This window comes from Ranitomeya imitator, chromosome 1 (genome assembly GCF_032444005.1).
Source record: "Ranitomeya imitator isolate aRanImi1 chromosome 1, aRanImi1.pri, whole genome shotgun sequence".
Lineage (NCBI taxonomy): Eukaryota > Metazoa > Chordata > Amphibia > Anura > Dendrobatidae > Ranitomeya > Ranitomeya imitator.
This window is the reverse complement of record NC_091282.1, coordinates 198769233-199345948: the sequence shown is the minus strand read 5'-3', so window position 1 is coordinate 199345948 and position 576716 is coordinate 198769233.

The window sequence follows — 576716 nt, the reverse complement described above, 5'->3', positions numbered from 1 at the left end:
GCTTAGACTAAACATTGGTGGAGCTGTGAGAGATAATTTTGCAAATGGTAGAGCACTGTTTGAGCTGGGGGGGGAACTGTCTTGTGGCCGGCGGTACAGGCCCAGGGCCCCTCATATTACAACGGTGTGTCTGACGTTGGGTGCGCACCACCACCGCCAGAGACACTTTATTGTACTATGAGGGACCCAGTGGCAGTGCCGTCGACCAAAAGCGATACCACGGCCCCGTGTGGGGAGTTTGGCCATTTAGGGAGGTGTAAACATGTCGTATGTTGGACAATCAGGTGCAGCAAATTATGATATTGGAAAAGTCATTCATAATAGTCCACAGTCAAGAACTTTTCATAGGAAAGCTAGGTGTCAGCCGGGCAAGGTGGGGCAAAAGATTTCGAAATCCAGTTGTGGTTCATTTTAATGAAGGTTAGATCATCTACATTTTGGGTAGCCAGACGAGTTCTTTTTTCTGTTAGTATTGAACCTGCAGCACTGAATACTCTTTCTGATAGGACACTAGCTGCCGGGCAAGCAAGCTCCTGCAATGCATATTCTGCCAATTCTGGCCAGGTGTCTAATTTGGATGCCCAGTAATCAAATGGGAATGACGGTTGAGGGAGAACGTCGATACGGGATGAAAAATAGTTTGTAACCATACTGGACAAATGTTGTCTCCTGTCACTTTGAATTGATGCTGCAGTACCTGTCCTGTCTGCGGTCATAGCAAAATCACTCCACAACCTGGTCAGAAAACCCCTCTGGCCAATGCCACTTCTGATTTCTGCCCCTCTAACACCTCTGGTCTGCTGGCCCCTGCAGCTCGTGTGAGAACAATTACGGGCGCTGTGTGCAGGGAATGCCAGAATCAAACGGTCAACAAGAGTTGATTGTTTGGTTGCTAATATTATTTCCAAGTTGTCATGTGGCATTATATTTTGCAATTTGCCTTTATAGCGAGGATCAAGGAGGCAGGCCAACCAGTAATCGTCATCGTTCATCATTTTAGTAATGCGTGTGTCCCTTTTGAGGATACGTAAGGCATAATCCGCCATGTGGGCCAAAGTTCCAGTTCTCAAATCTGCGGTTGTGCTTGGTTGAGGGGCAGTTTCAGGCAAATTCACGTCACTTGTGTCCCTCCAAAAACCAGAACCCGGCCTTGCCGCGCCAACAATTTCCAGTCGCCCCGGAAAAGCTTCCTCATTAAAAATATAATCATCCCCATCATCCTCCTCGTCCTCCTCCTCCTCTTCGCCCGCTACCTCGTCCTGTACACTGCCCTGGCCAGACAATGGCTGACTGTCATCAAGGCTTTCCTCTTCCTCAGCTGCAGACGCCTGATCCTTTATGTGCGTCAAACTTTGCATCAGCAGACGCATTAGGGGGATGCTCATGCTTATTATGGCGTTGTCTGCACTAACCAGCCGTGTGCATTCCTCAAAACACTGAAGGACTTGACACATGTCTTGAATCTTCGACCACTGCACACCTGACAACTCCATGTCTGCCATCCTACTGCCTGCCCGTGTATGTGTATCCTCCCACAAAAACATAACAGCCCGCCTCTGTTCGCACAGTCTCTGAAGCATGTGCAGTGTTGAGTTCCACCTTGTTGCAACGTCTATGATTAGGCGATGCTGGGGAAGGTTCAAAGAACGCTGATAAGTCTGCATACGGCTGGAGTGTACGGGCGAACGGCGGATATGTGAGCACAGTCCACGCACTTTGAGGAGCAGGTCGGATAACCCCGGATAACTTTTCAGGAAGCACTGCACCACCAGGTTTAAGGTGTGAGCCAGGCAAGGAATGTGTTTCAGTTGGGAAAGGGAGATGGCAGCCATGAAATTCCTTCCGTTATCACTCACTACCTTGCCTGCCTCAAGATCTACAGTGCCCAGCCACGACTGCGTTTCTTTCTGCAAGAACTCGGACAGAACTTCCGCGGTGTGTCTGTTGTCGCCCAAACACTTCATAGCCAATACAGCCTGCTGACGTTTGCCAGTAGCTGCCCCATAATGGGAGACCTGGTGTGCAACAGTGGCAGCTGCGGATGGAGTGGTTGTGCGACTGCGGTCTGTGGACGAGCTCTCGCTTCTGCAGGAGGACGAGGAGGAGGAGGAGGTGGTGCGAACGGCTACAGCCAACTGTTTCCTAGACCGTGGGCTAGGCAGAACTGTCCCAAAATTGCTGTCCCCTGTGGACCCTGCATCCACCACATTCACCCAGTGTGCCGTGATGGACACGTAACATCCCTGGCCATGCCTACTGGTCCATGCATCTGTTGTCAGGTGCACCTTTGTGCTCACAGATTGCCTGAGTGCATGGACGATGCGCTCTTTAACATGCTGGTGGAGGGCTGGGATGGCTTTTCTGGAAAAAAAGTGTCGACTGGGTAGCTCGTAGCGTGGTACAGCGTAGTCCATCAGGGCTTTGAAAGCTTCGCTTTCAACTAACCGGTAGGGCATCATCTCTAACGAGATTAGTCTAGCTATGTGGGCGTTCAAACCCTGTGTACGCGGATGCGAGGCTAAGTACTTCCTTTTTCTAACCATAGTCTCATGTAGGGTGAGCTGGACTGGAGAGCTGGAGATCGTGGAACTAGCTAGGGTGCCGGTGGACATGGCAGACTGAGAGACGGTGGGAGATGGTATTGTTGCCGCCGGTGCCCTAGATGCAGTGTTTCCTACTATGAAACTGGTGATTCCCTGACCCTGACTGCTTTGGCCTGGCAAAGAAACCTGCACAGATACTGCAAGTGGTGCGGAAAATGGTGGCCCTACACTGCCGGAAGGGATGTTGCGTTGATGACTAGCTTCATTGGCCGAGGGTGCTACAACCTTAAGGGACGTTTGGTAGTTAGTCCAAGCTTGGAAATGCATGGTGGTTAAATGTCTATGCATGCAACTTGTATTGAGACTTTTCAGATTCTGCCCTCTGCTTAAGGTAGTTGAACATTTTTGACAGATGACTTTGCGCTGATCAATTGGATGTTGTTTAAAAAAATGCCAGACTGCACTCTTTATAGCATTGGATACCTTTTCAGGCATTGCAGACTGAGCTTTAACCGGATGGCCACGCTGTCCTCCAACAGGTTTTGGCTTTGCCACGCGTTTTGGGCAAGATACGGGCCCGGCAGATGGAACCTGTTGCGATGTTGATGCCTGCTGCGGCCCCTCCTCCTCCGCTTCAGAACTGCTGCCGCCTGCACCCTGTTCCCCCAAAGGCTGCCAATCGGGGTCAACAATAGGGTCATCTGTTATGAAGGCAATCCAGGGACACAGTGTGCCAGCAATCAGAGCACATGCAGTGATCTGAGAATAACCCAAAACCAATAGAACGAGCTCTGAGACGTGGAATCTCTGTAGACCGCAATACCTGAACCTATCCTAAACACAACTAAAGGCAGCTGTGGATTGCGCCTGTCACTACCTATGCAACTCGGCACAGCCTGAGGAGCTGACTAGCCTGAAGATAGAAAAACAAGCCTGACTTGCCTCAGAGAAATACCCCAAAGGAAAAGGCAGCCCCCCACATATAATGACTGTTAGCAAGATGAAAAAACAAACGTAGGGATGAAATAGATTCAGCAAAGTGAGGCCCGATATTCTAGACAGAGCGAGGATAGCAAAGCAAAGAGAACTTTGCATTCTACAAAAAACCCTAAAGCAAAAAACCACGCAAAGGGGGCAAAAAGACCCACCGTGCCGAACTAACGGCACGGCGGTGCACCCTTTGCGTCTCAGAGCTTCCAGCAAAAACGAATAGACAAGCTGGACAGAAAAAGTAGCAACAAAAGCAAAGAAGCATTTATCTAAGCAGAGCAGCAGGCCACAGGAAAGATCCAGAAGCTCAGGTCCAACACTGGAACATTGACAAGGAGCAAGGAAGACAGAATCAGGTGGAGTTAAATAACAAAGCAGCCAACGAGCTCACCAGAACACCTGAGGGAGGAAGCTCAGAAGCTGCAGTACCACTTGTGACCACAGGAGTGAATTCAGCCACAGAATTCACAACAGTCATCTATTACCTCTTCTTGTAGCTCGTGTGCAACTTCGTCTGTGTCACCGTGTCGGTCGGTGGTATAGCGTTCGTGATGGGGCAACATAGTCTCATCAGGGTCTGATTCTTGATCATTACCCTGCGAGGGCAATGTTGTGGTCTGAGTCAAAGGACCAGCATAGTAGTCTGGCTGTGGCTGTGCATCAGTGCACTCCATGTCAGATTCAACTTGTAATGGGCATGGACTGTTAACTGCTTCACTTTCTAAGCCAGGGACGGTATGTGTAAAGAGCTCCATGGAGTAACCCGTTGTGTCGCCTGCTGCATTCTTCTCTGTTGTTGTTTTTGCTGAAGAGGATAAGGAAGCGACTTGTCCCTGACCATGAACATCCACTAACGACGCGCTGCTTTTACATTTACCAGTTTCACGAGAGGAGGCAAAAGAGCTAGAGGCTGAGTCAGCAATATAAGCCAAAACTTGCTCTTGCTGCTCCGGCTTTAAAAGCGGTTTTCCTACCCCCAGAAAAGGGAGCGTTCGAGGCCTTGTGTAGCCAGACGACGAACCTGACTCCACAGCTCCAGACTTAGGTGCAATATTTTTTTTCCCACGACCACCTGATGCTCCACCACTACCACTACCCTCATTACCAGCTGACAATGAACGCCCCCGGCCACGACCTCTTCCACCAGACTTCCTCATTGTTTTAAAAACGTAACCAAACTAACGGTATTTGTTGCTGTCACACAACTTACACGGTGAGCTATAACTTCAGTATGATTTAGCTACCCCTTTACAGGTGGGTGAGACCACAACGAAAATCAGGCACAATGTTACACACTCTGTTTTTGGTGGCAACAAATGAGAGAGATGCCACACACGCAGGACTGTCACTGAAGCACAAATGTAAATATTAATCTCCCACTGTTTTTTTTTATTTTTTTATTTTTTTTTCAGGGAGACATTAGAAACAAAATAAAATAAAATGATTTTTTCAGGAAGAATTTAGAAACCAAATAAAATAAAATGATTTTTTCAGGGAGAATTTAGAAAACAAATAAAACAAAAAATAGGCTTTCTATTGCCCACTAAGTGAGAGATGACGCACACAGGAGTCAGGAGTGGCACACAAGCCCAGAGGCCAATATTTTTCTCCCAATGATTGATGTAGTGATTTTTTCAGGCAGATTTTGGAACCCAAATCAAGCTAAAATAATAATAGGCTTTCTATGGCCCACAATTGGAGAGAGAGAGAGAGCTGGCACACCCAGGAGTCAAGACTGGCACACAAGCAGAAAGGGCAATATTAATCTCCCACTGATTTGTTTTTTTTTCAGGGAGACTTTAGAAAAAAAAAATAATAGAATAAAATGATTTTTTCAGGAAGAATTTAGAAACCAAATAAAATAAAATGATTTTTTCAGGGAGAATTTAGAAAACAAATAAATCAAAAAATAGGCTTTCTATGGCCCACTGAGTGAGAGCTGACGCACACAGGAGTCAGGAGTGGCACACAAGCCCAGAGGCCAATATTTTTCTCCCAATGATTGATGTAGTGATTTTTTCAGGTAGATTTTGGAACCCAAATCAAGCTAAAAAAATAATAGGCTTTCTATGGCCCACAATTGGAGAGAGAGAGAGAGATGGCACACCCAGGAGTCAAGACTGGCACACAAGCAGAAAGGGCAATATTAATCTCCCACTGATTTGATTTTTTTTTTTTCAGGGAGACTTTAGAAGAAAAAATAATTAAAAAAAATGATTTTTTCAGGAAGAATTTAGAAACCAAATAAAATAAAATGATTTTTTCAGGGAGAATTTAGAAAACAAATAAAACAAAAAATAGGCTTTCTATGGCCCACTGAGTGAGAGATGACGCACACAGGAGTCAGGAGTGGCACACAAGCCCAGAGGCCAATATTTATCTCCCACTGATTGATGTAGTGATTTTTTCAGGTAGAATTTAGAACCCAAATCAACCAAAAACATAAATAGGCTTTCTATGGCTCACTATCTGAGAGAGAGAGATGGCACGCTTAGGACTGGCACACATGCCCAAAGGCCAATATTAATCGCCCTTTTTTTTTCAGGGAGAATTTATAAAACAAAAATAAATAAATAAATAGGCTTTCTATGGCCCACTATTTGTGAGAGAAATGGCACGCTCAGGACTGGCACACACGCCCAGAGGCCAATATTAATCTCCCACTTTTTTTTTTTTTTTTTTCAGGGAAAATTTATAAACCCAATAAAAAAAATAATAAATAGGCTTTCTATGGCCCACTATCTGAGAGAGAAAGATGGCACGCTTAGGACTGGCACACAAGCCCAAAGGCCAATATTAATCTCCCTTTTTTTTTTCAGGGAGAATTTATAAAACCCAAAAAAAAAAAATAAATAGGCTTTCTATGGTCCACTATTTGTGAGAGAGATGGCACGCTCAGGACTGGCACACAAGCCCAGAGGCCAATATTAATCTCCCACTTTTTTTTTTTTTTTTTCAGGGAAAATTTATAAACCCAATAAAAAAAATAATAAATAGGCTTTCTATGGCCCACTATCTGAGAGAGAGAGATGGCACACTTAGGACTGGCACACAAGCCCAAAGGCCAATATTAATCTCCCTTTTTTTTTTCAGGGAGAATTTATAAAACCAAAAAAAAAAATAAAAATAGGCTTTCTATGGCCCACTATTTGTGAGAGAGATGGCACGCTTAGGACTGGCACACAAGCCCAAAGGCCAATATTAATCTCCCACTGATTGATTTATTGATTTTTTCAGGTAGAATTTAGAACCCAAATAAAGCAAAAAAAAAAATAGGCTTTCTATGGCCCACTGAGTGAGTGATGATGCACACAGGAGTCAGGAGTGGCACACAAGCCCTGAGGCCAATATTTTTCTTCCACTGATTGATGTAGTGATTTTTTCAGGTAGATTTTAGAACCCAAATCAAGCAAAAAAATAAATAGGCTTTCTACGGCCCACTGAGTGAGAGATGGCACAGACAGGGATGGCACTCTAGCAGAAATGCCAATCTTAATCTCCCACAAAAAAAAAAAAAAAAAAAAGGAACTGTCCTTCAATTACTATCTCCCTGCAGTAATCTCAGCCAGGTATGGCAGGCAGTAGGGTTGAGCGAAACGGGTCGAAATTGTTCAAAAGTCGCCGACTTTTGGCAAGGTCGGGTTTCATGAAACCCGACCCGACCCCAGTGGGGGGTCGGCCATGAAGTCGGCGATCTTTTGAATCTGGAATCGGAATTCCGATCCCGATTCCCGATATGTTTAAGATATCGGGAATTGGTATCGGAATTCAGATTAAAGTGTAAAATATAGAATTAAAATAAAAAATATTGCAATACTTACCCTCTGACGCGCCCTGGTACAAACCGGCAGCCTTCCTCCTTCGAATCCGCGCTTCTAGGACCTTGCCGTGACGTCGCGGTGACGTCGCGGCTTGTGATTGGCCGCGCGGCCGCCCATGTGACCGCTCGCGCGGCCAATCACAAGCCGCGACGTCACCCGCGACGTCACCGAAGGTCCTGGAAGGGCTGATTCTTAGGAAGGAAGGCTGTCGGAAGGAAGCAGGGCGCTTCCGAGGGTGAGTATATACCTAATAGGAATATACTCACCCTCGGAAGCGCCCTGCTTCCTTCCGACAGCCTTCCTTCCTAAGAATCAGCCCTTCCAGGACCTTCGGTGACGTCGCGGCTTGTGATTGGCCGCGCGAGCGGTCACATGGGCGGCCGCGCGGCCAATCACAAGCCGCGACGTCACCCGCGACGTCACCGAAGGTCCTGGAAGGCTGATTCTAAGGAAGGAAGGTTCCCGGTTAGTACCAGGGCGCGTCAGAGGGTAAGTATAAGGATATTTTTTATTTTAATTCTATATTTTACACTTAAATATGGATCCCAGGGCCTGAAGGAGAGTTTCCGCTCCTTCAGACCCTGGGAACCATGGAAACCCAATGCACTGCATTGGGTTTCGAGTTTCGGCCGACCCCGACCCCGACTTTTTTATAGGATCGGCCGATTTCACTCGACCCGACTTTTCCAAAAGTCGGGTTTCGTGAAACCCGACCCGATCCTATAAAAGTGAAGGTCGCTCAACCCTAGCAGGCAGCAATAAGGAGTGGACTGATGCACAAATTAAATAAAAAGTGTGGACAAACAAACAAGATATCTGTGCAGAAAGGAAGGAACAAGAGGATTTGTGCTTTGAAAGAAGCAGTTGGTTTGCACAGCGGCGTACACACAGCAATGCAGCTATCAGGGAGCCTTCTAGGGCAGCCCAATGAGCTACAGCGCTGAGAAAAAAAAAAAATGTAGCTTCCACTATCCCTGCACATCGAAGGTGGTGTTGGACAGTGCAAATCGCTACAGCACAAGCGGTTTGGTGGTTAATGGACCCTGCCTAACGCTATCCCTGCTTCTGACGAAGCGGCAGCAACCTCTCCCTAAGCTCAGATCAGCAGCAGTAAGATGGTGGTCGGCGGGAACGCCCCTTTATAGCCCCTGTGACGCCGCAGACAGCAAGCCAATCACTGCAATGCCCTTCTCTAAGATGGTGGGGACCAGGACCTATGTCATCACGCTGCCCACACTCTACGTTTACCTTCATTGGCTGAGAAATGGCGCTTTTCGCGTCATTGAAACGCGACTTTGGCGCGAAAGTCGCGTACCGCATGGCCGACAACGCACAGGGGTCGGATCGGGTTTCATGAAACACGACTTTTGAAAATGTTCGACCCGTTTCGCTCAACCCTAGTCTTATCAGTATAAAAAGACACCTGTGCACACCCTCAAACAGTCTGACTCCAAACTCCACTATGGTGAAGACCAAAGAGCTGTCAAAGGACACCAGAAACAAAATTGTAGCCCTGCACCAGGCTGGGAAGACTGAATCTGCAATAGCCAACCAGCTTGGAGTGAAGAAATCAACAGTGGGAGCAATAATTAGAAAATGGAAGACATACAAGACCACTGATAATCTCCCTCGATCTGGGGCTCCACGCAAAATCCCCCCCGTGGGGTCAGAATGATCACAAGAACGGTGAGCAAAAATCCCAGAACCACGCGGGGGGAACTTGTGAATGAACTGCAGAGAGCTGGGACCAATGTAACAAGGCCTACCATAAGTAACACACTACGCCACCATGGACTCAGATCCTGCAGTGCCAGACGTGTCCCACTGCTTAAGCCAGTACATGTCCGGGTCCGTCTGAAGTTTGCTAGAGAGCATTTGGATGATCCAGAGGAGTTTTGGGAGAATGTCCTATGGTCTGATGAAACCAAACTGGAACTGTTTGGTAGAAACACAACTTGTCATGTTTGGAGGAAAAAGAATACTGAGTTGCATCCATCAAACACCATACCTACTGTAAAGCATGGTGGTGGAAACATCATGCTTTGGGGCTGTTTCTCTGCAAAGGGGCCAGGAAGACTGATCCGGGTACATGAAAGAATGAATGGGGCCATGTATCGTGAGATTTTGAGTGCAAACCTCCTTCCATCAGCAAGGGCATTGAAGATGAAACGTGGCTGGGTCTTTCAACATGACAATGATCCAAAGCACACCGCCAGGGCAACGAAGGAGTGGCTTCGTAAGAAGCATTTCAAGGTCCTGGAGTGGCCTAGCCAGGCTCCAGATCTCAACCCTATAGAAAACCTTTGGAGGGAGTTGAAAGTCCGTGTTGGCAAGTGAAAAGCCAAAAACATCACTGCTCTAGAGGAGATCTGCATGGAGGAATGGGCCAACATACCAACAACAGTGTGTGGCAACCTTGTGAAGACTTACAGAAAACGTTTGACCTCTGTCATTGCCAACAAAGGATATATTACAAAGTATTGAGATGAAATTTTGATTCTGACCAAATACTTATTTTCCACCATAATATGCAAATAAAATGTTAAAAAAACAGACAATGTGATTTTCTGGATTTTTTTTTTCTCAGTTTGTCTCCCATAGTTGAGGTCTACCTATGATGTAAATTACAGACGCCTCTCATCTTTTTAAGTGGTGGAACTTGCACTATTGCTGACTGACTAAATAATTTTTTGCCCCACTGTATTTTCCAGGATAAAGACGTTTAGTGGATTTGAGGTACAACATATTTTTATGATTTGTAATGACAGTGACAGGGTGGATTGCCCCCTCCAAAAAGTTTCACCACTCCTCAAAAGTCCTAATATTTGTCCCCTCGCCCTTATCATCTACATGTCTGTCGCTTTCTCTGTACCCTGTTCTGGTTCTCCTTGGCTGATCAGACCATTTGTGTTCCCCTAACCCCCACTGCCATTTATCATTAATATTTATGTGGCCTGTCTATACCCTTTTAGGGTATTATGGGATTATGTATTGAGTCTATTACTCTCCATTCATTTTCTTAATTTGACAGCCCTGTGTGCTTTATCATTCCAATTGACAAATGTGGTGATTTTTGTCGCATACTGTATTTTCTCGACCATAAGACCCACTTTTTCCCCAAAAATTTTTTGGGGAAAATGGGGGTGCGTCTTATGGTAGAAATATACTTACAAACCCTGGGGCAGCAGTCCCGGTGGTGGCGGTCCCGGTGCAGCCTCCCATCCAAGGCTGGTGCGGCAGTGGCGGTGCTCTGCGGTGTGGTGGTGGCAGGGCTCTGTGGTGGTGGTGTGGGCTCCGACGGCATTTTGTCAAAGCTCAGAAGTCCCTGGAACTCCGTTACTGTGATGCGGTGTGGTAGTCTTCAGCAAAATGGCCTCCGGGGGTGGTGCATGCTCAGATTCAGATCTCGGCAACAAGATCTTGTTGCCGAAATCAGAATCTGAGCATGTGCCGCCCCCAGCGGCCATTTTCCTGGAGCCACCACATTGCATCAATGGAGCTCCGAGGGGCTTCAACCACAGAGCCCCACCACCACACCGCACTGCTACCCCACAGAGTGCTGCCACCCTGCCACCCCACAGAGCCCCGCCACCCCACAGAGCACAGCCACCCCACAGAGCCCCACCACACCACAAAGCCCAGTCATCGCACCAAGCACCGATGCAGCACAAAGCATCGCCACAACACAGAGCACTGCTGCAACACAGAGCACCACCACCGCACCAGCCTGGGATGGGATTTCCCAGAGGCCACTGCACCAGCCTGGACCACCGAATAAACCCTGTGACCACTCCTCCACCTGTGCCAATCCCTTCCCTGGTAAGCTGAATTCGGACTGTAAGATGGATCCCCATTTGATACATTATTTTTTTCCCTATTTTCCTTCTGAAAATTTGGGGTCTTATGGTCCGGTGCATCTTACAGTCTGAAAAATACGGTACTGCTCGTACTCACAGCTGTGCCTGGGGGATGGGTGTTTCTTAGATCCCCGCCCCCTTATATTTTGCAGTGTGTGCACTCAGCCTGCATTACCTGGTGTGGTACCTTGCTGCACAGGACCTTCTGCGCATCACAGATCACATGGTAATAAATAGGCATGTGCACAGCCACGGAAAAGGTGCTTGGGTAGGTTCCCAAACCGTAATCACATATAAACAGAACCCGGCACTCAACTTTGCAATAGGGAGAAGGTGATTTTCTTCATTCCCAAAATTGTAAATGTTTCGGTCACAACAGGAGACCTTCATCAGTAACTGTAGAAGTGTACATTGATAAATACTATATCAATTCCATAGGCAGGACATAATTATGCAAAATAAAAGGAAAACAAAGTATATACAAGAAAATATACAAATATTTCTACATTTTCATAGCAAAATGTGTAGTGCTGGTGTGGAAGAGGATAACTATCGAGGCACAGTCATAGCTAATGAATGAAGACAACACACCGTACAAAGGGAGATGGAGATGTATATCGAAGATGTAGAAAAAAGTGGCTGAAAAATGCCTATAAGAGGAATGAAGTGCTTATAGATTATTGAGTGAGCGTAAGTGGTGTACAGAGAAGGGGGGGGGGGGGTTGGTTAGAACCTACCAAGAGTCTGAATAGCATTTGAATGGATAACATCTATGTTGGGTGGATGCAGCCTGTAATAAGTATATAGATCAAATTATGGGCCAAAAGTGGCAGTCATAATGTACCAGAGTGCGGGGGTGAGTGACTACCTGCTGTGTTCCTGCCGCCGTGGCATCCAGCGCTGTACTGGGGCAGTTTATAGAGATCACCGTATATATGACCGATGGGGGCGGGTACTGACCTCACTAAATGAGGCAGCTGCTAAATCCAGTGTTTTGTGTGTTAAGCTGTTTACTAGCATCACACCGCTATTGATTGAAGGCGGAAATGACGTAGTTTCACACATGCTTAGTGCGTTCCACCGCTAAGAGGTAGAAGGTAGGGTTGAGCGACCTTGACCTTTTTAGAGTCGAGCCGTGTTTCGCGAAACCCGACTATCTTAGAAGTCGAGTCGAGTGGAATCGGCCGATTATCGCGAAAAGTCGGGTATCGCCCGAAACACGAAACCCAATGCAAGTCAATGGGGGAGCATAGTCGGCAGTGAGTGGAGGCCAGGAAAACACCTACACTGCCCATTTTAATGGCAAAAACATCCATTCTTGTTAAAGAAGCTTGTCAATTGTAATTTACCTTATAATAATTGGAAGGCATTTGAAATTGGGGGTCATTTGGCTAAAGTTGTGGGGGGTAGGGCTGGTTCAAGTAATTAGTGGGCCCAGTAAATCTGGACCACGTCACGGCAGTGGAGCAGGGAGAGGTAAGTATTTCAACTTTGCAAGTGCTGTGATCCTGAGCAAGCAGGGGGGGCCCACTCGTTGGCATTGGCACTGGCACAGGGCCCCTCAAAGTACAGCGGTGTGTTTGCATGGCGGGGGCGCCTCCCACCGGCAGCAACACTTTTGCGTACTATGAGAGGCCTTGTGCCAGTGACGTCGCCAACTAGTATTCCTCCCCCCACCTGATGAAGGAACCTGCACTTTCATCTGCACCTTCCTCTTTGTCCCCGTGTAAGGTGGTATGGTATGCGGGAAGAGGAACCTGACTTTCAGCAGGGTCACAATCTTGCTGTGTAGCGTGCACGGGGAATTTTGCGTTATGGGTCAATGTACCAGCAGACTCATCTATCACTGGCTGGGCAATGGGCAGGATGAGGAGGAAACACAGATATAGGCCCAAAGAATAAAGTGGGCTAAATGCAGTTCAAAATTGGTAACACAGGACTAACCAGGGGCATTGCAGTGGAGGACAACTGGAATGAGAGGCTGACACAGAGAGTAGGCCCAAATCAGTAAGTAGTCGAAATGCAGTTCAAAATTGGCAACCGTAGTAAACAGCTTTGTTCAGTGGAGGAGAACAGCAAGGAGTGGCAGACACCGATAGTAGGCCCCAACCCAACTAGTAGGCCAAATGCAGTCTAACATTAACAACTACTTAACGAGAGCCTGAAAATGGAATTTCAGGACAGGAAACCAGGAGAACAGCAAAGAGTGGCAGACACCGATAGTAGGCCCCAAACCAACTAGTACGCCAAATGCAGTTGTTCCGTTTAACCACAATTTAATGAGAGCCTGAAGATAGAAGTTCTGGAAAGGCAACCTGGAGAACACCTTGGAGTGGAACACACCATCTCTCTACACCCCATACCCAATTTGTAGGCCTAATGCAGCGTAGTTTCCAACAACTACTAAACGAGAGCCGGAAGATCGAAGCTCAGGAACGGCAACCTGGAGAACACCTTGGAGTGGAACACACCATCTCTCTACACCCCATACCCAATTTGTAGGCCTAATATAGTGTAGCTTCCAAGAACTACTAAACGAGAGCCGGAAGATCGAAGCTCAGGAAAGGCAACCTGGAGAACACCTTGGAGTGGAACACACCATCTCTCTACACCCCATACCCAATTTGAAGGCCTAATGCAGTGTAGTTTCCAACAACTACTAAACGAGAGCCGGAAGATCGAAGCTCAGGAAAGGCAACCTGGAGAACACCTTGGAGTGGAACACACCATCTCTCTACACCCCATACCCAATTTGTAGGCCTAATGCAGCGTAGTTTCCAAGAACTACTAAACGAGAGCCGGAAGATCGAAGCTCAGGAAAGGCAACCTGGAGAACACCTTGGAGTGGAACACACCATCTCTCTACACCCCATACCCAATTTGTAGGCCTAATGCAGCGTAGTTTCCAACAACTACTAAACGAGAGCCGGAAGATCGAAGCTCAGGAAAGGCAACCTGGAGAACACCTTGGAGTGGAACACACCATCTCTCTACACCCCATACCCAATTTGTAGGCCTAATGCAGTGTAGTTTCCAAGAACTGCTAAACGAGAGCCGGAAGATCGAAGCTCAGGAAAGGCAACCTGGAGAACACCTTGGAGTGGAACACACCATCTCTCTACACCCCATACCCAATTTGTAGGCCTAATGCAGTGTAGTTTCCAACAACTACTAAACGAGAGCATGAAGATCGAAGCATTGGCGAGGAAACCTGGGGAACACCTTGGAGTGGAACACACCATCTCTCTACACCCCATACCCAATTTGTAGGCCTAATGCAGCGTAGTTTCCAACAACTACTAAACGAGAGCCGGAAGATCGAAGCTTAGGAAAGGCAACCTGGAGAACACCTTGGAGTGGAACACACCATCTCTCTACACCCCATACCCAATTTGAAGGACTAATGCAGTGTAGTTTCCAACAACTACTAAACGAGAGCCGGAAGATCGAAGCTCAGGAAAGGCAACCTGGAGAACACCTTGGAGTGGAACACACCATCTCTCTACACCCCATACCCAATTTGTAGGCCTAATGCAGCGTAGTTTCCAACAACTACTAAACGAGAGCCGGAAGATCGAAGCTCAGGAAAGGCAACCTGGAGAACACCTTGGAGTGGAACACACCATCTCTCTACACCCCATACCCAATTTGTAGGCCTAATGTAGCGTAGTTTCCAAAAACTACTAAACGAGAGCCGGAAGATCGAAGCTCAGGAAAGGCAACCTGGAGAACACCTTGGAGTGGAACACACCATCTCTCTACACCCCTTACCCAATTTGAAGGCCTAATGCAGTGTAGTTTCCAACAACTACTAAACGAGAGCCGGAAGATCGAAGCTCAGGAAAGGCAACCTGGAGAACACCTTGGAGTGGAATACACCATCTCTCTACACCCCATACCCAATTTGTAGGCCTAATGCAGTGTAGTTTCCAACAACTACTAAACGAGAGCCGGAAGATCGAAGCTCAGGAAAGGCAACCTGGAGAACACCTTGGAGTGGAACACACCATCTCTCTACACCCCATACCCAATTTGTAGGCCTAATGCAGTGTAGTTTCCAAGAACTACTAAACGAGAGTTGGAAGATCGAAGCTCAGGAAAGGCAACCTGGAGAACACCTTGGAGTGGAACACACCATCTCTCTACACCCCATACCCAATTTGTAGGCCTAATGCAGTGTAGTTTCCAACAACTACTAAACGAGAGCATGAAGATCGAAGCATTGGCGAGGAAACCTTTGGAACACCTTGGAGTGGAACACACCATCTCTCTACACCCCATACCCAATTTGTAGGCCTAATGCAGCGTAGTTTCAAACAACTACTAAACGAGAGCCGGAAGATCGAAGCTCAGGAAAGGCAACCTGGAGAACACCTTGGAGTGGAACACACCATCTCTCTACACCCCATACCCAATTTGGAGGCCTAATGCAGTGTAGTTTCCAACAACTATTAAACGAGAGCATTAACCCCTTCATGACCCAGCCTATTTTGACCTTAAAGACCTTGCCGTTTTTTGCAATTCTGACCAGTGTCCCTTTATGAGGTAATAACTCAGGAACGCTTCAACGGATCCTAGCGGTTCTGAGATTGTTTTTTCGTGACATATTGGGCTTCATGTTAGTGGTAAATTTAGGTCAATAAATTCTGCGTTTATTTGTGATAAAAACGGAAATTTGGTGAAAATTTTGAAAATTTTGCAATTTTCACATTTTGAATTTTTATTCTGTTAAACCAGAGAGATATGTGACACAAAATAGTTAATAAATAACATTTCCCACATGTTTACTTTACATCAGCACAATTTTGGAAACAAAATTTTTTTTTGTTAGGAAGTTATAAGGGTTAAAATTTGACCAGCGATTTGTCATTTTTACAACGAAATTTACAAAACCATTTTTTTTAGGGACCACCTCACATTTGAAGTCAGTTTGAGGGGTCTATATGGCTGAAAATACCCAAAAGTGACACCATTCTAAAAACTGCACCCCTCAAGGTACTCAAAACCACATTCAAGAAGTTTATTAACCCTTTAGGTGCTTCACAGCAGCAGAAGCAACATGGAAGGAAAAAATGAACATTTAACTTTTTAGTCACAAAAATTATATTTTAGCAACAATTTTTTTATTTTCCCAATGGTAAAAGGAAAAACCGAACCACGAAAGTTGTTGTCCAATTTGTCCTGAGTACGCTGATACCTCATATGTGGGGGTAAACCACTGTTTGGGCGCACGGCAGGGCTTGGAAGGGAAGGAGCGCCATTTGACTTTTTGAATCAAAAATTGGCTCCACTCTTTAGCGGACACCATGTCACGTTTGGAAAGCCCCCGTGTGCCTAAAAATTGGAGCTCCCCCACAAGTGACCCCATTTTGGAAACTAGACATCCCAGGGAACTTATCTAGATGCATAGTGAGCACTTTGAACCCCCAGGTGCTTCACAAATTGATCCGTAAAAATGAAAAAGTACTTTTTTTTCACAAAAAAATTCTTTTAGCCTCAATTTTTTCATTTTCACATGGGCAACAGGATAAAATGGATCCTAAAATGTGTTGGGCAATTTCTCCTGAGTACACCAATACCTCACATGTGGGGGTAAACCACTGTTTGGGCACATGGTAAGGCTCGGAAGGGAAGGAGCGCCATTTGACTTTTTGAATGAAAAATTATTTCCATCGTTAGCGGACACCATGTCGCGTTTGGATAGCTCCTGTGTGCCTAAACATTGGCGCTCCCCCACAAGTGACCCCATTTTGGAAACTAGACCCCCCAAGGAACTTATTTAGATGCCTAGTGAGCACTTTAAACCCTCAGGTGCTTCACAAATTGATCTGTAAAAATGAAAAAGTACTTTTTTTTCACAAAAAAATTATTTTCGCCTCAATTTTTTCATTTTCGCATGGGCAGTAGGATAAAATGGATCATAAAATTTGTTGGGCAATTTCTCCCGAGTACGCCGATACCTCATATGTTGGGGTAAACCACTGTTTGGGCACTCGGCAGGGCTCGGAAGGGAAGGCGCGCCATTTGACTTTTTGAATGGAAAATTAGCTCCAATTGTTAGCGGACACCATGTCGCGTTTGGAGAGCCCCTGTGTGCCTAAACATTGGAGCTCCCCCACAAGTGACCCCATTTTGGAAACTAGACCCCCCAAGGAACTTATCTAGATGCATATTGAGCACTTTAAACCCCCAGGTGCTTCACAGAAGTTTATAACGCAGAGCCATGAAAATAAAAAATAATTTTTCTTTCCTCAAAAATGATTTTTTAGCCTGGAATTTCCTATTTTGCCAAGGATAATAGGAGAAATTGGACCCCAAATATTCTTGTCCAGTTTGTCCTGAGTATGCTGATACCCCATATGTGGGGGTAAACCACTGTTTGGGCGCATGGCAGGGCTCGGAAGGGATGGCACGCCATTTGGCTTTTTAAATGGAAAATTAGCTCCAATCATTAGCGGACACCATGTCACGTTTGGAGAGCCCCTGTGTGCCTAAACATTGGAGATCCCCCAGAAATGACACCATTTTGGAAACTAGACCCCCAAAGGAACTAATCTAGATGTGTGGTGAGGACTTTGAACCCCCAAGTGCTTCACAGAAGTTTATAACGCAGAGCCATGAAAATAAAAAAAAAAAAATTCTTTTCTCAAAAATGATCTTTTAGCCTGCAATTTTTTATTTTCCCAAGGGTAACAGGAGAAATTTGACCCCAAAAGTTGTTGTCCAGTTTCTCCTGAGTACGCTGATACCCCATATGTGGGGGTAAATCACTGTTTGGGCACATGCCGGGGCTCGGGAGTGAAGTAGTGACGTTTTGAAATGCAGACTTTGATGGAATGCTCTGTGGGCGTCACGTTGCGTTTGCAGAGCCCCTGATGTGGCTTAACAGTAGAAACCCCCCACAAGTGACCCCATTTTGGAAACTAGACCCCCAAAGGAACTTATCTAGATGTGTGGTGAGCACTTTGAACCCCCAAGTGCTTCATAGAAGTTTATAATGCAGAGCCGTGAAAATAATAAATACGTTTTCTTTCCTCAAAAATAATTATTTAGCCCAGAATTTTTTATTTTCCCAAGGGTTACAGAAGAAATTGGACCCCAAAAGTTGTTGTCCAGTTTCTCCTGAGTACGCTGATACCCCATATGAGGGGGTAAACCACTGTTTGGGCACATGCCGAGGCTCAGAAGTGAAGTAGTGACGTTTTGAAATGCAGACTTTGATGGAATGCTCTGTGGGCGTCACGTTGCGTTTGCAGAGCCCCTGATGTGGCTTAACAGTAGAAACCCCCCACAAGTGACCCCATTTTGGAAACTAGACTCCGAAAGGAACTTATCTAGATGTGTGGTGAGCACTTTGAACCCACAAGCGCTTCATAGAAGTTTATAATGCAGAGCCGTGAAAATAATAAATACGTTTTCTTTCCTCAAAAATAATTATTTAGCCCAGAATTTTTAATTTTCCCAAGGGTTACAGGAGAAAATGGACCCCAAAAGTTGTTGTCCAGTGTCTCCTGAATACGCTGATACCCCATGAGTGGGGGTAAACCACTGTTTGGGCACACGTCGGGGCTGAGAAGGGAAGTAGTGACTTTTGAAATGCAGACTTTGATGGAATGGTCTACGGGTGTCACGTTGCGTTTGCAGAGCCCCTGGTGTGCCTAAACAGTAGAAACCCCCACAAGTGACCCCATTTTAGAAACTAGACCCCCCAAGGAACTTATCTAGATATGTGGTGAGCACTTTGAACCCCCAAGTGCTTCACAGACGTTTACAACGCAGAGCCGTGAAAATAAAAAATCATTTTTCTTTCCTCAAAAATTATGTTTTAGCAAGCATTTTTTTAGATTCACAAGGGTAACAGGAGAAATTGGACCCCAGTAATTGTTGCGCAGTTTGTCCTGAGTATGCTGGTACCCCATATGTGGGGGTAAACTACTGTTTGGGCACACTTCAGGGCTCGGAAGTGAGGGAGCACCATTTGACTTTTTGAATATGAGATTGGCTGGAATCAATGGTGGCGCCATGTTGCGTTTGGAGACCCCTGATGTGCCTAAACAGTGGTAACCCCTCAATTCTACCTCCAACACTAACCCCAACACACCCCTAACTCTAATCCCAACTGTAGCCATAACCCTAATCACAACCCTAACCGCAACACACCCCTAACCACAACCCTAACCCCAACACACCCCTAACCCTAACCACAACCCTAATTCCAACCCTAACCCTAAGGCTATGTGCCCACGTTGCGGATTCGTGTGAGATATTTCCGCACCATTTTTGAAAAATCCGCAGGTAAAAGGCACTGCGTTTTACCTGCGGATTTTCCGCGGATTTCCAGTGTTTTTTGTGCGGATTTCACCTGCGGATTCCTATTGAGGAACAGGTGTAAAATGCTGCGGAATCCGCACAAAGAATTGACATGCTGCAGAAAATACAACGCAGCGTTTCCGCGCGGTATTTTCCGCACCATGGGCACAGCGGATTTGGTTTTTCATATGTTTACATGGTACTGTAAACCTGATGGAACACTGCTGCGAATCCGCAGCCAAATCCGCACCGTGTGCACATAGCCTAATTCTAAAGGTATGTGCACACGCTGCGGAAAACGCTGCGGATCCGCAGCAGTTTCCCATGAGTTTACAGTTCAATGTAAACCTATGGGAAACAAAAATCGCTGTACACATGCTGCGGAAAAACTGCACAGAAACGCAGCGGTTTACATTCCGCAGCATGTCACTTCTTTTGTGCGGATTCCGCAGCGGTTTTACAACTGCTCCAATAGAAAATCGCAGTTGTAAAACCGCAGTGAAATGCGCAGAAAAAAACGCGGTAAATCTGCCATAAATCCACAGCGGTTTAGCACTGCGGATTTATCAAATCCGCAGCGGAAAAATCCGCAGAGGACCAGAATACGTGTGCACATACCGAAACCCTAACCCTAGCCCTAACCCTAACCCTAGCCCTAACCCTAGCCCTAACCCTACCCCTAACCCTACCCCTAACCCTACCCCTACCCCTAGCCCTAACCCTAACCCTACCCCTAACCCTACCCCTAACCCTACCCCTAACCCTAACCCTACCCCTAACCCTAACCCTATTCTAACATTAGTGGAAAAAAAAAAATTCTTTATTTTTTTATTGTCCCTACCTATGGGGGTGACAAAGGGGGGGGGGTCATTTATTTTTTTTTTATTTTGATCACTGAGATAGATTATATGCAGGGGGGGTGATTGGAGCACGGGGGGGTGATTGGAGCACGGGGGGGTGATTGGAGCACGGGGGGAGCGGACAAGAGCACGGGGGGGAGCGGAGCACTGGACGGAGGGGAGCCGGAGCAGTGTACCGGCCAGATCGGGGGGCTGCGGGGGCGATCGGTGGGGTGGGGTGGGGTGGGGGCACATTAGTATTTCCAGCCATGGCCGATGATATTGCAGCATCGGCCATGGCTGGATTGTAATATTTCACCCGTTATAATAGGTGAAATATTACAAATCGCTCTGATTGGCAGTTTCACTTTCAACAGCCAATCAGAGCGATCGTAGCCACGAGGGGGTGAAGCCACCCCCCTGGGCTAAACTACCACTCCCCCTGTCCCTGCAGATCGGGTGAAATGGGAGTTAACCCTTTCACCCGGCCTGCAGGGACGCGATCTTTCCATGACGCCGCATAGGCGTCATGGGTCGGATTGGCACCGACTTTCATGACGCCTACGTGGCGTCATGGGTCGGGAAGGGGTTAAGATCGAAGCAATGGCGAGGAAACCTGGGGCACACCTTGGGGAGGCAAACACCGTTAGTAGGCCCTACCAAAGTTGTACCCCCAATGCAGTTTTAAAATTCCTAGAGGCTGAAAACAAGACTATTGACGCTCAGCTTTTTTCAAAGGAACACAGCTGAATTGAGTGGCGCAGACAGACACAGGTAGTAGGACTTAACCCAAAAATGTGGCTCACTGCAGCTTCAAAAAGTTACAGGGGTACACAAGCAGCAGTGCTCTGGGCAGTGGAGGACAATTTCAATAGTGGACCGCAGACAGACTTTGTACGCCTACTATTAAAAAAAGGATGCTCTATGCAATTAAAAATAGGTTCCAGGGGTCCACGGGCAGCAGTGGTGTGGTCAGTGGACGAGTATTGGAAGGAGGGACCGCAGACAGGCGTAGTAGGCCTAACATAACAAAATTAGGCTGTAGACACTGTAAAATTGGTTCCAGGGGTACACGGGCAGCAGTGGTGTGGTCAGCGGAGGAAAATTGGAATTAGGGACTGCAGACAGACTTTGTAGGCTGTCCCCTGTGGACCATGCATCCAACACATTAACCCAGTGCGCCGTAATGGACACGTAACTTTTTGTGGACATGCCTACTGGTCCATGCGTCTCTTGTCAGGTGCACCTTTCTACTGTTTGATTGCCTGAGTGCTATGACAATGCAGACTTTTTCATGCCGGTGGAGGGCTGGGATGGCTTTTCTCGCAAAAGAAATGTCGACTGGGTAGCTTGAACCGTTGCACAGCGTAGTTAATCTGGGCTTTCTAAATATAAAACAAAGAAAAAAAGGAGGCTACATGCACTTTCAGCTGGGTTCCAGGGGTACACGGCCACCATTGGTCTGGTCAGTGGAGAACAATTGGAAGGAGTGACCGCAAACAGGCATCGAAGGCCTAACATAATAACACATTGCTGTTGGCAATTTTAAATTGGTTCCAGGGGAACACGGGCAGCAGTGGCCTGGTCAGTGTAGTAGTAGCATTCACTCACATTCACCGCCCTCGCATTAACTCTCTACACTCCATCCATATCGGCCCCTCTGTCCTTGCCTCTCCTATGTATAGCACTCATGCTCTGTTCACATTGCTTAACAGCACAGATCCATTCAGTCCCAACATCCAACACAAGAGACGCTCTCACAAATCACTTAACCATCTGCTCACTCTTTCGATCCTCCTTCTCCTAGTCGCTGGAGACATATCTCCAAACCCCGGCCCCCCATGTTATAGCCAGTCAAACCTCCCAATTGCTACACCCAGAAACCCCTCTAACCTTATTAATATTCCCTGCATGCCTGCTGTCTCTTTCAATTGTGCCCTTTGGAATTCTCGCTCTGTGTGTAATAAACTCTCCTTCATTCATGACTTCTTCCTTTCTAATTCTCTTAATCTCCTGGCTCTAACTGAAACCTGGATCCAGCAGTCAGACACCACCGCTGCTGCTGCTCTTTCATATGGTGGACTACACTTTTCTCATACCCCAAGATCAGACAACAGAGTAGGTGGAGGCGTTGGTCTGCTCCTTTCACCCAAATGTACTTTCCAAGTTATCCCCCAAGTACCCTCACTTGTCTTCCCTTCCTTTGAGGTCCATGTGGTCAGACTCTACGTCCCCTTCTCCATGCGAGTGGCGGTGGTGTATCGTCCTCCCGGCCCCTCTCATCAGTTCCTGGATCACTTTGCCACCTGGCTTCCACACTTTCTCTCCTGTGACACCCCCACCCTTATCATGGGTGATTTCAACATCCCCATTGCCTCTCCCCTCTCCCCATCTGCTTCTCACCTTTTATCTCTATCCTCCTCTTTTGGCCTCTCGCAGCATACTAACTCTCCAACACATGAAGATGGAAACTCCCTTGACTTGGTCTTCTCCCGACTTTGCTCAGTGGATGACTTCACAAACTCCCCTCTCCCGCTCTCTGACCACAACCTTCTTTCATTCTCTATCAAGAACTGCCATCCCACTCAGGTCACCCCCACTTTCCACACCTATAGAAACATACAGGCCATTAACACCCAGAAACTTATGATGAACTTGCAGTCCTCATTGGCCCCTATTTCCTCCATCTCATGTCCTGATTCTGCATTGAAGCATTACAATGAAACCCTGCAAAGTGCTCTGGATGAAGCTGCTCCTCCTATACATAAAACAACTCGGCACAGACGGCAACAACCGTGGCACACGCTGCAAACACGTTTCCTGCAGCGGTGCTCCAGGTGCGCAGAACGTCTGTGGAGAAAATCTAATCTACCCGAAGATTTCATCCATTATAAGTTCATGCTAAAGACATACAATTCTGCCCTTCACCTCTCCAAACAAACCTACTTCAACACCCTCATCACCTCCCTGTCCAATAACCCTAAACGTCTCTTTGACACGTTCCAGTCCCTACTCAACCCAAGAGAGCAGGCCCCAACCACGGATCTCCGTGCTGACGATCTGGCCAATTACTTCAAAGAAAAAATTGACCACATTCGACAGGAAATCATCTCCCAATCTCTTCATACCATGCACTGTCCTCCCTCCCCCACTGCATCTAGTTCACTCTCTGACTTTGAAGCAGTTACAGAAGAAGAAGTAAGCAGGCTCCTTGCATCTTCTCGCCCGACCACTTGCACCAGTGACCCCATTCTGTCACATCTCCTCCAGTCCCTTTCCCCGGCTATCACCTCTCACCTAACAAAAATATTCAACCTTTCCCTCACTTCCGGTATTTTTCCCTCCTCATTTAAGCATGCCATCATACATCCATTACTTAAAAAACCATCCCTCGATCAAAACTGTGCCGCTAATTATAGACCTGTCTCTAATCTTCCCTTCATCTCTAAACTCCTCGAACGCCTGGTCCACTCCCGTCTTACCCGCTATCTCTCAGATAACTCTCTTCTCGACCCTCTTCAATCTGGCTTCCGCTCTTTACACTCTACTGAAACTGCCCTCATTAAAGTCTCTAATGACCTACTAACAGCTAAATCTAATGGTCACTACTCCATGCTAATTCTCTTGGATCTCTCTGCAGCATTCGACACTGTGGATCATCAGCTCCTCCTCACTATGCTCCGCTCCATCGGCCTCAAGGACACCGTTCTCTCCTGGTTCTCCTCCTATCTCTCTGACCGATCCTTCACTGTATGTTTTGCTGGTTCCTCCTCCTCTCACCTTCCCCTTACTGTTGGGGTTCCTCAAGGATCAGTCCTAGGCCCCCTACTCTTCTCGTTGTATACTGCCCCTATTGGACAAACAATCAGTAGATTTGGTTTCCAGTACCATCTCTATGCTGACGACACCCAATTATACACTTCTGCTCCCGATATCACACCGACCTTTTTAGAAAACACCAGTGATTGTCTTACCGCTGTCTCTAACATCATGTCCTCCCTCTATCTGAAACTAAACCTGTCAAAAACTGAACTCCTCGTGTTCTCTCCCTCTACTAACCTACCTTTGCCTGACATTGCCATCTCCGTGTGCGGTTCCACCATTACTCCAAAGCAACATGCCCGCTGCCTTGGGGTCATCCTTGATTCTGACCTTTCATTCACCCCCTACATCCGATCACTGGCTCGCTCTTCTTACCTGCATCTCAAAAACATTTCTAGAATTCGCCCTTTTCTTAATTTCGACTCTGCAAAAACTCTGACTGTTTCACTTATTCATTCTCGTCTGGACTATTGTAACTCTCTACTAATCGGTCTCCCTCTTGCAAAACTCTCCCCGCTCCAATCTGTCCTGAATGCTGCAGCCAGGATCATATTCCTCACCAACCGTTACACCGATGCCTCTACCCTGTGCCAGTCATTACACTGGCTACCCATCCACTCCAGAATCCAGTACAAAACTACTACCCTCATCCACAAAGCACTCCATGGCTCAGCACCACCCTACATCTCCTCCCTGGTATCAGTCTACCACCCTACCCGTGCCCTCCGCTCCGCTAATGACCTCAGGTTAGCATCCTCAATAATCAGAACCTCCCACTCCCGTCTCCAAGACTTTACACGTGCTGCGCCGATTCTTTGGAATGCACTACCTAGGTTAATACGATTAATCCCCAATCCCCACAGTTTTAAGCGTGCCCTAAAAACTCATTTGTTCAGACTGGCCTACCGCCTCAATGCATTAACCTAACGATCCCTGTGTGGCCTATTTATAATAAAAAAAAAAAAAAAAAAAGGTTCCTCGCATCATGTTCTCATACACTTTATGCAGTATTAGCCCTCTGTGTCTGTACTGCTACATACTTAGGCAGGTAACTGGTTCATGCAGCTTTACATGAACACCTGAGCCTTACACTATAGCTGGTCCGAATAACTAAAGCAATTGTTACCATCCACCTCTCGTGTCTCCCCTTTTCCCCATAGTTTGTAAGCTTGCGAGCAGGGCCCTCACTCCTCCTGGTATCTGTTTTGAACTGTATTTCTGTTATGCTGTAATGTCTATTGTCTGTACAAGTCCCCTCTATAATTTGTAAAGCGCTGCGGAATATGTTGGCGCTATATAAATAAAATTATTATTATTATTATTATTATTATTATAGAAAGAACGGAAAGCAGACAGGCATCGAAGGCCTAAAATAAAAAAATTGGGCTGGCTGTAGGCAATTTTAAATTGGTTCCAGGGGTATACGGGCAGCAGTGGTGTGGTCAGTGGAGGCCTAGTGGAAGGAGTGACCGCAAACAGGCATCGAAGGCCTAACATAATAACACATTGCTGTTGGCAATTTTAAATTGGTTCCAGGGGAACACGGGCAGCAGTGGCCTGGTCAGTGTAGTAGTAGTAGAAAGAATGGACCGCAGACAGGCATCGAAGGCCTAAAATAAAAAAATTGGGCTGGCTGTAGGCAATTTTAAATTGGTTCCAGGGGTACACGGGCAGCAGTGGTGTGGTCAGTGGAGGCCTAGTGGAAGGAGTGACCGCAGACAGGCATCGAAGGCCTAAAATAAAAAAATTGGGCTGGCTGTAGGCAATTTTAAATTGGTTCCAGGGGTACACGGGCAGCAGTGGTGTGGTCAGTGGAGGCCTAGTGGAAGGAGTGACCGCAGACAGGCATCGAAGGCCTAAAATAATAACACATGGCTGTAGGCAATTTTAAATTGGTTCCAGGGGTACACGGGCAGCAGTGGTGTGGTCAGTGGAGGCCTAGTGGAAGGAGTGACCGCAGACAGGCCTCGAAGGCCTAAAATAAAAAAATTGGGCTGGCTGTAGGCAATTTTAAATTGGTTCCAGGGGTACACGGGCAGCAGTGGCCTGGTCAGTGTAGTAGTAGTAGAAAGAACGGACCGCAGACAGGCATCAAAGGCCTAAAATAAAAAAATTGGGCTGGCTGTAGGCAATTTTAAATTGGTTCCAGGGGTACACGGGCAGCAGTGGTGTGGTCAGTGGAGGCATATTGTAAGGAGTGACCGCAGACAGGCATCGAAGGCCTAAAATAATAACACATGGCTGTAGGCAATTTTAAATTGGTTCCAGGGGTACACGGGCAGCAGTGGCCTGGTCAGTGTAGTAGTAGTAGAAAGAACGGACCGCAGACAGGCATCGAAGGCCTAAAATAAAAAAATTGGGCTGGCTGTAGGCAATTTTAAATTGGTTCCAGGGGTACACGGGCAGCAGTGGTGTGGTCAGTGGAGGCATAGTGGAAGGAGTGACCGCAGACAGGCTTCGAAGGCCTAACATAACAAAAATGTCAATACAATGGTATTGTCAGTGGCAGGCATTGAAGGATGTCAGCGCATAGACTAAACATTGGTGGAGCTGTGAGATAATTTTGCAAGTGGTAGAGCACTGTTTGAGCTGGGGGGGACTGTCTTGTGGCCGGCGGTACAGGCCCAGGGCCCCTCATATTACAACGGTGTGTCTGACGTTGGGTGCGCACCACCATTGCCAGAGACACTTTATTGTACTAGGAGGGACCCAGTGGCAGTCCTGTCGACCAAAAGCGGGCACACCCACCTCTTCAGACAAACAGCACTCTCACGGGTGCTGTCGCCAAGTGTCGATACCACGGCCCCGTGTGGGGAGTTTGGCCATTTAGTGAGGTGTAAACATGTCGTATGTTGGACAATCAGGTGCAGAAAATAACGAGATTGGAAAAGGCATTCAGAATAGTCCACAGGCAAGACCTTTTCATAGGAAAGCTAGGTGTCAGCCGGGCAAGGTGGGGCAAAAGATTTCGAAATCCAGTTGTGGTTCATTTTAATGAAGGTTAGATCATCTACATTTTGGGTAGCCAGACGAGTCCTTTTTTCTGTTAGTATTGAACCTGCAGCACTGAATACTCTTTCTGATAGGACACTAGCTGCCGGGCAAGCAAGCTCCTGCAATGCATATTCTGCCAATTCTGGCCAGGTGTCTAATTTGGATGCCCAGTAATCAAATGGGAATGACGGTTGAGGGAGAACATCGATAAGGGATGAAAAATAGTTTGTAACCATACTGGACAAATGTTGTCTCCTGTCACTTTGAATTGATGCTGCAGTACCTGTCCTGTCTGCGGTCATAGCAAAATCACTCCACAACCTGGTCAGAAAACCCCTCTGGCCAACGCCACTTCTGATTTCTGCCCCTCTAACTCCTCTGGTCTGATGGCCCCTGCAGCTCGTGTGAGAACGATCACGGGCGCTGTGTGCAGGGAATGCCAGAAGCAAACGGTCAACAAGAGTTGATTGTTTGGTTGCTAATATTAGTTCCAAGTTCTCATGTGGCATTATATTTTGCAATTTGCCTTTATAGCGAGGATCAAGGAGGCAGGCCAACCAGTAATCGTCATCGTTCATCATTTTAGTTATGTGTGTGTCCCTTTTGAGGATACGTAAGGCATAATCCGCCATGTGGGCCAAAGTTCCAGTTCTCAAATCTGCGGTTGTGCTTGGTTGAGGGGCAGTTTCAGGCAAATCCACGTCACTTGTGTCCCTCCAAAAACCAGAACCCGGCCTTGCCGCGCCAACAATTTCCAGTGGCCCCGGAAAAGCTTCCTCATTAAAAATATAATCATCCCCACCATCCCCATCATCCTCCTCTTCGCCCGCTAACTCGTCCTGTACACTGCCCTGGCCAGACAATGGCTGACTGTCATCAAGGCTTTCCTCTTCCTCAGCTGCAGACGCCTGATCCTTTATGTGCGTCAAACTTTGCATCAGCAGACGCATTAGGGGGATGCTCATGCTTATTATGGCGTTGTCTGCACTAACCAGCCGTGTGCATTCCTCAAAACACTGAAGGACTTGACACATGTCTTGAATCTTCGACCACTGCACACCTGACAACTCCATGTCTGCCATCCTACTGCCTGCCCGTGTATGTGTATCCTCCCACAAAAACATAACAGCCCGCCTCTGTTCGCACAGTCTCTGAAGCATGTGCAGTGTTGAGTTCCACCTTGTTGCAACGTCTATGATTAGGCGATGCTGGGGAAGGTTCAAAGAACCCTGATAGGTCTGCATACGGCTGGAGTGTACGGGCGAACGGCGGATATGTGAGCAAAGTCACGCACTTTGAGGAGCAGGTCGGATAACCCCGGATAACTTTTCAGGAAGCACTGCACCACCAGGTTTAAGGTGTGAGCCAGGCAAGGAATGTGTTTCAGTTGGGAAAGGGAGATGGCAGCCATGAAATTCCTTCCGTTATCACTCACTACCTTGCCTGCCTCAAGATCTACAGTGCCCAGCCACGACTGCGTTTCTTTCTGCAAGAACTCGGACAGAACTTCCGCGGTGTGTCTGTTGTCGCCCAAACACTTCATAGCCAATACAGCCTGCTGACGTTTGCCAGTAGCTGCCCCATAATGGGAGACCTGGTGTGCAACAGTGGCAGCTGCGGATGGAGTGGTTGTGCGACTGCGGTCTGTGGACGAGCTCTCGCTTCTGCAGGAGGACGAAGAGGAGGAGGAGGGGGTGCGAACGGCTACAGCCAACTGTTTCCTAGACCGTGGGCTAGGCAGAACTGTCCCAAACTTGCTGTCCCCTTTGGACCCTGCATCCACAACATTCACCCAGTGTGCCGTGATGGACACGTAACGTCCCTGGCCATGCCTACTGGTCCATGCATCTGTTGTCAGGTGCACCTTTGTGCTCACAGATTGCCTGAGTGCATGGACGATGCGCTCTTTAACATGCTGGTGGAGGGCTGGGATGGCTTTTCTGGAAAAAAAGTGTCGACTGGGTAGCTCGTAGCGTGGTACAGCATAGTCCATCAGGGCTTTGAAAGCTTCGCTTTCAACTAACCGGTAGGGCATCATCTCTAACGAGATTAGTCTAGCTATGTGGGCGTTCAAACCCTGTGTACGTGGATGCGAGGCTAAGTACTTCCTTTTTCTAACCATAGTCTCATGTAGGGTGAGCTGGACTGGAGAGCTGGAGATCGTGGAACTAGCGGGGGTGCCGGTGGACATGGCAGACTGAGAGACGGTGGGAGATGGTATTGTTGCCGCCGGTGCCCTAGATGCAGTGTTTCCTACTACGAAACTGGTGATTCCCTGACCCTGACTGCTTTGGCCTGGCAAAGAAACCTGCACAGATACTGCAGGTGGTGCGGAAAATGGTGGCCCTACACTGCCGGAAGGGATGTTGCGTTGCTGACTAGCTTCATTGGCCGAGGGTGCTACAACCTTAAGGGACGTTTGGTAGTTAGTCCAGGCTTGCAAATGCATGGTGGTTAAATGTCTATGCATGCAACTTGTATTGAGACTTTTCAGATTCTGTCCTCTGCTTAAGGTAGTTGAACATTTTTGACAGATGACTTTGCGCTGATCAATTGGATGTTGTTTAAAAAAATGCCAGACTGCACTCTTTCTAGCATCGGATACCTTTTCAGGCATTGCAGACTGAGCTTTAACCGGATGGCCACGCTGTCCTCCAACAGGTTCTGGCTTTGCCACGCGTTTTGGGCAAGATACGGGCCCGGCAGATGGAACCTGTTGCGATGTTGATGCCTGCTGCGGCCCCTCCTCCTCTGCTTCAGAACTGCTGCCGCCTGCACCCTGTTCCCCCAATGGCTGCCAATCGGGGTCAAGAACTGGGTCATCTATTACCTCTTCTTGTAGCTCGTGTGCAACTTCGTCTGTGTCACCGTGTCGGTCGGTGGTATAGCGTTCGTGATGGGGCAACATAGTCTCATCAGGGTCTGATTCTTGATCATTACCCTGCGAGGGCAATGTTGTGGTCTGAGTCAAAGGACCAGCATAGTAGTCTGGCTGTGGCTGTGCATCAGTGCACTCCATGTCAGATTCAACTTGTAATGGGCATGGACTGTTAACTGCTTCACTTTCTAAGCCAGGGACGGTATGTGTAAAGAGCTCCATGGAGTAACCCGTTGTGTCGCCTGCTGCATTCTTCTCTGTTGTTGTTTTTGCTGAAGAGGATAAGGAAGCGACTTGTCCCTGACCGTGAACATCCACTAACGACGCGCTGCTTTGACATTTACCAGTTTCACGAGAGGAGGCAAAAGAGCTAGAGGCTGAGTCAGCAAGATAAGCCAAAACTTGCTCTTGCTGCTCCGGCTTTAAAAGCGGTTTTCCTACTCCCAGAAAAGGGAGCGTTCGAGGCCTTGTATAGCCAGACGACGAACCGGGCTCCACAGCTCCAGACTTAGGTGCAATATTTTTTTTCCCACGACCAGCTGATGCTCCACCACTACCACTACCCTCATTACCAGCTGACAATGAACGCCCCCGGCCACGACCTCTTCCACCAGACTTCCTCATTGTTTTAAAAACGTAAACAAGCTAACGGTATTTGTTGCTGTCACACAACTTACACGGTGAGCTATAACTTCAGTATGATTTAGCTACCCCTTTACAGGTGAGTGAGACCACAACGAAAATCAGGCACAATGTTACACACTCTGTTGTTGGTGGCAACAAATGAGAGAGATGCCACACACGCTGGACTGTCACTGAAGCACAAATGTAAATATTAATCTCCCACTGATTTTTTTTTTTTTTTTTTTTCAGGGAGACTTTAGGAAAAAAAAATAATAGAATAAAATGATTTTTTCAGGAAGAATTTAGAAACCAAATAAAATAAAATGATTTTTTCAGGGAGAATTTAGAAAACAAATAAAACAAAAAAAGGCTTTCTAAGGCCCACTGAGTGAGAGATGACGCACACAGGAGTCAGGAGTGGCACACAAGCCCAGAGGCCAATATTTATCTCCCACTGATTGATGTAGTGATTTTTTCAGGTACATTTTGGAACCCAAATCAAGCTAAAAAAATAATAGGCGTTCTATGGCCCACAATTGGAGAGAGAGAGAGAGATGGCACACCCAGGAGTCAAGACTGGCACACAAGCAGAAAGGGCAATATTAATCTCCCACTGATTTGTTTTTTTGTTTTTTTTCAGGGAGACTTTAGGAAAAAAAATAATAGAATACAATGATTTTTTCAGGAAGAATTTAGAAACCAAATAAAATAAAATGATTTTTTTAGGGAGAATTTAGAAAACAAATAAAACAAAAAAAGGCTTTCTATGGCCCACTGAGTGAGAGATGACGCACACAGGAGTCAGGAGTGGCACACAAGCCCAGAGGCCAATATTTATCTCCCACTGATTGATGTAGTGATTTTTTCAGGTACATTTTGGAACCCAAATCAATCTAAAAAAATAATAGGCTTTCTATGGCCCACAATTGGAGAGAGAGAGAGATGGCACACCCAGGAGTCAAGACTGGCACACAAGCAGAAAGGGCAATATTAATCTCCCACTGATTTGTTTTTTTGTTTTTTTTCAGGGAGACTTTAGGAAAAAAAAATAATAGAATACAATGATTTTTTCAGGAAGAATTTAGAAACCAAATAAAATAAAATGATTTTTTCAGGAAGAATTTAGAAAACAAATAAAACAAAAAAAGGCTTTCTATGGCCCACTGAGTGAGAAATGACGCACACAGGAGTCAGGAGTGGCACACAAGCCCAGAGGCCAATATTTATCTCCCACTGATTGATGTAGTGATTTTTTCAGGTAGATTTTGGAACCCAAATCAAGCTAAAAAAATAATAGGCTTTCTATGGCCCACAATTGGAGAGAGAGAGAGAGAGATGGCACACCCAGGAGTCAAGACTGGCACACAAGCAGAAAGGGCAATATTAATCTCCCACTGATTTGTTTTTTTGTTTTTTTTCAGGGAGACTTTAGGAAAAAAAAATAATAGAATACAATGATTTTTTCAGGAAGAATTTAGAAACCAAATAAAATAAAATGATTTTTTCAGGGAGAATTTAGAAAACAAATAAAACAAAAAAAGGCTTTCTATGGCCCACTGAGTGAGAGATGACGCACACAGGAGTCAGGAGTGGCACACAAGCCCAGAGGCCAATATTAATCTCCCACCGATTGATGTAGTGATTTTTTCAGGTAGATTTTGGAACCCAAATCAAGCTAAAAAAATAATAGGCTTTCTATGGCCCACAATTGGAGAGAGAGAGAGAGATGGCACACCCAGGAGTCAAGACTGGCACACAAGCAGAAAGGGCAATATTAATCTCCCACTGATTTGTTTTTTTTTTTTTTTTTTCAGGGAGACTTTAGGAAAAAAAAATAATAGAATAAAATGATTTTTTCAGGAAGAATTTAGAAACCAAATAAAATAAAATGATTTTTTCAGGGAGAATTTAGAAACCAAATAAAATAAAATGATTTTTTCAGGGAGAATTTAGAAAACAAATAAAACAAAAAAAGGCTTTCTATGGCCCACTGAGTGAGAGATGACGCACACAGGAGTCAGGAGTGGCACACAAGCCCAGAGGCCAATATTTATCTCCCACTGATTGATGTAGTGATTTTTTCAGGTAGATTTTGGAACCCAAATCAAGCTAAAAAAATAATAGGCTTTCTATGGCCCACAATTGGAGAGAGAGAGAGAGAGATGGCACACCCAGGAGTCAAGACTGGCACACAAGCAGAAAGGGCAATATTAATCTCCCACTGATTTGTTTTTTTGTTTTTTTTCAGGGAGACTTTAGGAAAAAAAATAATAGAATACAATGATTTTTTCAGGAAGAATTTAGAAACCAAATAAAATAAAATGATTTTTTCAGGGAGAATTTAGAAAACAAATAAAACAAAAAAAGGCTTTCTATGGCCCACTGAGTGAGAGATGACGCACACAGGAGTCAGGAGTGGCACACAAGCCCAGAGGCCAATATTTATCTCCCACTGATTGATGTAGTGATTTTTTCAGGTAGATTTTGGAACCCAAATCAAGCTAAAAAAATAATAGGCTTTCTATGGCCCACAATTGGAGAGAGAGAGAGAGATGGCACACCCAGGAGTCAAGACTGGCACACAAGCAGAAAGGGCAATATTAATCTCCCACTGATTTGTTTTTTGTTTTTTTTTCAGGGAGACTTTAGGAAAAAAAAATAATAGAATAAAATGATTTTTTCAGGAAGAATTTAGAAACCAAATAAAATAAAATGATTTTTTCAGGGAGAATTTAGAAAACAAATAAAACAAAAAAAGGCTTTCTATGGCCCACTGAGTGAGAGATGACGCACACAGGAGTCAGGAGTGGCACACAAGCCCAGAGGCCAATATTTATCTCCCACTGATTGATGTAGTGATTTTTTTCAGGTACATTTTGGAACCCAAATCAAGCTAAAAAAATAATAGGCTTTCTATGGCCCACAATTGGAGAGAGAGAGAGAGATGGCACACCCAGGAGTCAAGACTGGCACACAAGCAGAAAGGGCAATATTAATCTCCCACTGATTTGTTTTTTTGTTTTTTTTCAGGGAGACTTTAGGAAAAAAAAATAATAGAATACAATGATTTTTTCAGGAAGAATTTAGAAACCAAATAAAATAAAATGATTTTTTTCAGGGAGAATTCAGAAAACAAATAAAACAAAAAAAGGCTTTCTATGGCCCACTGAGTGAGAGATGACGCACACAGGAGTCAGGAGTGGCACACAAGCCCAGAGGCCAATATTTATCTCCCACTGATTGATGTAGTGATTTTTTCAGGTAGATTTTGGAACCCAAATCAAGCTAAAAAAATAATAGGCTTTCTATGGCCCACAATTGGAGAGAGAGAGAGAGGGATGGCACACCCAGGAGTCAAGACTGGCACACAAGCAGAAAGGGCAATATTAATCTCCCACTGATTTGTTTTTTTTTTTTTTTTTCAGGGAGACTTTAGGAAAAAAAAAAAAATAGAATAAAATGATTTTTTCAGGAAGAATTTAGAAACCAAATAAAATAAAATGATTTTTTCAGGGAGAATTTAGAAACCAAATAAAATAAAATGATTTTTTCAGGGAGAATTTAGAAAACAAATAAAACAAAAAAAGGCTTTCTATGGCCCACTGAGTGAGAGATGACGCACACAGGAGTCAGGAGTGGCACACAAGCCCAGAGGCCAATATTTATCTCCCACTGATTGATGTAGTGATTTTTTCAGGTAGATTTTGGAACCCAAATCAAGCTAAAAAAATAATAGGCTTTCTATGGCCCACAATTGGAGAGAGAGAGAGAGAGATGGCACACCCAGGAGTCAAGACTGGCACACAAGCAGAAAGGGCAATATTAATCTCCCACTGATTTGTTTTTTTGTTTTTTTTCAGGGAGACTTTAGGAAAAAAAATAATAGAATACAATGATTTTTTCAGGAAGAATTTAGAAACCAAATAAAATAAAATGATTTTTTCAGGGAGAATTTAGAAAACAAATAAAACAAAAAAAGGCTTTCTATGGCCCACTGAGTGAGAGATGACGCACACAGGAGTCAGGAGTGGCACACAAGCCCAGAGGCCAATATTTATTTCCCACTGATTGATGTAGTGATTTTTTCAGGTAGATTTTGGAACCCAAATCAAGCTAAAAAAATAATAGGCTTTCTATGGCCCACAATTGGAGAGAGAGAGAGAGATGGCACACCCAGGAGTCAAGACTGGCACACAAGCAGAAAGGGCAATATTAATCTCCCACTGATTTGTTTTTTTTTTTTTTTTTCAGGGAGACTTTAGGAAAAAAAAATAATAGAATAAAATGATTTTTTCAGGAAGAATTTAGAAACCAAATAAAATAAAATGATTTTTTCAGGGAGAATTTAGAAAACAAATAAAACAAAAAAAGGCTTTCTATGGCCCACTGAGTGAGAGATGACGCACACAGGAGTCAGGAGTGGCACACAAGCCCAGAGGCCAATATTTATCTCCCACTGATTGATGTAGTGATTTTTTCAGGTACATTTTGGAACCCAAATCAAGCTAAAAAAATAATAGGCTTTCTATGGCCCACAATTGGAGAGAGAGAGAGAGATGGCACACCCAGGAGTCAAGACTGGCACACAAGCAGAAAGGGCAATATTAATCTCCCACTGATTTGTTTTTTTTGTTTTTTTCAGGGAGACTTTAGGAAAAAAAAATAATAGAATACAATGATTTTTTCAGGAAGAATTTAGAAACCAAATAAAATAAAATGATTTTTTTCAGGGAGAATTTAGAAAACAAATAAAACAAAAAAAGGCTTTCTATGGCCCACTGAGTGAGAGATGACGCACACAGGAGTCAGGAGTGGCACACAAGCCCAGAGGCCAATATTTATCTCCCACTGATTGATGTAGTGATTTTTTCAGGTAGATTTTGGAACCCAAATCAAGCTAAAAAAAATAATAGGCTTTCTATGGCCCACAATTGGAGGGAGAGAGAGAGATGGCTGTTGTGAATTCTGTGGCTGAATTCACTCCTGTGGTCACAAGTGGTACTGCAGCTTCTGAGCTTCCTCCCTCAGGTGTTCTGGTGAGCTCGTTAACTGCTTCATTACTTAACTCCGCCTGATGCTGCTATCCTTGCTCCTTGTCAATGTTTCAGTGTTGGATCTGAGCTTCTCCTGATTGTTCCTGTGACCTGCTGCTCTGTATAGCTAAGTGCTTTTTGCTTTTTTGTTGCTTTTTTTCTGTCCAGCTTGTCTTTTGTTTTGCTGGAAGCTCTGAAACGCAAAGGGTGTACCGCCGTGCCGTTAGTTCGGCACGGTGGGTTTTTTTTGCCCCCTTTGCGTGGTTTTGCTTTAGGGTTTTTTGTAGACTGCAAAGTTCGATTTACTGTCCTCGCTCTGTCCTAGAATATCGGGCCCCACTTTGCTGAATCTATTTCATCCCTACGTTTTGTCTTTTCATCTTACTCACAGTCATTATATGTGGGGGGCTGCCTTTTCCTTTGGGGAATTTCTCTGGGGCAAGTCAGGCCTATTTTTCTATCTTCAGGCTAGCTAGTTTCTTAGGCTGTGCCGAGTTGCCTAGGTAGTTGTTAGGCGCAATCCACAGCCGCTTTTAGTTGTGTTTAGGATAGGATCAGGTGTGCAGTCTACAGAGTTTCCACGTCTCAGAGCTCGTTCTTGTATTTTTGGGTATTTGTCAGATCACTGTGTGCGCTCTGATCGCTAAGCACACTGTGTTTCTGGATTGCCTTCATAACACCTGTCATTAGCAAACATAACAGTACAAGGAGCCCAAACTAATGATTCTCAATAGAGGGAAAGAAAAAGTTCTGACAGCATTTTTTTTTTTTTCTGCTCTGTGTTCACTTTTTTTTTTTTCCCCTAGACATTTGGGTGATTCTGGACACAGGTGTGGACATGGATATTCAGGGTCTGTGCTCTTCAATGGATAATCTCGTTATAAATGTACAAAAAATTCAAGATACTATTGATCAGAAATCTATGTTAGAACCAAGAATTCCTATTCCTGATTTGTTTTTTGGAGATAGAACTAAGTTTCTAAGTTTCAAAAATAATTGTAAGCTATTTCTGGCCTTGAAACCTCATTCTTCTGGTAATCCTATTCAACAGGTTTTGATTATTATTTCTTTTTTGCGCGGCGACCCTCAAGACTGGGCATTTTCTCTTGCGCCAGGAGACCCTGCATTGAGTAGTGTCGATGCGTTTTTCCTGGCGCTCGGATTGCTGTACGATGAGCCTAATTCAGTGGATCAGGCTGAGAAAAATTTGCTGGCTTTGTGCCAGGGTCAGGATGATATAGAAGTATATTGTCAGAAATTTAGGAAATGGTCAGTACTCACTCAGTGGAATGAATCTGCGCTGGCAGCTTTGTTCAGAAAGGGTCTCTCTGAGGCTCTTAAGGATGTCATGGTGGGATTTCCTATGCCTGCTGGTTTGAATGAGTCTTTGTCTTTGGCCATTCAGATCGGTCGACGCTTGCGCGAGCGTAAATCTGTGCACCATTTGGCGGTACTGCCTGAGGTTAAACCTGAGCCTATGCAGTGCGATAGGACTATGACTAGAGTTGAACGGCAGGAATACAGACGTCTGAATGGTCTGTGTTTCTACTGTGGTGATTCCACTCATGCTATTTCTGATTGTCCTAAGCGCACTAAGCGGTCCGCTAGGTCTGCCATCTCCCCTGATTTGCGGCGGGTGCTGCAAAAATTTCAGGCGAATAAACCTGATCGTTGTCCAGCAGAGAAACTGTTCGTCCCTGATAGGTGGACTAATAAACTTATCTCTGAACTTCATTGTTCGGTGTTGGCTGGTCATCCTGGAATCTTTGGTACCAGAGAGTTAGTGGCTAGATCCTTCTGGTGGCCATCTCTGTCACGGGATGTACGTACTTTTGTGCAGTCCTGTGGGATTTGTGCTAGGGCTAAGCCCTGCTGTTCTCGTGCCAGTGGGTTGCTTTTGCCCTTGCCGGTCCCAAAGAGGCCTTGGACACATATTTCGATGGATTTCATTTCTGACCTTCCCGTTTCTCAAAAGATGTCAGTCATTTGGGTGGTCTGTGATCGCTTTTCTAAAATGGTCCATCTGGTGCCCTTGGCTAAATTGCCTTCCTCCTCTGATTTGGTACCTTTGTTCTTTCAGCATGTGGTTCGGTTGCATGGCATTCCTGAGAATATTGTTTCTGACAGAGGTTCCCAGTTTGTTTCAAGGTTTTGGCGAGCCTTTTGTGGTAGGATGGGCATTGACCTATCCTTTTCCTCGGCTTTCCATCCTCAGACTAATGGCCAGACCGAACGAACCAATCAGACCTTGGAAACATATCTGAGATGTTTTGTTTCTGCAGACCAGGATGATTGGGTGTCCTTTTTGCCATTGGCTGAGTTCGCCCTTAATAATCGGGCCAGCTCGGCTACCTTGGTTTCTCCATTTTTTTGCAATTCTGGGTTCCATCCTCGTTTCTCTTCAGGACAGGTTGAGTCTTCGGACTGTCCTGGTGTGGATTCTGTGGTGGATAGGTTGCAGCAGATCTGGACTCAGGTAGTGGACAATTTGATCTTGTCCCAGGAGAAAGCTCAACTTTTCGCTAATCGCAGACGCCGTGTGGGTCCCCGACTTCGTGTTGGGGATCTGGTTTGGTTATCTTCTCGTCATATTCCTATGAAGGTTTCCTCTCCTAAATTTAAACCTCGTTTTATTGGTCCGTATAGGATTTCTGAGGTTCTCAATCCTGTGTCTTTTCGTTTGACCCTCCCAGACTCCTTTTCCATACATAATATATTCCATAGGTCGTTGTTGCGGAGATACGTGGCACCTATGGTTCCATCTGTTGAGCCTCCTGCCCCGGTTTTGGTGGAGGGGGAATTGGAGTATATTGTGGAGAAGATTTTGGATTCTCGTGTTTCTAGACGGAAACTCCAGTATCTGGTTAAATGGAAGGGTTATGCTCAGGAAGATAATTCCTGGGTTTTTGCCTCTGATGTTCATGCTTCCGATCTTGTTCGTGCCTTTCATGCGGCTCATCCTGGTCGGCCTGGGGGCTCTGGTGACGGTTCGGTGACCCCTCCTCAAGGGGGGGGTACTGTTGTGAATTCTGTGGCTGAATTCACTCCTGTGGTCACAAGTGGTACTGCAGCTTCTGAGCTTCCTCCCTCAGGTGTTCTGGTGAGCTCGTTAACTGCTTCATTACTTAACTCCGCCTGATGCTGCTATCCTTGCTCCTTGTCAATGTTTCAGTGTTGGATCTGAGCTTCTCCTGATTGTTCCTGTGACCTGCTGCTCTGTATAGCTAAGTGCTTTTTGCTTTTTTGTTGCTTTTTTTCTGTCCAGCTTGTCTTTTGTTTTGCTGGAAGCTCTGAGACGCAAAGGGTGTACCGCCGTGCCGTTAGTTCGGCACGGTGGGTTTTTTTTGCCCCCTTTGCATGGTTTTGCTTTAGGGTTTTTTGTAGACTGCAAAGTTCGCTTTACTGTCCTCGCTCTGTCCTAGAATATCGGGCCCCACTTTGCTGAATCTATTTCATCCCTACGTTTTGTCTTTTCATCTTACTCACAGTCATTATATGTGGGGGGCTGCCTTTTCCTTTGGGGAATTTCTCTGGGGCAAGTCAGGCCTATTTTTCTATCTTCAGGCTAGCTAGTTTCTTAGGCTGTGCCGAGTTGCCTAGGTAGTTGTTAGGCGCAATCCACAGCCGCTTTTAGTTGTGTTTAGGATAGGATCAGGTGTGCAGTCTACAGAGTTTCCACGTCTCAGAGCTCGTTCTTGTATTTTTGGGTATTTGTCAGATCACTGTGTGCGCTCTGATCGCTAAGCACACTGTGTTTCTGGATTGCCTTCATAACACCTGTCATTAGCAAACATAACAGATGGAACACCCAGGAGTCAAGACTGGCACACAAGCAGAACGGGCAATATTAATCTCCCACTGATTTGTTTTTTTTTTTTTTCATGGAGACTTTAGGAAAAAAAAAATAATAGAATAAAATGATTTTTTCCGGAAGAATTTAGAAACCAAATAAAATAAAATGATTTTTTCAGGGAGAATTTAGAAAACAAATAAAACAAAAAAAGGCTTTCTATGGCCCACTGAGTGAGAGATGACGCACACAGGAGTCAGGAGTGGCACACAAGCCCAGAGGCCAATATTTATCTTCCACTGATTGATTTATTGATTTTTTCAGGTAGAATTTAGAACCCAAATCAACCAAAAGCATAAATAGGCTTTCTATGGCCCACTATTTGTGAGAGAGATGGCACGCTCAGGACTGGCACACAAGCCCAGAGGCCAATATTAATCTCCCACTTTTTTTTTTTTCAGGGAAAATTTATAAACCCAATAAAAAAATAAATAAATAGGCTTTCTATGGCCCACTATCTGAGAGAGAGAGATGGCACGCTTAGGACTGGCACACAAGCGCAAAGGCCAATATTAATCTCCCTTTTTTTTTTCAGGGAGAATTTATAAAACCAAAAAAATAAAAATAAATAGGCTTTCTATGGCCCACTATTTGTGAGAGAGATGGCACGCTCAGGACTGGCACACAAGCCCAGAGGCCAATATTAATCTCCCACTTTTTTTTTTTGTTCCAGGGAAAATTTATAAACCCAATAAAAAAAAATAATAAATAGGCTTTCTATGGCCCACTATCTGAGAGAGAGAGATGGCACGCTTAGGACTGGCACACAAGCCCAAAGGCCAATATTAATCTCCCACTGATTGATTTATTGATTTTTTCAGGTAGAATTTAGAACCCAAATAAAGCAAAAAAAAAAAAAAAGGGCTTTCTATGGCCCACTGAGTGAGTGATGATGCACACAGGAGTCAGGAGTGGCACACAAGCCCTGAGGCCAATATTTTTCTCCCACTGATTGATGTAGTGATTTTTTCAGGTAGATTTTAGAACCCAAATCAAGCAAAAAAATAAATAGGCTTTCTATGGCCCACTGACTGAGAGATGGCACACACAGGAGTCAAGAGTGGCACACAAGCCCTGAGGCCAATATTTTTCTCCCACTGATTGATGTAGTGATTTTTTCAGGTAGATTTTATAACCCAAATCAAGCAAAAAAAATAAATAGGCTTTCTATGGCCCACTGAGTGAGAGATGGCACACACAGGGATGGCACTCTAGCAGAAATGTCAATCTTAATCTCCCACAAAAAAAAAAAAAAACAGGGAGTGTCCAACAATTACTATCTCCCTGCAGCAATCTCAGCCAGGTATGGCAGGCAGCAATAAGGAGTGGACTGATGCACAAATTAAATAAAAAGTGTGAACAAACAAAAAAGATAGCTGTGCAGAAAGGAAGGAACAAGAGGATTTGTGCTTTGAAAAAAGCAGTTGGTTTGCACAGCGGCGTACACACAGCAATGCAGCTATCAGGGAGCCTTCTAGGGCAGCCCAATGAGCTACAGCGCTGAGGGGAAAAAAAAAAAAATGTAGCTTCCACTGTCCCTGCACACCGAAGGTGGTGTTGGGCAGTGGAAATCGCTACAGCACAAGCGGTTTGGTGGTTAATGGACCCTGCCTAACGCTATCCCTGCTTCTGACGAAGCGGCAGCAACCTCTCCCTAAGCTCAGATCAGCAGCAGTAACATGGCGGTCGGCGGGAACGCCCCTCTATAGCCCCTGTGACGCCGCAGACAGCAATCCAATCACTGCAATTCCCTTCTCTAAGATGGTGGGGACCAGGACCTATGTCATCACGCTGCCCACACTCTGCGTTTACCTTCATTGGCTGAGAAATGGCGCTTTTCGCGTCATTGAAACGCGACTTTGGCGCGAAAGTCGCGTACCGCATGGCCGACCCCGCACAGGGGTCGGATCGGGTTTCATGAAACCCGACTTTGCCAAAAGTCGGCGACTTTTGAAAATGAACGACCCGTTTCGCTCAACCCTAGTAGAAGGCGGAAGTCTCTAGTTAGATGAGGTTGTGCGTACCACACAGACTTATGGGTAATATATGCGTTCCACCACTGCAGTCAAGAAGCAGAGATGACGTAATAAGTGTGGCGATTGCTTTCCACACTAACAAACTGTGCTATTCACTATTATAGATGATAGTAATAGGGAAAAATGACTACGAATAAGTTGTATGTCTAATAGAAGATGAAGTAAAGATAACATATATATTAGTAGTACAGAGATAATTGTAACAGGAAAATGAGAACGGGGTGATGGTGCACTTAACATTAGGATCAATAGGTGCTCGTGATCAGCTGTGTCCGATGATCAATAGAGGCAACTCTAAAAGAATAGAGATAATAAAATTTGCAACAATACATAACAGTATTAGCATACATTCATATAAACGCCATGAGTTCGTACTCACAATTTAATCCTTTAAGACGCAGGTTCAGTTACTCTATTGCAGCCTTGCGGGCCCGTGTGGGCCCGCACGGAAATGGTTAAAGCTGCCAGCCAATCGGAGGCTGGCAGCTGACGTCAACGCGCATCGCCGGCGTATGACGTCATTGGAGACACGGGGGCAGAATGGAGACAAGGGGACAGAATGGAGACAATTGGACAAAATGGAGACACGCGGGCAGAATGGAGACATGGGGCAGAATGGAGACACAGGGGCAGATGGGAGAAACGGGGGGAAGAATGGACACAGGTGGCAGAATGGAGACAAGGGGGCAGAATTGAGATGGGGCAGAATGGAGACACGGGGGCAGGATTGGAGACACGGGGTGCAGGATAGAGACATGTTGCAGGATGGAGACAGATGGGGCAGGATGGAGACAGATGGTGCAGGATCATGGCATAGAAGGGGCAGGATGGAGACAGATGATGCAGGATCAGGGGGTAGGATGGATACGATGGAGACAGATGGGGCAGGATCATGGGACAGATGGGGCAGAATCATGGGGCAGGATGGGGAGATCATATGGGGCAGGATAGGACATCACATGGGGGCATGATAGGAGAACAAATGGCTGGAGCTAGGAATGAGACACACAGGGGCCAGGATGAGGGATATTATTACCATGGGGCTAATTAAGGGATTTTATTACCCCAGTGATGTATTTATTTTTTGAGGATACGGTTTTAAATGGGGGGCGGTCCTGTTACTGTGCAGAGTAACACTGTCACTTTTTTTCTTCATCTGTTGTAGTTTAGAATTTGGGAAAAAAATAAGTAATGTTTTCTGCTAACGTTGCTCTAGATAACCGTTATTTCATGCAGAAATGAGCTGTGGCTGGATCAAGTGATGGCGGTATGTGCTGGATGGAGATTAAAAGCAAAGATGAAGGACTTCACCTAGAGACGTCACTGGTGAGTCAGTGTGTTACCTGTACACTAATGCTATACACTGTATACTATATGCAGCGGTCCTGTGTATATTGTCACTGGTGATCACTGTATTAACTGTACACTGACACTATATACAGAGCTCCTGTGTATAATGTTACCGGTGATCACTGTATTACCTGTACACAAACACTGCATACTAAATACAGATCTCCTGTGAATACTGGCACTTATTTTGATATTAGTATTGTTTTTTTTATTACTGATCAGTGCTGTAGTATTCAGTCACTATGTGGTGGTAATATGTTGTCCGGCCATGGTGTGATGGTATTTGTTCCTTGTTTGTGCTATTATTTGGTCACTATGTGGTGGTAATATGATGTCTGGTCATGGTGCGGTGATATTTTTCCCCTGTATGTGGAATTGGTCATTTTAAAATTTGAATAATAAATCAAAATATACCTAAATTGTATTGGATATTTTAACAAATGTTTAGTAGGTTAGACTAGGTTAGGGCCCGACCTTGTCGTGGAGGTGGCTTTAAAAATCTTTTGACTGTGGACGCTTCGAGGGGTGGAGGCGGGGCTGGGGTGGAGCCTAGGCAGATTCTCAAGAGGGCCCCCCAAATTTTGCCAATATGGGTCCCAGAAATTCCTAGTGGCAGCCCTGCTCCCATGGCACCCACCTGTGTAACGACAGTCTGGAACAAAGAGATATTGGTATCCCTTCCACATCCTTCCCTGCTTCCACCACTTGAGCTGTATGAGTTTTATCTCCAAGGCATATTAATTTAAACACTGCCTGATTATGGTGAGCCCTGGCTGTGCAGTACAGAGGTGGGGGGATTCTCTCTGCACTGTTGGAATAGGTGTCTTATTAAGGGACAGGTTACGGGCACAGGTGGAGGCTCTAGAGGAGGTGGAGAAGGCAGAAGCAGTGGAGGATGTGTTAGATACAAAGGTTTGTCTTAGAAGCCTTAGGGAATCCAAAACTTTTGGAGCAGCCCCTTCCCCACTGCTCACAAAGCCACCAGAGTCATCCAGTGCCCAGTCAGCTAGATGTAACATGTTTCCTTGTTCAGATGTCAGTGGTGAAATGCACCCTGGCAGACATAGATTTTTTCAAAGAAGGGTCATATTGTCTATGACATGCTGATATACTTAGAGAAGTAATGACGACTGGGAAACTGGTACCTGGGGACTGCGACAGACATCAGCTTTCGGAAAAAGTCTGTATACCCCAGGTGGAAAGGCAGCATTTACATGGCAAAGAGATTGGAGATGGTGGAGTTCAAGCTCTTAACTTTGGCATGTGTTGGGGAAAACATTCTTTTATGTGACCACAATTGCAGGACCAAGGGCTGGCTGCTTTGCTGAGAGAGGGTGGAGTACTATGAATAGAACAAACTGCTGGACTGTGAGAGAGGTGCTGGGGGAGATATTATGGTGGATTGACAAAGATGTGGGGTGCTCATTGAAACAAAAGTAGCAAGCATCTCCACTTCCATAACAGCTGACTGGCTCTCACTCACTCAGGGGGTAAATAGGTGGAGGATCTGAGGCTGGAGACCTGTACGAGAATATTTGCCATGGTGACAGTGGAGGGAGAAGCAGCAGATGCAGTTGATGAGATGGCTGGAGGTTGGCGAAGTCCACTAGTCCTCATTTTAGCACAGTTAGATTCCCAGACTAAGGCATCTTGATCGCACATGTGCCGGTTCATGCATGTAGTATTCAAATTACTTCAATTTTTGCCTCTACTGAGTAATTTTTTGCAAAGTTGGCAGATCAAGTGAGTTGTGCCAACCTATCCCATCTCAAAAAAGCCTCAAGCTAGGCAACCCTTATCGTCCCTGCAAACTGCAGACTCAAAAACGCTGCTGTCCACAGCCATATCGATGGACATTGCTGTAGCTGGTATTAAACTACTGACCTCTACTGCTCACAAAGCCTTGCCAACATATGCAACGTTGAGTTCCAACCTGTGGTGACATTGCTTACCAGTCAGTGAACTGAAAGTTGTAAACGCTGCTGCAGTGCTGCCAGGGCAGCTGTAGCTGACTTGCCGAAATGGGCAAATAGATTAATGGCTGCATTCAAAATTAATATGTGCTAGAGCAAGGAAATGTGCGATACATGAAATGGGAATAGCATAATGGCTTGTGAAATATATGAAAAAACACATGAGATTCTTAGCACAAGATTTGGCCAAAAGTTGTGAGCCCATCCACCAATCGTCAAGGTTATCTCAGAACGGATGGGTACCTGAGCTGACTGCCTAGTGTGAACACTTACCTATGGCTAATAGCGTGGTAAAGCCTGCTTATATAGGAAGCTCAGAACCAACTGTGTTAGAATGTAATTAAAATCACAGCATGGTGAAGGGCGGAGCGTTCAAGTCAGAAAAAAATAGTACATAGTAAATATAGAAAAACTGACTGAACAGCAATCTAATCTGAACTGGTGCCGAAATGGGCACACACGAGGTGTGGTTTCACAGTTACCTCAGGCAGATCTGGGTAGGTTTTGAGAAAATGCTGAACCACTAAGTTGAGCATGTGGGCCAAGCATGGTATGTGTGCGAGGTTGCCAAGCTTCAGAGCAGCCACCAGGTTATGGCCATTGTCACACCTGACCATGCCTGGTTATAGGTTTAGGGGCGACAGCCACAGAGCATTCTGGTCTGTTATACCTTTCAACAACTCTGCGGCAGCGTGTGATTTGTCACCTAAGCAGATTAGCTTCAGCAGAGCCTGTTGCTGCTTGGACAAGGCAATGCTGCAGTACTTCAATTTTGTGACTGATGTTGATGTTTCAGAGAAGGAGGATGAGGAGGAAGAGGTGCATGAACTGCTGTAGAAAGTGAGGAAAATCGGCATGGCTGATGTTATGGGACTCGTGCTTGTGTAATGAGGGGACTACACACCAAGAGAAATAGTGGTGGCTGTGGACCAAGTAGCGAGGGATGGCTGCCACCAAGAGGCTACAGAAAGCTTTCATCTCCACAAGCATAAACTGCATCATTTTCAGGGCAAGCAGTCTAAAATGAAGCCATTTAGCATTGTGGCCTATGAGTGGGTGGCTGCGTATTTACTCCTGTGTTCCAAGTATTGTGGTAGGATCAACTCAGCACTGCACTGGGACAAGGTTTGCTGCATGTGGTTGCAAGTGTGTGATGACAGGTGCAGGGTGGGAGGCATCTTTGCCTGCATCATGGACAGGGGATTGCCATGCATATAAAAGGGAAAGAGGCAGTGATGTCACCTGCAGACACTGTGGATCCTGGCCTAACTGGTCGAGTGTTTTGCTGCCATATGTCTGAACATGCTAGTGGTGGTTAGGTTGATATTTGTGTTGCTGCTGCTGATGCTGGCATACCAGATATTGAAAATGGCATTATTGGGATTAACTGTATTTTCTTTAAAAAAGTGGAGACTGAGGAATAGAGATGATCAAATATATCAATATTTGGTTCGGATCACGATCACCGATTTTGCAATATTCGCTGATTTAATCACTGAATATAGCCAAATGCCATACACAGCACAAACAACAGTGTGACAGCATCGGAAACACTGGCATAGCGGTTTTGATCAGTGGTAATGTTCCCACCGGTAGATCGTTATCGCCGTCAGAACCCTGTGGGATCACATTGTCAGATATCAGCGTGACCAGCAGAGATGCAGTAACAGCGGTAAGAAGCTTAATGCAGGTCAGCAGGCACCGGCTGATGATATACTACTCTTCCCATCAGGCTACGTGTGCTGTCACTGATAACAGTGATAGCAGGAGCCACTAATTGGAGAAGTAGTCTCTTGTTGGCCAACGCCTGTGCTCAAAGTTAGAAAAAAAATTACCGTCATCAGTGCGCTGAGAGATCAGGCTGTCAGATGTCAGCATGACCCCACAGAGATACTATGACCCGCATCAATGACCCATGGTAAAAAGCTTACCACAGGTCAGCAGGCGCCGGCTGATATGAGACTACTCATCCCATCAGCCTATGTGTGCTGTCACTGATAACTATGATATCAGGCGCCGTTGATGGGAGAAAAAAAACACAAAAAACACATGTTAATTAATTAAATACATATTCAAATAAAAATAAGAAACATACTTACCTAATGTCCAATCCTCGATGTCCTCATCTCCTATGAAAAATGTAAAATAAAAACAACATATACTCACCTTTATGCCCATTCCCCGATGCCCATGTATCCTATGAAAAATTCAAAAATAGTAAACCATCTTATTCTCACCTAACTGTTGTAGTCCACATAGTCCAGAGTGTCCCATGGCAATGTCACATTTAGAACAATCACATCAGGAGATGTGACTGCTCTAACTGGCCACCATTGATACACTGACAGGAGCGCTCCCACAGTGCATAGTGCTGAGCTGCTGTAAGGGAGTTCACCTGAGTTGAACAGCTGATGAACTTGGTGGACAGGTGAGGAATATTGTGGTTTATTACTTTACTAGACTGTGGCCCGATTCTAACGCATCGGGTATTCTAGAATATGCATGTCCCCGTAGTATATGGACAATGATGATTCCAGAATTCGCGGCAGACTGTGCCCGTCGCTGATTGGTCGAGGCAACCTTTACGACATCATTGTCGCCATGGCAACCATTATGACATCATCGTCGCTGTGCCCGTTGCTGATTGGTCGAGGCCGCCAGAAGCGGGATTTCTACGTCGATGCTGTGCCGGTCTCTGATTGGTCGAGGCCTGGCGGCCTCGACCAATCAGAGAGCCGGGATTTCCAGGACAGACAGACAGACAGACAGACAGACGGAAAGACCCTTAGACAATTATATATATAGATTTTTGCTACAGGAGACATTGCCTTCAGTGACTTAGGCGTTCGGTGAATATGGCTTAATTTAGATTCAATAATGGAATCAGTGTCATTTTTACAATTGAAGGACTTTATTCTGGGTGTGTGTTTTTTATAAAATCATTATGGGGATAGTAATGGGGAGCATCCTATAGATGCCTCTCCATTACTAACCTGTGGGGTTAATGTCATTAGACAATACAAAAGTGACATAAACCCCCCCAACCATTGCCCCACTTGCCATCGCTACAGGGCAATTGGGAAGAGTGAGCCTAAATTCCAGAATATGAACATCTTATAGATGCGTTTGTTCTGGGGGCCACTGATAGCTGATGTTTTTAGTCTGTGAGGAGGCCAATATCCATGGCTCTTTCCTAGGCTACTAATATTAGTCCGCAGCTGCTGCCTAGTTTTGTTAGTTAAATTTTATAGGAGACACTATGCCAATTTTTTTCTGGGCCCCCACTGTAAACTAGCTGGTAAAGGCTAAGCAACCAACTGTGAACTGATATTAATAACCTGGGAACCTTTATGGCTATTGGCTCCTTCCCAGAATATAAACATCAGCCCTCAGCTGTCTGTTAACCCTCTGCTGGTTATGAAAATTATGTGAGAGCCCACATCATTTTGTTTTATCATTTTTTCATAAAAACTAATAGTTGCTGTTTGCTTACAGCCTATTTAGTTTCATTCTGTTAATGCTCCTATATAGGCTGGTCACAGTGTGCATGTGTATGCGTTTCCTCACCTGATTGCCTGTGTCTGTTTACTTACTGGTTACTAATGAGTGTGTTTGGCTGACACCTTTTCATTACTAAACCTAGGACTTGGTGTTAATGACAACTGCTGGCACAAAGCCCTAATCCCATTACCCTACTGCATCATAATTAAAAATAAGGTGTTGAACCAAGAAATTACAACACAAAACTTTTTTAGCTAAAATAAGTCTTCAATGCTGTACAAAAACACAAACAAAAAATGCACATAAAATCGCCCAGCAAAAATTACTGCCAAGAGATGCAGAAACCTCGTGTTAGGGCTAGCGGAACGCACCAAATAATAAGATAGGTAGAATAAGGTGCGTTCGCAGCCCGGGGTCCACCGTGCAGAGATGGAACCTGCTGCCAAGTAATGACGGACTATATGGCGGTACAATGTGAATACACACGGGTTAACTTCACCCTGTGTGAAGGAAGCGAACCCTGTTAAGTCACAGGGCCGCGGTACCGCACACAAGAGCACAAGCAAGGAGTCTCCGAGCTCAGACCAAAGACTTTGGATTTGAGTCTGTGAAGACTACTTGCGGTCGACACAGCAACTGGGGTGTCAGCGTAACCAAAATAATAACAAAGGAATGCACGAGAGTGCGTGCGGTGCCGCACTGGCGGACGCCACTTACCACCCAGGCTTGGGTCAGGAAAGCGCTGTGAAAGCGCACGGCGCCGCCCTGGCGGACACAGCAACTAGATGCTGTATTAGTGTGTAATGTGCTGTTGGATAAGTCGGGCGCTAGATAGCAAACATACACCTTCCCGAACAGTCATCCAATAGGGAGGGTTATTTAAAGAGCGACTTTTACTCACAACACACACACGTTTACAAATGTACACTAGCGCATGGCCGTGCGGTCACGCGAGCCTTAAATAGCTGCAGCGCGTACAGGACCCTTCAAAGAAGGACCAATGGAATTGCTGCAGTACCAGAGCATGTGACCCTAGATCTCCACTGAGAGATCTTGCCCTGGGCATGCTCAGTGTGCAAAGCAGAACTTAGTCCTAATACCTGCAGGACCTTCCGTGAGAAGGACCAATGGAAGTCGCTGCAGTACCTGAGCATGTGACCCTAGATCTCCACTGAGAGATCTTGCCCTGGGCATGCTCAGTGTGTGCAAAGTAGGACTTAGCCCCAGAAGCGTCTGCTCGCCGCTGCCCAGCACTGGCTTCAATGGCAGAACCTGGAGAAGCAGCAGTAACCCTATGCACAGAGTGAGACTGAGCAAGACGCTGGGACTGACGTCTGAAATGAGCAGACTCCACTGCAGCTGGAGAAGAATGGGAGACCGCAGCAGAGATGGTTCGAGATTCCACCTGTGCAGAGGCGGGAACTCGACACCTAACAGGGAATAATACCCATGAAGCTTCCTCGGCTACTAATATCAGCTCACAGCTGAATTCTTAGCCTTTACTGGCTATTAAAATGTGTGATTCCTCCCAAAAAATGATGTGGGGACCCCCTATAATTAATAACCAGCAAAGGCTAGGCAGACAACTGTGGGCTGATATTAATAGCCCAGGAAGGAGCCATTGATATGGCCCCCCAGGCTAAAAACATCAGCTCTCAGCCACCCCAGAAAAGGTACATCTATAAGATGTGCCAATTCTGGCACTTAGCCTTGCTCTTCCCACTTGCCCAGAAGCGGTGGAAAGTGGGGTGATAATTTGGGTGTTGATGTCACCTTTGTATTGTCAGGTGACATCAAGCCCAGCAGTTAGTAATAGAGAGGAGTCTATAAGACACCCCCATTACTAACCCCATAGCCATATTGTATAAAAAATACTCAAACACAACAAAAAATGTCCTTTAATTGAAAGAATGATACAGACTCCTTTAACAAATCTTAATTAAACCATACTTACTGCATTGCCCATTCCAGTTATGCCATTGTCACCTGCAAGAGAATTGAAATAAAAAACAACAATATTCCTCACCTTTCCACAGAGAAGATGATAATCCATTTGTCCCATGATGGGTGTAGCTCTGCAACATGTAGATGGCAGGCTGCATGGTTGCACGATGTGACCATACAGCCTGTCATCTTGCAGAGATACTGAGCAGCTTCTGCTACCACTGCCCAGTGTATTGCAGTGAACTCCTATAACCTGTCTGATGTCACTGTGAGTGTGAGAAAGTTCTCATGCTCGTGTTGCCATCAAGAAGGTCCTGGGAGTTCACACCCATTGAACTCACTTCACCTATTTGACGTCAGCATGAGCACCGTTAGAAATTTTCCCATGTCTCCTAAAATATTTGGGCATTGCTACCTGTGATCTCCTTATGTCCCACTTGAAATGAACTGGGCGAGATGCGTGGGCGAGAATCTATAAATGGAAATGTCAATAGCTCTTCAGGGTGTCCAAGTGTGGGTGTCACTTTTCTCCATGCACTCAGCATAGTGGGAGAAAGGAGAATCAGGATGCTGATTATTATTATTATATATTTATATAGCACCATTGATTCCATGGTGCTTTACATGAGAAGGGGTTACATACAAATTACAGATATCACTTACAGTAAGCAAACTAACAATTACAGACTGATACAGAGGGGCGAGGACCCTGCCCTTGTGAGCTTACATTCTTCAGGATGGTGGAGAAGTTGACAATAGGTTGAGGGTTGCAAGAGCTCCAGTGTTGGTGAGGTGGTAGCTTCCGTAGTGGTGAGGAGGCAGCGGGGTCAGTGCAGGCTGGTGGCTTTCCCGAAGAGGTGGGTTTTCAGTTTCCATCTGAAGGATCCAAATGTGGTTGATAGTCGGACGTGTTGTGGCAAAGAATTCCAGAGGATGGGGGATATTTGGGAGAAGCCTTGGAGGCGGTTGGGTGAGGAGCGAATAAGTGTGGAGGAGAGAAGGAGGTCTTGGGAGGACCGGAGAGTAAATGAGGGAAGATATCAGGAGATTAGTTCAGAGATATATGGAGGAGATTATTTGGTCCAGAGTCACGGCTACTGAGACTGAACTGTGTGAAAGACAGGGTGGTACTGCCAAAATTACTGGAAGCATTATCTGCTATCCATCCAACAACATTTTCACACTGGTCTGGCTTCAAGAGTAGTGTTTTGCACCCCTACGAAGTGGGATAGGGAGCTATGTCCATTAACTGATCAATATTTCTGCATTGATGCCTATTTATTTTCTTAACCTAAACCACATTTGGGAGGGTTTCAGCTTTCAAAAGAATAATTTATACAACCAATGGATGAATTTAACATCAGGTTATAAGCTTTTATTTACATAACATGGATAAGTGACATAACGTCTGGCATGGAGTGTAGCGATGCTATTGCTTACCAACCAAGTCTGGCTGTATACATTTGATGCATGACTGGTGCAGAATAAATGCTGTATAATATTTCCCTGCTGAAAAACTTTGCAGGATTACTATCGCAGGGAAATTTGTCCACCTCAGATGAACTTGTTACACTGTAGGAGCAATATAGCAATGCTATTGCTACCAACCAAGTCTGGCTGTATGCTTTTGATGCACAACTGGCAAAGCATTAATGTTGTTTAATATTTCCCTGCTGAAAAAAGCTTTGCAGGATTACTATTGTAGGTCAATGTGCTCATCTCAGATGGACTTGTTACACTGCTGTAGCAATATAGCGCTGCTATTGATAACCAAACAAATTTAGCTGTATCTTTTTGACGCACAACTGGTGTAGTATAAGTGGCATATAATATTTCCCTGCCGAGAAAACTTTGCATTATTAGTAGCTCGGGGAAATTTGCCCACCTCAGAGGGACTTGTTACTAGTGATGAGCAAGTGTACTCGTTGCTCCGGTTTTCCCGAGCACGCTCGGGTGGTCTCCGAGTATTTATGACTCCTCGGAGATTTAGTTTTCCTCACAGCAGCTGGATGATTTGTGAATATTAGACAGTTTGATTACATGTGGGAATTCCCTAGCAACCAGGCAACCCCCACATGTACTCAGGCTGGGTAGTAGCTGTAAATCATTTAGCTGAGATGATGAAAACTAAATCTCCGAACACTAACACATACTCGGAGGTCACCCGAGCAACGAGTACACTCGCTCATCACTACTTGTTACACAACAGTAGCAATATAGCGATGCTACATTCAAGTCTCACTGTCTGCTTTTGACTTACAACTGGTGTAGTATGAATTGCGTATAACATTTCACGGCTGAAATTTTTTTGCAGGATTATCATCTCAGGAAAATTTGTCCATCTCAGATGGACTTGTTCCATTGTAGTAGCAATATAGCGATGCTTTTGCTAACCAACCAAGTTTGGCTGTATGCTTTTAATGCCCAACTGGCTCAGTATAAATTATGTATAATATTTACCTGGTGAAAAAAACTTTGCAGGATTACTATCTCAGGAAAATCTGCACACCTCAGATGCACTTGTTACACTGCTTTAGTAATATAGCGATGCTATTGATAACCAACCAAATTTAGCTGTATGCTTTTGATGTACAACTGGTGTAATATAAGTGGCATATAACATTTCCCTGCTGAAAAAACTTTTCACGATTAATATCTCAGGAAAATTTGCCCACCTCAGATGGACTTGTTACACAGCAGTAGCAATATAGCAACACTATTAATAACCAATTAAGTCTGGCTGTCAGCGTTTGACATTCAACTGTTGCAATCCAAAAAATGCAAAAATTCAATTGGCTAAACAAATAGTGCGTTTTTACCTAGCAGTTGTGTGACTTGCGCAATCCAGGCAGACATAAGCAAACATCACAATTTACCAGTGGCATTGATTTTTTTTGCTCCACTGTTGCAGTGTGTCATCAAGGTCATATGAAAAAATAAAAATGTTCTATTAGTTTAATAAATAGCATATCTTTATCAAGCATTTGTGTGACTGGGGCAATCAGGGCAGAGATAAGCAAACATCACAATTTACCAGTGGCAATAATTTTCATTAGTCCTTTGTTGCAGTGTGTCTTCAAGGTGATATAAAAAATATTAATTTTCTATTGGTTTAATAAATAGCGCATCTTTATATAGCATTTGGGCGACTGGCGCAATCCGGGGAGACATAAGAAAATGTCACAATTTACCAGTGGCAATAATTTTCAGTATTCCGCTGTTGCAGTGTGTCAGCAAGGTGAAAAATACAAATTTTCTATTGGTTTAATAAATAGTGTATCTTTATCTAGCAGTTGTGTGACTGGCGAGATAAGCAAATGTGACTATTTACATTTGCTTGTGTAATAAAGCTGATATCTGGAAAAAAATAGCAACACATGGCTAGATACAGTGAATTTGTACATAAAACTTCTGTGAGGGTACTTGTGAAAAATAAAGCCAGGAATTTTTTTTCATAAGCATAACGCATTTAATATGAGAAAGGGTGACGTTAAGGGACGTCGATTTGATGGTGCCCACCAAGGTTGTGTCACAGATCAGAAGGTGACTGTATCTCGTTCTAGTTTCCGGTCCAAAATTGGTCAGTGTGCTACACCATTGATGAACCCAGACAAGTGCAAGGATGTTGTGGGCTGGATGGCAGACAAAGGATCCAGTGTCTTGACAAGCAGCACCATGAAGTCTTCCATATGGTCCAGTCTCAGTAGCCAAGAGGCTTGGCCTCTGAATTCTCAACTTGGTCCTCCTACCTCCCATCTTCTAGCATCCCAGGAGACATATGACCCCAATGCTAGCCACTCTGAGGAATTGTTTACATTCCCTTGAAATTTGTCAGGTCTCTCAACGTGCACCATTAAACAGGGACATAAGGAGGTGAAGTGCAGTGATGCCCAAACATTTGAGCACCTATGGATAGGAGAAAGCCATACAGTCATGTCTCATGATGTAAATCCATCTGAAGGGGTTAAATACATTTACAACCAGGAGCCTGCTAATGCAGACGCCCCTGGCTGTAAAAACTGGGGAATGAATGGAATACAGCTTCGTTGACTTGCGGTGCCGTCATAGAAGTTGCGACCCCTGGTGACATAAACTCATATCAACTGTAGCGTGGGAATTTGTATGAATATTTTCTCATGCTACAGTTCATATGAGTTTATACCACCAGGGGGCAAAGCTTCTATGACAGCACCCCAGGTCAACGAAGCTGCATTCCATTAATTCCACAGTTTTTACAGCCAGGGGCGGCTGCATTAGCAGGCTCCTTGCTGTAAATGTATTGAACCCCTTGAGATGGATTTACATCGTGGGACATGACTGTACTGTGGACAGGTATGGGATATTGTTGCTTTTTTATTTTCCTTTTTTTCAGAAGAACGAGGTTCGTCAGTTGGATTGAGCGTACAATAAAGATATTAAAACCCCATGTGTTTATTTATTTCATTAAAATACTTTATTCATAATGTGTGTGCATTTTTAACCCTTTATTACTATTGGATTAATAATGGATAGGTGTCTTATTGACATCTTTCCATTATTAACCAGGCTATATGTCACCTTACATTAGCAAGGTGACATTAACCCCTTATTACCCCACATCCCACCACTACTTGGGAGTGAGAAGAGAGTGGCTAAGTGCCAGAATAGGCGTATCTTACAGATGTGCCTTTTCTGGGGTGGCTGTGGGCAGATGTTTTTAGCTGGGGGGGGCCAAAAACCATGGTCGCACTAGAGGCTATTAATATCTGCCCACAGTCACTGGCATTCCAACTCTGGCGGAGAAAATTGCGCGGGAGCCCTCAACAGTTTTTTCTATGATTTAACCCTTTATTTTAACACCTAGAGCTCCCAAATTTTGCACACACAAACTACTACCATTATTTGTGAGGAATATGTAAACATATAATGGATATAAAATGCTATATTGTATGTAAACCATGTCTCATATCCTGTCGGGTTTGGTAAGGGGATAGCAAAAGCCGGCAATTGAATTACCGACTTTTATGCTATCTAGCTCTGTATTAATTATAATATATATATATATATATATATATATATATATATATACAGCGCAGACCAAAAGTTTGGACACACCTTCTCATTTAAAGATTTTTCTGTACTTTCATGACTATGAAAATTGTACATTCACACTGAAGGCATCAAAACTACGAATTATTATTATTTTTATTATTATTATTATTATTTATTTATATAGCACCATTGATTCCATGGTGCTGTACATGAGAAGGGGAGAATTGACACATGTGGAATTATATACTTAACAAAAAAGTGTGAAACAACTGAAAATATGTCTTATATTCTAGGTTCTTCAAAGTAGCCACCTTTTGCTTTGATGACTGCTTTGCACACTCTTGGCATTCTCTTGATGAGCTTCAAGAGGTAGTCACCGGGGGAATGGTGTTCACTTCACAGTTGTGCCCTGTTAGGTTTAATAAGTGGGATTTCTTGCCTTAAAAATGGGGTTGGGACCATCAGTTGTGTTGTGCAGAAGTCTGGTGGATAACCCTAATAGTCCTACTGAATAGACTGTTAGAATTTGTTTTATGGCAAGAAAAAAGCAGCTAAGTAAAGAATAAGGAGTGGCCATCATTACTTTAAGAAATTAAAGTCAGTCAGTCCAAAAAATTGGGAAAACTTTGAAAGTGTCCCTAAGTGCAGTGGCAAAAACCATCTAGCGCTACAAAGAAACTGGTTCACATGAGGACCACCCCAGGAAAGGAAGACCAAGAGTCACCTCTGCTTCTGAGAATAAGTTTATCCGAGTCACCAGCCTCAGAAATCGCAGGTTAACAGCAGCTCAGATTAGAGACCAGGTCAATGCCACACCGAGTTCTGTCAGCAGACATATCTCTACAACAACTGTTAAGAGGAGACTTTGTGTAGCAGGCCTTCATGGTAAAATATCTGCTAGGAAACCACTGCTAAGGACAGGCAAAAAGCAGAAGAGACTTGTTTGGGCTAAAGAACACAATGAATGAACATTAGACCAGTGGAAATCTGTGCTTTGGTCTGATGAGTCCAGATTTGAGATCTTTGGTTCCAACCACTGTGTCTTTGTGTGATGCAGAAAAGGTGAACGGATGGACTCTACATGCCTGGTTCCCACCATGAAGCATGGAAGAGGAGGTGTGGGGGTGCTTTGCTGGTGACACTGTTGGGGAGTTATTCAAAATTGAAGGCATACTGAACAAGCATTGCTCCCACAGCATTTGCAGCGGCATGCCATTCCATCCGGTTTGCGTTTAGTTGGACCATCATTTATTTTGCAACAGGACAACGACCCCAAACACACCTCCAGGCTGTGTAAGGGCTATTTGACCAAGAAGGAGAGTAATGGGGTGCTACGCCAGAAGACCTGGCCTCCACAGTCATCAGACCTGAACCCAATTGAGATAGTTTGGGGCGAGCTGGACCACAGAGTGAAGGCAAAAGGGCCAACAAGTTTTCGTTCTCAATGCCTCCTTCTTTCTATCTACTCTATTGATCTCCTTATCAGCACAACTACCCTCCCTCTCACCAGATCCTAGTTTAAAAGCTCCTCCATCCGTCTTACCATTTTTTCCCCAAGCACAGCTGCACCCTCCCCATTTAGGTGCAGCTCCTTCCTACCTTAGAGCCTGTAGCCAACAGAGAAGTCAGCCTAGTTCTCCATTAACCCGAACCCTTCCTTTCTGCATTAGTTTCTAAGCCACTTATTTATCTCCCTAAGATCCTGCTGCCTATCTAGTGATGCTCGTGGAACTGGCAGGGTTTCTGAAAACAAAACCTTGGAGGTCCTGGTCTTCAGCTTCCCTCCTACTTCTCTATAATCATTCTTAAGGATCTTCCACCTCCCTATAACTTTATCATTGGTACCTATGTGTACCATGACCTCTGGGTTTTCCTCAGCCCCACCCAGCAATCTGTCTATTTGATCCACAATATGTCGAACCCAAGCACTCGGCGGACAACACATTGTTTAGCATTCATGGTCTCGGCGGCAGATGACCCTGTCTAACCCCTGATTATAGAGTCCCCTACCACCAACATCTGTCTGGTCTTTGCTGCACTCCTATTTCTCTACTTCCTACAGCAGTTATTTTTCTGGTTGCTAAGAGCAACTTCAAAAAAGTCACAGAGAAAAAAGCAGAGATGTTTTACCTGCTGAAGCCTCCAACCAAATGCACCAGCAGGGCGCAGCGGACCCGATAAATGATGGCAAACACACAGGTGCAAAAAATACCGATGAAACAACCACTTTCAATCCAGTGTTGGCTGTTTGGCATTAGTGCACAAAAAGATAAGAGATACTAGTCTGTATATGACGTAATTCACACAAGCAATGCAGAGCATCTGGTTTACAGCCTATTAGTAACGCACATGCAGGCGGGCTGCCAGTGCTACAAAATGCATGCTGTGCGAACAGGAGCAACTTCCTGCTGCAGTGATTCCAGTCCTGGGCTTGCATTCCTAATATCAGCCAAACAGGCATATTTATTAGGTTGTGCCAGATCAGGACTGGGCTCCCTGGCACTTTCCCCCCTATCCCTTCTTGTAACATTTACCCATCTGTGTACTCCTCTGTCCTGATCTTCCCCAAGTCCACTCTCCTCTATATCACTAGCCCCAGCCAGCGCAAGCTCGGTGAGCTCTAAACTTCTCTCCCGGTTTGCAATGCTCCTGAATGTTGCAAGTTGCACATTTAAATCCATTACCTGGGCTTCCAAACATGCTCGCTTGCATCGAGTGCAGATATATTCACCCTCAAATGGCTGTTCAAGGCATGAATACATCTCACAAGATGCACACCTAGTGGCATTGTCCATGGAGCACATATTCAATGGGGATGAACTACAGATAAAAGCAGTAAATAAAATAAGCAATTGAAGCTTGTAAGGAAAACACCAAACTATGCTCTTATGTTAAACTATGAAACTGCATTTAACTATGGACTTATCTGCAGCTACGGACTTAATGACTACCCTCACTCCTCTTAGCAGAATTGCGGAATGATGTCTAGCTTTTGAGGATCTTTGATCTACTTCACTTTGTCAGGCAGGTCCTACTTAAGTGATTTCTTGATTGAGAACAGGTGTGGCAGTAATCAACCCTATATGTGGCTAATAAATTTGAACTCAGGTTCTCAAAGATGTGGAGTTAATTTATATTTTAATGTTGCAACTGGCACAACCTTGTTTGCTCGGCTCCCTCTCTTTTTTTTTACTTACTCAGGATAAACTATCAGCCAATTTTGTTCAAACCCAGGTTTCTTTGGCTTTTACTTTCCTCATGCAGACCAATGAGGTCATTGGGCCACATATACTTCAGCTGGGTTACTGGCTGCCTCAAGCAGCCCCATGCTTTAGACCTTGCTTGAGGACCCAAATAGTCTCTCCACTGTAGTTTCTTTCTCTGGCCCTTAGGTGCGTGTCAACACTGGGTGCTGTCACCTTCTGGTTAACTCTAGAAACTGCGATCATGAACCAGCCCCAGGGCACATCCTCCTTTATGAATTGGACACACCCTCCTCCTTTCCTCATTGGAGGGATTGGGCTATAACGTAGTTCTTCTGCCCAGTAGTCTCCTCCTTTATGGAGCTGAAACCCTGTCCACATTATTGTAGGCCATGTCATTTATTGAGCAACTCTTCTCCGCCAAACAGTAATTATGCTGCCCTCTCCTTCTTTTTGTCCTCTCGCATGGACTTGAAAGGCATAGGCAAGTTTTTTTTTGTTGTTGTTTTTTTAAATGCTTTTCAAATTTTAGAGTGACCAAATAAGCGTTTTTTTTATTTTTTTTTTACATTTTTCATTGCGGTTGCTGGAATTATCTACTTTACCCTATTCACCTCCTGAAAACCAGCCCTCACATTTGTCAGTGCACTGCACCCAACAAGCTACTCTTGTTATTTTGTAGTGGTGAGCTGATGAATTTTGTTTGCCTGAATAACATCAGCACCATGATTTACTGTTAATTAAAAACTTTATAAAAAGCAATAACTAGGAAAATCATAACTAGAACTGCAGCTTAAGTTGTCTGAAGATCATGGCGTGGAGTCATTACATTAGTCATAGTTAGTGGTTAAATTTAGCTTGTCAGAATTACTTCAGTCGCTTCAGGTGCCCTGGGGTATGCTTGGCTTGGTAAAATGGTGTTTCAATACAGGGTAAATGTCAAATATTTGTGTGATATGAAATATGACTTTTACATTCTGTATTATTTTGTATTTTTGAAAACTTCATTTTCTGTTACCTTTCTTCTATTGTGGTAAATACCCAATTTATTTCTCTGTGAATATTGAATTCACCTTTTCAATCTGCCTAGACGTGAATTAAAATATTTATGGTCATATTAAGATGACAAATTATATGTCATCAACTTGTCAGTTCTTAATTAACAAAGTAACCTCTCTAGTAAAATATCTATTGCTATTATTACCATTGTTCTGTGTTTATGTAAGAAAGAGAATATGGACTACATTTCATTCTCAGGAAATGTATATGAACGTATAAAAGGGAAATAAGCAGCATAACTTTTAATGTTGGTTGTCTAATGTGTAAGAAGATGTAAAATACTTTTAAACTAATTAACAGAAAGCTTTCAAACTTCGATTCCTTTTTCATTTTTACTATTATTAATAATAAAACTGAAAGCAATATTTAAATGTTTGTTCCATTAATTTGTGATGAAATCTAACTCAAGTTAAGATAATGAATAAAGTGAGAAACAAATTCCATATAAAATTAGTTTGATTGTTTTATTTCTTTTTGTAAGAAATTCAGGTCCATTTTACACTGTGCAAAAGCAGCATTAAACTATAATTTGCTATCTTCTATACTCTCCCTTTTAGACTGGTCCTTTACATTTGAAACAGTTGAACACTTTCTCATACTGCAGACCCTCTCAAAAGACTTTGATCTCTCCTTGATCTCATCATATGGCACTAACAACTTTTTAAGCATCTCCCTTTCCTATACTACTTCTTTATCTCACCTTCTTTTTGTTGGTGTTACTCAAGGCTTTATCCTGTGACTGCCAATTCTTTTCCATCCGGGGGGGAAAAAGTATTTGATCCATGCTGATTTTGTAAGTTTTCCCACTGACAAAAGACATGAACAGTCTTTAATTTAGACTGTCTATAATTTAGACCTGCACAAAGCTGGAGTGAGCTACAAAACCATAAGTAAGATGCTGGGTGAGAAGGAGACAACTGTTGGTGCCAAAGTAAAAAAAATGGAAGAAATACAAAATGGCTGTCAATCGACATCGATCTAGGGTACCATGCAAACTCTCACCTCGTGGGGTATTCTTGATCAAGAGAATGGTGAGAGATCAGCCTAAAACTACACGGGGGAACTTGTTAATGATCTCAAGGCAGGTGGGGCCACAGTCACCAAGAAAACCATTGCTAACACATTAAGCTGTAAAGGTTTAAATTCCGGCAGCACCCCCAAGGTCCCCCACATGTGCAGGCCCATCTGAAGTTTGCCAGTGAACACTTGGATGATTCTGTGAGTGATTGGGAGAAGGTGCTTTGGTCAGATGAGACAAAAATTAAGGTCTTTGGCATTAACTCAATTTGCTGTGTTAGGAGAAGAAAAATGCTGTCTTCGACCCAAAGAACACCATCCCCACTGTCAAGCATGGAGGTGAAAACTTTATGTTTTGGGAGTGTTTCTCTGCTAATGGCACAGGACTACTTCACTGCATCAATGGGAGAATGGATGGATCCATGTACCGTAAAATCCTAAGTGACAACCTCCTTCCTTCCACAAGGACATTAAAAATGGGTTGCGGCTGTGTCTTCCAGCAAGACAATGGCCAAAAACAAACAGCCAAGGCAACGAATGAGTGGATCAAAAAGAAGCACATTAAGGTCATGGAATGCCCTAGCCAGTCTCCAGACCTTAATCCCATAGAAAACTTAAGGAGGGAGTTGAAACTCCGAGTTGCCAAGTGACAGCCTCAAAATCTTAATGATTTAGAGATGATGTGCAAAGAGGAGTTGACCAAAATTCCTCCTGACATATGCGCAAACTGTTATGTTTGCTAATGACAGGTGTTATGAAGGCAATCCAGAAACACAGTGTGCTTAGCGATCAGAGCGCACACAGGGATCTGACAAATACCCAAAAATACAAGAACGAGCTCTGAGACGTGGAAACTCTGTAGACTGCACACCTGATCCTATCCTAAACACAACTAAAAGCGGCTGTGGATTGCGCCTAACAACTACCTAGGCAACTCGGCACAGCCTAAGAAACTAGCTAGCCTGAAGATAGAAAAATAGGCCTGACTTGCCCCAGAGAAATTCCCCAAAGGAAAAGGCAGCCCCCCACATATAATGACTGTGAGTAAGATGAAAAGACAAAACGTAGGGATGAAATAGATTCAGCAAAGTGGGGCCCGATATTCTAGGACAGAGCGAGGACAGTAAAGCGAACTTTGCAGTCTACAAAAACCCTAAAGCAAAACCACGCAAAGGGGGCAAAAAAAAACCCACCGTGCCGAACTAACGGCACGGCGGTACACCCTTTGCGTCTCAGAGCTTCCAGCAAAACAAAAGACAAGCTGGACAGAAAAAAAGCAACAAAAAAGCAAAAAGCACTTAGCTATACAGAGCAGCAGGTCACAGGAACAATCAGGAGAAGCTCAGATCCAACACTGAAACATTGACAAGGAGCAAGGATAGCAGCATCAGGCGGAGTTAAGTAATGAAGCAGTTAACGAGCTCACCAGAACACCTGAGGGAGGAAGCTCAGAAGCTGCAGTACCACTTGTGACCACAGGAGTGAATTCAGCCACAGAATTCACAACAGTACCCCCCCCTTGAGGAGGGGTCACCGAACCCTCACCAGAGCCCCCAGGCCGACCAGGATGAGCCGCATGAAAGGCACGAACAAGATCGGAAGCATGAACATCAGAGGCAAAAACCCAGGAATTATCTTCCTGAGCATAACCCTTCCATTTAACCAGATACTGGAGTTTCCGTCTAGAAACACGAGAATCCAAAATCTTCTCCACAATATACTCCAATTCCCCCTCCACCAAAACCGGGGCAGGAGGCTCAACAGATGGAACCATAGGTGCCACGTATCTCCGCAACAACGACCTATGGAATACATTATGTATGGAAAAGGAGTCTGGGAGGGTCAAACGAAAAGACACAGGATTGAGAACCTCAGAAATCCTATACGGACCAATAAAACGAGGTTTAAATTTAGGAGAGGAAACCTTCATAGGAATATGACGAGAAGATAACCAAACCAGATCCCCAACACGAAGTCGGGGACCCACACGGCGTCTGCGATTAGCGAAAAGTTGAGCTTTCTCCTGGGACAAGATCAAATTGTCCACTACCTGAGTCCAGATCTGCTGCAACCTATCCACCACAGAATCCACACCAGGACAGTCCGAAGACTCAACCTGTCCTGAAGAGAAACGAGGATGGAACCCAGAATTGCAAAAAAATGGAGAAACCAAGGTAGCCGAGCTGGCCCGATTATTAAGGGCGAACTCAGCCAACGGCAAAAAGGACACCCAATCATCCTGGTCTGCAGAAACAAAACATCTCAGATATGTTTCCAAGGTCTGATTGGTTCGTTCGGTCTGGCCATTAGTCTGAGGATGGAAAGCCGAGGAAAAGGATAGGTCAATGCCCATCCTACCACAAAAGGCTCGCCAAAACCTTGAAACAAACTGGGAACCTCTGTCAGAAACAATATTCTCAGGAATGCCATGCAACCGAACCACATGCTGAAAGAACAAAGGTACCAAATCAGAGGAGGAAGGCAATTTAGCCAAGGGCACCAGATGGACCATTTTAGAAAAGCGATCACAGACCACCCAAATGACTGACATCTTTTGAGAAACGGGAAGGTCAGAAATGAAATCCATCGAAATATGTGTCCAAGGCCTCTTTGGGACCGGCAAGGGCAAAAGCAACCCACTGGCACGAGAACAGCAGGGCTTAGCCCTAGCACAAATCCCACAGGACTGCACAAAAGTACGTACATCCCGTGACAGAGATGGCCACCAGAAGGATCTAGCCACTAACTCTCTGGTACCAAAGATTCCAGGATGACCAGCCAACACCGAACAATGAAGTTCAGAGATAAGTTTATTAGTCCACCTATCAGGGACGAACAGTTTCTCTGCTGGACAACGATCAGGTTTATTCGCCTGAAATTTTTGCAGCACCCGCCGCAAATCAGGGGAGATGGCAGACACAATGACTCCTTCCTTGAGGATACCCGCTGGCTCAGATAAACCCGGAGAGTCGGGCACAAAACTCCTAGACAGAGCATCCGTCTTCACATTTTTAGAGCCCGGAAGGTACGAAATCACAAAGTCGAAGCGGGCAAAAAATAACGACCAACGGGCCTGTCTAGGATTCAAGCGCTTGGCAGACTCGAGATAAGTAAGGTTCTTATGATCAGTCAATACCACCACGCGATGCTTAGCTCCTTCAAGCCAATGACGCCATTCCTCGAATGCCCACTTCATGGCCAGCAACTCTCGGTTGCCCACATCATAATTACGCTCAGCGGGCGAAAACTTCCTGGAAAAGAAAGCACATGGTTTCATCACTGAGCAATCAGAACCTCTCTGTGACAAAACCGCCCCTGCTCCAATCTCAGAAGCATCAACCTCGACCTGGAACGGAAGAGAAACATCTGGCTGACACAACACAGGGGCAGAACAAAAACGACGCTTCAACTCCTGAAAAGCTTCCACAGCAGCAGAAGACCAATTAACCAAATCAGCACCCTTCTTGGTCAAATCGGTCAATGGTCTGGCAATGCTAGAAAAATTACAGATGAAGCGACGATAAAAATTAGCAAAGCCCAGGAACTTTTGCAGACTTTTCAGAGATGTCGGCTGAATCCAATCCTGGATGGCTTGGACCTTAACTGGATCCATCTCGATAGTAGAAGGGGAAAAGATGAACCCCAAAAATGAAACTTTCTGAACACCAAAGAGACACTTTGATCCCTTCACAAACAAACAGTTAGCACGCAGGACCTGAAAAACCATTCTGACCTGCTTCACATGAGACTCCCAATCATCTGAGAAGATCAAAATGTCATCCAAGTAAACAATCAGGAATTTATCCAGATACTCACGGAAGATGTCATGCATAAAAGACTGAAACACAGATGGAGCATTGGCAAGTCCGAACGGCATCACTAGATACTCAAAATGACCCTCGGGCGTATTGAATGTGGTTTTCCATTCATCTCCTTGCCTGATTCTCACCAGATTATACGCACCACGAAGATCTATCTTAGTGAACCAACTAGCCCCCTTAATCCGAGCAAACAAGTCAGATAACAATGGCAAGGGATACTGAAATTTAACAGTGATCTTATTAAGAAGGCGGTAATCAATACACGGTCTCAGCGAACCATCCTTCTTGGCTACAAAGAAGAACCCTGCTCCCAGTGGTGATGACGATGGGCGAATATGTCCCTTCTCCAGGGATTCCTTCACATAACTGCGCATAGCGGCGTGTTCGGGCACGGATAAATTAAATAATCGACCTTTAGGGAATTTACTACCAGGAATCAAATTGATAGCACAATCACAATCCCTATGCGGAGGTAGAGCATCGGACTTGGGCTCTTCAAATACATCCTGATAATCAGACAAGAACTCTGGGACCTCAGAAGGGGTGGATGACGAAATCGACAAAAATGGAACATCACCATGTACCCCCTGACAACCCCAGCTGGATACCGACATGGAATTCCAATCCAATACTGGATTATGGGTTTGTAGCCATGGCAACCCCAACACGACCACATCATGCAGATTATGCAACACCAGAAAGCGAATAACTTCCTGATGTGCAGGTGCCATGCACATGGTCAGCTGGGCCCAGTACTGAGGTTTATTCTTGGCCAAAGGTGTAGCATCAATTCCTCTCAATGGAATAGGACACCGCAAAGGCTCCAAGAAAAACCCACAACGTTTAGCATAATCCAAATCCATCAGATTCAGGGCAGCGCCCGAATCCACAAACGCCATGACAGAAAACGACGACAAAGAGCATATCAAGGTAATGGACAGAAGGAATTTGGACTGTACAGTACCAATGACGGCAGACCTAGCGGACCGCTTAGTGCGCTTAGGACAATCAGAAATAGCATGAGTGGAATCACCACAGTAGAAACACAGACCATTCAGACGTCTGTATTCCTGCCGTTCAACTCTAGTCATAGTCCTATCGCACTGCATAGGCTCAGGTTTAACCTCAGGCAGTACCGCCAAATGGTGCACAGATTTACGCTCGCGCAAGCGTCGACTGATCTGAATGGCCAAAGACAAAGACTCATTCAAACCAGCAGGCATAGGAAATCCCACCATGACATCCTTAAGAGCCTCAGAGAGACCCTTTCTGAACAAAGCTGCCAGCGCAGATTCATTCCACTGAGTGAGTACTGACCATTTCCTAAATTTCTGACAATATACTTCTATATCATCCTGACCCTGGCACAAAGCCAGCAAATTTTTCTCAGCCTGATCCACTGAATTAGGCTCATCGTACAGCAATCCGAGCGCCAGGAAAAACGCATCGACACTACTCAATGCAGGGTCTCCTGGCGCAAGAGAAAATGCCCAGTCTTGAGGGTCGCCGCGCAAAAAAGAAATAATAATCAAAACCTGTTGAATAGGATTACCAGAAGAATGAGGTTTCAAGGCCAGAAATAGCTTACAATTATTTTTGAAACTTAGAAACTTAGTTCTATCTCCAAAAAACAAATCAGGAATAGGAATTCTTGGTTCTAACATAGATTTCTGATCAATAGTATCTTGAATTTTTTGTACATTTATAACGAGATTATCCATTGAAGAGCACAGACCCTGAATATCCATGTCCACACCTGTGTCCAGAATCACCCAAATGTCTAGGGGAAAAAAAAAAGTGAACACAGAGCTGAGAAAAAAAAAAAAAAAAATGATGTCAGAACTTTTTATTTCCCTCTATTGAGAATCATTAGTTTTGGCTCCTTGTACTGTTATGTTTGCTAATGACAGGTGTTATGAAGGCAATCCAGAAACACAGTGTGCTTAGCGATCAGAGCGCACACAGTGATCTGACAAATACCCAAAAATACAAGAACGAGCTCTGAGACGTGGAAACTCTGTAGACTGCACACCTGATCCTATCCTAAACACAACTAAAAGCGGCTGTGGATTGCGCCTAACAACTACCTAGGCAACTCGGCACAGCCTAAGAAACTAGCTAGCCTGAAGATAGAAAAATAGGCCTGACTTGCCCCAGAGAAATTCCCCAAAGGAAAAGGCAGCCCCCCACATATAATGACTGTGAGTAAGATGAAAAGACAAAACGTAGGGATGAAATAGATTCAGCAAAGTGGGGCCCGATATTCTAGGACAGAGCGAGGACAGTAAAGCGAACTTTGCAGTCTACAAAAACCCTAAAGCAAAACCACGCAAAGGGGGCAAAAAAAAACCCACCGTGCCGAACTAACGGCACGGCGGTACACCCTTTGCGTCTCAGAGCTTCCAGCAAAACAAAAGACAAGCTGGACAGAAAAAAAGCAACAAAAAAGCAAAAAGCACTTAGCTATACAGAGAAGCAGGTCACAGGAACAATCAGGAGAAGCTCAGATCCAACACTGAAACATTGACAAGGAGCAAGGATAGCAGCATCAGGCGGAGTTAAGTAATGAAGCAGTTAACGAGCTCACCAGAACACCTGAGGGAGGAAGCTCAGAAGCTGCAGTACCACTTGTGACCACAGGAGTGAATTCAGCCACAGAATTCACAACAGCAAACCTCATCAACTACAAAAAACATCTAACTGCTGTGCTTGCCAACAAGGGTATTAAGTCTTGTTTTCCAGAGGGATCAAATACTTTTTTCTCACTGCAAAATACAAATAAATTTATATAATTTATACAAGGTGGTTTTTCTGGATTTTATTTTTGATATTCTATCTCTCAATGTTAAAATTAACCTACCCTTAACATTACACTGGTCAACATTAAAAAATCATCAGCAAAGGTAATATGTCTGTTTAATGGAGTTTGATGTGCTGATTTAAAAAAAAATATGCTTAGTTTTGCTCTATCAAATAAAGTTTCTGAGATAGAAGTATTTTTGTTATTACGTTATTTCTACATTTTCAATGTATGTGTTTTTTCCTGTGTTATTCCCATTTCTTTGTTTGTCTTACTTAGTTTTGAATTTTCTTACAGGGACAACATCAGTAAAGATTTTAGTGAGCAAGGACTAGTATGTGAGACTCTGACAGGAGACAGGCCTCTAAAGGGATCTGAGCTCTGCCACAGGGAGATAGAAGGGAAGGCAGAGGACAGCCGCCATTGTGAGAGGATTTTCACTGCATTTCTGGGAGGGCATGTCACCTCCGAGGGAAGAAAACAGCTCAGCCACTGAGGTGTAACTGAGTGAGGGTTTCCACAGAGATAGAACCTGAAAGTAGCCAATATCACACTGAGAAACTGCTTGCCTGCAAATGTTCATCTGTAAGGAAACGGCTGACCCGTTTACCTCACAACTGTATATACAGGTCCTTCTCAAAAAATTAGCATATAGTGTTAAATTTCATTATTTACCATAATGTAATGATTACAATTAAACTTTCATATATTATAGATTCATTATCCACCAACTGAAATTTGTCAGGTCTTTTATTGTTTTAATACTGATGATTTTGGCATACAACTCCTGATAACCCAAAAAACCTGTCTCAATAAATTAGCATATTTCACCCATCCAATCAAATAAAAGTGTTTTTTAATAACAAACAAAAAAACCATCAAATAATAATGTTCAGTTATGCACTCAATACTTGGTCGGGAATCCTTTGGCAGAAATGACTGCTTCAATGCGGCGTGGCATGGAGGCAATCAGCCTGTGACACTGCTGAGATGTTATGGAGGCCCAGGATGCTTCAATAGCGGCCTTAAGCTCATCCAGAGTGTTGGGTCTTGCGTCTCTCAACTTTCTCTTCACAATATCCCACAGATTCTCTATGGGGTTCAGGTCAGGAGAGTTGGCAGGCCAATTGAGCACAGTAATACCATGGTCAGTAAACCATTTACCAGGTACCACTGTGAGCAGGTGCCAGGTCGTGCTGAAAAATGAAATCTTCATCTCCATAAAGCATTTCAGCCGATGGAAGCATGAAGTGCTCCAAAATCTCCTGATAGCTAGCTGCATTGACCCTGCCCTTGATGAAACATAGTGGACCAACACCAGCAGCTGACATGGCACCCCACACCATCACTGACTGTGGGTACTTGACACTGGACTTCAGGCATTTTGGCATTTCCTTCTCCCCAGTCTTCCTCCAGACTCTGGCACCTTGATTTCCGAATGACATGCAAAATTTGCTTTCATCAGAAAAAAGTACTTGGGACCACTTAGCAACAGTCCAGTGCTGCTTCTCTGTAGCCCATTTCGGCACCTGTAGCCCATTTCCTGCACACGCCTGTGCACGGTGGCTCTGGATGTTTCCACACCAGACTCAGTCCACTGCTTCCTCAGGTTCCCCAAGGTCTGGAATCGTTCCTTCTCCACAATCTTCCTCAGGGTCCGGTCTCCTCTTCTCGTTGTACAGCGTTTTCTGCCACATTGTTTCCTTCCAACAGACTTACCATTGAGGTGCCTTGATACAGCACTCTGGGAACAGCCTATTTGTTGAGAAATTTCTTTCTGGGTCTTACCCTCTTGCTTGAGGGTGTCAATGATGGCCTTCTTGACATCTGTCAGGTCGCTAGTCTTACCCATGATGGGGGTTTTGAGTAATGAACCAGGCAGGGAGTTTATAAAAGCCTCAGGTATCTTTTGCATGTGTTTAGAGTTAATTAGTTGATTCAGAAGATTAGGGTAATAGGTCGTTTAGAGAACCTTTTCTTGATATGCTAAATTATTGAGACAGGTTTTTTGGGTTATCAGGAGTTGTATGCCAAAATCATCAGTATTAAAACAATAAAAGACGTGACAAATTTCAGTTGGTGGATAATGAATCTATAATATATGAAAGTTTAATTGTAATCATTACATTATGGTAAATAATGAAATGTAACACTATATGCTAATTTTTTGAGAAGGACCTGTAGTTATATACCAAATTACCTCCAGTAAAATCAGTTCTAAATACAAGCTGCCACTGTCATCTCTGGGGAAATATCTACATAAGGTCGGTTGGCTCATTGCATTTTTTAAAAGTTTGTCATCACCATTGAACTGAACTTACTCTACTGTTTGATCTGATTTAAAGGAGAAAAATGCCCCGACAGTGTATCAATCATCCAAACAGATTCTGCTATGTGTTCTTTTACACCAAAAGGTCAATTACGCTCAATCACTCATGATATTAAAAAGATGTGCCAGATGTACTTTAAGTGTCCACTTGGTGATCAAGACAAAAGCTGGGCCTCTCATGTGATATATGCTCAAGTTGTTCAAATGGTCTTCGTGACTGGTTGAATATGAGGAAAGTGGCTATGCCATTTGCTGTTCCCATTATTTAGAGAGAACCCAAAAGTCATAGTGGTGACTGCTACTTTTGTTTTGTCAAACTGAAGGGCTTTTCTACAAAGAACAAACATAAGTTTAATTATCCTGAACTTGAATCTGAGATTAGGCCAGTTCCACACTATGGTACCTTGACAGTTCCTGTTCCACCGTTGTCTGGATTGGATGAAAATGAAGTAGAATATGAAGACTATGTAGCTGAAGCTACTGGCAAAGACTTGGAGACCTCAAGTCAAGATGAGTATGTACCTAAATGAGCAGCCGAGCAGCCAGCATGCTTTACTCAACATGAATTAAATGATCTCATCAGAGACCTTTCATTGTCAAAAGAAAAAGCTGAACTTCTTGCATCTAGGTTGAAACAGAAGAATCTTCTTCATGATGATGTCAAAGTGTGTTATTACCAATAGTGTTGAGCATTCCGATACCGCAAGTATCGGGTATCGGCCGATACTTGCGGTATCGGAATTCCGATACCGAGATCCGATACTTTTGTGGTATCGGGTATCGGTATCAGATCCATAGTGAGGTGTAAAATAAAGAATTAAAATAACAAATATTGATATATTCACCTCTCCGGCGGCCCCTGGTCATCACCGCGGGTAACCGGCAGGCTTCTTTGTTTAAAATAAGCGCGTTTAGGACCTGAGAATGACGTCGCGGCTTCTGATTGGTCGCGTGCTGCCCATGTGACCGCCACGCGACCAATCAGAAGCCGCGACGTCATTCTCAGGCACTAAACTCCTCATTCTAGGAATTTAGGACCTGAGGAATGACGTCGCGGCTTCTGATTGGTCGCGTGGCGGTCACATGGGCGGCACGCGACCAATCAGAAGCCGCGACGTCATTCCTCAGGTCCTAAACGCGCTCATTTTAAACAAAGAAGCCTGCCGGTTACCCGCGGTGATGTCCAGGGGTCGCCGGAGAGGTGAATATATCAATATTTTTTATTTTAATTCTTTATTTTACACAATAATATGGATCCCAGGGCCTGAAGGAGAGTTTCCTCTCCTTCAGACCCTGGGAACCATCAGGATACCTTCCGATACTTGGTGTCCCATTGACTTGTATTGGTATCGGATATCGGTATCGGCGATATCCGATACTTTTCGGGTATCGGCCGATACTATCCGATACCGATACTTTCAAGTAACGGACGGTATCGCTCAACACTAATTACCAAAAGAGAAGTAACACGTTAGCACAATTTTTCACAGCAGATGGACCAATAGTCTACTGTAACAATGTGAATGGCCTCTTTGAAGTACTGAATCAAGAGTATAGTATTGTGTTGCTTCACAATGGAAATATGAAACCATCAATCCTTATTGCTCAATAATGTTATCTTAAGGAAAGTTATGAAAATCTGTCATTTGTTTTGGATGCTATACAATATAAGCATCATCAATGGAATATATGTTGAGATTTCAAAGTGATTGGTCTGCTAATGGGAATGCAAGGAGGTTTCACAAAATGTTGTTGCTTTTTGCGTTTATGGGACAGCAGAAATACAGTAGAGTATTATGTTTGTCATGATTGGGGACAGAGAAACATCTAAGCTCCAGGTACAGAAATTGTTCAGCATAATCCTTCAGTTGCCCCAACAAAAATCTTTCTTCCTCCACTACTTATAAAGTTGGGATAGATTAAAAACTTTATGAAAGCCATGGCAAAGACAAATTCACAAGGGTTCCAGTACATTTCACAGAAATTCTCCAACATTTCACCAGCAGAACTGAAGGAAGGGGTATTTGTTGGTCCTCAGATCAGAGAGCTTATGAGACATGTTGTGTTTGAAGGAACTCTAAATGATAAGGAATTGAGATCTTGGAAAAGCTTCAAGTGGATCTGTGAAAACTTTTTAGGAAAAAAAAATCTCCAGCGCATCATATCTACTTCTCCACATCTCCTCACTGTTCATTGTCATTTACATAAAGTGGGAAAATAAGTATTTGATACACTGAAGATTTTGCAAGGTCTGTAAATTTTATTATAGGTACACTTCAACAGCAAGAGAGAGAATGTTAAAAATATCCATGAAATCATGTTGTATGAGTTTTACATAATTAATTTGCATTTTATTGCATGAAAAAAGTATTTGATACAACAGAAAAACAGATTTTAATATTTGGTACAGAAACCTTTGCTTGCAGTTACAAAGGTCATACGTTTTCTGTTGCTCTTGACCAAGTTTTCCGACACTGCAGAAGGAATTTTGGCCTATTCCTCCATACAGAGCTTCTCCAAATCTTTCAGTTTTCGGGGCTGTCGCTGGGCAACATTGAGTTTCAGCTCCCTCCAAAGATTTTCTATTGGGTTCAGGTCTGGATACTGCCTGTCTGGAGACTGGCTAGGACACACTTGGACATTGAAAAGCTTCTTACAGAGCAGATGCCCTGGCTGTGTGTTTTGTGTCATTGTCATGCTGGAAGACCCTGCCATGACCCATTTTCAATGATCTTACTGAGGGAAGGTGGTTGTTGGCCAAAATCTCATGACACATGACCCCATTCATCTTCTCTTCAATGCAGTGCAGTCATCCCATCCCCTCTGCACAAAAGCACCCTCAAAGTAAGATGCTTTCTCCATCATGCTTCTTGGTTGGGATGGTGTTCTTGGGGTTGTACTCATGCTTCTTCATCCTCCAAACGCGTTGAGTGGAGTTGATACCAAAAAGTTTTATTTTGGTCTCATCTAATCACATGACCTTCTCCCATGCCTCCTATAGATCATAGATGGTCAATGGTGAACTGCAAATGGGCCTGGACATGTGCTAGCATGAGCAGGGAGACCTTGTGTGCCCTGCAGGATTTTAATCCATGACAGCATAGTATGTTGCTAAAGGTAATATTTGAGACTGTGATTCCAGCTCTCTTCAGGCCATTGCCCGGGTTCTCCTATGTAGTTCTTGGCTGATTTCTGACCTTTCTCAGAATTTTCCTTACCCCACGAAGCGAGATCTTTCATGGAGCCACAGACTGAGGAATCATCTTGTATTTCTTCTATTTTCTAATAATTGTGAAATTGTGACAACAGTTTTTGCCTTCTCGCCAAGCTGCTTGCTTATTGTCCTGTAGCCCATCTCAGCCTTGTGCAGGTCTACAATTTTGTCTCTGAAATCCTTAGACATCTCTTTTGTTTTGGCCATGGTGGAGAGGTTGGAGTATGATTGAGTGTGTTGACAGGTGTCTACTATTCAGGTAGCAATTTCAAACAGATGCAATTAACACAGGTAATGATTGCAGAGTAGAAGGGCTTCTTACAGAAAAACTAACAGGTCTGTGAGAATAAAAATTCTTCTTGGTTGGTAGGTGATCAAATACTTACAAGAGCTTCTCACTAAATTAAAATATCATCAAAAATTGTATTTAAGATTATAAAAAATTACTGCGGCGCTGAGTATACAGGTCTCGTATTGCTGAGAATTTAGACAATAACCACTTATTTGTCAAAAAATGTAATATAAAAAATATATATAAATTCGCGCACAACGAGATCTAAGATAAAGTGGACGTAAGTTTAATAGAACAATAAATACATGAACCTGTACACAAACAATCTACAAATATAAGCTTGCACTCTTCCCAGAATAAATTCCAACTACAGTAAAGACTCCTAAGCAAAAGATCAATAGTTTGTATGGTAATTATACAACACCATAAGTTAAACCGAACTGATGTCAGCAGCCCCTTATTTGTATATAAAAGGACTATAATCACGCTGTATCTGTCTGTAGCAATGTATAACAGCTAGAAAGAGGACGAGGATACTGAATGCCACGCACTTATTTAAAAGTAATAGCACAAAAGGAGTATTTCTATGAACTTTGTTTAGCTGAAAACTAATCCCCCACTGTGGGAATACAGCAAAAAAAAAAAAAAAAAAGTGTATATTATAAAAATGAAAAACTGGTGATAACAGTCATGATGCAAGAAGCGGCCCCGGCCGGTGGCAAAGCTTCACTAAAAAATGAGGGTAATGAGGCGTACTGCAATTGGATTAAACCGGTTACCTTAAGCAGAACACTGATAGTGGATAGACGAGAGGTATTCCTTCCACGTTGCTCCTGCTGATGTAGATGTCCAGCGTCCTGTGTTGTCTGGAGAGTCCCGGCTGCCCGTAGTAGTGGCTGCACGCGGTGATAGCGATCTCCTCACAGTGTGTGATCACAGAGCAGGACCTGCCGTGACATCACCAGTCACGTGATGCAGTGAAAGAAGTTCCAATAGAGTAAATGTGCAGATAGCAGAAAGGACCAATAGTATCCAACGCGTTTCGGAAAGAAGCGCTTTCCTTCATCAGTGATGTCACGGCAGGTCCTGCTCTGTGATCACACACTGTGAGGAGATCGCTATCACCGCGTGCAGCCACTACTACGGGCAGCCGGAACTCTCCAGACAACACAGGACGCTGGACATCTACATCAGCAGGAGCAACGTGGAAGGAATACCTCTCGTCTATCCACTATCAGTGTTCTGCTTAAGGTAACCAGTGGCGTACATGCATCGGATTTCTGACCCGGTTTAATCCAATTGCAGTACGCCTCATTACCCTCATTTTTTAGTGAAGCTTTGCCACTGGCCGGGGCCGCTTCTTGCATCATGACTGTTATCACCAGTTTTTCATTTTTATAATATACACTTTTTTTTTTTTTTTTTTTTTGCCGTATTCCTACAGTGGGGGATTCGTTTTCAGCTAAACAAAGTTCATAGAAATACTCCTTTTGTGCTATTACTTTTAAATAAGTGCGTGGCATTCAGTATCCTCGTCCTCTTTCTAGCTGTTATACATTGCTACAGACAGATACAGCGTGATTATAGTCCTTTTATATACAAATAAGGGGCTGCTGACATCAATTCAGTTTAACTTACGGTGTTGTATAATTACCATACAAACTATTGATCTTTTGCTTAGGAGTCTTTACTATAGTTGGAATTTATTCTGGGAAGAGTGCAAGCTTATATTTGTAGATTGTTTGTGTACAGGTTCATGTATTTATTGTTCTATTAAACTTACGTCCACTTTATCTTTGATCTCGTTGTGCGCGAATTTACAGTGGGGCAAAATAGTATTTAGTCAGTCAGCAATAGTGCAAGTTCCACCACTTAAAAAGATGAGAGGCGTCTGTAATTTACATCATAGGTAGACCTCAACTATGGGAGACAAACTGAGAAAAAAAAATCCAGAAAATCACATTGTCTGTTTTTTTAACATTTTATTTGCATATTATGGTGGAAAATAAGTATTTGGTCAGAAACAAAATTTCATCTCAATACTTTGTAATATATCCTTTGTTGGCAATGACAGAGGTCAAACGTTTTCTGTAAGTCTTCACAAGGTTGCCACACACTGTTGTTGGTATGTTGGCCCATTCCTCCATGCAGATCTCCTCTAGAGCAGTGATGTTTTTGGCTTTTCGCTTGGCAACACGGACTTTCAACTCCCTCCAAAGGTTTTCTATAGGGTTGAGATCTGGAGACTGGCTAGGCCACTCCAGGACCTTGAAATGCTTCTTACGAAGCCACTCCTTCGTTGCCCTGGCGGTGTGCTTTGGATCATTGTCATGTTGAAAGACCCAGCCACGTTTCATCTTCAATGCCCTTGCTGATGGAAGGAGGTTTGCACTCAAAATCTCACGATACATGGCCCCATTCATTCTTTCATGTACCCGGATCAGTCGTCCTGGCCCCTTTGCAGAGAAACAGCCCCAAAGCATGATGTTTCCACCACCATGCTTTACAGTAGGTATGGTGTTTGATGGATGCAACTCAGTATTCTTTTTTTTCCAAACACGACAAGTTGTGTTTCTACCAAACAGTTCCAGTTTGGTTTCATCAGACCATAGGACATTCTCCCAGAACTCCTCTGGATCATCAAAATGCTCTCTAGCAAACTTCAGACGGGCCCGGACATGTACTGGCTTAAGCAGTGGGACACGTCTGGCACTGCAGGATCTGAGTCCATGGTGGCGTAGTGTGTTACTTATGGTAGGCCTTGTTACATTGGTCCCAGCTCTCTGCAGTTCATTCACTAGGTCCCCCCGCGTGGTTCTGGGATTTTTGCTCACCGTTCTTGTGATCATTCTGACCCCAGGGGGTGGGATTTTGCGTGGAGCCCCAGATCGAGGGAGATTATCAGTGGTCTTGTATGTCTTCCATTTTCTAATTATTGCTCCCACTGTTGATTTCTTCACTCCAAGCTGGTTGGCTATTGCAGATTCAGTCTTCCCAGCCTGGTGCAGGGCTACAATTTTGTTTCTGGTGTCCTTTGACAGCTCTTTGGTCTTCACCATAGTGGAGTTTGGAGTCAGACTGTTTGAGGGTGTGCACAGGTGTCTTTTTATACTGATAACAAGTTTAAACAGGTGCCATTACTACAGGTAATGAGTGGAGGAAAGAGGAGACTCTTAAAGAAGAAGTTACAGGTCTGTGAGAGCCAGAAATCTTGATTGTTTGTTTCTGACCAAATACTTATTTTCCACCATAATATGCAAATAAAATGTTAAAAAAACAGACAATGTGATTTTCTGGATTTTTTTTTCTCAGTTTGTCTCCCATAGTTGAGGTCTACCTATGATGTAAATTACAAACGCCTCTCATCTTTTTAAGTGGTGGAACTTGCACTATTGCTGACTGACTAAATACTTTTTTGCCCCACTGTATATATATTTTTTATAAAAATTTTATTTATTTCAGTTCTTTAATACAAAAAGTGAAACTCATACATTATAAAGAGTCATTACAGAGTGATCTATTTCAAGCATTTATTTCTGTTAATGTTGATGATTATGGCTTACAGCAAATTAAAGCACAAAAATCATTAGCTCTGTAAATTAGAATACTTTGTAACACCAGCTTGAAAAAATAATTTAAAGTCAGAAATGTTGGCCTACTTAAATGTAAGTTCAATAAATGCACTCAATACTTGATCAGGCCTCCGTTTTCATCAATTACTGCATCATTGCAGCGTGGTATGGAGGTGATCAGCCTGTGGCACTGCTGAGGTGTTATGGAAGCCCAGGTTGCTGATGTTTCTCATTTTCCTCTTGACAATAACCCATAGATTCTCTATGGAGTTAAGTCAGGTGAGTTTGCTGACCAATCAAGCACTGTGATACTGTTGTATTGGTACTTTTGGCAGTGTGGACAGGTGCCACATCCTGCTGGAGAATTAAATTTCCATCTCCAAAAAGCTTGTCAGCTGACGGAAGCATGAAGTGAAGTTTCCTGGTAGATGGCTACGCTGACTTTGGTCTTGATAAAACACAGTGGACCTACACCAGGAGATGACATTGCTCCCCAAACCATCACTGATTGTGGAAACTTCACACTTGACCTCAAGCAGCTTGGATTGTGTGCCTCTCCACTCTTCCTTCAGAATCTGGGACCTTGATTTCCAAATGAATTGCAAAATTTACATTCATCTGAAAACAACACATTGGACCACTGAGCAACAGTCCAGTTCTTTTACTCCTTGTCCCAGGTAAGATGTTTCTGGCATTGTCTTTTGATCATGAGTGGCTTTACGCAAGGAATGCTACACTAGTCCAAGTCCTAGATACGTCGGTGTGTGGTGGCGCTTGAAGCAATGACTCCAGCAGCAGTCCACTCCTTGTGAATCTCCCCCAAATTTTTGAATGACCTTTAAATAACAATCCTTTCAATGCTGCTGTTATCCTAGCTGCTTGTGCACCTTTTTCTACCACACTTTTTCCTTCCACTCAACTTTCCATTAATATACTTGGATACAGCACTCTGCGAACAGCCAGCTTCTTTAGCAATGACCTTTTCTGGCTTACCCTCCTTGAGGAGTGTGTCAATAACTGCCTTCTGGACATTGGTCAAGTTAGCAGTCTTCCTCATTATTGTGGAGCCTATTGAAACAGACTAAGGGACCATTTTAAATGCTTAGGAAGCCTTTGCAGGTTTTTTTGTTAATTATTCTAATTTACTAAGATAATGACTTTTGTGTTTTCATTGTAAGCCACAATCATCAACATTAACAGAAAACACTTGAAATAGATCACTCTATTTGTAATGACGCTATATAATATATGAGTTTCACTTTTTGTATTGAAGAACTCAAATAAATTAACTTTTTGATATAGTAACATAGTAACATAGTTATTAAGGTTGAAGGAAGACTTTAAGTCCATCTAACTCAACCCATAGTCTAACCTTACATGCCCTAACATATTGATCCAGAGGAAGGCAAAAAAAAACCATATGGCAAAGAGTAAGCTCCACACTGGGGAAAAAAATTCCTTCCCGACTCCACATACGGCAATCAGACTAGTTCCCTGGATTAACACCCTAACAAGGAATCTAATATATATACCCTGTAACATTATACTTTTCAAGAAAGGCATCCAGTCCCCTCTTAAATTTAAGTAATGAATCACTCATTATTTACAACATCATACGGCAGAGAGTTCCATAGTCTCACTGCTCTTATAGATAAGAATCCACATCTGTAATTATGCTTAAACCTTTTTTCCTCCAGACCAGGGATCCCCAACTCCAGGCCTCGAGGGCCGCCAACAGTGCAGGTTTTCAGGATTTCTTTAGTATTGCATCGGTGGTAATGTGATCATCTGCACAGGTGATGATTCCAACCCCTGTGCAATACTAAGGAAATCCTGAAAACCTGGACTGTTGGCGGCCCTCGAGGCCTGGAGTTGGGGACCACTGCTCCAGACGTAGAGGATGCCCCCTTGTCCCTGACTCAGGTCTATTATTAAAAAGATCATCAGAAAGGTCTTTGTACTGTCCCCTCATATATTTATACATTAACATAAGATCACCCCTTAGCCTTCATTTTTCCAAACTAAATAGCCACAAGTGTAATAACCTATCTTGGTATTGCAGACCCCCCAGTCCTCTAATAACCTTGGTCGCTCTTCTCTGCACCCGCTCCAGTTCAGCCATGTATTTCTTATACACCGGAGACCAGAACTGTACACAGTATTCTAAGTGTGGTCGAACTTGTGACTTGTATAAAAGTAAAATTATGTTCTCCTCATGAGCATCTATCCCTCTTTTAATGCATCCCATTATTTTATTTGCCTTTGTAGCAGCTGCCTCACACTGGCCACTAAATGTGAGTTTGTCATCCACCCATACTCCCAGGTCTTTTTCATTGATGATTTTGTCCAAAGTTTTAGAATTAAGCACATAGTTATACATCTTATTACTTCTACCCAAGTGCATGACCTTACATTTATCCCCATTAAAGTTCATTTGCCATTTATCAGCCCAAGCTTCTATTTTACATAAATCATCCTGTAATATAAAATTGTCCTCCTCTGTATTGATTACCCTGCAGAGTTTAGTGTCATCTGCAAATATTAAAATTCCACTCTGCATGCCCCCTACAAGATCATTAATAAATATTGTCTGCCATAGAATTTTCTTGTGTAAATACTGATGAACAAAAGTCATTTAGCATATTGGCTATTTCCTCATCCTCATCCACCATTTCACCCAGACTATTTTTAAGGGGGCCAACACCATTATTTTTTATTTTGGTACTATTTACGTAGTTAAAGAATATTTTGGGATTATTTTTACTCTTTCTGGCAATGAGTTTCTCTGTCGCAATCTTAGCTGCCTTGATTTGCTTTTTACAGAATTTATTTAATTTTCTGTATTTATTTAATACCTCATCACTACCTACTTCCTTTAATTCTCTAAATGTTTTCTTTTTGTCACTTATTGCGCCCCTTACAGCTCTATTTAGCCATATTGGTTTCCTCCTATTTCTAGTATGTTTAATCCCATACGGTTTATACTGTGCACAGGTCCTATCCAGGATGCTAATAAATGTCTCCCATTTTCTTTGTGTATTTTTGTGTCTCAGGATATTGCCCCAGTTAATTGCACTAAGATCATCTCTCATCCGTTGGAAATTTGCCCTCCTGAAGTTTAGTGTCCTTGTAACCCCTCTACTACACATCTTATTAAAGGATACATGAAAACTTATTATTTTGTGATCATTATTCCCTAAGTGACCCCCAGCCCTTACATTTGATATGCGGTTCTGGCCTGTTGGTTAATATTAGGTCTAGCAGTGCCCCCCTTCTTGTTGGGTCCTGAACCAATTGAGAAAGGTAATTGTCTCTCATAGTTTTCAAAAACCGATTACCTTTGCTGGAACTGCAGATTTCCTTTCCCCAATCTATTTCAGGGTTGTTGAAGTCCCCCATAATAATGACTTCTCCTTGAGTCGCAGCTTCATCTATTTGCTTTATGAGGTTATTCTCCGTTGCTTCCATTATTTTTGGAGACTTATAACAAACCCCTATCAGTAATTAATAGTGTTGAGCGATACCTTCCGATACCCAAAAGTATCGGTATCGGATTGGATCGGCCGATATCCAAATAATATTGGATATCGCCGATACAGATACCCGATACCAATGCAAGTCAATTGGACACAAATATCGGAATGTAAATAAGCCCTTTCTGTCCTTAATCATCCTGTTCCGGAGGGGGGAAGAATGTGGGCGGTGCGTGGGGGGACACTGTGAGTGTCTGTGCGGGCCTGCCTAGGATGTATAGCTGCCCACCGGAGCCCTCTTGGGTCTGTGCGGTGTGCAGGGTGTCTCTGTGCGGCATGCGGGGTGTCTCTGCGGTGGGCGGGCTGTCTCTGAGGCGGGTGGGGTGTCTCTGTGGTGGGTGGGGTCTCTGTGCGGTGGGCATGGTCTCTGTGCAGTGGGCGGGGTCTCTGCAGGGCATGCGGGGTGTCTCTGCTTGGCGTGTGGGGTGTCTCTGCGGGGTGTCTCTGCGGCGGATGGGGTCTCTGTATGGTGGGTGTGGTCTCTGTGCAGCGGGTGGGGTCTCTGCGGGGCGTGCGGGGTGTCTCTGCGGGATGTGCACCGGGGTGTCTCTGTGGGGCGTGCAGGGTGTCTCTGCGGGGCGTATGGGGTGTCTGTGCGGGGCGTGCGGGGTCTCTGCGGCATGCGGCGTGTCTCTGTACGGGGTGTCTCAGTGCGGGCATCGTCCGATGGGACTACAAGTCCCATCAGACGATGCCTACTAGACTGACAGTGATTGACACATTAGCCAATGATGAGACAGTAGTAGTCCCATCATCTGGCTAATGTGTTGAATGAAAAAAAAATACTACATACATACTCCATACATTACATACATGACATACAGTACATTAAACATAGAGTATATACTCACCATTACTTGTCATTTTGATCCCCGAAGCCAGTGTCATCTGTAAAAAAGGTGAAAAAAAACAAACAACCAATATACTCCTTGTCTGCAGAAATCCACGAGTGTCCCACGATGATCTCCCGTGGAGAACGGCAGCAACAGCTGTTGCAACTGCTCTCCAGGGGCCCCAGAAACACAATGACGGGAAGGATTCCTCCGCCGCTGTAAAAAAAAAATAGTCCCTAGCCTCACTTATGGCATTGCTGTATGAGAAATTTTCCCACGCAGCAATTGCCATAAAGTGAGACTTTGAACTTTAGTAACCTCAGTGATGCACTGCAGGAGCCATTGTCTCCTGTCAGTGTGTCACTGAGGGTCCTATAGAGCAGTGACATCACCGGATGTCACTGTTCTATAGGGGAGATCGTCATGGGACACTCATTATTAATTGGACTACGGCGGACAGGTAGTATACGGTTTATTATTTTACTTTTTTGCAGGCGCTGAAGTATGGCAAGTATGGTTAAATGAAGAATATTAAAATACTTTTTTTCCGAATGTGTGCGTGTTTTATTAACCCATTCTTACTATTGGATAAATAATGGATAGGTATCTTATTGATGCCTCTCCGTTATTAACCCGGGTTAATGTCACCTTACAATGGCAAGGTGAAAATAACCCCTTATTACCCCATATCCCACCGCTACACGGGAGTGGGAAGAGAGGGGCTAAGTGCCGGAATTGGCGCATCTTACAGATGCGCCATTTCTGGGGCGGCTGCGGACTGGTATTTGTAGCCGGGGGGGCAATATCCATGGCCCCTCTCTAGGCTATGAATATCAGCCCGCAGCTGTCTGCGTAGCCTTTCTGGCTATAAAATATAGGGGGACCCCACGTCATTTTTTTGGGGGGTCCCCCTATTATGATAGCCAGTAAAGGCTACGCAGACAGCTGCGGGCTGGTATTCATAGCAGGCTACAAATATTGGCCCTCGGCCGTCGGCTTTCCCCCTCTGGCGCAGAAAATTGCGCAGGAGCCCACGCCATTTTTTCCATTTTTTTTTTTAATTCAATGCTTATTAAAGCCTCTTTCACTCTTGCGTCAGTACGGGTCCGTTGCTATGCATCGGGCCGATGTACCGACAGATGTTGTGAAATTTGTGCACGACGTGGGCAGCGGATGCAGTTTTTCAATGCATCCGCTGCCCATTCTGAAGTGCAGGGAGGAGGGGGCGGAGTTTCTGTCGCGCATGCGCTGTAGAAAATGGTGGGCGTGACAGTCAAAAAAACTGTCAAAAAGTCAAAAATTAGCTTCAGGAGGCTAATTTGCATATTCCAGGTGCCTTCTGGGAGAAGCGAAGTCTCCCTAAGCTAGAAGATCGTTGGGTACAGCCGGGACCAGCTGCTTCGAAAGCATCACCAAACCAGGGATTCAAGCTTCAGGAGGCTAATTTGCATATTCCAGGTGCCTTCTGGGAGAAGCGAAGTCTCCCTAAGCTAGAAGATCGTTGGGTACAGCCGGGACCAGCTGCTTCGAAAGCATCACCAAACCAGGGATTCAAGCTTCAGGAGGCTAATTTGCATATTCCAGGTGCCTTCTGGGAGAAGCGAAGTCTCCCTAAGCTAGAAGATCGTTGGGTACAGCCGGGACCAGCTGCTTCAAAAGCATCACCAAACCAGGGATTCAAGCTTCAGGAGGCTAATTTGCATATTCCAGGTGCCTTCTGGGAGAAGCGAAGTCTCCCTAAGCTAGAAGATCGTTGGGTACAGCCGGGACCAGCTGCTTCGAAAGCATCACCAAACCAGGGATTCAAGCTTCAGGAGGCTAATTTGCATATTCCAGGTGCCTTCTGGGAGAAGCGAAGTCTCCCTAAGCTAGAAGATCGTTGGGTACAGCCGGGACCAGCTGCTTCGAAAGCATCACCAAACCAGGGATTCAAGCTTCAGGAGGCTAATTTGCATATTCCAGGTGCCTTCTGGGAGAAGCGAAGTCTCCCTAAGCTAGAAGATCGTTGGGTACAGCCGGGACCACCTGCTTCGAAAGCATCACCAAACCAGGGATTCAAGCTTCAGGAGGCTAATTTGCATATTCCAGGTGCCTTCTGGGAGAAGCGAAGTCTCCCTAAGCTAGAAGATCGTTGGGTACAGCCGGGACCAGCTGCTTCGAAAGCATCACCAAACCAGGGATTCAAGCTTCAGGAGGCTAATTTGCATATTCCAGGTGCCTTCTGGGAGAAGCGAAGTCTCCCTAAGCTAGAAGATCGTTGGGTACAGCCGGGACCAGCTGCTTCGAAAGCATCACCAAACCAGGGATTCAAGCTTCAGGAGGCTAATTTGCATATTCCAGGTGCCTTCTGGGAGAAGCGAAGTCTCCCTAAGCTAGAAGATCGTTGGGTACAGCCGGGACCAGCTGCTTCGAAAGCATCACCAAACCAGAGATTCAAGCTTCAGGAGGCTAATTTGCATATTCCAGGTGCCTTCTGGGAGAAGCGAAGTCTCCCTAAGCTAGAAGATCGTTGGGTACAGCCGGGACCAGCTGCTTCGAAAGCATCACCAAACCAGGGATTCAAGCTTCAGGAGGCTAATTTGCATATTCCAGGTGCCTTCTGGGAGAAGCGAAGTCTCCCTAAGCTAGAAGATCGTTGGGTACAGCCGGGACCAGCTGCTTCGAAAGCATCACCAAACCAGGGATTCAAGCTTCAGGAGGCTAATTTGCATATTCCAGGTGCCTTCTGGGGGAAGCGAAGTCTCCCTTCGCCTTTGCCTGTAGGACATTATTGCAAGAGAGCTTGGCTGAGTAGATTACACAAGAAGGAAAACACACAGCAAGTCAGCAGGATCTAGGAGCAACATGGCAGATGTGACAACCTACATGGTGAGCTGCAGCATGTGCTACATGTTCACAGATCGACCAGAAGAAGAATCCAATTTCACCTGTCAGAAGTGTAGACTAGTGGCCCTTTTAGAAGAAAAGGTGCGGGGTCTGGAAGAAAGAATAGCAACTTTGAAACTCATCAAAGAGAATGAAGACTTTCTAGACAGAACAGAAGCATCTCTACTGGTCACAGAAGGTGCAAAAAGTGTCAGAGAACCTCCAAAAGCAGATGAGTGGAAGCATGTGACCAAAAGAAGCAAGAAGACCATGGAGAAATCACCAACCACACAACTGAAGAACCGATATCAAATCTTTGTAGAGGATGAAGATGGCACACCTAAGGATGAAACAATACCAGCAAGCAAAAAAGAAAAGGGCACACAGCAACAAGTGACAGCAAAAAGTACAGCCAAGAAGCAACAAAGAGTGGTGGTGGTGGGAGACTCACTACTGAGAGGCACAGAAGCAGCCATCTGCAGACCGGACATAACTGCAAGAGAAGTATGCTGCCTTCCAGGTGCGATGATCAAAGATGTGACCGATAGGATACCAAAGCTCTTCAGCTCCAAGGACGTCCACCCATTTCTTCTGATACATGTTGGCACCAATGACACGGCAAGGAAGGACCTACCGACAATCTGCAAAGACTTTGAAGAGTTGGGGAAGAAAGTAAAGGAACTGGATGCACAGGTAGTTTTTTCTTCTATCCTTCCAGTAGACGGGCATGGCACCAGGAGATGGAACAGGATCCTTGATGCAAACAACTGGCTAAGACGATGGTGCAGACAACAAGGATTTGGATTCCTGGACCACGGTGTGAATTACTGGTATGATGGACTCCTCGCCAGAGACGGACTACACCTCAACAAACCTGGGAAACACACATTCGCCAGAAGACTCGCTACACTCATCAGGAGGGCGTTAAACTAGAAGAAGAGGGGACGGGAAGAAAAACATTAGACTCGAACAAAGACGACCCAGGAAAACATACTCAGAAGGGAGGTAAGAACATTTCTAAAACAATCCACAGTGAGGAGATTGGAACAAAACAAAATCCTCTAAACTGCATGCTCGCAAACGCCAGAAGCCTGACAAACAAGATGGAAGAACTAGAAGCAGAAATATCTACAGGTAACTTTGACATAGTGGGAATAACCGAGACATGGTTAGATGAAAGCTATGACTGGGCAGTTAACTTACAGGGTTACAGTCTGTTTAGAAAGGATCGTAAAAATCGGAGAGGAGGAGGGGTTTGTCTCTATGTAAAGTCTTGTCTAAAGTCCACTTTAAGGGAGGATATTAGCGAAGGGAATGAGGATGTCGAGTCCATATGGGTCGAAATTCATGGAGGGAAAAATGGTAACAAAATTCTCATTGGGGTCTGTTACAAACCCCCAAATATAACAGAAACCATGGAAAGTCTACTTCTAAAGCAGATAGATGAAGCTGCAACCCATAATGAGGTCCTGGTTATGGGGGACTTTAACTACCCGGATATTAACTGGGAAACAGAAACCTGTGAAACCCATAAAGGCAACAGGTTTCTGCTAATAACCAAGAAAAATTATCTTTCACAATTGGTGCAGAATCCAACCAGAGGAGCAGCACTTTTAGACCTAATACTATCTAATAGACCTGACAGAATAACAAATCTTCAGGTGGTTGGGCATTTAGGAAATAGCGACCACAATATTGTGCAGTTTCACCTGTCTTTCACTAGGGGGACTTGTCAGGGAGTCACAAAAACATTGAACTTTAGGAAGGCAAAGTTTGAACAGCTTAGAGATGCCCTTAATCTGGTAGACTGGGACAATATCCTCAGAAATGAGAATACAGATAATAAATGGGAAATGTTTAAGAACATCCTAAATAGGCAGTGTAAGCGGTTTATACCTTGTGGGAATAAAAGGACTAGAAATAGGAAAAACCCAATGTGGCTAAACAAAGAAGTAAGACAGGCAATTAACAGTAAAAAGAAAGCATTTGCACTACTAAAGCAGGATGGCACCATTGAAGCTCTAAAAAACTATAGGGAGAAAAATACTTTATCTAAAAAACTAATTAAAGCTGCCAAAAAGGAAACAGAGAAGCACATTGCTAAGGAGAGTAAAACTAATCCCAAACTGTTCTTCAACTATATCAATAGTAAAAGAATAAAAACTGAAAATGTAGGCCCCTTAAAAAATAGTGAGGAAAGAATGGTTGTAGATGACGAGGAAAAAGCTAACATATTAAACACCTTCTTCTCCACGGTATTCACGGTGGAAAATGAAATGCTAGGTGAAATCCCAAGAAACAATGAAAACCCTATATTAAGGGTCACCAATCTAACCCAAGAAGAGGTGCGAAACCGGCTAAATAAGATTAAAATAGATAAATCTCCGGGTCCGGATGGCATACACCCACGAGTACTAAGAGAACTAAGTAATGTAATAGATAAACCATTATTTCTTATTTTTAGTGACTCTATAGCGACAGGGTCTGTTCCGCAGGACTGGCGCATAGCAAATGTGGTGCCAATATTCAAAAAGGGCTCTAAAAGTGAACCTGGAAATTATAGGCCAGTAAGTCTAACCTCTATTGTTGGTAAAATATTTGAAGGGTTTCTGAGGGATGTTATTCTGGATTATCTCAATGAGAATAACTGTTTAACTCCATATCAGCATGGGTTTATGAGAAATCGCTCCTGTCAAACCAATCTAATCAGTTTTTATGAAGAGGTAAGCTATAGACTGGACCACGGTGAGTCATTGGACGTGGTATATCTCGATTTTTCCAAAGCGTTTGATACCGTGCTGCACAAGAGGTTGGTACACAAAATGAGAATGCTTGGTCTGGGGGAAAATGTGTGTAAATGGGTTAGTAACTGGCTTAGTGATAGAAAGCAGAGGGTGGTTATAAATGGTATAGTCTCTAACTGGGTCGCTGTGACCAGTGGGGTACCGCAGGGGTCAGTATTGGGACCTGTTCTCTTCAACATATTCATTAATGATCTGGTAGAAGGTTTACACAGTAAAATATCGATATTTGCAGATGATACAAAACTATGTAAAGCAGTTAATACAAGAGAAGATAGTATTCTGCTACAGATGGATCTGGATAAGTTGGAAACTTGGGCTGAAAGGTGGCAGATGAGGTTTAACAATGATAAATGTAAGGTTATACACATGGGAAGAGGGAATCAATATCACCATTACACACTAAACGGGAAACCACTGGGTAAATCTGACAGGGAGAAGGACTTGGGGATCCTAGTTAATGATAAACTTACCTGGAGCAGCCAGTGCCAGGCAGCAGCTGCCAAGGCAAACAGGATCATGGGGTGCATTAAAAGAGGTCTGGATACACATGATGAGAGCATTATACTGCCTCTGTACAAATCCCTAGTTAGACCGCACATGGAGTACTGTGTCCAGTTTTGGGCACCGGTGCTCAGGAAGGATATAATGGAACTAGAGAGAGTACAAAGGAGGGCAACAAAATTAATAAAGGGGATGGGAGAACTACAATACCCAGATAGATTAGCGAAATTAGGATTATTTAGTCTAGAAAAAAGACGACTGAGGGGCGATCTAATAACCATGTATAAGTATATAAGGGGACAATACAAATATCTCGCTGAGGATCTGTTTATACCAAGGAAGGTGACGGGCACAAGGGGGCATTCTTTGCGTCTGGAGGAGAGAAGGTTTTTCCACCAACATAGAAGAGGATTCTTTACTGTTAGGGCAGTGAGAATCTGGAATTGCTTGCCTGAGGAGGTGGTGATGGCGAACTCAGTCGAGGGGTTCAAGAGAGGCCTGGATGTCTTCCTGGAGCAGGACAATATTGTATCATACAATTATTAGGTTCTGTAGAAGGACGTAGATCTGGGTATTTATTATGATGGAATATAGGCTGAACTGGATGGACAAATGTCTTTTTTCGGCCTTACTAACTATGTTACTATGTTACTATGTTACTATGTTCACTTGAACATTTTTTAGTGCCGACAGTCCGCCAAAGCACGACAGATCCGTTGCACGACGGACGCGACGTGTGGCCATCCGTCACGATTAGGGTTGAGCGAAACGGGTCGGTAATATTCAGAAGTCTCCGACTTTTGGCAAGGTCGGGTTTCATGAAACCCGACCCGACCCCAGTGTGGGGTCGGCCATGAAGTCGGCGATCTTCTGAATCTGGAATCGGAAATCCGATACCGATTCCCGATATGTTTAAGATATCGGGAATTGGTATCGGAATTCAGATTTAAGTGTAAAATAAAGAATGAAAATAAAAAATATCGCAATACTTACCCTCTGACGCGCCCTGGTACTAACCGGGAACCTTCCTCCTTCTAATCAGCGCTTCCAGGACCTTGCTGTGACGTCGCGAAATGCAGGGCGCGTCCGAGGGTGAGTATATACCTAATAGGAATATACTCACCCTCGGACGCGCCCTGCTTCTTTCCGACAGCCTTCCTTCCTAAGAATCAGCGCTTGAAGGACCTTCGGTGACGTCATGGCTTCTGATTGGTCGCGCGAGCGGTCACATGGGCGGTCGCGCGACCAATCACAAGCCACGACGTCACCGCGACGTCACCGCAAGGTCCTTGAAGCGCTGATTCGAAGGAGGAAGGTTCCCGGTTAGTTCCAGGGCGCGTCAGAGGGTAAGTATTGCGATATTTTTTATTTTAATTCTTTATTTTACACTAAAATATGGATTTCAGGGCCTGAAGGAGAGTTTCCTCTCCTTCAGACCCTGGGAATCATGGAAACCCAATGCACTGCATAGTCCCTAGCCTCACTTATGGCATTGCTGTATGAGAAATTTTCCCACGCAGCAATTGCCATAAAGTGAGACTTTGAACTTTAGTAACCTCAGTGATGCACTGCAGGAGCCATTGTCTCCTGTCAGTGTGTCACTGAGGGTCCTATAGAGCAGTGACATCACCGGATGTCACTGTTCTATAGGGGAGATCGTCATGGGACACTCATTATTAATTGGACTACGGCGGACAGGTAGTATACGGTTTATTATTTTACTTTTTTGCAGGCGCTGAAGTATGGCAAGTATGGTTAAATGAAGAATATTAAAATACTTTTTTTCCGAATGTGTGCGTGTTTTATTAACCCATTCTTACTATTGGATAAATAATGGATAGGTATCTTATTGATGCCTCTCCGTTATTAACCCGGGTTAATGTTACCTTACAATAGCAAGGTGAAAATAACCCCTTATTACCCCATATCCCACCGCTACACGGGAGTGGGAAGAGAGGGGCTAAGTGCCGGAATTGGCGCATCTTACAGATGCGCCATTTCTGGGGCGGCTGCGGACTGGTATTTGTAGCCGGGGGGGCAATATCCATGGCCCCTCTCTAGGCTATGAATATCAGCCCGCAGCTGTCTGCGTAGCCTTTCTGGCTATAAAATATAGGGGGACCCCACGTCATTTTTTTGGGGGTCCCCCTATTATGATAGCCAGTAAAAGCTACGCAGACAGCTGCGGGCTGGTATTCATAGCAGGCTACAAATATTGGCCCTCGGCCGTCGGCTTTCCCCCTCTGGCGCAGAAAATTGCGCAGGAGCCCACGCCATTTTTTCCATTTTTTTTTTTATTCAATGCTTATTAAAGCCTCTTTCACTCTTGCGTCAGTACGGGTCCGTTGCTATGCATCGGGCCGATGTACCGACAGATGTTGTGAAATTTGTGCACGACGTGGGCAGCGGATGCAGTTTTTCAATGCATCCGCTGCCCATTCTGAAGTGCAGGGAGGAGGGGGCGGAGTTTCTGTCGCGCATGCGCTGTAGAAAATGGTGGGCGTGACAGTCAAAAAAACGTTCACTTGAACATTTTTTAGTGCCGACAGTCCGCCAAAGCACGACAGATCCGTTGCACGACGGACGCGACGTGTGGCCATCCGTCACGATTAGGGTTGAGCGAAACGGGTCGGTAATATTCAGAAGTCTCCGACTTTTGGCAAGGTCGGGTTTCATGAAACCCGACCCGACCCCAGTGTGGGGTCGGCCATGAAGTCGGCGATCTTCTGAATCTGGAATCGGAAATCCGATACCGATTCCCGATATGTTTAAGATATCGGGAATTGGTATCGGAATTCAGATTTAAGTGTAAAATAAACAATGAAAATAAAAAATATCGCAATACTTACCCTCTGACGCACCCTGGTACTAACCGGGAACCTTCCTCCTTCTAATCAGCGCTTCCAGGACCTTGCTGTGACGTCACGAAAAGCAGGGCGCGTCCGAGGGTGAGTATATACCTAATAGGAATATACTCACCCTCGGACGCGCCCTGCTTCTTTCCGACAGCCTTCCTTCCTAAGAATCAGCGCTTGAAGGACCTTCGGTGACGTCACGGCTTCTAATTGGTCGCGCGAGCGGTCACATGGGCGGTCGCGCGACCAATCACAAGCCACGACGTCACCGCGACGTCACCGCAAGGTCCTTGAAGCGCTGATTCGAAGGAGGAAGGTTCCCGGTTAGTTCCAGGGCGCATCAGAGGGTAAGTATTGCGATATTTTTTATTTTAATTCTTTATTTTACACTAAAATATGGATCGCAGGGCCTGAAGGAGAGTTTCCTCTCCTTCAGACCCTGGGAACCATGGAAACCCAATGCACTGCATTGGGTTTCGGGTTTCGGCCGACCCCGACCCGACTTTTTTATAGGATCGGCCGATTTCACTCGACCTGACTTTTGAAAAAGTCGGGTTTCGTGAAACCCGACCCGATCCTATAAAAGTAAAGGTCGCTCAACCCTAGTTACGATCCGTCGCTAATACAAGTCTATGGGTAAAACGCATCCTGCGAGCACATTTGCAGGATCCATTTTTTTCACCGGATCGGTTTTTTCCGCCGGATCCGTTTTATTCCACCGGATCGCTTTTTTTCCGCCAGACCCGTTATTTTTGCTGGATCCTTTTTTTTCCACCAGATCGTTTTTTTTCCACCAGATCTGTTTTTTTCACCAGAACGCTTTTTTTCACCAGACCCATTTTTTTGCCGGATCCGTTTTTTTCCACTGGATCCGTTTTTTCCCACTGGATTTGTTTTTTCTGCCAGCTCCGTTTTTCCGCCGGATCCGTTTTTTTCCACCAGATCGTTTTTTTTCCGTCAGATCCGTTTTTTTCTCATAGAATTGTATTAGCGCCGGATTGCGCCTGATGGCCACACGTTTCATCCATTTTTTGCAGTATCCGTCAAAAAAGCTGTTTCCGCTGGATGGAAAACACATACAGAAGAACGTTTTTTCTGTCCGTCGAAAAAACGCACAGCGACGGATCAAGCAAAAAACAGATGAAACATGTGGCCATCAGGCGCACTCCGGCGCTAATACAACTCTATGAGAAAAAACGGATCTTGTGGAAAAAAAGATCCGGTGGAAAAAAACGGATCCGGCGAAAAAAAATGGATCCTGCAAATTTGCTCGCAGGATGCGTTTTGTACCCATAGACTTGTATTAGCAATGGATCGCGACAGATGGCCATGCGTCGTGTCCGTCGTGCAACGGATCTGTCGTGTTTTGGCAGACTGTCGGCACTAAAAAACGTTCAAGTTAACTTTTGTTTGGCCGTCGCGCTATTTTCTACCGTGCATGTGTGGCAGAAACTCCGCCCCCTCCTCCCTGCACTTTAGAATGGGCAGCGGATGCGTTGAAAAACTGCATCCACTGCTCACGTCATGCACAAATTTCACAATGTGCATCGGTACATCGGCCCGACGCATAGCGACGGACCCATACCGACGCAAGAGTGAAAGAGGCTTTAATGAGCATTGAATTTAAAAAAAAAAAACGGAAAAAATGGTGTGGGCTCCCGCACAATTTTCTGCGCCAGAGGGGGAAAGCCGGGGGCCAATATTTGCAGCCTGCTATGAATACCAGATGCGCCAATTCCGGCATTTAGCCCCTCTCTTCCCACTCCCGTGTAGCGATGGGATATGGGGTAATAAGGGGTTAATGTCACCTTGCTATTGTAAGGTGACATTAAGCCGGGTTAATAACTTAGAGGCGTCAATAAGACGCCTATCCATTATTAATCCAATAGTAAGAAAGGGTTAATAAAACACGCACACATTTGGAAAAAAGTATTTTAATATTCTTCATTTAACCATACTTACCATACTTCAGCACCTGCAAAAAACGTAAAATAATAAACCGTATACTACCTGTCCACCGTAGTCCAATTAATAGCGAGGGTCCCACGACGATCTCCCCTATAGAACAGTGACATCGGGTGATGTCACTGCTCTATGGGACCCTCAGTGACACACTGACAGGAGACAATGGCTCCTGCAGTGCATCACTGAGGTTACTAAAGTTCAAAGTCTTACTTTATGGCAATTTGCTGCGTGGGAAAATTTCTCATGCAGCAATGCCATAAGTGAGGCTAGGGACTATTTTTTTACAGTGGTGGAGGAATCCCTTCCTCCCGTCATTGTGTTTCTGGGGCCCCTGGAGAGCAGTTGCAAAAGCTGTTGCTACCGTTCTCCATGGGAGATCGTCGTGGGACACGCGTGGATTTCTGCGGACAGGGAGTATATTGGTTGTTTGTATTTTCACCTTTTTTACAGATGACACTGGCTTTGGGGATCAAAATGACAAGTAATGGTGAGTATGAACTCTATGTTTAATGTACTGTTTGTCATGTAAGTAATGTATGAATGTACTGTATGGATTATGTATGAAGTATGTATGGAGTATGTATGTAGTATGTATGGAGTATTTTTTTTTTTTATTCAACACATTAGCCGGATGATGGGACTACTACTGTCCCATCATTGGCTAATGTGTCAATTACTGTCAGTGCAGTAGGCATCGTCCGATGGGACTTGTGGTCCCATCGGACGATGCCCGCACTGAGACACCCCGCACACGCCACAGAGACCCAGCACAGAGACACCCCGCACACCCCGCAGAGACACCCCGCACACCCCGCAGAGACACCTCGCCCGCCACACAGAGACCCCGCCCGCCACAGAGACACCGCACAGAGACACCCCGCACGCCCCGCAGAGACACCCCACACACCCCGCAGAGACACCCCGCCCGCCACACAGAGACCACGCCGGCCGCACAGAGACCCCGCCCGTCACAGAGACACCGGTCTCGGAAAATAGTGTCACAAATCAATTTTTTTTAGCAGAATTATTTTTAAGAATTTTTTTCAACACTGTCCACATGTCAGTAGTATCACATTGCAGTCAACAACAAAATGACATTGCACTGTGTTCCTGAACTATAGCCTTTTGTAGACATGCAGAAGAGGAAGTAATAACAACAGACAAATGTGAGCAGATCCAATCAATGTATACAGCAATTGTAATGTAAGACAGGGTTACAATTGGTTTTCAAAAATGAACAGCGGCTTACATCTTAGTCTTTAAAAGTTGGAGATATAAAAGCTTTTTAACTAATTTTTCATATTTGTTATAAAAAATATTAAATATTTTTTTAAAAATTATAAAAAAAAAAATAAAAATAATTTTTTAATGATAAATTTCCTTTAGCACACAAGAAATATATAATAGTGCAGTAAATTAATTTGAACTTGTTTTGTTATGTGTTGAATTTCATTCAACTCAGCTGAAGCTATCTCAGCTGAAGACTTTGCCTCATTTTTCATGCAGAATATTGATAGCATCAGAGACAGTTTTGGTCAACAACCCCCAGAGCCCTTCCTCCAGACTTCCCAGCCCCCCACTTCCAAAACCAACTTCCCCACCATTACAGAAGATCAACTCTCCACTCTACTCTCAAGATCGCATCTCACCACCTTTGCACTTGACCCGCTCCCATCCCACCTCATCCCAAACCTCACCACAGTCTTCATCCCAACCCTAACCCATCTCTTCAACCTACCACTATCAACTGGTGGTTTCCCCTCAAGCTTTAAACATGGCTCCATCACACCTATCCTCAAAAAGCCCTCTCTTGACCCATCCTCTGTATCTAGCTATCGCCCTATATCACTTCTCCCTTATGCCTCCAAACTACTGGAACAACACGTTTACCTTGAACTGTCCTCCCATCTCTCTTCTTGCTCCCTCTTTGACCGCTTACATTCTGGCTTCCGGTCACACCATTCCACTGAAACTGCCCTAACTAAGGTCACAAACGACCTCTTAACCGCCAAGAGCAAGCGACACTACTCTGTCCTCCTCCTCGACCTGTCGGCTGCCTTTGACACAGTGGACCATTCCCTATTATTGCAGACCCTCTCATCCCTTGGCATCACAGACTTGGCCCTATCCTGGATCTCATCATACCTAACAGACCGGACATTCAGCGTCTCCCACTCACACACCACCTCCTCACCTCGCCCCCTATCTGTCGGAATCCCACAAGGTTCTGTCCTTGGGCCCCTGCTCTTCTCCATTTACACCTTTGGCCTGGGACAGCTCATAGAATCTCATGGCTTTCAGTATCACCTCTATGCTGATGACACACAGATCTACATCTCTGGACCAGATATCACCTCCCTACTAACCAGACTCCCTCAATGTCTGTCCACTATTTCATCCTTCTTCTCCGCTAGATTTCTCAAACTTAACATGGACAAAACAGAATTCATCATCTTTCCCCCATCTCACGCGATCCCCCCAACGAACCTAACCATTACAGTAAATGGCTGCCCAGTCTCCCCAGTCCCACAAGCTCGCTGCCTCGGGGTAATCCTTGATGCTGATCTCTCCTTCAAACCACATATCCAAGCCCTTTCCACTTCCTGCTGACTTCAACTCAAAAATATTTCACGAATCCGTTCATTCCTCAACCAAGAATCTGCAAAAACCATAGTCCATTCCCTCATCATCTCTCCCCTTGAACACTCTTGCACCCCTCCAATCTATTCTAAACTCTGCTGCCCGACTAATCCACCTGTCCCCCCGCTATTCCCCGGCCTCTCCCCTCTGTCAATCCCTTCACTGGCTCCCCATTGCCCAGAGACTCCAGTACAAAACCCTAACCATGACGTACAAAGCCATCCACAACCTGCCTCCTCCATACATCTGTGACCTCATCTCCCGGTACTTACATACACACAACCTCCGATTCTCACAAGATCTCCTTCTCTACTCCCCTCTTATCTCCTCTTCCCACAATCGTATACAAGATTTCTCTCGCGTATCACCCCTACTCTGGAACCCTCTACCACAACACATCAGACTCTCGCCTACCATCGAAACTTTCAAAAAGAACCTGAAGACCCACCTCTTCCGACAAGCCTACAACCTGCAGTAACCACCGATCGACCAAACCGCTGCATGACCAGCTCTATCCTCACCTACTGTATTCTCACCCATCCCTTGTAGATTGTGAGCCTTCGCGGGCAGGGTCCTCACTCCTCCTGTACCAGTTATGACTTGTATTGTTTATGATTATTGTACTTGTTTTATTATGTTTTATTATGTATACCCCTCCTCACATGTAAAGCGCCATGGAATAAATGGCGCTATAACAATAAATAATAATAATAATAATAATAATAATAATTCTTACATGCCGGGATAACTTTCTACATTGCAATATCTTTGTTAATTTATAAAACGCTAATCTGCAAATTCACATTTTATAACCATTGACTTCAATCTGAGAAATTATTAATTGCAGATATCTTTGACGCCATGTGATTTTAGACTAATAGTATGCATTAATTAGTTTCTTATTTTATCCCAACGGAATACGCCAGCATTTTTTTTTTGCAGCGCTTGAGGGGTGCTAGTAATCTAAATTTGCTGAACTTAGTCTGATTATTACCAGCCACCTTTTTCATCTTTTATCAGCTCCACTCCAGTCGGTCTTCTGCAGGTTGTGATCTGCCGAATCGCTCCAGTATTTTCTGAGTGATCCGGAAGTCACAACAACTCAATGTAAGTCTATGACAGCCAGAATGAGGGCAGAATTAGGATCTCATTGACTTTCACTGAGAGCTTGTGACCATTACCACTGACTTCAGTCAGATGTCGTTGTCACAAGATGGTGCTGGGGGAGCGGAGCAGCACTGGGAACAGCACAGCAACACTGGGAACAGCTGAAGATGGTGAATGAAAAGTATAAGACTTGGGTTAGGGAAATTAGATTATTAGCATTACCACTTCAGTGCTGAAGTAAAAAAAATGCTGGAGTGGTGCATTAATGATGTGAACTAATTTTTTTTTCTGATGCAGGGTACCAAATTCTTTAGCAAAACATAAATAGAAACAAAAAAATTAACTCCCTTCAGTCACCTATAAGGGAAGTGGATCACCCAACCAGGGCAGCGGGGTACTCGGTACCGGGTCCGGTCTTAAAGGGGATGACACGGTGACTGCAACACGGTCCGTGGCCCTGGGCATCCAATTAAAGGGAAAGGTCTTTAAGGGGATTTGTAATGTCTATGTTCGTGATGCCACCTGTGGTTTCGGTCAGTGAGGAACGACGCTGCTTAAAGGCGTCCTCTGGGGTGATGGCATACAGCAAGATGGTGATGCTTCCCACAGGTGAAGCTGGGTCCCCAGGGCTTCCCAAGTGTATGGCAAGATGGTGTAAGCCGATGAATGCACAAAGAACGAGGATACTAGTTTGCAGTCTTTTACCTGGTTTACTGATGGTAGTAGTCCTCAGTCCAGGGTAACAGGTGAAGGGTAGCTGTGGTCTGGCCAGCTTGGAGGCAATAAGGGATCCCACTTCAGGTGAGGTCTGTAAGCCTTTTCTACTTGCGCCAGATGGTGAGGTCCCTGCAGCTTAAAGCTTGCTGACAGGGTGCCTCTCTCCTGTCCTAAGACAGATTTCTGTATGATAGGCAGTTTGAGCCTGTTTATAGGATCTCTTAGATGACCCGGCTCCTAGGGTTACTGCTTCACCTCAGACTTGTTACAGGCAATTGACATATCGTCCTATGCCCTCCGGTTCTGTCACGCATTCTGGAGAACAACACGACCTCGGGCTCCCGGTACACGGCTCCTGCGCTCTGGCTCTGAGGGTGTCCTTCCACTGTTCCCCTCCTGACCCCTTTCCTCCATTGTGCTTCTTCCCTCTAAGCTCTTTCACAATTCAACTCCTCACGATACCTCTCTTTCCAGGGGTAGCAGCTCCCTTGTGGCTGCTCGGCCCCCATGTCTGCTCCAGACGTCCTTCTACTCTCCTCTCCTCTCTCGGACTGACTGACTCCTCCTCCAGACCAATATGCATATATTAAGGGATGCTGCCCTTAATCCGGGTTCAGATCTCCCCCTCCTGGCCTAGATTCAGATGTGTTGAATGTAAGTGCCTTACCTGATAGAAAGAATCCCCCTTGCCTCCAAGTGTGACATCACCCTCCCAAAAGGGAAGGCAACATCACTGCAGCATCCGGTTACCTGGGGGTGCTGCACTCCCCCCGTTAACTCCAGTACTCCCAGACTGGGAAAAGAAAAGAAACATAAACAACAGGTTACTTTAAGACATACAAATTTTTGAGATGCATAATAAGGTGAAAAAATTAATAGTAAATTTGGCTTCCCTTTATGGGAGGAATTAATTTCTTTAACGTTGCAAACATAAAATGGCTATTACCCCTGTGGGTATACTACTCAGAATTCTCCTATAATTAACGTGCAAAAAATGATCATTAGCTTTTCTGACTATTTAACACCTTCTGCAGAAATCCAAGAAGAGTAAAACTGTACCCTATGTCCATACAGCTTCCATACGCATATTGGCGCAAGTCGATGTCAAGGGGTCCAACCCGGCTACAAGTCCATATCCCAGAATAGAAGAAAGACAGCGCCACAACGGTCAGTGATGAAGACCTTATGTATTTAATCTGCCTCCTGCGGCGACGTTTCGGTACAATAACCTTTATCAAGCACACCTTCTGTCACTTCAAACAATATCAAGTACTTTCAAACACAATGCAGTTACCCTCTAAGGGTATACTATCTTCACAGTTTGAGTGCATATCTTCTCTCATAACTATCAATTACAATACCTTTTCAGGTATGCTACATCACATATATATATATATATATATATATATTTTTTTTTTTTTTTTAATTCAAAAGTGCAATACTTTAACTGGTCAACAATTGCATAATTTAATCTACAAAACTCTCTAGCATATCAAAATTAATTCTAACTTTCTAACTGTTCTCAACTCTGAGGTAGTGCAATTGTATTATTTAAATCAATATCCAAGTCTATCAATCACATTCTTGAACAGCAGCAACGATGCGAGGGACCTGTTACCAACCCCAATGAGGGAGTAGGGCGGGCTGCAAGGCGTATCCAGACCCAGTGTTCTGCCACACCAAGGGGTTTTGCTTCAGGTCTTTATGTAAACAATCAACAATTCAAGGCAACATTGGAACACTTTTCTTAAAGGTTCTATGTAAAACCAGTAGAAGGCAACTTATGAAGTGCCAACTATTTACAGTACAGTTTGTAAATTATTCACTGTTCATGATCCTATTGTCCTTTTTAAACAAATGAACTCTATAACTGGAAACCTGATCTGGTTTAATGAATCTTCCAAACTGGAACAACCAAGGTTGAACTTTCTGTAGTCATATTTAAATTGAAATTAGATACCAAACTGTTTATCTCCTTTTCCAGGGTAGCTGTGTAGGGCTGTCTCTCCCTGGTCGGGGACACTCTGGGTCATACCTCTCCATAGGTACTGCACACCAGGGCCTGCTGGCTAGTTCCACTAACGGTGTCTGAGTGGACTGGTCACATTTGGGCGTTGGCCTAGCCTGGGCTGGGCTGCGACTTTTACAGGGGCTGAGAGTGGTACACGCTTTTTGCAGCCTAGTGCATACCATCCCTTTTATCCAATGTGATGGGTGTAGGTCACACGGTCACCTATATTCAGGTCTCTATCAGAGTGTCCTTCTATTAGGTGAGATTCCACATCCCTCTGGTTAATGAAGATCTCATTGATCATGCCAACTTCCTTAATAAAGCCTTGATGTTTGATAAATATCATGACTTCCCCTAGCTGCAGTGGTCCTCTCTCCGACCGCGGGATCTTACATACTGTACACAGGCATTCCCTGCCAGATTGTTCTCTTCAAACGCTGCTGCAAGGGTCAAGGACTCCTGTCACTCCCTCTCCTCCCGGCGGCTACAGTGATCCTGCCAGATAATCATGGGGAATCTTCCCCTGGAGCGCGATAAGGTCCTCCCCTGTGGGTCACCCTATAAACACCATAGGCTCTGTACAGCGGGGGAGGTGAGTTGGGAAAGTCACTGGAGCATTTCGCTGTCGGGGTCGTCAGGGTCTTGCCCCTTACCTCTGCCTCCGGAGCTCCCGAACTGTTTTCAGCTCTGGACCAGTCAGAGTATGCAGGGGTCATCCGGTGAGACTTCCTATGAAGGCCTCTCTCCACCCGGCCATGGTCTCCAGCTGTAGCTGCGTGAGCTGCCGGGTCAGCTCCTTCACTTCTTTTCGCAGGAGACCCGGGTTCATCATCGGTGATGAGTATGGTTCTTGTGGGTCCCAGCCGGGAGAGTCCTCTTGCTCCATCCCGTACCCCGGTGTCCGCTCACCTCCCTCTGCCATGTTGATTTCCGGTTCTGCCTCCTCAGCGTTGCTTCCCGTGGTTTTTGCAGTACTACGCCCATCTTTGTGGGTGGTTCTTTCTCTTTTCTCTGCCAGAACAATATTGTATCATACAATTATTAGGTTCTGTAGAAGGACGTAGATCTGGGTATTTATTATGATGGAATATAGGCTGAACTGGATGGACAAATGTCTTTTTTCGGCCTTACTAACTATGTTACTATGTTACTATCCCAGAGCAGGAGGTGGACCTCTTTAGTTGATGGGCATATTTCTCTCAAATAATAATACTGATAAGGGGCGGCCATGGTTATCGTGCCATTCTTCCAGGTGCCGCCCACGACAACGCGCCCATTTCTTTCTGCATGCCACATAGTGCAATAATGGCGGTGGTATTGGCGCAATTTGTAGTCCATTAGTCGCACAGTTAATCACAGTCTCTAAGGCGCACATGACCCAGTTCGCTGGGACGGTCCATCCTGTTCGTGATGCTAAAGTTTGGTCACCCAACCAGGGCAGCGGGGTACTCGGTACCGGGTCCGGTCTTAAAAGGGATGCCACGGTGGCTATGACACAGTCTGTGGACCTGGGCATCCAATTAAAGGGAAAGGTCATTAAGGGGATTTGTCTATGTTCGTGATGCCACCTGTGGTTTTCGGTCAGTGAGGACCGATGCTGCTTAAAGGGGTCCACTGAGTTGATGACATGCAGCAAGATGGTGATGCTTTCCACAGGTGAAGCGGGGTCACCAGGGCTTCCCAGGTGTATGGCAAGATGGTGTAAGCCGATGAATACACAAAGAACGAGGACACCAGTTTGCAGCCTTTTACCTGGTTTACTGATGGTAGCAGTCCTCAGTCTTCAGTCCATGGTTCCAGGTGTAGGGTAGGTGTAGTCTGACTGGCTTGGAGGCAATAAGGGATCCCACTTCAGGTGATGTCTATAAGCCTTTCCTACTTGCGCCAGATGGCGAGGTCCCTGCGGCTTAAAGCTTGCTGACAGGGTCACCTCTCTCCTGTCCTAAGACAGATGTCTGTATGATAGGCAGTTTGAGCCTGTTTATAGGATCTCTTAGATGACCCTGCTTCACCTCAGACTTATTACAGGCAATTGACATATAGTCCTATGCCCTCCGGTTCTTTTGCGCATTCTGGAGAACAACACGACCTCGGGCTCCTGGTACCCAGCTCCTGCGCTCTTGCTCTGAGAGTGTCCTTCTGCTGTTCCCCTCCTGAGCCCTTTGCTACACTGTGCTTCTTCCCTCTAAGCTCTTTCACAATTCAACTCCTTACAATATATCTCTTTCCAGGGGTAGCAGTTCCCTCGTGGCTGCTCGGCCCCCACGTCTGCTCCAGACGTCATTCTACTCTCCTCTCTGAGTGACTGACTCCTCCTACAGACCAGGATGCATATAGCTAAGGGATGCTCCCCTTAATCCGGGTTCAGAGCTCCCCCTCCTGCCCTAGATTCAGATGTGTTGAATTTAAGAATCCCCCTTGCCTCCAAGCATGACATCACCCTCCCAAAAGGGAAGGCAACATCACTGCAGCAACCGATTACCCGGGGGTGTGTTATGTTTGCTAATGACAGGTGTTATGAAGGCAAACCAGAAACACAGTGTGCTTAGCGATCAGAGCGCACACAGTGATCTGACAAATACCCAAAAATACAAGAACGAGCTCTGAGACGTGGAAACTCTGTAGACTGCACACCTGATCCTATCCTAAACACAACTAAAAGCGGCTGTGGATTGCGCCTAACAACTACCTAGGCAACTCGGCACAGCCTAAGAAACTAGCTAGCCTGAAGATAGAAAAATAGGCCTGACTTGCCCCAGAGAAATTCCCCAAAGGAAAAGGCAGCCCCCCACATATAATGACTGTGAGTAAGATGAAAAGACAAAACGTAGGGATGAAATAGATTCAGCAAAGTGGGGCCCGATATTCTAGGACAGAGCGAGGACAGTAAAGCGAACTTTGCAGTCTACAAAAAACCCTAAAGCAAAACCACGCAAAGGGGGCAAAAAAAACCCACCGTGCCGAACTAACGGCACGGCGGTACACCCTTTGCGTCTCAGAGCTTCCAGCAAAACAAAAGACAAGCTGGACAGAAAAAAAGCAACAAAAAAGCAAAAAGCACTTAGCTATACAGAGCAGCAGGTCACAGGAACAATCAGGAGAAGCTCAGATCCAACACTGAAACATTGACAAGGAGCAAGGATAGCAGCATCAGGCGGAGTTAAGTAATGAAGCAGTTAACGAGCTCACCAGAACACCTGAGGGAGGAAGCTCAGAAGCTGCAGTACCACTTGTGACCACAGGAGTGAATTCAGCCACAGAATTCACAACAGTACCCCCCCCTTGAGGAGGGGTCACCGAACCCTCACCAGAGCCCCCAGGCCGACCAGGATGAGCCGCATGAAAGGCACGAACAAGATCGGAAGCATGAACATCAGAGGCAAAAACCCAGGAATTATCTTCCTGAGCATAACCCTTCCATTTAACCAGATACTGGAGTTTTTGTCTAGAAACACGAGAATCCAAAATCTTCTCCACAATATACTCCAATTCCCCCTCCACCAAAACCGGGGCAGGAGGCTCAACAGATGGAACCATAGGTGCCACGTATCTCCGCAACAACGACCTATGGAATACATTATGTATGGAAAAGGAGTCTGGGAGGGTCAAACGAAAAGACACAGGATTGAGAACCTCAGAAATCCTATACGGACCAATAAAACGAGGTTTAAATTTAGGAGAGGAAACCTTCATAGGAATATGACGAGAAGATAACCAAACCAGATCCCCAACACGAAGTCGGGGACCCACACGGCGTCTGCGATTAGCGAAAAGTTGAGCTTTCTCCTGGGACAAGATCAAATTGTCCACTACCTGAGTCCAGATCTGCTGCAACCTATCCACCACAGAATCCACACCAGGACAGTCCGAAGACTCAACCTGTCCTGAAGAGAAACGAGGATGGAACCCAGAATTGCAAAAAAATGGAGAAACCAAGGTAGCCGAGCTGGCCCGATTATTAAGGGCGAACTCAGCCAACGGCAAAAAGGACACCCAATCATCCTGGTCTGCAGAAACAAAACATCTCAGATATGTTTCCAAGGTCTGATTGGTTCGTTCGGTCTGGCCATTAGTCTGAGGATGGAAAGCCGAGGAAAAGGATAGGTCAATGCCCATCCTACCACAAAAGGCTCGCCAAAACTTTGAAACAAACTGGGAACCTCTGTCCGAAACAATATTCTCAGGAATGCCATGCAACCGAACCACATGCTGAAAGAACAAAGGTACCAAATCAGAGGAGGAAGGCAATTTAGCCAAGGGCACCAGATGGACCATTTTAGAAAAGCGATCACAGACCACCCAAATGACTGACATCTTTTGAGAAACGGGAAGGTCAGAAATGAAATCCATCGAAATATGTGTCCAAGGCCTCTTTGGGACCGGCAAGGGCAAAAGCAACCCACTGGCACGAGAACAGCAGGGCTTAGCCCTAGCACAAATCCCACAGGACTGCACAAAAGTACGCACATCCCGTGACAGAGATGGCCACCAGAAGGATCTAGCCACTAACTCTCTGGTACCAAAGATTCCAGGATGACCAGCCAACACCGAACAATGAAGTTCAGAGATAAGTTTATTAGTCCACCTATCAGGGACGAACAGTTTCTCTGCTGGACAACGATCAGGTTTATTCGCCTGAAATTTTTGCAGCACCCGCCGCAAATCAGGGGAGATGGCAGACACAATGACTCCTTCCTTGAGGATACCCGCTGGCTCAGATAAACCCGGAGAGTCGGGCACAAAACTCCTAGACAGAGCATCCGCCTTCACATTTTTAGAGCCCGGAAGGTACGAAATCACAAAGTCGAAGCGGGCAAAAAATAACGACCAACGGGCCTGTCTAGGATTCAAGCGCTTGGCAGACTCGAGATAAGTCAAGTTCTTATGATCAGTCAATACCACCACGCGATGCTTAGCTCCTTCAAGCCAATGACGCCACTCCTCGAATGCCCACTTCATGGCCAGCAACTCTCGATTGCCCACATCATAATTACGCTCAGTGGGCGAAAACTTCCTAGAAAAGAAAGCACATGGTTTCATCACTGAGCAATCAGAACCTCTCTGTGACAAAACCGCCCCTGCTCCAATCTCAGAAGCATCAACCTCGACCTGGAACGGAAGAGAAACATCTGGCTGACACAACACAGGGGCAGAACAAAAACGACGCTTCAACTCCTGAAAAGCTTCCACAGCAGCAGAAGACCAATTAACCAAATCAGCACCCTTCTTGGTCAAATCGGTCAATGGTTTGGCAATGCTAGAAAAATTACAGATGAAGCGACGATAAAAATTAGCAAAGCCCAGGAACTTTTGCAGACTTTTCAGAGATGTCGGCTGAATCCAATCCTGGATGGCTTGGACCTTAACTGGATCCATCTCGATAGTAGAAGGGGTAAAGATGAACCCCAAAAATGAAACTTTCTGCACACCGAAGAGACACTTTGATCCCTTCACAAACAAAGAGTTAGCACGCAGGACCTGAAAAACCATTCTGACCTGCTTCACATGAGACTCCCAATCATCTGAGAAGATCAAAATGTCATCCAAGTAAACAATCAGGAATTTATCCAGATACTCACGGAAAATGTCATGCATAAAAGACTGAAACACAGATGGAGCATTGGCAAGTCCGAACGGCATCACTAGATACTCAAAATGACCCTCGGGCGTATTGAATGCAGTTTTCCATTCATCTCCTTGCCTGATTCTCACCAGATTATACGCACCACGAAGATCTATCTTAGTGAACCAACTAGCCCCCTTAATCCGAGCAAACAAGTCAGATAACAATGGCAAGGGATACTGAAATTTAACAGTGATCTTATTAAGAAGGCGGTAATCAATACACGGTCTCAGCGAACCATCCTTCTTGGCTACAAAGAAGAACCCTGCTACCAGTGGTGATGACGATGGGCGAATATGTCCCTTCTCCAGGGATTCCTTCACATAACTGCGCATAGCGGCGTGTTCGGGCACGGATAAATTAAATAATCGACCTTTAGGGAATTTACTACCAGGAATCAAATTGATAGCACAATCACAATCCCTATGCGGAGGTAGAGCATCGGACTTGGGCTCTTCAAATACATCCTGATAATCAGACAAGAACTCTGGGACCTCAGAAGGGGTGGATGACGAAATCGACAAAAATGGAACATCACCATGTACCCCCTGACAACCCCAGCTGGATACCGACATGGAATTCCAATCCAATACTGGATTATGGGTTTGTAGCCATGGCAACCCCAACACGACCACATCATGCAGATTATGCAACACCAGAAAGCGAATAACTTCCTGATGTGCAGGAGCCATGCACATGGTCAGCTGGGCCCAGTATTGAGGTTTATTCTTGGCCAAAGGTGTAGCATCAATTCCTCTCAATGGAATAGGACACCGCAAAGGCTCCAAGAAAAACCCACAACGTTTAGCATAATCCAAATCCATCAGATTCAGGGCAGCGCCCGAATCCACAAACGCCATGACAGAAAACGACGACAAAGAGCATATCAAGGTAATGGACAGAAGGAATTTGGACTGTACAGTACCAATGACGGCAGACCTAGCGGACCGCTTAGTGCGCTTAGGACAATCAGAAATAGCATGAGTGGAATCACCACAGTAGAAACACAGACCATTCAGACGTCTGTATTCCTGCCGTTCAACTCTAGTCATAGTCCTATCGCACTGCATAGGCTCAGGTTTAACCTCAGGCAGTACCGCCAAATGGTGCACAGATTTACGCTCGCGCAAGCGTCGACCGATCTGAATGGCCAAAGACAAAGACTCATTCAAACCAGCAGGCATAGGAAATCCCACCATGACATCCTTAAGAGCCTCAGAGAGACCCTTTCTGAACAAGCTGCCAGCGCAGATTCATTCCACTGAGTGAGTACTGACCATTTCCTAAATTTCTGACAATATACTTCTATATCATCCTGACCCTGGCACAAAGCCAGCAAATTTTTCTCAGCCTGATCCACTGATTTAGGCTCATCGTACAGCAATCCGAGCGCCAGGAAAAACGCATCGACACTACTCAATGCAGGGTCTCCTTGCGCAAGAGAAAATGCCCAGTCTTGAGGGTCGCCGCGCAAAAAAGAAATAATAATCAAAACCTGTTGAATAGGATTACCAGAAGAATGAGGTTTCAAGGCCAGAAATAGCTTACAATTATTTTTGAAACTTAGAAACTTAGTTCTATCTCCAAAAAACAAATCAGGAATAGGAATTCTTGGTTCTAACCTAGATTTCTGATCAATAGTATCTTGAATTTTTTGTACATTTATAACGAGATTATCCATTGAAGAGCACAGACCCTGAATATCCATGTCCACACCTGTGTCCAGAATCACCCAAATGTCTAGGGGAAAAAAAAAAAAAAAGTGAACACAGAGCAGAAAAAAAAAAAAAAAAATGATGTCAGAACTTTTTCTTTCCCTCTATTGAGAATCATTAGTTTGGCTCCTTGTACTGTTATGTTTGCTAATGACAGGTGTTATGAAGGCAATCCAGAAACACAGTGTGCTTAGCGATCAGAGCACACACAGTGATCTGACAAATACCCAAAAATACAAGAACGAGCTCTGAGACGTGGAAACTCTGTAGACTGCACACCTGATCCTATCCTAAACACAACTAAAAGCGGCTGTGGATTGCGCCTAACAACTACCTAGGCAACTCGGCACAGCCTAAGAAACTAGCTAGCCTGAAGATAGAAAAATAGGCCTGACTTGCCCCAGAGAAATTCCCCAAAGGAAAAGGCAGCCCCCCACATATAATGACTGTGAGTAAGATGAAAAGACAAAACGTAGGGATGAAATAGATTCAGCAAAGTGGGGCCCGATATTCTAGGACAGAGCGAGGACAGTAAAGCGAACTTTGCAGTCTACAAAAAACCCTAAAGCAAAACCACGCAAAGGGGGCAAAAAAAACCCACCGTGCCGAACTAACGGCACGGCGGTACACCCTTTGCGTCTCAGAGCTTCCAGCAAAACAAAAGACAAGCTGGACAGAAAAAAAGCAACAAAAAAGCAAAAAGCACTTAGCTATACAGAGCAGCAGGTCACAGGAACAATCAGGAGAAGCTCAGATCCAACACTGAAACATTGACAAGGAGCAAGGATAGCAGCATCAGGCGGAGTTAAGTAATGAAGCAGTTAACGAGCTCACCAGAACACCTGAGGGAGGAAGCTCAGAAGCTGCAGTACCACTTGTGACCACAGGAATGAATTCAGCCACAGAATTCACAACAGGGGTGCTGCTGAAGTTTAAAAGCTTACTGCAGACAGTGCATCATGGTAGCAGAATTGTTCACTTCCAGATGTTGCCTTCACAATCTAGGAAGCTGGAATTTAATCTTGAAGCATATTTGTAAGACTCTTTTCATGCCATTTCTCTGAGACAATGTTTTTAGGTTGGAAGAAAAATACCGTATTTTTCGCTTTTTAAGATGCTCCGGATTATAAGACGCACCCCAAATTTTGAGGAGAAAAATAGGAAAAATCTTTTTTTTTATAAATTGGTGGGGCGTCTTATAATCCATGCGTCTTATTACTTACCAGGGGTTGTGGCTGCGGTGGATCAGGGTCCCAGGGTCGTTGCTGGAGGCAGGGATGAGGGGGTCTGCAGGGGGCTTCTGTGCTGCAGGGGGATCCTGTGCTGCAGGCTGGGATGAGGGGATCTGCAGGGGGGCTCCGGTGCTGCAGGAGGCTCCTGTGCTGCAGGCTGGGATGGGGGAGTCTGCAGGGGGCTCCTGTGCTGCAGGCTGGGATGAAGGGGTCTGCAGGGGGGCTCCGGTGCTGCAGGGCTGTCCCCGATGCTGCGGGGGGCTCTGGCGACATTTTGTGAAAGACCAGAGCCCCCCGGCACTTCGTCCATGCGTTCCTGTATGACTGACTTTGGGAAAATGGCCGCCGGAATTTCGAGAGATGAGATCTCAGCGCTGAAATCTCATCTCCTGAGATTCCGGCTGCCATTTTCCCGGAGTCAGTCATACAGGAACGCATGGATGAACTGCCGGGGGGCTCTGGTCTTCCACAAAATGTCGCCAGAGCCCCCCGCAGCACCAGAGCCTCCAGCATCACCCGGGGCAGCAGCGGTGGCGGGCGAGGTGACAGCAGTGGTGGGCGGCAGCGGTGGTGGGCGGCGGCGGCGGCAGACACCCCCTCATCCCATCCTGTAACGGTAAGTGGTTTATCCGCTTTGTAAGACGCACCCCCATTTCCCCCCCAAATTTGGGGAAAATAAAGTGTGTCTTACAAAGCGGAAAATGCGGTACCTTTTCTAAATCTTGATATACCGTAACTCACAGAGGAAAATAACATAAGCAGGTGAAGCTTTTCTTTATCATATTGGAAGAAACTTTGACAGAAGGAATTACATTTTTATGCTCTCACCTCCAGAATAAAACAATCTGTTTCTCCAGAGGTCACAGGCTACTGATATCACCACACCATGTAAATAATCAGTGCAATCTGTAGATGCTTTGTCAACACAACATAGTGCCAGCTACATCATTTTGCTGATTATTCAGAAGTTAGAGAATAAAATTACAGTTCAAATACATACAACCAACACATTTTAATGTTCAATATTACAAATATCAACAATTTAAATATGCTTGTTTCACATTCTGCAAAGCCACCACTTACTATGGTTAGGTAATGTGCACTTCTGTTTAGCAGGCTCTATTAGCAATTAGCTATTATTCAGTTTCAAATTTCCCCACTTGCCTATAGTATTTGTCAAGATGAAGCAACATTTGTAAACATATGTATCACTTAAATAAAACCTGTCATGCGAAAAAATGCTATTAACCTGCAGATATAAGGTTCATTTCTATAGGTTAAGAGCTTTCTGAACCTGCCTGGTGATACAGTCAGTGCTCAGTGTATAGAGAGTAGTGTTGAGCCACCTCCCTAGTGTTCAGGTTCGGTTCGTCGAACAGGGTCGTGTTCGACGAAATGTTCATCGAACGTTCAACGAACACCATCCATCCCCATTGAAACCAATGGCAGGCAAACACAAACACATGGAAAACACATAGATAACACCTTAAAAGGTGTCCAAAAGCTGGAAAAGTCACAACTACATATAGTCATGCAGAAAGAAAAGAGGTGGAGGAGTAAAAGGAGGAGGAGACCCAGATATAGGCATGTCATGCCCTTCTAAAATCAAGAAAGGCTGGAGTAAAAATCTAAACTCACTGTACCAACACCAGATGTCTTGACAAAAAAAAAAAATCTTTAGGTAGAATGGCGGCGGGTTTATTCAGAACACTTTCCTTAGAAGATGTAGTGGTACCCCTGTTGGGAGTTGTGCCAAAAAATGAACCCAATACATTCAGACTAATCCACCATTTGTCATAACCAAGGGGCAGGCCAGTAAACGACAACATCGACGCAGAACCAAGTACAGTACTATGTACTGTACCTCCTTTGATGAGGCAATCAGGCGGGTCAAGAGGTTGGTAAGAGGCACCCTAATGGCCAAAACAGACATTGATGGGGCGTTCCGGTTACTACCTGTGCCTCCGAATAGTGTCCTCCCATTGGGCTGCTTCTATGAAGGAGCATACTACATAGATCGCTGTTTGCCAATGGGGTGCTCCATATCCTGCTCACTATTTGAGGTGTTTAGTTGCTTCCTCGAATGTGTTGTCATGGACGTTTGTAAGGTGGCACATATTATCCATTACCTCGATGACTTCTTATGCCTGGGCCCAAAAGATTCAGCACAGTGTGAAAACACACGGTAGTCCACCTGTGAGAAGGAGAGAGCTGGAGGGAGAGTGGACACACCAGAGCCGAGGGGTTAGATAGAGAAATAAAAAAGGCGGTGTAACTTGCTTCATGGGTGGGGTACTCTGCTGAGTAGCAGAAATTGCTACTAGGCCCAAAAGGATTTCCTGGGTCAAATGCCGTTAAAAAATAGTACTTAGGTAAACAAGCGGTGTAGCTTGCTTCATGGGTGGGGTATGCTGCTGAGTAGCACTAAATTCTACTACGCCCAAAAGGATTTCCTGGGTTAGATGCCGTTAAAAAATAGTACTTAGGTAAACAGGCAGTGTAGCTTGCTTCATGGGTGGGGTACTGTGCTGAGTAGCACAAAATGCTATTAGGTACAAAACGATTTCCTGGGCTAGATGCAGTTAAAAATTAGTAATTAGATCAACAGGCCGTGTAGCTTGCTTCATGGGTGGGGCACACTGCTGAGTAGCACTAAATTCTACTAGGCCCAAAAGGATTTCCTGGGCTAGATGCCGTTACAAAATTGTAGTTAGGTAAACAGGCGGTGTAGCTTGCTTCAAGGGTGGGGTACGCTGCTGAGTAGCACCAAATTCTACTAGGCCCAAAAGGATTTCCTGGGCTAGATACCGTTAAAAAATAGTACTTAGGTAAACAGGTGGTGTAGCTTGCTTCATGGGTGAAGTACGCTGCTGAGTAGCACCAAATTCTATTAGGCCCAAAAGGATTTCCAGGGCTAGATGCCGTTACAAAATAGTAGTTAGGTAAACTGGTGGTGTAGCTTGCTTCATGGGTGGGGTACGCTGCTGAGTAGCACCAAATTCTACTAGGCCCAAAAGGATTTCCTTGGCCAGATGCCATTAAAAATAGTACTTAGGTAAACAGGCAGTGGGTGGCTGGGCTACTCTGCTGACTAGCAGACACTGAAGCTTTGGAGCAGAGCTCTGAATCCCAGGCCATAGTATGAGTAAACAACTCTGCAGACGACCCCACCCACCTGGAATTGACGATGGCAACGTCATGTAAAACTCAGCAAGGGGACTAAATAAAGAGTCTCCATCTTTTACAAAAATTCGTCCACAGACACCACTTAAGTGACATCAATTTCGCCAGAGTTTTTAAAACGGTTGGTGAGGTGATTTTCAAAAATCATCAAGCTTTTAGTCTCCCTAAGATGACACAGGGGTAGAAAAGTCCTTGCAGATCCAGGATTTGTTTATCTTGATGAACGTTAGTCTGTCTACATTGTCACTGGACAGCCCACGTGCGCTTATCTGTCAGCACACCACCAGCAGCGCTGAATACACGTTCAGAGAGGACGCTGGCTGCGGGGCACGACAAGATCTCCAAGGCGTGAGTGGTGAGCTCAGGCCATTTTTCAAGATTGGAAGCCCAAAATGAGCAAGGGTCCAGTTCCATAGTCATGGCATCGATGTTAACTTGGAGATACTCTTGTACCATCCTCTCTAGGCGTTGGCTGTGCGTCAGACTTCTTGTCTCCTGTGGCCTTGCAAAGGATGGTCTAAAAAAATCTTGAAATGACTGGAAAAAATTGCTATTACCACCAGATACGATGTTATTGTTAAGGTTTGAGTGATGACTCGATAGTCCCACGGTTGGCAAGTTAGAATTCAGAGATTCACTACGTGCACAACTGGTGTTTTGTGGAAAAGCAGATGTTAGATTCTGTAACAGTCTCTGCTGATACTCCTGCATGTGTGAATCCCTTTCTATGGCAGGAATTATTTTGCCAAATTTGCTTTTGTACCAGGGATCTAAGAGTGTGGCAACCCAGTAGTCGGCATTACTTTGGATTCTGACAATCCGAGGGTCATGTTGCAGGTAGTGCAGCAAAAAGGCACTTATGAGTCTTGCACATCCAGGAGGACCAAGTCCTTGTTGTCTTGGTGGTGGCGAGGTGAGAATCATGCTTCCTTTGTCTGCCCTCTCCCCCCAACCTTGCACAACAGAAATTTGATCAAGGTCTCCCTCATCTGATGAGTCTTTCATGCCCAGCGCCAGTTCGTTCTCCACTTCTTCCTCACCTCCTGCACCTTCCTCAAAAGTTTGGCTGCTAGCATGCGCCCTCGGTAATCCCTCTCCCCCAGCCTCCAATGCCAGCCGCCTTGGTGCTACCAACCTTCTTGACCTTGGAGATATGATCCCTTCCGCATACGACTCCTCCTTTTCCTCCTCCTCCTCCTCTTGTTCCACCACCTGACTCTGAACACTGTGTAAGGTGTGCTCCAGCATGTAAATTACCGGAATGGTCATGCTGATAATGGCATCGTCAGCACTAAACATCTTCGTTGCTATTTCAGAACTGTGCAGAAGGGTGCATAGGTCCCTGATCTGAGACCACTCCTGCAGCGTGATTTGCCCCACCTCTTTATCTCGTTGGCCCAGGCTATACGTCATAACGTATTGCACCAGGGCTCATCGGTGCTGCCACAGTCGCTGAAGCATGTGCAGAGTTGAAATACACCGTGTGGGCACATCGCATTTCAACCAGTGAACTGGCAAGCCCAACGACTTCTGTAGAGATGCAAGTCGTCGAGCTGCGGGATGCGAACGACGGAAGTGAGCACACAGCAACCGTGCCCTCTGTAGAAGCCCATCTAGTCCGGGATAATGGGATAAAAATTGCTGGACCACCAGGTTCAAAACGTGAGCCACACAAGGCACGTGTGTGACATTGCACCGGCGAAGGGCCGCACCCAGGTTTGCAGCATTGTCACACACAGTCTTCCCTGGCTGCAGGTTGAGTGGAGACAACCATTGATGGAATTCGGTCTCCAGAGCTGACCACAACTCCTCAGCTGTGTGACTCACATTTCCCAGACATTTCAATGTAAACACTGCCTGATGCCATTGAGCCCTGGTGACAGCATAGTGAGGAGGTGTGCAGAATTCCTTCTGCGCAGTTACAACGCGGGTGGCATTACCAGACAGGCCTTGGGTGCAGGTGGAGGACCGAGAGGAGGTTGAGGAGGCAGAAGCAGTGGAGGAACTTCTAGATACAGAGGATCAACGAGCAACTCGTGGGGATGGCAAGACTTGGACAGCAGCCCCTTCTCCTGATGTCGCCGTAGTAACCCAGTGCCCAGTCACCGACACGTAACACCCTGGTCCATGTCTACTCGTCTAAGTGTCTGTGGTGAAATGCACCCTGTCACACACAGAGTTTCTTAAGGAAGCGGTGATGTTGTGTGCAACATGCAGGTGTAGCACAGGCACAGCTTTCTTTGAGAAGTAGTGGTGACTGGGCATCTGGTACTGGGGCACTGCGACAGACATAAGGTCTCGAAAATCCTCTGTGTCCACCAGGCGGAAAGTCAGCATTTCTGTAGCTAACAGCTTGCAGATGGAGAAATTCAACCTCTTAGCTTTGTCATGGCTTGGAGGAAATGGTCTTTTACTTGTCCACATCTGAGGGACTGAGAGCTGGCCGCCGTGCTTAGACGGAGTTGAGTAGGGTGTCCCCGGCAAACTGCTGGTCTGTCAGGAAGGTGCAGGCGGAGATGTTATATTGCCTTGATCAAAATGTGGTGTTGATGTCAGAGAGCGCTGAACACCAGCAGGTGTTTCCACTTGCAAATGTCCTGATGACCTGCCAATCACACTGGCTGTTGCAGGTAAAGAGGTGGAAGGTCTGCATCCAAAACCATGTGCAACTGCTGTCCCCACAGTCACAGAGGATGAAGAGGATGCGGATGCACTTGATGGGGCAGACGGTGGTTGACCCGGCCCACTAGGCCGCATTGTAGCACAGTGAGCTTCCCACTGCAACTTATGCTTCATATCCAACTTGATTAGATGCAGTGAAATTTAAGATACACAGGCGGTACAGTTTGTTTCACAGGCGGGCTACTCTTCTGACGTGCAGACACTGCTGCTAGGCCCTAAACTATTAACTGGATTAGATGCAGTGGAAATTGAGATACACAGGCGGTACAGTTTGTTTCACAGGCGGGCTACTCTTCTGACGTGCAGACACTGCTCCTTGGCCCTAAACTATTAACTGGATTAGATGCAGTGAAAATTGAGATACACAGGCGGTGTAGCTAGCTTTACAGGCGGGCTACTCAGATGACTATCAGACAATGCTACTAGCCCAAAAGGATTGGCTGAGCTAGATTACACCAAATGCTGTGACAAACACTTGCACAGCACTGGCACAGACCTGCCTGGCAAACAGTGCTATGAACTCCTGTAACCTACCCAGAAAAGGGCTGATATTACAATTAGTCCCGACTCCTCCCGACTCCCTAAACCTATCTCTCTGACAATTCACTCCAAAAAAACACTCTTAGTCTGTATAGTGCCCACAGCAGCAGCGGTGCCGTCTAACACTAAAGGTACCATCAAATTAAGCGACGCTGCAGCGATATAGACAACGATGTCGATCGCTGCAGCGTCGCTGTTTCGTCGTTGTGTGGTTGCTGGAGAGCTGTCACACAGACAGCTCTCCAGCGACCAACGATGCCGAAGTCCCCTGGTAACCAGGGTAAACATCGGGTTACTAAGCGCAGGGCCGCGCTTAGTAACCCGATGTTTACCCTGGTTACCGTTGTAAATGTAAAAAAACCAAACACTACATACTTATATTCCGGTGTCTGTCGCGTCCCTCGCCTTCAGCTTCCCTGCACTGTGTAAGCGCCGGCCGTAAAGCAGAGCGGTGACATTACCGCTGTGCTCTGCTTTACGGCCGGCCGGCGCTGACACAGTGCAGGGAAGCTGATGCCGGGGGATGCGACAGACACCGGAATGTAAGTATATAGTGGTTTTTTTTTTTACATTGGTAACCAGGGTAAACATTGGGTTACTAAGCGCGGCCCTGCGCTTAGTAACCCGATGTTTACCCTGGTTACAAGTGAAGATATCGCTGAATTGGCGTCACACACGCCGATTCAGCGATGTCAGCGGGTGATCCAGCGACGAAATAAAGTTCTGGCCTTCTAGCTCCAACCAACGATCTCACAGCAGGATCCTGATTGCTGCTGTGTGTCAAACACAACAGTATCGCTATTCAGGATGCTGCAACATCACGGATTGCTATCGTTATCGTTCTAAAGTTGCTCAGTGTGAAGGTCCCTTAAGCTGCAGCAGTGAGGAAATGGTGGCGACGGGGCAAATGGCTGGTTCTTATAGGGCAAGGAAGACATGTGACATACACAGCCAATAACACATGCCCTTGCTTGTGTGCATCACATGCACATTGCTGTGTGTGTGCACACTGCTGATAGGCTGGGAGACTGCACCGCCCCACTGTAAATGCGGGAAAGAAAAAAAAATGGAGATCGGCGTTATTTCAGCACAGATCTATTCCCCGCCCCCCTCCCGCCCACTTCACACTGAAACAGTCTATTAACAATGATAAACAGTTTTAATGTGTAAATCAAGCTAGGCTTCTGGTGAACGAACAGTTATCGAACAGAAACTCGAACAGCCGAATTTTAAGCAAATTGTTCGGGTTCGTCGAACGACTCAAACACCGTCCAAAAATAGCTCGAATTTGAAATTGGCGAACAGTTCGACTCAAACACCGCTCATCTCTAAGGGTATGTGTCCACGTTCAGGATTGCATCAGGATTTGGTCAGGATTTTTCATCAGTATTTGTAAGCCAAAACCAGGAGTGGAACAATTAGCGGAAAAGTATAATAGAAACATATGCACAACTTCTGTATTTATCATCCACTCCTGGTTTTGGCTTACAAAAACTGATGGAAAATCCTGACCAAATCCTGATGCAATCCTGAACGTGGACACATACCCTGATAGAGAGCGGTGACTGTAACCAGTCCCCAGCAGTGACTGACAGCAATTCAGCTCCTGCACCACACCCGTGACTTAAACTCGAAAGCTGCCAGGAAGAATAAAGTTAATTTACTCCCAACAGTGGTGATCAAAGTCCTGGCAGGATCAGGACACTACTATATTATCCTGCAGATTAACTATACAAAAACAGGTTAGTAGCATTTTTTCACATGAGTCATTCCCCTTTGAGGTGACTATTATCATCTTTAAGTTGTGTTCCTGAAGCACAACTCAGTGCTGCTGGTTAATTTCTTCCATGCCACTGTTGCTGCTTCTGAATCTGTGAAGAATAAAAGCAGGAATTCATATCTGTCTGTATACTGTGTAGAGAAGACATCAGAGCAGCACACTTTCTATCCTGTAACAATCCTACTCTCATTATGTGGGACCTTATCATTCGCATTGATGATCCTCTCCTCCCATCTGCCACTCACCTTTTATCTCTTACTTCCTCTCTTGATTTTTCACATTATACTAAGTTTCTGACACATGAAGATGGGAATACACTAACCTGATCTTCTCCTTGCTCTGCTCAATGCATCATTCTACTAACTCCCCTAAAAATAATGCACCAATTCTGGCACTTTACCTGGTTTTGCCACTTGCCCTAGTGTGATGGCAAGTGGGGAAATAGTTATGGGGTTGATGTCAGATAACGTGGGAAAATATTCAGAGAAATTCCCATGCAAGAGTTCATGAGTTTATGCCAACAGGGGGGCGCATCACCACGAGTCTACGAAGCTACATTCCCCTGCATTCCATTCGTTCCCAAGTTTTTACAGCCAGGGGTGGCTGCATTAGCAGACTCCTGGTTGTAAAATTATTTAACCCCTCCCGATGGATTTACATCATGGGACATGCCTATAAGGCGGACAGGTATGAGATATTGTTGTTTTTTTATTTTCCCTTTTTTTCAGAAGACAAGGGTCGTCAGTTGGATTGAGAGTACAATAAAGATATTAAAACCCCATGTGTATTTATTTCATTAAAATACTTTATTCATAATGTGTGTGTTTTTTAACTCTTTATTACTATTGGATTAATAAGGGATAGGTGTCTTATTGACATCTCTCCATTATTGACCAGGGTTAATGTCACCTTACATTAGCAAGGTGATATTAACCCTTTATTACCCCATATCCCACCGCTACAGGGGAGTGGGTAGAGAGTGGCTAAGTGCCAGAACAGGCGCATCTTACAGATGCGCCTTTTCTGGGGTGGCTAGGGGCAGATGTTTTTAGCCGGGGGGAGGGCAATAACCATGGTCCCTCTCTAGGCTATTCATATCTGCCCTCAGTCACTGGTTTCCCACTCTGGTTGAAAAAATTGCACGGGATCTCATGCCAGTTTTTCCGTGATTTAACCCTTTATTTTAACAGGTAGAGCTCCCAAATATTGCACACTGACACTTCTAACTTTAGTAGTGAGGAATAGGGTTGAGCGACCTTTACTTTTATAGGATCGGGTCGGGTTTCACAAAACCCGACTTTTTCAAAAGTCGGGTCGAGTGAAATCGGCCGATCCTATAAAAATGTCGGGGTCGGGGTCGGCCGAAACCCGAAACCCAATGCAGTGCATTGGGTTTCCATGGTTCCCAGGGTCTGAAGGAGAGGAAACTCTCCTTCAGGCCCTGCGATCCATATTTTAGTGTAAAATAAAGAATTAAAATAAAAAATATCGCAATACTTACCCTCTGACGCGCCCTGGTACTAACCGGGAACCTTCCTCCTTCGAATTCCTATTAGGTATATACTCACCCTCGGACGCGCCCTGCTTCTTTCCGACAGCCTTCCTTCCTAAGAATCAGCGCCTTCGGTGACGTCACGACTTCTGATTGGTCGCGCGAGCGGTCACATGGGTGGTCGCGCTACCAATCACAAGCCGCGACGTCACCGCGACGTCACCACAAGGTCCTGGAAGCGCTGATTCGAAGGAGGAAGGTTCCCGGTTAGTACCAGGGCGCGTCAGAGGGTAAGTATTGCGATATTTTTTATTTTAATTCTTTATTTTACACTTAAATCTGAATTCCGATACCAATTCCCGATATCTTAAACATATCGGGAATCGGTATCGGAATTCCGATTCCAGATTCAGAAGATCGCCGACTTCATTGCCGACCCCACACTGGGGTCGGGTTTCATGAAACCCGACCTTGCCAAAAGTCGGCGACTTCTGAATATTACTGACCCGTTTCGCTCAACCCTAGTGAGGAATATGTAAAAAATAAGGGATATGAAATGGTTTACTGTATGTGAACCATGTCTCATATCCTGTCGGGATTGATAAGGAGATAGCAAAAGCCGGCAATTTGAATTACTGGCTTTCTTGCTATCTAGCTCTGTATTAAATATAAATATATATATATGTGTCTCAATGACATATATATATATATATATATATATGACTTTATATATGTTTTCACGAATATTTGAGCCCATGGATTCATTCTATGTCCATTTTGCAAGCTGGCAAGAAAATCTCACCATACGGATGCCATACAGAGGTTTACATGCGCAAAATACGCAGCCACACCTTGCCTACGGATGACATATGGATCACTGTTCAGGGAACATTTCTGCGTATTTGGTCTATAAAAAAAGGACTGTATTTTTATACATTGTGTGTGACTCCAGCCTTAAAAGGACAATTCTGACCCTATCTCGGCAGCAGCTCTCCCTACACTCACTAAGTCCGGAGCAGAATGCAGAAAGCAGGGCAGCTCCAGGTCTCTTATAGTCATGATGACGCTGTGCGGCCAGCCGATCACTGTAATACCACATCAAAGATGGCTGCGGCATTACAGTACATGGCAGCCAATCCCAGCATTGGCATTGGCATTCTAAAAAGGGCCAGAATTGCAGGGTGGAGACCCGAGCTCCTGCCGAATAATCACAGAACAACTCAGTGCTCGCCGAGCACAGTGATAATTGGGCGAGTACCGAGTAGTGGTGAGCACGTTCGCTCATCACTAATAATCATTCAAAGTTTGAAAATTGCTAATTTTTTAATTTTTTTCAACAAATTTGATATTTTTAAAAATAAACTCAGAAAATATTTACATATATTTACAATTAACATAAAGTACAATGTGTCATGAAAAAAACAATCTAAAAATCAAAGCGATCTGTTGAAGTGCTCTAGAGTTATTAGCACTTAAAGTAGCACTGGTTAGATTTGAAAACTTTGACCCGGTCACTATCGACAATATTGTCCTGATTGACAATATTGAAGTCATTCAATGCTTGTTTCTCAGCTTTTTTTTTACACTGGCTTTGGACATAGAATGATCACTAGTAGATCAATCTGTCCCCATATGTTGCCAGCAGCACATTTGCAGTTTACACATGTCGATGTGCTGCTGAGAACAGTGGTTTTGTTTTGGCATAAACAATCATATCACTTGATGAATGAGCAGCATTTTGCTTGTTTAGTATAATGCACTCCATAGTTCTCCATATAGTATAATGTGCACCATAGTCCTCCATATAGTACAATACACTGTCCCTAATCCTACATATAAAATAATACATGTTAGGTGTCGGGATTCATCTTCTGCACAGGATAGATCCCAAGCCTTATCTTCCTCTGCAGTCTCACATTCAGTCTTAACTGCAGTGGATGCTGCTCATCAAAAACATCGGTCATAGCATCTTGCTCAGACTTGGGCTGTGTGCAGTTACCGCTGCCTCTCCAGGTTCAGCTATGGTAACTAATAATAGAAGCAAGCTGTCATTCCTGAGGCTAAGTCCAGGACTTGCTCTACTGAGCATGCTCGTGAGGTGGTGACCTCTCATTGGTGGCCGGTCATTAGCTGCTCAGGTCCTGTGCCGGCTCCGGATTGGCCCGCGAGCAAGGTCCTGTCTGATTGGCACAATCTATAAAAGGATCTTTGGTGTGCCCGTTGATGTGCTAAGATCATTTATGTTTTGTGAGTGTATGGAACCTAACGGTAGTGTGGACTTATATGCGTGTGCTCAGGGCAGGCGTATAGCCTTTAAAATTCCGGCACCTCCAGAGAGGAGTTCGTGTGTGTGCATATGCTGTCTTTGTGTCCACTACCTGTTCCCTTGCTCCAGTGAGGGTAGCATTCTCCTGTGAAGTTAACAGGGTTCGTGTTTAGAGCCTACGTGCTCTATTACTGTGCGCGAGTGACACAGCTCTACTGCAGAGCATCTTTTCTGTTGCTGTGTGCGATTGACACAGCCTCGTGTGCTATACACTGAGCGACATCTTACTCAGTGTGAGCAAACCAGTGTTCGCTGTCTTGTTATGCCATTGTTCATACTAGCTGAAGTTTTCCATCTCTGCACGGTGGACCCCAGGTTGCGATCACACTTCATCTTAATTTATATTTAGTGCGATCCGCCAATCCTAACAGTATCTTAGCACCTGAATATCACTGACACCTTTCACGTCTCCCTCTTGAAACCCATTCATATGTCTTAGTTTTCTGAGTGTTCTGCTGGGACTTCAGGTTCGTCTTCGGATGATTTTGAAGTAAAAGCTATTGATGGTGCTGAGGTAGTGCGTGGCAAAATTCTTTTTTAGGTTGATTGGAAGGGTCATGATCCAGAGGATAGGACTGTTACGGGAGTACTGGGTAGAATAAGGCTGGTTACCCTGTCCCCTGTGATATCCCTCAGGCTAGGAAAACCCTGTCTGACCCTCTCCCAGAAGTTAAACTAAAGGTGTGCATGTCTGGGCCACCAGGCCTGACCCTGTCTCCTGTTTCAGCCCTAAGCTGAAACCACCTCCCGTCACCCAGTGAAGAGACCAAACACCAATCCCCACAGAAAGCACAGACAGGGAAAACTGAAAAACGCACCACGCCACAGTCACACAGGAATACACAAAAATGTGCACAGGGCAAAACAAATACAAATATAAGAAGGAGAAATATGGCAAAGGATAATACACCACCAGATACGATATTCCTTCTCCTAGACCACCACTCCAGACCGAGATCACCAGGCACAAGAGACAAGCTATAATCGGCGACGCCCAAAGTTCAGCAGAACTATTTAAAGGCAGAGGGCGTGACCCAGCCTCCAATCTGAGTACCAGCGAGATTAATCCCGAACAACCTAGATAAAATCTAGCCGGCGCCACTGAGCGCATAGTGGACGAATGCGGAATTACCGCTGTCTGTCAGACACCCTAGTGTGAATAGTGGCCGACATGACAAGGACTTGGGAGCCAGTTGAGCACATCCGTGCCACCCAGCTTGTTGCGGCCTTTAAGTGTGATGAGGCTGCACAGTGGACCCCAGGTTGCGATCGCACTTCATCTTAATTTATATTTAGTGCGATCTGCCACTCCTAACAATACACTCCCTATAATCTTCCGTATAGTATAATACACTACCCATAGTCTTCCATATAGTATAATGCATATTCCATTATCCTCCATACAGTGTAATGCATCTCCCATAGTCCTCCATATAGTATAATAGACAAGCCATATTCTTTCATACAGTCTAATGCACAGCCCATAGTCCTCAATATAGTATAATGCTCCATATAGTACAATATACTGCCCATAGTATAATGCACACCATAGTCTTTCATATAGAATAATGCATTCCTGATAGCCCTCCACATAGTACAATGCATTCCCCATAGTTCTCCATAATGTATAATGCATTCCCCATAGTCTTCCATAAAGCATAATGCACCATTCATAGTGCTTGATACAGAACATTGCACCCTCAATATACTCCATAAAGTACAACACTCAGCCAATAGTCCTTGATAGACTATAATGCAGCCCCCATGGAGTATAATGCAGGCCCATAGAGTATAATGCAGCCCCATATAGTATAATGCAGCTTCATATAGAATAATGCAGCCTCATATAGTATAATGCAGCCCCATAGAGTATAATGCAACCTCATAGAGTACAATGCAGCCTTAATAGATTATAATGCAGTCCCATATAGTATAATGCAGCCTCAGATAGCATAATGCAGCCCCATAGAGTATAATGCAGCCTAATATAGTATAATGCAGCCCTATATAATATAATGCAGCCCTCATATAGTATAAGGCAGTATAAAGCAGCCCCATAAAGTATAAAACAGCCCCATAAAGTATAATGCTGCCACATAGAGTATAATGCAGCCTAATGCACTATAATGCAGCCTCACAGGGTACAATGCAGCCTCATGGAGTATAATGCAGCCCCATAAAGTATAATGCAGCCTCATATAGTGTAATGAGGGCTAATACAGAATAATACAGCCTCATATGGTACAATGCAGCCTCATAGAGTATAATGTAGCCCCATAAAGTATAATGCAGCCTCATAAAATATAATGTGGCCTTATATATTATAATGCAGGTCCACAGAGTGTAATGCAGTCCCTATATACCATAATGCAGCTCTACAGTCCACCAGTATCATGGGCACTACATACTCACCAATTTAAAATAAATAAATGCAATACTCACCTATTTCCATTCCCCCACTGCTACAGTCTCTGCAGTGTATCTCCCCAGCAGCATGGTGAATGATAAAGTAACATCATTGTGCCTGCTGCATTGGACGCATACGGGGAATGATGGGAGAGGGAACAACAACTGACGCTCTTTCCTCCATCATTGTTTTCAACTGTATCGGCATCTATGATGCCGATACAGTTGAATGCGTGATGGGGCCGGAGCCGCTGCTGGCACCGGAAACCCTGACTCACGGGCCCCATAATGGTCACATGATGTGCCACTATTAACAACACACCACTGGCTGGTGGCCCCTGGACGAGTGGGGCCCCTAGGCAAATGCGTAGTTTGCCTGCCCCTACTGCTGCCCCTGCATCAGTGATGCGACCGCTAGCTATACCAGCCAGAACACACTGAGACAGTAGAGTGAGAATACTCCTGCAGTGTCTAGCACTATGTTCCCATGAGAAAGGTCACCAGAGTTCATAGCTGATGAACTGCTGTCGCCTCACTGAGTTCTAATGCAGCTAGCGGGGCTGTAAGTGAGGCTCATCAGCTATGAACTCCGGTGACCTTTGCGAGGCACTGATTCTGCGCTATTAACCACAGCTCAGTGTCTTTTCTGGATGCCAGCCTGAATGTTCTCATCATGGCAATGTTCAGCAAGGCATCTAGATGTTGCAGAGTTGAACTCGTAGTGAGACAAATGAATTATCTTCTCATTGGGCAGATGAGGAATATGGTGGTTTATTATTTTTTTGTCTTTTACAGGGGATCTGCGCTTCAATGGATTAGGCGCAAAGGTGAGTATTACTTTGCTTTTATATTTTTATTTCAAATACAGATGTCAGTGTTTTTATTTCAATTAAAGGACTTTTTCTGGCTAGGTTTTTTTTACAATCTGACTATTGGGTTAGTAATGGGAACATCTTATAGACGCCGCTTCATTACAAACCCCTGGGCTTAGTGTCAGCAGACATGAAACAACTGACACCAACCCCGAACCAATTACCCCACTTGTCACTGCACCAAAAATAGAAGAGACCCCATGCCATTTTTTAAATAGATTTTTTTATAGCACAGGCATCGGCTCATTAATACTCTCATCAACCTCGCCTGCTTTTGCTGCAGCGGCAGCAGGCGTATGCTTATGAGAGTAGTACTCTCTCATCAGGCAACACCTGTGACCGGCGGTAACCTTTTTACCAAGTGTCAAAGCTGCTGGCTCACATTGTTAGGACTGGCGGAACGCACCAACAGAGATGTAATGGATGCGTTCGCAGTCCGGGGTCCACCGTGCAGGTGAAACCTGCTGCTAGGACATGACAGACGATATGGCGGTACTCATAAGTATACACGCGTGGGTTAAACCTCACCCAGCGTGAAGAAAGCGATCCTGTTGCGTCACAGGATCGCGGTACCGCACATAGAGCGCGAGCAAGTGGTCAGCGAACTAGACCCCAACAGGGATAGTAGTCCGATTAGACCCTTGCTGGCACTACACCACAACTGGGTGTGAAAAGTATATACAATAGAGGCACCGAAGTGCAAACTGTGCCGTGCTGGCAGGCACCACTAAGTACCCAGACATGGGTCAGGAAGCGCACACAGGCGCGTGGCGCCGCACTGGCGGTCACAGCAGAGGACGCTGACACGTGTGTGACACGTTGAGTGTTAAGTCGGGCGCTAGATAGCAGCCATACACCATACGCGAACAATCATACAGTAGGGTAGGGGTATTTAAAGGACGACTTGCACTCACAACAAACACACGTATAAAGTTGTACACTAGCGCATGGCCGTGTGGTCATGCGCAGTTTATATAGCTGCAGGACAGGAAGCGGCCACAGAAACTTTGCCCTTCCAAGACCTGCCAAGAGGACCAATAGAATGCGCTGCAGAGTCTGAGCACATGACCCTCGATCTCCAACGGGAGATCTTGCCCTGGGCATGCTCAGTGTGCGCAGACAAGGACTTAGTCCCAGAGAAGTCCACTCGCTGCTGACCAGTATTGGCTTTAAAGGCAGAAGCTGGAGAAGCAGCAGTAACTCTTCTCACAGAGTCAGACTGAGCGAGACGCTGGGATCGACGTCCCTGCTGAGCAGGCTCCACTGCGGCTGGAGGAGAATGGGAGACCGCAGCGGAGACGGATCGAGATTCCCCCTGTGCAGCAGAGGAAACTCGACTCCTAACATTACCCCCCCTCCTAGGGCCCCCCCCTCCTTGGGCCTCGCTACTTTCGAAGGCAGCAATGAGCTGTGGGGCCCGAATGTTTTCAGTAGGTTCCCATGACCTGTTCTCTGGACCATAACCCTTCCAATCCACCAGATAGAACTTTTTGCCGCGTACCACCTTACACCCCAAAATAGCGTTCACCTCGTAATCGTCCGTAGACGAACCCGATGTCCCGGCAGATGACTCGGAAAACCGGGACATGTATACGGGTTTCAAGAGGGACACATGAAAGGTGTCGGTGATACCCAAGCGTGGAGGAAGAGCCAGGCGGTAGACCACAGGATTAACCTGTTCGAGAACCTTGAAAGGACCCAAGTAGCGAGGAGCAAACTTAGTGGACTCAACTCGCATCCTGATGTTACGGGCGGAGAGCCACACCAAGTCGCCAGGGACAAAAGTCGGAGCAGGGCGCCGATGAACATCGGCGGAGGACCTCATTCTCTCCTTGGAGGCCCGAATGGCATCCTGCGTGCGATCCCAAATGTCCCGTGCCTCCACAGCCCAGTCTGCCACCCTGGGATCAGCGGAAGACACAGGCATGGGCACTGGAACACGCGGATGCTGGCCGTAATTTAAGAGGAATGGAGTCTGACCGGTGGAGTCGGCTACGGCATTGTTAAGTGCAAACTCTGCCCACGGTAGCAAGGATGCCCAGTCATCCTGTCTGGCAGAAACAAAATGTCGCAGATATGTGACCAAGGTCTGGTTGGCCCTTTCTACCAACCCATTCGTCTCGGGATGATATGCCGAAGAGAGATTTAACTCAATACTGAGTAAACGACATAGCTCCCTCCAGAATCGAGATGCAAACTGGGGACCCCGGTCACTAACAATTTTGTCTGGCATACCGTGTAAGCGAAAGATATGCTTGATAAACAAGACAGCCAACGCCCGTGCAGATGGTAGCCGTGGAAAAGGCACCAAATGCACCATTTTGGAGAAATGGTCGGTGATCACCCAGATAATGGTGCAATTACGAGACTTGGGTAAGCCCACCACAAAGTCCATCCCGACCATCTCCCAGGGCCTGTCAGCCACGGGCAGAGGGTAAAGCAAACCAGCTGGCCGTTGCCGAGGAGTCTTGTTCCTGGCGCAAGAAACACACGCCCGAACGTACTCCGCGACATCACGAGCCATATGCGGCCACCAGTATGTCCTCGCCAGTAACTCAGATGTCCTTTTAGTACCAAAATGTCCACCCACCCTGGACGAGTGCGCCCAAGAGAGAACCTCCGGCCGCAAACTAGATGGAACAAAAGTCTTGCCCGGGGGCACAGACTCCAGCGAAACCGGGGCCACGGTTCTCAAACTCTCGGTGGGGACAATAAGCCGAGGCTCCTCCTCCTCCTCCGCAGATGACACAACGGAGCGAGAGAGAGCATCGGCCCGAATGTTCTTCTCCCCAGAAAGGAAATGGAGGGTGAAATGAAACCGGGAGAAGAACAAGGACCATCTGGCCTGGCGAGAATTCAGCCGCTGAGCTGTCTGCAGATACACCAAATTTTTGTGATCTGTGAAGACTTGGAAGGGAAAACGTGCTCCCTCCAAGAGATGTCTCCACTCCGAGAAAGCCAACTTCATGGCTAGCAACTCCCTGTCCCCGATGGAAAAATTCCTCTCTGCTGGTGCGAAGGTCTTGGAGAAAAAGAAGCAAGGATGCTTCCGACCTTGAGCATCCTTTTGGAAGAGGACTGCTCCAGCACCAACAGAAGAGGCATCCACCTCCATGATAAATGGCTTATCAACATCGGGGCGATGAAGTATGGGAGCGCTAGCGAAGTGTGACTTTATAGAGATAAAGGCCTTGGAGACCTCCTCAGACCACAATTTAGGATTTGCCCCCTTCTTGGTGAGGGCAACCAAGGGAGCTACCAAAGTTGAGAAATGCGGGATGAACTGGCGATAATAATTGATGAACCCCATAAAGCGCTGCACCGCTTTAAGAGAATGAGGTTTCTGCCAGTCCATCACAGCCTGTAGTTTGGCAGGATCCATAGCCAATCCCTGGGCTGAGATGATGTAGCCTAGGAAAGGTAAGGACTCCTGCTCAAACATGCACTTCTCCAACTTGGCATAGAGGGAGTTTGCCCGTAGGAGGTCGAAGACTTTGCAAACATCTCTCCGGTGGGAGTCAATATCTGGAGAGTAGATGAGAATATCATCCAGATAGACTACGACCGAGGTGGAAAGCATATCCCGGAAGATATCGTTCACAAAGTCTTGGAAAACGGCTGGGGCATTACAGAGCCCAAAGGGCATCACCAGATATTCATAGTGCCCATCCCTGGTGTTAAAAGCCGTCTTCCATTCGTCCCCCTCACGGATGCGAATCAGGTTGTAAGCACCCCGCAGATCTAATTTAGTAAATACCCTTGCTCCCCGAAGCCTATCGAACAGTTCAGATATCAAAGGCAAAGGGTATTTATTCTTAACGGTGATGGCGTTAAGACCCCTGTAGTCTATGCATGGACGCAATTCCCCACTCTTCTTCTGCACGAAGAAGAATCCTGCCCCAGCAGGTGACACTGACTTCCTGATGAACCCTCTTGCCAGATTTTCCTGTATGTACTGTGACATTGCCTCCGTCTCCGGGAGAGATAGCGGATAGACTCGACCCCGGGGAGGCTCAGCACCAGGCAAGAGGTCAATAGGACAGTCATAGGGGCGATGGGGCGGAAGGGTCTCCGCCGCCTTTTTGGAGAATACGTCTGCATATGACCAATACTGCTTGGGGAGAGAGGATAGATCTGCGGATACCTCAGTAGTAGCAACCTGAACGCACTCCCTCTGACACCTACCCCCACAAGATTCACCCCAACCCAGAATTCTGCCTGAGGACCACTCGATATGAGGAGAGTGGTACCGTAGCCAAGGTATTCCCAACAGGATCTCATCAATTCCTTCCGGAATGACGAGCAGAGAAATTATCTCCTGATGAGATGGCGACATGGACAGAGTAAAAGGGATGGTCTGGTGTGTTATCTGTGAGGGCAATGTCGACCCATTCACCACTCGCACCGTTACTGGTTGAGCAAGCATAACCAAGGGTATTGCGTGACGTTGGGCGAAGGCAGAAGACATAAAGTTGCCCTCCGCCCCAGAATCCACGCAGAGCTCTACCGAGTGGGAAAATGAGCCAATAGTAATTGTCCCCTTAAAGGACAACTTAGAGGCAAACGTCGCCGTGTCTAGTGTACCTCCACCAACTACCACTAGACGCTGACGTTTCCTCGACCGCTGAGGACATCTGGTGGCTAGATGTCCTGACTGCTGGCAAACATGACAGACCCTGAGTGCACAAGCGGTCCGGGACTTAGATCCTGCTTGTGACACCTCCCTGGCCTCATGTGACTCAGGAACCAGGACTGGAAATTCAAGAGGTTTGGCAAAAGTAGGAGCCAGCCGAAACCTCTGCCTACACTGGGCTCGCTCTAACCTCCGCTCGTTAAAATGGAGGTCAATTCGAGTGGAGACAGTTATTAACTCCTCCAGTGTGGCAGGAATCTCCCTAGTGGCCAGAGCGTCCTTTACGTGGTCAGCCAAGCCCCTCCAAAATATGGGGATAAGAGCTTTATCCGACCAATCCAGCTCAGATGCTAAGGTGCCGAATTGGACGGCAAAATGACTGACCAAGGACTCACCCTGAGTTAATGCCAGCAATTGGAGCGCAGTATCATGGGTGACTTGAGGTCCTAAAAAGACCTGTTTCAGAGCGCTCAGAAACAGCGGAGCACTCTGCACCACATCATCGCCACGCTCCCACAGCGGCGTAGCCCATTCCAATGCCCTGTCCGACAATAGAGACAAAATAAATCCCACCTTAGCCCGCTCTGTGGGAAAACGTGTAGCCAGGAGCTCGAGATGAATAGAGCACTGACTCACAAATCCCCTACAAAACTTGCTATCACCAGAAAATTTTTCTGGCAGCGGGAGGTGAGATAATGTCGGAACAGGGGTGGCAATGGACATAGTAGCTGCAGCCACGCTGGCAGCCTGTACAGCTACTGCAGTAACATCCACAGCTGAGGTCGCGCTCTCGAGAGCCGCCAACCTACCCTCCAGCTGCTGGATATGCCGCAGAGATTGCTGTATGTCTGTCATCACTAGCCAGACCCTGGCGCTAGTGTAATGTTAGGACTGGCGGAACGCACCAAGAGAGATGTAATGGATGCGTTCGCAGTCCGGGGTCCACCGTGCAGGTGAAACCTGCTGCTAGGACATGACAGACGATATGGCGGTACTCATAGGTATACACGCGTGGGTTAAACCTCACCCAGCGTGAAGAAAGCGATCCTGTTGCGTCACAGGATCGCGGTACCGCACATAGAGCGCGAGCAAGTGGTCAGCGAACTAGACCCCAACAGGGATAGTAGTCCGATTAGACCCTTGCTGGCACTACACCACAACTGGGTGTGAAAAGTATATACAATAGAGGCACCGAAGTGCAAACTGTGCCGTGCTGGCAGGCACCACTAAGTACCCAGACATGGGTCAGGAAGCGCACACAGGCGCGTGGCGCCGCACTGGCGGTCACAGCAGAGGACGCCGACACGTGTGTGACACGTTGAGTGTTAAGTCGGGCGCTAGATAGCAGCCATACACCATACGCGAACAATCATACAGTAGGGTAGGGGTATTTAAAGGACGACTTGCACTCACAACAAACACACGTATAAAGTTGTACACTAGCGCATGGCCGTGTGGTCATGCGCAGTTTATATAGCTGCAGGACAGGAAGCGGCCACAGAAACTTTGCCCTTCCAAGACCTGCCAAGAGGACCAATAGAATGCGCTGCAGAGTCTGAGCACATGACCCTCGATCTCCAACGGGAGATCTTGCCCTGGGCATGCTCAGTGTGCGCAGACAAGGACTTAGTCCCAGAGAAGTCCACTCGCTGCTGACCAGTATTGGCTTTAAAGGCAGAAGCTGGAGAAGCAGCAGTAACTCTTCTCACAGAGTCAGACTGAGCGAGACGCTGGGATCGACGTCCCTGCTGAGCAGGCTCCACTGTGGCTGGAGGAGAATGGGAGACCGCAGCGGAGACGGATCGAGATTCCCCCTGTGCAGCAGAGGAAACTCGACTCCTAACACACACACTGTCATCTGTGTGACAACATGGGAACCGCAGCTCTCTGACCGCAGTGACAATGTTGCCACACATCAGAGCCCGTGTTTGCATTGGCAAACAATGGATGTTCAGTCCCCACATTCATTTGAATGGGGTCTGAGTTCAAGTTTGGATACTGTTCTGGAACCCAAACTGAACTTTTTTTTAAATGATTGTCCGAACCCGCCAGAAACGAACATTCATGGGTTCACCCATCACTACTGTTAGATATATACTAAATGTACTACAGAACATGTTACATTATATGAGCGAATAATTGAATTCAGAAACATTTTTAAATTCTTGGAAGTGTTTTATAATATCGAAATGTACCGCACAGCACGCAATACTATATAGGTGAGTAATTGAATCCCAAAAAAATTTTATATGCGTTTTTTTCAAGTGTTAGAGATCACAAAAATGTAGCACAAAGCACATAACACTCTATTGATAACAAAATAGTCAATTTTTGCAGCCTGAAAAATACAATTTGGTCACATGCAGCACCTATATATTTAGCAAAGGACTGTGAAGCACGCAGCCCTGCCTTGAGCCTTTACTACTTTCCCTGCTTCTGCAACAATCCCTAGAATAAATGCACAATGTATCTGATACAAACACAAAGCATAATATTAGACCTTAGAAGGACTGTTAGTATGATGGTTCAGCATCATCACCAGTATCAATGCTAGAGGACTCAGATTAGATAAACTGTGCACACAAACACCTGGATAACTGCTCTCTCTCCAACATTACCTGTCCCTGAGTTGTGCAATGACTTCAGTGAGCCAAGCGATGCCGGGTTTTGAGATTTAAATCGAGCACCACCTAATCCTGGCTGAATAACAAGCACATCCAAGCACCCAGATACTGAAGTGACATTCGAGAATCACCAAGCATGTTTACTCATTCCTAGTTGAGAGACCTAGGAGACTATATTAAGGGACCCAGGGATGTTGTTCAGTGAGATGAGCTTGGGAGATGATCTGTAAATTAGTCTCCCATGCCACCTTTAAAATGGGAAAGTGTCGTAGATAAAAATTAAAATCCTTTAAACATTTCTGGAGAGGGGACATAGCACCATCACATTGAACATATGGGATTAATTATAACTGGGGAAGCGAGAAAAAACTGACACTTTAACCTCCATTGAAGTATGACTGGGGAAGTGGAAAACTAATTATATCTGGGTAAGTGAGAAAAAGCTGACAATTCAACCATTGAAGTAGGAAAATTCTGGATTGACCAGGTAATTTGTTGTGAATTCTGCTCTTGGGCTCCCTCCGGTGGTTATGAGTGGTAGTGCTGCGGTAGTTGGATCGCAGCATTTATCAGGTGTATCTATTTTTTGCAATTTGGGCTGGGCTATATAGCCTTGCTTGTTCCTTTAGTCAGTGCTAGTTGTCCATTGTTTTTGGAGGATTCACATCCCTTCTGGTCTCTCCTGTTCGCTGTGCTTTTCTTCAAAGATAAGTCCTGGCTTTGTTTTTGCTGTCCAACTGCTGTGGACCTTATAGTTCTGTGCATTTTTCATGTTTTGTCTTGTCCAGCTTTGTTGTGAAGGATTTTTTGCAGCAAGCTGTGTCTCTGGAGATGCAGATATACCCTCCATGTCTTTAGTCAGATGTGGTGTTTTGTATTTTCTGTGGTGGATATTTTCTAGTGTTTTAATACTGACCGCATAGTACTCTGTTCTATCCTTTCTTTTTAGCTAGTATGGCCTCCTATGCTAAATCCTGATTTCATGTCTGCGTATGTTATTTCCCTCTCCTCTCACAGTCAATATTTGTGGGGGGCTGTCTATCCTTTGGGGATTTTCTCTGAGGCAAGATAGGTTTCCTGTTTCTGTCTTTAGGGGTAGTTAATTCTTAGGCTGTGTCGAGGGGTCTAGGGAGCGTTAGGTACCCCCCACGGCTACTTCTATTTGCGCTGCTAAGTTCAGGGTTTGCGGTCAGTACAACTGCCACCTTCTCCAGAGTACGTCTCATGCTGCTCCAAGGCCACCAGATCATAACAGTAATTGCAACAGGAGATTTGCACTGAGAGCCAGACACTAAGCTTGGGATTCGTTTATGCAGAGGCGGAGAAGTAGAATACCCAGGCATGAGCTTCTTCTGATCAAAGTACGGGTTGCAGAGTTTTGGAGTCAATGGTCAGTAATGAATATTGATATTGAGGTTTGCATTTATCTGATATCTATGCGAGATATAATTTCTAAGCAAAGGAATAAACATAATGCTTTCACTCACATCACCATAAGGCCATTCTAACCCCTCTAACTTAATATTGACATGTGGATGATGCTATCCATGCCATGTTTCTTTTCTGTAGAAAGGTAAAATCTCAATAGTAAACATGACAATAATATCTACCTGTCTCAGACCTCAATGGGCAAAGATATCCTGTGAGCTGAGGATCTCATTATCTGCTAAAAGACCAAGCATATCAAATATACAGACCCCACTTGAACTCACAAAGGAGAGCTATGCTGGTGAAACCATGATCTAATAAAAATGAGAATTTGAGTGTCTGTAATTGTGCATTTTACAGTTTGCTGTGTGAGTGTTCCATTTTCCTAATCAGAGTGCATCCCTCCATGAAGATAAGAGTCATTCCTAAAACAGGTTTTGCACTTTTTTCGTTATTCCTTTATACTTTATGTAAGTATATATTCCATGCGTTGGAATAGAAGGTGTACATACCATGAGCTCGTTGTGAGTATTGATGAGCGAATATACTCGTTACTCAAGATTTCCCGAGCACGCTCGGGTGTCCTCCGAGAATTTTTTAGTGCTCGGAGATTTAGTTTTCATCTCCTCAGCTGAATGATTTACATCTGTTAGCCAGCATAAGTACATGTGGGGGTTGCCTGGTTGCTAGGAAATCCCCACATGTAAACAAGCTGGCTAAGAGAGGTAAATCATTCAGTTGAGGTGAGGAAAACTAAATCTCCGAGCACTAAAAAATACTCGGAGGTCACCCGTGTTACCCATGAGAAATAGGTGGCAGCAGAGGGATCTATGCAACCCCTAACACGGTGCTCTCCATGACAAACTGGCGGCAGCAGTTGGATCTGTGCAACCCCTTGGTGTCATCAGAGAAAAATTGGTCACAGTGAAGGGATCTGGGCCATCATCCCGGTGTTCTCCATGACAATCAAATAGAGAACAAACTAAACTAAATGAACTTTTAGCCTAGTATGTTTTTCTTTCCCTGTGCATGGTACTATAATTTCATACTGTAGCTCCCTCTTAGTTTCTACTAGTTCTATGAGTATGATTATTATTACTAATTGTTTCCACATATAATTTTAAACAGCAGAACAGAGTTTTGAAGTATCCTAATAAAGCAATAATTTCTGGTCCAGTGCACTTATCGCCCAGGAAAGTACCCTCGGCACTCATAATTTCTGCATTGGATGAAAAAATGTGTATCTGCAGTATTGCAGAAATGGCACAGACCCAGTTACTATTTCTTTGCTTTAGTGCTTTTAATACAAGTCATCTAACAGAATAATAAGGGGAATGACAGGATGCTTAATATTAATTTTGCATGGCTTGCTTTAGCTTTTTTTAAGATAAATTGTATTTTTTTAGATGCTAATACAATAAATGTATATAGTTATACATTTAAGCTTGAAAACACTTATAACGTGAGCCCTAAGCACATTGATAACCCCTTGTTTCAACAACCACATATTTACTTGTGTGTTCTTATGCTAACAAACTTGCAAAAGCCATCGACTTTGTCAAACAGAAGAGTTTATGTATTCATGTATTTATTTTGATTAATTCTGATAGAAAACATCCATGTCAATTTGCATTTATTTCAAAGTTAATATTCTAGCAAAAAAATTAACTCTGTTTTGGTAGGTCAGTTTAACACAAGATATTCGAGTTCATTAAAGTATCTTAATTGTAGAACAACTTTTCAGTTTCAGGTACATATTACATTTGAAAATATGTTCTTGCTTTATAACATGAAAGCATCTATTCAATGAGCTTAAAAGGCAAATCCCCTCTAAATATTGCTCTTCTCTAACAAGTCGGTAAAATATGACCTTTATTTCATTACACAAAAAAATATTAATTTAATGGGGTAATAGATTAAAATGGTAGTTGTCATTGATACAGTAGACTATTTTATTCAGTATATGTTTTCCGAGGCACTGACAGGTATTATTTGCAAGAGTCGCTATGTATCTCCAAGGATACGCATAGAAGAGTATTAAAATAAAAAAATTGGGGTCAAAAAGATCATTTTTCAATGGAAAAAAAAAACCTTGCTTTGTGCGTCGTGTCCTTCCATTATGTTTTGCTTATGTGTTTATCAGTGTCTGTGGTATGTGTCGAAAATGTCATCACGACTCTTACCGGAGATTCTGCTGACAGAGCCGTGTAGGCGGGTTTTGTGTGTGTGTGTGTGCGTGCACACATGTTTACACGGATCCATACATATCTACATCGGATTTGCGCTTGTATTTCAGTATTGATATATATGTATATATGTGTGCAAATGTATATATAGATAGATATCATATTTTTTATTTTGAATCCACAATTTTTTTTAATAAATGTATTGACTTGTAATCTTAAACATTGTAGATCGAGAAACCTTCCGAGGTGTTTGACCGTGCAAGTGAAGAATATTATTTTCTATGGAGGCTATTGAAGCATGCAAAAACAAAAAGTGTTTAAAAATATAAAAAAATAAAAAAAATATAAAAGTTCAAATCACCCCCCTTTTGCCCCAATCAAAATAAAACAATAAAGAAAATCAAACGTACACATGTTTGGTACTGCCGCTTTCAGAATTTGCTGAAAATCAATGAAAAAAAGGCTTAACTGATCGCTAAACGGTGTAGCGAGAAAAAAATCAAAACCCCAAAATTACGTTTTTTTGGTCGCCGTGACATTAAAATGCAATAACGGGCGATCAAAAAAATGTATCTGCACAAAAGTGGTATCATTAAAAACGCCAGCTCAGCGTGCAAAAAGTAAGCCCTCACTGCACTCCAGATCACGAAAAATGGAGATGCTACAGGTATCGGAAAATTGCGCAATTTTTTTTTTTTTTTAGCAAAGTTTGGATTTTTTTTCACCACTTAGGTAGAAAAGAACCTAGACATGTTTCATGTCTATGAACTCGTAATGACCTGGAGAATCATAATGGCAGGTCAGTTTTAGCATTTAGTGAACCTAGAAAAAAAGCATAAACAAAAAACTAGCGTGGGATTGCACTTTTTTTGCAATTTCATCGCACTTGGAACTTTTTTCTTGTTTTCTATTACACGACATGGTAAAACCAATGGTATCATTCAAAAGTACAACTCACCCTGCAAAAAATGAGCCCTCACATGGCCATATTGACAGAAAAATAAAAAAGTTATGGCTCTGAGAAGAAGGGGAGCGAAAAACGAAAATGAAAAAACAAAAAAGCTCCGGGGGTTAAGGGGTTAAGAGGTTAAAGAGTGATGTTTAAAATCACAGTGTCTGTGTGGTTATTAAATAAGCAATTTTCCTAAACTAATAATAGGATTCACACATTTTGTGGTCTTTTTGTGAAGCCATTAGGCCGGCTTCACACGTCAGTGACTCCGGTACGTGAGGTGACAGTTTCCTCACGTACTGGAGCCACTGACACACGTAGACACATTGAAATCAATGCATCTGTGGAAATGTCATTGATTTTTTGCGTCCCATGTCTCCGTGTGCCAAACACGGAGACATGTCAGTGTTCGTGGGAGCGCACGGATTACACGGACCCATTAAAGTCAATGGGTCCGTGTAAGACACATACCGCACACGGACGTTGTCCGTGTGCAGTCCGTGTGCCGTGCAGGAGACAGCGCTACACTGGTGCTGAAGCCACCATTCATATCTTCTTTGCAGCAGCGTTTGCTGTAGAGAAGATATGAATATTCCTTTTTTTTTGTTTCTCGTGTTTAAAATAAAGATCCATGTGTCCACCCCCTCCCACACCCTGTGCGCCCGCCCGCTGTTCATAAAATACTCACCCGGCTCCCTCGCTGGCTGGCCCTGCTTCCTGTCCTGGCCGCACCTTCTACTGTATGAGCGGTCACGTGGGGCTGCCGATTACAGTCATGAATATGCGGCTCCACCTCCCATAGGGGTGGAGCCGCATATTCATTACTGTAAATGAGCGGCCCCACGTGACTGCTCATACATTAGATGGTGCGGCCAGGACAGGAAGCAGCGCCAGCCAGCGAGGGAGCCGGGTGAGTATTTTAAGAACAGCGGGCGGGCGCCAAGGGGGTGGGAGGGGGCTGGGCACATGGATCTTTATTTTAAATACGAGAAACAAAAAAAAAGGAATACTCAAATCTTCTCTACATCAAACGCTGCTGCAAAGAAGATATGAATGGCAGCTTCAGCACCAGATGCAGGGGACAGCGCTAAACTTTAGCGCTGTCTCCTGCACGGTGTGTGTGGTACCCAGTGGGCACACGGGCGGCACACGTGTGCCGCACGTGTGCCACACTGATGTGCCACAGAAACGCACGGGCACACGGACACGGATAATTCCGGTACCGATTTTTCCGGTACCGGAATTATCTGGACGTGTGGGACTGCCCTTAAGAAGATTTATCGGGAAATTGTACCAATTGACACCCCTTACCTGTGTCATGATCAAGCACTGCTATTTGTGCTAAGAGCATGTACTTATGCTGGCTAACAGATTTAAATCATTCAGCTCCTGCAAGAAAAACTAAATCTCCGAGCACTAAAAAATACTCGAAGGACCCCCGAGCATGCTCGAGAAATTTCAAGTAACGAGTATATTCACTCATCACTAGCTAAAAGTATTCCACTGCAATGCTATGTTCATACAAACATTCCTCCAAAAGTTGCCCAATTAGGACAGCTGGTACTATTAGGGAACTAGTTCCGTTCATGTGCTAAAAGAAAAGTGAGCTATATGTCTTTAATGGTCACATGATGGTAATTTGTGCATGTGCATTAGTGATAATGAAGGTCGATGACCTGTTAGTCACCTGGCATTGCATCATCTGATGTGTGTCATAGTGATGCCCACCGAAGGTCCATCTAGAGTAAGACCAGACATTCCATTGTGACAGCCCTCCATCAGTGTTTAGTTACAGGACCTGCACAGGGGCGTCTACCTTTGAATCACATGACTACAGGACCTGCAGGGTACGCACATCATCACTGCATGGAGTAATGTCCCATACAGCTCACCAAGTCAATGGACCTGCGGTCACATGATCAACATGTACATATTACTGCCACTATTCCTATAAGTTAATACGTCAATTGTGAACTTACTAAGGAATCTTAAAGAACTTTGCAAAAATATAATTTTTATTTAACTCCTTTTCAACATCGGACGTAATAGTACACCAATGTCAGACACCCTCCCTTTGATTGTTGGCTCCGGCAGTGGGCCAACATCTTTCCTGGCACATGTCTGTGGCTATTAACCCATTAAATGCTGCTGTCAAACGCTGACAGCAGCATTTAACTTGCATGTCCGGCAATCGCGCCGGAAATTCGCCCATCAGTGACCTTTGTCACGTGATCACGGATCACCGTTGGGTTGGCATGACAACCAGAGGTCTCCTGGAGACCTCTATGATTGTCACTACTGGATTGCTATGAGCACCGCCTGGTGGTCGACGCTTATAGCAAGTAAGGTATTCTGCTACATACAAGCAACCTGATCATAAGTTGCAGAGCCGATTGTGTGATGGCAGCTCCTAGTCTCCCATGGAGACTATTGAAGCCTACCAAAAGTGAAAAAAAATATTTTAAAAATATAAAAAAGTATAAAAGTACAAATACAAATCACCTCCCTTTCGCCCCATACAAAGTAAAAAAAATAAAAAAAAGCCCGATCCAGCAATAAAAAAAAATTAACCTGATCACTAAACGGCATAGCGAGAAAAAAAGTAAAAATGCCAGAATTACGTTTTTTTGGTTGCTGCAACATTGCATTAAAATGCAATAACGGGTGATCAAAAGATCATATCTGCACCAAAATGATTTCTTTAAAAATGTCAGCTCGGCACACAAAAAATAAGCCCTCACCCAACCTGAGATCACAAAAAATAGAGATGCCACGGGTATTGGAAAATTGCGAATTTTTTTTTTTTAACAAAGTTTGGAATTTTTCTCACCACTTCGATAAAAGAGAACCTTGGCATGCTTGGTGTCTTTGAACTCGTAATGACCTGGAGAATCATAATGGCAGGTCAGTTTTAGCATCTAGTGAACCTAGTATAAAAGCAAAACAAAAAACAGCTGTGAGAGTGCACTTTTTTTAAATTTCACCGCACTTGTAATTTTTTTCCTGCTTTCCAGTACACGATATGTACTCTGCTGCACCTGGATGTACTGAATTTAAATCAAGGCTTCACTATGGCTCAAATTTATCCTCCCCCTGATTGTAATCAGCCATTGTGACCCTACTATCCTACCTATGTAAATGCCTGTTCTTCATTACAATACTGCTGAACTCCTCACAATAACAATTCCTTGCAATATGTCTGAAGTGACCACATTTATAACATTCAAAAGAACAGTATTTCCTCTCTCTTTTTGTACCTGACAATTTGCAGTAACTGCCAATATGACCTGAGCCAGCAAAGGCATATCATCTAACACATGCCATGCCTGATTTAGGGCCCCTAACATAGCATACTTCTTTCTGTCTGGATCTTATAATAATAATAATAATAATAATATTCATTTTTATATAGTGCTAACATATTCCGCAGCGCTTTACAGTTTGCACACATTATCATCGCTGTCCCCGATGGGGCTCACAATCTAAATTCCCTATCAGTATGTCTTTGGAATCTTTTAATCTGTCCCATTACTAGGGATGTACTTTTAACAATCTTACTTTAACATTCTGTTAGGGTTTGCGGAATGCAATAAATAAAATATAATAATAAAGTGCGTTCCCCATGTAAAACTGCAGCTAATGTGAACAATGATGGAGAACACAGTGAGTGATTGCTTGCTCTCACTGAGTTGGACGTCACTCAGTGAACAGCACATGCAGTAATGCCACTCACACACAGTAACAAAGCAGATGCAATAGAGCTGTGTCACTCGCACACAGTAACGGAGCAGATGCTCTGCAATAGAACAGTGTCACTTGCACACAATAATGAAATGAGATAAATATAGTAACATAGTCCCTGTTAACCTCACAGAGAATCGAAGCTCACTAACAGAGCAGGTAGCATACAGTGGTCATACAGTCAGCAACAGCACTCAAAACAACTCCTCTCCGGAGGTGTCAGAATTCTAGTGGCTATACGCCAGCCCTGAATCCATACTATGTGAAAAAAGCAAAACTAAATCAGTCTATTTGGAAAAATCCGACAGAATCCCACCAATGTAATAGGAACACAGCTATAGTAGGAATTAAAACATAACCTTTATTAGGTACGAAGTAAAATACTCAAAAACAACCAAAAACAACAAATAATGTCACCCCAAAACAAACGAAAATATAATGGTATTAAATGATGTAACCTGTCAGGTAAGACATCACTTATGGGTGATACCAATATAGACTAATAGTGAGGACAGTCATAATAAATTGTAAAATATACTGCCCCACATTCTCAAGATACCTCTAGTGAATGACAAAAGCACGTAAATGCAAAAAATGTTCAGCCAAGTAACCTTGTGTGTATAGGTATTGGCAGGTATCAGAAAAATAAATGCGCGGGAGGGGGGTAAGACAAATACGGTAGAAATCATATACAGTACCAATATTTAAAACAGGAATGATCTCACCAATTGCCGTGACTCAGGTCAGTGTAGCCCATGGTTCGCTGAGAAGGAAAAATCCATGAAGCAGCGATGTAAGGAGACAATACCCTGTCGATCCCTAAGATGGCTAACCAAAAGCCTATATCCCCAAACTCCCGCCCTTACAAGGGCAGTCCACAGCTACCCCTGAGCAAAAATCATGCCCTGCACTCTCCCTGTAAGAATGTCCCGACGCGTTTCTTCGCAGGCCGTATCATCAGGGGACTTGCCTGCCTGGGAGCTAAAGTGCACGAGTGCTATAATAGAGGACAAAGGAACCTGCCACCCTCCATGTTACTCTGAGGAGAGTGGGAGGAGTAAATACGTCCACTTAAATAATCTGGTGAGAGACATGATTAACCAATCACGTGCTTAGCATAAGACATGTGATCCTAATAAACATGAGCAAGAACTTAATGCAAAGAAATGTAGCCAAACATGTAATCAGACGAGACCCGAATGCGGTAAAGATCACAGAGTACTCTAATAAATAATACCTGTAAGGTACTGATCCAGCAGCTAAACGCCAAGGGTCCGATGAAAAAACACGAGGGAGAGGCTTCCGTTGATGACGGAAGTCCCCGTTGCCTGGATACAAGGACGCTAGCCGGCGCTAGTGCGTGCCGGGACCTAGAAGTGTACCGATAAACCGGAAGAGATAATCACTGGGTCACCGGGTTACCTAGGTGCTGTCCTGCGCTACAAAGACACGGGGTAAAGACTTCCGGTGGCCGCCGAGGTATCCGTTGCTGAGATACAGAGACGCAAGTAAGCGCAGGAAGTGACGAAATCTAAAGACTTACCGAAAAACCGGAAGTCATCGTCACTAGGATACCAAGACGCAATATCGCACAGAGGCCTGCCAAAGACAGACCGAAGATAAAGTCGATCACAACACCGCCGTACTACTCGATTTACATTAATACCCTCGATCCCCAAACAGGCCTATTAGAAATAACCTGAAATAGCTGATTATAAAGACCACCACTCAAATGTTAAAGCGCGCTAGCAACCATAGAAGATCTATGTTAAAGCGCCGTATCGCTACATTATTTTTATGCAGTCGCCAGAAAGGCGTGATACGTATGCCAACCACTATATAGAATATTCAAGTGCAATCATGGAAATAACATAATCCTACGACATCCGTGCTGCACTGATCCAGTGTCATGCCGTGATTAATTCCCAGCCATGAATATTCCATGCACTTAGAGCGCTGAGGTGGCCTAGCTATAGGAAGATAAAGCTGATATAACCACATGCCTATGTATGGAAAATAAAGCCCAAGTACACCTGGCTACGGACTTGCTCGAATTGATAACCCAAAAATACAGAAGAAAAAAGGTTATAAATGATAATAACAGACAATACATATACACATAAGAAGGGGGCAACAGAAAGGATTTTGGAAGGGCACATAATATATGTCCACTGACCGTTGACTATCAATAAAAGAAACCAAGAAAAGTCTTCAAAGAAAATTAAATGAAACAACCATAGTTGATTTGGTCATTAAGGCCACAAGGTGACATTGTGTTTAAATAAAAAATCCACTTGGCCTCTTTCTGGAGCAGCAACTGATCCCAGTTGCCTCCTCGAACGGGCATAGTGACTTTTTCAATGGCTATAAATCGTAAACTCTGAATTTGTCCATTGTGCAGCTGGTTGATGTGCCGAGACACAGACGTGTCTCTTTTGTGAAGCACATCTCCCACGTGTTCCCCGATTCGCCTCTTGAATTCCCTAATCGTCTTGCCTACATACTCCATCCCACAGATGCAAGAGGCCCTGTATATAACCCCTTTAGTGCTGCAGTTGATAAACTGTTTTATGGAATACTCTTTACCAGTTACATTACTGACAAAGGATTTACAGTTGTCGACATATTGACATGCCGTACAATGCCCGCACTTATGGCACCCCGTGACATTACTCTTAAGCCACGTATCTGTAGAAGGATGAGTGAAGTGGCTATGGACGATTCTATCTTGTAGCGATCTGGATTTCTTATAGGAGATCGTAGGGGCGTCTCCCAGATGATCAGAGATGTCTGGATCCATCTGAAGGATGGACCAATGTCTCCTGAGGATGTCCCTGACTCGACTCGCCCCATTATCATAAGTGGTGATGAAGCGAACAGAGGTATCGTCTTGTTTTTTAGGGGCAGGATTTAACAATTCGACACGATCCCTACTCCTTGCCTCATGGTAAGCCTTGCTCAATACTTCCTGGGGGTAACCTCTAGCCAGAAAACGCTTTCTCAAGTCTTGGGATTGTGTCTCAAAGACACGATTGTCAGAACAATTTCTCCGAATGCGGAGATATTGCCCTTTTGGAATCCCCCTTTTTAGGTGTGCAGGGTGATGACTCTCCCAATGTAGGAGCGAATTCGTGGCTGTAGGTTTCCTGAATGTGGAGGTGAGTAATTCTCCACCCCCACCTTTTGTAATCAGGATGTCCAAAAATGTTGTTGTTGTTTTTGGTTGTTTTTGAGTATTTTACTTCGTACCTAATAAAGGTTATGTTTTAATTCCTCCTGAATCCATACTAACAAACTCTTCTCTGGAGGTGCCAGAATTCTAACAGCTTACAGCTGACCCTGAGCATATGCTGACACAGACCACACAGTAGCAAAGTTCATACACCCATGAACATAAATTGATACTAGCACACAGGCGTGTGCCATTGAGAACCTTTTATACCTTAAGCTCAAGTCCAGATAGACAGGACCTTGCCTGTGGACCAATCTGAAGCTGCCACATCACCAGAGTAGCTGACATCTGAGCATCAATGAGAAGGCGCCACATCATGGACATGCTCAGTTGTCTGAAATCTGGTCTTAGGCCCCAGGGCACAATGCTGCACGTGTAGACCAGTAGTCACTGTAGTCTTAGCTGGAGAACCAACAGTAATCACACATACAGCATGATCCTGGACAAGACGCTGGAATTGGATAAAAACGTAAATATTTGAACCATAATTTTGCCCTTTACTCCCCCTTTTTGCCCTACACAGGGCACAATTGGTAGGGAATCTGGCCTTATTCTCAGACACAAATGGAAGGCCAGCACCATGTTTGAAAAATCATTGATATTCTGCAAACTTGTAATTAGTTTGGACCTTGTATCAAGTTCTACACTGAACTGATTAGTTATCGCATCAATAGCTGCTGCTTTGTCCATAAAAGCTTTGATCCCAGCCCCAGACTGAGCTAACTGTGCATCAATATCAAGACAATGATTTTTCATCTCCAGTAGTTGCAATTTAAGCATGTAAATCTGCTTATTGCTATCAATATCACAATGACGATTCACTGCAAGAGCACAATAGGGTCTTATCCAGGTTAAAAGTTTGATGAATGAAAGGTAAAACCTCTCACTTTTTTAAGGTTGGATGATACACCACACTTAAAAAGCCTAAAGACCCGATGCAGCACCTTCTTTAGAATATTATTGAATGTAACCGGATTGGAAGTGTGGCTATATTTGTATGGTTGTCACAAGGAACAATGACTATGCCTCTTTGTGTAGATCGCCCTAAACGACTAAAGATTAGTGTCTTACAAAGCAAACAGAACGTTAAAAAATAAAAATAAAATTAAGTTTCACTGTTTTTAGTTGTATCCCGCTCCAAGTTTTAAATAAAACTGTTATTGTCCAAATTTCAAGATCTAAGTGCACAGTATAATACAACATTCCACCATGTATGTATATTATCTGTCCATGCTTCTCTGCCTGTCTTAGTTCACACTACAATACTGTTTATCCAATCTAAAATGCACAGAAAACAAAAAAATACCAAACCATAGGTTCTCTTTTACAGGTTTTGTCCCATGTACAGCTCAGTTTGAAAAGCTACATCATCCGTCTGAACTAGGGTTGAGCGAAACGGGTCGTTCATTTTCAAAAGTCGCCGACTTTTGGCACAGTCGGGTTTCATGAAACCCGACCCGATCCCTGTGTGGGGTCGGCCATGCGGTACGCGACTTTCGTGCCAAAGTCGCGTTTCAATGACACGACAAGCGCCATTTCTCAGCCAATGAAGGTGGACGCAGAGTGTGGGCAGCGTGATGACATAGGTCCTGGTCCCCACCATCTTAGAGAAGGGCATTGCAGTGATTGGCTTGCTGTCTGCGGCGTCACAGGGGCTATAAAGGGGTGTTCCCGCCGACCGCCATGTTACTGCTGCTGATCTGAGCATAGGGAGAGGTTGCTTCCGCTTCGTCAGAAGCAGGGATAGCGTTAGGCAGGGTCCATTAACCCCCAAACCGCTTGTGCTGTAGCGATTTCCACTGTCCAACACCACCTTTTGTTTGCAGGGACAGTGGAAGCTACATTTTTTTCCCTCAGCGCTGTAGCTCATTGGTCTGCCCTAGAAGGCTCCCTGATAGCTGCATTGCTGTCTGTACACCGCTGTGCAAACCAACTGCTTTTTTCAAACCACAAATCCTGTTGTTCCTTCCTTTCTGCACAGCTATCTTGTTTGTTTGTCCACACTTTTGATTTAATTTGTTCAGCGGTCCACTCCTTGTTATTGCTGCCTGCCATACCTTGCTGAGATAACTGCAGGGAGATAGTAATTGTAGGACAGTCCCTGTTTTTTTTTTTTAATTCTCCCTGAAAAAAAATAAATAGTGGGAGATTAATCTTGGCATTTGTGCTTGAGTGCCAGTCGTGTGTGCCATCTCTCTCCAATTGTGGGGCACAGAAAGCCTAGTGTCTATAATCCTTTTTTTTTTTTTTTTTTTTTAATTCTCCCTAAAAAAAAAAATAGTGGGAGATTAAGATTGGCATTTCTGCTAGAGTGCCAGTCCTGTGTGTGCCATCTCTCTCAAATTTTGGGGCACAGAAAGCCTAGTGTGTAATACTGGGCCTGATTTCTTGGCAATTCTCCCTAACAAAAAAAAGTAGTGGGAGATTAAGATTGGCATTTCTGCTAGAGTGCCAGTCCTGTGTGTGCCATCTCTCTCCAATTTTGGGGCACAGAAAGCCTAGTGTGTAATACTGGGCCTGATTTCTTGACAATTCTCCCTAACAAAAAAAAGTAGTGGGAGATTAAGATTGGCATTTCTGCTAGAGTGCCAGTCCTGTGTGTGCCATCTCTCTCCAATTTTGGTGCACAGAAAGCCTAGTGTGTAATACTGGCCCTGATTTCTTGGCAATTCTCCCTAACAAAAAAAAGTAGTGGAGATTAAGATTGGCATTTCTGCTAGAGTGCCAGTCCTGTGTGTGCCATCTCTCTCCAATTTTGGGGCACAGAAAGCCTAGTGTGTAATACCGGCCCTGATTTCTTGACAATTCTCCCAGAAACAAAAAAAAGTGGGAGATTAAGATTGGCATTTGTGCTTGAGTGACAGTCCTGCGTGTGTGGCATCTCTCTCAAATTGTGGGCCACAGAAAGCCTAGTGTCTGCAATACTGTTTTTTTTTTGGTTTTTAATTCTCCCTTAAAAAACAAAAAATGGGAGAATAATATTGGCATTTGTGCTTGAGTGCCAGTCGTGTGTGCCATCTCTCTCAAATTGTGGGCCACAGAAAGCCTAGTGTCTTTTTTTTTATATTTTGGTTTTTAAATTCTCCCTGAAAAAAAAAATAGTGGGAGATTAATATTGGCATTTGTGCTTCAGTGCCAGTCGTGTGTGCCATCTCTCTCAAATTGTTGGCCACAGAAAGCCTAGTGTCTGTTTTTTTTTATTTTGGTTTTTAAATTCTCCCTGAAAAAAAATAAATAGTGGGAGATTAATATTGGCATTTGTGCTTCAGTGCAAGTCGTGTGTGCCATCTCTCTCAAATTGTGGGCCACAGAAAGCCTAGTGTTTTTTTTTGGAGGGGGATTTAAAATTCTCCCTGAAAAAAAATAAATAGTGGGAGATTAATATTGGCATTTGTGCTTCTGTGCCAGTTGTGTGTGCCATCTCTCTCAAATTGTGGGCCACAGAAAGCCTAGTGTCTGTTTTTTTTTTTTGTTTTTTTTTAAATTCTCCCTGAAAAAAAAAATAGTGGGAGATTAATATTGGCATTTGTGCTTCAGTGCCAGTCGTGTGTGCCATCTCTCTCAAATTGTTGGCCACAGAAAGCCTAGTGTCTGTTTTTTTATTTTGGTTTTTAAATTCTCCCTGAAAAAAAATAAATAGTGGGAGATTAATATTGGCATTTGTGCTTCTGTGCCAGTCGTGTGTGCCATCTCTCTCAAATTGTTGGCCACAGAAAGCCTAGTGTCTGTTTTTTTTTATTTTGGTTTTTAAATTCTCCCTGAAAAAAATAAATAGTGGGAGATTAATATTGGCATTTGTGCTTCAGTGCAAGTCGTGTGTGCCATCTCTCTCAAATTGTGGGTCACAGAAAGCCTAGTGTCTGTTTTTTTTTGGGGGGGGGGTTAAATTCTCCCTGAAAAAAAAAATAGTGGGAGATTAATATTGGCATTTGTGCTTCAGTGCAAGTCGTGTGTGCCATCTCTCTCAAATTGTGGGCCACAGAAAGCCTAGTGTCTGTTTTTTTTTTTTGGGGGGGGGGTTTAAATTCTCCCTGAAAAAAAATAAATAGTGGGAGATTAATATTGGCATTTGTGCTTGAGTGCCAGTCGTGTGTGCCATCTCTCTCAAATTGTGGGCCACAGGAAGCCTAGTGTCTGTTTTTTTGTTTTTTTGTTTTTAAATTCTCCTTGAAAAAAAATAAATAGTGGGAGATTAATATTGGCATTTGTGCTTCAGTGCCAGTCCTGCGTGTGTGGCATCTGTCTCATTTTGTGCCACAGAAAACCGAGAGTGTAACATTGTGCCTGATTTTCCTTGCAGTCTCACCCACCTATAAAGGGATATCTAAATCCTACAGAAGTTTGAGTTCACCTTGTAAGTTGTTTTACAGTAACAAATACTGTTACTTTGGTTACATTTTTAAAACAATGAAGAAGTCTGGTAGAAGAGGTCGTGGCCGTGGGCGTTCATTGCCAGATGGTAATGATGGTAGTGGTGGTGGAGCATTAGGTGGTCGTGGGAAAAACAATATACCTAAGTCACCTAAGTCTTGAGCTGTGGAGCCAGGTTCGTCGTCTGGCTACACAAGGCCTCGAACGCTCCCTTTTCTGGGAGTAGGAAAACCGCTTTTAAAGCCGGAACAGCAAGAGCAAGTTTTGGCTTTCCTTGCTGACTCAGCCTCTAGCTCTTTTGCCTCCTCTTCTGAAACTGGTAAATGTAAAAACAGTGCGTCGTTAGTGGATGTTCACGCTCAGGGACAAGTCACTCCATTGTCCTGTTCAGCAAAAACAACAACAGAGAAGGATGCGTCAGGCGACACAACGGGTTACTCCATGGAGCTCTTTACACATACCATTCCTGGGTTAGAAAGTGAAACAGTTAACAGGCCATGCCCATTACAAGTTGAATCGGACATGGAGTGCACAGATGCACAGCCACAGCCAGATTACTATGCTGTTCCTTTGACTCAGACCACCACATTGTCCTTGTAGTGTACTGATCCAGAATCAGACCTTGATGAGACTATGGTGCCCCGTCATACACACGGCTTACACAGTAACACAGACATGAGATAGAAGAGGAGGTCATAGATGACCAGTTGTTGACCCCGATTGGCAGCCATTGGGGGAACAGGGTGCAGGCGGCAGTAGTTCTGAAGCGGAGGAGGAGGGGCCGCAGCAGGCATCAACATCGCAACAGGTTCCATCTGCCGGGCCAGTATCTGGCCCAAAATGCGTGGCAAAGCCAAAACCAGTTGGAGGACAGCGTGGCCATCCGGTTAAAGAAGCTCAGTATGCAATGCCTGAAAAGGTATCCGATGCTAGAAAGAGTGCAGTCTGGCATTTTTTTAAACAACATCCAATTGATCAGCGCAAAGTCATCTGTCAAAAATGTTCAACTACCTTAAGCAGAAGTCAGAATCTGAAAAGTCTAAATACAAGTTGCATGCATAGACATTTAACCACCATGCATTTGCAAGTCTGGACTAACTACCAAACGTCCCTTAAGGTTGTAGCACCCTCGGCCAATGAAGCTAGTCAGCAACGCTACATCCCTTCCGTCACTGTAAGGCCACCATTTTCTGCACCACCTGCAGTATCTGTGCAGGTTTCGTTGCCAGGCCAAAGCAGTCAGGGTCAGGGAATCACCAGTTTCGTAGTAGGAAACACTGCATCTAGGGCACCAGCAAGAATACCGTCTCCAACCGTCTCAGTCTGCCATGTCCACCGGCACCCCCGCTAGTTCCACGATCTCCAGCTCTCCAGTCCAGCTCACCCTACATGAGACTCTCGTTAGAAAAAGGAAGTACTCATCCTCGCATCCACGTACACAGGGTTTTAACACCTACATAGCTAGACTAATCTCGTTAGAGATGATGCCCTACCGGTTAGTTGAAAGCGACGCTTTCAAAGCCCTGATGGACTACGCTGAACCACGCTACGAGCTACCCAGTCGACACTTCTTTTCGAGAAAAGCCATCCCAGCCCTCCACCAGCATGTTAAAGAGCACATTGTCCATGCACTCAGGCAATCTGTGAGTACAAAGGTGCACCTGACAACAGATGCATGGACCAGTAGGCATGGCCAGGGATGTTACGTGTCCATCACAGCACACTGGGTGAATGTGGTGGATGCAGGGTCCACAGGGGACAGCAATATTGGGACAGTTCTGCCTAGCCCACAGTCTAGGAAACAGTTGGCTGTAGGCGTTCACCCTCCCTCCCCCTCGTCCTCCTGCAGAAGCGAGAGCTCGTCCACAGACCGCAGAGGCACAACCACTCCATCCGCAGCTGCCACTGTTGCACACCAGGTGTCCCATTATGGGGCAGCTACTGGCAAGTGTCAGCAGGCTGTATTGGCTATGAAGTGTTTGAGCGACAACAAACACACCACCGAAGTTCTGTCCGAGTAATTGCAGAAAGAAACGCAGTCGTGGCTGGGCACTGTAGATCTTGAGGCAGGCAAGGTAGTGAGTGATAACGGAAGGAATTTCATGGCTGCCATCTCCCTTTCCCAAGTGAAACACATTCCTTGCCTGGCTCACACCTTAAACCTGGTGGTGCAGTGCTTCCTGAAAAGTTATCCGGGGTTATCCGACCTGCTCCTCAAAGTGCGCGGACTTTGCTCGCATATCCGCCGTTCGCCCGTACACTCCAGCCGTATGCAGACCTATCAGCGGTCTTTGAACCTTCCCCAGCATCGCCTAATCATCAACGTTGCAACAAGGTGGAACTCAACACTGCACATGCTTCAGAGACTGTGCGAACAGAGGTGGGCTGTTATGTTTTTGTGGGAGGATACACATACACGGGCAGGCAGTAGGATGGCAGACATGGAGTTGTCAGGTGTGCAGTGGTCGAAGGTACAAGACCTGTGTCAAGTCCTTCAGTGTTTTGAGGAATGCACACGGCTGGTAAGTGTAGACAACGCGAAAATAAGCATGAGCATCCCCCTAATGCGTCTGCTGATGCAAAGTTTGATGCACATAAAGGAGCAGGCGTCTGCACCAGAGGAAGAGGAAAGCCTTGATGACAGTCAGCCATTGTCTGGTCAGGGCAGTGTACAGGATGAGGTAGAGGGCGAACAGGAGGAGGAGGACGAGGAGGATGATGGGGATGAGTATTTTTTTAATGAGGAAGCTTCTCCGGGGCCACTGGAAATTGGTTGCGTGGCAAGGCCGGGTTCTGGTTTTTTGAGGGACACAAGTGATGTAGATTTGCCTGAAACTGCCCCTCAACCCAGCACAACCGCAGATTTGACAACTGGAACTTTTGCCCACATGGCGGATTATGCCTTACGTATCCTCAAAAGGGACCCACGAGTAGTGTATAATCGGGTGGTTTCGTCAAACTCAATCTGACAGGTGCCCCGCCCCTATCAAAGTGTATCAAAGTGTGTAACCCCTCCCCTCTCCTTGTCTGGACGCTGGTATCCAGCTGTCCCTCCTTGTTTGATTTCCCCTTTTGATATAGTTTGATATATTTTAATTTGTTGCAGTTTGATATTATTCACGTATTTGTGGGATAACACATGTTTATAATTATATCCTAGTCGTGTATTTATTTTACACGTGGTTTATAACACCTTTCTCATTTGTTTTATATTAGATTTTATACGTAGCTCGAGTTTGATTCTGTAAGCTGTGTTTTATTCACAGTGTACAGATATAGTGCAGAACTTTGTTTTATAACACAACCAGCTGTTTATTTGTGTTTCTACTGACCATTAACTAAATGTTTATTTTCACAAACAGAAGAGACAGAGACAGATTTTCTGTTTGTACCTGTATTGTACCTGTAGGGTTATGTAGGGTTATCTGCGGGTCAGAGGTTTATAACACCTGTGTCTGTAGATGTCATCTGAGAAGTTATTTGTGTCTCTACTGAGCATTAACTATGGTTATGTAGGGTTATCTGCGGGTCATAGCAAGTGGTAATGCCAAATTCTGAAAATAGCCATTTTATATTGAATTACTAACATTTTTTCTATTTTAGCGCTGCCACATCCACATATATTATTCCAGCTTTCCAACACACGCAAGTATATACGAATATAAAACCAAAGACACGATATTGTAAAAATGTAAAAAGATTTTATTTCTCACAATAAAACAACATCTCAAAGACATTTCAATACTATAAAAATTCTTACAGAATATAAAAAGTAAAAAATTCTTACAGAATATAAAAAGTAAAAACATTAAATAGTACAATGAACATACATCATTACACTTCTTACAAAATAATTAATATAGCGTTACAAGGCGTGTACAGCATTTATCCAGTACATTCTTTACATCGTGAGCCACATGGTTTGTAGCATCGGTAGAGACCTTTTTTTAGGTAGCAGAGTTCCGCGTGTGGTACCTAATGACGGGGAATGTAAAGATTGAATTGTACGGGGCGCCGTAGCTAACTTCAGCGGTGTAGATACAGAGCGTGTCTCACTGTTGGTAATTTTTAATTCAGCGCTTACTTACTACCTGTGTTTTGTTTAACATAGACATATTTATAGTCATATTTATACAGTAGCGGTATATTTAGAGGCGCTGTATAATATAGTTTTACAGCATAAACCATATTTGTGGGGCATAATTAATATAGAAAGACTTAGCCGTATTATCCATGATTTGCTTAGTATAAGCATATTTATACACGGGGCGCAGTTTTATTTGTTGGGGTATATAAATGAGTTTGACGAGTGGTGGTGTGTGGTTAATATAGATTGCACAAAAAATTTACACAGATAATTTATTTTAGATGGAATTCCAAAATTTTTCGGCTTTTTCCAGCCAAGCTGAAGATTCGGTAATAGGTATGTTTCAAGATTTATATACATGTATCTGTTAGTGTCCCATTCTAAGTAAGGGCTGTTTTTATATATTATCTTTATATTGTTTATTCTTTCTTGTTTAAGATGAATTTATCAGGGACAACCCCGATAATGTAGATGAATTTAGCAGGAACACCTCCGATGCTGTAGATGACTTTATCAGAAACTTCAGCGATGATTTTTTAAACGGCTTCAGCGTGCCTACTCTGGAGTGTGATACACCTGGAGCTGAGTATAGTAACACTAATGCAGGTGCCGCTGCTGTGTGGGATTTGACTCAGGACATCATAGGTGCGTTGTGTGTCTGCGTGTATGTGTGTGTGTGTGTGTGTGTATATAGCTTTTAAGTATTTAGACGTGTAAATATATATATTAATTCTTTACAGATGTCGACATGTTTCCAGAACCAACCACCTCGGAACACAATCAGCTGCCTGTTGAGGAACTGATGTACCAGACCCCCACGCCGAGAAACAGCCCTGTTTCTAGAGCCCCTAAAAAACAGCTCGGACCGGAGGTCAAGAAAGGGAAAGGTAATCGTGTGAAAAGTTTTTGCACAACCGCTCTGAGAAAATCCACCATGCCTCTACTAAGTCCTATATCTTTATTTATAGCTTGTAAACTGAAGCCTAGAAGAATTTTCACAAAAGAGAATATACCGGAGCTAATGGAGAGCCTCGCAGAAGCTACAGAAGACGCCACGGCAATCATTCAGCACACGCCGCTAGCCCGTAAGTGTATATTTTGATATACATGCACAGTCTCTGTACAATCAATGATACACGTGCTTCACCATTGAGATCCAGGGCCCCCACATATTTGACACATGTATAATCTTTCATGCAGCTATGCGCAGCGGCCTGCGACGGTCTCGCACATATCTGACACATGTATAATCTTTCCTGCAGCTAAACGCAAAGTCATGAGAAAAACACCTCCAGCACCTCTACAGCCGCTACAGCTCTCCGAGAATGGCGCAGCACCAGTGTGGACGGCAATACAGACGGCTAATGGAGCTGTTAGAACATCTCCGCTATCACCGATCTGCGTGGTGCAGGACGCAGGAAACACTGTACCGGCGTACCATCGTGAAATACTCCATTCAAGTACCGAACAGCCATCGACCAACCGTGTGAATGACCCCGCGCTACTATATCCAGAAGTGGTCGAGGCACCCCGAAAACATAAGCAAAAAACAAAGCATATTACAGAGCCACCAACCACATCCTGCGCCGTGGGTGCCACAGCCACGATGACTCGTGAAGAGTATGATCGCGAGATTGATCAGCTCTCTGATGGTAAGCAACCATCCGTAGAACCGCTCATTATACGTATGCCCCACACTATGCAACCGAAAGCGACATGTCTAACTGTACCTACTAATGCCTCTGGGCCCGGTCCCTCAGGAGCCTCTAATTTGGGCGGTCCATCTCATGTCTGTGTATCTAACTCTGTTAATGTTAAGAAACGGCCAAAGAGGGCGCTACCGGCGGATGTTAAGGTGTGTAAAGAGCTTAAGGTGTGTAAAAAGCCAAGGATTCATGCGCCAGCTACAGATCTGCCGCATGAATCCCGCAGCTGGGGCCCCGCTGAAATGCTTGTGTTTCAGGAACACTTCGTCCGCTACTTACGCTACAAACTATGGGTCCCCAAAATAATGTTTTTTTGTGATACTTTTGAAAAATTATTATCAACACAAAGCCCAACACAGGCTAATAAGGCCGAACTATACGCACTCCGGAGCCTGCTACTGGATGGCGAGATAACAACTACAGCGACCCCATTATGACTAAATATGGTCGGCTACGGCATGCATAAATCACCTAAACTAACACTACCCAGGTATAATAGGGCTAGAGTTATAAAGAGGGCTCTAAAATTGTTGGTCAGCGCTAGACGGGCGCTATGCTCTAGGAGGCGTCGTGGTGGCATGTGTCCTGCAGGGCCTCTACAGACACCACAGACGTCGTCACAAGAGTCAGAACAGCACTCACATAGTCCAGGCAGCTCTGCAGATGCCGCACATGCATCTACACAAAATTCACAAGCCTCAGACGCTGACGCTGCTGGTAATGTGCGGCGCCCCGATCATACAGTATTTTTGCAACACATCCATCATCATGAAAGGGCCCTACGCAATTTCAACGGCCATATACATACAGATCATTTTAGATTTGTAAATTTGGAGCGTGTACGATCATTTGAAGAGGGCTTGAATATTGTTCATGAAGGCATTCAGGCATTACTGGATAGAATCATCAGATCATTGAACCTGGCGACTTTGTACAGTTAAGGTTTGATGTCGGCGATTCTTTAGACCCTATTTTCACTACAAAACAAACCCGTGAAGATTTTAATTCCGAATCTTTTTTAAATGCTGTTGCCCGTGCACTTCAAAGTAACAGTGAATGCATAGCATCCAATTCGCTAAAGCTAGTCGTCACCATCATTAAAAACCGCCGCGGTGGTGTAAAACAAAAAAGGCGCTTGAAATCTATAGCGAGCAGTCAGATCATTAAACAAAAGAGACAATGGCTGTATGATTTTAACAATTACACGACAAATCTGTGTTTGGCTGCTAGTGTGTGCGCCCTGATGGACGACACGGATGTCACTGATGGTGTTTTACTGAGCCGCTCTAAAAACATACACGCAGCACTGGGCATCCCTGATGATCAATTAGTGAGTTTTAGCGACATCCCTGCATTTGAAAAATATTTGGGGGTCACCATTAAAGTACTGTACTATAGTCAGGGCGATTGGCGTTACTTTCAGAGCGGTAATACACCTAATGGCAAAACAGTATTCATATTGTTCCATGATAATCACTACTACGGGATCAAAAATATGAAGGGTTTTATCGGTGCTGATTACTTTTGTGAGCTATGCAATTCAGTGTTTCACCACAAAAACAAACACTCCTGCCAGTATTTTTGTAAAGCCTGTCAGAGAGAGAATTGCGTAGAAAGCAGTGCCGCCCACCAACCCAGTTGTCCTGTTTGCATAGTTTATTGCCGCTCGAGCGTGTGCTTAGATTATCACAAACAATTGGGATTAGGCGACCCGGCATTCTGCAGACTTAAAACATTTTGTGATAAATGCAACCTTTTTGTTCTCAGAAATAGCGAAACAGAGCATAAATGTAATGGTTTGCGCTGTCCTGTATGTCGCAGACATATAAATAAATTCGATGCCCATCTTTGTTACATGCGGAAGTATGTAGCACAGGATGAGTCAGATTGTTATATCTTTTATGATTTTGAATGTATGCAGGAGACAGGCACGCACATCCCGAATTACATTTATGCTACAACGCTGTATGGCCACCCCTCCTGGGAGTTTGAGGGTGATAACTGTACACATGACTTTGTACAGTTCTTTACAAGCGGTAAATTTTCAGATCATACATTTATTGCTCTCAATGGTGGAAGATACGATGCATACTTTATTGTTAAGGAACTGATTTCTGAAAAACTACAAGTACAGTTGATAACACAAGGTGGCCGTCTCTTGTGTGTGTCGCTACCTGATTTGTCTATAAGGTTCATAGACTCTCTAAATTTTATCCCCATGAAACTCAGTAAATTACCACAGGCCATGGGCTTTTCAGGAGGCAAAGGACATTTTCCACACTTTTTCAATACCCGAGAAAACCAAAACTATGTAGGTCCCATACCTGATGTAAAATATTATGGGGTGGAGTACATGTCACCTGGTGAGAAGGTAGAGTTCCTGGAGTGGTATGAGACACAGGTAAATACAACTTTTGACTTCAAGGCCGAGCTAAAATCTTATTGCAAACAAGATGTTGAAATTTTGAGGCACCCCTGTGAGATCTATAGAGAGCGTATTATGCAGATGACGCAGAAAAATGTTAAAAAATACTGTAAGCGTCAAAAGCAAACGATTGTAGTGAGCAGATGTGTTGATCCTTTTCAGCTCATCACCCTGGCCTCGGTGTGTATGACAATGTACCGGTTTAAATTTCTTCCAAAAAAGACAATCGCCATTTTACCTGGTGATAATTATCACAAGGCAAAAAAGCGCTACTCGACACCCGCTATACAGTGGCTCATGTATGTAGCCCACTCTGAGAACATCGACATACAGCACGCTTTGAGAGGCGGTGAAAAACAGGTCGGGAAGTATTTTCTAGATGGCTATGCCTATGTTAGCGGCCAGCACATAGCCTTTGAATTTCAGGGGTGTTTTTACCACGGATGCCCCGTGTGCTATAATGAAAATGACACGAATAAGGTCACACGTACGTCCTACGGTCAGTTATATTACACCTTTTTAGCTAAAAAGCGTTACTTACAGTGCTGCGGGTACACAGTAAGACTGATGTGGGAGCATGAGTGGAATGAAATGGTTGAAAATGATTCTAATCTTCAAGCATTTCTCTGCCAGATGGAATTCCCCGTTCCTTTAGACCCCCGTGATGCGCTTTATGGCGGACGAACTAACGCCATTAAGCTCTATCACCATCTGGAAGAAGGGGAGACTTTACATTACTACGATTTCACCAGTCTGTACCCCTTTGTAAACAAAACTAAAACATACCCTGTAGGCCATCCAGACATCATCTACGACAATTTTGGATTCATTAAAAAATACTTTGGTATTGCTAGAGTCAAGGTCTACCCGCCGAGAGATTTATTTTTTCCAGTTCTACCGGTAAAACTCAACAAAAAATTAATGTTTCCCCTTTGCTACACATGCGCTGCAAATTCCCAGGCAGATATTTGTGCCCACAGTGATGAAGAACGGGCGCTGACAGGCACCTGGTGCACTATAGAGCTCGAGATGGCTATAGAAAAAGGGTATCGGGTCGCCCACATCTATGAAATATGGCATTTTCCTAAAACCACTGATGATCTGTTTGCGCCTTACATTAAATTACATCTTAGGGATAAGCAGGAAGCCTCTGGTTATCCTAACTGGTGCACTGATGACGCCAAGAAACGGCAGTACATTGACTCTTTTCTTGAAAAAGAAGGTGTCCAATTACGGCCTGAAAATATAGCTGTCAATCCTGCTAAGCGACAGATCTCCAAGCTTTTCTTAAATTCTTTATGGGGAAAGTTTGCTCAGAGATCTAATCTATCATGTACCAGCATTGTTAGGGATCCAGATGAACTTTTTAAGTATTTGTTCCTGCCTTACTATGACATTTCGATGTTACATTTCCTTGATGATGACACCGCAACCATTAACTGGAAATATGCAAAAGGCCACCACACACTCAACAAAAACACAAACATTTTTATAGCGTGTTTTACAACAGCGTATGCTCGGTTAGAGCTCTATTCGCTGCTGGACCGGCTGCAGGAGAGGTGTCTTTATCACGACACAGATTCAGTTATTTTTGTACAGAGAGATGGTGAGTGGCAACCGCCTTTAGGCGATTACCTGGGGGAGCTGACCAGTGAAATACCCGATGGTACACACATCACAGAATTTGTATCCGCGGGCCCCAAAACTTACGGCTACAAACTCAACACCGGTAAAACTGTCTTAAAAGTTAAGGGGATAACACTAAATGTTGGTAACTCTCAATCTATTAATTTCAACAGTCTGAAAGATCTAGTTCTGGACTACCCACGCAATTCTGCCGCAGAAACTCAGAAACGTATTGTCGTACAGCAGGCGTCCATTGTGAGAAATAAAAATACTGGGATATTGAAACAAGGCCATTACGCAAAACACAAAAGTGCGTTTATACAAAGCGGCGACTATTAGACGATTTCACAACATTACCTTTTGGATATTAGTCGAGTATTGTGATGGATACGCGTCTGCAGCACCCGTTCTCGTGCATTCTAGCAGGCCCGTCTAATTCTGGAAAGAGCTATTTTGTAAAACAGCTGCTATATAATATTGAAGCTAATTTTTCTCAGAAACCTGATAATATTGTATGGTTTTATTCGTGTTGGCAAAAACTATATGATGAAATCTCTCTCTCTTTTCCCCACGCCAGATTTGTGGAGGGTCTGCCGAATACATTCGTAGATGACGAATTATTCCCACCGGAGAAGGTGAATTTGGCGATTGTTGATGATCTCATGGAGAGTGCTAGTGAGAATTGTGAGATAGAAAAAGCCTTTACCAAGTATGTGCACCACAGAAATCTCAGCATTTTCTACCTGGTGCAAAACATATTTTTTCAGGGTAAGAAAAGCCGTACGATAAATTTAAAGGGACTCTGTCACCTGAATTTGGCGGGACTGGTTTTGGGTCATATGGGCGGAGTTTTCAGGTGTGTGATTCACCCTTTCCTTACCCGCTGGCTGCATGCTGGCTGCAATATTGGATTGAAGTTCATTCTCTGTCCTCCATAGTACACGCCTGCACAAGGCAAGATTGCTTTGCGCAGGCGTGTACTATGGAGGACAGAGAATGAACTTCAATCCAATATTGCAGCCAGCATGCAGACAGCGGGTAAGGAAAGGGTGAATCAAACACCTGAAAACTCCGCCCATATGACCCAAAACCAGTCCCGCCAAATTCAGGTGACAGAGTCCCTTTAAACACAAAATACATGGTGCTTTTTAATAACCCCCGAGATAAATTACAAATTTTAACTCTAGCTCGTCAGATGTATCCCGGAAAAACACGTTTTTTCCTAGAAGCTTTTGAGGATGCCACGCGGGAGCCTTACGGGTATTTGCTTGTAGATTTGAGAGCTAATACGCCTGAGGATCTGCGTTTAAGGACTGGGTTGTTTCCACCCGCGTTGCCCGCTGTCTATGTTCAAAAGAAAAACACTTCTAAAAAGTGAATTTTAACCGGTATCAGACATTCTACGCTGTGTGCGCTGTGATGTAAAGATGTCTGAGAGGCTCCGGCGTAACTGGGCTCTCTTAAAAACCCTAGTGAAAGCAACCCCCGCTGTCAGAAAGTCTATTTTGCGCGATGCAAGCAATGATTTAATTACAGCCATAGGCGAGATTGCTTTAAATATCTTAAAAGGCAGGATTCCGCTGAAAGAGCGCCAAAAAGGTATATTAAAGAAGTGGCGTAAAGCTATAAGAACCCTGAGCGAAAGATCTCAGCCCATAAAGAAAAAGAAGCGCCTACTAAAACAGGCCGGCGGGTTTATCGGCCCTCTTTTAGCTTTTGCAATTCCAATAATAACAAGCCTGATCGCCGGAAGATAATGGAGCATGCAGCGAAAATGTATCTAGTCCCCAAACAGGAGCTAGACAAACTAAGACCAGGTACTACAAATAACATACGCGACAGTGTTATTCGACGCCTTGATGGTGAAATTAGCGACATTTTACAGCGTCGTGACATTCCCGATGATGTGAAAATTAAAATGTATAGTTCTGTGCTACAACGCTACTTGGTACATACGCGACACAGCTCAAAAGAAGTAACGGCTTTAAATCTCGTTAGCACTCCTGATCCTGGTCAGCAACAATTGCCAAATACCGACTCTGATAAAAATCATGAGATCGCGGAAATTGTGGCCATATAAAAAAAGAATGCTGAATTTTTACTAAACAGGCTGCTGCAGAATAAAAATGTTACAGCATGGAATAATAATGCTGAATTTATTTTCAAAGGATCCGTAATACCAGGGTCTAACTTACTGGATTTGGTACGTAGTACAACGCAGAGCCATGCTCTGGACAGTAGAAATTTACCGACGGGTTGGGATTCATTTATGCAGGCTATGGCCGAGCTAATTATGCCGTCTACAGTTGTGGGCAACCCCGCTACTAGGAAGATTTTAGATGAATTAAAAATTACCAACAGTGAGACACGCTCTGTATCTACACCGCTGAAGTTAGCTACGGCGCCCCGTACAATTCAATCTTTACATTCCCCGTCATTAGGTACCACACGCGGAACTCTGCTACCTAAAAAAAGGTCTCTACCGATGCTACAAACCATGTGGCTCATGATGTAAAGAATGTACTGGATAAATGCTGTACACGCCTTGTAACGCTATATTAATTATTTTGTAAGAAGTGTAATGATGTATGTTCATTGTACTATTTAATGTTTTTACTTTTTATATTCTGTAAGAATTTTTATAGTATTGAAATGTCTTTGAGATGTATTCATGTTTTTACTTTTTATATTCTGTAAGAATTTTTTACTTTTTATATTCTGTAAGAATTTTTATAGTATTGAAATGTCTTTGAGATGTCGTTTTATTGTGAGAAATAAAATCTTTTTACATTTTTACAATATCGTGTCTTTGGTTTTATATTTGTATATACTTGCGTGTGTTGGAAAGCTGGAATAATATATGTGGATGTGGCAGCGCTAAAATAGAAAAATGTTAGTAATTCAATATAAAATGGCTATTTTCAGAATTTGGCATTACCACTTGCTATGACCCGCAGATAACCCTACATAACCATAGTTAATGCTCAGTAGAGACACAAATAACTTCTCAGATGACATCTACAGACACAAAAAAGAGAAAGCAAATATCAAACATGGTGCGTTATAAAAACATAAATAATACACACTGCCTGGGCAAATGACCCGCAGATAACCCTACATAACCCTACAGGTACAATACAGGTACAAACAGAAAATCTGTCTCTTCTGTTTGTGAAAATAAACATTTATTGGGAAAGCGAATACAACAACAATTGACCTAGGTGTTTTAAACCTCTGACCCGCAGATAACCCTACATAACCCTACAGGTACAATACAGGTACAAACAGAAAATCTGTCTCTTCTGTTTGTGAAAATAAACATTTAGTTAATGGTCAGTAGAAACACAAATAAACAGCTGGTTGTGTTATAAAACAAAGTTCTGCACTATATCTGTACACTGTGAATAAAACACAGCTTACAGAATCAAACTCGAGCTACGTATAAAATCTAATATAAAACAAATGAGAAAGGTGTTATAAACCACGTGTAAAATAAATACACGACTAGGATATAATTATAAACATGTGTTATCCCACAAATACGTGAATAATATCAAACTGCAACAAATTAAAATATATCAAACTATATCAAAAGGGGAAATCAAACAAGGAGGGACAGCTGGATACCAGCCGTCAGACAAGGAGAGGGGAGGGGTTACACACTTTGATACACTTTGATAGGGGCGGGGCACCTGTCAGATTGAGTTTGACGAAACCACCTGATTATACACTACTCCCACTCATTATTAAAATGATGACCAATGACGATTACTGTTTGGCCTGCCTCCTTGATCCTCGCTATAAAGGCAAATTGCAAAATATTATGCCACATGAGAACTTGGAACTAATATTAGCAACCAAACAATCAACTCTTGTTGACCGTTTGATTCAGGCATTCCTAGCACACAGCGCCGGTGATCGTTCTCACACGAGCTGCAGGGGGCAGCAGACCAGAGGTGTTAGAGGTGCACAAATCAGAAGTGGCGTTGGACAGTGGGGTTTTCTGACCAGGTTGTGGAGTGATTTTGCTATGACCGCAGACAGGACAGGTACTGCAGCATCAATTCAAAGTGACAGGAGACAACATTTGTCCAGTATGGTTACTAACTATTTTTCATCACTTATCGATGTTCTCCCTCAACCGTCATTCCCATTTGATTACTGGGCATCCAAATTAGACACCTGGCCAGAATTGGCAGAATATGCATTGCAGGAGCTTGCTTGCCCAGCAGCTAGTGTGCTATCAGAAAGAGTATTCAGTGCTGCTGGTTCAATATTAACCGAAAAAAGGACTCGTCTGGCTACCCAAAATGTTCATGATCTAACCTTCATTAAAATGAACCACTACTGGATTTCGAATTATTTTACCCCACCTTTCCCGGCTGACACCTAGCTTTCCAATGAAAAGGTCTTGCTTGTGGACTGCTCTGACTGAGTTTTCCAATCTCGTAATTTGCAGCAGCTGTTTGTCCAGCATACGACATGTTTACACCTACCTAAATGGCCAAACTCCCCCCACGGGGCCGTGGTTTCGCCACTTGGTGCAAGCACCCGTGAGAGTGCCGTTTGTCTGAAGAGGTGGGTGTGCACGCTTCTGGTCGACGGCAATGCCACTGGGTCCCTCATAGTACAATAAAGTGTCTCTGGCGGTGGTGGCGCGCAACCAACGTCAGACACACCGTTGTAACATAAGGGGCCCTGGTCCTGTACCGCCGGCCACAAGACAGTTGCCCCCCCCAGCTCAAACAGTGTTCTACGATTTGCAAAATTATCTCTCACAGCTCCACCAATGTTTAGTCTATGCGCTGACATCCTTCAATGCCTGGCACTGACAATACCAATGTGTTGACATGTATGATGCTACTTAAAATAGTCTGGGGCAGTGTCCTATATTTACACCAGTAAATACTTTGCGCCAAATTACTAGGTCAGAAACACAGCAGAGGAGCCCACCCCTGTACCTAAGTATGCCACCCTTTTGTTTTTTGGTTTTGTTGTATTGCGAGACATTTTATAACATAAAAATATATGAATAACTGGAATTTACTAACAACTATATACCTGAGGATTACCTAGATTTTCAAAATTCTAACTAAAGTACTTTTACAGAAAATAGAAAACAAGTAACCTGGCAGGCCTGCGAGGCCCCAGGTATGCGTTCTAGGGCTAACGGAGGGGTTGACTCACCATTATGAAATAGGGTGGATAAATCCTTCCAAAAATAATAGTTGTTAAAATGGGAACTTTCCTACACCTCTATTGGGTTCCGATATTAATAGTTACGTTGAACTTGATTATTAATAATTAATATACAACTTAGTGAAACATTATCTGTTTCTTATACTATATAGTAACTGAGACAAAACCATGTATAAGTAAAGAATATTTATTACACACACATACAGTGGGGAAAATAAGTATTTGATCCCTTGCTGATTTTCTAAGTTTGCCCACGGACAAAGACTTGAACAGTCTATTATTTTAAGGGTAGGTTAATTTTAACATTGAGAGATAGATTATCAAACATAAAATCCAGAAAATCACATTGTCTAAATTATATAATGTATTTGCATTTTGCAGTGAGAAATAAGTATTTGAGCCATCTGGCAAACAAGACGTAATACCTGGTGCCAAAACCCTTGTTAACAGCAGTCAGACATTTTTTGTAGTTGATGATGAGGTTTGCACACATGTCAGGAGGAAAACCCAATAGTGCACGGCTGAATGTAACCCAGCTAAATTGTAAATCTTTTTTGAGTGTTATATGTCACAAAAATATACCCTAGAACACGGAATAGTGTATGGGTTAGAACTTTAATCAAACAAGAAAAAATGCTGTTTTTTAGTGTTATATGTTAGGAAAAATGTGACTGAAAACATATAATACTCTATGAATGAGTAATCTAATCCATAAATATTTTTTTACACTATTTGTACGTTTTACATACCACTGTGATGCAAGATTAACTGTTAGGGGTCGAGTTCCCTACTTTGTACAGGGGGAATCTCAAACCATCTCTGCTGCAGTCTCCCATTCTTCTCCAGCTGCATTGGAGCCTGCTCAGCGGAGATGTCAGTCCCAGCGGTCTGGCTCAGCCTGATACTGTGCGGATGGTTACTGATGTCTTTCCAGGCTCAGCCATTACAGCCAGTACTGGTCAGCAGCGAGCAGACGTCTCTGGGACTAAGTCCTGCTTTTCCCCTTCTGAGCATGCCTGGGGTAAGACCTCTCATTGGAGGTCGGGGGTCACATGCTCAGGTACTGTGGCAGCTCCCATTGGTCCTCTAGAAAGGTCCTGAAGTTGCTCAGGTACTGTAGCAGCTCCCATTGGTCCTCTAGGAAGGTGCTGAAGTTTCTGCAGCTATAAAAGGTTCACATGGCCGCATGGCCATGCGCTAGTATCAGCTTATGTTATGAGCTTTAGCTACTCAGTGGTCTTGTCTGCTTGTGGTCAGGGTCCGGCTGAAATAAGCCACTAGAATACCAGCACCTCCGGTGAGGAGTTTGTATGGTGAATTCAGGGCTGGCGTAAAGCCATCAGAATTCCGGCTCCACCGGAGAGGAGGTGTTTGTGTGCTTGCTACTCCCTGACCACAGATTGCTTTTGCTCCGTGAAATAACAGAGTTCGCTTCTACAGCCATATTGTGCCACCATTTGCTAGCAGCAGGTTGGCCTCCTGCATGGTGGATCCCAGGCTGCAAACGCACCAATAATAATATCTAAATATACTCGGTGTGTTCCGCCAGCCCTAACATTAGCCATGTTAAACTGTATAGATGAGTCATTAAATCCGTTAAAAAAATTTTTACGGAAATATTTTGAAAATGTACTCTATGTACTTGTACACTCATAAAGGCTTTGCAGAAAGTGCAAACTCAGACAAAAATTTTATGAGAAGGTTTATTCATAGACCCATGTGCCTTGGCTGTAAATGAACTGGCTTCAAGTAGTGCCTGAGCCAAAGACATATAGAAATGGGCAACAGTCCACTGTGTCACCTGAACATATCTGCTGCTCATGCAGGGCTACGACAACCCCCTATCTTACAAGAGTTGTAGTACCTCAAGGAGCTTCTCCCAGGACCGTTCATTCCTTAAGAAGGGTTCATCATGCTCCCTTCCTTCTGGGATCACACCCACTGCATACTAGCGATGTTGCCCCTCCATTTTGAGGAACGTGACCTTAGCTCACGCCATCAGCTCTTGCAGTCTTTGAGGCAAATGTTCCGTCTCTAAAGCCCGATGGTTGAATGAGCTGTGATGACAAGTCACAAACTCTTCAATGAACTCCATTCTCTGCTGATGGTTATTAGTAACTACTACCACTGGGATGCCAACTCTCAGTATCTTACGGATGGTGGGCCTGATAACATTTGCCTATACCTGGTCTTGGCTCACCTCCTTGTATCGTCCGACCAACCTAGTCCCTGCAGTCCACTCACCAGTTCCTGAATCCTAGATCTCCCTTCTGCAGTCTGCAAGAACCCCAGTGATAAAGGATGTGACCTGGGTTCAGACTTTGGTGGGTTTTGGATATCGGCAGGATCAGGAACACAGTCTATTGCCACCTCTGCTGTTGCACCAGCTTCCTCTGAATTTGATATTTCTTTGGTAACTCCCTTGGGAGTCTTGCGTGTTTCCGCCATTTTTGTCACCCACTAAGCACACACTGTATGTATGACTAATTGAGTGCAGTAAAAAAAAAGTAACACTTTTTTGTAGTGTTTTAAATCACAGAAACGTACCACATAATACTGTATGGCTGAGAAAGTTAACACTACAAAATTTTTGAACACTTTTTTTTTCAGATGTATAGATCACAAGAAATGAACCCCAGAGCATGGGAGAGTATTTGGATGAGAACTGTAATCCAGCCAATTACTTTAACGATTTTTTGCAGTGTTAGATAATATCAGAGAAATGTACCCCAGACTGCAGAATAGTGTTAGATATCATAGAAATGTTCAACAGAACACGAGAAACTGTATGACTGAGAAATTTAAGATTCCTTAATTTCCTTACACTTTTTTATGTGTTAAACAGTAGATCACAGGAAATGTACCCCAGACCCCAGAATAGTGTGTGGGTGACATATTTAATCCTGCTAATTATTTAAACAAGTGTTATATATCATCGGGCACAGCGACGATGATGTCATAAAGGACGTAGAATTCCCACGTTTCTGATTCAGCGACGGGCACAGTATCGACGTAGGTGTCATAATTGTTGCCATGGCGACGATGATGTCATAAAGGTTGCCTTGACCAATCGGCGACGGGCACAGTCTGCCGCGAATTCTGGAATCATCATTGTCCATATACTACGGGGACATGCATATTCTAGAATACCCGATGCGTTAGAATCGGGCCACAATCTAGTCTATATATATAATTGTCTAAGGGTTTTTCCGTCTGTCTGTCTGTCTTTCTGTCTGTCTGTCTGTCTGTCTGTCCTGGAAATCCCGCGTCTCTCAATCAGCGATGGGCACAGCGACAATGATGTCATAAAGGACGTAGACATCCCGCGTCTGATTGGTCGAGGCCGCCAGGCCTCGACCAATCAGCAACGGGCACAGCGACGATGATGTCATAAAGGACGTAGAAATCCCACGTTTCTGATTCAGCGACGGGCACAGTATCAACGTAGATGTCATAATGGTTGCCATGGAGATGATGATGTCATAAAGGTTGCCTCGACCAATCAGCGACGGGCACAGTCTGCCGCGAATTCTGGAATCATCATTGTCCATATACTACGTGGACATGCATATTCTAGAATACCCGATGCGTTAGAATCGGGCCACAATCTAGTCTATATATATAATTGCCTAAGGGTTTTTCTGTCTCTCTGTCTGTCTGTCTTTCTGTCTGTCTGTCTGTCCTGGAAATCCCGCGTCTCTGATTGGTCGAGGCCGCCAGGCCTCGACCAATCAGCGAAGGGCACAGCGATCATGATGTCATAAAGGACGTAGACATCCCGCGTCTGATTGGTCGAGGCCGCCAGGCCTCGACCAATCAGCAACGGGCACAGTATTGATGTAGATGTCATAATGGTTGCCATGGTGACGATGATGTCATAAAGGTTGCCTCGACCAATCAGCGACGGGCACAGTCTGCCGCGAATTCTGGAATCATCATTGTCCATATACTACGGGGACATGCATATTCTAGAACAGTGATTTTCAACCTTTTTTGAGCCGCGGCACACTTTTTATACTTAAAAAATCCCGAGGCACACCACCAACCAAAATGGCACAAAATGGTGCGTCCAGGTTTGAGATGAAAGTCTGCAGTCATTCTATGTGACTGCAAGCTTCTGAATTCTCACAGCGCAAGCACTGCACACTTTCAGGATTCTCCCTTGCCGGTGGCCAGAGTGGACGGTCATGACAGCACAAGTATGTGATTTGGATACTTCTGGCCACATTCTAACTAGACGTGTCCGGCCTCAGTCAATTCATTTTCATTGAATGAGGCCACACATGTCTAGTCAGCACGTGACCGCATGTATGTAAATCACCAACATCAGAGAATTATGATAGCAGTGTGCACTGTGAGAATTCAGAAGTCTGCAGTCACATAGTATGACTGCAGACTCATCACAACCTTGGACATCCCCTTTAATGTTCCTAACAAATAAAAATGAGAATTAGTATCACAAAAAAAACACATTTACATCCAGGTACCTGATAGATGACGTTGTTTGTGGAGTCGCCTCTTTCTTTTCATCTTCACCTTGTCCAGATGCCATGATGACTCTTCTCATCCACCGGCAGAGCTCGTTTCTGCAGACTTCCATCTTCTCCTGTCTTCTGCAGCACATCCCAACACAACACCCTTAAAGATAGCAGTGTTATTATAATGCTCCGGAATAACAATATCTGCCCTAGGCTGAGCCCCTGAGTAAATAATTGCCCCTCACTTTATTCCCAGCACATAATATGACCCTCACTGTCCCTCTTATGGTACATGCCATCCACACTGCCCTCTCTCTCTTTTCCATACTTCACACTGCCTTCTCATACGGTGTCCCTCATAGAGAGCCCAGTCTCTCTACTGTGCCCCTTCATTACACTCCTCCTACTTGGTATACTGTCTCCTCCTGGCTGTTACCCTCACACTACTCAGTATCTATTATGTGTCCACTCACACTTTCATCCCCCCATACTGTCTGCACACATTTCTAATAGCCTCCTCCTGTACATCCCTCCCCTGCTAAAATACCCCTTTGCTCTCTCCATATTTCCTCTTCACACATTCCCCCCTCAAACATTCCCCCGACTCCCCATACTGTCCTCACACATCCCATCACCGTTGCTCCCAGTACTGTCAGCACACATTTTTCCCCTCGCTACTGTGTCCACCCCCATCTCCCCACTCACCCCCACAGAATATATCCACTGCCCTTCCGATAGAATAACTCCATCCCCTTCCACAGAATAAATGCACCCTGCCCCACACATGCTAAATAAATTCCAGCCCCCCCCACGTACACACTGAATAAATCCCCCCCACACACTGAATAAATCCCCCCCACACACTGAATAAATCCCCCCACACACTGAATAAATCCCCCCCACACACTGAATAAATCCCCCCACACACTGAATAAATCCCCCTACTCACTGAATAAATCCCCCCCACACACTGAATAAATCCCCCCCACACACTGAATAAATCCCCCCACACACTGAATAAATCCCCCCCACACACTGAATAAATCCCCCCCACACAGTGAATAAATCCCCCCCACACACTGAATAAATCCCCCCACACTTAATAAATCCCCCCACACACTTAATAAATTCCCCCACACACTTAATAAATTCCCCCACACACTTAATAAATCCCCCCACACACTTAATAAATCCCCCCACATACTCCCCATAAACCCACCCCACGCTGAATCTTCGGTGTCTTCAGCTCCACAGCACAGGAGCACTTACCACCAAGTATCTTCTGTCTCCTGCGCGCCGGATAGTGACGTCAGCAGCGTGATCACATGACTTGATCACGCTGCTGGCGTCGCTCTGACCCAGCGGTCAGAGCCTCAATTGTACTCGCAGCTGGTAGATGTCTGCGAGTACAATTGATCTCCGGGAGCCGGAGCGCTGCAGCTTCTCTGTGCCGGCTGTCAGCTTGACAGTCGGCACAGAGAACAGCTGACTCCCGTTCCCCGCGGCACACCCGACCATGTGTCGCGGCACACTAGTGTGCCGCGGCACACTGGTTGAAAAACACTGTTCTAGAATACCCGATGCATTAGAATCGGGCCACAATCTAGTACAGTATATATATAATTGTCTAAGGGTTTTTCTGTCTGTCTGTCTGTCCTGGAAATCCCGCGTCTCTGATTGGTCGAGGCCGCCAGGCCTCAACCAATCAGCGACGGGCACAGCATAGCGACGATGATGTCATAAAGGTGGCCTCGACCAATCAGCGATGGGTACAGTCTGCCGCGAATTCGCCTCGACCAATCAGCGACGGGCACAGTATCCAAGTACATGTCATATTGGTTGCCATGGCGACGATGATGTCATAAAGGTTGCCTCGACCAATCAGCAACGGGCACAGTCTGCCGTGAATTCTGGAATCATCATTGTCCATATACTACGGGGACATGCATGTTCTAGAATACCCGATGCGTAAGAATCGGGCCACAATCTAGTATATATATAAGAACTAATACAGAACACAGAATCGTGTTTGATTAAAAAATGTAAAACATGGAAATTATTTATCATTTTTGGAGTGTTATATAACACAAAAAAGTAACACAAATCGCATAATACTCTATGGATCAAAGCATGTTCAATTTTTTTTAACCCCCCCCCCAAAAAAAAAAAAAAAATACAAAAATCTGCAGCTATATTTTTGCCTACGAATTGCATAGCCCTACTCCATGTCTATTGCCTTGATTCTGCCACTCTCCTTGCTCCTTCGCCTCCCTCGCCTCCCTCCCCCTCGCTAGGCTAAATGCACATTGTATGTGAAATAAGCCGCAAAGCAAATGATTAGCACTTAGAAGGGCTGTTAATATGATGGCTCATCTTCAGCACAATTATCAACACTACAGGCCTCTGACTCGTTATACTGGGCGCACAAGCCTAGAAAAGCACTCTCTCCCTCCAATACAAAGTGTCACAGAGCTGTGCTTTTATAGGCCCTGATTATATCACATGGCCAGCCAATCACAGTATTGCCACAACCAAGATGGCTACAACATTAAAGTGATGTGCAAGCCTTCCTTAAAAATGTATTGGCTGTGTAACAGGAGACAGAAATGGAAACCAGGGATTTGAGTTTTACATAGAACACCACCCATTTATTCGCTGAATAACGAGTGCATTTGAGCACCGTGATACTCGAGTGATAACAGAATATGACCGTGCACATTCCTTCATCCTCAATCTAGACTAAATGTCAGAATTATTAGGTAACTCAGTACATTAACACGTAGTTTATGCTGTTGCTACGTTTTCTCATTCATACCCAAATTGACCCAAATTTGACAGTCACCGGGGTCATCAGCTGACCCCTGGCTTTCATGACAATCTATTGGTGAACTGCAATCACGTCACCAGTGCACCGTTGGGCAGAAGTGAGGACACACGCGCTCATCGGAACGACTTAAATGCTGCTGTCAGAAATTGCTGTTGGCATTCAACAGGTTAACTATTGCGGGCGGCGCTCCATTCCACCCGTGATTGCTAGCGGCAGGTCTTGGCTTTAATACACAGCCATTGCTTGCTGGCTATGGTGCGGGCTCGCTGCATGAGCCTGCTCCTTACACCAGCTTCTGACTTGCCCTTTATGTATATGTCGCATGTCGTGAAAAACTTAAAATCAATTAACCGTTAAAAAAAAAAGACTTTCCGAAAATGTTTTATGTTGAGCTGGACATACGATGCAACACTGGCTGTAGAATGGAATAAAATGTGTCTTTTTTAATTTAATTGCCAAATTATAAGCAGACAGCAATATCCTAGAGAGAAGACACATTGCCGCCATAGCTTAGTTTTCTCAGTGTGTGAGATGTAAGGATCCAGATCTGATCTCTTGCTCTATCCTCCTGCTAGGACAGCACAAATGACTCACACCTTAATGATAAGGATGAAGTGTAGCCGAGTTAAGCTACAAACCCTTCTCTTTTCCTCTTGTACAAGTTCTGCTGGCCTGCTTCTTACTGCCTGACCAGAGGTGAGAGCACAACATATAAACTAATGAACCACTACACAATGAAATTCATAATTGTACTTTGTTTTTAAATGTATATTCTCACTATATCTGCAGAGAGACAGAAAATTATTTATTCATATCCAAAATCAATGCCACCTTAAGAGAAATGTTCAGTGAATCGTAACAATGTTTCTGGTTCTTCAGCCTGTAGTTCTGTAGTTTGAGTCAGCAAAAATGTATTAGAGTCAATGTTGCAAGACAAGTCTGACTGTGTCATGAGATAGTTGCCTTTCAAAAAGTCACTAAGCTGAGAATAAGGGTACCGTCACACTGAGCGACGCTGCAGCGATACCGACAACGATCCGGATCGCTGCAGCGTCGCTGTTTGGTCGCTGGAGAGCTGTCACACAGACAGCTCTCCAGCGACCAATGATGCCGTTAACCAGGGTAAACATCGGGTTACTAAGCGCAGGGCGCGCTTAGTAACCCGATGTTTACCCTGGTTACCATCCTAAAAGTAAAAAAAAAAAACAAACGCTTCATACTTACCTTCCGCTGTCTGTCCCTCGGCGCTCTGCTTCTCTGCCCTGTGTAAGCCCAGCGGCCGGAAAGCAGAGCGGTGACGTCACCGCTGTGCTTTCCCGCCGCTGTGCTCACAGTCAGTGCAGGAGGAGTGCAGAGAAGCAGAGCGCCGGGGGACAGACAGCGGAAGGTAAGTATGAAGCGTTTGTTTTTTTTACTTTTAGGATGGTAACCAGGGTAAACATCGGGTTACTAAGCGCGGCTCTGCGCTTAGTAACCCGATGTTTATCCTGGTTACCAGTGAAGACATCGCTGGATCGGTGTCACACACGCCGATCCAGCGATGTCAGCGGGAAGTCCAGCGACGAAATAAAGTGCTGGACTTTCCTCAGCGACTAACAATCTCCCAGCAGGGGCCTGATCGTTGGTCGCTGTCACACAGAACGATTTCCTTAACGATATCGTTGCTACGTCACAAAAAGCAACAATATCGTTCAGTGTGACGGTACCTTAACAGTCCCAGGGCTAGGGTAAATATCCCCCCCTAAAAAAAAAGATACTGTTGTAACAAGACACCTATGTAGAGGGAAGGGAGTGTTATTTATCTCAATGACTTCCGACAGAATATTTTATTCCACAGTCAGACGTGTTTTATTTTATTATTTATTATTATTGTTTTATTAACCCTGCTGTTCTGTTCGCATTTGCTATACACTTGTACTGTTCCTGGGTCAATATGACCCGACCTATTAATTCTTGATTTTTAGCTACTCTAAGTGTTTTATTTGTTTACTTTTTTCATTATTATACTGTATGTGAACATGGTTGATCATAAAGAAATGAAAAATTTAAATTTAAACTTAATAATTTATTTTTTTTCATAAAAAGGTTATACACAGGCTTTTTACATTTATCTTTGACTGTTGGCATTCTGCACACAAATAACAAAGAAGCTTTACATTACTAAAACATGAAATTTAACTTTTTGAAAACAATATTTATAAATCAACAAATGAAAAATCATAAAAACTTCAACCTTTTTAGAAAGAAAAAAGAAAAACTGAACATGTTCCTGCGTTTTTACACTGAACACTATAATTAGACACATGTCCTTTACACAGATATTTTGAACATCCAGTACATGACAGATTAGTCTTATTGTCACAGGAAGATGGACAGAAGCTACATCTCTTCCTTTTTTTGCTGGTAGCTGTGCTGGTGGTAGCTGTGCTGGTGGAGGCCGTGGATGTGGAGTCTCTTTCTTGAGCGTGCTGGACACTTTTTAGAATGGCTGTTGCTCCTTCACTTCTGGGGGTCACTATTCTGCTCTCAATATATGGCCTATCCAGGGATTTGCCCAATTCCTCAAGAAATAATCTTCTTTTATGCAGCTTATTCCGGTTCCAATCGGGGTCGATTTCTCTCCATAAGACAAATGCATTGTATGCAGAAACGTCCAGTATGTTATAAAATAAAATCATTGGCCACCGATTGGTTTTGCGTTTGCATGTATATGTTGATATTGCTTGGTCTAAAGTATCAACTGCTCCCTTTGTGGCATTATAATCCAAAATAATATCAGGCTTTCTGTCTTCTCTATCACTTACGGCATTGTCATGGTGCATTGTGCTCATTAGAATTACCTGCTTGGGTTTTTTGGGAACACAAGAAACAACAGTTGTATTACCAGAAAAAAAAAGTAGAACTGTACACCTCTCTCTTGCTAAGGATACCTTGCGGTAGTTCAGGTTTGTTTTTTCTTATAGTACCCAGCATGGTAAGTTGTTTTTTCTTCAACATCTGGCCTAGTTGATAGGATGTAAAAAAGTTGTCACATGTGACATTTTGTCCTTTTAGTCCATGAGTCAAATCGAGAACAACACGCATACCCTGATTTTTTTCAGGTCTTTCACCAGGAGTTTTTCCTGAATACACTTGAACATTTAGAGCATATGAACTTGCTGTCGCAACGTGTCCAGATCTTGATGCCGTATTTTGCTGGCTTACTTGGTATATATTGTCTGAATGGGCACCTACCTTGGAATGCCACCAGTTGCTCATCAACAGTTACATTTTCACCACTATTATACAATTTTGGTTGAATCTCTACCCATTGATTCCAAACATTTTTAATAGGTGCTAGTTTATCTTTAGCTCTTCTTTCCATTCTATCTGTTTTAGAATCAAACCGCAGTACTCTAGAAATTTCATGAAACCTTTCAAGACACATTGTAGCTCTAAATATGTGGCGACCGGTTTCGCAATTCCACAAACTTTCAGTCGATTCACCATAAGATTTGTATACTCCCGCTAAAAGAAGTAAGCCAATATAAGCATTTACAGCTGTCACATCTAATTTTTTTCCATTTATCACCATAAACTACTTGTCCCTCAATGTTTGTCATTTGTATTAAAATATTTAGGATAGTCATATTTAGGAACAATGCAAATGCTGATCCTATATCAGATATTCTTGATGTAGCGTACCTTGTAGGACCAGGAGTAGCCTTTATGATATTTTCAGAGGACAATCTACCAGCCTGACTAGGCTGCAAGTTCCAAATTACACACTTGTTTTTAGAAGGGATTTCTTGCAACCAGTCTCCTCTCTCACAAACAGCAAATGGATAATACTAGATAATTACTTGTTTCCTGATAAGAACAGTTAAACCACCACCATTTTGAGATGAAGTACACATAAAAAAACATAACTTTTGCGGTCAGAAATAATCAGAGACCTGTAGAACAGTATAAAATGCTATCGGGTCATATTGACCCGAACAGTACAAGTGTAACAATCAGCATGTAGCAAAAAGTAAACAAAAAAACATAACAAAAACAAAAAATATATAGAGCTCCACAAATGAGGAGAAGTCAAGATACCACTAGTTTCAAATCCTCATATAAAAAAATCTACAGGGTCTCAAAAATCATTTCGGGTCATATTGACCCGAACAGCACAGCAGGGTTAATTGAAGGGCATTTTTTGTTGATTTGTTCTAAAGGCTGATGAACCTATGCTACAATCCACTATGCATTTCAATAAAAGCAGTGTTGATTTTGGATATGAGAAAAATAAAATGCATATGAAGCATTTCTTCTGCCTTTCTAATGTTCAGCTGCTTAAAGTAGAGAATACGCAGTTGAGGATTGAGAAACATACTCTATGCTCTTTTTGTTTGAACTTTATCAGGTCTGTTCCAGTATGTTTTGCTTATGTACCTTGCACAAACAATTCATGACCATTATAATGGATAATTTATTTGCTGTAAAAACACAATAATCAGAATGGCAACTAAAACACTCTTAGCTCGGCTTGCCTACGCTGGGACCAAAATATTTAGTCCATGAAAAGAGATGGACATGTTTTTTCTCTGTGACACCATATCTTAGACTTTTATATAAGTTACCTAATCAAAACAGAAAAATAAAAGTTCATTTAAAGTATAATCACATTTAGTTATATTTAGTTATTCCTGTATGCATTTTGCCATGGCAATGACACAGAGTTATCCAAATGTAGAATATCTAACAAGATCTATGTCGTACTAAAAAAAATAACAATTCTACATTTTTTTTAAAAGAGCTGGGCATTTAATTACCATATAAACTCGAGTATAAGCCGAGATTTTCAGCCCATTTTTTTTGGCTGAAAGTCCCCCTCTCGGCTTATACTCGAGTCATACCCAGGGGTCGGCAGGGGAGGGGGAGCGGGGGCTGTCTAATTATACTCACCTGCTCCTGGCGCGGTCCCTGCAGGTCCCTGGTTTCTGGCCCCGTAGCTTCTTCATGTACTGAGCGGTCACATGGTACCGCTCATTACAGTAATGAATCTGCGGCTCCACCTCCCATAGAGGTGGAGCCGCAGATTCATTACTGTAATGAGCAGTAACGATGACCGCTCAGTACAGGAAGAAGCTGCAGCACTGGAAAACCAGGGACTGCACAGCGCCAGGAGCCGGTGAGTATAATGGGGAGGGGGGAGTGCTGCGCGATATTCACCTGCTCCCCTTCCGGGCGCTGCTCCGTCTTCAGCATCTTCTGCAGTGATGCTCAGGTCAGAGGGTGCGGTGACATGGTTAATGCGCGCTTTCTGCCTGAACGTCAGTGCAGAAGATGCTGAAGATGGAGCGGCGCCGGAACGAAGTCAGGTGAATATTGAAAGTGCAGGGGGCCTGAGCGACGGAGAGGTGAGTATGTGATTTTTTTTTTTATCGCAGCAACAGCAAATGGGGCAAGTGTCTGTATGGAGCATCTTATGGGGCCATAACGTTTGTGCAGCATTATATGGGGCAAATATCTTTATGGAGCATCTTATGGGGCCATAATTAATGTTTGTGCAGCATTATATGGAGCAAGTGTCTGTATGGAGCATCTTATTGGGCCATAATCAAGGTTTTTGCAGCATTATATTGGGCAAATGCGTTTATGGAGCATCTTATGGGGCCATTATTAACCTTTGTGCAGGATTATATGGAGCATATTTTAATATGGAGCATCTTATGGGGCCATCATAAACTGTATGGAGCATTATATGGGGCTCCTGATTCAATATGGATATTCAAAAACACTTACCCTACTGATGTCTCAATTAATTTTACTTTTATTGGTATCTATTTTTACTTTTGACATTTACCGGTAGCTGCTGCATTTCCCACCCTAGGCTTATACTCGAGTCATTAAGTTTTCCCAGTTTTTGTGGCAAAATTAGGGTGGTCGGCTTATATTCGGGTCGGCTTATACTCGGGTATATACGGTAATTAATTGGAGGCTTATCCAATGGACTTATTTAAACACTCTTAAAATGATTATTGGCTTTACTCCTGGTGTGTATAAAGTACCTCGTGAGGTACCCTGACTATTCTGACTATTCCCCAGGTCAGAATAAAGCAAAATTGACTGTTCAATTTTTTCTTTTAATATTTATGATCGCCATATGTGTAACTATAATATATTTTATATTCATTAAACTCCTCTGTAATTCCATGAATTAAATCAAATTGCTTTGAATTCCTTATTTATGCCATTGGCAAAATTAATACATTTGTGGAAACTTTCTGAAATTTGCAGAGCGCTCTCTATAACTATTATATATGCATGCATGCTGTCAGCATATTGAGAAACAGCTCATTTAATTTTCGGTGCTGGTATTTTATTTTATAACATTTGTCTCTAACTGCAGTAACAAACTATAAATGACATAATGATGCAAATAACAACATTAGTTTGGGATAAAATGAAAGTATTATTTTTAAGACCTTCTCCCTAACCACTCCGTAAATCAATATTTAGCTTTTGTGTTGCCCTGTTATGCATACATCAACTAATCTTATGACTAGTTTGTAAAGGCTTTAATGTTTCAGGCTTTAGCTTGAAAACGTAAGATGTGTTTTTGCTAGAGATGGGCAGACTGATCTCTTGTGAGTCAACTTTGAGTTGAATTTCCTGAATTTCTTTGGTCCTAGTGAATTTGAAATTTAATTCACATGGATTGCAAAAGAATAAATGTGCAGCGCTATTTTACAGACTGCTTAAGATTGAAGCAGAGTACGGACTCATGACATAAAGCCTAACTGTGTGGGGATCCCAATAATGCTTTGCAGTAGGGTTGAACGAGACGGATCAGACAAATTCAAAAACCGCCTAGTGTGGGATCGGCCATGAGGTCGGCGATCAGCGCGCCAAAGTCGCATTTCGTATGACATTTTCAGTGCCATTTCTCATCCAATGAAGGAGGACGCAGAGTGTGTGCAGTGTGATGACATAGGTCTCGGTCCCCACCATCTTAGAGAAGGGCATTACAGTGATTGGCTTGCTTTCTGCCGCGTCACAGGGGCTATAAAGGGGCGTGCACGCCGACCGCCATCTTACTTCTGCCAATCTGAGCATAGGAAGAGGTTGTTGCAGCTTCATCAGAAGAAGGGATATAGTTAGGGAGGGAAGATTAACACCGAAACTGCTTGTGCTGTAGCGATTTCCACTGTCCAACACCACCTTTTCTTTGCAGGGACAGTGGAGTTTATATTTTTGTGCATCAGCACTCTAGCTTATTAGGCTGCCTTATAAGGCTCCATGATAGCTGCATTGCTGTTTGTATGCCGCTGTGCAAACCAACTGCTTTTTTAAAAGCAAAAATCCTGTTGCTCCTTTCTGCACAGTTCTCTGGTTTATTTGTCCACACTTTTGTGTGCAGCAGTCTTTTTTACTGCTGCCATACTTGTCCTGAGATCATTGTGGGGAGATTGAAATTGTACTACAGCCCTTGTATTTTTTTATATATCTTCCAGCCACGTTCTGCCACTTACATTGTGTAGTGTTACACTGGGCCTGAGTTTTGTTGCAGTCTCCCCCCCAAAAAAGGGAGCTTGAAATTGGCACTAAGTGGATCTACGTCAGTTCTGTTAGTTTGTCGTATATCAGCCAGCCACGTTCTGCCACTTCCATTGTGTATTGTAATACACTGGGCCTGAGTTTTGTTGCAGTCTCCCCCCCAAAAAAGGGAGATTGAAATTGGCACTAAGTGGATCTACGTCAGTTCTGTTAGTTTGTCGTATATCAGCCAGCCACGTTCTGCCACTTCCATTGTGTATTGTAATACACTGGGCCTGAGTTTTGGTGCATTCTCCTCCCCAAAACGGGAAATTTAAAATGACACTAAGTGGATCTACGTCACAGTTCTGTTAGTTTGCCGTACATCTTCCAACCATGTTCTGCCACTTACATTGTGTAGTGTAATATACTGGGCCTGAGTTTTGGTGCAGTCTCCCCACAAAAAAAGGGAGATTAAATTGGTACTAAGTGGATCTACATCACAGTTCTATTAGTTTGTCGTACATCTTCCAGCCACGTTCTGCGATTTACATTGTGTAGTGTAATCCACTATGCCTGAGTTTTGTTGCAGTCTCCACCCCCCAAAAAAAGGGAGATTTAAATTCTCCACAAGTTTATATACACCTTCTACCTTGTTTCACAGTACCATATAATGATTGTTATTTTGGTTAGATTTTTCCAAAAATGAGGAAGTCTGGTGGAAGAGGCCATGGGCGGTCGTTGTCAGCTGGTACTGATGGTGGTGATGGAGCATCTGGTGGTAGTGCGAAAAGCAAAATAGCACCAAAGGCTCGAGGTGTTGAACCAGCGTCATCATCTGGCTACACAAGGCCTCGAAGGCTCCCTTATCTGGGAGTAGGAAAACAGCTTTTAAAGCCGGAGCAGCAGGAAATAGTTTTGGCTTTCCTTGCTGACTCAGCCTCTAGCTCTTTCGCCTCCTCTTCAGAAAGTTCCAAATGTAAAAGCAGCGAGTCGTCAGTGGATGCTCCCGGTCAGGAACAAGTCGCTTCCTTGTGTCCTTCACCCAAACCAAAAGTGAAGCATGCGGCAGGCGACACTACAGTTTACTCCATTGAGCTCTTCACACATACCGTGCCTGGGTTAGAGAGGAAAATTGTTAAAAGCCCATTACAAGATGAATCGGACATGGAGTGCACAGATGCACAGCCACAGCTAGATTATTATGATGTTCCATTGACTCAGATCACTACATTGCCCTTGCAGTGTAATGAGCCAGAATCTGACCCTGGTGAGACTATGGTGCCCTGTCACGAATGATATAGCACCTTACACGGTGACACAGAGGAAGGTGCACATGACATTGAAGAGGAGGTGATAGATGACCCAGTTGATGACCCAGATTGGCAGCCACTGGGGGAAGAGGGTGCTGCTGCCAGTAGCTCAGAAGCGGAGGAGGATGATCCGCAGCAGCCATCTACATCACAACAGCTTTCATCTGGCAGGCCCATATCTGGCCAAAAATGTTTGTCAAAACCAAAAACAGTTTTAGGAAAGCGTGGCCATCCAGTGAAAGTAGCACAGCGTGCAATGCCTGAAAAGGTAATCCATAGTAGGAAGAGTGCAGTGTGGGAATTTTTTAACCAAGATCCGAATGATCAGTGCAAAGTTATCTGTAAGAAGTGCTCAAAGACCTTTAGCAGAGGGAAGAATCTCCTAAATTTAAATACAACGTGCATGCGTAGACATTTAACCAGCATGCACTTGCATGCCTGGACTAACAACCAAACGTCCAGTACTGTTGGTGCACCTGCTCAGAATGAAGGTAGTTAGCAATGCTACATTGCTTCCCTCACAGTAAGCCCACCGGTTAGGACACCACCAGCAGCAAATGTTGAGGTATCGTCGCAAGGCCAAAGCAGTCAGGGAATCACAAGGTTCTTGGTAGGAAACACTGTAGGTAGGCCAACATCAAGAATACCATCACCAACCCTCTCTCAATCTGCCATGTTCACCACCACCCCCGCTAGTTCCACCATATGCAGCTCTCCAGTCCAGCTAACCCTACAAGAGACTCTCGTTAGGAAAAGAAAGTACTCATCCTGTCATCCGCGTACACAGGGTTTGAACGCCCACATTGCTAGACTAATCTCGTTAGAGATGATGCCCTACTGGTTGGTTGAAAGCGAAGATTTCAAAGCCCTGATGGCCTACGCAGTACCACGCTATGACCTACCCAGTTGACACTTCTTTGCGAAAAAAGCCATCCCAGCCCTCCTCCAGCATGTCAAAGATCGCATTGTCCATGCACTGAGGCAATCAGTCAGTAGAAAGGTGCACCTCACAACAGATGCATGGACCAGTAGGCATGGCAAGAGACGTTACGTGTCCATCACGGTGCACTGGGTTAATGTGGTGGATGCTGAGTCCACAGCCATAGTGGGACAGTTCTGCCTAGCCCACAGTCTAGGAAACAGTTTGCTGTAGACGTTCACCACCCCTCCTCCTTCTCCAGAACTGAAAGCTCGTCCACAGAGCGCTGTCTCACGACCACTCCATCCGCAGCTGCCAGTGTTGCACACGAGGTGTCCCATTATGGAAAAGCTAGTGGTAAGCGTCAGCAGGCTGTGCTACAAATGAAGTGTTTGGGCGACAACAGACACACCGTGGAATACTGACCGAATACTTGCAGCAAGGAACTCAGTCATGGCTGGGCAGTGTACATCTTGAGGCAGGCAAGGTAGTCAGTGATAACGGAAGGAATTTTATGACTGCCATAGCCCTTTCACAACTGAAACACATTCCTTGCCTCGCTCACACCTTGAACCTGGTGGTGCAGTGATTCCTGAAAAATTATCTGGAGTTACCAGCCCTGCTCCTGAAGGTGCGAAGACTTTGCTCGCACATCCGCTGGTCACCCGTACACTCCAGCCGTATGCAAAACCATCAGCGATCGCTGAATCTTCCCCAGCACTGCCTAATAATCGATGTTGCAACAAGGTGGAACTCCACACTGCACATGCTTCAGAGGCTGTGCGACCAGAGGCGTGACATTTATTTGTGGGAGGATACACATACACTGGCAGGCAGTTGGAAGGCAGACATGGAGTTTTCTGGTGTGCAGTGGTCGAGGCTCCAAGACCTCTGTCAAGTCCTTCAGTGTTTTGAGGAATGCACATGGCTGGTAAGTGCATACAACGCCATCATAAGCATGAGCATCCCACTAATGCGTCTGCTGATGCAAAGTTTGACGCACATCAAGGAGCAGGCATCTGCAGCCGAGGAGGAGGGAAGCCTTGATGACAGTCAGCCATTGTCTGGTCAGGGAACTTGTCTGGTCAGGGAACTCTCCTGGATGAGGTGCCGGATGAAGAGGAGGAGGATGATGGGGATGAATATTTATGGGAGGAGGATGCTTCTCAGGGGGCAATAGAAACTGGTGGCGTTGCAAGGTCAGGTACAGGGTTTTTGCAGGCCACAAGTGATGTTGATTTGCAAGAAAGTGATCCTCAGCCCAGCACAAGTAGTGAATTGACACCTGGAACATTGGCCCACATGGCAAAGTATGCCTTGCGTATCCTAAAAAGGGACCCCCGCATTATCAAAATGATGACCGATGACGATTACTGGTTGGCCTGCCTCCTGGATCCACGAAGCAAAGGAAAATTACAAAATATCGTGCCACATGAGAACCTTGAGCAAATATTGGCTACCAAACAAGCAACTCTTGTAGACCGTTTGGTTCAGGCATTCACAGCACACAGCGGCGGTGATGGTTCTCCTACGAGCTGTAGGGGGCAACATGGCAGAGGTGTTAGAGGTGCACAAATCGGAAGTGGCATTGGACAGAGAGGTTTTATGACCAGGTTGTGGAGTGATTTTGCAATGATCACAGACACGACAGGTACTGCTGCATCAATTCAACGTGACAGGAGACAGCATTTGTCCAGTATGGCTACCAACTATTTTTCCTCCCTTATCGATGTTCTCCCTCACAGGCCATTCCCCTTTGCTTACTGGGCATCTAAAATAGACACCTGGCCTGAATTGGCAGAATATGCATTACAGGAGCTCGCTTGCCCAGCTGCTAGTGTGCTATCAGAAAGAATCTTCAGTGCTGCTGGTTCAATACTGACCGAAAAAGGACACATTTGGCTACCTCAAATGTTGATGATCCAACCTTCATTAAAATGAACCAATCATAGATTTCACGTTATTTTTTCCCACCTTCCCCTGCTGACACGTAGGTTGCCTGAAAAATGTCTTGCTTTTGGCCTCCTCTTACTGACTTCTCCAATTCCTCCATTTGCAGCTGCTGAATGTCCACCATAGGCCATTTTTATACCTTCCTAAATGGGCTGACTCCCCCCACAGGGCTGTCGTCACCACCTGGTGCAAGCACCCGTGCAAGTGCCGTTTGCCTGGACAGGTGGGTGCGCCCACTCTTGGGCGACGGCACTGGCACAGGGTCCCTCATAGTACAATGAAGTGTCTCTGACGGTGGTGGCGCACAACCAAAGTCAGACACACCATCGTAATATGAGGGGCCCTGTGCCAGTACCGCCGCCAACGAGAGAGTTTCACCCCCAGCTCGAACAGTGCTCTACCACTTGCAATATTTACCTCTCCCTGCTCCACCACTGTGTAGTCTGTGCTGTTAAATTCTTCAATGGCACTGCCAATACAAATTTGTTGAAATGATAGATGATAGTTAAAATATACAAGGGCCCTGGCCTCCATTTAGACCTGTTAACACTTTGCGCCTACTACCACTGTCTGCTACTCAGCAGAGGAGCCCACCCCAGTACCTAGCTATGCCGCCTGTTTAGTCCTGTTACCAATTTAGAACTGCTTTTAGCCTACTTTTGTATTTTGGGCCTACTACCTGTGTCTGCACCACTCATTACAATTGTCCTCCACTTACCAAAGCTCTGCTGCCTGTTTAGTCCTGTTACCAATTTTGAACTGCATTTAGCCTACTTTTTTATTTTGGGCCTACTACCTGTGTCTGGCTGTCAGCCACTCATTACAGTTGTCCTCCTCCACTGAACAAAGCTATGCCGCCTGTGTACTCCTGTAACCAATTTTGAACTGCATTTAGCCTACTTTTTTATTTTAGGCCTACTAAGTCTGTCTGCGCCACTCATTACAGTTGTCCTCCTCCACTGAACAAAGCTATGCAGCCTGTGTACTCCTGTTACCAATTTTGAACTACATTTAGCCTACTTTTTTATTTTAGGCCTACTAAGTCTGTCTGCGCCACTCATTACAGTTGTCCTCCTCCACTGAACAAAGCTATCCCGCCAATGTACTCCTGTTACCAATTTTGAACTGCATTTAGCCTACTTTACCATTTGGGCCTACTACCTGTGTCTAGCTGTCAGCCACTCATTACAAATGTCCTCCTCCACTGAACAAAGCAATGCCGCCTGTGTACTCCTGTTACCAATTTTGAACTGCATTTAGCCTACTTTTTTATTTTAGGCCTACTAAGTCAGTCTGCGCCACTCATTATAGTTGTCCTCCTCCACTGAACAAAGCAATGCCGCCTGTGTACTCCTCTTACCAATTTTGAACTGCATTTAGCCTACTTTTTTATTTTTGGCCTACTAACTGTGTCTGTGCCACTCATTACAGTTGTCCTCCACTGAACAAAGCAATACCGCCTGTTTAGTCCTGTTACCAATTTTGAACTGCTTTTAGCCTACTTTTTTATTCTGGGCCTATATCTGTGTTTCCTCCATATCCTGTCCATTGCCCAGCCACTGCTAGATGAGTCTGTTGGTACATTGACCAAGACCACCACATTCCCCTTGCACTCTACACAGCCACAGCCAGAATCTGACCCTGCTGAAAGTCAGGTTCCCCTTCCCGCATACTATACCACCTTACACGGGGACAAAGAGGAAGGTGCAGATGAAAGTCCTCTCCTCCACTCACTGCCGACTTTGATTCCCCATTGACTTGCATTGGGTTTCGTGTTTAAGTCGGCCCCCGACTTTTCGCAATAATCGGCCAATTTCACCCGACCCGACTTTTGAGAAAGTCGGGTTTCATGAAACCCGACTCGATCCTAAAAAAGGAAAAGTCGCTCAACTCTAGTCACATAGTCATCCACCACCTCATCTTCCACATCCAGGCCCTGCTGCTCCTCCTCCTGACTTTCTGGCATATGTGTCTCATCATTGTCCACCTCTTCTGACAATTTCCCTGCATCGCCTTCGCGTGAATGGGGCTGGTGAAAGATTTGGGCATCTCTACATGCGATCTCATCTGTCTCCACTTCAAGTTGCCCATCTGAGAGTTTTGATTCTTGAAATGGAGAACTGAACAGGTCTTCAGAGTGTCCAAGTGTGGGATCAGTTGTTTCAGGGCACTCGACATGGTGGGAGGAAGGAGGATCAGGGTGTTGAATATCTGGGCCACACTCACGGCTACTCAGACTTGACCGTGTGGAAAACATGGTGGTGGTAGTGGCTACGTGACTGGAAGCATTATCCACTATCCAATCAGCAACCATTTCACACTGCTCTGGCTTCAATAGTGGTGTGCTGCGGTCCCCTAGAAACTGGAACAGGAAGGTCGAGCGAGAAGATGTGGGTCTTTGTTGTTGCCCACTTTCACCTTGGCCACGGCCTCATCCTCTGCATGCACCATTATCATCACGTCCACTTCCTGTCCCTTGCCTTGCCCATTTTAAATGGACTACTGCAATATTTCAAATGCTCAACACAAATATATTTATTAGTAGCAAAATAATATCTGATCAGTATGCCTGCAAATCTACGATTTTTCAAACCCAAACACCAGGCAGGCCTCAGCCTGATACAGTGGGGCAAAAAAGTATTTAGTCAGTCAGCAATAGTGCAAGTTCCACCACTTTAAAAAGATGAGAGGCGTCTGTAATTTACATCATAGGTAGACCTCAACTATGGGAGACAAACTGAGAAAAAAAAATCCAGAAAATCACATTGTCTGTTTTTTTATCATTTTTTTTGCATATTATGGAGGAAAATAAGTATTTGGTCAGAAACAAACAATCAAGATTTCTGGCTCTCACAGACCTGTAACTTCTTCTTTAAGAGTCTCCTCTTTCCTCCACCCATTACCTGTAGTAATGGCACCTGTTTAAACTTGTTATCAGTATAAAAAGACACCTGTGCACACCCTCAAACAGTCTGACTCCAAACTCCACTATGGTGAAGACCAAAGAGCTGTCAAAGGACACCAGAAACAAAATTGTAGCCCTGCACCAGGCTGGGAAGACTGAATCTGCAATAGCCAACCAGCTTGGAGTGAAGAAATCAACAGTGGGAGCAATAATTAGAAAATGGAAGACATACAAGACCACTGATAATCTCCCTCGATCTGGGACTCCACACAAAATCCCACCCCGTGGGGTCAGAATGATCACAAGAACGGTGAGCAAAAATCTCAGAACCACGCGGGGGGACCTAGTGAATGAACTGCAGAGAGCTGGGACCAATGTAACAAGGCCTACCATAAGTAACACACTACGCCACCATGGACTCAGATCCTGCAGTGCCAGACGTGTCCCACTGCTTAAGCCAGTACATGTCCGGGCCCGTCTGAAGTTTGCTAGAGAGCATTTGGATGATCCAGAGGAGTTTTGGGAGAATGTCCTATGGTCTGATGAAACCAAACTGGAACTGTTTGGTAGAAACACAACTTGTCGTGTGTGGAGGAAAAAGAATACTGAGTTGCATCCATCAAACACCATACCTACTGTAAAGCATGGTGGTGGAAACATCATGCTTTGGGGCTGTTTCTCTGCAAAGGGGCCAGGACGACTGATCTGGGTACATGAAAGAATGAATGGGGCCATGTATCGTGAGATTTTGAGTGCAAACCTCCTTCCATCAGCAAGGGTATTGAAGATGAAACGTGGCTGGGTCTTTCAACATGACAATGATCCAAAGCACACCGCCAGGGCAATGAAGGAGTGGCTTTGTAAGAAGCATTTCAAGGTCCTGGAGTGGCCTAGCCAGTCTCCATATCTCAACCCTATAGAAAACCTTTGGAGGGAGTTGAAAGTCCGTGTTGCCAAGCGAAAAGCCAAAAACATCACTGCTCTAGAGGAGATCTGCATGGAGGAATGGGCCAACATACCAACAGCAGTGTGTGGCAACCTTGTGAAGACTTACAGAAAACGTTTGACCTCTGTCATTGCCAACAAAGGATATATTACAAAGTATTGAGATGAAATTTTGTTTCTGACCAAATACTTATTTTCCAACATAATATGCAAATAAAATGTTAAAAAAACAGACAATGTGATTTTCTGGATTTTTTTTCTCAGTTTGTCTCCCATAGTTGAGGTCTACCTATGATGTAAATTACAGACGCCTCTCATCTTTTTAAGTGGTGGAACTTGCACTATTGCTGACTGACTAAATACTTTTTTGCCCCACTGTATAACATACTGTATTCAATTTTGGGGGGCATTTTTGTGAAGTAAATTTATGTTAAATAGTGCTGTATAGAATTAGAGTGTCAGACAGCAAAAAAAGGGTCCACCGGCCTGCAATGCACAAACTTGGAGCACGCAGATATATGAGGGCTGTCACTGAAATACCACACTGGCAAATATGTGGCCTTTTTTATATGCAAAATAGTGCTGTATAGAATTAGAGTATCAGACAGCAAAAGAAGGGGTCCAGTGGCCTACAATGACAAAACTTGGAGCACGCAGATATATGAGGTCTGTCACGGAAATACCACACTGGCAAATATGTACCCTTTTTATATTTTTTTATGCTAAATAGTGCTGTATATTATTTCAGTAACAGAAAGCAAAAAAAGTGGTCTTCTGGCCTACAATGACCAAACTTGGAGCACGCAGATATATAAGGACTGTCATGGAAATACCACACTGGCAAATATGTGCCCTTTTTATATTTTTTTATGCTAAAAAGTGCTGTATATAATTTCAGTAACAGACAGCAAAAAACGTGGTCGTCCGGCCTTCAATGACCAAACTGGAAGCACGCAGATATACTGTATGAGGGCTGTCATGGAAATACCACACTGGCAAATATGTGCCCTTTTATTTTTTTATGCTAAATAGTGCTGTATATAATTTCAGTAACAGACAGCAAAAAAAGTGGTCGTCCGGCCTACAAAGACCAAACTTGAAGCACGCAGACATATGAGGACTGTCACAGAAATACCACACTGGCAAATATGTGCCCTTTTTATATTTTTTTTATGCTAAATAGTGCTGTATATAATTTCAGTAACAGACAGCAAAAAAAGTGGTCCTCCGGCCTACAATGACCAAACTTGGAGCACGCAGATATATGAAGGCTACCTGAGGAGCAAGTTTCCTTTATTTTAGAGTGTATGCATTTCATACTGACTCATAACTACTTTCGATATGAGGCGCACTACTAATCCCAGCAAAGAGGGACTGCCATGGGTACCAAGTACCAAGTTCGCACCAATTTATGCAAACTTATATGTTTTTTTACAACAGAGTATTTTTGACCTCACTGTGCTCTTTTGTGTCTTCAAGTTTCTTGGTGGTGTGTGAACAGGTTCCTACAGACTTGTTCAATGTGCAAGTAGCCCATGTGTTTCTGGTTCTATAATTGTTCTCTTGTTTCTACAAGACTAGGGAGTCCACCACTCCTTATGGGTCATTTGCATCAAAGCTGTTCCATCGAGCATGCCCACATGGATATTCCTTCTCTGAACCCTGCTTATACAGGTACTATACAGATGATAAGGTTTTTAAATACATCAGATAGGGATTATATACATTAGTTAGGACTGCTCTATATGTGTATACCTTGACGATTGGTGGAGCAGCTTAGTATACATTTTTTTGCAAAAAAAAGTATCAACTAAATACCCTGTTTTTCCATCTTTTGACTAGCACTTGCTTATTACTGTGATTTTTTTTTACAACCGAGTATTTTTGACCTCACTGTGCTCTTTTGTGTCTTCAAACTTATATGTGGGTAGATGAGAGCAACAAACCATCTACAATCAGGGGCCTGTCTGTGCGAACCTGGTACTATGACAGCATTTTATAGACTACATTGTTTTTATTTGGTCTGGTGGCCCTAATTTACTCTTAGATTTTATTGCAAATTTAAATAAAACTGAGAATTTTTTAAATTTCTCCGGGACCACCAGTTCTGAGTACATTAACTTTTTATATCTAAATATTTTTATTGAAGAAGGAAAAATCCACACTAAGACTTAACATAAGCCTACAGATGTTAACAACTATATCTCTTTGGATAGCTGTCACCTTCCCGGTTGGCTACTAAATGTCCCTAAGAGCCGAATGATTCGGGCTCATAGAAACTGCTCAAGAATACAAACAACTCAATCTCACTGTTGAAACCTTTAGGAATTAAAGTGTCCAGTTCGAATATCATCCTACTTTCTTCCCTTGACATTTGCTGGATGTAATTTCCTTTTCTCCAGTTTTTCTGAACTATTTTCAGATAAAACACATAAGGAGGTCACATGATTGCCACTAACTATAAAGGTGCAGGTGTCCTTCCATGGACCATCCTTGAAGAAGGAATACGTCTATTCTGAAACGCGTAGGAATTGGTCCACTTTGCTTCCTATAGCCAGTCACGTGAGTAACCACGTGACCGTGACGTCATGCAAGGTCCTGTTCCTACAGTGAACCTAGCGGCTACTTGCAGCAGTGGCATCGTTCTTTCGCTCCACGCAGGTGACGACTCCTGGGTGATATCTGCCACCAGCCGGGGCAGCGCCCAGGGTCTTCACACTCAAGAGAAAGCCTCCAACCACTAAGCACGGATTTCTGCCACAGTGGCATTAAAGAACTGGAAGCACTTAGAGATTCATTAAGCATCGCAGCGGAACAGGTAATCTAATCCAGTTTTTAACTTAAGTGCCCTCATCTTTTTATCTCACATTTTATTTAGTCTTATTGGTCACATGAAATATTGTAGGATGATATTCCTACAATTACCAAATTTGAAGCACGCAGATATATGGGGGCTGTCACGGAAATACCACACTGGCAAATATGTGCCCTTTTTATATTTTCTTATGCTAAATAGTGCTGTATATAATTTCAGTAACAGACAGCAAAAAAAGTGGTTGTCCAGCTGTTAGGGCTAGCAGAACGCACCAAATAATAAGACAGATAGAGTATGGTGCGTTCGCAGCCCGGGGTCCACCGTGCAGAGATGGAACCTGCTGCCAAGTAATGACGGATTATATGGCGGTACAAAGTGAATACACACATGGGCTAACCTCACCAGGGATTCAAGCTTGAGGAGGCTAATTTGCATATTCCAGGTGCCTTCTGGGAAAAGCGAAGAGTCTCCCTAAGCTAGAAGATCGTTGGGTACAGCCGGGACCAGCTGCTTGGAAAGAATCACCAAACCAGGGATTCAAGCTTGAGGAGGCTAATTTGCATATTCCAGGTGCCTTCTGGGAAAAGCGAAGAGTCTCCCTAAGCTAGAAGATCGTTGGGTACAGCCGGGACCAGCTGCTTGGAAAGAATCACCAAACCAGGGATTCAAGCTTGAGGAGGCTAATTTGCATATTCCAGGTGCCTTCTGGGAAAAGCGAAGAGTCTCCCTAAGCTAGAAGATCGTTGGGTACAGCCGGGACCAGCTGCTTGGAAAGAATCACCAAACCAGGGATTCAAGCTTGAGGAGGCTAATTTGCATATTCCAGGTGCCTTCTGGGAAAAGCGAAGAGTCTCCCTAAGCTAGAAGATCGTTGGGTACAGCCGGGACCAGCTGCTTGGAAAGAATCACCAAACCAGGGATTCAAGCTTGAGGAGGCTAATTTGCATATTCCAGGTGCCTTCTGGGAAAAGCGAAGAGTCTCCCTAAGCTAGAAGATCATTGGGTACAGCCGGGACCAGCTGCTTGGAAAGAATCACCAAACCAGGGATTCAAGCTTGAGGAGGCTAATTTGCATATTCCAGGTGCCTTCTGGGAAAAGCGAAGAGTCTCCCTAAGCTAGAAAATCGTTGGGTACAGCCGGGACCAGCTGCTTGGAAAGAATCACCAAACCAGGGATTCAAGCTTGAGGAGGCTAATTTGCATATTCCAGGTGCCTTCTGGGAAAAGCGAAGAGTCTCCCTAAGCTAGAAGATCGTTGGGTACAGCCGGGACCAGCTGCTTGGAAAGAATCACCAAACCAGGGATTCAAGCTTGAGGAGGCTAATTTGCATATTCCAGGTGCCTTCTGGGAAAAGCGAAGAGTCTCTCTAAGCTAGAAGATCGTTGGGTACAGCCGGGACCAGCTGCTTGGAAAGAATCACCAAACCAGGGATTCAAGCTTGAGGAGGCTAATTTGCATATTCCAGGTGCCTTCTGGGAAAAGCGAAGAGTCTCCCTAAGCTAGAAGATTGTTGGGTACAGCCGGGACCAGCTGCTTGGAAAGAATCACCAAACCAGGGATTCAAGCTTGAGGAGGCTAATTTGCATATTCCAGGTGCCTTCTGGGAAAAGCGAAGAGTCTCCCTAAGATAGAAGATCGTTGGGTACAGCCGGGACCAGCTGCTTGGAAAGAATCACCAAACCAGGGATTCAAGCTTGAGGAGGCTAATTTGCATATTCCAGGTGCCTTCTGGGAAAAGCCAAGAGTCTCCCTAAGCTAGAAGATCGTTGGGTACAGCCGGGACCAGCTGCTTGGAAAGAATCACCAAACCAGGGATTCAAGCTTGAGGAGGCTAATTTGCATATTCCAGGTGCCTTCTGGGAAAAGCGAAGAGTCTCCCTAAGCTAGAAGATCGTTGGGTACAGCCGGGACCAGCTGCTTGGAAAGAATCACCAAACCAGGGATTCAAGCTTGAGGAGGCTAATTTGCATATTCCAGGTGCCTTCTGGGAAAAGCGAAGAGTCTCCCTAAGCTAGAAGATCGTTGGGTACAGCCGGGACCAGCTGCTTGGAAAGAATCACCAAACGAGGGATTCAAGCTTGAGGAGGCTAATTTGCATATTCCAGGTGCCTTCTGGGAAAAGCGAAGAGTCTCCCTAAGCTAGAAGATCGTTGGGTACAGCCGGGACCAGCTGCTTGGAAAGAATCACCAAACCAGGGATTCAAGCTTGAGGAGGCTAATTTGCATATTCCAGGTGCCTTCTGGGAAAAGCGAAGAGTCTCCCTAAGCTAGAAGATCGTTGGGTACAGCCGGGACCAGCTGCTTGGAAAGAATCACCAAACCAGGGATTCAAGCTTGAGGAGGCTAATTTGCATATTCCAGGTGCCTTCTGGGAAAAGCGAAGAGTCTCCCTAAGCTAGAAGATCGTTGGGTACAGCCGGGACCAGCTGCTTGGAAAGAATCACCAAACCAGGGATTCAAGCTTGAGGAGGCTAATTTGCATATTCCAGGTGCCTTCTGGGAAAAGCCAAGAGTCTCCCTAAGCTAGAAGATCGTTGGGTACAGCCGGGCCCAGCTGCTTGGAAAGAATCACCAAACCAGGGATTCAAGCTTGAGGAGGCTAATTTGCATATTCCAGGTGCCTTCTGGGAAAAGCGAAGAGTCTCCCTAAGCTAGAAGATCGTTGGGTACAGCCGGGACCAGCTGCTTGGAAAGAATCACCAAACCAGGGATTCAAGCTTGAGGAGGCTAATTTGCATATTCCAGGTGCCTTCTGGGAAAAGCGAAGAGTCTCCCTAAGCTAGAAGATCGTTGGGTACAGCCGGGACCAGCTCCTTGGAAAGAATCACCAAACCAGGGATTCAAGCTTGAGGAGGCTAATTTGCATATTCCAGGTGCCTTCTGGGAAAAGCGAAGAGTCTCCCTAAGCTAGAAGATCGTTGGGTACAGCCGGGACCAGCTGCTTGGAAAGAATCACCAAACCAGGGATTCAAGCTTGAGGAGGCTAATTTGCATATTCCAGGTGCCTTCTGGGAAAAGCGAAGAGTCTCCCTAAGCTAGAAGATCGTTGGGTACAGCCGGGACCAGCTGCTTGGAAAGAATCACCAAACCAGGGATTCAAGCTTGAAGAGGCTAATTTGCATATTCCAGGTGCCTTCTGGGAAAAGCGAAGAGTCTCCCTAAGCTAGAAGATCGTTGGGTACAGCCGGGACCAGCTGCTTGGAAAGAATCACCAAACCAGGGATTCAAGCTTGAGGAGGCTAATTTGCATATTCCAGGTGCCTTCTGGGAAAAGCCAAGAGTCTCCCTAAGCTAGAAGATCGTTGGGTACAGCCGGGACCAGCTGCTTGGAAAGAATCACCAAACCAGGGATTCAAGCTTGAGGAGGCTAATTTGCATATTCCAGGTGCCTTCTGGGAAAAGCGAAGAGTCTCCCTAAGCTAGAAGATCGTTGGGTACAGCCGGGACCAGCTGCTTGGAAAGAATCACCAAACGAGGGATTCAAGCTTGAGGAGGCTAATTTGCATATTCCAGGTGCCTTCTGGGAAAAGCGAAGAGTCTCCCTAAGCTAGAAGATCGTTGGGTACAGCCGGGACCAGCTGCTTGGAAAGAATCACCAAACCAGGGATTCAAGCTTGAGGAGGCTAATTTGCATATTCCAGGTGCCTTCTGGGAAAAGCGAAGAGTCTCCCTAAGCTAGAAGATCGTTGGGTACAGCCGGGACCAGCTGCTTGGAAAGAATCACCAAACGAGGGATTCAAGCTTGAGGAGGCTAATTTGCATATTCCAGGTGCCTTCTGGGAAAAGCGAAGAGTCTCCCTAAGCTAGAAGATCGTTGGGTACAGCCGGGACCAGCTGCTTGGAAAGAATCACCAAACCAGGGATTCAAGCTTGAGGAGGCTAATTTGCATATTCCAGGTGCCTTCTGGGAAAAGCGAAGAGTCTCCCTAAGCTAGAAGATCGTTGGGTACAGCCGGGACCAGCTGCTTGGAAAGCATCACCAAACCAGGGATTGTTAGGTGAAATCCCAAGAAACAATGAAAACCCTATATTAAGGGTCACCAATCTAACCCAAGAAGAGGTGCGAAACCGGCTAAATAAGATTAAAATAGATAAATCTCCGGGTCCGGATGGCATACACCCACGAGTACTAAGAGAACTAAGTAATGTAATAGATAAACCATTATTTCTTATTTTTAGGGACTCTATAGCGACAGGGTCTGTTCCGCAGGATTGGCGCATAGCAAATGTGGTGCCAATATTCAAAAAGGGCTCTAAAAGTGAACCTGGAAATTATAGGCCAGTAAGGCTAACCTCTATTGTTGGTAAAATATTTGAAGGGTTTCTGAGGGATGTTATTCTGGATTATCTCAATGAGAATAACTGTTTAACTCCATATCAGCATGGGTTTATGAGAAATCGCTCCTGTCAAACCAATCTAATCAGTTTTTATGAAGAGGTAAGCTATAGGCTGGACCACGGTGAGTCATTGGACGTGGTATATCTCGATTTTTCCAAAGCGTTTGATACCGTGCCGCACAAGAGGTTGGTACACAAAATGAGAATGCTTGGTCTGGGGGAAAATGTGTGTAAATGGGTTAGTAACTGGCTTAGTGATAGAAAGCAGAGGGTCGTTATAAATGGTATATTCTCTAACTGGGTCGCTGTGACCAGTGGGGTACCGCAGGGGTCGGTATTGGGACCTGTTCTCTTCAACATATTCATTAATGATCTGGTAGAAGGTTTACACAGTAAAATATCGATATTTGCAGATGATACAAAACTATGTAAAGCAGTTAATACAAGAGAAGATAGTATTCTGCTACAGATGGATCTGGATAAGTTGGAAACTTGGGCTGAAAGGTGGCAGATGAGGTTTAACAATGATAAATGTAAGGTTATACACATGGGAAGAAGGAATCAATGTCACAATTACACACTGAATGGGAAACCACTGGGTAAATCTGACAGGGAGAAGGACTTGGGGATCCTAGTTAATGATAAACTTACCTGGAGCAGCCAGTGCCAGGCAGCAGCTGCCAAGACAAACAGGATCATGGGGTGCATTAAAAGAGGTCTGGATACACATGATGAGAGCATTATACTGCCTCTGTACAAATCCCTAGTTAGACCGCACATGGAGTACTGTGTCCAGTTTTGGGCACCGGTGCTCAGAAAGGATATAATGGAACTAGAGAGAGTACAAAGGAGGGCAACAAAATTAATAAAGGGGATGGGAGAACTACAATACCCAGATAGATTAGTGAAATTAGGATTATTTAGTCTAGAAAAAAGACGACTGAGGGGCGATCTAATAACCATGTATAAGTATATAAGGGGACAATACAAATATCTCGCTGAGGATCTGTTTATACCAAGGAAGGTGACGGGCACAAGGGGGCATTCTTTGCGTCTGGAGGAGAGAAGGTTTTTCCACCAACATAGAAGAGGATTCTTTACTGTTAGGGCAGTGAGAATCTGGAATTGCTTGCCTGAGGAGGTGGTGATGGCGAACTCAGTCGAGGGGTTCAAGAGAGGCCTGGATGTCTTCCTGGAGCAGAACAATATTGTATCATACAATTAGGTTCTGTAGAAGGACGTAGATCTGGGGATTTATTATGATGGAATATAGGCTGAACTGGATGGACAAATGTCTTTTTTCGGCCTTACTAACTATGTTACTATGTTACTATGTTACCCTGTGTGAAGAAAGCGAACCCTGTTACATCACAGGGCCGTGGTACCGCACCAAGAGCGCAAGCAACGAGTCTCAGAACTCAATCACAAGACACAGGATTTGAGTACATAGACCTCATGCGCTCGACACCACTACTGAGGTGTCAGAGTGACAGCAATAGAAGCACGAGAGTGCATGCAGTGCCGCACTGGCGAACGCCACTAACCACCCAGGCTTGGGTCAGGAAAGCGCTGTGAAAGCACAAGGGGCCGCACTGGCGGTTACAGCATTAAGACGCTGTATTGTGTGTTTACGTGCTGATGGCTAAGTCGGGCGCTAGATAGCAAACATACACCTTCCGCGAACAGTCATCCAATAAGGAGGGTTATTTAAAGAGCGACTTTCACTCACAACACACACACATTTACAAATGTACACTAGCGCATGGCCGTGCGGTCATGTGCAGCTTATATAGTTGCAGCACGTTCAGGACCTTCCAATAAAGGACCAATGGGAAGCTGCTACCAAAGTTTTGCCCTTTCAGGACCTTCCTGGAGGACCAATGGGATGTGCTGCAGTACCTGAGCATGTGACCCTCGATCTCCAATGGGAGATCTTGCCCTGGGCATGCTCAGAAAGAGAAAAGCAGGACTTAGCCCCAAAAGCATCTGCTCGCCGCTGCCCAACACTGACTTCAATGGCAGAAGCAGGAAAAGCAGCAGTAACTCTTTGTACAGAGTGAGACTGAGCAAGACGCTGGGACTGACGTCTCTGCTGAGCAGACTACACTGCGGCTGGATAAGAATGGGAGACCGCAGCGGAGATGGCTCGAGATTCCCCTTGTGCAGAAGCGGGAACTCGACACCTAACATAACCCCCCCTCCTAGGACCCCCCCTCCTTGGGCCTCGCTACGCTCGAAGGCAGCAATGAGCTGTGGGGCCCGAATGTTTTCAGCAGGCTCCCAGGACCTGTCCTCTGGGCTATAACCCTTCCAATCCACCAGATAGAAATTTTTGCCACGTACCACCTTGCACCCCAAAATAGCGTTCACCTCATAATCGTCCGTAGACGAACCCGATGTCCCGGCAGATGACTCGGAAAACCGGGACATGTATACGGGTTTCAAGAGGGACACATGAAAGGTGTCGGTGATACCCAAGCGTGGAGGAAGGGCCAGACGGTAGACCACAAGTTTAACCTGTTCAAGGACCTTGAAGGGACCCAAGTAGCGAGGTGCAAACTTAGTGGACTCAACACGCAGCCTGATGTTACGGGCGAAGAGCCACACTAAGTCGCCAGGAGCAAAGGTCGGAGCGGGACGCCGATGAGCATCGGCGGAGGACCTCATTCTCTCCTTGGAGGCCCGAATGGCATCCTGAGTGCGGTCCCAAATGTCCCGTGCCTCCACAGCCCAGTCTGCCACCCTGGAGTCAGCAGAAGACACAGGCATGGGCACAGGGACACGCGGATGCTGGCCGTAATTTAGGAGGAATGGAGTCTGACCGGTGGAGTCGGCTACGGCATTGTTAAGCGCAAACTCTGCCCACGGTAGCAAGGATGCCCAGTCATCCGGCCTGGCAGAAACAAAATGTCGTAAATATGTGACCAAGGTCTGGTTGGCCCTCTCTACCAACCCATTCGTCTCGGGGTGATATGCCGAAGAGAGATTCAACTCAATTCTGAGTAGACGACAAAAATCTCTCCAGAATCGAGACGCAAACTGGGGACCCCGGTCACTAACAATTTTGTCTGGCATACCGTGTAGGCGAAAGATATGTTTGATGAACAAGACAGGCAACGCCCGTGCAGAAGGTAGCCGTGGAAGAGGCACCAAGTGCACCATTTTGGAAAAATGGTCGGTGATCACCCAGATAATGGTGCAGTTACGAGACTTGGGTAAGCCCACCACAAAGTCCATCCCGACCATCTCCCAGAGCCTGTCCGCCACCGGCAGAGGGTAAAGCAAACCAGCTGGCCGTTGCCGAGGGGACTTGTTCTTGGCGCAAGAGACACATGCCCGAACATATTCTACGACATCACGAGCCATATGCGGCCAACAGTATGTCCTCACCAGTAACTCAGATGTCCTTTTGGAACCAAAATGTCCAGCCACCCTGGACGAGTGTGCCCAAGAGAGAACCTCCGGTCGCAAACTGGATGGTACAAAAGTCTTGCCCGGAGGCACAGACTCTAGCAAAACCGGGGCCACAGTTCTCAAGTTCTTGGTGGGGACAATAAGCCGAGGCTCCTCTTCCTCCTCCGCAGATGACACAACGAAGCGAGAGAGAGCATCGGCCCGAATGTTCTTCTCCCCAGAAAGAAAATGGAGGGTGAAATGAAACCGGGAGAAGAATAAGGACCATCTGGCCTGGCGAGAATTCAACCGCTGGGCTGTCTGCAGGAATACCAAATTTTTATGGTCTGTGAAGACTTGGAAGGGAAAACGTGCTCCCTCCAAGAGATGTCTCCACTCCGAGAAAGCCAACTTCATGGCTAGCAACTCCCTGTCCCCGATGGAATAATTCCTCTCTGCTGGTGAGAAGGTCTTAGAAAAGAAGAAGCAAGGATTAGTGTTGAGCGATACCGTCCGATACTTGAAAGTATCGGTATCGGATAGTATCGGCCGATACCCGAAAAATATCGGATATCGCCGATACCGATATCCGATACCAATACAAGTCAATGGGACATCAAGTATCGGAAGGTATTCTCATGGTTCCCAGGGTCTGAAGGAGAGGAAACTCTCCTTCAGGCCCTGGGATCCATAGGGAGGTGTAAAATAAAGAATAAAATTAAAAAATATTGATATATTTACCTCTCCGGCGGCCCCTGAACTCAGCGCGGGTAACCGGCAGGCTTCGTTGTTCAAAATCAGCGCTTTTAGGACCTGAGAATCACGTCCCGGCTTCTGATTGGTCGCGGGCCGCCCATGTGACCGCCACGCGACCAATTACAAGCCGCGACGTCACCGCAAGCTATTAGCGCGCTCATTTTTGAAAAATGAGCGCGTTAATGACTTTCAAAGACGTAGCGGCTTGTGATTGGTCGCGGCCACGCGACCAATCACAAGCCGCGACGTCACCGCAAGCTATTGACGCGCTCATTTTTAAAAATGAGCGCGTTAATGGCTTTGAAAGACATAGCGGCTTGTGATTGGTCGCGTGGCCGCGACCAATCACAAGCCGCTACGTCTTTGAAAGTCATTAACGCGCTCATTTTTCAAAAATGAGCGTGCTAATAGCTTGCGGTGACGTCGCGGCTTGTGATTGGTCGCGTGGCGGTCACATGGGCGGCCCGCGACCAATCAGAAGCCGGGACGTGATTCTCAGGTCCTAAAAGCGCTGATTTTGAACAACGAAGCCTGCCGGTTACCCGCGGACTCACCAGGGGCCGCCGGAGAGGTAAATATATCAATATTTTTTATTTTAATTCTTTATTTTACACATCTCTATGTATCCGATACCGATATCCGATACCACAAAAGTATCGGATCTCGGTATCGGAATTCCGATACCGCAAGTATCGGCCGATACCCGATACTTGCGGTATCGGAATGCTCAACACTAGCAAGGATGATTCCGACCTTGAGCATCCTTTTGGAATAGGACTGCTCCAGCACCAACAGAAGAGGCATCCACCTCCATGATAAATGGCTTATCAACATCGGGGCGATGTAGGATGGGAGCGCTAGCGAAGTGTGACTTTATGGAGTTAAAGGCCTTGGAGACCTCCTCAGACCACAATTTGGGATTTGCCCCTTTCTTGGTGAGGGCAACCAAGGGAGCTACCAAAGTTGAGAAGTGCGGAATGAACTGGCGATAATAATTAATGAACCCCATAAAGCGCTGCACCGCTTTAAGAGAATGGGGTTCCTGCCAGTCCATCACAGCCTGTAGTTTGGCAGGATCCATAGCCAATCCCTGGGCAGAGATGATGTAGCCTAGGAAAAGGTAAGGACTCCTGCTCGAACATACACTTCTCCAACTTGGCATAGAGGGAGTTTGCCCGTAGGAGGTCGAAGACTTTGCAAACATCTCTCCGGTGGGAGTCAATATCTGGAGAGTAGATGAGAATATCATCCAGATAGACTACGACCGAGGTGGAAAGCATATCCCGGAAGATGTCATTCACAAAGTCTTGGAAAACGGCTGGGGCATTACAGAGCCCGAAGGGCATCACCAGATATTCATAGTGCCCATCCCTGGTGTTAAAAGCCGTCTTCCATTCGTCCCCCTCACGGATGCGAATCAGGTTGTAAGCACCCCGCAGATCTAATTTAGTAAATACCCTTGCTCCCCGAAGCCTATCAAAGAGCTCAGATATCAAGGGCAAAGGATACTTATTCTTAACGGTAATGGCGTTAAGACCCCTGTAGTCTATGCATGGACGCAATTCCCCATTCTTCTTCTGCACGAAGAAGAACCCTGCCCCAGCAAGTGACACTGACTTCCTAATGAATCCTCTTGCCAGATTTTCCTGGATGTACTGTGACATTGCCTCCGTCTCCGGGAGAGATAACGGATAGACTCAACCCCGGGGAGGCTCAGCACCAGGCAAGAGATCAATAGGACAGTCATAGGGGCGATGGGGCGGAAGGATCTCCGCCGCCTTTTTGGAGAACACGTCTGCATAAGACCAATACTGCTTGGGGAGAGAGGATAGATCTGCGGGTACCTCTGTAGTAGCAACCTGAACGCACTCCCTCTGACACCTACCCCCACAAGATTCACCCCATCCCAGAATTCTGCCTGAGGACCACTCGATATGAGGAGAGTGGTACCGTAGCCAAGATATTCCCAACAGGACCTCATCAATTCCCTCAGGAATGATGAGCAGAGATATAATCTCCTGATGAGATGGCGACATGGACAGAGTAAAAGGGATGGTCTGGTGTGTTATCTGTGAGGGCAGTGTCGACCCATTCACCACTCGTACCGTTACTGGTTGAGCTAGCATAACCAGGGGTATTGTGTGACGTTGGGCGAAGGCAGAAGACATAAAATTGCCCTCCACCCCAGAATCCACGCAGAGCTCTACCGAGTGGGAGAATGAGCCTATAATAATTGTCCCCTTAAAGGACAATTTAGAGGCAAACGTCGCCGTGTCTAGTGTACCTCCACCTACTACCACTAGATGCTGACGTTTCCTCGACCGCTGAGGACATCTGGTGGCTAGATGTCCTTACTGCTGGCAAACATGACAGACCTTGAGTGCACAAGCGGTCCGGGACTTAGATCCCGCTTGTGACACTTCCATGGCCTCATGTGACTCAGGAACTAGGACCGGAGATTCCAGAGGTTTGGCGAAGGTAGGAGCCTACACTGGGCTCGCTCTAACCTCCGCTCGTTAAAACGGAGGTCAATTCGAGTGGAGACAGTTATTAACTCCTCCAGTGTGGCAGGAATCTCCCTAGTGGCCAGAGCGTCCTTAACGTGATCAGCCAGGCCCCTCCAAAATATGGGGATAAGGGCTTTATCCGACCAGTCCAGCTCAGAAGCTAAAGTGCGGAATTGGACGGCAAAATGGCTGACCAAGGACTCACCTTGAGTTAATGCTAGCAGTTGGAGCGCAGTATCATGGGTGACTTGAGGTCCTAAAAAGACCTGTTTCAGAGTGCTCAGGAACAGCGGAGCACTCTGCACCACATGATCGCCATGCTCCCACAGCGGCGTAGCCCATTCCAACGCCCTGTCCGACAAGAGAGACACTATAAATCCCACCTTAGCCCGCTCTGTGGGAAAACGTGCAGCCAGGAGCTCGAGGTGAATAGAGCACTGACTCACGAATCCCCTACAAAATTTGCTGTCACCAGAAAATTTTTCTGGCAGCGGGAGGCGAGATAATGTCGGAACAGGGGTGGCAATGGACAAGGTTGCTGCAGCCACGCTAGCAGCCTGTACAGCAACTGCGGTAACATCCACAGCTGAGGTTGAGCTCTCGAGAGCCGCCAACCTACCCTCCAGCTGCTGGATATACCGCAAGGATTGCTGTTTGTCCGTCATTACTAGCCAGACCCTGGCGCTAGTGTAATGTTAGGGCTAGCGGAACGCACCAAATAATAAGACAGATAGAGTATTGTGCGTTCGCAGCCCGGGGTCCACCGTGCAGAGATGGAACCTGCTGCCAAGTAATGACGGACTATATGGCGGAACAAAGTGAATACACACATGGGCTAACCTCACCCTGTGTGAAGGAAGCGAACCCTGTTACGTCACAGGGCCGTGGTACCGCACCAAGAGCGCAAGCAACGAGTCTCAGAACTCAATCACAAGACACAGGATTTGAGTACATAGACCTCATGCGCTCGACACCGCTACTGAGGTGTCAGAGTGACAGCAATAGAAGCACGAGAGTGCATGCAGTGCCGCACTGGCGAACGTCACTAACCACCCAGGCTTGGGTCAGGAAAGCGCTGTGAAAGCACAAGGCCCCGCACTGGCGGTCACAGCAATAAGACGCTGTATTGTGTGTTTACGTGCTGATGGCTAAGTCGGGCGCTAGATAGCAAACATACACCTTCCGCGAACAGTCATCCAATAGGGAGGGTTATTTAAAGAGCGACTTTCACTCACAACACACACACATTTACAAATGTACACTAGCGCATGGCCGTGCGGTCATGCGCAGCTTATATAGTTGCAGAACGTTCAGGACCTTCCAATAAAGGACCAATGGGAAGCTGCTACCAAAGTTTTGCCCTTTCAGGACCTTCCTGGAGGACCAATGTGATGTGCTGCAGTACCTGAGCATGTGACCCTCGATCTCCAATGGGAGATCTTGCCCTGGGCATGCTCAGAAAGAGAAAAGCAGGACTTAGCCCCAAAAGCATCTGCTCGCCGCTGCCCAACACTGACGTCAATGGCAGAAGCAGGAAAAGCAGCAGTAACTCTTTGTACAGAGTGAGACTGAGCAAGACGCTGGGACCGACGTCTCTGCTGAGCAGACTCCACTGCGGCTGGATAAGAATGGGAGACCGCAGCGGAGATGGCTCGAGATTCCCCTTGTGCAGAAGCGGGAACTCGACACCTAACACCAGCCAACAATGACCAAACTTGGAGCACACAGATATATGAGGGCTCTCACGGAAATACCACCTGCAAATATGTGGCCTTTTTCTATTTTTTTATGCTAAATAGTGCTGTATATAGTTTCAGTAACAGACGGCAAAAAAAGTGGTCCTCCGGCCTACAATGACCAAACTTGGAGCACACAGATATATGAGGGCTCTCATGGAAATACCACACTGACAAATATGTGCCCTTGTTATTTTTTATGCTAATTAGTGCTGTATATAATTTCAGTAACAGACAGCAAAAAAAGTGGTCCTCCGGCCTACAATGACCAAACTTGGAGCACGCAGATATATGAGGGCTGTCACGGAAATACCACACTGGCAAATATTCGGCCTTTTTGTAATTTTGGAAGCTAAATAGTGCTATATAGAATTAGAGTCTCAGACTGCAAAAAAAGGTGTCGTCCCACTGCCTACAGTGCCCAAAGTTGGAGCACGCAGATATATGATGCCTGTTTTGATGAATTTAAAACCCAAAAGAAAAGTAGCATAAGGCTAGCACTCATCTATGCTACGTATGCCTGACAAACTATGATTTTTCAACAGGCCTCAGGCTGACAGAATAGACTGTATATTTTGTTTTTTGGGGGTGAATTTTTAAAAAAAATTTAACTAGGTATAGAGTAAAGAAGCTGCAGCAGCAGCATACAGTTATGGAGCTTTGGGAGAGATGGAGTGGGAGCAATGGACGCACATACGGTGCCGGCAGGCCTTGAACTGATGTGGATATTCTGTGCCCTGCTTACCTAATGCTGCAATATCGGGACCCATGAATTAGCCCTAAAAAGGACTTTTGGTTTCTGAGGAGTTGTGGATTTAAGAGTTGCAGACCTACACTACCTCTAAAAACCATGATTATGACCCTATCTCGGCACCAGCTCTCCCTACTGTCGCTGAATCAGGAACAGAATGCGGCGAGTGGGGCGGCGCCAGGTCTCTTATACTTGGGATAATGCTGTGCGGCCAAGCCAATCATTGCACGACCACAACAAAAATGACTGCGGCGTTTCATGGCATGGCAGACAATCCCTACACCGTGATTGGGTCTCTAAAGTCCGCCAAAAACGCTGGGTGGAGAAACCAGTTACCGCCGAATAATCCCGAAAATGCTCGCTGCTCACTGAGTACACCGAGCATAGTGATAATCGGGTGAGTAACGAGTAGTGGCAAGCACGTTCGCTCATCACTAGTCAGGATTAGTGGTAAACAAGCCAGGTCATTAGTAGGAGAGACAAAACAAACATGCATCCACAGGATCCAGAGACAAGCAACTGGGAACCAATGATTAGGCAAGGAGTGGTGGGAAGAGCTCTCTAATGATCCATTTGCTGATTATGGATAGGCTGGGGAAGGAGGAAAACCCTGTAGGACACAGCGGGGTTACATTTCTGTACGATGTGGCCATACCTCCCTATTGTCATGTAGAGATTCTCTAGTAGTAGAGCTCCTAATGAGCACAGGGTAGCACAGGAAGATGGTCTGAGGCTGAGTAAGCAGAGTGGTGTATGCAGTGGGTAGGGTGGTGCTGAGAAGGTGCATGAGATGCCAGCATGACAAAAGCTATTTTTTATTTACTTTGAAATCAGCTAGCCTGTTCCTTTATACTAATTTTTGTATGGCTTGATAAAAGTTCTTATGATTTTTAAATCACTTTGAGAACAGCAAACCTGTTGTGGATCCCCATAAAAAGATAATTTTTCAATTCTTAGTTGAGCCATTAAATCTTCAATTTCAAAACAGCTAACCTATTCCTGCTTCCTAAACAAAATTATAATTGTTTGTTCAATGAGCAGAAAAAACTTTTCTTACTCCCCAAACATAAATCATTTTACACCACCCTATGGGAAAAGGAATGGCATTTGTAATTCCTGTATATAAACACCAGGAAGTCAAGCAGCTGCCCTAAAAGAGAGATAATTTTTGGACAGATTTCCAATTTACGTAGCCTAAAAAGTCTTTAACTTCAGCATATTTTTAAATTGGCTGTTGGATACCATTGGATTACATCTGTATTTCCCAAGACAGGTAGGTTGGGGTTACTTGGATATTACTAACTAGACTAGATGGCAGCCCGATTCTAAAGAATCGGGAGTCTAGAATCCATATATACTTGAAATTCGGCAGGAGCTTGAAGAGCAAAGTCACTGGGCCCGCCTCCACGCAGTAGAAACTTGCTGTGAGGTAAAAATTCAAAAATCACACCAAAATGGCGGGCGGAGTGTGTCACAGTACGGCACGTTTCTGATTGGTCGCTCGCAGCAGTCGGCAACCAATCAGACACTGGACACTGTTGACGTCACAATTTTTTCCGGACATTAGCTCCGGACATTAGCTCCGGACATTAGCTCCGGACATTAGCTCCGGACAAAGCCACGGAAGTTGGCACAAATTGCAGGAAGTAGTATTCTAGGCAATTATATATTAGATGATGTGTTTGTGATAAAGCACTGAAAAGGGGATCAATACAGTCTTACAACACCATAGAGTTTATTACATGTCTTTTATGGGAAAATAGAGGCATTGCCATCTTAAGATTCATAATCAAAAGTTATTTGCTGCCAATTGAGTTTTTGAGAAAAATTCAGTGAAGCTGAAGAATTCAAATTTTAAGAGCTCTGCTCTTCTCTGTTTCTAGTCTTATAGAATGTCGACATCATTAAAAAGTGCATGGAAAGTCTATTCGCTTTCACAAACAAAGAGGAAAAATATGCTGACAATATTTAAAAAAAAAACTATTTCACTTTTAACATTTCAACAATTTAGCCCGTTTTAAAGTTTCTGTCTTAAGTTGTCAATTGCACTCAACTTTCTTGTCTTCTCTAATTGAAAAGACTAGAACCTATCTACATTGTTTGTATTCATTAGTCACTGACATAACTGACCTGTGAAAGGCTACAAAATGTTCACCTGTTAAAATAACAAAGGATAAGGGCAACCTGAAAGGTCATTCAACATTTCTCTTTCATATTTTTTTCTCTTTTCTCTCTTATTTTGATAATTTTAATAACACATGAACTTTTTACTATCCAAACTATACTGACATAAAAAAGAACCTTTTATCAAACTACTTCCACTACATCAATAGAAGCAAATGAGAACATTAAAGACAGGAAGATTGACATATAGTACCACCAGACACATAAAGTTGCACTAACACTTAACTAGATATGACTGCAAAAATGTGATATAAAATTAGAACAATCACTTAAACTTTAGAATGTTTTGTTAACTCATAATAACCTTTTTACTTTTCTACAACTAATTAACTCATGCAGGTGACTGCTGTTTTGTGCCACGAGGAATTTTTTTCAGTTATTTCATTACTGTGTTCCTAAAACCATAGATGTTTTGTCTTTCCATCAACTTAACTTTTGAAAAGACATTAACTGAGTTGAAAGACTTTTATCGAAAAACAAAAAATGTGCATCCATTTTGACTTTACTGTTCTGGGATTTTTGTTATATTAATTCTGTCCCACGGGTCAGTATTATTATGACAGTATCAAGTTTATATAGACTTTTGCTAAGTTTTGCCATTTTTGCACAATAAAACATTTTTTAAATCATTTGCTTGTGCATTGTCATATTCTGATAGCCATCAATTTTTTCCTATGGATGGAGCGGTATGAGCACTTTTTCTTAAGATTTCCATTGCTACAAAATTTGAGTAAATATGATAATTTTATTGCTTTTCAGTTCATTTTTTTTAAGAGAAATCAATGAAAAACAATAGCAATTCTGGCATTGTATTTCTTTGTTGCCGCTTTCACTATTTGGGTTTTTTCAGCCTCCAACAGGAGACATGATCTTGAGCTTGAGCACTTCGGTACTGCAGTATAGTATGCAGGTTAGAATAAAGCTGATAGAGATCTTATATGGTCCTGCCTCTGGTAGGGTCCACTAGAAGCACTAAGAAGAAAGACATATGGGCCATTGGTAAGCCCCCAACTGCCATAGCAATACATTCACACCACTATAATAGATGTCAAGCTATTTCAAACTTTATTTATAGAGGACTTAGCACCAGGTAAAAAGTGAAAAGTATTTGCTCTAATTTTATTTCTGCTGCTTGGTTGAGCATGACATTTTTATCTATTTTTATAAATCTGCCATCTGGTTCCAGAGATATGTCCCTTTTTTTAGTGTTATTTTTTATGTTTTTTTTTTTCAAAGAAATGAGCGATTCAATAAAAAGTTGTAATAATAATGATAATAATAATTTTTTATTTATATAGCGCCAACATATTCCTCAGCACTTTACACTATAGAGAGGACTTGTACAGACAATAGACATTACGGCATAACAATAAACACAGATCAAAACAGATACCAAGAGGAGTGAGGGCCCTGTTTGCAAGCTTACAAACTATGAGGAAAAGGGGAGACACAAGAGGTGGAGGGTAACAATTGCTTTCGTTATATCAATCCTATTCTTCTGCATTTGTTTTCTTTCAAAGTGAAACCACACAGGCTAAGTTCAGATCAAGATTTATCCACTCATCAGTGGCTCCATCGCAGCTTAGGTGTGCAACTGTGAAAAACATAAAAAACGTGATTGACTGAATTTTGCAGCCCACCTCAAATAAGCGAATGCTGCTGACAAGAATGTCTAACAGAGCAATAGTGACTACATTGATATAATTAAAGCCAATAGCCTCATCAGCAATGGCCTCATCCAAACTTCATTTTTCAGTGTTTCAGACGTAAGCACAGATGTGCGGATAAAACGTGCTGTGAACAATGCCTCAGTGTATGTGCACATGATGCCTTTTTGCATTTTTAAGCACCTTATCAGAAGAATTTCAGGCCCAAACCACATGAGAAAACACTTTAAAAATGTTTTAAATCACTTATCATATTCAGTCTAATGTCAAAATGACTTGCAGTGCATATTTTCAGACTTTATAAGATTCTTTTACCCGCTTTAGGATTTAAAATCTGTGAAGTGACTAAAAATATTGACCAAAAAGAGGCCTCTCACTAGTTTATGTATACAGTTAAAAAAAAGATGTCAGCAGCAAAACTGCAATAAAAAATTATCAGAATTTTCTCCATGACAGTAAGCTCAGCATAACATACCTATTGTGTTCACGTTCTCTTGCTGTCCTTCTCTAATAATATAGATTAAAACCTACAAGAGAAAAAAGTTAATGAAAACCCTGATGTAACTAAGTAAAAAAGCAAAAGTGCATTAAAAATAACACAGAGTTTTTAGTAATACTGTTTTTTGATCAAAAAAGAGCACAAAAGCCATCCCACCTCGTCACGGTAACTCTGATCGGGACAGTCCTACGTTATCTAATATTAAAACCTTACATTGTGTCAATGTTGACCTCAGTGTGAATAAGGGCAGACAAAAGGACTGGGCCCAACCAGTGAAACACTAGACTGGGGAAGCCTTATACAGTCTCTAGCTCAGAAACAGGGAGGCCACACCCCGGCTTCCACAGAATGCAACAATACAGAGAAAAAAAAACACAAAACTGAGCTTAACTTGAGTTGGTACACATGCAGAGGTTAAGCGCATGGTAATCGGCCGCAAAACATTAAAACCTACAAGAGAAAAAAGTAAACGAAAACCCTGATGTAACTAAGTAAAAAAGCAAAAGTGCATTTAAATAACACAGAGTTTTTAGTAATACTGTTTTTTGATAAAAAACAGCACAAAAGCCATCCCACCTCATCACGGTAACTCTGATCGGGACAGTCCTACACTGTCTAATATTAAAACCTTACATTGTGTCAATATTGACCTTAGTGTGAATAAGGGCAGACAAAAGGACTGGGCCCAACCAGTGAAACACTAGGCTGGGGAAGCCTTACATAGTCTCTAGCTCAGAAACAGTAATAATAATATAGATCAGGGCTGGCCATGGTATGGAGCGCTGCATGGAGATGATCAACTGTACAGTTTTCTAAATGATTAGACAGAAAGTTTAATGCGGTAATTAGCTGTAGGCAAATTTTAATCTGTTTTACTTTCAATGAGGCTCACTTTGTGCAATCGTGCTCTGCTGCAATGTTCAACTAAGCAAAAAGTTTTGCTTATTCTCTTGACTAAGCAAAAAAAATTTGCTAAAATACATAATATTATCATAATCATATGTAACTAAAATAAGCAGATTGTAAATTAAGCTTAAAATTATTTCCTATGTAGTGATCAAATAAATTCGAGTTGAATTTAATTTTACTTGAATGCTACAAAACATTTACAAATGCTGATGTTTTTGTAAAGCAGATGAGGATCTGAAGATGTGGTGAGGACCAGACAGGTGAAGGTGATTAGCGGAGGGGCTGGAGAGGAGAATACGAGGGGTGAGTATGATTTTTTTTAAAATGTTTTAAATAATACGTTTATTATATAGGGACACTGAATTAGTGAAGAATAACTTAGGCAAATACAATTTCCCAGGACAAACTAGGCGAATACAATTTCCCAGGACAAACTGTGCAAAAAGTTGAATTCAAATTTTTAATTTTCAGTTCATCATTTAATATTATAATTCAACTGGATGATATGTAGGGTGGTGTGTAGCACCCTGACTGGTGTAGGTACCCCACATGCTAATCTGTAATGTACAATGGGCTTTTATCTCAAAATTTCTCCTGGGCTGCATGCAATAGACATTATAGGAGGAATGTGAACTACATTTCACAAAAGTACAGAGAGCTCTGAAACAAGAACATGAGCCAATCACATACTAGTTCTGGCCTGTAACAGAATGATCTATTTTGGCTGGTCGATTACCTGAGGAATATTTGAAGATGAGACCTGCTCTCTATTTGAGGATCCAGTAATCAGCTCTTATTCTCTGATATGGCTGACAAGCTGCACATGATGGACAAGTAGTGAGCTGTGTGGCAGTGCAATAAGATTGCAGTGATATTAACAAACCACCGACCCTTCACCACTCTTTACTTATAGTCCAACAGTTATACATAGTCCAACAGTTATACAGTCAACATTACAGGGAGATAAGCAACTGAACACTCAAGATATAGTGTTGTACCAGTGATATCTGCTATCTGCCTCCTTTTCTGGATTTTATTTTAGAGTTAAAGGAATTTTTCTTTCATTAAATGAATGTCTTCACTTGCAGGCTTTTAAAAACACAAATCATGCTGTGCTCATCTTCCCTGATTCCACCAGCAAGTCTCCTCTGCTGTTCCTGGTATCTGGCATTGATTGTGGTGGTGATGTCACATTGATAGCGTTGCAGCCAATCAGGGCTCTCAGTGGTTCTAGAATGTCGATACTTGCAGAACTGCTGAGCTCACTGATTTGTTGCCGCGCTGTTGATGTGTCTGAGCCAATGACAACACTGGGAGCAACAGCAGAGACTTGCCGGAGGCACCGGGAAAGGTGAGTGCAGTGCAGTTTGTTTCTTTATTATAACCTGCAGCCAGGGACATTCATTTTCTGAAGGTGAACAACCCCAGTAATAGAAGCTTCTACACAAGGTACAACAAATGCTAATGGGCATTTAAATAGACAGTACTTCAGCAATTCTTTTAGAAGTATGTGCACCAATGCAAAGATTACTTGACGCATTGCTTAGGCCCTTTAGTAATGCAGTAAAGCATCTAAGGGTGAAATTACATCAGACATTATTTAACAGATTTATTATAACTGTGATCTTTTACTGACCTATTGTGAATTCCGCTCTTGGGCTCCCTCTGGTGGTTGTAAGTGGCACTTTTGTGAGTTCTGCTCTTGGGCTCCTGTTGTGAATTCCGTTCTGGAGCTCCCTCCTGTGGTTGCTAATGGTATTTTTGTGAGTTCTCCCCTTGGGCTCCCTCTGGTGGTTTCGAGTGGAACTGCTGCTCCTTTAGGTAGTTGGAGGAGGGAGGAGGAGGCAGGAACACATGGGCTACTTGCACAGTGAACAAGTCTGTATGATCATGTTCACACACCACCAAGAAACCTGAAGACACAAAAGAGAATAGTAAAACCAAAAACACTCAGTTTGAAAAAACTACTAGCACTTGCGGATTACTGCAACATTTTTTCAAACTGAGTGTTTTTGGTTTTACTATTCTCTTTTGTGTCTTCAGGTTCCTTTAGGTAGTTGTAGCAGCTGCCTTCACTAATCGCCTTGCCTGGGTTTGTTATTTAAACCTGCTCTGGGGTTTAGTCCATGCCTACTGTCAATGTTCTTGGTTGGATTTGGTTCCCTCCTTGGAATTTTCTTATGGCCAGTCCTTGTCTGCAAAAGATAAGTTTTTGCTAGTTTTTGTTTGTCCATTTGTTTGGACTCTATTGCTTTGCAAATATGTCTCTTTTTGTCCAGCTTGTCACTATGTCTTATTCATAACAGTACATAACAGTACAAGTGGCCATAAATGAATTAAATGCATCTCAAAAGAAGGAAAAGAAAGTTCTGAACCATTTTTTTTTCTGTGCTCTGGTTTGTCTTTTTTTTCCTCTTGATATCTGGGTGGTTCAGGATATATGCTCTGGTATGGAGGTTCAGGGTTTGTTTTCACGTGTGGATCAACTTGCTGTAGAATGTAAGCCCGCAAGGGCAGGGTCCTCGCCCCTCTGTATCAGTCCGTCATTGTTAGTTTGTTTACTGTATGTGATATTTGTAACTTGTATGTAACCCCTTCTCATGTACAGCACCATGGAATCAATGGTGCTATATAAATAAATAATAATAATAATAATAATTCAGGCTAGCTGGAAGCTCTGGGAAAGCAGATTTGCCCCTCCACACCGTGAGTCGGTGTGGAGTTCATTTTTGTAAACTCTGCGTGGATTTTTTAGTTTGTTGCTCTGGTATGGATGTTCAGGGTTTGTTTTCACGTGTGGATCAACTTGCTGTAGAATGTGAGCCCGCAAGGGCAGGGTCCTCGCCCCTCTGTATCAGTCCGTCATTGTTAGTTTGTTTACTGTATGTGATATTTGTAACTTGTATGTAACCCCTTCTCATGTATAGCACCATGGAATCAATGGTGCTATATAAATAAATAATAATAACAATAATAATAATAATTCAGGCTAGCTGGAAGCTCTGGGAAAGCAGATTTGCCCCTCCACACCGTGAGTCGGTGTGGAGTTCATTTTTGTAAACTCTGCGTGGATTTTGTAGTTTTTTATACTGACTGCACAGTATCCTTTTCTCTCTGTCTATCTAGTTTAGTATTGGCCTCTTTTGCTGAATTCTAATTTCATTTCTGAGTATGTCATTTCCCTCTCCATTCACAGTCAATATTTGTGGGGGGCTATCTTTCCTTTTGGGGGTTTTCTCTGAGGCAAAATAGCTTTCTATTTCCTTCTTTAGGGGTAGTTATTTCTTAGGCTGTGAAGAGGTGTCTAGGGAGAGTCAGGAACATCCCACGGTTATTTCTAGTGTTGTTGTTAGGATTAGGGACTGCAGTCAGTAGAGATACCACCTTCTCAGAGCTCGCTCCATGTTGCGTTTTAGCCACCAAGTTATATCAGTGTGGCCTCTTAACCACCAGGTCATAACAGGCTCGCTCTTGTGGTTTCAAGTGGTATGGCTGCTCCTTGGAGTTAGCTGTCTTCAGCTGCTTCCACTGATCATCTTTTCTGCTCGGCTATTTTTGCCTGGCTCTGTCCTTCAGCCAGTGCCACTTGTAAATGGTTCCTGGTTGGATTCACATCTCTTTGGATTTCCCTGTTATCCTGACCAGTTCAGCAAAGCTAAGTTTTTGCTTGCTCTTTTCTGTTCACAGATTGTGGACTTTTCCGTTCTGTGCTTTCTATGTTTGTCCAGCGTTATCAGTATGAATTAATTCTGTCTTGCTGGAAGCTCTGGGAAGCAGATTTACCCTCCACACCTTTAGTCAGGTGTGGAGATTTTTAGTAAACTCTGCGTGGATTTTTGTAGTGTTTTATACTGACCGCACAGTGTTCCATCCTGTCCTATCTATCAAGCTAGACTGGCCTCCTGTGCTCATCCTGGTTTCATTCTGTGTATGTCTTTTCCCTCTCCACTCACAGTCATTATTTGTGGGGGCCTTATCTATCCTTTGGGGATTTTCTCTGAGGCAAGATAGTTTTCCTGCTTCTGTCTTTAGGGGTAGTTAGCTCTTAGGCGGTGACGAGGTGCCTAGGGAGAGTTAGGAGCATCCCACGGCTACTTCTAGTGTTGTGTTGAGCTTAGGGACTGCGGTCAGTACAGTTACCACTTCCTTCAGAGCTCCATGTTGCTCCTAAACCACCGCATCATAACACTGACCCTTGTTACTTAGTGCTCTTTAGAGTATAATTTGCTACTATAATTTGCCTCTGTCAAATAAGAGTGGACTATAGTTGTCATCTGGGCTACTTATATACTGTATACACATGCAATGAATATAAAAATAAGTCTACATACCCTTTTAAATGTAATTTTTTGTCATCTAAAAAATATCATACCAATCAGTATAATTTCAGAAATTTTTCACGAATAATGTCATCCACAATCTGTACAAATTGTACTAGTCATTTGAAAAATAAACTGAAATCTTTTTGGTTGGAAAAAGTAAAAATAAAGAATTAAAAAATGTGGTTGCATAAATATGTACACCCTTAAACTAATAATTTGTTAAGGTACTCTTTGAATTTATGAATTTGGGATTTGTACTGTATATAGATATATATTAAGAAATATATTACCACCATGCAATTCAGATTTTGTCAAATATATTTTTTTACAAAAACATATAAAAACTATTGTAGCATCTCTGTGCCATTAAAGAAGAAAATTTCTTATGGGAATAAAGCAATCTGCAAAGGTGTAGCAATCAATATGTACTACTGAATTACATGCTGTAAGATGAGTTTCACTCTGCTTTTAAAGAACTGCTTTAATCAGCAGGAGAAATATGTTACATCATGACAAATGATAAAAATGTAGATTTACTGTGTCTGCTATGCCTCTGCTGTACTTTTCTGGGAATAGTACCATTTAGCCTACAAGGCCATGTTCGTTAAGCAGTGTCCAACCTACAACTCTTGCCATCTGGTTATCATTTATAAGGATGAATATGCAGCTTGAAAATATTTGACATTTCTGCCATTATCAGTTAACTCCTTGTTACTTCTTCAACTGAATTGTAGTTTCCAGTACTAGTTCTTCTAATGTATATTGAGCTCCATTTTATTGAAGAGTAGGAAAAAAAATCTCAGTCTTGGGAATACACATTTTAGGGCTCACTAACATGAGTGTATAACACGGCCAAGTGCTATGTAATGTTTTATCGGATAGCATTCGGCCCACTGCAGAGGTGTAGCTAGGGGTTCAGCTCAGGGGGGCAAGACATCTGAGTGGGCCCCTAACCCCTGATTACAACTACAGTGTCACACTGTAACTGTGGGTATAAGAACCTCAGCCGATGATCCTCCTGTAACTAAAAAAAATCTCCACAAAGACCAACAGTGATATTACATCCATTTTGTGACCATACAGTGGTAGATACCAGTCCTACAGAACATATAAGAGATCACAGCACAGTTATAGATGGTGATTTACCGCTGACGTTCTTTCTGATGGAATCATTAACTTTTCCAGTTTTTTCCATCTGGCCCAGACCGACATGACAACTTCTTCCAGCCAGGACTCGTCTGCAGAGAATACAACAAAGACACATTTCACTTCTCACATTCCTGCACCATCACCATCTATTCCCAACCTGTACAAACCCCTCATCCTGCTGATACCCCAATACTGAGCCTCTGCTGCCGTATGTGTCCCTATTACTGCACCTGATACCCCAATACTGAGCCACTGCTGCCGTATGTGACCCTATTACTGTCCCTGATACCCCAATACTGAGCCGCTGCTGCCATATGTGTCCTTATTACTGCAACTGATACCCCAATACTGAGCCGCTGCTGCCGTATGTGTCCCTACTACTGCCCCTGGTACCCCAATACTGAGCCGCTGCTGCCGTATGTGTCCCTATTACTGCCACTGATACCCCAATACTGAGCCGCTGCTGCCGTATGTGTCCCTATTACTACTCCTGATATCCCAATACTGAGCCGCTGCTGCCGTATGTGTCCCTATTACTGCACCTGATACCCCAATACTGAGCCGCTGCAGCCATATGTGACCCTATTACTGCCCCTGATACCCCAATACTGAGCCGCTGCTGCCGTATGTGTCCCTATTACTGCACTTGATACCCCAATACTGAGCCGCTGCTGCCGCTTGTGTCCCTATTACTGCCCCTGATATCCCAATACTGAGCCGCAGCTGCCGTATGTGTCCCTATTACTGCGCCTGATACCCCAATACTGAGCCGCTGCTGCCGTATGTGTCCCTATTACTCCACCTGATACCCCAAAAGTGAGCTGCTGCCGTATGTATCCCTATTACTGCACCTGATACCCTAATACTGAGCCGCTGCTGCTGTATGTGACCCTATTACTGCACCTGATACACCAATACTGAGCCGCTGCTGCCGTATGTGTCCCTATTACTGCATATGATACCCCAATACTGAGCCGCTGCTGCCGTATGTGTCCCTATTACTGCACCTGATACCCCAATACTGAGCCACTGCTGCCTTATGTGTCCCTATTACTACACCTGATACCCAAATACTGAGCCGCTGCTGCCGTATGAACCTACTACTGCCACTGATACTCCAATACCGAGCCACTGCTGCCATATGTGTCCCTATTACTGCCCCTGATACCCCAATACTGAGCCGCTGCTGCCGTATGTGTCCCTATTACTGCATATGATACCCCAATACTGAGCCGCTGCTGCCGTATGTGTCCCTATTACTGCACCTGATACCCCAATACTGAGCCGCTGCTGCCATATGTGTCCTTATTACTGCACCTGATACCCCAATACTGAGCCGCTGCTGCCGTATGTGTCCCTATTACTGCCCCTGGTACCCCAATACTGAGCTGTTGCTGCCGTATGTGTCCCTATTACTGCCCCTGATACCCCAATACTGAGCCGCTGCTGCCGTATGTGTCCCTATTACTGCCCCTGACACCCCAATACTGAGCCGCTGCTGCCGTATGTGTCCCTATTACTGCACCTGATACCCCAATACTGAGCCGCTGCTGCCATATGTGTCCTTATTACTGCACCTGATACCCCAATACTGAGCCGCTGCTGCCGTATGTGTCCTTATTTCTGCCCGATACCCCAATACTGAGCCGCTGCTGCCGTATGTGTCCCTATTACTCCACCTGATACCCCAATACTGAGCTGCTGCTTCCATATGTATCCCTATTACTACACCTGATACCCTAATACTGAGCCGCTGCTGCTGTATGTGACCCTATTACTACACCTGATACCCCAATACTGAGCCGCTGCTGCCGTATGTGTCCCTATTACTGCATATGATACCCCAATACTGAGCCGCTGCTGCCGTATGTGTCCCTATTACTACACCTGATACCCCAATACTGAACCGCTGCTGCCGTATGTGTCCCTATTACTGCACCTGATACCCCAATACTGAGCCACTGCTGCCTTATGTGTCCGTATTACTGCACCTGATACCCCAATACTGAGCCGCTGCTGCCGTATGTGTCCCTATTACTGCACCTGATACCCCAATACTGAGCCGCTGCTGCCGCATGTAACCCTATTACTGCACCTGCTGTGTGGTACAAAAGCATTGTTCCTGATACTGCTTCACATAGTAATGCCACCATTGTGCCCTTAAGTAGTAAAATGTCTTTGTGCCTTCACAGTAGCTCCAAACTCTTTACAGCCCCCCACAGTAGTCCCCACACTGTATAATGACCCCCACAGTAGCTCCCACACTGTATGTATGCCCCTACACTGTGTGATGGTCTGACAGCAGCCTCCAAACAGTATAACGGCCCTTGCATTATCTCTCACACTGTATAATGAACCCCGCAGTAGCTCTCATGTTGTATGACCTCCACATTAGCTCCCATGCTGTGTAATGACCCCCACATTAGCTCCCACATTGTATAATGGAACCCGCAGTAGCTCCCATTCCTAAGAATCTGGTCTCTGTCCGTCCCTGCCTGTGGCCTGCTACTTGTACAGCCCTGATATACTTAACAAAGAGCTAAATAGAAGAAAATAGAAACAGCCAGTGGGTGCGTATAGAGGCCAGCGTATGGGTATAGCCGCTTGAAAGTATCCTGGTAACCCTAAAAAAATACTCTTGTCTGGACAAGAACTCAAAGAGGGAAAAGGAAAGGAGGCAACCAGAAGAAAGAGGGGGAGGTAGAATATTACCAATCTAAAGAAGAAAGTACACCCCCTCGCTCGTCTGCTCCTCTCTTTTTCCCTTCTCCCCCTTTGGAGTCTTGTTGTGTAGACTGAGTATATGTTCAGCGGCCTGCACCCATATGTGATTTTCTGTACACACCCTACTTGTGATTATTTTTTCTTCTGTCTGGCTATTTATCATACTGTATAAACTCACCCATAACTTTTTTAAATAAAAGGTTTTATAATGGGGGTTTTGTGTTTACAACCTTGGATTTACTGATATGAGATCATACAGACACTGGACTGATAGATCCTGACCCCGGCTATAGGACTGCATCACATTATAAATATATCTCCTATAGCAGGGGTCAGGATCCTACCAGTCCAATGTCTGTATGATCTCAGATCAGTAAATCCAAGGTATATATACTGACAAGACTGGTCAGTAATGTGCACTGATAGACATGACCCCGGCTGCAGGACCCCACACATGAGGATATGTGTGTATATATATTATAGGAAAGAGACCTATATCCTCATCTGTGGGGTCCTGCAGCCGGGGTCACATCTATCAGTGCACATTACTGATCAGTCTTGTCTCTCTCAGGAACCATTACATTTATATCAGTTGCTCTGAAGTTTTTTACAGATTGGGTCATGCTGGGGCGATTTGCACTGACAGTGACCCGATGTGTGTAAAAGTTCAAGATGCCACCATAAATCTACAGTGTTTCAGAGACTGCAGATACAGCATGTGGCTGGGTCTTATCTGGAGCAGCGTCCTGTCACCTCCTCCCTGCACAGTGCAGACACCTGAGGCCACTACAGGCAGAAGTGTGAGCTGTTACTTACAGCACTGTGTCCCCTGTCCTGCTCCTCTCTGGAGCGAAGACCCAGCGCCATGGTCCTGACTTCTCTGCTGCAGACATGTTCACTGAGCGTGCAATGTGGGCGTGTCTGCTGGATACAGGTACAGTGTCAGCACTGGGGGAGGGGCATAGCTTCACTGCCTTTCTGATCGTATCTCCCTGCTCTACCACCAAGCTAATTATAAGTGTAGTGTAGCTCCGGGTGGGCCCCTGTGAGCGGTGGGCCCGGGGCGGCCGCACCCTCTGCCCCCCTGGTAGCTACGCTACTGGCCCACTGTCATACTATGGGGCAGTGCAGATCAGCAATTTATTTTTTCATGCTGATTCAGCATGAGAAAACAATCACAGCATGCTGTGGGTACGTCCGAGAATCGGATCCCACTTACTCATACAAATCTTTGGGAGCCTGTAAAACATTGGACTTCACTTGGATGTTATCCAAGTGTGGTCCGATGTACGCACTGTGGAACGTCAGCTCATTTAGCTGCTCCTTGAGGTAGACACTGTTAGGGTTTGGCGGAACGCGCTAAATATATATTTCAGTAAATATATTTATTGAAATTTTAAACAGGAAAAACAATAAAATGAATCATTACAATGTCCAGAACTATACATTACGCCTCTGAGCACACAGCACAAGTGTAGTTGAACAAGGACTCTGGCACATAAAGGCTACATGCTTCTCATCTTGAGAATCACCTCGGGACATGGATACAGGATACAAAACCTGTGAGAAAAGCAATTGTAGAGATAGGAGAAAAAGAAAGAAAGAGAAGAAGAGAGAGAAAAAAAAAAAGGGGGGGGGGAAAGGGGAAGAAGGGGGGATTAAGGGAGACCCAGCAATGTATACGCCCACGTATTGAGAATTATGAGTATGTACGCAGCCGAGTCAGGAACCCTGTGCTTTCCTTGAAGGATTGCCAGAGGAACCAGGTGCGTCCCTGGACATATGCAGCATCACCATCACCCGCCACCAGCAACTCTAGACGATGTAATCTATCCATTTCAGCTATCCATTCCTCCGTGGAGGGGACCTCAGTGGACCTCCAATGTCGGGGAATAACTGCCCTAGCAGCTATGAGGCAAAATCTCAGGATCCCCTTTTTAACGGAAGCTATCGAACTGGGTATCAGGGACAGTAGTGCCATTTGGGGGGAGGGCTCGTGGCGGACCCCAGTCATCAAATGAAAGGCATCGAAGACTGAGTTCCAGAAGGGTTGCAGGGGACCACAGGACCACCAAACATGAAGCATAGAGCCCCTGGCAGAGCCACATCTCCAGCAGGCGTCCGAGATCTCCGGGTTAATCCTGTGGAGAAGGACGGGACACCTATACCAGCGTGTCAGTAATTTATAATTCCTCTCCTGCGCCTGACTGGACATCGTCATCTTATGTGCAAGAGTGAAGATTTTTAGACTATCCGCCTCAGAAAAGGTGATCCCCAGGTCCCTCTCCCAAGCCTCCATAAATCCAAGCGTAGTAGGGGGAAGTGAATTCAAGACCAGGCCATAGAGCACCGAAACCACGTGGGAGGGACCCTCGGTAGGGAGCATCAGGGACTCAAATGGTGTCAGCGCCCCCATCGGCACACTGGAAAGAAAGCTCCGCAATTGCAGAAACTCTAGCCAGGACAGCGGTGTCGTAAGATCAGAACCTCGTAACCCCCGCATGCCGGAGAGCCCCGCAAGCTTATCCTTCACCTGACCCAGTCCCACCCCGTCAAGTCGTGACCAACACAGATACGTAGATCTATTCATTGCTGGGGGAAAGGCCGGATTGTCAAAAAGGGGACTCAGTCTGCTCAATCGGGAGGTCAGGCGTAATTTCACATACGATCTATCCCAGAACCTCAAAACAATCTGTGTGAGTGGAGCAAAACTCGACAAAGGTGGGCGTCCGGTCCCCCCCAGCCAAGGCAGCCAGTACAAAGAAGAGGGCGATAAAAGTTTCTCCAGGAGCACCCACTGTTTATGAGCATCACCGAACCTCCAGTCGACAATCCTAGAGAGCAAGACTGCCTGATAATAACGTTTAAAATCAGGAAGGCCTACCCCCCCTTTAGTCTTGGGTCTCACTAACACTGAGAACCGAGTCCGCGGCTTCTTAGTTCCCCAAATAAAGCTATTGATAGCTGACTGCAGGCGCCTGAAAAAGCAATCCGAAACCTGCACTGGAGCAGTCTGAAAAAGATAGAGGAATCGGGGTAAAATATCCATTTTGACCACTCCCACCCGTCCGAACCAAGATAGCTGAGGTCTGCCACACCGTTTAAGGTCCGAGATAGTTTTCTGCAGGAGCGGGACGTAGTTCAGAGCATATGTTGCGCTAATGTCAGCAGGTATTAAGACTCCTAAATATTTTAAGGCATCGGTCTTCCACTTAAAAGAGAAGGACGCCTGAAGCTGAGAGACTAGATCATCAGGCAGGGAGATATTGAGCGCCTCCGTCTTGGAGTAGTTGACTTTAAAGTTTGAAACCTCCCCGAACCTACGGAACTCTCGGAGGAGTACAGGAAAAGCCACGGTCGGGTTGGTAATGTACAGCAATAAATCATCCGCATACAGGGATATCTTAAACTCATGTTGGCCAATCCGCAGACCCTCAACATCAGGAGTCTTCCGTAATGCCACTGCCAGATGCTCCATCGCAAGGATATAAAGTAAGGGGGAAAGGGGACAACCCTGACGGGTCCCGTTTCTTATGTCAATGGGCGGGGAAAGGGTACCGTTCACTCTAAGACGGGCCGTAGGCCTATGATACAGAGCAAAAATCCTCTCCAACATGTTAGGTCCCACTCCCAGTTGCTTCAGGGAGGCACGTAGAAAGGTCCAGCCTAGGCGATCAAACGCCTTCTCAGCGTCAATAGATAATAAACATGCTGGTACCTTTCCTGTGCGCATGTACGAGGTCAGAAGCAACGTCTTCACCGTGTTATCCTTGGCCTCCCTGTGCGGCACAAAGCCCACCTGATCACTATGGATGGACCCAGGGAGAATAGGGTTCAGTCTACCAGCTAACACTTTCGCGAACACCTTCACATCCACATTAATGAGGGATATGGGCCTATAGCTTGCACACAATAGGGGATCTTTTCCCGGTTTAGGAATCACGGTGATTGTGGCCATCAGCGTTTGGGGGGCAAAGGGGCAGCTGGCCGAGATGGAGTTAAACAGTTTGGTCATGAAGGGGACCAGGGAATTCGCATATAACTTATAGAAGGCGGCGGAGAATCCGTCAGGACCAGGGCTTTAACCATTAGCCAAAGATTTTATCGTGTCTAAAACCTCCTGTTCCGAGAGAGGACTCTCCAGGGCCTCAGACTCCTCCACCGACATAGGTGGGAGCTCAGTGTCCCGGATGTAGTCGTCCACCCGTGCTTGAAACTCGGAAGGGGACATATCAGACAGCGGGCCACTTAAATTGTAGAGAGAGTCGTAATATGCTCTGAATGAGTCCACAATCTCCTCAGGAAAATGGACCAGTTCACCCGTAGCAGACCTCATGGTAGGGATATAAGTGGTGGGAGCACGGGGGTGCAAAAACCTCGCTAGAGCTCTCCCGGGTTTATCAGAGTACTTATACAGAAATTTATGAAAGCGGTCCCTCTGTCGTGCTAACGTCGTGTCCAACAAGGCACTCAACTCACAGCGTGCCCGGAGGAGATCAGCCAGCACCCCAGCATCTCTAGTCCGTTTATGATCCAACTCCAGAGTTTGGATACGAGTCAACAAACCCACAATGTTAGTCTCCCTCTCTCTCTTCAGTCGGGCCCCCTGTTGTATAAATACTCCCCGTATTACTCCCTTCAGAGCCTCCCATTGGTATGGGATGCCCGTGGGGTCATGCTTGTGAAAATCTAGAAAGTCTGAGATTGCTGTTCGCACGGCCGCCTGACATGTTAGATCTCCAAGGAGACCAGGGTTTAAGGACCAGGTCCATTCTCTCGGAGAAAGGCTCGGCAGCCGAAGGGAGAGCAAAACTGGGGCATGGTCTGACCACAACATCGTGTCAATGTCAGACTTTGGGTCAAGAGACAGGAGCCCGTGGCTGATCAAAAAATAATCCAATCTACTATAGGAATTATGTACTGTGGAGAAGTAGGTATAATCTCGGGTAGTGGGGAGTAGTAACCTCCAAAATCCACCAACCTTGAGTCCGTCAGGGCCCGCCGCAGTCTCTCCAGCTGTGAGAGGGACACCGCTGACCTGCCCGAAGAGGAATCCACAGCGCGGTCCAACACCATATTGAAGTCCCCTCCCATAATCACATAGCCTTCCGCAAAGGCCGAGAGGTCCCGTAGGTACTTTCTGCACGCTCGGACCTGGTCTTGATTGGGGAGATAAATGTTAGCTATGGTGAACAAATCATGGGCAATTTTGAGCTTTAAAAACACATATCGACCATTAGAATCCGCTTTAGAGGCAACTACCTGAGCCTGTAAAGACTTGTGCAATGCAATGCTGACACCTTTAGACTTGGAGTCAGAGTTACTGCCATGGAACCACTGTGTGTAGTATTTATGGTTAAGCTTAGGGATTCTGTCTGCTCGGAAATGTGTCTCCTGCAGCAGAAGTATGTCAACCCGTTTCTTATGCATACCGTATAAAACCTTTGATCGCTTTTCAGGGACATTAAACCCCCTGACATTAAGCGAGCAGAGTTGTAGAGACGCCATAGGAACTATCGGGCCTGCGGGTGGTACAATCGGGTCGGAAAGGAGTAGGAGGGGTGGAAAGTGGGGAAAAATAGAAACAGAGAAAGTAAAGCACCAAGGAAAGAGAGTAGTTCAGCCGGAAGACAGGGTTCCGACCAGAAAAAAAAAAAGAGAAAAACCAAGAAGCCACTAGGCCTCAAGGGTACAGGACAATATCAGAGAAAACTCTGAGAAGTAGTGTCAGAGACACACCCTAGTGGGGAGGTGATTGAGCAGAGAGCAACCAGCTGAGCCCCTGCAGCAAAAAAGAAAAAAAAAAAAAAAATCCAACTCTACCCAGTAGGCCCATGACCTTGGTAACATAAACATTGTTAATGAACATAACAGCGGATCATGGGCCAAGTACATTTGTCGAAATGAGCAGAGTCATAACAAGCCCCCGAAGGGGTATCATCAAAAGTCACATTTCAGGAGAAAGAGCAGCGTTAGCCAACATAAAATAACATTAACACATTAATGCGGTAGTGCAACAGTTGAGCACAGTACATGAGGAGTCAATTGATGTAGGTGGACATTCATAAATAGTGCAAAATGAACCATGTTAGGAACCCCGCTCAGGAGTCCCAGGTAGAATCAAATAGGAATATCACCGCTACAAAACATGTGGCTCCAATCCATCCACAATTAACAGGCTAAAGCAAAGTCACGACCAAGCCCCCCGTGGGAGCCTGGCAACATGGAGGGACAATGTAGGCGGCAAGAAAGCAAAAAGAGAAAAGGGGCAATAGTGATCATAAGGTCTGAATTAGGTGATCAAGTGTCATCAGCATGAGTAACGGAGGCAGGTCTAAGGCGGGAGCCCCGTTTCCTCTTTCCCAGCGACCCGGTGTGGGGGCCTCCAGCACGGCATGGGCCCCATAGGTCAGACGCAGTAAGGCGAGGCCAGTCTCCCAGTGTGACAATGGGTAAGCCCAGTACAGCGGTGAAGTTCTGCAGATCTGACGGGGATCTCAAAATTATCAATCCTTTATCACTGCGTACTTGTAATTGAAATGGGTAACCCCAACTGTAGGGGATCTTATTTTCCCGCAGCACCTCCAGGAGGGGGCGCAGTGCCCTCCGTTTAGCCAGGGTGAAGCGTGAGAGGTCAGACAAGAGAAGGACATCAGACCCATTAAAGTCAATAGCATCGCGGTCCCTCGCCTTACGCATGATGTCATCCTTAGTTTGGAAGTAGTGAATCCTGCAGATGACGTCCCTCGGCTTAGATGTATCGGGGTTCTTTGGGCCTAGCGAGCGGTGGGCTCTGTCAATTTCAATGTGTTCAGTGGGTGACCTCCCTAAGAGAGAATTGAAAATGCCATGGAGGGCCGAGGAGAGGTCACGTGGGGCTACGGACTCAGGGATCCCACGGAGCCTGATATTATTCCTCCGGTTCCTGTTCTCAGAGTCCTCCAGCATATCTAGGACCACACTGAAAGTCTCTGAGTGTAGGTCAAGAAGCTGCTGCTGACTCTGCAATTGTGAGGAAAGCGACTCCACTTTAGCTTCTAATGCAGAGACAGTGGTGGTAAGGTGGGACACGTCTTCCTTAAGGGACCCCACTTCACTCCTGCACACTGCCTCCAGACGCTGTATATAGCCCTCCATGTCAGCCTTTGTAGGGAAGGCACTCAGCTGCGCTCTCAGCTCAGAGGCAGTTATATAGTCATCAGAGGCCAGGGACCTAACAGGAGCCTGTGTGTGGAGGCCATGAGATGCAGTGATGGTGGGCACAATGTCCTTTGGCACTAGACTGGGAAAGGCCCCTCTCTCATGCCTCCCTGGTGGTAGTAGTGGGGGGCCCATTTCAGTTTCCTGAGCCTGATAAGGGTGCAGTATAGGGGGAGACAGGTCCCCAGCCTGTGACACAGTCTGTCCAGGGTTGGAGGGGCAGGTCACAGCTCTCACCTCTCCCTTGCTCTGTGCTGGGCTCCCTCCTGTCAGCTTCTGTGGTGAGCGGCTGGTCCCTGGTGCAGCAATCACTCGTCCTCTCTCCTCTGCCTTCTCTGCTGTGGCCCCATTCTTCTGAGTGCCTGCATTTCCAGGTGGAGAGCTCCTGTGTTCATGCTGCTGCAAGGAGGAGGAAGCACCTCCCCCCTCCACCATGGCTGGAGGAGCTGCTCTCTTTCCCGCCCTCCCAGACACCGACATGTACCTGGTGATACTGGAGCCTGCAGGACCTGCTGTGAGCTCCCTGGGTGCCTGGGAGCGGAGCCCGACCTTGCTCTTCAACATGGGTGGGTGAGTGGAGCTGATGGTGGCTATATAGTTGCTGCAGAGGTCTCAGGCACGCTGGAGCTCAGGAGAGATGTGTGCTCACAGCTCCATGCCCAAGCCACGCCCCCGCCCTAAATATATATTTAAAGAGTAATAGGTGCGTTCGCAACCCGGGGTCCACCGTGCAGGAGTAAAACCCGCTGCTAGTAACTGATGGTACTATATGGTGGTATAAGTGAACTCTGTTACTACACAAAGTAGCTTAGGACAAGAGAACGCTGTGCCCTGTTAACCTAAAAGAGGAACACAGCTACCAAATAGAGCGAACAGTGGTCATGCAGTCAGAATAGGACATGCAAAACTCCTCACCGGAGGTGCCGGTATTCTAGGGGCTTATTTCAGCCGGGCCCTGAATCCACTCACACAAAACTCCTCACCGGAGGTGCCGGTATTGTAGGGGCTTATTTATTCCGAACCCTGAAACCACATACCCATGACTACACTGGCACAGAACACACAACTTAGTTGATACTAGCGCATGGCCGTGTGGCCATGTGAACCTTTTATAGCTGCAGCAACTATAGGACCCTCCTAGAGGACCAATGGGAGCTGCTACAGTACCTGAGCCACTTCAGGACCTTCCTAGAGGACCAATTGGAGCTGCTGTAGTACCTGAGCATGTGACCCCCCACCTCCAATGAGAGGACTTACCCTGGGCATTCTCAGAAGGGGAAAAGCAGGATTTAGGCCCAGAGACGTCTGCTCGCCGCTGACCAGTACTGGCTACAATGGCTGAGCCTGGAAATGCAGCAGTAACCATCAGCACCGTGTCAGGCTGAGCCAGCTGCTGGGACCGACATCTCCGCTGAGCAGGCTCCACTGCGGCTGGAGAAGAATGGGAGACCGCAGTGGAGATGGTTCAAGATTCCCCCTGTGCAGAGGCGGGAACTCGACCCCTAACAGACACAGGCACACATGGGGTTAAAGTCTCTGGGCAGTTTATTGTATCATAATCCAAAAACCCCGAAATGGTAACAGAGAAACAGCCTGTCTAGCTCAAAAGAAAATACACAGTTCTGCTCAGTACTTCAGGGACAACACATATGGCAGCTCTCACAGGAGCTTCAGTATGGAGACATCCTTCCCTCCACACAACAGACAGAGGAAAAAAACTGTCTGGACATTTATTTCCCCAGCCACACGCTTGCGGTGGAGATATGGTGAGTAGGTGTTCTGCCCATCTCTTTAACTAATCACCTAAAAACCCACCTATAACATGTCTGCTTTACTCCTTCAGTACATAGCACGCTGAAAAGAAACCTATGGGTTTCTAGATCACGGAGGGAAGCAATGTCCGTGACACATATCTCCCACCACATAGAGTGCCAGTGACTAGGGTTGAGCGAAACGGGTCGTTCATTTTCAAAAGTCGCCGACTTTTGGCAAAGTCAGGTTTCATGAAACCCGATCCGACCCCTGTGCGGGGTCGGCCATGCGGTACACGACTTTCGCGCCAAAGTCGTGTTTCAATGACGCGAAAAGCGCCATTTCTCAGCCAATGAAGGTAAACGCAGAGTGTGGGCAGCGTGATGACATAGGTCCTGGTCCCCACCATCTTAGAGAAGGGCATTGCAGTGATTGGCTTGCTGTCTGCGGCGTCACAGGGGCTATAAAGGGGCGTTCCCGCCGACCGCCATGTTACTGCTGCTGATCTGAGCTTAGGGAGAGGTTGCTGCCGCTTCGTCAGAAGCAGGGATAGCGTTAGGCAGGGTCCATTAACCACCAAACCGCTTGTGCTGTAGCGATTTCCACTGTCCAACACCACCTTCGGTGTGCAGGGACAGTGGAAGCTACATTATTTTTTCCTCAGCGCTGTAGCTCATTGGGCTGCCCTAGAAGGCTCCCTGATAGCTGCATTGCTGTGTGTACGCCGCTGTGCAAACCAACTGCTTTTTTCAAAGCACAAATCCTCTTGTTCCTTCCTTTCTGCACAGCTATCTTGTTTGTTTGTCCACACTTTTTATTTAATTTGTGCATCAGTCCACTCCTTATTGCTGCCTGCCATACCTGGCTGAGATTACTGCAGGGAGATAGTAATTGAAGGACAGTTCCTTTTTTTTTTTTTTTTTTTTTGTGGGAGATTAAGATTGGCATTTCTGCTAGAGTGCCATCCCTGTGTGTGCCATCTCTCACTCAGTGGGCCATAGAAAGCCTATTTATTTTTTTGCTTGATTTGGGATCTAAAATCTACCTGAAAGAATCACTACATCAATCAGTGGGAGAAAAATATTGGCCTCAGGGCTTGTGTGCCACTCCTGACTCCTGTGTGTGCCATCTCTCACTCAGTGGGCCATAGAAAGCCTATTTATTTTTTTGCTTGATTTGGGTTCCAAAATCTACCTGAAAAAATCACTACATCAATCAGTGGGAGAAAAATATTGGCCTCAGGGCTTGTGTGCCACTCCTGACTCCTGTGTGCATCATCACTCACTCAGTGGGCCATAGAAAGCATATTTTTTTTTTTTTTTGCTTTATTTGGGTTCTAAATTCTACCTGAAAAAATCAATAAATCAATCAGTGGGAGATTAATATTGGCCTTTGGGCTTGTGTGCCAGTCCTAAGCGTGCCATCTCTCTCTCTCAGATAGTGGGCCATAGAAAGCCTATTTATTTTTTTTATTGGGTTTATAAATTTTCCCTGGAAAAAAAAAAAAAAAGTGGGAGATTAATATTGGCCTCTGGGCTTGTGTGCCAGTCCTGAGCGTGCCATCTCTCTCACAAATAGTGGGCCATAGAAAGGCTATTTATTTATTTTTTTTGGTTTTATAAATTCTCCCTGAAAAAAAAAAGGGAGATTAATATTGGCCTTTGGGCTTGTGTGCCAGTCCTAAGCGTGCCATCTCTCTCTCTCAGATAGTGGGCCATAGAAAGCCTATTTATTATTTTTTTATTGGGTTTATAAATTTTCCCTGAAAAAAAAAAAAAAAGTGGGAGATTAATATTGGCCTCTGGGCTTGTGTGCCAGTCCTGAGCGTGCCATCTCTCTCACAAATAGTGGGCCATAGAAAGCCTATTTATTTTTTTGGTTGATTTGGGTTCTAAATTCTACCTGAAAAAATCAATAAATCAATCAGTGGGAGATAAATATTGGCCTCTGGGCTTGTGTGCCACTCCTGACTCCTGTGTGCGTCATCTCTCACTCAGTGGGCCATAGAAAGCCTATTTTTTGTTTTATTTGTTTTCTAAATTCTCCATGAAAAAATCGTTTTATTTTATTTGGTTTCTAAATTCTTCCTGAAAAAAATCATTTTTTTTAATTATTTTTTTTTCTAAAGTCTCCCTGAAAAAAAAAAAAAATCAAGTCAGTGGGAGATTAATATTGCCCTTTCTGCTTGTGTGCCAGTCTTGACTCCTGGGTGTGCCATCTCTCTCTCTCTCTCTCTCCAATTGTGGGCCATAGAAAGCCTATTATTTTTTTAGCTTGATTTGGGTTCCAAAATCTACCTGAAAAAATCACTACATCAATCAGTGGGAGATAAATATTGGCCTCTGGGCTTGTGTGCCACTCCTGACTCCTGTGTGCGTCATCTCTCACTCAGTGGGCCATAGAAAGCCTTTTTTTGTTTTATTTGTTTTCTAAATTCTCCCTGAAAAAATCATTTTATTTTATTTGGTTTCTAAATTCTTCCTGAAAAAATCATTTTTTTTTATTGTTTTTTTTTTTCTAAAGTCTCCCTGAAAAAAAAAAAAAAAAAAAAAATCAGTGGGAGATTAATATTGCCCTTTCTGCTTGTGTGCCAGTCTTGACTCCTGGGTGTGCCATCTCTCTCTCTCTCTCCAATTTTGGGCCATAGAAAGCCTATTATTTTTTTTGCTTGATTTGGGTTCCAAAATCTACCTGAAAAAATCACTAAATCAATCAGTGGGAGATAAATATTGGCCTCTGGGCTTGTGTGCCACTCCTGACTCCTGTGTGCGTCATCTCTCACTCAGTGGGCCATAGAAAGCCTATTTTTTTGTTTTATTTGTTTTCTAAATTCTCCCTGAAAAAATCGTTTTATTTTATTTGGTTTCTAAATTCTTCCTGAAAAAATCATTTTTTTTTTATTATTTTTTTTTTTCTAAAGTCTCCCTGAAAAAAAAAAAAAAATCAAATCAGTGGGAGATTAATATTGCCCTTTCTGCTTGTGTGCCAGTCTTGACTCCTGGGTGTGCCATCTCTCTCTCTCTCCAATTGTGGGCCATAGAAAGCCTATTATTTTTTTTGCTTGATTTGGGTTCCAAAATCTACCTGAAAATATCACTACATCAATCATTGGAGAACAATATTGGCCTCTGGGCTTGTGTGCCACTCCTGACTCCTGTGTGCGTCATCTCTCACTCAGTGGGCCATAGAAAGCCTATTTTTTGTTTTATTTGTTTTCTAAATTCTCCCTGAAAAAATCATTTTATTTTATTTGGTTTCTAAATTCTTCCTGAAAAAATCATTTTTTTTTTATTATTTTTTTTTCTAAAGTCTCCCTGAAAAAAAAAAAAAAAAAAAATCAGTGGGAGATTAATATTGCCCTTTCTGCTTGTGTGCCAGTCTTGACTCCTGGGTGTGCCATCTCTCTCTCTCTCTCCAATTGTGGGCCATAGAAAGCCTATTATTTTTTTTGCTTGATTTGGGTTCCAAAATCTACCTGAAAAAATCACTAAATCAATCAGTGGGAGATAAATATTGGCCTCTGGGCTTGTGTGCCACTCCTGACTCCTGTGTGCGTCATCTCTCACTCAGTGGGCCATAGAAAGCCTATTTTTTGTTTTATTTGTTTTCTAAATTCTCCCTGAAAAAATCGTTTTATTTTATTTGGTTTCTAAATTCTTCCTGAAAAAATCATTTTTTTTTATTATTTTTTTTTTCTAAAGTCTCCCTGAAAAAAAAAACAAAAACAAATCAGTGGGAGATTAATATTTACATTTGTGCTTCAGTGACAGTCCTGCGTGTGTGGCATCTCTCTCATTTGTTGCCACCAAAAACAGAGTGTGTAACATTGTGCCTGATTTTCCTTGCGGTCTCACCCACCTGTAAAGGGGTAGCTAAATCATACTGAAGTTATAGCTCACCGTGTAAGTTGTGTGACAGCAACAAATACCGTTAGTTTGGTTACATTTTTAAAACAATGAGGAAGTCTGGTGGAAGAGGTCGTGGCCGGGGGCGTTCATTGTCAGCTGGTAATGAGGGTAGTGGTAGTGGTGGAGCATCAGGTGGTCGTGGGAAAAAAAATATTGCACCTAAGTCTGGGGCTGTGGAGCCAGGTTCGTCGTCTGGCTACACAAGGCCTCGAATGCTCCCTTTTCTGGGAGTAGGAAAACCGCTTTTAAAGCCGGAGCAGCAAGAGCAAGTTTTGGCTTATCTTGCTGACTCAGCCTCTAGCTCTTTTGCCTCCTCTCGTGAAACTGGTAAATGTAAAAGCAGCGCGTCGTTAGTGGATGTTCACGGTCAGGGACAAGTCGCTTCCTTGTCCTCTTCAGCAAAAAAAAACAACAGAGAAGAATGCAGCAGGCGACACAACGGGTTACTCCATGGAGCTCTTTACACATACCGTCCCTGGCTTAGAAAATGAAGCAGTTAACAATCCATGCCCATTACAAGTTGAATCTGACATGGAGTGCACTGATGCACAGCCACAGCCAGACTACTATGCTGGTCCTTTGACTCAGACCACAACATTGCCCTCGCAGGGTAATGATCAAGAATCAGACCCCGATGAGACTATGTTGCCCCATCACGAACGCTATACCACCGACCGACATGGTGACACAGACGAAGTTGCACACGAGCTACAAGAAGAGGTAATAGATGACCCAGTTCTTGACCCCGATTGGCAGCCATTGGGGGAACAGGGTGCAGGCGGCAGCAGTTCTGAAGCGGAGGAGGAGGGGCCGCAGCAGGCATCAACATCGCAACAGGTTCCATCTGCCGGGCCCGTATCTTGCCCAAAACGCGTGGCAAAGCCAAAACCTGTTGGAGGACAGCGTGGCCATCCGGTTAAAGCTCAGTCTGCAATGCCTGAAAAGGTATCCGATGCTAGAAAGAGTGCAGTCTGGCATTTTTTAAACAACATCCAATTGATCAGCGCAAAGTCATCTGTCAAAAATGGGCAGAATCTGAAAAGTCTCAATACAAGTTGCATGCATAGACATTTAACCACCATGCATTTGCAAGCTTGGACTAACTACCAAACGTCCCTTAAGGTTGTAGCACCCTCGGCCAATGAAGCTAGTCATCAACGCAACATCCCTTCCGGCAGTGTAGGGCCACCATTTTCCGCACCACCTGCAGTATCTGTGCAGGTTTCTTTGCCAGGCCAAAGCAGTCAGGGTCAGGGAATCACCAGTTTCGTAGTAGGAAACACTGCATCTAGGGCACCGGCGGCAACAATACCATCTCCCACCGTCTCTCAGTCTGCCATGTCCACCGGCACCCCTGCTAGTTCCACGATCTCCAGCTCTCCAGTCCAGCTCACCCTACATGAGACTATGGTTAGAAAAAGGAAGTACTTAGCCTCGCATCCGCGTACACAGGGTTTGAACGCCCACATAGCTAGACTAATCTTGTTAGAGATGATGCCCTACCGGTTAGTTGAAAGCAAAGCTTTCAAAGCCCTGATGGACTACGCTGTACCACGCTACGAGCTACCCAGTCGACACTTTTTTTCCAGAAAAGCCATCCCAGCCCTCCACCAGCATGTTAAAGAGCGCATCGTCCATGCACTCAGGCAATCTGTGAGCACAAAGGTGCACCTGACAACAGATGCATGGACCAGTAGGCATGGCCAGGGACGTTACGTGTCCATCACGACACACTGGGTGAATGTTGTGGATGCAGGGTCCACAGGGGACAGCAATTTTGGGACAGTTCTGCCTAGCCCACGGTCTAGGAAACAGTTGGCTGTAGCCGTTCGCACCCCCTCCTCCTCCTCCTCGTCCTCCTGCAGAAGCGAGAGCTCGTCCACAGACCGCAGTCGCACAACCACTTCATCCGCAGCTGCCACTGTTGCACACCAGGTCTCCCATTATGGGGCAGCTACTGGCAAACGTCAGCAGGCTGTATTGGCTATGAAGTGTTTGGGCGACAACAGACACACCGCGGAAGTTCTGTCCGACTTCTTGCAGAAAGAAACGCAGTCGTGGCTGGGCACTGTAGATCTTGAGGCAGGCAAGGTAGTGAGTGATAACGGAAGGAATTTCATGGCTGCCATCTCCCTTTCCCAACTGAAACACATTCCTTGCCTGGCTCACACCTTAAACCTGGTGGTGCAGTGCTTCCTGAAAAGTTATCCGGGGTTATCCGACCTGCTCCTCAAAGTGCGTGGACTTTGCTCACATATCCGCCGTTCGCCCGTACACTCCAGCCGTATGCAGACCTATCAGCGTTCTTTGAACCTTCCCCAGCATCGCCTAATCATAGACGTTGCAACAAGGTGGAACTCAACACTGCACATGCTTCAGAGACTGTGCGAACAGAGGCGGGCTGTTATGTTTTTGTGGGAGGATACACATACACGGGCAGGCAGTAGGATGGCAGACATGGAGTTGTCAGGTGTGCAGTGGTCGAAGATTCAAGACATGTGTCAAGTCCTTCAGTGTTTTGAGGAATGCACACGGCTGGTTAGTGGAGACAACGCCATAATAAGCATGAGCATCCCCCTAATGCGTCTGCTGATGCAAAGTTTGACGCACATAAAGGATCAGGCGTCTGCAGCTGAGGAAGAGGAAAGCCTTGATGACAGTCAGCCATTGTCTGGCCAGGGCAGTGTACAGGACGAGGTAGCGGGCGAAGAGGAGGAGGAGGACGAGGAGGATGATGGGGATGATTATATTTTTAATGAGGAAGCTTTTCCGGGGCCACTGGAAATTGTTGGCGCGGCAAGGCCGGGTTCTGGTTTTTGGAGGGACACAAGTGATGTGGATTTGCCTGAAACTGCCCCTCAACCAAGCACAACCGCAGATTTGAGAACTGGAACTTTGGCCCACATGGCGGATTATGCCTTACGTATCCTCAAAAGGGACACACGCATTACTAAAATGATGAACGATGACGATTACTGGTTGGCCTGCCTCCTTGATCCTCGCTATAAAGGCAAATTGCAAAATATAATGCCACATGAGAACTTGGAAATAATATTAGCAACCAAACAATAAACTCTTGTTGACCGTTTGCTTCTGGCATTCCCTGCACACAGCGCCCATGATCGTTCTCACACGAGCTGCAGGGGCCAGCAGACCAGAGGTGTTAGAGGGGCAGAAATCAGAAGTGGCGTTGGCCAGAGGGGTTTTCTGACCAGGTTGTGGAGTGATTTTGCTATGACTGCAGACAGGACAGGTACTGCAGCATCAATTCAAAGTGACAGGAGACAACATTTGTCCAGTATGGTTACAAACTATTTTTCATCCCTTATCGACGTTCTCCCTCAACCGTCATTCCCATTTGATTACTGGGCATCCAAATTAGACACCTGGCCAGAATTGGCAGAATATGCATTGCAGGAGCTTGCTTGCCCGGCAGCTAGTGCCCTATCAGAAAGAGTATTCAGTGCTGCAGGTTCAATACTAACAGAAAAAAGGACTCGTCTGGCTACCCAAAATGTAGATGATCTAACATTCATTAAAATGAACCCCACCTTGCCCGGCTGACACCTAGCTTTCCTATGAAAAGGTCTTGCCTGTGGACTATTATGAATGACTTTTCCAATATCGTAATTTGCTGCACCTGATTGTCCAGCATACGACATGTTTACACCTCCCTAAATGGCCAAACTCCCCACACGGGGCCGTGGTATCGCCACTTGGCGCCAGCACCCGTGAGAGTGCTGTTTTTTTTCTGAAGAGGTGGGTGTGCCCGCTTTTGGTCGACGGCACTGCCACTGGGTCCCTCATAGTACAATAAAGTGTCTCTGGCGGTGGTGGTGCGCACCCAACGTCAGACACACCGTTGTAATATGAGGGGCCCTGGGCCTGTACCGCCGGCCACAAGACAGTTCCCCCCCCAGCTCAAACAGTGCTCTACCACTTGCAAAATTATCTCTCACAGCTCCACCAATGTTTAGTCTATTCGCTGACATCCTTCAATGCCTGGCACTGACAATACCATTGTATTGACATTTTTGTTATGTTAGGCCTTCGAAGCCTGTGTGCGGTCCCTCCTTCCACTAGGCCTCCACTGACCATTGTACTGCTGCCCGTGTACCCCTGGAACCAATTTTAAATTGCCAACAGCCCAATTTTGTTATGTTAGGTCTTCGAAGCCTGTCTGCAGTCCCTTCTTTCTACTACTACTACACTGACCAGACCACTGCTGCCCGTGTACCCCTGGAACCAATTTTAAATTGCCAACAGCCCTATTTTTTTATGTTAGGCCTTCGAAGCCTGTCTGCGGTCCCTCCTTCCACTAGGCCTCCACTGACCACACCACTGCTGCCCGTGTACCCACGGAACCAATTTAAAATTGCCTACAGCCATGTGTTATTATGTTAGGCCTTCGATGCCTGTCTGCGGTGACTCCTTCCACTAGGCCTCCACTGACCACACCACTGCTGCCCATGTACCCCTGAAACCAATTTAAAATTGCCTAAAGCCAGCCCAATTTTTTTATTTTAGGCCTTCGATGCCTGTCTGCGGTCCATTCTTTCTACTACTACTACACTGACCAGGCCACTGCTGCCCGTGTTCCCCTGGAACCAATTTAAAATTGCCAACAGCAATGTGTTATTATGTTAGGCCATCGATGCCTGTCTGCGGTCACTCCTTCCACTAGGCCTCCACTGACCACACCACTGCTGCCCATGTACCCCTGGAACCAATTTAAAATTGCCTACAGCCAGCCCAATTTTTTTATTTTAGGCCTTCGATGCCTGTCTGCGGTCCGTTCTTTCTACTACTACTACACTGACCAGGCCACTGCTGCCCGTGTTCCCCTGGAACCAATTTAAAATTGCCAACAGCAATGTGTTATTATGTTAGGCCTTCGATGCCTGTCTGCGGTCACTCCTTCCACTAGGCCTCCACTGACCACACCACTGCTGCCCATGTACCCCTGGAACCAATTTAAAATTGCCTACAGCCAGCCCAATTTTTTTATTTTAGGCCTTCGATGCCTGTCTGCGGTCCGTTCTTTCTACTACTATTACACTGACCAGGCCACTGCTGCCCGTGTTCCCCTGGAACCAATTTAAAATTGCCAACAGCAATGTGTTATTATGTTAGGCCTTCGATGCCTGTCTGCGGTCCCTCCTTCCACTAGGCCTCCACTGACCACACCAGTGCTGCCCGTGTACCCCTGGAACCAATTTAAAATTGCCTACAGCCATCTGTTATTATGTTAGGCCTTCGAAGCGTGTCTGCGGTCCTTCCTTCCAATAGTTCTCCACTGACCAGACCAATGCTGGCCGTGTACCCCTGGAACCCAGCTGAAAGTGCATGTAGCCTCCTTTTTTTCTTTGTTTTATATTTAGAAAGCCCAGATGAACTACGCTGTGCAACGGTTCAAGCTACCCAGTCGACATTTCTTTTGCGAGAAAAGCCATCCCAGCCCTCCACCGGCATGAAAAAGTCTGCATTGTCATAGCACTCAGGCAATCAAACAGTAGAAAGGTGCACCTGACAAGAGACGCATGGACCAGTAGGCATGTCCACAAAAAGTTACGTGTCCATTACGGCGCACTGGGTTAATGTGTTGGATGCATGGTCCACAGGGGACAGCCTACAAAGTCTGTCTGCAGTCCCTAATTCCAATTTTCCTCCGCTGACCACACCACTGCTGCCCGTGTACCCCTGGAACCAATTTTACAGTGTCTACAGCCTAATTTTGTTATGTTAGGCCTACTATGCCTGTCTGCGGTCCCTCCTTCCAATACTCGTCCACTGACCACACCACTGCTGCCCGTGGACCCCTGGAACCTATTTTTAATTGCATAGAGCATCCATTTTTTAATAGTAGGCGTACAAAGTCTGTCTGCGGTCCACTATTGAAATTGTCCTCCACTGCCCAGAGCACTGCTGCTTGTGTACCCCTGTAACTTTTTTAAGCTGCAGTGAGCCACATTTTTGGGTTAAGTCCTACTACCTGTGTCTGTCTGCGCCACTCAATTCAGCTGTGTTCCTTTGAAAAAAGCTGAGCGTCAATAGTCTTGTTTTCAGCCTCTAGGAATTTTAAAACTGCATTGGGGGTACAACTTTGGTAGGGCCTACTAACGGTGTCTGCCTCCCCAAGGTGTGCCCCAGGTTTCCTCGCCATTGCTTCGATCTTAATGCTCTCGTTTAGTAGTTGTTGGAAACTACACTGCATTAGGCCTACAAATTGGGTATGGGGTGTAGAGAGATGGTGTGTTCCACTCCAAGGTGTTCCCCAGGTTTCGTCCACATTACTTCGGTCTTCCGACTCTCGTTTAGTAGTTGTAGAAAACTACACTGCATTAGGCCTACAAATTGGGTATGGGGTGTAGAGAGATGGTGTGTTCCACTCCAAGGTGTTCTCCAGGTTGCCTTTCCTGAGCTTCGATCTTCCGGCTCTCATTTAGTAGTTGTTGGAAACTACGCTGCATTAGGCCTACAAATTGGGTATGGGGTGTAGAGAGATGGTGTGTTCCACTCCAAGGTGTTCCCCAGGTTTCGTCCACATTGCTTAGGTCTTCCGACTCTCGTTTAGTAGTTGTAGAAAACTACACTGCATTAGGCCTACAAATTGGGTATGGGGTGTAGAGAGATGGTGTGTTCCACTCCAAGGTGTTCTCCAGGTTGCCTTTCCTGAGCTTCGATCTTCCGGCTCTCGTTTAGTAGTTGTTGGAAACTACACTGCATTAGGCCTACAAATTGGGTATGGGGTGTAGAGAGATGGTGTGTTCCACTCCAAGGTGTTCCCCAGGTTTCGTCCACATTGCTTCGGTCTTCCGACTCTCGTTTAGTAGTTGTAGAAAACTACACTGCATTAGGCCTACAAATTGGGTATGGGGTGTAGAGAGATGGTGTGTTCCACTCCAAGGTGTTCTCCAGGTTGCCTTTCCTGAGCTTCGATCTTCCGGCTCTCGTTTAGTAGTTGTTGGAAACTACGCTGCATTAGGCCTACAAATTGGGTATGGGGTGTAGAGAGACGGTGTGTTCCACTCCAAGGTGTTCCCCAGGTTTCCTCGCCAATGCTTCGATCTTAATGCTCTCGTTTAGTAGTTGTTGGAAACTACACTGCATTAGGCCTACAAATTGGGTATGGGGTGTAGAGAGATGGTGTGTTCCACTCCAAGGTGTTCCCCAGGTTTCGTCCACATTGCTTCGGTCTTCCGACTCTCGTTTAGTAGTTGTAGAAAACTACACTGCATTAGGCCTACAAATTGGGTATGGGGTGTAGAGAGATGGTGTGTTCCACTCCAAGGTGTTCTCCAGGTTGCCTTTCCTGAGCTTCGATCTTCCGGCTCTCGTTTAGTAGTTGTTGGAAATTACGCTGCATTAGGCCTACAAATTGGGTATGGGGTGTAGTGAGATGGTGTGTTACACTCCAAGGTGTTCCCCAGGTTTCGTCCACATTGCTTCGGTCTTCCGACTCTCGTTTAGTAGTTGTAGAAAACTACACTGCATTAGGCCTACAAATTGGGTATGGGGTGTAGAGAGATGGTGTGTTCCACTCCAAGGTGTTCTCCAGGTTGCCTTTCCTGAGCTTCGATCTTCCGGCTCTCGTTTAGTAGTTGTTGGAAACTACGCTGCATTAGGCCTACAAATTGGGTATGGGTGTAGAGAGATGGTGTGTTACACTCCAAGGTGTTCTCCAGGTTGCCTTTCCTGAACTTCTATCTTCAGGCTCTCACTAAATTGTGGTTAAATGGAACAACTGCATTTGGCGTACTAGTTGGTTTGGGGCCTACTATCGGTGTCTGCCACTCCTTGCTGTTCTCCTGGTTTCCTGTCCTGAAATTCCATTTTCAGGCTCTCGTTAAGTAGTTGTTAATGTTAGACTGCATTTGGCCTACTAGTTGGGTTGGGGCCTACTATCGGTGTCTGCCACTCCTTGCTGTTCTCCTCCACTGAACAAAGCTGTGCCGCCTGTTTACTACGGTTGCCAATTTTGAACTGCATTTCGACTACTTACTGATTTGGGCCTACTCTCTGTGTCAGCCTCTCATTCCAGTTGTCCTCCACTGCAATGCCCCCTGGTTAGTCCTGTGTTACCAATTTTGAACTGCATTTAGCCAACTTTATTCTTTGGGCCTATATCTGTGTTTCCTCCTCATCCTGCCCATTGCCCAGCCAGTGATAGATGAGTCTGCTGGTACATTGACCCATAACGCAAAATTCCCCGTGCACGCTACACAGCAAGATTGTGACCCTGCTGAAAGTCAGGTTCCTCTTCCCGCATACCATACCACCTTACACGGGGACAAAGAGGAAGGTGCAGATGAAAGTGCAGGTTCCTTCATCAGGTGGGGGGAGGAATACTAGTTGGCGACGTCACTGGCACAGGGCCTCTCATAGTACGCAAAAGTGTTGCTGCCGGTGGGAGGCGCCCCCGCCGTGCAAACACACCGCTGTACTTTGAGGGGCCCTGTGCCAGTGCCAATGCCAACGAGTGGGCCCCCCCTGCTTGCTCAGGATCACAGCACTTGCAAAGTTGAAATACTTACCTCTCCCTGCTCCACTGCCGTGACGTGGTCCAGATTTACTGGGCCCACTAATTACTTGAACCAGCCCTACCCCCCACAACTTTAGCCAAATGACCCCCAATTTCAAATGCCTTCCAATTGTTATAAGCTAAATTACGATTGACAAGCTTCTGTAACAAGAATGGATGTTTTTGCCATTAAAATGGGCAGTGTAGGTGTTTTCCTGGCCTCCACTCACTGCCGACTATGCTCCCCCATTGACTTGCATTGGGTTTCGTGTTTCGGGCGATACCCGACTTTTCGCCATAATCGGCCGATTCCACTCGACTCGACTTCTAAGATAGTCGGGTTTCGCGAAACACGACTCGGCTCTAAAAAGGTCAAGGTCGCTCAACCCTACCAGTGACCCTGTCACAGCACACAGAGACAACAGAGAAGATGGAGAAATTAAGTTCTCCATTTCTCTGCAACTGTGCTGAGATTCTGTAATGCCAGAGAATCGGATCACAGTAAGATGACACTTGGCTCAAACTGACAGAGTTTGATCAGAGTGTTATTAGCATAATCGTCTCAATTCTCTTGCATGAGTGAATCTACCCTAGGAGTGAACGTACCCTAAATAGGAATACTACAACAGTGTCTATTAGTCATGAAACAATAATCAGGGCACATGTCCCAATATAATAGGCAACTGGAATCCCCATTCCTTATAAATAATTACACACGTGGTCAAAATTGTTGGTACCCCTTGTTTAATGACAGGAAAACCCACAATGGTCACAGAAATAAATTGAATCTGACAAAAGTAGTAATAAATAGTGTTGAGCGATACCGTCCGATACTTGAAAGTATCGGTATCGGATAGTATCTGCCGATACCCGAAAAATATCGGATATCGCCGATACCGATATCCGATACCAATACAAGTCAATGGGACATCAAGTATCGGAATGTATCCTCATGGATCCCAGGGTCTGAAGGAGAGGAAACTCTCCTTCAGGCCCTGGGATCCATATTAAAGTGTAAAATAAAGAATTAAAATAAAAAATATTGTTATATTCACCTCTCCGGCGGCCCCTGGACATCAGCGGGAGGATCCGGCGTCCGGCACGGCTTCTTTCTTCAAAATGCGCGCCTTTAGGACCTGTGGAATGACGTCCCGGCTTCTGATTGGTCGCGTGCCGCCCATGTGACAGCCACGCGACCAATCAGAAGCCGCGACGTCATTCCTCAGGTCCTAAAAGGCGCTCATTCTAGGACTTTAGCTGAGGAATGACATTGCGGCTTCTGATTGGTCGCGTGGCGGTCACATGGGCGGCACGCGACCAATCAGAAGCCGGGACGTCATTCCACAGGTCCTAAAGGCGCGCATTTTGAAGAAAGAAGCCGTGCCGGACGCCGGTTCCTCGCGCAGATGTCCAGGGGCCGCCGGAGAGGTGAATATAACAATATTTTTTATTTTAATTCTTTATTTTACACTTCCGATACCGATACCCGATATCACAAAAATATCGGATCTCGGTATCGGAATTCTGATACCGCAAGTATCGGCCGATACCCGATACTTGCGGTATCGGAATGCTCAACACTAGTAATAAATAAAAAATCTATGAAAATGATCAAATTAAAGTCAGACATTGTTTTTCAACCATGCTTCCAATTTAAATAAAATAAATAAAACTCCTGAAATAGGCCTGGACAGAAATGATGGTACCCTTAACTTAAAGGGACACTGTCACCTGAATTTGGAGGGAACAATCTTCAGCCATGGAGGTGGGGTTTTTGGGTGTTTGATTCACCCTTTCCTTACCCGCTGGCTGCATGCTGGCTGCAATATTGGATTGAAGTTCATTCTCTGTCCTCCGTAGTACATTCCTGCACAAGGCAAACACCCAAAAACCCCACCTCCATGGCTGAAGATTGTTCCCTCCAAATTCAGGTGACAGTGTCCCTTTAAAGGGAACCTGTCACCTGAATTTGGCGGGAAAGGTTTGCGGTCATATGGGCGGGGTTTTTGGGTGTTTGATGCACCCTTTCCTTACCCGCTGGCTGCATGCTGGCCGCAATATTGGGTTGAATTTCATGCTGTGTCCTCCATAGTACACGCCTGCGCAAGGCAATCTTGCCTTGCGCATGCGCAGTATGCTTTGCCCAACTGTGGGCAAAGCCGAAAAGCATTAGTGCACATGCGCACTATGTCCCTGAAGTATTTTGCTGTGTTTCGGGACATACTGCACCGGCGCATGCGCACTAATGCTTTTCGGCTTTGCCCACAGTTGGGCAAAGCATACTGCACGTGCGCAAGATCTTGCCTTGCGCAGGTGTGTACTATGGAGGACACATCATGAACTTTGGATCGCCCCCACGTAAGGGCAATGGGGTACTCGGTACCGGGTTCTTCAGTTCCCTCAGTTGGGATGTCACGGTGGCCCAACCCAGACCGTGGCCCTATGAGGGGCGTCCAATAAGAAGGAATAGTTTGTAGATAACGGTAGTGTTCGTGACGTGATGTCACCTGTGGTATTCGGTCAGGGTGACGCTGTCAGGGTGACTGCTGGGGTGATGGAATGGCAGCTAGATGGTATACCTTCCCACAGGTGAAGTATATCCCCAGGGCTTCCCAGAAGTGTAGATGTTGATGGTGGATGGTGCAAGGTGCGGTGAATAACGAGGACACAATGGGTGCAGTCTCTTTACCTTTACTGAAGGCTTCAGCATCCACAGTCCAGAGTGCCGGATAACAGGGTAGGCAGGGTCCGGCCGGTCTGATGGCAATTCCAGAGTCCCCTGATCCAGGTGGAAATCAGTAGCCTACCTCTTGTGCACAGTAACGTAGTAGGTCCATACTTGCATTAGCTACCATAGGGTCCTCACTCTTGTTACTTCTCTCTCTGTCCCCCAGATGGATAGGACAAACTGTATGACGGTGGTGGCCTGAGGCTATTTTATAGGGACCCTAGAGACGCCCCTCCTCCGCGTTGCCACCTTGTCTGCTTAGGTTCTTAGGTCGGACAGCCAACTTGGAATCGACTGCCCTGCTGGTCTCTGAAGTAAAAGCGTAGAGTCTATTACTCCCTTGGTGTTCCGGCCATCGGATCTGCGCTAAGAGGGAGGCAGCCATCTTCTAGCTGGTCTCCCTCTGTTGTTTCACTCCTGTTGCTACGACTTCTGTGCTCACTCACTACGGCACACTTTCTCTCGTGTCCTTTCTTAGGAGACTGCCGCATGGGTTGCAGGCGCAGCTCCGTGTCTTTCTGTCCCTTTCCTGGGCCGAGCCCAGTCTGCTCCTCTCCTCCTCCTGGCTCTTTCTCCTTCTGCTTCTCCTCTGAACTGACTCACTTCCTAACCAACCCCCAGTTTTACCCAAGTGTGAGGAGTGGCCTAATAGATAGAACCTTTTGCTCCCCCTGGTGGCCGGCGTGTGAAGTGTGTGTGTGGCTGTGATACCTGGCAGGGTGAACTCCTTTGGTGCCATCAGACATACAGTACAGACCAAAAGTTTGGACACACCTTCTCATTTAAAGATTTTTCTGTATTTTCATGACTATGAAAATTGTACATTCATATTGAAGGCATCAAAACTATGAATTAACACATGTGGCATTATATACTTAACAAAAAAGTGTGAAACAACTGAAATTATGTCTTATATTCTAAGCTCTTCAAAGTAGCCACCTTTTGCTTTGATGACTGCTTTGCACACTCTTGGCATTCTCTTGATGAGCTTCAAGAGGTAGTCACCGGGAATGGTCTTCCAACAATCGTGAAGGAGTTCCCAGAGATGCTTAGCACTTGTTGGCCCTTTTGCCTTCACTCTGCGGTCCAGCTCACCCCAAACCATCTCGATTGGGTTCAGGTCTGGTGACTGGTCATCTGGCGTAGCACCCCCATCACTCTTCTTGGTCAAATAGCCCTTACACAGACTGGAGGTGTGTTTGGGGTCATTGTCCTGTTGAAAAATAAATGATGGTCCAACTAAACGCAAACCGGATGGAATAGCATGCCGCTGCAAAATGCTGTGGTAGCCATGCTGGTTCAGTATGCCTTCAATTTTGAATAAATCCCCAACAGTGTCACCAGCAAAGCACCCCACACATCACACCTCTTCCTCCATGCTTCACGGTGGGAACCAGGCATGTAGAGTCCATCCGTTCACCTTTTCTCCGTCGCACAAAGACATGGTGGTTGGAACCAAAGATCTCAATTTTGGACTCATCAGACCAAAGCACAGATTTCCACTGGTCTAATGTCCATTCCTTGTGTTCTTTAGCCCAAACAAGTCTCTTTTGCTTGTTGCCTGTCCTTAGCAGTGGTTTCCTAGCAGCTATTTTACCATGAAGGCCTGCTGCACAAAGTCTCCTCTTAACAGTTGTTGTAGAGATGTGTCTGCTGCTAGAACTCTGTGTGGCATTGACCTGGTCTCTAATCTGAGCTGCTGTTAACCTGCGATTTCTGAGGCTGGTGACTCGGATAAACTTATCCTCAGAAGCAGAGGTGACTCTTGGTCTTCCTTTCCTGAGGCGGTCCTCATGTGAGCCAGTTTCTTTGTAGTGCTTGATGGTTTTTGCAACTGCACTTGGGGACACTTTCAAAGTTTGCCCAATTTTTCGGACTGACTGACCTTCATTTCTTAAAGTAATGATGGCCACTCGTTTTTCTTTACTTAGCTGCTTTTTTCTTGCCATAATACAAATTCTAACAGTCTATTCAGTAGGACTATCAGCTGTGAATCCACCAGACTTCTGCACAACACAACTGATGGTCCAAACACCATTTATAAGGCAAGAAATCCCACTTATTAAACCTGACAGGGCACACCTGTGAAGTGAAAACCATTCCCTGTGACTACGTCTTGAAGCTCATCAAGAGAATGCCAAGAGTGCGCAAAGCAGTCATCAAAGCAAAAGGTGGCTACTTTGAAGAACCTAGAATATAAGACATAATTACAGTTGTTTCACACTTTTTTGTTAAGTATATAATTCCACATGTGTTAATTCATAGTTTTGATGCCTTCAGTGTGAATGTACAATTTTCATAGTCATGAAATACAGAAAAATCTTTAAATGAGAAGGTGTGTCCAAACTTTTGGCCTGTACTGTAACATCGCTCCCCCTCGTGGAAGAATGACATTTCTGCAACGACCAGGTCTCTGGAGCGCTGCAACTTCACCCCAATATTGCGGCCAGCATGCAACCAGCAGGTAAGGAAAGGGTGAATCAAACACCCGAAAACCCCGCCCATATGACTGCAAACCTGTCCTGCCAAATTCAGGTGAAAGGTTCCCTTTTGAGGCAATCACTGCAATCAAACGTTTACTGTAGCCGTCAATGAGACTTCTGCACCTCTCAATAGGTATTTTGTCCCACTCCTCAAGAGCAAACTGCTCCAGTTGTCTTGTGTTTTAAGGTTGCCTTTTCCAGAGGGCATGTTTCAGCTCTTTCCAAAGATGCAAAATCGTATTTAGGTCAGGGCTCATAGAAGGCCACTTCAGAATAGGCCAATGTTTTCATCTTAGCCATTCTTGGGTGCTTTTAGCTGTGTGTTTTGGGCCATTATCCTGTTGCAATACTTATGACCTGCAACTGAGACCAAGCTTTCTGACACAGGGCAGCACATTTCTCTCTAGAATCCCTTGATAGTCTTGAGATTTCATTGTACCCTGCACAGATTCTAGACACCCTTTGCCAGATGCTGCAAAGCAGCCCTGGAACATAACAAAGCCTCCTCCATGTTTCTCAGTAGGGACAGAGTTCTTTTCTTGATATGCTTCATTTTTCTGTCTGTGAACATAGAGCTGATGTTAATTGCCAAACAGTTCCATTTGTGTCTCATCTGTCCATAGGACATTCTCCCAGAAGCTTTGTGGCTTGTCAACATTTGATTTGGCAAATTCCAGTCTGGCTTTTTTATAATTTTTTTCAACAATGGTGTCCTCCTTGGTCGTCTCCCATGATGTCCACTTTGGCTCATATAATGATGGATGGTGCGATCTGACACTGATGTTCCTGGAGCTTGAAGTTCACCTTTAATCTGTTTAGAAGTTTTTCTGGGCTCTTTTGTTGCTATTTATATTATCCATCTTTTTGATTTGTCACCAATTTTCCTCCAGAGGCCACATCCAGGGAGGTTGGCTACAGTCTCATGGGTCTTACATTTCTGAATAATATGTGCAACTGAAGTCACAGGAACATCAAGCTGCTTGGAGATGGTTTTATAACTTTTACCTTACACATGGTTGTCTATAATTTTCTTTCTAATCTCCTGAGACAACTCTTTCCTTCGCTTCCTCTGGTCCATGGTGAGTGTGATACAAACCATGTCACCAAACAGCACAGTGAGTATCTGTAGCCCTATACACAGGCCCACTCACTGATTCCAAGATTGTAGATACCTGTGATGCTAGTTAGTGGACACACCTTTATTTAACATGTCCCTTTTGTCACATTATTTTCAGAGGTACCAACATTTCTGCCCAGGCCTATTTCATAAGTTTTATTTTTTTTTTTTTTATTTCTTTGGAAGCATGGTTGAAAAGCAATGTCTGACTTTAATTTTTTCATAGGTCTTTTATTTATTATTACTTTTGTCAGTTTCAAGTTATTTCTGTGACCATTGTGGGTTTTTCTGTCATTAAACGAGGGGTATCAGCAATTTTGACCGCGTGTGTATATAAATTCTAGATACAAATAGTGCAAAGAAGAAAAAATCCAAGTATATAAAAGTACAGCTTAGAACCAAGCTGCTGAATCAGCATGTGAAAATAATTGCAGCATGCTGTTAGTGGCTTCAATATTTGAATCACATGCAGCCATACAAGTCTAAGTCTGATGTCATCAGAGTGCAGCTGATTACCAGGAACACTGGCAATGTAGAAGACGGAGAAATTACTATCACCATCTTATTTTCACCTGTGTTCTGATTCTTTCATGTGATTGAATTGGATGACAGTAGAATGACACTTGGATAAAACTTCCATGAGCGAATTGACAGCCATACGACCGCCGCCTTACTTTTACTGTAGAAGGTTGGGGTGGAACTTTGTTCAGTGAGAATACAGTATGTGAGGTGGTATACAAAAGGAAGGATGCTTTGAGCACACCATATGAAGGGAGCAGTGTGCAGAATGAGGGACAGCATTTGTCAGGACACTGGATCAGTGTACAGATTGAGGGACAGTGTGAGGACACCGTAAGGAGAGAATACAGTGTGAGAAGGGGGCACAGTATGGAGAACGGACATTGTTTGGATGGGCACTGAAGATGGGGAAAAGTTTGGAGGCTATAGTTCATAATGCAGGTACAGTGTGTAGGGGAAGGAATATAAAAAGGAGGGAAGGTTTGACGGTTGTAGTGGCCATAGTTCATGGATGAGAGATGCTGTGGTAGTTAAAGTATATAAAAGGGGGACAGTGTGGAAGCAATATTTTATTGGCGAGGAAGCCAATTATGAGAGTGACACTTTTGGGCAGATGAATGAGAAAAGGATGGGAACAATTTCAGTCACAAAAGATGTCACCTATAAGATACCTGGTTCTAAGGATGTATTTACACTGGTCAATCACAGCACCTAAGTAACTGCCCACTGGATAAATAAAGCCAACAAACAAATGCTTAACCCTTTATCTACCAATGTCCTTTTTTGGGACGCCTCATTTTTTTGCTTCTAGCAGCTAAGATTTTATCATTTCTATAATTAGGTCCAATTTTTTGTGTTGTGTTTGTAAAATGAATGTTTTCAAAACAGGAAAACATGTCATTGTCACTTTTAATTGAATATTGGGACACCCTTTTCTGAAAAATCCGTACTTGTAAAAATTTGGAAATTTGGCAAATTACGTTTCTGATTCTTTAGGACCCAAAATCATAAAAAATCTGTCATTTAAAAAAAAAAAAAATGAATATTGCTGATTTGGCAAGTAATGGGTTAATAGCCCATTTAGACCAGCCGATTGCACATTCGTGTGCATGGAACAGTCATTTATATGATCTTTCGGTGCGCATACATTAGCCTTGTTCTTAGCCTGACATGTCTACACAGAATGATTTGCTGCCAAGAACAATGATGTTTATGCAAGTTTAAAAATTTCTTCACCTAACAAATTAACAATTGCTGGTACATTGTGTGATTGACAGTTTAAGATATGCCGATATTTGCTTTCTCATTATCACTACTGTGTAAATTGTAGCACCAGCATTGCTGCCCTCTGCACCTCTCCTATGGCAGAGATGCCAGCGTACTCACCGTCACTGCCCTCATCCTGCTCTGTCTCCTCCTTCTGGCTCTTCAGGTGCCAGGGGTGCATGCACAGCACACAGATCCCTGGGCACCATGCTTGGGGCATGAGCACTTCCCCTCTCTTAAAGGGGCCCACTCACATCCTCCTATAGAGTCCCCAGCCAATTGCAATAGCAAGGGGACCAATCCTAAGGAATGGCCTCCAGAAGCAGAAAATTCCTTTGTATCCCTCAAGCAGACCTTCTCCTCAGCTCCTGTGCTGCATAATACAAACCATACCAAACAATTCTTTCTGGATGCGGATGCTTCTTCCTCAGGGGCCGATGTCATTCTTACTCAAAAGTCCTCTTCCGGTCGTGTGGTGACCTGCGGCTTCTTTTCTATGATCTTCTCTGCAACTGAATGCAATTACTCTATTTGTGATAGAGAACTGCTTGTGATCAAGCTGGGTCTGGAAAAGTGGCGATACTTGCTTGAAGGAACAATATACCCTGTGGTTATATATACTGATCACAAGAACCTTGTCTATCTGCAATCCGCACAGAAACTTAATCCGCAACCAAGGTGGTCTTTGTTCTTTGCTCACTTCAACTTCACTCTCAATTTTCTGTCGGTTGATAAAAATATCAAGGCAGATGCTCTGTCCTAATCCTTCCAGGCCTTTAACCAAAAGGAGGAGTTTGAACAAATCATCGAGCCATCCAAAATAATTAAGGTCACTCCATTGGACTTGTATCATCTTCCCTCCAATAAGACTTTCGTGGCTGAACTTGATAGGAAGCGGGTTCTTCTCTGCGGTCACTCATCTAAGCTGGTGAGCTATGCCAAACAGAGGAAGATTTCTCTCCTCGTTTCTTGACACTATAGGTGGCCGACCCTGCACAAAGACATTGAGGATTTCATCTCTGCCTGTCCCTTGTGTGCCCAAAACAGAACTCCCAAGCAGCTTCCAACTGGTTGAATCTTTCCCTTACCCGTGTAATCTGATCCCAGAGAGTGGCATTTATGCCCTTTTCCCCTCTCCTCTGGCAGAGAAGCCAGCATACTCACTGTTGTACGTGCTCCGTCCTGCTCTGTCTCCTCCTTCCGGGTCTGCAGATCCCCGGGCACTGTGCTTAGGATGCATGCGTACTTCCCCTCTCTTAAAGGGGCCATGAGCATCCTCCTAGAGTGTCCCCAGCCAATTGCTGTAGGACACTTACTATTTAAGGCACTTCCTCCAACATGGAGGTGCCTGTGCGACATTGAAAGTTTGTTCCTAAACACTCTTTATTTAGTTCTCAGGTCCCAGTGTTCATATTCTGGTATATCTGCTGTGCCCACCTGCCTGCAAAGCAGCCACACCCATCTGCCTGTCTATCAGCCATACCAGTCTGCCTATCAGTCGGCCATGCCTGCACCTGCCAGTACTCATCTATGCATCAGCCAATCCAGCCGCAGCTGCCAGTGCTTATCTATAAATCAGCCACTCCTGTCTTAATCCATGGTTCCCATGTTCCTACAGCTCCTGCCTGCATCTACTGTACCTTTTTATGGGTCGAACCAGTTACAAATCCCAAGGGGGTCAGCTGCCATCTACCCAAGGTCATTCTTGGTGTAGCACCTGGTCCACCTCTTTTGTCTCTCCTTGTATCACGGTATCCTCAGCCACTGTTTCCAAGGTCAGATTAAGTAAGGCTCCTAGTTACACCCCTCCAGTCTTTCCTTGGGCACCAGCACAGTGGTTCCATCACCCAGCCCATTACATTATTAACTTTACAGAGCAATTCATAAGTAGTAGATAGTGGCACTCACCACAGTAATTTCTGTATAAGGTAGCTTTTTAGGTCATGGGATAACAAACACAGACATTAGAAGAATGAGCTGTCTTGCGAGAGTACACGCTTCCTCCAGCTCACTCTTCTTCTGCTTATCTGTTATGAAAGGCAATTCAGAATCACAATGGACATGGAGGCCAGAGCACATACAGTGAACTGACAATAACCCAAAATAATAGAACGAGCTCTGAGACGTGGGAACTCTGCAGACCGCAATCCCTAAGCCTATCAAACCACACTAAAGGTAGCCGTGGAGCGCTCCTGACCAGAACCTAGGCGCCTCGTCACAGCCTGAGAAACTAGCTAATCCTGAAGATAGAAAAATAAGCCTACCTTGCCTCAGAGAAATTCCCCAAAGGAAAAGGCAGCCCCCCACATATAATGACTGTGAGTAAGATGAAAACACAAACATAGAGATGAAACAGATTTAGCAAAGTGAGGCCCGACTAGCTGAACAGAACGAGGATAGGGAAGATAACTTTGCGGTCAGCACAAAAACCTATAAAAAACCACGCAGAGGGGACAAAAAGACCCTCTGCACCGACTAACGGTACGGAGGTGGTCCCTCTGCGTCTCAGAGCTTCCAGCAGGCGAGAAAAACCAATAAAGCAAGCTGGACAGAAAAATAGCAACAAAATAACATAAGCAAAACTTAGCTTTGCAGAGCAGCAGGCCACAGGAATGATCCAGGGAAAAAACAAGTCCTACACTGGAACATTGACAGGAAGCATGGATCAAAGCATCAGGTGGAGTTAAGTAGAGAAGAAGCTAACGAGCTCACCAGATCACCTGAGGGAGGAAACTCAGAAGCTGCAGTACCACTTTCCTCCACAAACGGAAGATCCCAGAGAGAATCAGCCGAAGTACCACTTGCGACCACAGGAGTGAACTCACAGAATTCACAACAGTACCCCCCCCTTGAGGAGGGGTCACCGAACCCTCACCAGAGCCCCCTGCCCGACCAGGATGAGCCACATGAAAGGCACGAACAAGATCGGGAGCATAGACATCAGAGGCAAAAACCCAGGAATTATCCTCCTGAGCATAACCCTTCCATTTAACCAGATACTGGAGTTTCCGTCTTGAAACACAAGAATCCAAAATCTTCTCCACAATATACTCCAATTCCCCCTCCACCAAAACCGGGGCAGGCTCAACAGATGGAACTATAGGTGCCACGTATCTCCGCAACAATGACCTATGGAATACGTTATGTATGGAAAAAGAATCTGGAAGGGTCAGACGAAAAGACACAGGATTAAGAACCTCAGAAATCCTATACGGACCAATAAAACGAGGTTTAAACTTAGGAGAGGAAACCTTCATAGGAATATGACGAGAAGATAACCAAACCAGATCCCCAACACGAAGTCGGGGACCCACACGGCGTCTGCGATTAGCGAAAAGTTGAGCCTTCTCCTGGGACAAGGTCAAATTGTCCACTACCTGAGTCCAAATCTGCTGCAACCTGTCCACCACAGTATCCACACCAGGACAGTCCGAAGACTCAACCTGTCCAGAAGAGAAACGAGGATGGAACCCAGAATTGCAGAAAAACGGTGAAACCAAGGTAGCCGAGCTGGCCCGATTATTAAGGGCGAACTCAGCCAAAGGCAAAAAGGACACCCAGTCATCCTGATCAGCAGAAACAAAGCACCTCTGATATGTTTCCAAGGTCTGATTGGTTCGCTCGGTCTGGCCATTAGTCTGAGGGTGGAAAGCCGAGGAAAAAGACAAGTCAATGCCCATCCTACCACAAAAGGCTCGCCAAAACCTCGAAACAAACTGGGAACCTCTGTCAGAAACAATATTCTCTGGAATGCCATGCAAACGAACCACATGCTGGAAGAACAAAGGCACCAAATCAGAGGAGGAAGGCAATTTAGACAAGGGTACCAGATGGACCATCTTAGAAAAGCGATCACAGACCACCCAAATGACTGACATCTTTTGAGAAACGGGAAGGTCAGAAATAAAGTCCATAGAGATATGTGTCCAAGGCCTCTTCGGGACCGGCAAGGGCAAAAGCAACCCACTGGCACGAGAACAGCAGGGCTTAGCCCGAGCACAAATCCCACAGGACTGCACAAAAGCACGCACATCCCGCGACAGAGAGGGCCACCAAAAGGATCTAGCCACTAACTCTCTGGTACCAAAGATTCCAGGATGACCAGCCAACACCGAACAATGAAGTTCAGAGATAACTCTATTCGTCCACCTATCAGGGACAAACAGTTTCTCCGCTGGGCAACGATCAGGTTTATTAGCCTGAAATTTTTGCAGCACCCGCCGCAAATCAGGGGAGATGGCAGACACAATTACTCCTTCCTTGAGGATACCCGCCGGCTCAGATAAACCCGGAGAGTCGGGTACAAAACTCCTAGACAGAGCATCCGCCTTCACATTTTTAGAGCCCGGAAGGTACGAAATCACAAAGTCAAAACGGGCAAAAAACAACGACCAACGAGCTTGTCTAGGATTCAAGCGCTTGGCAGACTCGAGATAAGTCAAGTTCTTATGATCAGTCAATACCACCACGCGATGCTTAGCTCCTTCAAGCCAATGACGCCACTCCTCGAATGCCCACTTCATGGCCAGCAACTCTCGGTTGCCCACATCATAATTACGCTCAGCAGGCGAAAACTTCCTGGAAAAGAAAGCGCATGGTTTCATCACTGAGCAACCAGAACCTCTCTGCGACAAAACAGCCCCTGCTCCAATCTCAGAAGCATCAACCTCGACCTGGAACGGAAGAGAAACATCTGGTTGACACAACACAGGGCCAGAAGAAAAACGACGCTTCAACTCTTGAAAAGCTTCCACAGCAGCAGAAGACCAATTGACCACATCAGCACCCTTCTTGGTCAAATCGGTCAATGGTTTAGCAATACTAGAAAAATTGCAGATGAAGCGACGATAAAAATTAGCAAAGCCCAGGAACTTTTGCAGACTTTTCAGAGATGTTGGCTGAGTCCAATCATGGATGGCTTGGACCTTAACAGGATCCATCTCGATAGTAGAAGGGGAAAAGATGAACCCCAAAAATGAAACCTTCTGCACACCAAAGAGACACTTTGATCCCTTCACAAACAAAGAATTAGCACGCAGGACCTGAAAAACCGTTCTGACCTGCTTCACATGAGACTCCCAATCATCCGAGAAGATCAAAATGTCATCCAAGTACACAATCAGGAATTTATCCAGGTACTCTCGGAAGATGTCATGCATAAAGGACTGAAACACTGATGGAGCATTGGCAAGTCCGAACGGCATCACGAGATACTCAAAATGACCCTCGAGCGTATTAAATGCAGTTTTCCATTCATCACCTTGCTTAATTCGCACCAGATTATACGCACCACGAAGATCTATCTTTGTGAACCAACTAGCCCCCTTAATCCGAGCAAACAGATCAGATAACAATGGCAAGGGGTACTGAAATTTAACCTTGATCTTATTAAGAAGGCGGTAATCTATACAAGGTCTCAGCGAACCATCCTTCTTGGCTACAAAAAAGAACCCTGCTCCTAATGGCGACGATGACGGGCGAATATGCCCCTTCTCCAGGGATTCCTTCACATAACTGCGCATAGCGGTGTGCTCAGGCACGAACAAATTAAACAATCGACCTTTTGGGAATTTACTACCAGGAATCAAATTGATAGCACAATCACAATCCCTATGCGGAGGTAGGGTATTGGACTTGGGCTCATCAAATACATCCCGGTAATCAGACAAGAACTCTGGGACCTCAGAAGGAGTGGATGACGAAATTGACAGAAATGGAACATCACCATGTACCCCCTGACAACCCCAGCTGGACACCGACATGGATTTCCAATCTAATACTGGATTATGGGCTTGTAGCCATTGCAACCCCAACACGACCACATCATGCAGATTATGCAACACCAGAAAGCGAATAACCTCCTGATGTGCAGGAGCCATGCACATGGTCAGCTGGGTCCAGTATTGAGGCTTATTCTTGGCCAAAGGCGTAGCATCAATTCCTCTCAATGGAATAGGACACTGCAAGGGCTCCAAGAAAAACCCACAACGCTTAGCATATTCCAAGTCCATCATATTCAGGGCAGCGCCTGAATCCACAAATGCCATGACAGAATATGATGACAAAGAGCAGATCAAGGTAACGGACAGAAGAAATTTTGACTGTACAGTACCAATGGTGGCAGACCTAGCGAACCGCTTAGTGCGCTTAGGACAATCAGAGATAGCATGAGTGGAATCACCACAGTAGAAACACAGACCATTCAGACGTCTATGTTCTTGCCGTTCAACTCTGGTCAAGGTCCTATCACACTGCATAGGCTCAGGTTTAAGCTCAGGTAATACCGCCAAATGGTGCACAGGTTTACGCTCACGCAAGCGTCGACCGATCTGAATGGCCAAAGACATAGACTCATTCAAACCAGCAGGCATAGGAAATCCCACCATGACATCCTTAAGAGCTTCAGAGAGACCCTTTCTGAATATTGCTGCCAGCACAGATTCATTCCATTGAGTGAGCACTGACCACTTTCTAAATTTCTGACAATATACCTCTATGTCATCCTGAGCCTGACAAAGAGCCAGCAAATTTTTTTCTGCCTGATCCACCGAATTAGGCTCATCGTACAGCAACCCATGCGCCAGGAAAAACGCATCGATATTACTCAATGCAGGATCTCCTGACGCAAGAGAAAACGCCCAGTCCTGAGGGTCGCCGCGCAAAAAAGAAATGACGATCCTAACCTGTTGAATTGGGTCACCAGAAGAGCGAGGTTTCAAAGCCAGAAATAGTTTACAATTATTTTTGAAACTCAGAAATTTAGTTCTATCTCCAAAAAACAAATCTGGAATAGGAATTCTCGGTTCAAGCAAAGAATTCTGGACCACAAAATCTTGAATATTTTGAACTCTTGCCGTGAGCTGATCCATACATGAAGACAGACCTTTAATGTCCATTGCTACACCTGTGTCCTGAACCACCCAAATGTCTAGGGGAAAAAAAAGACAAAACACAGTGCAAAGAAAAAAAAATGGTCTCAGAACTTCTTTTTTCCCTCTATTGAGAATCATTAGCACTTTGGGCTTCCTGTACTGTTATGAAAGGCAATTCAGAATCACAATGGACATGGAGGTCAGAGCACATACAGTGAACTGACAATAACCCAAAATAATAGAACGAGCTCTGAGACGTGGGAACTCTGCAGACCGCAATCCCTAAGCCTATCAAACCACACTAAAGGTAGCCGTGGAGCGCCCCTGACCAGAACCTAGGCGCCTCGTCACAGCCTGAGAAACTAGCTAATCCTGAAGATAGAAAAATAAGCCTACCTTGCCTCAGAGAAATTCCCCAATGGAAAAGGCAGCCCCCCACATATAATGACTGTGAGTAAGATGAAAACACAAACATAGAGATGAAACAGATTTAGCAAAGTGAGGCCCGACTAGCTGAACAGAACGAGGATAGGGAAGATAACTTTGCGGTCAGCACAAAAACCTATAAAAAACCACGCAGAGGGGACAAAAAGACCCTCCGCACCGACTAACGGTACGGAGGTGGTCCCTCTGCGTCTCAGAGCTTCCAGCAGGCGAGAAAAACCAATAAAGCAAGCTGGACAGAAAAATAGCAACAAAATAACATAAGCAAAACTTAGCTTTGCAGAGCAGCAGGCCACAGGAATGATCCAGGGAAAAAACAAGTCCCACACTGAAACATTGACAGGAAGCATAGATCAAAGCATCAGGTGGAGTTAAGTAGAGAAGAAGCTAACGAGCTCACCAGATCACCTGAGGGAGGAAACTCAGAAGCTGCAGTACCACTTTCCTCCACAAACGGAAGATCCCAGAGAGAATCAGCCGAAGTACCACTTGTGACCACAGGAGTGAACTCTGCCACAGAATTCACAACACTTATCTACTTCTCACCAATTATGAAATAAGCAATCTAGTAATTTAGCACCGCAATAGCTGACAATCGGGTACAAAAACCTTTTGTAAGATCCCGTCTTCCATGAATTTGAGTGTGGTATCAGCGCCAGCTTTTTTCTCTTCTCTTTTTTTGTACTTTAAAGAGTAACAAATCTTTTGGGAGATTTTTTTGCATGTTTTCTGGCTCTTTAATTCTGAGGAGATTGGCATGGATCCAGGATAGGAGACCTCCACTACTCACTCAAAAGAAGTCTTAAAAGTAAGCAGCTCAGTAGACAGGAATGAACAAACAACAGAGCAGATGCAGTAAACTGTCATAGGCTCCTGTTTCCTGAGCTGCACACTTCTATGAGGTTTTTTGAGCAATTGGTGGGGTTCTCGGGATCTTCACTGATCTACTCAAAATAAAGAGATTAAAACATATATAAAAAAAGAAAAGTTAAGTTACTCTTTGAAGGGAACCTGACAGCAGGATTTACCCATATTAACTAATTACAACACTGCATTAGTCATTAAATACTGATTTCTAGCATCCTCAATGTTATTGGGGATGCTTAGATGAGCCAGGAGGAACTGGTAAAACGTTCCTAATTAGATTGATTCTGGCAGCAATTGAATCCCAATATGACATTCTGACATTCAGCATAGCTGCAACATTGCTACCAGGTGGAAGAACTTCTGCTTTGAAATTGCCATTGAACATACATTTCATTGAAACTCCCAAGTGTAAAATTTTGAAAGCATCCGGCATGGGAAAAAGTATTGCAGAAATGTAAACTGATTGTTTGAGATGAATGCACAATGGCGCACAAAAAGTTGCTCGAGGCTCTTGATCAATCATTGCAAGATTTGCACGGAAACATCAGACCATTTGGGAACACATTAATATTTCTTGCAAGAGATTTCAGACAAACATTATCTGTAATTCCTCGATTGGCACCAGCAGACAAGATAAATGCTTACCTGAAATACTCCACTTTGTGGCAACACGTAAACATGTTAAAATGAAATACAAATATGCGTGTCCAACTGCAAAATGATCGATCGGCTGAGATATTCTCACATCAATTGCTGTAAATTGGAAATGGAAAGGTGTTGGTTGATCAGACCTCAGGACGAATTTCATTGCCTCATATATTATGTTATTTCCCAAAATTCAATTATAAGAATCACGATTGGATGGGAGAATAAGCTTTTCTTGTGGCCAAGGACTAAAGGTACCTTCACACATAACGATATCGTTAACGATATCGTTGCATTTTGTGACTAGCAACGATATCGTTAATGAAATCGTTATGTGTGACAGCGACCAATGATCAGGCCCCTGCTGGGAGATCGTTGGTCACTGAACAAAGTCCAGAACTTTATTTCGTCGCTGGATCTCCCGCGGACATCGCTGGATCGGCATGTGTGACACCGATCCAGCGATGTCTTCACTGGTAACCAGGGTAAACATCGGGTTACTAAGCGCAGGGCCGCGCTTAGTAACCCGATGTTTACCCTGGTTACCATCCTAAAAGTAAAAAAAACAAACAGCACATACTTACCTACCGCTGTCTGTCCCCGGCGCTGTGCTCTGCTCTCCTCCTGCACTGGCTGTGAGCGTCGGTCAGCCGGAAAGCAGAGCGGTGACGTCACCGCTCTGCTTTCCGGCCGCTGTGCTCACAGCCAGACCAGAGAAGCTGAGCGCCGGGGACAGACAGCGGTAGGTAAGTATGTAGTGTTTGTTTTTTTTACTTTTAGGATGGTAACCAGGGTAAACATCGGGTTACTAAGCGCGGCCCTGCGCTTAGTTACCCGATGTTTACCCTGGTTACCGCCATCGTTGGTCGCTGGAGAGCGGTCTGTGTGACAGCTCTCCAGCGACCAAACAGCGACGCTGCAGCGATCCGGATCGTTGTCGGTATCGCTGCAGCGTCGCTTAATGTGAAGGGGCCTTAAGACATCTAGGAACTTAACAATATTATTCAGTCTAACATTCAAAGCGAGGCAGTCATATACAAGTCCATCAACACTGTTGTGAAAACAGATGGAGCGGTTAATTATCCAACAGAATTTTTGAACTCACTCGATCTGCCAGGGATGCCACTGCAAGTACTGCAATTGAAAATCAGCATGTCAAATATCAGGTTGCAAAATATCAGCCAGCCAAAGCTATGCAACGGCATGCGGTTTGCAGTAAAAAAAATGAGCAATGTTAGAAAAGCAACAAAGTTGGCAGGACCTTTCAAAGGTGAGGATGTCCTTATTCCTTACATTCCTATGATTCCAACGGATATGGCATTTCAATTTAAGAGATTGCAATCCCCAATTCAATTGGCATTTGCAATCACTATCAACAAAGCTCAGGGCCATTCTTTAGAATTGTGCGGATTAGATTTAGACACGGATTGTTTCTCAGATGGACAATTAAGCGTTGCATGTTCTAGAGTTGGCAACTTAGACAATCTCTATATCTACACAGGCAATGGAGCAACAAAAATATTGTATACCCCCAAGCATTGTAAAATTAAATATATTAGAAATGTGCACTTTCTCTTTTTATTTTTTTCTATTTAACCAGACTGAGCCACACCAACTCGTGGTCGGGTACAGCTAGTATATATATATATATATGTAGATATAGATATATTATTATATATAGACTAGATGGCAGCCCGATTCTAAAGAATCGGGAGTCTAGAATCCATATATACTTTATTTATTCAAATGTAAGAATAATACAATTAATAAATAATAGTAAGAAAGAACAAAAATAATAGGCAGTATATGGAGAAAACACCAAACAAAAGTTCAAAATTGGTGTGAAAATGTCACTGAACCACTTCACAAATAAATATATATAGTTTTGGTAAATGGTATTATCATTTTTTTGACGAAATTCGGCAGGAGCTTGAAGAGCAACGTCACTGGGCCCGCCTCCACGCAGTAGAAACTTGCTGTGAGGTAAAAATTCAAAAATCACACCAAAATGGCGGGCGGAGTGTGTCACAGTACGGCACGTTTCTGATTGGTCGCTCGCAGCAGGCGGCAACCAATGAGACACTGGACACTGTTGACGTCACTTATCTCCGGACATTAGCTCCGGACATTAGCTCCGGACATTAGCTCCGGACATTAGCTCCGGACATTATCTCCGCACATTAGCTACGGACATTAGCTCCAGACATTAGCTCCGGACATTAGCTCCGGTCAAAGCCACGGAAGTTGGCACAAATTGCAGGAAGTAGTATTCTAGGCAATTAATCTCCGGACATTAGCTCCGGACATTAGCTCCGGACATTAGCTCCGGACATTAGCTCCGGACAAAGCCACGGAAGTTGGCACAAATTGCAGGAAGTAGTATTCTAGGCAATTATATATTAGATACATGTAATTATATATTCAATTGCATGTTTTCGAGGCTGTTAAGAAGCACAAAGTAATGGAATATATGCACAACAAGTCATTTTGATATTGTAGTACATATGTTTTAATTCTTTTTAGCACATTTAGGTTCATTTTTTCAGCAGGATTTTAAATGGTTTTCTTTGAAAATAAAACAAGTGCAGGCCAATTAGATACAAACAGTTCAACCATTAACTGAACCCATCCCCCCCTATTAAGACATTAAAAATTAGCACTAAATAAAAGGGCACTTGTCCTGGAACCGGATAATGGATTAAAAAAAATAAACAAAAAGAAACATAAACAAGAGAACGGCAGGAAGAAAATTAGAGAAACACTGACTACTTTTGACCTTGTGATAAGTCTTCTTTAAATAAAGTTTGAAAATGTTTGACATCTACCGATTATTATATTGTTTATATATTTGTTTGTCTTCACCCCCATTTTTTTTTAATTAGTTTATCATGTATACACTTTACCATTGGTCTGTTAGGTTTAGATTATATTATTTCTGGAAGTTCTTTGTAGGTTGTAGAATTGTTTTAAATGCAATTTGTCACTACTAGGGTTGAGCGACCTTTACTTTTATAGGATCGGGTCGGGTTTCACGAAACCCGACTTTTTCAAAAGTTGGGTCGAGTGAAATCGGCCGATCCTATAAAAAAGTCGGGGTCGGCCGAAACTCGAAACCCAATGCAGTGCATTGGGTTTCCAATGGTTCCCAGGGTCTGAAGGAGCGGAAACTCTCCTTCAGGCCCTGGGATCCATATTTAAGTGTAAAATAAAGAATTAAAATAAAAAATATCGCTATACTTACCCTCTGACGCGCCCTGGTACTAACCGGGAACCTTCCTTCCTTCGAATCAGCGATTCCAGGACCTTGCGGTGACCTTGCGGTGACGTTGCGGTGACGTCGCGGCTTGTGATTGGTCGCACGGCCGCCCATGTGACCGCTTGCGCGACCAATCAAAAGCCGCGACGTCACCGCGACGTCACACAAGGTCCTGCAAGCGCTGATTCTTAGGAAGGAAGGCTGCCGGAAAGAAGCAGGGCGCGTCCGAGGGTGAGTATATACCTAATAGATATACCTAATAGGAATATACACACCCTCGGACGTGCCCTGCTTCTTTCCGGCAGCCTTCCTTCCTAAGAATCAGCACTTGCAGGACCTTGCGTGACGTCGCGGCTTGTGATTGGTCGCACGAGCGGTCACAAGCCGCGACGTCACCGCGACGTCACCGCAAGGTCCTGGAAGCACTGATTCGAAGGAAGGAAGGTTCCCGGTTAGTACCAGGGCGCGTCAGAGGGTAAGTATAGCGATATTTTTTATTTTAATTCTTTATTTTACATTAAATATGGATTCCGATACCGATTTCCGATATTGCAAACATATCGGAAATCGGGATCGGAATTCCGATACCACATTCAGAAGATCGCCGACTTCATGGCCGACCCCACACAGGGGTCAGGTCGGGTTTCATGAAACCCGACTTTGCCAAAAGTCGGCGACTTCTGAAAGTGGCCGACCCGTTTCGCTCAACCCTAGTCACTACCAAAACCCAATCCTGTATGGGATTTATATAGCATTAATATATTAATCCTGCATGGGATCCATATAAAATGAATATATGACGTATAGGTTTCCTTTCATCAAAGGATAGCTAAACCTTTAATACGTTTTTTCTCCAATTTGGTGGAAACTTCAATTTCGTGCAGATCAGTAGGTTCTCAGTCCTGAGACCCTCACAAATCACTCAATAGACCCATGAAAAGTTAACAGCTCAGTGGAAAGGAACGCACAGCTTCTGTATGAAAGTAAATATAGAGCGGATGATTAATTCCATAAAGAGCATGGGCTTTGAGGTCTATGCTTTCCATTGAATCATTACTGCTCTGTGTCCGCACTCAGGCTGAAAGTGTGCACTCCTTGTCTGTTTAGCTGCACACTGTTCATGGGTCTAGTGAAGGATTGGTGGGGGTTGCAGAACTAAGCCCTGCAATAAAAACATTTTTCTTTACAGTTAAAGAAGGCAAACTTACTCTGCAGGCTTGATATTAGAAGGTATTTCCCTCCGACATGAATAATAAGTAGTTTAACACTGCTAAAGCAATGTGACATCATAAAAAGGCCTATTGTGTAAATCAAGTTTTTGTATTAAAGTGAATTAGTCAACAGGTTTTTAACACCAAATCTCAGAGCAGCCTAATGTAGAGGCACAGACCCTGATTCCCGCAATGTATCACTGGGCTGCTGGTTATAGTTTTGGTACAAAGTCTGTTTTATAGCAGGAGATTATGACTTCAGTGTAATGCTATAGCTATGTTATAAAACGGTATTTACACAATCTTACTCTTGCCCCTTAATCCCCCAATGCTAAAATGCATCTTTGTCTATGCCACTGAACTGTGTACTATGCTTAGTCAATGAAGAGCACAAAAGTCACCATATGGTATATAGTACTTTTTGGTGCAATAAAATAATTATAAGCAGGGATAATAAATAACATTTATACATTTTTTGTAAACAATTCTGTAGTGGTTGTTCCCATTTCCTAAGGCAGTGAACTGTTGGGAATTAAACCTGTCTTAGTATTAATTTTGTTTTGGGGGTACTAGAAAAAAAAACAGGTCCCCTATTTTTTTTCAATCCTCCTTTGGACGTAAACTAAGATGTGGGCTTTATTTTAGGCTTTTATTTTATTAAATATTTTTTTGTTAGAAATGTGATTTATGCCTTTTTCACATCTATTTATATTGCTTTTTTATATTGCAAAAACTTGATTTTTGTGATGTCCCATAAAGGGACTTCAACATTATAATTAATTGTATTAATTAACCATATGTTTGACTACTTCGTAAGGCTGTAAATTATGCCTAAAATTATGGAATATGACAAAATTCAAGCCTGGGAACCATTATCAGATCTTTTCCATCCTAGTCTGTATCAATTGAGAAGCCAGCTCAGCAATTATGCAATTATGGACAAATGATCACTCCTAGAAGGAATCTCACTTCAATTTATGGTATGCAACCTTCTATGATCACAATATCAATGAGTTTAACTGCCAGGATCTGAGATGTTGTTAGGGCTAGCAGAACGCACCAAATAATAAGACAGATAGAGTATGGTGCGTTCGCAGCCCAGGGTCCACCGTGCAGAGATGGAACCTGCTGCCAAGTAATGACGGACTATATGGCGGTACTCATAAGCATACACACGTGGGTTAAACTTCACCCAGCGTGAAGGAAGCGATCCTGTTGCGTCACAGGACCGCAGTACCGCACATAGAGCGCGAGCAAGTCGTCAGCGAACTCAACCCCAACTAGGATTGAAGTCCGATTAGACCCTTGCTGGCACAACACCGCAACTGGGTGTGTAAGGAAACTAAATAACAATATTAAGGCACAAGAGTGCATGCGGTGCCGCACTGACGAACGCCACTAACCACCCAGGCTTGGGTAAGGAAAGCACAGAGGAAGTGCACGGCGCCGTACTGGCGGTCACAGCAACTGGACGCTGTAATGTGTGATTCGTGCTGTAGGATAAGTCGGGCGCTAGATAGCAACCATACACCTTCCGCGAACAGACATTCAATAGGGTAGGGGTATCCAAGGACGACTTGCACTCACAACATACACACATTAACAATTGTACACTAGCGCATGGCCGTGCGGTCATGCGCAGTTTATATAGTTGCAGCCCAGGAAGTGGCCACAGAAACTTTGCCCTTCCAAGACCTGCCAAGAGGACCAATGGAATGTGCTGCAGAGCCTGAGCACATGACCCTCGATCTCCAACGGGAGATCTTGCCCTGGGCATGCTCAGTGTGTGCAGACAAGGACTTAGTCCCAGAGAAGTCTGCTCGCTGCTGACCAACACTGGCTTTAATGGCAGAAGCTGAAGAAGCAGCAGTAACTCTCTGTACAGAGTGAGACTGAGCAAGACGCTGGGACCGACATCCCTGCTGAGCAGACTCCACTGCGGCTGGATAAGAATGGGAGACTGCAGCGGAGATGGCTCGAGATTCCCCCTGTGCAGAAGCGGGAACTCGAGACCTAACATTACCCCCCCTCCTAGGGCCCCCCCTCCCTGGGCCTCGCTACGCTCGAAGGCAGCAATGAGCTGTGGGGCCCGAATGTTTTCAGCAGGCTCCCATGACCTGTCCTCTGGGCCATAACCCTTCCAATCCACCAGATAGAACTTTTTGCCGCGTACCACCTTGCACCCCAAAATAGCGTTCACCTCGTAATCGTCCGTAGATGAACCCGATGTCCCGGCAGATGACTCGGAAAACCGGGACATGTATACGGGTTTCAAGAGGGACACATGAAAGGTGTCGGTGATACCCAAGCGTGGAGGAAGAGCCAAACGGTAGACCACAGGATTAACCCATTCGAGAACCTTGAAGGGACCCAAGTAGCGAGGAGCAAACTTAGTGGACTCAACTCGCAGCCTGATGTTATGGGCGGAGAGCCACACTAAGTCGCCAGGAGCAAAGGTCGGAGCGGGGCGCCAATGAACATCGGCGGAGGACCTCATTCTCTCCTTGGAGGCCCGAATGGCATCCTGCGTGCGGTACCAAATGTCCCGTGCCTCCACAGCCCAGTCTGCCACCCTGGAGTCAGCAGAAGACACAGGCATGGGCACAGGAACACGCGGATGCTGGCCGTAATTTAGGAGGAATGGAGTCTGACCGGTGGAGTCGCCTACGGCATTGTTAAGTGCAAACTCTGCCCACAGTAGCAAGGATGCCCAGTCATCCTGCCTGGCAGAAACAAAATGTCGTAAATATGTGACCAAGGTCTGGTTGGCCCTCTCTACCAATCCATTCGTCTCAGGATGATATGCCGAAGAGAGATTCAACTCAATACTGAGTAGACGACAAAGCTCTCTCCAGAATCGAGACGCAAACTGGGGACCCCGGTCACTAACAATTTTGTCTGGCATACCGTGTAGGCGAAAGATATGCTTGACGAACAAGACAGCCAACGCCCGTGCAGAAGGTAGCCGTGGAAGAGGCACCAAGTGCACCATTTTGGAAAAATGGTCGGTGATCACCCAGATAATGGTGCAGTTACTAGACTTGGGTAAGCCCACCACAAAGTCCATCCCGACCATCTCCCAGAGCCTGTCCGCCACCGGCAGAGGATAAAGCAAACCAGCTGGCCGTTGCCGAGGAGTCTTGTTCTTGGCGCAAGAGACACACGCCCGAACATACTCTGCGACATCACGAGCCATATGCGTCCACCAGTATGTCCTCGCCAGTAACTCAGATGTCCTTTTGATACCAAAATGTCCACCCACCCTGGACGAGTGTGCCCAAGAGAGAACCTCCGGTCGCAAACTGGATGGAACAAAATTCTTGCCCGGGGGCACAGACTCTAGCGAAACCGGGGCCACAGTTCTCAAGCTCTCGGTGGGGACAATAAGCCGAGGCTCCTCCTCCTCCTCCGCAGATGACACAACGGAGCGAGAGAGAGCGTCGGCCTGAATGTTCTTCTCCCCAGAAAGAAAATGGAGGGTGAAATGAAACCGGGAGAAGAATAAGGACCATCTGGCCTGGCGAGAATTCAACCGCTGGGCTGTCTGCAGGTACACCAAATTTTTATGGTCTGTGAAGACTTGGAAGGGAAAACGTGCTCCCTCCAAGAAATGTCTCCACTCCGAGAAAGCCAACTTCATGGCTAGCAACTCCCTGTCCCCGATGGAATAATTCCTCTCTGCTGGTGAGAAGGTCTTGGAGAAAAAGAAGCAAGGATGCGTCCGACCTTGAGCATCCTTTTGGAAGAGGACTGCTCCAGCACCAACAGAAGAGGCATCCACCTCCATGATAAATGGCTTATCAACATCGGGGCGATGTAGGATGGGAGCGCTAGCGAAGTGTGACTTTATAGAGTTAAAGGCCTTGGAGACCTCCTCAGAGCACAATTTGGGATTCGCCCCCTTCTTGGCGAGGGCAACCAAGGGAGCTACCAAAGTTGATAAGTGCGGAATGAACTGGCGATAATAATTAATGAACCCCATAAAGCGCTGCACCGCTTTAAGAGAATGGGGTTCCTGCCAGTCCATCACAGCCTGTAGTTTGGCAGGATCCATAGCCAATCCCTGGGCAGAGATGATGTAGCCCAGGAAAGGTAAGGACTCCTGCTCAAACATACACTTCTCCAACTGAGCATAAAGAGAGTTTGCCCGTAGGAGGTCGAAGACTCTGCCAACATCTCTCTGGTGGGAGTCAATATCTGGAGAGTAGATGAGAATATCATCCAGATAGACTACGACCGAGGTGGAAAGCATATCCCGGAAGATATCGTTCACAAAGTCTTGGAAAACGGCTGGGGCATTACAGAGCCCGAAGGGCATCACCAGATATTCATAGTGCCCATCCCTGGTGTTAAAAGCCGTCTTCCATTCGTCCCCCTCACGGATGCGAATCAGGTTGTAAGCACCCCGCAGATCTAGTTTAGTAAATACCCTTGCTCCCCGAAGCCTATCGAAGAGCTCAGATATCAAGGGCAAAGGATACTTATTTTTAACGGTGATGGCATTAAGACCCCTGTAGTCTATGCATGGACGCCATTCCCCATTCTTCTTCTGCACGAAGAAGAACCCTGCCCCAGCAGGTGGCACTGACTTCCTAATGAATCCTCTTGCCAGATTTTCCTGGATGTACTGTGACATTGCCTCCATCTCCGGGAGAGATAGCGGATAGACTCGACCCCGGGGAGGCTCAGCACCAGGCAAGAGATCAATAGGACAGTCATAGGGGCGATGGGGCGGAAGGATCTCCGCCGCCTTTTTGGAGAACACGTCTGCATAAGACCAATACTGCTTGGGGAGAGAGGAAAGATCTGCGGGTACCTCTGTAGTAGCAACCTGAACGCACTCCCTCTGACACCTACCCCCACAAGATTCGCCCCATCCCAGGATTCTGCCAGAGGACCACTCGATATGAGGAGAGTGGTACCGTAGCCAAGGTATTCCCAACAGGACCTCATCAATTCCCTCAGGAATGACGAGCAGAGATATAATCTCCTGATGAGATGGCGACATGGACAGAGTAAAAGGGATGGTCTGGTGTGTTATCTGTGAGGGCAGTGTCGACCCATTCACCACTCGTACCGTTACTGGTTGAGCTAGCATAACCAGGGGTATTGCGTGACGTTGGGCGAAGGCAGAAGACATAAAATTGCCCTCCGCCCCAGAATCCACGCAGAGCTCTACCGAGTGGGAGAATGAGCCTATAGTAATTGTCCGCTTAAAGGACAATTTAGAGGCAAACGTCGCCGTGTCTAGTGTACCTCCACCTACTACCACTAGACGCTGACGTTTCCTCGACCGCTGAGAACATCTGGTGGCTAGATGTCCTGACTGCTGGCAAACATGACAGACCTTGAGTGCACAAGCGGTCCGGGACTTAGATCCCGCTTGTGACACTTCCCTGGCCTCATGTGACTCAGGAACCAGGACCGGAGATTCCAGAGGTTTGGCGAAGGTAGGAGCCAGCCGAAACCTCTGCCTACACTGGGCTCGCTCTAACCTCCGCTCGTTAAAACGGAGGTCAATTCGAGTGGAGACAGTTATTAACTCCTCCAGTGTGGCAGGAACCTCCCTAGTGGCCAGAGCGTCCTTAACGTGGTCAGCCAGGCCCCTCCAAAATATGGGGATAAGAGCTTTATCCGACCAATCCAGCTCAGAAGCTAAAGTGCGGAATTGGACGGCAAAATGACTGACCAAGGACTCACCCTGAGTTAATGCCAGCAGTTGGAGCGCAGTATCATGGGTGACTTGAGGTCCTAAAAAGACCTGTTTCAGAGTGCTCAGAAACAGCGGAGCACTCTGCACCACATGATCGCCACGCTCCCACAGCGGCATAGCTCATTCCAACGCCCTGTCTGACAAGAGAGACACTATAAATCCAACCTTAGCCCGCTCTGTGGGAAAACGTGCAGCCAGGAGCTCGAGGTGAATAGAGCACTGACTCACAAATCCCCTACAAAATTTGCTATCACCAGAAAATGTTTCTGGCAGCGGGAGGCGAGAAAACGTCGGAGCAGGGGTGGCAATGGACAGGGTTGCTGCAGCCACGCTAGCAGCCTGTACAGCAACTGCGGTAACATCCACAGCTGAGGTTGCGCTCTCAAGAGCCGCCAACCTACCCTCCAGCTGCTGGATATACCGCAAGGATTGCTGTTTGTCCGTCATTACTAGCCAGACCCTGGCACTAGTGTAATGTTAGGGCTAGCGGAACGCACCAAATAATAAGACAGATAGAGTATGGTGCGTTCGCAGCCCGGGGTCCACCGTGCAGAGATGGGACCTGCTGCCAAGTAATGACGGACTATATGGCGGTACTCATAAGTATACACACGTGGGTTAAACTTCACCCAGCGTGAAGGAAGTGATCCTGTTGCGTCACAGGACCGCAGTACCGCACATAGAGCGCGAGCAAGTAGTCAGCGAACTCAACCCCAACTAGGATTGAAGTCCGATTAGACCCTTGCTGGCACAACACCGCAACTGGGTGTGTAAGGAAACTAAATAACAATATTAAGGCACAAGAGTGCATGCGGTGCCGCACTGACGAATGCCACTAACCACCCAGGCTTGGGTAAGGAAAGCACAGAGGAAGTGCACGGCGCCGTACTGGCGGTCACAGCAACTGGACGCTGTAATGTGTGATTCGTGCTGTAGGATAAGTCGGGTGCTAGATAGCAACCATACACCTTCCACGAACAGACATTCAATAGGGTAGGGGTATCCAAGGACGACTTGCACTCACAACATACACACATTAACAATTGTACACTAGCGCATGGCCGTGCGGTCATGCGCAGTTTATATAGTTGCAGCACAGGAAGTGGCCACAGAAACTTTGCCCTTCCAAGACCTGCCAAGAGGACCAATGGAATGTGCTGCAGAGCCTGAGCACATGACCCTCGATCTCCAACGGGAGATCTTGCCCTGGGCATGCTCAGTGTGTGCAGACAAGGACTTAGTCCCAGAGAAGTCTGCTCGCTGCTGACCAACACTGGCTTTAATGGCAGAAGCTGAAGAAGCAGCAGTAACTCTCTGTACAGAGTGAGACTGGGCAAGACGCTGGGACCGACGTCCCTGCTGAGCAGACTCCACTGCGGCTGGATAAGAATGGGAGACCGCAGTGGAGATGGCTCGAGATTCCCCCTGTGCAGAAGCGGGAACTCGAGACCTAACAGATGTGATTTTATCAAATTGTAACTTGTAACTCCTTTATACCCTCTTTAATTGCCATTTACATTATCTTTATTTATCTACCTCCTTTTGCCGAATCCATTTACCATTCTAAGTCAACTGTCAATAAATCCCAGAAGTTGTCTGGGAATAGAACAGTTGTTGATTTGGTCCCAATACCAGATTTAGTGATGCCCAATGAAATTCACAACTTTGCAGTTTGCTGATCCTTTGTGAATTACTACCCTAGAGATTTCAATTACACAGTTTTGCAGGATAAAGTATACAATGCTTCACATATATTTTCCAATTAGAATTCCTGTCTGAATGTAGAAAATGGATGCACCTTTAGTTCCATGCAGCTAAGCACATTTTTTTAATAAATTAGAATATGTACTGCTTTATTCAGGCATATTGTCACACTTCTACAAATTGTACGTTTCAGTTTGTTTAAAACACAAAAGCTAATATATATATAAAATATTTAGACTAAGCTTTCTACAGATTACCACTATTATAGTTTATTGCTTAGCTGTAATAACATTCTGCTTGGTGCATTTACTGTTTTTTAAATGAGCCCTGGTTGGTTTTGCTTCCTGGCAAAGAGAGAAGAAATTCTTTAATTAGTATCATAAATATTTATAAAAGACTACAGAAGACAGTTTCACTTTGGATTATTTTTGCATAAATTATTTTCTATTTACTGTTTCATGCATGTCCCTTGCTTAGAAAAATCCCAATTATTTGATAATGCATTCACAGCTTAGAAGACTTGGATGCATTTGAAAGGTGATTAAACTGAAAATGACATAAGATGAGAGATGTAATACACTTGTAGGTGGAATGTGCCAAAAAGTTTTTTTTTTTTATTAACTAATACAAAAAAGACAATGTTAGTTAAAAGTATGTTCTAAGCTAAAAGCACAATTAAACAATACATTTATCTGTGGATGTCATTTTGCGTTAACACATATACAGAAGATATGTATCTACAGTACATAAAATGTTTATTTAATTTACAAGTTTGCTACTTGTAGGGCAGAATTTTTCAAGCATTCTTTATTAATTACTTTGGTCATTTTTACACTAGGCATTTTATAGTAACCAATATACAGTATGCTGTTTTTATTATTGAACTGTACCATCAGCAGACTTGCAAATGCATTTCTAAATTATTAATGAAATTAGGTATATATCTGTTGTGGAATGTTGTGTAAAGAGTAGCTATCATCATTCCACGATCTAGTGTTTAAATCACTGGAGGATGCAGACAGAAGAACACCCTTGTATGCAACAGTATATACAGTCCAATAAATCATAATATGTTTTCAACAGAAGTTGTTGCTACTTGGGCGGTGGAAGTGACCCCTTTCCGCTTGGGCCACTGTGTGGCTGCACAGGTTTGGGGCTAGTGGAACACAACAAATAATTAGATAGATGGTATAAGGTGTGTTCGCAGCCCGGGGTCCACCGTGCAGAGATGGAACCTGCTGCTGAGTAATGACGGACTATATGGCGGTACAATGAGGATACACACTTGGGTTAACTGCACCCTATGTGAAGGAAGCGAACCCTGTTGCATGACAGGGCCGCGGTACCGCACAAAGAGCGTAAGCACGGAATCACAGAACTCTATCCCAGGACACAGGATTAGAGTTCGTGTAGACTGCACTGACCACAATTGGGGTGTCAGAATAACTGAGAAAGTAACTTAAAGCCACTCTGGCGGACACCACTAACCACCCAGACTTGGGTAAGGAAAGCGCTCTAATAGCGCACGGCGCCACACTGGTGGTCACAGCAATTTTGACGCTGTTTGGTGTGTTATTGTGCTGATAGCTCAGTTGGGCGCTAGATAGCAGACATCCACCTTATGCGAGCAGTCATACACAAGGGAGGGGATGTTTAAAGAATGACTTGCACTCATCAACACACACACGTTTTCAAATGTACACTAGCGCATGGCCGTGCGGCCATGCAAACCTTCCATAGCAGCAGCAAGAACAGGACCTTCCCAGAAGGACCAATGGGAGTCAGCCACAGAAGAAGAACACCTTCATGACCTTCCTAAAGGACCAATGGGAATTGCTGCAGTATCTAAGCATGTGACCCTTGATCTCCAATGAGAGATCTTGCCCTGGCATGCACAAAAAGGGAAGAGCAGGACTTGGTCCCAAACATGTCTTCACACCAATGCCCAGTACTGGCTACAATGGCAGAAACTGGAAAGGCAGCAGTAACCATTCGTCCAGTATCAGCCTGAGCTAGACGCTGGGACCGACATCTCCGCTGAGCAGACTCCACTCCGGCTGGAGAAGAATGGGAGACCGCAGCAGAGATGGTTCAATATTCCCCCGTGTGCAGAGGTAGGATCTCAACAGGTTCCACCAATGGTAAGTCCACATGTTTAAATCTGGATTTTGTGTTTTTTTTAATAAAATTTTAGGATTTTTTATTATTAAAAGACACTCTGCACTCCGGGCCACCTATATTGGACCATTTCAAGGATCTAATAAAGACTTGGTTGATCTGAAAAAACGCACTGCGGAAACTGCAAATCACTAGGGTTGAGCGAAACGGGTCGAACATTTTCAAAAGTCGCCGACTTTTGACAAAGTCGGGTTTCATGAAACCCGATCCGACCCCTGTGCGGGGTCGGCCATGCGGTACGCGACTTTCGCGCCAAAGTCGCGTTTCAATGACGCGAAAAGCGCCATTTCTCAGCCAATGAAGGTAAACGCAGAGTGTGGGCAGCGTGATAACATAGGTCCTGGTCCCCACCATCTTAGAGAAGGGCATTGCAGTGATTGGCTTGCTGTCCGCGGCGTCACAGGGGCTATAAAGGGGCGTTCCCGCCAACCGCCATGTTACTGCTGCTGATCTGAGCTTAGGGAGAGGTTGCTGCCGCTTCGTCAGAAGCAGGGATAGCGTTAGGCAGGGTCCATTAACCACCAAACCGCTTGTGCTGTAGCGATTTCCACAGCCCAACACCACCTTCGGTGTGCAGGGACAGTGGAAGCTACATTTTTTTTTTTCCTCAGCGCTGTAGCTCATTGGGCTGCCCTAGAAGGCTCCCTGATAGCTGCATTGCTGTGTGTACGCCGCTGTGCAAACCAACTGCTTTTTTCAAAGCACAAATCCTCTTGTTCCTTCCTTTCTGCACAGCTATCTTGTTTGTTTGTCCACACTTTTTATTTAATTTGTGCATCAGCCCACTCCTTATTGCTGCCTGCCATACCTGGCTGAGATTACTGCAGGGAGATAGTAATTGAAGGACAGTTCCTTTTTTTTTTTTTTTTTTGTGGGAGATTAAGATTGGCATTTCTGCTAGAGTGCCATCCCTGTCTGTGTCATCTCTCACTCAGTGGGCCATAGAAAGCCTATTTATTTTTTTGCTTGATTTGGGTTCTAAAATCTACCTGAAAAAATCACTACATCAATCAGTGGGAGAAAAATATTGGCCTCAGGGCTTGTGTGCCACTCCTTACTCCTGTGTGTGCCATCTCTCACTCAGTGGGCCATAGAAAGCCGATTTATTTTTTTGCTTGATTTGGGTTCCAAAATCTACCTGAAAAAATCACAACATCAATCAGTGGGAGAAAAATATTGGCCTCAGGGCTTGTGTGCCACTCCTGACTCCTGTGTGTGCCATCTCTCACTCAGTGGGCCATAGAAAACCTATTAATTTTTTTGCTTGATTTGGGTTCTAAATTCTACCTGAAAAAATCAATAAATCAATCAGTGGGAGATTAATATTGGCCTTTGGGCTTGTGTGCCAGTCCTAAGCGTGCCATCTCTCTCTCTCAGATAGTGGGCCATAGAAAGCCTATTTATAATTTTTTTTATTGGGTTTATAAATTTTCCCTGGAAAAAAAAAAAAAAGTGGGAGATTAATATTGGCCTCTGGGCTTGTGTGCCAGTCCTGAGCGTGCCATCTCTCTCACAAATAGTGGGCCATAGAAAGCCTATTTATGTTTTTGGTTGATTTGGGTTCTAAATTCTACCTGAAAAAATCAATAAATCAATCAGTGGGAGATTAATATTGGCCTTTGGGCTTGTGTGCCAGTCCTAAGCGTGCCATCTCTCTCTCTCAGATAGTGGGCCATAGAAAGCCTATTTATTATTTTTTTTATTGGGTTTATAAATTTTCCCTGGAAAAAAAAAAAAGTGGGAGATTAATATTGGCCTCTGGGCTTGTGTGCCAGTCCTGAGCGTGCCATCTCTCTCACAAATAGTGGGCCATAGAAAGCCTATTTATTTTTTTGGTTGATTTGGGTTCTAAATTCTACCTGAAAAAATCAATAAATCAATCAGTGGGAGATAAATATTGGCCTCTGGGCTTGTGTGCCACTCCTGACTCCTGTGTGCGTCCTCTCTCACTCAGTGGGCCCTAGAAAGCCTATTTTCTGTTTTATTTGTTTTCTAAATTCTCCCTGAAAAAATCATTTTATTTTATTTGGTTTCTAAATTATTCCTGAAAAAAATCATTTTTTTTTTATTTATTTTTTTCTAAAGTCTCCCTGAAAAAAAAAAAAAAAATCAAATCAGTGGGAGATTAATATTGCCCTTTCTGCTTGTGTGCCAGTCTTGACTCCTGGGTGTGCCATCTCTCTCTCTCCAATTGTGGGCCATAGAAAGCCTATTAATTTTTTAGCTTGATTTGGTTTCCAAAATCTACCTGAAAAAATCACTAAATCAATCAGTGGGAGAAAAATATTGGCCTCTGGGCTTGTGTGCCACTCCTGACTCCTGTGTGCGTCCTCTCTCACTCAGTGGGCCCTACAAAGCCTATTTTTTTTTTATTTGTTTTCTAAATTCTCCCTGAAACAATCATTTTATTTTATTTGGTTTCTAAATTCTTCCTGAAAAATTCATTTTTTTGTATTTTTTTTTTCTAAAGTCTCCCTGAAAAAAAAAAAAAAAATCAAATCAGTGGGAGATTAATATTGCCCTTTCTGCTTGTGTGCCAGTCTTGACTCCTGGGTGTGCCATCTCTCTCTCTCCAATTGTGGGCCATAGAAAGCCTATTAATTTTTTTGCTTGATTTGGGTTCCAAAATCTACCTGAAAAAATCACTAAATCAATCAGTGGGAGATAAATATTGGCTTCTGGGCTTGTGTGCCACTCCTGACTCCTGTGTGCGTCCTCTCTCACTCAGTGGGCCATAGAAAGCCTATTTTTTTTAATTTGTTTTCTAAATTCTCCCTGAAACAATCATTTCATTTTATTTGGTTTATAAATTCTTCCTTAAAAAATCATTTTTTTTATTATTTTTTTTTTCTAAAGTCTCCCTTTTAAAAAAAAAAAAAAAAATCAGTGGGAGATTAATATTTACATTTGCGCTTCAGTGACAGTCCTGCGTGTGTGGCATCTCTCTCATTTGTTGCCACCAACAACAGAGTGTGTAACATTGTGCCTGATTTTCGTTGTGGTCTCACCCACCTGTAAAGGGGTAGCTAAATCATACTGAAGTTATAGCTCACCGTGTAAGTTGTGTGACAGCAACAAATACCGTTAGTTTGGTAACGTTTTTAAAACAATGAGGAAGTCTGGTGGAAGAGGTCGTGGCCGGGGGCGTTCATTGTCAGCTGGTAATGAGGGTAGTGGTAGTGGTGGAGCATCAGGTGGTCGTGGGAAAAAAAATATTGCACCTAAGTCTGGAGCTGTGGATCCAGGTTCGTCGTCTGGCTACACAAGGCCTCGAACGCTCCCTTTTCTGGGAGTAGGAAAACCGCTTTTAAAGCCGGAGCAGCAAGAGCAAGTTTTGGCTTATCTTGCTGACTCAGCCTCTAGCTCTTTTGCCTCCTCTCGTGAAACTGGTAAAAGTAAAAGCAGCGCGTCGTTAGTGGATGTTCACGGTCAGGGACAAGTCGCTTCCTTGTCCTCTTCAGCAAAAACAACAACAGAGAAGAATGCAGCAGGCGACACAACGGGTTACTCCATGGAGCTCTTTACACATACCGTCCCTGGCTTAGAAAGTAAAGCAGTTAACAGTCCATGCCCATTACAAGTTGAATCTGACATGGAGTGCACTGATGCACAGCCACAGCCAGACTACTATGCTGGTCCTTTGACTCAGACCACAACATTGCCCTCGCAGGGTGCTGATCAAGAATCAGACCCTGATGAGACTATGTTGCCCCATCACGAACGCTATACCACTGACCGACACGGTGACACAGACGAAGTTGCACACGAGCTACAAGAAGAGGTAATAGATGACCCAGTTCTTGACCCTGATTGGCAGCCATTGGGGGAACAGGGTGCAGGCGGCAGCAGTTCTGAAGCGGAGGAGGAGGGGCCGCAGCAGGCATCAACATCGAAACAGGTTCCATCTGCCGGGCCCGTATCTTGCCCAAAACGCGTGGCAAAGTCAAAACCTGTTGGAGGACAGCGTGGCCATCCGGTTAAAGCTCAGTCTGCAATGCCTGAAAAGGTATCCGATGCTAGAAAGAGTGCAGTCTGGCATTTTTTTAAACAACATCCAATTGATCAGCGCAAAGTCATCTGTCAAAAATGTTCAACTACCTTAAGCAGAGGACAGAATCTGAAAAGTCTCAATACAAGTTGCATGCATAGACATTTAACCACCATGCATTTGCAAGCTTGGACTAACTACCAAACGTCCCTTAAGGTTGTAGCACCCTCGGCCAATGAAGCTAGTCATCAACGCAACATCCCTTCCGGCAGTGTAGGGCCACCATTTTCTGCACCACCTGCAGTATCTGTGCAGGTTTCTTTGCCAGGCCAAAGCAGTCAGGGTCAGGGAATCACCAGTTTTGTAGTAGGAAACACTGCATCTAGGGCACCGGCGGCAACAATACCATCTCCCACCGTCTCTCAGTCTGCCATGTCCACCGGCACCCCCGCTAGTTCCACGATCTCCAGCTCTCCAGTCCAGCTCACCCTACATGAGACTATGGTTAGAAAAAGGAAGTACTTAGCCTCGCATCCGCGTACACAGGGTTTGAACGCCCACATAGCTAGACTAATCTCGTTAGAGATAATGCCCTACCGGTTAGTTGAAAGCGAAGCTTTCAAAGCCCTGATGGACTACGCTGTACCACGCTACGAGCTACCCAGTCGACACTTTTTTTCCAGAAAAGCCATCCCAGCCCTCCACCAGCATGTTAAAGAGCGCATCGTCCATGCACTCAGGCAATCTGTGAGCACAAAGGTGCACCTGACAACAGATGCATGGACCAGTAGGCATGGCCAGGGACGTTACGTGTCCATCACGGCACACTGGGTAAATGTGGTGGATGCAGGGTCCACAGGGGACAGCAAGTTTGGGACAGTTCTGCCTAGCCCACGGTCTAGGAAACAGTTGGCTGTAGCCGTTCGCACCCCCTCCTCCTCCTCCTCGTCCTCCTGCAGAAGCGAGACCTCGTCCACAGACCGCAGTCGCACAACCACTCCATCCGCAGCTGCCACTGTTGCACACCAGGTCTCCCATTATAGGGCAGCTACTGGCAAACGTCAGCAGGCTGTATTGGCTATGAAGTGTTTGGGCGACAACAGACACACCGCGGAAGTTCTGTCCGAGTTCTTGCAGAAAGAAACGCAGTCGTGCCTGGGCACTGTAGATCTTGAGGCAGGCAAGGTAGTGAGTGATAACGGAAGGAATTTCATGGCTGCCATCTCCCTTTCCCAACTGAAACACATTCCTTGCCTGGCTCACACCTTAAACCTGGTGGTGCAGTGCTTCCTGAAAAGTTATCCGGGGTTATCCGACCTGCTCCTCAAAGTGCGTGGACTTTGCTCACATATCCGCCGTTCGCCCGTACACTCCAGCCGTATGCAGACCTATCAGCGTTCTTTGAACCTTCCCCAGCATCGCCTAATCATAGACGTTGCAACAAGGTGGAACTCAACACTGCACATGCTTCAGAGACTGTGTGAACAGAGGCGGGCTGTTATGTTTTTGTGGGAGGATACACATACACGGGCAGGCAGTAGGATGGCAGACATGGAGTTGTCAGGTGTGCAGTGGTCGAAGATTCAAGACATGTGTCAAGTCCTTCAGTGTTTTGAGGAATGCACACGGCTGGTTAGTGCAGACAACGCCATAATAAGCATGAGCATCCCCCTAATGCGTCTGCTGATGCAAAGTTTGACGCACATAAAGGATCAGGCGTCTGCAGCTGAGGAAGAGGAAAGCCTTGATGACAGTCAGCCATTGTCTGGCCAGGGCAGTGTACAGGACGAGGTAGCGGGCGAAGAGGAGGAGGAGAACGAGGAGGATGATGGGGATGATTATATTTTTAATGAGGAAGCTTTTCCGGGGCCAGTGGAAATTGTTGGCGCGGCAAGGCCGGGTTCTGGTTTTTGGAGGGACACAAGTGACGTGGATTTGCCTGAAACTGCCCCTCAACCAAGCACAACCACAGATTTGAGAACTGGAACTTTGGGCCACATGGCGGATTATGCCTTACGTATCCTCAAAAGGGACACACGCATAACAAAAATGATGAACGATGACGATTACTGGTTGGCCTGCCTCCTTGATCCTCGCTATAAAGGCAAATTGCAAAATATAATGCCACATGAGAACTTGGAACTAATATTAGCAACCAAACAATCAACTCTTATTGACCGTTTGCTTCTGGCATTCCCTGCACACAGCGCCCGTGATCGTTCTAACACGAGCTGCAGGGGCCAGCAGACCAGAGGTGTTAGAGGGGCAGAAATCAGAAGTGGCGTTGGCCAGAGGGGTTTTCTGACCAGGTTGTGGAGTGATTTTGCTATGACCGCAGACAGGACAGGTACTGCAGCATCAATTCAAAGTGACAGGAGACAACATTTGTCCAGTATGGTTACTAACTATTTTTCATCCCTTATCGACGTTCTCCCTCAACCGTCATTCCCATTTGATTACTGGGCATCAAAATTAGACACCTGGCCAGAATTGGCAGAATATGCATTGTAGGAGCTTGCTTGCCCGGCAGCTAGTGTCCTATCAGAAAGAGTATTCAGTGCTGCAGGTTCAATACTAACAGAAAAAAGGACTCGTCTGGCTACCCAAAATGTAGATGATCTAACCTTCATTAAAATGAACCACAACTGGATTTCGAAATCTTTTGCCCCACCTTGCCCGGCTGACACCTAGCTTTCCTATGTAAAGGTCTTGCCTGTGGACTATTCTGAACGACTTTTCCAATCTCGTAATTTGCAGCACCTGATTGTCCAGCATCCGACATGTTAACACCTACCTAAATGGCCAAAGTCCCCACACGGGGCCGTGGTATCGCCACTTGGCGCCAGCACCCGTGAGAGTACTGTTTGTCTGAAGAGGTGGGTGTGCCCGCTTTTGGTCGACGGCACTGCCACTAGGTCCCTCATAGTACAATAAAGTGTCTGGCGGTGGTGGTGCGCACCCAACGTCAGACACACCGTTGTAATATGAGGGGCCCTGGGCCTGTACCGCCGGCCACAAGACAGTCCCCCCCCAGGTCAAACAGTGCTCTACCACTTGCAAAATTTTCTCTCGCAGCTCCACCAATGTTTAGTCTATGCGCTGACATCCTTCAATGCCTGGCACTGTCAATACCATTGTATTGACATTTTTCTTATGTTAGGCCTTCGAAGCCTGTCTGCGGTCACTCCTTCCACTAGGCCTCCACTGACCTGTCTACTGCTGCCCGTGTTCCCCTGGAACCAATTTTAAATTGCCTACAGCCAGCCCAATTTATTATGTTAGGGCTTCGAAGCCTGTGTGCGGTCCCTCCTTCCACTAGGCCTCCACTGACCTGTCTACTGCCGCCCGTGTTCCCCTGGAACCAATTTTAAATTGCCTACAGCCAGCCCAATTTATTATGTTAGGGCTTCGAAGCCTGTCTGCGGTTCCCCCTTCCACTAGGCCTCCACTGACCTGTCTACTGCTGCCCGTGTTCCCCTGGAACCAATTTTAAATTGCCTACAGCCAGCCCAATTTATTATGTTAGGGCTTCGAAGCCTGTCTGCGGTCCCTCCTTCCACTAGGCCTCGACTGACCTGTCTACTGCTGCCCGTGTTCCCCTGGAACCAATTTTAAATTGCCTACAGCCAGCTCAATTTATTATGTTAGGGCTTCGAAGCCGGTCTGCGGTCCCTCCTTCCACTAGGCCTCCACTGACCTGTCTACTGCTGCCTGTGTTCCCCTGGAACCAATTTTAAATTGCCTACAGCCAGCCCAATTTATTATGTTAGGGCTTCGAAGCCTGTCTGCGGTCCCTCCTTCCACTAGGCCTCCACTGACCTGTCTACTGCCGCCCGTGTTCCCCTGGAACCAATTTTAAATTGCCTACAGCCAGCCCAATTTATTATGTTAGGGCTTTGAAGCCTGTCTGCGGTCCCTCCTTCCACTAGGCCTCCACTGACCTGTCTACTGCTGCCCGTGTTCCCCTGGAACCAATTTTAAATTGCCTACAGCCAGCCCAATTTATTATGTTAGGGCTTCGAAGCCTGTCTGCGGTCCCTCCTTCCACTAGGCCTCCACTGACCTGTCTACTGCTGCCCGTGTTCCCCTGGAACCAATTTTAAATTGCCTACAGCCAGCCCAATTTATTATGTTAGGGCTTCGAAGCCTGTCTGCAGTCCCTCCTTCCACTAGGCCTCCACTGACCTGTCTACTGCTGCCCGTGTTCCCCTGGAACCAACATCAGAAAATATAAAAATAAGTATTTTGCTTATAAAAAAGAAAATACTGGAGAGATATCAAATGCAGACATTTTAACATTAAAAACAAACACATACAACAAAAATCTGGTACAGTACTAAAAATGGCCACCAGCTACAATAACTTTCTTCTGCAAGTAGTTAACTGAAAGTTTTTTTCAATTTAAAACACAGATATGGCATCCACCGAGTGTTGTCCTGTCGCGTCTTCTTTATATTATTGCCAAGAAGATGCAAAACAATGAAAATAATAAAATCATTATTTACCAAAAAAATAGAGTAAGTCAAAACCACATTGCAAATAAACATTCATTACAAATAAAGAAGCAGGGCGCGTCCGAGGGTGAGTATATACCTAATAAGAATATAATCACCCTCAGACGCGCCCTGCTTCTTTCCGACAGCCTTCCTTCCTAAGAATCAGCGCTTCCGTGGTGTAGAGAGAGGGTGTGTTACACTCCAAGGTGTTCCCCAGGTTGCCTTTCCTGAGCTTCGATCTTCATGCTCTCGTTTAGTAGTTGTCGGAAAGGAGGCTGCATTAGGCCTACAAATTGGGTATGGGGTGGAGAGAGATGGTGTGTTACACTCCAAGGTGTTCCCCAGGTTTCCTTGCCATTGCTTCGGTCTTCCGACTCTCGTTTAGTAGTTGTAGAAAACTACACTGCATTAGGCCTACAACATGGGTATAGGGTGGAGAGAGATGGTGTGTTCCACTCCAAGGTGTTCTCCAGGTTGCCTTTCCAGAGCTTCGATCTTAATGCTCTCGTTTAGTAGTTGTTGGAAACTACACTGCATTAGGCCTCCAAATTGGCTATGGGGTGGAGAGAGATGGTGTGTTACACTCCAAGGTGTTCTCCAGGTTTCCTCGCCATTGCTTCGATCTTCAGACTCTCGTTTAGTAGTTGTAGAAAACTACACTGCATTAGGCCTACAAAATGGGTATCGGGTGGAGAGAGATGGTGTGTTACACTCCAAGGTGTTCCCCAGGTTTCCTTGCCATTGCTTCGGTCTTCCGACTCTCGTTTAGTAGTTGTAGAAAACTACACTGCATTAGGCCTACAACATGGGTATAGGGTGGAGAGAGATGGTGTGTTCCACTCCAAGGTGTTCTCCAGGTTGCCTTTCCAGAGCTTCGATCTTAATGCTCTCGTTTAGTAGTTGTTGGAAACTACACTGCATTAGGCCTCCAAATTGGCTATGGGGTGGAGAGAGATGGTGTGTTACACTCCAAGGTGTTCTCCAGGTTTCCTTGCCATTGCTTCGATCTTCAGACTCTCGTTTAGTAGTTGTAGAAAACTACACTGCATTAGGCCTACAAAATGGGTATCGGGTGGAGAGAGATGGTGTGTTACACTCCAAGGTGTTCCCCAGGTTTCCTTGCCATTGCTTCGGTCTTCCGACTCTCGTTTAGTAGTTGTAGAAAACTACACTGCATTAGGCCTACAAAATGGGTATAGGGTGGAGAGAGATGGTGTGTTCCACTCCAAGGTGTTCTCCAGGTTGCCTTTCCAGAGCTTCAATCTTAATGCTCTCGTTTAGTAGTTGTTGGAAACTACACTGCATTAGGCCTCCAAATTGGCTATGGGGTGGAGAGAGATGGTATGTTACACTCCAAGGTGTTCTCCAGGTTTCCTCGCCATTGCTTCGATCTTCAGACTCTCGTTTAGTAGTTGTAGAAAACTACACTGCATTAGGCCTACAAAATGGGTATCGGGTGGAGAGAGATGGTGTGTTACACTCCAAGGTGTTCCCCAGGTTTCCTTGCCATTGCTTCGGTCTTCCGACTCTCGTTTAGTAGTTGTAGAAAACTACACTGCATTAGGCCTACAACATGGGTATAGGGTGGAGAGAGATGGTGTGTTCCACTCCAAGGTGTTCTCCAGGTTGCCTTTCCAGAGCTTCGATCTTAATGCTCTCGTTTAGTAGTTGTTGGAAACTACACTGCATTAGGCCTCCAAATTGGCTATGGGGTGGAGAGAGATGGTGTGTTACACTCCAAGGTGTTCTCCAGGTTTCCTCGCCATTGCTTCGATCTTCAGACTCTCGTTTAGTAGTTGTAGAAAACTACACTGCATTAGGCCTACAAAATGGGTATCGGGTGGAGAGAGATGGTGTGTTACACTCCAAGGTATTCCCCAGGTTTCCTTGCCATTGCTTCGGTCTTCCGACTCTCGTTTAGTAGTTGTAGAAAACTACACTGCATTAGGCCTACAAAATGGGTATAGGGTGGAGAGAGATGGTGTGTTCCACTCCAAGGTGTTCTCCAGGTTGCCTTTCCTGAGCTTCTATCTTCAGGCTCTCGTTAAATTGTGGTTAAATGGAACAACTGCATTTGGCGTACTAGTTGGTTTGGGGCCTACTAACAGTGTCTGCCGCTCCTTGCTGTTCTCCTGGTTTCCTGTCCTGAAATTCCGTTTTCAGGCGCTCGTTAAGTAGTTGTTAATGTTAGACTGCATTTGGCCTACTAGTTGGGTTGGGGCCTACTATCGGTGTCTGCCACTACTTGCTGTTCTCCTCCACTAAACAAAGCTGTGCCGCCTGTTTACTACGGTTGCCAATTTTGAACTGCATTTCGACTACTTACTGATTTGGGCCTACTTTCTGTGTCAGCCTCTCATTCCAGTTGTCCTCCACTGCAATGCCCCCTGGTTATTCCTGTGTTACCAATTTTGAACTGCATTTAGCCAACTTTATTCTTTGGGCCTATATCTGTGTTTCCTCCTCATCCTGCCCATTGCCCAGCCAGTGATAGATGAGTCTGCTGGTACATTGACCCATAACGCAACATTCCCCGTGCACGCTACACAACAACATTGTGACCCTGCTGAAAGTCAGGTTGCTCTTCCCGCATACCATACCACCTTACACGGGGACAAAGAGGAAGGTGCAGATGAAAGTGCAGGTTCCTTCATCAGGTGGGGGGAGGAATACTAGTTGGCGACGTCACTGGCACAGGGCCTCTCATAGTACGCAAAAGTGTTGCTGCCGGTGGGAGGCGCCCCCGCCGTGCAAACACACCGCTGTACTTTGAGGGGCCCTGTGCCAGTGCCAATGCCAACGAGTGGGCCCCCCCTGCTTGCTCAGGTTCACAGCACTTGCAAAGTTGAAATACTTACCTCTCCCTGCTCCTCTGCCGTGACGTGGTCCAGATTTCCTGGGCCCACTAATTACTTGAACCAGCCCTACCCACCACAACTTTAGCCAAATGACCCCCAATTTCAAATGCCTTCCAATTATTATAAGGTAAATTATGCTTGACAAGCTTCATTAAGAAGAATGGATGGTTTTGACATTAAAATGGGCACTCTAGGTGTTTTCCTGGCCCCCACTCACTGCCGACTATGCTGCCCCATTGACTTGCATTGGGTTTCGTGTTTCGGTCGATCCCGACTTTACATCATAATCGGCCGATTTCACTCGACCCGACTTTTGAGATAGTCGGGTTTCGCGAAACCCGGCTCAACTCTAAAAAGGTCAAGGTCGCTCAACTCTACAAATCACAATCACAATTTGTCAAAGGCAGAGCGACGTGCGTTACATGATCTTCAAGACAATCATGATCTTGTAATACTCCAGTCCGATAAGGGCAGCACTATTGTGATATTGGGTGCAGGGCTATATAAAAACGTAATTTAATTGATTTGGAAAATAAGCAGGTTTATATGGAATTATCTTCAGGTACCATGCTTGAGTTTAATCGTATTCTCAGTGATTTATTACATTTAGGTTTACATATGGGAGTATTGATAAGAAAATAGTTGAAAATCTTCATAATGATTATCCTGTCACACCAATTTATCATTCTCTCCCTAAAATCTACAAAGGTCTCTTTCCTCCACCTATAAGACCAATAGTAGCAGCGATAGGATCAATAGGGTAAAGAATAGGGGCATGGCTTGATCAATATCTACAACCATTAGTCCAGGATACCCCAAGTTATGTAAGGGATTCCAAGTAAATTACCATCAATTTTGACACCTTTAATTGGAAAAATTAATATGTCTGGCTAACCTGTGATGTGGTAGATCTTTGCCCTTCCATTCCCAATCCTATAGCTTTGTCCAGTTTATCTTACCATTTAGATACTTATAGTTCATATGACACTGAGATCAAATAATTTTTTATTTCAGCAGTCAATTTTCTTATTAATCATAATTATTTTAGTTGTGATTCTATTTACAGAAAACCTGAGTCAGTATGGGTGCGAAATTTCACCCTTCGTTAGCGAACATTGTCATGTCAAGATGGTGGGAACTTTACATCTGTAATGATAACAACATTCATAGTGACCACATCATTTGGTATGGTCGCTACATCGATGACCTCCTCCTGGTGTGGGGAGGCACACGGCAGGAGTCAGTCACATTTAACAGCAATGTCAATAATAACTTCAATTTAAAATTTAAGTTTTACTTAAAAAAAATCCATTAATTTTTTAGATTTATGGCTTCATGGAAATAATATTAACCATACAGTTGACATTTCACTTTAGAGAAAACCCTCTGCTAGCAATTCAATTTTGACTGCCAAATCCTGTCACCCATTGCACAATATTAAAAATATTCCTTATGGGCAACTGATAAGAATTAAATGGAATTGCACAAACAATAGCACTTTTTGGTTGAATCTGATAAAATATGTGAGAGATTACTACAGCGGGGTTATTCCAAGAGGAATCTTAAAACCACACAAGATAAAGTGTACAGAATAGATTGCAAAAAACGTTTGACTAATGAAATAAAATCAAATGATAGGAATGATCAGAACAAATCGGGTGTTACATTTATCATACTTTACAGTCCACAATACAATGAAATAGTATTAAAAAAAAGTATACACCTATGCTGAATCAAGATGCTAAATTAATGGAAATACTGTCAGATAGAGGTAAAAGGTTTGCTGCAAAAAACACCCCCACTCTGGGTTCAATTTTATCTACCAGTTTATCTCACCAGTCAGTGATCCGCAGAATTTGTGTAATTGTGGTACATGGCTTAATGCCATAGCTTTTTCAAGTGCGTAGCAACCCTTTGCAAAGCTTGTGATTTTGCTCAAAAAAACGATACATTTCATTTTTCACATTATCTTTCTGAATTTTTTATGCATGATTACATTAATTGCAACAGTACCAATGTAGTGTACCTGATAGAATGCACGGAATGCAACATTCAGTATATAGGGTGCACTACTTGTCAACTTAAAGTCCGCATTAAAAGGCATTTATCTGATGTGATTATTCCCACAGTTCTATCAGTATCTGCAGTTTCTAAACCCTTTGCGAATACACATAAGGGTAATTTGGTTCATTTCAAATTTTGTGGAATTGAAAAAGTGCATAAACCGTATAGAGGAAGGAACCATAAACGAAAATTAAATCACGAGTCCTATTGGATTTTTATGTTAGATACCTGTACTCCGCACGACTTAATGCTAGACAGGATTTAATCAAACAATATTGAAAAGTTAATTCTTACATTTGTCCAAGCCTAATACTAAGATCTTTATATAATCTATATATTATATTTATGCATTCCTTTTACTCTGTTACAACCACTTTCTTTTTGTACATTTATTTTTAGATTGATTGCTGTTTTTCTTTGCTATTGGCATATGCTAATTATTTTAATTGTTTAACCAATTATTTATCTTGAACAGACTATATAACTGTGTTTTTTTTCTGCATTAGGTCAAATTATGACTAAGACTTAGGTGGAAACGTACTGATTAGGGTTGAGCGAAACAGATCGGCACTTTGGGATCGGGTTGGCGGTCGGCGATCTCTACTTTAAAGTCGGGTTTCATTTTATATATATATATAATTCAGACACATATATATATATTTATATTAACTTCAGCGCGATATAGCAGAAAAGCCGGTAATTCAATTACCGGCTTTTCATTTCTCCTGCCAAAACCCGACATGATTTGAGACATGGTTTACATGCAGTAAACCATGTCATATCCCCCTTTTTTTTGCATATTCCACACTACTAATGTTAGTAGTGTGTATGTGCAAAATTTCAGAGCTCTAGCTCTCAAATTTAAGGGTTAAATCGCAGAAAAAATTGGCGTGGGCTCCCGCGCAATTTTCTCCGCCAGAGTAGTAAAGCCAGTGACTGAAGGCAGATATTAATAGCCTGGAGAGGGTCCACGGTTATTGCCCCCCCCCCTGGCTAAAAACACCTGCCCCCAGCCACCCCAGAAAAGGCACATCTGTAAGATGCGCCTATTCTGGCACTTGGCCACTCTCTTCCCATTCCCATGTAGCGGTGGGATATGGGGTAATGAAGGGTTAATGCCACCTTGCTATTGTAAGGTGACATTAAGCCAGATTAATAATGGAGAGGCGTCAATTATGACACCTATCCATTATTAATCCAATTGTATGAAAGAGTTAAAAAAACACACACAATGAGAAAATTGCGCGGGAGCCCATGCCAATTTTTTCAGCGATTTAACCTTTAATTGCTGAAAGCTATTAAATTTAAGGGTTAAAGGCAATTTAAGGGTTAAATCTGGCTTAATATCACCTTACAATAGCAAGGTGGCATTAACCCTTCATTACCCCATATCCCACCGCTACACGGGATGGCCAAGTGCCAGAACAGGCGCATCTTACAGATGTGCCTTTTCTGGGGTGGCTGGGGGCAGGTGTTTTTAGCTGGGGGGGGGGTAATAACCGTGGACCCTTTCCAGGCTATTAATATCTGCCCTCAGTCACTGGCTTTACTACTCTGGCGGAGAAAATTGCACGGGAGCCCACGCCAATTTTTTCTTTGATTTAACCCTTACATTTAAGAGCTAGAGCGCCGAAATTTTGCATATACACACTACTAACATTAGTAGTGTGGAATATGCAAAAAAAGGGGGATATGACATGGTTTACTGTATGTAAACCATGTCTCATATCATGTCGGGTTTTGGCAGGAGAAATGAAAAGCCGGTAATTGAATTATCGGCTTTTCTGCTATATCGCCCTGAAGGAAATATAAAAAAGAAACAAAAACCCATAGACTTACATTGGGTTTCGAGTTTCGGCCGATCCCAGACCCCGAGTTTTCAATAGGATCGGCCGATTTCACTCGACCCGACTTTTGAGAAAGTCGGGTTTCTTGAAACCCGACTCGACCCTGAAAAACTAAAAGTCGCTCAACCCTAGTATTGATCTTACCTAATTGTGTACCAGGGTCAGACAATATGTGTCTGTCACTTATTTTTATAACTTCCCAATAAAAGTTATTTTTTAGCTGCCTTCGCCCATTGCTGGATCTTCCCTTCCTCCTCTTTCATTACATTGTCTGTGGTACATTTTGGTTCTATAACAGTCCAAAAAAGAGTTGAAAAAATTTTCTGTATTCAATTACTCATCCACATTCTGTTACATGGTCTCTGGTACATTTTGGTGTTACATGACACTCCCAAAAAACATTCAAACATTTTCCTGTATTCAATTGCCTATCATTATGCTATTATGTGCTCTGTGGTACATTTTGGTACCATAATCTTCATAATGATTATCCTGTCACACCAATTTATCATTCTCTCCCTAAAATCTACAAAGGTCTCTTTCCTCCACCTATAAGACCAATAGTAGCAGCGATAGGATCAATAGGGTAAAGAATAGGGGCATGGCTTGATCAATATCTACAACCATTAGTCCAGGATACCCCAAGTTATGTAAGGGATTCCAAGTAAATTACCATCATTTTTGACACCTTTAATTGGAAAAATTAATATGTCTGGCTAACCTGTGATGTGGTAGATCTTTGCCCTTCCATTCCCAATCCTATAGCTTTGTCCAGTTTATCTTACCATTTAGATACTTATAGTTCATATGACACTGAGATCAAATAATTTTTTATTTCAGCAGTCAATTTTCTTATTAATCATAATTATTTTAGTTGTGATTCTATTTACAGAAAACCTGAGTCAGTATGGGTGCGAAATTTCACCCTTCGTTAGCGAACATTGTCATGTCAAGATGGTGGGAACTTTACATCTGTAATGATAACAACATTCATAGTGACCACATCATTTGGTATGGTCGCTACATCGATGACCTCCTCCTGGTGTGGGGAGGCACACGGCAGGAGTCAGTCACATTTAACAGCAATGTCAATAATAACTTCAATTTAAAATTTAAGTTTTACTTAAAAAAAATCCATTAATTTTTTAGATTTATGGCTTCATGGAAATAGTATTAACCATACAGTTGACATTTCACTTTAGAGAAAACCCTCTGCTAGCAATTCAATTTTGACTGCCAAATCCTGTCACCCATTGCACAATATTAAAAATATTCCTTATGGGCAACTGATAAGAATTAAATGGAATTGCACAAACAATAGCACTTTTTGGTTGAATCTGATAAAATATGTGAGAGATTACTACAGCGGGGTTATTCCAAGAGGAATCTTAAAACCACACAAGATAAAGTGTACAGAATAGATTGCAAAAAACGTTTGACTAATGAAATAAAATCAAATGATAGGAATGATCAGAACAAATCGGGTGTTACATTTATCATACTTTACAGTCCACAATACAATGAAATAGTATTAAAAAAAAGTATACACCTATGCTGAATCAAGATGCTAAATTAATGGAAATACTGTCAGATAGAGGTAAAAGGTTTGCTGCAAAAAACACCCCCACTCTGGGTTCAATTTTATCTACCAGTTTATCTCACCAGTCAGTGATCCGCAGAATTTGTGTAATTGTGGTGCATGGCTTAATGCCATAGCTTTTTCAAGTGCGTAGCAACCCTTTGCAAAGCTTGTGATTTTGCTCAAAAAAACGATACATTTCATTTTTCACATTATCTTTCTGAATTTTTTATGCATGATTACATTAATTGCAACAGTACCAATGTAGTGTACCTGATAGAATGCACGGAATGCAACATTCAGTATATAGGGTGCACTACTTGTCAACTTAAAGTCCGCATTAAAAGGCATTTATCTGATGTGATTATTCCCACAGTTCTATCAGTATCTGCAGTTTCTAAACCCTTTGCGAATACACATAAGGGTAATTTGGTTCATTTCAAATTTTGTGGAATTGAAAAAGTGCATAAACCGTATAGAGGAAGGAACCATAAACGAAAATTAAATCACGAGTCCTATTGGATTTTTATGTTAGATACCTGTACTCCGCACGACTTAATGCTAGACAGGATTTAATCAAACAATATTGAAAAGTTAATTCTTACATTTGTCCAAGCCTAATACTAAGATCTTTATATAATCTATATATTATATTTATGCATTCCTTTTACTCTGTTACAACCACTTTCTTTTTGTACATTTATTTTTAGATTGATTGCTGTTTTTCTTTGCTATTGGCATATGCTAATTATTTTAATTGTTTAACCAATTATTTATCTTGAACAGACTATATAACTGTGTTTTTTTTCTGCATTAGGTCAAATTATGACTAAGACTTAGGTGGAAACGTACTGATTAGGGTTGAGCGAAACAGATCGGCACTTTGGGATCGGGTTGGCGGTCGGCGATCTCTACTTTAAAGTCGGGTTTCATTTTATATATATATATAATTCAGACACATATATATATATTTATATTAACTTCAGCGCGATATAGCAGAAAAGCCGGTAATTCAATTACCGGCTTTTCATTTCTCCTGCCAAAACCCGACATGATTTGAGACATGGTTTACATGCAGTAAACCATGTCATATCCCCCTTTTTTTTGCATATTCCACACTACTAATGTTAGTAGTGTGTATGTGCAAAATTTCAGAGCTCTAGCTCTCAAATTTAAGGGTTAAATCGCAGAAAAAATTGGCGTGGGCTCCCGCGCAATTTTCTCCGCCAGAGTAGTAAAGCCAGTGACTGAAGGCAGATATTAATAGCCTGGAGAGGGTCCACGGTTATTGCCCCCCCCCCTGGCTAAAAACACCTGCCCCCAGCCACCCCAGAAAAGGCACATCTGTAAGATGCGCCTATTCTGGCACTTGGCCACTCTCTTCCCATTCCCATGTAGCGGTGGGATATGGGGTAATGAAGGGTTAATGCCACCTTGCTATTGTAAGGTGACATTAAGCCAGATTAATAATGGAGAGGCGTCAATTATGACACCTATCCATTATTAATCCAATTGTATGAAAGAGTTAAAAAAACACACACAATATTAAAAAGTATTTTAATAAAATAAACACACCGTTTGTTGTAATATTTTATTGTACGCTCAATCCACTCGCTGAAGACCCTCGCTCTGTAACAAATAAAAAATAATAAACCAACAATATACATACCTTCCGTAGATCTGTAATGTCCCACGTTGTAAATCCATCTGAAGGGGTTGCAATATCTTACAGCCAGGAGCTCTGCTAATGCAGCGCTGCTCGTGGCTGTAAACCCCAGCGAATGAAGGTAATGTAGGTCAATGACCTGTAGTTACCTTCATTCGCGGTGATGCGCCCCCTGCTGGATGTCTCTGGAGAGTGGGAAAAGTTCCCAGGCTCGAGGTCATATGAGGACATCCAGCAGGGGGCGCATCACCGCGAATGAAGGTAACTATAGGTCATTGACCAACATTACCTTCACTCGCTGGGGTTTACAGCCACAAGCACAGCTGCATTAGCAGAGCTTGTGGCTGTAAAATATTTTAACCCCTTCAGATGGATTTACAACATGGGACGTTACAGATCTACGGAAGGTATGGATATTGTTGGTTTATTATTTTTTATTTGTTACAGAGCGAGGGTCTTCAGTGAGTGGATTGAGCATACGATAAAATATTAAAACCACCTGTGTTTTTATTTCATTAAAATACTTTTTAATAATGTGTGTGTGTTTTTTTAACCATTTAATGCAAATGGATTAATAATGGATAGGTGTCAGAATTGACGCCTCTCCATTATTAATCTTGCTTAATGTCACCTTACAATAGCAAGGTGACATTAACCCTTCATTACCCCATATCCCACCGCTACATGGGAATGGGAAGAGAGTGGCCAAGTGCCAGAATAGGCGCATCTTACAGATGTGCCTTTTCTTAGGTGGCTGGGGGCAGATGTTTTTAGCTAGGGGGGCCAAAAACCGTGGACCCTCTCTAGGCTATTAATATCTGCCCTCAGTCACTGGCTTTACTACTCTGACGGAGAAAATTGCGCGGGAGCCCATGCCAATTTTTTCAGCGATTTAACCTTTAATTGCTGAAAGCTATTAAATTTAAGGGTTAAAGGCAATTTAAGGGTTAAATCTGGCTTAATATCACCTTACAATAGCAAGGTGGCATTAACCCTTCATTACCCCATATCCCACCGCTACACGGGATGGCCAAGTGCCAGAACAGGCGCATCTTACAGATGTGCCTTTTCTGGGGTGGCTGGGGGCAGGTGTTTTTAGCTGGGGGGGGGGTAATAACCGTGGACCCTTTCCAGGCTATTAATATCTGCCCTCAGTCACTGACTTTACTACTCTGGCGGAGAAAATTGCACGGGAGCCCACGCCAATTTTTTCTTCGATTTAACCCTTACATTTAAGAGCTAGAGCGCCGAAATTTTGCATATACACACTACTAACATTAGTAGTGTGGAATATGCAAAAAAAGGGGGATATGACATGGTTTACTGTATGTAAACCATGTCTCATATCATGTCGGGTTTTGGCAGGAGAAATGAAAAGCCGGTAATTGAATTATCGGCTTTTCTGCTATATCGCCCTGAAGGAAATATAAAAAAGAAACAAAAACCCATAGACTTACATTGGGTTTCGAGTTTCGGCCGATCCCAGACCCCGAGTTTTCAATAGGATCGGCCGATTTCACTCGACCCGACTTTTGAGAAAGTCGGGTTTCGTGAAACCCGACTCGACCCTGAAAAACTAAAAGTCGCTCAACCCTAGTATTGATCTTACCTAATTGTGTACCAGGGTCAGACAATATGTGTCTGTCACTTATTTTTATAACTTCCCAATAAAAGTTATTTTTTAGCTGCCTTCGCCCATTGCTGGATCTTCCCTTCCTCCTCTTTCATTACATTGTCTGTGGTACATTTTGGTTCTATAACAGTCCAAAAAAGAGTTGAAAAAATTTTCTGTATTCAATTACTCATCCACATTCTGTTACATGGTCTCTGGTACATTTTGGTGTTACATGACACTCCCAAAAAACATTCAAACATTTTCCTGTATTCAATTGCCTATCATTATGCTATTATGTGCTCTGTGGTACATTTTGGTGTCATATAACAGTCCAAAAAAAGAGTCAAAATTTTTTTCTGTGTACAATTCATCATCCATAAAGTATTAGGTACTTTATGTGAAGTTTTGGTCGTATATAACACTGCTCTCTGTGACATTTCAATGGTACATATGACTCAAAGAAATTATTGAAAAATCTGTCTGCATTCAATAAGTTATCCATACAGTATTATGTTCTCTCTGTTACATTTTGGTGATACATAAGATTCCAGAAAAGCGTTTAAAAATTTGTCTGGATTCAATTAATCATTCATACAGTATTAGGTGCTTTCTGCTAAATTTCAGTGATATGTAAGACTCCAAAAAGGCATTTAAAATTTTGTCTGCGTTCAATTAGTCATCCATACAGTATTAGATGCTTTCTATTAAATTTTGATGGTATATTAGACTCATAATAATAATATTCAATTGTTGTTCAATAGAGTATTAGTTGAGCGCCCTCTAGGACCCTCGTGGTCACCAAAGGGGTAGTCATGGTGGCAGTGACCAAGTATCTCTCGGTGTCCAAGTTAAAGGGAAGGTCTTTAAAAGAGATGGTTTGCAGAAAATAAAGAATGTTCGTGATGTCATCTATGGTACTCGGTCAGGCATGACCGACACTGATTAAAGGAGGCCACTGGGGATGATGGTACTGCAGCAGGGATGGTATGGCTTCCCACGGGTGAAGCTTAGTCCCCAGGGCTCCAGGTGTAGTGGGTAAACATGACAGATGGTGTAGTGCCAGAAAGAATTGGAGGACACAAGGCTGCAGGCTCTTTGCCTTTTACTGGTAGTATGCAGCCATAGTCCAGGGTACTGATAACAGGTGATGTGAGGTCCGGCCAGCCTGGAAGCGATTCGGTATCCCCATAGCCAGGTGGTGTTTGAAGCCTTTCTTACTGTGCTGTGGTTCAAGTCTCTTGCTGCCTAAGGCTTCGTACAATGTCCTCTCTTTCTCTCTGTCCTTTTAGGTGGACACTACCCACATGGCTGGCAACTCAAGCCGTTTTACAGGTGTCCCTTCTCGTGATGACTCCTGGCTCTATGTATTGCTGTGCCTTCGAGTGTTAATGGTGTTCAGGAGACTTGAAATCTCCTGCCCGCCAGTTTCTGCTGTGGGGCATACAGTTACTCTCACAACCTCGGAATTCCGGCCCCCGATTTCTTGCGCTGATTCTGGAATGAGCCCACTCGCAGCTCCACTCCCAGTCCTTTTCCTCTCCTTTGCCTCTTCTCCCCTCACAGTCTCTTACAATCTGGCTGACTCCTGTCAGGAGCTGCAGAACCTTGTGTCTGCACCGCTCTCGCTCTCCTCTTGACTGAACACCTAACTCATCCTACAGCCAGAATATATAGGGAAGCTACCCTGAATCCGGGTCTAGAGCTCCCCCTTCTGGCCTGGAGCCAGAACAGTGTTGTGTTACCTGTTAAAGGGATCCTTGTCGCTTCCAGGCATGGCATCACCCTCCCAGTGAGGAAGGCAATAGCACTGTAACAACCGGCTTCCTGGGGTGTTACATTAGGTTTTTACAAATTTGTCTGTATTCAATTAGTCATCCATAAATTATTAGTTGTTAAATTTTGGTGGTACATAAGACTCCAAAAACATGTTTAAATATTTGTCGGTATTCAATTAGTCATCCATATAGTGTTTAGTACTTTGTGACATTTTGGTAGTATATAAGACTCCAAAAAAGCATTGAAAAATGCATCTGTATTCAATTAGTCATCCATTAAGTATTAGGTGCACTCTGCAACATTTCAGTCATATATAAAACTCCAAAAAAGCAGATAGAAATGTGTCCGGATTCAATTAGTCATCCATACAGTATTAGGTGCTTTCTGTGACATTTAGGTGGTATACTAGATTTCAAAAAAGCATTGAAAATATTGTCTTTGTCCAATTACTAATCCATAGAATATCAGGTACTTTCTGTGACATTTCGGTGGTACATAAGACTTCAAAAAAGAGTTGAAAATTTTTTATGTATTCAATTATTCATCCATATAGTTTAACGCAGTTCTTGCTACATTATTGTGGTATATGTAAAATATATGAAATATGAATAGCAATACTGTTTCTGAATTCTGCTGTTATTAAAACTACCACATGTTGAAAGGCGGAGTGCACGGTCAGAGAGCTAACATAGAAATAACAAAAAACTGACAGGCATTTCCAAGCTAGTTTGAATATGTGCATACTAGGAGCAGCCACCTCCATACACAATATGCGGAAATATTGCACTCTATCATGCTAAAGCATGTCATTCTGAAATACATGAAATATGAATAGCAATACTGCTTCTGAATACTAGGAAAAATGAGATGATTTGCACATAATTTGGCCAATTCATGCCTGCCCATCAACCAATGTCAAGGTGGTCTCAAAATTGATGGGTCCCTACATATTTAATGTGAATGCCACTCTTAGGCTGAAGTCTGAATTTGTGGTGGGTAAATGTGGACACCTCTCTCAATAAAGCCTGAATTTATGGACAGGTAGGATCCTGCTGTAATTAAAACCACCACGTGTTGAAGGGCAGAGTGCTTGGTCAGAGCTAACAAAAAACTGACTGGCACATCCAAGCTAGTGTGAATTTTTTCCTAGTATTCAGAAGCAGTATTGTGAATTGTGTCCTATGTACCTATCTAGTGTTGGCAGGGTCTGATCACCTTTTTCCCGCCTATTGTTCCCCTTTCTGTTTCTCTTTTCTGTACTCCACAGTGACAGATGAGGGTAGACAAATCAAATTTATAATCTTAACCACATTTGGATTGCATGCACTAAATGAAATCACCCAAGGCTTTGGTAAAATCACCGTGTTATTTATTGTGAAGTGCTGGCACTCTTTGGCTATGGTTATACCCTGTGTTGCTCTTCTGATGGAGGCAGGATTTGATCCTCTTTTCTCTGCTCCTTGTTCCCTCTCCTGCTTCTCTTGTCCATGGCTCCACGTTGACAGACAAAAGTTGGAGAATCAAGTGTTTCCTTTGAATTTAAATTAATCAATATAACGCATTTTCTCCTCCGTTTGTTCTGCATTAATATTGTAACAATTGGAATGAATATACTTCCTTCTTCTCATAATCCTTTCTGTAGTATATAAATCCCTTGGCGGTTAACGCTGTGAGTCATGATTCTCAAATTGTGGGACAACCTATAATTTTATTTTTGACAAATTTCAACTATTTTTAAAACCTTACTCATACATTTTTAGTCCCATCCTCACCCCCCAAAAAAAAATTAAACCAGCTTTATAAATAACCATTCACAACTCATTTTTTAATAGAATTTATTTTTAATAAATTATTCTTAATAAAATTCATATATATAAATATATATTTTTACAACCCTTCTTATTAGTATTTAGAAAATTACAATATTTTTTATTAATGGTAGCATTTTAAAAGAATATTGTTAATATACATTTTACACATATGTTTTACGCTGACATCTCTGTTAATCCAGATCCTCTCGGTATAAATCCTTGTGGCTGCAACAAACCTTGTCTCCCTTGAAATGCACTCAATGTACTGCATTTTTTTTTCGGGACTTTGGGTTCTCGGCCCCTGTTTTTTCATTTTGTTCATCATTTTTTTTTCTCTTTCTTCTTTTCCTTATGGCAACACCCAGATTTTATAATAAAACAGTAAAAATAATGATAGATTAACCTATCATAATGTTCTTTTAATCAATTCTAATTGTTCATTCATTGTAACCTGTTCATCATGTGCTCATCATGTGTCTTGTCAATGAACTTTGATACTGCTCATCTGGTGACCATTTTGGTGCTTTTATTTGAACTGTTTGTCTATTTAAAGAATGGTGCAAACTATATTGACTTGTTCCTGTGGTGTTTCCTGATGATGGAGTCTTGAACTCTGAAACGTGTAGAATAATAAAGCCACATGTACTAATAATCCTGGAATTCTAGTGATTCAGTAGCGCAGAAATTTACCACAATTATCCCAATCTGTACCTAACGGCTGGTCCTTCCTGGACTTGTGGATCTGCTGCAGCGAATCCTTTAAATGCTACATCTAGTGAGTGCAATCCTATGGCTTAACCTTTAAACCTTTCCAGATAAGACACTATTTGCGTTCTTCAACATTTATCAATGTGAAATATATGAAATATGAATAGCAATACTGCTTCTAAATACTAGGAAAAAATGAGACGCTTTGCACATAATTTGGCTAATTCATGCCTGTCCATCGACCAATGTCAAGGTGGTTTCAAAACTGTTGGGTCTCTACATATCTAATGTGAATACCACTCTTAGGCTGAAGTCTGAATTTGTGGTGGGTAAATGTCGACACCTCTCTCAATAAAGCCTGAATTTATGGACAGGTAGGATCCTGCTGTAATTAAAACCATCACGTGCTGATGGGCGGTGTGCTCGGTCAGAGAGCTAACATAGAAATAATAAAAAACTGACTGGCACATCCAAGCTAGTGTGAACTTTTTCCTAGTTTTCAGAAGCAGTATTGCTTTTCATGTTATATATTTAACATTGACATGCTTTAGCACGATCGAGTGCAACTTTTTTTTATTATTGTAGTATCTAAAACAAAAAATCCTACTAAAATTTTTATGAATTCAATTATTCATCCTCACAGTTTAACACATTTCTTGTTACATTAAGGCAGTATATAAAACTCCAAAAAAAGTTCCAAAAGGTTTTATGGGTTCAATTCTTAATCCATACAGTTTATTGCAGTTCTTTTCACATGATGGTGGCATATCAATATCTAAAAAACCTAAAAAAATGTTTATGGATTGAATTATTTGTCCATACATTTTAATGTGCTTGCTGTAAAATTACAAATTTTTAAAAAACACTTTTCCTGATACAGTTTACAAAATATTTTTGTTCAAGAAATTGACTATTGTCTTATATACCATAGAACTTGATATTTATGTAATTTAATTAGTTTGTAATAAAAAGCAAAATTAGCATGCTACAGTTGCACAAATTTGGTTTCTCAAAAATGGACTATTGTTATCTATACTGTAAACTTGGTTTGTGTGCAATTTCATTGGTTTGAAATAAAAACCAAAGTTTTCCTGCTTCAGGTGTACAAAATTCGATCGATAAAAAATTGACTCTTGTCATATATACTGTAGAACATGGTTTGCATGCAATTTCGTTGGTTTGAAATAAAAACCAAAATTTGCCTATTATAGATGTACAAATTTGGTTGTACAAACATTGTCTATTATCATAATATTACCGGAGAAACGAGAGTCAAAACTGGCCAAAAAAGTTTACAAAAATTTATATTTATTGAAAAAATCCATTACATGAGCATAAGTATAATATACAGTGATTAATAGTTTATAAAAAGCATTGCAACTGCATCCATGAATACATCAATTGATCCAGGTTCACAAGACAGGACCAAGGTAAGTATAGTAAACAGTATTTTAAATCATGAGTAAAAAAAGGGGAAAGAAGTACTACTCACACATGAGCACTGCTAGGACTGGTGTGTAGCGATCAAACCAAGTGGTATAATCACATTAGCCATGTTCTTAAGATCGCCACATACCATAGGTATACCGATTATAACACATAGAATGGAACAAGTGAGCAAATTACCCATATGAGTGAGAGAGTCCCGTCTTGATCCAGGGTCACGTACCCCAACGCGTGTTTTGCATTCGATTGTTACCGCTTCCTCAGGGGGCGTGGCTTAATGAGGATTTCAATCTGGTTTAAATAGCAATTACATCCGATCATGTAATTAAATCAAAAGAAACTAGTGCGCAAGCATGAAACGCTGGTCAGTCACCACGCTGCGCTCCAGACCTCGATCCCAGCAGACAGGTCCCAGTCACGTGAGCGGGCCGGTGCCACGCCCACATCACACAACCTAGGAACGTTGCCAAGGAGAAGGTGAGGAAGCGGTAACAATCAAACGCGAAATGCGCGTTGGGGTATGTGACCATGGATCTAAACTGGACACCAAGTGCTTCACAGAAGTTTATAATGCAGACTTATCAATGCAAAATTGACAGGAATTGAGATGGGATGCCATGTTGCGTTTGGAGAGCCACTGATGTGCCTAAACATTGAAACCCCCCACAATTGACACCATTTTGGAAAGTAGACCCCCTAAGGAACTTATTTAGAGATGTGGTGAGCACTTTGATCCACCAAGTGCTTCACAGAAGTTTATAATGCAGAACCGTAAAAATAAAAAATCATATTTTTTCACAAAATTATATTTTCCCCCCATTTTTTTTATTTTCCCAAGGGTAAGAGAAGAAATTAGACCACAAAAGTTGTTGTCCAATTTGTCCTGAGTATGCTGATACCCCATATGTGGGGGTAAACCACTGTTTGGGCGCATGGGAGAGCTCGGACAGGAAGGAGCGCCGTTTGACTTATCAATACAAAATTGACAGGAATTGAGATGGGACGCCATGTTGCGTTTGGAGAGCCACTGATGTGCCTAAACATTGAAACCCCCCACAAGTGACACCATTTTGGAAAGTAGACCCCCTAAGGAACTTATCTGGATGTGTGGTGAGCACTTTGACCCACCAAGGGCTTCACAGAAGTTTATAATGCAGAGCCATAAAAATAAAACAAAATTTTTTTTCCCACAAAAATTATTTTTTAGCCCCCAGTTTTGCATTTTCCAGAGGGCAACAGGAGAAATTGGACCCTAAATGTTGTTGTACAATTTGTCCTGAGTATGCTGATACCCGATATGTGGGGGGGGGGGAACCACCGTTTGATCACATGGCAGAGCTCGGAAGAGAAGGAGCATCATTTGGAATGCAGACTTTGATGGATTGGTGTTATGAATAGGTAATTCAGAACCACAATGGACCTTGAAGTTCAGAGCACACAAAGTGACCTGACAGTAAGCAAAAAACATAGGACGAGCTCTGAGACGTGGGAACTCTGCTGACCGCAATCCCTAATCCTATCACACCTCACTAGAGGTAGCCGTGGATTGCGCCTAACGCTCCCTATGCAACTCGGCACAGCCTGAGAAACTAGCTAGGCCTGAAGATAGAAAAATAAGCCTACCTTGCCTCAGAGAAATTCCCCAAAGGAAAAGGCAGCCCCCACATATAATGACTGTGAGTAAGATGAAAGTACAAACACAGAGATGAAATAGATTTAGCAAAGCGAGGCCCGACTTACTGAATAGACCGAAGATAGGAAAGATAGCTTTGCGGTCAACACAAAAACCTACAAACAACCACACAGAGGGGCAAAAAGACCCTCCGCACCGACTAACGGTACGGAGGTGCTCCCTCTGCGTCTCAGAGCTTCCAGCAAGCAAGAAAAACCATTAAAGCAAGCTGGACAGAAAATATAGCAACAAAAGTAACACAAGCAGAACTTAGCTTATGCTGAGCAGACAGGCCACAGGAACGATCCAGGAGGAAGCAAGACCAATACTAGAACATTGACTGGAGGCCAGGATCAAAGAACTAGGTGGAGTTAGATAGAGCAGCACCTAACGACTTAACCTCATCACCTGAGGAAGGAAACTCAGAAGCCGCAGTACCACTTGTGACCACAGGAGGGAGCTCGACCACAGAATTCACAACAGATTGGTCTACAGGCGTCACATTGCATTTGCAGAGCCCCTAAGGTACCTAAACAGTAGAAACACCCCACAAGTGACCCCATATTGGAAACTAGACCCCTCAAGGAACTTATCTATATGTGTTGTGAGAATTTTGAACCCCCAAGTGTTTCACTACAGTTTGTAACGCAGAGCCGTGAAAATAAAAAATAAAAATATTCCCCCGAAATTATTTTTTAGCCCCCAGTTTTGTATTTTTCCAAGGGTAACAGGAGAAATTGGACACTAAATGTTGTTGCCCAATTTGTCCTGAGGACGCTGATACCTGATATGTGGGGGGGAACCACCGTTTGAGCACATGGCAGAGCTCGGAAGAGGAGCATCATTTGGAATGCAGACTTAGATGGATTGGTCTGCAGGCGTCACATTGCGTTTGCAGAGCCCCTAATGTATCTAAACAGTAGAAACCCCCCACAAGTGACCCCATATTGGAAACTAGACCCCTCAAGGAACTTATCTAGATGTGTTGTGAGAACTTTGAACTGCCAAGTACTTCACTACAGTTTATAACGCAGAGCCGTGAAAATAAAAAATCTTTTTTTTCCACAAAAATTATTTTTTAGCCCCCAGTTTTGTATTTTTCCAAGGGTAATAGGAGAAATTGGACCCCAAAAGTTGTTGTCCAATTTGTCCTGAGTACGCTGATACCCCATATGTTGGGTTAAACCCCTGTTTGGGCACACGGAAGAGCTCGGAAGGGAAGGAGCACTGTTTTACATTTTCAATGCAGAATTGGCTGGAATTGAGATCGGATGCCATGTCGCGTTTGGAGAGCCCCTGATGTGCCTAAACAGTGGAAACCCCCCAATTATCACTGAAACCCAAATGCAAACACACCCCTAACCCTAATCCCAATGGTAACCCTAACCACACCTCTAACCCAGACACACCCCTAACCCTAATCCCAACCCTATTCCCAACCGTAAATGTGATCCAAACCCTAACCCTAACTTAAGCCCCAACCCTAACCCTAACTTTAGCCCCAACCCTAACTGTAGCCTTAACCCTAGCCCTAACCCTAGTCCTAACCCTAGCCCTAACCCTAGCCCTAACCCTACCCCTAACCCTAGCCCTAACCCTAACCCTAGCCCTAACCCTAGCCCTAACCCTACCCCTAACCCTAGCCCTAACCCTAGCCCTAACCCTAGCCCTAACCCTAACCCTAGCCCTAACCCTAATGGGAAAATGGAAATAAATACATTTTTTTTATTTTTTTTTATTTTTCCCTAACTAAGGGGGTGATGAAGGGGGGTTTGATTTACTTTTATAGCGAGTTATTTAGCGGATTTTTATGATTGGCAGCCGTCACACACTGAAAGATGCTTTTTGCTGCAAAAAATATTTTTTGCGTTACCACATTTTGAGAGCTATAACGTTTCCATATTTGTGTCCATAGAGTCATGTGAGGTCTTGTTTTATGCAGGACGAGTTAACGTTTTTATTGGTAACATTTTCGGGCATGTGACATTTTTTGATCGCTTTTTATTCCGATTTTTGTGAGGCAGAATGACCGAAAACCAGCTATTCATGAACTTCTTTTGGGGGGAGGCATTTATACCGTTCTGTGTTTGGTAAAGCAGTTTTATTCTTTGGGTCAGTACGATTACAGCAATACCTCATTTATATTATTTTTTTATGTTTTGGCGCTTTTATAGGATAAAAACTATTTTATAGAAAAAATAATTATTTTTGCATCGCTTTATTCTGAGGACTATAACTTTTTAATTTTTTTGCTGATGATGCAGTATGGCAGCTTGTTTTTTGCGGGACAAGATGACGTTTACAGCGGTACCATGGTTATTTATATCTGTCTTTTTGATTGCGTGTTATTCCACTTTTTGTTCGGCGGTATGATAATAAAGCGTTGTTTTTTACCTCGTTTTTTTTTCTTATGGTGTTTACTGAAGGGGTTATCTAGTGGGACAGTTTTACAGGGTGGGTTGTTACAGACGCGGCGATACTAAATATGTGTACTTTTATTGTTTGTTTTTTTATTTAGATAAAGAAATGTATTTATGGGAAAATATATTTTTTTTTTCATTATTTAGGAATTTTTTTTTTTTTTTTTACACATGTGGAATTTTTTTTTTTAAACTTTTTTACTTGGTCCCAGGGGGGCAAATCACAGATCACTGATCTGACACTTTACACAGCACTCTGTCAGATCAGTGATCTGACTTAGCAGTGCAGGCTTACCAAGCGCCTGCTCTGAGCAGGCACTTGATAAGCCACCTCCCTCCCTGCAGGACCCGGATGCCACAGCCATCTTGGATCCGGGCCTGCTACAGGGAGGGAGGTAAGGAGACCCTCGCAGCAACGCAATCACATCGCGTTGCTCCGGGGGTCTCAGGGAAGCCCGTAGGGTGCCCCCTCCCTGCGCGACACTTCCCTATACCGCCAGCACACTGCGATCATATTTGATCGCGGTGTGTCGGGGGTTAATGTGCCGGGAGCTGTCCGTCTGCGATAGGCAGCTGACACCCAGCCTCCCCCCGAGAGCGCGGCCGATCGCTATGACGTACTATCCCGTTGAGGGTCAGATAGGCCCAGTGCACCTCGACGGGATAGTACATCTAAGGTCAGAGAGGTTTTAATCTTATTATCGGAAAGGATTTTTGCAATACAAGAATCTTGTGTGAGAGGTTAAGTTCTCTTATAGGCATCTACTAATAATCCTTCAACCCAAAATCTAGAGAAGGATTAGTTTTCGTGAAAGAAACTAACTCTGTGTTCAGATTAAGAAGTGTAACTAGTGAATTGGCTGATGTAGATAAAGTGTTTTTTTGTGGTTATCTTCATGGGTGAACTATTGCTGCTAATAACCTTCTTCCCACATTGGTATTATTAACTGTGTCTGATTTTTTAAAATTCAACACTTTTTTTAACTGTTCTTGGAAATATTTTTTATGTTTTTCATACTGTATATCTCCTTTTGTTCACAGTTTTTTAAAGAGTTAATGGAATTATTGGGACTCAAACTCTTATTTTCAATTATATTTGTTTCAGAAACTTCCGTTTGGTTCGATATTGAGAGGGTTACAATCTCCATAGGTTCTTCATGGGCTGCCATCTCCCTCTTATCACGTGTGAACTTGGCTGTTTTTTTTCTGATATTCTCATCCTCAAATTTTTGCAACTTTGATTATAGATGTGGGTCAAAATCTTTGAAGTCTTTTGATAATGAATATAATTCTAAATTTCCTCTCAAGACTCTTATTTCCGCCATAGCTTTTTCTGCTAAGGAGATTCTTTTCTTTATCAATAGCTCCATCATACCCACAGAGTAGTTCACATATAATCAGCCCACTGTTTTGTGAATATGGGATTCTGTGGATATGATGATTTTAAAGAATTTTCATGTGAAACTCAACAGTCTTTTCTTGTTCCTAGAAGTGAAGGCTATTACATGCGAGAAATTGCCAAGAAACTGAAGATTTCCTACAACAGTGTGTACTACTTCCTTTAGAGAAGAGCACAAATGTAACAACCCTGCCGGCATCACTGCATGGCCTTCCATTCCCCACCTACCTGACACATCAACTCACTCACCCAGTGCCATGCTGTGAGATCTGTCTGCTGCCGGCTCCATGCCATGTGCTCCATGGCTGCTTGCTCTGTGTACACTTCCTGGCTGTGTGCATAGAGGGGTGGCACCAGCAACTCCGGATTCTTATTGAGACTGTGTGCACCTCCCTAAAGTGTCATTGGCCAATAGCCTAGTGGCCTCTGATACCTAAGGTATTCTCACCCATTGCAGGATGCCTGAGCAAACTATTTCCCTCAGTTAGCATTTGCTACTGAGCTGCCAGGTCGTGTCTGCTTCCTGTCTCTGAGGGCTGCAATACGCAGGCCTTTATCTGTGTTCTGTTACTTCTGTGTCTGTACTCTGGTCTATGCCCGTTCCTGTTCCTTCTTTGTTTGTTGTTATCATTCTCACTCTGCTGTGTTTATCTCCACCTTTCCTCTCTGCTCTGCTTGCCACTATTAGTGGCTCTGTATCTCTCTGCTCTGTTCCTCACTACCCGTGGTTCTGTGCTTCTGTCACCACCTCGCAGTCCGGGGCACCTTCTTTCTCTTCCCCACCTGCTCTTACCTCTTCTGGTCCTGTCCTTAGCCAGCAGGGTCATGCTCCGGTCGTCCGCCGGCTCTCCGGGGTCCGTCCCTGCGGACATGCTGCCCGGGTCCTTGCTCCCATGTCTGCTGCACTTCCTCTTTTCTCTCCCTCTCCTAGGGAGTGCATAGGGGGCGGGCAGGCAAGCTCTCTGGCTTCTTAAAGGGTCAGCCCCTCCCTACTCACTGCCCCTCCTCCCGACCTATCACCTGGAGGCTGGAGGTATATAAGGATCTCAGTCACTCCTGGACGCCGCCTGGGCAACTTCTATTATCCTGAAGTCTCTGCTCCATGTCTGGTCTAGCTAGGTTTACCAGTCCAATTTGCCTGTCTTACTCTGTTTACCTTTTTCCCTAGGATCGTGTCTGGTCTTCTCAGCATCCTGAGTCCTGTATCCAGTGCGGTTCCCTGCAGTCTTCAGCCTGCTTCCAAGTTCCACATTCTTCCCCGTTTTTGTCCGTTCTTTTCTTGTCAACCTCCTAGGTTGGTTTAACACAGGTTTCTGTCTCATCGGACGCTCTTTTGGAGGTCAAGGGGAAATCCCTGTATAGGGGTCACTCCAAGCCTTGGACTCCTTAGAGGCACCCTGGTGTTTTGGTCCTGTGGCCTTCCTTTGGGGTGTCTCTCCGAGTATATTTGTATTTCTTACAATAAAGCTTTTTACCTGCTTCCCTGGTCTGGCTCTCCCTTCCTGGTATCAGCAACCGCAGTATTTGCGGTCAAGTGGGTCTACCCGATTGATCCTTCGGTAGGGCGTGACAGCTTCTCTGCTCAGTTCTGCCACAACCTGTGGTTCTGTGCCTCTCAACTTTACTCGCCACAACCTGTGGCACTGCACCCTCTGGCTCTTGGCATCGCCTCTTGCGGTTCTGGCTCTTGGCGTTGCCTCCTGCGGTTCACTCTTGGCTCCGCCTCCAACGTCTCTGCTGTTGGCTCTACCTCCAGCGTCTCTGCTTTTGGCTCCGCCTCCAGCGTCTCCGCTCTTGGCTCTGCCTCCAGCGGCTCCGCTCTTGGCTCTGCCTCCAGCGGCTCCGCTCTTGGCTCCGCTGTTGTGAATTCTGCTTTTGGGTTCCCTCCGGTGGTTGTAGGTGGTAATGCAGTTGTCTCTAGGCTGCAGTCCTGGACAGGTGTATCTGCTGATTGCAATTCTGACTGGGGTATTTAGGTTTGCAGGACTCATTAGTCCTTGCCAGTTGTCAATGTTTCTTGGGAAGTGTTGGATCTCTGTCTGGCTTCTCCTGCTTAGCTGCCAATTCAGCAAAGATAAGTGTCTGTTTCTTTTTCTTTGGCACACAAGCTGTGTGCTTGTTTTTTGATTGTATTCTTGCTCTGAGTGTAGGAGTCTCTGGAGTTGCAGATATACGTTCCACGTCTTTAGTTAGATGGAGGAATTTTTTGTATAATCTGCTGTGGATATTTTTGGAAGGGTTTTAATACTGACCGCACAGCACGCTGTCCTCTCCTTTCCTATTTTAGCTAGAGTGGCCTCTTGTGCTAAATCCTGTTTTATGCCTGTGTTTGTCTTTCCTCTCCTACTCACAGCCAATATTTGTGGGGGGCTGCCTATCCTTTGGGGTTCTGCTCTGAGGCAAGGTAGTATTCCTATTTCTATCTATAGGGGTATCTAGTCCTCCGGCTGTGAAGAGGTGTTTAGGGTTTGTTAGGTACACCCCACGGCTACTTCTAGTTGCGGTGTTAAGATCAGGATTTGCGGTCAGTATAGTTACCACCTACTCCAGTGAAAGTTTTCATGCTGCTCCAAGGTCACCGGATCATAACACTCCGCCCCCAGGTGCTCCATCTTTAGCTCTGCCTCCTCCTCTGCCTTCTCCTTCTCTGCTCCTAGCTCTGCCTTCTCATTCTCTGTTCTTAGCTCTGCCTTCTCCTTCTCTGCTCTTATCTCTGCCTTGTCCTTCTCTGCTCTTAGCTCTGCTTTCTCCTTCTCTGCTCTTAGCTCCACCTCCTGCTCTTACTCCACCTCCTGTGATTCTGCTTTGCATCCGCTCTTGCTCTACCTCTTTTCAGCAACTTGCCGTACAAGTCTCTACCTGTTTCTTTATGCTCTCCAGTCTGAACAGGTTCTTACCTGTTTCCATACACCCGCCCGTATACCAGTTCCTACCAAAGTACCAGCCCTGTGTGCCAGTGTGCCAGCCATGTCCGCCTGTCTGCCAGAGTGCCAGCCGTGCCCGTCTGCCTGCCTGTATCTCCATCAAGCTAGTCTGCCCATCAGGGTCTCTGCTTCACCCGTCCATCAGCCAGTGTCACAGCCGTGCTTGCCTGCCTGTGTCTTGCCCCGGTGGGATCAGCATCCACAGTCAGACTCCACCCTGGAGTGGTACCTGGTAGCTTCCTATTGCACAAGTCTGACCTCACCATCAGAGGCCCCAGCAAACACCTAGGAAGCTACTTAGTTACGCCCCTTCCAGGGAAGTTTGGTCTGTGGTCCAGTGGGGCCACACCCCCAGACGCCAACGCCAACCAGTCTCGGCGCGAGCGTTACAACAAACAGCCTCTAGCCAGAGTAGGAAGAGAAATGAGAGGCCGCACTGCACAACTGAGCTATAAGACAAGTACATTAGAGTCTGTAGTTTGATAAATCAATACCTCACAGGTCCTCAACTGGCAGCTTCATTAAATAGTACTCGCAAAGCGCCAGTGTCAACGTGTACAGTAAAGAGTCGACTCCGGGATGCTAGCCTTCAGGGCAGAGTGGCAAAGAAAAAGCTATAACTGCGACTGGCTAATAAAAGGAAAATATTAATTTGGGCAAAAGAACACAGACTTTGGACAGAGGAAGATTGGAAAAAAGTGTTATGGACAGATGATTCCAAGTTTGAGGTGTTTGGATCACACAGAAGAACATTTGTGAGACGCTGAAAAAATGAAAAGATGCTGGAAGAGTGGCTGACGCCATCTGTCAAGTATAGTGGAGCTAATGTGATGGTCTTGGGTGGCTTTGTTGGTAAAGTGGGAGATTTGTTCAAGGTAAAAGGGATTTTGAATAAGGAAGGTTATCACTCCATTTTGCAATGCTATGCCATACCCTGTGGACAGCACATAATTGGAGCCGATTTCATCCTACAACAGGACAATAACCCAAAAGCACACCTCCAAATTATGCAAGAACTCTTTAGGGAAGAAGCAGGCAGCTGGTATTCTATCTGTAATAGAGTGGCAAGTGCAGTCACCAGATCTCAACCCCTTTGAGCTGTTGTGGGAGCAGCTTGACCGTATGGTACTCAAAAAGTGCCCATCAAGCCAAACCAACTTGTGGGAGGGGCTTCTGGAAGCATGGGGTGAAAATTCTCCAGGTAACCTCAGCAAATTAACTGCTAGAATGCCAAAGGTTTGCAATGCTGTAACTGCTGCAAATGGTACATTGTTAGGGAAAAAGCAAAGTTTGAAGGAGAACATTATTATTTCAAATAAAAAATCTTTTTTTCAAACCTTTCCAATGTCTGGACTAGATTTTCAATTCATTTGGCAACTCATTTGATTAATAAAATTATGAGTTTTTATGGAAAACACAAAATTGTCTGGGTGACCCTTAACTTTTGAACGCTAGTGTATGTTATGAGCAATGAGATTGACTGAGCAATCACAGCCATCTGAGTGGGTGGATTGATGGTATGGGTCGGAGCACCTTTTTCCATGCTGCTAAGCTGTCAGTGACAGATGTCGGCAAGGAACTGTTTACACACAGTGACAGCTTAAATGCACGACAAAGCACTTCATGCAGCGGGAACGCAGGGAACTGTTTACACACAGTGACCGTTTGAATGCATGACGTCATGCTGCGGAAACTGATAATCACTCATGACGTGCTATGTCCTTAATTGGTCATTAAGATGTTAAAGGAACTGAGAAACACCATAAAAAAGTTAGTAATGTCACACATTTAGAAAACACAATAAAAATCAAATAAAATTCATAGCCTTAGGTTAGAAATGTAATCCACCTTATTATTTAACCCCTTACCGGCATCGGACGTACTATACCGTCCGATGCCGGCTCCCCTGCTTTGATGCAGGGCTCCGCGGTGAGCCCGCATCAAAGCCGGGACATGTCAGCTGTTTTGAACAGCTGACATGTGCCCGCAATAGGTGCGGGCAGAATCGCGATCTGCCCGCACCTATTAACTAGTTAAATGCCGCTGTCAAACGCAGACAGCGGCATTTAACTACCGCTTCCGGCCGGGCGGCCGGAAATGACGTCATCGCCGACCCCCGTCACATGATCGAGGGTCAGCGATGCTTGGATATTGTAGCCATAGTGGTCCCAGAGACCTCTATGGTTACTGATGAGCGGTGGCTGTGAGCGCCACCCTGTGGTCGGCGCTCACAGCACACCTCCATTTCTGCTACATAGCAGCGATCAGCAGATCGCTGCTATGTAGCAGAGCCGATCGTGCTGTGCCAGCTTCTAGCCTCCCATGGAGGCTATTGAAGCATGGCAAAAGTTAAGAAAAAAAGTTTAAAAAATGTGAAAAAAATAAAAAAAACATAAAAGTTTAAATCACCCCCCTTTCGCCCCAATCAAAATAAATCAATAAAAAAAATATCAAATCTACGCATATTTGGTATCGCCGCGCTCAGAATCGCCCGATCTATCAATTAAAAAAAAGTATTAACCTGATCGCTAAACAGCGTAGCGGGAAAAAAGTTCGAAACGCCAGAATTAAGTTTTTTTGGTCGCCGCGACATTGCATTAAAATGCAATAACGGGCGATCAAAAGAACGTATCTGCACCAAAATGCGATCATTAAAAACGTCATCTTGGCACGCAAAAATTAAGCTCTCAACCGACCCAAGATCATGAAAAGTGGAGACGCTACAAGTATCGGAAAATGGCGCAATTTTTTTTTTTTTTTTAGCAAAGTTTGGAATTTTTTTTCACCAGTTAGATAAAAAATAACCTAGTCATGTTAGGTGTCTATGAACTCGTACTGACCTGGAGAATCATAATGGCAGATCATTTTTAACATTTAGTGAACCTAGCAAAAAAGCCAAACAAAAAACCAATGTGGGATTGCACTTTTTTTGCAATTTCACCGCACTTGGATTTTTTTTCCCGTTTTCTAGTACACGACATGCTAAAACCAATGATGTCGTTCAAAAGTACAACTCGTCCCGCAAAAAATAAGCCCTCACATGGCCAAATTGATGGAAAAATAAAAAAGTTATGGCTCTGGGAAGGAGGGGAGCGAAAAACGAACACGGAAAAACGAAAAATCCCCCGGTCATGAAGGGGTTAATAGAAGTTTCAATTCTTTTACGCTTTGTACGTCCCTTTTTCTATATAAAACTGTATATAACACTGTATATAGAATACATAGTGACCAAATAAATGCATTGGTTACTGAATACAGAAAAAAATTGCATTATTTGTAAGCTTATGATTATAGTCAAGTGAACTCGAACAGTAAAATTTGGGGTCCGTACTGAACACTTAGTGTTCTGTCACAGACAATGAACTCGGACTTCTCCAGGAAGTCCATGTAACTGTTCGGTGTCAGCACCCCAAACATCAGGTATTTCCCATGCTGTTATCTGTATGACAGCGTGAGAAATACTGGTGGCTCTGATTGGTGGTAAGACTTTTAGCGCTGGTTTGAGAGCTGCAGTTTCCATGCTGTCAGATCACAGCGTGAGGCTACTTTCACACTAGCGTCGGCCCGACGTACCGACGCAGGTTGTGAAAAAATGAACAACGGGGGTAGCGGATGCAGTTTTTCAATGCATTCGCTGCCCCATTGTAATGTCCGGGGAGGAGGGGGCGGAGTTCCTGCCGCCCATGCGCGGTCGGAAATGGCGGACTCGACGCACAAAAAAAGTTACATGTAACTTTTTTGTGCCAAGGGTACGCCAAAACTCGATGCATCCGTCGCACGACGGATGCGACGTGTGGCCATATGTCGCAATGCGTCGGCTAATGCAATTCTATGGAGAAAAAACGCATCCTGCGGGCAACTTTGCAGGATGCATTTTTTCTCCAAAACGACTCATTGCGACGTACGTCACACAACGCAAGTGTGAAAGTAGCCTGAGTCAGCAGTTCTGACCGTTGGTAATAGGTGTTGGCTGATGAAAGAATACTACTCCCATCAGCTTATGCTTGTTGTAGATGATAACAGCGAGAACATGCACCGCTAAGGGGAGTATTCATCAGTTGGCACCTGTGCTATAAATAAATTAAAAGAAAATGACCTGGCATTTGATAACCTTCATTGGCAAAACTGACAGCTGTGGGCTACAAGAATAGAGGATAATTTTTTCTAAGTATTTATATAAATATTTTAAAATGGAGTCCTCTCCATTTTTGACAACTAGCCAAGCTGAAGCAGACAGCTGGGGGTTGATATTCTCAGGCTGGTAAAGAGCCATGGATATTGACCCCCAGCCTAAAGATAGCAGCCTGCCACTGCCCCAGAAAAAGCATTTTTCCTGGCTCTTCCCTCTTGCCCTGTGGCAGTGGCAAATTGGGAAGTATTTTTGTTGTTTATTATTTTCTGGGGTTTTTTTTTAGAAGGGCTTCAATGGAATCGGCATAAGTTGAGTATAGTTAAGTCAGTATTTTACTTTCAAATAAAGGATTTTACTCTTGCTGTGTCTTTTTTACAATCAAACTATGGGGTTACCAATGGAGAGGTGTCTTAGACATAATCTCCATTACTAACCTGTGGGCTTGATGTCAGCAGCCATAAAACAGCTGACATCATCCCTACAACCATTACCTAACTTGCCAAGACCACAAAGTAAGTGGGTAGAGCCAGGCAATGCACCAGAATTGGTGTATCTAATAGATTTAATATTTTTAGCTTGGGAGGTCAATATCCATGACCCCTTACCAGCCTGAGAATACCAGCCCCCAGCTGTCTGCTTTATCTTGCCTGGCTGTCAAAAATGGAGGGGACAAAACGCCATTCTTTAAAATTATTTAAATAGTTTTAAAAAAATGGCATAGGAACTTCTTTATTTTGGGTAACCAGCCATGATAAAGCTAACAGCTGAGAGTTTAAGCCCATAGCTGTCAGTTTTGCCAGCATTGTTTATAAAAAAAAAAACAGATGCCACATCATTTTTTAATTATTTATTTATAGCACACAGGCAGCAGCAGAAGAATATGTACATCAGTGGTGCCTGCTCTCGCTGTTATCAGTGACAGCAGGCACAGGCTGATGGGAGTAGTACTCCGATGCCTGTAACCGGTGGTAAATTTTTCACTGCTGGTAACTGATGATGGCCTCTGAGAGTGTGGGAACCGCCGCTGCATCAGAAGCTGTCTTTGCTGTGCTGTCATGCAGATGACAGTATGGGAAACAATGAATGTTTGTGCCCCGCCATTCATTTGAATGGGGTCTGGGTTTGGGCAACTGGTATCCAAACCAAATTTTTGTTAGATGTGTGGCTTAACCCTCCAGACCTGGCCATCCAGGATTTTGCCCAACACTACTTATGATGCCCCCAGAACAAACCAATTGTACTCCTATTTCAAAATGCGTCTCAAGAAAAAATATATTTCAGACTTAGTTTTAATGAAAGAATGGTTTATTTAATTACTGTTTGTATATCGATTTTACTAAACAAGGATGAGCAAATCTTTTTTAATGCTAATTTCCAAGGAAATTCGAATTGGAGTGAATTGTTTGACCACAGATCTAAAGTATACTTAAGTCTCCAACTGCCCTGAAAAACATGTATGAAACTATACTTATTTGCTCGCACAATAATCGTCTTCACTGCTATGCTGTGAAAAATAATATGTATAGTTTATATAATGTTTAATATTCTTTCACTATCCAGATTCAGCAGAAAATGGCTGCTGCATTCACTGCTTCTGCTTTTATACAGGGTAAAATAATTCCTTGTCATTAGGTGTGCTATACAATGTAATATGGTAGCTGACTTTTCTGGTTGATTTATATTAAGCAATGCCCGTAAATTTTTAGAATTCACTGGGGTTCAGCTTGTTCCTAAAATTAAGACACTAATTCAATTTGAATTGAATTGATTAGCTTTTTTAGACTGTAAAATAAGAAATAACCTAGAACTTTTCAACCGCATGCCAAATGTTTAATACTCCCAAATCCTCTCTGCTTTCCCAGCTTTTATGTAATTGTCACATAGTGATAAGGCACTGTGGGTGTAACGAATGGAAACGGAGGCACAGAAGTTGAAGTTCACATTCGTTTTTATTAAGAATTAACGTGGAACCTCGGGACCACAGTCCGGGGGGCTCCGAAGGGGGCGTGACTACGTGAGCTCCAGACACCCATGGTAAGTCCCCTCGAACAGGGTCAGAATGGAATAATGGAATGCCTGGGTACATTGGTGCTACCTCCAGTTAGACCCCGATCTCATGGCAGCTGTCCCAGCGGGTCAAACGTACAAGCAGGGTTAGCGGGAGACATAGAGCTAACCAGGTGATACCAGGTAGATGGGTAGAACCTGGTTCCATCGGTACTGGTGTTGTCCAGAGATGAGGATGGCAGATAGGCGGGACAAGATGGATCTGGTGTAGACAGAGCGAACATCGTCCAAGATAGTCGAGTAACCAGTAGCTGATGACAGAGACAGAGAGTATAAGCAGAGCAATGGCAGAGAACTTCAGAAACAGAAGCGCATGCTGACAGGAACTGGAAGAAGCAACAGTGGATACTTGTTGCTCCGGCGCCCTCTCTATGGTGGAGGATCTAGAAATAGCAATGAACAACACGCCATTGGCCAGAAGCATCTTTTTAAAAAATGCGCCCTGTCTCTTTAAGAGACAGGGAGTGAGCGCACGTGTCCTAAGAACTCTGCCTGAGAACCTGCTGGCAGCGCGCCAGGAAGCAGGAGAGGAGAGAGAGGCAGAGGCTGCGACCTGACAGCGTGGAGCCAGCACAGAGCGGGAGTCCCAACGGGGACCCCGCAAAGGTACAGAAACTGAACTGGGTGTAACAGTGGGCACCTACCCGATCCCTCGAACTAGAGGCTCAATACGCTTTCCCTGTCCACCAGATTACCCCATATGGTGGAGATACTTTGCTATGCTCCTAGCTTACCTTTATCTATTTCCTCCCCCACCCAGGGAGGTGCGAGACCTGAAGTGTATAGGCAAACAAAAACCAGACCTACAGGGGTAAACAGACAGGGATAAAAGAAAACTACAATCATACAAATACACTTGAAAAACAACAGAGTGGGGAACAGGGGAGGAATAGGATGGAAGAAACTAAATGGAAGAGGATATGGATAAACATGAATACCAACTCTTCCCAGCAGTCTCCTAAAAAACTCTCCATCTGCCTACTCCAAACAGTGAACTCTCTCCTTCAATGTCAAAGCTGATAGTGGTAACTATCACTGGAAAGGTCAGAAGCAAGGAGGAGGGTTCTTATACCTGAAGGCAGTAACAAACTCAGAACAGCTGATACAACAAAAGGCAGAAAACTCCAGGAGTCCAACTAAGCAGTGCAACCATTGCAGCACCAGAACAAAAATCATCTGATCCCACTCTGTTGCAGTATCCTTGTGGCAGTAATATTTATAATATTGATGTCTTATTTTTTCATTTGGGCCCCTGTACGTTTTGGACACTATGGCCAGTTGCAACAGCTGCCACAACACCCCAAAAGTTTTGTCTCTTTTCACATTGTATTTAAAGTAGGGTCCACCATGAAAAAATATGTATTTTGGAAATTAATAATCAGCAATTTTACTGACATTGCGTTAGCTATTGGTGGCTTTTAGCTGCTGTCACTTATTGATGTAATTCAGAACCCAGCTGCCATTAAATTGGGCTATGATCGTAATTGTAAAATGGGCTATATAATTCGCTAGAGTTGACATGAATTTTTAATAGGGAAAGGTGAGCTAAAGGTAAGCTGCACAATGTTATATTTAAAAAAAAAATGATGAAAATCAACTACTTATGTCATGCAATGAAGCAGGTGTCCTAAGTTAAATGAAGTTATAATAAAATAATGCTTTATATGATATTCTGCTTATGAAATTTCCACAGATAATTATAAGAAATGAGCTTCATATTTTTATATGCGGTATAACATGCGTTTTCAATTTTGTATCCATCATAGGTTTTCAAACCTAATAATCTTTTGTAATTTCCTGAAAATTATTTTGTATGGAATGCAGTCTGGAAGTATCCCAACTTGTTACATGTCGTACCAGGTTTCACATAGAATACATTTCCTCAGTGCAACTCATTTTCTTCCTATTTTCCTTGAGCTTTATATTTTTTCCCTTTTTTTTAGAAGAGCTTATTGGGAAAAATATATGGAAAATGTCCTTCTCCTCAAAATAACTAAAACACTAGATGAATTTCAGCCACCATTAAGTGATCATTGCGGAGAATTGAAGGGTGACTTGCAATATATCGAGAGTCTGCATTTAATTTATACCTTATGATATAGTAGACATAGTGTATACAATGATATCCATCATTTTGAATGAAATAAGGATAAAACAGATGTCAGAAATGTCTTTTAGCTGCCAATTTTGCAAAGTAGAAACATAATGTTCATCATAGTAAAGCTATGCACAAATGGAGGATTTGCACTTTCATAGTTTTTACACAGTACAGGTACTGGAAGATCCACACTGCAATTAAATGACTTATTTTGAGGAACAAGTTGTAATTTTTTTAGGTGCCATTCTACGGAACATATACATTAGTGATAAGTAAATATATTGTCTTTATTATAGTGGATTTCCCTAATTTTTATGCTGTATTCTTATCTTAAATGACTAAAAAATACAGAATTAAATTTATTCTATGTATAATTGTAATACATATTACATCTTTATTTTTTATGTGCATGCAAAGTTTAAATTTCCTCTGACAATGGACTTTTAATTAATTATAGAAAATGAACCAGTAAGACTGGGCTAACATTTAGGACATCATTTCAGCTTTTCTGTTTTATCAAACAGAAACAGGATAAAACTAAGTGAGCCTTGAGAACCCCATTGGGTTCTAATAGGGTCCATCAGATCCAGTAATTATTTCCACCATTTCCTTAACCCCTTAGTGACAGAGCCAATTTGGTACTTAATGACCGAGCCAATTTTTGCAATTCTGACCACTGTCAATTTATGAGGTTATAACTCTGGAGCGCTTCAACGGATCCCGCTGATTCTGAGAATGTTTTTTGGTGACATATTCTACTTCATGTTTGTGGTAACATTTCTTCGATATTACTTGCGATTATTTATGAAAAAAATGGAAATATGGCGAAAATGTTTAAAATTTTGCAATTTTAAAATTTTGTATTTTTATGCCCTTAAATCAGAGAGATATGTCACGTAAAATAGTTAATAAATAACATTTCCCACATGTCTACTTTACATCAGCAAAATTTTGGAAACAAAATTTTTTTTTGTTAGGGAGTTATAAGGGTTAAAAGTTGACCAGCAATTTCTCATTTTTACAACACCTTTTTTTTTTAGGGACCACATCACATTTGAAGTCATTTTGAGGGGTCTATATGATAGAAAATAATGAACTGTGACACCATTATAAAAACTACACCCCAGAAGCTTCTCAAAACCACATTCAAGAAGTTTATTAACCCTTTACGTGCTTCACAGGAACTGAAACAATGTGGAAGGAAAAAATGAACATTTAACTTTTTTTTGCAAACATTTTAATTCAGAACCATTTTTTTTATTTTCACAAGTGTAAAAACAGAAATGTAACCATAACTTTTGTTAAGCAATTTCTCCTGAATAAGTCAATACCCAATATGTGGGGGTAAACCACTGTTTGGGCGCACCGCAGAACTTGGAAGTGAAGGAGCGCCGTTTGACTTTTTCAATGCAGAATTGGCTGGAATTGAGATCGGACGCCATGTCACGATTAGAGAGCCCCTGATGTGCCTAAACAGAGGAAACCCCCCACAAGTGACACCATTTTGTAAACTAGACGCCTTAAGGAACTTATCTAGATGTGTGGTGAGCAATTTGAACCCCCAAGAGCTTCACAGAAGTTTATAACGTAGAGCCGTGAAAATAAAAAATCGCATTTGTTTACACAAAAATGATCTTTTTGCCCACAAATTCTTATTTTCACAAGGGTAACAGGAGAAATTAGACCACAAGTCTTGTTGTGCGATTTCTCCTGAATACGTCGATACCCCATATGTGAGGGTAAACCACTGATTGGGCGCACGGCAGAGCTTGGAAGTGAAGGAGCGCCATTTTACTTTTTCAATGTAGAATTGTCTGGAATTGAGATCTGACGCCATGTCGCGTTTGGAGAGCCCCTGATGTGCCTAAACAGTGGAAACCCCCCACAAGTGACACCCTTTTGGAAACCAGACCCCTTAAGGAACTTATCTAGATGTGTGGTGAGCACTTTGAACCCCCATGTGCTTCACAGAATTTTATAACGTTGAGCCGTGAAAATAAAAAATCGCATTTTTTCTACAAAAATGATATTTTTTCCCCAAAATTTTTATTTTCACATGGGTAACAGGAGAAATTGGACCACAAAAGTTTTAGTGCAATTTCTCCCGAGTACGTCAATACCCAATATGTGGGGGTAAACCACTGTTTGGGCGCACCGCAGAGCTTGGAAGTGAAGGAGTGCCGTTTTACTTTTTCAATGTAGAATTGTCTGGAATTGAGATCGGACGCCATGTCGCATTTTGAGAGCCCCTGATGTGCCTAAACAGTGGAAACCCCCCACAAGTGACACCATTTTGGAAACTAGACCCCTTAAGGAACTTATCTAGATGTGTGGTGAGCACTTTAAACCCCCATGTGCTTCACAGAAGTTTATAACGTTGAGCCGTGAAAATAAAAAATCGCATTTTTTCTACAAAAATGATTTTTTGCCCCCAAATTTTTATTTTCACAAGGGTAACAGGAGAAATTAGACCACAAAAGTTGTAGTGCAATTTCTCCTGAGTATGTCGATACCCAATATGTGGGGGTAAACCACTGTTTGGGCGCACCGCAGAGCTTGGAAGAGAAGGAGTGCCGTTTTACTTTTTCAATGTAGAATTGCCTGGAATTGAGATCGGACGCCATGTCACGTTTGGAGAGCCCCTGATGTGCCTAAACAGTGGAAACCCCCCACAAGTGACCCCATTTTGGAAACTAGACCCCCCATGGAACTTATCTAGATGTGTGGTGAGAACTTTGAATGCCCAAGTGCTTCACAGAAGTTTAGAATGCAGAGTCGTGAAAATAATTTTTTTTTTCCACAAAAAAGACTATTTAGCCCCTAAGTTTTTATTTTCACAAGGGTAACAAGAGAAATTGGACCCCAAAAGTTGTTGTCCAATTTGTCCTTAGTATGCTGGTACCCCATACGTGGGGGTAAACCACTGTTTGGGCGCACGGCAGAGCTCTGAAGGAAGGAGAGACGTTTTGGAATGCAGACTTTGATAGAATGGTCTGTGGGCGTTATGTTGCGATTGCAGAGCCCCTGATGTACCTAAACAGTAGTAACCCCTCCACAAGTGACCCCATTTTGGAAACTAGACCCACCAAGGAACTTATCTAGATGTGTGGTGAGAACTTTGAATGCCCAAGTGCTTCACAGAAGTTTAGAATGCAGAGTCGTGAAAATAAAAAAACATTTTTTTTTCCACAAAAAAGATTTTGTAGCCCCCAAGTTTTTATTTTCACAAGGGTAACAGGAGAAATTGGACCCCAAAAGTTGTCCAATTTATCCCGAGTATGCTGATGCCCCATATGTGGGGGTAACCCACTGTTTGGTCGCACGGCAGAGCTCAGAAGGGAGGGAGCACCATTTGACTTTTTGAGCGCAAAATTGGCTGTCGTGTTTGGAGACCCCCTGATGTAACTAAACAGTGGAAACCCCACAATTCTAACTCCAACCCTAACCCCAACACACCCCTAACCCTAATCCCAACCCGATCCATAATCCTAATCACTAACCCTAACGATAATCACAACCCTTACCCCAAAACAACCCTAATATCAACCCTAACCATAACCCTAATCAAAACCCTAAATCCAACACACCCCTAATCCTAATCTCAACCCTAACCTCAAACCTAACCCTAATCCCAATACACCCCTAATCACAACCCTAACCTTAACCCTAATCCCAAACCTAACCCTAATCCCAAGCGTAACCCTAATACCAACCCTAATCCAAACCCTAACCCTAATCCCAACTCTAACCCTAACTTTAGCCCCAACCCTAGCCCTAACTTTAGCCCCAACCCTAACCCTAGCCCTAAGGCTACTTTCAAACTTGTGTTGTTTGGCATCCGTCACAATCCGTCGTTTTGGATAAAAAACGAATCCTGCAAATGTGCCCGCAGGATGCGTTTTTTGCACATAGATTTGCATTGCCGACGGATCGTGACGGATGGCCACACGTCTGTTGTGCACTTGATCAGTTGTGTTTTGGCGGACCGTCAGCACAAAAAAACGTTCAATGTAACATTTTTTGTTCATGCGTGGCCGTAACTCCGCCCCCTCCACCCCAGGACATAGATTGGGCAGCGGATGCGTTGAAAAACTACACCCGCTGCCCACGTTGTGCACAATTTTCACAACGTGCATCGGTATGTCGGGCCGACGCATTGCGATGGCCCCGTACCGACGTAAGTGTGAAAGAACCCTAACCCTAAATTTAGCCCCAACCCTAACCCTAAATTTAGCCCCAACCCTAACCCTAAATTTATCCCCAACCCTAACCCTGAATTTAGCCCCAACCCTAAATTTAGCCCCATCCCTAACCCTAGCCCTAACCCTAGCCCTAACCCTAACCCTAGCCCTAACCCTAACCCTAGCCCTAACCCTAGCCCTAACCCTAGCCCTAACCCTAGCCCTAACCCTAACCCTAATTTTAGCCCCAACTGCTCTTCTCCTGCCGGCCGGCAGATGGTGACAGATGGCGGGCGCACTGCGCATGCGCTCGCCATTTTCTTTTGCCAAGAAGACCAGGAGGAGCAGCAGGAGGACCCAGGGACACTGGTGAGTATAATAGGGTCCCCGAATCCCCCTATTTCTCTGTCCTCTGATGTGCGATCACATCAGAGGACAGAGAATTACACTTTGCTTTTTTTTTTTGCGATCGCCGGTAAACAGTTAATTACCGGCGATCGCAAAACAGGGGTTGGTAAAACCGACCCCGATCATGTTCTTTGGGGTCTCGGCTACAGCCGAGACCCCAAAGATTCTCCCGGTGCCGGACGGCGGGCGCACTGCGCATGCGCCCGCCATTTTGAAGATGGCGGTGCCCATCGGGAGCCACGAGGAGCACTGGGGGAGACAGGTAAGTATTGGGGGGTTACCTGGGACCCCATTTCTCTGTCCTCTGATGTGCGATCACATCAGAGGACAGAGAAATTAAAAAGAAATGGCGTTTTTTTTTTTTTTTTGCGATCGCCGGTAAACGGTTAATTACCGGCGATCGCAAATGCGGGGTCGGTAAAAAACCCCCCGAATCATGTTCTCTGGGGTCTCGGCTACCCCCGGAAGCCGAGACCCCGGAGAAAATCCGACTCTGGGGGGCGCTATTTACTTTTTCCACAGTGCCGTTAATTAACGGCGCTGTGGTTTAAGTACCTTTAGCGGCCGCCGTTAAAAGGCGTATCGGCGGTCGTTAAGGGGTTAAAAAACAAAGGCAATATATGCAGAAGTTCCAGTGATTTATTGCACACTGACTGGTACAGAAATGTCATGCAAGGCTATCAACTAATTTGCTTCACTCCTTGTATAACGTAAACTGCTATAATGATTGCATACACAATATGAAATGATAAAGATCATAGGTGGAGCATTAGTGTAATTTTGCAGTAGAGTTGTGCTCCTGATTCAAGCAATCTACTTCACAAAATTGTGTAAAATGGAACAGGATACCTGTCTATGATGTACATTTTGTTCATAGAGCGCTAGTAGTTTATACAAGGGCAGCTAAGTGATGCCCATAAAGTGAGAGACTAGCTGTTGCTTTAAACTCCATTTAAAAACCTCATAGAACCATATTTTGGGAGATAATGTAATTTGTCTGGAAATATATTTGGTAGGAATTTTGTCAAGAGCATAATCAAGAGTGTTTGTCTAGCTGAGACATGAAGGGTGCTCCAAAAATGCTTATTTTTCTGGGAACAGTGAAAGTGTAAATGAGAAACTTCTCATCAGAAAATTGTCTCATCTGCTTACTTGGCAAGCTTTATTAGCTTTGAAAATAGCAATTAGTGAGATTACTCAGATAGCAGAACACACTTCATTGTAAATTTTCTAAATCGTATATTAGGAAACAATTTCCAGAAAAATACTGTGTTAGGGCTAGCAGAACGCACCAAATTATAAGAGAGATGGTATAAGGTGTGTTCGCAGCCCGGGGTCCACCCTGCAGAGATGGAACCTGCTGCTGAGTAATGACGAACTACAGTATATGGCGGTACAATGTCGATACACACACCGGTTAACTTCACCCTGTGTGAAGGAAGCAAACCCTGTTACGTCACAGGGCCACGGTACCGCACCAAGAGCGCAAGCAAGGAGTCTCAGGACTCTATCCCAAGACACAGGATTAGAGTACGTTCAGACCACTTGCGCTCAACACCGCAACTGGGGTGTCAAAGTGACAGAAAATATAACTTAAAGCACAAGATTGCGTGCTGTGCCGCTTTGGCGGACGCCACTAACCACCCAGACTTGGGATAGAAAAGCGCTCTATATAGCGCACAGCGCCGCACTGGCGGTTACAGCAATAGACGCTGTATCGGGTGTCTTTCTGTTGACAGCATAGTCGGGCACTAGACTTAATAGTCATACACAAGGGAGGGGATATTAAAGAACGACTTGCACTCATCAACACACACACGATTCCAAATGTACACTAGCGCATGGCCGTGTGGCCATGCAAACCTTTTATAGCTGCGGCAAGAACAGAACCTTCCCAGAAGGACCAATGGGAGTCAGCCACAGAAGAAGAACACCTTCAGGACCTTCCTAAAGGACCAATGGGATTTGCTGCAGTATCTAAGCATGTGACCCTTGATCTCCAATGAGAGATCTTGCCCTGGGCATGCTCAGAAAGGGAAGAGCAGGACTTAGTCCCAAACACGTCTGCTCGCGGCTGCCCAGTACTGACTACAATGGCAGAAGCTGGAAAGGCAGCAGTAACCAGTCATCCAGTATCAGCCTGAGCTAGACGCTGGGACTGACGTCTCTGCTGAGCAGACTCCACTGCAGCTGGAAAAGATTGGTTGGGAGACCGCAGCGGAGATGGTTCAAGATTCCCCCTGTGCAGAGGCGGGCTCTCGACACCTAACATACTGATAGATATTTTTTGCAGAATTACAAATAATCAATGGCTCACCAAAGGACATACATTTTAAAAAATAATGCTGCAGATCCCCATGATAAAGGCGGGGGGGTGGGGGGGAGGGGCAGCACAAGTATAAAATACCAATGAATAAGAGTATGCCACAGCCTTTATTATGGGGTCTGCTGCATCCTGCCAGTGCATTGGCAATCTGACATAGTGTTGTTAAGGCTTTTTTTTTCTGGTATGTTTTTTGAATTTATGTGCTTTGGTGAGCTATTTTTAATTTTAGTGTTAGGACTCGCAAGTATGGAGACCCTTGGCGTAGGTTGCATGCTTGCGTATTTTGGCCTAAATATCGACCAATACGCCATGTAATGTATTCATATTATGCACTATTTTATATTTTTTCTTGCACATTGTACATTTTTGCAGGATGCAACCAGGCATTTTAGTGTTGGTTGGGTGAACGGGGGCATCTGTCTTTGTGGGGTGCACTTATATAATGCTGAGCAGTCCGCTTCATCTAATACTATTGGCAATATTAATAGGCTGGTAAAGAGACACTATACATCACACATACTTATGTGACTGGTGTCTTATGCAAGCCTCATTTGTGTGCATTTCTTACTAGACAGCCATCCCATCCATGAATTGGTTCATTTGTGAGTTGCCGTTTTCATTAGTATTTTGGTAAGGATGTTTCTTTTTCTGGTATGTTTTTACAAATAATCAACCACAGATTTGCAAAACATTTGCCTTAAAGAAATTGGCTCAAGATGTGTCTACACCAACTAGGTATATGACAGTTCTACCCTCTATAGATATATTAAATTGACTAAATAGAAAACTAATTAATTCAGTGGTGCAACTTGGTTTGCTGACATTTGCAAACATATAGTCATGTTCCATTTTATCTCCTTTGGGTGTTACCAAATGGCAAAAAGTAATAATAATAATCTTTATTTTTATATAGTGCTAACATATTCCGCAGCGCTTTACAGTTTTGCACACATTATCATCACTGTCCCCAATGGGGCTCACAATCTAGAATCCCTATCAGTATGTCTTTGGAATGTGGGAGGAAACCGGAGTGCCCGGAGGAAACCCACGCAAACACGGAGAGAACATACAAACTCTTTGCAGATGTTGTCCTGGGTGGGATTAGAACCCAGGACTCCAGCGCTGCAAGGCTGCTGTGCTAACCACTGCGCCACCGTGCTGCCCCTATTAAGTATACAGCTTAATGTATATTTTATCGCACATTAGACCTCGCAAAGAGTGTCACATATTGGATTGCACAGTAAATCAGACCTCCTACAGGAATAAAAAACTTATCTCACTAATAGGCTGTAAGTCAGCAAGGTTTACTACATGGATTTCTGTGACTGGCGCTCTATCAGAGTTTTATCTTTGTGCAATTATAATAGTAAGCACCCACATAATGAACTTCAATGACTTGTGTGCTACACCTGTTGTAGCTGTTTGCGTTCTGATCCAATGTCAGACATGCCAGATCACCAGTGAGGCCAAATAAGGAGGTTACACCCTTCATTGACGAGCACGCTTGGAGAAAAAGTAAACCGCACACGTGCTGTGAGCAAAGTCACTTTATCTGGTATATTCAAACACAAGGCAATATTTTATACCATTTACAACAAATGTAACTCATATAGCCCCCACCGTTACCCAGGGTTATACTTTATTTACCACATACCCAGAACATGTTGTGGCTGACTATTGAAAACATGTAAGATAAGAAGTATAAAATCCTTGAATAGTAGACTACAAGACTACTGCATCATAAGAACAAGTTCTAAACACATTCTAGCAATTAAAGCCAAAAGGCAATTAAAGGCAAAACATTAACCCTTCTGTATCAATTCCCCCCTTTTGTAAATGGTATAACCTCTGCCACAGGGACAGTTGATGTCCACAGTGGAGCTACTGTCACATTGGTCTAATAGAAACAATATCTCAAATACAGATATCATATTATGATACCACACAGCAGGTCCAGAAAAAGTACCCGGACCCCAGATGAGTGGTATTATATGGAGCTCCTAAGCCATCAGACCAACAAGGAAATTGGAGCAAACAACCAACGTATATAAAACTATATTAAACTTTATTAAATTTCATCATAAAAGGTATATATTTAAACAATATTACAATGTAACACACAGAGCACAGAATAAAGGGCTAATGGTGCACCTTGAGTGATGGCACCCCCTAGACCGGAACACAAAACCACTATTCCATATATGAGAGACACCTTTTAACAGAAACGCCATAGAATGCCCAGTACATCCAGTAACAAGGGCTGGCTAGTACAGTCTCATAGGTCATGGGTACATAGATCCTTCAATAAAGAACAGCACAGTGGCTAAAGAGTAAAATATACCCAAGACAATACGTGGACCTTACCCGTGCTCCCGTCCATGGGGGTACCCACGCGCCCCTACGCGCGTTTCACAACAGCTTCGCCCCCTGAGGAAGCTGTTGTGAAACGCGCGTAGGGGCGCGTGGGTACCCCCATGGACGGGAGCACGGGTAAGGTCCACGTATTGTCTTGGGTATATTTTACTCTTTAGCCACTGTGCTGTTCTTTATTGAAGGATCTATGTACCCATGACCTATGAGACTGTACTAGCCAGCCCTTGTTACTGGATGTACTGGGCATTCTATGGCGTTTCTGTTAAAAGGTGTCTCTCATATATGGAATAGTGGTTTTGTGTTCCGGTCTAGGGGGTGCCATCACTCAAGGTGCACCATTAGCCCTTTATTCTGTGCTCTGTGTGTTACATTGTAATATTGTTTAAATATATACCTTTTATGATGAAATTTAATAAAGTTTAATATAGTTTTATATACGTTGGTTGTTTGCTCCAATTTCCTTGTTGGTCTGTCACATTGGTCTAGTAGCTTTCTGCCTGCTTCACCCATCCACCTATCCACCCTCAGTGTATACACTCATTTCCCCTGTCAGCAGTGGTTATCTGGGGTCTATGATACACTATGGATGACACAGGCTTAGATTCTTTCCTTAAACATACACTATTCAACATCATATGTAATGCATATAATAGTGCTTTTACAGCTACATAAAACAATGAACAAAACAATAGAAATTGCATGCAAGTCTGTAAAATGCCAAAAATAATCCATCCCGCTACGCCACTAAGCCAATTGGCTCGATTTAAAAAGGAGTCTCTATATTGTATTAGTCTCATTAAGAACCTCAAGGAACCTAGAAAATCTGAGTCCAAGTCTCATTGTGTATGCAGTGTGGTGATAATACCTTCCTTGGCTCCAGGGGTAAAACTAAGTACAGCATAGTACTAGCAGATACTGGACTTTTTGTATAGATCCCACAGTCCAACAGTTTTTGTCCTTACCCATCTTTTATAAGAAGAATATGGCATTGAATAAGTTTGTTGTCCCTGTCAACAAACTTTAAAAGTTTATCCAGTGTATCTGTAGGGTGCAGTAATCTTGCCAAAGCCAGCAAGGTGATTAGGAGAACAGTCATTCTGCTGGTGAAAAGATTTTTGCAGTGACTGGCATGGATTCAGGTGGGCTTTCCCTCAAGTTTCACTGAGGTGAATGTGGTCAGCTGGACTTTAAAACGGGCCATCAAACCGTGGGTCTAGGCTCCTTCTCACGTGTCTGTGTATGACCACCAATCACCTGGATTCAGCTGATGTACGTCTGTGTATGACCACCCAATCACCTGGATTCAGCTGATGTACGTCTGCACTGGCATTAGGATCTGGAATGGATGAGAACACACATTTATGCACCACATGAAGTGTTTTCTGCAAGGCCTGGACATAGGCTGTCATAGCACCATGTTGCATTTGTAGCACCTGTGGGAAGTACAGATCAGTCTTTGGTGCACTACCAAACAGGACTTCAAAAGGAGATAAGCCTGTCTTTCTATTTGGAGTGTGTCTGACTGAAAAGAGCCCCGTTTAGTCTCTCCACTTTCCAACTACTTTGTGGTCTATATGGTGCATGATATGCTTGCTGTACTCCCAGGGCCTGCATGACTTCCCTCATTATTTTTCCAGTGAAGTGTGCACCCCTATAGCTTCCTATGATTTCTAGGACACCATACCTGCAGATTAGTACTTTCATCAGTTTGTCTGCAGTTATTTTAGCATTTGCACATTTTACCGGATAGGTTCCAGCCAGCCAAAGAAGAGATCTACACATACTAGGACATTTTTCATACACTCCTACCTGGGTAGTTGTATGTAGTCAGTCTGCATTCTCTGAAACAGATAGAGAGGCCTGAGTGTCGCTTTCTTAGGGACTTTTACTGTTTTACCTGGGCTGTGCTATGCACAGATGAGGCATGACTGTACGAATTTAATTTAATGGATTCACCTAAATAAAATGGGAATGGTTGGTGATATCAACTTTCTATTTGTGGCACATTAGTATATGGGAGGGGGAAACTTTTCAATATGGGTGGTGACCATGGCTGCCATTTTGAAGTTGGCCATTTTGGATTCGACTTTATTTTTTTCAATGGGAAGAGCGTCATGTGACACATCAAACTTATTGAGAATTTCACAATAAAAACAATGGTGTGCTTGGTTTTAACGTAACTTTATTCATCAGAAAAAAATAACAAATGTATTGCTTGGAAATTCGGAGACATATTGTCAGAAGCTTATAGACTAAAAGTAAAATGTACATTTTACTCAAAAATATACCTATAAAGAGAAAAATCTGACAAGCTGAACATTTTGCAGTGGTCTCTTAATTTTTCCAAGAGCTGTATATACAGATATATATATATATATATATATATATATATATATATATATATATATATATATATTGTTTTTGGATCATAAAAAAGCTGCATTAATATACTCCCTGACTGCCATCCTCTATGGCTTCCAGGGGTGTTGCATTCCTCTTCTTTTCACATGACTGCACTTCCTATTTGCAGACTCAGAATGGGGTCTATGTGTGATCCTGCTTGAGGTGCTCTTTAGACTTACAGTAGACTCACCCATAAGACCCCAGTGCGATCCAGCAAGTCAAAATTGCAAAAAAAAAACACCCAAAAAACTGACCAGCATCTCCAAACAAAATAAAGCATGTATGAATTGGTGCAAACTATTGGTATGAGGAAATAGTCAGACATGTTCAGGGCCCCATAGAATAACATTGGTTTGAGTGTGATCTGATGTTTTATATAGCCATACAAGAGAGAGGGATCTGCCATAGAATGGTGCAGTAGTAACTGTATTTTTTGGACTATATGACGCACCAGACCATAAGAACCCAAATTTTTCAGAAGGAAAATGGGAAAAAAAATTAATGCGCCAAATGGGGGCCCTTCTTACAGTCTAAATTCAGCTTACCCTGGGGGGATCGGCAGCGCTGGTAGAGCAGGGTCAAGGGGGTGTTCATTTGTCTGGCAACTATATGACCCAGACGTGTGGCAGGTTTGGCGGTGCTTGGCAGTGTGGGGGCTCCACCGACATTTTATGAAAGCCTAGAACCCAGCACATCCATTGCCACGATGCTGTGGCCTCAGGGAAATCCCATCTCAGGCTGGTGCAGCAGGTTCATCGGTGCTCAGTGGGGCCGGGGCTCCACCGACATTTTGTGAAAGCCCAGAACCCCCGCACTTCCATTGCCTCAATGCTTTGGCCCCTGCAAAAATGGCCGCTGGAGGCGGCGCATGCACAGATTGAGATCTCGGCAATGAGATCTCGTCCCATGATCTCGGCAACAAGATCTCATGTCGATGGAGCCCCCGCACCACCGAGCAACACTGAATTTGTTCTTAATGATAATTCTGGCTCGGAAGACCTCCAAGCATCTTGATTCTGTGACAATATCTTATCTAGAGAACGACATCTCAGAACATTCTAACAAGAACTGCAGGTTTAGCCTTGTTTTCATTTAGCTGAAATGAAATATGAATTTATAAAGCTGGTACATAGCTGGCATATAACATGTAATATAACATATTGGCAAATTATGGACTATATTAGCTGTTTTGATTAATTTTTATAATCGAGAATTCAGCAATAGAAAGAAGATATGAATGTGTCGATGGATTTACATTTTAAAGACTTGCATGCCCATATATGTGGCTTGGGGGGTTGATCTTCCCTTTAAAAGTTTAATTACATTAAATGGTATTAATTATGGTTAGTAAGAATAAAATATGTAAGATAGAATGGTTATAATATTGTATGGCACAGTAATGAATACGTAGTTTTGTCATTATAAAACTTTTGTAATGCATACAATTTGTGGTAGCCTAACTAATCTTAATTATCCACCTAATGATAGAACCAATACAGTGTGTCATATTGCTGATGCATTTTTTTTTGACAGTCATAAAATCTCCAATTAGACTAATATTTTAATATATCTGCTTCACTGGATTCAATAGCTTTGAGAAAATATATTCAAATGACAAAAACTATATAAACAATAATGCTTATTATTGCATTAATTATAGTGATTAAATTTTCCCTTGCAATGTAGTTTATGGAACAAATGAAGGATGTAATAAGATTGCAGAAAAGCAAAGCAATGTAGTTAGGCATTTTATCCTTTAAAGAATAAATAAAAGTAAGTGTACATATATACTGTGTATATATATATATATATATATATATATATATATATATATATATAATTCGTAGCTACTTTTGCCAAGGTTTCCATTGCTTTATCTAATTGTGATGCTTAGAAATTAAATGTAATTTATAATTTCTAGTGTGACAGCCAAAGCATTTCTAATTGATTTCTATAATTCTACAAATGTAGCATTACATTGTGCTATTTCAAAGCTCTCTGCATTGGCAGATAGAATTTGTCCCTTGAAGAAGATCTTCCTATAACATCACACAACCCTATGACCCTATGAGCATATGGAAAATGATTGTCCAGTTGAAACAATCCTTTTAAAGGGAATCTGTCACCCCAAAAATGGCCTATAAACTAAAGATACCGTCACACTCAGCAACTTTTGAACGATAACGATAGCGATCCGTGACGTTGCAGCGTCCTGGATAGCAATCTCGTTGTGTTTGACACGCAGCAGCGATCAGGATCCCGCTGTGACATCGCTGGTCGGAGCTAGAAGGCCAGAACTTTATTTCGTCGCTGGATCACCCGCTGTCATCACTGGATTGGCGTGTGTGATGCCGATCCAGCGATGTGTTCACTGGTAACCAGGGTAAATATCGGGTTACTAAGCGCAGGGCCGCGCTTAGTAACCCGATATTTACCCTAGTTACCATTGTAAATGTAAAAAAAAAACACTACATACTCACATTCCGGTGTCTGTCACGTCCCTCGCCTTCAGCTTTCTGCACTGACTGTGAGCGCTGGCCATAAAGCACAGCGGTGATGTCACCACTGTACTCTGCTTTACGGCCGGCCGGCGCTCACAGTCAGTGCGGGAAGCTGAAGGTGAGGGACGTGACAGACACCGGAATGTGAGTATGTAGTGTTTTTTTTTTTTTACATTTACAATGGTAACCAGGGTAAACATCGGGTTACTAAGCACGGCCCTGCGCTTAGTAACCCGATGTTTACCCTGGTTACCCGGGGACTTCGGCATCGTTGGTCGCTGGAGAGCTGTCTGTGTGACAGCTCTCCAGTGACCACACAAGGACTTTCCAACGATCACGGCCAGGTCGCATCGCTGGTTGTGATCGTTGGAAAGTTGATCAGTGTGAAGGTACCTTTAGGCCACCTGCATCAGGGGCTTATCTACAGCATTCTGTAATGCTGTAGATAAGCCCCCGATGTATCCTGAAAGATAAGAAAAACAGGTTATATTATACTCACCCAGGGGCGGTCCCGCTGCGGTCTGGACCGATGGGTGTTGCGGTCCGGGTCTGGCACCTCCCATCTTCATTTGATGTTGTCCTCTTCTGGTCTTCTTGCCATGGCTCCTGCACAGGCGTACTTTGTCTGCCCGTGTTGAGTGCAGAGCAAAGTACTGCATTGCGCAGGCGCCGGGAAAGGTCAGAGAGGCAAGAAGACAAGAAGTGGACGTGATCGTATGAAGATGGGAGGCCCCGGACCCGAACCGCGATGCCCATCGGACCGGACTGCAATGGGACTGCCCCTGGGTGAATATAATATAACCTGTTTTTCTTATCTTTAAGGATACATCGGGGGCTTATTTACAGCTTTACAGAATGCTGTAGATAAGCCCCTGATGCTGATGGCCTTAGTTTATAGGCCATTTTTGTGGTGACAGATTCCCTTTAAAGGGAACATGTCAACAGAATTGCGCACAGTAACCTACAGGCAGTGTCAGGTTGACAATGTTACAATGATTAAAATTATACAATGATTGATTAAATCCATCTTTTGGTTGTTGTTTAACCCCTTTCTGACCTCGGACGGGATAGTACGTCCGAGGTCATATCCCCTGCTTTGATGCAGGGCTCCGCTTTGAGCCCGCATCAAAGCCGGGACATGTCAGCTGTTTTGAACAGCTGACATGTGCCCGTAATAGGCGCGGGCAGAATCGCGATCTGCCCGCACCTATTAACTAGTTAAATGCCGCTGTCAAACGCAGACAGCGGCATTTAACTACCGCTCCTGGCCTGGCGGCCGGAAATGACGTCATCGCCGACCCCCGTCACATGATCGGGGGTCGGCGATGCGTCAGGATGGTAACCATAGAGGTCCTAGAGACCTTTATGGTTACTGATCACCGGTGGCTGTGAGCGCCACCCTGTGGTTGGCGCTCACAGCACACCTGATTTTCTACTACATAGCAGCGATCAGCAGATCGCTGCTATGTAGCAGAGGCGATCGAGTTGTGCCTAGTTCTAGCCTTCCATGGAGGCTATTGAAGTATGGCAAAAGTAAAAAAAAAAAGTTAAAAAAAATGTGAAAAAAATATAAAAGTTTAAATCACCCCCCTTTCGCCCCAATCAAAATAAATCAATACAAAAAAAATCAAATCTACACATATTTGGTATCGCCGCGCTCAGAATCGCACGATCTATCAATTAAAAAAAGCATTAACCTGATCGCTAAACGGCGTAGCGAGAAAAAAATTCGAAACGCCAGAATTATGTTTTTTAGGTCGCCGCGACATTGCATTAAAATGCAATAACGGGCGATCAAAAGAACGTATCTGCACCAAAATGCTATCATTAAAAATGTCATCTCGGCACGCAAAAAGTAAGCCCTCAACCGACCCCAGATCACGAAAAATGGAGACACTACAAGTATCGGAAAATGGCTCAGTTTTTTTTTTTTTTTTTTTTTTTTTTTAGCAAAGTTTGGAATTTTTTTTCACCACTTAGATAAAAAATAACCTAGTCATGTTAGGTGTCTATGAACTCGTACGGACCTGGAGAGTCATAATGGCAGGTCAGTTTTAGCATTTAGTGAACCTAGCAAAAAAGCCAAACAAAAAACCAGTGTGGGATTGCACTTTTTTTGCAATTTCACCGCACTTGGAATTTTTTTCCCATTTTCTAGTACACGACATGCTAAAACCAATGATGTTGTTCAAAAGTACAACTCGTCCCGCAAAAAATAAGCCCTCATATGGCCAAATTGACGGAAAAATAAAAAAGTTATGGCTCTGGGAAGGAGGGGAGTGAAAAACGAACACGGAAAAACGAAAAATCCCAAGGTCATGAAGAGGTTAATCTTTATTTTCAGTTTTGAGTTAATGATATGCTCGTGCTTTGATGAGGTCTTGGGGGGGCATCTTCATGTGTTGCTCTGCTTAGGTATTCATTAGTATGGCTTCTGACAGGTCACTAATCCCTCAGTGACCTGCCCCCTGATTTACATAATGAATATTATATATTTATTAGAAAAAAGAAAACCCTTCTGCAGGCTGGAGCCGGTGGCGGTACCTGCGCTGTAGCCTGATGGCATTTGTTAAGATTTATTTACACATATCTGTGATGTTATCCTGAAGTTTCTAAATAAAAAATCCATCTGAAAATGGTGCTGGCAGCTTCTGCGAAGTAGCAGGTGATCTGATAGCTACTACTGCGCAGGCTCCGGCGGTACCATATTGCTAGATCCTCCAAGATCACAGTCTGTAAGTTACTGTGCACAATCCTGCTGACAGGTTCCCTTAAGGGTACGTGTCCACCTTCAGGATGGCCGGCGGTTTGGTCGGAGCGGCAAACACGCTCCGCGATAAGCTCCACCACCTTCTGTGACGCGATGATGCCGGATGTGTTCATAGCACACATCCGGGATCATCGCACCCCACACATAGGGCCCTGTGTTATACCTTGCGGCGACGCAGCGTCGCCGCCAGGTATACGGACATGCTGCAATCTTAAAAGATGCGCCGCATGTCCGGAGTCGCAGGGCTGCCGGGTGCGTGTTATCACGCAAAGTGGAGACGGGATTTCATTAAATCCCCTCCACTATGCTGTAACATCTGGACTCTGCGTGTTTAACGCTGCATCTCTATGCAGCGTCAAACACGCAGCGTTTCCTGAACGTGGACACATACCCTTTAGGAGTGTTTTTATTTAAAGCTTAGGTTATACTCATAGGCCTTGAATCATAATTTGCATTTTTTATTAAATCCCTTTTCTTTTTTTGTCTTGATGCATGTGGTTAATAAATTGGGGGTAAAGCAAAAAATTGACTTTTCTACAGTCACTTTTCCTGCTTTTTGAGCATAAAATCTCAAGTTTTTAAAAAAATTGGCAAAAAGAAGTGATTTAATTTATTTAGGAGGACAAAGCTACACTGGGGTGTAGGGGGCAATGTTGTAGAGTTGCACATATGGCTGACAATGCATTTTACAAAAATTGAATGATGGAGGAACTGATACCATTGTTTGTAATGGGATTGTTACCACTAGGGTTGAGCGAAACGGATCGTACAATTTCAAAAGTCGCCGACTTTTGGCAAAGTCGGGTTTGAGTAAACCATCTCATATCCCCATTTTTTTGCAGATTCCACACTACTAATGTTAGTAGTGTGTATGTGCAAAATTTGGGCGCTCTAGCTATTAAATTAAAGGATTAAATGGTGGAAAAAATTGGCATGGGCTCCCGCGCAATTTTCTCCACCAGAGTGGTAAAGCCAGTGACTGAGGGCAGATATTAATAGCCTGGAGAGGGTCCATGGTTATTGCCCCCCTGGCTAAAAACATCTGCCTCCAGCCACCCCAGAAAAGGCACATCTGGAAGATACGCCTATTCTGGCACTTGGCCACTCTCTTCCCACTCCCGTGTAGTGGTGGGATATGGGGTAATGAAGGGGTAATGAAGATGTGCCTTTTCTGGGGTGGCTGGGGGCAGATGTTTTTAGCCAGGGGGGGCCAATAACCGTGGACCCACTCTAGGCTATTAATATCTGCCCTCAGTCACTGGCTTTACCACTCTGGCGGAGAAAATTGTGTGGGAGCCCACGCCAATTTTTTCCGCGATTTAACCCTTAAATTTAATAGCTACAGCGCCCAAATTATGCACATACACACTACTTACATTACTAGTGTGTAATATGCAAAAAAATGGGAATATGACATGGTTTACTGTATGTAAACCATGTCTCATATCATGTTGGGTTTAGGAAGGAGAAATGAAAAGCCGGCAATTGAATTACCGGCTTTTCTGCATTATCGCGCTGAAGTAAATATAAATATATATATATATATATGTGTCAATGACATATGTATATACGGATTACATATTTCCCATTGACTTGCATTGGGTTTCATGTTTCGGTCGATCCCCGACCCCGACTTTTTGAGATAATCGGCCGATTTCACTCGACTCGACTTTTGAGAAAGTCGGGTTTTGCAAAACCCGACTCAACCTTAAAAAAGTAAAAGTCGCTCAACTCTAGTTACCACTTGTGCCGTTCATTCAATTTTGCATCAGACATTTTCAGATGTCAATACGGTGGCCTGAATGCAAAATTACATGAAATATTGGGATCCACTCTTTTTTTTAGAGAAACCACCCAAGGGCTTCGATCTGAGTAAAAAACTGTAATGGATCAAGCAAAAATTATTAATCTTTACATCCCATGGGTTAATCAGGGAGGAATACACGGTATTACGTAACAGATTACATTTTTTACCTACAAACCCATTTAACTGTATTAAAGATCTAAATGTCTCTGGATAGAATTTCAAATGGAGATTGCTTTTCCAGCAGCGGGATAAGGAGCAGTGTCATTGGTTGGGACTGTCGGATGACAACATTGAAAGTTATCAGACATTTCTTGATCTTCTCCAAGAAAATGAAAAAGGGAAAGGTCAGGGTCTGTTTATGAATTTCAACAGAAAGAGCACAAGGATGCCCCCTAAAAATGAGGTCACAAGCACTGACATCTTTGTGAAATTTGTAAAGGATAATTTGAGTAAGTTCCCTAACAACAACCCTCAATGTGATTCCAACATATCTGTGACTTAGGAGACTCAGGCTCTGACTGGGTTGGTAGAAAACAAAAAAAATCATTATAAAGTCATCAGACAAGGGGGGCAATCTTGTTTTGCTAGATCAGGGGTCCCCAACTCCAGGCCTCGAGGGCCGCCAACAGTGCAGGTTTTCAGGATTTCTTTAGTATTGCATCGGTGGTAATGTGATAATCTGCACAGGTGATGATTCCAACCCCTGTGCAATACTAAGGAAATCCTGAAAACCTGCACTGTTGGCGGCCCTCGAGGCCTGGAGTTGGGGACCACTGTGCTAGATCATTCAAGATATCTGATGATGTGCCATTCTATTTTGGATGACTCCAATATGTATGAGATCTTATCCACTTGCCCAACATTAATGTACACTAGGACCAGGGGTTAAACTAGCCTCTCTGCTGCCTGAGGCGAACTTCAAAACAGCGCCTCCCCAAACACAAGTATGTCAGCGCCATCACACACACATACAAGAACCACACAGAAGAATCCAGAACAAGGATCATTAATGGCAATGGCAGGCCCCATATACAGTACAGCATCCCCACATACAGCACCCCTATATACAATACAGCAACCCTGTGTACAATACAGTACAGCGTCCCCATATACATCACAGCACCCCACACATACAGCACAGCACCCCCATATACAGCACAGCACCCCCATATACAATACAGCACAGTACCACCATACACAGCACAGCACACCTATATACAATACAGCACCCCCAAATACAGCACAGCACCCTCATTTACAGCACAGCAGCCACATATATAGCACAGCACCCCTATATACAATACAGCACCCCATATAACGCACAGCACCCCCATTTACAACACAGCACCCACATTTACAGCACATCACCTGCCCATACACAACACAGCACCCCATATACAGCACCCCCATATACAGCACAGCACTCCCCATATACAGCACCCCTATATACAATGCAGCAAGGGACTCCACATACAGCACAGCACCCCCACATACAGCACCCTCCACATACAGCACCCTCCAAATAAACCCCCCTCCACATACAGTACAGCACCCCCATATGCACTACAGCACACCTATATACAGCATAGCACCCCCCATATAAAGCACCTGGAGACTGATGAACACAGACACAGTAACTTGATGCAGAGCTGTAGAATGACTCAAAGATGGACTAATCATTCACACTCCCTGGCTGGAGGGGGCAGATGCAGAGGAGGCAGAGTCAATTGCTGCTGTATTGAAAGTGAAAGTGCAACCAGGCCGCAAGCTTGCTCTAATGACTCACTGACAACACACAGGAATGCGCAGGAGCAGGGCACCAAGTTATCTGACTGCAGGGGGCGGTGCCACACTGTAACCCCCTTTCTTCACTGACTTACTGCCGTCTGTGGCAAAGTGCTCAACATGCCTCATTATAGGGGTGCCCCTGACTAGGACCCTTGTGGATATTTTGGATTTGGCCAAAGAGAAACATTTAATTTCTAACAATGTATATATATTTTTAACACCAGAAACACTAACTATACTGACCTTTTATGCTTTACCAATTCTTCAAGGGCTTGATCCTTCTTAAGGGTTTCCTGATAGTTGCAGGAATTGACTCTGTATCCCAAAATTCTGGAGTATACATCGACAGAATATTAAGTCCCTTTGACATCTCACTTCTGTCTTACATTTGTGGCACATCACATCTGCTTACGCTACCAGAAGGAGTCACTATAAAGGAGAATACCCTCTTGGCCACCATTGGTGTGGAGTATTGTTGAGCGACTTTTACTTTTTTAGGTTCGAGTCGGGTTTCGTGAAACCCGACTTTCTCAAAAGTCAGGTTGGGTAAAATCGGCCGATTATTGCAAAAAGACGGGGGCTGACTGAAACACGAAACCCAATGCAAGTCAATGGGGAATCAAAATCGGCAGTGAGTGGAGGACAGGAAAACACCTAAAGTGCCCATTTTAATGCCAAAAACATCAATTCGTATTACTGAAGCTTGTCAATCTTAATTTACTTTATAATAATAGTTTGGCATTGAAAACAGGGGGCCATTTGGCTAAAGTTGTGGGGGGGGTAGGGCTGGCTCAAAATTTTCGTGGGCCCAAGAAACGTGGAATATGTCACAGCGGTGGAGCAGGGAGAGGTAAGCATTTCAACTTTGCAAGTGCTGTGATCCTGAGCAAGCAGGGGGGGTCCAATAGTTGGCACTGGCACATGGGCCCTCATAGTACGGCGGTGTGTTTGATGGCGGGTGGCGCCTCCCACTGCCAGAGACACTTTTGCGTACTATGAGGGGCCCTGTGCCAGTGCCACCTGATGAAGGAACCTGTACTTTCATCTGCACCTTCCTCTTTGTCCCCGTGTAAGGTGGTATAGTATGCGAGAAGGGGAACCTGACTTTCAGCAGGGTCAGATTCTGGCTGTGTAGAATGCAAGGGGAATGTAGTTGTCTGGGTCAATGTACAGCAGACTCATCAAGCAGTGGCTGGGCAATGGGCAGGATGAGGAGGAAACACAGATATGGGCCCAAAGAATAAAGTAGGCTAAATGCAGATCAAAATTGGTAACAGGAGTACACAGGCGGCATTGCTTTGTTGGGTGGAGTAGGACAACTGTAATGAGTGGCGCAGAGAGACTTAGTAGGCCCAAAATAAAAAAGTAGGCTAAATGCAGTTCAAAAGTGGTAACAGGAGTAGACAGGCGGCATAGCTTTGTTCAGTGGAAAACAACTGTAATGAGTGGCGCAGACAGACTTAGTAGGCCCAAAATAAAAAAGTAGGCTAAAAGCAGTTCAAAATTGGTAACAGGAGTACAAAGGCAGCATTGCTTTGTTCAGTGGAGGAGGACAACTATAATGAGTGGCACAGAGAGACTTAGCAAGCCCAAAATAAAAAAAAGTAGGCTAAATGCAGTTCAAAATTGGTAACAGGAGTACACAGGCGGAATTGCTTTGTTTAGTGAAGGACAACTGTAATGAGTGGCGCAGAGAGACTTAGTAGGCCCAAAATAAAAAAGTAGGCTAAATGCAGTTCAAAATTGGTAACAGGAGTACACAGGCGGCATTGCTTTGTTCAGTGGAGGAGGACAACTGTAATGAGTGGCTGACAACCAGACACAGGAAGTAGGCCAAAATTATAAAGTAGGCTAAATGCAGTTCAAAAGTGGTAACAGGAGTACACAGGTGGAATTGCTTTGTTTAGTGAAGGACAACTGTAATGAGTTGCGCAGAGAGACTTAGCAAGCCCAAAATAAAAAAAAGTAGGCTAAATGCAGTTCAAAATTGGTAACAGGAGTACACAGGCGGAATTGCTTTGTTTAGTGAAGGACAACTGTAATGAGTGGCGCAGAGAGACTTAGTAGGCCCAAAATAAAAAAGTAGGCTAAATGCAGTTCAAAATTAGTAACAGGAGTACACAGGCGGCATAGCTTTGTTCAGTGGAGGACAACTGTAATGAGTGGCGCAGACAGACTTAGTAGGCCCAAAATAAAAAAGTAGGCTAAATGCAGTTCAAAATTGGTAACAGGAGTACACAGGCGTCATTGCTTTGTTCAGTGGAGGACAACTGTAATGAGAGGCAGACACAGTTACTAGGCCCAAATAAGTAAGTAGGCTAAATGCAGTTCAAAATTGGTAACAGGACTAAACTGGTGGCATTGCTTTGTTCAGCGGAGGACAACTGTAAGGAGTGGCTGACATAGTTAGTAGGCCCAAATAAGTAAGTTGGCTAAATGCAGTTCAAAATTGGTAACAGGACTAAACAGGCAGCAATGTTTTATTCAGTGGAGGACAACTGTAATGAGTGGCTGACACAGTTAGTATGCAAAAATAATAAAGTGGGCTAAATGTCTGCCCAAAAATTGTTCATAAATAAACAGGTGGCATAGCTAGGTACAGGGGTGTCTCCTATGCTGAGCAGCAGACAGTGGTAGTTGGCGCAAAGTGTTAACTGGTCTTAATGGAGGCCAGGGCCCCTGTATATTTTTACTATCATCTATCATTTCAACAAATTTGTATTGATAGTGCCATTGAAGGATTTAACAGTGCTAACTACACAGTGGTGGAGCAGGGAGAGGTAAGTATTGCAAGTGGTAGAGCACTGTTCGAGCTGGGGGAACACTCTGTCGTGGGCGGCGGTACTGGCACAGGGCCCCTCATATTACGATGGTGTGTCTGACATTGGTTGTGCACCACCACCGTCAGAGACACTTCATTGTACTATGAGGGACCCTGTGCCAGTGCCGTCGCCCAAGAGTGGGCACGCCCACCTGTCCAGGCAAACGGCACTCGCACAGGTGCTTGCGCCAAGTGGTGACCACAGCCTTGTGGGGTGAGTCAGCCCATTTAGGGAGGTATAAATTGGCCTATGGTGGACATTCAGCAGCTGCAAATGGAGGAATTGGAGCAGTCAGTAAGAGGAGGCCAAAAGCAAGACATTTTTCAGGCAAGCTACGTGTCAGCAGTGGAAGGTGGGGCAAAATAATTTGAAATCCTTGATTGGTTAATTTTAATGAAGGTTAGATCATCAATATTTTGGGTAGCCAGACGTGTCCTTTTTCAGTCGGTAGTGAACCAGCAGCACTGAAGACTCTTTCTGATAGCACACGAGCAGCTGGGCAAGCGAGCTCCTGTAATGCATATTCTGCCAATTCAGGCCAGGTGTCTATTTTAGATGCCCAGTAATCAAAGGGGAATGACCTGTGAGGGAGAACATCGATAAGGGAGGAAAAATAGTTTGTAACCATACTGGACAAATGCTGTCTCCTGTCACTTTGAATCGATGCAGCAGTACCTGTCGTGTCTGCGGTCATTGCGAGATCACTCCACAACCTGGTCATAAAACCCCTCTGTCCAACGCCACTTCGGATTTGTGCACCTCTAACCTCTGCCATGTTACCCCCTAGAGCTCGTGTGAGAACCATCACCGCCGCTGTGTGCTGGGAATGCCTTAACCAAACGGTCTACAAGAGTTGCTCATTTGGTAGCCAATATTTGCTCAAGGTTCTCATGTGGCATGATATTTTGTAATTTTCCTTTATATCGTGTATCCAGGAGGCAGGCCAATTCTAGAAATGTTTTTGAGATGCAGATAAGAAGAGCAAGCCAGTGATCGGATGTGGGGGGTGAATGAAAGCTCGAAATCAAGTATGACCCCAAGGCAGCGGGCATGTTGCTTTGGAGTAATGGTGGACTCGCACATGGAGATGGCAAAGGTAGGTTAATAGAGGGAGAAAACACGAGGAGTTCAGTTTTTGACAGGTTCAGTTTCAGATAGAGGGAAGACATGATGTTAGAGACAGCGGTAAGACAATCACTGGTGTTTACTTAAAAGGTCGGCGTGATAACAGGAGAAGAAGTGTATAATTGGGTGTCATCAGCATAGAGATGGTACTGGAAACCAAATCTACTGATTGCTTGTCCAATAGGGGCAGTATACAAAGAGAAAAGAAGGGGGCCTAGAACTGATCCTTGAGGAACCCCAACAGTAAGGGGAAGGTGAGAGGAGGAGGAACCAGCAAAAGATACAGTGAAGGATCGGTCAGAGAGATAGAAGGAGAAACAGGAGAGAATGGTGTCCTTGAGGCCGATGTAGCGGAGCATAGTGAGCAGGTGCTGATGATCCACAGTGTCGAATGCTGCGGAGAGATCCAAGAGAATTAGCATGGAGTAGTGACCATTAGATTTAGCTGTTCGTAGGTCATTAGAGAGTTTAGTGAGGGCAGTTTCAGTAGAGTGTAAAGAGCGGAAACCAGATTGAAGAGGGTCGAGAAGAGAGTTATCTGAGAGATAGCGGGTAAGTCTTGAGTGGACCAGGCGTTCGAGGAGTTTAGAGATGAAGGGAAGATTAGAGACAGGTCTATAATTAGCGTACAAAAATAAACACCGTGTGCACTGCTATATAGGTGGTGCAGAGACTAGGTTCCCAAACATCAGCAATTAGTACAAAAGTCTCGCACTCAACTTAAATCTCATTTTTTTATTTGGTGAAAGGTAGCACTGGAAACGTTTCAGCTCTTATCGAGCTTTCATCAGTCACTACAATGTTTGAAAAAGATATATACATAAATCATAAACAGTGTATAAACCAAAAAATAACCGCAACTAAATATATAATAAACAAAGGCATATACAGATTCTCGCAAAATTATACAATAGCCAAAAATATATTTCATAGATACATTAGATATATTTGGTAGCAGTAAGAACTCGAGTATAAATTCCCGCTCGATATAAATTGTGGTGGATAAAAGAAACACACATACCGTGCTGTGCCTGAGAATGTGTGCCGATAATGTCATAAGTTGAGATACAGATAGTGCCTGTTGCCTAACACAATATGAGAGAAGGATTGAATACGGATATAGTGTAGACTAGAAGCAGTGGAGTGCAGGTATTTAACAGACACATACTTACAGCAAAACGACTGCTAAGAGATAGGATGGTGGTCTTTTGTAGTATACAAAAACTACGGAGCAGAAAAGCTGTGAACAAAGATGGGGGTATAAAGTCCTGTATGATAAGGCTGCATGTAGTGCTGGTGATGTAATGTATGCTTTTACCTTATATATATATTTTATGGGTCGTAGGAGGCAATAACCTCAAGGGCGACCAGCACCAATGCAGGGGCTGCAAGGCATATAGTTTTAAATTAGGGAGAGAGAAATAGTGAGACCATTTATATACTGTTTATGATTTATGTATATATCTTTTTCAAACATTGTAGTGACTGATGAAAGCTCGATAAGAGCTGAAACGTTTCCAGTGCTACCTTTCACCAAATAAAAAAATGAGATTTAAGTTGAGTGCGAGACTTTTGTACTAAGGTCTATAATTAGCGGCACAGTTTTGATCGAGGGATGGTTTTTTAAGTAATGGATGTATGATGGCATGCCTAAATGAGGATGGAAAAATATCGGAAGTGAGAGAAAGGTTGAATATTTTTGTTAGGTGAGAGGTGACAGCTGGGGAAAGGACTGGAGGAGATGTGATGGAATGGTGCAAGTGGATGGGCGAGAAGGTGCAAGGAGCCTGATTACTTCTTCTTCTGTAACTTCTTCTGTAACAAATAAATGCAAAAATTATCGACCTAAATTTATCACTAACATGAAGTTCAATATGTCATGAAAAAACAATCTCAGAATTGCTAGGATCCGTTGAAGCGTTCTTGAGATAAAGGGACACTGGTCAGAATTGCAAAAAATGGCCAGGTCATTAAGGTCAAAATAGGCTGGGTCATGAAGGGGTTAAACGCCCATGCTGTCAGCCACACTCTTTATTTCTGGGATGATCAAAGAGTTCAAGATCAAAAATCAGGAAGGTTCATCATAAACAAAAAGAAGAGATAAAGACATAGTCAGGTAATGTTCTGAAGTCAGAATCCGCGGAGAATATTGGACAGAGCAGAAGAGGTTAAGCAGATGGATGGTCTGAATGAGGTGCAAGTTCAGGCAACAAAAGATTTACAAACAGAACGCAAGGCACAGAGAGACAAACCACACAGTAGCTGAATGTACATCTAGCAGAGGTCTGGAAGTAACCGCCAAGTTAAGTACCCTCCCTATCACCTGGGACAATGAACACCGGCAGATAGCCAGCACCTCCCAGTCTCAGGTTGGACTGCCAAGCTGTCAATCAACGCACTGATCGCTTAGGATGCCCCTGCACCAGACTGGATAACTGGGCTATCAATCAAAGTACAGACAGCTTCAGCACACCCATGTACCATATTGGACAGCTGAGCTGTTATTAACTGCAGCCAAGACACACTGAGGAGTGGAACCGTGACAGGTCACGTAGATATTTTTACCTTTACAACCTTTTTGTGCAATAAGTACTTTCTATATATACACCCTTTGAGTTAATATCTTATTATTTCTCATTATTTTCTCATGTACAGCACCATGGAATTAATGGTGCTCTATAAATAAATAATGATTATTATTATTATTGACCAGCTCTATCCTCACCTACTGTATTCTCACCCATCCCTTGTAGATTGTGAGCCTTCGCGGGCAGGGTCCTCACTCCTCCTGTACCAGTTATGACTTGTATTGTTTAAGATTATTGTACGTGTTTTTATTATGTATACCCCTCCTTACATGTAAAGCGCCATGGAATAAATGGCGCTATAACAATAAACAATAATAATAATTATTATTATTATTATTGTGTCCTAATGCTGCTGACTACTGGATGTTTAATACAACCCACTACCCACTTCCTAAACTTCACCACTAATTTGCATGTCATCTGGTATAGTGAGAGGATAATACCATGGTGAGTTAGGGAGAGCCACCGTTGAGCGGGACTGCCATATCTCATATCTTAGGGTGCCAACCTCTGCTGGTAGGTAGTCTCAGCATCAGGCATTTATATAAGGTAATACAGGTATCTGGCAGTGTCTGGTTTTGCATCTTTGTACCGTATGGACACACATGCAATTGTTTTAGAATAGTACATGGGGTATCAGTGTTTTTTCTTAAATACTTTAATAAAAATTAATTTTTAAAGGGATTATATTTTCACATAATAATTTGTCTTCCTTTCTATGATCTGATCAGTATTCTTTAAAAGGATCCAGCCTTGTACCAGTGCCTGAATGTAACAAACATTTTTGCATCTTTTTTGCCCCTAGCTCTGATTCATTGAGTTGCTCCATGTTCAAACACTAAGCCTGATGCAATGAATATATGTGAGCCCAGCCTTGCAAAGATTGGTATACTGTAACAGCCCTTCAGACGTGTAAGCAGTAATAGGTCAGACCTACTGTTCAACTTATGACTGCACAGCATTTCTGTTGCTGAAAGCACAGGAGAAATCAATAAAATGATAAGATGTAATATCTTTCATTCGTTTTCAGCCAGTGATGTATCATAAATAACAGTTTATAGGTTTGCGCTGTGAATAGCCATATTATTGCATTCCGGGCATGGAATAAGAGCTGGGTTTTTTTCTTTTGCATCTTTGTGTTCTCTGAATTGTATAGCTGACATAGCACTTTAATATGGAAATACAGCAAATAAGTTATTTAAAGAAAATAGACAAAATGACCATAGGATGACATACAAAAGACACAATTAGCTTTCTTTTAATCTGGCAAACATTTTGGTAGTGAAGTGGAAGGCGTTATGCAAAATCACTCGTCTAAGTCACAGCTTGGTTATGTTACCTCTGACAATTACATTTTCGGTTTTAGAGTACAGTCATATATAAAGTGTTTAAATCAGATGAGTGCAAGCCGATAAAAAAAGGGATTGCACTCGGACCAATGATATTCAATGAAGCAGTGCAAAACTGTTTTTTTCTCAAAAAAAGAAAAATGTCCAGTTCTACCGAATCCATGAAGATAAAATTTCTTTATTCACAAACTTGTAGCATAGAGGATACAAACTTCAGCACAAACCATATGGGTGTGAATCTCAACGCGTTTCTGGAGACAAAGCTCCATTGACCATGTTTTTTTTCTTTTCAGCTGTGTAATGCATTTTCAATGCGATGATTATTATTATTATTATTATTATTTATTGTTATAGCGCCATTTATTCCATGGCGCTTTACATGTGAGGAGGGGTATACATAATAAAAACAAGTACAATAATCTTAAACAATACAAGTCATAACTGGTACAGGAGGAATGAGGACCCTGCCCGCGAAGGCTCACAATCTACAAGGGATGGGTGAGAATACAGTAGGTGAGGATAGAGCTGGTCAAGCAGCGGTTTGGTCGATCGGTCGTTACTGCAGGTTGTAGGCTTGTTGGAAGAGGTGGGTCTTCAGGTTCTTTTTGAAGGTTTCGATGGTAGGCGAGAGTCTGATGTGTTGTGGTAGAGGGTTCCAGAGTAGGGGTGATACGATGATGCGATTTTCTAGCACCTATTTATCCATATAACATCCGTATGACTGTGCGTATGGCTTTACATTTCTCACTGATTTTCCCCATTGATTTTAATGGCTCAATGGGCTGAAATGAGGAAAATGTGTGCGTATTTTTCACAAGCTAGACAAATGGTCAGTGTGGTGTCCGAGTTTTTCTCGAACCCATAGGCTTGCATTGGCAAGTCTCGGATGATATATCCATACAATCACAACATGCTGCAATTTTACATGCACGTCGAATACGCCTGAGAAAAAATATGGTGATGTGAGGTACCCCAAATATTAACACTGGTCCAAGTGCTATGCGATGTTTTCTCACATAGCACTCGCCCGCATTCTGCGGTAGTGTGACTCCGGCCTATCTCTGCATGTGTTAATCATGGTAACATATCAGTTGCATATCCTTTGCATGGCTATAAATCCTTGGATTTCCATAACTTCACAACTTTTCTTTTTTGGTATTGCAGTTTCAATGTTGGGGAGAGTATTCTAGAAAGCAACTTCAAATGTAACTTGTAATAAAAAAAATATAACACGTCATTTTACGTTACTAACTGGTTCAATTATTAAAGGTAATTATATACACATATATATATATATATATATATATTTTTTTTTATGTCTTTTATCTTTTATATTTATAAAAATGTGGACTTTGTTCCACTGATCTGTATTAAGAATATTTTTTACACGTTCTAGCTTATGCCATATAGTTTGCAGCATTTTATATAAAATGTCAGCAAAACAATTATCTGTAATTTTATCTTAATTTGGAAATATCTGCAAAAGGTATAAAAAATAGCAAAAATTAAAAAATGGCAAATGTGAACACATCTTTACTAGGGATGAGCGAACATGCTCGTTGATGCTCGGATATCACTCAAGAATCTGGGTGCTCGGATGTGCTTGGCATTCGAAGAGCATTGGCTGGTGTTTGGATTTGAAGCTCAAATCACTGCCCCATACATTTGGCACCTGTTACAAAATCAATAAGAATATGGAGATGGTGTAGTCATCTTGGTAGTGGCATTACTGTGATTGACTAGCCACATTACCTTATAAAAGGACTGGTGCCAGAACACTTGGCTCACTGACACCATTGCACAGCTCAGGGACAGTTCTAATTGCAGGGAGAGAGCAGTTATTCAGGCCTGTGTGTGTGTGCAAATTTTAACTACTCAGAATTAGTGATGAGCGAGTGTACTCATTGCTCGGGTTTTCCCGAGCACACTCGGGTGGTCTCTAAGTATTTGTAAGTGCTTGGAAATTTAGTTTTCTTTGCCTCAGCTGCATGATTTACAGCTGATAGACAGCTTGAATACATGTGGGGATTCCCTAGCAAACAGGCAACCCCCACATGTACTCAGCTTGGCTAGCAGCTATAAATCATGCAGCAGTGTCAACAAAAACTAAATCTCCGAGCAGTTACAAATACTCGGAGACCACCCGAGCGTGCTTGGGAAAACCTGAGCAATGAGTATTCTCGCTCATCACTACTCAGAATCCTCTAGCGTTGAAACTGGTGCTGATGCTGAGCTATCATACTAACAGTCCTTCTAAGGACAAATCCTGTGCCTTCTAATGACTAATCCTGTACTTTGCTGTTTGTATCAGATACATTCTGCATTTAGCCTGCAGGAGCAACGAGAGTGGCAGAATACAGCCTTCAGGCAGGGCTTCGGGCTTTGCAGTCTGTTGCTACAGGATTACATTAAGGTGGTATATAAAACGCAAACAAATTGTTAACATTTTTTTTCTGGAATCAATTAGTCATCTATAGAGTTTAACATGCTTAGTGTTACATTGTGGTGGTATGCAAAACTGAAAACAAATGTGCAAAATTTTTTGGGGGATTTGAATTAGTGATACATAGAGTGTAAAGTGATTAGAGCTATATTACAGTGGCATATACTGTATAAAAGGTTTTCAGAGGTGCACGCCTGTGTGCTAGCATCAATCTAATTTCATGTGTGAATGTACTTTGCAACGATGTAGTCTGTGTCAACATGTGCTCAGGGTCGGCTGCTAGCCATTAGAATTACGGCACCTTCAGAGAGGAGTTTGTTCCTGTGGATTCAGGGCTGGCATAATGCCACTAGAATTCCGGCACCTCCGGAGAGGAGTTGTTTGAGTGCTGTTGCTGACTAACCACTGTTGCTATCTACTCCATTAGTGAGCTTCAATCCTCTGTGAAGTTAATAGGGATTGTGTCTAGTGTCATATCTTTCGTTGCTGTGTGCAAGTGACACAGCTCTATTGCTGAGCATCTGCTTCGTTACTGTGTGCATTTGACACAGCTGTTTTGCAGAGCATCAGTGTCATTATTGTGTGCGAGTGACACTGCCTCTTGTGCTGCTCACTGAGACACATGAAACTCAGTGCGAGCTAGCAATTGCTCACTGCATTCTCCGCAATTGTTCACTTTAGCCGCAGTTTTACATCTCTGCACGGTGGACCCCAGGTTGTGATTGCACTTCCTCATTAAATCTACTTAGTGCAATCCGCTAACTCTAACAACTACCTTAATAGTATTCTTTACATTAGATTTGGGCTCCCTATATGACTTTTTTATTTTTGGACATAATTTAGTCTCCTTTTTGTCCATGATCTATGTCCATGTGATCCATATATCCATATTTGGTGTGCCTTGCCATATCAACAATAATTTCCTTCTTTTACACTGCATTTATCACTTATTATTTGCCGTGTGTCAGTCCTTTGGAAGTGCATTGAGCTGTTGGTTGGGCTGGTGCTAAAGTAAAACAAATCTCTTTAAATATTCTTCCTTAGCGAGTGTGACTGGAGAGTAAGCGTGAACAGAAGTAAGTGTGCGACTTGTGATTTGAAAAAGAGGTATTTGGGAATCCTGCAGAAAATTCCTGTGTGAATTTGTATGAGGTGCTGAATTGTGAGTTGCTGTGTGCTTTTCTACCTGTTTAATTGTATTGGGCTTTCTTAACTTATTTTTCTCTGTACAGGTTTTCAGTCTCTTATTTTACTGTGTGTTTAAGGATTAACTACTTTGCACTTAAATCCTGAGGTGTACCTCACAAGGGGTTAATTATTGGTGGGGGTTCATAATTAAGGGTTTAAAGGGGTTAGCTGGTTAGGGGTTTCAGTCCTTTGGAAGTGCATTGAGCTGTTGGTTGGGTTGGTGCTAAAGAATAAAAAAAAAATCTCTTTAAATCTTCTTCCTTAGTGAGTGTGAACGAGCTGCGTGTGATCGGAGCATAAGTACGAACGGAAGTAAGTGTGTGACTTGTGATTCAGAGACTTTGGATTCAGGGAGTTTACAAGGGAGGGATTACCAAATTGCTGTTTGCATTTTATTAATACTCTACATTTCGTTTTACTAAAGTCTTCATTCTGGTGCAATCCCCATTAGGAAATGAGCTTAATAATAATAATCTTTATTTTTATATAGCGCTAACATATTCCGCAGTGCTTTACAGTTTTGCACACATTATCATCGCTGTCCCCGATGGGGCTCACAATCTAAATTCCCTATCAGTATGTCTTTGGAATGTGGGAGGAAACCAGAGTACCCGGAGGAAACCCACGCAAACACAGAGAGAACATACAAACTCTTTGCAGATGTAGTGCTATCCACTGCGCCATTGTGCTTGCCCATAATTGACAATACCATCCAGTGTACACCTTGCCACATGTATGCAATCCTTGAACAGCCGGTCGAGGGGGATACTGCTGTGCGAGATGTGAGCATATTGTGCATTTGGAAGCCCAGGTTCTGGATCTAAATGGGAAGCTGGCAACACTGAGATCCATAGACAATATGGAAAGGAGTCTGCTGCTCACTGAGCAGTTGCTCGATGGGATATATGTAGGGGAGGGTGGTAGTATGGAGCTGCAGGAAAGTGAGACAGCTATCTTGGTAACAGTTACAAGGTGGGGTAGATGGAAGGGTGCCAGGGAGGCTAGTCCTGATCTGGCACACCCCAATAAGTTTGCTAAGTTGGCAGATGAGGGGGGTGCCAGTACAGGGGTAGCACTGCTGCAGCCAGGCATGTCCTCTGAAAGCTAGAGGAGTGTCTGCTCCAGTAAAGGGGAAAATAGGAGAGCAGGGCAGGCCAGACAGGTGGGGGAATTATTAGGGGAACAGATAGGGCAATCTGTCACAAAGATCATCAAACAGTGTGCTACCCACCTGGCGCTTGAGTCTGATACATCGCTGATCGGGTTGAAAGATTAATGGGAGGGGCTGGTGAGAAACAAGCAGTCATGGTGCACATTGGCACAAATGATAAAGTTAGAGGTAGGTGGAAGGTCCTTAAAAATGATTTCAGGGAATTAGGCTGAAAGCTTAAAGCAAGGATCTCCAAGGTGGTATTCTCTGAAATACTGCCTGTACCAAGTGCCATGCCAGAGAGGCAACAGAAGATTAGGGAGTTAAATAAGTGGCTCAGAAATTGGTGTTGGAAGGAGGGGTTTGGGTTCCTGGAGAACTGGGACAACTTCTCTGCTGACTACAGGTTCTACGATAGGGACTGGCTGCACCTCAATGGTGAGGGTGCAGATGTGCTGGGGAAGAAAATGGCTAGAAGGTTTGAGTAGTGTTTTGTCTAGGGATGGGGGATGGTATTCATTTTCTAGGAGGGAAAGATAGTGCAGATAGAGACCTGGGCGCAAATAAAGAAATTGGGGATGTTATGGGGGGTGGAGTTAGAAGAGTTAATAATTTAAGAAAGAATAGGGGTACAGAGAGATACATAAAGTGCATGTATACTAATGCCAGGAGAGTCACCAACAAAATAGAGGAATTAGAATTAATTTTGTTGGATCATAATTATGATATAGTGGGGATATCTGAGACATGGCTGGACAAGAGCCATGATTGGGCTATTAATGTACAGCACTATAGTCTGTTCAGACACGACAGTTTAAATAAGTGAAGGGAGTGTGTGTTTATATATAAAATCATCCTTGAAACCCATCCTGCATGATAATATTTGTGAATCTAATTAAAATGTAGAGTCCCTCTGGGTGGAGATAAGGGGAGGGGGTAAAAATAGTAAATTACTGATAGGGGTTTGTTATAAATCTCCAAAAATAATGGAAGCAACAGAGAATATCCTCATAATGCAAAGCAGCGACTCAAGGAGAAGTCATTATTATGGGGGACTTCAACTACCCTGAAATACATTGGAGAACAGAAACCTGCAGTTCCAGCAAAGGTAATCGGTTTTTGACAACTATAAGAGACAATAATCTTTCACAACTGGTTCAGGAGAAGGGGGGCACAGACCTAATATTAACCAACAGGCCAGTCCGCATATCAAATATAAGGGTTGGGGGTCACTTGGGTAATAGTGATCACAAAATAATACGTTTTCATGTATCCTTTAACCCCTTTCTGACATGGGATGTACTATCCCGTCGAGGTGGGGTGGGCCCCCATGACCACGGTCGGGATAGTACGTCCAGCGCGATCGGCGGCGCTCACGGGGGAGCGCCGCCGATCGCGGCCGGGTGTCAGCTGTTTATCGCAGCTGACATCCGGCACTATGTGCCAGGAGCGGTCACGGACCGCCCCCGGCACATTAACCGCTGGCACACCGCGATCAAAGATGATCGCGATGTGCCGGCGGTATAGGGAAGCTTCCTGCAGGGAGGGGGCTCCCTGCGGGCTTCCCTGAGCCCCCCGCAGCAACGCGATGTGATCGCGTTGCTGCGAGGGTCTCACCTCCCTCCCTGCTTCCTCCAGCCCTGGATCCAAGATGGCCGCAGATCCGGGTCCTGCAGGGAGGGACGTGGCTTCACAGAGCCTGCTCAGAGAAGGCACTGTGAAGGCTGCAGCGCTGCATGTCAGATCAGTGATCTGACAGAGTGCTGTGCACACTGTTAGATCACTGATCTGTGATGTCCCCCCCGGGACAATGTAAAAAAGTAAAAAAAAATTTTTCAAAATGTGTAAAAAAAAATAAAAAAAATATTCCTAAATAATGAAAAAAAAAAATATTATTCCCCTAAATACATTTCTTTATCTAAATTTAAAAAAAAACCAATAAAAGTACACATATTTAGTATCGTCGCGTCCGTAACGGCCCGACCTATAAAACTGGCCCACTAGTTAACCCCTTCAGTAAACACCGTAAGAAAAAAAAAAAAATGAGGCAAAGAACAACGCTTTATTATCATACCGCCGAACAAAAAGTGGAATAACACGCGACCAAAAAGACAGATATAAATAACCATGATACCGCAGAAAGCGTCATCTTGTCCCGCAAAAAACGAGCCACCATACAGCATCATCAGCAAAAAAAAAAAAAAGTTATAGTCCTGAGAATAAAGCGATGCAAAAATAATTATTTTTTCTATAAAATAGTTTTTATCGTATAAAAGCGCCAAAACATAAAAAAATGATATAAATGAGGTATCGCTGTAAACGTACTGACCCGAAAAATAAAACTGATTTATCAATTTTACCAAACGCGGAACGGTATAAACGCCTCCCCCAAAAGAATTTCATGAATAGCTGGTTTTTGGTCATTCTGCCTCGCAAAAATCAGAATAAAAAGCGATCAAAAAATGTAACGTGCCCGAAAATGATACCAATAAAAACGTCAACTCGTCCCGCAAAAAACAAGACCTCACATGACTCTGTGAACCAAAATATGGAAAAATTATAGCTCTCAAAATGGGGTAACGCAAAAAATATTTTTTGCAATAAAAAAGCGTCTTTCAGTGTGTGACGGCTGCAAATCATAAAAATCCGCTAAAAAACCCACTATAAAAGTAAATCAAACCCCCCTTCATCACCCCCTTAGTTAGGGAAAAATTAAAAAAATGTATTTATTTCCATTTTGCCATTAGGGCTAGGGTTAGGGCTAGGGCTAGGGTTAGGGCTACGGTTAGGGTTTTGGCTAGGGCTAGGGTTAGGGCTAGGGTTAGGGCTAGGGTTAGGGTCAGGGCTAGGGTTAGGGCTAGGGTTAGGGCTAGGGTTAGGGCTAGGATTAGGGTTAGGGCTAGGGTTAGGGTTAGGGCTAGGGTTAGGGCTATGGTTAGGGCTAGGGTTAAGGCTACAGTTAGGGTTGGGGCTAAAGTTAGGGTTAGGGCTATGGTTAGGGCTAGGGTTAGGGCTACAGTTTGGGTTGGGGCTAAAGTTAGGGTTGGGGCTAGGGTTAAGGCTACAGTTAGGGTTGGGGCTAAAGTTACGGTTAGGGTTTAGATTACATTTACAGTTGGGAATAGGGTTGGGATTAGGGTTAGGTGTGTGTCAGGGTTAGAGGTGTGGTTAGGGTTGCTGTTGGGATTAGGGTTAAGGGTGTTGTTGAATTAGGGTTTCAGTTATAATTGGGGGGTTTCCACTGTTTAGGCACATAAGGGGCTCTCCAAACGCGACATGGCGTCCGATCTCAATTCCAGCCAATTCTGCGTTGAAAAAGTAAAACAGTGCTCCTTCCCTTCCGAGCTCTCCCGTGTGCCCAAACAGGGGTTTACCCCAACATATGGGGTATCAGCGTACTCAGGACAAATTGGACAACAACTTTTGGGGTCCAATTTCTCCTGTTACCCTTGGGAAAATACAAAACTGGGGGCTAAAAAAAATTTTTGTGGGAAAAAAAAAGATTTTTTATTTTCACGGCTCTGCGTTATAAACTGTAGTGAAACACTTGGGGGTTCAAAGTTCTCACAACACATCTAGATAAATTCCATGGGGGTCTAGTTTCCAATATGGGGTCACTTGTGGGGGATTTCTACTGTTTAGGTACATTAGGGGTTCTGCAAACGCAATGTGACGCCTGCAGACCATTCCATCTAAGTCTGCATTCCAAATGGCACTCCTTCCCTTCCGAGCCCTCCCATGCGCCCAAACGGTGGTTCCCCCCAACATATCGGGTATCAGCATACTCAGGACAAATTGGACAACAACTTTTGGGGTCAAATTTCTCCTCTTACCCTCGGAAAAATACAAAACTGGGGGCTAAAAAATAATTTTGGGGGGAAAGATTTTTTTTTTCAATTTTCACGGCTCTGCGTTACAAACTGTAGTGAAACACTTGGGGGTTCAAAGCTCTCACAACACATCTAGATGAGTTCCTTAGGGGATCTAGTTTCCAAAATGGTGTCACTTGTGGGGGGTTTCTACTGTTTCGGTACATTAGGGGCTCTGCAAATGCAATGTGACACCTGCAGACCATTCCATCTAAGCCTGCATTCCAAATGGAGCTCCTTCCCTTCCGAGCCCTCCCATGCGCCCAAACAGTGGTTCCCCCCACATATGGGGTATCAGCGCACTCAGAACAAATTGGACAACAAATTTTGGGGTCCAATTTCTCCTGTTACCCTCGGGAAAATACAAAACTGTGGGCTAAAAAATAATTTTTGTGGGAAAAAATTTTAGTTTTATTTTTACGGCTCTCCATTATAAACTTCTGTGAAGCCCTTGATGGGTCAAAGTGCTCACCACACATGTACATAAGTTCCTTAGGGGGTCTACTTTCCAAAATGGTGTCACTTGTGGGGGGTTTCTACTGTTTAGGTACATTAGGGGCTCTGCAAACGCAATGTGACTCCTGCAGACCATTCCATCTAAGTCTGCATTCAAATGGCACTCCTTCCCTTCCGAACCCTCCCATGCGCCCAAACAGTTGTTCCCCCCACATATGGTGTATCATCGCACTCAGGACAAATTGGGCAACAAATTTTGGGGTCCACTTTCTCCTGTTACCCTCGGGAAAATACAAAACTGGGGGCTAAAAAAATAATTTTTGTGGGAAAAATTTTTGTTTTATTTTTACGGCTCTGCATTATAAACTTCTGTGAAGCACTTGGTGAGTCAAAGTGCTCACCACACCTCTAGATAAGTTCCTTAGGGGGTCTACTTTCCAAAATGGTGTCACTTGTGGGGGGTTTCAATGTTTAGGCACATCAGGGGCTCTCCAAACGAAACATGGCATCCCATCTCAATTCCAGTCAATTTTGCATTGAAAAGTCAAATGGCGCTCCTTCGCTTCCGAGCTCTGCCATGCGCCCAAACAGTGGTTTACCCCCACATGTGGGGTATTGTCGTGCTCAGGACAAATTGTAAAACAATGTTTGGGGTCTATTTTCTCCTCTTACCCTTGGTAAAATTAAACAAATTGGAGCTGAATTAAATTTTTTGTGAAAAAAAGTTAAATGTTCATTTTTATTTAAACATTCAAAAAATTCCTGTGAAGCACCAGAAGGGTTAATAAACTTCTTGAATATGGTTTTGAGCACCTTGAGGGTGTAGTTTTTAGAATGGTGTCACACTTGGGTATTTTCTATCATATAAACCCCTCAAAATGACTTCAAATGAGATGTGGTCCCTAAAAAAAAATGGTGTTGTAGAAATGAGAAATTGCTGGTCAACTTTTAACCCTTATAACTCCCTAACAAAAAAAAATTTTGGTTCCAAAATTGTGCTGATGTAAAGTAGACATGTGGGAAATGTTACTTATTAAGTATTTTGTGTGACATATCTCTGTAATATAATTGCATAAAAATTCAAAGTTGGAAAATTGCGAAATTTTCATAATTTTCGCCAAATTTCCATTTTTTTTCACAAATAAACGCAGGTACTATCAAAGAATTTTTACCATTGTCATGAAGTACAATATGTCACGAGAAAACATTGTCAGAATCACTGGGATCCGTTGAAGCGTTCCAGAGTTATAACCTCACAAAGGGACAGTGGTCAGAATTGTAAAAATTGGCCCGGTCATTAACGTGCAAACCACCATTGGGGGTAAAGGGGTTAATAAGATGTGTATTAGAGGGGTTATAATGACACTAAACTTCAGGAGGGAAAATTTCTAACAGTTGAGAGATCATCTTAGTGCAATAAACTGGGACGATATCCTGAGACTTAAAAGTATACAAAGAAAATGGGAGACATTTATTAGCATTCTGAATAGGGCCTGTGCACAATATATACCCTATGGGAATAAACATATTAGAAATAGGAGGAAACCAGTATGGCTAAATAGAGCGGTAAGGGGCGCAATAAGTGACAAAAAGAAAGCATTTAGAGAATTATAGCAGGTAAGTAGTGATGAGGCATTAAATAAATACAGAAAATTAAATAAATTCTGTAAAAGCAAATCAAGGCAGCAAAGATTGAGACATAGAGACTCATTGCCAGAGAGAGTAAAAATAATCCCAAAATATTCTTTAACTACATGAATAGTAAGAAACTAAAAAATTATAGTGTTGGCCCCCTTAAAAATAGTCTGGCTGAAATGGTGGCTGAGGATGATGAAAAAGCCAATATGCTAAATGTCTTTTTTCAACAATATTTGCCCAATAAAATCCCATGACGGACAACATGATCAGTGATAACAAAAATTTGACACTAACTGTCACCTGCGTAACCCAGCAGGAAGTACAGCGGTGTCTAAAAGTCACTAAAATTGACAAATCTCTAGGCCCAGAAGAGATACACCCCCGAGTACTGCAGGAATTAAGTACTGTAATAGATAGACTATTATTTTTAATCTTTAAAGACTCCATAATAACAGGGTCTGTGCCACAGGACTGGCGTATAGCAAATGTGGTGCCAATATTAAAAAAAAGGGACAAAAACTGAACTCGGAAATTATAGGCCAGTAAGCTTAACCTCTACTGTGGGTAAAATCCTGGAGTATCTGAAGAGGATTAACCTCATGACCCAATATCAACATGGGTTTACAAGGGACCGTTCATGTCAGACTAATCTGATAAGCTTCTATGAAGAGGTAAGTTCCAGACTGAACCAAATACAGTGGATGTTGTGTATATGGACTTTTCAAAAGCTTTTCCTATGGTGCCACACCAAAGGTTGATACATAAAATGAGAATGATGGGGATAGGGGAAAAAATGTGTAAGTGGGTTAAGAACTGGCTCAGGGATAGAAAACAAAGGGTGGGTATTAATGGAACACACTTGGACTGGGTCACAGTTAACAGTGGGGTACCACAGAGGTCAGTATTGGGCCCTTTTCTTTTAACATATCTAGTAATGACCTTGTAGGGGGCATAAAGAGTAGAATTTCAATTTTTGCAGATGACACTAAACTCTGCAGGATAATCAATACAGAGGAGGACAATTTTATATTATAGGAGGATTTATGTAAACTAGAAGCTTTGACTGATAAATGGAAAATGGGCTTTAATGGGGTAAATGTAGGGTCATGCACTTGGACAGAAGAAATAAGATGTATAATTATAAGACCTGGGGGTATAGGTGGATGACAAACTCACATTTAGTGGCCAGTGTCAGGCAGCTGCTACAAAGGCAAATAAAATAATGGGATGCATTAAAAGAGGCATAGATGCTCATGAAGAGAACATAATTTTATCTCTATACAAGTCACTAGTTCGACCACACATAGAATACTGTATACAATTTTGGTCCCCGGTGTATAAAACAGACATAGCTGAACTAGAGCAGGTGCAGAGAAGAGCGACCAAGGTTATTAGAGGACTGGGGAGTCTGCAATACGTAGATAGGTTATTACACTTGGGGTTACGTCTGGAGGAAAGAAGGTTTAATTATAACAGACTCAAATTCTTTACTGTAAGAGCAGTGAGACTATGGAACTCTTTGCCGTATGATGTTGTAATGAGTAGTGTTGAGCGATACCGTCCGATACTTGAAAGTATCGGTATCGGATAGTATCGGCCGATACCCGAAAAATATCGGATATCGCCGATACCGATATCCGATACCAATACAAGTCAATGGGACATCAAGTATCGGAATGTATCCTCATGGATCCCAGGGTCTGAAGGAGAGGAAACTCTCCTTCAGGCCCTGGGATCCATATTAACCCCTTACCGGCATCGGACGTACTATACCGTCCGATGCCGGCTCCCCTGCTTTGATGCAGGGCTCCGCGGTGAGCCCGCACCAAAGCCGGGACATGTCAGCTGTTTTGAACAGCTGACATGTGCCCGTAATAGGCGCGGGCAGAATCGCGATCTGCCCGCACCTATTAACTAGTTAAATGCCGCTGTCAAACGCAGACAGCGGCATTTAACTACCGCTTCCGGCCGGGCGGCCGGAAATGACGTTATCGCCGACCCCCGTCACATGTCCGGGGGTCGGCGATGCATCTCCATTGTAGCCATAGAGGTCCTTGAGACCTCTATGGTTACTGATTGCCCGTCGCTGTGAGCGCCACCCTGTGGTCGGCGCTCACAGCACACGTGCAATTCTGCTACATAGCAGCGATCAGCAGATCGCTGCTATGTAGCAGAGCCGATCGGCTTGTGCCTGCTTCTAGCCTCTCATGGAGGCTATTGAAGCATGGCAAAAGTTAAAAAAAAAAGTTTAAAAAAATGTGAAAAAAATAAAAAAAACATAAAAGTTTAAATCACCCCCCTTTCGCCCCAATCAAAATAAATCAATAAAAAAAATATCAAATCTACGCATATTTGGTATCGCCGCGCTCAGAATTGCCCGATCTATCAAATAAAAAAAGTATTAACCTGATCGCTAAACAGCGTAGCGGGAAAAAAACTCGAAACGCCAGAATTACGTTCTTTTGGTCGCCGCGACATTGCATTAAAATGCAATAACGGGCGATCAAAAGAACGTATCTGCACCGAAATGCTATCATTAAAAACATCATCTCGGCACGCAAAAAATAAGCCCTCAACCGACCCCAGATCACGAAAAATGGAGACGCTACAAGTATCGGAAAATGGCGCAATTTTTTTTTTTTTAGCAAAGTTTGGAATTTTTTTTCACCACTTAGATAAAAAATAACCTAGTCATGTTTGGTGTCTATGAACTCGTAATGACCTGGAGAATCATAATGGCAGGTCATTTTTAGCATTTAGTGAACCTAGCAAAAAAGCCAAACAAAAAACCAATGTGGGATTGCACTTTTTTTGCAATTTCACCGCACTTGGAATTTTTTTCCCGTTTTCTAGTACACGACATGCTAAAACCAATGATGTCGTTCAAAAGTACAACTCGTCCCGCAAAAAATAAGCCCTCACATGGCCAAATTGACGGAAAAATAAAAAAGTTATGGCTCTGGGAAGGAGGGGAGCGAAAAACGAACACAGAAAAACGAAAAATCCCCTGGTCATGAAGGGGTTAAAGTGTAAAATAAAGAATTAAAATAAAAAATATTGTTATATTCACCTCTCCGGCGGCCCCTGGACATCAGCGGGAGGATCCGGCGTCCGGCACGGCTTCTTTCTTCAAAATGCGCGCCTTCAGGACCTGTGGAATGACGTCCCGGCTTCTGATTGGTCGCGTGCCGCCCATGTGACCGCCACGCGACCAATCAGAAGCCGCGACGTCATTCCTCAGGTCCTAAAAGGCGCTCATTCTAGGACTTTAGCTGAGGAATGACGTCGCGGCTTCTGATTGGTCGCGTGGCGGTCACATGGGTGGCACGCGACCAATCAGAAGCCGGGACGTCATACCACAGGTCCTGAAGGCGCGCATTTTGAAGAAAGAAGCCGTGCCGGACGCCGGATCCTCCCGCTGATGTCCAGGGGCCGCCGGAGAGGTGAATATAACAATATTTTTTATTTTAATTCTTTATTTTACACTTCCGATACCGATACCCGATATCACAAAAATATCGGATCTCGGTATCGGAATTCCGATACCGCAAGTATCGGCCGATACCCGATACTTGCGGTATCGGAATGCTCAACACTAGTAATGAGTGATTCATTACTAAAATTTAAGAAGGGACTGGATACCTTTCATGAAAAGTATAATGTTATAGGTTATATACATTAGATTCCTTGATAGGGTGTTGATCCAGGGAACTAGTCTGATTGCCTTATGTGGAGTCGGAAAGGAATTTTTTTCCCCAATGTGGAGCTTACTCTTTGCCGCATGGTTTTTTTTTTGCCTTCCTCTGGATCAACATGTTAGGGCATGTTAGGTTAGGCTATGGGTTGAACTAGATGGGCTTAAAGTCTTCCTCCAACCTTAAAAACTATGTTACTATGTTTCTTGACCAATTGTCACTGTTTATTTCATTGTACATCTCTTAGGAATGTGTTCTTGCTTATGATATGATTCAGTTAATGATTATATACTTCATCACAATGTACGTATTTTGATCTGTATATGTACAGGTCCTTCTCAAAAAATTTGCATATAGTGTTAAATTTCATTATTTCCCATAATGTAATGATTACAATTAAACTTTCATATATTATAGATTAATTATCCACCAACTGAAATTTGTCAGGTCTTTTATTGTTTTAATACTGATGATTTTGGCATACAACTCCTGATAACCCAAAAAACCTGTCTCAATAAATTAGCATATTTCACCCATCCAATCAAATAAAAGTGTTTTTTAATAACAAACAAAAAAAACAACAAATAATAATGTTCAGTTATGCACTCAATACTTGGTCGGGAATCCTTTGGCAGAAATGACTGCTTCAATGCGGCGTGGCATGGAGGCAATCAGCCTGTGACACTGCTGAGATGTTATGGAGGCCCAGGATGCTTCAATAGCGGCTTTAAGCTCATCCAGAGTGTTGGGTCTTGCATCTCTCAACTTTCTCTTCACAATATCCCACAGATTCTCTATGGGGTTCAGGTCAGGAGAGTTGGCAGGCCAATTGAGCACAGTAATACCATGGTCAGTAAACCATTTACGAGTGGTTTTGGCACTGTGAGCAGGTGCCAGGTCGTGCTGAAAAATGAAATCTTCATCTCCATAAAGCATTTCAGCCGATGGAAGCATGAAGTGCTCCAAAATCTCCTGATAGCTAGCTGCATTGACCCTGCCCTTGATGAAACACAGTGGACCAACACCAGCAGCTGACATGGCACCCCACACCATCACTGACTGTGGGTATTGGACACTGGACTTCAGGCATTTTGGCATTTCCTTCTCCCCAGTCTTCCTCCAGACTCTGGCACCTTGATTTCCGAATGACATGCAAAATTTGCTTTCATCAGAAAAAAGTACTTGGGACCACTTAGCAACAGTCCAGTGCTGCTTCTCTGTAGCCCAGGTCAGGCGCCTCTGCCGCTGTTTATGGTTCAAAAGTGGCTTTACCTGGGGAATTCGGCACCTGTAGCCCATTTCCTGCACACGCCTGTGCACGGTGGCTCTGGATGTTTCCACACCAGACTCAGTCCACTGCTTCCTCAGGTTCCCCAAGGTCTGGAATCGGTCCTTCTCCACAATCTTCCTCAGGGTCCGGTCTCCTCTGCTCGTTGTACAGCGTTTTCTGCCACATTGTTTCCTTCCAACAGACTTACCATTGAGGTGCCTTGATACAGCACTCTGGGAACAGCCTATTTGTTGAGAAATTTCTTTCTGGGTCTTACCCTCTTGCTTGAGGGTGTCAATGATGGCCTTCTTGACATCTGTCAGGTCGCTAGTCTTACCCATGATGGGGGTTTTGAGTAATGAACCAGGCAGGGAGTTTATAAAAGCCTCAGGTATCTTTTGCATGTGTTTAGAGTTAATTAGTTGATTCAGAAGATTAGGGTAATAGGTCGTTTAGAGAACCTTTTCTTGATATGCTAATTTATTGAGACAGGTTTTTTGGGTTATCAGGAGTTGTATGCCAAAATCATCAGTATTAAAACAATAAAAGACCTGACAAATTTCAGTTGGTGGATAATGAATCTATAATATATGAAAGTTTAATTGTAATCATTACATTATGGGAAATAATGAAATTTAACACTATATGCTAATTTTTTGAGAAGGACCTGTACATATCTCAATGTTGTCTTATGGAACATTACTATCATTCAGTGTCTGTTTGATAAAGGTGGTGCTGACCAAAATGTCACGATAATACAACAAAATGGAAAACATGCATTGAATAAAAATTAAACTTAGTCTCTATATCTTGGAGTGCCAAATTTCTCTATTTTTACTTGCTTAACATATACATTTTTGTTTTCCATACAGTTTTTGCTGCAATAAATCAAAATCATAGCTCCATAGTGTGAAAGTTTTGTCAGGAAACAAGGAACAAGTGTGGAAAGGGTGTTTGCACACCAAAATGGTTGCACATGACTTTTGGCACAACACTGAGATTGCACATGCATGGCTGGTGATGTAGTCTCTTGGTAAATTTTTGGACAAAGGAATGTGGTGGTTGATTCTCGAAGCTGCACCTCCTCCTGCAGACTCAAGTGAGCCTGTTACACAGATATAACTAATAATGTTTTTCGGTGCTGGAAATCTCCTTTGTCAAGTGAACACCCTCTAAGACACATTGCTAGTTATTTTCACCCCCCACCACCACTTTTTTACCTTTAGTTTGTCTGGACTGTGATTTCATTATCCTGCTTTCTTATGTGAAATATCTTTCTTGTTTATATATTTACATCTCCCTTAACTATAGTGGCCAGCGGTCTAGCTAAAATGTGCTCCCCTCATCTTCTTCCTGTCGGCCCCTATGAAGCTGACTTCTATCCCTATCATTACATTTTTATTATCACCCATAACTGTTTGAGAGGCCCCCCTCTCAACATTAGCCACTGTCTGTAAATGTGAGTGGGGATAAAGGTTGTGCTGAAGAGGACATTAGACACCTCCTCCTAACTGAATGATGACTACCATCCAATAGCACTTCTATAACCCCTAACTGCCTTAACCCCAAGCATCTCAACAATTGGATAGTTTGCAAAAAGCCATGTGGAAAAAGGTGCTGTGGTCAGAAGAGGTCAAAGTAGAACTTTTTGAGCTAAATGCAAAATGCTGTTTGTGGCAGAAAGCTAATACTGCACATCAATCTGAAAACACCATCCCTTCCGTTGAAATATGATGGTGACAGCATCATGCTGTGGGGATTATTTTCTTTAGCAAGGACAGGAAGCTAATCTGAGTTGATGTACAAATGCAAAGAACTAAAAGCAGGGCCATTATCTAGGAAAACCTTCTGGATGTTGCAAAAGCATGTGACTGGGTGTAGGTTCACCTTTTAGCAAAACAACAACCCTTACCATAGTGCCTGAGCTAGAATGGAAAGGTTAGGATCAAAGTATACAGGTCCTTCTCAAAAAATTAGCATATAGTGTTAAATTTCATTATTTACCATAATGTAATGATTACAATTAAACTTTCATATATTATAGATTCATTATCCACCAACTGAAATTTGTCAGGTCTTTTATTGTTTTAATACTGATGATTTTGGCATACAACTCCTGATAACCCAAAAAACATGTCTCAATAAATTAGCATATCAAGAAAAGGTTCTCTAAACGACCTATTTCCCTAATCTTCTGAATCAACTAATTAACTCTAAACACATGCAAAAGATACCTGAGGCTTTTATAAACTCCCTGCCTGGTTCATTACTCAAAACCCCCATCATGGGTAAGACTAGTGACCTGACAGATGTCAAGAAGGCCATCATTGACACCCTCAAGCAAGAGGGTAAGACCCAGAAAGAAATTTCTCAACAAATAGGCTGTTCCCAGAGTGCTGTATCAAGGCACCTCAATGGTAAGTCTGTTGGAAGGAAACAATGTGGCAGAAAACGCTGTACAACGAGAAGAGGAGACCGGACCCTGAGGAAGATTGTGGAGAAGGACCGATTCCAGACCTTGGGGAACCTGAGGAAGCAGTGGACTGAGTCTGGTGTGGAAACATCCAGAGCCACCGTGCACAGGCGTGTGCAGGAAATGGGCTACAGGTGCCGCATTCCCCAGGTAAAGCCACTTTTGAACCATAAACAGCGGCAGAGGCGCCTGACCTGGGCTACAGAGAAGCAGCACTGGACTGTTGCTAAGTGGTCCCAAGTACTTTTTTCTGATGAAAGCAAATTTTGCATGTCATTCGGAAATCAAGGTGCCAGAGTCTGGAGGAAGACTGGGGAGAAGGAAATGCCAAAATGCCTGAAGTCCAGTGTCAAGTACCCACAGTCAGTGATGGTGTGGGGTGCCATGTCAGCTGCTGGTGTTGGTCCACTGTGTTTCATCAAGGGCAGGGTCAATGCAGCTAGCTATCAGGAGATTTTGGAGCACTTCATGCTTCCATCGGCTGAAATGCTTTATGGAGATGAAGATTTCATTTTTCAGCACGACCTGGCACCTGCTCACAGTGCCAAAACCACTGGTAAATGGTTTACTGACCATGGTATTACTGTGCTCAATTGGCCTGCCAACTCTCCTGACCTGAACCCCATAGAGAATCTGTGGGATATTGTGAAGAGAAAGTTGAGAGACGCAAGACCCAACACTCTGGATGAGCTTAAAGCCGCTATTGAAGCATCCTGGGCCTCCATAACATCTCAGCAGTGTCACAGGCTGATTGCCTCCATGCCACGCCGCATTGAAGCAGTCATTTCTGCCAAAGGATTCCCGACCAAGTATTGAGTGCATAACTGAACATTATTATTTGATGGTTTTTTTGTTTGTTATTAAAAAACACTTTTATTTGATTGGATGGGTGAAATATGCTAATTTATTGAGACAGGTTTTTTGGGTTATCAGGAGTTGTATGCCAAAATCATCAGTATTAAAACAATAAAAGACCTGACAAATTTCAGTTGGTGGATAATGAATCTATAATATATGAAAGTTTAATTGTAATCATTACATTATGGTAAATAATGAAATTTAACACTATATGCTAATTTTTTGAGAAGGACCTGTATTCATGTGTTTGAATGGCCCTCTCAAAGTCGTGACCTACATCCAATTGAGAATCTGTGGCAAGACTTTAATCTTGCTTTTCACAGATGCCTCCATCCAATCAATGAGCTCAATGAGTCTGCAAAAGAAGAATGGGGAAAAATTTCAGCCTCTGGATGTGCAAATATTCCCACAAAGACTTGTAGCAGTAATTTCAGTGAAAGGTGGTTCCACAAAGTATTGACTCAGATGGTCTGAATACAATTGCACGTCACAATTTTCACATTCATAATTTTTAAATTTTTTCACAGCCATGTATCATTTCCTTTACTCTTCACAAATACTTTCTACTTTGAGTTGGTATATGACATGAAATCCAAATAAAATACTTTTAGATCAATTTACACTAAAATGAAGTCCTCTACTGGTGATGATGCATGTCACAATGGCATTCTTGAAACAGATTAGTCATTTATTATTGACTTTCCTATCATTTTCACTATTTATTAAGATGAAGAATTTGACAACCTTATTTCAACCTGATTTGCAATATCTTTATTTATGGACTTCATAGTGGCCTATTTGCCTGACTTCTTGATATGTACATCCTTGGTTATCTCCAGAAGATGTGTACACAAATTAAAAAACTGTGGTAGATCCACCAATAATAGCTTGTGGCTACAATTACTTAATTTTCAGAAAATCTACACTAATTTTCAATTCAATTTTTTTAATGATTCACCATAGGAACACACCATAAGAACAAAATGAAACTTATTTCATGTTTGTGCATCTTAATCTGGTGTTTATTTCATTACCGCACACCAAAAAATCATATTATACAGCCGCTGGGCTATGCACAGACAATGGGGTTGGATTCAGTGAACGATGGACTACATCAGAGCTGCGTGGGAACATTTTAGTGAATAAATTGGTGAACGAGGGATAGTCTTATGTGTTTATTTCTCTCTTTTTTATGCTTTCCAGGTATCCATTTCTGGACTACATTGGATTCAATGGATTACGGATGACCTGCGTGGGATTTTATTTTCAATAAATTGGTAAACCAGGGATAGTGTGGAGGGGTCTTTATTCAAATAAAGTTTTTTGTTTGTGTGGTTTTTTTTTAATTATTCCTGGACTTAATAAAAGGGTGTCTGATAGTTGTCTCTCCATTACTAACCCCAGGGCTTGAAGCCAGCTGTGATTTTTGACAAATCACAGCTGACATTAACCCCAATTACCATTACATCGATTGCCACCACACCAGGACAATCAGAAAGAGCCCGGTAAAGCACTAGAAGTGACTAATATAACGGATTCACTAATTCTGGGGTGGCTGTGGGCTGGTATTTTAAGGCTGGGAAGGCCCCAATAACCATGGACCCTACCAGCCTGATAATATCATCTTGCAGCTGTCTGCTTTACCTCTGCTGGTTATCAAACATAAGGGACACCCCACATCGTTGTTTTCATTTAGTTATTAGCTTACTACAAACACAGTAAACTACACACGCAGGGCACTAATTATATATCTGATGGATATTTAGCTACTTATTTACCCCATATCTATCTAGCTCTATGTCTGCACATCTTTATCATTTCTATTCTGCATTCTCTTCCGGTACCTCTCACACAGACAGCACAGGGATATCACACTTTACGTCATCCGTGTGCATGTGTGTGGGACATATTGACATCCGTGCTGCTGGAAAAAAAGTGACATCAACCCCTTGAGTCTTACAGACACAGGGTCTGAGGTAACACACTGTCATGTGTGCAGCCCTATAGATTAAAATGGGTGTGCGAGTGTAAGTGTCTGTGGTCCATGTATAAACAGTCAGCACTTGTACCGGAGGTACTGACGTGTGAAGGGGGGCCTTAATCATTAGGGCCAAATCTTGTAAGCAAGCTATAACAGTTGTAGGTCCCTTTTTTGGCTAACCTTCATTTTCATTCTAATCTCTAAGCAAGATAAATAAATTTAAACTAGTACACAAAAAAAAAAAAGTTCCACCTTGGATAAATCAAGCAAACTGGTTCATATACTTTTAGTACCATATGTTCCTAGAGGCTTCTATTTTAAGAATTTATAAGCATGTATTTACCACATGTTCAGAATCCCTAAGCAAAAATCCAATAATAAAAACAATCCTAAACTGTGCTGAAAACTTTGTGGGAGAGCCAGCTAAAACTATCATGACACATGCACTACTGGATTGCCTAGAGGTCCCTTAATGCCATAAAAATCTTCTCTAGTGCATATTTTCAGAATGACTGCATTGTCACTCACCGATCTTTTCATCCTTAGGGAAGAACGAGTTTCTGTCAAGATTTCCTGAATAATATGTATTGAATTATTGGCAGGCATTCATGAAACTTGACCACTGACAGTTTGACTTGAGATATGTCATATTATTTATTACAACCCTGCTATCACCAGACTTTCAAAATATGAGTAAATATAGGAAAAAATTCTTACTGATATATTGCTCTTACTGCTGCAATTTACAAAAGGAATGATGGCTCTGCAGTAAATTTACTTTGAGTTTTATTGTAACGTTACTGTTTTTGTTCGTGACTTTAATAAATAAAAACCAATGGCTCTAATGAATATGTTTTAGGCTATTTTGTGTCTCATAAAAGGAAATATTTATTATGAATACCCAAAGTGTCTGTAAATATGTATTCTTTCTTTCTTTCTTTCTTTCTTTCTTTCTTTCTTTCTTTCTTTCTTTCTTTCTTTCTTTCTTTCATTCTTTCTTCTGAACTTTCTTTCCATCTGTTAAATAAATAATTCCATTTGTATAAGTTTTGCCTACACAGGTAGAAGACATTGTGACAATTACATTTTTGAGATTTAGGAAACCAAAGCTAGAATTGTATGTAAAAATGAAAAAGCTTTCAGTCAACATAAAAAATGGCATATTAATGGCATGAAATGAGTGGTTCATAAACTTAATTTTTGTTTTTGCAAATGTGTATTTGTTAAGGATTTGAGTAGGGGCATAAGTATTGTGAGTGTAATTTTGCAGTCGCACCTTTGAGTCTAAGGGGAACCAAAGGTCCTTTTGGTCATATGAAAAGTCCTGTACCATTAAACATTTGTGATAGTTGAGGGTCTTGCTGGCCATTATGACCCATGGACAACATTAAAAGTAGGCACCTGTCCAGATTTGATAGTTCCATAACATTTATTTTATCCATTACTAGAATAATTTGACTGTAACACATTAACTCACCCTAAGGTTTCATACAAACGATAATACACAATTCTGTAAAATTATACAGAGCCATATCTTGGCATTCATAAAAGAATATGGTCCCATGCAAGCAATTTCACATAGTGCAATTCTAAAGGTTCTGGGAAATATATGTGTGATCCAGGTGAAAAAAGTAACAGCAATTTTCGTATAAAAGTTTAATTTGGTAGCGGCTAACTATGTAAAGGGGGAAGAAAATGAAACAGAAAACGGTTGATCTCCCAGTGTTACCTGATCCTATTTAGTATTCAGAACCAGTATTTAATTTTAGATTTTTCCTTCTCTTATTGTAGTATGAGCAGATAGATTACTAGAAAAGCATTGATATAAACTATTTAATAAGTCTTTTCACTCTTTTAGTTTTGTGTGTTGTCAGTTCTTTGGAATATTGCCTGGAAGAAAGTAGTCTTGGTTTTCTCCAAATATCTCCTTAGTATTTATCCACTGTATCACAAAGATATTTGTATTGTCATAGAAATCAACACACGGCTATTAGAACCTCATGTACTTTCACACTACATATTTCATGTGTTAAATAATTCCACTTAGGAGTCTCCAAAGGAAATCTTTATACTAGACTATTACACGGGTGTTGGTTTAATGATTGTAAAAAGGGGACTTTTATAAGAATAGAATTAGAACTGAGAATAGCTGTAAAAAGGCACAGTTGTTCAATTTATATACATAAACAATGGGAGGGACATATATTGTACAAAATAATGTAAAATATAAAGCGAAGCATCTGGAGATGGCACAAAATTACATTTTACATCTCAGCTCCAACAAGGCTTAACAAATCTTTGTGTCATAATTTGAGACTATTTGAAGTGTATTTCCCATGTTTATACTGTATAAAGCAAATATAATATTTTGTATTGCCTCAAGACTCTATGAGGCATTAAACTAACCATTATACAAGAACTTGTCCAAAAGAGAATTGATTTTTTTTCCTAAAATGGAAATATTTCCTTCTATGATAATAATATTTTACTATGATAGTTGGCCTTTTACAGTGAATGAAGGCAAACTGATTTGTATCCAGACAAGTTTTATGTGACAATAGAACTTTATCTTTTATTGTCAACTTTCACATATCAATGTTAAAGTAGTGGTTGTTGCAGAAAAAGTTAAAAGTTAATTACACATCAAAATAGATTATAACAGTGATCACAATAATGTAAAATCCTGCCAGAATAGGAATACTACAGCATTTTATTATAAAGAAACACTTGAAAGAATTAAATTCAAAGAACTGTAAAGAGAAATAAAGTTTTAATAGGGAAATAAAATGTTATCACTGGAGTTAGCAGCCAATGGCTTCATATTTTCCTTGAGTTGCATGAAAATTTGCAGGCCATCTGCTTTAAGGGAACCTGTTATTAGATTCTTTCTACCTGAACCATAGGCAACATGAGTCATGCAAGTTTTACTCTAAAATCTTACAATATTTAAAAAAAAAAAGTTTAATAAACTTTCTAGAGACTAGTGGTGTCATGCCTCAGGATTTGATCTGGCAGTCTGGCAAAATAAGGTTGGAGACCTAGGCCTCTCTACCATCAAGAGTAACCTTGGGACAGGGATAGTGATGGTCCCAGTTCTAAGGCCAGATTTAGGACCCTCTTCCTAAATTCAGAAAGGCACATTGTGAGATTGTCACCAGCCCACTTCATTCTTTGTGTACTGAGATGTCATCATGGACGTGATGGACTCTCTGACTGCGCAGCTGTGGTACATATCTTTGGAGATAGCAGACAACAAACAGCAACAGCAGCATGACATAAGTGTCATTATGCAAGTTACAAAACCACCCTCTGAACCTCAGGTAAATTTTCAGAATTGTTTCAAAGGAGACAGAAAGTAAGTTTTCTATTTTCCTTTCTTCAGGTAAATAATTTTTTCATCTCCGTACTGTTTCATCTGGAAGTGAGAGTCAATGTGTGGGTATTTTTCTGTCATTGTTCTGTGGAGAACCTCAGGCTTTGGCATTTTCTGTGCCTGAGGATCCTCCAGTTTTTTTTCTCAGTAAACACTTTTTTCTGCTTTTGGGTACATTTATGATGACCCTGAAAAAGTGGCAGTTGCTAAATCAATGGTCTGCAGGTTGATTCAAGGAAAATGTAGCATTCAGGAGTACTGCTCTCAGTTCAGACACTGGGCTGTGGAAACCTCCTGGAATGTTCCAACTCTCTGCAGTCAATTTTGCCAGGGTCTTTCAAGCCAGAAACATGATAATATGGTTTATAGCCCCTCCCCACTGTCTTTTATATGAGACCATGCCACTGGCAGTTAGATTGGACAGATGTCTTAGTGATAACAAAACAATTGAGGATGCTTTGTAATTTATCCCTTTCTTCCTACTGGGATTGAAGAAATGATGCTGATTGGAACCTGCAAAGCTTTCATGGAGGTAGTAAAATTTGAAACGGCTTGTTTCTGTCTGTACTGCGGTGGAACGGGTAATGTGATGATTTAGTGTCTCAGATACAATAGTTATTTAAAGCTAAGGAGAAGGTAGAAAAATAGTCACTAGTATGTAAGAACACTTTCTATAGGTTTGAGGCTGTCTCACATGCAGACTACGGGTTGTTTTTTACAGGTGTCTTTGGCTACTAAATCTGGAGTCACAGTTACCACTGCATTTGTGGAGAATTTGTGTCGTAGCTGTTTTCGTTCTGACCAATGTCAGCTGACAGATCACCAGTGAGGGCCAAATTGTGGAGTTACGCCCGTCATTTTTCAAGCGCGCTTGGAGACAAAAAGACACGTCACACATATCCTGTGAGCAAGTCACTTTTATCTGATGTAATGCAGCAAGAGGCAATGGTTTATACCATTTACAACAAATGCATTTCAATGTAAGTCATGTAGCCCCCACCATCACCAAGGGTCATACTTTATTTACCATAACCCAGAACATGTTGTGACTGACTATTAAGAACATACATTGATAAGAAGTATGGTCTCCTTGAAAGGAGACCATCAGACCACTGCGTCAACAGATTCTAGTAATTCTAACAATTAAAGGCAAAAGGCACCTAAAGGCAAACTATTAACCCTTCTATATCATTTGCTTGACAAGAAGAGTGAGGAGGAGTGGATGTTGGGCTCCTGACATGTCAGACATTGAGGGCAACATCACGTTAAATGGAAAAGTTTTGGTCTAGAGAATATTGCCTGGGTTTATGCAAAAGATTTGAGTGTGGTCTGACCAGTGACGAAATTATGTCAGCAGCCTCAGTGGTTGAAGATTTCTTCAGATCCAGTTGCCCCTAGTAGAAGTGGGGGTACTGTCATGCCTCAGGATTCAATCCAGCCGTCTTGTGTTTGACTGCCAGCATCTCTATGCGCTGAGCCACTGGAGATCTTGTTGCTGTCCAGTTGCTGATTACCTTTTGCCTTTCATCCACTGCTTTCTTATTTGGCCTATCCTATCACTTTGCAGGGGCTTCTATTTAAACCTCACTGCTGACTTTGTTCCCTGCTGGTGGTAACTTACAACTACCCAGTTTGGTGGTGAAGGAGTTGGCCTTATTTGTGGCAGTCTGTTGGTGTTTTCTCTAGGAGTTATTGAGATGGTTATGGGAGTGTTTGCATTTCCTTATCATTTTCCATTAGGTTTGTCTCTCCTACTGTTCCTTTAATTTCCATTTTGTTTTTTCGTGAGAGTTTTTGTGTGATTACAATTTTCTTTCATCCCAGTCTGTTTCCCTTGTTCGTCTGGTTTGTGCCATCTGTTTCACATTTGTCGCATACCTCTGTGGGTGGGGGAGGAGATATTTCAATATGCATTCAGGAGCATAGTAAAGTTGGAGACCTAGGCATCTTTACCATCAAGAGTACCCCTGGGACAGGAAAAATGAGGGTCTCAGTTCCAGGGACAGTTCTACGCCCCTCTCCCTTAATTTAGACCAGCACATCATAACAATTGGCATAGACATGACTAGTCCAACTACAGTTGATTGACAAATCTCCCATTTTGTACAGACATGGGAGGGCTGCAGTATTCCACAATAAAAAATAACTGTGTGCAATCAACCAAGCTCTGATTTATACTGTCCATCACTCAGACAGCATAAATCTACTGACAGCTTCCTTTTAAGATTAGGGGTCTATACAGCCTTTTTGTCATGAAGTGACTGTCCTAGCATGACATGACACAAAGAGGGGATAGTCACATAGTGACACGTTAACAATGGTGGGCCCTGTCGGTAGGGAACGAGAAATGGACACCTCCTGCACTCACCTGAGGATGTGTCCTGCTCTTACTAGCATCCTTATATGGGTTCTTTCATCCCATCGCCAAGCAGAATACTTAATCCCTCACTTGCCCTGCTCCTATTCCTAAGTAGGGAATTGGCAAGTGAGAACACTGGTCCCACTGCTGCACTAAGACAACACAAGGTAAGATAAGACAAACACCACAGGGAAAAGGAAACACAAAAGAACAGTTAGCTTTTCTCTGCTGAAATGCACCCCACAGCAGAGTAAGGCACCAAATTACTGCATTCAACAGAAGCACCACTGAACCAGCAACCTCCAGTCTTCAGCACGGATGATATCCAAAAGGATCTATATAACCAACAGTCAGCTGATGTATCAGATGACCTTTTGAAGGATGGTAGGAATGGTCCCCAACCCCATCAGCAGACTAGGCAGCAATGTAATTACACCAGCGGCCACTAGGGGGGAAACAGACATTAACCCCCGATGGCCTGAAAGGAAAAAAAGTTTTAATATGAAATGCAAAATCTGCCACAGATCCAAAAATGGATGGTGACTCTTTTGAATTCCATGACTTTCGCATAATCTCATTGTTTCCCCGTAGAGGTAGAGGTAGGAGCCACATTATTATGACTGCAAAAATTATGACAACTTTAGAACTTTTACTGTATGCTCATTCATTTTACAAAGGTGTGCAACTTGCAAAGATACATCAACCAACATAGGACCAAAACTCATGATGAAACCCATGCATAACAATCTTTTTAACATCTTTCATCCACAAATTATCATTTCTTGAAAAACATATCATGAAAGAAGCAAGCATTCACCAGATAATCTTTTGTTCAACCATTGTTCAACCATTAACCTTCTTATATCTATTGTGTATAGCCACCTTAAGATTAAAGCATCATCCTTCTTAATTCTGCTCACAATTCAGCTTTTTTGTCAGTTTTATTGAATATACTGTAAATATTCTCTACTAGTTATTCTATCAATTTTATTATATATATATATATATATGTGTATATATATATATATGTGTGTGTATATATATATATATATACATATATATATGTATATATATATATATATATACAGTATATATATAATACATTTGATAGAATAACTAACTAGTAGAAGAGGTGTGTATACATTAACACTGTCAAAAAGTCATTCATCCTAACAGATATTCTCTCATTAGTGTAAGGTTACTTTCAATTTAGTCCAATTTGGCATATGTTAGTGATGTAAAGCCACACAGAACACGTCACTCAACTTAAAAAAAGACAGTGTATAGATAGAATATCACTCCACTATACCAAAAATTCAGAACCACAGCACTCCTTTAGAAAAATGAAATGGTGAGGTAGATAGTTTTAAGTGGTCCAAAGCATCAATTTTATTTAATATTTTGGTAAAGTGATACCTTCATCGGAATAGGCTACAAAGAATAGAAAATATTTACAAAAATGAAAATATATAAAAGGTATTTGTACCATAGACCATCATACATGGTTTATCTAAATAGGAATGCAGACTTCAATAAATACATAGCATACAGATGTGCGGAGACAGGGGGGTTCAGCGGGCACCCCGGTCTGCTAGCCGAAACTGCACAGACCAGGGATCATCCCACCAAACGCCTGCTTTCCTTTTATCATGGGCGTAATGCTACTCAGACAACATAGTATGAGGGTAAAACAGCGTGTCAATACTTTATTAAACCACAACATTGAAAAAAAACAGAACAGTCCAAACAAAATTGGCTTCTCCGAGCATCTCCATGGAGCCAGGCGACCCATGGATCGCAATTCTGACTTTCTCCAAATGTATCCATGGATGCATTATGGTTAATGGAGCAGATCTGTATTCTTCCAGCTGGGGCCATCTCCTGGATAAGAAGAAAAAAGTCTCTTTATATAGTTCACAACTGTCTTTCAATCAGCATTCAGAGATCAGAGAGCTTTGTGAATGAGGTTAACTTGTATTGTTTGATTATGTAATCTATTTGCATAGTTTTTCCTAATCTGTTTTGAATGCTAACAAACTGGCTGGCATGGACAATGTATATAATCAACATACCAGCAAATATCATTGTTCAGTGACCATGCATTACTGTTGGCAAAGATAAGACAATAAACTGTAGGAGATAATATTATAGATAAATTTACAATTATGAAGTAGCATGTCCTGCTTTGTGAAAGTGGTCAGCTAGAGTTATATAGTTTTTTCCCCCCCAAATGTCATATATTTGATGGGAGAACTGATCCCTAATCTGTTGCATGGTCTCTCTAAAGTATAGAAGACTTCATGGGCACATTAGGGTGCAGACTACGAATTTATAGTCACATCATTATTGGCACCCCTTCATTTTTTTCGTAGACTGTACAATATCTTCATAAATAAATGGAAATGTACCAAAGTTATATCCTAAGGATTATTTTTATTAGTGGTCCACCGTAATACAACTAGATGTCATCTTACCTAGAGCCGCTACACATAAGCCATCATGAAACCACCGGCATAACAATGTATGACTTAGGTCGCAGTTCATAATGCAAGATCACTCTTGCATGCCACAGATAGTGGCTCAGACATGCACAGAGCAGTCATATTAGAAATGGTAAGAAAGTGCCAACTGTGGCAAGAAAAAGTGCAAGTATTTAATTAAATAATAAATAACATTACAGGGATAAATAAATAAATATATAAAATGAAGCTAAAATGTATACACAAGGACAATTTGAGTTTTCCTCCTGTAAAATATATATTCAAAAAAGAGAAGACAGACTATCAAAATATACAATATGAAAGATATTGCTTACATGCACTAAGAAAAAATTAGGAAATACTAGGTAAATTAACATATACAGTGATGCTCACTATTATTGGTACCTCTTCATTTTTTTTCATAGACTGTACAAAATCTTCATAAATAAATTGAAATAAACCAAATTTATTTCATCGGGATTTTTTAAATAGTGGTCCAATTTTATACAACAATAAAACATTAATTTTCAAATTACATGTTGCAATGTCAAAGAAGAAACATAATAAGCAACATGTGCAGCAATAAAGGGACCCCTAATTAATACTTGGTTGCACACACTTTGGCATTCATTACAGCCTCCAAACGTTTCTTGTAGCCATCTATAAGCTTCTTGCACTTCTCAGCTGGCATTTTCTTCCACTCTGTTGCAGTTTGTTCAGGCACTTGAATGTTTGCAGGGTTGTTTTTCCCAATGGCAAATTTCAGCTCATCCCAAAGATTTTCAATGGGACCGCTGTCAGGACTCATTGATGGCATTTTAAAACAGTCATTTCTTTTCTTTTTCAACCATTCCTGTGTACTTTTGGATCTGTGCTTTGGATCATTGTCTTGCTGAAGGACCCATGATCTTCGACTCAAACCAAGTTTTCCTACATTGGGCAAAATATTTTGCTCTTGATATCTAAAATATCTTGATAATCCTCTGATTTCATGATTCCACTGATACAGTCAAGGCCTCAAGTACCTGATGCACAAAAGCAACCTCATAGCATTGTACAGTAGATCCTCCACTATGCTTAACTTTTGTTAGGGCTTTCTTTTCCTTATAAGTTTCATTGCACCATCTGTAAACAAACTGTTGCTTTGCATTGCCCAAAAGCTTTATTTTTCATTCATTGGTTTACCGAACATTATCCAAGAATGATTGTGGCTTGTCAAGATACTCTTTGACAAAGGTCATTCATTACTTCTTATGTCTTTTCTTCAGCAATGGTTTCTTCCTTGGCATATGGTACTTGTTCAAACCATGTTCAGGTCTTTAGATGTTGACATGGTATTTTTTCCAAGATTTGTAGCAACCTTTTAAGACATCTCTTGTCAATTTTCCTCTTTCCCACACATCCAGAGATGTTCTTGACAGTTCCATGCTTGGCAAACTTCCTAATAACATCGCAGACTATTGAAACTGGGATATCAAGGTTTTTGGAGATGGCCTTATACCCTTGGGAGGTCTTGTGATTGCTAACAATAGCAGTTCTGATGTCCTCATACAGCTCCTTAGTCTTCACCATTGTGACAAAGGAACATGGCCTCCCATGTGGCTTTTTAAAACACTGAAGTTTTCATTCATTGGCTAATTCATGTCACATGGGCACCACCAATTATTCACAGGTTTGGGTTTTTCTATTTTCCCCTCCTATTTTTTTTTTGTTTAAATTATTGTTTATCATTTGAAAAATATTTAGAATTGAGAGTCCTCAGTGGTTGATACCTTTTAATGGCTAACTGAAAAGATGGTAACAATTTGCAAGCTATCATTTATCATTTGCTCTTATGTATTTAACACAAGTACTATATACAAAAAAACTGTTTCACTTGATTCATTTTTTTCAGGAGATATTCCACATTATGTACTTAAACTTAATGGGTGCCAATAACGATAAGCAGAACTGTATATCTTGCTGCCTTTAAGGACATTGTTGCATTAAACACAAAGCAGACATGGAAAGGTACTGTAACGTCATGGTTTTTGGCCTTTATACTCCAGTGGCAAATTAATCCATGGATAGGCGGAAACATATCTAATATTAAGTCAGAGTAAATCTATGGAGGGTACAGAGTAGACTTACCTCTCTGCTGAACGCGTTTCGAACACCTGACGTGTTCATAGTCCTCAGTGTGTTGGAAAAGGCACAAGTAACAATAAAAATGTTCACAGCAGGTGAGTGCAATTAAACAATGACCACATGATGTTAATGAACTACTAGTGAACATTAGGGTTGAGCGACTTTTCTTTTTATAGGATCGGGTCGGGTTTCACGAAACCCGACTTTCTCAAAAGTCGGGTCGAGTGAAATCGGCCGATCCTATAGAAAAGTCGGGGTCGACCGAAACACGAAACCCAATGCAGTGCATTGGGATTCTAATGGTTCCCAGGGTCTGAAGGAGAGGAAACTCTCTTTCAGACCCTGGGATCCATATTTAAGTGTAAAATAAAGAATCAAAATAAAAAATATTGATATACTTACCCTCGGACGCGCCCTGGTTCTCACCGGCAGCCTTCCTTCCTAAGAATGAGTGCCTGAAGGACCTTCGATGACGTCGTGGCTTGTGATTGGTCGTGTGAGCGGTCACATGGGCGGTCACGTGACCAATCACAAGCCGCGACATCATCTAAGGTCCTTCAGGCGCTGATTCTTAGGAAGGAAGGCTGTGGGTTAGAACCAGGGCGCTTCCGAGGGTGAGTATATACCTATTAGGAATATACTCACCCTCGGACGTGCCCTCGGACGCTTCCTTCCTAAGAATTAGCGCCTGAAGGACTTTAGATGACGTCGCGGCTTCTGATTGGTCGCGTGACCGCCCATGTGACCGCTCACGCGACCAATCACAAGCCGCGACGTCATCGAAGGCCCTTCAGGCGCTCATTCTTAGGAAGGAAGGCTGCCGGTGAGAACCAGGGCGCGTCCAAGGGTGAGTATATCAATATTTTTTTATTTTTATTCTTTATTTTACACTTAAATATGAATTCCAATACCGATTCCCGATATCTTAAACATATCGGAACTCGGTATCGGAATTCCGATTCCAGATCAGAAGATCGCCGACCTCATGGCTGACCCCACACAGGGGTCGGGTCGGGTTTCATGAAACCCAACTTTGCCAAAAGTCGGCGACTTCTTAAAATGGCCGACCCGTTTTGCTCAACCCTAGTGAACATACACAAAAACACGTGAACGATAAAACAAAAATAATAAGTGCAAGAATTATATGCAGTCCTTATAAGAATTTGGAAGAACACATAGAACAAATATATCAAAGAGATATTTGCCACAATTAGATTAAATATATAACAGACACATATAGTCCATTAATAGTGTAGCATAATTTCTCTTCTCAGGTTTAACCCCATGGGAATTCTAGTATTAATTCGGAAGATCCAAAAAGCTTCTCTATCCCGCAACTTTTTTCTCTATCTCCACCTCGTATATTTTTGTGGATCTGTTCAATGGCAACCTGTCACCTGAATTTGGCGGGACTAGTTTTGGGTCATATGGGCGGAGTTTTCAGGTGTTTGATTCACCCTTTGCTTACCCGCTGGCTGCATGCTGGCCGCAATATTGGATTGAAGTTCATTCTCTGTCCTCCGTAGTGCACGCCTGCGCAAGGCAATCTGAAGTTCCTCAGGCTCTGTGGCAGTCTCTCATTGGTCCTTCTAGGAAGGGCCTGTATGTGCTGCAGCTATGTAAGGTCCGCATGGCTGCACGGCCATGCACTAGTTTCAAATCTAAGTTATGTACTTTGCGTTAGTGTGGTTATGTGAAAATGTATTCAGGGACCCGGCTGAAATAAGCCCCTAGAATACCGGCTTCTCCGATGAGGAGATTGCGTGTTGCATAACCACTGACTGCCATCAGCTTGGCAGTAAGCTTGTGCTCCTTTGAGGCTAACAGGGTGCAGTGCTTTCCTTTCATGACTACTCTGTGAGGTAACAGAGCTAGTCTATACCACCAGACAGTGCCGCCATTCGCTAGCAGCAGGTTCCTCCTGCACGGTGGACCCCGGCTGCAAACACACCATCTATATATATAATTGCCTAAGGGTTTTTCCGTCTGTCTGTCTGTCTGTCTGTCTGTCTGTCTGTCCTGGAAATCCCGGCTCTCTGATTGGTCGAGGCCGCCAGGCCTCGACCAATCAGAGAGCGGCACAGCATCGACGTAGAAATCCAGCGTCTCTGATTGGTCGAGGCCGCCAGGCCTCGACCAATCAGCAACGGGCAAAGCGACGATGATGTCATAAAGGACGTAGACATCCTGCGTCTCCGATTGGTCGAGGCCGCCAGGCCTCGACCAATCAGCAACGGGCACAGCGACGATGATGTCATAATGGTTGCCATGGCGACGATAATGTCATAAAGGTTGCCTCGACCAATCAGCAACGGGCACAGTCTGCCGCGAATTCTGGAATCATCATTGTCCATATATTACAGGGACATGCATATTCTAGAATACCCGATGCGTCAGGTTCCTCCTGCACGGTGGACCCCGGCTGCAAACACACCATCTATATATATAATTGTCTAAGGGTTTTTCCGTCTGTCTGTCTGTCTGTCTGTCTGTCTGTCTGTCCTGGAAATCCATGCTCTCTGATTGGTCGAGGCCGCCAGGCCTCGACCAATCAGAGACCGGCACAGCATCGACGTAGAAATCCCGCGTCTCTGATTGGTCGAGGCCGCCAGGCCTCGACCAATCAGCAACGGGCACAGCGACGATGATGCACACTCCTGACACTTCTATATTGATCAGTCCTCCTGACACTTCTATATTGATCAGTCCTCCTGACACTTCTATATTGATCAGTCCTCCTGACACTTCTATATTGATCAGTCCTCCTGACACTTCTATATTGATCAGTCCTCCTGACACTTCTATATTGATCAGTCCTCCTGACACTTCTATATTGATCAGTCCTCCTGACACTTCTATATTGATCAGTCCTCCTGACACTTCTATATTGATCAGTCCTCCTGACACTTCTATATTGATCAGTCCTCCTGACACTTCTATATTGATCAGTCCTCCTGACACTTCTATATTGATCAGTCCTCCTGACACTTCAATATTGATCAGTCCTCCTGACACTTCTATATTGATCAGTCCTCCTGACACTTCAATATTGATCAGTCCTCCTGACACTTCTATATTGATCAGTCCTCCTGATACCTCTATATTGATCAGTCCTCCTGTCTGTCTGTCTGTCCTGGAAATCCCGGCTCTCTGATTGACACTTCTATATTGATCAGTCCTCCTGACACTTCTGTATTGATCAGTCCTACTGACACTTCTGTATTGATCAGTCCTCCTGATACCTCTATATTGATCAGTCCTTCTGACACTTCTATATTGATCAGTCCTCCTGACATTCTATATTGATCAGTCCTCCTGACACTTCTATATTGATCAGTCCTCCTGATACCTCTATATTGATCAGTCCTCCTGACACTTCTGTATTGATCAGTCCTCCTGACACTTCTATATTGATCAGTCCTCCTGACACTTCTATATTGATCAGTCCTCCTGACACTTCTATATTGATCAGTCCTCCTGACACTTCTATATTGATCAGTCCTCCTGACACTTCTATATTGATCAGTCCTCCTGACACTTCTATATTGATCAGTCCTCCTGACACTTCTATATTGATCAGTCCTCCTGACACTTCTATATTGATCAGTCCTCCTGACACTTCTATATTGATCAGTCCTCCTGACACTTCTATATTGATCAGTCCTCCTGACACTTCTATATTGATCAGTCCTCCTGACACTTCTATATTGATCAGTCCTCCTGACACTTCTATATTGATCAGTCCTCCTGACACTTCTATATTGATCAGTCCTCCTGACACTTCAATATTGATCAGTCCTCCTGACACTTCTATATTGATCAGTCCTCCTGACACTTCAATATTGATCAGTCCTCCTGACACTTCTATATTGATCAGTCCTCCTGATACCTCTATATTGATCAGTCCTCCTGTCTGTCTGTCTGTCCTGGAAATCCCGGCTCTCTGATTGACACTTCTATATTGATCAGTCCTCCTGACACTTCTATATTGATCAGTCCTCCTGACACTTCTATATTGATCAGTCCTCCTGACATTCTATATTGATCAGTCCTCCTGACACTTCTATATTGATCAGTCCTCCTGATACCTCTATATTGATCAGTCCTCCTGACACTTCTGTATTGATCAGTCCTCCTGACACTTCTATATTGATCAGTCCTCCTGACACTTCTATATTGATCAGTCCTCCTGACACTTCTATATTGATCAGTCCTCCTGACACTTCTATATTGATCAGTCCTCCTGACACTTCTATATTGATCAGTCCTCCTGACACTTCTATATTGATCAGTCCTCCTGACACTTCTATATTGATCAGTCCTCCTGACACTTCAATATTGATCAGTCCTCCTGACACTTCTATATTGATCAGTCCTCCTGACACTTCTATATTGATCAGTCCTCCTGACACTTCTATATTGATCAGTCCTCCTGACACTTCAATATTGATCAGTCCTCCTGACACTTCAATATTGATCAGTCCTCCTGACACTTCTATATTGATCAGTCCTCCTGACACTTCTATATTGAACAGTCCTCCTGACACTTCAATATTGATCAGTCCTCCTGATACCTCTATATTGATCAGTCCTCCTGACACTTCTATATTGATCAGTCCTCCTGACATTCTACATTGATCAGTCCTCCTGACACTTCTATATTGATCAGTCCTCCTGACACTTCTATATTGATCAGTCCTCCTGACACTTCTATATTGATCAGTCCTCCTGACACTTCTATATTGATCAGTCCTCCTGACACTTCTATATTGATCAGTCCTCCTGACACTTCTATATTGATCAGTCCTCCTGACACTTCTATATTGATCAGTCCTCCTGACACTTCTATATTGATCAGTCCTCCTGACACTTCTATTTTGATCAGTCCTCCTGACACTTCTATATTGATCAGTCCTCCTGACACTTCAATATTGATCAGTCCTCCTGATACCTCTATATTGATCAGTCCTCCTGACACTTCTATATTGATCAGTCCTCCTGACATTCTATATTGATCAGTCCTCCTGACACTTCTATATTGATCAGTCCTCCTGATACCTCTATATTGATCAGTCCTCCTGACACTTCTGTATTGATCAGTCCTCCTGACACTTCTATATTGATCAGTACTCCTGACACTTCTATATTGATCAGTCCTCCTGACACTTCTATATTGATCAGTCCTCCTGACACTTCTATATTGATCAGTCCTCCTGACACTTCTATATTGATCAGTCCTCCTGACACTTCTATATTGATCAGTCCTCCTGACACTTCTATATTGATCAGTCCTCCTGACACTTCTATATTGATCAGTCCTCCTGACACTTCAATATTGATCAGTCCTCCTGACACTTCTATATTGATCAGTCCTCCTGACACTTCTATATTGATCAGTCCTCCTGACACTTCTATATTGATCAGTCCTCCTGACACCTCTATATTGATCAGTCCTACTGACACTTCAATATTGATCAGTCATCCTGACACTTCTATATTGATCAGTCCTCCTGACACTTCTATATTGATCAGTCCTCCTGACACTTCAATATTGATCAGTCCTCCTGATACCTCTATATTGATCAGTCCTCCTGACACTTCTATATTGATCAGTCCTCCTGACATTCTACATTGATCAGTCCTCCTGACACTTCTATATTGATCAGTCCTCCTGACACTTCTATATTGATCAGTCCTCCTGACATTCTATATTGATCAGTCCTCCTGACACTTCTATATTGATCAGTCCTCCTGACACTTCTATATTGATCAGTCCTCCTGACACTTCAATATTGATCAGTCCTCCTGACACTTCTATATTGATCAGTCCTCCTCACACTTCTATATTGATCAGTCCTCCTGACACTTCTATATTGATCAGTCCTCCTGACACTTCAATATTGATCAGTCCTCCTGACACTTCAATATTGATCAGTCCTCCTGACACTTCTATATTGATCAGTCCTCCTGACACTTCTATATTGATCAGTCCTCCTGACACCTCTATATTGATCAGTCCTCCTGACACTTCAATATTGATCAGTCCTCCTGACACTTCTATATTGATCAGTCGTCCTGACACTTCTATATTGATCAGTCCTCCTGACACTTCTATATTGATCAGACCTCCTGATACCTCTATATTGATCAGTCCTCCTGACACTTCTATATTGATCAGTCCTCCTGACATTCTACATTGATCAGTCCTCCTGACACTTCTATATTGATCAGTCCTCCTGACACTTCTATATTGATCAGTCCTCCTGACACTTCTAAATTGATCAGTCCTCCTGACACTTCTATATTGATCAGTCCTCCTGACACTTCTATATTGATCAGTCCTCCTGACACTTCTATATTGATCAGTCCTCCTGACACTTCTATATTGATCAGTCCTCCTGACACTTCTATATTGATCAGTCCTCCTGACACTTCTATATTGATCAGTCCTCCTGACACTTCTATATTGATCAGTCCTCCTGACACTTCTATATTGATCAGTCCTCCTGACACTTCAATATTGATCAGTCCTCCTGACACTTCAATATTGATCAGTCCTCCTGACACTTCTATATTGATCAGTCCTCCTGACACTTCTATTTTGATCAGTCCTCCTGACACTTCTATGTTGATCAGTCCTCCTGACACTTCTATATTGATCAGTCCTCCTGATACCTCTATATTGATCAGTCCTCCTGTCTGTCTGTCCTGGAAATCCCGGCTCTCTGATTGACACTTCTATATTGATCAGTCCTCCTGACACTTCTGTATTGATCAGTCCTCCTGACACTTCTGTATTGATCAGTCCTCCTGATACCTCTATATTGATCAGTCCTCCTGACACTTCTATATTGATCAGTCCTCCTGACACTTCTATATTGATCAGTCCTCCTGACACTTCTATATTGATCAGTCCTCCTGACACTTCTATATTGATCAGTCCTCCTGATACCTCTATATTGATCAGTCCTCCTGACACTTCTGTATTGATCAGTCCTCCTGACACTTCTATATTGATCAGTCCTCCTGACACTTCTATATTGATCAGTCCTCCTGACACTTCTATATTGATCAGTCCTCCTGACACTTCTATATTGATCAGTCCTCCTGACACTTCAATATTGATCAGTCCTCCTGACACTTCAATATTGATCAGTCCTCCTGACACTTCTATATTGATCATTCCTCCTGACACCTCTTTATTGATAAATCCTCCTGACACCTCTGTATTGATCAGTCCTCCTGATACCTCTATATTGATAAATCCTCCTGACACTTCTATATTGATCAGTCCTCCTGACACTTCTATATTGATCAGTCCTCCTGACACTTCTATATTGATCAGTCCTCCTGACATTCTTTATTGATCAGTCCTCCTGACACTTCTATATTGATCAGTCCTCCTGACACCTCTATATTGATCAGTCCTCCTGACAATTCTATATTGATCAGTCCTCCTGATACCTCTATATTGATCAGTCCTCCTGACACTTCTATATTGATCAGTCCTCCTGACTCTTCTATATTGATCAGTCCTCCTGACATTCTATATTGATCAGTCCTCCTGACACTTCTATATTGATCAGTCCTCCTGACACTTCTATATTGATCAGTCCTCCTGACACTTCTATATTGATCAGTCCTCCTGACACTTCTATATTGATCAGTCCTCCTGACACTTCAATATTGATCAGTCCTCCTGACACTTCTATATTGATCAGTCCTCCTGACACTTCTATATTGATCAGTCCTCCTGACACCTCTATATTGATCAGTCCTCCTGACATTCTATATTGATCAGTCCTCCTGACACTTCTATATTGATCAGTCCTCCTGACATTCTATATTGATCAGTCCTCCTGACATTCTATATTGATCAGTCCTCCTGACATTCTATATTGATCAGTCCTCCTGACACTTCTATGTTGATCAGTCCTCCTGACACTTCTATATTGATCAGTCCTCCTGACACTTCTATATTGATCAGTCCTCCTGACACTTGACGATGATGTCATAAAGGACGTAGATATCCCGCGTCTCTGATTCAGCGACGGGCACAGTATCGACGTAGATGTCATAATGGTTGCCATGGCGACGATGATGTCATAAAGGTTGCCTCGACCAATCAGCGACGGGCACAGTCTGCCGCGAATTCTGGAATCATCATTGTCCATATACTACGGGGACATGCATATTCTAGAATACCCGATGCGTTAGAATCGGGCCACAATCTAGGGTGCCTAGACCGGGTGCAATAGTCAGTCACCTGATCTCAACCCAATTGAGCAGCATTTCACTTGTTAAAGACTAAACTTCAGACAGAAAGGCCCACAAACAAACATCAACTGAAAACCACCGCAGTGAAGGCCTGGCCGAGCATCAAAAAGGAGGAAATACAGCGTCTGGTGGTGTCCATGAGTTCAAGACTTCAGGCAGTCATTGCCAACAAAGGGTTTTCAATCCAAGTACTAAAAATGAACATTTTATTTAAAATTATTGAATCTGTCCAATTACTTTTGGTCCCTTTAAAAACAGGGTGGCATAGCATCGACGTAGAAATCCCGCGTCTCTGATTGGTCGAGGCCGCCAGTCTGATTGACACTTCTATATTGATAGCTCAATATAGATCGCTCGGTGGCTGCATGGGTCTAAGGGTTTTTCCGTCTGTCTGTCTGTCCTGGAAATCCCGGCTCTCTGATTGGTCGAGGCCGCCAGGCCTCGACCAATCAGAGACCGGCACAGCATCGACGTAGAAATCCCGCGTCTCTGATTGGTCGAGGCCGCCAGGCCTTGACCAATCAGCAACGGGCACAGCGACGATGATGTCATAATGGTTGCCATGGCGACGATGATGTCATAAAGGTTGCCTCGACCAATCAGCGACGGGCACAGTCTGCCGCAAATTCTGGAATCATCATTGTCCATATACTACGGGGACATGCATATTCTAGAATACCCGATGCGTTAGAATCGGGCCACAATCTAGTTTATAATAAACATCTCTATTTACTCGGTGCATTCCGCTAGCCCTAACACTTGGTCATTGGTGTAATCAAACAAGTCCCTGTTGAATTTTCACGACAATAATTGATTCCTCTAAGGGCTTGTAATTTGATTTTGAGATTTTTTTGGAAATCTTCATAATTTTGGTTAGTGACCACTGATTTGTATGATATGAGGTCTTTGTCCAAACTAGTTTTCAAGTTCAATAACTCCTCATTCTCTTGTTTGACAATAAGTTGCATCAATTGTTTGGAACAAGAAGATAATATAAGGTTCCAATCTTTTACAAAGTCATCATTGTAGATGGCAGTGGGGTTTTTTTTAATTCGTAATCCCCTGGGAATGATATTCTGTTCCAGATAATTTGTTAAGGTATATAAACATAAACGTCAGTAAATAATACAAATTAAGGCGACTCAACAGTAATATTATTAAACCGGAGACATACGAGTCAAACAGTTGCCAAAGAGATAAATATCAAAACATATTTATTAGATATTACAGAAAAAAACACACGTCATAGAAAAATGAAAATCAAAAGTAGGAAAAATGTGACTACATCCATAAATACACAAATCCAGGTTCAGCAGATCGGGGCACATAAAGAAATACATCACAGTGTGTGCATAGTTCATGTTGTATGCATCTGGGTACTAACAATCCGGATGTATGGCAGGCATACTGGGCGTAAAACATGCACAATAGTGCTACCAATGCCCTTACAGCTACCACACCTTGCATGTAACCGGATAGTACCACATAAAAACAGAGTAAACAGGTAAAGGGTTAATTACCCATGGATCGCAGAGTGTCCCGTCTGACTGCTGGATCTGACCCCAACGCAGGAGGAAGCGGCAACACATACACGCGAAACGTGCGTTGGGGTCAGATCCAGCAGTCAGACGGGACACTCTGCGATCCATAGGTAATTAACCCTTTACCTGTTTACTCTGTTTTTATGTGGTACTATCCGGTTACATGCAAGGTGTGGTAGCTGTAAGGGCATTGGTAGCACTATTGTGCATGTTTTACGCCCAGTATGCCTGCCATACATCCGGATTGTTAGTACCCAGATGCATACAACATGAACTATGCACACACTATGATGTATTTCTTTATGTGCCCCGATCTGCTAAACCTGGATTTGTGTATTTATGGATGTAGTCACATTTTTCCTACTTTTGATTTTCATTTTTCTATGACATGTGTGTTTTTTTCTGTAATATCTAATAAATATGTTTTGATATTTATCTCTTTGGCAACTGTTTGACTCGTATGTCTCCGGTTTAATAATGTGTTAAGGTAGTCTGATCCCACCAGATATGCATTTCACTTAACGATGACTTTTCTATTGAATGCATGAGATTAGGAGTATCAGGAGAGGCATCAGAACTTGTACTAGCTGATTGAAAAACTTGTGCTGCACGTTCCCGTCTCGAGGGATCAATGAGAAACTCCATGTGTTTAAACTTCAAATTCTTAGAATTGAAAAAAAAACACTTAAAATTGAGACAATAAGTCTTATAACAATAAAATAAATGAAGTTCCCTCCTGGCAATCACATGCGGTCAGGGGTGGATTAAGGGTAGCCAGGGCCCCGGGCTGTTCACACACTGTGGGCCCCCCCGGTCATGTGACGGGGGTCATGTGACGGGGGTCAAGTGACGGGGGTCATGTGACGGGGGTCATGTGACGGGGGTCATGAGACAGGGGTCATGATATACCCGAACCAGATTATTCCAGAAAAATGGCCGGGCCCTACTCTACTGTAACCTATTAAATATTTGTTAAAATCTGCAATACAATTTAGGTATATCTTGACCAATAATATCACATACAAGGAACAAATACAACCGCACCATGACCAGACCACAAATTACAACCACAGTGATCGAATAATATCACATACAAGGAACAAATACCACCACACCATGTCAAGACCACATATTACCACCACTTGGTGACCAAATAGCACAAACAAGGGACAAATACCACAACACCATTTCCAGACCACATATTACCACCACATAGTGACTGAGTACCACAATACTGATCAGTAATAAAAAAACAAAAAACACAATACTATAACCATAAGTGCCAGTATTCACAGGAGATCTGTACTTAGTATGCAGTGTCTGTGTAGAGGTAATACAGTGATCACTGGTGACATTGTACACAGGACCGCTGTATATAGTATACAGTGTATAGTGTCAGTGTATAGGCAAAACTGACTCACCAGTGACGTCTCTAGGTGAAGTCCTTCATCTTTCATCCAGCACAGACCGCCATCATTTCTTCCAGCCAGGACTCGTTTCTGCAGGAAATAACACAGTTATCTCGAGCTCCACTTGCAGAACACATTACTTAATTTTTCACAACTTCTACATTACACCACATGATGATAAAAAGGCGATATAGTGTCACTCTGCACAATAACAGGACAGCCCCCCCATTTAAAACAGTATACTCAAAAAATAAAATAAATACATCACTGCAGTAATAATATCCCTTAATTAGCCCCTATGGTAATAATATTCCCCACCCTGGCTCCGTTTATCTCATTCCTGGCTCCAGCCAAATGTTCTTCCATCCTGCACTCATGAGTATCCATTCTACACCATATGATCTCCCCATCCTGCCCCATCTGTCTCCATCGTATCCACCCTGCCCCATGATCCAATCCTGCCCCATGTCTCCAATCATGCCCCGTGTCTACATTCTGCCCATGCCTCCAGTCCTGCCCCCAGTGTGTCCAGCATATTACCCCAGTGTGTCCAGCATATTACCCCCAGTGTGTCCAGCAATCTGCCCCAGTATGTCCAGCATATTGCCCCCAGACAGTGTGTCCAGCAATCTGCCCCAGTGTGTCCAGCAATCTGGCCCAGTGTCTCCAGCATTGCCCCAGTGTGTCCAGCAATCATCTGCCCCAGTGTATCCAGCATTGCCCCAGTGTGTCCAGCAATCATCTGCCCCAGTCTCTCCAGCAATCTGCCCCAGTGTCTCCAGCAATCTGCCCCAGTGTCTCCAGCAATCTGCCCCCAGTGTCTCCAGCAATCTGCCCCCAGTGTGTCCTCCAGCAATCTGCCCCCAGTGTGTCCTCCAATCTGCCCCAGTGTCTCCAGCATTGCCCTTAGTGTGTCCTCCAATCTGCCCCAGTGTCTCCAGCATATTACCCCCAGTGTGTCCAGCATATTACCCCCAGTGTGTCCAGCAATCTGCCCCAGTATGTCCAGCATATTGCCCCAGATAGTGTGTCCAGCTATCTGCCCCAGTGTGTCCAGCATATTAGCACCAGTGTGTCCAGCAATCTGGCCCAGTGTCTCCAGCATTGCCCCAGTGTGTCCAGCAATCATCTGCCCCAGTGTATCCAGCATTGCCCCAGTGTGTCCAGCAATCATCTACCCCAGTGTCTCCAGCAATCTGCCCCAGTGTCTCCAGCAATCTGCCCCAGTGTCTCCAGCAATCTGCCCCAGTGTCTCCAGCAATCTGCCCCCAGTGTCTCCAGCAATCTGCCCCCAGTGTCTCCAGCAATCTGCCCCCAGTGTCTCCAGCAATCTGCCCCAGTGTCTCCAGCAATCTGGCCCAGTGTCTCCAGCAATCTGGCCCAGTGTCTCCAGCAATCTGCCCCAGTGTCTCCAGCAATCTGCCACCAGTGTCTCCAGCAATCTGCCCCAGTGTCTCCAGCAATCTGCCCCAGTGTCTCCAGCAATCTGGCCCAGTGTCTCCAGCATTGCCTCAGTGTGTCCAGCAATCATCTTCCCCAGTGTATCCAGCATTGCCCCAGTGTCTCCAGCAATCTGCCCCAGTGTCTCCAGCAATCTGCCCCAGTGTCTCCAGCAATCTGCCCCCAGTGTCTTCAGCCATCTGCCCCCAGTGTGTCCTCCAGCAATCTGCCCCCAGTGTGTCCTCCAGCAATCTGCCCCCAGTGTGTCCTCCAGCAATCTTCCCCAGTGTCTCGGGCATTGCCCCACTGTCTCCAGCAATCTGCCCCACTGTCTCCAGCAATCTGCCCCACTGTCTCCAGCAATCTGCCCCACTGTCTCCAGCAATCTGCCCCACTGTCTCCAGCAATCTGCCCCACTGTGTCCTCCAGCATTGCCTCCCCAGTGTGTCCTCCAATCTGCCTCACTGTCTCCAGCATTGCCCCCAGTGTGTCCTCCAATCTGCCCCACTGTCTCCAGCATTGCCCCCAGTGTGTCCTCCAATCTGCCTCACTGTCTCCAGCATTGCCCCCAGTGTGTCCTCCAATCTGCCCCAGTGTCTCCAGCATTGCCCTTAGTGTGTCCTCCAATCTGCCCCAGTGTATCCAGCATTGCCCCCCAGTGTGTCCTCCAATCTGCCCCACTGTCTCCAGCATTGCCCCCAGTGTGTCCTCCAATCTGCCCCAGTGTCTCCAGCATTGCCCCCCCCAGTGTGTCCTCCAATCTGCCTCACTGTCTCCAGCAATCTACCCCACTGTCTCCAGCAATCTGCCCCATTGTCTCCAGCAATCTGCCCCACTGTGGCCTCCAGCATTGCCCCCCCAGTGTGTCCTCCAATCTGCCTCACTGTCTCCAGCATTGCCCCCAGTGTGTCCTCCAATCTGCCCCACTGTCTCCAGCATTGCCCCCAGTGTGTCCTCCAATCTGCCTCACTGTCTCCAGTCCTGCCCCCAGTGTGTCCAGCATATTACCCCAGTGTGTCCAGCATATTACCCCCAGTGTGTCCAGCAATCTGCCCCAGTATGTCCAGCATATTGCCCCCAGACAGTGTGTCCAGCAATCTGCCCCAGTGTGTCCAGCAATCTGGCCCAGTGTCTCCAGCATTGCCCCAGTGTGTCCAGCAATCATCTGCCCCAGTGTATCCAGCATTGCCCCAGTGTGTCCAGCAATCATCTGCCCCAGTCTCTCCAGCAATCTGCCCCAGTGTCTCCAGCAATCTGCCCCAGTGTCTCCAGCAATCTGCCCCCAGTGTCTCCAGCAATCTGCCCCCAGTGTGTCCTCCAGCAATCTGCCCCCAGTGTGTCCTCCAATCTGCCCCAGTGTCTCCAGCATTGCCCTTAGTGTGTCCTCCAATCTGCCCCAGTGTCTCCAGCATATTACCCCCAGTGTGTCCAGCATATTACCCCCAGTGTGTCCAGCAATCTGCCCCAGTATGTCCAGCATATTGCCCCAGATAGTGTGTCCAGCTATCTGCCCCAGTGTGTCCAGCATATTAGCACCAGTGTGTCCAGCAATCTGGCCCAGTGTCTCCAGCATTGCCCCAGTGTGTCCAGCAATCATCTGCCCCAGTGTATCCAGCATTGCCCCAGTGTGTCCAGCAATCATCTACCCCAGTGTCTCCAGCAATCTGCCCCAGTGTCTCCAGCAATCTGCCCCAGTGTCTCCAGCAATCTGCCCCAGTGTCTCCAGCAATCTGCCCCAGTGTCTCCAGCAATCTGCCCCCAGTGTCTCCAGCAATCTGCCCCCAGTGTCTCCAGCAATCTGCCCCAGTGTCTCCAGCAATCTGGCCCAGTGTCTCCAGCAATCTGGCCCAGTGTCTCCAGCAATCTGCCCCAGTGTCTCCAGCAATCTGCCACCAGTGTCTCCAGCAATCTGCCCCAGTGTCTCCAGCAATCTGCCCCAGTGTCTCCAGCAATCTGGCCCAGTGTCTCCAGCATTGCCTCAGTGTGTCCAGCAATCATCTTCCCCAGTGTATCCAGCATTGCCCCAGTGTCTCCAGCAATCTGCCCCAGTGTCTCCAGCAATCTGCCCCAGTGTCTCCAGCAATCTGCCCCCAGTGTCTTCAGCCATCTGCCCCCAGTGTGTCCTCCAGCAATCTGCCCCCAGTGTGTCCTCCAGCAATCTGCCCCCAGTGTGTCCTCCAGCAATCTTCCCCAGTGTCTCGGGCATTGCCCCACTGTCTCCAGCAATCTGCCCCACTGTCTCCAGCAATCTGCCCCACTGTCTCCAGCAATCTGCCCCACTGTCTCCAGCAATCTGCCCCACTGTCTCCAGCAATCTGCCCCACTGTGTCCTCCAGCATTGCCCCCCCAGTGTGTCCTCCAATCTGCCTCACTGTCTCCAGCATTGCCCCCAGTGTGTCCTCCAATCTGCCCCACTGTCTCCAGCATTGCCCCCAGTGTGTCCTCCAATCTGCCTCACTGTCTCCAGCATTGCCCCCAGTGTGTCCTCCAATCTGCCCCAGTGTCTCCAGCATTGCCCTTAGTGTGTCCTCCAATCTGCCCCAGTGTATCCAGCATTGCCCCCCAGTGTGTCCTCCAATCTGCCCCACTGTCTCCAGCATTGCCCCCAGTGTGTCCTCCAATCTGCCCCCAGTGTCTCCAGCATTGCCCCCCCAGTGTGTCCTCCAATCTGCCTCACTGTCTCCAGCAATCTACCCCACTGTCTCCAGCAATCTGCCCCATTGTCTCCAGCAATCTGCCCCACTGTGGCCTCCAGCATTGCCCCCCCAGTGTGTCCTCCAATCTGCCTCACTGTCTCCAGCATTGCCCCCAGTGTGTCCTCCAATCTGCCCCACTGTCTCCAGCATTGCCCCCAGTGTGTCCTCCAATCTGCCTCACTGTCTCCAGAATTGCCCCCAGTGTGTCCTCCAATCTGCCCCAGTGTCTCCAGCATTGCCCTTAGTGTGTCCTCCAATCTGCCCCAGTTTCTCCAGCATTGCCCCCCAGTGTGTCCTCCAATCTGCCCCACTGTCTCCAGCATTGCCCCCAGTGTGTCCTCCAATCTGCCCCAGTGTCTCCAGAATTGCCCCCCAGTGTGTCCTCCAGCATTGCCCCCCAGTGTGTCCTCCAGCATTGCCGCCCAGTGTGTCCACCGATAACTGATCCCCCCAAAAAAAAAAACAAGCAGTCTCCTCACCTGTCCGCGCTCCAGGCGGCGAGCTCCCTGCAGCAGCGCACACTCGCCGGCGACTGACAATGACGTCAGACGCCGGCGACGTGTGCGCTGCGGCCGACATCAGCCGCCAGCCTCCAATTGGCTGGCGGCTGTTGTTGTTAACTATTGACGTGCGGGCGCGCGCCCGCACATCAATAGGAAACCGCCGCAGCGCCGGAAGGGGCCCGGTGAGGAGATGAGAAGGGGCCCAATGCGGGCCCCCTCTCTCTGCCCACTGGGTCCGGGGGGCACATAAACGCCGCCCGGCGGGCAGTCACAGACGATTATCAGAGGGTTAATCTGCGGTAGCCCAGGGCCCCCCCAGACCACTGGGCCCTGGGCTACCGCCCATATTGACCATCTGATAATCCGCCCCTGCATGCGGTCAATAAGGGGTCAAAACATCTTCGATGAAAGAAGCAGCTTAAACCACTCAGCTAAAATCACAAACATGACATGACCAGCCTGGACGGTGGAAGAGAACAACCAACACCCACTGAATGCGTTTAGAACACCTGATGTGTTCTTAGTCCTCAGTGTGTTGGAAAAGGCACAAGTAACAATAAAAACGTTTACAGCAGGTGAGTGCAATTAAACAACCTCCTTGAACATATTCAGAACATCTCTGGAGTCTTTCAAATAACCGGGAACACGTTGTGCCTGAGGTTGTAGAATGGTGTCCAACCATTCACCAAGATGTTTGCTATATTAGCCTATACCTGAAACTATAGGTCGCATGGGGGTGGGGGAACGCATTTATGAGTCTTTGGTAGAGCATGTAAAATAGGAATTTTGGGACTCTCGACATAAAGATACTCTGCTTGTTGTTTGGTGAAAAAAACCTAAACCCACACCATAATGATAATTCCATTGATATGTCCAAAAAGACACCCAACAATAAATTCAAATGCAATTCATATTCGGAACAACCTGTCTTGATATTGACATATAGTACATTATTTAAACCTGTTTCTCAAATCGTCACTCGTAACTTAAATTTATTGAAAGACGATCATGTCATGGAGTCCATTTTAAAAAATGGTGTTAGAATCGTGTCCAGACAGGCTCCCACTTTGGGCAATGTTTTATCTCCCAGTCTTTTGAATTCCAAAAAATCAAAACATCATTCAGATTGGTTGTCCACTACGGGTTTTTTTTTAAATGCGGATCGTATCCCTGTAAAACTTGTTCTCACACAAAAAAAACAGCAACTTTTAATTGTTCACAAAATTTATCTACTTTTTCTATAAAAAAATTCCTCAATTGCAACTCAGATTATGTGATTTATATTATAGAATGTGTTGATTGCAAATTATTTTATGTAGGGTCTACTATAAGAAAGTTCAAAGATAGACTCAGAGAACTTTTTTATGATATAGTACATCCCACACTTCGCCATGTTTCAAATGTGTCCAATCATTTTATAAAAAATCATAATAGACAAACTACACATTTAAAGACTTTTGCCATTGAACAGATCCACAAAAATATACGAGGTGGAGATAGAGAAAAAAGTTTTGGGATAGAGAAGCCTTTTGGATCTTCCGACTTAATACTAGAGTTCCCATGAGGTTAAACCTGAGAAGGGAAATTATGTGTCTGTTATATATTTAATCTAATTGTGTCGAATATCTCTTTGATATATTTTTTCTATATGTTCTTCTTCCAAATTCTTATAAGGACTGCATATAATTCTTGCACTTATTATTTTTGTTTTATCGTTCACGTGTTTTTGTGTATGTTCACTAGTAGTTCATTAACATGATGTGGTCAGTGTTTAATTGCACTCATATAAACACCAAAACAGAAAACAGAGATCCCTAAAAAATAACTTTTAATAATACCATTAAAAAACTATATTTATCCAAGATATTAAAACAGTATTAAATGTACCTAATGGACCCTAGCATGAACTACAATGAGTCCTACCTGGCAGTGGAGGTTGGCACCCTACTTTTCTGCGGTTGGCGCCCCCACTCCTCGACGGCTAACCCTTTAAGGCCCTATTAAGGACCTAGAATAGAAGAAAGGCTAAATACGCCCTACTCTCAACACCTATACTAATCACCTGCCTACCAGTGGAGGTTGGCACCCTACTTTACTGCGGTAGGCGCCCCCACTCAACGGTGGCTAGCCCTAGGGTCCCTAATAATCCCTAACATAAAGGATAGACAAACAGATATTGTCCCACAAACACCGCGATACCCGTAGAAGAGAAAAAAAAAAAAAAAAAAAGCACAAAACGAGAAAATAAGATCCCAGAAATAGATAAATAATAAATTTGGAAATCATAAGAAATAGCACTGTACTCTAATGCTATACCACAAAGGGTAAGCCAATAATGTTATAGTGGAGGCACTATGTTAGCCTCCAGGTAATATGATACTGCCCAAATACGGGTATGCTGGGTGCAGCAATTTTAGTGTCCACAGACAGAAACCCAGCACTCAACTGAGGAACCACTCTCGTGACATTGTATATCAGTATTTGATGTCAAAATAACAACTAGTATGTGTCCATAAATATGGCACAACAACCATGACACAGAGTGGACAAAAAAGACAAGCTACAAGGCAGCACCTGGGATCACAATCACCACTAAACAATAAAGTGGCGAAACTTCATCAAAATATATAACACATGAGAATTTAAGGACACAATCGTCCTCATGGTGCAGAAATAGACAGTCAGACTTAGATGTCACCAATATACTCATCTATTTGTTGTATTCTCATGGTTTGAACCCGGCTGCTGCCACAAAATCCAGAGCGGTACTATGGACCTAACCAGCATCTGTCAGATGGTCCCCAAGCAATGCCCGACGCGTTTCCCCCCCATAGGGAATGGCGGGGGTTCATCAGGGGTAATGCAGTCACATAAAAGATGAAGGTGCTGTAACGGCAAACGCCACTCACCAAGACCGCCTTTTTATACAAACACAGGGCGCACCCTGGAAGCGTCGGCCGGACTGTGCCGGAAATGACGCCGCCAGGGCGCTCAGAACACAAGGCGTCGCATCATGTGAGCCCTGGCCACACAAAAATGGAGGAGCGGCCAGAATACGACCACAGGAAAAATGGCCAACACTCCCCGCGCATGCGCATACCAGCGCTCTGTTACAAAAGAGTCACACGCATACGGTTACATAGAGATAATCAAGACCGCAGCGCAGGCGCACTAATAAACCCCAGCAGATGCTGGGCAATAGCAGTGCACCACTGAAGGCCAATGTATTGTGCTACACAGCGCGGCAAAATACTAACCCGGCCACTTAGAAATGGAAGAGCGGCCATAGAACCGGCCACACCATTATGGCCAAATTCAAATATGAATACGCATAAGAGGCGCTCTGTATAAACAGAGTGCAAGCAATTACATCATAATAGCGCATGCGTGCTAGAGTGCCCCAGCAAATGCAAGGTAATATCAGGAGCTGGGGGTAAACATGTATTATGAGACCACAGCCGTGATCTATACATACAATAAATGGTGAATGGCCTATGGACAAAACTACAACAAATAAATAAAGTCAAAATAACAAAAGATAACAAGGTAAGAGTCGATCAATGCGACCCTAACAATACATAAAGTATAAATATACATGGCCATAAATAAATACAAAGACCCACCCTGCATGGCTATATGAAACTAGCAAAAGACAACTGCTCATTAAGGCCCAGAGGGCTCACGGATTGAAGTAAATATGTCCACCTGGCCTCACGTTGTAGTATCCTTCTATCAAAGTCACCGAGTCTGACCGTAGGAGTGATTACTTCAATGACCTTAAATGAAAGACACCTACTGTCACCTCCATGATGAATGTTGACGTGTCTCGCTAATGGTGTATCTCTATTGTGTCTAATATCACCAAGGTGTTCACTCATGCGAATACGTAGTTCACGTTTGGTTTTACCAACATAGTCCCTGGGACAAGAACACGTGCAGAGATACACCAAGCCAGCAGTTCTACAATTGGCAAACTGTCTGATAGAAAATATCCTGCCTGTAGCCGAACTGCTGAAAGTTTTGGACACGTCAACGTATTTACAAAAAGAGCAATGCCCGCATTTGAAGGTACCTGTGGATCTATTGGCAAGCCATGTACTCTGTTTTTTAGGGGGGATAAAGTGACTATGCACGACACTATCTTTGATAGATCTACCCCTTCTATAGGTAATTGACGGATGGGAAGAAACAAATTTGCCAATAACAGGGTCAGAATTAAGTATCCGCCAGTGTCGCTTAAACACTTCATAGACCCTATTAGATTGGTCATCAAAGGTACCAATTAACCGTGTAATGGTTGAACCCTCAATTTCAGTCTTTGGTACCAACAAGGATGATCTATTAGATCTTAGAGCTACATGGTAAGCGGAGTCAACCACATCTTGTGGATAGCCCCTTACCCTAAAACGGTCCCTAAGTTCAAACGACTTCCTCTCAAAATCATTTAGGGAGGAACAGTTCCTACGAAGTCGCAGGAACTGTCCTTTAGGGATACCCCTCTTTAGCGGAAAAGGGTGGTGGCTCTCCCATCTCAGCAAGCTATTTGTAGCTGTTGGTTTACGGAAAATAGTTGTGCTGAGAGAGCCATCTCCTTGTCTACAAAAATTGACATCAAGAAAGTTTATGCTTTGTCCCCCGATCTCAAAAGTAAAAAATAAGCCTTCGATAGTAGTGTTGAGATATGCCACGAAGTCGGAGAAGGAACAAGCATCACCCCTCCAGAGGACCAGGATGTCATCGATAAATCGGCCCCAGAAAATAATCCTGGGGCTCCAGATCTCATCCTCATCTTTAAATATCAATGTGTCCTCCCACCAGCCCAGGAGCAAATTAGCGTAAGTAGGAGCACAGGGGCTCCCCATCGCTGTGCCCCTGAGCTGGTGGTAGTACTTCCCGCCAAACAGGAAGTAGTTCCGCTGTAGCACAAAACCAAGAAGCTCCAAAAGAAATGTGTTATGACGTCCACAATGAACGCCCCTGCTACTGATGTAATGTTCAATGGCCCCAAGACCATCCTTGTGTCGGATACTACTGTACAATGCCTCCACATCAATGGAGGCGATGATGGTATCAGGTTCAACCATGACCCCCTCCAACTTAGTTAGTAAATCACTCGTATCCCTTATATAAGATGGCAGGGCCGTGACAAAAGGTCTTAAAAGTCTATCTAGGTAGATGCTCGAGTTTTGGGATAAAGCATCTACCCCTGATACTATAGGCCGGCCCTTCAGGGGATTGTACCCCTTATGGATTTTAGGTAAAGCATAGAAGGTTGATACCATAGGGAACTTAGGTAAAAGAAAACTGAATTCACTTTTAGATATAAGTTTAGACTCAAAAGCCCGTGTCAGCAGCCTAGATAGTTCGGCAGTATAGTCAGCCGTCGGGTCGCCCTTTAATATCTCATAAGATGATACATCAGATAAAATAGACATGCACATTTTAGTATAATTCTCGTAATCCATAATGACCGTATTACCACCTTTATCGGAAGGTTTAATAACTAAAGATGTATTGTTCTTAAGGTCATTCAGAGATCTGCTCTCTGAAGAGGTCAAATTGGGATGAGTTGGATCCAAGCTCGGAATGATACTATTGATCTCATCCGTTACCAATTTTTGGAACACATCAATGCTACCGAAATCACAGGATGGTGGCATTCTACTGCTGGTTGGTTTGAGATCCGAGAAAGGGCCCTCACCCGCGACTCTGCTGCCTTCTTCACTAAGCTCCGTAAGGATATCAAGATCACTTAGGTCCTCAACCGAGATACCCAGTTGTTGACATTTTTGTGAGTCATTTTTGTAGAAGAAATTCCTCCACCTAAGCTTCCTAGTGAAAAGATTAAGGTCCTTGATCCAAGTAAACGGATCAAAACGCATAGTTGGAACAAAGGTAAGACCCTTTTCAAGCACTTGTTTCTCAGACATGGTGAGTATATATGACGACAGGTTAATAACCTGATTGTCGTCCTGTTCGAACTGTGTCACTGCTAATGGTGGCTGATAGGGTTTCGGTTTCGTAGATGGTACATAAACCCCCCCCGGTCCTCTAAAAAAGAAGAGGAAGACGAGGAGGTAGAGGGTTGATAACCCCTGTCTGATCCATAATTTTGCCATCTCCGTCCACCCCTTCGACCACGATTCTTTGGTCTAGAAAACTGTTTGGACAATGCCCCCCTTGGTGCTGAATCTATGTCCGAAGAGTCAATGTCAGAGGAGGAAATATCCCCCCTCGTTGCTGTAGTAACCTGTAAGGAAGGATAGGCCCTCTTCTCCTTAAACTCTGAACAATCCTTCACAAAGCGTTTATGCTTCCTCTCCTTAATTTCTAGATGGAATTTTTCAACAGAGTTTTTGAGGGATTCCTCCTTATTGATAAATTCAGGGTCACTCTTAAACTTCAGGATATTATCCACAAGTTCTTTTAACTTAGTTGAGGAGTTTTCTAGAGTCTTTTTCTCTTCCTCTAAAAGTATGTGCATAAACCTCAATGATGAGGCCACTGACTCTTCTTCCCACTTAGCTAGTAGTGTGGGGGATACGCACCTAGGGGCTGGTAGCAAGTGTATTCTAAGACCACGTGGTACAATTTTATGTTTCATATAGTTGTCCAAAGATTGGACCTCCCACCATGACTTTATATTATTCTTATATGCTGCCAAAAGATCTGCAAACAGTGACCTCAGGGTTGGGGTGGATGAGGAGCCACTCTGACCCTCAATGTCAGAAAATACTTCCCTAGCATCATCAAGCCATCTTTTATTGTCCAGTGGTCCTGAAAGAAAACTGGCCATCACAAAAAAACTTGAAAAACCCAATAACAATAGTACGGAATCTCAGAGACATATAAACACCAAAACAGAAAACAGAGATCCCTAAAAAATAACTTTTAATAATACCATTAAAAAACTATATTTATCCAAGATATTAAAACAGTATTAAATGTACCTAATGGACCCTAGCATGAACTACAATGAGTCCTACCTGGCAGTGGAGGTTGGCACCCTACTTTTCTGCGGTTGGCGCCCCCACTCCTCGACGGCTAACCCTTTAAGGCCCTATTAAGGACCTAGAATAGAAGAAAGGCTAAATACGCCCTACTCTCAACACCTATACTAATCACCTGCCTACCAGTGGAGGTTGGCACCCTACTTTACTGCGGTAGGCGCCCCCACTCAACGGTGGCTAGCCCTAGGGTCCCTAATAATCCCTAACATAAAGGATAGACAAACAGATATTGTCCCACAAACACCGCGATACCCGTAGAAGAGAAAAAAAAAAAAAAAAAAAAAGCACAAAACGAGAAAATAAGATCCCAGAAATAGATAAATAATAAATTTGGAAATCATAAGAAATAGCACTGTACTCTAATGCTATACCACAAAGGGTAAGCCAATAATGTTATAGTGGAAGCACTATGTTAGCCTCCAGGTAATATGATACTGCCCAAATACGGGTATGCTGGGTGCAGCAATTTTAGTGTCCACAGACAGAAACCCAGCACTCAACTGAGGAACCACTCTCGTGACATTGTATATCAGTATTTGATGTCAAAATAACAACTAGTATGTGTCCATAAATATGGCACAACAACCATGACACAGAGTGGACAAAAAAGACAAGCTACAAGGCAGCACCTGGGATCACAATCACCACTAAACAATAAAGTGGCGAAACTTCATCAAAATATATAACACATGAGAATTTAAGGACACAATCGTCCTCATGGTGCAGAAATAGACAGTCAGACTTAGATGTCACCAATATACTCATCTATTTGTTGTATTCTCATGGTTTGAACCCGGCTGCTGCCACAAAATCCAGAGCGGTACTATGGACCTAACCAGCATCTGTCAGATGGTCCCCAAGCAATGCCCGACGCGTTTCCCCCCCATAGGGAATGGCGGGGGTTCATCAGGGGTAATGCAGTCACATAAAAGATGAAGGTGCTGTAACGGCAAACGCCACTCACCAAGACCGCCTTTTTATACAAACACAGGGCGCACCCTGGAAGCGTCGGCCGGACTGTGCCGGAAATGACGCCGCCAGGGCGCTCAGAACACAAGGCGTCGCATCATGTGAGCCCTGGCCACACAAAAATGGAGGAGCGGCCAGAATACGACCACAGGAAAAATGGCCAACACTCCCCGCGCATGCGCATACCAGCGCTCTGTTACAAAAGAGTCACACGCATACGGTTACATAGAGATAATCAAGACCGCAGCGCAGGCGCACTAATAAACCCCAGCAGATGCTGGGCAATAGCAGTGCACCACATTGGACACATTGATATTTAAAGATGAGGATGAGATCTGGAGCCCCAGGATTATTTTCTGGGGCCGATTTATCGATGACATCCTGGTCCTCTGGAGGGGTGATGCTTGTTCCTTCTCCGACTTCGTGGCATATCTCAACACTACTATCGAAGGCTTATTTTTTACTTTTGAGATCGGGGGACAAAGCATAAACTTTCTTGATGTCAATATTTGTAGACAAGGAGATGGCTCTCTCAGCACAACTATTTTCCGTAAACCAACAGCTACAAATAGCTTGCTGAGATGGGAGAGCCACCACCCTTTTCCGCTAAAGAGGGGTATCCCTAAAGGACAGTTCCTGCGACTTCGTAGGAACTGTTCCTCCCTAAATGATTTTGAGAGGAAGTCGTTTGAACTTAGGGACCGTTTTAGGGTAAGGGGCTATCCACAAGATGTGGTTGACTCCGCTTACCATGTAGCTCTAAGATCTAATAGATCATCCTTGTTGGTACCAAAGACTGAAATTGAGGGTTCAACCATTACACGGTTAATTGGTACCTTTGATGACCAATCTAATAGGGTCTATGAAGTGTTTAAGCGACACTGGCGGATACTTAATTCTGACCCTGTTATTGGCAAATTTGTTTCTTCCCATCCGTCAATTACCTATAGAAGGGGTAGATCTATCAAAGATAGTGTCGTGCATAGTCACTTTATCCCCCCTAAAAAACAGAGTACATGGCTTGCCAATAGATCCACAGGTACCTTCAAATGCGGGCATTGCTCTTTTTGTAAATACGTTGACGTGTCCAAAACTTTCAGCAGTTCGGCTACAGGCAGGATATTTTCTATCAGACAGTTTGCCAATTGTAGAACTGCTGGCTTGGTGTATCTCTGCACGTGTTCTTGTCCCAGGGACTATGTTGGTAAAACCAAACGTGAACTACGTATTCGCATGAGTGAACACCTTGGTGATATTAGACACAATAGAGATACACCATTAGCGAGACACGTCAACATTGATCATGGAGGTGACAGTAGGTGTCTTTCATTTAAGGTCATTGAAGTAATCACTCCTACGGTCAGACTCGGTGACTTTGATAGAAGGATACTACAACGTGAGGCCAGGTGGACATATTTACTTCAATCCGTGAGCCCTCTGGGCCTTAATGAGCAGTTGTCTTTTGCTAGTTTCATATAGCCATGCAGGGTGGGTCTTTGTATTTATTTATGGCCATGTATATTTATACTTTATGTATTGTTAGGGTCGCATTGATCGACTCTTACCTTGTTATCTTTTGTTATTTTGACTTTATTTATTTGTTGTAGTTTTGTCCATAGGCCATTCACCATTTATTGTATGTATAGATCACGGCTGTGGTCTCATAATACATGTTTACCCCCAGCTCCTGATATTACCTTGCATTTGCTGGGGCACTCTAGCACGCATGCGCTATTATGATGTAATTGCTTGCACTCTGTTTATACAGAGCGCCTCTTATGCGTATTCATATTTGAATTTGGCCATAATGGTGTGGCCGGTTCTATGGCCGCTCTTCCATTTCTAAGTGGCCGGGTTAGTATTTTGCCGCGCTGTGTAGCACAATACATTGGCCTTCAGTGGTGCACTGCTATTGCCCAGCATCTGCTGGGGTTTATTAGTGCGCCTGCGCTGCGGTCTTGATTATCTCTATGTAACCGTATGCGTGTGACTCTTTTGTAACAGAGCGCTGGTATGCGCATGCGCGGGGAGTGTTGGCCATTTTTCCTGTGGTCGTATTCTGGCCGCTCCTCCATTTTTGTGTGGCCAGGGCTCACATGATGCGACGCCTTGTGTTCTGAGCGCCCTGGCGGCGTCATTTCCGGCACAGTCCGGCCGACGCTTCCAGGGTGCGCCCTGTGTTTGTATAAAAAGGCGGTCTTGGTGAGTGGCGTTTGCCGTTACAGCACCTTCATCTTTTATGTGACTGCATTACCCCTGATGAACCCCCGCCATTCCCTATGGGGGGGAAACGCGTCGGGCATTGCTTGGGGACCATCTGACAGATGCTGGTTAGGTCCATAGTACCGCTCTGGATTTTGTGGCAGCAGCCGGGTTCAAACCATGAGAATACAACAAATAGATGAGTATATTGGTGACATCTAAGTCTGACTGTCTATTTCTGCACCATGAGGACGATTGTGTCCTTAAATTCTCATGTGTTATATATTTTGATGAAGTTTCGCCACTTTATTGTTTAGTGGTGATTGTGATCCCAGGTGCTGCCTTGTAGCTTGTCTTTTTTGTCCACTCTGTGTCATGGTTGTTGTGCCATATTTATGGACACATACTAGTTGTTATTTTGACATCAAATACTGATATACAATGTCACGAGAGTGGTTCCTCAGTTGAGTGCTGGGTTTCTGTCTGTGGACACTAAAATTGCTGCACCCAGCATACCCGTATTTGGGCAGTATCATATTACCTGGAGGCTAACATAGTGCCTCCACTATAACATTATTGGCTTACCCTTTGTGGTATAGCATTAGAGTACAGTGCTATTTCTTATGATTTCCAAATTTATTATTTATCTATTTCTGGGATCTTATTTTCTCGTTTTGTGCTTTTTTTTTTTTTTTTCTCTTCTACGGGTATCGCGGTGTTTGTGGGACAATATCTGTTTGTCTATCCTTTATGTTAGGGATTATTAGGGACCCTAGGGCTAGCCACCGTTGAGTGGGGGCGCCTACCGCAGTAAAGTAGGGTGCCAACCTCCACTGGTAGGCAGGTGATTAGTATAGGTGTTGAGAGTAGGGCGTATTTAGCCTTTCTTCTATTCTAGGTCCTTAATAGGGCCTTAAAGGGTTAGCCGTCGAGGAGTGGGGGCGCCAACCGCAGAAAAGTAGGGTGCCAACCTCCACTGCCAGGTAGGACTCATTGTAGTTCATGCTAGGGTCCATTAGGTACATTTAATACTGTTTTAATATCTTGGATAAATATAGTTTTTTAATGGTATTATTAAAAGTTATTTTTTAGGGATCTCTGTTTTCTGTTTTGGTGTTTATATGTCTCTGAGATTCCGTACTATTGTTATTGGGTTTTTCAAGTTTTTTTGTGATGGCCAGTTTTCTTTCAGGACCACTGGACAATAAAAGATGGCTTGATGATGCTAGGGAAGTATTTTCTGACATTGAGGGTCAGAGTGGCTCCTCATCCACCCCAACCCTGAGGTCACTGTTTGCAGATCTTTTGGCAGCATATAAGAATAATATAAAGTCATGGTGGGAGGTCCAATCTTTGGACAACTATATGAAACATAAAATTGTACCACGTGGTCTTAGAATACACTTGCTACCAGCCCCTAGGTGCGTATCCCCCACACTACTAGCTAAGTGGGAAGAAGAGTCAGTGGCCTCATCATTGAGGTTTATGCACATACTTTTAGAGGAAGAGAAAAAGACTCTAGAAAACTCCTCAACTAAGTTAAAAGAACTTGTGGATAATATCCTGAAGTTTAAGAGTGACCCTGAATTTATCAATAAGGAGGAATCCCTCAAAAACTCTGTTGAAAAATTCCATCTAGAAATTAAGGAGAGGAAGCATAAACGCTTTGTGAAGGATTGTTCAGAGTTTAAGGAGAAGAGGGCCTATCCTTCCTTACAGGTTACTACAGCAACGAGGGGGGATATTTCCTCCTCTGACATTGACTCTTCGGACATAGATTCAGCACCAAGGGGGGCATTGTCCAAACAGTTTTCTAGACCAAAGAATCGTGGTCGAAGGGGTGGACGGAGATGGCAAAATTATGGATCAGACAGGGGTTATCAACCCTCTACCTCCTCGTCTTCCTCTTCTTTTTTAGAGGACCGGGGGGGGGTTTATGTACCATCTACGAAACCGAAACCCTATCAGCCACCATTAGCAGTGACACAGTTCGAACAGGACGACAATCAGGTTATTAACCTGTCGTCATATATACTCACCATGTCTGAGAAACAAGTGCTTGAAAAGGGTCTTACCTTTGTTCCAACTATGCGTTTTGATCCGTTTACTTGGATCAAGGACCTTAATCTTTTCACTAGGAAGCTTAGGTGGAGGAATTTCTTCTACAAAAATGACTCACAAAAATGTCAACAACTGGGTATCTCGGTTGAGGACCTAAGTGATCTTGATATCCTTACGGAGCTTAGTGAAGAAGGCAGCAGAGTCGCGGGTGAGGGCCCTTTCTCGGATCTCAAACCAACCAGCAGTAGAATGCCACCATCCTGTGATTTCGGTAGCATTGATGTGTTCCAAAAATTGGTAACGGATGAGATCAATAGTATCATTCCGAGCTTGGATCCAACTCATCCCAATTTGACCTCTTCAGAGAGGAGATCTCTGAATGACCTTAAGAACAATACATCTTTAGTTATTAAACCTTCCGATAAAGGTGGTAATACGGTCATTATGGATTACGAGAATTATACTAAAATGTGCATGTCTATTTTATCTGATGTATCATCTTATGAGATATTAAAGGGCGACCCGACGGCTGACTATACTGCCGAACTATCTAGGCTGCTGACACGGGCTTTTGAGTCTAAACTTATATCTAAAAGTGAATTCAGTTTTCTTTTACCTAAGTTCCCTATGGTATCAACCTTCTATGCTTTACCTAAAATCCATAAGGGGTACAATCCCCTGAAGGGCCGGCCTATAGTATCAGGGGTAGATGCTTTATCCCAAAACTCGAGCATCTACCTAGATAGACTTTTAAGACCTTTTGTCACGGCCCTGCCATCTTATATAAGGGATACGAGTGATTTACTAACTAAGTTGGAGGGGGTCATGGTTGAACCTGATACCATCATCGCCTCCATTGATGTGGAGGCATTGTACAGTAGTATCCGACACAAGGATGGTCTTGGGGCCATTGAACATTACATCAGTAGCAGGGGCGTTCATTGTGGACGTCATAACACATTTCTTTTGGAGCTTCTTGGTTTTGTGCTACAGCGGAACTACTTCCTGTTTGGCGGGAAGTACTACCACCAGCTCAGGGGCACAGCGATGGGGAGCCCCTGTGCTCCTACTTACGCTAATTTGCTCCTGGGCTGGTGGGAGGACACATTGATATTTAAAGATGAGGATGAGATCTGGAGCCCCAGGATTATTTTCTGGGGCCGATTTATCGATGACATCCTGGTCCTCTGGAGGGGTGATGCTTGTTCCTTCTCCGACTTTGTGGCATATCTCAACACTACTATCGAAGGCTTATTTTTTACTTTTGAGATCGGGGGACAAAGCATAAACTTTCTTGATGTCAATATTTGTAGACAAGGAGATGGCTCTCTCAGCACAACTATTTTCCGTAAACCAACAGCTACAAATAGCTTGCTGAGATGGGAGAGCCACCACCCTTTTCCGCTAAAGAGGGGTATCCCTAAAGGACAGTTCCTGCGACTTCGTAGGAACTGTTCCTCCCTAAATGATTTTGAGAGGAAGTCGTTTGAACTTAGGGACCGTTTTAGGGTAAGGGGCTATCCACAAGATGTGGTTGACTCCGCTTACCATGTAGCTCTAAGATCTAATAGATCATCCTTGTTGGTACCAAAGACTGAAATTGAGGGTTCAACCATTACACGGTTAATTGGTACCTTTGATGACCAATCTAATAGGGTCTATGAAGTGTTTAAGCGACACTGGCGGATACTTAATTCTGACCCTGTTATTGGCAAATTTGTTTCTTCCCATCCGTCAATTACCTATAGAAGGGGTAGATCTATCAAAGATAGTGTCGTGCATAGTCACTTTATCCCCCCTAAAAAACAGAGTACATGGCTTGCCAATAGATCCACAGGTACCTTCAAATGCGGGCATTGCTCTTTTTGTAAATACGTTGACGTGTCCAAAACTTTCAGCAGTTCGGCTACAGGCAGGATATTTTCTATCAGACAGTTTGCCAATTGTAGAACTGCTGGCTTGGTGTATCTCTGCACGTGTTCTTGTCCCAGGGACTATGTTGGTAAAACCAAACGTGAACTACGTATTCGCATGAGTGAACACCTTGGTGATATTAGACACAATAGAGATACACCATTAGCGAGACACGTCAACATTGATCATGGAGGTGACAGTAGGTGTCTTTCATTTAAGGTCATTGAAGTAATCACTCCTACGGTCAGACTCGGTGACTTTGATAGAAGGATACTACAACGTGAGGCCAGGTGGACATATTTACTTCAATCCGTGAGCCCTCTGGGCCTTAATGAGCAGTTGTCTTTTGCTAGTTTCATATAGCCATGCAGGGTGGGTCTTTGTATTTATTTATGGCCATGTATATTTATACTTTATGTATTGTTAGGGTCGCATTGATCGACTCTTACCTTGTTATCTTTTGTTATTTTGACTTTATTTATTTGTTGTAGTTTTGTCCATAGGCCATTCACCATTTATTGTATGTATAGATCACGGCTGTGGTCTCATAATACATGTTTACCCCCAGCTCCTGATATTACCTTGCATTTGCTGGGGCACTCTAGCACGCATGCGCTATTATGATGTAATTGCTTGCACTCTGTTTATACAGAGCGCCTCTTATGCGTATTCATATTTGAATTTGGCCATAATGGTGTGGCCGGTTCTATGGCCGCTCTTCCATTTCTAAGTGGCCGGGTTAGTATTTTGCCGCGCTGTGTAGCACAATACATTGGCCTTCAGTGGTGCACTGCTATTGCCCAGCATCTGCTGGGGTTTATTAGTGCGCCTGCGCTGCGGTCTTGATTATCTCTATGTAACCGTATGCGTGTGACTCTTTTGTAACAGAGCGCTGGTATGCGCATGCGCGGGGAGTGTTGGCCATTTTTCCTGTGGTCGTATTCTGGCCGCTCCTCCATTTTTGTGTGGCCAGGGCTCACATGATGCGACGCCTTGTGTTCTGAGCGCCCTGGCGGCGTCATTTCCGGCACAGTCCGGCCGACGCTTCCAGGGTGCGCCCTGTGTTTGTATAAAAAGGCGGTCTTGGTGAGTGGCGTTTGCCGTTACAGCACCTTCATCTTTTATGTGACTGCATTACCCCTGATGAACCCCCGCCATTCCCTATGGGGGGGAAACGCGTCGGGCATTGCTTGGGGACCATCTGACAGATGCTGGTTAGGTCCATAGTACCGCTCTGGATTTTGTGGCAGCAGCCGGGTTCAAACCATGAGAATACAACAAATAGATGAGTATATTGGTGACATCTAAGTCTGACTGTCTATTTCTGCACCATGAGGACGATTGTGTCCTTAAATTCTCATGTGTTATATATTTTGATGAAGTTTCGCCACTTTATTGTTTAGTGGTGATTGTGATCCCAGGTGCTGCCTTGTAGCTTGTCTTTTTTGTCCACTCTGTGTCATGGTTGTTGTGCCATATTTATGGACACATACTAGTTGTTATTTTGACATCAAATACTGATATACAATGTCACGAGAGTGGTTCCTCAGTTGAGTGCTGGGTTTCTGTCTGTGGACACTAAAATTGCTGCACCCAGCATACCCGTATTTGGGCAGTATCATATTACCTGGAGGCTAACATAGTGCCTCCACTATAACATTATTGGCTTACCCTTTGTGGTATAGCATTAGAGTACAGTGCTATTTCTTATGATTTCCAAATTTATTATTTATCTATTTCTGGGATCTTATTTTCTCGTTTTGTGCTTTTTTTTTTTTTTTTTCTCTTCTACGGGTATCGCGGTGTTTGTGGGACAATATCTGTTTGTCTATCCTTTATGTTAGGGATTATTAGGGACCCTAGGGCTAGCCACCGTTGAGTGGGGGCGCCTACCGCAGTAAAGTAGGGTGCCAACCTCCACTGGTAGGCAGGTGATTAGTATAGGTGTTGAGAGTAGGGCGTATTTAGCCTTTCTTCTATTCTAGGTCCTTAATAGGGCCTTAAAGGGTTAGCCGTCGAGGAGTGGGGGCGCCAACCGCAGAAAAGTAGGGTGCCAACCTCCACTGCCAGGTAGGACTCATTGTAGTTCATGCTAGGGTCCATTAGGTACATTTAATACTGTTTTAATATCTTGGATAAATATAGTTTTTTAATGGTATTATTAAAAGTTATTTTTTAGGGATCTCTGTTTTCTGTTTTGGTGTTTATATGTCTCTGAGATTCCGTACTATTGTTATTGGGTTTTTCAAGTTTAATTGCACTCACCTGCTGTGAACATTTTTATTGTTACTTGTGCCTTTTCCAACACACTGAGGACTAAGAACACGTCAGGTGTTTGAAACGCATTCAGTGGGTGTTGGTTGTTCTCTTCCGCCGGCCAGGCTGGTCATGTTTTAGCAGCTTTTTAATATGCACTAATAAAGTTTTTCGCATTTTATTCTGGAGCTGGAGATTTTTTCTCTTTCTTGACTACAGTTGTCAGCATTCTGGCATTAACGCTATTCTCTGTGCTCTGACCGATCTTCAACCACATCGGAGACATTAAGGGTGAGCTGAAATAATTCTTTTTTTGTTTGCACATAGGTTAATGTTACTTGCTCTGTTCTGTTGCTTTACCTAGCCCTTTATCTTGAATCTCCTGGTTATTAGGTCATGACCTTGACTCTGAATTTCTGACTACTTTACTATCTCATGATTCTGTCCATGTCCTTGACCAACTGATTCTATCCCGGCATCGAGACTGTTCTCTTCCATTTTTTTCCCATATCCGGCAGCTGCTCCATTAATGTAACCCAGGTGGTCCAGTCTAAGTTCAAATTCCTGTACTAGGGCTAAAAAGTGAAGATCAGGGTTTACTCGGTGCCTACTGAGTGGGGTGGCTTTTGCAGAGCCTGTCCATTGGGGCTCTATTGAGAGCTAGCAATCTTCGACATGCAGTATGAAATTGTCACAATTCCTCTTCTCCAAGTGTCTGGTGCAGTGAATGACAGTTCTGTCAAATCTTGGAATGGGGCCTTCTGAGCTGTCAGTGTGGTGATAGACAGCTCAGACATCCAAACAAATGCTAGAGAATTCTGACCTGTCAGTGTCTGGAGTGATATTTTACCGTCAAATCAGGACCAGGGTGTGCCGGAGCTTCATCCATGTGTCTTTTGCCAGAGTAATAACCTGGCAATTTAACCAGCTCTCTCTCTCTGCTTTCGATTACTGTAGCTTTTCTCACAAGATGTGTACATGCTCTGTGCTTGTTGTCTGGCATTCTAATCTTTGATTCGACCTAGGATTTGTCTTGACCATCCTTTTGCCTAGCCCTTTTGTCGTGATCTACTACTTTCTTGGAATTTTGACCTCAGACTGTTCCCTGACTACGCTTTCATCTCACTCCTCTATGTATGATATACTCTCCTAGCCGCTAATCTTGGACCTCATCTTGACTACCCAGCTTCACGGGTTATCCATGAGCTGTAACTAGCATCACAGCCATTACACTTGTGTTTCTGAATGCAATACATGATACAGTTTATCTCCAAGCAAAGTAGCTCCCTAGCATCCTACTACACATTCTCACATGCACCTGTTCCAGTAACATTTTAGTTCCTAGTTTAGGTTTCTTTCAGTTTAAAAAGGTAGGGGCCATTTTACATTTATAGAAATTACCCTTAGACAAAACTATTTTGACTTGCTAATTTAAAGTATTTAGTTATATATTATATTATTATTATTTATTATTATAGCACCATTTATTCCATGGTGCTTTGCATGTGAGGAGGGGTATACATAATAAAAACAGGTACAAAAATCTTGAACAATGCAAGTCACAACTGGTACAGGAGGAGAGAGGACCCTGCCCCTCAATATTATATATTGACATTTATTTTTTTTTTATTTTCGTCCAAAAGTACCTAACTCCTGGCCTGTCTTACTTGCTTTTTTATATTCCAATTGAATGCAGTACCATGCCACACCTATATATCACTATACCTATGTGCATAGTATCCCTCAATTGTTACAACTTCTGGAGAAATAAGTGTTAAACTTATGTGGTCCCCTATATGTACCTATTTAATGAAGCTTTTACACACCTTTAATAAATTGTAAACAGGTGAAGTATGTAATAGCAGTTTCCTGAAGTAAAGTGTCACAAAGGAGTTAAGACTTTGAGCGTTAACCCAGTTCCTAGAACTAGTGGCGCCTTGGTCTAATCCTGTCCCCTGGATAACTCCTGTAGGCCTTGCTATGCTCCTATATCTACCCTGATCTGTCCCCTCCATCACCCAGGGTAGTGGGAAGCTGAAGTGTATAGGATAACACTAACCCAACAAACAAGTGATGACAGACAAGGATAAATGAAAATACCAATCATACGAAATGCACACAGGGCAGTTAAAGGAAGAATATACAATACTAGATTGTGGCCCGATTCTAACGCATCGGGTATTCTAGAATATGCATGTCCCCGTAGTATATGGACAATGATGATTCCAGAATTCGCGGCAGACTGTGCCCGTCGCTGATTGGTCGAGGCAACCTTTATGACATCATCGTCGCCATGGCAACCATTATGACATCTACGTCGATACTGTGCCTGTCGCTGAATCAGAAACGTAAGATGTCTACGTCGTTTATGACATCATCGTCGCTGTGCCCGTTGCTGATTGGTCGAGGCCTGGCGGCCTCGACCAATCAGAGACGCGGGATGTCTACGTCCTTTATGACATCAGCTATTCACTGCTTGCGTCGAGAAACACGTGATGGTGTCTCCGCAGCTTCTTTACTTGCATTTGCATATTTCCCATAAGGGATGAGGGCAGTGTTCTGGAATCACTGCGTTGAGAAACACGTGATGGTGTCTCCGCAGTGTTGGATGTTTTGGTCTCCCCGAGGCCAATCATCTGTGCCTTTATAGTCTTTTTACTAGGCACTGCTCCTAATAGCCAGATTCCTACTCCACACTGATGAGGGGCAAAAACCCCGAAACAGCTGTCTGTGGATGGATACCATGCTTGGCATAGGTGGCTTTCCTTCATAGGATGCTGCCCTTCCCGTGGTTGTTCCTTCCCGGGGAAAGGCCTGGCTATTCACTGCTTGCGTCGAGAAACACGTGATGGTGTCTCCGCAGCTTCTTTGCTTGCATTTGCATATTTCCCATAAGGGATGGGGGCAGTGTTCTGGAATCACTGCGTTGAGAAACACGTGATGGTGTCTCCGCAGTGTTGGATGTTTTGGTCTCCCCGAGGCCAATCATCTGTGCCTTTATAGTCTTTTTACTAGGCACTGCTCCTAATAGCCAGATTCCTACTCCACACTGATGAGGGGCAAAAACCCCGAAACAGCTGTCTGTGGATGGATACCATGCTTGGCATAGGTGGCTTTCCTTCATAGGATGCTGCCCTTCCCGTGGTTGTTCCTTCCCGGGGAAAGGCCTGGCTATTCACTGCTTGCGTCGAGAAACACGTGATGGTGTCTCCGCAGCTTCTTTACTTGCATTTGCATATTTCCCATAAGGGATGGGGGCAGTGTTCTGGAATCACTGCGTTGAGAAACACGTGATGGTGTCTCCGCAGTGTTGGATGTTTTGGTCTCCCCGAGGCCAATCATCTGTGCCTTTATAGTCTTTTTACTAGGCACTGCTCCTAATAGCCAGATTCCTACTCCACACTGATGAGGGGCAAAAACCCCGAAACAGCTGTCTGTGGATGGATACCATGCTTGGCATAGGTGGCTTTCCTTCATAGGATGCTGCCCTTCCCGTGGTTGTTCCTTCCCGGGGAAAGGCCTGGCTATTCACTGCTTGCGTCGAGAAACACGTGATGGTGTCTCCGCAGCTTCTTTACTTGCATTTGCATATTTCCCATAAGGGATGGGGGCAGTGTTCTGGAATCACTGCGTTGAGAAACACGTGATGGTGTCTCCGCAGTGTTGGATGTTTTGGTCTCCCCGAGGCCAATCATCTGTGCCTTTATAGTCTTTTTACTAGGCACTGCTCCTAATAGCCAGATTCCTACTCCACACTGATGAGGGGCAAAAACCCCGAAACAGCTGTCTGTGGATGGATACCATGCTTGGCATAGGTGGCTTTCCTTCATAGGATGCTGCCCTTCCCGTGGTTGTTCCTTCCCGGGGAAAGGCCTGGCTATTCACTGCTTGCGTCGAGAAACACGTGATGGTGTCTCCGCAGCTTCTTTACTTGCATTTGCATATTTCCCATAAGGGATGGGGGCAGTGTTCTGGAATCACTGCGTTGAGAAACACGTGATGGTGTCTCCGCAGTGTTGGATGTTTTGGTCTCCCCGAGGCCAATCATCTGTGCCTTTATAGTCTTTTTACTAGGCACTGCTCCTAATAGCCAGATTCCTACTCCACACTGATGAGGGGCAAAAACCCCGAAACAGCTGTCTGTGGATGGATACCATGCTTGGCATAGGTGGCTTTCCTTCATAGGATGCTGCCCTTCCCGTGGTTGTTCCTTCCCGGGGAAAGGCCTGGCTATTCACTGCTTGCGTCGAGAAACACGTGATGGTGTCTCCGCAGCTTCTTTACTTGCATTTGCATATTTCCCATAAGGGATGGGGGCAGTGTTCTGGAATCACTGCGTTGAGAAACACGTGATGGTGTCTCCGCAGTGTTGGATGTTTTGGTCTCCCCGAGGCCAATCATCTGTGCCTTTATAGTCTTTTTACTAGGCACTGCTCCTAATAGCCAGATTCCTACTCCACACTGATGAGGGGCAAAAACCCCGAAACAGCTGTCTGTGGATGGATACCATGCTTGGCATAGGTGGCTTTCCTTCATAGGATGCTGCCCTTCCCGTGGTTGTTCCTTCCCGGGGAAAGGCCTGGCTATTCACTGCTTGCGTCGAGAAACACGTGATGGTGTCTCCGCAGCTTCTTTACTTGCATTTGCATATTTCCCATAAGGGATGGGGGCAGTGTTCTGGAATCACTGCGTTGAGAAACACGTGATGGTGTCTCCGCAGTGTTGGATGTTTTGGTCTCCCCGAGGCCAATCATCTGTGCCTTTATAGTCTTTTTACTAGGCACTGCTCCTAATAGCCAGATTCCTACTCCACACTGATGAGGGGCAAAAACCCCGAAACAGCTGTCTGTGGATGGATACCATGCTTGGCATAGGTGGCTTTCCTTCATAGGATGCTGCCCTTCCCGTGGTTGTTCCTTCCCGGGGAAAGGCCTGGCTATTCACTGCTTGCGTCGAGAAACACGTGATGGTGTCTCCGCAGCTTCTTTACTTGCATTTGCATATTTCCCATAAGGGATGGGGGCAGTGTTCTGGAATCACTGCGTTGAGAAACACGTGATGGTGTCTCCGCAGTGTTGGATGTTTTGGTCTCCCCGAGGCCAATCATCTGTGCCTTTATAGTCTTTTTACTAGGCACTGCTCCTAATAGCCAGATTCCTACTCCACACTGATGAGGGGCAAAAACCCCGAAACAGCTGTCTGTGGATGGATACCATGCTTGGCATAGGTGGCTTTCCTTCATAGGATGCTGCCCTTCCCGTGGTTGTTCCTTCCCGGGGAAAGGCCTGGCTATTCACTGCTTGCGTCGAGAAACACGTGATGGTGTCTCCGCAGCTTCTTTACTTGCATTTGCATATTTACCATAAGGGATGGGGGCAGTGTTCTGGAATCACTGCATTGAGAAACACGTGATGGTGTCTCCGCAGTGTTGGATGTTTTGGTCTCCCCGAGGCCAATCATCTGTGCCTTTATAGTCTTTTTACTAGGCACTGCTCCTAATAGCCAGATTCCTACTCCACACTGATGAGGGGCAAAAACCCCGAAACAGCTGTCTGTGGATGGATACCATGCTTGGCATAGGTGGCTTTCCTTCATAGGATGCTGCCCTTCCCGTGGTTGTTCCTTCCCGGGGAAAGGCCTGGCTATTCACTGCTTGCGTCGAGAAACACGTGATGGTGTCTCCGCAGCTTCTTTACTTGCATTTGCATATTTCCCATAAGGGATGGGGGCAGTGTTCTGGAATCACTGCGTTGAGAAACACGTGATGGTGTCTCCGCAGTGTTGGATGTTTTGGTCTCCCCGAGGCCAATCATCTGTGCCTTTATAGTCTTTTTACTAGGCACTGCTCCTAATAGCCAGATTCCTACTCCACACTGATGAGGGGCAAAAACCCCGAAACAGCTGTCTGTGGATGGATACCATGCTTGGCATAGGTGGCTTTCCTTCATAGGATGCTGCCCTTCCCGTGGTTGTTCCTTCCCGGGGAAAGGCCTGGCTATTCACTGCTTGCGTCGAGAAACACGTGATGGTGTCTCCGCAGCTTCTTTACTTGCATTTGCATATTTCCCATAAGGGATGGGGGCAGTGTTCTGGAATCACTGCGTTGAGAAACACGTGATGGTGTCTCCGCAGTGTTGGATGTTTTGGTCTCCCCGAGGCCAATCATCTGTGCCTTTATAGTCTTTTTACTAGGCACTGCTCCTAATAGCCAGATTCCTACTCCACACTGATGAGGGGCAAAAACCCCGAAACAGCTGTCTGTGGATGGATACCATGCTTGGCATAGGTGGCTTTCCTTCATAGGATGCTGCCCTTCCCGTGGTTGTTCCTTCCCGGGGAAAGGCCTGGCTATTCACTGCTTGCGTCGAGAAACACGTGATGGTGTCTCCGCAGCTTCTTTACTTGCATTTGCATATTTCCCATAAGGGATGGGGGCAGTGTTCTGGAATCACTGCGTTGAGAAACACGTGATGGTGTCTCCGCAGTGTTGGATGTTTTGGTCTCCCCGAGGCCAATCATCTGTGCCTTTATAGTCTTTTTACTAGGCACTGCTCCTAATAGCCAGATTCCTACTCCACACTGATGAGGGGCAAAAACCCCGAAACAGCTGTCTGTGGATGGATACCATGCTTGGCATAGGTGGCTTTCCTTCATAGGATGCTGCCCTTCCCGTGGTTGTTCCTTCCCGAGGAAAGGCCTGGCTATTCACTGCTTGCGTCGAGAAACACGTGATGGTGTCTCCGCAGCTTCTTTACTTGCATTTGCATATTTCCCATAAGGGATGGGGGCAGTGTTCTGGAATCACTGCGTTGAGAAACACGTGATGGTGTCTCCGCAGTGTTGGATGTTTTGGTCTCCCCGAGGCCAATCATCTGTGCCTTTATAGTCTTTTTACTAGGCACTGCTCCTAATAGCCAGATTCCTACTCCACACTGATGAGGGGCAAAAACCCCGAAACAGCTGTCTGTGGATGGATACCATGCTTGGCATAGGTGGCTTTCCTTCATAGGATGCTGCCCTTCCCGTGGTTGTTCCTTCCCGGGGAAAGGCCTGGCTATTCACTGCTTGCGTCGAGAAACACGTGATGGTGTCTCCGCAGCTTCTTTACTTGCATTTGCATATTTCCCATAAGGGATGGGGGCAGTGTTCTGGAATCACTGCGTTGAGAAACACGTGATGGTGTCTCCGCAGTGTTGGATGTTTTGGTCTCCCCGAGGCCAATCATCTGTGCCTTTATAGTCTTTTTACTAGGCACTGCTCCTAATAGCCAGATTCCTACTCCACACTGATGAGGGGCAAAAACCCCGAAACAGCTGTCTGTGGATGGATACCATGCTTGGCATAGGTGGCTTTCCTTCATAGGATGCTGCCCTTCCCGTGGTTGTTCCTTCCCGGGGAAAGGCCTGGCTATTCACTGCTTGCGTCGAGAAACACGTGATGGTGTCTCCGCAGCTTCTTTACTTGCATTTGCATATTTCCCATAAGGGATGGGGGCAGTGTTCTGGAATCACTGCGTTGAGAAACACGTGATGGTGTCTCCGCAGTGTTGGATGTTTTGGTCTCCCCGAGGCCAATCATCTGTGCCTTTATAGTCTTTTTACTAGGCACTGCTCCTAATAGCCAGATTCCTACTCCACACTGATGAGGGGCAAAAACCCCGAAACAGCTGTCTGTGGATGGATACCATGCTTGGCATAGGTGGCTTTCCTTCATAGGATGCTGCCCTTCCCGTGGTTGTTCCTTCCCGGGGAAAGGCCTGGCTATTCACTGCTTGCGTCGAGAAACATGTGATGGTGTCTCCGCAGCTTCTTTACTTGCATTTGCATATTTCCCATAAGGGATGGGGGCAGTGTTCTGGAATCACTGCGTTGAGAAACACGTGATGGTGTCTCCGCAGTGTTGGATGTTTTGGTCTCCCCGAGGCCAATCATCTGTGCCTTTATAGTCTTTTTACTAGGCACTGCTCCTAATAGCCAGATTCCTACTCCACACTGATGAGGGGCAAAAACCCCGAAACAGCTGTCTGTGGATGGATACCATGCTTGGCATAGGTGGCTTTCCTTCATAGGATGCTGCCCTTCCCGTGGTTGTTCCTTCCCGGGGAAAGGCCTGGCTATTCACTGCTTGCGTCGAGAAACACGTGATGGTGTCTCCGCAGCTTCTTTACTTGCATTTGCATATTTCCCATAAGGGATGGGGGCAGTGTTCTGGAATCACTGCGTTGAGAAACACGTGATGGTGTCTCCGCAGTGTTGGATGTTTTGGTCTCCCCGAGGCCAATCATCTGTGCCTTTATAGTCTTTTTACTAGGCACTGCTCCTAATAGCCAGATTCCTACTCCACACTGATGAGGGGCAAAAACCCCGAAACAGCTGTCTGTGGATGGATACCATGCTTGGCATAGGTGGCTTTCCTTCATAGGATGCTGCCCTTCCCGTGGTTGTTCCTTCCCGGGGAAAGGCCTGGCTATTCACTGCTTGCGTCGAGAAACACGTGATGGTGTCTCTGCAGCTTCTTTACTTGCATTTGCATATTTCCCATAAGGGATGGGGGCAGTGTTCTGGAATCACTGCGTTGAGAAACACGTGATGGTGTCTCCGCAGTGTTGGATGTTTTGGTCTCCCCGAGGCCAATCATCTGTGCCTTTATAGTCTTTTTACTAGGCACTGCTCCTAATAGCCAGATTCCTACTCCACACTGATGAGGGGCAAAAACCCCGAAACAGCTGTCTGTGGATGGATACCATGCTTGGCATAGGTGGCTTTCCTTCATAGGATGCTGCCCTTCCCGTGGTTGTTCCTTCCCGGGGAAAGGCCTGGCTATTCACTGCTTGCGTCGAGAAACACGTGATGGTGTCTCCGCAGCTTCTTTACTTGCATTTGCATATTTCCCATAAGGGATGGGGGCAGTGTTCTGGAATCACTGCGTTGAGAAACACGTGATGGTGTCTCCGCAGTGTTGGATGTTTTGGTCTCCCCGAGGCCAATCATCTGTGCCTTTATAGTCTTTTTACTAGGCACTGCTCCTAATAGCCAGATTCCTACTCCACACTGATGAGGGGCAAAAACCCCAAAACAGCTGTCTGTGGATGGATACCATGCTTGGCATAGGTGGCTTTCCTTCATAGGATGCTGCCCTTCCCGTGGTTGTTCCTTCCCGGGGAAAGGCCTGGCTATTCACTGCTTGCGTCGAGAAACACGTGATGGTGTCTCCGCAGCTTCTTTACTTGCATTTGCATATTTCCCATAAGGGATGGGGGCAGTGTTCTGGAATCACTGCGTTGAGAAACACGTGATGGTGTCTCCGCAGTGTTGGATGTTTTGGTCTCCCCGAGGCCAATCATCTGTGCCTTTATAGTCTTTTTACTAGGCACTGCTCCTAATAGCCAGATTCCTACTCCACACTGATGAGGGGCAAAAACCCCGAAACAGCTGTCTGTGGATGGATACCATGCTTGGCATAGGTGGCTTTCCTTCATAGGATGCTGCCCTTCCCGTGGTTGTTCCTTCCCGGGGAAAGGCCTGGCTATTCACTGCTTGCGTCGAGAAACACGTGATGGTGTCTCTGCAGCTTCTTTACTTGCATTTGCATATTTCCCATAAGGGATGGGGGCAGTGTTCTGGAATCACTGCGTTGAGAAACACGTGATGGTGTCTCCGCAGTGTTGGATGTTTTGGTCTCCCCGAGGCCAATCATCTGTGCCTTTATAGTCTTTATGACATCATCGTCACTGTGCCCGTCGCTGATTAGTCGAGGCCTGGCGGCCTCGACCAATCAGAGACTTGGGATTTCTATGTCGATGCTGTGCCGGTCTCTGATTGGTCGAGGCCTGGCGGCCTCGACCAATCAGAGACGCGGGATTTCCAGGACAGACAGACAGACAGAAAGACAGACAGACAGAAAAACCCTTAGACAATTATATATATAGATATTTAAGGATGAGGATGTGTAAACAGACAAAACTCCAAGCAACAATCTCCTGAAAAATCTCCAAACACCAACTCCAACCACTAACTATACCTCCAACTTCTCAACAATAAAATTTAACATCCTAACATCCCTAAGTGCCAGAGAAGAGCATCTATAGTGGAGTAGAATGGACAGCACTGAACAGCTGAGACAATCCAAGTAGGAAAGCTCCAAGAGTTGAACAGATTAACCCCTGTACTGCTAGCAAGGAAAAAAAAATGCACTGTTTAGTAGGATGGTGAAGTACTTCTAACCTGTGCAGGAGAGCACAAAACCAGACATCACTGTCTTCTGACCCCTCTCTGTTACGGTATTCTCGTGACATAAAGTTAATAAAAATTATTTTGTATTCATCTCATTTTCAATAACTAACATTTTAAGAGTAATTGTTATAATTTGCATTATTTATCTGCTTGTTGGCATGTATTTCACCTTAACATATATTCTAGATTCCAAGGTCCATTAGACTCTACTTTGAATTCTCATATTTTGATAGTGGGAAAAGAATAAAAGTTTTGAATTCCAGGACTTTTTTTCAGTACATGAAATATTATTCACTGCATACATTATAAAAGTAACATTCCCTGAGTATTTAACAGATATCGCAGTTTTAAAAGAGCAGTAGTATTTTTAGAACATTATACAATGTGTCAAATGCCAGTCATTTAGATAAGGTAAAAACGTCGGCTTTGACAGGTAGGCATCTCAGTAAAAATACTTTAAGACAATGCACTCTATTGAAATTCAATATTTTGGGGTATTCATCAAACCTGCAACATTTTGGTAATAAATTGAGACAGAAAGAAGCACAAAAATTTAACCCATAAATGGGATAACTATTCCATATTGAATGGGGAAAAATGTAAATAAATTCACTCCAAATTTAATGACATCCTTGGGGAAATAAAAAGAATAACAAATTGTTAATTACAAAAAACACCAGCAACCACTTTAGTGAAACTTCAAAAATGTGTCAAGTACTCTGAATTAATTAATTGTATTTGGACGGCGGTTTTCTTTTCTATTTGTAGCTATATTATACCATCTAACCATAGCTGGATTTATGAAAATTTGCTTAAAAAAGGAATTTGTTTGAAATCCCTTCTATAAAAATTTTCTAAGCAAGTGTACAGCTGTTATTCACATCAGAAGTGCAGAATAAAGTATAACTGTAAGGAGTGTGCAGAAGTAGACATTGTCCAAGAGGTATAAATATTGGGCCTTCAGAGTACCTTTTAACCCATATACAAATATATAAATAACTGTTAAAAGGAATTTGCCTAATGTAGAGACAGAGAGCCTGATTCCAGCTGTGTGTCAGTTACTGGGCTGCTTGCTGTTATTTTGATAAAATCCCTGTTTTATCAGCAAGAGTTTATTACTAGGGGACTAGTAAACCTGCTGCTATATGGACTTGAATATTCATGAGTTCTGTATACTCCCTCCCCATCAATGATTTGCAGCTCTTTGTGCACAGAAAGCCTCCAGTCATTGGTGTGTGCAGGGGTTTTACAGAGCTCAGCATCCAGAGGCCTGGTAGATAAAGCAGTGATTTTATCTTAACTGTAGAATGTACACCAGAACGCCATACAAAAGATCTTATGCATGAGTGACTTCAACATCCCTACTGATACACTTCAGTCAACAGCCTCCAAACTCCTGTCCCTTACTTTATCTTTTGGACTTGCTCAGTGGTCCTCCTCAGCCACTCTCACGGACATACATTAGACCCGGTCTTCACCTTTCTGCTCTCTATCTAACTTCACCACCTCCCCCTCCCTCTATTCGACCACCATCTACTCACTTTCTCATCCCTGTCCTACTCACCTGTCACCCATGTCCAGCAACATGGGCACCCCCGCAGAAACCTCGCACACCTAGACACCCAGATGCTCTCTGACACTATTCTACTATTCTACCACTGGCATCCATATCCTCATTCCATGACACAGACAGTGCCACTGCTTTCTACAGTGCCACTCTCCCATCAGCTTTTGACACGGTTGCCCCTCTCATTCATGGCAGAGTGCGACATATCAACAGACAACCCTGGCACAATAACACCACTAAAATGCTCCGGCAAGTGTCCAGGCTGGCAGAGCATCTTTGGAAGAAAACAAATTCGCAAGATGATTTCACTGCATTCAAACAGGCAACGCTCGCCTTCAAATCTGCCCTCATCTCTGCTAAACAGGCCTACTTCACAACTCTTATCCTACAATGCCAAGCAGTTATTCGAAACTTTTTTCTCTCTCCTCCGCCCACCACTGCCCCCTCCAACCTCCCTCATCTCTGCAGAGGACTTTGCCACACACTTCAAAAATAAGATCGACCAAGCAAGGCAAGTCTTCATTGTTCAACCACCACAACACCTTTGTATACCAGACCAATGCCCAAACCCCATAACCTCCCTCTCCAACATCACTGAAGGGGAGCTTAATTGTATTGTCTCCAAATCACACATCACCACCTGGGCACTTGACCCAATCCCATCCCACCTCCGCCCCAACCTCACCACCACTCTTATCCCATCCCTAACCCACGTCTTCAACCTATCACTTCTGGTACCTTCCCTTCTGCTTTCAAACATGCCACAATCACGTCTATCCTTAAAAAGCCAACCCTCGACTCCACCAGCTATCGCCCATTATTGCTGCTCTCATTTGCTTCCAAACTCCTGAAGCATGTCCACTCTGAATTTTAGTCCCACCTCTCATTTAACTTGCTCTTTGATAATCTACATTCTGGTTTCTGCCCCCATCATTCCACTGAGACAGCCCTAACCAAAATTACTAACAACCTACTTACAGCCAAAGCTAATGGGCAATGCTCTATACTTCTCTTTCTAGACCTGTCCTCTGCTTTCAACACAGTTGACCACTGCGTCCTACTACAGATCCTTTCCTTCTTTTGGCATCAAAGACGTTGCCCTATCCTGGATCTCCTCATACCTTTCCAACTGCTCATTCAGCATTTCCCACTCCCACACTACCTCCTCATCCCACCCATTTTATGTAGGAGTCCCCGAAGGCTCTGTTTTAGGACCCCTACTCTTCTCAATCTATACCCTTGGCCTGGGGCAACTCAAAGTCTCAAGGATTCCAGTACCACCTTTATGCTGATGAAACTCTGATCTACCTCTCTGGCCCAGATGCCACCTCTCTGATGTCCAGAATCCTAGAGTGTCTATGAGTCATATCTTCCTTCTTCTCCTCTAGCTTCCTCAAACTCAATGTGGACAAATCTGAACTCATCATCTGTTAGGCGCTGGTATTCTCCTGCTGCACAGGGTAGATCCTAAGCTTTGTCTGTCTTGGCGGACTCCCATTCAGACTCGGCCACTGCAGGTGCTGCTCAGCCTAGACATCGGTCCCAGCGTCTAGCTCAGGCTTGTGGTTTTTGGTTGGTGACTGTAGGCTCTCCAGCCAAGTCCTTTGTAACCAATGTTATATAGGAGCAACCTAACACTCTGAAGCCTAAGCCCAGAAATCACCTTACTGAGAATGTCCGTGACGTGGCATCTTCTCATGAGTGGTCAGATATAAGCTGCTCTGGTGATGTGGCAGTGCCGGATTGGTCCATGGGCACGGTCCTGTCCGACTGGACAGGAACCTATTGCGTAAAAGGCTCTTAGTGGCACACGCCAGTGCGCTAGTATTTTATGTATGCAATGTGAGTGTAGTCTCTACCACTCTGTCTGCAGGTGTTGTGTGTTTGAGCAGGAGTCTTTATCATTCTTAGAGTATATTGTCTCGGCTAAGGGTTTGGCTATAGATCCTGCCAAGTTGGAGTCGGTATTGAATTAGCAGGAACCATATTACCTTAAAGCGGTGCAGCACTTTGTGGGATTTATTAACTACTACAGCCAGTTCATTCCTCACTTTTAAACTCTAGCAGCTCCCTTGGTCGCCCTCATTAAGAAGGGAGCTAATCTGAAACAGTGGTCTGAGGAGGTTCATAAGGCCTTTGCCTCCCTGAAGTCCCATTTTCCTTTCCTTCTTTTGGCATCAAAGACGTTGCCCTATCCTGGATCTCCTCATACCTTTCCAACTGCTCATTCAGCATTTCCCACTCCCACACTACCTCCTCATCCCACCTATTTTATGTAGGGGTCCCCCAAGGCTCTGTTTTAGGACCCATACTCTTCTCAATCTATACCCTTGGCCTGGGGCAACTCAAAGTCTCAAGGATTCCAGTACCACCTTTATGCTGATGAAACTCTGATCTACCTCTCTGGCCCAGATGCCACCTCTCTGATGTCCAGAATCCTAGAGTGTCTATGAGTCATATCTTCCTTCTTCTCCTCTAGCTTCCTCAAACTCAATGTGGACAAATCTGAACTCATCATCTGTTAGGCGCTGGTATTCTCCTGCTGCACAGGGTAGATCCTAAGCTTTATCTGTCTTGGCGGACTCCCATTCAGACTCGGCCACTGCAGGTGCTGCTCAGCCTAGACATCGGTCCCAGCGTCTAGCTCAGGCTTGTGGTTTTTGGTTGGTGACTGTAGGCTCTCCAGCCAAGTCCTTTGTAACCAATGTTATATAGGAGCAACCTAACACTCTGAAGCCTAAGCCCAGAAATCACCTTACTGAGAATGTCCGTGACGTGGCATCTTCTCATGAGTGGTCAGATATAAGCTGCTCTGGTGATGTGGCAGTGCCGGATTGGTCCATGGGCACGGTCCTGTCCGACTGGACAGGAGCCTATTGCGTAAAAGGCTCTCAGTGGCACACGCCAGTGCGCTAGTATTTTATGTATGCAATGTGAGTGTAGTCTCTACCACTCTGTCTGCAGGTGTTGTGTGTTTGAGCAGGAGTCTTTATCATTCTTAGAGTATATTGTCTCGGCTAAGGGTTTGGCTATAGATCCTGCCAAGTTGGAGTCGGTATTGAATTAGCAGGAACCATATTACCTTAAAGCGGTGCAGCGCTTTGTGGGATTTATTAACTACTACAGCCAGTTCATTCCTCACTTTTAAACTCTAGCAGCTCCCTTGGTCGCCCTCATTAAGAAGGGAGCTAATCTGAAACAGTGGTCTGAGGAGGTTCATAAGGCCTTTGCCTCCCTGAAGTCCCATTTTGCTAGGGCCCCAATTCTATATCAGCCCTATGTGGATAAACCCTTCACTCTGGAGGTGGATGCCTCTTCCGTTGGTGCTGGTGCAATTCTGTATCAGAAGAAAGCCAATTTCAGAAACATCCTTGTTTCTTTTTCTCTAAAACCTTCTCACCAGCAGAGAGGAATTTTTCTATTAGGGACAGGGAGTTGCTGGCAATGAAATTGGCCTTCTTGGAATGGAGATATCTTCTGGAGGTAGCTCAGCATCTCATCAAGGTTTTTACGGACCATAAAAACCTTCTGTATCTCCAGATGGCTCAACGGCTGAACTCTCGCCAGGCCAGATAGTCCTTGTTCTTATCCAGGTTTAATTTCTCCATCCATTTTGTGTCCAGGGAGAAGAACTTATGTGCTGATGGTCTGTCCCATTCAGTAGTTTAATCCGAGGATGGGGACGAGCCACATCTTATTGTCCCAGCAGTAAGTCTTCGGACAGTGGCACTGGTGTCGTTAGAGCAGGTACCTCCTGGCAGGTCCTATGTTTCCCCTAATCTGCAGCTGGATGTTCTCTTGTAGACACACATGTCCAAAGTGGGTGGTCATTTTGGCACTAAAAGGACTACTGAGCTACTTGCCAGGTCATATTGGTGGCCTCGGATGGCGCAGGGCATAAGGTATTACGTGCAAGCCTGTGTCTTATGTGCCAGGAATCAGTCATCCAGGCAGAGACCTGTGGGCTTGTTTTATCCTTTGCCAGTAGCATACAGGCCCTGGGAGATGGTCGGGATGGACTTCATTGTGGACCTGCTGAAGTCCTGTAATAATACAGTCATCTTGGTTGTCATTGATCATTTTTCTAAAATGGTGCATTTGTTCCCCCTTCCGCGTCTATCTTCTGGACGAGCGTTGGCGGATTTGTTATAAAGCACATTTTCTGCATGAATGAGATGCCTGACAAGATATCCAGAGACCGAGGTCCCCAGTTCGCATCTCAATTTTGGAGGGGGCTCTGTAATCTACTTAGTATTGAGCTTAATTTATCCTTTGCATACCATCCAGAGATGAATGGACTGGTGGAGAGGACCAATCAGATGCTGGTCACATGTCCACCAGGCATGACCACTGGTCATCCCTGCTGCCTTGGGCACAGTTTGCCTTAAATAATGCCATTTCTGATTCCACAGGGCAGACTCCGTTTCTCCCTAACTATGGGCAGCACCGGCACCAACTCTAGGGTGGTGGAGTGGGCAGTGGAGGCTTGGAACAAGACATCTGTAATTGCTCGCAACATGTAATTCAAGCCTCTAAGGAGAGAATGAGGGCCGCTGCTGACATGTGCCGTCGGTCCTCTCCAGTCTTTGTCCCTGGTGATTTGGTGTGGTTATCTGCTCATAACATCAGGCAGCGTGTAGAATCAGCTAAGTTTGCTCCCCACTGTCTACAGTAGGTCCTTTTAAGGTCCTTGAGCAGGTAAATCCTGTAGCCTATCGCCTCAGCCTTCCAACACATTTAAACATCACCGACACCTTCAAATTGTCTCTGCTGAAACCCATGCATATAACAAGGTCTTCTTGGACTCCTGCTGGGAGCTCGGATATGTCCTCGGATGATTTTGAGGTCAATGCCATTGTCGGGTCCAAGGTGGTGCGTGGCAAAATTTTTTTGGGGTGTACTGGAAGGGTCATGGACCAGAGGATAGGACCTGGGAGCCTATAGAGCACATTCATGTCCCCCAGCTTATTGCAGCTTTTTAGCATGGTGAACGTCGCTAGGTGGGGATGCTAGCAAAGAGGGTAATGTTAGGCTCCAGGATTCTCCAGCTGCACAGGGTAAATCCAAAGCCTTGTCTGCCTTGACGGCCTCCCATTTCTACTCTGCCTTTGCAGGTGCTGCTCAGCCTAGACGACGATCCCAGCGTCTAACTCAGGCTCGTGGCTTTCGGTTGGTTACTGCAGGCTCTCCAGCCAAGTTTTTTGTAACCAATGTTATACAGGAGCAGCCTGACACTCTGGAGCCTGAGCCCTGAAATCACCTTACTGGGCATGTCCGTGACGTAGCGTCTTCTCATTAGTAGTCGGACGTCAGTGGCAGAGGCAGTGCCAGATTGGTCCACGCACAAGGTTCTGTTTGACTGCCTCTGAGAACCTTTTATGCACTAGGCTCATGTCAACACGCCGGTGCGCTAGTATCATTTTATGTACTGCTATGTGAGTGTAGTCTCTATCACTCTGCCTGCAGTTGTTGTGTGTCTGTCTAGCTTGGAAAGAGGCAAGAAAGACCAAGCACATAAATTGGTGTGTGCTGGAACATACAAAACCACAAACACATAAAAACAATTAAAACACATACACAACTTGGTGATCAGCCAACACCCCTAACGATCGAGACATTGCATCCCTTATCAAAATACACATATGAAGCTTGAGCCAACAGTAAACAATTAACAATCAGTAATAAATGTAAACAGAGTCAGAGACTGATATGTGAGGTTAGTCTCAGAGTATGCAAAATAACCTCATAACAAAAAACAGCCCACACAATATATCTATAAGGTACATATATTGCCCCACAAATCTGGGGAAAGATTGGACCACATAAATCCCTGTATAAAGGTTATGTATAAGATTACATGGTAATGGAGGTCACAGAGAAATAAAGAGATTATACTCAAAAATGGTGATCACTAGAATTTGTGCGTAATCATCAAGAGGGAGGTAAAATACCTTGGTAGGAAAATAGCCAGTGAGCTAGGCAGAAGTATCAGCAGGCATATCTACCTTGGAGCATGTGGAGAACGCCGAGACACTGCAATAATGGGCAGTTATAATGAAAAGAAGGGGTGCCCACTCGTATTGCTATACAAATTCCTTCACTGGCTCCCATTCCCTCAGCCTATCCAGTTCAAATTACTAATACTAACCTAACTAAGGTCACCAATGACCTATTAACCGCCAAGAGCAAGCGACACTACTCTGTCCTCCTCCTCCTGGACCTGTCCTCTGCCTTTGACACAGTGGACCATTCCCTGCTGCTGCAGACCCTCTCATCCCTTGGAATCACAGAATTGGCCCTATCCTGGATCTCATCATACCTAACTGACCGTACATTCAGCGTCTCCCACTCACACACTGTTAAGGACTGGCGGAACGCACCAAGTATAGATGATATGAAACTAGGTGCGTTCGCAGTCCGAGGTCCACCGTGCAGGTAAAAACCCTGCTGCTAGAAAGGCGGACTATATGTCGGTACTATAAGTATACACGCACGGGTTAACTTCACCCTGCGTGAAGGAAGCGATCCTGTTGTGTCACAGGACCGCGGTACCGCACATAGAGCGCGAGCAAGAAGTCAGCGAACACAACCCCAACACAGGATTGAAGTCCAATTAGACCACTTGCTGGCACAACACCGCAACTGGGTGTGTAAGGAAACTATTAAAAAAGTATATAAAGGCACAAGAGTGCATGCAGTGCCGTACTGACGGACGCCACTAACCACCCAGGCTTGGGTAAGGAAAGCGCAGAGGAAGCGCACGGTGCCATACAGGCGGTCACTACAACTAGACGCTGTTATGTGTGTAACGTGCTGTAGGATAAGTCGGGAGCTAGATAGCAAACATACACCTTCTGCGAACAGTCATCCAATAGGGAGGGTATTTTAAAGAGCGACTTTCACTCACAACACACACACATATTATCAAGACAATACTAGCGCATGGCCGTGCGGTCATGCGCAGTTTATATAGTTGCAGCACAGGAAGCTGCTACTGAAGTTTTGCCCTTTCAGGACCTTCCTGGAGGACCAATGGAATGTGCTGCAGTACCTGAGCATGTGACCCTCGATCTCCAGTGGGAGATCTTGCCCTGGGCATGCTCAGTGTGTGCAGATAAGGACTTAGTCCCAGAGAAGCCCGCTCGCCGCAGATCAGTGCAGGGTACAACAGGAGAGCCAGAAAAGGCAACAGTAACCCTTTGCACAGAATCAGTCCCAGCAAGACGCTGGGAGCGACGCCTCCGCTGAGCAGGCCCCACTACAGAATGGGAGACCGCAGCAGACAGGGATCGAGATTCCCCCTGTGCAGCAGAGGAAACTCGACTCCTAACATCACCCCCCCTCCTAGTGCCCCCCCTCCTTGGGCCTCGCTACGCTCGAAGGCAGCAATGAGCTGCGGAGCCCGAATGTGCTCAGCAGGCTCCCAGGACCTGTCCTCAGGACCATAACCCTTCCAGTCCACCAAAAAAAAATTTTTACCACGTACCACCTTGCACCCCAAAATAGCATTCACCTCATAATCGTCCGAAGACGAACCCGATGTCCCAGCAGATGACTCGGAAAACTGGGACATGTACACGGGTTTCAGGAGGGACACATGAAAGGTGTCGGTGATACCCAGGCGTGGCGGAAGAGCCAAGCGATAAACCACAGGATTAACCTGTTCGAGCACTTTGAAGGGACCCAAGTAGCGAGGAGCAAACTTAGTGGACTCAACTCGCAGCCTGATGTTACGGGCGGAGAGCCACACAAAGTCGCCAGGAGCAAAGGTCGGAGCGGGGCACCGATGAGCATCGGCGGAGGACCTCATTCTCTCCTTAGAGGCCCGAATGGCATCCTGAGTGCGGTCCCAAATATCCCGTGCCTCCACAGCCCAGTCTGCCACCCTGGAGTCTGCGGAAGACACGGGCATAGGCACAGGTACCCGTGGATGCTGGCCATAGTTGAGGAGGAATGGGGTTTGTCCAGTGGAGTCGGCTACGGCATTGTTCAGCGCAAACTCTGCCCATGATAGCAAGGATGCCCAGTCATCCTGCCTGGCTGAAACAAAATGTCGCAGGTATGTGACCAAGGTCTGGTTGGCCCTCTCTACCAACCCATTCGTCTCGGGATGATAAGCGGAAGAGAGATTCAACTCAATACTGAGAAGACGACAAAGCTCTCTCCAGAACCGAGACGCAAACTGGGGACCCCGGTCACTGACAATTTTGTCAGGCATACCATGTAGGCGGAAGATGTGTTTAATGAACAACGCTGCCAAGGCCCGTGCAGAAGGTAACCGTGGTAGCGGCACCAAATGCATCATTTTTGAGAAATGATCGGTGATGACCCAAATGATGGTACAGCCGTGAGATTTGGGTAAACCCACGACAAAGTCCATCCCGACCATCTCCCAGGGCCTATCTGCCACCGGCAAGGGATAGAGCAACCCAGCTGGCCTTTGACGCGGAGATTTATTTTTGGCGCAGGAGACACACGCCAGAATATAATCCCTGACATCCCGGGCCATATGCGGCCACCAGTACATCCTCGCCAGTAGCTCAGATGTCCTCTTTGTCCCAAAGTGTCCACCCACCCTGGACGAATGAGCCCAAGAGAGAACCTCCGGTCGCAAATTAATGGGCACAAAAGTCTTGCCCAGAGGCACAGACTCCAGCGAAACCGGCGCTACGGTTCTCAGGCTCTCGGAAGGGACAATAAGCCGAGGCTCCTCTTCCTCCTCTTCAGTTGACATAAGGGAGCGAGAGAGAGCGTCAGCATGAATATTCTTCTCCCTGGTGAGAAAATGAAGGGAATAATGGAACCGGGAAAAGAACAAGGACCATCTGGCCTGACGAGAATTTAGCCGCTGGGCTGTTTGCAAATAGACCAAATTTTTGTGGTCCGTGTAAACTTGGAAGGGAAAGCGTGCACCTTCCAGAAGATGTCTCCACTCAGAAAAGGCCAATTTCATTGCTAGCAGCTCCCTATCCCCGATGGAGTAGTTTCTCTCCGCTGGCGTGAAGGTCTTAGAGAAGAAGAAGCATGGATGCTTCCGACCTTGAGCATCCTTTTGATAGAGGACTGCTCCAGCACCAACGGATGAGGCATCCACCTCCATTAGGAATGGCTTATCCACATCGGGACGATGTAAGATGGGAGCGCTAGCAAAGTGGGACTTAATAGAAGTGAAGGCCTTGGAGACCTCTTCCGACCACAATTTGGGATTCGCTCCCTTCTTGGTGAGGGCTACCAAGGGAGCTACCAGAGTTGAGAAGTGGGGAATGAACTGGCGGTAATAGTTAATGAACCCCATAAAGCGCTGCACCGCTTTAAGAGAATGGGGCTCTTGCCAGTCCATCACAGCCTGTAGTTTGGCAGGATCCATAGCCAATCCCTGGGCGGAGATGATATAGCCCAGGAAAGGTAAGGACTCCTGCTCAAACATACACTTCTCCAACTTAGCATAAAGAGAGTTTGCCCGTAGGAGGTCGAAGACTCTGCCAACATCTCTCTGGTGGGAGTCAATATCTGGAGAAAAGATGAGAATATCATCCAGATAGACTACAACTGAGGTGGAAAGCATATCACGGAAGATGTCGTTGACAAAGTCTTGGAAAACGGCTGGGGCATTACAGAGCCCGAAGGGCATCACCAGATACTCATAGTGCCCATCTCTGGTGTTAAACGCCATTTTCCATTCGTCCCCTTCACGGATGCGAATCAGGTTATAAGCACCCCGCAGATCTAATTTAGTAAACACTCTAGCTCCCCGAAGCCTATCGAAGAGCTCGGATATCAAGGGCAAAGGATACTTGTTCTTAACGGTGATAGCGTTAAGACCCCTGTAGTCTATGCATGGACGTAATTCCCCATTCTTCTTCTGCACGAAGAAGAACCCTGCCCCAGCAGGTGACACTGACTTCCTGATGAACCCTCTTGCCAGATTCTCTTGAATGTACTGAGACATGGCCTCCATCTCCGGGAGAGATAATGGATAAACTCGACCCCGAGGAGGCTCCGCACCTGGAAGAGATTGATAGGACAGTCATAGGGGCGATGGGGCGGAAGGGACTCCGCCGCCATTTTGGAGAACACGTCTGCATAAGACCAATATTGCTTGGGAAGAGAGGAAAGATCTGCGGGTACCTCTGTAGTAGCAACCTGAACGCACTCTCGGTGACACCTACCCCCACATGATTCACCCCATCCCAGAATTCTGCCTGAGGACCACTCGATGTGAGGAGAGTGGTACCGTAACCAAGGTATCCCCAACAGGACCTCATCAATCCCCTCAGGAATGATGAGCAGGGATATAATCTCCTGATGGGATGGTGACATGGACAGAGTAAATGGGATGGTCTGATGTGTTATCTGTGCGGGGAGTGTCGACCCATTCACCACTCGTACCGTTACTGGTTGAGATAGCATAACCAGGGGTATTGCGTGACGTTGGGCGAAGGCAGAAGACATAAAATTGCCCTCCGCTCCAGAATCCACGCAGAGCTCCACCGAGTGGGAGGATGAGCCAAAAGTTATTGTCCCCTTAAAGGACAATTTGGAGGCAAACGTCACCGTGTCTAGTGCACCTCCACCTACTACCACTAGACGCTGACGTTTCCTCGACCGCTGGTGACATCTGGTGGCTAGATGTCCTGACTGTTGGCAAATATGGCAAACCTGGTGTGCACGAGCGGTCCGGGACTTAGATCCCGCTTGTGACACTACCTTAGGTTCATGAGACTCAGGAGCCTGGGCTGGAGATTCCAAAGGTTTGGCGAAGGTGGGAGCCAGCCGAAACCTCTGCCTACACTGGGCTCGCTCTAACCTCCGCTCGTGAAAACGGAGGTAAATACGAGTAGATACTGTTATTAATTCTTCCAGTGTGGCGGGAATCTCCTTAGTGGCCAGGGCGTCCTTAACGTGGTCAGCCAGCCCCCTCCAAAATATGGGAATAAGGGCTTTATCCGACCACTCCAGCTCAGATGCTAGAGTGCGGAAGTGGACGGCAAAATGGCTGACCAAGGACGAGCCCTGAGTCAATGCCAACAGTTGGAGCGCCGTATCATGGGTGACACGAGGTCCTAAAAAGACCTGTTTCAGAGTGCTCAGGAATAACGGAGCACTCTGCACCACATGATCGCCACGCTCCCACAGCGGCGTAGCCCACTGCAACGCCCTGTCCGACAATAAAGATATGATAAAGCCCACCTTAGCCCGCTCTGTAGGGAAACGAGAGGCCAGAAGCTCGAGATGTATTGAGCACTGACTCACGAAACCCCTACAGGACTTACTGTCACCAGAAAATTTCTCTGGTAGCGGGAGGCGAGATAGCGTCGGTACAGGGGCGGCAGTGGACAAGGTAGCTGCAGCCACACTTGCAGCCTGAACAGCGACAGCAGTAACATCCACAGCTGAGGTTGAACGCTCAAGAGCCGCCAACCTTCCCTCCAGCTGCTGGATGTACCGCTGTAAACGCTGATCGTCCGTCATTACTAGCCAGACCTTGGCGCTAGTATTATGTTAAGGACTGGCGGAACGCACCAAGTATAGATGATATGAAACTAGGTGCGTTCGCAGTCCGAGGTCCACCGTGCAGGTAAAAACCCTGCTGCTAGTAAGACGGACTATATGGCGGTACTATAAGTATACATGCACGGGTTAACTTCACCCTGCGTGAAGGAAGCGATCCTGTTGTGTCACAGGACCGCGGTACCGCACATAGAGCGCGAGCAAGAAGTCAGTGAACACAACCCCAACACAGGATTGAAGTCCAATTAGACCACTTGCTGGCACAACACCGCAACTGGGTGTGTAAGGAAACTAATAAATTAGTGAATGAAGGCACGAGAGTGCATGCAGTGCCGCACTGACGGACGCCACTAACCATCCAGGCTTGGGTAAGGAAAGCGCAGAGGAAGCGCACGGCGCCGTACAGGAGGTCACAGCAACTAGACGCTGTTATGTGTGTAACGTGCTGTAGGATAAGTCGGGCGCTAGATAGCAAACATACACCTTCCGCGAACAGTCATCCAATAGGGAGGGTATTTTAAAGAGCGACTTTCACTCACAACTAGTGTTGAGCATTCCGATACCGCAAGTATCGTGTATCGGCTGATACTTGCGGTATCGGAATTCCGATACCGAGATCCGATACTTTTGTGGTATCGGGTATCGGTATCGGATCAATAGGGATGTGTAAAATAAAGAATTAAAATAAAAAATATTGATATGCTCACCTCTCCGGCGGCCCCTGGACATCACGCTGGTAACCGGCCGGCTTCTTTGTTTAAAATGAGCGCGTTTAGGGCCTGCGAATGACGTCGCGGCTTCTGATTGGTCGCGTGCCGCTCATGTGACCACCACGCGACCAATCAGAAGCCGCGACGTCATTCGCAGGTCCTAAATTCCTAGAATTAGGAGTTTAGTGAATGAGAATGATGTCGCGGCTTCTGATTGGTCGCGTGGCGGTCACATGAGCGGCACGCGACCAATCAGAAGCCGCGACGTCATTCGCAGGTCCTAAACGCGCTCATTTTAAACAAAGAAGCCGGCCGGTTACCAGCGTGATGTCCAGGGGCCGCCGGAGAGGTGAGCATATCAATATTTTTTATTTTAATTCTTTATTTTACACCTCACTATGGATCCCAGGGCCTGAAGGAGAGTTTCCTCTCCTTCAGACCCTGGGAACCATCAGGATACATTCCGATACTTGATGTCCCATTGACTTGTATTGGTATCGGATATCGGTATCGGCGATATCCGATATTTTTCGGGTATCGGCCGATACTATCCGATACCGATACTTTCAAGTATCGGACGGTATCGCTCAACACTACTCACAACACACACACATATTATCAAGACAATACTAGCGCATGGCCGTGCGGTCATGCGCAGTTTATATAGTTGCAGCACAGGAAGCTGCTACTGAAGTTTTGCCCTTTCAGGACCTTCCTGGAGGACCAATGGAATGTGCTGCAGTACCTGAGCATGTGACCCTCGATCTCCGACGGGAGATCTTGCCCTGGGCATGCTCAGTGTGTGCAGATAAGGACTTAGTCCAAGAGAAGCCCGCTCGCCGCAGATCAGTGCAGGGTACAACAGGAGAGCCAGAAAAGGCAACAGTAACCCTTTGCACAGAATCAGTCCCAGCAAGACGCTGGGAGCGACGCCTCCGCTGAGCAGGCCCCACTGCGGCCGGTACAGAATGGGAGACCGCAGCAGACAGGGATCGAGATTCCCCCTGTGCAGCAGAGGAAACTCGACTCCTAACACACACCACCTCCTCACCTTGCCCCCTATCTGTCGGAGTCCCACAAGGTTCAGTTCTAGGACCCCTGCTCTTCTCCATTTGCACCTTTGGCCTGGGACAGCTCATAGAATCTCACGGCTTTCAGTATCATCTCTATGCTGACGACACACAGATCTACATCTCTGGACCAGATATCACCTCCCTACTAACCAGAATCCCTCAATGTCTGTCTGCTATTTCATCCTTCTTCTCCACTAGATTTCTAAAACTTAACATGGACAAAACAGAATTCATCATCTTTCCCCCATCTCACACGACCTCCCCAACGAACCTATCCATTACAGTAAACGGATGCCCACTCTCCCCAGTCCCACAAGCCGGCTGTCTTGGGGTAATCCTTGACACTGATCTCTCCTTTAAACCACATATCCAAACCCTTTCCACTTGCTGCCGCCTCCAACTCAAAAATATTTCACGGATCCGCACATTCCTATACCAAGAATCTGCAAAGACCCTAGTCCATGCCCTCATCATCTCCCGCCTTGACTACTGTAACCTCCTGCTCTGTGGCCTCCCCTCTAACACTCTTGCACCCCTCCAATCTATTCTAAACTCTGCTGCCCGACTAATCCACCTGTCCCCCCGCTATTCCCCGGCCTCTCCCCTCTGTCAATCCCTGCACTGGCTCCCCATCACCCAGAGACTCCAGTACAAAAGCCTAACCATGACATACAAAGCCATCCACAACCTGTCTCCTCCATACATCTGTGACCTCGTCTCCCGGTACTTTCCTGCATGCAACCTCCGATCCTCACAAGATCTCCTTCTCTACTCCCCTATTATCTCCTCTTCCCACAATCGCATACAAGATTTCCCCCCTACTCTGGAATTCTCTACCACAACATATCAGACTCTCGCCTACCATCGAAACCTTCAAAAAGAACCTGAAGACCCACCTCTTCCGACAAGCCTACAACCTGCAGTAACCACCGATTGACCAAACCGCTGCACGGCCAGCTCTACCCTCACCTACTGTATCCTCACCCATCCCTTGTAGATTGTGAGCCCTCGCGGGCAGGGTCCGCTCTCCTCCTGTACCAGTTGTGACTTGTATTGTTCATGATTATTGTACTTGTTTTATTATGTATACCCCTCCTCACATGTAAAGCGCCATGGAATAATGGCGCTATAATAATAAATAATAATAATAATAATAACCTAAAAAGCCATCCATAACCTGTCTCCTCCATATATCTCTGAACTAATCTCCTGATATCTTCCCTCGCGTAATCTCCGATCCTCCCAAGACCTTCTTCTCTCCTCCCGACTTATTCGCTCCTCACCCAACCACCTCCAAGACTTCTCCCGAGTATCCCCTCTCCTCTGGAATTCTTTGAACCCAACACGTCCGACTATCAACCACATTCGGATCCTTCAGACAAAATCTGCAAACCCACCTCTTCAGGAAAGCTTACAGCCTGCAATGACCCCGCTGCCTCCTCACCGCTACCGGAGATAGTGCCCCACCAACACCAGAGCTGCTGCAACCCCCCAACCTACTGTCTCCTTCCCCACCATCCTGTAGAATGTCAGCCCGCAAGGGCAGGGTCATCTCCCAGCTGTATCAGTCTGTGATTGTTAGTTTGTTTACTGTAAGTGATATCTGTAATTTGTATGTAACCTCTTCTCATGTACAGCACCATGGAATCAATGGTGCTATATAAATAAATAAAAATAATATACATAAAGACTCAAAAGCTACATTGAATGTTATAATACCATAGAGTGAGGTCCTACATCTGTATCGCAAATATTCCAAAATTTACTTTGCCTATCAGTCTTAAACATGCATCTTTAAATATTCAGGTTTAATTTGCTACTGTATATGTTAATTTAACTAGTAATAACTATTTTTTTCTTACTGCATGTAAACAATAATCTTCATATTGTATATTTTGATTGACTTCTCTTTTCTTGAATAAATAGATATATTACAGGAACAAAAATCAAAATGTCCTTCATTATTATTATTATTTATTTATATAGCACCATTAATTCCATGGTGCTGTACATGAGAAGGGGTTACATCAAAATACAAATATCACTTTCAGTAAACAAAACTAACAATGACAGACTGGTACAGAGGGAAGAGGACCCTGCCCTTGTGGGCTTACATTCTACAGGATGTGTATATATTTTACATTCATTTTTACATATTTCTTTTATATCCCTGTAATGTTATTTATTAATTTAATTACCACTTTCTGACATCCGACGCACTATTCCGTCCATGTGGGCTGGGCCCGTCTGACCATGGACGGGATAGTACATCATAGCTAATCGGCCGCGTACACGGGTAGTGTGTGGCCGACTGGGCCGGGGGTCAGCTGATTGTCACAGCTGACACTCGGCACTAAGTGCAAGGAGCAGTCACAGACTTTAATCCCCAGAACACTGTGATCAAACATGATCGCATCGTTCCGGAGTCAGCACGGGGACTAACAGCCCTTCTGCCTTTGGATCGGAGACCCCACGGCATACCACAGGGTCCCGATCGCTGCCATGGAGACCCGATGTCATCATGATGACATCCAGGTCTCCAGAGCTAAAAGACTTCATGTAATGCGCAGTGCATGTCGGGAAGTCTCTAAGGTAAGTGTGCAGAAGCTTCATGCTATAGAAGCGATCAGCCTGCACAAAATGATTGTCCCAAAGTGGGACAAAGTGTAAAACTAAGAATGAAATAAAACAAAATTAAAATAATTGTAAAAATATTTGAAAAATAATACAAAATAAAAAATCAATATTTATTTCATCAATAAATAAATATCACAATTAAAAAAAAATCTAAACAATAAAAGTATACAAATTTGGTATCGCCACGAACGTAACGGCCGACCTATAAAATTGTCCCACTAGTTAACCCCTTTAGTGAACACAGTAAAGAAAAAAAAATAGCCCAAAAAACAATGCTTTATCATCATACAGCCGAACAAAAAGTGGAATAACATGCGATCAAAAGGACGGATATAAATAACCATGGTACCGCTGAAAACGTCGTCTTGTTCTGCAAAAAGCAAACTGTCATATAGCTCCATCACCAGAAAAATAAAAAAGTTATAGCTCTTAGAATAAAGGGATGCAAAAATAATTATTTTTTACATAGAATAGTTTTTATCATTATAAAATCGCCAAAACATAAAAAAATTATGTAAATGAGGTATCGCTGCTATCATACTGACCCAAATAATAAAACTGCTTTATCTTTTTTACCACACGCGGAATGATGTAAACCCCCCAAAGGATTTCATTAATTGATGGTTTTTATTCGTTATGCCTCCCAAAAATCGGAATAAAAAGCGATCAAAAAATGTCATGTGCCCAAAAATAGTACCAATAAAAAGTCAACTCATCTCGCAAAAAAAAAAGACCTCACATGACTCTGTAGGCCAAAATATGGAAAAATTATAGCTCTCAAAATGTGGTGATGCAAAAACTATTTTTTGCAATAAAAAGCGTATTTTAGTGTGCAACAGCTGCCAAACAAAAATCCACCATAAAAAGCCGCTATACATGGTCAATCAAACCCCCCTTTATCACTCCCTTAGGAAAAAATAATAAAATAAAAAAATATTTATTTCCATTTTCCCATTAGGGTTAGGGTTGGGGTTGGGCTTAGGGTTGGGGGTTGGGGTTGGGCTGGGGTTAGGGTTAGGGTTGGGGCTAAAGTTAGGATTATGGTTGGGGCTAAAGTTAGGGTTAAGATTGGGGCTAAAGTTACCATCAGGGTTATGATTGGGACTAGGGTTAGGGTTGGGATTAGGGTTATGGGTGTGTTAGGGTTAAGTTTGTGGTAGGGTTATGGCTAGGGTTAGGGGTGTGTTGGGGTTAGGCGTTTAGTTAGAATTGGGGGGTTTCCACTCTTTAGGCACATCAGGAGCTCTCCAAACGTGACATGGCGTCTGATTTCAATTCCAGCCAATTTTGCATTAAAAAGTCACACGGCGCTCCTTCCCTTCCGAGCTCTGTCATGCGCCCAAACAGTGGTTTACCCCCACATTATGGGGTATCAGCATACTCAGGACAAATTGCACAACTTTTGATGTCCAATTTCTCCTGTTAACTTTGGGAAAATAAAACATTGGGGGTGAAAAGATAATTTTTTGTAAAAAAATATTATTCTTTTATTTTTATGACTCTACATTATAAACTTCTCTGAAGCCCTTAGGGATTCAAAGTTCTTACTACACATCTAAATAAGTACCTTGGGGGGGTCTAGTTTCTAAAATGGTGTCACTTGTGGGGGGTTTCCACTGTGTAGGCACATCAGGGGCTCTCCAAACACGACATGGCATCAGATCTCAATTCCAGCCAATTTTGTGTTGGAAAATGGCACTCCTTCCCTTCCGAGCTCTGCCATGAGCCCAAACATATATGGGATATCAGGGCAAATTTCACAATAACTTTTGGGGTCCAATTTCTCCAGTTACTCTTGGGAAAATAAAAAAAAATTGGATCTGAACTAATTTTTTTGTGAAAAAAAGTTAAATGTTCATTTTTTTTAAATATTCCAAAAATTCCTGTGAAGCACCAGAAGGGTTGATAAACTTCTTGAATGTGGTTTTGTGCACCTTGAGGGGTGCAGTTTTTAGAATGGTATCTCTTTTGGGTATTTTCTTTCATATAGACCTTTCAAAGTGACATCAAACGTGATGTGGTACCTAAAAAAAAATGGTGTTGCAAAAATGAGGAAACGATGGTCAACTTTTAACCGTTATTACTCCCTAACAAAAAATATTTTGGTTCCAAAAGTGTGCTGATGTTAGTAGATAAGTGAAACATGTTACTTATTAAGTATTTTGTGTGACATATCCCTGTGATTTAAAGGGACTCTGTCACCTGAATTTGGCCTCCATAGTACACGCCTGCGCAAGGCAAGATTGAATGAACTTCAATCCAATATTGCAGCCAGCATGCAGCCAGCGGGTAAGGAAAGGGTGAATCAAACACCCAAAAACCCCGCCCCTATGGCTGAAAATTGTTCCCTCCAAATTCAGGTGACAGAGTCCCTTTAAGGGCATGAAAATTTAAATTTGGAAAATTGCGACATTTTTAAAATTTTCGCAAAATTTCCATTTTTTTCACAAATAAACACAAGTCATATCAAAGAAATGTTACCACTATCATGAAGTACAATATGTCTCTAGAAAAGGAGGTAGAGGTAGTGGTGTAGGTGGAAGAGGTGTAGGGGTGTAGCGTCTGTCTTCCACCTCACCCCATTGCAAATCAGGCAAGCAGACTGAGCCCCAAGTCATGCAGCAGTCATTTCTGCTTTTTAATAACTGCTGGCTGTGGTTCAGTGGGCCCTCTACCTCGCACTGTCCCACAAGTGGAATATATTAACTGCACTGATGGAAAAACCACAAACTTATTTACGTGGCTCTATTTTAGAAAATATACCGAAGAGAAAACAAAACCGTAGGGGCAAGCAAGGACTTTTAGGGACTGCCGACGGTGAGTGAGGGCGCCATATCGATTTTTAAGGTGCCAACCTCTGCAGTCAGGTAGGAACACAGATTTAAGATACCTATTTGGGTCAGTGTAGGTTTGTTGCATTTACCCCATACCATTTTTCTGCCCATAGTTTCTGCTGCATAAACTGCCTAGATAACCCCCTATTTGAAGGGCTTGGGAGAGTTTTTTTCATTTTTTTTGTTTATTTCTGTAATCAACTTTTACTCATAATATACTAATTAAAAGTTACATTTTAAAGAGTTTTTGTTTTCTCTTAAGTGCAGTGATGCCCAATCCCTTGTTTGGTTTATGAATGAGTATGTTGAACCAGACCTCTGCAGCACATCTCTGATGATGATGATGATGATGATGATGAAAACACAGGTCCCAACTGCTGCAGCTTTCTGCTGTGTGTAGTATGGCAAGGAGGGCAGGGGTGAGGACTGGGTGGAAGAATATGCGGAGTATTATTATTATTATTTTTTAGAGGACCATTCCATGGTGCTGCACATGATATGGGTTGCATAAAAACACAAATAGATATTACAATGAACAAACTAATAGTGACAGACAAGTACACAGGTCAAAAGACCTCACCCCTGTGGCCATACATTATACAGAATAATGGGGAAGGAGACAGTAGGTTTGGGGGTTGCAGCAACTCGGATGTTGGTAAGGGGTCATTGCAGGCTGTAAGCTCTTCTGAAGACATGGGTTTTCAAGTTCCACTTGAAAGTTCTGAATGTAAGGGATAATTGCATGTGTTAGGCCACAGAATTCTACAGGCTTGGGGATACTTGGGAGATGTTTTGCAGGCGATTGGATGAGGAATGTACAATTGTGGAGGACAAAAGAATGTCTTGGGAGGACCAGAGATTACGTGGTGGGAAATATCAGAAGATTAGCTCAAAGATACATGGGGAGACAGATTGTATGCAGCTTTGTAGATCGGTGTTAGTAGCTTAAAAGTGGATACATTGTCGAATTGGGAGACAATGAAGGGAAGTGCAGAGGGAAGAGGTGGAGGAAGTAGCGGGGACAACAGTGGATTAGTAGTTCAGCAGAGTTAAGGACAGACTGGAAAGTTGTGATGATGTTTTGTCAACAGTTCAGAGGGAGAGGTGGTGGTCACGCAACCCCAGCTGCACAGCAAACAAGGGCGCTGTGCACCGCAACCAGCCCCTAATCTTTTCTCTGTCCATGTTGACTCCTCCTCTTACTCCGCTTCCTCCACATTTCCTCATCTGGTCAGAAAGTGCTGGCTGGCTGTGTGCACTGTGGACGTTCTCACCCTGCAGCTGCTCATCTGTCTGCGGTGCAGCTGCACTTTTGCCTTCCTGCTCACCACCATATGTGCCACCGATCAACAAGATGGAACTCACCTTGTGCATGCTGGGGCAACTGTATGTGATACTGGAGTTTGATCTGCGTCAGACATGAATGAGTTGCAATGTGGAACAATACCACAAGGGCCTTCATGACGATTTGTATACAGGATTGCACTTCTTCGAGTACTCCACGAACATGGCCAGTGCTCATGACGCCATCATCAACATTTCTATTCCACTTGTATGCCTCCTAGAAAAAAAGCTTTAGGCAATGATGGATGAGGTATTGGAAAAGGAGGAAGAGTAAAAGGAATAGGGAACTTTCACATAATTATCAGGCCAAGCATCCACACATGGAGTATGTGTTCCTGTACCAGCAGTGGCCAGGTAAACAAATAGCCAGCCAGAGGACTGTTTTGGAGGATGAGGAGGAGGAGTTGCTGGATGAGAAACAACCATGTTCACAGCAGGCTGTCACTCACACAAATCACTGGAGTATGACTGCATGCTAGATTTTTTTCTTTAGACACACTACTCAGAAAAAGACAGCTACATAGTATAGACACAACAGTAGAATAAAATATTTTTTTCAGCCAACAAATGGGAAAGAGATGGCTGTATAGTAGAAACATTTTTTGGAAACAGTACTTATATAGACCCAGCTACAGAATAAAATAATCTTTTCAGCCCACACATGGGAATGAGATGGCTGCATATTAGAAATTTTTTGGGACATATAACTCACAAAAAGGTGCCTGCATAGTAGAATTTTTTTTAGACACACTACTCTTATAGACCCAGTGGTAGAATAAAATATTTTTTTCTGCCCTCAAATGGGAAAGGGACAGCTGCATAGTATAAATATTTTTTTAGAAATACCGCTCACAAAAACAGGGCTGCAGAGTAGAATTTTTTTTAGACACAATAATCGTATAGACACAGTAGCAGAATGTAATATTTTTTACAGACAGAGGCTTAAAGACACTGTATTCTTACAAGTGGGGTTGCAGAGTACACACAGAGGCTTAACAGCAAAGTACTCCCACAGGTGTGGTTGCAAAGTACACACATAGGCTTAAAAGCACAGAACTCCCACATGAGGGGTGCAGAGTACACACAGAGACTTATAAGCACAGTTCTCCCACAGGTGGGGGTGGAAAGTACACAAAGAGGCTTTTTTGGCACAGTACTCCCACAGATATGGGTGCAGAGTACACAGAGCTGATTTTTGGCACAGTACCCCACAGATATGGTTGCACAGCTTTTTTGGACACAGTACTCCCATTCAGACATGTGGAGAGTACACGCACAGTCTAATTCTGTCCATCCCTCCAGCTGCATCCTGTCCCTACACTAATCAGAGCAGAATGGAGGCGGCACTCATGATCCGGCATTTATATAGTCAGGGTCATGTCACTTCAGGGTCAGGGTCATTGTCTGATGCTGCCATCAGACAATCATAGATATGCCAATACTTGGCACGGCTGTGGCTCTGGAAGTGCCCACAACCTGAAAGCTTGTTGATTGTTTGCGCTGAAGCCATTCAACAAACTTTATTAGGTATCCAATCACATTCTGGACATCCTGTTAAAAGTCCTGGGCAATCGAGCATCCAGTTAGAAGTCCATGTTCGGGGTTCGGTACCTTTACAGTTCTGGTTCGCCCATCTCTGTATTAAAAAATCAATTATAAATAATTTTTCTTTCTATTTGAAACAAATGATTGTAATATTTGTGTAACTTTTCAACCTGTATTTGAGAGTTAACTGTCTTTGCCATTTTCTGAATTTCACGGTAATACATGTTACTCAATAAAGGGAAAGTGTGAGTGATTAAGACTTATGTATTGTGATTAACCCCTTCATGACCCAGCCTATTTTGACCTTAATGACCTGGCCGTTTTTTGCAATTCTGACCAGTGTCCCTTTATGAGGTAATAACTCAGGAACGCTTCAACGGATCCTAGCGGTTCTGAGATTGTTTTTTCGTGACATATTGGGCTTCATGTTAGTGGTAAATTTAGGTCAATAAATTCTGCGTTTATTTGTGATAAAAACGGAAATTTGGCGAAAATTTTGAAAATTTCGCAATTTTCACATTTTGAATTTTTATTCTGTTAAACCAGAGAGTTATGTGACACAAAATAGTTAATAAATAACATTTCCCACATGTCTACTTTACACCAGCACAATTTTGGAAACAAAATTTTTTTTTGCTAGGAAGTTATAAGAGTTAAAATTTGACCAGCGATTTCTCATTTTTACAACGAAATTTACAAAACCATTTTTTTTAGGGACCACCTCACATTTGAAGTCAGTTTGAGGGGTCTATATGGCTGAAAATACCCAAAAGTGACACCATTCTAAAAAATGCACCCCTCAAGGTGCACAAAACCACATTCAAGAAGTTTATTAACCCTTCAGGTGCTTCACAGCAGCAGAAGCAACATGGAAGGAAAAAATGAACATTTAACTTTTTAGTCACAAAAATTATCTTTTAGCAACATTTTTTTTATTTTCCCAATGGTACAAGGAGAAACTGAACCACGAAAGTTGTTGTCCAATTTGTCCTGAGTACGCTGATACCTCATATGTGGTGGTAAACCACTGTTTGGGCGCACGGCAGGGCTTGGAAGGGAAGGAGCGCCATTTGACTTTTTGAATGAAAAATTGGCTCCACTCTTTAGCGGACACCATGTCACGTTTGGAGAGCCCCCGTGTGCCTAAAAATTGGAGCTCCCCCACACGTGACCCCATTTTGGAAACTAGACGCCCCAAGGAACTTATCTAGATGCATAGTGAGAACTTTGAACCCCCGGGGGCTTCACAAATTGATCCGTAAAAATGAAAAAGTACTTTTTTTTCACAAAAAAATTCTTTTAGCCTCAATTTTTTTCATTTTCACATGGGTAACAGGATAAAATGGATCCTAAAATTTGTTGGGCAATTTCTCATGAGTACGCCGATACCTCACATGTGGGGGTAAACCACTGTTTGGGCACATGGTAAGGTTCGGAAGGGAAGGAGCGCCATTTGACTTTTTGAATGAAAAATTATCTCCATCGTTAGCGGACACCATGTCGTGTTTGGAGAGCCCCCGTGTGCCTAAACATTGGAGCTCCCCCACAAATGACCCCATTTTGGAAACTAGACCCCCCAAGGAACTTATCTAGATGCATATTGAGCACTTTAAACCCTCAGGTGCTTCACAAATTGATCTGTAAAAATGAAAAAGTACTTTTTTTTTCACAAAAAAATTCTTTTCGCCTCAGTTTTTCATTTTCACATGGGCAATAGGATAAAATGAATCCTAAAATTTGTTGGGCAATTTCTCCCGAGTACGCCGATACCTCATATGTGGGGGTAAACCACTGTTTGGGCACACGGCAGGGCTCGGAAGGGAAGGCGCGCCATTTGACTTTTTGAATGGAAAATTAGCTCCAATTGTTAGCGGACACCATGTCGCGTTTAGAGAGCCCCTGTGTGCCTATGCATTGGAGCTCCCCCACAAGTGACCCCATTTTGGAAACTAGACCCCCCAAGGAACTTATCTAGATGCATATTGAGCACTTTAAACCCCCAGGTGCTTCACAGAAGTTTATAATGCAGAGCCATGAAAATAAAAAATAATTTTTCTTTCCTCAAAAATGATTTTTAGCCTGGAATTTCCTATTTTGCCAAGGGTAATAGGAGAAATTGGACCGCAAATGTTGTTGTCCAGTTTGTCCTGAGTACGCTGATACCCCATATGTGGGGGTAAACCACTGTTTGGGCGCACGGCAGGGCTCGGAAGGGAAGGCACGCCAATTGGCTTTTTAAATGGAAAATTAGCTCCAATCATTAGCGGACACCATGTCACGTTTGGAGAGCCCCTGTGTGCCTAAACATTGGAGATCCCCCACATATGACCCCATTTTGGAAACTAGACCCCTAAAGGAACTAATCTAGATGTGTGGTGAGGACTTTGAACTTCCAAGTGCTTCACAGAAGTTTATAACGCAGAGCCATGAAAATAAAATAAAAATTTTATTTTCTCTAAAATGATTTTTTAGCCTGCAATTTATTATTTTCCCAAGGGTAAAAGGAGAAATTTGACCCCAAAAGTTGTTGTACAGTTTCTCCTGAGTACGCTGATACCCCATATGTGGGGGTAAACCACAGTTTGGGCACATGTCGGGGCTCGGAAGTCAAGTAGTGACATTTTGAAATGCAGACTTTGATGGAATGCTCTGCGGGCGTTACGTTGCGTTTGCAGAGCCCCTGATGTGGCTAAACAGTAGAAACCCCCCACAAGTGACCCCATTTTAGAAACTAGACCCCGAAAGGAACTTATCTAGATGTGAGGTGAGCACTTTGAACCCCCAAGTGCTTCACAGAAGTTTATAACACAGAGCAGTGAAAATAATAAATACGTTTTCTTTCCTCAAAAATAATTTTTTAGCCCAGAATTTTTTATTTTCCCAAGGGTTACAGGAGAAATTGGACCCCAAAAGTTGTTGTCCAGTTTCTCCTGAGTACGCTGATACCCCATATGTGGGGGTAAACCACTGTTTGGGCACACGTCGGGGCTCAGAAGGGAAGTAGTGACTTTTGAAATGCAGACTTTGATGGAATGGTCTGCGGGCGTCACGTTGCGTTTGCAGAGCCCCTGGTGTGCCTAAACAGTAGAAACCCCCCACAAGTGACCCCATTTTGGAAACTAGACCCCCCAAGGAACTTATCTAGATATGTGGTGAGCACTTTGAACCCCCAAGTGCTTCACAGACGTTTACAACGCAGAGCCGTGAAAATAAAAAATCATTTTTCTTTCCTCAAAAATGATGTTTTAGCAAGCAATTTTTTATTTTCTCAAGGGTAACAGGAGAAATTGGACCCCAGTAATTGTTGCCCAGTTTGTCCTGAGTACGCTGATACCCCATATGTGGGGGTAAACCACTGTTTGGGCACATGTCGGGGCTCGGAAGTCAAGTAGTGACGTTTTGAAATGCAGACTTTGATGGAATGGTCTGCGGGCGTCACGTTGCGTTTGCAGAGCCCCTGGTGTGCCTAAACAGTAGAAACCCCCCACAAGTGACCCCATTTTGGAAACTAGACCCCCCAAGGAACTTATCTAGATATGTGGTGAGCACTTTGAACCCCCAAGTGCTTCACAGACGTTTACAACGCAGAGCCGTGAAAATAAAAAATCATTTTTCTTTCCTCAAAAATGATGTTTTAGCAAGCAATTTTTTATTTTCTCAAGGGTAACAGGAGAAATTGGACCCCAGTAATTGTTGCCCAGTTTGTCCTGAGTACGCTGATACCCCATATGTGGGGGTAAACCACTGTTTGGGCACATGTCGGGGCTCGGAAGTCAAGTAGTGACGTTTTGAAATGCAGACTTTGATGGAATGGTCTGCGGGCGTCACGTTGCGTTTGCAGAGCCCCTGGTGTGCCTAAACAGTAGAAACCCCCCACAAGTGACCCCATTTTGGAAACTAGACCCCCCAAGGAACTTATCTAGATATGTGGTGAGCACTTTGAACCCCCAAGTGCTTCACAGACGTTTACAACGCAGAGCCGTGAAAATAAAAAATCATTTTACTTTCCTCAAAAATGATGTTTTAGCAAGCAATTTTTTATTTTCTCAAGGGTAACAGGAGAAATTGGACCCCAGTAATTGTTGCCCAGTTTGTCCTGAGTACACTGATACCCCATATGTGGGGGTAAACCACTGTTTGGGCACACGTCGGGGCTCGGAAGGGAAGGAGCACCATTTGACTTTTTGAATGAAAGATTGGCTGGAATCAATGGTGGCGCCATGTTGCGTTTGGAGACCCCTGATGTGCCTAAACAGTGGAAACCCCTCAATTCTAACGCCAACACACCCCTAACCCTTATCCCAACTGTAGCCGTAACCCTAACCACAACCCTAACCGCAACACACCCCTAACCACAACCCTAACCCCAACACACCCCTAACCCTAACCACAACCCTAATTCCAACCCAACCCTAACCCTAAGGCTATGTACCCACGTTGCGGATTCGTGTGAGATTTTTCCGCACCATTTTTGAAAAATCCGCGGGTAAAAGGCACTGCGTTTTACCTGCGGATTTACTGCGGATTTTACCTGCGGATTCCTATTGAGGAATAGGTGTAAAACGCTGCGGAATCCGCACAAAGAATTGACATGCTGCGGAAAATACAACGCAGCGTTTCCGTGCGGTATTTTCCGCACCATGGGCACAGCGGATTTGGTTTTCCATAGGTTTACATGGTACTGTAAACCTGATGGAACACTGCTGCGGATCCGCAGCGGCCAATCCGCTGCGGATCCGCAGCCAAATCCGCACCGTGTGCACATAGCCTAATTCTAAAGGTATGTGCACACGCTTCGGAAAACGCTGCGGATCCGCAGCAGTTTCCCATGAGTATACATTTCAATGTAAACCTATGGGAAACAAAAATCGCTGTACACATGCTGCGGAAAAACTGCACGGAAACGCAGCGGTTTACATTCCGCAGCATGTCACTTCTTTCTGCGGATTCCACAGCGGTTTTACAACTGCTCCAATAGAAAATCGCAGTTGTAAAACCGCAGTGAAATGCGCAGAAAAACCGCGGTAAATCTGCCATAAATCCGCAGCGGTTTAGCACTGCGGATTTATCAAATCCGCTGCGGAAAAATCCGCAGAGGACCAGAATACGTGTGCACATACCGAAACCCTAACCCTACCCCTAACCCTACCCCTACCCCTAACCCTACCCCTAACCCTACCCCTAACCCTACCCCTAACCCTACCCCTAACCCTAACCCTACCCCTAACCCTAACCCTAGTTCTAACTCCAACCTTAGTGAAAAAAAAAAAAAATTCTTTATTTTATTATTGTCCCTATCTATGGGGGACAAATGGGGGGGGTCATTTACTGTTTTTTTATTTTGACCACTGTGATAGATTATATCACAGTGATCAAAATTCACATTGGAACGAATCTGCCGGCCGGCAGATTCGGCGGGCGCACTGCGCATGCGCCCGCCATTTTGGAACATGGCGGCGCTCGGGGAAGAAGACGGACGGGACCCCGCCAGGATCGGTAAGTATAAGGGGGGGAGATCAGGGCACAGGGGGGGGAGATCAGGGCACGGGGGGGCGTCGGAGCACGGGGGGGGAGGGATCGGAGCATGGGGGAGAGTGATCGGTGTGCGGGCGGGTGGATCGGTGTGCAGGGGGGGGGATCGGTGTGCAGGGGGGGTGGTTCGGAGCACGGGGGGGGATCGGAGTGCGGGGGGGTTTGATTGGAGCACGGGGGGGTGTGATTGGAGCACGGGGGAGCGGACAGGAGGACGGGGGAGCGGAGCACAGGACGGAGGGGAGCGGACCACAGATCGGTGGGCTGGGGGGGCGATCGGAGGGGTGGGGTGGGGGCACATTAGTATTTCCAGCCATGGCCGATGATATTGCAGCATCGGCCATGGCTGGATTGTAATATTTCACCATTTTTTTAGGTGAAATATTACAAATCGCTCTGATTGGCAGTTTCACTTTCAACAGCCAATCAGAGCGATCGTAGCCACGAGGGGGTGAAGCCACCCCCCCTGGGCTAAACTACCACTCCCCCTGTCCCTGCAGATCGGGTGAAATGGGAGTTAACCCTTTCACCCGGCCTGCAGGGACGCGATCTTTCTGTGACACAGCATATGCGTCACAGGTCGGATTGGCACCGACTTTCATGACGCATACGCTGTGTCACAGGTCGGGAAGGGGTTAAACATGACATTTAGTAAGGGGTCACAATGTCAACTGCATATATAACACATATAAAATGACACTATTTAAGATGACAAATTACTATGGACAAAAGAACAAAGCACTATTCTGTTTCTGTAAGTAATTTTCTATAATTATTTGATAGCAATCTACTCAAAAATCCAATGGACTGTCATAAGTCTGAATGAATGGATTCAATCTTCCTGACACGTACACCCATTACAGTCAGTGAAACCATTATGAAAAATTAACAATAGATCTACACAATGGCTATCGCTAAGTAAAATACAACAATCTTAAAAAATAAATTCCAGCACATTACAATATTTAACATTTTAAATAATGTTCTACGAGAAAAGAACAAATGTTTAAAGCATATATTAATTATAACTCTAAATTACCAACTATTTAAATGTAACGCAAGAAAAAAATTTTTCATGTTATTTTATAATTTTTTATGTAACCTGTCAGTTTTTTTTGCATTTTAATAAAATTACTTTTACTATTCATGAAAACCAAAAGTTGCATTGCTTTAAGGAGTTGTCCTCTAAAGAAAGTATACCGAATGCTTGGCAAAGTGCATACTACATGATGAAACCCCCTAATAAATCTTTATCTTTTAAGATCACTTACCTTTAAATGGAACCTGACAGCTGATACATGTAGCCCAATCCACAGACAGTGGTTGCATGATTCCAGACATCTATGTTTAACTCAGAAATGTTGCTGAGTTTCAGAGAAAAACATAGTAATAGCCACCATGGATCAAGCTACGTGCATCTACTCTTAATCCACCCCTGATTGAAAACCTATGAATTATTTTAGAATAAAAGTGCAGGTTCTCTTTGAAATCCCAGCTAGTCTTTAGTCATATAAACTACAAATGGCTAAACTTTTCCATAATTTCTTAAAGGGATTTACAATAATTTTATGCAACATATGCAGTTCACTTGAAAACTAAATACAACAGCAACTTTTTTTTATTAGAACTTGTATATTTAGACCTCCATCCTTCAGTAACTCATCACACAGCAAGTCTGTCCCCACTTCTTGTTTCCTGTTACATGTGTTCCCCCTAACCGAGAAGAAGTTTTCTATATATTCCATCAATCCCCTTTCTATATAAAATAATGTTGGTGAAAGAAGTAAAGAAAAATTACGGTAAATATAAAGTGCAAATTGCCTCTTCTGAGGAAAAGAGGACTTAAACTCTATAGCGCCACCTGTTGGAAGTAGCGATCCTACAAGTCACAATCAACCCTTTAACGAGTCGTGCAATATGACTTAGGATAAAAGCCAAATCAATATCTCAATTCGCAGACACGGTGTTTCGGGCTGTTGGCCCTCGTCAGTGCGAAGCATGAGAACTGATTTGGCTTGGTGAGAGGCTCTGGTAAATATAAAGTTCAGTAATTAAGAGTTTTATATTCCAGAACGTGCCTCCTCAATGTGTTTTGATGGGGCTCTTACTTCTTTCTAATGATGATGTCATACGTGGCCAGGAAAACTGTTTAACAAAGGGTTAGTTACTTCCTGATGAGGTCCACCACTCTGAATTAGTGTTCCATCAGCTTCATTGACATCTGCTGGTAGCATTTTAAAATGTGAGTCATTAAAGGGAATTAGTACGATAAACCCTTCTAAGCCATCTGTATAGGAATGTAGGTCATAGGAAGCTGAATAAAGTGATACATTGATATCTGCATTCCGATGTCTTATTCCTGAGAAATACATATTTCTCAGGAATACGTAGAACTGATTTTGGGGCTTTACAAACACTTTAGCAGCTGCAGCTCTCAAAGCTCCACTGCATTGCAACACTGGTGCCTATGAGGTGGAAGCTGGAGTACTGAGAGGATGCCTGCAGATGTGTTAGTTATAGCCACACACAGCTCTGCAGTGAGATCAGGAGAGCAGAGAGTGTCCACTACACATCACACTGGTAACTCCTCCTTTTATTTAAAATAAGCTCTGGAGGCAGATTCTCACACAGATCAGTGTCCGGACCATAGCTTGTAACAGCTCATTTACATATAAGAAAAACATGGATTTTTCTGGAATAAAAAGGGGGTTAACACAGATATCAAGTTATCATTTCATTTAGCTTCCTATGATCTGCGTACCAATATAGGCTGGTTATCAGGGTGGTTTCTACTGACTAGGGTTGAGCGAAACGGGTCGGCCATTTTCAGAAGTCGCCGACTTTTTGCAAAGTCAGGTTTCATGAAACCCGACCCGACCCCTGTGTGGGGTCGGCCATGAAGTCGGCGATCTTCTGAATCTGGTATCGGAATTCCGATCCCGAATTCCGATATGTTTGCAATATCGGAAATCGGTATCGGAATCCATATTTAAGTGTAAAATAAAGAATTAAAATAAAAAATATCGCTATACTTACCCTCTGACGCGCCCTGGTACTAACCGGCAGCCTTTCTTCCTTCAAATCAGCGCCTGCAAGACCTTGCGGTGACGTCGCGGCTTGTGATTGGTCGCGCGACCGCCCATGTGGCCGCTCACGCGACCAATCACAAGCCGCGACGTCACCGCAAGGTCCTGCAAGCGCTGATTCTTAGGAAGGAAGGCTGCCGGAAAGAAGCAGGGCACGTCCGAGGGTGAGTATATACCTAATAGGTACCTTGCGGTGACGTCGCGGCTTGTGATTGGTCGCGCGAGCGGTCACATGGGCGGTCGCGTGACCAATCACAAGCCGCGACATCACCGCAAGGTCCTGCAAGTGCTGATTCGAAGGAAGGAAGGTTCCCGGTTAGTACCAGGGCGCGTCCGAGGGTGAGTATAGCGATATTTTTTATTTTAATTCTTTATTTTACACTTAAATATGGATCGCAGGGCCTGAAGGAGAGTTTCCTCTCCTTCAGACCCTGGGAACCATTGGAAACCCAATGCACTGCATTGGGTTTTGTGTTTCGGCCGACCCCGACCCCGACTTTTTTATAGGATCGGCCAATTTCACTCGACCCGACTTTTGAAAAAGTCAGGTTTCGTGAAACCCGACCCGATCCTATGAAAGTAAAAGTCGCTCAACCCTACTGCTGCCAGATTCACTTTAACCCCTTTACCCCCAAGGGTGGTTTGCACGTCAATGACCAGGCCAATTTTTACAATTCTGACCACTGTCCCTTTATGAGGTTATAACTCCGAAACGCTTCAACGGATCCTGGTGATTCTGACATTGTTTTCTCGTGACATATTGTACTTCATGATAGTGGTAAAATTTCTTTGATAGTACCTGCGTTTATTTGTGAAAAAAACGGAAATTTGGCGAAAATTTTGAAAATTTCGCAATTTTCAAACTTTGAATTTTTATGCAATTAAATCACAGAGATATGTCACACAAAATACTTAATAAGTAACATTTCCCACATGTCTCCTTTACATCAGCATAATTTTGGAACCAATTTTTTTTTTTGTTAGGGAGTTATAAGGGTTAAAAGTTGACCAGCAATTTCTCATTTTTACAACACCATTTTTTTTTAGGGACCACGTCTCATTTGAAGTCATTTTGAGGGGTCTATATGATAGAAAATGCCCAAGTGTGACACCATTCTAAAAACTGCACCCCTCAAGGTGCTCAAAACCACATTCAAGAAGTTTATTAACCCTTCAGGTGTTTAATAGGAATTTTTGGAATGTTTAAATAAAAATGAACATTTAACTTTTTTACACAAAAAATTTACTTCAGCTCCAATTTGTTTTATTTTACCAAGGGTAACAGGAGAAAATGGACCCCAAAAGTTGTTGTCCAATTTGTCCTGAGTACGCTGATACCCCATATGTGGCAGTAAACCACTGTTTGGGTGCATGGGAGAGCTCGGAAGGGAAGGAGCGCCGTTTTTACTTTTCAATGCAAAATTGACAGGAATTGAGATGGGACGCCATGTTGCGTTTGGAGAGCCCCTGATGTGCCTAAACATTGAAACCCCCCACAAGTGACACCATTTTGGAAAGTAGACCCCCTAAGGAACTTATCTAGAGGTGTGGTGAGCACTTTGACCCACCAAGTGCTTCACAGAAGTTTATAATGCAGAACCGTAAAAATAAAAAATCATATTTTTTCACAAAAATTATATTTTTGCCCCCAATTTTTTATTTTTCCAAGGGTAAGAGAAGAAATTGGACCTCAAAAGTTGTTGTACCATTTGTCCTGAGTACGCTGATACCCCATATGTGGCAGTAAACCACTGTTTGGGCACATGGGAGAGCTCGGAAGGGAAGGAGCGCCGTTTGACTTTTCAATGCAAAATTGACCGGAATTGAGATGGGACGCCATGTTGCGTTTGGAGAGCCCCTGATGTGCCTAAACATTGAAACCCCCCACAAGTGACACCATTTTGGAAAGTAGACCCCCTAAGGAACTTATCTGGATGTGTGGTGAGCACTTTGACCCACCAAGGGCTTCACAGAAGTTTATAATGCAGAGCCATAAAAATAAAACACATTTTTTTTCCCACAAAAATTTTTTTTTAGCCCCCAGTTTTGTATTTTCCCTAGGGTAACAGGAGAAATTGGACCCCAAACGTTGTTGTCCAATTTGTCCTGAGTACGCTGATACCCCATATGTGGGGGGGAACCACCGTTTGGGCGCATGGGAGGGCTCGGAAGGGAAGGAGCGCCATTTGGAATGCAGACTTAGATGGAATGGTCTGCAGGCGTCACATTGCGTTTGCAGAGCCCCTAATGTACCTAAACAGTAGAAACCCCCCACAAGTGACACCATTTTGGAAAGTAGACCCCCTAAGGAACTCATCTTGATGTGTTGTGAGAGCTTTGAACCCCCAAGTATTTCACTACAGTTTATAACGCAGAGCCGTGCAAATAAAAAATATTTTTTTTCCACAAAAATTATATTTTAGCCCCCAGTTTTGTATTTTTCCAAGGTTAGCAGGAGAAATTGGACCCTAAATGTTGTTGTCCAATTTGTCCTGAGTACGCTGATACCCGATATGTGGGGGGGAGCCACCGTTTGGGCGCATGGGAGGGCTCGGAAGGGAAGGAGCATCATTTGGAATGCAGACTTAGATGGATTGGTCTGCAGGCGTCACATTGCGTTTGCAGAGCCCCTAATGTACCTAAACAGTAGAAACCCCCCACAAGTGACCCCATATTGGAAACTAGACCCCTCAATGAACTTATCTAGATGTGTTGTGAGAACTTTGAACCCCCAAGTGTTTCACTACAGTTTATAACGCAGAGCCGTGAAAATAAAAAATCTTTTTGTTTTCCCACAAAAATTATTTTTTAGCCCCCAGTTTTGTATTTTCCCAAGGGTAACAGGAGAAATTGGTCCACAAAAGTTGTTGTCCAATTTGTCCTGAGTACGCTGATACCCCATATGTTGGGGTAAACCCCTGTTTGGGCACACAGGAGAGCTCGGAAGGGAAGGAGCACTGTTTTACTTTTTCAACGCAGAATTGGCTGGAATTGAGATCGGACGCCATGTCGTGTTTGGAGAGCCCCTGATGTGCCGAAACAGTGGAAACCCCCCAATTATAACTGAAACCCTAATCTAAACACACCCCTAACCCTAATTCCAACGGTAACCCTAACCACACCTCTAACCCTGACACACCCCTAACCCTAATCCCAACCCTATTCCCAACTGTAAATGTAATCTAAACCCTAACCCTAACTTTAGCCCCAACCCTAACTGTAGCCCCAACCCTAACCCTAGCCCTAACCCTAACCCTAGCCCTAACCCTAGCCCTAACCCTAGCCCTAACCCTAGCCCTAGCCCTAACCCTAGCCCTAACCCTAGCCCTAGCCCTAACCCTAACCCTAGCCCTAACCCTAACCCTAGCCCTAACCCTAGCCCTAACCCTAGCCCTAACCCTAGCCCTAACCCTAACCCTAGCCCTAACCCTAGCCCTAACCCTAGCCCTAACCCTAGCCCTAGCCCTAACCGGAAAATGGAAATAAATACATTTTTCTTATTTTTCCCTAACTAAGGGGGTGATGAAGGGGGGTTTGATTTACTTTTATAGCGAGTTTTTTAGCGGATTTTTATGATTGGCAGCCGTCACACACTGAAAGACGCTTTTTATTGCAAAAAATATTTTTTGCAATACCACATTTTGAGAGCTATAATTTTTCCATATTTTGGTCCACAGAGTCATGTGAGGTCTTGTTTTTTGCGGGACGAGTTGACGTTTTTATTGAAAACATTTTCGGGCACGTGACATTTTTTGATCGCTTTTTATTCCGATTTTTGTGAGGAAGAATGACAAAAAACCAGCTATTCATGAATTTCTATTGGGGGAGGCGTTTATACCGTTCCACGTTTGGTAAAATTGATGAATCAGTTTTATTCTTCGGGTCAGTACGATTACAGCGACACCTCATTTATATCATTTTTTTATGGTTTGGCGCTTTTATACGATAAAAACTATTTTACAGAAAAAATAATTATTTTTGCATCGCTTTATTCTCAGGACTATAACTTTTTTATTTTTTTGCTGATGATGCTGTATGGCGGCTCGTTTTTTGCGGAACAATACGACGCTTTCAGCGGTACCATGGTTATTTATATCTGTCCTTTTGATCGCGTGTTATTCCACTTTTTGTTCGGCGGTATGATAATAAAGCGTTGTTTTTTGCCTCGTTTTTTTTTTTTTTTTCTTACGGTGTTTACTGAAGGGGTTAACTAGTGGGACAGTTTTATAGGTCGGGTCGTTACGGACGCGGCGATACTAAATATGTGTACTTTTATTGGGTTTTTTTTTTTATTTAGATGAAGAAATGTATTTATGGGAATAATATTTTTATTTTTTTTTCATTATTTTGGAATATTTTTTTTTATTTTTTTTACACATTTGGAAATTTTTTTTTTTACTTTTTTACTTTGTCCCAGGGGGGGACATCACAGATCAGTGATCTGACAGTTTGCACAGCACTCTGTCAGATCACTGATCTGACATGCAGCGCTGCAGGCTTCACAGTGCCTGCTCTGAGCAGGCTCTGTGAAGCCACCTCCCTCCCTGCAGGACCCGGATCCGCGACCATCTTGGATCCGGGGCTGGACTGAGCAGGGAGGGAGGTGAGACCCTCGCAGCAACGCGATCACATCGCGTTGCTCCGGGGGTCTCAGGGAAGCCCGCAGGGAGCCCCCTCCCTGCGCGGTGCTTCCCTGCACCGCCGGCACATCGCGATCATCTTTGATCGCGGTGTGCCAGGGGTTAATATGCCGGGGGCGGTCCGTGACCGCTCCTGGCACATAGTGCCGGATGTCAGCTGCGATAAGCAGCTGACACCCGGCCGCGATCGGCCGCGCTCCCCCCGTGAGTGCGGCCGATCGGCTATGACGTACTATCCCGTCCAGGGTCAGATAAGCCCAGGGCACCTCGACGGGATAGTACGTCTAAGGTCACAGAGGGGTTAATGGTCATAGAGTATCCATCTGGCATAGCTGTAACTATTCTACCTTTTTTGATAGTTATATAGTATTCTGTGGTCTTACACTGGAGAAGTCTTACTGCTTTGCTTTTGCTGAGCAATTAGTTCAAAATGACCCTTTGTTTAGAAGATAGCTGTGGACGTCGTCTTTTGTCTGAATATTATTTTATTTTCTCCTTGGTGAATCGATGAAAGTCATGGTGGACTTGGCTGGTGGTGTATAGATAATCACATCAGAAATATGTATGCTATGAGTTCTGCTGCGCAGGAGCAGCATTAGTTGCTGAATATGGCATACTTCTATAGTTGTGCAGGAATTTGTAAATTGTCTCTTTTAGTGATATGTGTACAAATTGATCTACCTTAACTCACTTCCCTAAAGTGCCCACAAACCGTTCACAATTCCATTTGCTTGTGGCCAGTAGGGTGTTAACATTCTGTGACTGAAAATAATAGAAATACAGTATATGTCCATTAAATGAAGGCTAATCATCTCTTGGAAGTATTCTTTGGATATCATATGCTAAGACACTATCTAACTCTGGAATTGCACTGTTTTCTGAAATTGAAGATATAAATTCATATTCATCAACTTCTACAAGAGTATATTGAAAATTAAGCAGTGGACTATACCTGTCAAATATTTCTTCCCCTCAGAAAGATGTCCTGAAGGTAGAAAAGATATTTAAAAGTGCCATTCATGAAAGCATAATTAGTAGAGATAGACAAATGTATTCAAGTAGGACTGAATTCTACTTACATTTTACAAAAATCCTCATTCTGGAGAATACAGAATAATTCGTCCTTTGTGAATTTAGCAAAATGACTGTTAGCTGAGCAGTAGAGTGCTGTCAAAATGGTAAAAAAAGAAAAATATACCTCCACGTTCACTTCTCTAGTTTCACCCTCTTCTCCCTATTTGCTGTCCAGTTCTCCATGCCTCAGTCGCACCACATTTTTTACTCAGATGAAGCAGAATGTGCCTGTGAGCTTGGGCAACTGGGTCAATGTTTTCATCATCATCATGAAGATATATGAGAAAATAATTTAGTTTTCCAAGTCCATTAAAAAGAAGAAAATTAATCATAGTTTGCATGTCCTTATTTCCTTATTCAGCTGGATCAATTATTGTATGAATGATCTGAATGAGACCCAGACTCATGACAGTGCAGTAACTCAGAAGACAGAAATGTAAGATAAACTTGATGTCTGATCCTTGTGCTTGTAGATGATTTAAGCACCACATTTTCCCACAGTAGGTGATTGGATTTGAGCTGCACATGGAAAGATTTTTGTATGAACAGTTTCCATGATAGGCAGCATCTTTCATTATTCGCATGATATTGACTGGTGGTATTCTATCAATTGTAAGTCTGATGTAGACACTGAATACATTGTAGCACAAGGAGCCCGTGCTGATTTGGTTGTAAAAGTAGTGAAAACAAAGTTGTCTCCTCTGCCATCTGATTTATGTTTGTTCTAAAGCTGATTGTAAAAAACTGATGCCATGGATCCTTTTTTCGATGGATCCGACTAGCATATCCAGATAATTGGATAAAAAAAAAATTGGAGCATGCTCAGTTTAAAAAACTAGAATCCGCTGCCGGAATCCGTCATTTTCAGGATCCGGCACCTTCTGGCTCCCATAGGGCTCCATTGTACCTAACAGCCGGAAGCGCCGGAACCGGCGCTTCCAGGTTTTTCACCAGAGACAAAAGACGTTGCTATGGATATTTTTTCCAGAAACCAGAAATGGCAGATTTGCCGGATCCGGCGAAAACCGGACGAAACGCAAGGTCATTTGGCACAATCCGGCGCTGTTAGGGCTAGCGGAACGCACCGAGAAAATAGAGATGTTTATTATAAATGGTGCGTTCGCAGCCCGGGGTCCACAGTGCAGGAGGAACCTGCTGCTAGCGAATGGCGGAACTGTGGGGGTACCTTATATGAGGGGCTGCCCGTGGACATGATAGGGGCAGCGGGGGACCTGCTATGAGGGGCTGCAGGGGGACCTGATATGAGGGGCTGCTGGTGGAGAAGATAGGAGGGTCTGAGGGAGAACCTGTTATAAGGGATTGCAGGGTGACCTGATATAAGGGACTCTGGGGGTACCTGATATGAGGGGCTGCCAGTGGACATGATATGAGGGGCAGCAGGGGACCTGCTATGAGGGGCTGCAGGGGGACCTGATATGAGGGGCTGCTGGTGGAGAAGATAGGAGGGTCTGAGGGAGAACCTGTTATAAGGGATTGCAGGGTGACCTGATATAAGATACTCTGGGGGTACCTGATATGAGGGGCTGCCAGTGGACATGATATGAGGGGCAGCAGGGGACCTGCTATGAGGGGCTGCAGGGGGACCTGTTATGAGGGGCTGCAGGTGGAGAAGATAGAAGGGGCTGAGGGAGAACCTGATATGAGGGGATGTGGGGGACATGAAATGAGGGGCTGTGGAAAGACTTGACCAGAGGTTCTACAGGGGCACCTTATATGAGGGTCTATTGGGACATGATATGTGGAGCTCCTAGGAGACATCATATTAAGGGCTGTGGCTGACATTATACCTGGGCTGTGGGGTCATCATATTGTATATGAGACTGTGGTGACCATACTGGATATGCGGTTGTGGTGGACATACTGAATAGGGGGCTGTGGTGGATTTACTGTGTTGGGTGTAGTGGGAGACATTATACTGTATATAAGGGGCTTTGGGGCTACTATACACTATTGGGGACTAGGGGGCCATTATACTGTATAAGCGAGCTGTGGTGGTGACCATACTATATAATGGAAGAACTGTGGTGACCGTACTATATGATGGGAGGGCTGTGGTGGACATCACATTGTATTGGTTGCTGTGGTGACTATCATACTGTGTAGCAGGACAGTGTGAGGAGGGGGTACAGTTTGTAGATGGCAAGTGTGTATTGGGAAAACAGTGAAGAAGGGACAGTCATGGTACAGGTTGTGGTTTAAACAGAAATATTAAGATAGAAAACAAGATCCTAAAGCTCAAAACAGAAAAACTTAAAAAGACTCTCCTACTGTTTACAGTACTTTTATTTTAATACTATAAAAGAGGCAGGGATAAATAGACTAATAGTTTAATAGCGTTACAGAGAGGGGAAAGGGCAGTGGGGATAGCCCTATTATAGTCTCACTCACTTTCTCTACCTTGCAGTACAGATTGGCACTTTAATATTGTGATGTGGTGCCCCCACTCGCCGTCAGCTCTCCCTCTCTGACCCGAATGTGCCCTAAATGTAAACACCAAAAATACGGTAAGTGATGAGGTGACAATATTTGTGAAAATAAGAATAATACTGATGCATGTGTATATATATATATATATATATATATATTTATTTATCTACAGCATATATATAAATATATATATACTGTATATAAAAATGTATATATATATATATATATATATATATACTAGCTGAAGAGCCCGGCGTTGCCTGGGCATAGTAAATATCTGTGGTTAGTAGTGTTGAGCGATATCGTCCGATACTTGAAAGTATCGGTATCGGATAGTAGCGGCCGATACCCGAAAAATATCGGATATCGCCGATACCGATATCCGATACCAATACAAGTCAATGGGACATCAAGTATCGGAAGGTATTCTCATGGTACCCAGGGTCTGAAGGAGAGGAAACTCTCCTTCAGGCCCTGGGATCCATAGGGATGTGTAAAATAAAGAATTAAAATAAAAAATATTGATATGCTCACCTCTCCGGCGGCCCCTGGACTTCACGCTGCTAACCGGGAGGCTTCTTTGTTTAAAAAGCGCGCCTTTCAGACCTGTGAATGACGTCCCGTCTTCTGATTGGTCGCGTGCCGCCCATATGACCGGCACGCGACCAATCAGAGGCCGCGACGTCATTCGCAGGTCCTCAATTCCTAGAATTAGCAGTTTTGTGAATGAGAATGACGTCGCGGCTTCTGATTGGCCGAGTGCCGCCCATGTGACCGGCACGCGGCCAATCAGAAGCCGCGACGTCATTCTCATTCACAAAACTGCTAATTCTAGGAATTGAGGACCTGCGAATGACGTCGCGGCCTCTGATTGGTCGCGTGGCGGTCACATGGGCGGCACGCGACCAATCAGAAGCCGGGACGTCATTCACAGGTCCGAAAGGCGCGCTTTTTAAACAAAGAAGCCTCCTGGTTAGCAGTGTGAAGTCCAGGGGCCGCCGGAGAGGTGAGCATATCAATATTTTTTATTTTAATTCTTTATTTTACACATCCCTATTGATTCGATACCGATACCCGATATCACAAAAATATCGGATCTCGGTATCGGAATTCCGATACCGCAAGTATCGACCGATACCCGATACTTGCGGTATCGGAATGCTCAACACTAGTGGTTAGTTATAGCACCTCACTTCTCTTATTTTCCCATCACGCCTCTAATTTTCCCAATCACATCTTTCATTTTCCCCCTCACATCTCTCATTTTCTCCCTCACACCTCTCATTTTCTCCCTCACTCCTCTCATTCCCCCCTAACACTTGTCATTTCGACCTCACATCTGTAATTTTCCGATCACTCCACTATTTTCCCTCACTCCTCTCATTTTGCACTCACACCTTTTCATTTTCACCTCACACCACCTCTCATTTTCACCTCAGTATATACATGTTTGTCATCTCCCTTATATATAGTATATACCTGTATGTCATCTCCCCTGTATATAGTATATACCTGCTGTGTGTCATATCCCCTGTATATAGTATATACCTGTATGTCATCTCCTCCTATATATAGTATATACCTGTATGTCATCTCCTTCTATATATAGTATATACCTGTATGTCATCTCCTCCTGTATATAGTATATACCTGTGTGTCATCTCCACTGTATATAGTATATATCTGTGTGTCATCTCCTCCTGTATATAGTAGATACCTGTATGTCATCTTCTATATATAGCATATACCTCTATGTCATCTCCTCCTGTATATAGTATATACCTGTAGGTCATCTGCTCCTGTATATAGTATATACCTGTGTGTCATCTCCATCCTGTATATAGTATATACCTGTATGTCATCTCATCCTGTATATAGTATGTACCTGTATGTCATCTCCTCCTCTATATATTATATACCTGTTTGTCATCTCTCCTGTATAAAGTATATATCTGTGTGTCATCTCCCCTGTATATAGTATATACCTGTGTGTCATCTCCTCCTGTATTAGACCTCGTTCACACATTATTTGCTCAGTATTTTTACCTCAGTATTTGTAAGTTATATTGGCAGCCTGATAAATCCCCAGCCAGCAGGAAGCCCTCCCCCCGGCAGTATATATTAGCTCACACATACACATAATAGACAGACAGACTGACAGCTGCCGGATTTCCTATATGGTACATTTGTTGCTCTTGTAGTTTGTCTGCTTATTAATCTGATTTTTATTTTTGAAGGATAATACCAGACTTGTGTGTGTTTTAGGGCGAGTTTCGTTTGTCAAGTTGTGTGTGTTGAGTTGCGTGTGGCGACATGCATGTAGCGACTTTTGTGAGTTTTGTGTGGCAACATGCGTGTAGCAACTTTTTGTGTATCGAGTTGCATGTGATAGGTTAGTGTAGCAAGTTGTGTGCAGCAAGTTTTGCGCATGGCGAGTTTTGCGAGTGGCGAGTTTTATGTGTGGTGCCTTTTGAGTATGTGCAAGTTTTGTGTGAGGCAACTTTTGCATGTGTTGCAACTTTTGTGCATGTGGCAATTTTTCCGTGTGTGCAAGTTTTGCGTGTGGCGAGTTTTCAATGAGGTGAGTTTTGCACTTGTGGCAAGTTTTGCGTGAGCCTAGTTTTTGCATGTGGCGAGTTTTGCGCGTGGCGAGTTTTGAGTGGAGACTTTTGTGTTTCGACTTTTATGTGGCGAGGTTGGTTTATGTGTGGTGAAATGTGTGCTGAGGGTGGTATATGTGTTCAAGCACGTGGTAGTGTGTGGCACATTTTGTGTGTGTGTTCATATCCCTGTGTGTGGTGAGTATCCCATGTCAGGGCCCCACCTTAGCAACTGTACGGTATATACTCTTTGGCGCCATCGCTCTCACTCTTTACGTCCCCCTTGTTCACATCTGGCAGCTGTCAATTTGCCTCCAACACTTTTCCTTTCACTTTTCCCCATTATGTAGATAGGGGCAAAATTGTTTGGTGAATTGGAAAGCGCGGGGTTAAAATTTCACCTCACAACATAGTCTATGACGCTCTCAGGGTCCAGACCTGTGACTGTGCAAAATTTTGTGGCTGTAGCTGCGACGCCTCCAACACTTTTCCTTTCACTTTTTCCCCATTATGTAGATAGGGGCAAAATTGTTTGGTGAATTGGAACGCACGGGGTTAAAATTTCGCCTCACAACATAGCCTATGGCACTCTCGGGTTCCAGACATGTGACTGTGCAAAATTTTGTGGCTGTAGCTGCGACGGTGCAGATGCCAATCCCGGACATACATACACACACACATACACACACACACATTCAGCTTTATATATTAGATGTGTGTGTGTAAATATACACTGCTCAAAAAATAAAGGGAACACTTAAACAACAGAATATAACTCTCCAAGTAAGTCAAACTTTTGTGAAATCAAACTGTCCACTTAGGAAGCAACACTGTTTGACAATCAATTTCACATGCTGTTGTGCAAATGGAATAGACAACAGATGGAAACTATTGGCAATTATCAAGACACTCAATAAATGAGTGGTTCTGAAAGGGGGACCACAGACCACATCTCAGTACCAATGCTTTCTGGCTGATATTTTGGTCACTTTTGAATGTTGGTTGTGCTTTCACACTCGTGGTAACATGAGATAGACTTTACAACCCACACAAGTGGCTCAGGCAGTGCAGCTCATCCAGGATGGCACATCAATGTGAGCTGTGGCAAGAAAGTTTGCTGTGTCTGTCAGCGTAGTGTCCAGAGGCTGGAGGCACTACCAGGAGACAGGCCACTACACCAGGAGACATGGAAGTGGCCGTAGGAGGGCAACAACCCAGCAGCAGGACCGCTACCTCAGCCTTTGTGCAAGGAGGAACAGTAGAAGCCCTGCAGAGCCCTACAAAATGACCTCCAGCAGGCCACAAATGTGCATGTGTCTGCACAAACGGTTAGAAACCAACTCCATGAGGATGGTCTGAGTGTCGACGTCCACAGATGGGTGTTGTGCTCACAGCCCAACACTGTGCAGGACGCTTGGCATTTGCCACAGAACCCCAGGATTGGTAAATTTGCCACTGGCACCCTGTGCTCTTCACAGATGAAAGCAGGTTCACATGGAGCACATGTGACAGACGTGGTGTCTGGAGATGCCATGGAGAGCGATCTGCTGCCTGCGACATCTTTCAGCATGACCGGTTTGGCAGTGGGTCAGTAATGCTGTGGGGTGGCATTTATTTGCAGGGCCCACAACCCTCCATGTGCTCGCCAGATGTAGCTTGACTGACATTAGGTACCGAGATGAGATCCTCAGACGCCTTGTGAGACCATATGATGGTGCAGTTGGCCCTGGGTTCCTCCTAATGCAGGACAATGTCAGACAAAATGTGGCTGGAGTGTGTCTGCAGTTCCTGCAAGATTAAGGCATTGAAGCTATGGACTGGCCCACCCATTCCCCAGACCTGAATCCAATTGAACACATCTGGAACATCATGTCTCACACCATCCATTAACGTCACTTTGCACCGCAGACTGTCCAGGAGTTGGCGGATGCTTTAGTCCTGGTCTGGAAGGAGATCGTTCTTGAGACCATCCGCTGCCTCATCAGGAGCATGTCCAGGCAATGTAGGGAGGTCATACAGGCACATGGAGGCAACACACACACAACTCAACATCATTTCCTTGGCTTGAGGCATTTCCACTGAAGTTTGATAAGCCTGTAATTAGATTTTTTCACTTTGATTTTGAGTATCATTCCAAATCCAGACCTCCATGGGATATTCATTTTGATTTACATTGATCATTTTTATGTTTTATTGTTCTCAACACATTCCACTATGTAATTAATAAAGATTTACAACTGAAATATTTGATTCAGTGAATTCTAGGATGTGGTATTTTAGCGTTGCCTTTATTTTTTTGAGCAGTATATATATATATATATATATATATATATATATATATAAATTCATGCCGCAAAAAAGCCATCAATTAGATTGCTTAAGCATCACTAGAGCAATTTTGGTCACTGTTTAAAGGTATATGAGCAGGATAAAAGAAATCAGTATATCAGAAAAATATAATGCAAGTCCTTAATGGCCACCATCTGTTATGGAACTGCAACACAGAATTAGGATAGAAGGGGGAAAACTGACCCTGCACAGAGAAGGGCTGATACCCTACGATGGAGTGTGCAACCCATGACTTGCGAATAGACCCACCGATGATCCTAGGTTAATCTCAAGCAAAGACCTATAGATAAGGGGAAGGAGGTCCCTGAAAGATCTAAGGACTGGGTATGAAACAGGTCACCTCCTAGTAGAAAACACAGAGAAGGCTGCAGAAACCAACAGAAACTAAGGATAGCAGAACTGGGGGTCCCAGAACTGCACAATATCAAACACAGAAAGCTATCAAAGTCCCTAGCCAGAACTCTCTACTGGATTAACACTGTTGTCCAGTAAGGACTGGTAGGCATGTGCTGGGTAATAAAGGGTAATACAATCACCTGACCTGAGACAACCCAGCACCTGGGGAAAAAGACCAGCAGCCAGAAAACCACAACAAGATGGCGGATGGTCAAAAACAAAACAGAATCTAACCATACCTCCCCTTTTACGAGGATCCTCCAGATCCTCTTGGCCGAGCCTTATTTGGAAATCTCCTGTGAAAAGCCTAAATGAGCCTTGAGGCCGACTCGTCCTCAGCTTTAACCCAGGATTTATCCTCAGGACCGAAACCCTTCCAGGACATGAGATACTGCAAACTTCCCCTGTGCCACCTTGAATCTAAAATGTGTGAAATCTCAAACTCACTGTCCTCATCAACTGGAGGAACAGTCGGCATCGCCTCCTTATCTGGTGTGTCAACTTTCTTCAGTAAAGAAACATAAAAAACTGAATTAATTCTCTAGGACGAGGGGATGTCTAATCTCACCGCTGCCGAGTTGACAACCTGAACCACTTTGAAGGGTCCTACAAACTTAGGCCCCAGTTTTTTAGAAGAGATCTTAAAACGCAGATTCCTAGAGGAAACCAGACCATGTCCCCAACTGCAAACAACGCATCCCTTCTTTTCTTATCAAAATATTTCTTTGACCTCCAATTTGCCTTTTTCCAGATTATGGCGTACATTGGTCCAAACCTTGTCAAAATTTCCAGAAAAACTCTTCTCCTCAGGCACCGCTGCCCCCATCTTTGAAAATGGACCGAAAGATGGATGCCTCCCTGTACAGCAAAAAAAAGGAGAACACCCAGCCGAGGAAGACGTATGATTTTTTAAGAGTATCTCAACTACTGGTAGATATTCGACCACATCTCCTGATTCTCTGCTACAAAACATCTCAAAAACTGCTTGACGTCTTGGTTCTTCCTTTCGGTCTGTCCATTGGACTCCGGATGATAACCTCACGAAAATGACAAATGAACCTTTAATCTGTCACAGAAATCACGCCAAAATCAAGCCACAAACTGTGGTACTCTATCGGAAACAATGTCCATGGGAACCCCATGGAGCCTGACAATCTCTTTCACTAATGCCTTAGCTAGAGTCTTAGCACAGGGTAATTTATTGAACAGGACCAGATGACATATCTTACTAAATCGGTCCACAACAACCCAGATGACAGAAAAACCCCCAGAGACCGGCAGATTGGTGATATAATCCAGAGCAAGATGTGATCATGGTGAACTAGGAACCTCCAAAGGGCACAGCAACCCTGCAGCCGGGGTATGTGAGGCTTTCAACCTAGTACACTGACGCACCCACTTGATAATTTCTCTTTGCCACCATGGCCACCAGAAACTTCGACCGATCGACTTTCTAGTTTCTGAAATCCCTGGATGACCAGCCACTTGAGACTCATGACATTCAGCAAACAAAGCTCTCCGCAAGGTTCTAGGCACAAATAATTTACCATACGGAGTGATAATTGGTGCAGCATTCTGGACCTCTAGGATGCTACTCTCCAACTGAGAACCCAATGCTGCCACCACCACCCCTTTCTGCAAAATACATTCCTCCTTCTCAGTATTAACTACTGGAGAGAAACTACGAGACAAAGCATTCACTTTAACATTCTTTGTCCCAGGGATATATGTTACGGAGAAATGAAACTGGGCAAAAAACAGTGCCCACCTAGGTTGACGGGCATTCAAATGTTTAGCAGCATCCAGATATATCAGATTCTAATGTCGGATGACTAGCCTCCTCCAAAAAATGTCGCCAATGCTCAAACGCAAGTTTAACCCCTTAATCCCATATGACGTACTCTCCCGTCGAGGTGACCAGGGACTTAATTCCCAGTGATGGGATAATACGTTGTAGTGGATCAGCAGCGCTCACGGACTGCCCCCGGCACATTAACCCCCAGGACACTGCGATCAAAAATGATCGCAGTGTTCCGAGGGTCTCCTACCTCCTCCTCCCTGCAGGCCCCGGATCCAATATGTCCACGGGGCTGCTTCCGGGTCCTACAGGGAGGGGGCTTGCAAGCCCCTGCTCAGAGCAGGCTCCTGCAAGCCTCCAGCGGTGCACGTCAGATCGCTGATCTGACACAGTGCAATGCAAAGTGTCAGATCAGTGATCTGACAATATAACATGATGCCCCCACTGGGGCAATGTTGGAAAGTTAAAGAAAAAATATTCACATATGTAAAAAAAAATAATTCCTAAATAAAAAATATATTGTTCCCATAAATAGATTTCTTTGTCTAAAAAAACAAAAAAACAATAAAAGTGCACATATTTAGTATCTCTGCGTCGTAACGACCCAACCTATAAAACTGTCCTGCTAGTTAACCCCTTCAGTGAACACAGTAACAAAAAATAGATGCAAAAAACAACGCTTTATTATCATACCACCGAACAAAAAGTGGAATAACACGCGATCAAAAATACGAATATAAATAACCACGGTACCGCTGAAAACGTCATCTTGTCCCGCAAAAAACGAGCAGCCAAAAAACATCGTAAGTGAAAAAAAAAGGTATAGTCTCCAGAATAAAGTGATGCAAAAATAATTATTTTTTCTATAAAATAGATTTTATCGTATAAAAGCGCCAAAACATAAAAAAAGATATAAATGAGGTATCGCTGTAATCGTTCTGACCCGAAGAATAAAACTTCTTTACCAATTTTACCAAACGTGGAATGATATGAACGCCCCCCCCCCAAAAGAAATTCATGAATTGCTGGTTTTTCATCATTCTGCCTCACAAAAATCGGAATAAAAAGCGATCAAAAAATGTCACATGCCCGAAAATGGCAAAAAAAGTCAACTCATCCTGCAAAAAATAAGACATCACATGACTGTGTGGACCAAAATATGGAAAAATTATAGCTCTTAAAATGTGGAGATGCAACTTTTAGTGTGTGACAGCTGCCAATCATAAAAATCCGCTAAAAAAACAGCTACAAAAGTAAATCAATCCTCCCTTCATCACCCCCTTAGTTAGGGAAAAGTAATAAAATAAAAAAAAATATTTATTTCCATTTTCCCATTAGGGCTAGGGTTAGGGCTAGGGTTAGGGTTGGGGCTAGGGTTAGGTTTGGGGCTAGGGTTAGGTTTGGGGCTAGGGTTAAGGCTAGGGTTAGGGTTGGGGGTAAGGTTAGGATTATGGTTGGGGCTAGGGTTAGGGTTAGTGTTGGGGCAAGGGTTAGGGTTGGGGTTAGGGCTACTGTTAGGGTTGGGGCTAAAGTTAGGGTTAGAGTTGGGGCTAAAGTTAGGGTTTGGGTTGGGGCTAAAGTTAGGGTTAGGGTTTGGATTACATTTATGGTTGGGATTAGGGTTAGGGGTGTGTTGGAGTTAGGGGTGTGATTAGGGTTGGGATTAGGGAAATGGGTGTGTTGGGGTTGGGGGTGTGTTGGGTATAGGGGTGTGGTTGGGATTAGGGTTGTGGTTGGGATTAGGGTTAGGGGCATGTTCGGGTTAGGGGTGTTGTTAGGGCTATGGTTAGAGCTGGGATTAGGGTTAGGGGTGTGTTTGGGTTTCAGTTAGAATTGGGGGTTTCCACTGTTTAGGCACATCAACGGCTCTCCAAAAGCTACAGTCATGGCCAAAAGTATTGACACCTCTGCAACTCTGTCAGATAATACTCAGTTTCATCCTGAAAATGATTGCAAACACAAATTCTTTGGTATTATTATCTTCATTTAATTTGTCTTAAATGAAAAAACACAAAAGAGTATGAAGCAAAAAGCAAAACATTGATCATTTCACACAAAACTCCAAAAATGGGCCAGACAAAAGTATTGGCACCCTCAGCCTAATACTTGGTTGCACAACCTTTAGCCAAAATAACTGCGACCAACCACTTCCGGTAACCATCAATGAGTTTCTTACAATGCTCTGCTGGAATTTTAGACCATTCTTCTTTGGCAAACTGCTCCAGGTCCCTGATATTTGAAGGGTGCCTTCTCCAAACTGCCATTTTTAGATCTCTCCACAGGTGTTCTATGGGATTCAGGTCTGGACTCATTGCTGGCCACCTTAGAAGTCTCCAATGCTTTCTCTCAAACCATTTTCTAGTGCTTTTTGAAGTGTTTTTTGGGTCATTGTCCTGCTGGAAGACCCATGAACTCTGAGGGAGGCCCAGCTTTCTCACACTGGGCCCTACATTATGCTGTAAAATTTGTTGGTAGTCTTCAGACTTCATAATGCCATGCACACAATCAAGCAGTCCAGTGCCAGAGGCAGCAAAGCAACCCCAAAACATCAGGGAACCTCCGCCATGTTTGACTGTAGGGACCGTGTTCTTTTCTTTGAATGCCTCTTTTTTTCTCCTGTTAACTCTATGTTGATGTCTTTGCCCAAAAAACTCTACTTTTGCCTCATCTGACCAGAGAACATTCTTCCAAAACGTTTTAGGCTTTTTCAGATAAGTTTTGGCAAACTCCAGCCTGGCTTTTTTATGTCTCGGGGTAAGAAGTGGGGTCTTCCTGGGTCTCCTACCATACAGTCCCTTTTCATTCAGATAGTACGGGTTGAACACGGTCCCTACAGTCAAACATGGCGGAGGTTCCCTGATGTTTTGGGGTTGCTTTGCTGCCTCTGGCACTGGACTGCTTGACCGTGTGCATAGCATTATGAAGTCTGAAGACTACCAACAAATTATGCAGCATAATGTAGGGCCCAGTGTGAGAAAGCTGGGTCTCCCTCAGAGGTCATGGGTCTTCCAGCAGGACAATGACCCAAAACGCACTTCAAAAAGCACTAGAAAATGGTTTGAGAGAAAGCACTGGAGACTTCTAAGGTGGCCAGCAATGAGTCCAGACCTGAATCCCATAGAACACCTGTGGAGAGATCTAAAAATGGCAGTTTGGAGAAGGCACCCTTCAAATATCAGGGACCTGGAGCAGTTTGCCAAAGATGAATGGTCTAAAATTCCAGCAGAGCATTGTAAGAAACTCTTTGATGGTTACAGGAAGCGGTTGGTCGCAGTTATTTTGGCTAAAGGTTGTGCAACCAAGTATTAGGCTGAGGGTGCCAATACTTTTGTCTGGGCCATTTTTGGAGTTTTGTGTGAAATGATCAATGTTTTGCTTTTTGCTTCATTCTCTTTTGTGTTTTTTCATTTAAGACAAATTAAATGAAGATAATAATACCAAATAATTTGTGTTTGCAATCATTTTCAGGAAGAAACTGAGTATTATCTGACAGAATTGCAGGGGTGTCAATACTTTTAGCATCCAATCTCAATTCTAGCCAATTCTGCGATGAAAAAGTAAAACAGTGCTCCTTCGCTTCCAAGCTCTCCCGTGCGCCCAAACAGGGGTTTGCCCCAATATATTGGGTATCAGCGTACTCAGGACAAATGGGACAACTTTTGGGGTCCAATTTCTCTTGTTATCTTGGGAAAATAAAAATTTTGGAGGCTAAGAAACCATTTTTGTAGGAAAAAATTATTTTTTATTTTCACGGCTCTGCGTTATAAACTGTAGTGAAACACTAAGGGGTTCAAAGTTCTCACCACACATCTAGATAAGTTCCTTGGAGGGTATAGTTTCCAATATGGGGTCACTTGTGGGGGGTTTCTACTGTTTACGTACATTAGGGGCTCTGCAAATGCAATGTGACGCCTGCAGACCATTCCATCTAAGTCTGCATTCCAAATGGCGCTCCTTCCCTTTCGAGCTCTGCCATGCGCTCAAGCGGTGGTTCCCCCCACATATCGGGTATCAGCGTACTCAGGACAAATTGGACAACAACTTTTAGGGTCCAATTTCAACTGTTACCCTTGGAATAATTCAAAACTGGTGTTAGGGATAGCGGAACGCACCAAATAATAAGATAGATTTAGGTGCATTCACAGCCAGGGGTCCACCGTGCAGAGATGGAACCTGCTGCCAAGTAATGACGGACTATATGGCGGGACAATGTAAATACACACATGGTTAACGTCACCCTTTGTGAAGGAAGCAAACCCTGTTAAGTCACAGGGCCGCGGTACCGCACACAAGAGCGCAAGCAAGGAGTCACCGAGCTCAGTCCCAAGACTTGGGATCTGAGTCTGTATAGACTACTTGTGCTCGACACCGCTAATGGGGTGTCAGCGTAACAAAATAATAATTAAAGATGCACGAGAGTGCATGCGGTGCCGCACTGGCGGACGCCACTAACCACCCAGGTTTGGGTCAGGAAAGCGCTGTGAAAGCACACAGCGCCGCACTGGCGGTCACAGCAATAAGACACTGTAAGGTGTGTAACGTGCTGGTAGCTAAGTCGGGCGCTAGATGGCAATAACCCACCTTCCGCGAACAGTCATCCAATAGGGAGGAGATTATAATGAACGACTTTCACTCACAACACACACACGTTTACAAATGTACACTAGCGCATGGCCGTGCGGTCATGCGCAGCTTATATAGCTGCAGCACGTTCAGGACCTTCCAATAAAGGACCAATGGGAACCGCTGCAGCATCTGATCATGTGACCCTCGATCTCCAATGGGAGATCACACCCTGGGCATGCTCAGAAGGGAAAAAGCAGGACTTAGATCCCAAAAGCGTCTGCTCGCCGCTGCCCAGCACTGGCTTCAATGGCAGAAGCAGGCAAAGCAGCAGTAATCCTATGCACAGAGTGAGACTGAGCAAGATGCTGGGAACGACATCTCCGCTGAGCAGACTCCACTGTGGCTGGAGAAGAATGGGAGACTGCAGCAGAGATGGTTCGAGATTCCCCCTGTGCAGAGTTAGGAACTTGACACCTAACAACTGGGGGCTAAAAATAATTTTTGTGGAAAAAAAAAAATTTTTTATTTGCACGGCTCTGCATTATAAACTGTAGTGAAACACTTTGGGGTTCAAAGCTCTCACAACACATCTAGATGAGTTCCTTAGGGGTCTAGTTTCCAATATATGGGGTCACTTGTGGGGGGTTTCTACTGTTTAGGTACATTAGGGGCTCTGCAAACGCAATGTGACACCTGCAGATTATTCCATCTAAGTCTGCATTCCAAACGGCGCTCCTTCCCTTCGGAGCTCTGCCATGCGCCCAAATGGTGGTAAACACATATCGGGTATCAGCGTAGTCAGGACAAATTGAACAATAACTTTTGGGGTCCAATATCTCCTGTTACCCTTGGGAAAATACAAAACTGGGGGCTAAAAATATTTTTTGTGGGAAAATTTTTTATTTTTTATTTTTACGGTTCTGCATTATAAACTTCTGTGAAGCCCTAGGTGGGTGAAAGTGCTCACCACACACATCTAGATAAGTTCGTTAGGGGGTCTACTTTCCAAAATGGTGTCACTTGTGGGGGGTTTCAATTTTTAGGCACATCTGTGGCTCTCCAAATGCAACATGGCGTCCCATCTCAATTCCTGTCAATTTTGCATTGAAAAGTCAAATGGCGCTCCTTCGCTTCCGAGCTCTGTAATGCGCCCAAATAGTAGTTTCCTCCCACATATGGGGTGTCGGCGTACTCGAGACAAATTGTAAAACAACTTTTGGGGTTCATTTTCTCCTGTTACCCTTGGTAAAATAAAACTAATTGGAGCTAAAGTAAATTTTTTTGTGAAAAAAAGTTAAATGTTCATTTTTATTTAAACATTCCAAAAATTCCTGTGAAACACCTGAAGGGTTAATAAACTTTTTGAATGTGGTTTTGAGCACCTTGAAGGGTGCAGTTTTTAGAATGATGTCACACTTGGGTATTTTCTATCATATAGACCCATAAAACTGACTTCAAATGAGATGTGGTCCCTAAAAAAAATGGTGTTGTAAAAATGAGAAATTGCTGGTCAAGTTTTAACCCTTATAACTCCCTAACAGAAAAAAATTTTGGTTCCAAAATTGAGCTGATGTAAAGTATGCATGTGGGAAATGTTACTTGTTAAGTATTTTGTGTGACATATCTCTGTGATTTAATTGCATAAAAATTCAAAGTTGGAAAATTGCAAAATTTTCAAAATTTTTGCCAAATTTCCATTTTTTTCACAAATAGACGCATGTAATATCAAAGAAATTTTACCATTAGAATGAAGTACTATATGTCTCAAGAAAACAGTGTCAGAATCACCAGGATCTGTTGAAGTGTTCCAGAGTTATAACTTCATAAAAGGACAGTGGTCAGAATTGTAAAAATTGGCCCGGTCATTAACATGCAAACCACCCTTGGGGGTAAAAGGGTTAATCATGTTACATGTGCTTTCCCCTAAAAGAGAAAAGGATGCTTAAAATATATTTTAGGATTGATCACTACTTTTCTTTTGATGACCTCTTCTTTGAATAAATTATTATTATAAGATTCATGAGGTTTAATCAGCTGTTATCATCTCTACTGGATTTAAACAACCAAAGCAAAATTGTTACCAGTTAAACTGTCTCTTGGAATATAGATATGTGTTTAGAAAAATAACTTACTCTAAAATATGTTAACGTTAGTTTAAGTTGGAACAACTGAATTCTCTAGAACAACTGAATTCTCTTAAACTACTGCAAGAGTTAGCCAACATTTTCTCCATCAGAATTAGCTAGGTGTTAAAAAGCTTCCTGTTACTTGCTTCTGGCTAATATCACGCAACTTTAATAGCTCTTAAATAGTGTTGAGCATTCCGATACCGCAAGTATCGGGTATCGGCCGATACTTGCGGTATCGGAATTCCGATACCGAGATCCGATACTTTTGTGGTATCGGGTATCGGTATCGGATACATAGAGATGTGTAAAATAAAGAATTAAAATAAAAAATATTGATATATTTACCTCTCCGGCGGCCCCTGGACTCAGCGCGGGTAACCGGCAGGCTTCGTTGTTCAAAATCAGCGCTTTTAGGACCTGAGAATCACGTCCCGGCTTCTGATTGGTCGCGGGCCGCCCATGTGACCGCCACGCGACCAATCACAAGCCGCGACGTCACCGCAAGCTATTAGCGCGCTCATTTTTGAAAAATGAGCGCGTTAATGACTTTCAAAGACGTAGCGGCTTGTGATTGGTCGCGGCCACGCGACCAATCACAAGCCGCGACGTCACCGCAAGCTATTAACGCCCTCATTTTTAAAAATGAGCGCGTTAATGGCTTTCAAAGACGTAGCGGCTTGTGATTGGTCGCGTGGCCGCGACCAATCACAAGCCGCGACGTCACCGCAAGCTATTAACGCGCTCATTTTTAGAAATGAGCGCGTTAATGGCTTTCAAAGACGTAGCGGGTTGTGATTGGTCGCGGCCGCGACCAATCACAAGCCGCGACGTCACCGCAAGCTATTAACGCGCTCATTTTTAAAAATGAGCGCGTTAATGGCTTTCAAAGACGTAGCGGCTTGTGATTGGTCGCGGCCGCGACCAATCACAAGCCGCGACGTCACCGCAAGCTATTAACGCGCTCATTTTTAAAAATGAGCGCGTTAATGACTTTCAAAGACGTAGCGGCTTGTGATTGGTTGCGGCCGCGACCAATCACAAGCCGCTACATCTTTGAAAGTCATTAACGCGCTCATTTTTAAAAATGAGCGCGTTAATAGCTTGCGGTGACGTCGCGGCTTGTGATTGGTCGCGGCCACGCGACCAATCACAAGCCGCTACGTCTTTGAAAGCCATTAACGCGCTCATTTTTAAAAATGAGCGCGTTAATAGCTTGCGGTGACGTCGCGGCTTGTGATTGGTCGCGTGGCCGCGACCAATCACAAGCCGCTACGTCTTTGAAAGTCATTAACGCGCTCATTTTTAAAAATGAGCGCGTTAATAGCTTGCGGTGACGTCGCGGCTTGTGATTGGTCGCGGCCACGCGACCAATCACAAGCCGCTACGTCTTTGAAAGCCATTAACGCGCTCATTTTTAAAAATGAGCGCGTTAATAGCTTGCGGTGACGTCGCGGCTTGTGATTGGTCGCGTGGCCGCGACCAATCACAAGCCGCTACGTCTTTGAAAGTCATTAATGCGCTCATTTTTCAAAAATGAGCGAGCTAATAGCTTGCGGTGATGTCGCGGCTTGTGATTGGTCGCGTGGCGGTCACATGGGCGGCCCGCGACCAATCAGAAGCCGGGACGTGATTCTCAGGTCCTAAAAGCGCTGACTTTGAACAAAGAAGCCTGCCGGTTACCCGCGCTGAGTTCAGGGGCCGCCGGAGAGGTAAATATATCAATATTTTTTATTTTAATTCTTTATTTTACACATCCCTATGGATCCCAGGGCCTGAAGGAGAGTTTCCTCTCCTTCAGACCCTGGGAACCATGAGAATACCTTCCGATACTTGATGTCCCATTGACTTGTATTGGTATCGGATATCGGTATCGGCGATATCCGATATTTTTCGGGTATCGGCCGATACTATCCGATACCGATACTTTCAAGTATCGGACGGTATCGCTCAACACTCGTGTTGAGCGATACCTTCCGATATCGGAAAGTATCGGTATCGGTTTGGATCGGCCGATATTCAAAAAATATCGGATATCGCCGATACCGATACCCGATCCCAATGCAAGTCAATGGGACCAAAATATCGGAATTAAAATAAACCCTTTCTTTCCTTGTAGGTTCATTCTACATGAAGGAAAACAACTAAGAATAATGTAGGATGTATGGGGGAGGTGGCGGAGACATTAAAGGCAATGAGGATTAGTCCAATCAAATAGAATAGCATGATTTTTTTTTTTTTTAAAGACGTTCGGATTGAAAAAGATATTGACTATGTAAATTTTTTTTTATTTTGTCAGATATTGATGTTTCACTATTCCACGACCTTCCCCTTCTTTTTTTTCCTTTTCCCACACTTTCATCTTCATCATCATCAGCATCTTTGACATCAACTTCTTCACCTTATTCATCTTCTTCTTCATCTTCTACCTATTTTTTTTTTTTATTACATTCTTCATATTCATTTTCTTCAACTATTATTATTCTTCCTATTCTACATATTCTTTTTATTCCACTGTTATTATTCTTCCTATTCTACTTCTTCATCATATTCTCATTTGTGACAGGCATTCCCGTAGTTGTTATCTATAAAAGTTGGAAGATTACACCTTCCGTTCTGCCAGTCACAAAAGTTACATTTGTCCGCGTTCAGTTTGGCCTGCAGCATCAGGCTTTATCCAGGGGCACCACGAGGAGGAACGGACTCACCCCCATACACTGCTTAGTCTTCTTCTGCATATAATTTAGATAATATCTTTTGCTCTGATATTAAGTCTTATGCTTAATGTTCTTCTGCTCTTTGTTCTGCAGCCTCTTGTTCTTCTGCTTCTCGGTCTTCCATGTCGTCGTCTCCAGGGTCGTCGTCTTCAGTGTCGTCATCTCCGCCGTCGTCGTCTCCGCCGTCGTCGTCTCCGTCGTCGTCTCCGCCGTCGTCGTCGTCGTCATCGGGGTGGTCTTCCGTGTCGTCGTCGTCGTCGTCTTCATCGGGGTGGTCTTCCGGGTCGTCGACTTTAGGGTCTTCAACTTGGAAATGTAGCAGAAGGTACAAGAAGGCTGAGAAAATGCCAAGAACCAGCTGATGGAACTGGAACTCGGATGGCTACCCGAAGGTTCAAGAGCCTATGGAACTACCGAGGACCAGCTGATGTTACTGGAACCCGGTTACTAAGCAGGAGGTACCCGTGCTAAAAAGCACAACCAAGGACCGCCTGACGTTGGCGGAACTCGGATACCCAGAAGGAGGCACCTAAGCCAAAGGCTCTGCCCGGAACCAGCTGACGTTACTGGAACCAGGATGGGGAGCAGAAGGTACAAGAGCAAAAGACACTGCCGAGAACCAGCTGACGGTACTGGAACCCGGATGGGTAGCCGAAGGTCCAAGAGCCAATGGAACTACCGAGGACCAGCTGACGTTACTGGAACCCGGTTACTAAGCAGGAGGTACCCATGCCTGAAAGCACTACCAAGGACCACCTGACGTTGGTGGAACTTGGATACCCAGAAGGAGGCACCTAAGCCAAAGGCTCTGCCCGGAACCAGCTGACGTTACTGGAATCAGGATGGGGAGCAGAAGGTACAAGAGCAAAAGACACTGCCTAGAACCAGCTGACGGTGCTGGAACCAGGTGGTGGACCCGAAGGCCCACAGGAGAGGAGAGAACAGCTAGGCCGCGAGGCAGCCGCAGTTACCGAACCCCAACAGTCCTACAGGGGGAGCTGGGCCTACTGGCACTACAGAACCAGTCTTGACTACCAGTTCACGCAGCCCACATAGGAAGCTCCTAAACTGGAGGCACCCTGGAGTTGGCTAACTCGACCGCACCACGACGGGGCAAGCATAGGCGTCTCAGTGAAGTTGACACAACCCGGAAACAGCTGACGGTGCTGAAACCAGGCTTGGCACGAGGGAGTACCTGTGACAAGAACACTGCCGAGAACCAGCTGGCGGTGCTGGAACCCGGATGCGTTGCCCCAGTGTGCAAGAGCCAATGGCACGACCGAGGACCAGCTGACGGTGCTGGAACCCGGTTACTAAGCTGTAGGTGCCCGCGCTTAAAAGCACTACCAAGGACCGCCTGGCGTTGGCGGAACTCGGATACCCAGGAGGAGGCACCTAAGCCAAAGGCTCGGCCCGGAACCAGCTGACGGTGCTGGAACCAGGTGGTGGACCCCAAGGCCCACAGGAGAGGAGAGAACAGCTAGGCCGCGAGGCAGCCGCAGTTACCGAACCCCAACAGTCCTACAGGGGGAGCTGGGCCTACTGGCACTACAGAACCAGCCTTGACTACCAGTTCACGCAGCCCACATAGGAAGCTCCTAAACTGGAGGCACCCTGGAGTTGGCTAACTCGACCGCACCACGACGGGGCAAGCATAGGCGTCTCAGTGAAGTTGACACAACCCGGAAACAGCTGACGGTGCTGAAACCAGGCTTGGCACGAGGGAGTGCCTGTGACAAGAACACTGCCGAGAACCAGCTGGCGGTGCTGGAACCCGGATGCGTTGCCCCAGTGTGCAAGAGCCAATGGCACGACCGAGGACCAGCTGACGGTGCTGGAACCCGGTTACTAAGCTGTAGGTGCCCGCGCTTAAAAGCACTACCAAGGACCGCCTGGCGATGGCGGAACTCGGATACTCAGGAGGAGGCACCTAAGCCAAAGGCTCGGCCCAGAACCTGCTGACGGTGCTGGAACCAGGTGGTGGACCCGAAGGTCCACAGGAGAGGAGAGAACAGCTAGGCCGCGAGGCAGCCGCAGTTACCGAACCCCAACAGTCCTACAGGGGGAGCTGGGCCTACTGGCACTACAGAACCAGCCTTGACTACCAGTTCACGCAGCCCACATAGGAAGCTCCTAAACTGGAGGCACCCTGGAGTTGGCTAACCCGACCGCAACACGACGGGGCAAGCATAGGCGTCTCAGTGAAGTTGACACAACCCGGAAACAGCTGACGGTGCTGAAACCAGGCTTGGCACGAGGGAGTACCTGTGACAAGAACACTGCCGAGAACCAGCTGGCGGTGCTGGAACCCGGATGCGTTGCCCCAGTGTGCAAGAGCCAATGGCACGACCGAGGACCAGCTGACGGTGCTGGAACCCGGTTACTAAGCTGTAGGTGCCCGCGCTTAAAAGCACTACCAAGGACCGCCTGGCGTTGGCGGAACTCGGATACCCAGGAGGAGGCACCTAAGCCAAAGGCTCGGCCCGGAACCAGCTGACGGTGCTGGAACCAGGTGGTGGACCCCAAGGCCCACAGGAGAGGAGAGAACAGCTAGGCCGCGAGGCAGCCGCAGTTACCAAACCCCAACAGTCCTACAGGGGGAGCTGGGCCTACTGGCACTACAGAACCAGCCTTGACTACCAGTTCACGCAGCCCACATAGGAAGCTCCTAAACTGGAGGCACCCTGCAGTTGGCTAACTCGACCGCACCACGACGGGGCAAGCATAGGCGTCTCAGTGAAGTTGACACAACCCGGAAACAGCTGACGGTGCTGAAACCAGGCTTGGCACGAGGGAGTACCTGTGACAAGAACACTGCCGAGAACCAGCTGGCGGTGCTGGAACCCGGATGCATTGCCCCAGTGTGCAAGAGCCAATGGCACGACCGAGGACCAGCTGACGGTACTGGAACCCGGTTACTAAGCTGTAGGTGCCCGCGCTTAAAAGCACTACCAAGGACCGCCTGGCGTTGGCGGAACTCGGATACCCAGGAGGAGGCACCTAAGCCAAAGGCTCGGCCCGGAACCAGCTGACGGTGCTGGAACCAGGTGGTGGACCCGAAGGTCCACAGGAGAGGAGAGAACAGCTAGGCCGCGAGGCAGCCGCAGTTACCGAACCCCAACAGTCCTACAGGGGGAGCTGGGCCTACTGGCACTACAGAACCAGCCTTGACTACCAGTTCACGCAGCCCACATAGGAAGCTCCTAAACTGGAGGCACCCTGGAGTTGGCTAACCCGACCGCAACACGACGGGGCAAGCATAGGCGTCTCAGTGAAGTTGACACAACCCGGAAACAGCTGACGGTGCTGAAACCAGGCTTGGCACGAGGGAGTACCTGTGACAAGAACACTGCCGAGAACCAGCTGGCGGTGCTGGAACCCGGATGCGTTGCTTTGCCTATTAAAGATTGTCTTCCTAGAGCCCCAACTAGCGGTGTTGGAGCAAAGGGTAAGCAGGGGGAGATGAGTGTAGGCCGAAGCCTGCACTGGAGGCAGCTTTGTGTCTGCGTTGCGTTTGCAGGACACTTTGCCGGCTACACACTGGGGGAACAGCTGGCGTTGCTGAACCCCACTAACACAATGGCGTGTGTTTTTCTCTGTGCAGCTAGCACTTGCGGGCAAAAACTAGCGATGTTAGAGCCCGTGTTGAAGCAGGAGGAGGAGGAGAGGAGCAGAGTGTAGGCCGAAGCCTAGTTGAACCAATTTCAAAGGAAACCTTTAACCCCCCCCTCAGGTGTTACAAAGTACAAGAGACACACCTCGTGCAGTATTAATGCTGCACAAGTGAAAGGTTGCTCTATTAATTTGTCTACTTGCACACGCTGAATGAAAGACATACACAATTTACCCCATTCTACAGTCAAACTGTAGTGGATGCGTGACTTGGTTTTTTGATGAGACGCAGCATAGGTGTCCAAAATAACGCCTTGGTGCTTGGCGCAGCTTCCTGAGCGTTGTTATTTGCTGTACAGGAGTCTGCGCTCTTGTGTTATCCCTTGGCAATGCCCTGTTAGCGCTGCCCATCTTATGACATCATTTCATGTTGGCCGGTGCGGTTAACGATGGCCAAAAATCCCAGACCCACAGTGTCTTTTCATAAAGCCACACTGCGGTGCTGGGATTCGTGGCCTTGAACAGTAAATATTTTGGCCGCTCACACACGTCCTTACACCTGCTTCAGACTGGGCGGCCTCTGCTGATCCCTTCTCGCATGCCGCGGCCATGAGGCTGCACAGTCTGAAGAAGGCGGAAGGAGATGAGTTAAGACAGGCGAAGATATGCACTGCTCGTGCCCATCAATCACACCCTCGCAGTCAAAATAATTAAGACAACGAGGAGCATTTTATTCAGGCAGGGCGGACGAACAGGCGCAAGTAGCCAACCAATGATGTCAGAAGACGGGAAGCGCTACCAAGGGGGGTGCTACGTATCATTAGAAAGGAAAGTCACACCTCAGGGACAGTGGAATGGTCTCAAAGAGACACATTTTGTACGTGTTGAGTTCCACGTGCGCAAGGAGAAAACATCAGCCACCTTGTACAAATGCAGCAGTACTGCTGTACAAGGTGGCTGTTATACATAGAAACACCTGGGGGTGGGGGCCAGGCTCCCTTCAATTTCAGTTCATGTGCCTGCGTGGCGTTTGCAGGTCACGTTGCAAGCTGCACAGCAGGGGAACAGCTGGCGGTGCTGAACCCCACTAACACATTGGCTGGTGTTTTTCTCTGTGCAGCTAGCATTTCCGGGCAAAAACTAGCGGTGTTTGAGCCCAGGGTCAGCAGGAGGAGGAGGAGAGGAGCAAAGTGTAGGCCGAAGCCTGCACTGGTGGCAGCTTTTGGTCGGTTGTGCCAGCGTGGCTTGTGCTGGACACGATGCCGGCTACACAGCGGGGGAACAGCTGGCGGTGCTGAACCCCACTAACACATTGGCTGGTGTTTTTCTCTGTGCAGCTAGCATTTCCGGGCAAAAACTAGCGTTGTTAGAGCCCAGGGTCAGCAGGAGGAGGAGAGGAGCAGAGTGTAGGCCGAAGCCTAGTTGAACCAATTTCAAAGGTTACCTTTAACCCCCCCTCAGGTGTTACAAAGTACAAGAGCCACTCCTTCTGCAGCATTAATGCTGCACAAGTAAAAGGTTGCTCTATTAATTTGTCTACTTGCACAAGCTGAATGCAACACGTAGACTATTTAGCCCATTATACTGTTAAACAGTAGTGGAGGCGTGACTTGTCTTTTTAAAGAAAAGCAGCACAGGTGTCGAAAACAACACCTATTTGCATGGGCGCAGCTTCCTGAGCGTTGTTAGTTGCTGTACAGGAGTCTGTGCTCTTGTGATCCTTTGGCCATGCGCTGTGAGCGCTTCCTGTCTTATGACCTCATTTCATGTTGGCCGTTGCGGTTAGCGATGGACATGAATCCCAGACCCACAGTGTGTTTTTAAAAAATCACACTGCGGTGCTGGGATTCGTGCCCTGGTGCACTAAATATGTTTGCCGCTCACACATGTCCTTACACCTGCTTCAGACTGGGCGGCCTCATCTGATCCCTTATCGCCTGCCGCGGCCATGAGGACACCCAGTCTGAAGAAGGCGGAAGGAGATGAGTGAACACAGGCAAACATATGCACTGCACATGCCCATCAATCACACCCTCGCTGTCCAAAAAAATAAGACACCGAGGGGCGTTGTTTCGAGCAGGGGAGATGCACAGGCGCAGCCAGCTAACCAATGATGTCAAAAGACGGGCAGCGCTAACAAGGGTGGTGCTGCGTGTCATTACAAAGGAAAGTCACACCTCAGGGACATTGTAATGGTCTCTAATGAGACACATTTTGTGCGTGTTGAGTTCCACGTGGGCAAGGAGAAAAAGTCAGCCACCTTGTACAAATGCAGCAGTACTGCTGTACAAGGTGGCTGTTATACATAGAAACACCTGTGGGTGGGGGGCAGGCTCCCTTCAATTTCAGTTCATGTGCCTGCGTGGCGTTTGCAGGTCACGTTGCAAGCTACACAGCAGGGGAACAGCTGGCGTTGCTGAACCCCACTGACACATTGACTGGTGTTTTTCTCTGTGCAGATTGCATGTCCGGGCAAAAACTAGCGGTGATAGAGCCCAGGGTCAGCAGGAGGAGGAGGAGAGGAGCAAAGTGTAGGCCGAAGCCTGCACTGGTGGCAGCTTTTGGTCGGTTGTGCCAGCGTGGCTTGTGCTGGACACGATGCCGACTACACAGCAGAGGAACAGCTGGCGGTGCTGAACCCCACTAACACATTGGCTGGTGTTTTTCTCTGTGCAGCTAGCATGTCCGGGCAGAAACTGGCGTTGTTTGAGCCCAGGGTCAGCAGGAGGAGGAGAGGAGCAAAGTGTAGGCCGAAGCCTGCACTGGTGGCAGCTTTTGGTCAGTTATGCCAGCGTGGCTTGTGCTGGACACGATGCCGACTACACAGCAGAGGAACAGCTGGCGTTGCTGAACCCCACTAACACATTGGCTGGTGTTTTTCTCTGTGCAGCTAGCAGTTCCGGGCAAAAACTAGCGGTGTTTGAGCCCAGGGTCAGCAGGAGAGGAGCAGAGTGTAGGCCGAAGCCTAGTTGAACCAATTTCAAAGGTTACCTTTAACCCCCCCCTCAGGTGTTGCAAGGTACAAGAGCCACACCTTGAACAGCATTAATGATGCACAAGTCAAAGGTTGCTCTATTTAATTTTGCTCCTTGCACACGCTGAATTAAACACGTACACTATTTAGCCCATTATACTGTCAAACAGTAGTGGAGGCGTGACTACTAGTCTTTTTAAGGTGACGCAGCACAGGTGTACAAATTTACACCTAGGTGCTGTGCGCAGATTCCTTACCGTTGTTATTTGCAGTACAGGAAACTGCGCTCTTGTGTTATCCCTTGGCAATACCCTGTTAGTGCAGGCCGTCTCATGACCTCATTTCATGTTGGCCGGTGCGGTTAACGATGGCCATAAATCCCAGACCCACAGTGGCTTTTCCTAAAGTCACACTGCAGTGCTGGGATTCGTGGCCTTGTGCAGTAAATATGTTCGCCGCTCACACATGTCCTTACACCTGCTTCAGACTGGGCGGCCTCAGCTGATCCCTTATCGCATGCCGCGGCCATGAGGCCGCACAGTCAGAAGAAGGCGGAAGGAGGGGAGTGAAGACAGGGGAACATATGCACTGCTCGTGCCCATCAATCACACCCTCGCAGTCAAAATATATGAGACAACGGGGGGCGTTGTGTCGGGCAGGGGGGACGCACAGGCACAGCCAGCCAACCAATGATGTCAGGAGACGGGCAGCGCTAACAATGGGGGTGCTGCGTGTCATTAAAAAGGAAAGTCACACCTCAGGGACATTGTAATGGTCTGTAATGAGACACATTTTGTACTTGTTGAGTTCCACGTGTGCAAGAAGAAAAAGTCAGCCACCTTGTACAAATGCAGCAGTACTGCTGTACAAGGTGGCTGTTATACATAGAAACACCTGGGGGGGTGGGGGGCAGGCTCCCTTCAATTTCAGTTCATGTGCCTGCGTGGCGTTTGCAGGACACGTTGCCAGCTACACAGCAGGGGAACAGCTGGCGGTGCTGAACCCCACTAACACATTGGCTGGTGTTTTTCTCTGTGCAGCTAGCATGTCCGGGCAGAAACTGGCGTTGTTTGAGCCCAGGGTCAGCAGGAGGAGGAGGAGAGGAGCAAAGTGTAGGCCGAAGCCTGCACTGGTGGCAGCTTTTGGTCAGTTGTGCCAGCGTGGCTTGTGCTGGACACGATGCCGACTACACAGCAGAGGAACAGCTGGCGGTGCTGAACCCCACTAACACATTGGCTGGTGTTTTTCTCTGTGCAGCTAGCATGTCCGGGCAGAAACTGGCGTTGTTTGAGCCCAGGGTCAGCAGGAGGAGGAGAGGAACAAAGTGTAGGCCGAAGCCTGCACTGGTGGCAGCTTTTGGTCAGTTGTGCCAGCGTGGCTTGTGCTGGACACGATGCCGACTACACAGCAGAGGAACAGCTGGCGTTGCTGAACCCCACTAACACATTGGCTGGTGTTTTTCTCTGTGCAGCTAGCAGTTCCGGGCAAAAACTAGCGGTGTTTGAGCCCAGGGTCAGCAGGAGAGGAGCAGAGTGTAGGCCGAAGCCTAGTTGAACCAATTTCAAAGGTTACCTTTAACCCCCCTCAGGTGTTGCAAGGTACAAGAGCCACACCTTGTGCAGCATTAATGCTGCACAAGTAAAAGGTTGCTCTATTTGTTTTGCTCCTTGCACACGCTGACTAAAACACGTACACTATTTAGCCCATTATACTGTCAAACAGTTGTGGAGGCGTGACTTGTCTTTTTAACGAGACGCAGCACAGGTGTCAAAATTTGCACCTAGGTACTGGGCGCAGATTCCTGAGCGTTGTTATTTGCTGTACAGGAGTCTGCGCTATTGTGATCCCTTGGCCATGCGCTGTGAGCGCTTCCTGTCTTCTGACCTCATTTCATGTCGGCCGTTGCGGTTAGCGATGGACATGAATCCCAGACCCACAGTGTGTTTTCAAAAAATCACACTGCGTGGCTGGGATTCGTGGCCTTGTGCAGTAAATAGGTTTGCCGCTTACACATGTCCTTACACCTGCTCCAGACTGGGCGGCCTCAGCTGATCCCTTATCGCCTACCACGGCCAGGAGGCCGCACAGTCTGAAGAAGGCGGAAGGAGATGAGTTAAGACAGGCGAACATATGCACTGCTCGTGCCTATAAACCACACCCTCGCTGACAAAATAAATATGACAACGAGGGGCGTTGTTTCTACCAGGGCGGATGCACAGGCGCAGCCAGCTAACCATGATGACAAAAGACGGGAAACGCTACCAAGGGGGGTGCTGCGTATCATTACAAAGGAAAGTCACACCTCAGGGACAGTGGAATGGTCTCAATGAGACACATTTTGTACGTGTTGAGTTCCACGTGGGCAAGGAGAAAAAGTCAGCCACCTTGTACAAATGCAGCAGTACTGCTGTACTAGGTGGCTGTTATACATAGAAACACCTGGGGGGGTGGGGCCAGGTTCCCTTTAATTTCAGTTCCTGTGCCTGCATGGCGTTTGCAGGTCACGTTGCCGGCTACACAGCAGGGGAACAGCTGGCGTTGCTGAACCCCACTAACACATTGGCTGGTGTTTTTCTCTGTGCAGCTAGCACTTCCGGGCAAAAACTAGCGGTGTTTGAGCCCAGGGTCAGCAGGAGGAGGAGAGGAGCAGAGTGTAGGCCGAAGCCTGCACTGGTGGCAGCTTTTGTTCTGTTGTGCCAGCGTGGCTTGTGCTGGACACGTTGCCGACTACACAGCAGGGGAACAGCTGGCGGTGCTGAACCCCACTGACACATCACCTAGTGTTTTTTCTGTGTAGACAACACTTCCAGGTGGCAACTGACAGTGTTGAAACCCAGGGAATCAAAGAGGAGCAGAGTGTAGGCCGAAGCCTGCAGTGGAGCAAGTTGAAAGGGAACCTTTAACCCCCCCCCCCCAGGCATTTGTTGCTGAAAGAGCCATCTTGTACAGCAGTAATACTGCACATGGAAAATGGTGGCTCCGAAAATTATGCTCCTTGCAAACGCTGAAGTACACACTCATATAATGTGTCCCCTCACACCGTCAAACCATCCCGGAAGTGGGACTTTCCTTTGTAATGTGACACAGCACAGCCGTCATTCCAACCCCCTTGGTGCCGGGCGCCACCTCCTCAACGTTGTTTGGTTCTGTCACGGAGCCCGCGCTGTAATGTTATCCCTTGGCCATGCACAGTTAGCGGTGCCCGTCTTCTGACATCATGTAGGTGTCAGGCTGGCAGTGCCTGTGCGTCCAAGCTGCCCGAGATCCAACCTTGCAGTGTCATCTAATGTAGTCCCACTGCGGGCCAGGGATCCATGGGCATGCGCAGTGCATATCATCGCCTCTCACTCACCTCCTTCCTGCTTCTTCAGACTGTGCGGCGTCACGGCCGTGGCATGCTATTAGGGATCAGCTGACGCCGCCTAGTCTGAAGAAGCGTGAAGAAGGGGAGTGAGAGGCTAGTATATGCACTGCGCATGGCCATGGATACCAGGCCCACTGTGGGATCACATTAGACGACACTGCGAGGTGTGATTTCGGGCAGCGTGGACGCACAGGCGCAGCCAGGACGACAACAAATGATGTCAGAGGACGGGCAGCGCAAACTGTGCATGGCCAAGGGATAACATAACAGCGCAGGGTCCATGACGGAATCAAACAACGCTAAGGAGGCAGCGCACGGTGCCAAGGGGGTAGCAATGACGGCTGTGCTGCGTCACATTACAAAGGAAAGTCCCACCTCCGGGACGGTTGGACGGTGTGAGGGGACACATTACATGAGTGTGTAGTTCAGCGTTTGCAAGGAGCATAATTTCAAGAGCGACCTTTCCCTTGTGCAGTATTAGTGCTGCACATGGTGGCTCTTTCAGTAACAAACGCCTAGGGGGGGGGGGACAGGTCCCCTTACATTTTAGTTGTGCCAGCGTGGCGGTCGCATGACACATTGCCGGATACACAGCTGGGGATCAGCTGACGTTACTGAACCCCAATAACAGAGGAGCGACTGTTGACTGTGCACACAGCACTTCCAGGCACCAACTGGCGGTGTTAGAGCCCAGGGACAGCAGGAGGAGCAGATTGGAGGTATTGCCGCACACACAGCTGGGGATCAGCTGACGTTACTGAACCCCAATAACAGAGGAGCGACTGTTGACTGTGCACACAGCACTTCCAGGCACCAACTGGCGGTGTTAGAGCCCAGGGACAGCAGGAGGAGCAGATTGGAGGTATTGCCGCACACACAGCTGGGGATCAGCTGACGTTACTGAACCCCAATAACAGAGGAGCGACTGTTGACTGTGCACACAGCACTTCCAGGCACCAACTGGCGGTGTTAGAGCCCAGGGACAGCAGGAGGAGCAGAGGAACAGAGTGTAGGCCGAAGCCTGATTGGAGCAAGTTGAAAGGAAACCTTTAACCCCCCCCCCAAGACGTTTGTAGCTGAAAGAGCCATCTTGTGCAGCACTAAGGATGCAAAAGGAAAAGGTTGCTCTTTTAATTATGCTCCTTGCAAACACCGAAGTAAACACTAAAAATGTGTCCCTTTATACCGTTAAACCGTTCCGGAGGTGCGAATTTCCTTCGTAATGGGACACAGCACAGCTGTCATTCCTATCCCCTTGATGCCGTGCGCTGCCTCCTCAGCGTTGTTTTAAGCTGTCACGGAGCCTGCGCTGTTCTGTTAGCCCTTGGCCATGCCCAATTAGCGCTGCCTGTCTTCTGACATAATTTGGTGTCAGGCTGTCAGTGCCTGTGCGTCCACGCTGCTCCAGATCCCACCTCGCAGTCTCATCTAACGTAATCCCACTGCGGGCCTTGGAACCATGGGCATGCACAGTGCATAACCTCGACTCTCACTCCCCTCCTTCCCTCTTCTTCAGACTGTGCGGTGTCACGGCCGTGGCATGCTAGGGATCAGCTGACGGCGCACAGTCTAAAGAAGGCGGAGGGAAATGAGCGAGAGCCCGAGGGGAAGATATGCACTGCGCATGCCCATGGATCCCAGGCCCGCAGTGTGACTCAATCAGAAGACACTGCGAGGCGGGATCTCGGGCACCGCAGCCGCACAGGCGCAGCCAGCCTGACACCAAATTATGTCAGAAGACAGGCAGCGCAAATAGGGCATGCCCAAGGGATAACAGAACAGCGCAGGCTCCGTGACAGCTTAAAACAACGCTGAGGAGGCAGCGCATGGCACCAAGGGGGTAGGAATGACGGCTGTGCTGCGTCACATTACGAAGGAAAGTCCCAGCTCCGGGACGGTATAACGGTATCAGTGAACACATTTTATAAGTGTTAAGTTCTGCGTGTGCAAAGAGCTAAAAAAAAAGAGCTACCTTTTCCTTGTGCAGCATTACTGCTGCACAAGATGGCTCTTTCAGTAACAAACGACGGGGGGGGGGGGACAGGTTCCCTTACATTTAGGTTGTTGTGCCAGCGTGGCGGTCGCAGGACACATTGCTGGCTACACAGCTGGGGATCAGCTGACGTTGCTGAAACCCAATAACACTGGGTCGTATGTTTTTACTGTGCAGCCTGCACTTCTGAGCCGCAACTCGCGGTGTTGGAGCCCAGGAATAGCAGTTCAGGTGGTAGAAAGATGAACACAGCAGGAGACCTGGATGACACCCAATTACTTAATCAGGCAGAGGAGTGGCAAATTGCTGCGAGATCCAGGCCTGGTTCATTTTCAGGAAAGTAAGCCGGTCAACGTTATCAGAGGATAGTCGCATGCGACGGTCTGTTAGTACACCACCTGCGGCACTAAAGACACGTTCCGATAAGACACTAGCCGCAGGGCAAGCCAGCACCTCCAATGCATACTGGCTTAGCTCTGGCCATGTATCCAGCTTAGAGACCCAAAACTTGAACGGGGAAGAGCCGTCTGGGAGTACAGTAAGAGGGCAAGCCATGTAGTCTGTCACCATCTGACGGAACCGTTGCCTCCTGCTGACTGGAGCCGCCGGTGATGGTGTAGACATTTGGGGCGGGCACACAAAAGTGTGCCAGAGTTGTGCCATACTGGGCTTGCCTTGGGCAGAGGCACTGCTTCTGCTCCCTCTTTGGGCAGAGCCTCCCCCACTGCCTCGACGCACTGAGCTGCTTTGTAAAGCACTAGCAGCACTCCTCTCAGTTGGACAGGAGAAGATGATGGAATTCACCAGTGTGTCGTGGTACTCCCGCAATTTACGCTCCCGGGTCAACGCAGGGATGAGGTTTTGGACGTTGTCCCGGTAGCGAGGATCGAGGAGGGTGAACACCCAATAATCAGGCATGTTGAGAATGTGGTCGATGCGGCGGTCGTTTCTCAGGCACTGCAGCATGAAATCCACCATGTGCTGCAGAGTGCCAACTGGCCCAGAAACGCTGTCCCCTGCTTGAGACATGATCTCTGCCCGCTCGTCATCACCCCACCCTCGCTGTACACACTGACCACTGGACAATTGTGTCGCTCCCTCCTCTGGACGGAGCTCTTCCTCCTCCATTGACTCCTCCTCATCCTCCTCACAAATTGGCCCCTGCGTACCCCTTTGTGAGGAACCACATGGCGCTGACTCTCCAGAAGCTGATGGAAAAGGTGACTCCTCATCCTCCACCTCTTCCACCACATCATCCCTTAACCCTTGCAAAGTTTGCTGAAGCAGGCAGATAAGGGGGACAGTCATGCTGACTAGTGCATCATCTGCACTTGCCATCCGCGTGGAATAATCAAAAGGACGCAAAACCTGGCAGACGTCCTTCATAGTGGCCCACTCTGTGGTTGTGAAGTCTGATCGGCGCTGACTGCGACTTCTTTGCGCCTGATGCAGCTGGTACTCCATAACTGCTTGCTGCTGCTCACACAACCGCTCCAACATATGTAACGTGGAATTCCACCGGGTAGGTAGGTCACATATGATGCGGTGTTCCGGAAGGCAGAATCGGCGCTGCAGAGCAGCAATGCGGGATCTGGCCAAGCTGGAACGCCGCAAGTGAGCACACTCTAGGCGGACCTTGTGCAGCAGGGCATCAAGATCCGGATAGTCCCTCAGAAAACTCTGCACAACCAAATTGAGCACATGTGCCAGACATGGGATGTGAGTGAGGTTGCCAAGGGCCAAAGCTGCCACCAGATTTCGGCCATTGTCACACACTACCATGCCTGGCTGGAGATTCGCTGGCAGTAACCACACATCGCTCTCCTGCTTGATGGCATTCCAGAGCTCCTGCGCTGTGTGGCTTCGATGCCCCAATGAAACTAGTTTCAAGACGGCCTGCTGACGTTTGGCCACGGCTGTGCTCATGTCGGTCATAGGTAAACGTTCACGGGTCCATGTGGGGGTGGACTGTGACGGATCCTGCAGAGAGGAATCAGAGGAACTGGTGTAAGAGGAGGAGTCGATGCGTACAGACTGGATTCCTGCAATCCTTGGAGTGGGCAGGACACGTCCTGCGCCACTCGCACGATCTGTACCTGGCTCAACAACATTAACCCAATGGGCAGTGAGGGAAACATATCGCCCCTGTCCATGCTGACTGGTCCACGCATCGGTGGTGAGGTGGACCTTGCTACTGACGGCGTTCAGTAGCGCATGTTTTATGTTTGCCTCAACATGCCTGTGCAGGGCAGGGACAGCCTGCCTGCTGAAGTAAAAGCGGCTGGGCACCTTGTACTGTGGGACTGCCAATGCCATCAAGTCACGGAAGCTGTCAGTCTCCACCAGCCTGAACGAGAGCATTTCCAGGGACAACAGTTTGGCAATGCCTGCATTCAGAGCCTGTGCTCGGGGGTGGTTGGCCGAGAATGCCCGCCTTTTCTCCCATGCCTGTACTACCGATGGCTGTAGAGTAGACTGGGAGTGTGAGGATGACTGGGAAGGTGGTGCTGTGGGTGGAATTACACAAGGTCTCTTGGAGGAAGCCAAACCAGCTGTGCGTGAGCTGGAGGAAGAGGCAACACGAGCTGAAGAGGTGGTAGCTGCCGCTGTTGGTTGGCCTACATCTTCAGTGTGTTTCTGTAACTCCACCGCGTGCCTGGTCCGCGCATGTTTCCACATATTTGTGGTATTGAGGTTGCTGACATTTTTCCCTCTTTTTACTTTATGATGACACAGCTTGCATTTGACAAAACAAATGTCATCTGCAACTGTGTCAAAAAAGGACCAGGCACTGCAAGTCTTGGGAGCGCCCTTTTTGGCTTTGGAAAGAGACAGGCTCCTAACGGGTGCCAAAGTGGAGGCTACAGGCTCCGCAGTCTTCCCCCTCCCTCTCCCTCTTTGGCCCGTAAGAGGAAGCTCTTCCTCTGAGCTGCTCCCACCACCTTCCTGTTCCTCACGCCACGATGGGTCAAGGACCTCATCATCTCCACTACCCTCTGCCACCAACTGCTCCTCCTGGGTAGTCTCAGCAGCACAGTACGCACGAGAAAGGGGCACCTGAGTTTCATCATCAGATGCGTACTGCGCTGTGGTCACCGGAGGCACTGGCCCACCTGCCTCTTCAGAGTCAGAGAGAAAAAGGTGTTGGGCATCACTGCACACTGCCTCTTCTTCCATTTCTCCAATGCTGCTTGGCTGGCCCCCTGTTTCCAAGCCAAGAGATTCAGAGAACAGAAGTAGAGACGGCTCCTGTCCTGGGCTCTCTGACTGCCTGGCCAATTTGGCAGGTGGTGAAGAGACAGATGGCTGCTCTCCAGTGCTCTGTGCCTGAGAGGATGTGGCACTAACTGAAGTCGATGCCGAGGCGTTAGCTGCCATCCACCCGACAACGGCTTCAATTTGGTCTTCACGCAGCAGCGGTGCACGGCGCTCTCCGACAAAGCTGCGCATGAAGGACTGTTCCCTGCTGAAACTGAGTGACGACGAGTCACCGGCGCCCGCAGCAGGCACAGAATCACCACGTCCTCTCCCTGCTCCTCTCCCTGCTCCGCGCCCACGCCCACGTGCCTTACTCCCTGCCCTCTTCATCTTGGTTGACAGATAAAGATAAGCAGAAAAGTACTAAGGCCTTAGTGTGCTTATTCCTGTAATGCTCCTCCTAACAGGTGTAAGAAACACTAATGTTGTAAATTGTGGACTAAACTTTATTATTTTTCAAATGTGGCCTACACAAGTGTTAAGTTGTGTTTGGTGAACTTAACTTTTTTTTTGGTGCAGATCGGGCTACAGAGCTAGTTTAAATCACACGGAGACCGTGCAGACAGCCGTAAACGGCGCTGCAAGGCCAAAAAACCCTCCTCTAGGTTATCCTATATAGTGTTTTTCCACTATTTAGCTGGATACAAGTGGAAAGACACTAATAGGAATTTTTTTTTTCAAATTTTAAACTGGCTGCACTATTTGAAAAAAAGGAAATTGTTTTTCAAGGTATGAGGCAGTAACGCACCCTGAGCTGAATCCAACCGGCTATGGCTGCACACAGACTACAGGGCGAGCTGCGCTCACACAGAGACCGTGCAGACAGCCGTAAACGGCGCTGCAAGGCCCCAAAAAAACCCTCTAGGTTATCCTATGTAGTGTTTTTCCACAATTGAGCTGGAGACTGGTGGAAAGACACTAATAGGAATTTTTTTTTTTTCAAATTTTAAACAGGCTGCACTATTTCAAAAAAAGGAAAATTTTTCTCAAGGTATGAGCCAGTAACGAACCCTGAGCTGAATCCAACCGGCTATGGCTGCACACAGACTACAGGGCGAGCTGGGCTCACACGGAGACCGTGCAGACAGCCGTAAACGGCGCTGCAAGGCCAAAAAACCCTCCTCTAGGTTATCCTATATAGTGTTTTTCCACTATTTAGCTGGATACGAGTGGAAAGACACTTATAGGATTTTTTTTTTTCAAATTTTAAACAGGCTGCACTATTTGAAAAAAAAGGAAAATTTTTCGCAAGGTATGAGCCAGTAACGAACCCTGAGCTGAATCCAACCGGCTATGGCTGCACACAGACTACAGGGCGAGCTGGGCTCACACGGAGACCGTGCAGACAGCCGTAAACGGCGCTGCAAGGCCCAAAAACCCCCCTCTAGGTTATCCTATGTAGTGTTTTTCCACAATAGAGCTGGAGACTGGTGGAAAAACACTAATAGGAAATTTGAGAAAAAATGTGCAGCAGGCTGCACTAAGAGCAAAAAAGAACAACTGTGTGAGGCAGTGTGAACCCCCCCTGAGCTGAATACAACCGGGTATATGGCTGCACACAGACTACAGAGTGAGCTGCACACACACACACACACAGAGACCTTGCAGAACGCTGTTAAAACAGCGCTGCAAGGCAAGAGCAAGGTGAACAGTGAAGAACACACAGCGTTTTGCTAAATTAGCCTTTGGAAAGGAAAATAAAGCAATTAGCAAGCTCAACTGGCCCTCAGTTAGAACACAGCGTCCTGTCCCTAACTGAAATCACAGCAGAGTGAGCGCAAAATGGCGGCAGCGCTTTTTTATAGTGCAGAGTGACATCATTTCAGCAGCCAATCCCAGCCTTGCCAGTACTTACATGCCCACCATGCTAAACAGGATGTGCCCACACTTTCATTCATTCCTCATTGGCTGCTGCGTTCAATTTGAATTCTGGGAACTTCCGATTCCGGTATCCGATACGCGGGAAGTATCGGAATTCGGTATCGGAATTCCGATACCGCAAATATCGGCCGATACCCGATACTTGCGGTATCGGAATGCTCAACACTACTCAACACTACTCTTAAACAATGTAATATTCCTATTTAATGACACTATAGTTTAACTTATTTTCCTTATGAATGGCAATGTGTAAACTTTAGGCGTTTGTTTCAACATTTGTGCAAATTAAGCCAATACCCTTCTGTGTACTGTTAAAGTAAGGCTGATGTTTTCTTTCATACATTTACAGCAATTGAATTGGTGCCAAAACAAATAGTTTTCTCAGGTAGAAGATAAAACTTAATTTATTTTTTATAAATTGATATAGTTACATAGGCTGAAAAAAGACCTAGGTCCATCAAGTTCAACCTTCCTCCACCAATTTACCTATAGCCCCCAATATTATGTATCAAGGAAATCGTCTAGCCCTTTTTTAAAAGCTTTTCTAGTGTCTGCCTCTCTGCCTCTTGCGGTAGGGCATTTCACAGTCTGACTTCTTTAACTGGAACGAACCCTTTCCTATTTAGCTGCCAGAATCACCTTTCCTCTACACGTAATGAGTGCCCCTGTTCCTTGGAAGGAATAAGTCATGTGCCAGTGTTTTGTAGTGACCACACATATACTGTATGTATACATGTTGTTAGGAGTCAAATTCCCACCACTGTACAGGGGGAATCTCAAACCATGTCCGTTGCAGTCTCCCATTCTCCTCCAGCCACAGTGGTACCTGCTCAGCAGAGACATCGGTCCCAGCATCTGGCTCAAGCTGATACTGTGCACTTGGTTACTTCTGCCGCTTCAGGCTCTGCCTTTGTAGCCAGTAATGATCAGCAGCGAGCAGGCATTTCAGGAACTAAGTCCTGCTTTTCCCATACTGAGCATGCCCACAGGACAACCTCCCATTGGAGGTCGGGGTCACACGCTCAGGTCCTGTAGCAGCTCCTATTGGACCACTAGGAAAGTCCTTGAGTGCTACAGCTATAAAAGGTTTGCATGGCCACACGGCCATGCGCTAGTATATACTTGAAAATGTGTGTGTGTAGATGTGTGACTGTCGCTCTTTAATCATCCCCCTTCCTAGTGTTGTTGACTGCTCGCGAATGGTGGATGCTTGCTATCTAGCGCCCGACAGTGCTACCTGCACACCTAGCACACGATCCGGCGTCTTATTGCAGTGACCGCCAGTGCTGCGCCGTGCGCTAATAGAGCGCTTTCCTGACCCAAGTCTGGGTGGTTAGTGGCGTCCGCCAGAGCAGCACTACATGCACTCTTGTGTATTAAATTATTATTTCTGTTTAACTCTGACACCCCAGTAGCGGTGTCACGTGCAAGAGGTCTAGAGGAACTCTTTCCCTGAGTCTTGGGATAGAGCTCTGTGATTCCTTGCTTGTGCTCTTTGTGCGGTACCGTGACCCTGTGACGCAACAGGGTTCACTTCCTTCATACCGTTTGAAGCTAACCCGTGTGTGTATCCACATTATACTGCCATATAGTCCGTCATTACTCAGCAGCAGGCTCCATCTCTGCATGGTGGACCCCAGGCTACGAACCATCTTCCTAATTATTTGGTGCGTTCCGCTAGCCCTAACATTATACTAGCACCAAGTTCTGGCTATTAATGGTAGACAATCAGCGACTGCAGGACAGGTTGGCGGCTCTCGAGCGTTCAACCTCAGCTGTGGATGTTACCACAGTAGCTGTTCAGGCTGCTAGCGTGGCTGCATCAAGCTTGTCCCCCGCCACCCCTGCTCCGACTTTATCCTGCCTCCCACTGCCAGATAAATACTCTGGTGATAGCAAGTCATGTATGGGATTCATCAGCCAGTGCACTATACACCTTGAGCTTTTGGCTGCACGTTTTGCCACGGAGCGGGCGAAGATGGGATTCATTATATATCTTCTGTCGTAAAGGGCATTGCAGTGGGCTACGCCGCTGTGGGAGTCCAACTTTTCCAACCTTTCTTCATATGAGAGGCCTTCCATCCCTTGTAATAATCTAGTTGCTTGTCTTTGAATTGATTCCATCTTCTGAATATCCTTTTTAAAATGTGAAGTCCAAAACCAAATCCCATATTCTAGAAGTGGCCCAGGGGCTGGCTGGCAAATTTTAGCCTGGGGGGCAAGAACACAGCAGTGGCCCATGAGTAGTGGCCCATCCTTAAAGGGGTTGTCGGATCTTATGCTACATGTCTACAGTCACTATGTGTGAATCCTCATATCGTGCGCACTGTGCGCTGTGAAGATTCTCTGGTTCCGGCGCCGGGACCAGATGGTCTTGTGACCACAAGCATGCAATATATATATATTCCCAGCCACATTCCGACAAGACTGTTTCTGGCCTTGTTCAATACAGTGGCATTAGGTCATGCAAGTCTAGTCAGCATGTGACCGCATGTATGCAAATCACAAACTTGCAGTCACACACCAGCTGAATAAACACAGCACTGCGAACAATGTGAGGATTCACAAGTCTGCAGTCACATAGAATGACACAGAGTGAATGCACCAATGACACACGCACAGCCCCACTGTATAATGACACACACACACCACAGTCCTTGAAATGCGCTAGCAGTAAAACACTTTGCCCAATACTTCTTTCCCTCCTCTCCCCTTGTCAGGCCATGTAATCTTCAGCTCATATGTGGATCACTGCTCACCATTCCCGCTGTTCGCCGCCCATAGAGTACCTTCATAACGGTACCATACAAAACCTCCATAACACCACCATAGAGTACCTCCTTAACATCACCATAAGAACCTTCAAACAGGGCTGCCACTAGGAATTTTGGGGCCCCATACTGGCCAAATTTTCGGGGCCCATTGAGACTCTGCCCAGCCTCCAACCCCAGTCTCGCCTCCACCCCTCGAACTGTCCACAGTCCCACTGCTCTCTCTTGGAAAACTCCACTTCTCACGAATCACACATTAACCGTTCCCATCACCAGATCACACATATAGCCAGCAGCTTTTGTTTTGGCTAAAGGATTTTTCTAATCTGCCACCACGACAAGGTAGACTCATTTGGTCGGGCCTTACTCTACGCTAACCTATTAAAAATGTGTTAAAATATGCAATACAATTTAGGTATATTTTTATTTATTTTTCAATTTCTTAAATGACCAATAATGTCACATCCAAAGGTACAAATGCCACCGTACCATGACCAGACACCATATTTCCACCACAGTGACCCAACAATATCACATATAAGGGACAAATACAACCGCACCATGTCCAGATCACACATTACCACCACACGGTGACCAATAATACCACATACAAGGAACAAATACTGCCACACCATGTCCAGGTCACATATTACCACCACAGTGACCGACTAATATCACCTACAAGGGACAAACACCATCGCACCATATCAAGATCACATATTACCACCACATGTGACCAATAATACCACATACAGGGAACAAATACTGCCACACCATGACCAGTCCACATACTACCACCACTACCACCACAGTTACCGAATAATAGCACATAGAAGAGACAAACACTGCAACGCCATGACCGAACCAAATATTACCACAACACAGTGACTGAATACTACAATACTGATCATTAATAAAAAAACAAAAACACAATACTACCACCAAAAGTGCCACTATGCAAAGGAGATCTGTACTTAGTATGCAGTGTCAGTGTACAGGTAATACAGTGATCTCCAGTGACAATATACACAGGACCTCTGTATATAGTGCCAGTGTACAGGTAATACACTGGTGACATTGTACACAGTAACTCTGTATATAGTGTATAGTGTCAGTTAGGGTTGAGCGACTTTTCTTTTTATAGGATCGGGTCAGGTTTCACGAAACCCAACTTTTTCAAAAGTCGGGTCGAGTGAAATCGGCTGATCCTATAGAAAAGTCGGGGTCGGGGTCTGCCGAAACACGAAACCCAATGCAGTGCATTGGGTTTCTAATGGTTCCCAGGGTCTGAAGGAGAGGAAACTTTCCTTCAGGCCCTGGGATCCATATTTAAGTGTAAAATAAAGAATCAAAATAAAAAATATTGATATACTTACCCTCGGACGCGCCCTGGTTCTCACCGGCAGCCTTCCTTCCTAAGAATGAGCACCTGAAGGACCTTCGATGACGTCGCGGCTTATGATTGGTCGCGTGAGCGGTCACATGGGCGTCACGCGACCCAATCACAAGCCGCGATGTCATCTAAGGTCCTTCAGGCGCTGAATCTTAGGAAGGAAGGCTGCGGGTTAGAACCAGGGCGCGTCCGAGGGTGAGTATATACCTATTAGGAATATACTCACCCTCGGACGCGCCCTCGGACGCTTCCTTCCTAAGAATTAGCGCCTGAAGGACCTTAGATGACGTCGCGGCTTGTGATTGGTCGCGTGACGCCCATGTGACCGCTCACACGACCAATCACAAGCCGCAACGTCATCAAAGGCCCTTCTTAGGAAGGAAGGCTGCCGGTGAGAACCAGGGCGCGTCCGAGGGTGAGTATATCAGTATTTTTTTATTTTTATTCTTTATTTTACACTTAAATATGAATTCCGATACCGATTCCCGATATCTTAAACATATCGGAACTCGGTATCGGAATTCCGATTCCAGATCAGAAGATCGCCGACCTCATGGCCGACCCCACACAGGGGTCGGGTCGGATTTCATGAAACCCGACTTTGGCAAAAGTCGGCGACTTCTGAATCTGGCCGACCCATTTCGCTCAACCCTAGTGTCAGTGTACAGGTAACACTGACTCCCCAGTGACGTATCTAGGTGAAGTCCTTCAGCTTCGCTTTTCATCCTCAACCAGCACAGACCGCCATCACATCTTCCAGCCAGGATGGGTCTCTGCAGGAAATAACACAGTTATCTAGATCTCCGCTTGCAGAACACATTACTTAATTTTTCCCCAACTTCTACACTGCACCAGATGAAGAAAAAATGGCGACATAATGTCGCTCTGCACAGTAACACGACCGCCCTCTCATTTAAAACAGTATCCTCAAAAAATAAAATAAATACATCACTGCAGTAATAATATCCCTTAATTAGCCCCTATGGTAATATCCCCCATCCTGGCCCCGTGTATCTCATTCCTGGCTCCAGCCTTATGTTCTCCCATTCTGCCCCCATATGATCTCCGCATCCTGCCCCATCTGTCCCATGATCCTGCCCCATCTGTCCCATCCTACCACCCCATCTGTCTCCATCGTATCCATCCTGCCCCATGATCCTGCACCATGTGTCTCCATCCTGCACCATGATCCTGCCCCATCTGCTTCCATCCTGCCCCATCTGTCTCCATATTCCGGCCCTATTTGTCTCCATCCTGCCCCCATATCTCCCATGCCTCACATTCTGCCCCCTGTGTCGTTTGCATTCCTGCCTCATGTTGTTTCCATTCCTGCCCCCAGTGTTGTTTCCATTCCCGCACCTTGTGTTGTTTCCATGCCTGCCCCCTGTATTGTCTTCATCCTGCCCTGTGTTGTTTTCATTCCAGCCCCGTGTTTCCATTTTTGCCCCCTGTGTTGTTTCCATTCCTGCCCCGTGTTTCCATTCCTGCCCCCTGTGTTGTTTCCATTCCTGCACCCAGTGCTGTTTCTATTCTTGCCCCGTGTTGTTTCCATTCCTGCCCCATGTCTCCATTCCTGCCCTGTGTCTCCATTCCTGCCCCCTGTGTTGTTTCCATTCCTGCCCCATGTCTCCATTCCTGACCCGTGTCTCAATTCCCGCCCCCAGTGTTGTTTCCATTCCTGCCCCTGTGTTGTTTCCATTCCTGCCCCGGACCTGCCGCATTAAATAAAAATAAAAAACACCTTTCTCCTTACCTGGCCACGGTCCAGCACCGTCATCCATCCCTTGCATTACAGCGAATAACAATGACGTCTCCATCCTGCAACATGATCCTGCCCTATCTGCCTCCATTCTGCCCCATCTGTCTCCATATTCCTGCCCTATTTGTCTCCATCCTGCCCCCATATCTCCCATGCCCCCTGTGTCTTCATCCTGGCCCGTGTTTCCATCCTGCCCCCTGTGTCGTTTGCATTCCTGCCCCCTGTGTCATTTGCATTCGTGCCCCCAGTGTTGTTTCCATTTCTGCACCCAGTGTTGTTTCCATTCCTGCCCCCCGTGTTGTTTCCATTCCTGCCCCGTGTCTGCATTCTGCCCTGGAGTTGCCGCATTCAATATAAATAAAAAAACACCTTTCTCCTTACCTGGCCACGGTCCAGCACCGTCATCCATCCCTTGCATTACAGCGCGGACTCGCCGGCGAATAACAATGACGTCTCCATCCTGCAACATGATCCTGCCCTATCTGCCTCCATTCTGCCCCATCTGTCTCCATATTCCTGCCCTATTTGTCTCCATCCTGCCCCCATATCTCCCATGCCCCCTGTGTCTTCATCCTGGCCCGTGTCTCCATCCTGCCCCCTGTGTCGTGTGCATTCCTGCCCCCAGTGTTGTTTCCATTTCTGCCCCCAGTGTTGTTTCCATTCCTGCCCTCCGTGTTGTTTCCATTCCTGCCCCGTGTCTCCATTCTGCCCTAGAGTTGCCGCATTCAATATAAGTAAAAAACACCTTTCTCCTTACCTGGCCACAGTCCAGCGCTGATGTTCATCCCTTGCATTTCAGTGCGGACTTGCCGGCGAATAACAATTACATCATATGCCGGCGAAGTGCGCGCTGATTTCAGCTGCCAACCTCTGATTGGCTTGCAGCTTTAACTGCTGCCGTGAAGGCACACGTGCACACACACTCAGGAAAACTCACACATAGGAAAACACACATACTCTGACCTGCCGTGTTTAATTTGTTAAATCCCCCTGCCACTTAGTACAGCAAGCGTTGAGATGAGCTGCTGGAGAGGTTACCTGGCGTGTGCTGGGCAGTGAGCACACAGGGCTGCCTACTTCTCATCTTCAAGTTCTAATCTCCTGCCATCCTGTGCTGCTGCTCTAGTCTGCACACTGTAGCTCCTCCCCCTCCAGGCCTGGCTGAGCAGACATCGGAGCAGGTCTGCACACAAGAGGAGGAGGCTGCGTGCAATCACTGTGTAAGTACCGCCCCTCCTCCTCCTCATCTTCTGCGTTGTGTGCCAGGAGCTGTCCCCTCTCACTGCAGCCTGCACTTAAGCCGGCCATGGCTCCGACAACAGGTGCACGCTGCGTGTCCCGCCATGCTATTCCTGCTTAACACAGGTCCTCCGGCGGCCCTGTGCAGTGGCTCAGGCACCGACTCGGGGGGCAAATGCATTTCTGCCACCTGGTCCAGTCCGCCCCTGAAGTGGCCTCACCAGTAAAGGAGAAATAATACATTGGGATCAAGGGAATATATCTGTGTATTTTGTGCATCCAAAAATCTTGTTTGCTTTTGTGGCTGCTGCTTGACATTGAGTACTACTGTTCAGCTTACTTAAATCCAGAATACCCAAGTCCTTCTCTTGTTCTCTAGCCCCATTTAATGTATATGCAGCAATAGGACTCCATCATTGGTGCATTACTCTACATTTATCTACAATAAATCTCATTAGCCAACTGTTTGCTCATTCAGTTATCTTTTTCAGATCATTTTGCAATATTGTAATGTCAAGGTCAGATTTTAACATCCTACATAGTTTTATGTCATCAGTAAAGACTGACACTTTACTCTCAATCCCATGCACAGGGTCATTAATTAAGAGGTTAAAAAAAAATCGGTACTAGCACAGATCCATGTGTTACCCCACTGCTGACTATATCCCATTTGTAGAATGTACCATTTATGACAACCCTTTGCTTCCTGTCATTTAAGCAATTCTCTATCCTTTTGCTTATAGTTTTCCCCAGTTCCTGGTTATGGAGCTTCAGTATAACGCTGTTATGTAGAACAGGATCAAATGCCTTTGCAAAATTTGCAAAGTCCAGACAAATCACATCAGCTGCATTACCAACATCCAGATTTGCACTTACCTCTTCATAGAATCCCAACATGTTAGTTAGCCACCACTTTTTTCATGAATCCATGCTAGTTGTTAGTTATTATATTATAATCTAGAATATATTTCTGTAGGTAATCACTTATAAGGTCCTCAACAATTTTGCACACTACTAATCTCAGTAGTTGCCTTGATCCACCATCTTTCCTTTCTTAAATATTGGTACCACATCAGCCATCCTGTAGCACCACCCCTGTTACAAGAGAGTCTAAGAATACGAGATATAGTGGTCAATAGGGTTGAGCGAAATGGGTCGGCCATTTTCAGAAGTCGCCGACTTTTGGCAAAGTCGGGTTTCATGAAACCCGACCCGACCCCTGTGTGGGGTCGGCCATGATGTCGGCGATCTTCTGATCTGGTATCGGAATTCCGATACCGAGTTCCGATATGTTTGCGATATCAGGAATCGGTATCGGAATCCATATTTAAGTGTAAAATAAAGAATAAAAATAAAAAATATTGATATACTCACCCTCGGACGCGCCCTGGTTCTAACCGGCAGCCTGCGTTCCTAAAAATGAGCAAGTGAAGGACCTTCGATGATGTCGCAGCTTGTGATTGGTCGTGTGAGCGGTCACATGGGCGGTCACGTGACCAATCACAAGCCGCGACGTCATCTAAGGTCCTTCACGCGCTCATTCTTAGGAAGGAAGGCTGCCGGTTAGAACCAGGGCGCTTCCGAGGGTGAGTATATTCCTATTAGGGATATACTCACCCTCGGACGCTCCCTGGTTCTAACCGGCAGCCTTCCTTCCTAAGAATGAGCAAGTGAAGGACCTTCGATGACGTTGTGGCTTGTGACTGGTCGCGTGACCGATCATGTGACCGCTCATGCGACCAATCACAAGCTGCGACGTCATCAAAGGTCCTTCACTTGCTCATTTTTAGGAACGCAGGCTGCCGGTTAGAACCAGGGCGCGTCCGAGGGTGAGTATATCAGAGGTGAACGCTTTCATTGGTCGCGCAAAATGGCTTGTCAGGTTGCTGTTGTAGCGTATCACCATGACTCATCAAGAGGAAGCGCTTTTATTGGAGGCACATTACAGCATGTGTGGTTTCCTGGAAGTGTTAGAGAAACTGTGCTCTATGTTGTGAATTCTGCTTTTGGGCTCCCTCCGGTGGTTGTAGGTGGTAATGCAGTTGTCCCTGAAGGCCAGTCTTGGTCAGGTGTTTCTGCTGATTGCAGTTCTGACTGGGGTATTTAGGTGTGCAGCATTCATTAGTCCTTGCCAGTTGTCCATGGTTCTGGGAGGAGTAGGTTCTTTGTCTGGTTCCTCCTGCCTTGCTGCTAAATCAGCAAAGATAAGTGTTTGGTTTCTTTTTCTGTGGCACACATGCTGTGAGCTAATAATTTTGTGCTATTCATGGTTTTCTCTTGTCCAGCTTAGATTGTTTCAGTGTTTTCTCAGTCTAGTTGGATTTTTAGGAGTTGCAGATATACGCTCCACATCTTTAGTTAGATGGTGGAATTGTTTGGTTTTAATACTGACCGCTCAGTATTCTGTCCTATCCTTTCCTATTTAGCTAGAAGTGGCCTCTTTTGCTAAATCCTGTTTCCTGCCTGCGTGTGTCTTTCCTCTACTACTCACAGTCAATATTTGTGGGGGGTTGCCTATCCTTTAGGGTTCTGCTCTGAGGCAAGGTAGAATTCCTACTTCCATCTTTAGGGGTATTTAGTCCTCTGGCTGTGTTGAGGTGTCTAGGATTTGTTAGGCACACCCCATGGCTACTTCTAGTTGCGGTGTTAAGTTCAGGATTTGCGGTCAGTATAGTTTCCACCAACTCCAGAGAAAGTTCCATGCGGCTCCAAGGCCACCAGATCATAACAGCTCTAATAGTGCTGTAAGTGCCTGCGTCATCATAATCACTTCCATTTGGCATGCGTCATAGTGACGCGTGTGTTAGTTGGTAGTGTGATAGACTGATTGTTCCTAATAACACATATAACAATGATCCTCTCAAATGTCAGTAGTAAATCCCACTGCTAGGGTGTGGCAAATATAGTGTAGCATAAGGAGAGGGCCAATTCATGATGACCCAAAAAGGTGCATTTGAACAATAACTTGGTTTCAATGGCCAAAATAATAATTAGAGGCTAGACAATTAGTAGGCTCATGACAAGACCCATGTATATGAATTGGAAGCAGATGCATTTCGAAGAATGGAGGTGTGACGAGGTATGAGACAGAGCAGACAGGGACAGCTGGATGTGAACAATCTAAAAGACCTTTATTGGGATTGGGAGAATATAACACTAAACATAGATTCCTTAGAGTTTGCAATTCCTTAGAATAGTTTCTCAAATCCAGCATGGTAGGCAAGACATTACAATCCAATGTGGCAACTGATCTCCAATCTCTAATAGTCCATACACTGGACACAGCACACACTACGAAACCAAACCTGTGGCTTATTGTTCTACCCCGCTGGATATCAGCCCTCTTGTTGAGCAAAGATAATCACACACCACCACATAAACATTTGCTACCAGAAAGAAGAAGGTTGCAGAAGCCTTATCTGCAGGGTTGTGCATTAGTGTATAAGGGATACCCTATGCAGAGAGGAGCAAAGACACACATGCCCCTACCAAAGTATGAAGAAGATCCAGAAGACCAATCTCAAGCCTGTCTGGAGGTTTGTGTATTATGGATGCCCCATACAGAGAGGAACAAAGATACACATGTTGCCACCAGATGCAGGATAGAAAATACTATTGTAGGCATGATTACAGTATGATCCATGAAACAAAGCTGGGTTGACACTCTGTTATGGAAGGGATAAAGGAAATGGAAATAGTAGAAAAACAACAAGGGGGTGGGAGGTGGGACCTCCAAACATGGTATGCATTATGGCACCCAAAGAGTTCAATATTGGTCTCATCTGGCCAGAATATATTCTCCCTGTATTTCACAGGCATGTCTAAATGTTGTTGAGCAAACTTTAAACACATTTGAACACACTTTTTGTTCAGCAATGAAGTATTGTTTGGTGAGTGTGCAAACAGGCCATTAAGGTTGAGTGCATCACTTACAGTTTTTTTTTAACAATTGCACTGTTGATTCCAGGTTTTTCTGCTGCTCTCCACAGTTGGTCCTTGGCTTTTGGACAAGTCTTCTGATATTTATTTTCACTTCTCTCTCTGAAATCTTGTCGGGAGCACCTTGCTGTAGACAGTTTATAATGAAATTATGTTCTTTCCACTTCCTGATTATGGCCCAACAGTGCTCACTGAAGTCTTCTGTAGTTTAGAAATTCTTCTATAACCAATACCATCGGTATGTTTTGCACCAATAAGATTGAGACAACTCACTGGTGGTTTTACCCATGAAGAGATGATTCTTGTGTGGCACCTTGGTAATGAGACACCTGTTTATAGGCCAATGTTTCATCCAGCTGATATTACTTTTCACAAAGTGGCAGAATTACTTTCTAATTACTGACAGATTTCATCTGTCATGGCTTTCCATGGCCTTTTGCATCTCTATTTCTTCAAGTGTTCAATACTTTTTCCCTTTGTCCGAAATATGGTGGGGATTTCATGTCAATAGCACCTTTACCAATATTTTTGCTTAGAAAATTGGAGACATTTTCAGTACATAATTCAAATAGACAAAAATTAGATAAATTTAGGCACTTCCAGACCTAAATATCAACCTACACACATAAGGAAGCAAATGCCAACTATTAAAAAAATTAAATCTATATTTATCAAGTTAAATATACTAAAGTTAAAATTCCTTGGGATACACAAATACAAAAAGGAACTGCAAACCTTGGACAAAGTAAACCTTATACACTCATATAAACAACCAGTAACATAAACGGCTCTTTAAGAGATGTGCAAAATTATATAATAGGATTAAAAGAGCTGATAACACATCTGAGGCCAAAGAAGTGGGCCTATGCTTCACAAACTACAATTAGAAAGGGCCAAATTGTCTCAAAGATATTTTGTAAAAGTTAGTGCTTATGAGGATCAATGCAGAAAGGGATCTAGACCTCCCCACAGAGGGTAATCCAGGTAGTGCTTGATGTAATAAGTAGTGTTGAGCATTCCGATACCGCAAGTATCGGGTATCGGCCGATATTTGCGGCATCGGAATTCCGATACCGAATTCCGATACTTCCCGCGTATCGGATACCGGAATCGGAAGTTCCCAGAATTCAAACAGAACGCAGCAGCCAATGAGGAATGATTGGAAGTGTGGGAACATCCTGTTTAGCATGGTGGGCATGTAAGTACTGGCAAGGCTGTGATTGGCTGCTGAAATGATGTCACTCTGCACTATAAAAAACGCTGCCGCCATTTTGCGCTCACTCTGCTGTGATTTCAGTTAGGGACAGGACGCTGTGTTCTAACTGAGGGCCAATTGAGCTAGCTAATTGCTTTATTTTCCTTTCCAAAGGCTAATTTAGCAAAACGCTGTGTGTTCTTCACTGTTCACCTTGCTCTTGCCTTGCAGCGCTGTTTTAACAGCGTTCTGCAAGGTCTCTGTGTGTGTGTGTGTGTGTGTGCAGCTCACTCTGTAGTCTTTGTGCAGCCATATACCCGGTTGTATTCAGCTCAGGGGGGTTCACACTGCCTCACACAGTTGTCCTTTTTTGCTCACTTTTTTTCTCAAATTTCCTATTAGTGTTTTTCCACCCGTCTCCAGCTAAATTGTGGAGAAACACTACATAGGATAACCTAGAGGGGTTTTTTTGGGCCTTGCAGCGCCGTTTACGGCTGTCTGCACGGTCTCCGTGTGAGCCCAGCTCGCCCTGTAGTCTGTGTGCAGCCATAGCCGGTTGGATTCAGCTCAGGGTTCGTTACTGGCTCATACCTTGAGAAAAATTTTCCTTTTTTTCAAATAGTGCAGCCTGTTTAAAAATTTTTAAAAAAATTCCCTATTAGTGTTTTTCCACCCGTCTCCAGCTAAATAGTGGAAAAACACAACATAGGATAACCTAGAGGGGGTTTATTGGGCCTTGCAGCGCCGTTTACGGCTGTCTGCACGGTCTCTGTGTGAGCGCAGCTCGCCCTGTAGTCTGTGTGCAGCTATAGCCGGTTGGATTCAGCTCAGGGTGCGTTACTGCCTCATACCTTGAAAAACAATTTCCTTTTTTTCAAATAGTGCAGCCTGTTTAAAATTTAAAAAAAAAAATTCCTATTAGTGTCTTTCCACCCGTCTCCAGCTAAATAGTGGAAAAACACTACATAGGATAATCTAGAGGAGGGTTTTTTGGCCTTGCAGCGCCGTTTACGGCTGTCTGCACGGTCTCTGTGTGAGCGCAGCTCGCCCTGTAGTCTGTGTGCAGCTATAGCCGGTTGGATTCAGCTCAGGGTGCGTTACTGCCTCATACCTTGAAAAACAATTTCCTTTTTTTCAAATAGTGCAGCCTGTTTAAAATTAAAAAAAAAAAATTCCTATTAGTGTCTTTCCACCCGACTCCAGCTAAATAGTGGAAAAACACTACATAGGATAACCTAGAGAAGGGTTTTTTGGCCTTGCAGCGCCGTTTACGGCTGTCTGCACGGTCTCCGTGTGATTTAAACTAGCTCTGTAGCCCGATCTGCACACAAAAAAAAAGTAAGGTTCACCAAACACAACTTAACACTTGTGTAGGCCACATTTGAAAAATAATAAAGTTTAGTCCACACTTTACAACATTAGTGTTTCTTACACCTGTTAGGAGGAGCATTTCAGGAATAAGCACGCTAAGGCCTTAGTACTTTTCTGCTTATCTTTATCTGTCAACCAAGATGAAGAGGGCAGGGAGTAAGGCACGTGGGCGTGGGCGCGGAGCAGGGAGAGGAGCAGGGAGAGGACGTGGTGATTCTGTGCCTGCTGCGGGCGCCGGTGACTCGTCGTCACTCAGTTTCAGCAGGGAACAGTCCTTCATGCGCAGCTTTGTCGGAGAGCGCCGTGCACCGCTGCTGCGTGAAGACCAAATTGAAGCCGTTGTCGGGTGGATGGCAGCTAATGCCTCGGCATCGACTTCAGTTAGTGCCATATCCTCTCAGGCACAGAGCACTGGAGAGCAGCCATCTGTCTCTTCACCACCTGCCAAATTGGCCAGGCAGTCAGAGAGCCCAGGACAGGAGCCGTCTCTACTTCTGTTCTCTGAATCTCTTGGCTTGGAAACAGGGGGCCAGCCAAGCAGCATTGGAGAAATGGAAGAAGAGGCAGTGTGCAGTGATGCCCAACAGCTTTTTCTCTCTGACTCTGAAGAGGCAGGTGGGCCAGTGCCTCCGGTGACCACAGCGCAGTACGCATCTGATGATGAAACTCAGGTGCCGCTTTCTGATGCGTACTGTGCTGCCGAGACTACCCAGGAGGAGCAGTTGGTGGCAGAGGGTAGTGGAGATGATGAGGTCCTTGACCCATCGTGGCGTGAGGAACAGGAAGGTGGTGGGAGCAGCTCTGAGGAAGAGCTTCCCCTTACAGGCCAAAGAGGGAGAGGGAGGGTGAAGACTGCGGAGCCTGTAGCCTCCACTTTGGCACCCGTTAGGAGCCTGTCTCTTTCCAAAGCCAAAAAGGGCGCTCCCAAGACTTGCAGTGCCTGGTCCTTTTTTGACACAGTTGCAGATGACATTTGTTTTGTCAAATGCAAGCTGTGTCATCAGAAAGTAAAAAGAGGTAAAAGTGTCAGCAACCTCAATACCACAAATATGTGGAAACATGTGCGGACCAGGCACGCGGTGGAGTTACAGAAACACAGTGAAGACGTAGGCCAACCAACAGCGGCAGCTACCACCTCTTCATCTCGTGTTGCCTCTTCCTCCACTGTTGTCCAGAGACCTAGTGTAATTCCACCCACAGCACCACCTTCCCAGTCATCCTCACACTCCCAGTCTACTCTACAGCCATCGGTAGTACAGGCATGGGAGAAAAGGCGGGCATTCTCGGCCAACCACCCCCGAGCACAGGCTCTGAATGCAGGCATTGCCAAACTGTTGTCCCTGGAAATGCTCTCGTTCAGGCTGGTGGAGACTGACAGCTTCCGTGACTTGATGGCATTGGCAGTCCCACAGTACAAGGTGCCCAGCCGCTTTTACTTCAGCAGGCAGGCTGTCCCTGCCCTGCACAGGCATGTTGAGGCAAACATAAAACATGCGCTACTGAACGCCGTCAGTAGCAAGGTCCACCTCACCACCGATGCGTGGACCAGTCAGCATGGACAGGGGCGATATGTTTCCCTCACTGCCCATTGGGTTAATGTTGTTGAGCCAGGTACAGATCGTGCGAGTGGCGCAGGACGTGTCCTGCCCACTCCAAGGATTGCAGGAATCCAGTCTGTACGCATCGACTCCTCCTCTTACACCAGTTCCTCAGATTCCTCTCTGCAGGATCCGTCACAGTCCACCTCCACATGGACCCGTGAACGTTTACCTATGACCGACATGAGCACAGCCGTGGCCAAACGTCAGCAGGCCATCTTGAAACTAGTTTCATTGGGGCATCGAAGCCACACAGCGCAGGAGCTCTGGAATGCCATCAAGCAGGAGAGCGATGTGTGGTTACTGCCAGCGAATCTCCAGCCAGGCATGGTAGTGTGTGACAATGGCCGAAATCTGGTGGCAGCTTTGGCCCTTGGCAACCTCACTCACATCCCATGTCTGGCACATGTGCTCAATTTGGTTGTGCAGAGTTTTCTGAGGGACTATCCGGATCTTGATGCCCTGCTGCACAAGGTCCGCCTAGAGTGTGCTCACTTGCGGCGTTCCAGCTTGGCCAGATCCCGCATTGCTGCTCTGCAGCGCCGATTCCGCCTTCCGGAACACCGCATCATATGTGACCTACCTACCCGGTGGAATTCCACGTTATATATGTTGGAGCGGTTGTGTGAGCAGCAGCAAGCAGTTATGGAGTACCAGCTGCATCAGGCGCAAAGAAGTCGCAGTCAGCGCCGATCAGACTTCACAACCACAGAGTGGGCCACTATGAAGGACGTCTGCCAGGTTTTGCGTCCTTTTGATTATTCCACGCGGATGGCAAGTGCAGATGATGCACTAGTCAGCATGACTGTCCCCCTTATCTGCCTGCGTCAGCAAACTTTGCAAGGGTTAAGGGATGATGTTGTGGAAGAGGTGGAGGATGAGGAGTCACCTTTTCCATCAGCTTCTGGAGAGTCAGCGCCACGTGGTTCCTCACAAAGGGGTACGCAGGGGCCAATTTGTGAGGAGGATGAGGAGGAGTCAATGGAGGAGGAAGAGCTCCGTCCAGAGGAGGGAGCGACACAATTGTCCAGTGGTCAGTGTGTACAGCGAGGGTGGGGTGATGACGAGCGGGCAGAGATCATGTCTCAAGCAGGGGACAGCGTTTCTGGGCCAGTTGGCACTCTGCAGCACATGGTGGATTTCATGCTGCAGTGCCTGAGAAACGACCGCCGCATCGACCACATTCTCAACATGCCTGATTATTGGGTGTTCACCCTCCTCGATCCTCGCTACCGGGACAACGTCCAAAACCTCATCCCTGCGTTGACCCGGGAGCGTAAATTGCGGGAGTACCACGACACACTGGTGAATTCCATCATCTTCTCCTGTCCAACTGAGAGGAGTGCTGCTAGTGCTTTACAAAGCAGCTCAGTGCGTCGAGGCAGTGGGGGAGGCTCTGCCCAAAGAGGGAGCAGAAGCAGTGCCTCTGCCCAAGGCAAGCCCAGTATGGCACAACTCTGGCACACTTTTGTGTGCCCGCCCCAAATGTCTACACCATCACCGGCGGCTCCAGTCAGCAGGAGGCAACGGTTCCGTCAGATGGTGACAGACTACATGGCTTGCCCTCTTACTGTACTCCCAGACGGCTCTTCCCCGTTCAAGTTTTGGGTCTCTAAGCTGGATACATGGCCAGAGCTAAGCCAGTATGCATTGGAGGTGCTGGCTTGCCCTGCGGCTAGTGTCTTATCGGAACGTGTCTTTAGTGCCGCAGGTGGTGTACTAACAGACCGTCGCATGCGACTATCCTCCGATAACGTTGACCGGCTTACTTTCCTGAAAATGAACCAGGCCTGGATCTCGCAGGAATTTGCCACTCCTCTGCCTGATTAAGTAATTGGGTGTCATCCAGGTCTCCTGCTGTGTTCATCTTTCTACCACCTGAACTGCTATTCCTGGGCTCCAACACCGCCAGTTGCGGCTCAGAAGTGCAGGCTGCACAGTAAAAACATACGACCCAGTGTTATTGGGTTTCAGTAACGTCAGCTGATCCCCAGCTGTGTAGCCGGCAATGTGTCCTGCGACTGCCACGCTGGCATAACAACCTAAATGTAAGGGAACCTGCTCCCCCCCCCCGTCGTTTGTTACTGAAAGAGCCATCTTGTGCAGCAGTAATGCTGCACAAGGAAAAGGTAGCTCTTTTTTTTTTAGCTCCTTGCACACGCAGAACTTAACACTTATAAAATGTGTTCACTGATACCGTTATACTGTCCCGGAGCTGGGACTTTCCTTCGCAATGTGACGCAGCACAGCCGTCATTCCTACCCCCTTGGTGCCATGCGCTGCCTCCTCAGCGTTGTTTTAAGCTGTCACGGAGCCTGCACTGTTCTGTTATCCCTTGGGCATGCCCTATTTGCGCTGCCTGTCTTCTGACATAATTTGGTGTCAGGCTGGCTGCGCCTGTGCGGCCGCGCTGCCCGAGATCCCGCCTCGCTGTGTCTTCTGATTGAGTCACACTGCGGGCCTGGGATCCATGGGCATGCGCAGTGCATATCTTCCCCTCGGGCTCTCGCTCACTTCCTTCCGCCTTCTTTAGACTGTGCGCCGTCAGCTGATCCCTAATAGCATGCCACGGCCGTGACACCGCACAGTCTGAAGAAGAGGGAAGGAGGGGAGTGAGAGTCGAGGATATGCACTGTGCATGTCCATGGTTCCAAGGCCCGCAGTGGGATTACGTTGGACGAGACTGCGAGGTGGGATCTGGAGCAGCGTGGACGCACAGGCAGTGACAGCCTGACACCAAATTATGTCAGAAGACAGGCAGCACTAATTGGGCATGGCCAAGGGGTAACAGAACAGCGCAGGCTCCGTGACAGCTTAAAACAACGCTGAGGAGGCAGCGCACGGCACCAAGGGGATAGGAATGACAGCTGTGCTGTGTCCCATTACGAAAGAAATTCGCACCTCCGGGACGGTTTAACGGTATAAGGGGACACATTTTTAGTGTTTACTTCGGTGTTTGCAAGGAGCATAATTAAAAGAACCACCTTTTCCTTTTGCATCGTTAGTGCTGCACAAGATGGCTCTTTCAGCTACAAACGTCTTGGGGGGGGGGTTAAAGGTTCCCTTTCAACTTGCTCCAATCAGGCTTCGGCCTAGACTCTGTTCCTCTGCTCCTCCTGCTGTCCCTGGGCTCTAACACCGCCAGTTGGTGCCTGGAAGTGCTGTGTGCACAGTCAACAGTCGCTCCTCTGTTATTGGGGTTCAGTAACGTCAGCTGATCCCCAGCTGTGTGTGCGGCAATACCTCCAATCTGCTCCTCCTGCTGTCCCTGGGCTCTAACACCGCCAGTTGGTGCCTGGAAGTGCTGTGTGCACAGTCAACAGTCGCTCCTCTGTTATTGGGGTTCAGTAACGTCAGCTGATCCCCAGCTGTGTGTGCGGCAATACCTCCAATCTGCTCCTCCTGCTGTCCCTGGGCTCTAACACCGCCAGTTGGTGCCTGGAAGTGCTGTGTGCACAGTCAACAGTCGCTCCTCTGTTATTGGGGTTCAGTAACGTCAGCTGATCCCCAGCTGTGTGTCCGGCAACGTGTCATGCGACCGCCACGCTGGCACAACTAAAATGTAAGGGGACCTGTCCCCCCCCCTAGGCGTTTGTTACTGAAAGAGCCACCATGTGCAGCACTAATACTGCACAAGGGAAAGGTCACTCTTGAAATTATGCTCCTTGCAAACGCTGAACTACACACTCATGTAATGTGTCCCCTCACACCGTCCAACCGTCCCGGAGGTGGGACTATCCTTTGTAATGTGACGCAGCACAGCCGTCATTGCTACCCCCTTGGCACCGTGCGCTGCCTCCTTAGCGTTGTTTGATTCCGTCATGGACCCTGCGCTGTTATGTTATCCCTTGGCCATGCACAGTTTGCGCTGCCCGTCCTCTGACATCATTTGTTGTCGTCCTGGCTGCGCCTGTGCGTCCACGCTGCCCGAAATCACACCTCGCAGTGTCGTCTAATGTGATCCCACAGTGGGCCTGGTATCCATGGCCATGCGCAGTGCATATACTAGCCTCTCACTCCCCTTCTTCACGCTTCTTCAGACTAGGCGGCGTCAGCTGATCCCTAATAGCATGCCACGGCCGTGACGCCGCACAGTCTGAAGAAGCAGGAAGGAGGTGAGTGAGAGGCGATGATATGCACTGCGCATGCCCATGGATCCCTGGCCCGCAGTGGGACTACATTAGATGACACTGCAAGGTTGGATCTCGGGCAGCTTGGACGCACAGGCACTGCCAGCCTGACACCTACATGATGTCAGAAGACGGGCACCGCTAACTGTGCATGGCCAAGGGATAACATTACAGCGCGGGCTCCGTGACAGAACCAAACAACGTTGAGGAGGTGGCGCCCGGCACCAAGGGGGTTGGAATGACGGCTGTGCTGTGTCACATTACAAAGGAACGTCCCACTTCCGGGATGGTTTGACGGTGTGAGGGGACACATTATATGAGTGTGTACTTCAGCGTTTGCAAGGAGCATAATTTTCGGAGCCACCATTTTCCATGTGCAGTATTACTGCTGTACAAGATGGCTCATTCAGCAACAAATGCCTGGGGGGGGGGGGTTAAAGGTTCCCTTTCAACTTGCTCCACTGCAGGCTTCGGCCTACACTCTGCTCCTCTTTGATTCCCTGGGTTTCAACACTGTCAGTTGCCACCTGGAAGTGTTGTCTACACAGAAAAAACACTAGCTGATGTGTCAGTGGGGTTCAGCACCGCCAGCTGTTCCCCTGCTGTGTAGTCGGCAACGTGTCCAGCACAAGCCACGCTGGCACAACAGAACAAAAGCTGCCACCAGTGCAGGCTTCGGCCTACACTCTGCTCCTCTCCTCCTCCTGCTGACCCTGGGCTCAAACACCGCTAGTTTTTGCCCGGAAGTGCTAGCTGCACAGAGAAAAACACCAGTCAATGTGTTAGTGGGGTTCAGCACCGCCAGCTGTTCCCCTGCTGTGTAATCGGCATCGTGTCCAGCACAAGCCACGCTGGCACAACTGACCAAAAGCTGCCACCAGTGCAGGCTTCGGCCTACACTCTGCTCCTCTCCTCCTCCTGCTGACCCTGGGCTCAAACACCTCCAGTTTCTGCCCGGAAGTGCTAGCTGCACAGAGAAAAACACCAGCCAATGTGTTAGTGGGGTTCAGCACCGCCAGCTGTTCCCCTGCTGTGTAGCCGGCAACGTGTCCTGCAAACGCCACGCAGGCACATGAACTGAAATTGAAGGGAGCCTGCCCCCCACCCCCAGGTGTTTCTATGTATAACAGCCACCTTGTACAGCAGTACTGCTGCATTTGTACAAGGTGGCTGACTTTTTCTCCTTGCCCACGTGGAACTCAACACGTACAAAATGTGTCTCATTAGAGACCATTCCACTGTCCCTGAGGTGTGACTTTCCTTTCTAATGACACGCAGCACCCCCATTGTTAGCGCTGCCTGTCTTCTGACATCATTGGTTGGCTGGCTGTGCCTGTGCGTCCGCCCTGCCCGACACAACGCCCCTCGTTGTCTCATATATTTTGACTGTGAGGGTGTGATTGATGGGCACGAGCAGTGCATATGTTCCCCTGTCTTCACTCCCCTCCTTCCGCCTTCTTCTGACTGTGCGGCCTCATGGCCGCGGCATGCGATAAGGGATCAGCTGAGGCCGCCCAGTCTGAAGCAGGTGTAAGGACATGTGTGAGCGACGAACATATTTACTGCACAAGGCCACGAATCCCAGCACCGCAGTGTGACTTTAGGAAAAGGCACTCTGGGTCTGGGATTTATGGCCATCGTTAACCGCACCGGCCAACATGAAATGAGGTCATGAGACGGCCTGCACTAACAGGGTATTGCCAAGGGATAACACAAGAGCGCAGTTTCCTGTACTGCAAATAACAACGGTAAGGAATCTGCGTCCAGCACCTAGGTGTAAATTTGTACACCTGTGCTGCGTCTCCTTAAAAAGACAAGTCACGCCTCCACTACTGTTTGACAGTATAATGGGCTAAATAGTGTACGTGTTTTATTCAGCGTGTGCAAGGAGCAAAATTAAGAGAGCAACCTTTGACTTGTGCATCATTAATGCTGTTCAAGGTGTGGCTCTTGTACCTTGCAACACCTGAGGGTGGGTTAAAGGTTACCTTTGAAATTGGTTCAACTAGGCTTCGGCCTACACTCTGCTCCTCTCCTCCTCCTGCTGACCCTGGGCTATAACACCGCCAGTTGTAGCCTGGAAGTGCTAGCTGCACAGAGAAAAACACCAGCCAATGTGTTAGTGGGGTTCAGCACCGCCAGCTGTTCCCCTGCTGTGTAGTCGGCATCGTGTCCAGCACAAGCCACGCTAGCACAACTGACCAAAAGCTGCCACCAGTGCAGGCTTCGGCCTACACTCTGCTCCTCTCCTCCTCCTGCTGACACTGGGCTCAAACACCTCCAGTTTCTGCCCGGAAGTGCTAGCTGCACAGAGAAAAACACCAGCCAATGTGTTAGAGGGGTTCATCACCGCCAGCTGTTCCCCTGCTGTGTAGCCGGCAACATGTCCTGCAAACGCCACGCAGGCACATGAACTGAAATTGAAGGGAGCCTGCCCCCCACCCCCAGGTGTTTCTATGTATAACAGCCACCTTGTACAGCAGTACTGCTGCATTTGTACAAGGTGGCTGACTTTTTCTCCTTGCCCACGTGGAACTCAACACGTACAAAATGTGTCTCATTAGAGACCATTGCACTGTCCCTGAGGTGTGACTTTCCTTTCTAATGACACGCAGCACCACCATTGTTAGCGCTGCCCGTCTTCTGACATCATTGGTTGGCTGGCTGTGCCTGTGTGTCCGCCCTGCCCGACACAATGCCCCTCGTTGTCTCATATATTTTGACTGCGAGGGTGTGATTGATGGGCACGAGCAGTGCATATGTTCCCCTGTCTTCACTCCCCTCCTTCCGCCTTCTTCTGACTGTGCGGCCTCATGGCCGCGGCATGCGATAAGGGATCAGCTGAGGCCGCCCAGTCTGAAGCAGGTGTAAGGACATGTGTGAGCGGCGAACATATTTACTGCACAAGGCCACGAATCCCAGCACCGCAGTGTGACTTTAGGAAAAGGCTCTGTGGGTCTGGGATTTATGGCCATCGTTAACCGCACCGGCCAACATGAAATGAGGTCATGAGACGGCCTGCACTAACAGGGTATTGCCAAGGGATAACACAAGAGCGCAGTTTCCTGTACTGCAAATAACAACGGTAACGAATCTGCGCCCAGCACCTAGGTGTAAATTTGTACACCTGTGCTGCGTCTCCTTAAAAAGACAAGTCACGCCTCCACTTCTTTTTGACAGTATAATGGGCTAAATAGTGTACGTGTTTTATTCAGCGTGTGCAAGGAGCAAAATTAAGAGAGCAACCTTTGACTTGTGCATCATTAATGCTGTTCAAGGTGTGGCTCTTGTACCTTGCAACACCTGAGGGGGGGTTAAAGGTTACCTTTGAAATTGGTTCAACTAGGCTTCGGCCTACACTCTGCTCCTCTCCTCCTCCTGCTGACCCTGGGCTATAACACCGCCAGTTGTAGCCTGGAAGTGCTAGCTGCACAGAGAAAAACACCAGCCAATGTGTTAGTGGGGTTCAGCACCGCTAGCTGTTCCCCTGCTGTGTAGCCGGCATCGTGTCCAGCACAAGCCACGCAGGCACAACCGACCAAAAGCTGCCACCAGTGCAGGCTTCGGCCTACACTCTGCTCCTCTCCTCCTCCTGCTGACCCTGGGCTCAAACACCGCTAGTTTTTGCCCGGAACTGCTAGCTGCACAGAGAAAAACACCAGTCAATGTGTTAGTGGGGTTCAGCACCGCCAGCTGTTCCCCTGCTGTGTAGTCGGCATCGTGTCCAGCACAAGCCACGCTGGCACAACCGACCAAAAGCTGCCACCAGTGCAGGCTTCGGCCTACACTCTGCTCCTCTTCTCCTCCTGCTGACCCTGGGCTCAAAAACCGCTAGTTTTTGCCCGGAACTGCTAGCTGCACAGAGAAAAACACCAGTCAATGTGTTAGTGGGGTTCAGCACCGCCAGCTGTTCCCCTGCTGTGTAGCCGGCAACGTGACCTGCAAACGCCACGCAGGCACAGGAACTGAAATTAAAGGGAACCTGGCCCCACCCCCCCAGGTGTTTCTATGTATAACAGCCACCTTGTACAGCAGTACTGCTGCATTTGTACAAGGTGGCTGATGTTTTCTCCTTGCCCACGTGGAACTCAACACGTACAAAATGTGTCTCATTGAGACCATTCCACTGTCCCTGAGGTGTGACTTTCCTTTCTAATGATACGCAGCACCCCCCTTGGTAGCGCTTCCCGTCTTCTGACATCATTGGTTGGCTTGTTGCGCCTGTGCGTCCGCCCTGCCTGAAACAATGCTCCTCGTTGTCTTACTTATTTTGACTGCGAGGGTGTGATTGATGGGCACGAGCAGTGCATATCTTCGCCTGTCTTAACTCATCTCCTTCCGCCTTCTTCAGACTGTGCAGCCTCATGGCCGCGGCATGCGAGAAGGGATCAGCAGAGGCCGCCCAGTCTGAAGCAGGTGTAAGGATGTGTGTGAGCGGCCAAAATATTTACTGCTCAAGGCCACGAATCCCAGCACCGCAGTGTGACTTTATGAAAAGGCACTGTGGGTCTGGGATTTATGGCCATCGTTAACCGCACAGGCCAACATGAAATGAGGTCATAAGACGGGCAGCTCTAACAGGGCATTGCCAAGGGATAACACAAGAGTGCAGACTCCTGTACAGCAAATAACAACGCTCAGGAAGCTGCGCCAAGCACCAAGGCGTTATTTGGGACACCTGTGCTGCGTCTCCTTAAAAAGCCAAGTCACGCATCCACTACAGTTTGACTGTAGAATGGGCTAAATTGTGTACGTCTTTCATTCAGCGTGTGCAAGTAGACAAATTAATAGAGCAACCTTTCACTTGTGCAGCATTAATACTGCACAAGGTGTGTCTCTTGTACTTTGTAACACCTGAGGGGGGGTTAAAGGTTTCCTTTGAAATTGGTTCAACTAGGCTTCGGCCTACACTCTGCTCCTCTCCTCCTCCTCCTGCTTCACCACGGGCTCTAACATCGCTAGTTTTTGCCCGCAAGTGCTAGCTGCACAGAGAAAAACATCCGCCATTGTGTTAGTGGGGTTCAGCAACGCCAGCTGTTCCCACACTGTGTAGCCGGCAAAGTGTCCTGCAAACGCAACGCTGACACAAAGCTGCCTCCAGTGCAGGCTTCGGCCTACACTCTGCTCCCCCTGCTTACCCTTTGCTCCAGCACCGCTAGTTGGGGCTCTAGGAAGACAATCTTTAATAGGCAACGCATTTGGGTTCCAGCACCGCCAGCTGGTTCTCGGCAGTGTTTTTGTCACGGGTACTCCCTCGTGCCAAGCCTGGTTTCAGCACCGTCAGCTGTTTCCGGGTTGTGTCAAACTCGCTGAGACGCCTATGCTTGCCCCGTCGTGTTGCGGTCGGGTTAGCCAACTCCAGGGTGCCTCCAGTTTAGGAGCTTCCTATGTGGGCTGCGTGAACTGGTAGTCAAGGCTGGTTCTGTAGTGCCAGTAGGCCCAGCTCCCCCTGTAGGACTGTTGGGGTTCGGTAACTGCGGCTGCCTCGCGGCCTAGCTGTTCTCTCCTCTCCTGTGGGCCTTCGGGTCCACCACCTGGTTCCAGCACCGTCAGCTGGTTCCAGGCCGAGCCTTTGGCTTAGGTGCCTCCTCCTGGGTATCCGAGTTCCGCCAACGTCAGACGGTCTTTGGTAGTGCTTTTAAGCGCGGGCACCTACAGCTTAGTAACCGGGTTCCAGCACCGCCAGCTGGTCCTCGGTCGTGCCATTGGCTCTTGCACACTGGGGCAATGCATCTGGGTTCCAGCATCGCCAGCTGGTTCTCGGCAGTGTTCTTGACACAGGTACTCCCTCGTGCCAAGCCTGGTTTCAGCACCGTCAGCTGTTTCCGGGTTGTGTCAAGCTCACTGAGACGCCTATGCTTGCCCCGTCGTGGTGCGGTCGGGTTAGCCAACTCCAGGGTGCCTCCAGTTTAGGAGCTTCCTATGTGGGCTGCGTGAACTGGTAGTCAAGGCTGGTTCTGTAGTGCCAGTAGGCCCAGCTCCCCCTGTAGGACTGTTGGGGTTCGGTAACTGCGGCTGCCTCGCGGCCTAGCTGTTCTCTCCTCTCCTGTGGGCCTTCGGGTCCACCACCTGGTTCCAGCACCGTCAGCTGGTTCCAGGCCGAGCCTTTGGCTTAGGTGCCTCCTCCTGGGTATCCGAGTTCCGCCAACGTCAGGCGGTCCTTGGTAGTGCTTTTAAGCGCGGGCACCTACAGCTTAGTAACCGGGTTCCAGCACCGCCAGATGGTCCTCGGTCGTGCCATTGGCTCTTGCACACTGGGGCAACGCATCTGGGTTCCAGCACCGCCAGCTGGTTCTCGGCAGTGTTCTTGACACGGGTACTCCCTCGTGCCAAGCCTGGTTTCAGCACCGTCAGCTGTTTCCGGGTTGTGTCAAGCTCACTGAGACGCCTATGCTTGCCCCGTCGTGGTGCGGTCGGGTTAGCCAACTCCAGGGTGCCTCCATTTTAGGAGCTTCCTATGTGGGCTGCGTGAACTGGTAGTCAAGGCTGGTTCTGTAGTGCCAGTAGGCCCAGCTCCCCCTGTAGGACTGTTGGGGTTCGGTAACTGCGGCTGCCTCGCGGCCTAGCTGTTCTCTCCTCTCCTGTGGGCCTTCGGGTCCACCACCTGGTTCCAGCACCGTCAGCTGGTTCCAGGCCGAGCCTTTGGCTTAGGTGCCTCCTCCTGGGTATCCGAGTTCCGCCAACGTCAGGCGGTCCTTGGTAGTGCTTTTAAGCGCGGGCACCTACAGCTTAGTAACCGGGTTCCAGCACCGCCAGCTGGTCCTCGGTCGTGCCATTGGCTCTTGCACACTGGGGCAACGCATCTGGATTCCAGCACCGCCAGCTGGTTCTCGGCAGTGTTCTTGACACGGGTACTCCCTCGTGCCAAGCCTGGTTTCAGCACCGTCAGCTGTTTCCGGGTTGTGTCAAGCTCACTGAGACGCCTATGCTTGCCCCGTTGTGGTGCGGTCGGGTTAGCCAACTCCAGGGTGCCTCCAGTTTAGGAGCTTCCTATGTGGGCTACGTGAATTGGTAGTCAAGGCTGGTTCTGTAGTGCCAGTAGGCCCAGCTCCCCCTGTAGGACTGTTGGGGTTCGGTAACTGCGGCTGCCTCGCGGCCTAGCTGTTCTCTCCTCTCCTGTGGGCCTTCGGGTCCACCACCTGGTTCCAGCACCGTCAGCTGGTTCCAGGCCGAGCCTTTGGCTTAGGTGCCTCCTCCTGGGTATCCGAGTTCCGCCAACGTCAGGCGGTCCTTGGTAGTGCTTTTAAGCGCGGGCACCTACAGCTTAGTAACCGGGTTCCAGCACCGCCAGCTGGTCCTCGGTCGTGCCATTGGCTCTTGCACACTGGGGCAACGCATCTAGGTTCCAGCACCGCCAGCTGGTTCTCGGCAGTGTTCTTGACACAGGTACTCCCTCGTGCCAAGCCTGGTTTCAGCACCGTCAGCTGTTTCCGGGTTGTGTCAAGCTCACTGAGACGCCTATGCTTGCCCCGTCGTGGTGCGGTCGGGTTAGCCAACTCCAGGGTGCCTCCAGTTTAGGAGCTTCCTATGCGGGCTGCGTGAATTGGTAGTCAAGGCTGGTTCTGTAGTGCCAGTAGGCCCAGCTCCCCCTGTAGGACTGTTGGGGTTCGGTAACTGCAGCTGCCTCGCGGCCTAGCTGTTCTCTCCTCTCCTGTGGGCCTTGGGGTCCACCACCTGGTTCCAGCACCGTCAGCTGGTTCCAGGCCGAGCCTTTGGCTTAGGTGCCTCCTCCTGGGTATCCGAGTTCCGCCAACGCCAGGCGGTCCTTGGTAGTGCTTTTAAGCGCGGGCACCTACAGCTTAGTAACCGGGTTCCAGCACCGCCAGCTGGTCCTCGGTCGTGCCATTGGCTCTTGCACACTGGGGCAACGCATCTGGGTTCCAGCACCGCCAGCTGGTTCTCGGCAGTGTTTTTGTCACAGGTACTCCCTCATGCCAAACCTGGTTTCAGCACCGTCAGCTGTTTCCGGGTTGTGTCAAACTCGCTGAGACGCCTATGCTTGCCCCGTCGTGTTGCGGTCGGGTTAGCCAACTCCAGGGTGCCTCCAGTTTAGGAGCTTCCTATGTGGGCTGCGTGAACTGGTAGTCAAGGCTGGTTCTGTAGTGCCAGTAGGCCCAGCTCCCCCTGTAAGACTGTTGGGGTTCGGTAACTGCGGCTGCCTCGCGGCCTAGCTTTTCTCTCCTCTCCTGTGGACCTTCAGGTCCACCACCTGGTTCCAGCACCGTCAGCTGGTTCTCGGCAGTGTCTTTTGCTCTTGTACCTTCTGCTCCCCATCCTGGTTCCAGTACCGTCAGCTGGTTCCGGGCAGAGCCTTTGGCTTAGGTGCCTCCTTCTGGGTATCCAAGTTCCACCAACGTCAGGTGGTCCTTGGTAGTGCTTTCGGGCACGGGTACCTCCTGCTTAGTAACCGGGTTCCAGTAACGTCAGCTGGTCCTCGGTAGTTCCATTGGCTCTTGGACCTTCGGCTACCCATCCGGGTTCCAGTACCGTCAGCTGGTTCTCGGCAGTGTCTTTTGCTCTTGTACCTTCTGCTCCCCATCCTGGTTCCAGTACCGTCAGCTGGTTCCGGGCAGAGCCTTTGGCTTAGGTGCCTCCTTCTGGGTATCCGAGTTCCGCCAACGTCAGGCGGTCCTTGGTAGTGCTTTTTAGCACGGGTACCTCCTGCTTAGTAACCGGGTTCCAGTAACGTCAGCTGGTCCTCGGTAGTTCCATAGGCTCTTGAACCTTCGGGTAGCCATCCGAGTTCCAGTTCCATCAGCTGGTTCTTGGCATTTTCTCAGCCTTCTTGTACCTTCTGCTACATTTCCAAGTTGAAGACCCTAAAGTCGACGACCCGGAAGACCACCCCGATGACGACGACGACGACCCGGAAGACCACCCCGATGACGACGGCGGAGACGACGATGGCGGAGACGACGACGGCGGAGACAACGACGGCTGAGACGACGACGGCGGAGATGACGACACTGGAGACGACGACCCTGGAGACGACGACATGGAAGACCGAGAAGCAGAAGAACAAGAGGCTGCAGAACAAAGAGCAGAAGAACATTAAGCATAAGACTTAATATCAGAGCAAAATATATTATCTAAATTATATGCAGAAGAAGACTAAGCAGTGTATGGGGGTGAGTCCGTTCCTCCTCGTGGTGCCCCTGGATAAAGCCTGATGCTGCAGGCCAAACTGAACGCGGACAAATGTAACTTTTGTGACTGGCAGAACGGAAGGTGTAATCTTCCAACTTTTATAGATAACAACTACGGGAATGCCTGTCACAAATGAGAATATGATGAAGAAGTAGAATAGGAAGAATAATAACAGTGGAATAAAAAGAATATGTAGAATAGGAAGAAGAATAATAATAGTTGAATAAAATGAATATGAAGAATGTAATCAAAAAAAAAAAAAAAGGTAAAGGATGAAGAAGAAGATGAATAAGGTGAAGAAGAAGTTGATGTCAAAGATGCTGATGATGATGAAGATGAAAGTGTGGGAAAAGAAAAAAAAAAAAAGAAGGGGAAGGGCGTGGAATAGTGAAACATCAATATCTGACAAAATAAAAAAAAAAATTTACATAGTCAATATCTTTGTCACTCCGAACGTCTTAAAAAAAAACAAAAAACATGCTATTCTATTTGATTGGGATAAACCTCTATGACTTTAATGTCTCCGCCACCTCCCCAAATACATCCGGCATTATTCTTAGTTGTTTTCCTTCATGTAGAATGAACCTACAAGGCAAGAAAGGGTTTATTTTAATTCCGATATTTTGGTCCCATTGACTTGCATTGGGATCGGGTATCGGCGATATCCGATATTTTTTGAATATCGGCCGATCCTATCCGATACCGATACTTTCCGATATCGGAAGGTATCGCTCAACACTAGTAATAAGTGTTTCAGACAAAACTAAGTAAAGTCTCAGATGGAAAAATTATTACAGATCCATACTGCTAAGTGCATAAAATAGTTCAAATAAGTGGATAGAATAGTTCAAATAATAAAGAGAATACAAAACTATCCATATGAATAGGGTGCAAATATACAGTTAGGGCCAGAAATATTTGGACAGTGACACAATTTTCGCGAGTTGGGCTCTGCATGCCACCACATTGGATTTGAAATGAAACCTCTACAACAGAATTCAAGTGCAGATTGTAACGTTTAATTTGAATTGTTGAACAAAAATATCTGATAGAAAATGTAGGAATTGTACACATTTCTTTACAAACACTCCACATTTTAGGAGGTCAAAAGTAATTGGACAAATAAACATAACCCAAACAAAATATTTTTATTTTCAATATTTTGTTGCAAATCCTTTGGAGGCAATCACTGCCTTAAGTCTGGAACCCATGGACATCACCAAACGCTGGGTTTCCTCCTTCTTAATGCTTTGCCAGGCCTTTACAGCCGCAGCCTTCAGGTCTTGCTTGTTTGTGGGTCTTTCCATCTTAAGTCTGGATTTGAGCAAGTGAAATGCATGCTCAATTGGGTTTAGATCTGGAGATTGACTTGGCCATTGCAGAATGTTCCACTTTTTGGCACTCATGAACTCCTGGGTAGCTTTGGCTGTATGCTTGGGGTCATTGTCCATCTGTACTATGAAGCGCCGTCCAATCAACTTTGCAGCATTTGGCTGAATCTGGGCTGAAAGTATATCCCGGTACACTTCAGAATTCATCCGGCTACTCTTGTCTGCTCTTATGTCATCAATAAACACAAGTGACCCAGTGCCATTGAAAGCCATGCATGCCCATGCCATCACCGTTGCCTCCACCATGTTTTACAGAGGATGTGGTGTGCCTTGGATCATGTGCCATTCCCTTTCTTCTCCAAACTTTTTTCTTCCCATCATTCTGGTACAGGTTGATCTTTGTCTCATCTGTCCATAGAATACTTTTCCAGAACTGAGCTGGCTTCTTGAGGTGTTTTTCTGCAAATTTAACTCTGGCCTGTCTATTTTTGGTATTGATGAATGGTTTGCATCTAGATGTGAACCCTTTGTATTTACTGTCATGGAGTCTTCTCTTTACTGTTGACTTAGAGACAGATACACCTACTTCACTGAGAGTGTTCTGGACTTCAGTTGATGTTGTGAACGGGTTCTTCTTCACCAAATTAAGTATGCGGCGATCATCCACCACTGTTGTCATCCGTGGACGCCCAGGCCTTTTTGAGTTCCCAAGCTCACCAGTCAATTCCTTTTTTCTCAGAATGTACCCAACTGTTGATTTTGCTACTTCAAGCATGTCTGCTATCTCTCTGATGGATTTTTTCTTTTTTTTCAGCCTCAGGATGTTCTGCTTCACCTCAATTGAGAGTTCCTTTGACCGCATGTTGTCTACTCACAGCAACAGCTTCCAAATGCAAAACCACACACCTGGAATCCACCCCTGACCTTTTAACTACTTCATTGATTACAGGTTAACGAGGGAGACGCCTTCAGAGTTAATTGCAGCCCTTAGAGTCCATTGTCCAATTACTTTTGGTCCCTTGAAAAAGAGGACACTATGCATTACAGAGCTATGATTCCTAAACCCTTTCTCCGATTTGGATGTGGAAACTATCATATTGCAGCTGGGAGTGTGCACTTTCAGCCCATATTATATATATAATTGTATTTCTGAACATGTTTTTGTAAACAGCTAAAATAACAAAACTTGTGTCACTGTCCAAATATTTCTGGCCCTAACTGTATTAGGTCTTCAATACTTAATTCACCCTCTGTGTCTGTGTATACATATATATATATATATATACACATATATTTGTTTATTCACACAGATCTTTTATATAGAAATATATATATATATATATATATATATATATATATACAGTACCTTGCAAAAGCATTCGGCCCCCTGGAACTTTTCACCCTTTTCCCATATATCATGCTTCAAACATATAGATACTAAATGTAAATTTTTGGTGAAGAATCAACAACAAGTGGAACACAATTGTGAATTTGAACGAAATGTATTGGTTATTTTAAATTTTTGTGGAAATTCAAAAACTGAAAAGTGGGGCGTGCAATATTATTCGGCCCCTTTACTTTCAGTGCAGCAAACTCACTCCTGAAGTTCATTGTGGATCTCTGAATGATCGAATGTTGTCCTAAATGCCTAATGATGATAAATCCACCTGTGTGTAATCAAGTCTCCGTATAAGTGAACCTGCTCTGTGATAGTCTCAAGGTTCTGTTTGAAGCACAGAGAGCTTCATGAAGACCAAGGAAGTGAGTTCCATACGCATGTGGCTAAAATTTACTGTAGAGTACAACAATCTAGATATTTTACACTGAGAAAGGAAGGATTATGTTGATGGAAAAAAAATGTTTAATCAAGTGGAAAACAGATCTTTTCATGTAACTTGAGAGAGCTATAAATGAGATTCTTATTGGTGTGTTGCCAATTCCTTATGGAAGGAAGCAACAGTTTCTGAAATGCATAGTTAGTATTTTGGCCTACATGGCATCCCTAGTATCAGAAAGTGGCGTCACTGCACTAGTGGAAGTAATGTGTGGTGTGTGCTTTCCACAAGCGCAATTTCACAAACTTCTACAAGAGTGTTGTGAATTCTGTTATCGAACTCCCTCCTGTGGTCATGAACGGTACTTCGGCGAGTTCTGTCCATGGACTCCCTCTGGTGGCTGTGAATGGAGCTGCTGGTTCTGAGGTTCCTTCCACAGGTGACCTAGTTTATTCTTAGGCTGGCTGCTCTATTTAACTCCACTCTGATCGTTACTCCATGCCAGCTGTCAATGTTCTAGTACTGGTTCAGTTCGCTCTTGGATCTTTCTGGTGACCTGTTTACTCCAGCAGAAGCTAAGTCCCTGCTAGTTTACTTGTTTTTCATTGTTTTCTTATCCAGCGTGCTATCATGATTTTGCCTTGCTAGCTGGAAGCTCTGGGATGCAGAGGGGCACCTCCGCACCGTGAGTCGGTGCGGGGGTCTTTTTGCACACTCTGCGTGGTCTTTTGTAGTTTTTTGTGCTGACTGCAAAGATACCTTTTCTATCCTCAGTCTGTTTAGTAAGTCTGGCCTCCTTTGCTGTAACCTGTTTCATTCCTGTGTTTGTGACTTTCATCTTATCTCACAGTCAATATTTGTGGGGGGCTGCCTTTTCCTTTGGGGAATTTCTCTGAGGCAAGGTAGGCTTTATTTCCTATCTCTAGGGGTAGCTAGCTCTTAGGCTGTGAAGAGGCGTCTAGGCAGTGTTAGGTACGCTCCACGGCTATTTCTAGTGTGTGTGATAGGATTAGGGGTTGCGGTCAGCAGAGATCCCACTTCCCAGAGCTTGTCCCGTGTTTGTTTAACCATCAGGTCATTCTGTGTGCTCCTAACCATCAGGTCCATAACAGTACAGCTGGCCAAAGTGTTAATGCATCTCAATAGAGGGATAAGAAAAGTTCTGAGACCATTTTTTTTTCTCTGCAGTGTGTTTTGTCTTTCTTTTCCCCTTAACCTCTGGGTGGTTCAGGACACAGGTGTAGATATGGACATTCAAGGTCTGTCCTCTTGTGTGGATCATCTCACTGCAAGGGTACAAAACATTCAAGATTTTGTGGTTCACAATCTGATGTTAGAGCCTAGAATTCCAATTCCTGATTTGTTTTCTGGGGATAGATCTAAGTTCCTAAATTTCAAAAATAATTGTAAACTGTTTCTTGCTTTGAAACCCCGTTCCTCTGGTGACCCCGTTCAACAAGTAAAAATCATTATTTCTTTGTTACGTGGCGATCCTCAAAACTGGGCATTTTCCCTTGCGCCAGGGGATCCTGCATTGCGTGATGTAGATGCGTTTTTCCTGGCGCTTGGAAAATCTAGCTGGCTTTGTGTCAGGGTCAGGATGAAGCGGAGGTATATTGTCAGAAGTTTAGAAAGTGGTCTGTGCTTACCCAGTGGAATGAGTGCGCCCTGGTGGCAATTTTCAGAAAGGGACTTTCTGAGGCCCTTAAGGATGTTATGGTGGGATTTCCCACGCCTGCTGGTCTGAATGAGTCTATGTCATTGGCCATTCAGATCGATCGGCGCTTGCGTGAGCGCAAAGCTGTGCACCATTTGGCGGTATTCTCTGAGCATAGGCCTGAGCCTATGCAATGTGATAGGACTTTGACCAGAGCTGAACGGCAGGAACACAGACGTCGGAATGGGCTGTGTTTTTACTGTGGTGATTCCACTCATGCTATCTCCGATTGTCCTAAGCGCACTAAGCGGTTCGCTAGGTCTGCCACCATTGGTACGGTACAGCCTAAATTTCTTTTGTCCGTTACTCTGATTTGCTCTTTGTCATCCTATTCTGTTATGGCATTTGTGGATTCAGGCGCTGCCCTGAATTTGATGGCCTTAGAGTTTGCCAGGCGCTGTGGTTTTTTCTTGGAGCCCTTGCAGTATCCTATTCCATTGAGAGGAATTGATGCTACGCCTTTGGCCAAGAATAAGCCTCAGTACTGGACTCAATTGACCATGTGCATGGCTCCTGCACATCAGGAGGATATTCGCTTTTTGGTGTTGCATAATCTGCATGATGTGGTCGTTTTGGGGTTGCCATGGCTACAGGTCCATAATCCAGTGTTGGATTGGAAATCAATGTCTGTGTCCAGCTGGGGTTGTCAAGGGGTACATAGTGATGTTCCATTGCTGTCAATTTCATCTTCCACTCCTTCTGAAGTCCCAGAGTTTTTGTCGGATTACCGGGATGTATTTGATGAGCCCAAATCCAGTGCCCTACCTCCTCATAGGGATTGCGATTGTGCTATTAATTTGATTCCTGGTAGTAAGTTTCCTAAGGGTCGACTGTTCAATTTATCTGTGCCAGTACACGCCGCTATGTGGAGTTATATAAAGGAGGCCTTGGAGAAAGGGCATATTCGCCCGTCGTCATCACCGTTGGGAGCAGGGTTCTTTTTTGTGGCCAAGAAGGATGGTTCTTTGAGACCTTGTATTGATTACCGCCTTCTTAATAAGATCACGGTCAAATTTCAGTACCCTTTGCCGCTACTGTCTGATTTGTTTGCTCGGATTAAAGGGGCTAGTTGGTTCACCAGGATAGATCTTCGAGGGGCGTATAATCTTGTGCGTATTAAACAGGGCGATGAATGGAAAACAGCATTTAATACGCCAGAGGGCCATTTTGAGTACCTGGTGATGCCATTCGGGCTTTCTAATGCTCCATCTGTGTTTCAGTCCTTTATGCATGACATCTTCCGAAAGTACCTGGATAGGTTCATGATTGTACATTTGGATGATATTTTGGTCTTTTCGGATGATTGGGAGTCTCATGTGAAGCAGGTCAGAATGGTGTTCCAGGTCCTTCGTGCGAATTCCTTGTTTGTGAAGGGGTCTAAATGTCTCTTTGGAGTTCAGAAGGTTTCATTTTTGGGTTTCATTTTTTCCCCTTCTACTATCGAGATGGACCCTGTTAAAGTTCAGGCCATTTATGATTGGACTCAGCCTACATCTGTGAAGAGCCTGCAGAAGTTCCTGGGCTTTGCTAATTTTTACCGTCGCTTCATCGCTAATTTTTTTAGTGTTGTTAAACCGTTGACTGATTTGACCAAGAAAGGTGCTGATGTGGTCAATTGGTCCTCTGCGGCCGTAGAGGCTTTTCAGGAGTTGAAGCGTCGTTTTTCTTCTGCCCCTGTGTTGTGCCAGCCAGATGTTTCGCTCCCGTTTCAGGTCGAGGTTGATGCTTCTGAGATTGGAGCAGGGGCTGTTTTGTCGCAAAGAAGTTCTGATGGCTCGGTGATGAAACCTTGTGCCTTCTTTTCTAGAAAGTTCTCGCCTGCTGAGCGCAATTATGATGTTGGCAATCGAGAGTTGTTGGCCATGAAGTGGGCATTCGAGGAGTGGCGACATTGGCTTGAAGCAGCCAAGCATCGCGTGGTGGTCTTGACGGATCACAAGAATTTGACTTATCTCGAGTCTGCCAAACGGTTGAATCCTAGACAGGCTCGATGGTCGCTGTTTTTCTCCCGTTTCAATTTTGTGGTTTCGTACCTTCCGGGTTCTAAGAATGTGAAGGCTGATGCCCTATCAAGGAGTTTTGTGCCTGACTCTCTGGGTGTTCCTGAGCCGGCTGGTATTCTCAAAGAGGGGGTACTTTTGTCTGCCATCTCCCCTGATTTGCGGCGGGTGCTGCAGAAGTTTCAGGCTGATAGACCTGACCGTTGTCCAGCGGAGAAACTGTTTGTCCCTGATAGATGGACTAGTAGAGTTATCTCTGAGGTTCATTGTTCGGTGTTGGCTGGTCATCCTGGAATCTTTGGTACCAGAGATTTGGTGGCTAGATCCTTTTGGTGGCCTTCCTTGTCACGGGATGTGCGTTCTTTTGTGCAGTCCTGTGGGATTTGTGCTCGGGCTAAGCCCTGCTGTTCTCGTGCCAGTGGGTTGCTTTTGCCCTTGCCGGTCCCGAAGAGGCCCTGGACGCATATTTCCATGGATTTTATTTCAGATCTCCCTGTCTCTCAAAGGATGTTGGTCATCTGGGTGGTTTGTGATCGCTTCTCTAAGATGGTCTATTTGGTGCCCTTGTCTAAATTGCCTTCCTCCTCGGATTTGGTGCCATTATTTTTCCAGCATGTTGTTCGTTTGCATGGCATTCCGGAGAACATCGTCTCGGACAGAGGTTCCCAGTTTGTTTCGAGGTTTTGGCGGTCCTTTTGTGCTAAGATGGGCATTGATTTGTCTTTTTCTTCGGCTTTCCATCCTCAGACAAATGGCCAAACCGGACAAACCAATCAGACTTTGGAAACATATCTGAGATGCTTTGTTTCTGCTGATCAGGATGATTGGGTGTCCTTCTTGCCTTTGGCTGAGTTCGCCCTTATTAGTCGGGCCATCTCGGCTACTTTGGTTTCGCCTTTTTTCTGTAATACTGGTTTCCATCCTCGTTTCTCTTCAGGGCAGGTTGAGCCTTCGGACTGTCCTGGTGTGGATTCTGTGGTGGACAGGTTGCAGCAAATTTGGACTCACGTGGTGGACAATTTGACATTGTCCCAGGAGAAGGCTCAACGTTTCGCTAACCGCCGTCGCTGTGTTGGCCCCCGACTTCGTGCTGGGTATTTGGTTTGGTTGTCGTCTCGTTATGTTCCTATGAAGGTTTCCTCTCCTAAGTTTAAGCCTCGTTTCATTGGTCCTTATAAGATTTCTGAAGTTCTCAATCCTGTGTCATTTCGTTTGGCCCTTCCAGCTTCTTTTGCCATCCATAATGTGTTCCATAGGTCATTGTTGAGGAGATACGTGGCGCCTATGGTTCCCTCCGTTGACCCTCCTGCCCCGGTGTTGGTCGAGGGGGAGTTGGAGTATGTGGTGGAGAAGATTTTGGATTCTCGTATTTCAAGACGGAAGCTCCAGTATTTGGTCAAGTGGAAGGGTTATGGTCAGGAAGATAATTCCTGGGTTGTTGCCTCTGATGTTCATGCTGCCGATCTGGTTCGTGCCTTTCATTTGGCTCGTCCTGATCGGCCTGGGGGTGCTGGTGAGGGTTCGGTGACCCCTCCTAAAGGGGGGGTACTGTTGTGAATTCTGTTATCGAACTCCCTCCTGTGGTCATGAACGGTACTTCGGCGAGTTCTGTCCATGGACTCCCTCTGGTGGCTGTGAATGGAGCTGCTGGTTCTGAGGTTCCTTCCACAGGTGACCTAGTTTATTCTTAGGCTGGCTGCTCTATTTAACTCCACTCTGATCGTTACTCCATGCCAGCTGTCAATGTTCTAGTACTGGTTCAGTTCGCTCTTGGATCTTTCTGGTGACCTGTTTACTCCAGCAGAAGCTAAGTCCCTGCTAGTTTACTTGTTTTTCATTGTTTTCTTATCCAGCGTGCTATCATGATTTTGCCTTGCTAGCTGGAAGCTCTGGGATGCAGAGGGGCACTGTTGTGAATTCTGTTGTCGGGCTCCCTCCGGTGGTCATGAATGGTACTTCGGCTGGTTCTGTCCATGGACTTCCTCTGGTGGGTGTTTCTTAGTTTCCTTTCACAGGTGACGAGGTTAATTTGTTAGCTGCTGCTCCATTTAACTCCACTTAGATCTTTGCTCCACGCCACCTGTCAATGTTTCAGGATTGGTCTAGTTCACTCCTGGATCGTTCTTGTGACCTGTCTTCCCATCAGAAGCTAAGTTCCAGCTTGTATTTCTTTGGTTTGCTATTTTTCTGTCCAGCTTCCTATTTAATTTGTTGTCTTGCTTGCTGGAAGCTCTGGGACGCAGAGGGAGCGCCTCCGCACCGTGAGTCGGTGCGGAGGGTCTTTTTGCGCCCTCTGCGTGGTCTTTTTGTAGGTTTTTGTGCTGACCGCAAAGTAACCTTTCCTATCCTCAGTCTGTTCAGTAAGTCGGGCCTCACTTTGCTTAATCTATTTCATCTCTGTGTTTGTATTTTCATCTTTACTCACAGTCATTATATGTGGGGGGCTGCCTTTTCCTTTGGGGAATTTTTCTGAGGCAAGGTAGGCTTTATTTTCCTATCTTCAGGGCTAGCTAGTTTCTTAGGCTGTGCCGAGTTGCATAGGGAACGTTAGGCGCAATCCACGGCTATTTCTAGTGTGGTTGATAGGTTTAGGGATTGCGGTCAGCAGTGTTCCCACGTCCCAGAGCTCGTTCTTTATTATCAGTAACTATCAGGTCATTCCGTGTGCTCTTAACCACCAGGTCCATTATTGTCCTGACCACCAGGTCATAACAGGGCACCTCCACACCGTGAGTCGGTGCGGGGGTCTTTTTGCACACTCTGCGTGGTCTTTTGTAGTTTTTTGTGCTGACCGCAAAGATACCTTTTCTATCCTCAGTCTGTTTAGTAAGTCTGGCCTCCTTTGCTGTAACCTGTTTCATTCCTGTGTTTGTGACTTTCATCTTATCTCACAGTCAATATTTGTGGGGGGCTGCCTTTTCCTTTGGGGAATTTCTCTGAGGCAAGGTAGGCTTTATTTTCTATCTCTAGGGGTAGCTAGCTCTTAGGCTGTGAAGAGGCGTCTAGGCAGTGTTAGGTACGCTCCACAGCTATTTCTAGTGTGTGTGATAGGATTAGGGGTTGCGGTCAGCAGAGATCCCACTTCCCAGAGCTTGTCCCGTGTTTGTTTAACCATCAGGTCATTCTGTGTGCTCCTAACCACCAGGTCCATAACACAAGAGATATTTTTGGAAAATGGATCTGATTGCAGAAAGCACGTACTAAGAATGAACAAGTGGTGTTGCCAATTAATTGGATTGACTACCCACAACAAACTGTCAGATTGTATACAATATGTGGCTTAATCCAAATATGCAGGGTTAGGATAGTGATAATACTATTTTCATATACTATCTTGCATCTGACTTTTTTCAGTAGTGTATTTTAGTCTTTGGTTAAGATCAACACATGAGGATTTTTATGTCATTGCCTGTCAGTCAATATTAAAATTAATTAAAAATTAAAATTAAAATATCACAGGAGTGTTTTCATACGTTTTTTTTGGACATTCGTTATTTGCCATGATTTCTCATCTTTTTGATATGTTGGCCAAAGTGTGATGCTAGTGTGCTTTTTCATATTAGTTTCTATGTTTTGTCCATGTCTCTGTGAGTTCATATCATGATTTCTTTTTTTCTCCTACCCTCCAAAAGCTAATATGTTTAGTTCTTATAAAAATTGACCCTAGTATGTATACATGATATAAGAAAGATATATATCTTGGTACCGTGTTAGCCAGTAGATAGAAAAATATTTAGAATTGAGAGTCCTCAGTGGTTGATACCTTTTAATGGCTAACTGAAAAGATGGTAACAAATTGCAAGCTTTCGAGACTACACAGGTCTCTTCATCAGGCAAAGACTAAAACAAATTCTGAAGAATCACATATTTATGCACAACATAGCACAGAAAAAAAAAAGGAAAACCATGGATAAGACAGGTGACATGAAGCAGAATTACCATGAGTGATAAACAGTTATGTCCATAAATATTGGGCCAGTTCTTAGATAAGAAATGTTTTATTGCCTGATGAAGAGACCTGTGTAGTCTCGAAATCTTGAAATTTGTTACCATCTTTTCAGTTAGCCATTAAAAGGTATCAACCACTGAGGACTCTCAATCTAATATATAAAGCTGAGTGTGTGTGTGTGTGTGTGTGTGTGTGTGTGTGTGTGTGTGTATGTCCGGGATTGGCATCTGAACCGTCGCAGCTACAGCCACAAAGTTTTGCACAGTCACACGTCTGGACCCCGAGAGCGTCATAGGCTATGTTGTGAGGTGAAATTTTAACCCCACGCTTTCCAATTCACCAAACAATTTTGCCCCTATCTATATAATGGGGAAAAAGTGAAAGGAAAAGTGTTGGAGGCGTCGCAGCTACAGCCACAAAATTTTGCACAGTCACACGTCTGGACCCCGAGAGAGTCATAGGCTATGTTGTGAGGTGAAATTTTAACCCCGCGCTTTCCAATTCACCAATCTTGCCCCTATCTACATAATGGAGAAAAAGTGAAAGGAAAAGTGTTGGAGGCAAATTGACAGCTGCCAGATGTGAACAAGGGGGACTTAAAGAATGAGAGCGATGGCGCCAAAGAGTATATACCGTACAGTTGCTAAGGTGGGGCCCCGACATGGGATACTCACCACACACAGGGATATGAACACACACAAAATGCGCCACACACTACCACGTGCTTGAACACATATACCACCCTCAGCACACATTTCACCACACATACACCAACCTCGCCACATAAAAGTCGAAACACAAAAGTCGCCGCCAAAACTCGCCACGAACAAAACTCGCCACATGCAAAACTAGGCTCACGCAAAACTCGCCATACGTGCAAAACTTGCACCGACGGAAAAATTGCCACATGCATAAAAGTTGCAACACATGCAAAAGTTGCCTCACACAAAACTTGCACATACTCAAAAGGCACCACACATAAAACTCGCCATGTGCAAAACTCGCCATTCGCAAAACTTGCTGCACTCAACTTGCTACACTAACCTGTCACATGCAACTCGACACACAAAAAGTTGCTACACGCATGTCGCCACACAAAACTCATCTCACAAAAGTCGCTACATGCATGTCGCCACACGCAACTCAACACACACAACTTGACACACGAAACTCGCCCTAAAACACACACAACTCTGTTATTATCCTTCAAAAATAAAAATCTGATTAATAAGCAGACAAACTACAACAAATGTACCATATAGGAAATACGGCAGCTGTCAGTCACATGACCTGTCTATTATGTGTATGTGTGAGCTAATATATACTGCCAGGGGGAGGGCTTCCTGTTGGCTGAGGATTTATCACGCTGCCAATTTAGCTTACAAATACTGAGGTAAAAATACTGACCAAATAACGTGTGAACGAGTGTTGTGAATTCTGTGGCTGAGTTCACTTCTGTGGTCACAAGTGGTATTGCAGTTTCTGGGCTTCCTCCCTCAGGTGTTTTGGTGAGCTCGTTGGCTGCCTTGCTATTTAGCTCCACCTGAGTCTGTCTTCCTTGCTCCTTGTCAATGTTCCAGTGTTGGATCTGAGCTACTGCATCTTTCCTTGGGCCTGCTGCTCTGCTAGATAAGTGCTTCTAGTTTGTTTTCTGTTTTTTTCTGTCCAGCTTGCTATTAACTTTTGCTGGAAGCTCTGAGAAGCAAAGGGGTGCACCGCCGTGCTGTTAGTTCGGCACGGTGGGTCTTTTTGCCCCTTTGCGTGGTTTTCGTTTTAGGGTTTTTTGTAGACTGCATAGTTCTCTTTGCTATCCTCGCTCTCTCTAGAATATCGGACCTCACTTTGCTGAATCTATTTCATTCCTACGTTTGTCTTTTCATCTTGCTAACAGTCATTATATGTGGGGGGCTGCCTATTCCTTTGGGGTATTTCTCTGAGGTAAGTCAGGCTTGTATTTCTATCTTCAGGCTAGTCAGCTCCTCAGGCAGTGCCGAGTTGCATAGGTAGTGATAGGCGCAATCCACTGCTGCTTATAGTTGTGTGAGGATAGATCAGGTACTGCAGTCTACAGAGATTCCACGTCTCAGAGCTCGTCCTATTGTTTTTGGTTATTGCCAGATCTCTGTATGTGCGCTGGGATTGCTTTACGATGAGCCTAATTCAGTGGATCAGGCTGAGAAAAATCTGCTGGCTTTATGCCAGGGTCAGGATGATGTAGAAGTATATTGTCAGAAATTTAGGAAGTGGTCAGTACTCACTCTGTGGAATGAATCTGCACTAGCGGCTTTGTTCAGAAAGGGTCTCTCTGAAGCTCTTAAGGATGTAATGGTGGGATTTCCTATGCCTGCTGGTTTGAATGAGTCTATGTCCTTGGCCATTCAGATCGGTCGTCGCTTGCGCGAGCGTAAATCTGTGCACCATCTGGCGGTATTGTCTGAGAGTAAACCTGAGCCTATGCAGTGCGACAGGACTATGACTAAAGTAGAACGGCAAGAACACAGACGTCTGAACAGACTGTGTTTCTATTGTGGTGATTCTACTCATGCTATTTCTAATTGTCCTAAACGCACTAGGCGGTTCGATAGCTCTGCCGTTATTGGTACTGTACAGTCCAAATTCCTTTTGTCCATTACCTTAATGTGCTCTTTGTCATCGTATTCTGTCATGGCGTTTGTGGATTCAGGCGCTGCCCTGAATCTGATGGATTTGGATTATGCTAAACGTTGTGGATTTTTCTTGGAGCCTTTGCGGTGTCCTATTCCGTTGAGAGGAATTGATGCTACACCTTTGGCCAAGAATAAGCCTCAGTACTGGGCCGAGCTGACCATGTGCATGGCTCCTGCACATCAGGAAGTTATTCGCTTTCTGGTACTGCATAATTTGCATGATGTGGTTGTGTTGGGGTTGCCATGGCTACAAACCCATAATCCAGTATTGGATTGGAACTCTATGTCGGTAACCAGCTGGGGTTGTCAGGGAGTACATGGTGATGTTCCATTTTTGTCTATTTCGTCATCCATTCCTTCTGACATCCCAGAGTTCTTGTCGGACTTTCAGGATGTATTTGAAGAGTCCAAGTCTGATGCCCTACCTCCGCATAGGAATTGTGATTGTGCTATCAATTTGATTCCTGGTAGTAAATTCCCTAAGGGTCGTTTATTTAATTTGTCCGTACCTGAACACACCGCTATGCGCAGTTATGTGAAGGAGTCCCTGGAGAAGGGACATATTCGCCCATCGTCGTCACCATTGGGAGCAGGGTTCTTTTTTGTAGCCAAGAAGGATGGTTCGCTAAGACCGTGTATTGATTACCGCCTTCTTAATAAGATCACTGTTAAGTTTCAGTATCCCTTGCCATTGATTTCTGACTTGTTTGCTCGGATTAAGGGGGCTAGTTGGTTTACTAAGATTGATCTTCGTGGTGCGTATAATCTGGTGAGAATCAGGCAGGGAGATGAATGGAAAACGGCATTTAATACGCCCGAGGGTCATTTTGAGTATCTGGTGATGCCGTTCGGACTTGCCAATGCTCCATCTGTTTTTCAGTCTTTTATGCATGACATTTTCCGTGAGTATCTGGATAAATTCTTGATTGTTTACTTGGATGACATTTTGATCTTCTCAGATGATTGGGAGTCTCATGTGAAGCAAGTCAGAATGGTTTTCCAGGTACTGCGTGCTAATTCCTTGTTCGTGAAGGGATCAAAGTGTCTCTTCGGTGTGCAGAAAGTTTCATTTTTGGGGTTCATCTTTTCCCCTTCTACTATCGAGATGGATCCGGTTAAGGTTCAGGCCATCCAGGATTGGACTCAGCCGACATCTCTAAAAAGTCTGCAGAAATTCCTGGGCTTTGCTAATTTTTATCGTCGCTTCATCTGTAATTTTTCTAGCATTGCCAGACCATTGACCGATTTGACCAAGAAGGGTGCTGATTTGGTTAATTGGTCTTCTGCTGCCGTGGAAGCTTTTCAGGAGTTGAAGCGTCGTTTTTGCTGTGCCCCTGTGTTGTGTCAACCTGATGTTTCTCTTCCGTTCCAGGTCGAGGTTGATGCTTCTGAGATTGGTGCAGGGGCGGTTTTGTCACAGAGAGGTTCTGGTTGCTCAGTGTTCAAACCATGTGCTTTCTTTTCCAGGAAATTTTCTGCTGCTGAGCGTAATTATGATGTGGGCAACCGAGAGTTGCTGGCCATGAAGTGGGCATTCGAGGAGTGGCGTCATTGGCTTGAGGGTGCTAAGCATCGCGTGGTGGTATTGACTGATCATAAGAACCTTACTTATCTTGAGTCTGCCAAGCGCTTGAATCCTAGACAGGCCCGTTGGTCGTTATTTTTTGCTCGTTTTGATTTTGTGATTTCATACCTTCCGGGCTCTAAAAATGTGAAGGCGGATGCTCTGTCTAGGAGTTTTGTGCCCGACTCTCCGGGGTTATCTGAGCCGGCGAGTATCCTCAAGGAAGGAGTCATTGTGTCTGCCATCTCCCCTGATTTGCGGAGAGTGTTGCAGAAATTTCAGGCTAATAAACCTGATCGTTGTCCGGCCGAGAAACTGTTCGTCCCTGATAGGTGGACTAGTAAAGTTATCTCTGAACTTCATTGTTCGGTGCTGGCCGGTCATCCAGGAATCTTTGGTACCAGGGAGTTGGTTGCTAGATCCTTCTGGTGGCCATCTCTGTCACGGGATGTGCGTGCTTTTGTGCAGTCCTGTGGAATTTGTGCTAGGGCTAAGCCCTGCTGTTCACGTGCCAGTGGGTTGCTTTTGCCCTTGCCGGTCCCGAAGAGGCCTTGGACACATATTTCGATGGATTTCATTTCTGACCTTCCCGTTTCTCAAAAAATGTCGATCATTTGGGTGGTCTGTGATCGCTTTTCTAAAATGGTGCATCTGGTGCCCTTGGTTAAATTGCCTTCCTCCTCTGATTTGGTGCCTTTGTTCTTCCAGCATGTGGTTCGTTTACATGGCATTCCTGAGAATATTGTTTCTGACAGAGGTTCCCAGTTTGTCTCGAGGTTCTGGCGAGCCTTTTGTGGTAGGATGGGCATTGACCTATCTTTCTCCTCGGCCTTCCATCCTCAGACTAATGGCCAGACCGAACGAACCAATCAGACCTTGGAAATATATCTGAGATGTTTTGTTTCCGCTGACCAGGATGATTGGGTGTCATTTTTGCCGTTGGCTGAGTTCGCCCTTAATAATCGGGCCAGCTCGGCTACCTTGGTCTCTCCATTTTTCTGCAATTCTGGGTTCCATCCTCGTTTCTCTTCAGGACAGGTTGAGTCTTCGGACTGTCCTGGTGTGGATTCTGTGGTGGACAGGTTGCAGCAGATCTGGACTCAGGTAGTGGACAATTTGACCTTGTCCCAGGAGAAGGCTCAGCTTTTCACTAATCGCAGACGCCGTGTGGGACCCCGACTTCGTGTTGGGGATCTGGTTTGGTTATCTTCTCGTCATATTCCTATGAAGGTTTCCTCTCCTAAATTTAAACCTCGTTTTATTGGTCCGTATAGGATTTCTGAGATTCTCAATCCGGTGTCTTTTCGTCTGACCCTCCCAGACTCCTTTTCCATACATAATGTATTCCATAGGTCGTTGTTGAGGAGATACGTGGCACCTATGGTTCCATCTGTGGAGCCTCCTGCCCCTGTTTTGGTGGAGGGGTAATTGGAGTATATTGTGGAGAAGATTTTGGATTCTCGTGTCTCTAGACGGAAACTCCAGTATCTGGTCAAATGGAAGGGTTATGCTCAGGAAGATAATTCCTGGGTTTTTGCCTCTGATGTCCATGCCCCAGATCTTGTTCGTGCCTTTCATGTGGCTCATCCTGGTCGGCCTGGGGGTTCTGGTGAGGGTTCGGTGACCCCTCCTCAAGGGGGGGGTACTGTTGTGAATTCTGTGGCTGAGTTCACTTCTGTGGTCACAAGTGGTATTGCAGTCTCTGGGCTTCCTCCCTCAGGTGTTTTGGTGAGCTCGTTGGCTGCCTTGCTATTTAGCTCCACCTGAGTCTGTCTTCCTTGCTCCTTGTCAATGTTCCAGTGTTGGAGCTGAGCTACTGCATCTTTCCTTGGGCCTGCTGCTCTGCTAGATAAGTGCTTCTAGTTTGTTTTCTGTTTTTTTCTGTCCAGCTTGCTATTAACTTTTGCTGGAAGCTCTGAGAAGCAAAGGGGTGCACCGCCGTGCTGTTAGTTCGGCACGGTGGGTCTTTTTGCCCCTTTGCGTGGTTTTCGTTTTAGGGTTTTTTGTAGACTGCATAGTTCTCTTTGCTATCCTCGCTCTCTCTAGAATATCGGACCTCACTTTGCTGAATCTATTTCATTCCTACGTTTGTCTTTTCATCTTGCTAACAGTCATTATATGTGGGGGGCTGCCTATTCCTTTGGGGTATTTCTCTGAGGTAAGTCAGGCTTGTATTTCTATCTTCAGGCTAGTCAGCTCCTCAGGCAGTGCCGAGTTGCATAGGTAGTGATAGGCGCAATCCACTGCTGCTTATAGTTGTGTGAGGATAGATCAGGTACTGCAGTCTACAGAGATTCCACGTCTCAGAGCTCGTCCTATTGTTTTTGGTTATTGCCAGATCTCTGTATGTGCGCTGATTACTGCACGCTGTGTTGCCTGATTGCCGGCCATAACAAACGAGGTCTAATACAGGAGGAGATGACATACAGGTATATACTATATATAGGAGGAGATGACATACAGGTATATACTATATACAGGGGAGATGACACACAGCAGGTATATACTATATACAGGGGAGATGACATACAGGTGTATACTATATACAGGAGATGACATACAGGTGTATACTATATATAAGGGAGATTACAAACATGTATATACTGAGGTGAAAATGAAAAGGTGTGAGTGCAAAATGAGAGGAGTGAGGGAAAATAGTGAAGTGATCAGAAAATGACAGATGTGAGGTCGAAATGACAAGTGTTAGGGGGGAATGAGAGGAGTGAGGGGGAAAATGAGAGGTGTGAGGAAGAAAATGAGAGATGTGAGAGGGAAAATGAAAGATGTGATGGGGAAAATGAGAGGCGTGATGGGAAAATAAGAGAAGTGAGGTGCTATAACTAACCACAGATATTTACTATGCTCAGGCAACGCCGGGCTCTTCAGCTAGTTCTAAATATTTTTCTACATGATATAAGTAAATTATATTTTAGACCACTCTGGGCACAGCGAACAATAAGAAAAATTAGAATCTTGGTACAGTTCTGCATAATGCTGCTATAAAAGTAGCCCTCAATTAAAAAAAGAATCATCCCTTTTGAGTGAAAACTATATTGTCTTTCAGATTTTACTATTTAAAAAGATTTGATAGTTGGTTTTTTGTTATCTGAATAATGGTAAGAGTTTACAATTTTTAATAAAGTGTTTCTTGTCAATCACTGATAACTTAAAATGTGCAGTCATTGAATGAGATGAAGCAAAAAACTCTGCAGAATCCATAGAATAGAAGCTTGTGTGGCTGGCTTTCATTAAACTGAGTTTACAATGAGTTTATTCACTTGCTCTTGTTTGCTTACAAAAGGTCAGTAGCTGCACTTTATTTGCTTATTCTTCAGAGCATGATTTAGATTTTTTAGCATTGGCAGAAATGTCAATATTCTCAGTTAAGGAGAATTTGTTTACTTCAAATATTTTGTAATTTCATTAAAGAGCTTAATGGATAGTATTTATTTGAGTACTTTAACCTTGAAATATTGAATCACCTCCTGAAAATTAGGACTAAGAATAAAAATTAGATTCAACACGTGCAATTTGTTTTCTTTAGCACTAAAACATATTTTTATAATCAAGCCCTGAAATGACTCATTGGTGATTTTAAAGGATTACCCATGCTAAAAATTTCCACATCGTGTTGAAAACATTTCTTGTGAGATTTTTATTTTAACATTGTGCTTGGTTTTGAATGAGAATTATTTATCTATTTAGTTATTTTATCATGTACCCACATGTTATGTACAGCAAAATCCAGATAACACTCATATTTTGCTATCTCAGGCACATGCATTCAAAGTCTAGATTCAAAGCAATCCATTTAACCTAAACCATTCAATTGGATCAAGCCGTGAGAAGAAAAGTTGCTTAACCCCTTAAGTGGGGTGGTTTGCACGTTAATGACCAGGCCAATTTTTACAATTCTGACCACTGTCCCTTTATGAGGTTATAACTCTGGAACGCTTCAACGGATCTTGGCGATTCTGACATTGTTTTCTCGTGACGTATTGTACTTCATGATAGTGGTAAAATTTAATCGTTATATCTTGCGTTTATTTGAGAAAAAAATGGAAATTTGGCGAAAATTTTGAAAATTTCGCAATTTTCCAAATTTGAATTTTTATACCCTTAAATCACAGAGATATGTCATGCAAAATACTTAATAAGTAACATTTTCCATATGTCTACTTTACCTCAGCACAATTATGGAACCAAAATTTTTTTTTATTAGGGAGTTATAAGGGTTAAAATTTGACCAGCAATTTCTCATTTTTACAACACCATTTTTTTTTTTAGGGACCACATCTAATTTGAAGTCATTTTGAGGGGTCTATATGATAGAAAATACCCAAGATTGACACCATTCTAAAAACTGCATCCCTCAAGGTGCTCAAAACCACATTCAAGAAGTTTATTAACCCTTCAGGTGTTTTACAGGAATTTTTGGAATGAACATTTAACTTTTTTCACACAAAATTTAATTCAGCTCCAATTTGTTTTATTTTACCAAGGGTAACAGGAGAAAATGGACCCCAAAAGTTGTTGTACAATTTGTCCTGAGTACGTTGATACCCCATATGTGGGGATAAACCACTGTTTGGGTGCATGGCAGAGCTCGGAAGGAAAGGAGCGCCATTTGACTTTTCAATGCAAAATTGACTGGAATTGAGATGGGACGCCATGTTGCGTTTGGAGAGCCCCTGATGTGCCTAAACATTGAAACCCCCCACAAGTGACACCATTTTGGAAAGTAGACCCCTTAAGGAACTTATCTAGATGTGTGGTGAGCACTTTGACCCACCAAGTGCTTCATAGAAGTTTATAATGCAGAGCCGTAAAAATAAAAAATCATATTTTTTCACAAAAATGATCTTTTTGCCCCCAATTTTTTATTTTCCCAAGGGTAAGAGAAGAAAATAGATGACAAAAGTTGTTGTGCAATTTGTCCTGAGTGTTAGGAGTCGAGTTTCCTCTGCTGCACAGGGGGAATCTCGATCCTTGTCTGCTGCGGTCTCCCATTCTGCTTCGGCCGCAGTGGGCTCTGCTCAACGGAGGCGTCGCTCCCAACGTCTCGCTGGGACTGATTCTGTGCAGAGGGTTACTGCTGCCTTTTTTGGCTCTCCTGTTGTACCCTGCACTGATCTGCGGCGAGCGGGCTTCTCTGGGACTAAGTCCTTATTTGCACACACTGAGCATGCCCAGGGCAAGATCTCCCGTTGGAGATCGAGGGTCACATGCTCAGGTACTGCAGCACATCCCATTGGTCCTCTTGGCAGGTCCTGAAAGGGCAAAACTTCTGGAGCTGCTTCCTGTGCTGCAACTATATAAACTGCGCATGACCGCACGGCCATGCGCTAGTATTGTCTTGATATAATGTGTGTGTGTAGATGGATGTATGTCGATGGATGAAAGCTCCTAAGTATCCCTCCCTAGTGTTGTTGACTGCTCGCGGATGATGGTAGCTATCTAGCGCCCGACTAGCCCTCTGTACGTAACACACATCACAGCGTCCAGTTGCTGTGTCCGCCAGTACGGCGCAGTGCGCTTCCTCTGCGCTTTCCGTACCCAAGCCTGGGTGGTTAGTGGCGTCCATCAGTGCGGCACCGCATGCACTCTCGTGCCTTCATTCACTAATTTATTAGTTTCCTTACACACCCAGTTGCGGTGTTGTGCCAGCAAGTGGTCTTATCGGGCTTCAATCCTGAGTTGGGGTTGTGTTCGCTGACTTCTTGCTCGCGCTCTATGTGCGGTATCGCGGTCCTGTGACTCAACAGGATCGCTTCCTTCACGCAGGGTGAAGTTAACCCATGCGTGTACACTTATAGTACCGCCATATAGTCCGTCTTACTAGCAGCAGGGTTTTTACCTGCACGGTGGACCTCGGACTGCAAACGCACCTAGTTTCATATCATCTATACTTGGTGCGTTCCGCCAGTCGTTAACATAATACTAGCGCCAAGGTCTGGCTAGTAATGACGGACGATCAGCGTCTACAGCGGTACATCCAGCAGCTGGAGGGAAGGTTGGCGGCTCTAGAGCATTCAACCTCAGCTGTGGACGTTACTGCTGTCGCTGTTCAGGCTGCAAGTGTGGCTGCAGCTACCTTGTCCACTGCCGCCCCTGTACCGACGCTATCTCGCCTCCCGCTACCAGAGAAATTTTCTGGTGACAGTAAGTCCTGTAGGGGTTTCGTGAGTCAGTGAACAATACATCTCGAGCTTCTGGCCTCTCGTTTCCCTACAGAGCGGGCTAAGGTGGGCTTTATTATATCCTTATTGTCAGACATGGCGTTGCAGTGGGCTACGCCGCTGTGGGAGCGTGGCGATCATGTGGTGCAGAGTGCTCCGTTATTCCTGAGCACTCTGAAACAGGTTTTCTTAGGACCTCATGTCCCCCATGATATGGCGCTCCAACTGTTGGCATTGACTCAGGGCTCGTCCTTGGTCAGCCTTTTTGCCGTCCACTTCCGCACTCTAGCATCTGAGCTGGAGTGGTCGGATAAAGCCCTTATCCCTATATTTTGGAGGGGGCTGGCTGAACACGTTAAGGACGCCCTGGCCACTAGGGAGATTCCCGCCACACTGAAAGAATTAATAACAGTATCTACTCGTATTGACCTCCGTTTTCACGAGCGGAGGTTAGAGCGAGCCCAGTGTAGGCAGAGGTTTCGGCTGGCTCCCACCTTCGCCAAACCTTTGGAATCTCCAGTCCAGGCTCCTGAGTCCCATGAACCTAAGGTAGTGTCACGAGCGGGATCTAAGTTCCGGTCCGCTCGTGCACTCCAGGTTTGCTATGTATGCCAACAGTCAGGACATCTAGCCACCAGATGTCATCAGCGGTCGAGGAAACGTCAGCATCTAGTGGTAGTAGGTGGAGGGGCACTAGACACTGCGATGTTTGCCTCCAAATTGTCCTTTAAGGGGACAATTACTTTTGGCTCATCCTCCCACTCGGTAGAGCTCTGCGTGGATTCTGGGGCGGAGGGCAATTTTATGTCTTCTGCTTTCACCCAACGTCACGCAATACCCCTGGTTATGCTATCTCAACCAGTAACGGTACGAGTGGTGAATGGGTCGACACTCCCCGCACAGATCACACATCAGACTATTCCTTTTACTCTGTCCATGTCACCTGTTATGAACAGGTGATTCAGCCCCAATGGACCTGGTGGTTACGAGCACAGAAAATGACCTGATAGTTGCTAATCACATAGGATGAGCTCTGAGACGTGGGAACTCTGCTGACCGCAATCCCTAATCCTATCACACCACACTAGAGGTAGCCGTGGATTGCTCCTAACGCTCCCTATGCAACTCGGCACAGCCTGAGAAACTAGCTAGCCCTGAAGATAGAAAAATAAGCCTACCTTGCCTCAGAGAAATTCCCCAAAGGAAAAGGCAGCCCCCCACATATAATGACTGGGAGCAAAGATGAAAACACAAACACAGAGATGAAATAGATTTTAACAAAGTGAGGCCCGACTTACTAAATAGACCAAGGATAGGAAAGATAGCTTTGCGGTCAGCACAAAAACCTACAAACAACCACGCAGAGGGCGCAAAAAGACCCTCCGCACCGACTAACGGTACGGAGGTGCTTCCTCTGCGTCCCAGAGCTTCCAGCAAGCAAGACAAACCAATATAGCAAGCTGGACAGAAAAAATAGCAAACAAGAGTAACACAAGCAGAACTTAGCTTATGCAGGGCAGACAGGCCAATAGAACGATCCAGGAGAGAGCAAAACCAATACTGGAACATTGACTGGAGGCCAGGAACAAAGAACTAGGTGGAGTTAAATAGAGCAGCACCTAACGACTTAACCTCGTCACCTGAGGAAGGAAACTCAGAAGCCGCAGCCCCACTCACATCCACCAGAGGAAGCTCATAAACAGAACCAGCCGAAGTACCACTCATGACCACAGGAGGGAGCTTGACCACAGAATTCACAACAGTACCCCCCCTTTGAGGAGGGGTCACCGAACCCTCACCAGAGCCCCCAGGCCGACCAGGATGAGCCAAATGAAAGGCACGAACCAGATCGGCAGCATGAACATCAGATGCAAAGACCCAGGAATTATCTTCCTGACCATAACCCTTCCACTTAACCAGGTACTGGAGTTTCCGTCTCGAAATACGAGAATCCAAAATCTTCTCCACTATATACTCCAACTCCCCCTCAACCAAAACCGGGGCAGGAGGATCAACGGATGGAACCACAGGTGCCACGTATCTCCGCAACAATGACCTATGGAATACGTTATGGATGGAAAAAGAAGCTGGAAGGGTCAAACGAAAAGACACAGGATTAAGAATCTCAGAAATCCTATACGGACCAATGAAACGAGGCTTAAACTTAGGAGAGGAAACTTTCATAGGAATATAACGAGATGACAACCAAACCAAATCCCCAACACGAAGTCGGAGACCCACACAGCGCCTGCGGTTAGCGAAACGTTGAGCCTTCTCCTGAGACAATGTCAAATTGTCCACTACATGAGTCCAAATCTGCTGCAACCTATCCACCACAGTATCCACACCAGGACAGTCAGAAGACTCAACCTGCCCTGAAGAGAAACGAGGATGGAAACCAGAATTGCAGAAAAACGGCGAAACCAAAGTAGCCGAGCTGGCCCGATTATTAAGGGCGAACTCAGCCAAAGGCAAAAAGGACACCCAATCATCCTGATCAGCAGAAACAAAACATCTCAGATATGTTTCCAAGGTCTGATTGGTTCGTTCAGTCTGGCCATTTGTCTGAGGATGGAAAGCCGAGGAAAAAGACAAATCAATGCCCATCCTAGCACAAAAGGCTCGCCAAAACCTCGAAACAAACTGGGAACCTATGTCGGAAACGATGTTCTCCGAAATGCCATGTAAACGATCCACATGCTGGAAGAACAATGGCACCAAATCAGAGGAGGAAGGCAATTTAGACAAGGGTACCAAATGGACCATCTTAGAAAAGCGATCACAAACCACCCAAATGACCGACATTTTTTGAGAGACGGGGAGATCCGAAATAAAATCCATAGAGATATGTGTCCAGGGCCTCTTCGGGACTGGCAAGGGCAAAAGCAACCCACTGGCACGAGAACAGCAGGGCTTAGCCCGAGCACAAATCCCACAGGACTGCACAAACGAATGCACATCCCGTGACAGAGACGGCCACCAAAAGGATCTAGCCACCAAATCTCTGGTACCAAAGATTCCAGGATGACCAGCCAACACCGAACAATGAACCTCAGAGATAACTCTACTCGTCCATTTATCAGGAACAAACAGTTTCTCAGCTGGGCAACGGTCAGGTCTATTAGCCTGAAATTTTTGCAGTACCCGCCGCAAATCAGGGGAGATGGCAGACAAAATTACCCCCTCCTTGAGAATACCCGCCGGCTCAGGCAAACCCGGAGAGTCGGGCACAAAACTCCTAGACAGGGCATCCGCCTTCACATTTTTAGAGCCCGGAAGTTACGAAACCACAAAGTCAAAAATGGAGAAAAACAGCAACCAACGAGCCTGTCTAGGATTCAACCGTTTGGCAGACTCAAGATAAGTCAAGTTCTTGTGATCAGTCAAGACCACCACGCGTTGCTTAGCTCCTTCAAGCCAATGACGCCACTCTTCGAATGCCCATTTCATGGCCAGCAACTCTCGATTGCCAACATCATAATTACGCTCAGCAGGCGAAAACTTCCTGGAAAAGAAGGCGCATGGTTTCATCACCGAACCATCAGAACTTCTTTGCGACAAAACAGCCCCTGCTCCAATCTCAGAAGCATCAACCTCGACCTGGAACGGGAGCGAAACATCTGGTTGGCACAACACAGGGGTAGAAGAAAAACGACGCTTCAACTCTTGAAAAGCTTCCACAGCAGCAGAAGACCAATTGACCACATCAGCACCCTTCTTGGTTAAATCAGTCAACGGTTTAGCAATACTAGAAAAATTATTGATGAAGCGACGATAAAAATTAGCAAAGCCCAGGAACTTTTGCAGACTCTTCAGAGATGTCGGCTGAGTCCAATCATAAATGGCATGAACTTTAACAGGGTCCATCTCGATAGTAGAAGGGGAAAAAATGAAACCCAAAAATGAAACCTTTGAACACCAAAAAGACACTTTGACCCCTTCACAAACAAAGAATTCGCACGCAGGACCTGGAACACCATTCTGACCTGCTTCACGTGAGACTCCCAATCATCCAAGAAGACCAAAATATCATCCAAGTATACAATCAGGAATTTATCCAGGTACTCTCGGAAGATGTCATGCATAAAGGACTGAAACACTGATGGAGCATTAGAAAGCCCGAATGGCATAACCAGGTACTCAAAATGGCCCTCGGGCGTATTAAATGCTGTTTTCCATTCATCGCCCTGTTTAATACGCACAAGATTATACGCACCACGAAGATCTATCTTGGTGAACCAACTAGCCCCCTTAATCCGAGCAAACAAATCAGACAGCAGCGGCAAGGGGTACTGAAATTTGACTGTGATTTTATTTAGAAGGCGGTAATCAATACAAGGTCTCAACGAACCATCCTTCTTGGCCACAAAAAAGAACCCTGCCCCCAATGGCGACGACGAGGGGCGAATATGACCCTTCTCCAAGGATTCCTTTACGTAACTCCGCATAGCGGCGTGCTCAGGTACAGACAAATTAAACAGTCGACCTTTAGGAAACTTACTACCAGGAATCAAATCGATAGCACAATCGCAATCCCTATGCGGAGGTAGGGCACTGGACTTGGGCTCATCAAATACATCCCGGTAATCTGACAAGAACTCTGGGACCTCAAAAGGGGTGGATGATGAAATAGACAGAAATGGAACATTACCATGTACCCCCTGACAACCCCAGCTGGACACAGACATTGATTTCCAATCTAATACTGGGTTATGGACTTGTAGCCATGGCAACCCCAACACGACCACATCATGCAGATTCTGCAACACCAAAAAGCGAATATCCTCCTGATGCGCAGGAGCCATGCACATGGTCAGTTGGGTCCAATACAGAGGCTTATTCTTGGCCAAAGGTGTAGCATCAATTCCTCTCAATGGAATAGGATGCTGCAAGGGCTCCAAGAAAAACCCACAGCGCCTAGCAAACTCCAAGTCCATCAAATTCAGAGCAGCGCCTGAATCCACAAATGCCATGACAGAAAAGGATGACAAAGAGCAGATCAAAGTAACGGACAAAAAAAAATTTCGACTGTACCATACCAATGGTGGCAGACCTAGCGAAACGCTTAATGCGCTTAGGACAATCAGAGATAGCATGAGTGGAATCACCACAGTAAAAACACAGCCCATTCCGTCGTCTGTGTTCTTGCCGTTCAGCTCTGGTCAAAGTCCTATTACATTGCATAGGCTTAGGTTTATGCTCAGGTAATACCGCCAAATGGTGCACAGTTTTACGCTCACGCAAGCATCGATCGATCTGAATGGCCAAAAACATAAACTCATTCAGACCAGCAGGCATAGGAAATCCCACCATGACATCCTTAAGGGCTTCAGAGAGACCCTTTCTGAAAATTCCTGCCAGAGCACATTCATTCCATTGAGTGAGCACAGACCACTTCCTAAATTTCTGACAATATATCTCTACCTCATCCTGACCCTGACACAGAGCCAGCAAGATTTTCTCTGCCTGATCCACTGAATTAGGTTCATCATAAAGCAACCCGAGCGCCAGAAAAAACGCATCAATATCACATAATGCAGGATCTCATGGCGCAAGGGAAAATGCCCAGTTTTGAGGGTCGCCACGTAATATAGAAATAATGATCTTTACTTGTTGAACTGGGTCACCAGAGGAGCGGGGTTTCAAAGCCAGAAATAGTTTACAATTATTTTTGAAATTCAGAAACTTAGCTCTATCTCCAGAAAATAACTCAGGAATAGGAATTTTAGGTTCTAACATAGGATTCTGAACCACTAAATCTTGAATGTTCTGTACACTTATAGTGAGATTATCCATCAAATAGGACAGACCTTGAATGTCCATGTCTACACCTGTGTTCTGAACCACCCTGATGTAAAGGGGAAAAGAAAGACAAAACACAGTGCAAAGAAAAAAAAATGGTCTCAGAACTTCTCTTTTCTCTCTATTGAGAAGCATTAGTACTTTGGGCCTCCAGTACTGAACAGGTGATTCAGAATCCCAATGGACCTGGTGGTTACGAGCACAGAAAATGACCTGATAGTTGCTAATCACATAGGACGAGCTCTGAGATGTGGGAACTCTGCTGACCGCAATCCCTAATCCTATCACACCACACTAGAGGTAGCCGCGGATTGCTCCTAACGCTCCCTATGCAACTCGGCACAGCCTGAGAAACTAGCTAGCCCTGAAGATAGAAAAATAAGCCTACCTTGCCTCAGAGAAATTCCCCAAAGGAAAAGGCAGCCCCCCACATATAATGACTGTGAGCAAAACACAAACACAGAGATGAAATAGATTTGAGCAAAGTGAGGCCCGACTTACTAAATAGACCGAGGATAGGAAAGATAGCTTTGCGGTCAGCACAAAAACCTACAAACAACCACGCAGAGGGCGCAAAAAGACCCTCCGCACTGACTAACGGTACGGAGGTGCTTCCTCTGCGTCCCAGAGCTTCCAGCAAGCAAGACAAACCAATATAGCAAGCTGGGCAGAAAAAATAGCAAACAAAAGTAACACAAGCAGAACTTAGCTTATGCAGGGCAGACAGGCCAATAGAACGATCCAGGAGAGAGCAAAACCAATACTAGAACATTGACTGGAGGCCAGGAACAAAGAACTAGGTGGAGTTAAATAGAGCAGCACCTAATGACTTAACCTCGTCACCTGAGGAAGGAAACTCAGAAGCCGCAGCCCCAATCACATCCACCAGAGGAAGCTCATAAACAGAACCAGCCGAAGTACCGCTCATGACCACAGGAGGGAGCTTGACCACAGAATTCACAACAGTCACCATCCCATCAGGAGATTATATCTCTGCTCATCATTCCTGAGGGGATTGATGAGGTCCTGTTGGGGATACCTTGGTTACAGTACCACTCTCCTCACATCGAGTGGTCCTCAGGCAGAATTCTGGGATGGGGTGAATCATGTGGGGGTAGGTGTCACCGAGAGTACGTTCAGGTTGCTACTACTGAGGTACCCGCAGATCTATCCTCTCTCCCCAAGCAATATTGGTCTTACGCAGACGTGTTCTCCAAAAAGGCGGCGGAGACCCTTCCGCCCCAGCGCCCCTATGACTGTCCTATCGATCTCTTGCCTGGTGCGGAGCCTCCCCGGGGTCGAGTTTATCCATTATCTCTCCCGGAGATGGAGGCCATGTCTCAGTACATTCAAGAGAATCTGGCAAGAGGGTTTATCAGGAAGTCAGTGTCACCTGCTGGGGCAGGGTTCTTCTTTGTGCAGAAGAAGAATGGGGAACTACGTCCATGCATAGACTACAGGGGTCTTAACGCTATCACCGTTAAGAACAAGTATCCTTTGCCCTTGATATCCGAGCTCTTCGATAGGCTTCGGGGAGCTAGAGTATTTACTAAATTAGATCTGCGGGGTGCTTATAACCTGATTCGCATCCGTGAGGGGGACGAATGGAAAACGGCGTTTAACACCAGAGATGGGCACTATGAGTATCTGGTGATGCCCTTCGGGCTCTGTAATGCCCCAGCCATTTTCCAAGACTTTGTCAACGACATCTTCCGGGATATGCTTTCCACCTCAGTTGTAGTCTATCTGGATGATATTCTCATCTTTTCTCCAGATATTGACTCCCACCAGAGAGATGTTGGCAGAGTCTTCGACCTCCTACGGGCAAACTCTCTTTATGCTAAGTTGGAGAAGTGTATGTTTGAGCAGGAGTCTTTACCGTTCCTGGGCTATATCATCTCCGCCCAGGGATTGGCTATGGATCCTGCCAAACTACAGGCTGTGATGGACTGGCAAGAGCCCCATTCTCTTAAAGCGGTGCAGCGCTTTATGGGGTTCATAAACTATTACCGCCAGTTCATTCCCCACTTCTCAACTCTGGTAGCTCCCTTGGTAGCCCTCACCAAGAAGGGAGCGAATCCCAAATTGTGGTCGGAAGAGTTCTCCAAGGCCTTCACTTCTATTAAGTCCCACTTTGCTAGCGCTCCCATCTTACATCGTCCCGATGTGGATAAGCCATTCCTAATGGAGGTGGATGCCTCATCCGTTGGTGCTGGAGCAGTCCTCTATCAAAAGGATGCTCAAGGTCGGAAGCTTCTTCTTCTCTAAGACCTTCTCGCCAGCGGAGAGAAACTACTGTATCGGGGATAGGGAGTTGCTAGCAATGAAGTTGGCCTTTTCTGAGTGGAGACACCTTCTGGAAGGTGCGCGGTTTCCCTTCCAAGTTTACACGGACCACAAAAATTTGGTCTACTTGTAAACAGCCCAGCGGCTAAATTCTCGCCAAGCCAGATAGTCCTTGTTCTTTTCCCGGTTCCACTTTTCTCTTCATTTTCTTGCCGGGGAGAAGAATATTCGTGCTGACGCTCTCTCTCGCTCCCTTATGTTAACTGAAGAGGAGGAAGAGGAGCCTCGGCTTATTGTCCCTTCTGAGAGCCTGAGAACCGTAGCGCCATTTTCGCTGGAGTCTGTGCCACCGGGCAAGACTTTTGTGCCCATTAATTTGCGACCGGAGGTTCTCTCTTGGGCTCATTCGTCCAGGGTGGGTGGACACTTTGGGACAAAGAGGACATCTGAGCTACTGGCGAGGACGTACTGGTGGCCACATATGGTCCGGGATGTCAGGGATTATATTCTGGCGTGTGTCTCCTGCGCCAAAAATAAATCTCCGCGTCAAAGGCCAGCTGGGTTGCTCTATCCCTTGCCGGTGGCAGATAGGTCCTGGGAGATGGTCGGGATGGACTTTGTCGTGCTTTTACCCAAATCTCGCGGCTGTACCATCATTTGGGTCATCACCGATCATTTCTCAAAAATGGTGCATTTGGTGCCGCTACCACGGTTACCTTCTGCACGGGCCTTGGCAGCGTTGTTCATTAAACACATCTTCCGCCTACATGGTATGCCTGACAAAATTGTCAGTGACCGGGGTCCCCAGTTTGCGTCTCGGTTCTGGAGAGAGCTTTGTCGTCTTCTCAGTATTGAGTTGAATCTCTCTTCCGCTTATCATCCCGAGACGAATGGGTTGGTAGAGAGGGTCAACCAGACCTTGGTCACATACCTGCGACATTCTGTTTCAGCCAGGCAGGATGACTGGGCATCCTTGCTATCATGGGCAGAGTTTGCGCTGAACAACGCCGTAGCCGACTCCACTGGACAAACCCCATTCCTCCTCAACTATGGTCAGCATCCACGGGTACCTGTGCCTATGCCCGTGTCTTCCGCAGACTCCAGGGTGGCAGACTGGGCTGTGGAGGCACGGGATATTTGGGACCGTACTCAGGATGCCATTCGGGCCTCTAAGGAGAGAATGAGGTCCTCCGCCGATGCTCCTGGCGACTTAGTGTGGCTCTCCGCCCGTAACATCAGGCTGCGTGTTGAGTCCACTAAGTTTGCTCCTCGCTACTTGGGTCCCTTCAAGGTCCTCGAACAGGTTAATCCTGTGGTCTACCGTCTGGCCCTTCCTCCACGCCTTGGTATCACCGACACCTTTCATGTGTCCCTCCTAAAGCCCGTATACATGTCCCGGTTTTCTGAATCATCTGCCGAGACATCGGGTTCGTCTACGGACGATTTCGAGGTGAACGCTATCTTGGGGTGCAAGGTGGTACGTGGCAAAAAAATTTTTTGGGTGGACTGGAATGGTTACGGTCCTGAGGATAGGTCCTGGGAGCCTGCTGAGCACATTCGGGCTCCGCAGCTTATTGCTGCCTTCGAACGTAGCGAGGCCCAAGGAGGGGGGGTAATGTTAGGAGTCGAGTTTCCTCTGCTGCACAGGGGGAATCTCGATCCGTGTCTGCTGCGGTCTCCCATTCTGCTTCGGCCGCAGTGGGCTCTGCTCAGCGGAGGCGTCGCTCCCAGCGTCTCGCTGGTACTGATTCTGTGCAGAGGGTTACTGCTGCCTTTTCTGGCTCTCCTGTTGTACCCTGCACTGATCTGCGGCGAGCGGGCTTCTCTGGGACTAAGTCCTTATTTGCACACACGGAGCATGCCCAGGGCAAGATCTCCCGTTGGAGATCAAGGGTCACATGCTCAGGTACTGCAGCACATCCCATTGGTCCTCTTGGCAGGTCCTGAAAGGGCAAAACTTCTGGAGCTGCTTCCTGTGCTGCAACAATATAAACTGCGCATGACCGCACGACCATACGCTAGTATTGTCTTGATATAATGTGTGTGTAGATGGATGTATGTCGATGGATGAAAGCTCCTAAGTATCCCTCCCTAGTGTTGTTGACTGCTCGCGGATGATGGTAGCTATCTAGCGCCCGACTAGCCATCTGTACGTAACACACATCACAGCGTCCAGTTGCTGTGTCCGCCAGTACGGCGCCGTGCGCTTCCTCTGCACTTTCCTTACCCAAGCCTGGGTGGTTAGTGGCGTCCGTCAGTGCGGCACCGCATGCACTCTTGTGCCTTCATTCACTAATTTATTAGTTTCCTTACACACCCAGTTGCGGTGTTGTGCCAGCAAGTGGTCTAATCGGGCTTCAATCCTGAGTTGGGGTTGTGTTCGCTGACTTCTTGCTCGCGCTCTATGTGCGGTATCGCGGTCCTGTGACTCAACAGGATCGCTTCCTTCACGCAGGGTGAAGTTAACCCGTCTGTGTATACTTATAGTACCGCCATATAGTCCGTCTTACTAGCAGCAGGGTTTTTACCTGCACGGTGGACCTCGGACTGTGAACGCACCTAGTTTCATATCATCTATACTTGGTGCGTTCCGCCAGTCCTTAACACTGAGTACGCTGATACCCCATATGTGGGTGTAAACCACTGTTTGAGCGCATGGCAGAGCTCGGAAGGAAAGGAGCGCCATTTGACTTTTCAATGCAAAATTGACTGGAATTGAGATGGGACGCCATGTTGCGTTTGGAGAGCCCCTGATGTGCCTAAACATTGAACCCCCCCACAAGTGACACCATTTTGGAAAGTAGACCCCCTAAGGAACTTACCTAGATGTGTTTTGAGAGCTTTGAGCCCCCAAGTGTTTCACTACAGTTTATCCAGAGCCGTGAAAATAAAAATTATTTTTTTTTTCACAAAAATGATTTTTTAGTCCCCAGTTTTGTATTTTCACAAGGGTAACAGGATAAATTGGACCTCGAAAGTTGTTGTCCAATTTGTCCTGAGTACGCTGATACCCCACATATGGGGGGAACCACTGTTTGGGCGCATGGCAGAGCTCGGAAGGGAAGGAGCGCCATTTGGAATACAGAAGTAGATGGATTGGTCTGCAGGCGTCACGTTGCATTTGCAGAGCCCCTGATGTACCCAAACAGTACAAACCCCCACAAGTGACCCCATATTGGAAACTACACCTCCCAAGGAACCTATCTAGATGTGTTGTGAGAACTTTGAACCCCCAAGTGTTTCACTGCAGTTTACAACGCAGAGCCGCGAAAATAAATAAAATATTATTTTTCCCACAAAAATGATTTTTAGCCCCCCACATTTTTATTTTTCCAAGGATAACAAGAGAACTTGGACCCCAAAAGTTGTTTTCCAATTTGTCCTGAGTACGCTGATACCCCATATGTTGGGGTAAACCCCTCTTTGGGTGCACCGGAGAGCTCGGAAGGGAAGGAGCACTGTTTTACTTTTTCAACGCAGAATTGGCTGGAATTGAGATCGGACGCCATGTCGCGTTTGGAGAGCCCCTGAACAGTGGAAACTCCCCAATTCTACCTGAAACCCTAATCCAAACACACCCCTAACCCTAATCCCAACGGTAACCCTAACCACACCCCTAACCCTGACACACCCCTAATTCTAATCCCAACCCTAATCCCAACAGTAAATATAATCCAAACCCTAACCGTAACTTTAGCCCCAACCCTAACCCTAACTTTAGCCCCAACCCTAACCCTAACTTTGGCCCCAACCCTAACCCTAACTTTAGCCCCAACCCTAACCCTAACTTTAGCTCCAACCCTAACCCTAACCCTAGCCCCAACCCTAACCCTAGCCCCAACCCTAACCCTAGCCCTAACCCTAGCCCTAACCCTTGCCCCAACCCTAACCCCAACCCTAGCCCCAACCCTAACCCTAGCCCTAACCGCAGCCCAAACCCTAGACCTAACCTTAGCCCCAACCCTAACCCTAACCCTAGCCCTAACCCTAGCCCTAACCCTAACCCTAGCCCTGATGGGAAAATGTAAATAAATACATTTTTTTAATTTAATTATTTTTCTCTAACTAAGGGGGTGATGAAGGGGGGTTTGATTTACTTTTATAGCGTTTTTTTATATCGGATTTTTATGATTGGCAGCCGTCACACACTAAAATACGCTTTTTTTATAGCAAAAAAGTTTTTGCGTCTCCACATTTTGAGACCTATAATTTTTCCATATTTTGGTCCACAGAGTCATGTGAGGTCTTGTTCTTTGCGGACACGTGACAGTTTTTGATCACTTTTTATTCCGATTTCTGTGAGGCAGAATGACCAAAAACCAGCTATTCATGAATTTCTTTTGGGGGAGGCGTTTATACCGTTCCGCGTTTGGTAAAGTGGATGAAGCAGTTTAATTCGTCGGGTCAGTACGATTACAGTGACACCTCATCTATATCATTTTTTTATGTTTTGGCGCTTTTATACGAAAAAAGCTATTTTATAGAAAAAATAATTATTTTGGCAACGCTTTATTCTCAGGACGATAACTTTTTTATTTTTTTGCCTTTTATGCTTTGTGGTGGCTCATTTTTTGTGGGACAAGATGACGTTTTCAGCGGTATCATGGTTATTTATATCCGTCTTTTTGATCGCGTGTTATTCCACTTTTTGTTCGGCGGTATGATAATAAAGCGTTGTTTTTTGGCTCGTTTTTTTTTTTTCTTACGGTGTTCACTGAAGGGGCTAACTAGTGGGACAGTTTTATAGGTTGGGTCGTTACAGACGCGGCGATACTAAATATGTGTACTTTTATTGTTTTGTTTGTTTTTTTTAGATAAAGAAATGTATTTATGAGAATAATATATTTTTTTTTAATTTATTTATTTAGTTTTTTTTTTTTTTTTTTTTTACACATGTGGAAATTTTTTTTTTAACTTTTTTACTTTGTCCCAGGGGGGGACATCAGAGATCGCCGATCTTACAGTTTGCACAGCACTCTGGAAGATCGGCGATCTCACTGACATCGCTGCAGGCTTACCAGCACCTGCAGGCGACCCGGAAGTACTCCCTGCAGGATCCGGATGCAGCCCCGCGGCCCTTTTGGATCCGGGGCCTGCAGGGAGAAGACGTTTGGTACAAGGTGAGCACATCACCTTGTACCGATCGTCTCAGGGAAGCACGCAGGGAGCCCCCTCCCTGCGCGATGCTTCCCTGTACCGCCGGCACATCGCGATCATGTTTGATCGCGGTGTGCTGGGGGTTAATGTGCCGGGAGCGGTCCGTGACCGCTCCTGGCACATAGTGCCAGATGTCAGCTGCGATAGTCAGCTGAAACCCGGCCGCGATCGGCCGCGCTCCCCCCGTGAGAGCGGCGGATCGCATATGACGTACTATCCCGTCACTGGGAATTAAGTCCCAGGTCACCTCGACGGGATAGTACATCATATGGGATTAAGGGGTTAATATTCAGTATGAATAAGATATGAAAAATAATGTACTGCACATTTTGGATCTATGAAAACATTAGATTTGTTGACTTTAAATGGATTAACCCCTTCGCGACATGCGCCGTACTAGTACTGCGCTGCCGGCACTGCATTTGTGCCAGCAGCAGTACTAGTACGGCGCATCGATCACCGCGGTCTCGCGCTGAGCGCCGCGGTGATCGGGTGCGGGTGTCAGCTGTATATGACAGCTGACACCCCGAAGCAATGCCCACGATCGGCGCTATCGCTGATCGCGGGCATTTAACCCCTCTGATGCCGCTGTCAGTAGTGACAGCGGCATAGAGGGGGATCGCGCAGGGACGGGGGCTCCCTGCGCTCTCTCACCGGAGAAACGCGATGAGATCGCGTTGCTCCGGTGACCCGGAAGGAGTCCCCGGATCCAAGATGGCCACCGTACTCCTTCCCGGTCATGAAATGACATGGCTAGCCGGCACCTGCTGAGAGTTGCTGAGAGCAGGCGCCGGAAAGCCACCTAAACTTGTCTGTCAGATCGTTGATCTGACAGAGTGCTATGCACACTGTCAGATCAACGATCTGATCTAATACAGTGATGTCCCACCCTGGGACAATGGTAGAAAGTAAAAAAAAAAAAATAGAATGTATAAAAAAAAATCGCCAAATAAAGAAAAAAAAAAAATTTCCCAGTAAATCCATTTATTTATGTAACTTTAAAAAAAACAATAAAAGTACACATATTTGGTATCGCCGCGTCCGTAACGACCCGCTCTATAAAATTATCCCACTAGTTAACCCCTTCAGTGAACACCGCAAAAAAAAAAAAAAACAAGGCAAAAAACAGCTTTATTATCATACAGGCGAACAAAAAGTGGAATAACACGCGATCAAAACGACAGATATAAATAGCCATGGTACCGCTGAAAACATCATCTTGTCCTGCAAAAAAAAAGCCGCCATACAGCGTCATCAGCAGAAAAATGTAAAAGTTATAGCTCTCAGAAGAAAGCGATGCAAAAACAATTATTTTTTTTATATAAAATAGTTTTTATTGTGTAAAAGCGCCAAAACATAAAAAAATGATATAAATGAGGTATCGCTGTAATCGTACTGACCTGAAGAATAAAACTGCTTTATCAATTTTACCACACGTGGAACGGTATAAATGCCTCCCCTAAAAGAATTTCAGGAATTGCTGGTTTTTGTTCATTCCGCCTCATAAAAATCGGAATAAAAAGCGATCAAAAAATGTCATCTGCCCGAAAATATTACCAATAAAAACGTCAACTCGTCCCGCAAAAAACAAGATCTCACATGACTCTGTGGGCCAAAATACGGATAAATTATAGCTCTCAAAATGTGGTGACAGCTGCCAACCCTAAAAATCCGCCAAAAAAAAACGCTATACACGTAAATCAAACCCCCCTTCATCACCCCCTTAGTTAGGGAAAAATAATAAAATGTAAAAAAAATGTATTTATTTCCATTTTCCCATTAGGGTTAGGGCTAGGGTTAGGGTTAGGGTTGGGGCTAGGGTTAGGGTTAGCATTGGGATTAGGGTTAGGGGTGTGTTTGGATTAGGGTTTCAGTTAGAATTGGGGGGTTTCCACTGTTTCGGCACATCAGGGGCTCTCCAAACGCGACATGGCGTCCGATCTCAATTCCAGCCAATTCTGCTTTGAAAAACTAAAACACTGCTCCTTCCCTTCCGAGTTCTCCTGTGCGCCCAAACAGTGGTTCCCCCCAACATATGGGGTATCAGCGTTCTCAGGACAAGTTGGACAACAACTTTTGGGGTCTAATTTGTCCTGTTACCCTTGGGAAAATAAAAATGTGGGGGCTAAAATATCATTTTCGTGGAAAAAAATTATTTTTTATTTTCACGGCTCTGCGTTATAAACTGTAGTGAAACACTTGTTGGTTCAAAGCTCTCACAACACATCTAGATAAGTTCCTTGGGGGGTCTAGTTTCCAATATGGGGTCAATTGTGGGGGCTTTCTACTGTTTAGGTACATCAGGGGCTCTGCAAATGCAACATGACACCTGCAGACCAATCCATCTAAGTCTGCATTTCAAACGGCGCTCCTTCCCTTCCGAGCTCTGCCATGCACTCAAACGGTGGTTCCCCCCAACATATGGGGTATCAGCGTACTCAGGACAAATTGGACAATAACTTTTGTGGTCCAATTTCTCCTGTTACCCTTGGCGAAAAAAAAATTGCGGGCTAAAACATCATTTTGTGGAAAGAAAAAATGATTTTTTAATTTTCACACCGCTACATTCTAAACTTTAGTGAAACAATTGGGGGTTAAAAGTGCTCACCACACATCTAGATAAGTTCCTTAGGGGGTCTTCTTTCCAAAATGGGGTCACTTGTGGGGGGTTTCCACTGTTAAGGCACGTCAGGGGCTCTCCAAATGCGACATGGGTTCCGATCTCAATTCCAGCCAATTTTGCATTGAAAAGTCAATGGCGCTCCTTCCCTTCCGAGCTCTGCCATGCGCTCAAACAGTGGTTTATCCCCATATATGAAGTATCGGCGTACTCAGGACAAATTGCACAACAACTTTTGGGGTCCAATTTATACTGTTACCCTTGGGGAAAAAAAATTGGGGGCAAAAAGGTCATTTTTTGTGAAAATAAATAAGAATTTTTTTTTACGGCTCTACATTATAAACTTCTGTGAAGCAAGTGGAGGTTCAAAGTGCTCACCACACATCTAGATTAGTTCCTTAGAGGGTCTACTTTCCAAAATGGTGTCACTTGTGGGGGTTTCCACTGTTTAGACACGTCAGGGGCTCTCCAATCGTGACATGGGCTCCAATCTCAATTCCAGCAAATCTTGCATTAGAAAGTCAAATGGCGCTCCTTCCCTTCCGAGCTCTGCCATGTGCCCAAACAGTGGTTTACCCCCACATATGGGGTATCGGCGTACTCAGGACAAATTGTACAATGACTTTTGTGGTCCAATTTCTCCTGCTACCATTGGTAAAATGAAACAAATTGGACCTGAAGTAAAAATTTTGTGAAAAAAAAGTTAAATGTTAAATTTTTTTTAAACATTCAAAAAATTCCTGTGAAGCACCTGAAGGGTTAATAAACTTTTTAAATGTGGTTTTGAGTACCTTGAGGGGTGCAGTTTTTAGAATGGTGTCAGTTTTGGGCATTTTCTGTCATATAGGCCCCTCAAAGTCACTTCAAGTGTGAGGTGGTCCGTAAAAAAAATGGTTTTGCAAATTTTGTTGCAAAAATGAGAAATCGCTGGTCAACTTTTAACCCTTATAACTCCCTAACAAAAAAAAATTATGTTTCTAAAATTGTGCTGATGTACAGCAGACATGTGGGAAATGTTGTTTATTAACTATATTGTGTGATATAACTCTCTAATTTAAGGGCATAAAAACTAAAATTTGAAAATTGCTAATATTTCATAATTTCTGACAAATTTTTGTTTTTTTCACAAATAAATGCAAGTCATATCGAAGAAGTTTTACCACTTTCATGAAGTACAAATATGTCACGAGAAAACAATGTCAGAATCACCAAGATCCGTTGAAGCGTTTCAGAGTTATGACCTCATAAAGTGATAGTGGTCAGAATTGTAAAAATTGGCCCTGTCACTTAGGTGAAAACAGGTTTTGGGGTGAAGGGGTTAAATAACATTTTCCAGAAAATAATCACTTTCTCAAAATATTCACATCCAGCCTCATGTGCTTTTTATTTGTAAATGCACATATAAAAAAATTAGTAACAAAATGCTGCCATAAGTAATACAGTCCCACAGTCTCATAACTCTTACTTTAATATTAAAATAATTGGAGTAACCAACAATAATAAAATTGTTAACTTTTAAAAGTGATATTCCTTTTGTAAACTGAGAGCAACTGCCAAGATGAGTGTATTGGAGAAACTCGGTAATAGCATAAAACAAAGGATCAATGCCAGAACTATAGTAAGTATTGCACACACTATGGCAACTGTCTATGTTTATGAATTGATTACGTACTATTATATAACTTTCTTTTTTATTTGTTTCACTTATAAGCCATAATATTCCACAAAGAGTTACAGACATAGGAGAAAGACAGGGCTGGAGTGTAGGTTTTTACAACAAACAACGTGTGAAATGCTTTGAAAAGTCATAAAGTTTTGGTTAATCTTGGAGTTGCGACTAGGGTTGAGCGAAACGGGTCGTTCAATTTCAAAAGTCGCCGACTTTTGGCAAAGTCAGGTTTCATGAAACCCGATCCGACCCCTGTGCGGGGTCGGCCATGCGGTACGCGACTTTCGCGCCAAAGTCACGTTTCAATGATGCGAAAAGCGCCATTTCTCAGCCAATGAAGGTGAACACAGAGTGTGGGCAGCATGATGACATAGGTCCTGGTCCCCACCATCTTAGAGAAGGGCATTGCAGTGATTGGCTTGCTGTCTGCGGCGTCACAGGGGCTATAAAGGGGCGTTCCCGCCGACCGCCATCTTACTGCTGCTGATCTGAGCTTAGGGAGAGGTTGCTGCCGCTTCGTCAGAAGCAGGGATAGCGTTAGGCAGGGTCCATTAACCACCAAAGCGCTTGTGCTGTAGCGATTTCCACTGTACAACACCACCTTCGGTGTGCAGGGACAGTGGAAGCTACATTTTTTTTTTCTCAGCGCTGTAGCTCATTGGGCTGCCCTAGAAGGCTCCCTGATAGCTGCATTGCTGTGTGTACGCCGCTGTGCAAACCAACTGCTTTTTCCAAAGCACAAATCCTCTTGTTCCTTCCTTTCTGCACAGCTATCTTTTTTTTTGTCCACACTTTTTATTTAATTTGTGCATCAGTCCACTCCTTATTGCTGCCTGCCATACCTGGCTGAGATTACTGCAGGGAGATAGTAATTGTAGGACAGTCCCTGTTTTTATTTTTTTTTGTGGGAGATTAAGATTGGCATTTCTGCTAGAGTGCCATCCCTGTGTGTGCCATCTCTCACTCAGTGGGCCATAGAAAGCCTGTTTATTTTTTTGCTTGATTTGGGTTCTAAAATCTACCTGAAAAAATCACTACATCAATTAGTGGGAGAAAAATATTGGCCTCTGGGCTTGTGTGCCACTCCTGACTCCTGTGTGTGCCATCTCTCACTCAGTGGGCCATAGAAAGCCTATTTATTTTTTTGCTTGATTTGGGTTCTAAAATCTACCTGAAAAAATCACTACATCAATCAGTGGGAGAAAAATATTGGCCTCTGGGCTTGTGTGCCACTCCTGACTCCTGTGTGTGCCATCTCTCACTCAGTGGGCCATAGAAAGCCTATTTATTTTTTTGCTTGATTTGGGTTCTAAAATCTACCTGAAAAAATCACTACATCAATCAGTGGGAGAAAAATATTGGCCTCTGGGCTTGTGTGCCACTCCTGACTCCTGTGTGTGCCATCTCTCACTCAGTGGGCCATAGAAAGCCTATTTATTTTTTTGCTTGATTTGGGTTCTAAAATCTACCTGAAAAAATCACTACATCAATCAGTGGGAGAAAAATATTGGCCTCTGGGCTTGTGTGCCACTCCTGACTCCTGTGTGTGCCATCTCTCACTCAGTGGGCCATAGAAAGCCTATTTATTTTTTTGCTTGATTTGGGTTCTAAAATCTACCTGAAAAAATCACTACATCAATCAGTGGGAGAAAAATATTGGCCTCTGGGCTTGTGTGCCACTCCTGACTCCTGTGTGTGCCATCTCTCACTCAGTGGGCCATAGAAAGCCTATTTATTTTTTTGCTTGATTTGGGTTCTAAAATCTACCTGAAAAAATCACTACATCAATCAGTGGGAGAAAAATATTGGCCTCTGGGCTTGTGTGCCACTCCTGACTCCTGTGTGTGCCATCTCTCACTCAGTGGGCCATAGAAAGCCTATTTATTTTTTTGCTTGATTTGGGTTCTAAAATCTACCTGAAAAAATCACTACATCAATCAGTGGGAGAAAAATATTGGCCTCTGGGCTTGTGTGCCACTCCTGACTCCTGTGCGTGCCATCTCTCACTCAGTGGGCCATAGAAAGCCTATTTATTTTTTGCTTGATTTGGGTTCTAAAATCTACCTGAAAAAATCACTACATCAATCAGTGGGAGAAAAATATTGGCCTCTGGGCTTGTGTGCCACTCCTGACTCCTGTGTGTGCCATCTCTCACTCAGTGGGCCATAGAAAGCCTATTTATTTTTTTGCTTGATTTGGGTTCTAAAATCTACCTGAAAAAATCACTACATCAATCAGTGGGAGAAAAATATTGGCCTCTGGGCTTGTGTGCCACTCCTGACTCCTGTGTGTGCCATCTCTCACTCAGTGGGCCATAGAAAGCCTATTTATTTTTTTGCTTGATTTGGGTTCTAAAATCTACCTGAAAAAATCACTACATCAATCAGTGGGAGAAAAATATTGGCCTCTGGGCTTGTGTGCCACTCCTGACTCCTGTGTGTGCCATCTCTCACTCAGTGGGCCATAGAAAGCCTATTTATTTTTTTGCTTGATTTGGGTTCTAAAATCTACCTGAAAAAATCACTACATCAATCAGTGGGAGAAAAATATTGGCCTCTGGGCTTGTGTGCCACTCCTGACTCCTGTGTGTGCCATCTCTCACTCAGTGGGCCATAGAAAGCCTATTTATTTTTTTGCTTGATTTGGGTTCTAAAATCTACCTGAAAAAATCACTACATCAATCAGTGGGAGAAAAATATTGGCCTCTGGGCTTGTGTGCCACTCCTGACTCCTGTGTGTGCCATCTCTCACTCAGTGGGCCATAGAAAGCCTATTTATTTTTTTGCTTGATTTGGGTTCTAAAATCTACCTGAAAAAATCACTACATCAATCAGTGGGAGAAAAATATTGGCCTCTGGGCTTGTGTGCCACTCCTGACTCCTGTGTGTGCCATCTCTCACTCAGTGGGCCATAGAAAGCATATTTATTTTTTTGCTTGATTTGGGTTCTAAAATCTACCTGAAAAAATCACTACATCAATCAGTGGGAGAAAAATATTGGCCTCTGGGCTTGTGTGCCACTCCTGACTCCTGTGTGTGCCATCTCTCACTCAGTGGGCCATAGAAAGCCTATTTATTTTTTTGCTTGATTTGGGTTCTAAAATCTACCTGAAAAAAATCACTACATCAATCAGTGGGAGAAAAATATTGGCCTCTGGGCTTGTGTGCCACTCCTGACTCCTGTGTGTGCCATCTCTCACTCAGTGGGCCATAGAAAGCCTATTTATTTTTTTGCTTGATTTGGGTTCTAAAATCTACCTGAAAAAATCACTACATCAATCAGTGGGAGAAAAATATTGGCCTCTGGGCTTGTGTGCCACTCCTGACTCCTGTGTGTGCCATCTCTCACTCAGTGGGCCATAGAAAGCCTTTTTTTTTTATTTGGTTTCTAAATTCTCCCTGAAAAAATCATTTTATTTTATTTGGTTTCTAAATTCTTCCTGAAAAAATCATTTTATTTTATTTTGTTTCTAAAGTCTCCCTGAAAAAAAAAAAAAAAAAAAAAAAAACAGTGGGAGATTAATATTGCCCTTTCTGCTTGTGTGCCAGTCTTGACTCCTGGGTGTGCCATCTCTCTTTCTCTCAAATTGTGGGCCATAGAAAGCCTATTTATTTTTTTGCTTGATTTGGGTTCTAAATCCTACCTGAAAAAATCAATAAATCAATCAGTGGGAGAAAAATATTGGCCTCTGGGCTTGTGTGCCACTCCTGACTCCTGTGTGTGCCATCTCTCACTCAGTGGGCCATAGAAAGCCTTTTTTTTTTTTTTTTTTATTTGGTTTCTAAATTCTCCCTGAAAAAATCATTTTATTTTATTTGGTTTCTAAATTCTTCCTGAAAAAATCATTTTATTTTATTTTGTTTCTAAAGTCTCCCTGAAAAAAAAAAAAAAATCAGTGGGAGATTAATATTGACATTTGTGCTTGAGTGACAGTCTTGCGTGTGTGGCATCTCTGTGATTTGGTGCCACAGAAAACAGGGTGTGTAACATTGTGCCTGATTTTCCTTGTGGTCTCACCAACCTGTAAAGGGATATTGAAATCATACTGAAGTTATAGCTCACCGTGTAAGTTGTTTGACAGCAACAAATAAAGTTACTTTGGTTAAGTTTTTAAAACAATGAGGAAGTCTGGTGCAAGAGGTCGTGGGCGTTCATTGTCAGCTGGTAATGATGGTAGTGGTGGTGGAGCATCAGGTGGTCGTGGGAAAAAAAATATTCCACCTAAGTCTGGAGCTGTGGAGCCAGGTTCGTCGTCTGGCTACACAAGGCCTTGAACGCTCCCTTTTCTGGGAGTAGGAAAACCGCTTTTAAAGACGGAGCAGCAACAGCAAGTTTTGGCTTACCTTGCAGACTCAGCCTCTAGCTCTTTTGCCTCCTCTTCTGAAACTGGTAAATGTAAAAGCAGCGCGTCGCTTGTGGATGTTCACGGTCAGGGACTAGTCGCTTCCTTGTCCTCTTCAGCAAAAACAACAGCAAGAGAGAAGGATGCAGCAGGCGACACAACGGGTTACTCCATGGAGCTCTTTACACATACCATCCCTGGCTTAGAAAGTGAAACAGTTAACAGGCCATGCCCATTACAAGTAGATTCTGACATGGAGTGCACTGATGCACAGCCACAGCCAGACTACTATGCTGGTCCTTTGACTCAGACCACAACATTGCCCTCTCAGGGTACTGATCCACAATCAGACCCTGATGAGACTATGTTGCCCCGTCACGAACGCTATATCACCGACCGACACGGTGACACAGACGAAGTTGCACACGAGCTAGAAGAGGAGGTAATAGATGACCCAGTTGTTGACCCCGATTGGCAACCATTGGGGGAACAGGGTGCAGGTGGCAGTAGTTCAGAAGCGGAGGTGGAGGAGGGGCCGCAGCAGGCATCAACATCGCAACAGGTTCAATCTGCCGGGCCCGTATCTGGCCCAAAACGCGTGGCAAAGCCAAAACCTGTTGGAGGACAGCGTGGCCATCCGGTTAAAGCTCAGTCTGCAATCCCTGAAAAGGGATCCGATGCTAGGAAGAGTGCAGTCTGGCATTTTTTTAAACAACATCCAATTGATCAGCGCAAAGTCATCTGTCAAAAATGTTCAACTAGCTTAAGCAGAGGTCAGAATCTGAAAAGTCTCAATACAAGTTGCATGCATAGACATTTAACCACCATGCATTTTCAAGCCTGGACTAACTACCAAACGTCCCTTAAGGTTGTAGCACCCTCGGCCAATGAAGCTAGTCAGCAACGCAACATCCCTTCCGTCACTGCAAGGCCACCATTTTCCGCACCACCGGCAGTATCTGTGCAGGTTTCTTTGCCAGCCAAAAGCAGTCAGGGTCAGGGAATCACCAGTTTTGTAGGAGGAAATATTGCATCTAGGGCACCGGCGGAAACAATACCGTCTCCAACCGTCTCTCAGTCTGCCATGTCCACCGGCACACCCGCTAGTTCCACGATCTCCAGCTCTCCAGTCCAGCTCACCCTACATGAGACTCTGGTTAGAAAAAGGAAGTACTTATCCTCGCATCCGCGTACACAGGGTTTTAACGCCCACATAGCTAGACTAATCTCGTTAGAGATGATGCCCTACCGGTTAGTTGAAAGCGAAGCTTTCAAAGCCCTGATGGAGTACGCTGAACCACGCTACGCGCTACCCAGTCGACACTTTTTCCAGAAAAGCCATCCCAGCCCTGCACCAGCATGTTAAACAGCGCATCGTCCATGCACTCAGGCAATCTGTGAGTACAAAGGTGCACCTGACTACAGATGCATGGACCAGTAGGCATGGCCAGGGACGTTACGTGTCCATCACGGCACACTGGGTGAATGTGGTGGATGCAGGGTCCACAGGGGACATCAATTTCGGGACAGTTGTGCCTAGCCCACGGTCTAGGAAACAGTTGGCTGTAGGCGTTCGCACCCCCTCCTCCTCGTCCTCCTGCAGAAGCGACAGCTCTTCCACAGACCGCAGTCGGCCAACCACTCCATCGGCAGCTGACACTGTTGCACACCAGTTGTCCCATTATGGGGCAGCTACTGGCAAGCGTCAGCAGGCTGTATTGGCTATGAAGTGTTTGGGCGACAACAGACACACCGCGGACGTTCTGTCCGAGTTCTTGCAGCAAGAAACGCAGTCGTGGCTGGGCACAGTAGATCTTGAGGCAGGCAAGGTAGTGAGTGATAACGGAATGAATTTCATGGCTGCCATCTCCCTTTCCCAACTGAAACACATTCCTTGCCTGGCTCACACCTTAAACCTGGTGGTGCAGTGCTTATTGAAAACTTATCCTGGGTTCTCCGACCTGCTCCTCAAAGTGCGTGGACTTTGCTCACATATCCGACGTTCGCCTGTACACTCCAGCCGTATGCAGACCTATCAGCGGTCTTTGAACCTTCCCCAGCATCGCCTAATCATAGACGTTGCAACAAGGTGGAACTCAACACTGCACATGCTTCAGAGACTGTGCCAACAGAGGCGGGCTGTTATGTTTTTGTGGGAGGATACACATACACGGGCAGGCAGTAGGATGGCAGACATGGAGTTGTCAGGTGTGCAGTGGTCGAAGATACAAGACATGTGTCAAGTCCTTCAGTGTTTTGAGGAATGCACATGGCTGGTTAGTGCAGACAACACCATAATAAGCATGAGCATCCCCCTAATGTGTCTGCTGATGCAAAGTTTGACGCACATAAAGGATCAGGCGTCTGCACCAGAGGAAGAGGAAAGCCTTGATGACAGTCAGCCATTGTCTGGTCAGGGCGGTGTACCGGACGAGGTAGCGGGCAAAGAGGAGGTGGAGGACGAGGAGGATGATGGGGATGAGTATATTTTTAATGAGGAAGCTTTCCCGGGGGCACTGGAAATTGGTTGCGTGGCAAGGCCGGGTTCTGGTTTTTTGAGGGACACAAGTGACGTAGATTTGCCTGAAACTGCCCCTCAACCAATCACAACCGCAGATTTGACAACTGGAACTTTGGCCCACATGGCGGATTATGCCTTACGTATCCTCAAAAGGGACACACGCATTACTAAAATGATGAACGATGACGATTACTGGTTGGCCTGCCTCCTTGATCCACGCTATTAAGGCAAATTGCAAAATATTATGCCACATGAGAACTTGGAACTAATATTAGCAACCAAACAATCAACTCTTGTTGACCGTTTGCTTCAGGCATTCCCAGCACACAGCGCACGTGATCGTTCTCACACGAGCTCCAAGGGCAGCAGACCAGGAGTGTTAGGGGTGCACACATCAGAAGTGGCGTTGGACAGAGGGGTTTTCTGACCAGGTTGTGGAGTGATTTTGCTATGACCGCAGACAGGACAGGTACTGCTGCATCAATTGAAAGTGACAGGAGACAACATTTGTCCAGTATGGTTACAAACTATTTTTCATCCCTTATCGATGTTCTCCCTCAACCGTCATTTGATTACTGGGCATCAAAATTAGACACCTGGCCAGAATTGGCAGAATATGCATTGCAGGAGCTTGTTTGCCCGGCAGCTAGTGTCCTATCAGAAAGAGTATTCAGTGCTGCAGGTTCAATATTAACCAAAAAAAGGACTCGTCTGGCTACCCAAAATGTTGATGATCTAACATTCATTAAAATGAACCACAACTGGATTTCAAATTCTTTTGCCCCACCTTGCCCGGCCGACACCTAGCTTTCCTTTGAATAGCTCTTGCCTGTGGACTACTGTGAATTACTTTTCTAATGTCTAATTTGCTGCAGCTGATTGTCCAGCATACGACATGTTTACACCTCCCTAAATGGCCAAACTCCCCACACGGGGCCGTGGTATCGCGACTTGGCGCAAGCACCCATGAGAGTGCTGTTTGTCTGAAAAGGTGGGTGTGCCCGCTTTTGGTCGACGGCACTGCCACTGGGTCCCTCATAGTACAATAAAGTGTCTCTGGCGGTGGTGGTGCGCACCCAACGTCAGACACACTGTTGTAACATGAGGGGCCCTGGGCCTGTACCTCCGGCCACAAGAGAGTTCACCCTCCCCCAGGTCAAACATTGCTCTACCACTTCCACAGTTATCTCTCACACTTCCACCAATGTTTAGTCTATGCGCTGACATCCTTCCATTCCTGCCACTGACAATACCATTGTGTTGACATGTATGATGGTACTTAACATAGTCAGGGGCAGTGTCCTCTATTTACCACAGTAAATACTTTGCGCTATATTAGTAGGTCTGAAACTACGCAGAGGATCCCACCCCTGTACCTAATGATTGCACCCTTTAGTGTTTTCGTTTTGTTTTAATGTGAGACATTCACATTTATTTATTGTTTTGGACTACTAACTGGCAGACACTCATTACAATCGGCCACCGCTGACCAGACCACTGCGGCCCGTGTACCCCTGGAACCAATTTTAAATTGCCTACAGCCAGCCCAATTTAATTATGTTAGGCCTTCGAAGCCTGTCTGCGGCCCGTTCTTTCAACTACTACTACACTGACCTGTCTACTGCTGCCCGTGTACCCCTGGAACCAATTACAAAGTGCCTACAGCCTGTCCAATTTTATTATGTTAGGCCTTCGAAGCCTGTCTGCGGTCCCTCTTTCCACTAGGCCTCCACTGACCTGTGTACTGCTGCCCGTGTACCCCTGGAACCAATTTTAAATTGCCTACAGCCAGCCTAATTTATTATGTTAGGCCTTCGAAGCCTGTCTGCGGTCCCTCCTTCCACTAGGCCTCCACTGACCTGTCTACTGCTGCCCCTGTACCCCTGGAACCAATCATAAAGTGCCTACAGCCTGTCCAATTTTATTATGTTAGGCCTTCGAAGCCTGTCTGCGGTCCCTCCTTCCACTAGGCCTCCACTGACCAGACCACTGCTGCCCGTGTACCCCTGGAACCAATTTTAAATTGCCTACAGCCAGCCCATTTTATTATGTTAGGCCTTCGAAGCCTGTCTGCGGTCCCTCCTTCCACTAGGCCTCCACTGACCTGTCTACTGCTGCCCGTGCACTCCTGGAACCAATCATAAAGTGCCTACAGCCTGTCCAATTTTATTATGTTAGGCCTTCGAAGCCTGTCTGCGGTCCCTCCTTCCACTAGGCCTCCACTGACCAGACCACTGCTGCCCGTGTACCCCTGGAACCAATTTTAAATTGCCTACAGCCAGCCCATTTTATTATGTTAGGCCTTCGAAGCCTGTCTGCGGTCCCTCCTTCCACTAGGCCTCCACTGACCTGTCTACTGCTGCCCGTGTACCCCTGGAACCAATCATAAAGTGCCTACAGCCTGTCCAATTTTATTATGTTAGGCCTTCGAAGCCTGTCTGCGGTCCCTCCTTCCACGAGGCCTCCACTGACCAGACCACTGCTGCCCGTGTACCCCTGGAACCAATCATAAATTGCCTACAGCCAGCCCATGTTATTATGTTAGGCCTTCGAAGCCTGTCTGCAGTCCCTCCTTCCACTAGGCCTCCACTGACCTGTCTACTGCTGCCCGTGTACCCCTGGAACCAATTATAAAGTGCCTACAGCCTGTCCAATTTTATTATGTTAGGCCTTCGAAGCCTGTCTGCGGTCCCTCCTTCCACTAGGCCTCCACTGACCAGACCACTGCTGCCCGTGTACCCCTGGAACCAATCATAAATTGCCTACAGCCAGCCCATTTTATTATGTTAGGCCTTCGAAGCCTGTCTGCGGTTCCTCCTTCCACTAAGCCTCCACTGACCTGTCTACTGCTGCCCGTGTACCCCTGGAACCAATTTTAAATTGCCTACAGCCAGCAATATTTTTTTATGTTAGGCCTTCGAAGCCTGTCTGCGGCCCGTTCTTTCTACTACTCCTACACTGACCAGACCACTGCTGCCCGTGTACCCCTGGAACCTATTTTTTTTTTTGCATAGAGCATCCTTTTTTTAATAGTAGGCGTACAAAGTCTGTCTGCGGTCCACTATTGAAATTGTCCTCCACTGCCCAGAGCAATGCTGCCTGTGTACCCCTGTAACCTTTTTTAAGCTGCAGTGAGCCACATTTTTGGTTTAAGGCCTACTACCTGTGTCTGTCTGCGCCACTCAATTCAGCTGTGTTCCTTTGAAAAAAGCTGAGCGTCAATAGTCTTGTTTTCAGCCTCTAGGAATTTTAAAACTGCATTGGGGCTACAACTTTGGTAGGGCCTACTAACGGTGTCTGCCGCCACAAGGTGTGCCCCAGGTTTCGTCCACATTGCTTCGATCTTCCTACTCTCGTTTAGTAGTTGGTGAAAACTACACTGCATAAGGCCTACAAATTGGGTATGGGGTGTAGAGACGGTGTGTTCAACTCCAAGGTGTTCCCCAGGTTTCCTCTCCATTGCTTCAATCTTAATGCTCTCGTTTAGTAGTTGTTGGAAACTACACTGCATTAGGCCTCCAAATTGGGTATGGGGTGTAGAGAGACGGTGTGTTCCACTCCAAGGTGTTCCCCAGGTTTCCTCTCCATTGCTTCGATCTTAATGCTCTCGTTTAGTAGTTGTTGGAAACTACACTGCATTAGGCCTACAAATTGGGTATGGGGTGTAGAGAGATGGTGTGTTACACTCCAAGGTGTTCCCCAGGTTTCGTCCACATTGCTTCGATCTTAATGCTCTCGTTTAGTAGTTGTTGGAAACTACACTGCATTAGGCCTACAAATTGAGTATGGGGTGTAGAGACGGTGTGTTCCACTCCAAGGTGTTCCCCAGGTTTCCTCGCCATTGCTTCAATCTTAATTCTCTCGTTTAGTAGTTGTTGGAAACTACACTGCATTAGGCCTACACATTTGGTATGGGGTGTAGAGACGGTGTGTTCAACTCCAAGGTGTTCCCCAGGTATCCTCTCCATTGCTTCAATCTTAATGCTCTCGTTTAGTAGTTGTTGGAAACTACACTGCATTAGGCCTACAAATTGGGTATGGGGTGTAGAGAGACGGTGTGTTCAACTCCAAGGTGTTCCCCAGGTTTCCTCTCCATTGCTTCAAACTTAATGCTCTCGTTTAGTAGTTGTTGGAAACTACACTGCATTAGGCCTACAAATTGGGTATGGGGTGTAGAGAGATGGTGTGTTACACTCCAAGGTGTTCCCCAGGTTTCCTCGCCATTGCTTCGATCTTAATGCTCTCGTTTAGTAGTTCTTGGAAACTACACTGCATTAGGCCTACAAATTGGGTATGGGGTGTAGAGAGATGGTGTGTTACACTCCAAGGTGTTCCCCAGGTTTCGTCCACATTGCTTCGATCTTAATGCTCTCGTTTAGTAGTTGTTGGAAACTACACTGCATTAGGCCTACAAATTGGGTATGGGGTGTAGAGACGGTGTGTTCCACTCCAAGGTGTTCCCCAGGTTTCATCTCCATTGCTTCAATCTTAATGCTCTCGTTTAGTAGTTGTTGGAAACTACACTGCATTAGGCCTACAAATTGGGTATGGGGTGTAGAGACTGTGTGTTCCACTCCAAGGTGTTCCCCAGGTTTCCTCGCCATTGCTTCGATCTTAATGCTCTCGTTTAGTAGTTGTTGGAAACTACACTGCATTAGGCCTACAAATTGGGTATGGGGTTTAGAGACGGTGTCTTCCACTCCAAGGTGTTCTCCAGGTTGCCTTTCCTGAGCTTCTATCTTCAGCCTCTTGTTAAATAGTGGTTAAATGGAACAACTGCATTTGGCGTACTAGTTGGTTTGGGGCCTACTAACAGTGTCTGCCGCTCCTTGCTGTTCTCCTGGTTTCCTGTCTAGGAAATTCCATTTTCAGGCTCTCGTTAAGTAGTTGTTAATGTTAGACTGCATTTGGCCTACTAGTTGGGTTGGGGCCTACTATCGGTGTCTGCCACTCCTTGCTGTTCTCCTCCACTGAACAAAGCTGTGCCGCCTGTTTACTACGGTTGCCAATTTTGAACTGCATTTCGACTACTTACTAGTGTTGAGCATTCCGATACCGCAAGTATCGGGTATCGGCCGATACTTGCGGTATCGGAATTCCGATACCGAGATCCGATACTTTTGTGGTATCGGGTATCGGTATCGGATACATAGAGATGTGTAAAATAAAGAATTAAAATAAAAAATATTGATATATTTACCTCTCCGGCGGCCCCTGGACTCAGCGCGGGTAACCGGCAGGCTTCGTTGTTCAAAATCAGCGCTTTTAGGACCTGAGAATCACGTCCCGGCTTCTGATTGGTCGCGGGCCGCCCATGTGACCGCCATGCGACCAATCACAAGCCGCGACGTCACCGCAAGCTATTAACGCGCTCATTTTTAAAAATGAGCGCGTTAATGGCTTTCAAAGACGTAGCGGCTTGTGATTGGTCGCGTGGCCGCGACCAATCACAAGCCGCTACGTCTTTGAAAGCCATTAACGCGCTCATTTTTAAAAATGAGCGCGTTAATAGCTTGCGGTGACGTCGCGGCTTGTGATTGGTCGCGTGGCGGTCACATGGGCGGCCCGCGACCAATCAGAAGCCGGGACGTGATTCTCAGGTCCTAAAAGCGCTGATTTTGAACAACGAAGCCTGCCGGTTACCCGCGCTGAGTTCAGGGGCCGCCGGAGAGGTAAATATATCAATATTTTTTATTTTAATTCTTTATTTTACACATCCCTATGGATCCCAGGGCCTGAAGGAGAGTTTCCTTTCCTTCAGACCCTGGGAACCATGAGAATACCTTCCGATACTTGATGTCCCATTGACTTGTATTGGTATCGGATATCGGTATCGGCGATATCCGATATTTTTCGGGTATCGGCCGACACTATCCGATACCGATACTTTCAAGTATCGGACGGTATCGCTCAACACTACTACTTACTGATTTGGGCCTACTCTCTGTGTCAGCCTCTCATTCCAGTTGTCCTCCACTGCAATGCCCCCTAGTTAGTCTTGTGTTACCAATTTTTAACTGCATTTAGCCCACTTTATTCTTTGGGCCTATATCTGTGTTTCCTCCTCATCCTGCCGATTGCCCAGCCAGTGATAGATGAGTCTGCTGGTACATTGACCCATAACGCAACATTCCCCGTGCACGCTACACAGCAAGATTGTGACCCTGCTGAAAGTCAGGTTCCTCTTCCCGCATACCATACCACCTTACACGTTGACAAAGAGGAAGGTGCAGATTAAAGTGCAGGTTCCTTCATCAGGTGGGGGGAGGAATACTAGTTGGCGACGTCACTGGCACAGGGCCTCTCATAGTACGCAAAAGTGTTGCTGCCGGTGGGAGGCACCCCCGCCGTGCAAACACACCGCTGTACTTTGAGGGGCCCTGTGTCAGTGCCAATGCCATCGAGTGGGCCCCCCCTGCTTGCTCAGGATCACAGCACTTGCAAAGTTTAAATACTTAAATCTCCCTGCTCCACTGCCGTGACGTGTTCCAGATTTCCTGGGCCCACTAATTACTTGAACCAGCCCTACCCCCCACAACTTTAGCCAAATGACCCCCAATTTCAAATGCCTTCCAATTATTATAAGGTAAATTACGATTGACAAGCTTCTGTAACAAGAATCGATGTTTTTGCCATTAAAATGGGCAGTGTAGGTGTTTTCCTGGCCTCCACTCACTGCCGACTATGCTCCCCCATTGACTTGCATTGGGTTTCGTGTTTCGGGCGATACCCGACTTTTCGCGATAATCGGCCGATTCCACTCGACTCGACTTCTAAGATAGTCGGGTTTCGCGAAACACGGCTCGACTCTAAAAAGGTCAAGGTCGCTCAACCTTCGTTGCGACTCTTGGCCTTTTTTTCAAGCCAGTTTGAAGAAGCACAAACAAAATGCACTGGATTGGAAGCAGTCGTAGGGCTACGCCTGTCTGTCACATTTTTTAAAACCACGGACTGAAGTATCATTTCTAGTAGTGATGAGCAAGTATACTTGTTGCTCGGGTTTTCCAGAGCACAATCGGGTGGTCTCCGAGTATTTGTGACTGCTTGGAGATTTAGTTTATGTTGACACAGCCGCATGATTTACAGCTGATAGCCAGCCTAAGTACATGTGGGGGTTGCCTGGATGCTAGGGAATCCCCACATGTAATCAAACAGGCTAGTAGCTGTAAATCATTCAGCTGCCGCGATGAAAACTAAATCTCCGAGCACTTATAAATACTCGGAGATTACCCAAGCGTGCTCGGGAAAACCCGAGCAATGAGTATACTCGCTCATCACTAACTTCTAGCAAGGTGCAAAGCAGGAGCACGCCCAAGAGATGATACACCAAATCATTAAGTGGTACGTGCCTCATTGTACTCCAACAATCATTGGTGTTAAAGAATGATATCAACTTACCACATTTTCAGAAACATGACATTATTGAGCATCAAATACCTGGAAAGATATGTGGATAAATAATATGTTCAGTACTAAAAAAGATTGTCAATATTGTTTCACTGCATATTTTACATGAAATCATGGGATTCTATATTATGTCACATTTTCCTTGTAAATATAATGAATCGATTTTCTTTGTTCCAATCTTGTCAAAACGTAATCCTGCTGGGTCGTGATTTTCAACTACAAGCATCTCTGGCCTCAGCAAAGAATAGGTGAGTCATGGTTTCTAAGAATAAACAATTGATCATTAACCCCGTCATAACCTTGGGATTTTCTTTTTTTCCATGTTCATTTTTCGCTCCCCTCCTTCTCAGAGCCATAACTTTTTTATTTTTCCATCAATATGGCCATGTAAGGGTTTATTTTTTGTGAAACGAGTTGTACTTTTGAATGACATCATTCAATTTACCATGTTGTGTACTAGAAAACAGGAAACAAATTCCAAGTGCGGTGAAATTGCAAAAAAAGTGCAATCCCACACTGGTTTTTTGTTTGGCTTTTTTGCTAGGTTCACTAAATGCTAAAACTGACCTGCCATTATGATTCTCCAGGTCATTACGAGTTCATAGACACCAATCATGTCTAGGTTCTCTTTTATCTAAGTAGTGAAAAAAAATTCCTAACTTTGCTAAAAAAAAAGTTAAAAAATTGCGCCATTTTCCAATACCTGTAGCGTCACCTGGGATCTCGGGCGGGTGAGGGCTTATTTTTTGCATTCCAAGCTGAGGTTTTATTAACATCACTTTTGTGCAGATATGTTCTTTTGATCACCCGTTATTGCATTTTAATGCAATGTCGCGGTGACCAAAAAAAAAATGTAATTCTGGCGTTTCTAATTTTTTTCTCGCTACGCCACTTAGCGATCAGGTTAATCCTTTTTTTATTGATAGATCGGGCGATTCTGAAAGAGGCGATACTAAATATGTCTGTTTTTTTTTTATTGTTTTATTTTGAAACATATTTATTTTGGGGGCAAAAGGGAGGTGATTTAAACTTTTATATTTCTTTTACATTTTTTTTTACTTTTTTTTAACTTTTGCCATGCTTCAATAGTCTCCATTGGAGGCTAGAAGCTGGCACAATTCGATCGGCTCAGCAACATGGGAGCGATCATCAGATCGCTCCTATGTAGCTGAATTCCTGCATTGCTATGAGCGCCGACCACAGGGTGGTGCTCATAGCAAATCCGGCATCAGCAACCAAAGAGGTCTCAAGAAAACAGCTGACATGTCCCGATTTTGAATCGGGATCACCGCTGGAGCCCGCATCAAAGCGGGGTTCTGACCTCGGATGTACTATCCCGTCTGAGGTCAGAAAGGGGTTAAAGTTATGTGAGGCAGAGCAGAAATGGTTGTTATCTAAAACATCTTGTGCAACATTGAACCTTGGTATGTTTAAATATGCTTTCTTGAGTTTGCATTCCTACTGCTGCTGTGGGTTACACCAGTTATCTCTAAGAGATCAGAACTGTGGGCAGACACAAACTGAAAACAAGGAATGTGTTAAGATTAGTGTTGAGCGATACCGTCCGATACTTGAAAGTATCGGTATCGGATAGTATCGGCCGATACCCGAAAAATATCGGATATCGCCGATACAGATATCCGATACCAATACAAGTCAATGGGACATCAAGTATCGGAATGTATCCTCATGGATCCCAGGGTCTGAAGGAGAGGAAACTCTCCTTCAGGCCCTGGGATCCATATTAAAGTGTAAAATAAAGAATTAAAATAAAAAATATTGTTATATTCACCTCTCCTGCGGCCCCTGGACATCAGCGGGAGGATCCGGCGTCCGGCACGGCTTCTTTCTTCAAAATGCGCGCCTTTAGGACCTGTGGAATGACATCCCGGCTTCTGATTGGTCGCGTGCCGCCCATGTGACCGCCACGCGACCAATCAGAAGCCGCGACGTCATTCCTCAGGTCCTAAAAGGCGCTCATTCTAGGACTTTAGCTGAGGAATGACGTCGCGGCTTCTGATTGGTCGCGTGGCGGTCACATGGGCGGCACGCGACCAATCAGAAGCCGGGACGTCATACCACAGGTCCTAAAGGCGCGCATTTTGAAGAAAGAAGCCGTGCCGGACGCCGGTTCCTCGCGCAGATGTCCAGGGGCCGCCGGAGAGGTGAATATAACAATATTTTTTATTTTAATTCTTTATTTTACACTTCCGATACCGATACCCGATATCACAAAAATATCGGATCTCGGTATCGGAATTCCGATACCGCAAGTATCGGCCGATACCCGATACTTGCGGTATCGGAATGCTCAACACTAGTTAAGATTCTCATTGATCGCCAATTTCTTCTGTTTCAAAACCTGCTCTGGTCCTCTTTCGGGTCAGAAGATAATTATTCTGACTTGTTGGCTAACAGTAGGTTGTGTGTGTGATCTGGAAGTCGCTCTTAGAGCTCACTCACACGAGTGAAATGTGCGATATTTAACATTACCCCTTTAAGAGATCATTTCATATTCTACTTGCTTATAGCAACTGTTCACAATAGCAGTAATTTTGACTAGGGGTGCCCAAACTTTTACATGCCACTGTAAATTTAGCTGGAACAGATTGTGAATATCTTTGCATGTGCAGAACTCCCAAGGGGCAGAAACCCCCAACATGTGAAGCTATTTTGTAAACAATAGCCCTTAAGGAAGTATCTTCAAAATATGATGTACCATTACTAGTGTTGAGCATTCCGATACCGCAAGTATCGGGTATCGGCCGATACTTGCGGTATCGGAATTCCGATACCGAGATCCGATACTTTTGTGGTATCGGGTATCGGTATCGGATCCTTAGGGATGTGTAAAATAAAGAATAGAAAAAAAAATATTGATATATTCACCTCTCCGGCGGCCCCTGGACATCACGCTGGTAACCGGCAGGCTTCTGTGTTTAAAATGAGCGCCTTTAGGACCTGCGAATGACGTCGCGGCTTCTGATTGGTCGCGTGCCGCTCATGTGACCGCCACGGGACCAATCAGAAGCCGCGACGTCATTCTCATTCACTAAACTCCTAATTCTAGGAATTAAGGACCTGCGAATGACGTCGCGGCTTCTGATTGGTCGCGTGGCGGTCACATGAGCGGCACGCGACCAATCAGAAGCCGCGACGTCATTCGCAGGTCCTAAAGGCGCTCATTTTAAACACAGAAGCCTGCCGGTTACCAGCGTGATGTCCAGGGGCCGCCGGAGAGGTGAATATATCAATATTTTTTATTTTAATTCTTTATTTTACACATCCCTATGGATCCCAGGGCCTGAAGGAGAGTTTCCTCTCCTTCAGACCCTGGGAACCATCAGGATACCTTCCAATACTTGGTGTCCCATTGACTTGTATTGGTATCGGATATCGGTATCGGCGATATCCGATATTTTTCGGGTATCGGCCGATACTATCCGATACCGATACTTTCAAGTATCGGACGGTATCGCTCAACACTAACCATTACATTATATTATTATTTTTATTATATATATATATATATATATATATATATATATATAGCATCATTGAATCCATGGTGATTTGCATGACATGTACAATGACAGACAGATACAGAGGGGCGAGGACCCTGCCCTTGTGGGCTTATGTTCTACAGGATTATGGGGAAGGAGACTATAGGTTGAGGGTTGCAGGAGCTCTGGTGTTGGTGAGGCAGTATCTCCGGTAGGGATGAGGAGGCAGTGGGGTCAGTGCAGGCTGTAGGTTTTCTGAAGAGGTGGGTTTTCAGGTTCTGTCTGAAGGATCCGAATGTGGTTGATAGTCGGACATGTTGGGGCAAAGAATTTCAGAGGATGTGGGATACTCAGAAGAAGTCTTGGAAGCGGTTGGATTAGGAGCGAATAAGTGTGGATGAGAGAAGGAGGTCAGATACAGATGGAGGACCTCACTCTATGGTATTATAACATCCAATGTACTATAGCTTATGAGTCTTTACAGTAGTACAGTAGCAGCGGCACTGTATTTGTCATGGAGTGAGGATATGGATGCCAGTGGTAGGATAGAGTCAGAGCGTGTGTAGGTGTCTAGGTGTGCGAGGTTTCTGCGGGGGCGCGCATGTTGCTGGACATGGGTGACCGATGAGGAGGACAGGGATGAGAGGATGAGCAGATGGTGGTCGGATAGAGGGAGAAGGGAAGTGGTGAAGTTAGATAGAGAGCAGAGACGGGTGAAGACCAGGTCTAGTGTATGTCCGTCTGTGTGGGTGGCTGCGAAGGACCACTGAGTAAGTCCAAAAGATGAAGTAAGGGACAGAAGTTTGGAGGCTGTTGACTGAAGGGTATCAGTGGGGATGTTGAAGTCATCCATGATGATGGTGGGAATGTCAGCAGAGAGAAAATGAAGAATCCAGGTGGAGAATTGGTCAATAAAGGCTGTGGCCAGGCCAGGAGATCTGTATATGATGGCCACTTAGAGTTTGGAGGGAGAGTAGATGCGGACAGAGTGGACTTAAAAAGAGGGGAGGATAAGGAAGGGAAGAGGTGGGATTGGGTTAAAGGTGCAGTTTGAAGAAAGTAGAAGACCCACTCCTCCACCATGTCTGTATGGGCAGCATGGTGGCTCAGTGGCTAGCACTGCAGCCTTGCAGCGCTGGAGTCCTGGGTTCAAATCCCACCAAGGACAACATCTGCAAGGAGTTTATATGTTCTCCCCGTGTTTGCGTGGGTTTCCTCCCACATTCCAAACACATACTGATAGGGAATTTAGATTATGAACCCCATCGGGGACAGTGATGGCAATGAGTGCAAACTGTAAAGGGCTGCGGAATATGTTAGCGCTATGTAAAAATAGAGATTATTTATTATTATTTATTTACCAGGGCGAGGAGTGTGGGTGAAGTGGAGGCTGCTGTAACACAGTGCAGCAGGGGAGGCGGTGTCAGAGGGTGTTAGCCATGTTTCTGTGATGCCGAGGAAGGCAAGATTGTGCGAGAGAAAAAGGTCATGAATCACATTAAGCTTTTTGCAGATTGAGCGGGCATTCCAGAGTGCTCCAGAGAGAGGGAGCAGGGGGGTGGGCGTCAGGGTCACGGGTTTTATGTTGGAAAGATTGCAGTAGTTCATATTAGATAGGGAAAGGTAGGAGGGGGTAGTAATGGGAGGTATGAGCTGTGGGGGTCCAGGGTTGGGAGATATGTCTCCTGCAGTGAGGAGATGCAGAGAAAGGGAGAGCATGTGGGAGAAGGACAGTGGCCGGCTTGTTTTATGTTTTATTAGCGCAGATTTGAGTTTGAGGAGCAGGTCAGCAGAGGAGGACAGGTGGTGAGGTAAGAGGGAAGGGGAGATGATTATTTGGTAGAATGTGCTGGGGTTTGTGGATAGTGAAGGAGAAAGAGGAGTAGTGGAGCAGACACTGTAAGGGCATATGTAAACATGGTGAAGTAGTGAGATGGGTTAATAGAAAAACTAGATCCAAGTAATAAGAAATGCTTACTGGGCAGACACACCCAAAAGAGACAGCGACAGAGTGGGGTCCTGACTCCTGCCATGACTAACTGCCGTTGAAATAACTGCAACGTCTCTACGCTTAGCTGACTTGTGGTGGATACCGCATCCTCCACTGACCAGGGCACGCAGGCTCTATACCACAGAAGGCAATACCGCCGGACTTTTCTCCCTGAGACACTGGCTGTGTCCACCTATATCTATGACCTTAATGAAAACCCATAATCTTTCGGGTCCACTAACTTCTGTTCACAATCAAATATTGTGACTGATGAAGGTCCGGCTATAGGACCGAAACGGTTCTTCTGTTATTTACCGTGGACACCATTAAATCACTTTATCTGATTAAGTTAAGTCTGAGTGCTGAGTTTTTTTGCTAGTACTACTACTACTACTATCTACACTTAGCTTCGTGATGCTTTGCTGCAGGGATGCGCGTGTCTGACCCCACACGCGTGCACCCCCTATATGTCAGGAAGGGGTAATTTTCACATATTTTCTAGTCTTTCTTATAACATCTATAATTAACTTGGTTGGAAAAAGCATTATTGTCTTTTCTGAACAAAGGTCAATAATTTAATTATGCTTTTGTTTAACCCCTTTATCCCATATGACGTACTATCCTGTCAAGGTGGGGTGGGCCTTAATTCCCACCGACGGGATAGTACATCATAGCGATCGGCCGCGCTCACGGGGGGAGCGCGGCCGATCGCGGCCGGGTGTCAGCTGCCTATCGCAGCTGACATCCGGCACTATGTGCCAGGAGCGGTCACGGACCGCTCTCGGCACATTAACCCCTGGCACACCGCGATCGAAGATGATCGCGGTGTGCCGGCGGTGCAGGGAAGCATCGCTCAGGGAGGGGGCTCCCTGCAGGCTTCCCTGAGACGATCGTGTACTCAGGGTACGGTGTACGGTGTACGAGTACGGTGATGTACTCACCGTGTACCGAGCGTCTTCTCCCTGCAGGCCCTGGATCCAAAGTGGCCGCGGGGCTGCACCCGGGTCCTGCAGGGAGTACTCCCGGGTCAGGAGCAGGCTGCAGCTGCAGCTCTAATCCTGCCCGGCTTTTTGTCAGATCACCGATCTGACAAAGTGCTGTGCACACTGTCAGATTGGTGATCTGTGATGTCCCCCCCTGGGACAAAGTGAAAGAGTACAAAAAAAAAATTCCACACGTGTAAAAAAAAAAAAAAAAATCCTAAATAAAGAAGAAAAAAAAAATATTATTCCCATAAATACATTTCTTTATCTAAAAAAAACAAAAAACAAACAATAAAAGTACACATATTTAGTATCGCCACGTCCGTAACGACCCAACCTATAAAACTGGCCCACTAGTTAACCCCTTCAGTGAACACCGTAAGAAAAAAAAAAACGAGCCAAAAAACAACGCTTTATTATCATACCACCGAACAAAAAGTGGAATAACACGCGATCAAAAAGACGGATATAAATAACCATGGTACCGCTGAAAATGTCATCTTGTCCCGCAAAAAACGAGCCACCATATAGCATCATAACCAAAAAAATAATAAAGCTATAGTCCTCAGAATAAAGCGATGCCAAAATAATTATTTTTTCTATAAAATAGCTTTTATCGTATAAAAGCGCCAAAACATAAAAAAATGATATAAATGAGATATCGCTGTAATCATACTGACCCGAAGAATAAAACTGCTTTATCAATTTTAACAAATGTAGAACGGTATAAACGCCTCCCTCAAAAAAAATTCATGAATAGCTGGTTTTTGGTCATTCTGCCTCACAAAAAATCGGAATAAAAAGCGATTAAAAACTGTCACGTGTCCGAAAATGTTACCAATAAAAACGTCAACTCGTCCCGCAAAAAACAAGACCTCACATGACTCTGTGGACCAAAATTTGGAAAAATTATAGGTCTCAAAATGTGGAGACGCAAAAACTTTTTTGCTATAAAAAGCGTCTTTTAGTGTGTGATGGCTGCCAATCATAAAAATCCGATATAAAAAACCCGCTGTAAAAGTAAATCAAACCCCCCTTCATCACCCCCTTAGTTAGGCTAGGTTCACATTGCGTTAATGGGTTAACGCTAACGGACAGCGTTGCACGGCAAAAATGTCGCAATTAACGCCATGCAACGGGTCCGTTAGCACACCCATTGACAGCAATGTGATTTTCGGGTGTAGCGCATCGCTAGAGCGTGCCATTTTCGGCTCGCGATAGCAAGGTGATGTTCTTTTGTGGCGCGCCTAGGACGCTGCTTGCAGCGTCTGCGGCACGCCCGAGGTCCGATCCCCGATCTTCCAGAGTGGGGACGTTAACGCGACCACTAAACGCGACACAAAAAGACATTGCGTTAGCGCAATCCGCTAGCGCTAAACGGATTGCCCTAACGCAATGTGAACCTAGCCTTAGGGAAAAATAATAAAATTTAAAAAAATGTATTTATTTCCATTTTCCCATTAGGGTTAGGGCTAGGGTTAGGGTTAAGGCTAGGGTTAGGGCTAGGGTTAGGGTTTGGATTACATTTACGGTTGGGATTAGGGTTGGGATTAGAATTAGGGGTGTGTCATGGTTAGGTGTGTGGTTAGGGTTACAGTTGGGATTAGGGTTAGGGGTGCGTTTGGATTAGGGTTTCAGTTCTAATTGGGGGGTTTCCACTGTTCAGGCACATCAGGGGCTCTCCAAACGCGACATGGCATCCGATCTCAATTCCAGCAAATTCTGCATTGAAAAAGTAAAACAGTGCTCCTTCACTTCCGAGCTCTCCCGTGCGCCCAAACAGGGGTTTACCCCAACATATGGGGTATCAGCGTACTCGAGACAAATTGAACAACATCTTTTTGGGTCCAAGTTCTCTTGTTATCCTTGGGAAAATAAAAATTTGGGGGGCTAAATATCATTTTTGTGGGAAAAAAAAGGATTTTTTATTTTCCTTGCTCTGTGTTATAAACTGTAGTGAAACACTTAGGGGTTCAAAGTTCTCACAACACATGTAGATAAGTTCCTTGGGAGGTCTAGTTTCTAATATGGGGTCACTTGTGGGGGGTTTGTACTGTTTGGGTACATCAGGGGCTCTGCAAATGCAACGTGACGCCTGCAGACCAATCCATTTAAGTTTGCATTCCAAATGGCGCTCCTTCCCTTCCGAGCTCTGCCATGCACTCAAACGGTGGTTCCCAGCAACATATGGGGTATCAGCGTACTCAGGACAAATTGGACAATAACTTTTGGGGTCCAATTTATTCTGTTACCCTTGTGAAAATACAAAACTGGGGGCTAAAAAATAATTTTTGCGAAAAAAAAATATATATTTTCACGGCTCTGCGTTATAAACTGTAGTGAAACACTTGGGGGTTCAAAGCTCTCAAAACACATCTAGATAAGTTCCTTAGGGGGTATAGTTTCCAAAATGGTGTCACTTGTGGGGGGTTTTAATGTTTAGGCACATCAGGGGCTCTCCAAACCAACATGGCGTCCCATCTTAATTCCAGTCAATTTTGCATTGAAAAGTCAAATGGTGCTCCTTCCCTTCCGAGCTCTGCTATGCACCCAAAAAGTGGTTTACCCCCACATATGGGGTATCGTCGCACTCAGGACAAATTGCACAACAACTTTTGTGGTCTAATTTCTTCTCTTACCCTTCGGAAAATAAAAAATTGGGGGCAAAAAGATCATTTTTGTGATAAAATATGATTTTTTATTTTTACGGCTCTGCTGGAAGAAGCCAGGGCGAAACGCGCATCGGGGCACTGGGAAAGTGACGTGGGAGGACGCACTTCATAGAGAACACCATTGGTAATTATTCAGACCTTCTCTCCCTATTTGCCTGTTACCTGCACGAGTTTCAGAATAGGCTTATAATAATATGGGGGGAAGAGAGTGTTTGTAGGACTGCCTTTACTTATGAGATATTGATGCTTCAGAAAGGATGCTCTTTGCACCTATACTTTTATATGTAATATAGGTGGTTTGTTATATTTATTTTTTCTTATGGTGGTCCTCGCCGCCTTCCCATGGGGTATTACCAGGATGATTTGTTGTAGCTTTTTTAGATGTTTGTGCATTAGTTGTATATATTTTTTTCTGTAATAAATACTTTATTTTATCGTTATTTATGGTCGGCTTCTTTATAGATGTCAGGGACTTACTGCCATCTTGTGGTTAATGCATATGTGTTGAAGAAGTACCATTTGTCACTTGGTTGGACTCTTTTGGTATTACTAAGTTCCTTAAGGGGTCTACTTTCCAAAATGGTGTCACTTGTGGGGGTTTCAATGTTTAGGCACATCAGGGGCTCTCCAAACGCAACATGGCATCCCATCTCAATTCCAGTCAATTTTGCATTGAAAAGTAAAATGGCGCTCCTTCCCTTCCGAGCTCTGCCATACGTCCAAACAATGGTTTACACCCATATATGGAGTATCAGCATACTCAGGATAAATTGGACAACAATTTTTGAGGTCCAATTTCTTCTCTTACTCTTGGGAAAATAAAAAATTGGGGGCGAAAAGATCATTTTTGTGAAAAAATATGATTTTTTATTTTTATGGCTCTGCATTATAAACTTCTGTGAAGCACTTGGTGGGTCAAAGTGGTCACCACACATCTAGATAAGTTACATAGGGTGTCTACTTTCCAAAATGGTGTCAGTTGTGGGGGGTTTCAATGTTTAGGCACATGAGGGGCTCTCCAAACGCAACATGGCATCCCATCTCAATTCCTGTTAATTTTGCATTGAAAAGTCAAATGGCGCTCCTTTCCTTCCGAGCTCTGCCATGCGCCCAAACAGTGGTTTACCCCCACATATGGGGTATCAGCGTACTCAGGACAGATTGTACAACAACTTTTGTCATCCATTTTATCCTGTTACCCTTGGTAAAATAAAACAAATTGGAGCTGAAATAAATTTTGTGTGAAAAAAAGTTAAATATTCATTTTTATTTAAACATTCCAAAAATTCCTGTGAAACCCCTGAAGGGTTAATAAACTTCTTGAATGTGGTTTTGAGCACCTTGAGGAGTTCAGTTTTTAGAATGGTGTCACACTTGGGTATTTTCTATCATATAGACCCCTCAAAATCACTTCAAATGAGATGTGGTCCCTAAAAAAAATGGTGTTGTAAAAATTAGATATTGCTGGTCAACTTTTAACCCTTATAAGTCCCTAACAAAAAAAAGTTGGTTCCAAAATTGTGCTGATGTAAAGTAGACATGTGGGAAATGTTACTTATTAAGTATTTTGCGTGACATATCTCTGTGATTTAAGGGCATAAAAATTTAAAGTTGGAAAATTGCGAAATTTTCTAAATTTTCGCCAAATTTCCGTTTTTTTCACAAAGAAATGCAAGTTATATCGAATAAATTTTACCACTACCATGAAGTACAATATGTCATGAGAAAACATTGTCAGAATCGCCAAGATCTGTTAAAGCGTTCCAGAGTTATAACCTCATAAAAGGACAGTGGTCAGAATTGTAAAAATTGGCCCGGTCATTAACATGCAAACCACCCTCGGGGCTTAAGGGTTTAAGTACCTTTGGACATATTGCCCAGTATTGCATTGCTTTGCAAATCTTTGCATCAATATCACTTTTTTGCCAGATATATGTGATTTATTAATTGATG